This window comes from Lepisosteus platostomus, chromosome 4 (assembly GCF_059453375.1).
Source record: "Lepisosteus platostomus isolate fLepPlt1 chromosome 4, fLepPlt1.hap1, whole genome shotgun sequence".
In the NCBI taxonomy this organism is placed as follows: Eukaryota; Metazoa; Chordata; class Actinopteri; order Semionotiformes; family Lepisosteidae; genus Lepisosteus; species Lepisosteus platostomus.
The window spans coordinates 23,079,129-23,655,844 of record NC_142614.1 but is presented as its reverse complement, the minus strand read 5'-3'; the positions used below and the strand labels follow the sequence as shown (position 1 = coordinate 23,655,844).

Genomic DNA, 576,716 nt, shown 5'->3' with positions numbered 1-576,716 from the left:
AAATGTAATTATCATACAGATTATTTTATAGTTTAGTGTGAATTGTTGTTTCCATGACATGTACAGGTATATATAATAGAAGTAAAACATATTGGTCTACAAGTTATTGGTTGATTTTGTTACCTTTTTTAGATGCACACATTTTGTAGAAACAGGACCTCATTAGAAATTTTCCAGTCAGTAGTTCTTATCCTTTATTCACATCACATCATTATCTGAGGCACCTTTCTTCATCTCTGGTTGCTCTTTTTCTGATGTAGTACTGAAAAAAAGTTTACTTACGTAGTTTAGTCTCCTTTGTGTTATTCTTTTCCACCTCTCTCTTGGCCTTTCTCATTTGTAACCTGGCTTGCAATTCAATTAACTTATTTTCTCCAACTGCATGTTGCTGTTTGCTTGCTCCCTCCTTAATTCAATCAATTTATGAACCCAATTTGGGGACATTTTCTATGCTTTGTTATGCTCTTTGGGGTGAGGAATCTGTTCTGTGCATCACGCAGAATCTTGCCATCTGAATGCTGATATCCATTCTCCACTCATTTCTTATCTGTCTCATTCTGCATCTTTCAAACCGTGCCCCATTCCCTCTTAGTCTGCTTTCCTGAAATTTTCATTTATATGCTAGATTTTCCTGTATATTCTAGATTGTACACTTCTAAAAACACTGTAGCCAATTTCATTTTTGCTGATGGCTTGGAGGAGGTAGCAGAAGGAGACAGACTGCAATACTCACCAAACAAAACTTTAAAACCCACAATTCCTACAGAGCAGTGCTAGTGACTAAGAATTGCAATCCTCCAACAAGGGGAAAATTAACTCTAGGTTTGCATCTCCACAGTCACATTTAGATGTTGTGTATTTTATTTTAACAGTGAGACATGATGGATCAGTATTTAGTATTGCTGCTTTGCAGAGCTGGGGCCAGTTTCAGTTCCTGGGGTGCTGTCACTGTGGAGTTTGTGCGTTCTGTGTTTTCTGTGTTCTCCCTGTGTACACATTGGTTACCTCTAGGTCCTCTGCTTTTCTCCCACAGTCCAAAGACATGCTGATGAATTCATTTATTCCTGAGCCCTGGTGTGACTGTGTGCATGTCTGTGTTTGTGTCTGTCTGTCTGCCCTATAATGGATTGGCATCCCATCCAGGCTGTACCCTACCTTGGGCCCATTGCTTGCCAGGATAAACCCCAGCTTCCCCATGTCCCTGTACTGAATAATGTGGTTAGAAGATAGATGGACGACATGTTAATGTAGTACTATACTGTTCTGTGTGTAGACTCTTTTGTAATTATCTTGTACTGCTCTTCTGGTAAGGGTGTATTACAATAGCATTCTTCTACCAAGGACATGACTTGACATTTCACTCTTACTGTAAACTATTTCAACATAATGGGCAGTGTTCTTTCTTGATGAAACTTTCATCCCATTTTCTGACTGAGCATCTCTCTCAAAATTGTGTAAAAGCATTGTGGTCACACCAGTCAAGGTTCATTAAATGATTTGCTAAAGTCTGCTTTGAATATAATTTTCTGATAAATGGGAAAAAAAAACTGCTGAATGGATTCTGTTTTGTGGAACATGATTTTGAGAATCCCATCTATTTTATTAATTATATGCACTTTTGGTAAATGCTCAAAGATGAAAAAAACTATATTGACATATTGAAAATTAAGGACATATTGTAACCCTTTTCATCTAATAAAAATATTCCCCTACACTCTTAACTAAGTTTCGATATTACTGTAGGTACTAGTAAAACATCTGGAGATGTTTGGTTTTAATTTGAAGCATTTGTGTTTGCAGGAAACATTACAATTTTAAGAACAATTGAAACAAAATGAGAACAAAGAAATAGCTTTTTGGCAACAGATAAAATCAGTCCATCTAAAGGATTAACTAGCATCCTTCGTTACACATCTTCACTCAGTCATAAGTTCAAATACTGTAACTGTCAACATTAATGTTTTTTCAATGGTTTTTGGTTTAATATGGCCATATTTCAAAGAACATAAGGGAAAGTCAAAGGTTTAAAAGTATATAAACATTATACGACTGAATAATTTATGTGTAGAATATTTATTTGTCCATATGCATATCAAGGGGCATTAATTTTTTAGCAGACGAAAAACTGAAATGTCTTGCAGGACATAAAGGCATTGATATTTGAAACAGGTGAACATAGTCAAACTCACATAAAGAACCAAGTGAATTGAGGCGATTGATGTGTTGGATTTTGGAACATGGTATTTTGGTATGTTTTGCTTCCAGCTGCTACAGAAAAAGCGCTGGGAAAGAAAAGGATTCAGGCCTGGGAGACCATGCCAGAGTAACATTGGGAGATTCCGCCATTAATGCGTGGTGAAGAGTTCCTGTTCCTTCTATGTGGCTTGCAACAAAAGCTTTAACCTTGGTGTTTCATGGCATCAGAAGTGCATTTTGTGCCTGTAAGTCACATGGCATGAGTAAAGAAAAGCAAACAAGTTGCATCTTTAGAAAATCATTTTTTACAGTACAGAGGTTTTTACAGTTCATGCCTAGCTTGCCAGCGACAGTACCTGATAATTTTACCTAACATAAAAAAGACATATTTACAGCCAATGTGCTGTGGACTTACAATATAGCAGGATGAAGGCTACCCCAAAAATATAAAGGCAGTCTGGCTAACATCTACAGGGATTTGTTTGCTCAGGTGGACTGATTCCTTGCAGTAGTTTATCTTTATACTTACAATCGTTATATAACTAGAACTGTAGTTCTAGACGTTTGTGCCTTCTGTTGGTTTTACAACTATTTTTTCTTAACGATTCAAAACCTCGTCACCGTCGATGTAGCTGCAAAAATGAACATATGTGGTATTTTGTTGCTCCAGGCAATAATAATCGCGAGAGTGCTGATGAATGTGAAACTGTACTTCATTGCAAAATACCAGATTGCTCATCGTTATCTTCTGTCATGAAGCTCTAATCAGTGGCATGGTTGCGAGATTTCACTTGGGTGGTTGCAACGGCTCCGTTTCAACCGAAATATCACCTCTCCCCTCAGAATTTCAGACGCCCCCCTACAGAAGTTATTTGTATATGAAGAAGATTCATATACACTTCTGATTAATTGAGCCGTCTGATGAATTGGCCTGTGTCCCCCAGGATTTCAGAATGACTGTCCTACAAGAATTCTGTAAAGTCATGGGTGGTGGTATTTCTTTGTGCTTACAAGTAGAATAAATAAGCTTCACTTGAAGAAATAAGGAGGTGGGGGTGGGAGTGACATACATGTTCTGCAATACGTCTTAGTTTTCGCTTGTAAAAGGGTTAATGGAGAATTTTAAATTTCCTCTTTCTTCTTCTTGTCTTGATTTAATTGATCTGCTCCCGAAAGGATAAAATAACATGCCCAAACCTGCCATTCCCGTGGTAACAGTTGATTTAGTGTTATAAACTATAGTGGAAACCTTTTATTTAGCACAACTCCGGCTCCTTTCCTGTCACATCAGGCAATGGGGATTGCATGTTTCCAAGTTTTTCAGAACCACATCCCAACTACAATTAATGCACAATTAATACACAGCAAAAATACTGTAGCAAAACATATTTATTAATGTTTATTTGTGGCATTTAAGGTAATTTGGGAGCTTTAAAAGTGGTTATGATCAATTATTTTTTACAAGAAATGACTTATTTCAAAATAAGGATTAGAACAATATGTGTGTCATCCTGCTGTTTTTTAAATGAGGATTGATTGCTGTTTATAACAACAAAATAACATGGCCAGTTTTAACAAACATAACATTATATTACAAAAATAATAATAATTTTAAACAAAAATAAGCTTACCAAGTTTAAAATAGAGCAGTATAAACTATTTAGGATACCCAGAAGTAAAAGACTGTATCACATTTATGTTGAGAAATATTTAACTGTTTTGTTTTCTTGTTCTTGTCTTTTTCCAGAAAAAAAAGCATTCTAAGTAGATGGAAACAGATGTCCTAGTAACACCAAATAAACATACTACACATTGACCCTTTTATTTTTTTTAAATTCCTTTAAGTTCTATATATCTTTCACATCTTCTTTAGATAATTAGTAGTAACTGCATCTGTTTTTTGATTGAGGGTTCAGGCATCTCTTCAACTTGTAAAAACAGGCAACTTCTGTTGATAGTCTTCCTTTTAATGTGGAAGAGCTATTTGTACTTTGTAAGTTGAAATTGTTCCTCCAAAAGCAGCCCAGTCAGTTTCAGATATCTATAGTACTTTTTAATTAATTATGGTAACTTACTCAAATACACTTGCATGCCTTTTCTATTGGCACACCTGAGCAATCTCTGTTGATTTTACTTGTCAAGATGACAAAAAACTGAAACCTGTGAGACTCCAACTTTACCACCTATCTGTTACTGGCAGGGTTTCTTTGGTCAGCGTGCAGGAGAGAAAGAAGGCAGCAAAGATGGAGAAAGAAAAGTTCAGCTCTTGTCTCACAGAAGTGAATTCTCTTAACTTTGAACCATTTGTACAATTTGAGCAGACTAAATTATTCAAAAAGACCTGGAATCTTCATTCAGAAATTAAAAGGTACATGATTTTATCTCAAAGTAACAATAACTGGCAGAGGGTGAAACCAACTACAGTACAGTTGTAAAAAATAAAATTTAAAATAAAAAAGTACAAATGCATTTAGCATAACATGCAAGTGAACCTGAGAAGCGTTTCTCTTCTGTGACTTTCACTGCATGAGATTCTAGTAAGAGTAAACTAGTCAGGCTCCCAAATGACATCAAAATAGGGTGATTAGCAAACACTGTTCAGGGGACAAGGACAATTAAAAAAGGCTGAGACAAACACCTTGCAAAAAACATTTAATGGAGACAAGTGCAGAGCTTTACATGTATATAATAAATATACAGTAAATATGGGAAACACAGAGCTAAATAAGGTACTTAGGAAAAGCTGTAGGAGTTTATATTCACATATCTTGTTCATCTTACTTACAGTCAAAGTATATAGTTAAAAGTATAGAATTAAAATTAAATTGTACAATGCATTGATAAGACTTTGTATTGTGTATTCTGTTCAATTTTGGCCACCTCTTCACAAAGAACATATTGCTAGTATCAGTTCACAAACAAATAACAATAACAGGATACATTCCCAGGCTCAAAGGAATGTCCTATACTGTTAAACTGAAAGAACTGAACCTTTTTGTCTTAAACACAAAAGACAATTAAGTGGTCTGATTCAAGTATTCAAAATCAAAGGCATTGACAGTCAAGCTTCTTAAGAAGCAAAAATGAAACAGGCATCAGATGACACAAGTGGAAACTACAGGAAGGTGCATTTAAAAATAATAACTGGAGGCACTTTCTGAGCAAAATGCCTCCTTCTTCACAGCACTTTATGCACTTTGGAATGGCAGGTGATGTAACATTTGTAACATCCTGAGCTTATGTCATTAAGCTCAGGCAGGAATATAGGGACTTCCAGCATAAAACCGATTGGGTTAACAACTATTAAAGGAAAAGTTATGTATACATCCAAGGATAAGGAATTTGGAAGGATGTCTAAGCAGTAAGTGTAATTATTTTCGAACAGAAAATTGATTTCCACTTCAGTAGCATCAGAAAAAAAGTGAATTGTTCAGAATATTCTAGAAATGCCAGCTAAGTTTCCAGTTCAATAATTTTTTAGAGCAATATTTATGCGGTTGTCTGGCAAATACAGTAGAATTATCATTTATGAAGTCTTTGCCTCCATCTAAAATATCTTACTTTATAACAATTTGGCATTTAATGCCAAAAGGGGTAAGAAAAGATTTATCAGTTACTATAAATCTTCAGAGACACAAGTATCTTTTAATTGCGCTCCACGGGAAAAAAGAGTTTGAGATGCACATTATAGCATTGTAGAATTCTAGAACACAATGTGTATCTGCCAAAAAAGAAAATAATTTCAACTGAGGGATTAAACAGGGTTTATTTATACACAGAATACATTTCTCAAAACAGATACACAATTTCTACAATAGGTGCTGGATTCAGGACATTCAGTTTAATTTGATTTACAATCAGTCAGGTATATGATCAGTGAAAGCATTCATATCTGTGTCCAAAATCACATCAAGTTTACTGAGTCTGGGGATTTGACTAAGAAATAAAAAAAATCTAGTTTGAATGCTGTTGGAGTATAGCGATTTAAAACATGCCTACTTCCTTAGTTCTTGATCCCACACCATCTATTCATTAATTTTAAGCAACCTTTTTACCTAGAGTATAACAATCACATAACAATGGCAGGAAACAAGATGGTATGTCTGTCAACATTGACACCTGAACACTGTGATGCCTGAAGAAGGCTCAGAAGCTGAAACGAGAGTTATTTAGCCAATATTAGCTTAATAACTGTATTCCGTTGTTTAAATATTTTAAGACTGAATGGAATATCTGAATATAAAAATTCTGTTGAATTACATTGTGAAAATTACATTGACTAAGCAAATTCTTTCAGGGGTTTTGTATAATATTAATATATATACATTTATACAAAAACTGCTTATTAATTCTAGTGATTATGCTAACTCCTTTATATTGCATTTTTATAGCGCTGAATATATAAACCTTTTGTACTTGCTGACTTGACATAAGTATTCAAAATCCTCCAGGGCACTGACAAAGTCAGTTCTGTGGCCTTTCTTTAGAACGAACAGTGAAACACAAACCAGAGGACACAAGTTAAAACAGAACAGGAGGTACTTTTTTTTTACCGTAGGGGTTGAGTTGTGGGAGCATGAAACTAGCTACCCTGTCATGCTGTTGAAGCTGATACCCTGCAGATTAAAAAAAAATGGCTGGATGAGATCCATAGATCAATTAACCACTAGCTAACAAACAGATTAGAAGAGCCGATTGGCTACCTCACATTTGTAACTGTTTTTATGTTTATCCTAAAGGATCCCAAAGCACTTTTCTTGTAGCTGGGGACCCACATGGTAGTCCGCCTCCTATAAATAAAGTGGATGCCACTCTTTGGTGATGCCTTGCAGCTATAACATGCAAGAAGTCGGATTGAAGAAGTGAGGAACCGGAATAAAGAATAAAGGGGGCCTTAGATAGGTCAGATTTTACAATGTTCAGAGTGAAATTAAGATCACTTTATTAGCTATATACAATTTCTCGCATTAGGAATTTGTCTTTTTCACAGACCCCAGCTTGCTCTCCATGAGACACACAGACAGAGAAAAGCCTGGGGTCAGAGCACAGGGTCAGCCATTGTACAGCACCCCTGGAGCAGTTGGGTTAAGGTCCTTGCTCAGGAGCCCAACAGAGTAGAACTCCTCTACCAGCTGCAGGGATTGAACCAGCAACCTTCCAACTACAGCCACAAAGCCACTGCTCCACCTTAACTCCACCATTAAGTCACAATGCTGGGATTAACACCCTTTCTTTGTTTTTATGAACAGTGGCATGGAATCTTTAATATCCAAGCAGTAAGGACCACCATTTACATCTCATTTGAAGGAAGGCACGTTGTATAGCACATTATCCAGAGGGAAGAGTGTCACTTACCAGTCTACAAACAGCAGTTGTAAAGGTTGCTTGAATTTCTTTACATTTTTCCCTATTTTAGTACTGAGCACACCCAGCATTGCTTCGTTTTAAAGATCTGACGAGATCACTTTAGAAGGCCGTAATGCTGCTATGACCTAAACAGCTAAACAAATTATGAATATGTATTGCCATGAGTTTGTTTATAATGCCATGAAAAGTAAGCTAGATAATGTTGAAATGTATGTCTCCATATAAAACAAACTAAAAAATGAATGATCAGATCTGTTCATGTGATCCTGCACATTAAAATGCTACTTAATATTACTTGTGTACAAAAACATATATTTGAAGGTAATGAATCTTATTACCATATTTCTGTGCAAGTTCCACAGAGAAATGTCAAAATAGAGATAAAAAGAATTCAGTGTTTTCACAGGGATGAATAATGTGTGTGACCAGAAATTAGCATCACAAAACCACAGCTGAAGAATGTCTCCTTACAGCACTATAGCAGCCTGATGCATACATTAGGAAGGTTTTAATGAGGTTTTTTTTACTGCACTTACATTTAAACTTTAATTTGGAAATACTATAGATGGGCAAGTGATTTCATTTTAATTTTCAGGAAGTGGCAATGACGAACAATAAATAAAAAAATAAATCCTTTGAGACATATAAATGTTAGTAGATTTTCATTTCTGTAATAATAAACATCCAGTAAACCGAGTTCATGCACTTTCCTTAGTTACATGCAAAAAGGTTTGCCAGAAGATTCTTTCTGCAATATTCAATATCTGTTAGAAGGTATATAAATTTAAAACAGAATAAACCATAAACAATTATCTTTGAGTATCTTTTTGATAAGAAAATCAACGGTAAGTGTGAGTTCTCAAAGTGATTACTAATAACCACTATACTGAGACAGTATGATGAATTTGTTAAAATAGTTGACCCACATTTACCTTTTGTTTTACTTTGAGAACAGGCTTTATTTAAAAAATCTTGAGTGAGTTTAAAAATAAAGGAAGTCAACAGCACTTCCCTATGTTAATTGCTGCTTGCACTATTGCTGTTGTTTTTTCTACACCATTACATTGTTATTTCCAGCTGGGGTTGTGTTTGCCATACTAATGAACTATACTATTCTTAGAACTATACTACAGTATTGTTAGTGCAGTTTACTTGAAAGTGTATCGAGGAAGCCAAAGAGGAATTATCATGTTAATTACAAGTTCTGGAAAAGCCTTCTGAAGAACATTTTTAAAACTGATTCCAGAAATGCGTGAAGGGAAAAGTAATTAGGGATGAACAATTTGAATGTAACTGGGGAAAGAGGTTCAATGTCTAATCGCAGAGGGACACAATCTCCTGATGACTCCTGAACTACTGTTGATAGGGGCTACAGCATTGCATTTCATACCATGCATGATCTGTAGAACTTTTTGGAGCCTGGACAGGAGAATTAAATTAATCTTGTTCATTCAGGTATTTGGACTACATAGATGAAAACATGGTTGGAACACAGGTAAAGAGGCACTGTCAGACACCCCTGCTGCATATTACCCCTAGAATGCAACTTGTCTAGAATTACCCCTAGAATGCAACACCTCTTGTCTGTAGCTGTTTACTGGTCTAGAAGTATAATAAGAGAAGGGTTTAATCCCATTTTCATGACTAAATTCCACTCTGGGCTTGCAAAAGTTTGCCTACCTCAGTCACCGCTCACTTAAAATCAATTAAGAGTTTTGTTTATTCATCTGAACTGCTGTGTGTTGGGGCTCCTCCAGGTATGCAATGCACTGCAGCTGAGACTGAAATGGTCCCCTCCGATGTATAAAACATTTTGGAGACCTTTGTCTCCAAATGTACCGCTGTACAGAATAAATAGGAGTTTTGAATCTGTGATATTTAGTAAAGGATATAAATATTGAAACAGTATACAGCACATAAAAGAAATGATATTGAGACAAGCATTTTCACCTAATTTAAACCACAGTCTTTAAGCAAAATGCTGACATGTCTGAAAAGACACCATACTTTATATTACAAATATAACAGAGACAACAAACAACAAGCCTTCTCTTCAGCAAAATGACAACTTAACATGCTAAATGGAATGACTCTGCCCCTGTGAAAGGCATTAATAGGACACAGAAATATCTGTTACCATATAAACGTCTCCTGTTTCGTATCACCTAAAAGTGTTAAATACCATTTTTTTCCATTGCACTTCACAGTACGTTGTGTTGATGGCACTGTGCTCTACACTATGTGCTCTTGAAGTATTATATTCAACACACTTCTGGCTGTTAAGCTGAAATTCACATACTTAGGCCTGGGCAATAAATGAAAGTGAAAGATTGAAAAGGTAAGTTTAGAAAAGTGAGTTTAGAAAATCATAATAGTAACCCCATAAAAACATGATTGTAATGTACTTCCTGAATGTGTCATTCCTTATTTAAATCTGTTGTCCTCAGGATTTCTTCTGTGCTTCGTTGTTTTTCCTTTCAGTTTGCAACTGCAAATGATTGGAATAAGCCACCAGGAAAGTTAAAATCCGACCAATCCATCTCCGTGGACTCTTTTAGTCATAGGCTTGACTCGTTGATGGTTGATATTTGCTCTTAGGAAAAACTTCTTATGAATGTTTTCTGTCTGTTTTAAGATTGTATTTTCCTTTGTTTAGTTTTACTGGGCCATGTTTGTTTCCCTGTCCCTTATTGTCACAGTAAATAGTGAACAAAGCCACTGAGGTTGGGGAAAATATTTTCCCTTTGTTTAAACCCCATTGCTAATAAAGTCCAGTTGTTCTCAGTTGACTGATCTAGTTAAATAAAGGATTGACAGGGTACAAATGCCTTCAGCAATGCAAAGCATTTATAATCTTTTAACAGTGAGTACATACATTTTGTATCGGAAACAGCTAAGAAGGGTTTTTTGCTAGGATACTGATGTCGAAACTATGAATGTTTTATGTAGTTTTATACCTCTTGAATCTTGTGAGAAATTTCCACAGATCTAATTTCTTCAGCATTAATCATGTGATGCCAATGATGTAGCATTGATGATAGGAGTTCATTAAAAAAATCGCAGTTCCCAGTTTGTTTAATTTAGGTTTTATTTTAGAATTCCAGAAATCGCTTTGACCTGAGTTTTAGAACTGCTTGGCATTTTCCCACTGGATTTCTTGGAAAATGTAGCAGTTCCGAGTAGTTCATTTCTGGTATTTTTCATCAGGTGTTTTCAAAGCAAGAGGTTCTATACCCTGACCCTGAAGTACCCCTGTGTCTTCTGATTTGTATTCCACCGAAGCTCTCAATTTACACTACTGATCTCAAGTTAATTAGTAGGACTCTGTAGAAGCTGTATAGGGTTAGTCACTAGTTGATCTGATCAGATCGGAACCTATTTCCTGCAATCTCACCTACAGTACCAACAGGTCTGGGTAATGTAGGTAATTCCACCCCTGCAGAATAAACTGTAAAAGGGCTTTTGTTGTGGAAGTGTTTAATACAGTATTAATCTGATCTGTGTATACTAAGAGCTTAATTGGTTTGAAAACCGGAAGAACCAGCTGAGTTCTGAGCCTATATTATTTTATATGAGAGTAAACTACAAAGTAAACTCCCATTTTGTGGTCTTTTTGGCTTGCATTAAGCTAGTATTTAAAGTGCGATTGTGTGGTTATGCCAAAAATGTTGTTTGTTTAGAATGTTGATGGAAGTCTGGGATATGTGTTTGACTTTGACTATATTTCTCAAGTATGTGCACACACATTTCTAATCACTGCTGAGATTGAGATATTTGAATTTACCATACACAGTAGTGACCCATGTGGTTACTTGAAGTGCATTACTATTCAAAACAATGCATTGATTTTCAATGTTAGTCTATGTTTTTGAACTTCTGACATAAATAAATGTTTCTCTGTATCTAGCTGATACTGAAACTTGAGTGAATCTTGTAAAGCAGCAGGGTATTAGCAACCTAGAGATTTTTAACGCATTATGTTTCTATTTTAACCTTTATAAAAGTTTCCATATAGTAGTTTTGCATTGTGGTGATGAATTAAATTCCACTGAAGTTGAATTAAAAAATAAAACTCTAAAGTTCAAATGTGACAGGCCAGATTGCCAGTTTCTCTGTTCTGTTGTCAAAGGGCCAATAAAAAAAAGTTTATCATTAACCCCAGATGAAGCAGGTTTCGAATTGATTCTGATTCCATCATTTTGGTTGATAATGAAGGTGATCTGGATTAAGCATTTATTTTCCAGAAGTTTTCAAATTGTGTAAATTTCAATCTTTGTTTTCTGTATACCCCGATCTTCAATTTTGTATTGGAAAGCAACTTACAATAAGTAAGAGAAAAATATTTATATCTTCATATTTTTAGTTAAATAATGTGCATATAATTCACAGCAAAACCTATGGCTGTTTTTGAACTATAAACATCACCTTTTGCTGTAGCAGTAAGTAACTTCTACAAAATTTTAAATTGAATATCTACTTCTTTTTATCATGGCCATAGGTTGACACTAATCATCATTACCTTACTTTCAACATGCAGTAAAAAGACAATGAGACCAGAGCATATATATGTGGACAGGTTAAAGAAAGGGATTATTAGTTTTGATAACAAAGACTTTGATTAAATGTATCTGTGGCAATTAAACCCTGAAAGTCACAGACAAAATCAAACATTCTTCTAATACAGAACTCAACATGGCAAAAAGAAATTAAATGTAAACTTGCAATACATAAAGGACTGAGAAAGGGAGGAAAAACTGTAGAAATAGAGCCTCTTCCCCATCTCTCCCCTTTCAACTAAAGCTTAGAAATCATTGTGAGCTAATTCAACAGCATTAATTAATGGCTAAATAATTAATGGCAAAAAAAGTGTTTCAGACTTACACTCTGGTGCCTTGACAGTGTGTTTAACAGTCTTTTTGACCTAATTCTTCAGCTAAAAAAATGAACTGAATGACTGGTTAGCAATGGGGTATTTGTTTTGCTCACTTCATTGCTATAAATAATGTGATAAGGCAAGCCTCAATAACAAAAGTGGTCTTTTAAAAAGCAGGCATGGCAGCCAGTCATAATCTCACCCACCCAGGCCCTTCACAGTTTTCATGGGCTGTTAACATGGTAAACGAATACCACAGGGGAAATTTGTCTTGGTTGCCACCTCTGAAAACCTTCCGTGACACATCATGAAGTGATGATCAAGGGTTGAGTAATTTTCAATGAACAAACTTTTCAGATAATGATACTTCCAAGGACAATGTGACAATACAACAGACATTGACTATTTCAAATTATACTATAGAATAGTAAGGTAGCATTTTAAAAAATGTGAGAGTTTAGGGTACAAAAGGGCTTAATGGAAGTTTGATTTCTAAATTAATTTAAGGGTGATGTGTGCATTGCAGAGCAATTATTTTTAAAGTAGCTATAAAGTAACTTTTCTAATGTTGTTGCTGATCTTATTTGCATACTTAATAAATATTATTTAACATTTGGGGCGAGTATGAAAATGCTTAATAGCAACTGTTTTAGGCCTTTTCGTTTCATTTTCTAAATAGCAAATCAAAACACTGGAAAAGGTAGTTTAGAATTCATTGTGAGTCTTATAAAATTCCCCAACAAATCCATTTGAAATCTGCTGACATTTGGTTCTGTATTAGTCATAGCTGAAAATGTCAGGATTGCTCATCTCTATAGCCACATTAGAACATTAGACACTTTCTACTGTTGCATCTCATGAATCTGAAGAAAACAAGGAATATTCATGAAAGGGTCTTCTGTCACAGCAAGAGTTTGCATTGCAAGAACCTTATCTACTTTTGATTTTTTTAGTAATTGGAAGTGCTTTTTAAATGACTATTCCTTGATGTTTATTGCACTGTACGCTAGTGGTTTTTGTATGTTCCAAATTTTTAGAAGGATCCCCACGAATGATTGTAAACCGTGGTGACTCTGCCTTTTGTGAACAGATGACGTAAATCCTCAGTGAACATTCAAAGTCTCGCGCATAGATGAGAATAAAAAAAAAAGACACTTCAAAGATACTGTCATCATAGTTTTGGGGAAATCTCTCCAGTAGAAGCGTTATGTCCTTGTACAACACTTGCGTCTTGATGGAAACCAGCACAATGGTGCGCTGCAGGGTAGGGTGAGGTCCTGCCTGGTGGATTCAGATTCTCAACCCAGGTGCATGATGCAAGACTCATTTATCTACCATTATCAACACCCACATCTTGTCGAGCACTTGCAGCTGCATCACTGGCTTAGTGCCAGTTACAGAATAACTTTCGCATAAGCATTGCAACCAAGATGAAGTGATTCATGCCTTCTACTAACATCTGGACATGATGATAGGTTTCCTATTGCAAAAGGGGATTTCCATATGAACAGAGCCTTTCAAATTGGAAATTAGAAGTGCAAAAAGGAACACGATAGAAACTAAATATAATTTAATTCTGCAATATTGTAATTGTAGCAATAATTTAGGCATTAAAAATCCACTTTGATCTATAAAGAGCAGACTAAGGGACCTAGATGAGCTTGACCAGTAAAGACAGAGATCAGAAAGCAGGTGGATCCGGGCTGGAATCATGGAAGCAGCCAACCTCAAGAGAAAATCCCTTAACGTGCATAAATTCCACCAAGTACCCACAGCAATACATGTGGCGCACCTGCAGTGAGGTCACAGAGAAATCTGCTGCTCCTCCAATACATTGAATCTCTCCCGTCAGGCAATGAGAAGCTTGCAATGCCTCAGTAGCAGGTGGGTGTATATGACGCGCACGTCTGCCAGTCCTTACTTTCCTCTGCAGCACAGGAATTGCTGCCAAAATGTGATCTTAAACAGGAAATTCCAAAATGGGTTTTTATACAAGCTATACAAGGTTAGTTTTCCAGTGTTCAGTATTGGGTATAGTCACCATAGTTCCCAAATAAAAAAAAAAGGAATTAAAATAACTGATTATAAACAAGTGACAAATTTATTATTTCCACAAAAGATATGTACAACGTTCATCTCGCAAATAAGTTACAGTACATGACCTATACTCCACTTATGGTAAGTGAAAATTATACTGTCGTGATGTCACAAGACTAACCCAGTCAAATTGTGGCACCTTGCAAATACATTGTATTCACGTATTATACCATTTGTGCTTTCATTCTTTTTTTTTAAAAAAAAGAAACAAGAACAATTTTGCTTATACCTCTTGCACCTTGTTCAGATGTACATCTCCATATACTGGGGTCCTTCATTTCACAGTGCTTTTGCTTTTTATAATTTACCAGGTACAAGTTACTAAATATGCCCACTGATCAGTACAAATCAATTAGTGCCCGTGCTTATGCAGATTATGTGGGGATGGTTTGGCAAAATGGTAGTTCAATCAGTTCTGTAAACATTTGACACCAGCCATCATTTCCATCCCCTCCATCCCTTGCCATGGTCTCAAGGTGACTTTCCTTCACTTTCATGTGTGCTATTAAAATTCCCTTCATAAGTGCTCTTGTGGAATAAGCTCTTTCTGGCTTTTGATCTTGGGTCTCCTCAGTCTTGTAGCTCCAGGTTCCCCCCCCCCCAAAGTGCATTTACATATGCAATCTGCAATAAATAAAAAATATAGATGCATCAGAAATCTTATCGAAGAATCCTTCATGAATCAGTTATACCAGTTATACTGTACTCTTAAGAGTTAAGTCCAGCATGACTCAAGTGTTATTAGTTGTCCTAAGAGTTCAGATGACTATTTAAAAGTCATTGGATTTCTAGAAATCCAAGTGCTATACAGCGATTTTATCAGTAAAGTGCCATACTTACATCTATGTAGTACACATCTCCATTTAGAGATGAAACAGTTTGTTACAAGTAGCTGAATAACCCTTGAACGTAACTTTCAGTCATATTTCATAGATGAAAGTCAGCAATGCTCTAGAAGGTGCCTCCTTCCTGGAGGGATCTTCAAATTTACCTTTTTCGTGGTTTGACTTCCCACCCATCTCGACACTTCAAAAAATTAATCTCGTTCCCCGGGGAGATCTTGGTAAGGTCAGGATCTTGAGCACAGAATGTGAACCTGCATGGGGACATTTTATTTTTAGGCATAGCTTGTCACAATTCAATTCATTTTTACATAGCGCCTTTCACAACAAGGTTGCCCCAAGGCACTTAAAGCTGTGTGGCAGTAAATGACATTACAAAACAGAAAGAGAAAAGGCCATAAGGCCAAGCTTTTGGTGTAAAAAAGCCCAGTCGACTTTTAACCCATGTATGTGTGCATTTCTAGATCACTTTATTCAAGGTGGGGGGTGGGCAACAAGCACTTTCAAACCATTTAGCTACAAGATGCAACATGTTTGGAGTCAATATATAAAGGAATTTTCCACAGATGGCGTTAAAATACCAGCAGGATCCAAGTCTCACCATATACACCAGCTGGAATCTAAAGTTTGAAGTAAGACTAAATCTTTCTTCATTATAATGAGGGTGGGTAAAACTGTCAAAGTACTAGTGATAAGATAAAACTGCCTTCCCTCTAGGCCTGGAACTCCCTTCCAAATATTTGAGAGTAAAAAAAAAGAAAGAAAAAAGAAACCAAGTCTCACTCACTTCTTTTGCGTTTCTCCACATTTCACACGGATTCGCCGAACCATCAACACTTGGTCTTGGGCAGGATTTCTCCAGGTCAACCAGCTTTTAAAGAACGTTGACCAGGACTTGGATGTATCCTCCCAAGTGAGCTTAATTTTCAAAAGGTCCCCAATGTCCTCTTCAGTAAATGCCAGGAAAGTGTTGGTGAAATTCAGGCCAAGCTTTCCAGGTCTATGATAACAGAAATAAAAGTAACAATGTTACACAATATGAAGAAAAAGTCATGAGCGGTAAGTGTGATCTGGGGCAGCTTTCCAAAAAGGATCAAAAGGCAGTTACGTTGAAATTGAATTACATTAGGAAATGTCAATAAGTCTCTATGGTGAGGGAAATTCTGAAATGATGGAAAGCAAAGGAAGTTGCTGGAGAATGGGATGTGGTGCAATATGCCCATCCCAGATGCTTTGTTTGTAGTAAAACCTATTACAAAATGCCTATATTGTCTGGAATGGTGCCACACCTTGGTTAAAATACACTCTAGTACAGACACTCTGTACTTTCTAGCAGGTGTGTAAAAGAAACAATAAATAGGAAGTAAATTTACTCCATGCACCATCCTTCTCTACTAATAGAATCATGCAGTCTAGTCTTTAATGTTGAACATTAAAGGGAATCCATATACTGGAACAGTAAAAAGAAGCTTTAGTCACACAAAGCACAGTTAACATTACTTTATGGAGATGCTAATGGTTCTATTAGGCCTTAATGAGCACAGAAGAATGTTTGTCATTTTCCAAAATTTGATTCACCATTTCAAGAATAAAGTTATTTCCTGACCACTTACATTTCAACAAGTATGTCCTCAGAGTCGTTACTGGCACCATACAGCTTAACATGAAGTGTAGGGTCTATATCCTCGGCATCTGTTTTGCTGAACACATGCATCTTCATCTGGTAATGGTACCCTTGTAAGAGAATTTAAATTAATCTTCCATGCAAGCTACCAATATTTTCTGAACAAGAAACTAGTTACTACAAGTTGCTCCAAAAAGGAAAACAAATACAGCTGGTCTTTCTTGACATGTTAATTATACATGAAGATCATACAGGTTTTAAAGTCACTCAGCTGTGGAAATTCAAGTCACAGATTCTCTTTGAAGTTTTAAGACGGCTACTTGAGCTGTGCTGGACAGCTAGAAGTCATGCTGTCCTACGTCCTTACCGTTTAATTAAAAAAAATAGTTACCTCCAAAAGGGGTGTCAGCTCGGGTTTTAAGGTACATCTTGCAGCTCCTCCTTTTACGCATCTTCTTGGCATTGTAACCCAGGTTGTTACAGCGGTTCTTCCTGCAGCTCAGACAGATCCCCTTCTTAAAGCGGCCTGGGTCAGTGCACTGATAGGCAAAGCTCTTGTGATCTTTGTTCAACAGGGAGTCGACAAACAGATGCACTGAACGCTCATGCTCGCACTTCACCACATCCCCAATACCTGAAAGACCACAGCATCCATCAATACTAATGCAGACAAGCAAACGTACATTGGTTCATTGGTTCAAGTGCCAAATTTGTTTTGCCATAGGGCAACAGCTACAACTAGGAACATGAATGTTAATTCTCACCTGACCCATCCCCCCCACCCCCCCAAAAAAATGGATTTAGACCTTGATCGCACTAAGATTTAAGAAGCACTCACCACCATAGGCCATGGTGCTCAGCATTTCACTTAATCCACAGCCTGGCTGGAAGTCTCCTCCATTGGGATAGATGTCTATGTGCCCAACCGGCTGCTGGATGCCAATGCTAACTCCCAGGGCCTCCCTGGTGTAGGTATGAAGGACATCTACAAAGTCAGCATCATCTGGAGACAAGCGATGATCGGACTCCACACCTTCGAACATGGGGCCAGCTGGGTCCAGACCTGCGGGCAAGTAGAATCCAGTTATCCATCTGGAAAGGCACTCTTGTCATTCTAGGTTTTCAGAAAGCTGAGCTGTTCCCACTCCAATAAAGGGAGATTTGTGAAACTTTAAACTGACCTTTGTGCTTATTCTTATCTTTCCTTGTACAGAAAATCCCCCAAAAAGGTCATTTGTGACAGGATTTCAAGCAATATTAAGGCTTTTAAAAATGTCACATAACCAAGAATACAGACATTGTTTTTATAACATGAGTGTACCTCAGATGACCTTTCGGAATAACATACCAAGGCTACACTCCAAAATCTTAAAGATAGGCTGAAGATCTGCTATTCAGCTGAATTACAGCTTTCGAACTTGTCTGTCAATCAACAAATCCATTCTAGCAAAGAAAAAGAAAAACCTTATGAGTGGTAAAACAATACTTGAGGCAAAAGAGTCCAGCAGACATTCTCCCTTTTTTTATTTCAACATCACACTACCTGTTATCCTGCCAACTGTTCCTTGTACAAAGGTCCCAGCGAACCCAGCAACATGGGCACCCAGGCTGTAGCCAATCATGTGCACGTTTTCAAGAGGAAGCGTCAGCTCCTTCTGCAAAAACATGTGTTAATGAAATGTGTTAAAGATGCAGATACTGGTGACCAATGACTATTCAAAACTGGAACCAAGTAATAAATTTTGGGGGAAAAAAAAATCAAGGTCAGATAACCAGTTTTGTTAATTATAATTTACATTTTTTACCAAACAGATCAGAAGGGCAATACTGTATGTGCTCCTCTCATTTGTACCCTCAAATGTTTTTAGATGTTTACCTGTACAGTCGGTTCACTGAACAGCTGTTTATTTTACAACCTACAGGAAAAAAGCATGTTCTGAAACTGGTAATCAGACAGTATTTAAGGATTAATCCTTAAATTAAGGGAATCTAGCATTTGTCTGGGGCAAGAACCTTAAGCTCATGCAACAGAAATCGGGTGGAATGCTTGGGATTGCAACCACCATTTAAAGCAACACTGCTGAGAACTCCCATGCCCTGCGCAATATAAAATCACTACCTTTAGAACCTACTGCAATGAACAGTTTTAAACTTGCTGTCTCTTTATCGAGGACTTTGTCAGTCTTGGGATAAATACTAGCTACAGGTTATTACTTCAACATTTTACATGTTGTGTCTATAGTCTAGAATACCTGAGCATCAGAAATAAAGATGCTAAAGGCTACAGAAGAGTCTTGTAATGAATCAGCAGAGAAAAATCCAAATACAAAACCAAAGTACCTTCAGCCACTCCAGTAACTTTGCAATGTCGTGTCCAACTATTCTGGTATTATTTACAGCATCTGGGTATAGCCGGTGGGCAAGAGTGAGCCAGTCTACCACAATAACATTGGCATCTTGTTCTCGTTTCTGCAGGGCGAATACTAGGTCATAGAGCCAGCTTTCAAACATACCACTCATCTGCAAGAGAAGCATAAGGAACAGCAATTATTCACAGGGGCATTTTTTGCCTTAGATTTCCCCAAACATGAGTAAGTTTTAGTTAGCCTTCAACTGCAACAAGCCATTCAGATCTTAAAAAGATCTCACAGACTAATACGAGAGGCAATGATTCAACACCTGGATAATTTCATAAATACCCCATGTTTTCTGAAAATTGCACTTGTTTGGCTACGAAAAGCCAATGCTCCTCTATCCAAACAGGCCATTAAGTAGCTTAAAGCCCAGATATCCACCTGAATATAAATCAAGGGTTAGCGTTTTTTCCAGGCAATAGTGGATACACAAAACCCCCCTACAAGAAGGGAGCCTCATGTAACTAAACATTCAAAGCAAAAAGCTCCATTTAATCATCTTTACGTGAAGCTCTGTATACAGCTCAGGACAACTCCGTTCCTGCAGTAAGAAAGTTTCTGAATATTTTGAAAGCCAGTATGGATGAAGACCATCAGCTTGGGATGTAATTCACGCCAGAAGTGAAATGTCTTTATCCAAGGTACAGAATAATTTCCTTTTTACTCGAAGAAAGCTTTACGCCCTTTTGCAAGTAATTCTCAATGTACCGTCTCTTATCCAGGTATTGTAGGGATTTCCCCACTACCCACTTTAATTCTTAAATTGATTAATCACTATTAAAAGAAAACATTAACAAAGATAAGGTTTTTATTGACCTATACAAGAAGCTGGAGGTGGGAGAGCTCCCTGTACAGTGTATAGAACTTAATTCAAAGTTGTCAAACTGTTCTAAGATGAATGGGAAGTTCCACATGAGGACCAAACTGGATCATTCTGAACCACAAGTCCATTCCATCAAGCACACAAAAGGCAAGATTTCCCATGTAGTTCCAGCGAAAAGTTTCGGAATTCCCCCAAGTAAGTCCTTGCGGCCAAGCAGCAGTATTTTCTTTGTGGTCAAAAAGGACGGCTTTGCAGTTTCCTTCACAACAATCTTGTAAAACATTCAAAAAAGGGATACAAGCTGCATTTCTGGATTGCAAAAGCATTTCAAAGCTGTTGATACAACAGCTTTTCTTTATGATAGCCACATTGTACAATTTAATGGATATTCTTGGCTTTCGTCTTTTCATTCATCAGTTTTTTTTCCCCCATTATACTTTAAGGTGGGGTTCATGGGCCTATATGAAACAGTTTCAGAATGCGCTGTATCATTATAATGTTACTACATCCTTGGAGCCTAACCCAACAGGTAAAGGACACAAGGACCTGAATGGGTCTTCAATCCTGATCAGGGCACAGACATTTGAGCAGGAAGTTTAGAGGTGCAAATTACCTGGAGAGCACATTTCTGGACTGTGGGAGTTAACAGGAAGACCCAGAGAGACCCACATGGATAAAATGAGAACATACCATCTACACAAGAGATGCTCCACCCTACAATCAAACCCAGAACTCAAGAGCAGTGCGGGATTTGCCAGTTCAACAGCTGACTAAACAGGAAAGGGGAAAGGCAATGTGCCTCCCTGGGTCTCAGGTCTATAGCACGATTGACAATACTCACAGTCCACCCATGGATGACAAAGAATGTCTTGGCTGTAGCATTGAAGCCACACTCCTGTAGACTGGCTTTTCCCAGATGGATAAAGCAACCTTCGTCGTCAAGTCCCAGGGACGTTCGCATATTAAACTTCACTTGGGGGTTGCCAGTATCATGACTGCCATTTTCATCTTTCAGCAGGTCAGCGATTGCACCGTCTGCAAGTAAAAAACAGTTAATTTCACTCGGTGAAACTTCCAAATTTAAAGCAGAGGTGTACCTGACAAATGCAGATTTTAAGATCTGCAAAGACTTCATTAAAAGTTATAACTTTAGTGAACAACAGAAAAACATGGTATAAAGCCAAACCGACCTTAACAATAACCAAAATGATTACCTGTGATTGGACTCAATATAAAATCAATTCTTAAAGAGTTATCTTATCCTTGCATTACAATGTTAACAAAATACCAGCTTCTGCTATTACAATAAGCAGCAAGTTATGGCAAAAAAAAAGAAAACGCATAAAAGGTCCTCCCCAATGCTTGATAAAGCCGTATCATAGAGGTCACACTATCGCAGCACACACACACAGGTTAGGTGTGTAGGTCAAACAAGAGGAAACGCTGTACACAAGACTTCTCAGACTACAACCGTTTCATACAGAGAATGGACGTCAGGTCGTTGGCTTGGAGCCGACCACCCAGGCTACTTTGCTACAGCTGCTGGACACATGTAGTATCACATTAAAAAATGTTAAAACTCGTGTGAAACTGTATTCTGGATCATTTTGACGTCAACCTCCCCCTCATTTATTTTAAACTTACTAAAGCAAGTCACATCCACTTAAGTCCATGGCATGTGGCTTTCAGATGGTTAGAAGATTCTCTATTGACAGAAATTAGAATACAATTAAATGTGTTCCATTGGTGCATTCTTGGAATATGTAAAAAGTTCCCCGATTTAGACGAGTGAACATATGTATACAGATATCGCTAGAAGTGTACACAATGTAACAATGTACTGCACATACAGCTGTAGTCCCAAGCGCTTATAGCGCCGCCTAAGGTCACTTGTATACAGTGTGGGAAAATACTCACAGAACAAAAGCACTCCAAGTGCGAAGAAACTGAGCGTTCTAGAAAAAACAGATAACCGATTCAAAAGACAGGAGGACTACATTGATTTGCTGCTGCCACAGTTTTTTGGAAAAACCCTGACACAGTATTCCATATTAATTGATTGTTTTATTGTTCCATAGAAAACCAGCGTTGGGTAAAGTGATACTCATGGACACCTGCACTTTAGATGTCGGATTTAGTTCTCTTCGCTGCTGAAAGTATGCCCGTCGCCTTCCGGACAAGCAAGAACAAATCGACAGTGGCGTGGCGCCTTAGGAATGTAACCACGGAACATCTTGAAGGAGCCTGTGGTGAAGTTTGCCACATGCGTCAAAGCTCAGCTCTTCTACAAGTTCAGTCTCCAGGCAACTACACAAACTGAAGGAATCCTCTGGCGCGCATCAATTATTTTACAAACTCTCTTACCATCCCTCTGCTGGCACCGAGTATTTGAGTTTCGGGTTGGGGTTCATTACTGTGCATGTGAACACGTGCGTAAGCAGATACTAAACGTTACAATATATAGTTAGTATATGAATAAGTGTTAAGTGTTGTAAACGAGACTTCATGATAAATTTGTACAACTTAAAGGGTTATAGAGAGCCATGAGTTATTATCTATGTGAAAGCTTTTATAGTGACATTTTACTAGGAGAGAAATTTACATCTTAAGTAGAAGGAAGCTGAAACAAGATCAATTTAGCGCTTAAAAAAAGCCGAGAGCAATCAATGAGCCATTTAACATAAATTGGTCTAAAACAGTTTAGAAAACGTTAAGGGTGCAAAGCGTATCATTAAATTGTTAATGTCAAGGATGTACACGTATTCGTTGACACGACAGCTAACATTACAACGGATTCGACACGATTCGTTACAATCCATCGACATCAGGTTTATAAATCGGCAAAGCTACACCTATAAATTGAATAATTAAGCATGCAATTTGTTACGTTAAGAATTGAGGAATAAACGATTTCAAACTATGAAGAGCGACTTTTAACTCAGATCTACAGATTATAAAAAGTAGATCATTTCCAAAACTTAGGACAGGGACAGTCAGCGTGATGACTTATCACACGAACCATCTGACTTACCTTTAAAAAGTCCCTCTTTCTCAAGATCAGACGCAAGAACAACAGACGACAATACCAAAATCCACAGAGGTATAACTGTATTTTTCATTTCGTTACCTGATTTACAAATGCTAAAACAGGGGAATTCCTATTTTAAAAGTCCCAGAAAATTTCACAGGAACAATTAATATGCCTTTGTCAGTGTGAGATCCTCTCAGTTTGAAATGGTACCAGTACTTTTGAAAGCTTTGCATTGGGTTTTTCATTGGAGTTTTTAAATAGAGATTCTTTTAGTCATCTGATCATCGGCCGATCCGATCCTATTGGTCAAGCCCCCGAAATTTACGATTTGGAGGCGGGGAGACAAAAACCTTGAATGAAGTTGTAGTACTAGCAAGCTTTTCAGAAGCAATTGCAGTTCATTTCTATAGAATTTTAAGAACATTGTTTTAAAAACGACTTTTTTTATTTAGGTTTCGATCAGAAAAAGTAGGCAAAACGGAAGATGACTATGCACTAAAAACATGTTGGAAAGCGCTCTATATGCTAATTAAACATCGAATGATCTTGCGGTGACGGCTCTTAAAACCAAGACCAATATTTTTTTTTGTCTTGCTGAAATGGGAAATGCAATTTGAACAGTGTGTATTCTTCTATTCTGAGCGCAATAAAGTATAAGTCCCCCAACACAGCATCCTCTTCCTGCAAAATGACAGCATTGACTGAGGTGTACACGTATACTGCTTAACTTTTTTTTTATCGGCGAGACTAAGCTAGCTAAATGACTTTGAAAGCTGATTATCGTGTTCTTGCTAAACACGAAAAACTCGTTTTTGTTTGAAGGACTCGTTGCTGAACTACAAAAGGAGTACTTACGTTTCAAACACTCTGGAAGGAAGACTTGGGGCACAAAATTTCGCTTCGCTTTGATTTGAACTTCTTCATCTCATACACTGTATGAGTGAAGTTTGGATTTCGTTAAAAGGATTACATGCCCTACAAAATTTCATTACCTACAAATTACTCATGGTATTCCACATTTATTTAGTTTTATCAAGAAACATAATCTTATACTGCTACGAATTCCTTGTGAAACTGTGTGTGAATTCCAGTCTGTTGACCGACAGTTACCTCATTTCAACCTCGTTGACTGCAGAAGTTTAGCTTAGGTTTCTGAAGCTGGCTTACAGCCACATTGTAGAGTTCACTCGCCTACACTGTTTAACATATGGAGCGGGAATCTAACCCATCCTATTCATAGACGACTGTTTTGTCTACAAAAATGTATCCTAACGATTTTGTCTCTGAAGTGAGAAGGACCTACACCTTCAAAGAAAGAGCCAGCGTGTAGGATCACCCCATCACATGACTGCAAGGTCAATAAAGTCATTACAAGGACAACGCATATGGACGAAAACCGTCGTATGCATGTATATTTGCAAGACAAAAATGTCTGTACCTGCTCAAGGGCTGAACCAGACAGACAACTCTAATAACTATAACAGGTGTAGTCCAGCAAAATATTGATTGGTAATATTTTAACGTTTGTTAATTATTTTCTAGAAATTGTACTTTCTGGATTATTAACTAATTAATGCAGCAGTTATATCACAAAAATATTTCCATGTATAATAATTTAAATACTGTACATATAGCTATAGTATAATTATCAATCTTCAGTCCAAAGTTACTATGAACGTCGGTAATGAGTTATGCTTCTAAAACATACTCAAGTAAACATTGACGTTATCGAGTGTTTTTTCACTTCCTTGATCTAACAGTGAATTAACAATTCTACGCCATAATCACTTAGGCATCAGCCTGTAATATTTTGTCACAGTTTATTAAAGTTTATTTATGATTTCAGTCATTCTTTAATACAGATATAGTCCTATAGACTAAACGTTTATACGAGAAGGATAATTGTCAAGAATTCAAAAGTAATCGCTACACAACAATGGTCTGTAGAATAAACGGGAAGATTCTGGATTTAAATAACACTGATCAATTATTTCAATAATAAAGAATGTCGTTGTTAAAACATGAAAAAGAACATCATGGAACGGGTGCTGCGAAACTATCCATTTAAATCTTGAAAAACAACATTTCGTTAAACCTCTTTCTGATTACACCGCTTGATCCAATAAAACGAACTTTTTGGGGTCTTGCTTTTGAAGCGGTCTGAAAGTGCTTACTGTATGTGTCATGTGAAATTGCTCTCCCTGACCATCATTCATATCACAGCACACAGGCAGAAGTCACCTTAGCCAAAGGACCAATAATTGAACCCAACAGGTGTGCTATCACTTAGACATCAGAGAGCTACATCACTGAAACACTCAATAATTCCGTACGTTTCTCATTAACTGATATCATCAGACATCATGGCATCAGACATCCAAGAGGCATCACCAATGTCACATTTGGGGTATTGTAACGCATACGGCCATCAGGGTGTGTAAGAGCCGGCTTACCAGAGCGGTGACGTCACCGCCCTTCCCTGTGATAGCAGGACCACAGCCCCTGGGCTGTGGAGAGATCTCTCTTTAGCTCACCGGGCTGGGTCCCTGTTGAGTGACGTGGGAGTCCCGGGTTCGAGCCCCCGACGGTGGGGGGGCCGACCTTATGCGGCAAGGGCGCCCACCTGAACCCCCGTTGCGTTACAATATATATCAAGGATTCACTTCACCATCATTCAGTAGACACTTGCCAGAACTTCAAAACCCTACTCTGCAGACAGAAAAGGTGAAGAAATCCTGGTAAAGGACACCCCTTTGTGTGACACAGGTACAGTGCAATATTACTTTCACATCACGGCATGAAACAACACTGAACACAGCAAACCTAGAAGCTACAACTGAATCAATCTAAAGCCTTAGCAGCAAATCTCCACCCCTCCCATTTTGGTGGAGCTGAAAGAAAAAAGTGCAGAAACTCCATCTACAAGATTTTTTAAAAGATTTAATTGATTGTTATACAGTATATGCAAGCAATAACATATTCAACACAGAGCCATACAAATATGATCACCTATAATATATTGCTTTTACCTTTTCCTCACTGTAATGCATTTTATGAATATAATGTTCACAGTAACCCAAAATATCGCATTGTTATTCAACTCTATGAATTAAGGTCTGTATGTGTAAAGTAATGCACAAATTAAAACATATTGTGTTGACATCTGTTCAATTTCTATACAATTGTACTGTTTATTTGCTATGCAGTATACTGTATACTGTATGACCCAGATTTCAAATGGGGTCTCATATGGGAATTTAATTGTGATGCACCATCATAGGGTTTCTAAAGCACTGTGTAAAAGATAAAGAAACAGTACCTCTGAGGAAACAACTGTTTCTAGCCACAGGGTCCAACATCTCAACACAAACTATGAGAAATTGTCTGCACTTTGCAAATGTTAAATGTTGTGTTACAGACTCGGGAAAGCATAATTAGACAGGTGTAACATAATGAAATAAAAAACTCACACAGTGGGTCTAAAAATTAGGCTACCATATTTGTGTACTATCAAGAAAGTACCATTTTAATCTCATGTCATGCCCATTGTTCACCTGTAATGGTGGAAGACTGGTTTTTGCAGATTACAATTCCACAGCTGAATATGCTATTATCGAGCACTTGAATAATGTTTGTGACACTTGAAGCACTATCTTTTAGTCAGAAACGACCCTGGGCCTGTTGCCTATAGAAGATGTTTGGGATGTCTATGAGGTTTCCAACAGAATTTATTCTGAATTACAGGAGATAGTCTTATCTCTCCCTGTACAACTTGATGGTATCCTGAGATGTCACTCCCATGACAGACCAGCTGATGATCCAATACCATGTGAAAAATCACTTGCTGCACATGTAGCGTGATGTCTTGGTGGGATGTTTGAAATGATGGCTTTGGTGTTCCTACTCTGTTGTCCCTGTGGACGCATGACATAAGACCGTGTCCCCAAAACACGTGACATGCTGTAAATCATCCTCCAAGATTAGAAACTACATACTGGCAATGTGTGGGTGGGTTTAATACAACTTTGCTTTGATTTATTCGTGCAGCATATGAGTTGTATGCATAACATCAGCAATCCCAGTGTATTTCAACCTACTTATCCCAGGACTACAGTATGTTTGTGCATAAAACCAAAGCATTGTATGAGACTGTCATTCACCCCATGCCACATGCCATGCAGTTGCTATAAGATATAGATAATCAAATACATTTAGCGTAATTAGGATAACAATTGCTTTCTGCAGTCTCTGAGGAGGAAAGGCATCCTAATCCACCTTACTGAGAATAAAAAGACTTTTTTTCTACATTTCATCAGTCCAAATACCTGAGTTTTTCCGCTTTCATCCTACAGTACGTCTAAACATGGTATGACATCTCACTTCATCTTCTTATACTTGTTGTATTTGTTTATGTGGTACCATGACACATTTATGCTGCTTTCACAATATATAAAAAAGTTTAAAAATGAGAGGGGCTCATTTGGATTATTTAGATTATTTGGTTGAAAATATTTAATTAATTTGATTATCGTATCCAGACTGTTGAAAGAAGCCAGGGCATTAACTTTGAAAACATGGCAGTGTAACTTTGTTCAAATTCCTATATCCTTTTTTTATAAAAAGCTGCCTCACATTCTCAGTTTGAAGTGCACTTCCTCATAGTTATCATTTACTGTATGTCCTCTGATTCATACCTTTCAAACTTTCATCTGTTCAGGATCTGTAAGAATTCAAACTGCATTAAAATTAGATTAATATAACCTAAAAATGTTTTGACACAATACAATAGACTAGAATGAATTTACCTGTGCATGAAACCTTAATACTGTATTGAAGCATATTTCCATTGAACAGTATAGGCTCCACAGGTACTTTACTACAGTATGTTATTTTGTGACTCCCTATCTTTTGTCATGCTTGGTCCAAAACTTCCTACTCTTTTTGTGCTTCCAAAGTTCTAAAGATTACACTTACTTTCTTCATGCTTTACAGGATGTTCCTGTTTACACATTTGAAATTCCACACACCACAATTTTTTACTAAAAAGGCAGAATAATAAGCACTATTGCCCTTTTGACATAAATACTCTCCCTGTTCAGATGTCAGCTGGGTCATGCCACAAATTTCAGTTTATGGTTATTTAATTACTGTAGTTCTATTTTTCTTATTGCATTCTTCCACCTAATGACTAAAACAGCAATTCTGTCAATGTGAGCAGAAGATTGACTGGCAAGGCTGGAATTTTCTCTGTTTAATGAGCCTGGCTAGGTATAACAACACTGCATGGTTGAATAGATTCCCTATATTGCTTCAGACATTGTGCTGTGAAGTATCAGCAACCTGTATATTTTTATTAAAATTCAGCGTAGACAGGTACTCTCAATTGCACCAGTAAAGTGCTCCATCTACTGGAAAATGTAAGGAATTGCACAAACGTTCGAGTGCCATAAAGTAGAACTACTTTAACCTTCTGGGGCCAGTTAGCTGTGCTCACTTTTCAGGTGACAATGGATGGTTTTAATTAGTGTTAATCAGAAGTCTGTTTTTTATTTTTGATTAGTGCACCTGCTGCTGTGTTTTCAATACTCTGTAAGATTTATATTTGTATTTTCTTTTCCTTTTAAAAAGTATATACAAGTAAACAGTTTTTGTTTGTGGACCTGTGTTTGAGAAGAAGAGTTCTATCAGCTAAAAAACAACAGGACTAGATCTCATGCAAGTGACAGAGTGGGAGTAGAGAAAGTGACTAAAAAGCTGTGCTATGGACTCCTGATTTGTATTTTGTTGTTATTAGTTTAACTGTATATTTGTTCAGACTGAGAAGAAATTAAACCCTTTACTGGAACCCCAAATCTTATGGGTTCCAGTCACACTTTTTGTTTTCATTTTCCCCCCAAACAACTTGGATGTTAAAGACATTTACTAAGTTGAGTGCAAGCCATTCTGTTTCATTTATTTTATAAGACTTGATCAGTGACAGAGTTACATGACTCGACTCAATGAAAACTAGAGGTTCCACATCTAATATAAATGTGGTCTATCGTTTGAAGCCTCTCTCTGGTGCAAAAAGTTTTCCATAAAATCATTTAATGAAGTCATATTTTAAAATCTTCTGTCTTTCTGAGGTGCATATTTTAGGCATTGATATTACTACATTATCAATGCATAAAATACATTTAAGAACAGCTTTGACTGTTGCTGCTGAAAATGAAAGCACTGCATTATATTGATTAAAAGCTAGAATTGGACTTCTCAGTTAGAACTGGAGTGGTGTTTCCAAAATGATTTACTGCCAGTTACACCATTTGAAATATAACCAAGACCCAAGAGCCACATTAAGTGCCTTTAATGAACATCAGTCTTATTCATGGAGATTTCAGCTATGGAAGCAGCTAAGGCTAATCACAATGTAATTAGCGATGAACAAAAAAGGATGTACCCTGAAAAACTGTGATAAACTTTCTTCTTTCTCTAATGTTCTGTTCTTTGGTTTAGTCTTAGGCACAGGAAATAGTGTCCTGATTTGAACAGTGACCTTTCATTTGAAAAATGTAATTTGCTAAAATCATTTTGCTCAGTCGGTGGTTATTAAATTAAACTGACTAATTTAATTTTTTACGGTGATTACACAGATTTATTCAAGTTAGTAGTAGTAGCAGCAATCATGTCTATAGTAAATGAGATGATAAAGTGTCAAATTTATGTTTTCTATTTTTACTATTCCATGCAAAAAAGAAGTAGAATTTTACTTTCACTTTACTTGCTCCTTTGCAGAAAATGCATACTGACAATATGCATTCAGATTTTATTATTGCTCAAATTTTATTATTTATGTACAACAACATCATCTCCATTAATTTATTATATAATTTTATAATAGTTTACATGTGCAATAGCATCCAAAATATGTTTCCAACCTAAAAAACAATAATGGTTATATTTGAAGGAATTGCACAATATTAACAATGTTTTAGAACTGATTTGAAATTATATATAATGTTCAACAGGCTGTGTGGGTCACGTAATGAGTGGTTGTACTGTCTACACCTTAATGTTTGTAGAAACTTTCAGAAAGGTAATTTCCTAATGTATCTGAAGTTATGAAATCTAACCAGTGGTGTTACAAATACTGCCGGTAATTACAATAATTACAAAGAAATTGCCAATTCTTATAGCTAGAACAATTGAGCAAGAATGCTTGCTTGTGTTAAGATCCAGTGATGTGTTACTACTGTACATGCTGATCCCCAGTTGATGTGTCAGGTCTTTAGTGAGCCTTGCTGTGTGTAGTTGAACATGATTGAGATGGTGGGCCCTAAACAATGTGCTCAACATACAGTAAATGTTTGCCTAGAAATCACCACTGATAAGTAGAAGCCAACTCCTAATATCCACACCCAAGTTCCCCAACACTGTAATTCTTTGCTAAGTTTTATCAATGTGCTCTTTCATTGCTAAATGAGACACCAAACCACAAATAATCTGAAAACACTTACCTTTGCCAGCATACAGTGGGATTTCACCCATGTTGATGCACAAATTGAAGTTGGGCAGCACAGCAATATTGAGAAAAGGTGTAGTAATTGTAGGGGTTCTTGATAACTGTGATGGGATTATGAGTCTCCTATGATGCCTAATTGTGTCAGCAGCTGTAGTGGTATTTCCTATTCTGTCAGTTCTATTGATGGGTTTTACCCAGTACTAATAGGAGAACTCTCTCACAGAAAGAAAAAGTAAAGCCGTTATTTTTACAGAAAAGAGTGACATCTGGTGGTAATTTCAAGAACTGATTAAAATTGTATTGCTTAGTATTCCTTTATTTCCTAGGGCGCAGTCTGCTTGGTGTGTGTATGCTCTACCTGTTTGTGCATGGGTTTCCTCTGGCTGCTCCGGATTACAGTACAAAGACATACTGGTAGGTTTAATAGCTTCTGGGAAAACTGGCCTTGGTGTGAGTGTGTGCGTGCCCTCTGATGTCATGGTTTTTTTTAAATAATTGTGTCTTGCATAATCATACTTGCTTTGTGCCTGTTTGTCTTCTGAGACAGGCTCCACCTCCCCTCTTTCCCTGTATTGGATAAAGCAGCCAGAAAATGAATGGATGGGTGTGTAGAACTCACAAGCCTGACGTCATGCCACCACAGGCAAATTGATCTGATACACTGAACTGAAAAGGAAGTTAGTCTTAACAGGTTTAAATTATGACAGTCGAAGGCCATCACAGACACAGAGTTAGATTCTTCTTCTTCTTAACAGTAACTCCTGTTTTCCCATGGTATGGTAGACAGAGTGCAACCATGTAATGTTTTGTACCTAGAAGAAACACCCAAAGATTGCACTGATCAGGTCTGGCACTGATGTGCTGCTGCTATTTGTTCCATGGTGCCTGGCATTTTCCAGATATTGCTCTTGAGGTCTTGACTGAGACAGGGGAAAAGAAAGCTTCCTCTGCATCAGTGGTGGCAACATGGCTCAGGGTGTGACATGCACATCACTGGTAATTTGGCAAGCAATGGGCTTCCACTGCTGGATCCAAGTAATAAAGGACATTTCTTAAATCCTGAAACAACTTTTTTTTCATTTCATTGCTCTTAATTTCTTGCACTGCAAAGAAGCGGACCCTATGTTAAAATGTAAGTACTTAAATCATTGAGAGCAAAATGGAGATGTACAGTACCAGTAGTGCTTTACAATGGGAAGGCGGAAGTATGTTTCCTTCAGCTCGTGTTCATGGACACAAACAAATCCCTACTAGGAACTGATTAAAGGTCTCCATGCACAATTCTATTACTTTCAGGTCGATATTGAAGCACTTGTGTCAATGATCAGATGGGAGGAACTATAATTCTTGGGTATCAGGAAATGAGCTGTTTAGAATTTCTTACCAACAATGAATCCACTTCCTTCCACAAGATGCTGTAGTAAGGTCTGTTATTAAGGGAAGTCCACAGGATGCCCATGAATATGTGAGCGTCTTCATGAAAATATCTTTGTGGAGCAGGCGATTTAGAATAACAAACCCACATATCAGCATGTCTTTGTGAGGTGAACACAGACTGGAGCACCAGGAGTAAACCCATGCAGAGAACATGTACACTTCACACAGAAGGCACCCCAGCCCATAAATGAGCAGAGAATTCTAGAGCCATGAGGCCCTAATGACCATCACCATACTACTATGCCATTGTGCATAAAGGTATCTGATAAATAATTACAACCAACAACCAGTTGGATATACCCAGCCTTACCACTACTAGACCAAGTAGCCTTCAAGCAGAAATCTGAACTAGTGGGTACATGTGGAAATTACATGGAAGCAATTTAAAACCAAGAACATGATGCATTTCTTTACCCAAAGGGTTGTAGCGGTATGGAACAAGCAGTTCAGCCACGTTTTTTATAGCTGATAACGTGAAAGAAATAAGGGCATCAATTAACTATTACCAGTTTAAACAGGCTAGATAAACAAGCTTATGTTCTAAAACAGGACAAACACAAACATATACGACAAGTTGCTGTTTTTTTATCACAAGTGGCCTAGGAGTTGCTCATGTAAATAGTAGATATTTATGCTACATGCTTTAGGAATACAATACTGATTAAAAGGTCTGGAAGTATGAGATGAGTCTTAGAATATACGATTGCATACAGTATGTGTATAAAAAAAGTTTAAAGAAGCGACATATCATCATATTTTTTTTGTGTTGCGTAGCAATGTTACGTAAAGGAGACGAACAAAAAAGCACACAAAAAATACTCATCCGCGCAACGCGGTAATATAAACTTCTGTCTCTGAGAGATATAAACACACAGAACATACAAAATAGTTTTCACAAGGATTTATAGGTTATTATTAATCTTGATACATAATGACTTCCATAGACTGAAAAATCTAAATTTGTAACAGACGAATTTCTTAAAGATAAAAATATAAAGTGTAATGACAGTAAAATATATTTTTCTTCAATGTATTCATGGTAGCAATTTAATTCAAGAGTGCATTTTAACCAACTTCTACTAAAACTTTCTGATGTTATTGAAAAATGTAAATACGGCGCTGTTGGTGCTTTGTAATTTTTCAGTTCACTGAATAAAGTTTTGTTAAAAAAAATGACAGATTGTAGCCAGTTCCGCGCTGCTCGGGACTCGTTCAGTAAAGAGCAGCCAGCTCGCCCTGTCCAGGTCAGTAGGGAAGCATGGGGCGAGGCGCGCCCTCTAGCGTTTCGATCGGAGTCCTCCAGCGCTCCGGCAGCACAGCAGTGACAGACTGCGAGGGGGAGGCAGAGAGCTGGGTGCTCCGGATCCATCTTCATGAGAAAAGAGGCGAGAGAGAGCGAGTCCCGGCTTCACTTCTCAAAAGCGGCATCTTCTTGTGTGATCCGTGCCAGGGAGCCCAAGGAGGGGGCTGTGTCAGCGTCTGTAGGATGTCCCGACATGAAGGTAAGCGGGGAAAAATGGGTGCCATAAAGAGGGAGACGGACGAAGACGGCGGCGCTCGGCGGAGGGGGTTGCCATGTTTTGTATTGAAATGCATTGGAAGAGGCGCATGATGGCGGCCGCCATGAAAATTTGCCACTTTTTTTTCCCAACCCCCCTCTCTCTCGGGCTGTAACTAGCCGGAGCCTGACTGCGCCGAGTAAGCGCAAGGACGAGCCTCCAAATAAATCTCCTTCGGGTCGAAGCCGGCAGAGCCCCGGCCCTGCTGGGAGGCAGAGCACGGAAACGAGCGAACTGCGAGCTTTCGGAGAAGGCCCAGGTAGTGCCTCTTCGGATGTCGCTACGGGGGTGAAATCGTGGATTTTTCCGAGCCCCCCCCCCCCGGACTCCCGGCCACTGAGGTGCTGATTGCACTGTCATCAAGGTGGCCGATGCAAGGATGAGGCCTGTCAGAGGCCTACTACTCCGAGAGCAGACAGGGCACGGTGCGTCTTTGAGCCACCGCTTTGAATTTGTCAAGGAAATATCGAGACCGCTTTACTGCTTGGGTGTTGCTTTATTGTGCCTTTTCGGGTTTCATTTTGTCGAATACCGACTCTGGAAAAAACAAAATATTAAGGCTGGGTTTCAACAAGAGATTGGCTGTTCTGGACTGTTGGGGAGTTTTAAGTTACTTCTTGTTATGGTGTTGTGTTTTACTGCTCATAATTTAATCTTCTTTCTCAATAGGCTGTCGATATTTACTGATTACGTATTAAGAAAAGGTGAATTTCGTTTAAGAGTTAATAGTGCATTGACATGTTTTTATATATATATACTTCACAAGTAATATACGTATCAGATGAGTTTTTAACTTAGGTATTGGCTGTCTTGTTACATAATCAGCTGTACAAGCAGTTTACTACCATCTGAATCCTTTGCCTTTCTCAAAATTATAAGCCCCCTTAAACATTGTGTTCTTTATTTTTGGGGTTGCAGTGACGATACTGATGGTTTATAATCGCTGTGATATTGCAGGGTAACTTTTGGAGGAAGAGGAATTATATTTTACTAAGCATGTTACAGTAAATCGTAGCTCACAAGGAGGAATCTGCGTTTAAACCTTAGCCAAATCTGAAAAAAATAAACCTTAATGAATGTAGTTCCGGTTATTCAGCGTTTCGTGTGTGTGTGTGCAGTGCTGTTTCATGCTATGAAATATTTGGAAGACTGGGTAGTGGGAGAGACCTAGATGTATCTGCGGGGTAGGCGTGTTTGCAACCGAAATCCAGCGTTTACACATGTAAATGATTCTGAAGGTCTGCATGAGCCACATCAGTGAACGGTTTTTGCCTAATCCAGAAAAGCAAAGAGTTGATCAAGTTGTTCAGAGTTCTTTTTTTTACCAGCCTCAGTGCAATGGGTGACATAAAAAATTAATAAGCATTGATCCTGGGTTTAGACTGCTGCTTTGCTTATGTATAGTTTGAAAGTGGTAATTTATGAACGAAAAGACTCCACTTGATGCGAAAACATCCAAGTGGTATTTAATTTGGTATCCAGACCAGTTTTATCTGTGCACCTTAAATCAAGGAATTACAGGAGGCATTGGCCGTTATGATTGAATGACTCAGCTGCACAATTTGTCTTTAATTATAGATTTTACTGAATTACAGATCTACTAAACTGATTAAGATTTTGTGTTCACTAGGATTCACAGCTCTGAAATTAAGAACTTTAGTTTAACCCAGGTTTTTACTGAACTTCCGTTATATTAAAGATTGAATCCCTTCCACATTTTTGAAGAAGTTCTTCCAATAATCTCTGCTTCGTTAATCTACTTAATTTGCCTCATTACTGAATTTGTTCTCTTTCAGATTTTGGGTAAATGGCACCGTTTACCATGAAACGATGACTTGCAGACCTTAGTCAGAGTGATCAACCACTGTAGAATATATGTGGGTTGTGATGCAAAAAAACCCCGATAGGCACAGTGGTAGAGATGTAGAAATAAGTACTGTAATTTAACCCCTTTTATAAAGGACACAAGCTAAGTCTGAGCTTGTTTGCTTGTTTTCAGTGCAATATGGCCCAAAGCACAAATGTTGTGAAAGTGGAAAGATATTCTAAAATAATAGTTTCATCCCTATTGCAATGCTTGAAACGTCCCAATTACATTGCAGCTTTCTGGAAGGAGGTCTGATTTCTGAAACTTGTTTTATACAATCCTAACTTTGCTAGCTCACAGCTCTTTCATCACAAACGGTACTATTATGGTCCTCAACAGCATTCTGTATCTGTGGTAGATTTGTTGTTTGTCACAGTAAAAATTCCTTTGCTTTTGTGTCAGTGCTTTCTTAAATTCAGTTAAGGAGTGTATTTGATTCTGGCTATTGGGGAAGAATATCTGGAAAGGCAAAAAATGCGACACTTTTGCCAACATTTCTGTTAAGACAACATGAAAGGGTGCTTTTAAATGCTGGAAGAAGGAATACATCAAAGTGCCAGGCTGATTTTAGAAAAACTTTTTGTTTTTCTCCAAGCCTGATTTATTGCAACTTGTTCCCAAGTTGTACTAATATTATATGGGTTGTCAGTAAATCAATTTACTTTTTTGTGCTTTTTACAACTTAGTGTATATATTATTTAGATATCTTACTGAAGAAGTGTGGGAGCGTGTTTTCTTGTTATGCTTTTCTTAATATTGATGCTGGTGATTGTGTACACTTTAATTGTTGGGTAGTAGCTTTATAAATCAGTTATTGGAGTTATAGATGTCCAAAAGCCACATTTTTAGTATATGTTTAAATACTTTGAAGAACTGGGTGCAGTATCATATTACATAGTTCAGGATGATTGTGCATTGATGAATGGAGCAAAGTTTAAATCTATAAAATCTATAATTCTTTCTAATACTACAGAGGATTTGTCCACCTTTGCATCAAAACACATGGTATCCTATACTTTCACTGACCGTCTTTAAGTGAAGTTAATTGAACACTTTAAAGTTGTTTCCGATAGTATTTTTGCTTGAACATTCACACATGCAATGCCTCTCAGTTTACTGAAATATGGTATATATTTTAAATTTAGACAAAGTAGATAATACCTTCGTTGTAAAAAATATAGTCCTTAGAAAGCATTCAGTCTTTGAATAGCATGTGCTTAATTTGTAGTAATTCCAGCTGATAGTCAAGTGCTTTACATTTTTTTTTCTTAATAGCTTTTTCTAGGATGTGTTGAACATTCTTTTCAGGTTTTAAAAGCATCATCTTCAGTTGGCTGTGTTTTGCAGTCACAATACAGATTTACTTGTTAACTGTATAAAGGATGAGTTAAAGATCTGTCATGCACACTCCCTATCTTTGTCTCATAACGTCTACGAGAGACCAGCGTGGTTTATCTCCTCAAGTTTTATTTTTGTGATTTTTTTTGTACATTGTTGAAGATATTAGGAGGTGATCAATTTTATATATCAGCTTGAAGGTTCATTCAGCACGGTTTTCAGAAATTGCAAATTATTCTGGACTGAAAAACCATTGTATGTTTTCATATAATTGTGCCATTAACATTGCGATTTAATATCAAGCAAAATTACTATGATAGTGTATTAAAGCAGTATTATCGAACAAAACAAAGTCTGGGGTAGGTTGCACAGAGACTGGATAGATGCCATGCTAAATAGTGGAGCAGTGCCCAGTAACAAAACCGTGAAGTATCGTTTCTGTGTGAATCTTGGTACTTAGCTGAATTTCTTTTCTTCAGGAAGGTTTCATGTCAGAATAGCTAAAGCAGGCCCACCCTGTGATGCAGGCACAGCCATGCTACTTGGGAGCAATTAAAATTCTGCATTAAACTTGTCAGTGTGCACTTTGTTGTTGTCTTAAAGGTAGGCTATACACCCTGGATTTTTTATGTTGATGTTCCTGCCAAGCTTAGCTATAGTTCCATAGCTGGTAGTTCTTGCAACATCTTCTGAGTCTTTAATTGCTTAATTGAATTATGTGTTTGAAGTGACATTGGTACCAGGTCTTTAAAACCTGCATGACTAGTTTGTAAGTTTGGGAGCAAAATCAGAAGCCTTGAGTTCTTCCAGATCTCTGAAGCAGTTAGACTTTAAAACGTTCTTGCTGACCTACAGAAACGGTTGTAGAGTTCTGTGGCATACATTTTAATCTGTGGAAGCATTTCTTCATAAAACCTTTCCAACTCAGAAATCAACTTTGTCATTTAATTGCTTGAATTTTAGTAGTTTTTCCATCTATTTGTAGAAGTAAAGAGTTTTCTTTCTTTTATTCCAAAAGTACCCAAACATGTTTGAACAAGTGTTTGACATGCTTGTACAGTATCTAGTCTGTATCCCACTAATGAAACCAGTGATTTTAATTTAAATGGAAGGCAGTAAAAGGAAATGATCTAGGTGTATTTTGACTAAAGTAAAACTGTGTAAAATTCAACGAGTGTGTAAAATTCTTTATGGCTTTTTAATGACTGCTGCAGTGTTGCAGGGAACACTGTAAACATTTTGCATGGCGGTGGTGCACTCTGTCATGTTCCGTTTCTCATTGACTTTTAGTTGTAGTTCTGCTTTTTGTGAAACATTTAATGGCACTTTTGCTGCAGATTAACATCTTTAATAGATGTTAAATTGGGCACGGGAGAGGTCAGCTGACAAGCACTGTGGTTTCTTGTGTGGTATGTCCTGGCAGTATATACTGTATGGCACTCCACAATCCAATACAATGAATTGCTGGAACAGTTTTGAGAAAGCATCAAATTCAGAACTTTGCTCAGTCGTGTCTTGGAGCTCTCTGGATCTTCTCACACAGAAACAGTCAGCTCTGTGTTGACATGTACCCACCTCACCCCACCCCCCATCCCCTGGTTCCTCTGCCACCACATTCAATGACTTGGACTGTGCAACTACACTGAAATGCTTGCTGAAATTTACTGGTTACTAAGACCAAGGAGTTGCAAACAAAGAGGTCTGAGCAACAGGAAAAACTGTGATACAACAGCAATTTGATACGTTTGTAGTGTTAGTATTTATTGTGTATCCTCCGGCTGCTTCATAACGACACTGTTGCTATTGTTGGCCCAGAGGATCATGGTTTAAATGTCCACATTTCATGTCCGTTTGGCCCATCTCCCTTTTCATTTTCTCAGGGTTAGTCTCGCAAAAACAAGCTTTTCTTTCTTGTTTCTTGCTTTAGAAGCTTTTAAAAGCCTGAGTTCTAAATTTGAGGTTCTAAATTTGAGGTTCCTGCAGTTCTCTAGAGAGCTCTGTTTGCGTGGTCTAATGAGGAGAGATGTTTTTAAATGCTATTCTTCACCAATTGTTAGGAATGACATGTTGATGACTACCACATTGTTCCGATCCTGCCTGTGCAGAACCATTTCATCTGCTTTCTAGTTAGGATCTGGGAGAAGCTGTGGGCTGTGTGTGCCTCATTTGGTTCATTAATCTATCGGCTCCACCCACAGGTTCTGGTTCTTGTTACTGTTGCAAGGTCCGACACAAATGTCAGTGCGGTCTGCACTTAACATTAACATTTTTGCCACACTTTCTTCGCATTTTCCCTGCTTCTGCTACAGAATAGATTGCAAGTTTTTTTGGTAGGTCCCGTACTTGGTGTGCAGTGAAAGACATCCACTAGATTGTAGTTGCCGATTAAATAAACCCTTTCTAGTAGATGCCTCGTTTCCTCTCAAGTTCCTGGAGCAGATTTTTCACCTCAGGGAAGTGATCTAATTAGATGACTATTATAGCACGAATGTTATTGGATTATTTGCCAACTTTTGTTCTAAATGGAATTATACGTAGTTGGATCATAAATGCTTCTTTTAAGCCTATGTATTCCGCAGGATGTAGACGCCTATACACTATACATTTCTGACGTTATCTAACCCTTTTCCATGTGTCATTGACTGACAGTTGTTTTCAAAGGAAAGCAGATATAACTTGATCATCCTCCTCAAGATGGGTAAAGCTCGTCATTCTGCTGAGCTGTCTCATCAGCATATTTAATTGAATTATGAGGAAAGCTGTATAACAAGTCTTCCGTCTTAATGCTTAATCCGATTGAAGCTGCTCTCCCAGTGAAAAATTGCTGCATATCTAATAGTGTTTATTTCTTATTCTAGAACTTTTATACATATAGTTGTGTTTTTTAATTTACTGTAATAGTACCCTAGCTTCTACCCCTGTGCAGATATGCTTTGCTTGACTTTGCTATTAACTTGTTGGCAGTTGGGAGTTCGAGGTGTGATCGACGAAGACTAGACAACGCCAAGAAAAATCAAATACATATGTCGTATTTATCATGTGACCTTCATGTACCTGTGTCCCTACAATCAGTGTTAAATCTTTTTCTCATCAATTTCCCTACGGGATTAATAAAGTATTATCTATCTATCTTTTAATTTTGAGGAGCGTTTTGTCTGGACAGTTAATTTCAGTTAAGGCATACCAATTTCTCGCATTGATTAATGTTTAATGAATGCATAAAGAAACCAAAAGCAATTTAAATCGTATAAGGATTCTGTTGCTGTGAAGTTAAAAATTATCTTATTGCAAAGTGACATATACTTTAAGGTTATGATTATATAATGTTATAAAACACAATATACTTTTTTATAATAAGGATTAAGGTCAGTAGAACGGCCAGTAAAGTGATTACAAATGCAATAGTAGTGTTGGTGTTACATGCAATAAATGTCTGTCACCCCAGTGCAGGGCTCTGCATTATACTTTTGCAATAATTTGGGAAAAGGAAATGAATTTATACTTGAGTCTTGTCCACGTCCACTTTGTTTTGAATTTTTTCAGTGGAACGTGCAATGTATTATACGCATTTTATCACACGTGATCACGAATCCCAACTGAAACCAACCTGTAGTTTATCGAGAAAATTTCAGTTTTTTGTAGTAAGCGCACTGACATTTAAATGAACAGACATGACCCAAGTAACTTGATTGTGCTGATTAGCACTTGCCATCGACAGTGTTGATCAACAGGAGGGCTGTTTGTGAAAGTCACAGTCTGGTGGCTTGTGTGGCCAGCGTTGAAAGTGATGCAAGCTGTGTAGCTGTGACACATGCTTTGTGTTGGGCAGCAGACGCAGTCTTCTGTGATCCTGCCCCGTTCCGATGCTCGCGAGTGGCGAATAGCTCACTCTCTTCCTTCAAGGAAGACACTGTTGCCTGAGCAGCACGAGGGCAGGCGTTGTCACATCAGGAGGAGAAACAGGGATTGCAGCGAGTGAGGTCCCAGGACTTTTTTCCAGTGTTGCTCCATGCAGTCTGATTGATACCGGTCCTTCCGAATGGAAGTCCTGTAGCAAGTAGACACTGACCATCACACTCTGACCCCCCATCAGTTTGTACGATTAGCTATTGCCGGTGCCACGCTTTCTACCACGCTCGCTGTTGTCCATCAGGGTGGTCTGCACAAAACCTTTGCTCATCATTAAAGAGGATTTGGCTCCACTGCATGGAGAGCTGAGTTTGCTTAGTCCAGCCTCCAACATACTAATGGCATGAAGACACTTGTCCATCTTATCCCCTTGATAAGTGACTATAGTGGTTCCTCTCTGAGTTAAAGTTGATTGCTTTATGATTGGTTAAACATCTCATGCCTGTGGCCAATCAACACACTCAGTTAAGGTGATGTAGTGCTAATATAACAGTAATTTCTATCAAATATTTGATACCAAAAATGTTTAATCGCATCCAGAATCCATAACTTCATTTGTTGTTTGATTTGCTCTTTAATTTAACATGAGAACGTTTCTCAAAAAGCATTCCTGATACGTCAACAGCAAAGACATTGAAATGCACCACTGTTAAATAAAAATTATGAAGGAGCTCTTCTTTGAAATGTTGAATTGATGTCCTGACTACGTGGTGATTAAAAATCCTGTCGTGCCTTTCACAATATTAGGTGTGGTAACTGACTCAATTCCATTTTGGACTAAATTATCTGACTTACCTAAAGTTCCCATTATTGGTGAAGCAATTTCTAACTTCTCTACCTGAACGGCTGTGCTGGTAAATACTTGGGTGGATGCTGTTTTTCAGTAATGGTTGAAGTGGGTCTTCTTTCTATATGTAAAGCAAATTGAGATCCTTGGGTCTATATATGCAATGAATTATTAATAATGATTATTAAATAGTTGCTTACATCAGTTAAAGCAGAAAGGGATAAGAAAATGATGGGAACTTTTTTCTATGCACATGTTAATTTTGTATAGATTCTAAACTGTGTGTTTTAGTGCACAAGTATGCTAGCATGCAGTTCCCCTGCTCTCCTGGTTTATACAAAACATGAAGGAATAAGCCTTGATAGCTTTTCTTTCCAGATAACATTATTTTTAATATCGGCGTGATGTACAGCTTCAGTACAGTATTTCTTTCCATTGAAAGTGCGTCAGAGCCCGTGATACAAAACGCCTCCTGTTCCATCTTTATTACAAAAACGGTATTAATACGTACACTTTAGTTTGTAAATGATACCCTTTTCTTGTTGGTCGTCTTAATCACAACTGCTATATTAGTGGCAGTTTTCTATTTTGGACATCAACACTGTGGTATGAATGTATAATGGTTGCTTAATTGGCAACGCTGTGTTTGTGACGGCACTCAAACAATGAATTCTCACATTTTAATTCTATAATTTAGGACACAGTAAGGGGAACTGGCGAAAAAAACAGTGCAGCAGCGTCAGCTGAAGGTGTTGGAGCAGGGAGATGCAGTCCACGTGCTGACTTTTCCACCTCCAGCCCTCCCAGTGCAGAACGTTCTTTTTCACAAGACGCGTCCGTTGTGGAGAATCATTTCTGTGTATGCGTGCACTGTCCTAGTAAGTCCTACCCAAGCAGCAGTAGCAGTGTTATAACACCTGTAGTGTTATGATGTTATAAACTGTGTTGAGTTGAGTACTCTTAACTGTGACAACCGGGTTCATCTCACAGCAGACCTTCGTCCCAGTTTCGCCAGATTGTCCCCCAGAGATATTCGCAGATCATTGGCTGTGTTTCTTGGAAACATATTAAACAAGGTACAACTATTGACGTTTATTTGTATTGATAATTAATCATCATGTAGTTTGTAATTATTTATATATACATGATCATGTGTTGGCTTATTTTGGTGTGCATATACTCTATTTAAATAAGTCATTCACTTTAAAAGACACTTAACTTTATTCCCCAGGAGACCAAACAGATATGTAGCTGCTGTCTTTATTACCACCCTCCAACAAAGGTGAATACCATGTTGGTACCAGTCATTGAATACTTATTTTGCTAGTTCTCACCGGCTTACCACTGTTGATACAGTGGAGACTGTGCACAATAAGGCTTCCATTTGCTAGGAAGTTCTAGTTGGACTTGTTAAAGCTATTTTTACTGTAGAGCTGTTTAGTAGTGAGGCTTGCCTTATGACATCTGGGGCCTTTGTTCCAGTGATGTTTTAATATTGTTCGCAAGTTGTTGTTTTTTTTGTGAGAGAACTCTGAATGCCTTCATCCACTCAAGATGGGAGCAGGATGATGTCGATGCTTGAAGGATCTTTTCTCAAAGGAAAAGTACAAAGTGAAAATGTCGGAGCCTTGCCACTACTAGCTTATCGATTATGAGCCAGATTACCATATCACTGGGAAGTTTCACAAACATTCCAGCAGTATTCAATATGTATACATGTATTTCATATATATTGCTATATATAGTAATATTCCAGCATTACACAATAACACAGCTATGTACCTTACATCTGTGTTAAGGTGTTTCCTGCCTGCTTCCACTTGCTGTATTTCTAGGTATTTATTTTGGCATCATCTTTGCAGGCACTGTGGGGTATATTTGTTTTATCATTCCCTTCCAAGCTTTAGAACAATTCAGTGAAATATCCGCAGATGCTTGTGATCCGTTTCCACAATGCACGTCGGCAAATTTGGTGTCATCCTACAGATTTTGGTGTTGGCGCCATGACTTTCTTGCTCAGCAGTGAGTTTTGTGAAATTGAATTATTTCGGTACTGTGATAATTATAATAATAATAATAATTGCTTACACTTATATAGCGCTTTTCTGGACACTCCACTCAAAGCGCTTTACAGGTAATGGGGACTCCCCTCCACCACCACCAATGTGCAGCATCCACCTGGATGATGCGACGGCAGCCATAGTGCGCCAGAACGCTCACCACACATCAGCTATCAGTGGGGAGGAGAGCAGAGTAATGTAGCCAATTCATAGAGGGGGATTATTAGGAGGCCATGATGGGGTAAAGGCCAGGGGGGAAATTTGGCCAGGACACCGGGGTTACACCCCTACTCTTTTCGAGAAGCGCCCTGGGATTTTTAATGACCACAGAGAGTCAGGACCTCGGTTTTACGTCTCATCCGAAGGACAATGATAGATTCATTGTTTTGAATTTAGCACTTGTTAATATATAACTGAGCGGTCCGGTGTGCTGAATGACTTCTGCATTTTTTAGTTAATGAAAAATTGGAAAGTGAACATCATGGTTTAATACAATATACACTATTTATCAGATATTTAAATCCCTATGTAATGGTTGAGACTAACCAAAAAAGGTTGAATACGGGGTTTACCAGTCCAATGAGGATCTGGCCTGTTCACTATAGGAAAACCCTTCTTTAACATTAAAAATTGTTTATAGTCCCAAGCAGGGATTTGAGATGAAATTGTTAGATTGCGGTAACTAAAATGTAAGACCGTTAAATTTATTTTCTAAAGTCTCGGTATAAATACGTTTGTAAACGTTTTTCAAAGACGAACCACATTCGGGAAAGGTCAGATTGAATTCCAATTCCAATTTGTGGCGTTTGTTGTGCCACAGTTTAGTGGATTTAAAACCCTGTGCTGTCTTCACATGTTTCAAGTAGATATGACTTGCTTTTGTTTGTGCAGTGAGCTTCAGCTGGAGCATGCCCTTTCTCCATTATCTTCTTTCATCGGTTGGTTTGAAAATGGGTCTGTCTGCTTTTCTTCCATAATTGACAGAAATACCCAGGAGTAATGTTTACATCTTTGGAAGGCACTGCACCTGAATTCAAATAAATGAGTATGTCTGCTTAGTAGCATTAAGAACTCTTTTGAAACTCTACATTTTGCTGCACCTTGCAGTGTTCTGTATTGAGCTGTCAGCTTAGTCCCCTTCTCCGTCGCTTCAAGCTCCTGCTCTTGGACCAAAGTGTAAATTCTGCGATAGTCGTGCACGGTTAATCACCTGTCTGTTTTCTGTCGCTTGCTTCTGTGGCTTCAGCGAGGTTTGCTGGATTTGAGGAAGCTATGCGCCTTAGATGCTGAACTCATCTTAAGCTACTGTCCATGCTATTTGCCCCCTTACTTTAAACTTATTAGCATGAGTGTATTTGTACTACTGCGTACTGCTAAATTATTAATGTTATCGTAGTTGCACATTGGTTTTTACTTTGTCAAATGTCGCTTAACAAGGTGTGTCACTCATAATAATTGGAATGGTCACTTAAATTAAAATGTGGACTAAAAGAACTAGAACACAGTGTTATAGATATGAATCAGTTGGTATTTAAAGCTGGCGAGTTCTCATTGTGTTGGAAGAAATTAAGGAGGCACTGGGGAGTACTGCCGTACTGTAGCACAAGACTGTAAGAAAGGTCACAGTGAGAGGAGGCCATTTGGCCCACCTTGTCGATTGCTAGATGCTCATAGCCTCACCAAGGCTTAACCTTTAATCTCTGGGCTACATGGCCCAGCTTGCCTGCGAAGCAGATGCCTTTAGTACTTAACCTGGGTATCCCACAGTGTGTATGTGAGGAACAGACCAGCTTTGCTGATGAGATGCTGATATTGACTCATTTATCGACTTGCTTATTTGGGCAAACAGGACGCTTGTTTTGACAAAATAATTGCACTGAGCTTGCCCAGCTCAAATCTGACATAAGCCCCAAGAGGGTTATGTTTTTAGTATAGTTGTCATAATTCCTGAAAGATCCTCCTTTGTTGTTTATTATGCTGATAGGTTCTTTTCCGTTTTCCATTACCTTTTCTGGTGAAACCTGTTAAAAACATAATCACAAGCTTGTGTTAAATGTTAAAACGTCAAGTTACCAAATAGAAACTCAACACAAGTGTATCTGTTTTGCTTTTCCATGCCCTTTCAGTGCTCTAAATGTGAAAACATGCAATACTCTGTGCTATTGAAGGATCCTACAATAAATAAACCTTGAATGTTTTCAGAGGTGAGTCTTTGCTGGTTTAGTTCCAGCATAATCAAATATTTTATAGCCTGTTGTGAGAGAGAACTGAAGTTGCAGAACAGCACAGACAGCTGTGGTATGACTGTGCTCAAGTCCCAGCTACTACGCTAATGACATTTTAAAGAGAATTTTAGAGATTTAAACAATGACTAATGTAAACCTTCGACGGATGTAAGTGGCGTCAGTTACTTCCTAGCTCCCTTTTTGCAAAGAATCTATTTTATTTGTTCGTTAAAAGAATAAAAGGAATAGTTTCTCGGTGACTGGAGCTGGCAGTGCTGTGAAAATCCCCAGGCCTCCCAAGAGAAAAATTAAATGATGGCCAAGTCACTTTAGCTGAGATCTGTTTCCACCCACTCGGTAGAAGTGGCAGTTTGACCTTTTTGTATTTTAATAACCACCTGCGTTTCCTTATAATAGGTGGTTTGGACATAAATGTTCTGGCATCTTCATTTCCTTAAAATGTGAACATATGGGAAGAAAACTGAATGCCACACTGAACATGTGATGGAACCTGGAAAATCCGTTGCAATTTCTAACAGTTTAAGTACAGGGAGTAATTTAAGAGTCAGTTCTACTTATGCAGTTACCAGGGTGCTCAGACATGCTTCATGTACAAAATCAGTTCATTTACTATGTATGTAACTGAGACGTAACAGACTGAAATTTGTCATTTACAAAGCAAAGTATTCAAATTTGAAGAAGCATGTTGATAACCTCTGGTTCTTTAGGTTAGACATGCAACTGTGTATGTTACCATGAGTCTATGTAATGATATTAAGCCCATCTACCATTTGGTGGTAAATTAGGTTACCCTGGAGAGTTCTCTTCTCTAATTTGCATTCATAGTTTACAGGAGAACCTTTGCTGGTATAAAGTAGAGATGTCCAGCCCTACTCCTGGAGCTGTGTGTTGGTGGGTTTTCATTCCAGTTCTCTCTAAGCCAATTGGCTTCTGGCATCACCCAACCAATTTTAACAGCTTCTTCCAGCTCTTCAGGTGCTGCTACGTTACAGAGTCCTTAAAAATCTCTGGACACACTTGGCCTGCCGGAGCAGGATTGGACACTCCAGGATTGGTTCAGGGTGTTGAAAGCAGTATTTTACAACTTTAAATATGAGAATGAGAGTTTCTTGCCTTTTTTAAAACGCTGCATGAGCACGTTTCGGGTTCACTTCGGCTGTGTTTGCAGTTCTAGGATAGCGAGTCCATATATCAATTTATCTGAAAGCCATGTATTTTGGTCACAGCAGTATAGCCTGTCCTGGCAGCACAGGACACAATATAAGACTACTTGGGTGACAGAACACCAGTCCATTGCAGGTCATGCACCCAAAGACAGTTAAGAGACATCAGTTAGCTTAGCCAGCATGTTTTGGGATGGTGGAGGGAATCCAGAGTACATGGAGAAAACCAATGAGAACATTAAAACCTGTGAAAAAACAATATTTTCTATTTTTGCAGCCTTCTCTGTTGGACAGAAATGCTGGAGTGACTTCCTGTCATTGAGATGGAAAAGTACATTTAAAGAAGGTCACCTACATCAGTGTTTCTTTTAGAATTTTACACAATATCTTACAAAAGTGTTTCTTTCAAACTTTAGTCTTTAGGAATAGGCGAATCCTAGAAGAAAACCTGCCTTAGTCACCCAAGCATCTAAAAGTGGATTGAAAATTCACATTTCAGCAGGTCAATGACCTGGATCACTAGACTACAGCTACACATGGGTGGTTTGACCAGAAGAAAGTGAATGTTCTTGAGTGCTCCAGTCAAAGTCCTGACTTGAATCCGATAGACAATTTAGAGACTTCCAAGATTGAGGTCTATTTATTATCCCCAACGGATCTGACAGAACTGGACCAATTTTGCCAGGACGAATCTGTGAACAGGACACCTTTTCACTGGGAAAAGCTGGTGCAGATCTATCCGAAACAATTTCCAGTGGCATCTGTTGACAAACTTGCTTCTCCCAACTCCTGACTTAAAGAGGGAAATTAAGGGAACCCGGCTCTTCAGCAATCTGTAAATTTCACTTTGTAATTTGTCTTTACTGTTATATAACAGTGTTCAGTTTGTCCATGACAGTTTTGAATATAATGCTAATTTGAAGCAATTTGTAAATATTTGTAATTCACAAGAATATAACTATTGGTGATAGATTGAAAACCTTTGCAAGGCACTGTATAATGTATGTAACTACTCTTTGTATTTTCAGTGTATTTTTAATCATGTGACATTTATTTAAGTTGGTTCTATTTCCCTGCTGTAAAAACTACTGCTCAACTAAACATGAAACTAGGCGGGCAGATTTTCACTTAATATTACAGCCGCTGAGTGTTTTGCCTCATAAGTCCCTCAGGCACAATTCACAGGTGATGCTGTCTCTAATCCCAGAGCCTGTTTAACCTGCATTTCAGTCCTGCAGTTTCACAATTTAACATTGTTACAAAGTTTTTTGTAACATTTAATTTTGCTGGCAGTTAAGAAGAATAGAATTACTGTGTGTGGTGTTTAATATTGTTTTAGTTACTACTAATAAAAAAATATCCTAAATACTGAATGAATATGTATTTGGTTGGGATCTAGTGAAAGAAATGTGTGCTGATTACTATTTAATGGGAGATGACAATTAAAAACTCTGAAATAGTGACAGGTTTATGATATAGTAATCTGGAACTTACATTCTAGGTGATCTTGCAAAATATATTTTATTTCCTGTCTCTATTCTGTATAGTACATAGATCACATTTGGTTAGCAAGTCAATAATGCAAGGAGGAAAATATACAAATTGTTTTTTTTTATCAAATCTATAGTGACCACCAAAATTATGCGTAGGCTTACTGTAATTTTAAGTGAGAAGAAAAGCCCAGGATTTGAATAAACTGTTGTACAAGAGCACTGGTAGATCCCTACCAGACTTTAGAACTCTGCCAAACATGTTGGTTTCTGAGGCACCCAAACTCACTCATCATTTATTTCAAAACTGTTTTCTCAGTTTAGGATTGTCATTTTTCCTGTCATTGTTACTGCACTGTTGGCATATCTATATGTTTCATGAAAAAAAAAACAGTACATATTTAACATATGTCAAAAATGGAACAAATGCCGTATGTACTTTATTCGTAAATCTGTGAATATTTGGTTGAAACAAACCTAGAATTGTCTAGGGCTTACGTATAGCATGCTGTTATCACTTCTAAATGTAGATTGTGATCACCAGAATTCAAGAGCCAATTTAAATCTAGTTTCCTTTTAAACTATGCAAAGGGCTTCAGTTTGTATCATTTGAATAACCTTATTGTGCATCCGAAGAAACTGTCTCATGATGGGGGAAATTCCAGCAGAGGGCATATTACATCTTCCTTCAGCAAGCTCCTAACCACGCACTTACAGGATTTGCTTCTCTAGACAAAAGAACTCGGACAAGTTTTGCTTGAAATCAGCCTGTCTGTTTGGAGTATTTAAAGCAGATCCTACAGGTAACTTATGTCTCCTGAAGATTCAAAAAGAGCGTCATTCTAATAATCAACTAAAACTGATGTATTTTGAAGCAAAGTTTTGGTTTTGCTTTTCCATTTTATTTCAGTAAGTTCTGCCCTGATCCATTTTCAAATCCGTTTTGTGCAAGGTATTTTCAGTGAAACAAGAAATGAAAATTTATATTCATGGTCATTTATAACATTCATTCTGCTCAGCCTTTTATTTAGATTGAAAGATTTGGGGTCTAAAAGTTATTCAAAAATAGACATTCATTCAGGTCTGTTCCATACAAATACTCGCCCTGGTCTGCTTCTTTTTGTGTTTTTGATAATATTTTCAGTTTATAAATAACTTGTGCTTTTACCTTTTATCATTTTACCATCAGCAGTTTAAAAAATATTCAGCAGTTTGCTATTGAGCAAAGTTCTACATATTCCTAACGTGTGACTGGCACCCAGTGGTTTAATCCTTTTAAAAATATTCAAGTTTTTTTTTTCCTGAGAGGTGCATGACGAGCCAGATGCTTAAACGCATTTTTGTAACAATTAAGTTAACGTTTTACTTGCTTAAATTTTTCAGGTGTATTAGAAGCCATAATAATGTATCACCTATGTAAATATGCGACAGACCTAAATAATGCATTTTCAATCATTAAACGATTAATCAAATGGCATTTCTGTATTTTTAGAGTTGTCAGAACCAACTTAATATTGCATAATGTAGCGATTAACAGATTTTAACATGTTTAACTTTGTTTTTAACATGTAACAGATAAACATGTTTTTATCGTGTTAAATGTTCATATAGACTATGGTGATTTTTCCGGGCATCGGATTGATTTGTTTTGCACATGAAGTCGTTAATACTAGAAAGCATGCCCGATTCTAGTCTAGCCAGGTGAATAGTACAGAGTGATCGTTTGAGTTTTTATGGGCTGGCAGTGATGCACTTCATCTGTTGGACACTACTAAACCACAGTATTCTCTAAAACTCTTCTCATCTCGGCAGCAGTGACGGGAACCTGAACCACACAGCTTTGCATTTCCTTTCTAAGCGGGCAGAATCCGGGCGGCCTCTCTTGAGAAATAACCATCTTGTGCCTACACGTGCTGTAGACTCTCTGCTTTAAGGAACCTGATCAGCTGTTGAAACCATCCAAGGCTGATGGAAGCTGTGCTTTCACCCAGCAGCCTCCTTTTCCAGCCGTGTCGGGGGCTGTCAGAATGTGCTTGGCTGAATCGGATCAGGAGGACCTTGCAGTACATGGAGAATAGCGGGGGCGGGAGAAACTGCATTACTAAAGAAAATGCTGTTTTAGTCATTGGGTTGACCTTCGCGTTGGGGGATTTTACCAAAGCAGAGTTACAAGAGTGTCATTTTTTTCCTGCAATTAGTTCCGTTAATGGGGAAGCCTGTAAAAAGCCAATCGCATCTCTCTGACTCTGAGTAGTTGAGAGTGTGATGTGTAGGGATCTTTGCCCACAGAATTACACCAGCTCAAGTGAAGCTCTGTGGTTAATTATGAGAATGTCAGAGTCACTCATTGAATGAAACAAGTGGACCCTTTTCTGTTGGGTATTTAAAAAAAAAATGCTCAGCTCAATATGACAGGGCATTATACTTTTATAATAAAATGGGGGAAAGGGTGGATATTAATTTCTTGACTCTTGTCCACATTTACGTTGTTTTGAAGCGTTTCCTAGGAATGTGCGGTATATTACACATCTTTTCGCAAATTATCATAATTTATCACAAGTCACAACTGCAACCAATTCTCAGTTATTAGGAAAAGGGGGACCTTTTTGTAGCAGGTGCACCAGCATTCTGTAATAAATTGATTATAACTTGTCATCCACAGTGTTGATTCATTTTGCACCACGTTTCAAATGGTGTCTTGTGGAATTCATTTGCATTCCTTTTGTATGGCCTAGACAATCATATGCCAATTAAGTAGCTTCCTGTGTATCTGTCACATTTTCTCTCCCAAGAAAGCTATCTTTGAGCTAAGCTCTAAGCAGTCTAAGGGGCAGTTTTCCAGACCCTGCAGGAATCAAAGTGATTTGGATCATTACTGCACTGTGCTGTCAGATTGTTGTCAGCCACCACAATTTGGGCTTTTAGTGACTAGATGTTCTGCTAAGATCTTCACACTTGGACATCCCCATCGATATATCCGTTTACTGCAAAATGTAGCATATCATTGTGCACACCTGCCTCACACTTGCTGACGTCCATCAGTGTTGTCCACTTGGGATGTTGGCATATCTATGCTGATGGCACAAAGACAATGTTGTCTTGATAAGCAGGGTATATCGGTTCCTTTCTCTGCTTCTCTGTTCACCAAGCTTGACATTCAACAGGTTAAATCATCTAAACATCTGTGCCCATTCAACTCTTTCACTAATGATGTGATTTTGAGCTCACGCAACAGTCTGAATCACTTAAATCATGAATGATTTAAGTTTATCAAATTGACACCAAAACTGCATACTTTGGTTTTATAAAAACATGCACAAAGCAATCTTGTGGTTTAGTTTTCTATGTCATGTGAATGTATTTGGTGTTTGTCTTCCAAGCTTTATCTTTAACCATCAGACCTTATGTTTTGTTTCATATTCGGTATTAATATAGCTAATTATATTAATGTGGATGGAAGTATCTTTACAGGACAGTAAACGTAATATACACAGAGAACTAAAGTTAAGTAGTGTCATGAAGTTTAGGAAAGTCCGCCTGTTTATCTGATACCATACATAGAGCTGACAAAATGAGTATTTAATCCCTTATGCAAGGGAGAAACAGATTTACTCTGTTAATTTTCAGAACAGCAGTCCTGGTCTGTGCGATTGCATCACTTTTCTGGTAAGTCTTCATGAGTCTTAGGAAATGGGTTTCCTGGAAGTGTTCTACTGGGATTGGCCAAGATATTTGTTTATTGAAAAACATCATTTAAAGGGTGATTTATCAATATTTTTTTTGTTTCCTTGTGCAGAGGAAATGTAGAGCCCTAATGGGGTAACATGGGCTTTAATCAGCGATCTGGTGCCTCCTGCATCTTGCTGGGCTTTGTTAGAGATGTGCCACTTCTTCAGTCACTGGTATCACAACTGTAAGGCTCAGTGGAGCTTGAACCATGTCAGAAGATGAATGGCTCTAGCTGCTGGACATGTCTGCCACCATTCTCCCCAGTCCTTGCCCCAGCCTTAATGCTTTGACTATGCTTGCTAACACGTCTCCAAAACGTGTGGGTTTTCTTCACTGCTTCACTGTACACGTTTCTATGAAACTTGTTCACCATAGCATTGGTTGTGATTTTTACCTAGAAAAAAAAACTGTAGTTGAGTGAGAAATGTTAAGAGAAGGAAATTTCCATGATAGAGGAGAGTGATCAGCTGTTACCGTGCTGAGGAGTTTGTCAAATCTGCCGCTGAAGATTTTGAGGGGTAGGGAAATGTAAATCAATTGCAGCCAACTTGTAAAGTCACTATGGCGGTAAAAACAAGAAAGGTTTTCTGTTCAAGTTGATGTTTTGCATTAACATATTTGCTTCAGATCAGAGCTCATTCAGAGCTCGGGAGGGATTGTACTAGTTGATTTTGAGCAGCTGGCCGTTTAAAACTGATTTCTCATGGGTTTCCCTGTTCTGTGTTTTGCAGGTGTCAGCTGTGATGCATGTTTGAAAGGTAACTTCAGAGGTCGGAGATACAAGTGCTTAATCTGCTACGACTACGACCTGTGCGCATCGTGTTACGAGAGTGGAGCGACCACAACAAGACACACAACAGAGCATCCCATGCAGTGTATATTAACAAGGGTAGATTTTGGTAGGTATCCAGCTGTTTTGCCTCCAGATATCCACTTAGTAAGCACTGCATCAGCATGGCATTACCTTATATGGACCTTATAATTTGTATTTAAAATCTAAAAAGTTTGTAAAGGCTGAAAAATGTGCACTGTCCCAGAAATGGCAACAGCTGATTCAACACAACTATATTTGTTCTTCTGATGTTTAAGACCTTGGCTGTTTTTTTGTGTAAAGAGCAGATGCCTTTTCTCTTATGCTGTCTACTGTGCCCTATCCTAGTAAGGAAAATGCTTAAAACAGTGAAAGGCTTTTCACTTTTCTGAAGCAAAGTGTGGCAGTTAGCAAGTAGCATGCGAAATGTTACCAAATACCCATTTGTTTAGGATAGAGTATTTAGGAGACTGATTATTAATTATCTTTAGTTTCCTCTCTTCCTGCAGATTTGTATTATGGTGGGGAAGCTTTCTCAGTAGAGCAGCCCCAGTCTTTTACTTGTCCTTATTGTGGGAAAATGGGTTATACAGAGACATCCCTACAAGAACACGTCACTTCAGAACATGCAGAAACGTCAACAGAAGTGGTGAGTTTCCTGTGCAAAGTAAACATTATTAAAATAGTTCAGTATTTCAGGTAAAGCCTTATTAACTTGATTTTATTATTCGCATTTACATTTTCATTCCTTTTTACATAGTCTGAACGAAGCACAGTTTGATGGCCCTCTTAAACTTCATTACAGGTTAATAATAACTTTTTAATAGGTAAAAGCTGGATAAACAGACTAATTGGGAGCATTCTGTGCTTCTTAGATGAAAGCACATTTGCAAAGCTAAATGTTGTAGCCAGGGTTGCCAACATGATTTTTTCTGCCAAACCGAATGGGCTGTAATTTGTAGTTTAGTGACCGCACACCACACATTATCTTTACTATGGGCTGTTTGACATGGATAGTAATTTGGATTGAGTGGAAATTTAAGAACAAGTTTTTTGTTTTTCTTGTGTGTATAGGGTTTGGCTCTCAAATGAATGGTTTGTACAGAACCTGTGTTTGTCAACATCCGTGAAACTAGACCTCCCATAGTACAGTCCATCAAAGTTATAATGCAGTGGGTTTATGGGCTTTTTCCCCAGTGCCCTTTTCAGCATATGCTTAACCTGGCATTACAGCTGTTCACAGTTCTGAATGCAAGCAGCAGGATAAGACCAGTGACTCAGTTAGCTGGGGTTCCCCACTGAAATGTCAGAGTAATACCATGTTGCATACAGTCCTCCCATTGGTCCCTCTGGGTTTGCAATTAAAAAAGCTTATTGTGCTCTCACAAAATATATTAAGAGGTTAATTTCCCAATCAAGAGTGTTCAATTTATGGAACACAGCCCTGTATTTGCTCATTGTGTCTGCTGTATCATCCGGTTTTCATCAACCTTTTTTCAAATGCAGCTAATGACTAACAGAAATGCACAAAGCATCACAGGTGTGAAATGTCTATATTAATTTATTTACAGCGCAATGAAGTGATTTAAAAAGGTTATGAATAAATAGGGCCTTGTATATTTTTTGGGATTCAATATATGAGTGGACAAGTGACTCTATTGCATTACTTTGAGTCACCCACTAGGTGGCAGTATGTCCCTGCTTTTGTGATGTGCTCTGGGATCAGTTATGTTTTAACTATACCTTGATTGTCAAAGAGATCAGTAAATTGATATTTTGTTTGGGCTTCATTAGAAATATTGAAAACAAAGATGATGGTTGTGGTTAAACATTTCATCTCAAGTTTCCCTTTTCCTCTTGGAGGCCATGAAAGGGCCTGGCCTTCTTGTAAATGGCTGTTCAGAACTAGGTTTAAAAAGTTACATGGGTGCACAGGCTTCTTGTTATGAAAACTGGCAATGGAAGTATGGTTCAGAAAGAGGGGCCAAATCCAGTCTTGGATTTCAAAATAGACACCTGCATCTGAATAGGTTTGTTGTGGCCAGTTTACTTCAAACTTCCCACACCTAACGATTGAAAGTGGATTTCAGAATCTCGGCATAAAGCTTCGTTCCACCTTAGGCACCTCTGTTTCTTTGTTAGGCTTTTTTAACCTTTTCTTTAAATAGGTGGAAATATCTTCCCACTAGCTATTCACCTTTAGACTCTGTGCAGCCTTGTCCTCCTCTACAGTTATGCCTCGTTCCATTTGAATGCAGGGCTCTTATTAAGCTGTTAAGTGTCCTAGATGTTGCGTGACGCCTCCTGCGTTAGTAATCAGGCTGTTTTATTTTGGTCGTAGCAGATGTCTTTTTCTTAACTCCTTCCTGTGGTATGGATTAGTTTTAGCGCCCAGGCCAACAACAAATTGTATAGCTTTTTTTTTTTGTGGTGCATGTTCATTTCTTTCATTTTCTGTTTTATATATATGTTATATACTTTGAGCCTTTCACTGTTGAGATATAAGCAGCAATCACAGGTTCATTAAAAAAATCAAGGATTAGGTTTCACACTATGTGAAATTGTAAGTTTTTGGACGATTTTAACCGTTAATATTTTTTAGTTAATTGTTTGATGATTTGAAAATAAAATTGTATGTTGCTACTTCACCGTATCTCATCCTAAAATGCAGAGACCGAGTTATTTTAGATTTTTAATATGTATGATAGTCAGTGACTTAACTTTCACTGCCTTTTCTTCTACCGTTTTATTACTGTTCACGAAGGAAATCGTCGGAAGTCACATCCTTATTTATTGGGTAGCCGAGAAACAGTTTGCCTAAACCATGTTTAAAAATAAGTAACTAAAGCCCATCTCACCAAGTCTTCGATTGCTCAAAAGACTTATTGTTCCATAGTCACAAGCATTCAAAGTGAGATCATGTTAACTGAAGGAATTTGAATTAATTTAAAGTAGGTAGTGGTCTGCTTTTTGTTTTCTTTCATTTCCAATTGAGTAATTTCTGGTTTTTTTTCTTACAGATCTGTCCAATATGTGCAGCATTGCCTGGAGGCGACCCCAATCATGTTACAGATGATTTTGCAGCTCATCTTACACTTGAACACAGAGCACCTAGAGATTTAATATCCTTTCAGTGACATTCATCATTGTGAAGCTTTTGAATCCCCCAAAATATACCAGTACAGCATTTTGTAGTTTGCTTTTCTGGTGCCTCAGAAGTCATTTTTGATGTTGAGTGTTTCATCTGCGTCACATGGTTATTTCTCTTTGTTGTTGCAGGGAACTTTTAAGTCTTATGGATTCAAATCGTGCTTTAGAGTTTATTTAATCTGTGTTCAGTAATTAAGATAATTCTTGGAACACAAGAACCATATGACTGTAAATTTATTTTGAGCAGTATACGCTTTTTATCGGTAGTGTTCTCGGAGTAATCCGATTTTACCACAGTTTTCTCAACAGAAATCATCTCTTTTTTTAACAAAAATATCGGTGGTGTGGAATAGATGAAAAAGGGTTGAGGAACGTATCAGGATTTATATTGTCGTCTTTTAGTTGCATAATTGTTAGATAAAATCATAAATATTGTTCAAATGATGAGTTAAAAGCAGGTCTGTCACTCTTCCAAAACGCCTCCGAATCCCTATTTTTCTCATCCTCCGATATCTAAAAGGAAGGCAGAGCTGTATGTAAGTGGTTAAGTTTCTTATGTAGCAGCATTTTCACATCTGGTTCAAAATAAATGCAGCTGAGTTTGCCTGTGATTTGTTACGTCTTCTGCAGTGTCTGACTAGAAACAAACTGCTGTATTTGAAAGGCATGTTTTTCAAGACGAGGTGCATGGAAGTTGAAAGTTATGAGTCGTTCTCAGAGCGTGATGTTAACAATGGCACCCTTTTGAATGTTTGGCTGTTTCTCATCTTTCCTTAACGAAGTGCTTACGATGAATCCAGTGGTGTCCGACATGTACGTAGGATGTTTCACCCTGGGCGAGGGTTAGGAGGTCCTCGTGCCCGCAGATCAAACATGCACTTTACTAGCAGTTCCACTGGTGGGCTCTCATCTTCACAGAGCTCATCATATTCTCCAAGCAATAGGGAAGCCATGGATCCCATAGCTGGTAAGTCCTATATCATTCACATCAATTGTCTTGGCACCTTTTTCTTTGCAAGGAAAAGGCTCTAATTTGAACGCACCAAAGTACCAGTCAGTGCCCCTGTAGGCATTCTTTCTGTAAATATTTTCCATATCATTCTTTTTAAAGGCAGAGGAAGTAGCAAGTGCTGACTAGTGTCCTTGTCCAGTTGCTTTATTTTCATCTTCCGTTAACGGCTCCATTTGAAGCGCTAACGCCAAGGCATGTGTGTGTTAATACTGCAGGATGCAAGGATATCCTCCTGTTCAGTTCATAAGGTAATTGAAGTTCACTTGTGAAATTAATTGGACGCTATCCATTTGGACACTATACTGTAGCGTGTGTCATCTTTCGGATGAGACGTTAAACTGAAGTCCTGACTCTCGGTGGTCATTAAAGATCCCCGGGCATTTCTTGATAAGAGTAGGGAGTCCCGGCCCAATTTCCCCCCTCAGCCTTTACCGTGGCCTCCAAATTGTCCCCATGTATGATTGGCTTGCACTTGCTCTGTGATGGACTGGCGCCCCGTCCAGGGTGTACCCTGCCTTGTGCTCGTAGCTTACCGGGTAGGCTCCGGCTTCCCGCGATCTTTGAGGTGATTGCACATGAATTGAAAAAGATGAATTCCAGTTGTATTTATTGTATCACCGTTAGATAAGTGATAAAGGCATGTGATTAAAGATGCGTGCACTGTGTGCGCCCTGGCTTGTTGGTAATGTAAAACTAAGTAAGGGATTTACATTTGGAGCACTGTTTGATTATCTGAAACTGCACTCAAAGTACAAAATACAGACTGCAAACCCAAATGAAATTAATAAATCCACTTGACATAGTTTTATAATGAGCAGTTTACAAAGATATAATGTGTCCTTAGCACACTGGTGCTGCTGCGAGCTGCATGCCGTCTTAATCCGTTTTCCATTTATATTCACATTAATGATGGAAGTCATTCATAAAGGAGTTTAATTTAACCTTAACCTGCTGTGCTTAAAAGGTAGACATCCCCTGATTACAAGCTTGGTATGTCAATGAATATAAAGCTTACCAAGTGTTAATGAAGCAAATTAAACCTAAGGGCACAGTTCAAAACATGCATTTCAGACTAATATATGTAGAGTATTAAATATTGTATAGTCGTCTTCAACTAAGGGCTCAGAGTACTTTAACTTTTCAGAACCTGTTGTCTTCTGTTTTAGTAGTGTGTTGCAGCCTTCCTTAATTATTTGTTGCTGATACCAGCAGTAACACAAGAAATATTATATTCAAAAAGAGTATTGGTCAAAATCAGGTACAATTTCCTTGAATTTCAGACTTAGATCTGCCTGAACAAAACTGTATTGTTTAAATTTCTAGGAATTATATAAAACAATATGTAATGAACACATTTATGAGTTGTACCTCTGATTGGAGTATGGAAATCTATGAATGCTGGCAGCATGTCTTCTTTCACATGTCGGTATCCACATTAGAAAATGTCTTTGCAGTCGATGCAGTTTTAGTTTTGGTCCTCCAAAGTAAGCTTGTTGGAAATGTTTGGACACCTTTGCCCTATTGTTTGACATGATCATGTTCCAGTCACAGGTCTTTGCACATTTGCTTTAGGTTTAGAGCAGATATAAGGATTAACACAACAAGAGATAAGAATCTTTAGTAAATGTAAATATTAACAAGTAGCTTCTCAGGTTTTCACAAGGGATCTTAATCTGTAATACGTGGATGATACCCATATGTAAATAAAATGGTGTCAAGAACGGGGAGTTTTAAACCCTCTTTAATGTCAACTGTAAAACAGATTTTGGGTGTATTTTTACATATTTGAAATGAAGGAAGACATTAAAGTTGCCATCTTATACCATCAAAGATGGCATTTCTGACCCTTTATTAAAGGAATTTACTCTGCACTCTCAGTGGGCAACACTATAATTGGACATTGTTTCCCCCTCTTGCTTAATTTTTTAAGGCATTTTAAATAAAGGAAAATCAAGCATTAATTAAAAGTTAATGAGTATTTCCCTTTGCAGTATAACAAGAACACTCGTTCAGGTTCTAAAAATAGTTTTCTTAGCATTTAATGACTAAAGACTTTGGGGGGCAAGATGGGATTATGGCCCTTTCCTCCATGGTTTCTTTCATACCTGCTGTGATGGACCATTAACCACAAACAGCGAAGCTGAAAGACTTACTGCAGAGGTTTTCTGATGGGGAGAGTTATCCTGCTTTGACAAGTCCTTGAAGTTGGCAGTAATATCCTCAGCTCTGGCACAGTGTGGATAACAAGGTGCAGACAGAGGTTAAACAGTTTTTGATGTAAAATACTGTTGGCCTTTTCCGTTCATTATTGAATGCATAGTCAGACTTTATACACTGTCAATACTGGTAATGTGCAACAGTTGTTTTATATCCCTGTCATCTAAATTCACTGTTTTGTGACGGCATTCATTTCAGGATTACCTAGAATCAAGGAGACATTATTGCCACTACGAATTTAATATATTTCATGTCTTAAGAAAGCAATAGCAGTGTTTCTTTGAGTGATTTAACTTGTGCCAGTGGGTTAGGTTATTTCTGAGTTCTCATGTCTTTTGGAGTGCCTCATGTCAGGTTTCCTTTGATGTACTCAGAAAGGTGCTTGCTATACTGTTGCTGGAACAAAATACAACTGGCTTATAGTTACCTTGAATAAAAAAAGTCATATCTGAAAGTGCTATCCGTTTGTGACGGTGTTCTAGTAATGCCTTTCTGTGATCTTTGCAGAGCTTCTATCTCAGTTGTCAGGGGTGAGACGCTCGGCAGGGGGGCAGCTGAATTCTTCCGGCCCCTCAGCCTCTCAGTTACAGCAACTGCAGATGCAGCTGCAGCTGGAGAGACAGCAGGCGCAGGCGGCACGGCAACAGCTGGAGTCGGCGCGGAACGCGACGAGGCGCACCAACACGAGCAACATCACCACCACCATCACGCAGTCCACGGCAACGACAAACACCACCACCACGGAAAACAATCAGCAGGCCACCCAGAATTCTCAGTTTCTCCTCACAAGGTAATTTGCGTCTGGCGCACACGCAGCACCAAGGAAAACGATTTTGCCAAGAGTGTGAATATCCAAGTCTGAAACCCTTTAGTCGCAGTCTGGTTAAATAAATCTTTTTGCGTTCAGTGTACAGTGGTATTTACTTGCTTACCCTCTCCATAATATCGATTGTCCTTAAACCTGGCATGAATTGATGCTAATTAACATGTAAAATTGAATACACGCGTGTTACTTTCGTTTGTGTCCAACTATACATAGAGTTTTTTCCATTTTTCTGTTCCACTGTGCCGTAAAATGAGCATTGCTGTACATACACATTTTTCAGTTGCCTTTCAATAGCAAGATTTAGACATTACCTGCCTGGGAAGTGAAGTAGTAAACGCATATATAAAAGCTGCCCGCTGTGCCAGAGCAGTCTCATACTACGTGAAGTACAGCTGTTGCTGTAGGTTTTTTCTTCAAATTGCAAGAGACACAATGTTTACTTGACTTGATTACTGCATCTCCTCTGCCAGACTTTCTCTTCTCTTTTTCCCCAATTCCAGAGCCTTATTTGTCCAGGCTAGCTCGGCCCTGGTTCCTCAGTGGTGGTATGATATCCCCATTGAAATCAGAACTGCTCAGTCCCCGGTCACAATTTCATGTCTCCTTAAGACTTATCCTTTTTTAGCCAGTACCTGCAATTCATCTCACGTTGTGGTGAGCTTTAACTGATACTGCTCTCTGTTGAATGGCCCTCCTTTTTTACTGCAATTATGATTCTTGCCTGATTTACTGATTTTAGATTTTTACTCTGTGCTACACAGGCATTGTGCTTCAAACAAATCTGCCTCTCTTTTCTTGTTGCTTGTATTTTTACAAACAACGGCAGATCAACTGTTTCCCCTGCGTTTCTGTCGCCTCTTGAATTCATCAAGAAACAATTTAGGCTCGTTGTTTGGTAGTTTGTAAATGTCTGGCTTCCATTCGTGCATCAGGTAGTTAACAGATCTTCCTCAGGATAGCTGTGGACAGTGCTTGGCATGCCTGGGTCTATAACATGCCCAGCAAGCACTGCTTTGTGATTTCTGCTTAGTTTATGGTTCATTCTTGCAGAGATCTTTCTCTTTGATGAGCATTTTATGTCAGTCTCTGTGCCTTTCCTAGCCAGAGGTGAATGTCAACTGGACGGAGTCCAGCTATCTTTGCAGCCCCCAAACGTGTCAGCCTTGTACCCCTGAACCCCCTCCCAGAAGTATGTCCTGGCCTACAACGCTTCCTCTCAGAGCTGAAAGGAGCTAATGTAGCAGAGCTAGTTCGGATATGGTGGCGTCGGCGCCCTCACTGCGCATAGCAGGGACCCCAGCTGCCTGGGCTGAGGGAGGTCTCCTTTAGCTCATGCGGCTGGTTCCCTGTTGCGTTACGCCGGAGACCCGGGTTCGCGCCCCAGGTGCTGCGGGACGGAATTGGTGGCGGAGGGGACGAGCCGCGCGGAACCGCTACGGTCACACTAATATGCACAGCCATCAATGTAGTTACTTATTTAAACCATCCAGAAGGTCTGCAATCCCAAATCAAATCAAGTAAAAATAATATCCAGAGAGATTAAGCCAGTGGCTTAGAAGATAAAGATGTAATAAAAGATACTCAGAAGTCGAGCAGATTAAATTAAACAGCATGGTGTTGATAGGGGTCTTCTTGTCCCATGTCCTCTAGGTTGAACGACCCGAAGATGACGGAAGCAGATCGCCAGTCCCTGGAAAGTGAACGGGCAGATCGCAGTCTGTTTGTCCAGGAGCTTCTCCTCTCCACTTTGATGCGGGAAGAAAGTTCCTCCTCAGACGAGGACGAACGGGGGGAATTCGCCGACTTCGGCGCTATGGGATGTGTAGATATTATGCCTTTAGATGTTGCTTTAGAAAACCTAAATTTAAAAGAAAGTAATAAAGGAAACGAGCCTCCACCACCTCCTCTTTGATGACATCCCACTCCGCAGACAATGTCCTCTGTGCTGTAACTGCCAATGAAAGTGGACAACAACTATTTTTGGGTTTGTTTTGGTGATTGTAATTTCAGGTCTGTCACTCTTGTTACATTGTGTACATTCATAAAGGAGCGAGAGAGGAAAAAAAATGAAATATATATATATAAAAAGATAATCAGTTCCACATAACTAATTTTTACTTCTAGCAGGTAAACTTAGGTAGCAGTGCCAGAGGCAGATTCTGCTTCCTGTTCCTTGACATGCAAAAGGCTCTCCTAATAAATACTCCACATTCAAACTGAAGAGGAAACAAAAAATTGAAAAAAAAATCTCTAATGAAGCTGCTGTGTGTATTTATGAATATTAATGAATAAAAACTGCTTGGATGGTTTACCATAACTACTGCATGAGGTTTTTTGCAGAGTGCATGAGTTTTAATGACTTTGTCATTAAAAAAAAAAGGAAATAATATCCCAAAGCTTTCTTTAACTATTTTTTAAGGGTTCCCTGCGAAGGATTTTGAAACAAACCTAGCAAAAACAAATTGAGGGACATTTTGATGGTGTTTATTTTCCCAACCTGCAGTAAGCTTAAAGAGGAGCAATGCAATGCATTTGTTTTACAGCACGTTTCTAAGGCGAGCTTCTGTGTCCTTTTTCTTCAGTGTAACATTTGTTGTGTGACTGCTTTTCTCCGACGTTAGTCCCCAAACATGTACGTCAGTTCTTTCAGCGCTTCTGTTCGCCAGCTGAGGATCTGTATTTTTGGGGGGGAGGAGGCATCAATGGTTGACCTGAGAACTGCTGCAGAAATCCCCTCTGGAGGCCATAGAAGAAATCTCCTACGCATTTGAAAAAAGCAACTTGCTTCTGATATACTTTTTTCTTATATTGTGATGTTTTAGTGATATCAAGCTGTTTGAACACCGGGTGTAGTTTTACTCATTTATGCACTGTACAGAAGCAGAGACCTCTGAATATTATTCATCTTGTTAGTTTTTTTTAACTTGTTTCCTGACTTCCTGCCTCTCCTCAGATGCATACACACATTGTTTAGGTTTCTTTTCTGTGTTGTGGAGTTTGTTTTTCATATCAGGAGAGCCTGAGAGTTAAACTACAACCATTGTGTTCTTTATATTCTAAAAAAAAATGTTCTGACTTACTCTATGCTAACATTAGCACCTTTTTATTTATTCTGATTTTCTTTTTGAAGTGAGTTTTTTAAGCCTTTTGTTGGAATCATGCCACCTACATGCCTATACTATTAATCCTTTATGTAAAATACAATGAGATGTATATTAAATTTGTGCGTAAACTTTCATAATGGTTCTAGAACAAGGGCGGACTTTTTTTTAATGTAAATTTAGAGTTCAACAATAAAAACTGCGCACAGCTTTTGATGAAATTATCACAAGACCTGTTATCGTGTTTCTCACCGTGTCTGCTTTGCTGATCAGCTTTTTCCCAGTGCCTGTAGTAATGCCATGTGATGATTTTCTGAGAAGGTCGGCAGTTTTACTCTTCAGTTTATCGACTCTGCACACAGCCGCTCTTTTTTAAAGCATTAATGTTGCTCAGTGGTACTTATTGTGTGGAGTTTCTTTAAAACTGCTACAATGAATTTTGTAAACGATTGGCACTATTTTGATTCAAGATGTTTCCTCAGTTCACATCTGCTATGAATACATTGACTCTGCAAGATGAACATCAAAAAGGTGTTTGTCTTTTGTATGTTCTGAACATCTAAAGTAGGTACAGTAAGGGCAGTTTTGCCACACTTTTCGATAAAGCAATTCATTCTCTATTCTAGGAACTGGTTTTTTCGGGGCTAACAGATTTGAATCCCAAAAATTCCCTTTTCTGTTTTTGACCATAGCAGGGCATGTTATCGTGGCTTCTGTAGGTGCTGCAAAACTGGCTCTTTTAGTTTAATTTTCATTTAAAATTTGTGATTTTAATTTTAACTATAGGTTTATATTTTTATGATTGCTGTACATTTCCAGGGTTCTGAAAATTACGTTGAGTTTCAGTCTTGAGTTGTCATTTTAGGAGAATCTTTTGTGATAATACTTCTCCGCGTTCCTGGAAAGACCAAAGAATTGGTTGTGTTCTGGATCACAGCTGTTTATTAATTTCTTCTGATTTAAGCATGCACTGTTTTTGAGACAATACACAAGCATTAGTTATTTTTATGTACAGAACCTAATTTGAACCTTTTAGAACTGCCTTAAATAAAGAAAAATAATGCATCACTCACATCTTTACCTTTTTTAAAAAAATGTTCGTTTCTCGTGTTCTTCCATCTTATAATTCGCCTTTACATCAGCCAGTACATGGATCTGGAGACAATGGGTTTTCCTGAAAAAAGGGTGCTGCCCAGCAGAGCTTGTGGAAAATGTTTTCTATGTCTGCCGTTTTCAATTTGAAGATGGAAGTGGTTTCTGCAAAAAGTCCATTTTTGGAGTCAAAGTTTACTGATGCCAGTCTTGATTCTGATGGTCTAACAAACCGTTGTGAAGCAGCTTTTAAAGGTAAGTGAAAGCCATGAAATTGAATGCGCCCAACTTTTCTCTTCAGTACAAGAACACCTGCCTGGATTTTTTTTGTAGTATTACAAGAGGAGTCGGAAGGGGGATTGATAATGGTAAAGGATGCAGAAGCTAATGCATGGAATGACATGTTTCTCTGCTAAGGGGTTGTAATACTGTTGCCTGTCAGATTAAAATAAAGGTTTGTCCTGTCTTGAGCAGATTTGGAAGCTTCATGCTAAAGCTCACTGCTAATAGATATTGACTGAGCCTTCTACATCAAGCCTTGCTGAAATAATTTAGATTTACTAATTGGCTTGACTGATTCCCTTTTTTGGCTCTTCATTTTTGTTTTACATTTGGATTATACTGTATCCGTAAATTAGTAATGGTAACTGTTTTAGCCAGTATGTGGTTGTGGACCAAATAATCATTTGACTTTTTTGCATCCCATATAAGAAGCACATTGCCAATGTTGATCAGTACCGTATATCCAGATTTCAAAGAGCAGGCTAAAGCTGGTAGTTCCAAGATCATTTTGGGAGCACTTCAAAGCTGGCTGCTTGGTGTCGCAGAATGAAGAGGATGAGACCCTGTCCAATGAGGCTTTCAGTTCAGGAGAATCGAGTGTCCTCTTACTGGAAATATTTGATCAGACCTTCCTGTGATGTGAGATCTTGTGTAAGATGCACCATTTTCTTGAAATGTTCTCCGGTTAGTTATACAAAAATGGCAATCTTTTTAAATCTTCAGTTTAAAAATATTCTTGGCTTTTACGGTACCCTTTCAATAAAATGCAGTCCAATCCATTTCTCAATATTATACATTGCTTTAGTATTTTTTTTTGTACTTTAGGTATACTTCAGTTGAAATACTATTGTGATGTAGTACTTACTGTTTCTGTGCCTTTTATAGTCCTGTCCACTGAAGACCCTTAAACTGTTTTTTTTTTATAGCTTGAGAATCTGCTTTGACTGACATTTTGTGGCTTTGTTTCAAATAAAACAAGCCCGAGGTTTTTGGTGTTTGCAATTCTTCACAAGATGGTTTCAAAGCATGATCTAAGAGGGCCAAAGACTGGAAAGCCAGCAAAAATGTAGGAGGAATTAGTGGTCAGATAATATTTCATATTGACTTACATCAGTGTCCTATGCACATCTATTTGCATTGTTCTGCAAGTGTGGCACTGCCCATTCTGGCACAAGATCTTCGTCTGTGGCATCATCTTATTTTGTTTTAGCACAGTAGTAACATCACCCCTACTATGGGTGCTTTCTCTGGATGATCACTGTTCTGTGCTTGCAAGTATACACTATTCCTCTCAGAGTCCAGGATCCTGTGTTGCAGCTACCATGGCGTTGTCTAGACACTTTGTAATCCTTTCCAGGAGTGTCTTTGCTGCCATGAAGCATGCACAGTAGCTGATGTGGTTTCTTAAGGGATTTAGCACAAGGCTACAGGGAAACATCAAAGCCTCCCAAAGTACAGCTGATCCGCCTCCATGTTTCACAGAGGACATGGCATTCTCTGTGTAATCTTTGTTGTTATTGGTCCAGGAGTTCAAAGGAGTCAGCACACTTTATAAGATCACAAACTGTTGATATGACATTTTCAGAGTTTTCTGGATGTCAGCAAATGTCAAGCTCTTTATTTTAAGTTGATTCTAAGTGAGCCTTCTTTCACTAAACCCTGCAATGAAAATTACTTATGCCGCTGATGTCACACTTTTTCCAGGGTAGGTACTGTATCCTGTCAATGCCAAAGATAAAGATCTTTTAAAGTTATGTGGATGTGTACCATCTGTTAAGAGGAGAGCTATATTGATTGTTCTCATCCAGTGTTGAAAGACTGATGATGATTTGTTCTGTGTGAGCCATGCAGATCAATAACAGATCCTTACTGTTAGTCTTAGTGTAGTGGGTGTTTTTGCCTTCTCTGTGCCTAATTCCATCTCTTAAAACAATCCCTTTTCAAAATAATGGTTTTATTAATTACATAAACAGGCCTACTTATTTGTAGATCACCTACTGTACATTTGTGAAAGATCTAAAAATAATTCTGAGCTACACGTTCCCTTTGTTTTCAAGTTCCTTGATCACAATACCATTTATTGATATTTAAATATGTTCATGTGTTAAATGTGTTACATGCATGGCTTTTACTGAGATAAGGTTTTGGTGCCATATTGTAATTGCATCATCTGGTTTGAACAACTGCAGGTCATTGGTAGTTTGCCTGATAATAAACCCAGTACAAATTGCAGCTGCTGCTAGATTATTTTGGTTTTTCTCTCTGTCTCTTTCTGGACACAGTGCCCCAGAGCTCAAGTGCATCTCCATCAATTCTCAAATTCTTTTGAGTGTAGCAACAAGCATCCATTCATGTGCGTGACCATTTTCTTAAGGAGTGTTCTAGACATTAACTTAAAGCATCTGAAACTGTTGCTGCTAGTTAAGCATCAAAGCTATGGAATTCGTTTGCAGTTTTTTAAAATGTGCATTAATACAAGTAGTAACTTGAGCTTTTTAGTTTTTTAAGTTTGCAACAATATAATAAAAGTTGTTACGCAAAATAAAATTAGTAATGTTTTCATAGCTCTCTTCTTTTTCTGCTAGTTTCCATTAGCCACTCATCTAATCTGATAGATTTAAGTTTATTTTTACGTTTTAAGACAAACCTGCAAAATCTGCTGATTTTAAGTTTGAGTCACATTATTTCCATAAATCTCTGTTAATTGTACCATTCATAAACGTAAGGCTATGTGTTTTTGGATGTTGTCTTTTTAGCATAGCCTGAAAGCTCAAACTGAAGAGCAAGATCTTAAGGTAACATAATTTACTGTAAACTTCCGCAAAAACTAACGAGTGCACAAATATTCAGACACATGACTCAGTATTTGGTGGACCTTTGGCAGTAAAAGGTCCTACTGATTTTGCAAACTTGGTGTAGTTTTTGCCCATTCTTCTTGGCAAATTTACTCAAGCTCTCTAAAGTTGCTTGGGGAATCACCTGTGGACAGCAGTTTCCGAGTCTATCCACAGATTCTCAATAGGACTCAAATCAGGACTTTGAGTAAGCCACTCAACAAAGTAGTTACTAATGAATTACAAATGCATAAATCACTCCAGTGTAACTTTGGCCTCATGCCTTGGATTAGTATCCTGACAAAGGTAACTTTTTAAAGATTTATATTAATAACAGTCTTGACAGGTCCAAGTCCATGCTGATAAGAAGAAAACCTACAGTTTAATATAATGATACCACCTCCATGGTTAACAGCAGGGGTGGTGTTGACTGAGTAATGCACTACAGTATGTTGTGTTTGCATCAGATGTAACAGTTTGCGTTTAGATCAGAAAGTTTCAATTTTGTCTTATCTGACCACAAAAACATCTGTCCTATGTTTTGTGTCAGATGCTTTGTTGCAAACCCCATGCAGGATCTAAGACTTTTTTTTGTTCTATTGACATATAGACATTATCTCCCATCACACAAACTGAATTCAGTATGTCTCCATTTGCTTCACACTGGCTTCCCACCCAAGTTTCCTCCTTGTGCAGCTGCTCAGTTGTGAGGGAAGGCCTGATTTAGGCAGCGTCTAGCAGTCTGTTGCTTCGGGATCGACTTCACCTTGCATAAAGAGATAATTAGTATTAATTGCATCAAATTAACTTTCTGTCTGAGAGACATGACAGAGAAAGATTATCTTGTGAACCACTATTATTGCACACAGACACAGGCCGTTCAACGAATTGTGTGGCTTGTTAAGATCATTTTGTGCCGCTAACGTAATTTAAGTTTGTCACAGCAAAATGTTTGCATACGTATTCAATCACAGCTTCCATTTTGCTTTGAATGTGTGGAGTAAGTTGTGTATATGACAAATATTAATTGTTATTTCAGAGTGTCGTGACTAAGCTTTAAAGTAACAAAATGTGAAAACTGCATGCCTGAATACTTTAGAAAGCCACTGTGCATTTATCATAAAGATAAATATGTTGAACTTTCACCTTAATAGTAGTAACTTTCAGAAACTATGTTGCCTTAAATGGTCAGATCATGTGTCACCAGACAAGACTACAAACGTACACTTTCTTGTGACCCATCCACAGATCGCTGTGTTCATCAGAAGGTTAATTGCATTCTTTTTTTTTAACTAAAAAAAGGATTCTCTCCTATTGGGCAGTTGCTGCAGGTCTTACTTTTAAATTCTTGCCCAGAAGAGGGCGACATAGAACTCAAGTTGCTACATTTTAAAACCGCCTAGTAAACAATTGTAATTGTTATAATAATTGTTACAGCCATGCAGGGGTGAGATACAGGACTGCATTCCTGTTATTGTATAAAGTACAGTATTTTGACAGAATGTTTAGTAGATCAATATTGTGCTTTACTACTGGCTACAATATGATAAAAAAATAATAAGTGCTGAAAAATGTCCTTGAACGAAGCATTAAATATTGATCTAGTAGTAGATACTGTAAGTTAATCTTTTTCTTTTACAGAAGCTGTAGTCTAGACAGTCATAATAATTAAATAACTAATATCGGACAGTAATAATAACTTTTCTAAAATAATGTAGTGTAATTGCCAATCCAGTTCACAGTTTTTCTTAGTAAACCAATACTGATCATATTTATCAGCAATTGCTTTCCAGCCCTGCTTTACACTATTTGTAGCCCAGCACACACTCACTATTCTTCAGTTGTCTGTTGAAGAGCCTGCTTTCTGGACAGATAAAATGTTGAGTCTGGGAATAATGCTTTGCTTAACCACATTCATTAAAAGCAACTTCCAAATTGAACATTTCAGGACGATTTCCTCACTTATTTCAGATGCGCTTTATCTGAAACTGAAAAGAAACCTGCACATTCCTGCTGTGTGAAATTATGGAAAGTGTCCATCATCTGCTTCATTGGAATAAGCTAAACTGGCTGCATGGGGGTATCATTGATTTGTGGTTGGTACTAGTGTGCTGTTGAAGTGAGTTAAGTAATAGTATTATTTCAACAGTGTAAGCAAAAGGAAATTGTTGATATATAGTTGAAAGTACCAAAAAAAAAGGAAAAAAAAATGATCAAGACCTACTGGACCTGACACAACCAAGCTTACCTCTAATGGTAAGAATTGTTGTCAAAAAAGCAGGCCAGACTAGTATTTGATGTCATGAAATTATAAGTTCAAGAAATCATAAATGCCATATCCTATAATGCCATATCCCGGTAATTCAATAGAATATTAAACAACAAAACCTATAAGTCCCTGATTTTCCTGTCCCCCCATCCATTAATCATAATTATTACTTTCATTACATCTCACCGTTAAATAAAATGTTAAGTGAAAATAAATTACATTGTTGGAAAGTAAATTTTAAAATTAAAACAGAAGGCATTCCATTAAGAAGATACCCTATCTTATTTCCTCTTACTAAAGGGGTAAAGGCTAAAGGACTCCCTCTCCTTTGTAAATATTCTCATTATCTCCACACTTTTAATTAAATGGCTGGATCTTACTTCGATTTAATAGCTTCTTTTCCCCCTGCTTTGATAGTTTTTTCCTCCCACTCTTGGATCATAAGTGATAACTGAGGTAACCGGATAAGGACACTGTGTCCAAGGTCAGCACTGTCACAAGCAGACCAGAAAGCTACAGGAATTCAAGCATGTATTCCGCTGAGACCATTCAGAAATGATGCGCAGATAATAGGGAGCACAGAAGACACAGGAAGGCAGCAGTAAAGGTGAAGCTTGTGTCAAGTGGTGTATAACTGAAGCGTGTCAGTTCTTTTAGCCTTTGAGAGGCTATTTGGGTCAGAATTAGTGGAACATGTCAAGACTTTTCCAAATATAAAAGGAAAGATTTGTGACAGTGTACCAAGGTTGTGCGCACACTAATAAAGCCTCAGTAGCAAACTCTTCTGTTTGAGTCAAGTGGTCAGGTAATAACCAGTAAACAAGTATAAAACAGTAGAGAAAGTTTGCCTAGAGGGGCCTGACATTTGTCACAGGATGCTGATGGCTAGCTTTTCACAGTGGCTTCCTGAAGTTTGTTCTCAACTTTGTGGCATTTTTTGAGAACCGATCAATCAGCATATAAATATTATATATTGTATATTATTAGCATTATAAATATGAATAATTATTGTAACTACAAGTATACTAGTGATTTGTCACTAGTGATTGTCCTCACTCAAAGGACGGGTGACATTATTTAACATGAATACCTATTTGTATATGTGTATATGAAATCAGACTTCAGGATTATTCATGCAGTAATTTGTGCTGTATATTCAATTCTGGACTATGAAAATGGAAGGTATATTATTGAAGTGATCATTAAAATGAAAGGAAAAAAAGGCTATACAAGTAATGTTTGGTAAAATTCACCAAAACCTTAAAAGCTCTCAACAAACAAACGGCTGGGTAAAAGAGTAATACTGAAGCAGCAGTGCCTGGGCTGATAAAATGAGTTAATGAGTTCATCTAGTCTTTTTAAGGACTTGGTGAGATTGAGTTTACAGGTCATGCGGTGGTTAAATTGTAGTCATAAGCGCCAGAAAACAAATCTCAACCATTTCTATAGGTTAGTTTGACTTATTAGAATAATTAAGCTTATTAACATCTTAGCATCAAGATTTACAGTATAGTGCAACTTCAAGCCTCCCTACAATTATAAGGATTCAGTCAGAAAACCGCCTGAAATGGGTTGGAGGACATTGGATTTATTTTATCTGCCCCCTATTATTTTAGATTTAAATTTCAATTGTAAACAACTGCAACAAAAAAACAACAACATTCCAGGCACAGTCTTTTATGTTTTAGGAGAACATTTGACTTTTTGCACCTACTGTAAAACTGCCTCCAAATTATTAAAAAACATAGTTTTCAAATGATGATAATTATTATTTATTTTTAATCACATATGCATATCCCACAGGTTCAAGACTATTAATTTACTTTTACTTATTCTCCTACAGGTGTATTGTTCTTCATTTCATCATTGTAAAATAAGATATTTAAAATCCTTTAGAGTATTATCTAGGGGCAGCACGGTGTTGCAGTATTTAGCATCGCTGCCTCACAGCTTTGGGGCTGTGTATGTATGTTCTCCCCATGTTCAGTGGGTTATCTAAAGGTGCTCTGGTTTCCTCCCACAACCGAAAATCATATTAGTAGATAAATTGGATTCTGGGAATATTGTCCTTGGTGAGATTGTGTGTGTCAGGCTTGCAATGTACGATGTACCATCTAGGATGTATCCTGCCTTGTACCCGTTGCTTGCTGGGATAGGCTTTAGCTCTCCTGCAACCCTGAAAGGCTTATTGATCCAAAGATCTTATCCAGCCTGTTATGGAAGGATCACAGAGGATCATCTTCAATAACATGGCTGGTCAGTGTGCTCCAACCCTTTGTGTAAAGAAGTGTTACCTGATTTAAATCCTAAGTGCACAAACTCATCAATTCCAGTTCTGCCTTTGGGTCTACATTTAATTGTTGCTGTTAAAGTAGTCCCTTTGGGATAAGTTTGTTAATACTTTTCAGGATACTAAAAAAAAATTGAGCTTCTTATTTAACCTTGCTTTCACCAAGGATTACTACATATATAATAAACTCATGGTTTACCGTATACCACTTCACCATTAATATTACAGGTTATAAAAGTTAAGGGATTCTACTGATTTAAGTTTTAAACAGATGTTATCTTCATAGTGTAGCAAGGTAATGGAAGTTAAACTAGTTTAAAATGTAGAAAATCACCAGAATCACAATATCACCATCCACCATGGTAAATATACATTGGAAAATTTGAAATGCACTCTGGGAATCCACCAGGAGTGAGTTAAGGACTTAATATATTACTCTACGTATCCTGTTAACTTGAGAACAGGTGCTGGTCATTAGGATTTATTATAGTATCAACTAGTATCAAGTTAATATGTTGTTATTAATAAACAGAAATCATTGGACTCAGGCCTGGAAGTGATTTGATTTTTTCAAGGAAAAAATACAAATTAAGAAGCTAAAGAAAATAGAAACCTAAACATTTACATACAGTGCTACAAAATGTGTTAAAAATGAACATACCGTGTTTAAATGTTAAAATGATGTATGTGTATTCACCAATTCCATGTTTTGCTGGAATTCCCAAAACAATCAACACTTTGTGTGCAACCAAAATATGTACTGTAAAAGTTTTCTTGCCAAATGAAAAACAACATTGAAATACTAAATGGGTTTATCCCAAGCAGCTTAAAATTCCATTTCTAATGCATCTCATAAGTACTTGTATGGATTTCAGTAATGTAAATACTTTTAAATCTGTTTGTTCACGAGTGAAACGAGTCTCCTGCTCAATAAATAACAAGGCGTGTTGTAATTTAAGCACAATGGCTTGTTTTGAATATTGGATGGTTAAGCTGTAACGGTTGCCATGCCACTGGACTGCTTTTAACCTTCTTGGAAGGTAAGACAGGAAGTGGTGGAAGACCAGGAAGTGGCAACCTTACTTTCGCCTGTCACAGTTACAAGTAAATAAAACGTTGAGTGTCTGCGATACTTGGAAAGTGGTTAGATGATCAGGTGTAACAGATCTTGTGTTTTTTTTTCAATTCTTCACAGAACAATGTGAATAAGTGTTTTGGATATATGGTCCCAAGACTTTTAGTCATGAATCTTTGGTTTAGAAAAGTATACATCGCTCCAAAAATGACTATGTGACTACACTGCTCATACTGTATAATGAGCCCTTTAGGGTGACATAATTTCCCAGGATGTTTCATGAGATCCACAAAACGTCCTCAGAGGAGGAGGCTGGCCATTTGGCACAGTGGGTTGAGCTCATGGGGGTGAGAGCTGTTACTGTAGTATTACAACCCAGTATTGTATTTATTGAACCTTTCCCATTTGTCACCAGGATCCCTAAAGAGATCACCATCTTGAACATGTACTGTACATTTCTTTCAAGACCAATATGCATTTCAGTTAGCTATTAGCTGTAACCCATTTTCCAAGATAAATATAAAAAAGTATTTTATGTGGATTTTCTTTGTATTTCCCATCTTAGTAGTGAATGTAGAGTTAAAATAAATATCCTTGTGATCACTATAGCCTTGGTGAAACAATCAGTTTACTGTGTAAGGCAGAAAACCCAGATACATCTGACTATGTCTTTATGATAACAATGCTAAAAGATAAAAGTTTTTCCCTGTACTGGAAATTTTGAGCTAGCCATGAAACTAGAAAGGCCCTCAGAACTGATATTGTACTGTAGAAGAAGAATGTGCTTGGGGGTTATTTGTACAGAGTGACTGGTGATTGGCTGGCCAAACGTGGGACATGATCGTATACAAAGAATTCAGGTAGAGCGCTGTAATGTAATGCTCTACTCGCCGGGGTATCTAAATCTACTCTGAACAAACTGCAGTATGTCGACAATTCAGCAGCCAGGATCCTGACCAGGTCTAGTGCAAGTATTCACATTACTCCTGGAGTCCTTGCACTGGACTTTAAATCCTCATGCTCACCTATAAGGCTCTGCATGGCTTGGCACCTCAGTACCTGTCTGAACTATTATCACCCTACTCCCCACCTCGCAACCTTCGCTCTTCTTATTCTGCTCTCCTTACTGTCCCCCAAGCCCGTCTACATTGTATTGGTGACAGGGCCTTCTCCTGTTATGCCCCCAGGCTCTGGAACTCTCTGCCCAAGGATATCAGAGAGTCACCTTTTCTAAACTCCTTCAAATCCAGACTCAAAACCCTCTTCTTCAGAAAAGCCTTTACTTAACTGGTTCCATTCTTTACCCCTCTGCTCTTCTTAGTACCACCATCCACGGTCTCATCTATATATTGTAATTGTGTTTTATCTTGTGTATTCTTCTTATTTATTGTTGTATTCTTCTTATTTATTGTTATTGTCATCCTGTAAAGCGCTTTGAGAAGCCACCTTTAAGGGTGCTATATAAAATAAAGTTTATTATTATTATTATTATTATTATTATTATTATTATTATTATTATTATTATTATTATTTGTCTTTTAGACAGTGCAGTAGCTTGCTATTGTGAGGACTGTATCTGTTTCCAGAGGCGTCTTTGACATAAAGTATTATAATTACTGGTAAAGTTCAGCTCCGCTTTCGCATTACAGGACATTTTGCATAAGAGAACCAAGCCAGACACTTAGTCGTTAATTAATTTTAATTACAGGGATCAATGCGGTAAGTAAGAAGGCTTCCAGCTGTTGTAGAAGATGACGCAGACTGAATATGAATACGGGTGTCAGGAATATTAATGACAACAGAAGGATCATAACCAGATGCCTAATTCACTGTCAGCAAAAAGTAAAAATTGCCACAGTCCAAACGAACTGCAGTTTCATGAGGCCTGAAGAAGAGTGATGAGCTGACAGAGGGGAAATTCGGCTTAATTAATAATATATCTACAGTATATAGAGCTGCTCTGGTTATAGCCAAAGGAGGGTGGTTGCAGTGACACAGCAGAATGTGGAACTGCTTGAAGGGCTTTGAGACAGAACAAGACAATTCAAAGGCAGGGTCAAGGAAGGTGTCAGGCAGCCTTCACACTAACATGAGACAGTCTGCGTTGAACAAGGGAACATGACTGATTGATTTATGATGGCAGTCACTCTTTCCCCTCAAGAATTGTACAAAGGGTTTTCAAAAACATACAACAGAAATTAAAAATAGTCGGTTCCTGCAGTCAGAAGAGGGCAATGTCATCTCTGTTTTTCACAGTTGTGTTCTGTTGTTAGGGCCATAATTTATTTTTACTTGTTTGATTTGTTTGTTTTTCTCTTCTGTTTAAAATGTATTGCTTGTCTTAAGTTTGGTTTGTGCCTTTAGACTGCAACACAAGGTGTATAATCGATTCATGAAAAGGTAACAATCAGGAAAAGGGAGATATGCTATTTTTCTTTTTCAAAAACACATCCAATAAATTTGTGTAAAACATTTGCCTTATTAAGATTAAATACATCTGTGGGTGAAAAATGCTCCTGTAATTGCCTCACTCATTAAAGAGTATTGGATTAAAAATAACTGCATTGTGCCGGGAGCATTTGTTTGCAAAGACAGGAGCCATATCACCCTGCAACTCACAGCTGGCAGCCCACTGAAGCTAAGCAGCTGGGAGTCTGGTTAGTGCCTGGATAGAAGACCTCCTGGGAAAGCTAAGGTTGCTTCTGGAAGAGATATTAGAGGGGCTAGTAGGGGGCGCTCACCCTGTGGTCTGTGTGGGTCCTATTGCCCCAGTATAGTGACAGGGACACTCTACTGTAAACAGGCGCCATCCTTTGGATGAGATGTAAAACTGAGGTCCTGACTTTCTGTGGTCATTAAAAATGCCAGGGTGTTTCTCGGAAAGAGTAGGAGTGTTACCTCGGTGTCCCGGTCAAATTTCCCATAGGTCCTTTCCAATTTGTGGCCTCCTAATAATTCCCATCTATGAATTGGCTTCAGCATTCTGTTCTCCTCCCCACTGATAGCTGGTGTGTGGTGAGCGTTCTGGTGCACTATGGCTGCCGTTGCATCATCCAGGTGGATGCTGCACATTGGTGGTGGTGGAAGGGAGTCCCCATTTCCTGTAAAGCGCTTTGAGTGGAGTGTCCAGAAAAGTGCTATATAAGTGAAAGCAATTATTTTATTATTAAATTCCTCAAAGGGCAAGTAGAGGAAGTGATGAGAAAGGGTCTGGCCAGGTGTGATTATGAGTATAGTGGAATTAATTGGCAAGGGCTTAGTGACACCTGCGGCCTCCTGGTTGCTACCAGGCATGAGTCACTACTGGTGAGGGAGGTGCCAGTGCTGAGCCCCCGGGATGGGGTTGTATTGCCTGTGACTGTTAAAAAAAGGATCAGGTCGAAGCTCGTTTAGTCATGTCTGCCCATATCCTGTCACAAGAAAGGATTCAGGAGTTGAGGATACAAAAGCCTACACAGCTTTCACTCATAAACAACATTGCTCTGTAAATAACTTTAACAAAACAAGCTGATGTACCCTAATAATCTTTTTTGTAATGGCAACCGTATGTTAGCAATTTTCATGTTTTACCTTTTGCAAGATTGATACCAGGCACACAACAACAGCACAACAGACTGTAAGCCCATGCTAGAAAAAATCCACACTCCCAAAATTAAACTTGCCTTGTTTTGTTCAGCTATGCGGAAAATAGTCATTTCCAAATAGGTTCTAGTTCACAGAAGCCGATTTCCAGGTTCCATTTCACAGCTGAGCACAAGCGTACTTATATCCAATAAAATTGAAAGGGAGTCTTGGGTCTCAAAAGTGTGCATATGAAGGCCTTTGAAAAAAAAACTGTTTATCAGAGCTTCTCTGATACAAGCACATTTCAGCAGCAGGTGTGTCTTTTCTGGGAAGCGTTAAAGGACTTGTCTTGGCATCTCTCATTAACACCTCTCCTAGGCAGTCAGATCCATGGCGTTAACACATCTTTATTAAGACAAAACATACCCTTTAGCTCTCTTCAGCCCAACCGGCAGTAGGTACTGCTTGTTTTCGCAGCAGAATTAGTTCATTACATGAAGTTTTATGAAGATCCAGCAAGTAATAGTAAAGGTCAGCTGTGTAAAAATACAACATGAAGGTCAGGAAGACATATGGCAAAGGACCTCTGGCACCGGATAAATGATTTTATTAATAGGTGATTCGACAGCATGCTCGCAGCTAACAGCTGTCACTGCTATGCAGATAATGTTAGGCTAATATTTTATTTTTCTCATGATGTTATGTATCTTTAGCCAAGTCCATAGCTTAATCAATATGACTTATTTATTCTATTTAGTGCTTTGTTACATTTGAATGATACATGTATTTGCATGCTACATAATACTTTATTAATGGTTTAGTTTATTCAGCTGCTGCTAAACGTATTAATTTCTTAATTTAAACTATTTTTAGTAAATGCCTCAGTAGTTGGAAGTGTTATACTATTTTAATTAGTTTGCAGGTTTAAGCACATGGCTATGGCAAACAACATTCTGTTGCCCTAGGATTGTCTCCAATAATAGACTGATTCAAAGCTTTTTGTATACATTCTGTTTGTTGTCGTGTTGGTGTACAATTTTATTATTTGCCACAATGATGTTTAATGAAAAGTTTCCTCACAATTGATTTCTAGAAGGCTTTGGAGAAAATAAAGAGCAATTCTAAGCACCCATAATTTTACTTACCAAGTCGGTCCCTCTCACTTTTGTGTCTTAGAATTCAACTCTGTATAAAATTATGTATACTGATTACAAAAATATAAAAATATACAGTACAATAATAGAAGTTATAAAGACTCAATCAATTCAAGGATTAAATGAATCCAATGCAATCTTCAAGTACACCAAAATAATTTATTTTGCTAGAAAATCTGATTCTAATCAGTGGTAACCAGCTACTCTATGTAGAAATTCTTGTGTAACAAGAAATAAGTCAGGAATTTGTAAAATCATATACAGTCGTGCTTGAACGTTTTCTAAAGCCTTCAAGGTGGTCATTATTTTAGATATTATATGAACCTGAACTCTTAATGGATATATAGAATGAATATCCTAAATTAAGACTTCCCACACATAAAAAAATAATTTTAACTCATAGATTATTAGACTGTGATATTTAACAAATCACCAGATATTCTTGTGTGCAAAAGTAACTAACTTGTGGCACCTCCTTTAGCAGCAATAACTTCCCACAGTAACCAATTATCAGTCTCTGACATCTTGCTGGAGGGATTTTTCCCCACTCCTCTTTACAAAACTCCCCCAGCTCTGTGAGGTTTGAAGGATGTCTTGCATGAACAGCCCTCTTCAGGTCCTGCCACAGCATTTCAATAGGATTGAGGCCAGGGCTTTGGCTTGGCCATTCCTGGTCATGGAACCTCTTCTTCCTAAGCCAGTCTTTAGTGGACTTACTTGAATGTTTAGGATCGTTGTCTTGTTAAAACACCCACTTTGTGCCCAGCATGAGTTTTTGAACTGATGGCCTGACATTCTTCTCAAGAATTCCTTGATATTTCTCAAAATTAATAATTCCCTCAATGATGTCAAGTTGCCCAGGGCCAGAGTAAGAAAAACAGCCCCATACAAGGACACTCCCACCACCATGCTTGACAGGAGGGATAAGGTTTTGTTGGTGGTAGGCTGTGTTGGCTCTTCGCCAAACATGGACTCTCTTGTTGTGTCCATATAGTTCAATTTTGGACTCATCTGTCCAGGGAACAGACTTCCAGAACTCTTCAGGCTTGCCCAGGTGGTCTCTGGCAAACTTCAGACAGGCAGCTTTGTTCTTTTTGACAGAAGAGGCTTCTTCCTGGCGAGCCTTCCATAGATGGCATTTCTGTTCAGGGTTCTTCTTATTGTTGATCTTTGCACCTCTACTCCAGAGGCAGCTAGGGAGGCTTGCAGATCTCTGGATGTTATTTTAGGATTACCTTTTACCTCTTTTATTATTCTCCTTGTTTGCCTGGGGGAAATTCTAGGAGGACGTCCACTTCTTGGCAGGGTTGCCATTGTTTTAAATGCCCTCCACCTGTGTACTATTTGCCTTACAGTGGATTTATGGAGTCCGAATCTTTTTGAAATGGGTTTATAACCTTGTCCAGATTAATGAGCATCCACTTTTTTTTGCTCAGTTCTGCTGATGTTTCCTTAGTTCGAGGCATGATGCTAGACTCGTAGGAAGAGTAACATACCTGCTTTCTTTCAATTTATGTTTGCTCCTCCCTAACACATCATTTCAGATCTTCAATTTCATTGGTTATCTCGGTTAATTGGTTAACACTGACCCACCTGATCCTGCTTTACCTTGATGTAAGTCATAGATCTAAGGGTTGACTTTTGCACCTGCACAATTTCTGTATACTGTATACTGTATACTGTGTGTATTATTTTGCTACATTGACATTTTCTTTCAAAACACTCAAATTGGTGAATAATTACACAATTAGGAAGTTACAATTTAAAATCTGATTATGCATTTTGTGGTTAAAAAACACAATATCGCAAATTATGCAATGGGTATTTAAGTATATGGGTAGTCAAACCTTCAAGCATGACTGTAATTCTATTCAGATTTAGTATTGAACAGTGTAATTGTCTGAATTGTATTGAATAATTACTTTTAATTCAAAACAGAAATACATAATTTTCTCATAAACTGAAATGACAATAATTATTATTTATCCAAAATGAAGAAATCCAGTATACAGTATAGCAATTAATACTCCATTGAAAATATTAGTGCAAATCAGGCATTAAGAAAACTTTATTCAAAACCTTTTTACATAAAAGTTACTTTTTATGTTAAAACTTTTCATTTTTTATTTTGTTCTTAAATTAATTAATCAAGACTTATGAGTATGAGTAAATAGTGTGGAAGGCTTTTAAGAATATAGATTAATTCAGACTCCCCATTGACATCTTTCTTAATTTTGGTAAAAACTGGGGTATGTGCTTTCTATATAAAGTCATTGAAATTTTCATAGCTATAGGAAAGCCTCCAAGCAGAGTTTCCAATAATCTTAACTGACCAATGACCATAACAATTAAGTCTCTTCAACACAGACTTGATCCCAAAGTGACAGCCCTGAGGTGACTGTTGTCTAACACACAGGCTTCAGATGGTGTAAGAGCTGAAGCAGTGGTGTCATCTAGAAGAACCCACTGATGCAGACATGCCTGATATTTTGCTGTAATGAAATGTAGGCTCACCTGTATAATTAGCAAAAGGGGCTGTGCATGTTTTAGAGCTGACTACTTCAAGATATGAACTTGATTAATTGCAGAAAGACTTTGAAATACATTTTTTTCAGTCGGGAATCTGAAATATTGAAGTTGGGCACTGTCAAAACCCTCACTTACCAGGAATGAACCAAGGAGGCAGCTGCTATGGTGAAGTTGGGGTGGAGAAAGGGGGGCTGGTAAAGTTGCACAGAGCTGTGGGCAGCCAGCGAGTATTTATATGTTGGAGAACAGAGATGGAAGATTACAAGTTGACCTCCTCCCAAACTTCTGTTAATTAACACCATGCGTTTGATTAATAAATGTTCTAAAACAAACCACCTCAATTTCCATAAGTCAATCAAATCAAACATTTCTGGTTTGAATTCAAGAAGACTGGTCTCAAATGGAAACCAAAGTGTCTGACTGGAGGGTCAAACATGCCCCCCTCAGGAGTGCTTGAACCTCAGCACAGGAGAGGCCTTAATTAATGCCATAGGGGGTTTTAGAAAATATAGACTACAGGGGTTATGATCCAGGGGAACAAATATGCCCCTCCTGTTTTATGGGCTTACATTAATTATGACAAATATGTACAATATTTGCTATTTAGAGTACAGAACGATAGTTTCATAAATATTTATATGATGTTTTTCTTTCTTATTTAATCTGTATACATACGATTGTATTGCTCTATCATTGCATGTGTGTTTTAAAATCATATGGGTTATATATATGCATATTGAATGTTCTTTTTAGAAGTCAGCTCACTGTTATTTTGCATTGGTCACTGCTTTCCTGACTTGAACATGTCTTTGACTTTCACAAAGCATTTTAGTCTTGAATGTCATTGCTACTGTCCAACGTCAGCACATTCAAAGGTGAGTTTGCTCCGACTGGCACATCGCAAGCAAAAGTAAGTTACAAAGAGTAACAACTTGCTATTCAAACCCATGCCAATACAACCTCCCCTTAAGAAGCCATACACCAGAGTAGGAGATGGAGAGAGGTGAAGGGGGTTAGAGGCAGGGGCAGTATAATCTCCAATGAGCACACACATGGTTAACATGAAAGGTACATACTGTATAGCAGAGCACAGATGAGAATTTCTGAGTAACTAAAGCCATTTCCATACTTCTTTTTTGCTGTTCTTGATGTTTGGCTTTTTATTAAATTTAGAACCCCAAACTGTTCATGCAGCAGTCTATGAAGTTCATATACTACTGAGTGACATAAATAGAAACAATGAGAGACAGAGGGGAAAAAATGAAAAAGGTTTATTTTTAAACACGAGAATTTTTACCTGGAACTACCTCACTGACACAATTGCCTTAGGAAACTCAGATCATACTTGTGTGGAGTTACTCTTATGTAAGTCGATGCTCTTTTTGTCTACATTTTAATTAGATTTTTTTCCCCAGTGGAATCAGTAAACTGTTTTGATTATGTTGGAGGAATATCTTAGTAAAATCTCTTCTGAGATAAAGATTTAAGAAGCTTAGAAAGCAGTGGAAAGTTATTCTACTTCTTATTTTTTAGTACTTTCAAACCTGATTTTGTACTCGGATAATTTAAAATGAAGTACTGATTTGTTAGAGCTTTAAAACTATATACTTGAAAATGTTTCCTTGTAATATTTGTAATTTTCTCACCCTTAAACTAAAGTAGACTTTGATAGGTCACTGGGAGTATTGTGTGAATCAGTTTACAGAAACAAAAGACAAACACATTTTTTATTCTTTGTAATTTTAATTCCCATAATTTAATTTTAAATGCTGAATGTTTTGCGCTAAAAAATAAAGAAAAAATACAGGATATGACACAGTACAGAATATTAAAAACAAACAAAAGATTAGGTCTACATCCAGTTACTAGTAGCATTATTTCATCAGTTGATGACAGGGAAACTGAAAGACAGCCCAGGTTGGAAAGACTTTATAGCAAAAACATGTTCCAAACAACTGCAGTAAAAATACAGCACAGAGCAAAGTGAAACAACCGGCTAGGTTAGAGGTGCCCTAAGACAGTCAACAAAAAGCCACCATATTGATAAGAAAAACATTGAAAACATGCTCTACAGCCAAAGTACTCAAGTTTGTAATCAACCCCCGACGATGATAACAACTCTAAAGAAACTGGCACCTTCTTGTCTTACTGCTGAGACTCTTCACTCATAGTTTTTAAGGTTATAGTTTGACAAGTGGAAACACACAGATCTCTCACATCGAGAGAGCCGATTCCTTCTGGCACCACTTCTGTGGATGATGGCTAACTGAGTCATGTGAGTATGATACAGAGCTTGAACCATGCGTCATATTCCGACTCCAGCTGGATTTAGTAAATTTCTGGGGCATTGTGTTATGCCCTTTCAGTACATTAGATTATCAAAAGCCAGCTCCTTTTACAAAGCTACAGCTAAAAATAAATTCTGGACACCTGCTTTTGTAAAGAGTTTTGTAACTCTTTGTGTTACAAGAGGCGTTTTTCCTGTACGTTTTCACTTGTGTTGCACGCACAACACTGGCTGTCTTCCTTTGCCAACCTGCAAAGAAGAACTATTCTGACAATTTACAATAACTCAAGTAGTATATTGGCATTGATCATTTTTACAGATGAGTTATGAATCACACACCTCTTTTGAACACTGTGCATTATATTGAATGATTCTGCATTTTCTTTCCTTTTAATCCCTTAATTTAGGGATAGCCAAAGAAACAGTACTGGTAATAATGAAAACCCTGTGAATAACCAATACAACTGCTAATAATCCATAATGCCATCCACTAGGTGGCGACCTTTAGCACCACTATGTTTCTGTAACTAGATTCAAGCATTTTCAAACTGGACAGCTCTTAATGTGAAAGTGATAAAAGGCTTGCTCTCACTGCTGCGAGTGGGAAACAAAATTACAAAGCACTTTATATATAATAAAAAATAAAAATGAAAAAAAAAAACTCAAACCTATCATCAACCATCAACAGCCAGGACAGAAAAAAACATGCTCTTTATAAAAGTTTCAGGGAGCTTTCCTGAAATCTGATGAAACTATATCTAAGGAAAAGCTTCCTTAACTATTACGAGCATTATTCTGTTCAGAGCATTGGAGGTAATTTATCCAACAAAAAAGGTTAACTTAGATATGGTATAAAAATATAGTCAGATGGAACTCATTTAAAATCACATCCGTAACCTTGTGCTAAACTATGCAGTGGTGTCTTATGGGAAAAAAACCACCACTATTCAAATAAAAAAAATAATAGTTTTACTCTTTCTAGACACTTCATGTTATTTAATCATATTTCAAGGTTCACAAAATTTTCTTTCATTGGATTAATTAGTCTGTTGTTCTGCTGTGTTACACCATTACACAGTAAGTACAAAACTATTGTATCTATGCAATATGAAACAAAATGGAAAAGTAAATGTGCACTAATGCACATAAATTGATCATGTTAAGATTTTCACATTACATACATTTGAAGTCTTAAGCTATGATTATGTATAAGGATTTGCAGATATTAAATTGCTCTTTTCAATGTAGTTGTATAGCTCAGCCACCTTCCTATTTCTGGGTCCTTTTCTGAATGAGAAGTCATGAAAATTAAAGACATTGAAAATACATACTTTAGTACATCCAACTGCAAAGACCAATATTGCAGCAATAGAGAAAACAATCAGGGGAAATAATTTAAGTATATACTGTACATACAGTATATAACCTTTAACGCCTGACTGACATCACTCAATCCTCACATCTAATTGTAGTGTTTACATACCAAAATTATGACACTACACATTTACTGTAACTTCTTAAGGTCTGCGCACTAGATGTACTTTTTTCATACTGAACATTCACCTCCCTTTTCAGATCATTGGTTCACTTACATTCATTATACTGCAATACTAATTCTGTGAACTCAATGAGAATTTGAGTTTGGAGCGTTGTAACACTTTTTGTTCTGACATTGGATGCAATAGTACTTAAACTGATGCTATGTAAACTGAGGAGACAAACTGTGTAGTAGAAACTTGGAAAAATCCCTACAGAAAACTGGTGTGCACACATGTAATTCCTGAATGTGGTAAGAAAAAATTGAATATCTTTCTGGAAATGAGGTAAATCTCAGCTGACTGTCACATAAGGTTCAATACTCAAATATATTCTGTTGTGCGTCTACTAAAATTTTGTACTTTGTTTTTGGGATGACTTCTCTACAGGAATAGCCGCAAAAGCTACATACAAGCCCGAAAGCAGTTAGATGCAGGTAAGGAGATATACATGTACAGTATTTGATTTGTGGAACAAATAAATCCAGTGTGCAGTTTTACCGCAGGTAGTGTTTACTTTTCAGTGAGAAAATCTTACGTTGATTTAGTACAAGAGACGAGTGGCAAATCACGTTTTCTGCATAGTTACATATCAACACGAAGAAACGCACAACACAGATAAGTTGAAACATCACAGGGAAATATCTACAAGGGATGAATACATTACATCTAGCACCAAGTGAAAAATACATAAACTTTTACCAAATCAACCCTGTTCACTCCATAAATATTATTATGACAACTATTTTTTAATATTCTTTGAGAGGAGTCCTTGACAGGAAAAAAACTATCCCATATTCTTTGTGAATGAAGGCTGATAGTGGTGTGTAGACAGTGTAATTTATGTGTGGGAGCTCAGAGGAATGTCCAGTGTCCAGAAAAAGTAAAATGACAAGCTACTCTTAACGGATTTCATTTTTTACATTGAAAATAGTATTTTCTTCCTATTCCTCTGAATCTTTGGTAAAATGGATTTTTCTCAAACAATGTGCCATGTGAAATTTGCTCAGGGCCATTTCAGGGCAGGTCGGCAGAAAAAAAAACACATTTCAAAGTGCATCTGTTGCATACTGGAAACTCGGGACACTGGGTTGTTCTGACCAAAATGACTTAATTAGTTTTAGTATAATTTGCTTAGCAAAGTCAGATCAGTTTAAACTTAAATCATCTATGCCAACTGATGATTACTATACCTCTCCACTTGAAATGTACATTAAAACAATTTGCTATCCATATTTCTCCATTTAATACTCAAACTCAATCTAAAATCTTGTTTGGTTTCCAAGGTCAAATGCCATATAAAAAATATTGAAGTATATCATATCAAGTTTATATCATATAAAAAAAAATGGAAAGATGGAAAAATATCTATTGCATTCCAAATTAATATAATGACTGGATGGATTGTACAGTATACAACACACTTAAAAGTAAGATTTTTAATTAAGAAAATTAATCTTGTAACACTGAAGTACAGTACATTATGGGTCATGTGATAAGAGATTTAACTTATTAAATATTCTTTAGAGTAGTTCAGTTTTGTCCAGGTTGCTGTGCTATTGACATATATTTCAAAATATTTTTTATGAATATTGTGCTTTAATGTATCATTTATCATTCAATGTTTTGTGACCTCGAGCAAAGAGTACAAGTTGAATTTCACACACTGCTTTAAGTTACATTCTTGGGTCAAACAATTTAAAAGTGAAATTTATTCTCTTGCACACAAATGTTTAATAATATAGATTTTAATTTGATAAAACTCGTATTTCAAACTTTATAATAGTTTTTCTTTTGTTAAAACTTTAAAATCCAAATCTGCACAAAGAGTCCCTGTGTATAATGCAATATGGCACACTGAGAGAAGTTTTTTGCACCACTGAACTCAGATGGTATAATAAGTTTCCATGTGGGAAACCTTTTTTCTGGTCTCTAAAAAAATGACTTTTTCCCCCAATGTGATGCTTGCTCAGTAGCTCCCTGTGGACCGGGTTTTTGTGAAATCCTAACTGGCACAGATATTTGTCAGCTGATTCATTACTTAATGGCCCCAAGTTTTGAAAATTAAATTACTCTAAGAAAGTATTTACAGTAGAAATTACATTATATTACATTTTTAAAAAAATATGAAGTCCATTTGGAAAGGTAATGGAAGCTTTCTTAAAAACTTGTTTTTTCCCCCAATTATCTCTAATTATGAGAAAATTATTAAATATTATAGTAAATTGACAACTTCCCCCCCCAAAAAAAGCAGTACCTCGATGATAAATATGCCACAATGACATGGCATTTGCTCAATTACACTTGAGTTTCTTAAAGCAAACCTTAGTACAAAAATGCCACTCAATTATACATTATTTACATTTTCCATCTACAAGATTATTCCATTGGAAAGATCTGCTTTATATTCACTGTGATTCAGGTAGTGTTAAACATTAATATGTCAGTATAGATATATTTCTATATATGTATATATATATGTATATTTATATATACATATAAATGCAGTTTTTATTACATTTTCAAATGCACATCATATCACCATGTCACAAAATGTACACTCTCAGTGTTATGTACAGCAGATGCTATTTGGAAGATTACAAAAGGGGGGCCTCTTTCTTATCTAGTTGCATATCCTTGAAGAAAAATAAACGAATAAATAAAAAATAAAAACTGAATTCTGGACATTTCCACAACAGCTTCTGATCCCCAGCCCGTTTCTACTAGTCCAACTGAATGAGCTCTGGCTTGTCTGATGCTCTCCGAGGCCTCCTCTTTTTTGGGGGGGCTCGCTCAGACGTATGGAAGAATGCCATACACAAAAATAGCCATGACAGCAGCGCTGAACAGCCCTGCCACAGGGACCGTCACGAACCATGCCAGGAAGATGTTCCTGAATAAACGCCAGTCCACTGCCTTCTTCGATCGGATCCAGCCCACGGCCACCACTGAACCCACCTGGAAGGGTTAGCACAATAACAAAAAAAAACAACACAACGGAAGAGACAAAATCAGTATCATTTTACAGACAACAAAAAAACGTTAGCAAGCAGATCTGTAGCGCATCTTAAGATTGTTAGTAAAATGGTGGTTCTTTGCAAATTGCTAGGATGTAATGATTGATTTTTCTTTCTAAGCTTAGTTAGTTCATTTAAGCTTACAGCAAACTCTCTACCAAGTGCTAAACATAAAGAAGCAGCGCATAAGCTAAAGCTTATTTTGTACTACCTTCCTGCTGTAATAGAAAAAGTTTTATGTATACTATAAACAGTACTGTATTTAAACAACAGAAACCCGTCTCTTCTCAAAGAGAACAGAGCTCAAAGGCTTTTAGTACCTAACGTTTTTGCTGAAATGACAACATTAACAGGTCACTTTAATTTCACCTGAAATGAAATGTCCAAGTAAAAATAATGCTAATGAATGTTGATAACATTCATTATTATTAAGAGATTTATTCAACAGCTCAAGGAAATGAAGAAAAATGAAAGTGAACCAGACGCGGACTGATCTATACAGACCTTGGCACAGTCTGATCCTCTTGTGCAATGATTTACCCAAGTCTTTCTCTGGTGTGGTTCTCTGCTGTTTTCCCTAGTGTTACAGTAATACCCTTTTCCAAGAAACATGGGCAAGCATGCATGCCCAGGAACCTGCCGAAATTCAACCTCGCTGGTGACGACTTTTCCTTATACGAGAACTGTAACTTGAAGCACAGTGGGTGGTAAAAAAAGCCGAGCTAATTTTGGAAAACTGACAGCGTGCAGGGTCATACAACACCAGCTAATTAGCTGCCTTTAAAATGTCACACTGTTTGTTTACTACAAGTGCCCATTGTAACATACATAGATGCAACATAGACCTCGGTTATGTTCAGCTTGATAAATTCAATATTTGTTATTTTGTACATCTGCAGGCTCTTATTTAATTTTTTGACTGTGGTGTTTCCTGTACAACTGAACAATTCCATGAAAAACAGTATCTAAGAAGTTCTGTAATCTGAAGTGGAATTGGTGAGGGATAGCGAGTTTATCACTGCGACAACAGCCCACTTGCCAATCATGTCAAAAATACATAGCATACTAATATCTTAGGGCTAATCACTTGACAAATGCCCCAAGTTTGTTTCTGATTTTCATTCTATCACAGAATTTTATGACTTAGTTAAATTAAGCAAATAAGTCACATCGAGTTTGTTTTTCAGATCCTAATTAGGTCTCTAAAACCTGCAAGCCCAGACACTCAATGACTGCATCAGCCTGTCAGGTCTAAACCTAACCCAGATATTCTATTATAATTTAATTGGAAATAATTTTATGAATGTTTTTTTGTAACATTGAATAAATCATTGCACAAGTACATAACACCTTTTCCGTTACTTAACAGTGAGATAAAAGCATGGCCAAAAAATAGTTTTCGTGCAAGAGAGAGACATTATTCATATCAGCAGGTGTTTTTGAAAGAATCTCTTGAGCTGTTTGAATTCTAGTTCTCATTCAGTGAGAATCACATAACAGATTGTAACACTGCAAAGAATGGCATTTGTGTACTATACTAAAAATTGTAGATTTGGAGGGCACATAAGGAGCTGTTCTGTCCCTGCACTGTTCACTGTGCTTGCGATGTCTAAGCCTCTGAATGTTCAAGGGGAAGGTCCTTTTTAAGGAATTGGACTACAAACATAAAGGCAAGAAAGCACACTAAAATTATCAAAGTTAAATGAAATGTTAATAGGGTCAGTATAAAAAACAGATGATGCACAAAAAATAGGAAAATTAGATGTTTGTTAAAGAAATTAGAATCAAGGAATGTTAAAATTACACAGTTTTGATGAATGGTGACAGACGGACAATTGAAAGTCAACATTGTTATAATTTGATTTCTAGTTTTGGTAGAAGTTTGCTACTTATGCATTTTTCCTTAAAAATACTTAAAATCGCAGCTCAGATCTAACTTCTTTCTAGTATTTTTACTGTGCTGGAAAAAACATGAAATAATGTGCAATAGAAAAGGACATTCATAAGTTCTGCTTTGGCACATTCCTGTTTTCAGTATAAATAAGTACGGTAAAAAGATGTACAGTAACTTTATGTAAGCACACAAAATAAAAACAAGATTTCCACTGAATCAGTCACTTTAAAAGCTTAAAACTGATGGGTATAGTCAAAAAAAGACTCTAGACAAGACATTGTGAAATGCTCATTTCATGTTATCTAAGGACTAACTGGAACCCAGATATTGATTATTATATACATTCTTAAAGTAGTCATTTTGCAGATGACTAATAGATGACTAGTTTTAACAGAGCGACAGTCAAACAGAAGTGCTGCAATTGTTTTAAATGACTATTTAAGCAGTTCACATGTAAAAATATTAAAAACAAAAATCTAACAGCTATCTTCTATCTTGGTAATTCATTTTTGCTTCAAATATTTGAAAGAGCATACAGGTGAAAAGCAGTTAATTTAGTTAATTATATTTTTTGTTTTTTTTTCAAAAACAGTCATATCCCTCACAAGCACCAGCATATATATCAATAATCAATAATATATACTAGTAAAGCACCTATCTTCTCTGTAGCATTTTTTGATATACTGGAGAAGACTGAACAGAGATGGTATTTTTTTACCATGATTAATACTGACCATATCTTTTGGAAGTTGTTGTTCCACTTATTTGTTTATACACACATTTAAAATGGTGATCTGCTTAGCTGCTTCACAATGACACGGAAAAATGCACGAGTCGGCAAGACTTCTATAATTGCGCTTTCATTTTTAAAACTTGTCTAAATCATTGTATGTGAACAGTTTCTCTCGATCGTCGTCATGACTGCACACTCCAATACCTTGCAGTGAGTGGAGCTTATTGGGATGCCCACATTTGAGGCAACAAGTACAGTTAGCGCACTCATTACTTCAATGCAAAATCCACTGTGAAGAAATGGAACAAAGAATAAAACAATGGTGAGAATCTAGTACAGTAAGACAGAGGAAAGGTTTCCCATATACCACAACATGCAATGAGTAGAGGAGAGAGGGGCTGGTGAAATACAGGTGTATGAAGATAGGTTTCAGTGCTCCTTTTTGGCTTGCTCAGCTCAGTCCCTTAAGACAGTGTCCATCTGGGGCAAAGATATGCACCTTTTTCTTCAACACAATCACTCAAATCTACAAAACCAATGGCAGTGGAAGCAGCAAGTTAAAAAAAAGAAATGCATGACTGGTGAGCAGATTTTTTCAGTAATTAGAAAATATCAAAACAGAGCGAAACGTGGCCATTTGTCCGGTTCCTCATCCATTTGCTACTAGCTAACTGAGTCTCAAGACTCAAAAACATGTGGTCCATATGCTTAGCACTCTTCCTGGTACATGTACCTCCTGGTCTGAGCTACTACTCCCTATGAAAATCATGGCTAGCATGAGAATAGGAATCTTTTTAAATAAACTACACTGGATATGTACTGTATTGAGTGAGATAACCAGTTACTCTTTGATTCTTTGCTTGTGTTGTGGAAACAAATACAAGCACTTCTGGTATATTAACTACAGTGGGCATCTATACCTTTGTTTAATACAGAATTACACTGACATTCTCTATCAAAATGCTGAACCTCACTCAAAAGGACTTAATTTTACATGCCTGAAAATTGCAAGCCACTGCTTTCATCTCAGGAATATCAATTAGTCTACATCCAGACACGTCAGGCAAGAGACGGATTTTATTTGAGGATCTGCAGCACCTGACCATGTAATCTGGTTGATATTTCACATCTCATCTGCCTGGGGGATTCCTGAATAATCATATTTAGATATTTGAAGCACTGCAGGGAGCTTCTCCTGCGCAGAGCAAAAAACAGTTAAAAAGATACAAGATGAGCCAGCTGAGCTCCCAACATGTTTATTTTGGATTTGAAGTCCAAAACTACTGTAGCTTTACAATACATTTGTATTTATAAAATAATTTACTATAGGCAAATGGCTATTTGGTTTTCCACACTGCTTAGAAAAGGTTTTTGGTTTCACAAAACTTTTGTATAAAATCAAAAACAATTAAAATCTGCTTTGCCCTGTTTTATTAAGCACATAAATGTATGCTGTTCATATTATACACAAAATGTGTGACTGTTATTGAGGCTCCTAGTGGTGGTTAAGATACAAATCATAAATATTGGACAGGAAGCCAAGATGAATTACAAGTGAATAATGCATAATGATTTTATAAACTTCTAAAAATAGTTAAGCATGAAGTATATAAGCCAATTCATGTTGCTTTCCAGGAACAAGCCAGCTCTACAAATTCTCATCCAGCTTCATTCTGGTGCAGTAGACACCAGAGATTTAACCCACTGTTGCGTGCTTCCTGGCACATCTGCAGTGCACGAATATGTGCACAACCATGAATTAAAGTCACCTCCAGAGTCTACCCTGTTGCAGTGCAGAAGCACCAGAACACTAAAACATTGATTCAGACTGACAGCTTTGCCAAAAGGCTACAATCACATTTAATTCAAAATGCATAGCAACTACGAGAACCACTGGTGGGGAAAAAAAAAAACAAAAACACAAAAAGATACTTGCAGCTTCCATTTTTATCGTTGTCGAAAACCTTTCTCTGCCATTGGATATTGTCCTCTTTAAAATGTTATTATATTGAAATGTACACAGGTTTGTATGTTTAGAAGCTAAGCACTTGGTCTCGCTCCTTCACAGTTGGTTCCTAAGCATGTGCAAATGCATGAAAAAGGGCCCTGTATTCTCAAAGTGGTGCAATCTCTGCCCCCAGACACTGTCACCCCACAGCAGACTGATCTGAGAAGCCCAGACTGGAGGAGGCCAGACTGTTGTCACATGGCTCAGGCATACCTTGCAGTGTGTGGTACTGATAGGAAGTCCAATATTGGAGGCGAACACTACAGTGAGCGCCGAAGCCAGTTCAATAGTGAATCCACTGCGGGGAGCACAAAGAAACAACACTTCACAGTCACTCCTTTGTTCTTGCGCCGATGTTCTCAGAGCCACAGAAACAGCATGCAACATCGGCAGCTCCTCACCAAAGAGCTTTTGTGGTCAGCTCCCATTTTACCAAGAAAACGTCTTCACAGTTCAAATGTGCACGACCCAGTTTGTCTTAGTGTGTGTGTGTGTGTTGGTACTGTATCTTTATTAACTCAGTCATTCCAAACAAATATTTGCTTAGGCATCGGGGGAAAAAAAAACAACCACGTTTCATTGTACAAATCTTTGTTTGACAGTTCTACCAAAAGTAAAATGACTGCATCCAGAGAAAATGCATCCATTTAATTAAAAATAGATTCTATTCCCAAGACCATACCAAGGAAAAAAAAGTGTTTTTTTAAATAGCTTTTTCCATAAATCTGAAAAAAGTCAATCCCTCCTACATTTTTATACTTAGTATCCACATGGTTAGCTTTAGTGTCATGAAAAACATACAAACAAGACCCTTCAATGTTAACCATAAAACTGAGGGGCTTCTTTTGGTTAATAGGATTTCAATTGACAAGAAATTCTGATTTTGAATAATAGAAGTGACAGCTGTTTAAATGATCAATGTTACTTCAGCATCCATATATTTTTATTTTTATTTCTGGCTGTAATGAAGAACAATTCCAAACATTTCCACATTTGTCCCCCACACATTAACCTCTTTCATTGAATTATACCGACTGTGCCATATTCATTTATGCCCGTAGTTTCTTACAGGCATGTCATGCAGATGAATAAACTGCAAGCCGTGACTTGAGTGCCATAATGTCACAGTACTCTAACTGTGCATTTCTCAAGAATGACTTGAACATGGGACATCAACACAGACATAAAAAACAAAATCTGTCCATTGATATTCAAATAAAAGCAGGCAAAGACTTTGAGCTATCTGGCCTCCCATTTTCCCTTTTTGTATGAAAAAATAAAGCTGTTATATGTCCACTGGCCAAAATCAGTCTGCAGAACTGCACACAGTGCCATTTCAACTCCAGAGTGCTGAAAGACAGCAGCAGTGACAGTTTACAGAGAACCTCCAGAATTGTATAGTCTCGCATGAGTGGGGCTGACATTAGATGCCATAATGCAGCATTATTCACAATAAACAGAACTCCACTACTATAAACATTGAATAGTTTGTCCCAGTCAAAATCTGATTATCATCGAAATAGAGCATAAAGATCAAAAAGTGATTAAAATAGATAATTTGATATTTTGCCAATAAATAAAATGTATATTTTGCTTGTAATTGTAATTTTAAGATGCATTATTCTGACAAATTAAAAAATAAATTACAGAAGAAACACTAAGAACTTTTACTTTTGTGCTTCAGTATAACAGGCTGTAGCTCATAAATTAGTAGAAATAAATGGTGTACTCTCATGGATTTCCAGCAAGTCAAACATTGAATAAATTACTAAAATTATTAACATGATAATGTAAGGGGAAAGCAAACAAAAAAAGGTATTATTTAAAGAGTTTTAAATATTTTTTCAGTATCAGTAAGGGTACTCATGGCATATCAATGCTTCAAATTCTATGCTGAACTGATATTGTTATATATGCCAGCAGCCATATCACCCTGCAGCCCACAGCTGGCAGCCCACTGAAGCTAAGCAGGTGTGAACCTGGTCGGTACCTGGATGGGAGACCTCCTGGGAAAAACTAAGGTGTCTGCTGGAAGAGGTGTTAGTGGGGCCAGCAGGTGGCACTCACCCTGCGGTCTGTGTGGGTCCTAATGCCCCAGTGACACTATACTGTAAACAGGTGCCGTCCTTTGGATGATACGTAAAACCGAGGTCCTGACTCTCTGTGGTCATTAAAAATCACAGGGCATTTCTCGAAAACGGTAGGGGTGTAACCTTGGCATCCTGGCCAAATTTTCCATTGGCCCTTACCAATCATGGCCTCCTAATAATCCCCCTCTATGAATTGGCTTCATTACTTTGCTCTCCTCCCCACTGATAGCTTATGTGTGGTGAGTGTTCTGGGGCACTATGGCTGCCGTCGCATCATCCAGGTGGATGCTGCACATTGGTGGTGGTGGAAGGGAGTCCCCATTACCTGTAAAGCGCTTTGAGTGGAGTGTCCAGAAAAGCGCTATATAAGTGTAAGCTATTATTATTATTATTGTGCATGTATGGCATAAACTTGTCTGTTCTGGATCTACAAACATAAGCAGGCAGAGGGACTGAAGATCCTCACCAAATATCCTCAGGTGCAGACAGGATGCTGCTGAAAACCTTGCTGATAAATGTTTTACTAACTGCTTCATAGAGGGCAGCCTCGGCATCTTGAAGGGGAACTACAGTCCCAATTTCTCACACTGGATGGTAAATCCCGGCAACAAAATAATTGACGGTAATCCAAATCATTTTTTCAAAAATTAAGCACAAAACCGCGAACTTTGTAAAAGTATTGTTAAGACACCATGTTGACACAAACCGCTGGTCTCGCCACAAGCAAGAGCAAGAATTAGCGAGAATTTACTTAAAATAGTGCTTCCTGCTCGCTAGTCAATGTAATGACTAATGTAATGTGATCCAGAAGCGAATAAGTATAAGTTTTGCAGCAGACATTTCACCACAGCAATGTTCCAACGTGATCAGCATGCAGAGGTAACAAGTAAGCAGTATTTGTCGGCAAAACCATTTAGAAGTTGAGACCAATATTTCTATTGGATTAAAAGAGATGTATACACAAGTCTGTTTGGTTACAATGTAATAGATTATATTTCCCGGTATGCGAAGTGGCTCCATCTTTGATGTGAATTGGAGGTTTTACACATTACTGTATGCATTTTACTTTCATTGTGGTTTGAAATGCACTCATTCATGTTGATTATTTCACAGAAATAACCCCTTTAAACTCCCCCAAACTCTGGTAGCACTTGGTCAATTGTGCTCTATTTCCAGCTGAATCCTAGACTTAAGATCTGTAGCACTTTTCTCCTGACCCATATGTTTCAACTTGAGCTTCAACAATTTTTTTAGCTTGAAAATTACATTTGAAACAATAAATCACCTTTTATTTCACAGCTGCAATTGATTTCTGAACTTTACTGTGTACTGTAATACAGTCTTTTTTTTATAACTGACACATAGTATTCAAATTAAAATGCATTATTCCACCTAAATAATAAAAATATTGCAGGAGCAACACAAGAACCTTCAACTTTTGTGCTTCAATGTGCGGTCTTATCATTCCTAGCTAAGAAAACCAACCTTAGAAGGAGGAGAAAACATTGGTCATTCATAGGAGTTACATACCTGTCAGTGGACTGTTTTTAAAGGAAAACAAAATGGTTATATAAATATTTGGCAGATAAAATCTTGAAAGGAAAAGCAGTATTTCCCAGGCTTAATCTTACTTAGGCACCGTTTAAAAAAAAATCTATAAAAAAGCAATTTTTTGCCACCAAATAGGCCAGAGAAATATACAGGAAAGTAAATATGCAACACTAACAGGCCTACATTCATTTTCAAGTATCACGTAAACTTGTCTGTTCACCCCTTTTACACATGAAGGCGACCCTCATGGGGCAAAACCTGGAAGAGTTGTTACTACACAAACTCCAAGCGAAAGGCACAATCATTTTAATAAAATGTGAAGCCCAGCCTGGAAAAATGTCCCACAACCCCTATAATTCCATGCTTACCTAGAGGGTGTAATGGGCGTCAGGTCCTTTCCCATGGTCTGTATGACTCTACGGCCCCAAACCCACAGGCCTGCACAGATGCCAACACCTCCATAGAAGAGCAGCCACACAGGAGTGGCAGCATCCTGCATTACGCCACCCTGGTCATAAATTAGCCACAGAGCCACAAGGGGACCAATTGCATTGCTGTGGGAGCAAAGAGATAATTACGTCAAAAACGCATCAAAAACCTTTCCATTTTCATAAATTGGATTGTGGTTGATATCTGGATGTGGATGCAACAATTCATGAGCTCACCGAAGTGCTACGATGGCAAAAGGTATTAGTTGATCTAAACAATTCCCTGCGCAAGGCAGCACTTTAACAAAACAACGAACTGCGAAACCCCAGTTGCATATGAAGTTTCCCCGAACGCAGCCCTGACTTTTCATCAGTTTGTGGACAGGTTACAGGGACTTGCCTGACGTCATTCCCTCCGTGAGCGAAGGAGCCGAAGCAGGCGGTGAGGATCTGCAGAAAGTGGAAGAGCAGGAAGATCTGGGGCTTGTCCTTTTCCTCCTTATCTTCGTCCACCGGCTCCTCCAGCGGGGGAGGAGGCGTCTGCAGGGTGTCGGCGGCCAGCTTCACCTCCACGCCACCCTCCTCGGCTTCGATCTCGGCCTCGGCCACGGCGTTGCAGTAGCTGGAGTAGCTGTCATAGCGCATGCGCTTCTTGGAGTAGGAGACGCTGTCGGCCACCAGCTTCTCGCTGTCCTCGGGGGCTGCCGAATCCGAGGACCGGAAGACGGGCTGCACGGGCATGCCGCAGATCGCCGCCGTGTAGCAGGTGTAGCTGTTGTTCCGCCGAAGCAGGCGGTAGTTGTTGTCTGCAGGCGGGGCGGCACGCTCGTCGTCCATGTGGCCCAGGTGGATCTTGTGCAGCAGGTCCTTGTACAGTCCAGAGTCCTTGTGCACCGTGTGGTAGACGTGGCCGTCGCTGCGCATGTGCCCATCAAAACTGAAGCTGCCATTCGAGACGGGAGACTTCAGACACCCATTGGTCATGGAGTGCGTCCTGCCTGCAGGGTAAAGCACAGGTGCAGTGCGACCATCAGTAAAGATTCCCCACCTCCACACCACTGAGAGTGGGATCCGCTGCCAACTAGATAAACCACACGTTAAACTGCAAAGGTCTGCTTTCCCCTTCGGTCTTGGGATTCATAGCGTTGTACAAAACAGCCTAATTAGCACACGTCAAACTTTCTTATAAAGAAAAAAAAAAGATTGTTTCAGCGTATGTAATTTTTAAGGGCCTGGATTCTAGCCTACTTTGTCTAGGCCTTTTCTAACTTGGGTTTCACAGAGAAACGGAAGGTGCAGACTTTTTCTTTTATCCTTAGGTCGCAAATAATATTAATAAACAATATCACATGATTCTAAAAACTGTTTGATGTTTTCAAAGTTAAGACCCCGAAGTATTTCATGTAAACCTTAATGTACGTGAAAAATGATTGGACTAAGACTTGCAAATATGCCCCAATTTTCACACGGCACATACTGTACATGTCCACTTGGTTTATTGTGTGGTTTTAACTGAGCTGTTTTATCCTCGGAGCAACCTATAGTATTAAAGCTTGTTGACTATTTAAAACACTCATTACCAAAAGTGCAGTAGACTACTTAGGTGATTGTTTTTTTTATAATTTAGGTAATACACAAATACCTTGTCTGTATAATCATTTAAGGTTAAAGCTGCAAATCTAAAGCTGGTCTTTTTAATTATGCTCCATTCTACTCTTTTTAAGGGCTTTTCCTTCTTTTTGGATAATTTTTCTTACTGAAATTTTCGATACTTTAAATGAACAGTTAATTCTTCAGATCTGTACTCATGGATGTGTAGGAAGGAGCATAATGCTAACAGTGCTGTAGACGCATAACAGGAGGGTTGCAGATTCAAAGTGTGCCACAGTTCTTGTTTGTTCAAGGTACTTCAACCAAACTGTTCCAGAAAATACCCATTTATATATATAATGCATAATATACTATGCTACAATGAATCATAAATTACAACTGAAGCCAATTTTCTAAAACTAAACGTTTTCACTTAAAAGAAAAAATCTGACTCCAAAAAGTTCCTGGGATTGCCTAGTAGCTAAACAAATAAAGGTGCTCCTAAGAGCACCAGTGCAGCCCTGTGATGTCAATTCAAGCCTGTGCCTTGTTATTAGTGGACAGTGACTGGAATTTCCCAAACAGCCGTGCACAAGTGGCCATGTTGGCCCGGTTCTACCCAGCCCGATGTGTAACAGCAGGTCTTGCCAGGTGCCCTTGAGTATGTAGTGTTGTCAGTATAAGACAGGCTGCTCGTCTGGTAGACATACTGTACGTTTGCTTATTGCTCATTCGTTCACAGTGCTGAAGTCAAATTGCAATCTTAGTTGCTTAGTCGTAATCATTTGTCAGATTAATCAGTTTGGGTCAGGAGTAGAAACAAAAAGGCACATTCAAGCTGAAAAAAAAAGAAAAACACTGCTTTCTTCCAATATTCAAATCTTGCAACATCTACTGATTTGAACCTTAGAAACTGTCGATCTAGAAAGTGTGTATTAATAATGCCAAACTTAATTAGGCAGGGTTTAGGCTAAGGGTAATATCCCTTTCTCCAATTTTTGACCTTTAATAAATTTACCTGCAGCATAAACATTCAAATTGTATTTTACAAGATAGAAAGCCTTGCAAATTTTTTTAAAAACCTGAGATAACACTTTCTTCCTACCAATTTTCCTGATTCTGCTGTGAAAAGAAAAACTCTCTTAGCTTCAAAAGCACTATTAAAGCATGACTAATAGCAGAAAGCTGGAGTAGGAAAAGGTCTTGCAGCTGTGCCAGGCAATAGCCTTTATTTCTTCCTCAATCTTCCCGAGATAAAGGTCAACAAGGGTTGCTTTATGATTAGAAGAGTTGCAAATGAGAAAAAGCCACCCAGCCCACCTCTCCAATTTGTTGGAAAGTAGCTAAATGATCCAATGACTGCACCCAGTCCATTTCCTGAAAGAAGCCAGGATATTGGTTTTGGTACCAAGCTGGGTAGCTTAGTTTAGAAATGCCACAATCCTCTGTATAACAAAGTTCCTCTTAAAAGTTGTTATTAAACTAAGTACTGTGCGAGTTTCCATGTGAGATCCCTCAGGTTGTTTCACTGCTGCAGATTCAGAAGAAATCCACTGGGTTTGCTCTGTCAATGGTTTTGAGGATTTTAGCTACTTGAATCAGGTCTTCCACATAAGCAGATTAGAATATTTCTTTGTGCACAGCAATGGTGTGCTGTTCACCAAGGTATGCAACTTAACTTAAGGCTATTAAAAAATATGTAATCTGCAATGAAATACTGAGTATTTGCTCTATTGAAAATCAAAAATCCATTTAACAAGAACCCCTCAATGACTTTCAACTATGGCTGTAGAATAGGGGAACATGATTATTACTGTTACTATTATTGTTCTGTGCAGGACAAACAGCTTTCTCCTGCTGATCACTGTAAAAAACACAAGGAGATGCTTCCAGAGATTTAATAACATTACTGGGGAAATGTCTACATTTTTGAGTGTTTTCAAATTCAGTACCTGGTGGACCTCTAATTCTCAAACACAATAATAATGGTCAGTTATTCAGATATGTTATTAATGGGTAAAAACATTAATTAGTACCTCACTAAATCACAGTCAAAGTTATTCATCTGTGTTTTTTTCTATGTGCTCTGAAATTTGGCTTCTGTGGCCCATTTCTTATTTCTTCCTTAGTCACTTTTTCTTCCTGCACTAAATGAATCTGACAATTTCCAACTAAACCTTTCTCTTAATACAAACTTTTCCTGCCTACTAACCATTATTCTACTTCCATTTACAGTAGGTCATCGCTCACAGAATGGCGATAGAGCTGCTGTGGCTTTTGATGTAATTCCTTGCAGATAATTAATCAAGTCACGCAATGGGCAGCTTTTCAACGGACACAGTAATACAGGCCTTGAGGAGAGTTTGGGTGAGTGGTGTCCTGTTGCCAAGGTAACCCAATGCCATTTCAGGCTTTGCACATGATTCGTGTATAACTAAGTATGGACATTGGCAAACCCCCTGGAATACATAACATGATAGTAGTTTAATTCTAAGCTTAAAACGCACAAGACATTGCACCTATAGGAAAGCATACTGCTGGAGCCTATGAACATATCTGGATGTTCTTCTCCAGATGCATTGAAGAACAGCAATATCTTAACATGGTAATAAAAATCGAACACAAAATTCTAAAAGGTCTACAAGATCAGGGTTTTCCATCTTATAATTTTGTTGCCGGCATATACTGTAACTCTATGTTTATCTACATTAAGGTATACATTTAACTACATATTTATCTGCCATTTTTAAAATCCATCTACGCAACATTTGGATGTCTTTTGTAGCATTTATAAATTCTTTGTTTTATATCATCTGTGAATTTGACTAGTTTGCTAACAATTATCTAAATTCTAGTAGAGTTAGGCATCTTAAGTGTAGTGGTTCTAGTATAGATACCTGAGGAACTCTACTATTATCCTCACCTCCATTTGACCATCTGTTCCTTATCTGTGGTATGCATTCTCTATATTAACCAGTTCCCAATCCAAATACATGTATTACCTTGAATGCACACCACCTACAATTTGGGAATTAGTGTTTTATGAGGCACTTCATAAAAAGCTTTCTATAAATCCAAATTAACCATTTCACACGTGATGTTTCCATTCATGCTTTTGGTTGTTCAAAGAACACTAACAAGTTAAAGACCTACTTTTTATAAATCCATGTTGACTATCCTCTAGAGTCATTCTGCCATACAGATGGACCTCTTGTTTAGTTCTAATTATTGTTCCCAAAACCTGACATGTAACAGTAGTAAGACTTATAGGTGTATAATTATGTGGTGTGGATTTGTCATCTATTTTCAGGATGGGAAATAGACCGATTGGCAATACCTCTCATGCCCAGCTGCTACAAAACTTTTGTTAATGGCCTGTGAGCATCTTCTCTCATTTCCTTAAGCACAGTTAGTAGAATATCAGCTGACTTGGGAGATACATTTCAAGTGCTTCTGGTAACTGTAAAAAGCTGCTCTTCTGTGCTAATACTTTGGCTTTCTACAATCTTACTTGGGCACATTGATTTCTTCCTTGGTAATTTCCCTTTTGTCACCTAAACATTTCATATTTTTCCAATCTCTGTGACATTTTGTTCTTTCTGTTCTTTTGCAGTTATAGTACTGAAAATTATTTGTTTCAGTCTCCATCACTATATTCTTTTCTCTCTCCTGACCATTACGACCATTTCAAGTGTTTTCCCTTGGTGCAGTAATTGAAAGCACATATTTAATCCTATTTATAGGCTCTTGCTCAGAGTTATATCAACATTTTGTACTTTAGATTTTTCCAAAAACTCATAATAAATAGAGGTTCTATTAAATGACCATTAAAAACATCATCTTTCAACTAAACAGAGGTAAAGCAAATCCCTATAACGTTTATAAAACTACATGATGTTTCAATTTGTGGACTAATCTGATATTTACTCCTTTGCACACAATACCCTGTGTAATATAAAAAAGGCATTTTCTTAAGACTAACAAAGCAAAGTAACCCAAGAAAAATGCAAAATGATTAGAGATCAAATGCGTTTCCCAGGGAAAGCTTGTAATAGAAACTTTCTATTTCTGAGGGACATGCACACAATGCCAGAGAACACTGGATTACATTGAGAAAATTTAGATCTGAAGCAGAATTACACAAATTATAAATTCAGTCTGAAAACATCTGTTTATGAATGTTTTTAGGATTAAAGCAGAACTGATTAATCAATTTAAACAATTGTTACAGTTGTTGTTACAATGCTACAGTTTACAGTACAGTTCTCAGACTAACACAAAATATGAACCTACCACCTCTTACAAACAGTTAAAAAAATCCATGGCTTGAACCTCATCTATAATTTCAATTCTTTAATCTTCTAAAGCAAAATAATCCTCGGATTTCATGCTTTTATACAGTTTTTCCACACTAATTGGGAACTTCTAGTTGCCATCTAAAACAAAGGTTGTTGTTTAACCTCAGTTAACCCTATAAATCCCCAAGCATGGACGTTTGCGATATGCTTTCTCTGTAAAACATTGCTGAGCCATCCAAATCTTTGCATTTTCAGCCGTTTTACTTTTAGAAAAAAGGATTGCCTGATATATGGCACTAGGCTGATTCTGGTTTCAGGTTGATACCATTCAAGTGAAGTTAATTTTTGTTAAATGTGCACTGTACTGTACCTGGAGAGCCTAAATCCCAGCTGGTATCTGGCACAGCTTGGATTCAAACCACATATCACAAAGGTTACTGGGCACACCATGCAGGAGTTCTGAACAGAGCTTACCATATACTCTTCCATTAGGTAAGACAGAACTCCCATTGGTCAGATTTTCTGGTTCCCCTGGTGACTCGGTGGCCCTGCTGGTCAGTGGCACTACACTCTCATCTGTCCCCTTGGCACCTGGCAACTCCTTGAAAACGGGGCTGTCTTCTTCTGGGATCTTATCTAAACTCTCATCTGATATTCTTGATAAGGCATGTTCCTTCTTCAACCGGCCTGCACAAACATGAAAGATGGAATTTGCTTTTTAAAAGGAAAAAAGTCGGTGCAAGCAAGCACATGTAGTGACAAAATGACACAAAGCAGGATTTGTCTTGGTTGTTCCAGACGTATCAACATATGTTCTGAAAGCAAAGAAGAGCCACGTGCAGCCTGGCAGTACATATTGTGAAACCAGAGCTGAAATAATCTTCTAGGAGCTCCTTAAAGCTGCCATGGAAACAACACGCTCAAATTAAGGTACTAATATTATTTGATTTAGAGGACTTCAAGTAAGAAAGATTTTAATATTTTTAAATTTAGAGGAGGCTTAAGTGTTGTATCTCAAGAAATCAGGAAATAAAGTGAGATCCATGAATACAGACGGCATTTCTGGCCTGTATTTTCCTTCTATCAGGCTGTGTATAAAGGATTGCTTTTTCTCCATCTGTAGAGAGGTCTAAGATAAGCATAGGTATATCTGATCGAGTGAAAAAATATTACATATTTTGAAACGATTGCATTTACTTTTATTGCATTGCAGTAACAACTGTCTTCAGGCACACACAATGCACAAGTTTTTTTCAGGACACTTTTACATTGGGGCACTGGTCAAATTTCTTGGCACATCTACACTGTAACTCCAATGGCCACGGATGTAACGCCGCCAGGTGTAGATGGAAAATTCATTAGATACATTTCTTTCTGCGACACTCAAGTGCACCAGGTCCACTACACCTTAAGTACAAATGGCACAAAACCTTTAGGATATTTGTATCTTATTTCTTTCAATCTCAGTGGTAGCAAAAAAAAAGGTCCGCCGAAACTACACTTGTAAAATTCTTAGGTTTTTCTTCTTCGCTCTCTTTATAATGATTTGCTTACGATTGGTTACTGTATATCCAAGGATACAGAATACGCTGTTCTCATTCCACATTACATACTGTACTATTTGGATGTCATGGCTCTTTTGATGCGAGACTGGTGCTTACCAATAAAGTTCCAGAAGAGTATGTGTCACTTACTTGCTATTTTTCTTCTCATCCATGGGCACACTACAAACCACACCAAAGCAGCGCACACTAGAGACCCTGCTAATGTGATTAGAGCTATTCCCCAAACTGGAAGGAGCTCCAGACCAAGCACTACATGAGGGAAGAGAGACAAAAGTTGAACACAATTATTGTTATACACCAGATGCTAGTGGTACATAGAACAGTTCATAGGCAAATTTGTATACATACAGAATTTCTGAAATCATGCATCGCAGTTGTCTTTCCTGCTATTGTATATTTAAGCAAAAAGTACGAAGAGTTGACTTCCACCTTCTTTACTTTATTACCAATCAGATTTTAACTCCTGGCATTTTGAACACATCTGTATGCATGATAGTTCTAGGAAACAAAGAGGTGAAGTCGTGTAATTAAACAAGGCATTTGTTCACACAGTGAACTAAGATTTTGGAATAAAAAAAATGGATGGAAATTTCCAAATCTCCTAAAGATTAATTCATTCAAAAGAGGCGTTTTGGTGGGTAAGCACTTTCCATTACAGCTCCTGACACACAGGGCACTGCCAACTGTACCTCAGCCATTTCCAGCTAGTACAAACACTTCAAAAGCAGCTTTGCAAAAACAATTAGAGCAACAAAATGAGAAGGCTTGAGCTACACGGGCGACAAGAACTTACGTGGAGCTCCAGTGTACATGATTGAAAATGTATTAATTCCTATAGTAGCAGCATAGAACAAAGGCAGAGCACGAAGGCCATTGGGCACAGGGTCTTCCTGGAAACATGAACAGAAAAGCACTTTTGACACCTTCATAAATACATCAGGGCCTTCATACATGAAGGTGTATTATCTGGACAAGCTTCAGTCGCACTGCATATGCCAGGCCTTCAACTTTGTCCCATAAGCACATTTAAAACAAAAGGCACAACTAAGGAGGAAAATTTCCTGCAGTCACTGCCCCACACCCCTTCTCAAATTCACCCTTTGGTCTTCCCTCCAGTTTGCCCTAAATTCCATCTCTGTCTCCTTCCCCTCCACACCACAGCAAACAGGTTTTCTTTTTTAAAAACGTTTCAGTGTAGCATTTATCTCCACCAGTTCCTTCACAAAAAAAGGAATATTCACATTATTTCTGCACATTATGTATTTAACATGTTTTGGTTCCCACACAGAAACATGTATGGTTTTATGTTAATAACACAAAGATCCAGCAAACAAGGAATAACGTGCACAATAAAAAAACTGAAGTTTTTACAGCGCTGCAGTTACTTTTTAGCAGCATCTTTCTGTGGTATAAAAGCAAATACCATGCTTGATAACCTCACCATGTTAATGGCGAGTAATTATAATAAAATGGTAAAGTAGTAATTTAGAATAAAAATGTTTCTTAATTGTATGATTAGACTTGCCTGGAAGCATAGAAAGTAACATAAGAATACAGTTTGTTTAAAATCTGATCCTGAAAACTATTTTCTCAGCTCTCACATTTTTATAATTTTAGATTTATTTTTAGCTTTAATTTTATATTTAATATGGAAAATTGTAATAGTGTATTACATTTACTAGTCCTAAAATGCCAATGGCAATAATTGAAAAAGTATAACTATTATTTTTAATGCATTTAACAGTATGACTCAATTCTGGTAGTACTATTTAAACCAGCAAATGAACAGAATACTTAAAGTTTTAAACACTCTGAAGTATTGGACAGATAAGGCTTAAAAGAACTTAGAACTCCAGGTTGAAATGCATGGATTTGAGCATTTTGCTGTTCTCAACATCTTTATTAAATAATAACATAAACATTGTGAAAGAAGCAAAAAGGTGTCGCTTGCCCAGATGACAGAGGGCTAAAATTGGACAGAAAAATAAAAAGCTCATCAGGCACTACAGTACTACACTTTCAACAGAGTAAGGAAAGTGTTTAAAATGGACTGCTATTGAAATGTTATTTTATTTCTGCAGACAACCTTAATTTAATTAGTTTTAGGAGTCTTTTTGGCACAGGGTTTAAAAAGAATGAAAACCACAATAAAGAGCAAAAGAGTTTGGTTTTGCAGAGGAGTGTGATGACTCACCTTGTTCAAGATGAAGAATCTAATGACTAGGAACAGGAACCCTGACATGAGCCCAGACAGCAGAGGAGAAATGAACCAAGAGGCAACTAGATGAATAAACACAAAACACTCAATAAAGAGCCAGGAACAATTGGAAGAACTGAATCAAGACCGAATAAATAAACACTACAACTCTATAGAGTGTTAGGCCATAGTGTTAGGACTTGTACATCCATAAGAAGCCAAATAGTCATTCAAAAGTCATGTTAAAACAAGCAGAACAATAAACCAGTCCTCTGCAGCTCAGTGATGGTGATTTTATGATTTTATATCCCTTTGTGTTTTCTAATCAGGCAGCTTAGTTTTTTTTTTTAAACAATGCAGCACAGAAGTCCGTTTAAAGGCAAATCTTTTAAAGCCTTTAGAAAAAAAAAAGCATTTCTTAGGTTATTGTACAACAATGAAAGGATTTCTTGTATTATGGAGGGATGGAAATGGACAAACTCTCACATTTCCTGTGGTACCACAGTGAACATTTAATAATAGATGAAAGTCATGACTCACAACACATGAAAGTGAAGAAAAAAAAATAAGATTGTTTTTGGAATAATGGCAGAGGTTAACCCACCCCAGGTTCTACAAGGAATGAATAAGCTTTTGTCCACAGTTGTTATATACTGTAGTGTTGTACATGATGAGTTGTATACACTACATCTGACTTGATATTGCATTTAAAACCATGTTTTTCACACGTTCTAGATAGGATAATGACTCATTCCTTTGGTACACAGGCACACCCTGTGAAAGAACTGTGTGTTGGGGGGAAAGAAAACAGGCACATTTTAGGAAATCACAGGGAACATCCTGTTCCTACTTTCAACACAATTCTCATTCAAAATTTTATTACACTTAAAGGGGAAGTGAGACGGGCAACAAAATGAAAGCACAGATCTGGAACCTGAAAAATCATCTTTTCCCATTGTGCCAATGGTGCCTGACCCAGGTCCTGAAGAATCCTGGAAGAATCCTGAGCACTCTGGCTGTTATAATCATTGACTTCAGGTCATATATCCGGCTTAGCTAAACCAATAATTGGTTAAATTAAGTCATTTAAGTTTCTGATTGACTGACTGCCCTGTGGGGAGACCAGTTAAATATTCAGTAGGACTGAAATTTTCTGTCAAGGTAATCACTTTACTTAAACTGCATTTTCCCAGTTCTGATACCACATCCTATTTTCCCAAAGAACTTTTCCAGATATCCCAGCAGAATTAGGATCTTATTTTTGATAAAGGCTCCAAGATAATCACAATTTCCCAGACTGCATGGCAAATTGGGGAAAGTAGCCAAACACTTTTTTTCTACAATATCTCCGTGACATACATTTCTGCATACACGGAGGCACACGGCTGTCAGTCTTTCACTGTTGACATTATAATCATCTGATCACTTGTTTTAGTACTCTACATGGAAGGGAAGCACTAGGGTAAGAAGAACTGGAGCCAAAGAAAGTTAAAAATGTATCAATAACTGATTGTCACTGTGTGCCTAGTAGACTTTAGCTACTAGCTACTTTGCATCGACGTTTCACTATGGATCTCAACCAAAAGACTGTGGAAAACCGACTGGTTTCCAGTAAAAGACCAAACTGAGCCCAACACAAAGTGAAACAGAATGTAAAAATCAGTGGCGTGATTCTCCCCAAATGAGATGTGAATATCTATACACAAACATTTCTCAAGAAAGAGACTAAAGAACTGACAAAGCAATCTGGTTGTTTGCAATAGCTGATAAATAGGACATGGAGATCTGTGGAGCTATGCTTTCCCAACATCATGAAACTTGCCAGGAGGTACAGAGTGAACAAAGCTACTTGTAAATCGTGCTTAAGCATAGCATTTCTGCACATGGACAGATTTATACAGCTCCAGAACAAATCAATGAAAATGAATACTTTGATACTTTGATAAGTTGTTGATGCTCTGCTTTAATTTTAAAAAATCATCAAAAGCCAGAACTGTATAGATTTTTTGTTTTCATTAAGACTGTTAAGGCTTACAGTATTTGAGCTCTCATTGACCATGATAAGACTTATCTACTGTTTAAGATAAGAGTCTTTATTCATTTTCATAAATGCCGTGTACCATGAATCAATGAAAAGTGACACTTCTGCAGAGTTTTCACAAATTTGATTTGTGTGAATAAGTCCATAAAATTAAACTGTCAAATGGCCAGTAGACCTCAAAGGTACCAAAATTCACTTTAGATTTGCTAAAATAAAAAAAAAAATGAAATTGTTAATTGTAATCCATGGAGAACTCAATGAAAGGGATTGGCATCCATTCCTCCAAGCCAGACACTGATAGAGAGACTGGCTATGATATTAATTAGTAGTAGATGCCAGAAATATAACTGCAACTGATTTCTCAAGTCACTTCTTTAAAAAAATCCACTCCATCCTACAATTAACCCTGTGCTAGCAAAACATACCATAACCACCATGTACTGCATGTAGAAACGTACAGATTGTAAGTGCATTAAAAAAAGATCTACCCTAAAATGCACGCAGTGGTTTTTAAGTTTTAATACAGTCAGATGCAGGTAAAAACAATTCTTTCAAAACTGAAAAGTTGTAATACATTAAGAAACTGATATGCATGCATCAGATGTCAATTCCTCTCTGTGTTTTGGAATGAGCGGTATATCACAGGATTATGGAACACTAATCAACTCTGGAAAAAATTGCTTTAAAATTGCACTAGCTTCCAGGACCTGTTCACTAAACCCACTTTTAACAACTACTATTATCCTGTAAAGTGGATTCCAGGCAAGAGAAAAATCAGTACAAACTAATATGTTATGCATTTATATTAAAAGTGCTGCACTTTCATTACAGCATAACAAGCTTGGCAAAACCAAAGTGCTAGAAGAGAGAATGAAAAAAATTAAGACAGTATACAGAATGTAATAACACACACAGCACACACTTATTCATGCAGACATGAAGTGTTTCTAGTACGGAAACACTTAAAAATCAGGAAGCAGCTTTCCGATTAGATAGGTCTGATCTTTGTATGGGTCAGATAAATGGGTCAGAGGTGGGCTTCAGGTGACAGTTGTGGACAGAATCTGGACTTCAGCGGCGTGCACTAAACAAAAGAGTAGCATGCTCAAGAAAACGACGTCTCACTCGGTTTTAAAACCGAAATGAAACAGCCTGGATGGGGCACTTCAGATGGTGCAGATCCAGAGAATGTACACAAAGTACTTAAACCTCAAGGAGAGAAACAAGAAACAAAAGTCGTCTTTTCCCCGTAAGGAACTTTTGCCAGGCAACAGTTATTTTTTTCACATACCCTCACACATATAAGGAAATGTTAATTACCAATCTTGACTAGTTGCATCCACTGCACACCCTTTGTACCGATAGCAACCATAGAGAACCCAATGGTGGCACCCACAATGCAATGTGTCCCAGAAATAGGCAGCTTCAGGAAAGAGGCAATGAGCTGCCAAACAGCAGAGCCTGGAGACAGAGAAAAAAAAGTTTTAGTTTATTAGTGCAAGACTTTTGAGACATATGAGTACTTGTTTTTTAACTGCCAGATAGCAACCTCTCTTTGATATCTTCTTCTAACCTACTTCTCCTAATCAGACTCTGTGGTTTTCTATAACCAGAATAACCATTTTCTTAATCTGTATAAGAGAAATGTGGACGTCATGCTTGATAGGACACTGGCTTGAGGATTTTAGACATACCGGCAATTTAAGAAAAGCGTTGTACAAATGGTCAGAAATACAGAAATACAGTACAATTCTCCTGAAAATCTGAGCATGTTTAGCTTTTCATATTTATTTCAAAGATCAAGGAAATGTTACATTTGAAAGAAATAATGGATTTTGTATGTTTCTAAAAATATTTGTTTAGTAGCTTACATTTGTATGAGCGGAGCAGAGATTTTCTGAAAAAAAACAGCCATGAATATACAGTACAGTATGCTGAGAGTCATTACAAATTCAACAAATCAGTACTGGAACCAAATGCATTTGCTGGGCTTTTAATGTCTCTCAGTATACTTAAGAAACATTAAAACAGCAAGTTCCTTCTAAACATGTTTTTAGACAGTGACCTTCAAAATCTAAACCAATGGATTTGAAAATTCAACTTCATTTATCAGCCTTTTTCATTAGTGCACAGTGCATCTTCAGACACATTTTTTACATAAATTGCTTTTACACTTTTAGCAGATTGCTATTTAAACAGTTTCTGAAAAGAGGCCCCATAGAATGCATTTAATTTAAAAAAAAGTCATAGGAAGAAATATTAAATAAATGCCTGTCTTAATAAACAACCTTGACCAAAAATCAGCAATTTCCTGTAACAATTAAGCCAAGAATACTCAGAATAAAGGATTTAAATCCCGGAAAGCATAGGGATTTGGAAGGGACCCTCTGCAAGATGCCGTCATCAGGACCCAACATTTCAGTTGTTCATGTACCAATATATCACTCCCTATTAAATATATCACTATTAAAGTAAGCTTTAAGTAAAACCATTCTTTATGCTTTGCATTTTCTGTAACTTATGTATATGGTGCATTAACTGTTCTGTATAATGGTGTGAGAATGCAGAGTTTTAGGCCATGTAACACATTCGGGCTGCTGATTAATGAAAAGTGAGATGTCAGGCTGTCACACTAGAAGATCTTCAAAGGGATCATCCCTAAATCCCAACTAGGATCCTATAAACATTTCCACCGCTAAGCAGTTCTTTCTTTCTGTGCTCTGTTCTGAATATGGGATTTAATTACATTCCATCTCTGTGGCTACATCGCATAACTTTCTTTGTCCTTCCCTTGAGAGCCAGAAAGGGACTTTTTTGGAAACCGAGTGCCCTATAAAGCTAAATTCCTCCAGCCGCCCACGGTCCGATTTGAGCGATCCCATGTCCGAGAATAATCCTGTAAATCTGATGCACGCTGCAAGTTATTCCTGAGGAGTGACAGGAACCTGATCTATGCGCAGAGATAAAAAAACAGAAAATAAACACCCTAGAATTATGCCATAATTCATTTTGCAGCCGGATTTTCTCACGGTTGATGTTGTTTGAATTGGGATGGTTGTGATATTGTTGGCTCTCTCTGGGGCTCGGGGGCTAGACTGGTTTTGCAAATGCACGGGAGCCCATGCATTCAAAAATGCACTTCATTCTCGAGCTGTGCTTGTCCGCGAGTCTTCAGAACTAGCAAAATAACTGTGAGCATAAAACAATGTCCCAACCAGTACAGGGTTATCCTAACAAATACACAGAACAAACTGCCTTGGATAAACCTTCCAGAAATGAGGCCAAATGTAGGCTGGATTCACAGGTATAAGTCTTAATCTTCCTCAGTCAGAGACTGTACAACTGCACCCAGCATTGCAGTTTACTGTTTCTGTGCATCAGTTACATCTTCATCGAATAAACACAGGCTGTTTCCCTTAACTTTATAGTTATTTCTGAAATAATGATTTGCAAAAATGTCCCCCCTCCCAAAAGGAAATAAATAGCACAATAGAAAAACTGCTAAAATAAACTTACAACTTACATGACACTTTGTTCTTTCTGTACTCTATTAACTGTACATTGAAAGCACATTTTAATATCAGGCTTAAAAAGTGGGATATTAAAGTTTAAACAAAGCTTAAACAAAAATTAATGTCATATTAAAAATACATGTATAATTAAATACATGTAGATAAGAATTTTCCACATGACAAAATTTCTTTTTTAAGATCTGTTATATACAAATCTTAACGCCAACAATACATTTTTCAACTCCTAATGCATCATATTTCTCATAAATGTGATGTTTGCTCCTACATTTAAACACAGATTTTGTACACTGTTTATTGACTGTGAAATGCTTTTTATTTATTTTATGAAAGGCAGATGAATGAGCTGGCATAAAATGGCAGATAATACCTAAACAAGCTAATTTTAAATGAAATAGCTGGTGTGTTCACTCTTCACACAAATGCATGTGCATTTATTCAACAGTCGGAGCTCGACAAAGCACACCTCAGACTTTTGCCTGTACCATCTGACTTGATAAGGGAAGTCCAGGACTTGATTTAAAAATGACAAAGAAATGTCTAAGATTCCAAGTGGCCTACAAATGTGGTTTATAACAGCAAACAACAACAAAAAAAGACTGTTGATGACTTACCAACCATGGCACTGACCTCCCCAGCCATCAGCACGTGTACAGTGTTGTTGTAGAGGCTGACATCTATAATGCCTTTCCTTATTGTCTCTCCCACCTTCGCCCCAAGCAGGACAGAGCCCAGGGTCTCGAATATTGAAGCCAAAATACAAGCCTGCCGCAGAGTGACCACACCTGAGCCCACTGCTGTCCCAAAGGAATTGGCCACATCATTCGCACCCACAGAAAAGGCCAGGATGAATGCGATAATGAATCCCAAGATCACCATCCACAAGTACTGCTCCATTTCCATCTTGACTTCTATTTATCAGTTAAAATTAAAGTAAAAAAGAAGACTTGTATATTTGGAAAAGTTTTTTTTGAGCACACAAGTTTTTTTTTCTCGACTTGTTCCCCCTTTGTAAGCAAATTGCTCAGGTAAGTTCAAGGGGAGGAACAAACTGCTAACTTGTAGTTTTTATTATTCTCTCAGTCTGTTTGGTTTTGCTTTGTACCAAGAGAGGAACACATTCCATATTTTTTTTTCCAGAAATGTGCAACTTAGTTTTCCCTTACCTGTGAACAGAAAAAAAAGGAGAAGAGTTAGGTATGATTACACAACAGTAATTATATTCTGTTGAAGCACCCGGGAACGATTTCTACACAATATCATATAAGTTCTGAGAATTTCTCAGTGAGTGATGCAAGAATAGACTGAAGAGAATACACCTCTGTTAAGGCAGTAATTCAGTCTTAGCCAGAGACTGCAAAAACGATTTTAAAGAACGTGATGGGCCATCAACTTCCAAAAAAGGAAATAAGAAATGTAAAACTTCTAAAGGCTACTGCTAAACATCTTAAGCACTACAGTTATCTACAAGAAGTGCTCAAATGTGGATGACAAGTGGTGAAACAATGTTCCCAGTTTTAGAATAAAATTATCATGTTTCCCAGTTACAATATAGGACCATATTTTCCGTCAAGTTGATGTTACCAAAGCCTAGGATTCTCTAGTCATGAAGTCACTGAAACAGGAGAACACTTAGTGAATTGAGAGGTCATCTTAACTTTATGAAAACTGCATTATGCAGGTAAGAACCACAGCTCATTTTGAGATTCTGTGTCCTGATCATTATTGTAAACAGCAGGAGATGCAGTTTAAACACAAACATGTTTATAAACTAAACCACATATCGTCAAGCAAAACTCAGACACCAGGTATTAGAAGACTAGACAACACAATTAGAGCAACCCATGTGTCAGTTACGTAAAAATAAAACTGATCAACAGGCAATCACTTCAGTGCAATTTTCTACCCTGGCTGTGACAAGGAAGGGATTATAGAATCTGGTAAAAAAAATGTTGCTTCCTAACCTTGCGTTTTTCAATTTCTGTACTGTCAAGCCAACAATCAGAGTTGAAAACTGCAGCGGTCTGATATGATGACAGAGTTCCATTATTGAAACTGAGTTTTGTAACTTGTAACCTCTAAATATATTTTCCCCGTTAACATCTCTCAAAAACAATCATAATAATAATTCAGACAATGATAATCTGCAATACAACAGGTATAACCTAGGATTGTGATGTTGTGGTTTTCAAAAGCGAGACAACATCCAGTTTCAGAAAAAGAGAGAAAAGTCAAAAACATCGGGTTTTAGATTAGGTTGCCCAGCTATCATTTGTTTAAAAGCAAACAATTTAAAATTGCAAACAATTTTGCTAAGCACCACAAAATTAAATTTTTACATTAAAGTTTATGTCATGATGTAGAATATCTTATGACCTTTTAAAGAACCTGATTTCCAGAATGTCTACAACACTGCCAGAGCTACTTAAGTCTCGTGACTAAAACTCCATAAGTATGAAAGAGCAGATATTAATACTTTAAGAAAATGAATGACAAATATATAAAAACTATTCAAAATATTACATTATTACATTTAAATGCATAATACAGTATACTAGCATGTATATATTTAAACAATAAAACATTATTTTAATATATCTCTAGTTAGGAGATTCAATAGGATACACAAGTTAAAATAAGATCAGATAGGTTTACATTCAATATACAAAATATAAATAATTATTCTGTATTTTAAGGTTGTCTTTCTATATATTACTGTGTTTAGAGCCCAAATTATCCTGCTTATTTTTCTCATAACTCCACCTGACAGACTGCCCTTAAAGCACGTCTCTCTGTTTAATATGCTGTCATTTGTCATTTTAAAACGCTTTCAAATACAAGTGAAACAGGCCCAAACAAACATTCTAAAAATATAAACTGACCTAGTTATCATTTCACTCAGCTGTTTTTATTCAAATACCTCATGATTAAAAGGCTAACATTCATTTGGACATGAAGACTATGTTAAAAATGCATTTTGAAATGAGTACAGATCACTGCCAGCATAGTTCTTATGGTTTAATGAAATTCACAAAATACTTCATAAACCTTGCAGATGTTTCTTCAGGTTTAGAGATTTAAAACTATGTGAATTTACTAAGAACTCATCAGTATTCTTCTACACAAGTAAAAATAAATCCAACATTCTATCAAAAACTGGATATGTAAAAAGAAGATTGTAATTTTGCACTGTAGCTACAAATTTCCTTCCATTTTCCTACCATTAACCGTAAAGTATGCTGTACATTAAAGTCTCAATAAAACTATCAGTATTTTGCCCGAGACCTACAGGGAGCTTTTCGTTTAGAACACAGATGCTTCCAGTTGGCTATTTTTTCTACATATTGGTATGAATTTCTACTTCTGTGGTTTTAACGCGCAGTTTTACTGTCAAACCACAATAGGTGCAAACATAGTGATCTGCAGTTATAAACTGCATAGCTCCCATTAAATCTAAGATGCAACAAAAATTTAAAACTACTGAACAATGTTGTGCATATCAAATTCTGTAACCACTTCTACCCATGGATTTCAACTAGGTTTTGTTCTACTATTTAAAACTCTGGGGGTAATTTTTGATCTGCATGTCCAGTTCATGACAAAAGGTGTTTTTCTTTCACCTCAGCAGTATTGGTTGGGCAGAAAAACCAGTTCATGCTTTTGTTTCATCCAGGCTTGAAGCAGCTGTTCTATTTGTTGGGTTGTCAAACTGCACCTTACAACGTCGAGTGTGTTCAAGAAAGCAACAAGCAGAGTTCTTCCCAGATCTTGCTTTAACATTTACACCTGTCGAGAAATCCTTACACAAGTTACTCTCTGAATTTCCTTACAAACTTCAAGATATTGATCTTGACTTATAAAGCCATGAGGGGAATTTGACCTGTTATAATTCTGACCCAATTCATACCCATAACTGCAATTGTTTGTCCCCTCAACTAGAGTGCTGACAGAATAAATAGGGCTTTTTTCTATTGTGCACCGTGGCTGTGGAATAAGTTACTCTTCCCAATGAAATCAGAAGAACATTTTCTTAGCCTTGTTTATGTTGGCATATCTATACGTTGTGCAGTATAATATATATTGTAATATTTTGCCTGATTCATTCATTCTGTTTCATAGTTTTTAGTTGTCTTATATAGAGGTATGATAACTAATCAAGTTGAATTTTATTTTAATCAGTCTCCCGTGATTTTCAGTGGCTCTGGTTTAATTTCATAAGCAATCAAACTACAACAGTAGAAGCAACGGGATGTAATAAACTTCCATTCTATGTGTTCCATTCTAGCATATGTGAAATTTGTTCAGGATACTTACTGTAGCTACAGGAGACAAACAGAATCTAAAATAGATAACATCAGTTTAGGAATTGGTAGCATTACGGACTACTACAAACCAGTTATTGTTCATTGTTTCTATGAAGATCACTCTTCAAAAGCAGTACAGATATACATGGGACAATAGTATTAGTCTCCTTACATAGACACTCCTACTCAACGGTAACCACCACAGCACACTGTAGCAGGTATTTTGTTACCTTGTTCTATCTAAAGATGTACAGAAAAGTAAAGAGCACTAAAGGTGAATTACTCTATCCAAAATCAGTAGATCCTGTAAAAAATGAACATTACAAACATATCAATATACTGTACAAACAGAATCAAATGTAAAAAAATGTCCAATCAACTGTCAATTTGAGATAAAACACAAATTAAAAATACTATCAGCTTGTGCCAACTCAAATGAATGCAGAAGCTTATTATGTGCTATGCATTGGCAGGCACTTAATATTTCATAAATTCAGGCCAAAGTGGCTTAGCGTTTGTTAAGAACTGGGATGCCAGTCTGCGGTACATTTTATTAGCAGGCTTAAGTAGAACTCCTCATTTTCAGGCAGCTCATTTATAAACCATAGGGGAGAACTAAAGAACAGAATACCAGGGTAGTTTTGCCATGACAGAATTTTCAAACTTACAGTACTAGCAAAATTCACAATATTGTTTTCTAAGACACAATACAATGAAGTAATGTTTCTACATACATGAGATAATTAGTTGTATATAATTCGAGGAGCTATACTACCTAATATATGAAGAAAAAATATAATGCATTATTCTAAAAAATGAAACTTAAGCTGTGTTATGGGAAATGGCACTCTGTCTCAAAGAAAATAGTTTATTTAGAATGTGATTATTTCACACAATTTCTCATTTAACAACACATATAAAAATAGCAAAGAATGATGAAATGGAAAAAAAAATGAAAATGCATCAATGAGTGCTCTCTTCTCTCAAGTATTTTGTCCTAAACTCATTTATACAAAAAAACTTGTAGCACAACATACACCATTAACCTTGACAAAGATAGAAAACAGATGATCCGATCAAATACATTGACTCTTTTCAAGGTTCTTTAATCTCTTGGACTACACTGCAATATGTACACAACTCTGACCAAATTTAGCCATGTTCTGCCTCTTTAAATCAGTAACAATTGCTCTTTCTTCCACATTTAATAATTGTACACTGTGGGCACAGTGAAAGACTCAGAGCTCTCTGGAATAACTTGCCAATGGAGCTGGTTAGCATTCTCTGCTTTTAAAAGATAAAATAAACTGCTCTGTGATTCAGTTTACCCCCAGCAGCTAACAGAACTGTCAGGTTAGCATTTTAAATGTTTTTTTTTTCTAAACAGAAAATTCCATTAAGAGGAAAGCATCACCAGTGAGCCAAAGAATTCCTGGACCTTTCTATTTCACTGGCCTCATTCAGCAAAACCCACAAACCTAAGCATTTGCACATTTACTCTTTGCAGTAAAAGACAATTCTACACACAAAAATGAAATGTGTCACCGCCTACAAAGGTTCTAGTAATTTTTCTCCATTTGTTTCAGAAAAAAAAGCAGGTCAATGAAGATCTAAAAACATACACATTTTGGTCAAATTCAAGGAAGAAGCTGACAGTTTGGTTACTCTATTACCCTTTATGTCCCAAAAGCTTTGAAAGCCATTTCAATTTAATAAAAATTAAAAGAAGGGGAACATAATTTAAAGAAATTGTGAATAGACTATCACTCAAAGACTTTCCAACCTCATCTTCAAAACCAAAGCAAAACACTAAAGATTGAATAAATTTTCTACACATTTCTACAACCTCTTTGTATCTCTGAAAAAGCTGTCTTTTACATGTACAAAATGACTATAAATTAGTTTTAACTGTTCATCACGGTACTGTATAACGTATAGAACTATCTGCATTAAAAACCTTTTCAGAAAGAGTCTAACAGCAATAAGTGAATGGAATGGAATGATTAACAGTATTAATAATCAGCATGAATCATATTATACTGATGCTGTGTGAAAAGAATGCATCTGAATCAATTTCTAGTATTACTATTAGTCTTTAAAACTTTTTATGATAAATTATCATGTGCATTCTCTGAAGAGCGCAGTTAAGCCAGCTCAGTTCAAAGTCTCTTCTGAGGTATGGATAGTCTAGGATATCAATAAAATGTTTTTTTCTGTGATATTTTGTTTCACAGAATAAAGTAAGAAACCAAAAAAAAAGGGACCTATCTTTTCAGGTGTCATGTGTGAAATATCAGTATTTCAACTCCTAAGCCATTGAAGTCACACAGATGCAAATAGAAAATCACACATTTTTTGGATAAGAAACTTTCTTCACAGAACAGACAGTACAACTGTTGTGTAAATCCTATTTAGCAGTGTAAAGATGACCATGAACCAGGAGGTGCTATAAACATCCTTCTGTCACTTCAAAAGTGTAAACAAATTTAAAAGAACAGGTACTATAGCACAGTAGAAAGTCAAAAAGCTGATTTACTTGCCTATTCAGACTAGATGGACTGATGGGAAAGTTTTACATTCTGTGGTGGCCAGAGGCGAAATTGTACATGAATACAGAAGAGATGGATTAGTAATGAGCAATATCGGTGCACAGTAATAAAAGAAGCAGTACAAGAGGGAAGAACTGAATGAGTATATGAAATTAGATTTTGACACACAGTGCTCAAGACAATTTCAGATGAACCCACCTTTTCATTGCAAAATGTTTTTATTCAAAAGGATTAATGCCACTTGGTAATAATGTAACTCTCTACACATTGTTTTCAGTTATGTTATCAATTCAATCATTAACTTGAAAGAATTATTCGAGTTCACATACAGTATAGTGTTTTATTGGACTTTTTTAATTACATTTTACAATATTCCCTGAATGTGCCAGCAGAACAAATTAGATGGGACCTGAGGAGCTGTACAGAATTTAAATATTAAACTGCAAATGATTTCTTCAGATCACAATCTTTATCCAGATGATTTGGGATATTAATGACAGTGCCCAATCAACCTTTTCTCATTTTTAATAAAATAATATGATTCCCCATACTCTAATAATCCCAGATTCACTTTAATGTTGCTCAGATTATTTTAAAAGCCATAACTTTTCAGTGACAGGCGATTCAGCAGAAAATACAGGTGAATTGGGGGTAGTCCAAGTACACAATTACATTTCAATCATACTGTATATGCAGTACATATTTTTCTTTTTGAGTAACATTCCAAACTGCTCCCAAACACATTTAACATAATCCCCCAAATTAGAAGAATAATATGCTTTTAATTACCTTACTTTACCTTTCAAGCCTTCAAAAAACATTTATGAGATCTACTGTAAAAGGCAACACTAAGTGCTGGGCACAGATTGCTACCAACAATTACACATTATGAAAGCAGACCCCTAAAGGGGTATCACATGGCAGCATCTGCAGCAACAGAAACAAAAACTGGAATTCTAACAGAGGATAAAACAATCCTGTTTTATAATCAAGTAAGATTACTGTAAACCTCTAATCTCTCAGACACCACACAAGCATCACAACCCAGACCCTGCAAAACACAGAGCAGGCTATAATGTATTCCTCACTTGTTCACAACTGTGCCTGGACGTACTGAGTCAGACTCTCTGCCTCTCTGGTTGACTCATTAGTGATGCTGTACAATACCTGGCTGCTGGTGCAAAAGTAGCAGTTCACCTTACAAGTACAGCACAAGGTTAAATATGGATTGCATTTACCCTGCATGTAAAATCAATTTCTGCTTTTAAAGATATTTATATCTACGTCATGTCACACACAGTAATACAACCCATCATTAAATAATAGGCACACTAATTTCTGTTTACTTGCTGCGAAAATACAGAACATATCAGGAATTCATTTTTTTGCATTAACACATATTAAAAACTCATTCTGAAAACCTGAATCCAGATGGAATTTGTGAATGCACACAAGACGCAAGAGGAAGAGCTATGCACTTACAGACATGCTGCGATTCAGAGAAGATTTTACCTGCAGGAAATTTCCTCAAGAGATCCAAATTACAGCAGGGATCAGGTGTTCCTAACAGAGCAGCCACACAAAGTCAATTCATCAACCTTCAAACACAGCACTTCTGAAAAAATTCTTCCAAGGCCCTTCAGCGCAAAAAAAAAATCAACACGTTACTAGCTGTCACGAGGCACTGTAAACAAGCAGAGCAGAGCAACTTGCTGAATGAGAGATGCAGAGGAGCAGGAGAGAGACAGAGAAGAGAATCCTCCTCAGGACAGCACCAGACAAATTTATCAGCTCAGTGGACTCCAGACTGCCTCTTAAAGGAACGCATCTGCATAGGGGAGGGCAGACAGGCAAAGACGCTGCCAGACATCACTGGCATCCAGTCCAATAGCGCAGGAGAGAGAGGAGGAGCAGATGACAGTGGGGAACGGCACTAATGACAGCGTACCGCCTTGCACAAGTGCTAGCAGAATCCACCACAGTGAGAAGCCTGGATTGGGCAAGCAGGTACTTGATGAGGAGACCTCAAAATATCATGTACAAAATAACCCACTGATTACTACAAGTGTGTAAACAATGGTTAGCCATCCTATATGATTATTTGGCTTGTTTGTGACAATTATGCTTAAACACTGTTCAATTATTTTTTCATTGTTTTTTTAGGACAATTTAATACCACTGTGGAGTGAAACAAGCCACGAAAGAAGTTCTGATGAAAACCACCTTTTGCATAAGAGGCATAAGAACTAAATTGATCATGGCGAAGTTACTTGATCAGTTTTACTTCGTCAATACAATTGGTCCTTTCAGATGACCCTGTGATTAACACCACAGAATGACACTTCTTGTATAATAATACCCCTGTGCTCTTTATTTACTGTGAAACGGGGAAATCTCACCACCCCTAAAAATGGTAGGCTGAACAGGGCTATCATGAGCAAACAAGACATTACAAAACAATGGAATACTGAGAGGAAGCATCACCCCGAGTGTTCTGATCTCCACATCCATCATTCTTCAACTCTTCCCAAGTTGTGGAAAAAAAAAAGTCTTGGTAGTCTATACCTAGCTCCAAAAACACCTTAAAAAAATCTAAATTGCTAGTATACAAAATTCTGTCCTAGACGCACAAATCAAAATTTCCAAAAAAATTATAAAGCAATTCATTACACAACACAAAACTTCAGTAGTAATACAATTTAAATTAAGAGGAGCAAAGTAAGACATTAAACAGAAAATGTATTAGGCTTCTTTGTTACAGAGATCCAGCCACAACTACTGTGTTCTACCATTAACTATTTTACTTAGATTAAAAACACTAATAAAACTGAAATAAATGCATTTTTATTCAAATCTGTAACACAAATCTGTACAATGTGTTTTTATGGAATGTTGTATGCTGTGTATTTGTATTACTGTGTTAATAAAGGTTTGTCTGTCTTGCCATATTAAAGCCAGATGTATTACTCTCACTGTAGTATTTTATTTGTAATTTGTATTTGTTTAGTGTATTTTATTTATTTTTTCTTTACTAAGCACTCATCTCCACTCAGATTTCTTTACACAGATGGAACCGAGAGCTGTGCCAGAGAATAAAAAGAACTTGCATGCTTCACATTTGCCTAATGCTTGGGTTATATCCTGTCCCCGTTAGTTTGCAATTCCTTTTTACTCTCGGAGAATTGCTTTACACTGTACTGTCAAATAGGAAGCTTATTACTAGTACACTAGCTCCACAATTAAACTACACACAACACTAGAGCCCTGGTTTCCAACCTCAAAATCCAGTTCAAGCCTTTTCTACAGAATCACGCATGGTCATGATGCAATATTTATTTGAATATTGGTACAATCATCAGGTTTACCCACATTACACAGAGAACATTTTATAGCATTGTCTCTGTGCTCTGTTATAGCTCAATGGACTTCTGTGCTGGAGGTTTTCTAGCAGTAATTGCATTAATTACCTGCCATCTGCGAGTAAGAAGCCTGAGTGTAAATGAGCAGCTAGTAAGAAGAAAAATAAAACATACTAACTAAAAACCAAATACAAATAACAGAAATAAACTACTACAATGAGAAGGTAAAAAGTGTATTTCTGACTGTGACATTATCCCTCCTCATAAAAGCTGCTCAGTACATGCTGTATGTTGAACCCATAATGGTTCGATAATAAACCCTACAGTAATAAACCTTGGTAAAAGGTTTATATAAAAACGTTGCTCTGTACTTACAGACAAAAAAGGGAATTGCAAAACAAAATTGCAAGGCAAGTAGTCCATAGGAGTATTTCCAAACACTGGTCCCAAAAAGTGGATTCTGAACTGGCATGGCCAGACCTAAATACCACAGTCAAATCTTGCTTGCGTTTCTGGTAAGCAGACACTTGCATTAAACTTGTGTAAAACCATATCACACTTACAGCATTCCTCTTCAAGTAAACATTATTCATATACAGTACCGTATCGGAATTTTAAAACTTTTGTATATCATTTATGTGTATTATATTTTGATAAGTTTATACTTCTCTTTGAACAAAACCATTTGTATTAAATTCACTTTATGTTTACCCCATTTTATGCTCTGTGCTATGGTTGGTGGAGATTATTTTGTTAACAGCTAATATGTTGGCGCTTCATAGATACATGCATTAATGTTAGAGAGTATGAATAGGTATAAAAGCATTTGAGTGAGATAATCATATTGAAAAAGGTAGTATAAAGATTCTAACAAAAGCACACATAATATTTGTTTGTCCAAAGTGGAACATCTCAGTGGAACAGACTTTATTAAAGAACCTTGATGCACTGAAATGTATTTTAAAGGCTTGAAAAAGATATACGTTTAGTATTTCATCAATCTGAATATGAATATATAATAGTCAGGTAAACAAGCTCAGTTTTCACAACAAATACAATGTAAATACAGCATTTAGATACATAATTGTTAAAGTTGACAAGTATTTTGAGGATATGAATCAGTAATAAAAGCACTTTTCTCAGTACAAAATAAAACTACGATTAAGACAAATCTCTGACAGAGTTCTGAGACGTGATTACAGTAGGTATCACAAATCAAACAGCTACACAAACAAGGTTTGTATGAAACAAATTTTGTGCTTAATTGTACATGTGATGAAGGCACTTTAAGTCGAAAAGGATGGTCTAAAATCAAACCAATGGATTACTGCATACTTCACAATGAAACAATGAAAGAGAAAGTGGGAATAGAGGGTACAGTATGCCCAACTACGAAAACGCATTTTCTACCTGGCTGGAAAATAGCCAAAAACATTTGATGACTTTAAACTTTTGTAAAATTAAAATGGATGTGTGCACCTTTTTCTACCTTAAGTGTCCTAGAGATTGGACCAATTTCCTGAACCACATTGTTGAAACAGTCTAGAACCTCTAAAGTATAGAAAGATTTTTTGTATTAACTTCTAGCTGTAATGGGTCTTATAGTGTAAGATGAGACTGTTAAACCGATGTTTTCCCAAGAGTCTTAAGACTCTTTAAGCTCTCCATGGCAAGAAACCTGAATGCTAGTTTTTGAGTACAGGAATTTAACATTCAGTGTTTTTAGCAACATGCCATAAATGCTGTGACGCAATGCACAGCAACCATCGATACAAAACTGTCTTTTGTATTAAAGTAAATATGCTTATTGTGAACTAGAAGGAATGATGGCTTCGATGACTCACCCAGTAGTTTCCAACTTTGAGATGTAGTGTATCTCACCATTTTCCAGCCACTGAAGATGTACTGTAAACCTGTGTTCTCCTCCCAATTCAACACCTCTGTGTTATTCTGTCAGGGAGATGTTCAGCAATATTAGGCTTCCCCTCTCACAGCTAACGGCTGTGATCTTGACATCTGTTACTCATCTCATAAATGATAAAAATTGATCCAAGCTGCTCATGTAGGCGATATGATCCCCACAATCAGTCTAGGCTGTCTCATGGGAAACGCAGAGGGAGGTATCACTGATAGTTTGGGAGGAGGAGTTTTATGTGTTGAGGGTTTTGTTTTGTAGTTGCTTTGCAATGTCTTGAAGCATGATTAAATAATTACAACTTTGATCACATAAAAAAGATCTAGTCTAGTCCCAAGGTCTTCAAGGTAGAATATTTCAATCCCATGCCACTACATATCCACCAACACACATCCATTGTTAACTTAATTTATACAGGGCAAAAGTCACACTTAATTGTAGTGCAAAAATTCTATATTAAAACACTCAAAGATAAAGTCTGCTACATCTCCACTGTGTGAGTGTTAAACATCCAGGTGTTGGAAGAAGCATTTAAGCCCTGTTCGATGTAAACAAGCTTTTCAACTAAAACTTACCATGTACAGATTTTAAAGACATAATTAGATATTTGCAATATTTTAAGCACTCAGAAAAAATGTACTGACATATAGCAGTGGAATGTGAATTTGTGTATGGTATGTCATGTGAGTTTACCCAGTCTGTCTTCCAAATGACACTGAACTGTCCTGCCCAGGAAGTCAATGCTACACGAGGCACTCAGTTGGGTTTCCATGCTCTTCTTAATCCTGCTGTAAACTGTAAACAAGTTTGTCTACTGAAAATGCCCTCAAAATCCATAAATTCCATACGCAGATGTTGAACTGCAACCTCAGCTCAGAGGATGGCAAATCCCAAATGGTTCTGAATGAGGAATTCACTCATTTTGGATTACCTTTTAAAAATTCCTATAGCTCTCCATTTTATGTTTCTACATCTCCCCCTCCCTTTCACTGTGAACCTGCATGAAGTAAAACACAAGTTACAAATTGGAGGAGGCCATTCTTGAGACAAATAGTCCATTTAGACGTTAGTGAGGAACTGATCTGAGGATCTAGTTTCTGGAAAGAAGTCTGGGTATGGACTTCAACAACTTCAATAAAGGAGCGCAACTGATGCTCAGTCAACCCTTTTGTGTAAAGATTTACTTCCTGCCATTTTAACTTGTGTCCTCTAGCTCACATTTCATTTTCAAAGTCTGAAAGAGTAAACTGGGCTGACTTTGTCTATGCAAATACATTTTGAATAATTAAATCAGGTGCCCTCAGTCCATCTGTTCATGACCAAAAAGGTTCAGGTCTTTTACCCTGTAAATGTAGGTCTATAATTGCACAATTGTAACCTAAAACACATTGCTTTAAGTTGTACACTTTTAACTATAGCCTATGTACTGTACTAACATTTTTTCTTGCTTTACTATTAATTCCTCACATTGCATAGAAGATGTAAATGATATGTCAACATAAATATGCAAGTGTTTTTCATAAACTGAATAATTCATGAGTATTGGATTATTAGGGAGTAACTAGAGCATTTAGATTATAAATGTGATCTTCCAATATTTAAAATCTAACTGATCTTTATAATAAAAAGGTCCCAGTACAATGACAGGCAAAAATCAGTGACATTACACTGTTGTACAGACCTGTATAAATGTGATTGCATTTTAAATATTTGCTTCCCTTGGCCAATTAAAAAAAAATGCAAGAGAAAGCCCAGCTGTGGCTATAAAACTGTCAAACTTGGCACATAATCACAGGTGCAAAAACCATCCTCAGTTTTATTCAACCATCATCCATGAATTCAAACTGTTGAAATAGCAGTATTATTTTCCTTTAATTAAATATTTCACTAGATGAATAACACGAGAATAAGCTAATGGATTTTCAGCTCAACATTCCCATCTGTTGACTCTGGGTCCAGCCTCTCAAGCGCTCTCTAATTCTCCACATGATGACAAGCTTTTCTCTGTTGAAATACTGAATTGAACCATGGCAACAGTTAGAGCTACAAATACCATTTTATATTTCCCAGTATTCAGCCTGAAAAACACGTCAGCAAACTCTCATCGTCCCAGAAGTTCTGATGGCTTAATACAAAGGTGTTAAGCTGTTGTCTCCAGACTTTACACTAAATGTACATTATGTGTACATTTAGTGTAAAGTGGTCTGGTGTGTCAGCATAATGCTGACACACCAGACCACTGGCATTCTGTTACATAAATAGTTATTACCAGGCTGAGACAGTGAGGCTTTCCGATAGTCTCAATTGTTAAGTAATTAGGCCTTTCCTAGTAAAAAATACATGCTATATTGACTTTCATTCACATTTAATGAAAACGCTGCACAAAATATCATCTATGCATCTCTATACCAAGACAGCAGTATGAACACTAACCAAATAACATTGTCCTCTCATTCATCTGGGATTCCACATGTTAGCCTGACAACTGTCTTGAAGGCAATCTTCATTTCATATGAAGCCATCTCATGGAAAATAATGATACAATAATGGATCTCAAAAGAATGATTTCTTTTAAAATAACGTTTTCTTCCTAGTCAAAGCAAGTAAGTAAAATTGAACACGGTCCCCTGTACATACAAATACAAAGCCTGTCAGATGCATGAAATCCAGTGGGTTTAAATAATTCACCTTTTTTAATGTATGTCTATAACCATGTTGCAAAGACAATTACACTGTCAACCAATGCTCCTCTATACTCCCCTGTTAGCAGAAACACTTGCAGTACATTCCAGCATTAAATTTTAGTGTGGACATGACAATTTGTGCCGGAGTGAGGCCAAACAAAGATACCAGCAAGAACAACTAAAAATCACCTTAAAGAGGGAAAGGCAGCCTTTTGCTAAAAGATTTTGCTAAAGTAAAACAGTGTTACAGTATGAGCAGTTTTCAGCTACAGCAAACATATTTCCATTCAATTTTTCCAAAAGAATTAGGCTTTCACAATATTTGCCATCCAGTTTCTATGTAACCATTATCTCCAATTTACTCAGCATTTCAGTAAAGTTATATACAGAACACACATATATAAAACGTTCTGGATTATCTGTGCCTAAAACTTAAATCAATGCCCCCTGATTAATGAGACTGTAAAGCCTCAAACTATTTAAGGCATCTTATGAAAATGGGCTGTAAGTCATAAACCTGTATAATTGGTTACCTATTCACATATATAAAACAATACTGTACCTAAGAAGGCAGCACTGTCTCAGTGACGAATTGTGATTGCTCACGTCCAGTGCACATTAAAACAAGGATAATATGGTACCTTACTGAAAATAACTAGAAAGATCAAGGGATCTTCCCCAAATATTCAAGGGACTAACAATCAGAAAATGAGAGTGCCATTAGAAAACTGGCAGCCGGGAGTGGCTGTTGCAGACATGAAGCGGGAGGAATCTAATTTTGGTGTGGAACAGTGATCCCGGACGGTCTGTCGCTACTGTAGGGGCCTGGAAGACTGAGCAACGTACCATTTAAAGCTGCACCTATCTTTCACTCGGCATAGAAACTCCAGCATACCTCATTCATCATGGTAATCTTTGCAAAACAAGCAAATGACCTTTCCATAAAAACTGATGTTCCAAACTGACAGCCTGGATGCTTATGGGGAGGTAATGAGTACTGCACAAATGCAGAAAAGTTCAGAGTATAAAGTTAAGTCAGTATATCCCTAAAAATAGCTGCACTGTTTTGCATTTGTTCCTCAATTTGAGACTATTATGAAGTTACCTGAATTTTTGTAAACATCCCTTCAAAGGCAATTTGCTGCTTCTCTGCAGTTCCCAGTAGTCAGCTTTCTAGAAGCTATTATTAACTCTTAAGTGGTATCTCTGGTTTAAAAGTAAATATAAAGTATGCAACTTTTTTAGTCTAATCCTTTTTGCCCAGTCCATCAGCACCTTCAAGCTACACAGCAATCCTGAAGATCAGGACATATAGTAGGTACTGTTTGCTTCCCTTTATTGCCAAAGCAGCTTGGGGTAGATCCAATTGACCTCTTTAGGTGGAAATGCAATAGCAAATTATCATGACATGATCAGATTTTCAAGAGACTAACATCAGAGGACGAGACAGAATAAATATTAATATGCAAAATGAGAAGGAAATTAGATGAATAAAAGAGAAAGATGACGCACATTATAGTGTCAATAAAAGGTATGCCTTTCTGTCAACAGCCCACTGCAATTAGTGACAGAAAGGGATCAACGGTGAGGATTGTCTTAGAACTACAGTACACCAAACCGAAGATACTAAACTGTTAAATGCCAAAGTTTGCAATAAGGATAATTCTTAAAACGAAAGCAAAATTGATGGCAAAGTGTCCATTGGATATGCAGCCGTTTCGGTGAGAGAATCAAATTAGCCTGAAACTGCTAAGGCAGGTATAATATCCTAGAATTTCCAATGTATTATTGGGTAAAACAATGACACTATAGACACAGCTTCAAACAGTGTTAGAAATAAAACAACATATACCGTAGATAACAATGGTATCCACACTATTAGCATACCAGCTATTATTTGCATTTTTTCAGTCTCGAAAACTGGAAGCATATTGAAAAGAAAACTGCAAGAGTTGTTAAAAATCGTCGGACTTCAAAAATAATCTGGTAAAACTAAGCTTTAGTATCTGGCACAAAAACTTGATTTCAGCTACTAAAAAAAACTTTTAAAATAAGTGTTGGTTCTTTGGTTAACCAAGATGTCTCTCTTTAGTAAATCAGTTATACATCACGTTCTGGCAGAGGGGACTAACTGAAGAAGCTTGTTTGTTTTTGTAGATTGCCCTTGAGACATATTTTTTTCCACATTTGAAATGGACTGCTGGAGTAAGCAGTGTAATCTGAGTGGTAACTAAGAGGTCTAATTTCGGAACCTTTCAGCAGCTATCTCAATATAACCTACAAGATTTGATCCTTTGGATTTAAAGCTACAGAATACACAACAGATAGCTAGTCTGGGCAGAGATTCACACTTTGTGCCAATGTTTACTTTCAACCAAAGTTACTTCTTTCCAGTACATAAACATGGTCTTTTCTGAACTCCATTTTATTTTTATTAGATTGTGTAGCACCACAAAAAATTGTATAAACTTCCATTTTGTACAATGTACAAACAAATTAGTGCTACCGTTATTAAAATAACAAACTTCATAACTACCACCTAAACAGTTATTAACAATATTTATACAGAACTTCACTGGGTTAAACATTTAAAAATTGGTCAGTAATACTTGTTAAAATTTGATTCAGGTGAGACATTTTTCATTGTCAGATTTTAGTTAATTAGGCTTGAAAACACTCAAATGAAAATTCCAGAATTCAATTTTCATAACAATTTCTAAGATTTATATAAAACTGGACATTTATAAACTTCCATTCAAATGTTAGAGCCTTCTTTATTTATTTAAATTCCAAGATATTGAGTTAAAGCATTTTGTTCATTTTTTATCTAATCTATATTAGTATTCCAGTTTTAAAAAGGAGGAATCTCTCATGCATTTTTCAGTTATCCTGCAGTGCCCTTCTGAAAGATCAACTGTCTTTGTCAAATTCTACTTTATTTTAAATATATAATTTTCTTACATACAGTATGAAATTATGGGAGAGATTCTATCATGAAAGCAGGCAACCAAACTTATATCTAGCACAAAAGTATTAGATATATTAGATATTAGATATATAAATATGAAATATTAATGCATTTCTTTTGTGTCATCTCGATTAGACTATCATAACACTCAATTTACTGGAGTACATACCAAGATACTAAATAGGAGTCAATATGTCCTAAGTTCTGTGGCTCATGTGCAAGCTTAAACTATTCAGCATCAGCAAATAACTCCCACTCAATGTAAATTGCAAAGACTCTCTTTGAAATTCAAAGTGGATTTCAAATTTCTCACATTTATGAATTTTGCAGCCCCAGGGCAAATTGTATAAGCAAACACTTAATCTGAGGTCTGGTATTACAGGCCTTCTCACTCTGCCAAACAGCAGGACACACTCTATGGGCGACAGGGTATTTTCTTGTGCAGAACCACTTCTGTGGAACTTGGAAGCTCAAATGTGCACTTTTATGGAACTGCCCAAACCTGTTAACCTACTATTGTCTAAAAATGTAAAACTTGGTTAAAGATCTATCTTTTCATGATAACTTTCAACATATAATTTTACTCTTGGTTTTATTTGGCCTTGAATAAAAGATTTATGTTTTATGTCTTTTTTCTTAGTGATTAGTCTTTATTAGGGCACAGTATGGTACCACTCATTACCAGGAATGTTCTCCGTGGGTGGAGATTGCCAAGTCAAGTGAGTATACTCTCTGCACCCAAATCCACTGAGATGCCTCAGGCGGACAAGGATTTTCAGTGGTTTACACACATCTCCACATTGTACAAGCTTTTCAGAAAACCTTTCCACTCACTGTCCCTGTATGACCAGTGGCATTGGGCATTATGGGATTTGTAACCGGCAGTGTGCAAGAGGTACATACTTAGACAGGCAGTGAGCCACAACTATTTGAGGCTTTTAACCATCTGAAATTATTCACTCCAATTAGCTCTCACTGTCAGGACAGCCACATCAACATGAAGCTTTTCTGCAATGAAATGGATAAGGCATGTGTTGCTTTCCAACGATGAAAGATGAAATACTTCCTATCACTTAGCTACTCTTCTTCACTGAGAAGCTGACTTGACTGCAAAACTGATCCCTGAGATCCCTCTGTGGATGTTTATAATAGTCAGAAGGACAACTGCACCCAAGATCAAATGCCCCCAGATTTGAAAATCAAACTCCACCTACACCCTTTTCAGTGGGTAATGCCATGTAGTTAGTTCCAACACATAACGTTTCATATCTTATCACTCTGAACAGAAGAACATGCTGCCATAGGAAACAGTGTATAAGATGAACAGATACAGCAAAATACATTATGACATTAAATCATGGAAGCTGAGAAAAGGAACACCAGGTTTCAATAACCAATTTTGGAGTTAACAGTTAATAGTCCTGCCATTTCTGAAAGATTGCTGTGGGATCTTTAACACCCAGTGTTGTGGTATCTGTTTAACATCTCATCTGACAGGCTACACAGCCCCTGTGGCTTGGTCTGCAATCGCTGGGTAAAAGGGGAAAGTGCCCTCTACTGGTCCACTATCAAGACTTTCAGCAGAAGCTGGTTTTCCATAAAAAAAATAAATCTCGCTTGGAGGTTTTGACAGGATATTATCTTACAAAGCACAAAACACACGAGAGGATCTGTGTATATCCAGTACAAGAAAACTAAAAGCATAGGTGTGCCCTTTCCTGAAGGCCACAAAGAGCAGAAGAAAGTTCTAAAAGATCTAAAACTAAAAGGTCTTGCTGCTTAATATTTAAAATCTGTTGCTTTTCCTGTATTTAAGCAGTTCAGTGCTACAGTAAGTTTTATACATGTGCAAAATGTAAAGAGAATTCAACATAAATATAGCTTTCCTGCACCATAAAGCACAATGTTCTTTGAAGAGTTTAACGTGAGCTGGGGGGGGGGGGGGAATTGTTCTTGTTGGAACTAAAGTAATTGGACTGTTTGTGCAAATTTCATTTCTAAAATAAAAAGAGTAAAGAATTCTAATAAATGTTTCTAAATAATGAAAATTACAGGTATGGGTTAGAGATTAGAAAGTTCTGGAAGTCCTTGACATTTTGTTCTTTTGTTAAGCATGTATTATTAGTGTCCCATTTCAAACACTTTTTCTATTTTTTTTGTTTCCCAAGGTATTGCACATTAATTCAAAACAATTATTAACATGATACAAAACAATATCAAATGTTGATTAAATTAAAAAATATACATCTCCTTAGAATATTAACTTTCCCAACATTGCCAGTCAAAGGTGAACAATAGATTTAAGATGTTATATGCTATATAGTTAAGCCAGATTTCAGCACAAATACAACTGACATTTCTAGATAAAATTGTAAAATTTACAACTGCCTAGTAACTCAGTAAATCACTACTATACTTGTGCTGGAAAGATTGTAACCATCTCTTACTTTGCTCTTAGGCTCTGATCAATCAGTTATGGTCAGGACACAACCCACTGTCCACTAAGGACAGCTTTCCCGAGCCCCTCCAGTCTACATAGACATGCAAACGCATATTTTATTACTTTTACAAACGTTGTCAAAGAGATTGACGAGACAGTCAGTTTAAACTCTGCGAAAATACCCTCCTCACCTGCTGCTTTGTTGTTTTTATAGGTTAGCAGGTGGCTGCTGTGTCCCGGGTCAGCGCTCTATCGAAATGCTTTTTGATCTTCGGAGCTCAGCCCTGTGGGCTTTTTTTCCCCCCTCAGCCCTGTTTTCCACCCCATTCCTAATCCAGCCCACTCTCCCTCTGTTATTCAATGCAGGCAGCACATGACAAGGCTAACAGAATTCTGGGATGCCCCATGATGACGGCTCTGCTGTGGCTGTGGAGGTGGGGGGCCAGTGTGAGTGTCTCTCCGCTTATTGCGCATGCAGCTGCCACTTGTTCTGGAGGAATGCTGGGCTGGTCGCCCAGCTGCGGATTAGAGCTCGCTCGAGCCACTGACTCACATTATTCCATATAGCTCTGACCCTGGATTTCAAAGGAAATAATCCAATCACATGTGGTCCCAACCCGAAGAGACATAACTCACAGACATATCATGATATAAAAAGAAGCCATTTATTCCATGAGCTAAACAAATAATAAAAAAAAAATGAGAATGAATCCTGCCACTTACCGAAAGCACTGGTATCTGTGGAGGATTCTTTACTCAAGGTCCTTTTGATGAGATTACCATGACTAGCATTATACTTAAAATGAATAGCTCAGCTACATTTATTGTCAATGGCATTTGGATGCTGCTCTCTTTTTTCACTTTTGTCATGGTCACTTATATTAGTATATGAATGATCAAAGAAAACCTTTATCTCCAAGGACATCCTGGTCTGTTATACTTTTAGTGATCATTTGCTGGCAATGTAACATCCTTAGCACCATAAATCTTTCTCTGGCTTCTTACATCATTTTTAGTGTTCTGCGTATCTCTGCCAACTTAACAAAACTGAAATGTTAAAAATCACTTCGTTTGGCTAATGTTACAGGAAACATTACAAGCAATCAAAAACATACAGCAAATTCAGCCATGACTGATTTGACATGTAGTCAGCTCAATGGCAGTGAAGTCTCTGCTGCCCGAGCTTGTTTTGTTATAACCGATCCACAGTCTTACAAAACATGAAGTATTAAAATTAATGCATCTCACAGTCCCTTGACACTTCATTTCCTGGAGTTTTTGATGGTAACATCAGTCACCACACAATTATTCCCAAAGAGCTGTGGAATGTATTTGCCTCTATCCAAAATTATCTTACTGTCCACAGCAAGACTGCAGTGTGACAAAAAATAGCTTACTCTGGATACCAGAAAATTGAAGAAAAATCATGTACCGATGAATGTAAACTGTTTTCTTTATTGACTGTCCAATGTGAACAGCTGAACAAACAAAATACACCAGAAGTGCAGTGTTCACAGTGAATCGTAAATAGGGGCATTTATTTTATTAAACAGAAACTGTTTCATCCTATACAAAATAGGTGACCTTAATGTGTATTTACAGTGGTTTAAAATCAGTTTTGATCTTTTTGCTATGAGAAGAGGATTTAAAATGAACTACCTGATAATTTTAAACAGAGACTGGGGCATTTATAAAAATAGCAAGAGGATTAGAACAAAAGTAGATTGATTATATATTTTTTGACAGAACACATGATTTTAAACTGTTAATTTACCAGGAAGAGGATAACTTATGTTTGAAGCACTGTCAAAACAAGAAAATTAGGTAGTATAATTAGTACATGGAAATATGCAACTAACTCAGTATTTGAGCCTATAATTATAGTTTATACATTAAATTATGAGTTGAAAAAGATACTAATTGACAAAGTTGTTATTCTCTTGTAAAAATAAGCATCTCTGTTTATGATATCATACTTCAACAGTATACTGTTGGAAAACAAAACTACTTTACCCTAATCCCTGATTGTCATACACACAACTTCATTTTTAAACACTTAGGCATATTGAGAGCTTATATAAAGCATCATAATACATTTACAAAGAAACCACATGCCGTACCCACAATTACAACAGGAGACCAGCATGACTATGATAATATAATATCGACACAGTGAACATTGTACTATGGTGTAAACACAGCAAACGGCAAAACAAATGATTTGTTTCTTCTTCTTTTTCAATCCGTGCACTAAAAAAAATTAAGCAAGATATCATGAAATGGTTTGCGACAGCACAACTATGATCCTCTGTCTCTTTTAGCAATAGGTTTCAATTCCTGCCACTCGATACTCATACATTAGCTTGTGGCCAGTGGAGAACCTACTGTACAACTTCTGTGAAAAACCTAAAAATTCTCAAACTTCTGCCTATTTATACCGTTAAAAGAGAACAGTATTTTTACTGAAGGTGATGTCCTGTCTTGCGCTCATCCAATGTCAAGATTGAAATAGGATAATAGCATGACAACTCGGAAATTGCTTCACTTGAACTCACAGGATTATAGGCAGGCTATGCCTACGAATATCTGCCTGTTAACATATATCCTACGACTCCCAAATATAGATCCCATGGCAGAAACAAGTGCAACAGGTGAAGCCTACTGTTACCTTGTATAAGGAAAAGAGTGCCAAGGCAAACATTTAATATCAATTTCAAAAGGAAAAATACATTGCTAATTATATCAATTCTTACATCAGTTTCATGAAACTATTACCCCTGCTAACAGAGTGTGCTTGCTTCTATTAGTTAGAAAATTGCAGACATTAAATAATTTAAGAGATCCATGTGAAATTCTGAAAAGTACCCTGGATCCTGTAAAAAAGGCAGAGGACGCATGCACAGAAGATGAATTACCATGGGCTTCAAGGAAATGGATAAAGACAAAATGAATGTGTATCCATAAATATTTTAAATAAAACTCAAGAAACAAAGAAACGACTACAGTATAAATGCCTACAAATGCTACATGAATGACTACAAACAGCAGTCAAAAGAATAATACAGAAAAAAGGATAGGGACAAATAGTGTTTGAACTTTTCAGCTGCAAAAGGGAATGTGTGAGAAGCAGAAAAAGGAATGTATGAGAATTTGTAGTCTACAGTATAACATGGAGTTGATAGCGTGACAGGGTAATTATTGTTGTAAAACCAGAAGATGCAGTCAGACTAGAAAGTATATTTCAAAAGCAGCAAGAAATCATTACATTTTTCATCCTGATGGGGTAATGATTGAAAAGCTCCCAGATTAATCAAATCAGAAACAATAGTATTTGACACACTAACTTTCACAATCCCTTGTCCCCCTGATCATCACCTCCCTAGAAATAGTATAGGGTGAACGTGACAGTCAAGCTAAGAATCAGACGGCAACCAGTATAAATAAGCTCAAAGAGAGGATTCAGTCAGAACTGATCAAAGCAGGTTATGATAAACCTTGGAGGCTGTGATGGAATGCTACAACTGTTGTAACAGGTAAAAGGATGTGCATGATTTTAAACATCTGCACTAAAGACAGTATTTCTGTGCACAGTACAGTACTCTTTTTCAGATTTTCCTGTTATTTTAAGCTGATTCTTTGAAAAATTGTGCTTCAGTATCATTTCTAGTTATTGCAATACCATTAGAGCATAAATGGGCTTGTCTCCGTTGCAGCACTGCTGAGAGGCACCTGTCAAAGCTTTTCAAAAAGAGACCAACAGCACAGTTGGCTTCAATGAGCCATAATTCAATAATAAAAATTAGCCACTATGACAGCTCATTCAAGGTCAACAATGTCCGAGATTTTTCAAATATACCAATTCAAGATGCCCCGCAAGAGCTATTGTCAAGAAAAAAAAAAGTTACAGCAACAGGCTGGGCCTGTGACCTCAACACAGGAGTCAGGAAAAAGCACAAACCTTTGCCTTCACATTGGTTTGTTTTCCATCGTCCACAGCACATCATACAGGGCAAGAAAAAAATCACTTTTATTTTTTTTTCTTTTGCTGAAATACAAAAAAGAGTCATCGATAAAACACATTACAAAAACATAAAAACAAAAAAATGTATGAGGCCAAGAAAAGAGGAATCATACCCTAGGATAGCATCACTCAATAAACAGAACATAAAACAAAATTTATCACAGAGGAATTTACAAGACTTGCATAAATAAATGAGGATTTACACACCTTCACATGGATGACCTTTTGAGTTTTATTGCATTGAAGTTAATACTGCAGTTAAGAAATCTTAATCCTGGCCTGCTGGCAAATACATCAACCTAATACTTTCTGACAAGCAGTCTCCTTTTATTTCAGTGATAGAGAGGGTTCATGGGGAGACAGATTCATTAATCCTAGAAAGCCTCTGTGACTCCCAAACTTCAGAAATAACGAGAGGTATTTTTAGACAAAAAGCTGTGGAGTTCCACTCATTATCAGTCGGCGGCAGGGACATGTTAACAGATCGCACAGTATTTGTGCATTTACTGCAGTATAGAGAGAGAGAGAGCTCTGGGCATTTTAAGGTACAAATCTCACTCACTTCAGGATCCACTGCTGCTTTGTTGGGGCTGTGGGTGAAGAATAACAAAGAAAGGAACCACAAAAGCTGATGAGGTCGGCAAGAAAAGTACCCCAGAGATGCCGAGAGGTCATCCAGGATGGCCATACTCAACATAAAACATCCCCAGATTTCAAGACACTCATACAGTAGTCGGGTGGGGGCTAGATTCAGGAGAAACTATAATAATGTTGTACTGCATGTTATAAAGATGAAAGATATTTATAAAAACAAAATGTCTATCAGACCTGTCCCTTGTTGCTGTATTCAAACATTTCTTATGTGGATGAACTGCCAAGAAACAGCAGTACATTTTCAGACTTTACCAATGAACTTGTTTTGAGGTGGCTATTCCTCTCTTTTTCTTTAGCAATGTCTGTGTTAACGTTAAGTGGACCAGTAATAATCGTACATTTTGACAATCTCACACATGTTAACAAACCATAGTAGTTAAATTAAATACTGTAGACCCCACACTGCTTAATACATTTCCTAAACCAATGAACATGCTTGCACTGAGAATCTTTCACACCTTTAGAGTATATTCCTTAGAAATACGTGGTTTAAGGGGAAAAAAACTAAAGTTTATCCCATAATATAAATTTAGTGAATACACTTAAACATAAGAACGTGTATTTATACATAACCTTGGTTAAACAGCATTCTTTCAGACTTCCTTTAAAACGTTCTTTTCATTTTTTTCACAGTGCTAACACTTGGCTTTGTGTATTCTTCACCGTTATAAATCTAAATTATTAGGTTTCACAACACTGCATTCTTATTAAACAAATTCAGACGTTTTCTATTTAAATCGGAGCCTACCATGCCTACCAACTCAATGTCTTTTTGACAGTTCAGAAGGGTGAATTGGTGTGTGAAAGAAATTCAAGTTGTAAACAATCTAGTAAAGGTGAAGACAGACTATACTGTCTGGAGGGAGGGTCTTCCCTCCTTTTCCATATTCTTCTAGGATACAAGTAAAGCTACAACTGAAAACTAGCTTTAAAACTGCAGTCAATTCTATTTACAAACAGTATGAGGAAGAAACTACGCTCAAGTTACAAGGAATATAACTTTTTGCCAAACAAAAGCACACCGAGTCCCAAAGCACACTGGAACCAATTTTCCCCTCTGGGCACAAGTGGGCAAACAGCCCATCTACCTTATTTATGATGAAGTAGGCAATTTGCCCAGAGTGGAAATTGAGGACCACTATCTTATTCTAAAAAGGGAAACCCAATACTGTATTTAAAGCAATAAAAGTTCTAAGATGATGTTGCATGATCAAAGATTAAGCTACACAGGAATGCTGTGATCTCCATTCTTATCTAGGTGACATTTTTAAACATCTTTATAAGTGTGGAAGTATGATGTTCTGTTTTTTCAGAAAAGGTTATTCTTTTTTTTTTCTTTGACATACCACGTGCTCATGCAGACACTATAAATAGGCATGTCTCGTTCTGTCTTTCCAGTACTGGTTTGAGCTGCCCAACCTCCAGCTCAAACTAGACGATTGTGTCTATTGTGCAACATGCAGAATGAACATACTGAACTCCTTCAGCCCACTCAGTGACAGCAATCCAACAGTAGTATAAAAAGTTCAAATGGCCTCTGGGCTGCTTTTTGAGATTTACGTGTACCTTTATAAAAAAAGCATTATATGCACTAAAACACTTCTAAATAGATGTGCAAAGTTCAGCTGGTTTACACTGTAAATAAAAGACTGCTAGGCAGTACAGATTACACTAGCAAATAAGATATTTGATGGTTTACTGAACAGGAGTTTAAGGACAAACAGTTGCTTTAACCCACTTGGCTTAAGACACGCAAGCTTGACCACAGAGCTAGAACCTATATGAGATAATAATAATAATTGCTTACACTTATATAGCGCTTTTCTGGACACTCCACTCAAAGCGCTTTACAGGTAATGGGGACTCCCCTCCACCACCACCAATGTGCAGCATCCACCTGGATGATGCAACGGCAGCCATAGTGCACCAAAACGCTCACCACACATCAGCTATCAGTGGGGAGGAGAGCAGAGTAATGAAGCCAATTCATAGAGGGGGATTGTTAGGAGGCCATGATTGATAAAGGCCGATGGGAAATTTGGCCAGGACGCTGGGGTACACCCCTACTCTTTTCGAGAAACACCCTGGGATTTTTAATGTCCACAGAGAGTCAGGACCTCGGTTTTACGTCTCATCCGAAGGACGGCGCCTGTTTACAGTATAGTGTCCCCGTCACTACACTGGGGCATTAGGACCCACATGAGCCGCAGGGTGAGCGCCCCCTGCTGGCCCCACTAACACCTCTTCCAGCAGCAACCTTAGTTTTTCCCAGGAGGTCTCCCATCCAGGTACTGGCCAGGCTCACACCTGCTTAGCTTCAGTGGGTTGCCAGTTGTGAGTTGCAGGGTGATATGGCTGCGAGATGAGCCAACGGGTTTGCTCCAAGGTTGGTAATGATGGAGTTGGTGGAGGGACTCTAGGAAGAAAAACTTCCCCCATTTATATCTCACGGGAGCAGCTGATTGGCAGGATCTGAGTTCGTCTCCTTCTCAGATTTTCATTCTAAATTTCACAAACTGCAAAGAACTAAATTACAGTATGTGTAACAAATTGAACATGGTCAATATTTGTAGAGGTCACATAAAAACCAAAAGTAAAATAAACATTACAGCACAAACAACCATCTCTCTTTACATAATACAAGTACTCTGTACAAGACAGATCCCAGTCAGCGCCTTGCAAGTTAAAGTAATCCCTACAGCAAGAAACTACTGAAATCAAGGCGCCACCTTCACATTGGTTATGGTATGAATGATTACTGTTACGGCATAATTTAGCCTTTCATCAGAAGACACCTGTAAAACAGGCTCTCTCGACCTCTTTTGCAACATGATGACACCTCTGTAACATCTATACAGAACTTCAGATACCTGAGGCACTTTGGGGTAACACTACAGGAGAGAAGACATCAGGCTTACATTACCACACAACTATCTCGACATGCCTTTGCTGACTTTGTTTGACTTCTGCTATGTTAACTATGTTACCTGTTGACACCTGAAAGAAGCCACTCTGGGATTTGTAAGCTGGCAGCCCCTAGACTTCCGGCCCACCAGTATCCAACAGGGACACCAGCTACGCCTCTGCTCAATACAAAGTATCATAGCAAAAGGGCAGAATAGTTGCCAAATCAAGACATTGCAGCTTTTTCCTTTAAATTACATGTAAAATAAATTCTGGTGGAAACAGTGTTGACACATTCTTTGTGTCCCATGGGTGGGGCATGTTCATACTAATGGAAAATTTTTACATAACGTCTCATAGCTATACAAGTATGCACATGAAGTCTTCAAAAGTACATGTTGTGCCACATTAAAATTTGAGCAGAGAGCAATTTTTTTTTCAGCTGCAGCTGGACAATTTGCTATCAGAATCTACAAGCACAAATTACTTTTTGAGTTTCATTTCAATTGAACTTCCATGTGGCTTGAAACTGCCACTGCAGTAGAGACAACGCAGCCTTCCACAAATAGGTTTACGAACCTTTCATGTCTGAAATGAAAAAAACACAAGCTCAAGAATGAAAAAAAAATTAGATCTTTATAACCAGAAATCTCATTATTCTAGCATCGGCCTTTAGTCTGCACATCTGCTTTTCCCAGTGGGTGCTCATGCACCGTCAAGCTCTCTAAAAACCACAAGGCACAGATCTAAGCATGTGAATACATGTAAATGAATGAATAATCTTAAACAGAGGCTGCAAGTGAAGCCAAGTGTCTCCTGCACAGTATTATTTATATATGCCTTTGCCTCCTAAGATATCGCATGTCTGGTGATGTGGCTCCAAGAATGTTGTCTCTCCTTAACAACAGCTGGGGCTGATGCCAAAGGAGGTGGGGGAAGAGGGTGCTGAAAATAGCCAGGTCACATGGAGTTTCATGGTATCTGCGTTAGCCAGCCTCCCCTTACATGGATTCTTTCTTCTCCCGACACATCACACGGGAGAAGTCAAAGGGTTGGAGGCTCTGTGCGGGCCAGAGAAAACTGACGGCAGGAGGAAAGGGCAGCCGCAAGTGTTGCCTGAGGAATCAACCATCACTTCCGATACAGACGCATAAACCAGTCATCTTAAGGTGGACTACTGTAAATCGAAAATATGATCACTTTCCACCAAGACACAACGATTCTACAGAGACTTTGTATTTCCAGGTATTCCAAAGGGTGACAAACACCACAAGTGAACCACTACAAATAACAAGCTGTAACATATGTGATCCCTCCCATGGTTATCCACATTTTAACAAATACACAAATGATTGTTAATGTGCACTATGTCATTCAGGTTTTCCTCCCTTGATTGCAATACAATAATACAGCACCCAGAGAATGACCCTGGTATCATTGTGGTACTTCTAATTTCTATATTCCCGATTTGCTGCTCCACGCGACTCACTGCAAAACAGACCGAACAAGCTGTTGAAGAAAACAAGTGTCGGGCTTCATTTGATTAGGTCTTTGAGTCCAGGTGCTCATCCAGGAACAGGGTCACTGCTCAGTGGGACACTGAGCTACATTTGCTGTCACTCATCCAATCGTGGTGGTGCCTGGCCAAGTGTGTGCTGTGTCACACTGGATCTTAGGAGCAGCCTGCATTCAAATTGTAGCCTTCACACCGTCATGTACATCTTACACTGCAGGCACAGGCTTTAACAGGTGAGGCACTTCAAGTCTGTGCAGAAATATTATACATCACAGCACTTAAACTTAGAATGTTTATAATATCAAACATTTTACCTACTGTTTTGCAGTTTAAACAAACTGACATTGCCGAAACGAGACTGAAGGCTTCTGTGGTGGTATTTAATTCTGACTTCAAACCACCTTAGCACCTTCCTTGACTTTTTCTTCTGCAATATGCCTCTTTACTGAGTACCTCACGGCAGAAATCTGAAACTCAATAAAAGAAACTAAGACTTTGAACTTCCCACTGAGCTAAATGCTCAAGTCTCTAAATCTACTGAGGAAATGAACACTGTCTGAGCAGGCTCGTGACATACTGTGGCGTCAACAGTAACTGCAAGGAAGAATTCTAGAATCTCAGTTTACATAGTGCAGAAGTTGAAAAACCTATACAAATTAAAATGCTGGTATTAAATGTCTCTGCTAGTTTACTTATAAACAAATAATTACAAATTCCACATAACCCAAGTCTGTAATGAAAAAAGGAAAGTTCGAAGATATATTACTCAACTTTTGCTCATAAACAAATATATACAGTATAACGGTCTTTATCCCAAGAATAACTTCCATTTCCTCTTTTCATTCACATTGCCTCTAATGGGAAATTACACCTGAAGTACTTTTATTTAAATATAATAAACAAAAAAAGAGGTCTACTTAACAAAAAGGATGAGTGATTCTTAATGAGAAACTTTGTTAATGTTCTCAAAGGAGATAAAACAATTTGATTTGGAACATTCTGTTGCTCCAATAACAAACTGATTATTGTGCTATTGTTTTTCAGATACAAAAGATGTTCACAAAGCAAAAAAACAACATTCTGCAGCAGAAAATGTCACACAGAAGAAAAAAAACAAGTTTCAACATTACATTTATTTTAGTCCCTGAGATTTAAGGACCCAGATACAGCCATACAATTCTCTCTGATAAGCTGAATTTTCAAGGCTTTTTCTGAAGAGTATTCCATGAGATTTAATAGCTCTGAACTGAACAATATCTAATATTTCCAAGATTGTAACAATCAAACAGAAGCAGAAAAATGCTAGAGCTGCAGGAGACCAATTAATGAGTTTTTCCATTCCATATGGATAAGTCATTTGATGTCACTTTAAAAGGACTCACGTTGTCTTGAGATGATGAACCTAGAAAGGCACTATGTCAAATAAATCATTAATTACACATCCATCAATCATTCCATTTTCTAACCACATAATCCAATACAGGGTTGTGGAGAAGTCAGAAGACAAGCAACAGGCACAAGGCAGCCTACACCCATGATGGGACGCCAGTCCATAACTTTTTAATCATTATTAGACCAATTTTAACATATTTAAATCCTGAAAGTATAACCAGAACATATTATTTTGGAGGAATTTTGCATGAATTTCCCCAGAAGGAATCGCAAAAGAAAAATGGTTTATATGATATCTATGTATGCAGAACTTGTACAGTATATGGCACCCCAGTGCCAGAACTAAATGTAATTTGTTATTAAACAGTACAAAAGCACAGCATTTGTAAACAGTTTCCAAAGTGATCTATCATTTAGTGTGGATCACATCTCAGAGCACTAGATAAATAGAGGGCTGGATACTGTTTTAACACCAGTCACAGGCTAGGCATCCTACTTTGCAAATCATATCATGAAGAGGACATGGTCAGCTTGTTAAGATGCAAAAGAGGAAAAGCATGATTCAGGTTTAAAACCAGCTTCCTCCCTGAAGGATGTTTACAATTTTCAAGAAAATCTTCAAAGTGGTTAAATGATTAGGTAATCCCCTATCAAATCAAGTTCCTTTCATAGCCACTGCCTTACCACAAATCACATTTATCTATGAAGAACTCCCCAATGTTTTCCCAGAAAAAAATCAAGTATTTCTACAACGAAGTATAAATCATAAAATGTCTCCTCAAAATAATGAAACTACTGCAGATAGAGATGGTCTACATATTAGTTATGTACCGTATATCCTCTGGAAAAAATGAGGAGAGAATCCCCTTCACATGGCTTGTACTCATCACTGTACTGTGAAGTTTTTGAGTAAAAGATTTTGGAAATGTAAATCCTGCTCCAGTATTTTGTAAAAAAAAACAGGTTGTGAATTTGTTTTTCACTAAAATCATTCACAAAGGTTAAGACTTGCGCACATACAGAACTGTAAGGCTTTAAAATTAGTATATATTACTTGGTTTGTGAGACAGTATTCTTTAAGATTTGCAATTTGTTTTAAGCTCTGGGACAGACGTGTGACTAGATGTTAATGCAAACTAGTATTTTTCCCTGAATGATACAGTCTGTTCAGATATTGAGGAAACATCTGTCAAACTAAATTCACTGATACTTTGAGTTTAAAGTCCCAAAACATTTTAAATACTTGATTTGAATGAGACAAACTGTTTAAATGTCAACTCAAAATTGTAATTTTAATAATAATAGGATAGCATGGTGTAGCATTAAGGCCGTAAATATCTTTGATATTTAGTGGCGGGAAAGGTTATTCGGACAACCTTTCTTTTGCCTCTATCTAGAAATACTGTGGAATAGCTTAATAACTCCTTTAAATCTAAGATGGGACTCTGGCAAGATGTCCTGGCTTTATAACACCAAACCAAAAATGTTTTGCCTTATCATCAAAAACAGTTGAACGTTTGTCAACACCACTGAATATAAATGAATATTCAGTGTAGCAGCTAAAATATATTGAGGACACTTGGTCTGCTCACTCATTCTAATGTATATCTTCAATGTATACACACCTTCAAACCCTTGAGAATCAAATATACTTTTTATAAAGACCAATCTAATTATTATAGTTAACATTGTTAATCCTGTATTATTAGTGCCATTATAATTCCTTAGGGACTGATCAGCCATTTGTATGAATCACAGAAGATTTTATACTACAGTATATGGAACTGTATACTCTGTTGTTTGAATCACTGTTTGCTCTAATTCATAGTAGGCATAAAATACTCTGAATTTCCTGTTCATATTTCTAATTCAGTAAATATATACACAATTAAACAAAAATACTCTAGCATACACTGTATCTACAGTACGTTAAGGTCCTCAATGACATAATTAGATAGACAGATAAGACTTTATTGATCCCCAAGGGAAATTGATAAATTAACACTTATACATTGTATATATACTTTAATATACGTATTAATTTTACACAACTTGAGCAAATAAGTTATTAAAGAACATAATTAGATAAACGATTAATCTTCAGTCTGGACACAAGCCATCAAGCAAGCAATTTCCTTCAAAATCGTAATATTTATTCTTGCTTTACATTCAGCTATTTGCATTTATGCCCATGAAAGGAATATGAATGAAAACAATATATGTTTTTAGGTAATTCCATGAATACATTTAGTCATATTTGAACACAAATACACTTTATGTTCATGTGGTAGATCCCCCACTTAGATAGCGTGGCAAGGGGTCTCCACATGAACCGTAACTGTATCTTCCCTGGACAGCAGTGGCAATAACCTCTCTCGGTCAATTCCAGTTGGCCAGGTACACTCATTAACCTTCTTCTTATCTACCGGCGTAGGAAAATGACAGAGGCTGCTACCAGTTTTATCCTGTTATAAGCCCTCTTTACCTGGAAGTGCTTAACAAAACTTCTCTCTGAATTGTCTCTGTGAATACTCACTGTCTTATTAAACGATGAGGGTCCTTGAAGAGACAACCTCTGACTGTCCTAGGAACCACTTTTATAGGGAGCTAAAGTCACAAGGTGCAGCCAATTTAGTGATTTTCCCATGAGAATCCAAAGAATGTGATTCTCCTAAATGAGATGACCCCTGAGGAACTCACCCGTGTTTTGCTACAGTTCAGCTAAATGATTTTAGATAATCGTAAGAATTGGGACAGATTCACTTTAAGTACATTTTAGAGTCTAAATATCAGTAGTTGGTTGCATATCCCTTTGAGGCAATAACTGCATGAAGTCACATAAACCCTTTGTGTAATCAACTGAGACATCTGTACCATGCTTCAGAGTTTTCAAAGAAGTACAAAGAACTTCATAAAGTATAAAAAATAGTAGATTTTCAGTTCTATGGACAAATAAAACCAAGATAGACCTTTACCAAAGTGATGGACAGGTAAGATCGCCACTTCTTGTGTGATTATCTGACTGCTTGAGGCAATACATCTGACTAGTTCACCTTTATTAATGATGTAACTAATGATGGCAGCAGCAGAATGAATGCTGAAGTTCACAGTAACACTATATGCTTACGTAGAAGAAAACGCTTCCATTACTGGGCAGCACATAGATGCTGAAAAGGGGAAAAAAAAAGTCCTAATAGAAAGTTACTCTTATCATATTGTCAGAATTTATAATCCCCTTCATAAATGAGATGAAGATGTTTTGACATTTGCCTTTTAAAGTGAATGAAAGTCCAACATTGTTAATCTTCAGTGGTACAATTGAACAATGCAGTCATGGGTATCTCAGTCACAATGGTAGAAAAGCAAAAGAAAATGATTCAGCCATACTTAGATGCCCTTTATGTAAAATTCCTTTGTATTCAACATTCAAAATATAATCTTAAAGAATAAGATAACTCCATTAAAGGTGTTATTGGGTTGCAAAAGAAGAAGAAAAGCTAACAAGACGCATTTTCTGGTTTCTGTAGTCCTCCTGCCTGCACATCACGTTTGCAGAGTAAATTTCCACACGGGCTTCTCCGAGACTGAGCTGCTAAACGCAAATCCATTAGGAACAATGCAAAAGATGGAGCTTTGTTGTGTTTAAAGAGAAAATATCCAGAGAAAATGTTGTTGAATAATAAACAGTTTAGTAATATAATCCCAGTTTCAAGACAAACACCACTTGGGATATAATTAGGTTTATACTGTGTGTCTTATTAGTTTATCATTGATAAAAAAAAAATATAACAAGGGATTCTGAATATGTAGCATGGAATGAATGAAGAACAGGTCTGGTACTTCTAGGTGAGTTAGTCAATTTCTGGGGTGTCCACCATAAGTGAGAACTGTAAACCATGATAAAAGAGACTCCATAGGCACCCAAAAAAAGTTTCTACATTGATTCTATAAATTATTCATTTTTTAACAGCTTCTTCCAACTCAAGGTCTTGGGAGAGCAGGATCCTACACCCTGGAAGGGATGCCAGTCCATCACAGTTAATCTGTAATACAACAGCCAAATCTGAGACATTATTTGGGCTAAATTGGTTGCCAATACACCCAACTCAACCCATTTGAACAGACTCTGGCAAATAGGTGGGGCACAGCAACATGACCAACAACTAGTACAAGCCATCTCTTTGTTCCATTACGCCTAACACTTCCCCACAGCACTATTCTGCCTTCCTTAAAAATGGGCCAATTGTGCATTACTCACAGACAGAAATCCTGTGACCACACAAGGGGAAGAAGGGGGAAGTATAGGCAAACTCCTCTGACCTGCACACTTTCAACTCATTCATCATTTAACATCTCACAAGGACCACAGTTCAGCACCTTATAGAGGAGATGTGTCCTTCACTGTTGGCATCGCGTGAGAGATGGGGATCCCTATGTTAGGGGAGCCGAAACTTCCCTGGCTTAGGGATTCCCAGTCCGTTAGATGACTCAGGATCGAACTCGAATCATTGTGTTTATGTGAGTGCCTTTACCCAGTAAAGAGGCCTCATTTCATAATTTTAAAAAGTTATAAAATCTATAAATCTAAGAAGCATAACTGCATACAGTTGTTAGGGAAAAAACCTGCACGACTTGAATCTCATCCCTATTGACAGATCTCCTCTGTCCACTTATCCTTTGATGCAATATTTGTGTAACTACAGTAGGAATTAGAAATAAGTTTTATACACAATTTTAAAAACAGAAAACATTTGTTACAATAATAAAAAATACTGAAAATAATGCAGACAGTTCACAGATTGACAGTCAGGTTCAGACAAACTATATTTTTCCCAAAACTATATTAGCATGCATTCTTTCCAGCCCCGTGTTTTTGATATGAAGACAAAGGGATGATGCACAAAATAGCCTTGTTATGTGTCGCCAACATTTTTAGAGCACCAATGACCTTATCTGAGATCTACTGTTCTTTGCGACACATCCACAATGTGTCAGACTCATCATAATTACAGCAACAGAAGCACCACAAATTTCTAACTGGCAAGTAATCTTAACTACTGATAAAAAATACTTCAGTCTCAGTGCCTTATGACCATTTAAAACAATTTCTGCTCTAGTCATTGCCTCATACTGAAGTATGTTTTTGTTTTATTGATTTTATTTGTTTGGTTTTAGTCTTATTTGTTCCCTCAACCTTGAAAAGTAAGGTCTGTGTTAAAAGCATCCTCCTTCTTCAAGATGTTTGCTAGCCTATTTTCATTTCACTCCCAACCATAAAATACACAGCTTTTTTGTAAATGTCTGAGTTAAGGCTTGAGAACCCTATTTTCGTTGTCCATTTGCAGCCCTTATCTCTGTTCAATTCAGGAACGAATTCCAGTACTGCTGCCATAAACACACTTGCTGGCAGATCTCGTTACAAGCTATCCCACGTCAACTGTTATTTAACAAACAGGCACGTGCCTTCCCACCAGACCAACTAACACCAACTTGAAACATTTTAGAATAAACAGTCAGGTGCATTAGTTAAGTTTAACTGAGCAACATCCTCCTTGGAGTGATATATGCACACCCTTTTGTTGTAAGCAATGTTCTTGGCAGAGGCAACAGCGACAGTGACCTGTTTCTGGACTAAACGCATATACACATATACTGCTACATTTGTTCTCTTTCTTTTTCTTTTTCCCCGTTTACAACCACTTTTGTGCAATATATGCCAGGGACCTGTGCAATACATTTATATTTATATCTATGGTTACATCTATATTTATATTCATACGTGTGATACGATTTTCTGTGTACTGTTCTGTTCTAGTTTCCTCTTGTGTGTCCGGACTGTGAGTAACTCTTGTATTGTATTGTATGTATTGTACTATTAGTATATAATTCGTTACACTGTGGCTGTGTTGTGTGTGTTAAGCTGCTGTTGCACTGCAATTTCCCTCACGGGATCAATAAAGTATCTATCTATCTATCTTGAAGTGACTGGTAGTGAGCGGTTTATTAAAAGCAGTACCTAAGGAGAGAATTTTAAGGGAAAACCGGTTTGAGAAAAGTCTGAGAACAAACAGGGCCTACAGGGGAAGAATGTATTATGGGAAGTTTTTGACACACGTAAGCTGTTAAATGGTAGCACAAGACAACAATCCTAAAAATCTTGCTATCCTTGTCCAGGCTTGTTGAGTCTCTCACGGCACCAGTTGCTTTCTTGAACTAGTTACTAAGAATGATTCAATCCAGTCTTTTTTTCCAGAGAGTTTGCTACAAATGAGGTATTGCCATTTTTCCAAAAATGATTTTAGAAAAGCACTGGTTTTTCAGAACACCTGGATAGTGCAAAGAAAGAAAAACATATCAATGACTATAGCATGCTATGAAGATCTAGGGGAGGGCTTTCAGAAAGTTATTCTATTTTCTATGACAATTTTAGGCCCTGTGACAAAATTTACTGAGCTTTAAGGTGCACCTTTGCTGTAAGACAGATCCACTTAAAGATTGGAAACCATACTGACAAGCTTTCTTTTCTTTAATTCGGTAGTTTAATTCACTCAAGGACATTCAGGCCCTTGTTCCGAAGCCACTCCAGCGTTGTCTTGGCTGTGTGCTTCAGGTCGTTGTCGGGCTGAAAGGTGAATCTTCGTCCTAGTCCAAGGTTGTGTGCGCTCTGAAGCAGGTTTTCTTCAAAGGACCTCTCTTCTGTATTTGGCTCTGTACACTTTTCCCTCAATCCTGACCAGTTTCCCAGTCCCTGCCACTAAGAAGTACCCCCACATCATGATGCTGCCACTACCATGCTTCACCGTAGGGATGGTATTTTTCAGGTGATGAGCAGTACCTGGTTTTTGCCAGACAGAGTTCAATTTTTGTCTCATCAGACCAGATAATTTTTTTCCTCATGCTCTCAGAGTCCTTTAGGTGCCATTTGGCAAACTCCATACGGGTTGTCATATGCATTCCGTATAGCCACTCTACCATAGAAACCTGACTGGTGGAGTGCTGCAGAGATGGTTGTCCTTCCAGCAGGTTCTCCCATCATTACACAGGAACTCTGAAGCTCTGATAAGAGTGTCCATTGGGTTGTTGGTCTCCTCTCTGACCAAGGCCCTTCTTGCCCAAATAACCAATTTGGCCGGACGGCCAGCTCTAGGAAGAGTCTTGGTGGTTCCAAACTTTTTCCAATTGAACTTGAACTTTATTGCCATATGTAACCGGTACATGTACTGGTACAGTGGAATTCTTACTTAAAGAAAGTCTCTCGATTGTTAAAACAAGCGCAAAAACACAAAGTGCAGACAATACATCAAGACAATATACAAACAGTAGACAATGTACAAGTAAACAGTTTGAATGTAAACATTGACTGTAGATGTGCAATAAATAAGAAATCATAATGAGGTAGATGGTATAGGTGTGATCAGAGGGGCATGACTAAATGTGTTCACCAAATCGCACTGCTTGTGGATAGAAGCTATTGAAGAATCTAGTGATAAGTGTCCGTATGCTCTTGTATCTCTTGCCTGAGGGCAGTGGGGTGAAGAGCTTATGCCCAGGGTGGTGACTGTCCTCTATCATGGCCAGAATTCTACCATGGCAGCGGTCCTCATAGAGCTGTTTAATCTCTTTAGACCACAGCCGATGATCTTGTGGGCCATATTGACCAATCTCTGCAGTGCCTTTCCTTCTCGAGAAGAGGTGTTGACAATTGACAATGATGGAGGCCACTCTGCTCCTGGGAACCTCCAATTCTAAAAACTTGTTTTCACTTTGTCATTATGGGGTATTGGGTGTCAATTGATGGCAAAAAAGAATCAATTCAATCCATTTAGAAATACGTTTACAACACAACAAAGTGTGGGAAAACATGGAGGGGTCTGAATACTTTCTGAAGGCACTGTATAGTTGATAATAAAATGCAGCTGGTTTTCAGTTAAATGTGCTAAGCAGCTATATAAAACATCTCTAGATCCAATTCTAATCCACATACTCTAAATAAGTACAATCCACTCCAACAATGTTTTTCAATTTTATGATTCATGAGTGAGTTTAATTGTATTTTTTAAAATTGTTCTTATTCAAGTCACTCCATGAGTTATTTCCAATTGTTTACACAAAATTATAAAACACCAATATCTGTGACCACAAATAACATACCTTAGGGTGTTTTCAAAACCAAGAGCTAAGTGAAGAAAAAGGTCAAAACAAGCCAAATGATTATTTTGACCAGGTACCAGTTAGTACTGGTGGTTACAGCCCCAGTTGGAATGAACACCATTCAACACAGAAATCCCTCAGCGCCAAGCTTGAAACCTTCTATTCTAAATCTTATAATTTACAATTTGATTGCAAAACACTTCTGTAAATCAAAACCTGTTTACTCAAGATATCAGCTGATTTGAACTGGAAAAATACAAACATACAAAATAAATTTCTGGAGGGAAATTTCATGGAGCTTAAAACAAAGCTACAGTCTTCCCATATTATAGGCACAAGATGAGATCATCCAAGCACTGTCTCCTGAAGAAAGAAAAATAATACAATACAACCAGGAGGTTGAGGCTTTTTGTGTGTGTTTTCCCACTAAAGCTTTTGGGTGTTTCCTCCTTCCCCTTTGCAACAAAGCTCAAGTAATGTAATCGCATTGCATCTATGCACTGGCAACACTGGAGACATACAATGAACAATTCAGTTTCACAGCAACCATACATTTACAGTATTTAAACTATTTAAGTCAACAATGAATACACCACAACATGTGATGCATTATTATAGCAATCGCAGATTTCAAACCGTAGGGTATTTCCCATTACTGAGAACATGGAACAAACCCTTTCCCTTTTAATCTCTCCAAAATAAAATGTGTTTAATAAAAACACACCCAAGTTCATTAAAACAATGAACATGTTCCAAAACTGCAAAGCCTAGTATATGAACAATTTCACAAGTCTATCATGTCTTTGAGTAATTCTACTTCTGTCTTGAAGAACAAAATAAATGTGTTACTGCCATCTGCTGGGTAGAGTTTGTACTGTAAAGATACTTAACCAGCAAAGCTCACACCTGAACTGAACTGAGTATCATTATTTTACGTGCTGGCTTGGCTTAAGAAATGTCACAATACACACCAATAACATGAGCGGACTTGTGTAACAGCTTTCAATGTACACTTGACTGCAGTGCTGCGAAGGGTTTTGCAATGATTTTATTCTTCCTTCTGACAGAGTTATGCAACAGATAATACGTGGTGAGTATTCTATACCATCTATAGCGATATAAAGGAAAATGCTGAGACCATAACACAGCTGTATCAGATCAGCCTTGCATGGAATACACTTTCCAGTGGTAAATCCTAACACCTGAGTTTTCATACTTCACTATTGTTGTTTTCTTTTAGAATACTCAATATTTAGACTGCAAAAAGAACACATTATGCAATTAAATTTGGACATTTGCAAGCCAGTCTAGTGCTAGTATGCTAAAATGTTACAGTACATACAAATTAAGTGCATGTTTTATTTCAGAACAAGCATGAATGGGCTTAAATCCACAATAGTTGACAAGAGATCCCAAAAACCATTCCAAAATCCAATACCACTAGATCAGACCTAGATGAACTGCAAGTTCTGGTGGCTTCATTTCAGAATCACAACAGAAATCTTGCTCTCGAATCCCCACTCCTAATCCCTAATCAGCAACCGCACATCAAGTAGGGAATGATTCCGAGAACCATTAGGAGCTGCCTCTGATTCATTGTACCGATTTGCACTGGAAGATGGCAGGGGTGTAGAACGGATTTTTCTTCCGAGTCACTTTCTCCAAAGAAGATGCAAGGTAGTAATGCCTACAGGTTAATCACTCTCTCTGGTAACAATATAGCCAGAAAAAAGGCTGCTCTGATAGTTAGTGGATTCAGTAACATCATAGCCAAAGATTAAAATGAGGTTTCTTCATTTTCCTTATCTCAACACTGAGCTGCCAAAGTGGTAAGTGCTCTTTTTAAGATGACAAAACCCTTAAAGCCACAAGGAAAATGCTGGCCTTTGGGGGGGGGTTGGGTGAACCGAGTTTAAGTCATTGCTTAGTTTTTTTATTGAACCCTTCCAGGATTAACGAGAGGGGCCCTGCTCAGTCATACTCAGCCCCATCTGAACTCCCGCCGAGATAAAGAAAGTAAAGACAGCAGTGGACGCAGTGTGCACAACTGTTACATGCGACAATCCCAGATTTTTTTTAGGGACTGCCTCAGGAAGGCCAAATGCACAGCTGAAGGCTCATTGCATTGGAGTGCAAACCTCTGACCTTAGAATGAGGTCTGATTGAAAAGGACAGGTAGACGGTAGACATACTGTATTTTTGGCAATGCTCATCCCAGGAAATCCAATTCCTGATGAAGACAGGGTGACAGGGAGTGAGCCTTCACTGTTTTGAATAAAACTGCAGGAGATATTCTGTGGCATGAGGCAGGTTTGGACTTCCCAGCAGTGAGGTAGACTACAGATAGATAATTCTATTAATTCTCACTTAATGCATTTTACAAGTTAAAATCTCTGTAAACACTGCAGTATTAATGTCTGCTGTTCTAACACTAAAATATGTAATCTGTGTCACAAAGCTGCTCCAGTAACAGATGCGATAAACCCCTAATTTAAGTCAAATAATGTACTCTGCCACAGATCCTAGCTGATTATCAATCTTTTAAAGCCAGCATCTTTTAAAGATGAGATATCATGGTTTCAATTACAAAATATGAGATTAAAAATATCCAAATAAAACGTTTTTGTATTTATTTGTTTTGCCTATATTCGAAAATTTAAATCAAACCTTCATGCAGTTTTCCCTCAGTCACCAGTTTGCACTGGTTTAACACTAGAAACCTCAGGCACAGCAAACGTTGCCATCAAACAACAGATCAGGTGGTTAAAGATTTCATTTTAAAAACAACTCATGTAGAGTTTTTTCCAAGCTATTTGGTCACAGAGGATGATATTTCAGATTATGGACCACAAACATACTGTACCTAATGCTTTCATGTACCACTACCTATTTTACAGTATATCTCTCTTCATTGTGCTAATTTAAACCAATAATTGATTTTGTGAACTAAACCATTTGTCAATCACCATTTATTTTGTCAATATAAGTCCAGTTAGGTGTCGTCAATATTATCCCTATGGTTATTGCAATTTAATGCAAGAAATGACTGGAATCTATTTTCAGCACTGAATCCACGGAAAACCTACAAGCACTCTACCTACAGTACAGTAGATCCACACATTGAAAGTTACAGGTATGCCGCGAACGAATAGCACTTGAGCAATATCTCAGGTGCCCTGACGACTTTGTTTAAATACAGAGGTACAGTGGTTTCTGAAATTCTACGCCATAATGCTCAAAAGATTTTAAAATGCGGCGTGTCTTTCTACATATTTCTCGTTTTCAAAGCCGAACAGTTGTTTAGTTCAACCTCCCTGGCCTAACAGGCAAAACTAGTTTTAGACCATCAACACAAGGCCCTCTATATACACGAACATGTCACGGTTCTCTAAATTAATTTGGAAATGTCTATACATACATGCTCTCGCACACATATTTTCTCTTTTAAAATAAATATCAATAGCACGATAACTAACCTTGAGCATGTCTGCAGCCCTACCAGTACATTTCTGAAGGAGTTTTAAAACATTTTTCGACTTTAAATCTGCTCCTTATCATCACTCACATCTTAATCTAGATTTAAAATCGTTACCGAAACCTATGCAGATAAGAGTACAAACAACTCATTCCTATCGATATCTAAAACTTAATTCAAATCCTAATCAAGGGGGCACGGCGCTGCCATCATGTCATCTGTTCAGCAAATATTAGATCTGTGCAGCTAACTGCACTGTGTGTAATATTATTACAGCATAACCTCTTAAGAGCTGCTTTAACTGCCTACAAATTAAAAACGAATAAACACCAAAAAAAACGTTAGTGAAAATATCGCTTCTAATAATTTATTTAGCACAAAAGCAAGTTCCCAAACTAGTGTCATATCTTTTAAGAAAAAAAATCGAACTGCAATGCAGATACGAACAAAACGATACACTTTCTAATGGAGATCGCACGGTTTGTCAAGTGTCGCAAGAGTAGATACACCGCACCGATGTGCACATTTTATACAGCGAAGAATGCTCACGCTATACCTCACACGGTTGTTAAATCCGTGCTACAAACCCATCCTAATACATTATTGGAGTAAATGCGAAAATGATATAGATAATAATCGTGTAAAACATCGTAAGTTCTTAAAAAATGGAAGCTGGTATTCAACAGGCCTGCTTTTACACCACTTTGCTTTCCAATGTTTATTTGTTAAATGTTCTGAATTTACTCCGCCTTCCCGATTTATGTAAAGCATCAATGAAAGTGGTGCTTTTGTAAAGCAGCCATTTCTTACTTACGACTGTAAAATCTTGAGCATTACGACTCGATTTCCTCCGGTTTTCCAGGTTTCGTTCCCCGAAATCGACTTCTGTCCTTCACTGAAAATCTGTTCCAGTGCCAAGCCTACCAAAATGTCAGATTTATGCGGTTTTCCAACGCATTTTAATAATACAGAAAAACGGCTTTTCCTGCCTAATACCCCCCTTTCTCACCGCAAGATTGGAAAAGCCTTGCAATGAGTTGCTGGGATGACAACTATATAAAGGAAGGAAGTACGTTGGAAAGAGTCGCCCAATAGTAAGGGCGTGTTGTTTTATCCAGAAATCCTATTCATCAAGCGGACGTAAAACAAATGTGAAATTTTCCCCCAGGACATACCAAAATTCCATACAATTTACCAATGCTCTTCAAATCCTTAGCAAATGAATGTGCAGTACAACACTGCAGTACGTCAACCTTTCCAGCAGAACTCCCCAGGACGTGAAAAGTAACCGTGTGAATTTTTCCAAGAACAGAATAGTGAACATTATTAAAAATAACAATATAGGCACAAATAAGAACGGCTAAAATAAATGTTTTATTCGTAGCAGAAGCTACGAAACAAAAACATTCTACCCAATATTTATGCATTTTCTGTGCATTAACTTATTTTTGGTGAACGTTTTCTAAAATCTGACTGGCATACTTTTCAATAAAGTTGAGCGGTCGCTGATCTGCCTACCGATTATTACTGCAGTAAGAAATAAACACAGCTTAAACACAATCTCTCCCAATTCTGCAGTTTAGCACCACAAGTGTTAATCTAACTCATAAGAAACTGGGTGGAGAGAATGTGAGAAAGTTATGTTAAAAGAGTCAACACACGTTAGGGGTGGGGTGAGTAACTACACTACACACGCCTACATAAAAAGTACACGTTAAAAACGTGTAATGGTCGATACAGGTTTCTAGTAAAATTATGTATCATAAACAGCGGAAAGTTATGTGCTCAGGGAGGAAAATTAAATAAGTGTTTTGAACAAGGAGAAATTAAAAACATACTACATAAATGTACTTATCAGTAACATATTTTGTGATGTTGAAATATCCTCCCAACGGACGTCTATTGTAATAGCTTCACTTGTTCGTATCTGTGGCAATCACATGACATCTAATGTAGACAAGTGCAAGGTGTGAAATGCAGGTAACAGAAACGTAAATTGTAAATATGAGATGGTAAACGCCGAGTTCACCAAGCTAAGATATTTATGACAAATAACACAATGCAGAGAAAGACTTAAATTAGAACATTATGTGCAATTCTGGAGATGTAGGCTAGTGCATTTGTTAATATTGCTGCCTCACAGCCCTAGGGCCCTGGGTACTATTCCTGGGGTGCTACCTGTGTGGAGTTTGTATGTTTTCCCTGTATTTACATGGGTTTCCTCTGGGTGTCTGGGTTCCTCCCACAGTCCAAAGGGTTTTTCAAAACGTTTCCTCCTAGTCCTACTGGTAGGTTAGCTTGTCAGGACAAGCTCTGGCTCCCCCACAACCCAGTATTAGATAAAGAGGCTAAACAAAGAATCGATGTATAATTATGGATACAATGTTACCAAAACATGATGCTCTGGACTACATGTGCTCCCCCAATTGTGGCAGCTGCCTACAACCTAGAGGGAATAATTGCTGTCTGCCATCCTGGCCTGAGCCTCCTGATAAGGAGGACGTGTTGTCAACATGACCAGAAAAGTGGTGGTGAAACCATCTTTGAAGACACACCTCTCCACAAACACAGGGCATGAGAGTGAAGATCAATGGGGAACTCCAGCTGTCTGAAAAAGAGATCTGCAGCCAAGTCTCCATTCCCTCTGTCAGAACATAGTGTGCCAAAAATACTTAAAATAATCTAATGTAAACAGACTTAAGGAGCAACGACAGGCTATTTAAAAAAAAATTCCACAGTTGCAAAAATAACTGTAAAATTTGAAGTAACAGGTGTACTACATTTTTCCTGTATAATAATATAGTAGGATGCTGAACTTCACATTTGTATAAATGCTGTGATGGAACAGACTAAATGATCTAGAGCGTTAGTGGTTTTACAGAGCTCTTTACTAGTTTTGTTGCTATACAAGCCATTGGTTTCAGAAATCAAGAACTTTACAAAACACTATTCAACAAAAGTGCCAGCACTTTTTTTATGCAAGCACTGTTAGATGGAAGTAATAAAAAATATTTTAGTTTCTGAAAATATATTAGCCCAATTATAAGAGAAATAAAATACTTCTGGTGCAAGCTATTGTATTGCAGTCGTCCTTGCAGGAATCTTTGATCTAACACAGTCCAATGGATTTCAAGATTTACATTAACAAGTAGCATTTAAGTAGGATCTATACTGTAGGTGGCTACATATTTTTCACTACCAACACTCATCTTTACATATGAAATAAAGATAATGAAATCGGGTTTTATAATTTTACATTTGTTGTATTCAGCAATGAATTTATACTAGACGTTAACCCAGTTTATCAACCTTAATGTTAGAATGTTTCTGAGTTTATCTGACTTTTTGTTGAGAGCTGAACACTAAGCAGCTTCAATGGTTCTTTGTGACTAGTTGTAAAATGTGTTTTAACGCTATACAGTTTGTACCCAATTCTTTCCTATTATACATGGATTATAATGTCGTTTTGAGGCTGTTCCTGAATAAACCTGTCCCTTTCATTTTGCTCATGTGCTTCTTAAACTGTCTTCACCAATGACACTATGTCGAAAGCATAGTTTTTTTTCAGAAGACTATCACTAGTCTTTTGATATAATTAATAAAAGACAAGACAAGATTTCTAATTAGTTCAGTTTATTACTTGCTTTGATTATCAAAATGATTACCATGTAGACTCTGTAGTCTGCAGCTCAGAACGGGCCCATGGATTGAGATTACACAGTAGCATGATCGTTTTTTGCAACTCATGATCTCATGACTCGTTGAAGAAAGGTATACTGTTAGATATGGCTTCTTCTTTTTGTCTTCTCCAGTGAAACCTGAATATAAGAAACAGGGATCACAGAGCAAGGATAAAAAAGAAAAATGTAAATTTTAATAGTAAAAATAGTAAAGGCGTAATAGGAAAGGCATACAATGGCTTATTTTAGGAGGTACTCAGATGAATCAGGGGAATATCCATAAAAAATAATGTGACATTAAGCTCTGACTGCCACTTTATGTGTCTAATAATATACTGCTGAGATAACATACCTGAATATATTAGGCCTGAAGAAGGGCTTGACTCTCAGCCACTAGTTTTGGTTTCTGAAAAGGAATTTTTCCAAATAAATAGACATTAATTCAGGAGAAGTTACTTTAGAAGGAAACCATTAAGCTCTTCCGGTTGTTATTTCAATCATCCAGAAACACTACCACACAGTTAAAAGTTAATGCAGTATTAAATATAGCCAGCAAATAAAAACATACTGTACCTCTATTGCAAAGCAGGCTGCTTTGTCAGCTTCAGCACAGCACTTGTCTTTCATGTCATAGAAATGTTTAGAGATTGTTTGAAGTTGATCATTTGTTATGGTAGTTTTCATCCTCACCAGAGTGTAAAGAAGCCTGAGAAAAAATATGTTTTAAATCTATAAATCTAAAATAAGAGTTAAATGAAACAGAATCCAAGCTAACTCAGTCATTTGTAAATGAATGGTAGACAATGTTACAGTAAATGTGCCACATCACACCTAATATGGCACATATTTGGCTGATCCTTCTTCAACTTTGTTTCTATACATGGGAGATATTTTGAGCTCACATATAATACAGGATCTCCTACGAGAAACTGAAGAATGTACGATGGAACAGTGAACATGGATTTTTTACAGATGAAAGAGAAAAGCAGCCCTTGAGGGTACATACAGTTCCATGATGGAATCCCAGTACTGGTAGAGCAGAGCAACACCCATCTTACTCAGACAATACATGAGTGTGGGGTTCTAACCACTGTAAGAGCAGTGTTCTTCTGCAACATTACTGGGAAAAATCCTATTGATCCTCAACTTCAATGTTGGTGGACTGGCTTGGTCTTCCCTGTCACCTAATCTCTATCCGTATGCTTTTTGTCTGTGTGGATAACTGGAACAATGAGTATTCTTGGCTACCTACAAATTATCGGTGATTTTGAAAGCAGTATACAGTTTCTTCATAGCAGAACATACTGTATAGTACAGATTTCCCCAGACATGAATCCGAATGTGTTGTGTTGACTGTACCCTTGCCAAATGTGATTGACTACACAGTAGAGGAAGTCACACTGAACATGCTTGGAGAATGACTTTTCAATATTAAAGGATCATTTACATCCTTTAAAATGCAATCAAAATGCAATACAATACAAAAAACAACTAAAACTGCAGTTTTGAATCATCAGAACAAGCATTAGCTATATAAGCAAAACATATGAGGTCAGAGTACCTAATGGAGTGTATTATTATTGTAATTGTCTTTCCTTTTTAATGATTTTAAGTTTAATTGTCAAACAACATTACCTCTTAGCTGCACCAAATAAGTCACGTGGTTTCACGTCACACAGAGCTACCCCAATAGGGAACGAATCATCTGTAAGAGCTGGTGGCTTGAACTCTTGGTCTGGCTGGATTTTGAGGATGCAGGGTCTTCTTGCTGAGTAAGACTCCTTGCAGCATTGGTCAATGTGAGGGTTAACGGTAGCAGGATCAGTTTCAGAGCATGTCTGATCAATAACATTAGTCAGCTGTTAAGAAAGACAGGCAATACAGCATTAAAGAAAACAAATAATATGATAAGTCTGTAATTCTAAAATAAACACCAGGATCTGAGATGGAAACTCATGGTTAAGGCAGGCTTTACATGTTGTCAAAATGAATAGATGTTATGTACAAATATGTATAAAGAACTTCATAAATGCAACCTTTGAATGCCATAATCATATTCTACTGTATATTTGCAGAATTCAACTTCAGTTGGTCTTTACATCATGAGACAATCTACACTCACTTCTAAACTGTCTAATTTCAGCACAGGAACGCATGGCAGAATATACACATTTGAGTCAACAAAGGTGTTATTTCACTTAATAAAAAATAAATATATAATGGTATTAGACCTGTGTTTTCCTGATAAAATACATTTTTATGCTGAAGCACTGACAGTTTAATAAATTATAATGAAGAGTGCGTTGGCAGTTGAGAGTGTCCAACTTGCAACTTGCATTTTAACCATTGAAAGTAAGTAACTTGAAAGTAAGTAATAGTAAGAAAGTAATTAAAGTAATAGTAAAGTACAGCAGCTGTGCATTCTGAATGCCCAAAATACTAGATATAAATACTAATCAACTTTGCTTTTATACTGTATGTGATTTAAATGTTGCAGAATCTGCTTTCCATTAGGCATGCAATATGCTGTACACAAATCTCATCATATAGTGTAGACAACATTATACTATTAATATTAAATTATAATATTAATACTATTAATGAAAGAAAAAAAATACTCACTCTTTCCTCAGCACAAGGCATCAAGGTGTGATCTAGATCTTTACTTTTACAGCAGAAGTCAATGACATCACCAATTGTATGTGCCACAACATTTAGTCCTTCAAATGGAGCCTGGGGCATTATTTTTGTATATTGAACAAGCATTCTAAAAATGCAAAAAAAAAAACATTTTAACTATAATTCTATATACAAAATATACTAAGATTACAAATTATTTAATATAAATTTCAAGAACATAAATGTAAGCATATGTGTTTTTTGCACAATTTGTAAAGGCACTTGCAGTACAGTTTTGAATTTAAGACAACTATGAAACAACTTTAAAAAGGTAATAAGTGAAAATGAGCTCTAAAAGTATGAATGTATGTAGTCATAAAATAATATTCCTTACAATTTTTCAAAAGCGTCTTCTCCTTTTTGCTTTTCAATTTCACACATGCCTTTAAAGTGCTGTAGATTTTCATGAATAGCCTTTGCAAGATCTGCATCCTGTAAAGTGAAAATAAAAAGGAGCATGGAAGTAAATAATAGCATGATTATTTTCTGAAACAATTTTGCTTCTTAACATGTAATACTGAATTTAAAAGTTACATACTTCAGTTTTATTTAATGTACAATTTAACAGTTTGTGATACTCATTTATAGATATATTAATTATAAAATAAAGTTATTTATAAACTGTTAACAGATTAGCTTTCTTCCGTGTATTATTGAAATATTCCTGTCTCTAACAGTGTTGTAAGACTTAATTCACAGTGTTCAAATGCTTATGTTTGTATTGCTCTAACATACAGCTGATCCATAGCAGGCTGGAGGATCATCAGTCTCACAACATTTTTTCAAAATTTCTTCATAGGCTTTGCCTATCCTCAAGATCATCTGGATTGACAGCTCTTGATGCCTTCTTGAATATTCATAAATAAATCTGAAATCAAAAAAGAAAATAGTAATACAGATGGTACTTTATTATAATTTTTCCTCTTAAAGATGTAGTGCGAAGAAAGTTCTGTTCAAGGATACAGTCTGATATACTGTAGTCCTATTTAAAAAGGTCTTCTTTAAAAAAGCCAGTAGATGTCAATTTTAAAATGAAATGAATAAAAGGGAATTTTATAAATCTAGAAACATGGCCAGGTATGATTTAATGATTTATGAAAGTAATATAAATCTATCATGCTGTCTAAAAAAGATATAGTTGGTCACTTGACCTTTGTGGGTTAAATGCAATCTAGAAAACTGTAACTATGACTAAAAAAACAATTAATAGGTGTATTCCATGCTGATAAGATAAGAGAGAAAACAACATTTAATCTGTGAAGCCTTCTTCAGGTGAGAGGGTGAAGAGACAGAATGCTGGTTTAGTGAGAGAGGGGGGCAAATTGCCCAGGGAGGAAGAGAAGGAATGACGAAAAGATCTAGAAAAAGATTTAAAGGAAGGCATAGTGGGTCGCAGCAGAAGTAGGTTGAAGTAGTTCAGGTGGGTAGCTGCGTCAGCATGCGTAGGCTGCAAAGGAACAAGTAATAGGTTTATTCCATGCTGAAAAGAGAGAAAACACAACATTTCGGCTATGAAGCCTTCTTCCTCACACCTGAAGAAGGCTTCACAGCCGAAACTCTGTGACAAAAAAAGATAACAGAATTGTGCACACATAAGCTATAATGCGTTTCCATAGCTAATAGAAAAAAGAAACACAACATTTTCTTGAAAGAGAATACTATAGTTATGGCTTATGTACTTTCACAAAATGTTGTCAATTTGTTCTAAGCTTTCTGACCAGCAATACAGCTTGTGCAGTGAAGCATTGCAACTTGCCCATCACAATAAAGCTCGCTAGGTGCACTTTTAACCAACGAGGTCCGGGTGGAACAATGCCCGATCAGGTCACCTTTAAAAAGGCCTTAATTCAAAGCTTAGGTCACTGCAGGAAAAAGGCCACACTTAGACAGTTATCTGTGCATTCCATAATGCCTCAAATGTCACCAAAAGCAAGGGAGAGGGCCATTGGCATGTTGCAGGCAGGCATGTCATGTGCCAGCACTGCCAGACCTATGGAGTAAGCCACTCCACTGTGTCCCGACTGAAGAGAAGGTTTCAGCAGACGGGCAGGACAGATGACTGTCCAAGATCCGGGCACCCTCAAGTGACCACACCAGAGCAGGAGAGACACATCAGACTGGTCCATCTGAGAAATCGTTTCAGTTACTTGTACCGCTACTGAAACTGCCAGCGAACACAATGCCCGCATCAGTGACAGGAAAGTGAGGCTCTATGCTGCTGGCTTTAGAGCAAGGTGACCTGTCAGAGGTCCTCTGCTCACATCTCCTAGATGACAGCCACCTGGCTTGGGCCAGACAGAGGCTCCGATGGACTCGTTAGCAGTGGCATCAGGTCCTCTTCACGAAAGAGTCACTCTTCAGCCTGTTCGCTGCAGACGGGAGGGCCAGAGTGTGGAGGAGGAGGTGATGCGTTTCTTTTTTCCATCAGTATATACTGTATGAAGGTTTTGTGTTGATTTATTATCTTCCTACTCTCAACCTTCATTAGTCTGACTCTAGTCTCCTCTTTGCCCCCCAAACTCATCTACATACTAAGGGCTTTCTCCTGTTATGCCCCAGAACTGTGGAAACCTAGCGCCACTGACATCAGACAGTCAGTCCTTTCCCTGGGCACTTTTAAAAATCAGACTTAAAACCTTCTTTACAAAAAAATGGTTTCTGGGAAAATTGGCTCTGGTGTGCGGGTGTGTGTTTGTGTCTTGGTGTGTCCTGTGATGGACTGGCGCAACATGTGATGTGTCCTGCTTTCTGCCCCTTGCTTGCTGGGTTAGGTTCTGGTATCCCCTGTAACACCATGCTGGATGATGTGGTTAGGAAATGGATGGTTATAGTTGGATATTTACTTTCTATCTCGATAATTAATACTTTAACTTACAAAACAACATTTACCGGAGCACCCAAAGGAAACCCACACGAACACAGGAAGAGCGTACACACTCCAAGCAGATAGCACCCCAGGTCAGTTAATCGAACCCAGGGCCCCAGTGCTGCAAGACAGCAATGTTAACCACTGCACCACCATGCCACCCACTGCTGGACTATACCCTCCGAAATAAGCATGTGGGGGAGTGTTGTTTTTCTCAGCAAAAAACAACATGGTACACAACAGCTTTATGTATTGAAGCAAGTAAAGGTTTATTCCATGCTGAAAAGAGAAGAAAAGAAACACAACATTTCGGCTGTGGAACCTTCTTTGGGCATCAAGAAGGGTGACACTCGAAGAAGGCTCCACAGCCAAAACGTTGTGTTTCTTTTCTTCTCTTTTGGACTTTTGGATTTCCCCCTGGACACCCTTGGACTTGTCTCCCGTGGCTATGCCCCCCGAGCACATGTTCACTGTCGTCACGCCCCCCTGTTTGTTAACCTGCCCTGATCCTCGTCTCTTCCCCATTGTTCTACTCCGCTCACTTCCGAATTATACCGTCTGCATAGGGTCCTGTACTACACAACGTTACAGACGCGGCTACCTACAGTACTTGAACTACTTCAGCTGTATGTATTACCCACTTTGGAAGAAGCATATCTAATTCAGTTGCTGTGATAACACATTTTAATAAATGAACAAATTCATTTAATAAATAAATAAATAAATAAATAAATAAATAAATAAATAAATAAATAAAGAGACATTGATGGTTTTGATATTTAATGAGACAATATGTTCCTATTGATATTTAATACTGACCTAATTGTATACTGCTGAAGAAAGATGTGAAGACGGGGGTTTGAATTTAATCCTTTCTGTAGGGGGTTTAGACTTCCAAGTCACAAGCTGGGGTTTATGGCAGGAAAGGGGGTTAACTGATAAGGATTGCAGATGCAAGCTAGGAACCCCCCTGGGTGTAATCTTAAACTGACCATTTGTCCAGAACATCGTAAACTGGCCAAATACCATGAACCCCCCTCTTTACTATCAGACCGAGTGACGTCAGAAACGGAGAAGAAAACACTATATAACCCAAAAGTTTGTAACAGTACGGCGAACAATACTTCGGTTTTTGTTTCTTGCGGGAAACAAGACTTCGGCTTTATTGTTCCTTGCATGCAATAAACTCATCTGTTTTACTTCATCTCGGGATCAAGAACCTTATTTCTTCTGTTACAACACTGCCAAATTAAACATGATTTCTGGATGTTAAAGATTTGGTACGACTCATACATATAGTCCAAATGAGATTAGAGTGTTTTTTTCCCAATTTTTGAATGTGTTCCTCTTGAGATGCAATTGAATGTATTTAATTTCCACAGCATAATGAATACAGTTGCAAAAATGCAGCTCAAATCTTCAAACTCTAAGAATAAACAATTCTGGTCATGAGGACATGTGTCTCAGGATGTCAGGATCTAGATATCAAAAAGATTATTACAAATATCTAGCTATGATTTATATAAATTAGGAAAAATAAAGTAACCCCCAAAGTAATTGTGATTCAAATCGCAAAACTGAAAAAACCCTCCATTATGAACATGCAGAAAATTATTTAAGCATTTTTTCACACCTTTCTCCATTAATTCTTTAATTCTTCACTGAAATCTCTTACCTTCCTAGGAATGTGTCATGGTCAGCTTTGTACTTTTGACAGACATCTTTATCCTTGATGAAACTTTCAACTTTAGCAGACAGGTCTTTAGGTTTGTCATCTGCCTTCATTCTCTCAATACATGCTCCACGATCTATGACAGAGGCCTTACAACACTCGGCCAGATGCTTAGTTCTAGTCAGGGTGTCATCTCTGGAGCAAACAGCATCTACTAATTCTTTCTAAAGAAAGGAAAGACAAAGCAATTAAAGGATAACGGCTACACTTTTCAACACCTTTCAATTTCCTGGCTTCAGCACAGGTTATTTGAGAAAGTAGAGAAGAAACAGCTGGTGGTTCAACAATAAACAATAGATAGAGGAGTTTATTTGTCATATGTACATGTACAATGGAATTCTTATTCATGCCATTCTCTCAGGACATGTACAGCACAACAGACAACACCACACACTGTAGACAGCACATTACAAAACAGTAAGTAATAAATAAAGCCAGTATGTACAGACAATAAACAAACAGTATAAATGAATACAAATACAAACAATAAATAGCAACAGAACAATGGAATAACAATAGGAAACCAACAACAATGGAATAAGGAAAGCCCTTAATTTTAAAATGCTCCAAAAGACAAAAAACATAAGACATAAATTAGCAAGCCAATTTTAATTGGACGATAAAGATGCTTTTTCATTAAGACCTTCATGCTTAATGTTTTTCAAACCTAACATCAAATATGTTGAGATTGGGAAGCCAATTTAATTATAGGAAAGAGCTTTTCCATCAAGTAAATATATGCAAATACATTTAGAAAAGTATTTACTTTCAGTTTACTCAATATTTTCATTCTCTAAAAACAGTTTAAATAAATTAGACAAATTAAGACTAATTAACCCATACCATCGTTTTTAAGGTAACACAAACAAGTAAAAGGGAAAACCCAGGAAAAAATATGTTTATGTGTGACAGCAGTGTGGCTCTGAAAAAGAAACATAACTGTTATTTGCTGAGACTGCACTCAAGTTGTTTTGAGTGTAACCTGAGCAGAAGGTTCATTATTAGTATCATTTTATATTTCAGTGAACTTTGCCTTGTATAAATAAAAATGTGAAAAGATCCACCTACCCTTTGTTTCATACATTGGATCATATCTCCACTGCAACAGGTGGCTGTCATAGCTGCAATTCTGTCAGTCATGTCTACAACTTCTTCAAAGGTTGCTTGTGGTAGTTTTTGACTGTACTGAACTAGTTTCCTGAAATATGAAGTGAAATAATAAGAAATAAATACGTGGGTTATAATAACATTGTAATAGATTTGGTTCATGACATTACATTGCACAATTTAAAAAAACTGAAAGTCTGGCTATATTGGTACTGTAATTGTGATTAAAATAATCGGCTGCAACATGGAAGACTTGATGATGTTATTTCTTTAGTACTACTGTCATCTGTAAACTTTAATTTAACTGTGTAAATCTGTACATTTTTAAGGTATTTAGACACACAGATTGGCCTAGCACAGATTAGCATTTCAATTATATATCACAATAAACTATTTCTATTTTTGAAAACGTTTCTATGTAAATAAATTTAAGTTAAAAAAATCGTGTTCTTGGGAGATGTAATAGATTATTAAAACTATATACTGTAGCTATAAACTGTCGAAAATAAAAATGAAGCAAATCTCATACTAAACTATGCCCAATTCCTATTGAGCAGAAATGAAAGCCAAAGCTAAATTGACATACTGTATCATGTCAATGCTGATCACTAGATCTAAGATCACTAATATCACAAAATCTTACTTGGCTTTCAAAATCCGCAGTCCATACTTCTGATAAATCACGCAAATAGATTTCAGCTCTGTGATTCGGTCTTCAATAACACGTTGAAGTGCAGCTTTCTATGAATTGAATGAAAAACAAAGAAATGGAGCATTGAAGGTCTGTGAAAAGAATGTACTTTTCTGCAGTATATAACGTGAAAAGAAACCCTAACGGTTTAACTTACTTTTGCGTCAAGACAGTGCTGAGCGTCTGCCGCTTTACAGCATTCTGTCAAGGTCTTCTCATACCCGTCAGCAATCCCCAGTATGACCTGTGGCTGCAGCAGAACGTTTCGCTTCGAGAAGCGAAAAATGAAGCTACAAAAGAAAAAGGACTGATACGTTTATGGAGTTATTGTGAATTATTACCGCACTATTGTTGCCATTATTTTACTCCAAGTAAAATAAAAAATAATGTTGAAGAGAGCTTATTTATATAGGACAGAAATTATGTGATTAGCTCAATTTCACTTGACTTGTTGTGACCTTATTCACACGCCTCGCACATGTGCTTTGTAAAGGGAAAGTAATGAGAAACATTTCTTCGATAGAACTACCTCTGTTGAAGTCACACTGTGATTTCAGTGATTGACATTTGACATATGTATTTTTACATATTATCAGGCAAGAATTTCTGATACAAAAATATTGAATAAATATATTTTCCTCTCTTTCAGCTGGGCTGAAAGCAACATACTGAATGTAATCTTTCTTTTTTATACCATTTGTATTGAATGCCTGTAACAGCTTTCAAATATTTATGTGCTTATAATTTACTAAATGTTAGATTGTACATACAGTAACTCTTTCAGTGGTCACTTTCCAAATAGACAAATCAACAGAAATTACATTTAAAAAACATCAAAAACCACTTGTAACAGGTTTGAGTTGAGGCTGTGTATTTGGAGTTTGGAGTCTCTAAAGCATATCTATTTTGGCCATAAATAACAAATGAATGTTAAAAGACAATTTGGGTCTCTCAAGTGGCTTATCTGTTAAACACCCTTGTTCTGAGAGCAAGTAGAGGTCTCTCACTCCAGGGCATTAGTTGACTGTAAGTCTGTCACCATCTCAAGTGGTGATACACAATTGACTCAGCACCTCCCAATTCTAGGAGGGTATTAGTAGACCAGTGCTCTCTCAAATCTGGCAAAATGATGACTTCCGTGGCTTCCCTGACACCTCAGTGGAATTAAATCAAAAACATTTCAATCAGTGGGCACTTTAGAAAAGACTACCTGCCTTTTCACGTTATCCCAGTGCACTATGGGAGTCTTGTGGTCATTGTCATTCCTTTATATATATTTTTTTTAAACTATGTCTCATCTGAAGTGTAGGTCTTTTGTAGTGCACAGCCCCTTTTCTCTTATTTGCACTTATTTCGGTAATTGAAATAAATGTTGTTCTATTTATACAAGTTTAGCATTTTAATGGGTTATACCTTAATTCAACATAAGGTACAAAAAACCACACTTACTGTCCCATGTATCCAATGTGGTCTTTTTCAAACTCTTCACATTTCTCACTTGCTGGTAGGTGGGGCATTAAAGACAGGTCGCGGGGAATTTTCTTTTTGTGCTCTATGAAACATTTGGTTCTCTCTTCTCCCTGCTTGGCGCAGCAGTCGGCAAGCTCGTTTTTAGTAACAACCTCCTGCGATGAGCAGACCACACCTTGGAAAAGTTCTTTCTGTGAAATACAATACAGATCATTTAGAAAAAAAACATTCTACAACAAATATGCAGTAATCTCCAAATTTATTTATAGCCACAACAGACCACAACTAAAAGTTTTTCAGTATGAAAATTTAAGTGCACGTTCCTCTATTTTTGAGCAAACCTATGGTTCTGCTGGCCTTGTTGAGTAATGTGAGGGAGAATTAAACCACTCCTTTATGCATTTTTGAATCTATTCAAAATCCTACAGGTGCAATCTGCCCTTGTGATCTGCTTCCATCACCTCACGCCATGAATGTTCTGCTACAGTTTGTCATTGATTTAGACATTTAAAACCCCTTGTAAAACCCTTTACAGAATGTCCCGGTTTTTGGCAAACATATCCTGATAAACTTCTTAGTGTGGGTCTGTTCCTCATTTCTACATAAAACTCCAGGACTAGGTGCAAACCAACCCTTTAAATGGGACTAAAGTGATAAAAGGGTCAGTATTCAAACATATTTCTATTTTGCAAACTATTTCTTAGCTAAGACTACCTTTAGAATTTCTGTAAAAGTTGACGACTTGGTCAAATACAGTAGTGTCCTTCACCTACTACCATTTCCCAAACAATTGTATGGCCAGACTAGATGGTATGGCTTCAATGCACATCTTCACAGTGGTTGATTATGCTTACCTCGTCTTTCAAGCAGTCAGCACTTGGGGAATCACCGCAACAGCCCTGTGCTGCAGCTGTGCTCTGTCGGATCAGTGGAACAAGCTCTTCAAACGTACTCTTGGGCAGGTTCTGAGCCAGACCAACAAGTACACTGGAAGGAAGACCAAGTGAAATCCGTGAAATAATAATTAGTTCTAACACATTATTACACTCACTTGCATTGTTGCAAGATATTCCCAATTGATTTTGATTTTGCAGTATGGGCCCAGTCCTCTTCGTTAGTGGAGAAGAAAAAATGACCTTGAGTACTTCAGCATTTTTTGTAATTTACCATAAGGATGCACTCTGAACAGATTAAATCTAGGGCTGGGTAACCAAGGTGAGGTGAATGACCACATTCTTATTATTAAACCCACTAGTTGAGCAATAGCTGATCTTTATTTTAGGAGATAATCATATTTCACTAATATCAGTTAGAAATTCCTAAGCTGTTTGCTTTTGTTAATTAAAAGACATAGTACTGTTAAGACAGAAAACCCATAATAAAGATCCTTTGTAATCTAGAAAAAATATAACCTTGACAACAGTACTCAAACAGTAAAATTAAAAATGCTTAAAATCTACCCTCGAGTAATCAAATTACAAAAACAACGGGATTTATCACAGGTGGTAAAGCAGGCTAGCATTGTTTTGATATGTATTTTTTGTAATCTGTACTTATAAAATAAATCTTTATACAGTAAGTACAGATTTACTTAGATTTAGGGAAACATGTTCACTGATATTGAAGTCATTAAGCAATCACATCAATAATTTTCTGTATAGGTAGATATTCCGATTTGGATAATACTCACATGGCTTTGAATCCTTCTTCTTTTAAAGCAGTATAATACTGACAAATCGTGTTTGCTATGAAAAAGGGGGAAAGCAGATTGCAAACAAGTACAAAATCAAGACGTGAAAATCGAGGTCTCTTTACAAGGGCTGTATTCCTAATTAAGAAAAGGCAGTAAAGCGAAAAACTCATGCTTACAGACTAGAAAGAAAAAACAATTTAGACTCTAATATTTGACTCTAATGAAAACAACAGGACTTTTTCTTCAAACAAACAAACGTTGTGCAAAATTAACACTCTATTGAAGGCTACATAGATGCTGCCCCTAATATGGTAAAATATTTTCCAGAAGGATTGTATTTTTACACAGAAACAGAACAATATAGACTTTTCAGTTGTATGTCAGGAAAAAGGTAAGCAATAGATGCAGGAGCAAGGTTATTAGATAAAGAATGTTTTACTATTGTAGAATAAATTAACAAATCATGTGTCAAACAAACACCCCCTATGCTTTCTGCTATAATATGACACAGTACAGTTATTTACACATATAGATTGATGGATAGATACAAATAAATGATTTTAGGCATTATGTTTATTGTTAAATTTATTGATAGATATATCCTGTACTTTTAGAATTACACTTTTGGAATCAATTTAAGAATTTATTCAATCTGAAACAAAATATTTTCTATTCACAGAGCACATTTATGTGTTATGTTTGCCCTTTAATGCAGCATGCAACATCATGCTTTGTTTTTCATACCTTCTCTTTTTTGTCTCCTCAGATCCAAACACTGAGCAAAGGATATCAGAATTACAAGCGAAATTAAAGTCACCCACTTCATTTTTAAAAAGCTGATTGTCCCACTATGAAATTGATGGGTGGACTCACCAAAAACAAAACATGCTCTTATATAGTTATTCAGACTGAAGAAATAAATAATTAATCTGTGCTGCAAGTTTTGTTTTTTCCAAACATTATCTTGTTGGAATTTGGAATGGGCAACAATGCCTAACAATAATTAATATGTTTCACAAGACCAGACTGAGGATGTGCTCTTGCCCTCACTGTCCTATATTGATTTTTTTCTTTTTTTTGTTTTTTTTGGTCAATGTTTTGTGTAAACTGTAAATGGCATTATCATTTATCTGCAAAGTGAATAAAAATAATCTTTAGATTCACTTAAATTTTTTTCTACTTAACTATGGGTGGAAGTTAAACTTAAAAGGAGCGACTCTATTGATCAGGATGGGATGATAAAAAATACAGTAGAAAACTTTGTCTTATTTCCATGAAGAGCAGGTGAAACTAAAACAAACACCATCCATAACACTACAGACTTTGATTAGCCCATGTCTTACTTGTGACTTCTATTACTACTTATTACTAACAACACACAACAGACATACAGTAATTAGAATTAATTATAAAATCATAATAATTCATAATTCGTATAATTAATTATAAAAGCCTGTTGTTAAATGTGAAAACACAATTGTTAACATCCATCCAACCATTCTCTATAACTACTTTTTATACAGGCTCGCAGGGGTACTGTACTGTATATCTTAGCAAGTAACAGGCAGAAGATAGGATACAACAGGATTCCAATCCATTGCAGACAATTTTTAACATTAAAACAGAATTTGCTTTATCAAAACTGATCTTTTTTGTGTTTTCATAACTTCCTGGCCACAGACATTTTGTTAGACATTCCTCATTACCCACGAACATAGGAAATGAGGATTATTAGCAAATTTTGCTCATCTGATTTGTAATTGCCTGATTATCCTTGAATCTTGCCATTTCTGGAACTATTTTTTAAAAATCATTACATTTATTTTTAGTTTTATAATAATTGTAATCGATCACATTTATATGGCGTGACACAGTGACATGGTGGTTTTTGCTGATGCTCACAGATCTTGAGTCAGCTCTGGGTTGGATTCCAGTCTTGCCTTCTGTGTGGAGTCTGCAAGTTCGTCCTGTGTCTACCTCGGTTTTTTCCAGGAACGCTGGTTTCCTCCCACAGTCCAAATCATGCAATCCAGGTGAATCCCGTCTGGTGTGTAGTCCCACCCTGCATCCTGAGTCAGCTGTGCTAGGCTCTGGCACTGCATGACCCTCTAAGGATAAGGATAAGTAGTCCCCCTAACAGGCTTAGTGATTGGATGTATTTACAGTATATATACTGTAGCATTTTTCTTCCCAAAGGATCCGGCACCATATATACTGTATATCCACCACCTGATTTGCAGCACCCACTTGTGTGGTGTACCTGGTCTCATAAGTGGTGTGATGTGGGTCACGTTTCATGCTGCACACACTGCTGTTGTATCCTGAAGGTTGTGCTTTACCTCAGTTGCTCCAGTCGACCCGGCTGTATGTAAGTGAGGACCAGCATTTGCTTGGAGTAATGTTCTGAATGACCTGCCTCCTGTCCAGGGTTTGAGACACATCCACAGCTACTTATATTGTCCACTTATTGCCATGGAAACCAAGATAAGTTCTGGCCATATGAGCCACTGTGACCCAGGTATGGAAATGACAAATAATAGACTAATCTGATTACTCTGTGTGCAATTTTCTACAGTGAAACTATGTCACTTTATATGGATGAAAACATAAACATATTCATATACACTTTCATCCAAAAAGCTACCAACTGTAAATTAACATCTAGCAGTCTGTATTATTGACTTTTGTATTTAACAAAGAGTTTATATTCAAAGTAAATTTGTCTTATTTTTTGTTGCACAAATTGCCTAAATACATAAAAATGTAAGATGTGTTATGTAATGAAATACACCCTGTGGAAATAACAGTTCCATTTAAATTTTTAGATCTGTGTTAAAATTAAAATGCTTCTTTTACTTGTTGTTGTATTCATTTTATAGTTTTATTTTTTGTGTTCCGTTATGAAATGTTTTTAATCTTGTAAATGGCGAATATTTGTTCCACAGGAAACATAGAACACAGTCTGAGGTATAAAATGATTCTAATCCCCACATAAGCATGTTGAATTGTACTCACAATGTATGGAGCTACAAATTCACATAATAAGTGTTTTTCAGTACAAATATGACCAAAAATGCATTTTGAAAGAACATCAAAGACTCTGTTACACTGTCCAGCGTATTACAGAATACGTGTTTTTTTATGTTGCATGTTCCCTAATATAATATTTGTGAATAAAATTGTATAATGCTGCTATTCTATATCCTACTAAAACTGTTGGGTTTTATGGTAGAAGCTAGCACAATACATGCTGTTTGTTTCTTTGCTTACATTAGTAACTTGATTTCAGCAGTTAGTACCATCTAAATTTGATCTGTTTTGTGCAAACAAACTCATCACAAAGAACCTACTCTCTGCAGACAAATGGTTGGTTGTTTAAGCTGCCATTTCTTTTGAAGTTAATTGGTTTGAAACAAAGCAAGAACAGACTACCACACCATAATTGCTTTTCTAATACTTTGTAGTGCTTTTCCATCAAGATTAAAGAGCAAACGGTCTGGACATCTCCTGGCACAACTAGGTTTAGTGTCTGGTTTTCACAAGAAGTTTGCTTTCAGTCTGATATCTGCACATTTGAATGGATATTAATGTCGTGAAACATATCTGATACAGTAGTATCTTGTAAGATGAGTAAATATTTCATTCATGTTTTATATATTTTTTAATATTCTGTATATACCTTTTTTCTTGTTTCTTTATCATGTCTTAATCTCTTTATAGAATGAAAGTAGAATGCATTATTAACTGTTTCACGGTTCCTTGGGTGGATATTTATTTGACCGGTCGCATTAACCTGTCTTAGCCTACGGTGTACATTGCATTGCAAAAGACCCAGTGAGGTCAGAGCAAGATCAATTTATCCATTCAGATAACCTAAATTTGTGTCAACAAAAGCTTACCTGATGGTTAGGCAAAATACTTCAGAATGCCATTCATTTCAGTGGAAATGGTGAATTATTTTATTGTAATTCTGGCTAAATAGCAAAAACAATCAAATTGATTTTTGGGGACAGAAAGTCAGTGTTAATATAATTATATAAAATATAACATTTACTTTTCATCCATCCATTTTCTAACCATTTCATCCAACACAGGGGTTTCAGGGGTGCCAAAGTCAATCCTGACAAGCAACAGGTGCAAAGTGGGGTACACCCTGGATGAAACTCTTGTCTATCACAGGGCACACACAGACACAAACACACACAAACTCGCATAAGGGTTTTCCCAGGAGCCAGTTGACCTACCAGTATATCTGGACTGTAGAAGGAAACTGGAGGGAACCCACACAAACATGGGGAGAACATACAAACTCCACCCCAGGTCCAGAATTAAACCAAGTATCCAGAGCTCCAAATGCTAACCACTGCACCACTGTGCCATCCAGCATGTACTTTTCAAATTTTGCACATTTCTTTTAAGTCAAAGCACTCTGTCTCTGTTTTCAAAGGATCTACTATAAAAAGGTTTAGTGTCTTCAAATAATGAATAACTGAAAAAAAAAACAGCTGTGTACAATGGACTGGATGCCATGCTCATTGGACGTCAGGCTTAAGCATTAATTCTAGTATTCCAGCTTATCCTAAATAAAAATACATTTTTGAAGTCTAATTTCAAAATAATATTGTGTTATTGAACCCTTTTCTTAAATAATCTCTGTGAAGATGTGATGTCAGTAGTGTTTTAAAGTTCATGGAACATGATACATTAAGAACCACAGGTACAGTACAGTAATCAACATACCAGCAGAAATCATCAATTCTACAAGCAACACGGACATAACAAATTATAGGCCATGTGTGGCCAGGAAGTGGTTTATCAAAGAGCAAAACACTGACGGCATTAATGCTGCTATTCTAGAATAAATAATCACTTGCATGTCTTTGGGAATTGGGAGACAAGTAGAGTACCTGCTGAAAACTCCTCACAATCAAGATTCCACAGCCAAAATCATACCCCTGACCCTGTAGACTTAGTTTCCAGTTTAACATATCCCTACAGTTTTTTACCATCCTCACCAAACAACGAGGCTTTTAATAAGGTTATCAGGAATAAGTTTAACACTCCCCACTCTTTCTGATTTACACCATTGTTGACATGTACTGTATCCAAACAGCTAGAACAGTACAGTAGAAACAATAAAAATTGAAATAGAATAGAACATGCATTCAGGTTTGGTCACCATGAATAAACACCAATAAGACTAACTCACAAAAATCCTAGTTTTATAGAGCAGGAACACCCTACACAAAAACTTCTAAGGAAAAGTTCATTTTGTCTTGAACAAAGAACATTGAAAAGGTATTTCATTCAAATATGCAGAAATGTTATTAAGGTCTTGATAGCAGGGCAAGACATTGCAATTTAAAAAAAATGTACATGACCACAAGTGGAAATTAGAGGAGACACATTTAAGTCTGAAAGTAAAAAAGAATTTTGAGAGCCTATAGCGACGTGCCACCACTGTGGTTTTTCACAAGAGACTTGGTTGTGCTTTGCTTATAAATTGTACACTAGCTACCATATGAACAAGATGGGGCAAGTTGCCTTCTCTAGTTTGTAAAGTGCTTTAAAAAGTTAATGAAGAATTCAATTTTATGTAGAGGTGATGCATAAGCAGTGATCCAGTCTGCAGAGTGAACCTCTCATGTTTAATAAATATATGAGATGAGGCATATAGAAAGAATCACCACTTGGCCAGTGAAGACTGAAGTAATAGAATGCAGGTTTAGGTTAGTCCAGAATATTTCTGTGTAGTATCATCGTCCATTCTTATTCTGTCCTTTCAGATGGTACTCTTTATAAGGCAAGGTGTGCTAATCCTGGTGTCCTGGTTGTTCAGTCTAGTTTACCTAAATATCTAATTGAAGTAATTTAATACTTCTCTGTCTAGACTGCTGTTTAGCACTTGGGTGAATTTGATCCTCTCTTGCATGTAAACTACTTTAAAATGTATCCAAATGATATGCACTGTACTGAGTACGAAAGGCAGAATAAGAATTACTTTTGCTGTTGATTGTTGTTGTTGCTGTAGGTAAATGAAATTTCAAGAGGGAGGAAGGCAACTGAATTTATTAAGCTCAGCTGCTGCAATTTACAACTAATCCTGACAAAATCACGCATACATGCCACATGTCACCCTCTACTCTTCCTCACCCCATCTCCAACCTTACAGCTGCCCCTTTTTGCCTTTTTCTTCTGTGGCCCGGATGTGGCACTCAGCTAAGCGGATTAAACCAATGTTTTAATAAGCTATATATAGTGAAATATTCTTTCACACAATCTTTGGCTGCTGTCATTCTGCGTGAATTGTTTTTGTTGTTGTTTTGTGGTGGTGGTGGTGGTGGTGGTGGTATTCTGAAGAACAAACATTCCAACCATAATCTTGAAGTTTTTGTGAACCTGACACAGCAAACTCTTAGATTACACAGTGCTGTTTTTTTTGTATTTGTTGACAGGTACATTAATCTGGGATTTTCAAAGGTTGTATAAAGCAAAAATCTAAAACTAGAATAAAGTTAATTGAGGAAAATCTCACTGAACACGCAGTTCATACAGCATTTGCGAGCTCTCATCTCTGGTTGTTCAGACATCTCCTTTTACTGCTTGAATCTGCAGGATTTAAATGGATTGTGTCCTTGGGCACAGGACCCAGGGCTTTCCAATTCACGTCATAACCTTTCCTACCTCACTTCCACGCTGTCCATCTCTCACATAATCCCATTCAAAGTCTTTGTTTTTGTCAAACACAAAACAGAAGTGGCAGCTAGTTTGGATTTTATCCACAGGCGCATAAAACTTCGTGATCAACAGTTCATTTAACTGAAAGAAAAAGATGGTACTATAAACTGTTGAATGATATTTAATCAATTATAACCAAGGGAAAAGTAAATGACAGATTTTGTATCCTCCTGTGTTACAAATGCAGTAATGTGGCATTAATTGGTTCCACTTTAAACCCGATAAGGAGCAGACGAATCTTCACAATCAGTTTTGTAAATGCATTAGCCCAGATTTAGTTTAGATTACTTTTTGGTCAAAATTAATGTTACAGATTAATAAAAAAAATGCTCTACCTCTCATTTGTTGCCACATATACGCATTAATTCATGTGAATTCTCTTTTGGCTGAATTTTTTTGTGTACTTTTCAATTATTTTTTTTTTATTTTGACTGACTCTTCTCCTTTGTACTTAATCGGACAACTCTGTGTTTGCTCTCTGTACACTGCTGATGCTGGTTTAATGTTTACTCTTTGGCTGGGGTACAAAGTTTCAGATCTAGAGCTTTTTAGGCCTGTTGGTATCTAGGCTGGGAATAAACATCCATATATTCTGCTCATTGAATACTTCATGTCAAGTGTCTTCACAGAGCACTCCTGTCCCCTCGTAGATGTTATCTTAAGTAGTCAATAGTTTGTGTAAGTTCTTTCCGAAAATCATTGTGGAAACCTTTTTACAGATGTTCAGGGAGGGTCCAGGTGTGGTTAAATTTTGGAAATGGGTTTCATCTTTTTTTTTTGGAACAGGTAAAGGTTTATTTCATGCTGAAAAGAAAAGAGACACAACGTTCAGGCTGAATGTTTCTTATCTTTTCATCATGGGATAAATCTACCTGGTTCTTTGCAGCCTACACACGTTGATGCAGCTACCTACAGTAGTTGTACTTCTTCTTTTGTTGCCCACTATACATAAGGATATTCCTTGTTCTCTCATTGTAGACTTGCTAAATGAAAAATATAAATTTAGCTTTTCCCATTGGCAGAAATGGATTTGACTGACTGGTCTCACTGCTAAAACAAATGTTGGCACAGTATGGCACTCCTCAGTATTCCCTCCTTTGACATCAGTAGTATTTCAACATTATTCATATGGAGCTTCCTACTGCTTGGACCTATAGTTCCATGGTGGAGGTTTGAAGAACTGCAGCTGATGTGATCAAATCATGTTTCCGTCAAACTCTCCCATTCTTGCTTATGAATCATGTGGTTGGAAAATTGGAGAGCTTTATCATTACTGGCAGAGGTTAGGAGTGGGGGAAATGTTGTGGTATGCTGTTATGTTCCAATTTTATTTTATTTTAGACAAGGTCCAACTAATGAAAAACAGCTGACAAAAACTGTGACGTTCTCCTTTTTTGACGAGAGAAATAAAAGTGGAAGGCTCCACTGCTGTGATTTTACCTCCATTCCTGGGCTAATATGTGACCTGGGTGGTGTCGATTTAAAAATCTCAAACTATTATCGCTCTGATTGACTCCTTCACCTTTAACATAAAAGCTAACAGAGAAGAACAAACACCACACAGCCTCAACAGTAGTTCACCAATGTGAGCATGGTGGCAGATCATGTACTAAAAAAAGGACAGATGGATGACAATTATTAGTATTGTTGTGGTTGATTTAGCCAGAAACAAAACGGGTGTCAGTGTTTTATACAATAAACCAACTGTAGGCCAGACAGCTTCATTCAGACAACATAAGTGATACAACAAGTAATTATTATGAAGGTGAAAGGTAACAATTCATGATATCTAAAAGCTTGTTAAAAAGTGAAACATCAAAACACATTGTATTATTAGCACAAGACTTTCATTTAATTTGTAACTAAAAAAATTGCCCAATAGTTTAACTTAATTCAGCTTATATTTACTGAACTTTGCTCTATCAGCATATTTGATAGTTGGACATTTATTTAAGGTTTAGTTCTTAGTAAAACACTACTACTTTGTTGACACTTTGATTTATGACCTAGATGAAAAAAAGCAAAAACAAATCCATTTAAAAGCCCTAAATAATAGTATTGTCTTGTTTTGTAGGTCTTTTCCTTACTTACTGTATATACATTTGCTTTTTAATGTTCTCAGTTCTCATGTTCTCAGTTTAAAGTGCACTACCATGTACTTTCCATTTGGTACCTCTTGTTTTTTCAGGTCCTATTTCTGAAGAAATCCAATGAGTTGACTTTCAAGTGCTTGGATCATGTTTCTGCATAATCTTTTTTGTTCGATACTAAAAAGCGTGTTAATGTCAGGTATTCTTTTATGTCCCATTCCAGAGCATCTTTATCTGTTTTGTAATGTGTCTAAAACACATTGAACAGAATACTCTACATAAGGTCTTACTATTGTATTAGACAATTTGAATGCAACACCTGTTGCTTTAAAGTCTACACATTTAATTTATATAGTAATATTTTGTAATATTGGCTTTTATTTGCTTCCCCACTTTATCTGCAATGGGGAAATTACAGTATATATCAAGATGAACACTCTTTTTTCAGTATCAGTGTTTCCCATTTTGTATCTATAGTTTTATGTTTTTGCTACTTGCATGCAACATTAAATTGTCATCTGTCAAGTGATTACCCAGTCTTGCATTTTATCAAAAACATTTCTGCATTCCATTTACTATTTCTACAGTGTTCACTAATCTTATTTTGCTACTGTGTATAGACTTGACCAGTTTTCCGCACTATACCAGAATGTGGATCTGAAGAGCAGTGGACCTCCTACAGATCTCTGTGGTACTCCATGAATTACACCAACCCCATTTTGACCCTTTTGATTTATTTTGATTCACCAGAGGTCTACTCCAGCAACATTCAATTTTAGACTGCCCACACTCCAGCCCCTCTAAGAACAACACTGGCACCTCCTTGTGAAAATTTAACATGCACATTTTCTATTTAAAAATAGACTCAGAATCTTAAAAAAGAGCAATACACAGAATAACTGTGTCCCTTTCTGCACCTGTCATATAAAAAGCAAAAGGCACTTTGGAAAAAGGTTGTGGAACATGCTCAAACCAAAATGCCTTTAGCTGCATCTAGGAGAAAGCTAAAGGGGACACTTTATTACAGACCATTGTCAATGATCAATCTGAACAAATATCTCCCACAGTCAGAGTTTTCTGAACAGCTTACAGAGAGGCCAAAAGTCATAAGCCAGATTATGGTCACTGACACTGTGTTGCAGGCCAAGAGTGGACACAACACCACTCCCTAAACTGAGGCAAACTCCATTGAAACAAAAAAATGTTCTCCTCCTACTACACTATCTGGGTGGGTTTCAAGGGAGGTGATGCCTCTTTTGTAATATATTTACTGCAAGAAGCCCAGTTTTGTGTACAGTATATGTTATGAGGAGATCATACAGTTAGAAATTCTACTGCTGATAGATTTTTAGATTGAAATAATAGAGGAGGCCTAACAGCATTATGGTAATTGAAATCACTGCGAAATTCTTCTTTATGTGAGCTTGCCAACACGTTCTCTAAAGTGGTTGCCTGAAAGTGTCACGGTGAAGCACTTCGGTACCTTCTTTGCTCCTCATACATCCCTTCTCATGGAGCTTAGGCACCTCATGGTTTACAAATTAAGCACTGAGGAACTTTATCAAAAGCCTTCAGAAAACATAAATATGCAGTATCGTCTGCTCTGTGTGTGCACTATCATTTGGAATGCCTCATAGGCAGTTATGGGTGAGAAGAAGTTATAAAACCTTTTAGTCATACTTTCAAGATTGAGTTTATAGCTGGAGGATTTTATGCTTACTGTAGAAAGCAGTAATGTTCATACTGCATTTCATATAAGACGATACCAAGCTGGGACTAAAGAAAGGGGAGAATGAACTACTGTATGCGTGATTCCTGCAGATTTGAAAAAGACTATTTATGAGAATACAGACATATCAATGTTTTGGAGACTACCAGCTATAGTAATGCCCCACTTACAAGTGCTGGCCAGGCTGTGAAGCAATGACCAGAATCTGGGATGGAATTTGATTTCCTCATTTGGGCACAGCTGCTTAACAGATTTTATAGCTCTCTAGTCTCTGTTCTGATGCATACTGGAGACCAAAAAGCCTCATGGCCCCACTGCCTCTGCACTCGCTCAGAATGTATTTATTATGTCTTAATTATACTTCTGTGGTGTTGGAGTCATTAATGCACAATTAAACACTCAAGGTGTGTACAGCAGTTGAAAAGTAATTAATCATTATTTATAATGTCTGTGACACCTTGAGGAAACCTATCTGAAGAAATTGCATATGCTATTTATTGACTTCTTTTGGGGAAGTCTAATGTCTATATTTGAAAAAGACCTATTGTCCCATTTTTCCAGTGAATTGAACTCTTTGATTTGAAAGGATACACACAAATCAGCAATATTGAATTAAGTGTAGGCAGATAACCCTTTACTTTAGGTTCATGTTAGCACAAGTGAGCAAAGTCTGCGTCCTTGTTTGTTTAGCCTGTGGATGAGTTTTATGATGGTGCACAGTTTCTTTTCTCTGCTGTTCTCAATATAATCTTGAAAATGTTGGGTTTACATAAATACCAAAATACTTCTCACATGAACAGAATAATTTGCGTTTTGCCACCTTGTACGTGTTGTAAGTGCATCTGTTCATTAAATATCATCTACCAGGCATTAACCCAATCCTGGGTTAAGTCTTTTTAAATTTCTTTATCTCAAAATTAAAGTAGAAACCAGAGCTTGAGGAAGCTGCTTATTAGAAAATAATTCGGTGTTTATGTAAAACACATAGATTTAGTCTTTTAAATACTATGGAGATGGAAGTAAGAAGGCAAAAATATTAGAATAGTCAGGATTCAAATCGATGGACGCTGTGTTAAAAACTGTAAAATGCACTAGTAAGACCTTTCAAGAAAAGCTTTCAGAAAAATCATGTCTAATTCAGTTTCAGGTTTATTATGTCCTGCACTGCCTCCTTGAGCTCAGTCATGGATAAAGGCACTTTCAGTATAGCTAGTTCTGTAGGAGGACTGAAGAAAATGTTATGTGGTGTAGTCTCAGAGATAATAAATGATTGCCATTAAAAACTGTCAAAAACAATTCTGTCAAAAAACTTTGAAATGTCTGAACAGTACATAACATTCTTTTCTATAATTTCTATTATCATTACCACATAAAAGTGGGATACTGAACATACACTCGATTTCCATTTTGTTTTCCTAAAATGAGATTTATGCACTTGTGAAGAAATTACAGGAGAATTAGCATTAAGAAAGAGTTTGACTATTGTTACATATAATGTCAGTGGAGCTAACCAAACCACAGTTAAAAATAAAGGATTCTTCCAATTACAATAGCTTGAAAATACTTGCTGTCTCATTTTGCAGATAAAATGCCATTGTTTGCTTGTAACCTTCTATTTGAGTACAGAAACTATTACAAAATGTGGTGTGCTGCTCTTATAGTGACAAACAGTACATAGTTTCTCTGTGCTTTTTATCAGAGGAAAAAGAGCTTGGGAGTATGATTTAATCTGCCAAATGTATCCAAAGGAAAGTGAATATCTCCATTCTGAATAATTTGCAAGATCCATTTGGAAAAGAAATTCACACAGTGATGTATGGGAACATTCATATATAAAATATTAAGAAAACAGAAAACTGTTTTCTAAAATATATTTTTAACTTGGAAAGTAGTTCATCTTGAGATCTTGCCTAAAAAATAACATTAAAAAATACAGCTACAGAGGTAAATTTCTCCTGGTTCAAAATAAATAAAAAATAACCCACAATATATTCCAGTACTCTGAATATATTTCCTTATACATCATAGTCCAGAACATATTTTATTATTAAGATGCATTTAATGAAATATACTAACCAATTGAGCGAGCACATACGACTCCATAAGCTTTGGTTTCAACATTCTGTCATCACTAGTGTATCTGAAAAGTAATGTCTTTAAAACATTTTCTGACTGAAAACTGATTTTGTTTATAACAATCATTAGTAGTTACTCATGTATATTCACATGTATGTGCATGTACATTTAACCAAAACAGAGTGAAGTAACAAGAGCTCCAACCAGGATTTGAACATATAGCTTTCTTGTTACAAATACAGAGCGATTACCACTAACACCTATTCCACTACCTCCTGCTAGACTTGTGCCTAGTGTTCCAGAATACTGAAAAGAGGTTCAAAATGTTTTCAAAATTGCTTTGTATGAGCTCTACCAGGTAGAACTGTATACAAGATTTATACCTGCAGAGATGTAAATTAGTGCTAATTAAAGGTAACACATAACTTTAAAAAATATTTATCCTAGAACGTGTTCATATTCCACTTAACAGAAATAAATCAAAGCAAGAGATGAGTAGAACAGGTTCTTGTCTTTCTGAGCAAACGAGGAAAAACTATAAGCCCATGTGTCTTCCCAATCCGAGATTCTGAAATACGAGGCTCGTTTCCTTTATTCGTGAATTAATTTTTGTTGAGCTACTGAGCCATATGCCTAATATACAGTAGCTTATCCTGAGGTTACAATCTACATTTTAGATCTAAAAATCATTAACAAGATATTTGTAGGGCTGGCTGATTTGTGATTCTGTTCTGGCCAGGATTTGCTGGTAAACAAATTGCAGCAGTTCATATCAAGACTTACTTACTTTCCATTCAGGACTGCAAGTCCAACAAAATCCCGGTTATTCATCCCACACAAGAGAAATGAACCTCTCTGCATCAGAAATAGTTTCTCTGTCTTCACAAGTATTCTAACAATGGGGAACTACTTTTTAATAGGCTACTTCATCAACTTAAGGCCAAAGTTAAGATCTAGTGATCATAGCGTAGAGCTATGAACAATACAGTATACATAAAAATACAGCCTGCTCAATTGTCACACTGTTTATGACATTTAAATTCCAATACGTAAATAAAAACATTAATAATTTTGTTTTTTATACACATCCAGTTCTTGCTTTTACATGACATTACTTGCTGCTACATGATCTACCCAGAGAAATGACAGTTGCAGATTCTCCTAGGTTGTAGCAAAGAAAAGCCCTAAAACAGACAGAACCTTGTATGGTTAGGCTCCTCATTTCTTAACATTTCCCCCCCATACACATAAGCACAAACATTGTTTTTTCATTTTTCTTTTATTTACAACAAATACAAACTCCATGGTTAAAAAAAATGGTAGCGGCAGTTGCTGAAGGTTTCACTGCTCTCCCTGGGAGAGATGTCCACCTAGAAAAAAAGATACAGGTTTAAAATGGCAGCCATGCCTTGAACAGCTCAAGAATAGAAAGAACATGCCCAAATTAAAAAAATGAAGACAACAGAAATATAAAAACATAATGTGTGTACAAAGACATTAAAACAAACAGGTAAACATTATTTTCTTTTTTTTTAATTTTACTTGGATAAACAAGTTTCTCAAAAAAATATTTAAATGGCAGGGCAATTTCCACAGTCAGTCAACTTAGAAAGGAGTATACACTGCAGACTGCTGATTTGCACAAAAATCTAATTAAAGAACTGATCAAAAACGTCTGACAGTGTATCTGCAGTTACTTATTAATCCACACATGTAAAGGATCTCTATATTATGCAATTGTTTGCAAACAATTTCTGGGTCACACAAAAATGTGTGGTGAAGTGGACATTCTGGCCTCAGCACACCAATTGCCTTGTATCAATAGTGGCATTTAGGTTCAGTAATGATTAGTGCACATTTTCCAAAGATTTTTTGTACCCAGTCACAGACGCAGTCATTTGAACACTGTCATAACATGTACAACTGCATTTCTGCAAAGTGTTATACAGCATGTTTCGAATAAACAGTTGAAAACGATGAGTTTTGTATGTTTGGGTAATGTAAGTGAAGTGAAACTGATCAATTGGGCATATGCTTTTGGGCAACCAAAATCACTTGGTGTCCTGTTAATGAGTTAGCACACACAGCATTTAAATTTAAAATAACCTAGAAATGTTCATTAAACATAAAATAAATAATTTTCATGAAACAGATTTGGCTTAAGTTCATAAGCATTCAGAATGAAAAACATCTTATTTACAAGAAAATTCCAAAAATACTCACATATTTTCTGGCAAAGACCAGACCCGCACTGCTCATTTGTGCTGGGACTTATTTCCTGAAGCAGAATCCCTTTGGCTCTGCTTCAGTCCCTGTGGGACACAACATAATTTTCTTTTGCTCAAAGCAAACAACCTTTGATGCATTATGATCCTCTATACATATTTTACATCAGAACAGGAAAAAGAAAAGATTCATTCTATCTCTATTAAGAGAATCTTTTTCCGGGTCAAACCAGGAACGTAATATGACAGTTTAAAACCATTCTTTCAAAAACACACAACAGAAAGGAGTGAGTTTCTGGGTCAGAAGCCTTTCCATGTACGTGTAGTGCAGAGAACTTATTATTTTACTCCCACTATATACACATGCAAAATTGTATATATTGTAGTATACTGTATATCATTGCTGGTATGGTATGACTTCATATAGCCCTGGACATCTTTGCAGCTCTTGAAACTATATTTCAAAATAAAAAGAACCTCTAAATTATTTTCAGCAGTGAACGTCTAAAAAGCCAGCATCTGATTTTGAAACACTGGATAACACCTCATCTCCTTTAATATGTGCAATGCATTGTGGCATTATATCTCAGAGCTGAGTTGCTAAGAAAGTCTAGGTTTTGAAAAGGAAGGGGAGGCCTGTGGTGCTTGCACTGTGATGTGCCATATGCATATTAAGACTGAAGACAGAACCAAATGTGAAGAAAAATGATCGAAATTGAAGTGGGATTGGGATAGCTTCAAACAGAAGAAAACAAAGATGACAATAGGGGATTTCAGACTGAATTGACCAAGTGTTTCACATTTATATTAAGCTCTGCTGGGCTCCCTTAATGCCTTATTTCAAATGAGAAATTCACTCACAAAAAATCCACATTAATAGGCATTTTCTGAAAAACCTACTTCTGCTGTAAAAAATATGCATTGGAGATGACAGGAAAAAAGCTGTGAAGGAGCAGTGCAAAAATGAAAAAAGTATGAACACATTTAATAAATTAGTGAAATCAGCCAGTTGCATAACGTTAGATAGTTTTGTGGCCACTCAAGATTGTGAAACTGAGAAAACTGTCCTCAGATGGTGAATATATACTGTATTAGAGCAGCTGTACCGTGAAAACTGAGAATGTATCAGGATGCTTATGCTGAAAATGATGAATGATGAATACGCATTAGCTCGGTCTGAACCAAAATAAATGTTGTCTATATGTGCTTACTGTATGTGACAGGTAGAAGAAGATTATATCTACTGTTGCCGTTTAGTGGTACGTACTAGATAATAGCCCGTGTGGTATCCGCTCATGTACCATGCGATTAGCATGCTGCCCAAGGCTTCATAATCTTCTGTGAAGTCTGGACCCAATGGAGGTGGAGGGGGGATCAGCTGGAAGAAAATATAATATCAGAGAACACATTCTGATAGAACTGTTGAAAATCACTAAATACTAAAGACTAATATATATGGAAAAACACACCTGTCTTATTATATAAGAAAGTCATAATCCAAAATCTGATGAGATATAAAAAGACTACCAGATTCAATTCAATGTGTTCTTGTTTCACTCTCTGTATGTTTACTGTAGGGAAATGACCAAATACTCACCGGAGGTCCACCTGGAATTAATGGAGGCCAGCCAGGGAAGGCAGCACCAGGTCCATCAATTCTTGGTTCAGCCTGCAACCAAATACTAGCTGTTACAAGTTTTGGATGCTTCACACACCCCTCTATGTAATTATGCACTGACTTTAGTTTTCTGTGTCCTGTGGCTTTAGATACATTTTCTATTGAAAAAATATTTTCACATTTATCAACATTGTTAAAAGGCAGGAATACACACAGACATTTAAAAATTACCAACAAACCAGAAACTCTTTAAATATGACACACAATGACTTAATGTCAATCTGAAAACTGCTTCAGTCAGATCCACTGACTTCATCTGCCGCTAAGGTGAAAAGGAGCTTCACGCATTCACATTTAAGCATCAAATGCCCCACATATTTCATATTTTGATGCATTCGTAATGACCTACAAATAATAGTTTTTGACAAATCCTTTTGAACAATATATCCCCCAATGCCAACCATCCATTTTGATTTAGGAACTGTTAAAACACTTGTACCAGACAACATGCCCTTGTCCCCTGATGGACATTCGGGATATTTGCTTGTTTTCACATTGTAAGACCACTGCACAATACACAGAGCTACGGTGTCAGACATTACATTCGTATTTCTTACTAATAATACTGTAAGCTCACAGAACTCCCGCTGTGCAACAGTCCAAGGAAATATTTGAAATAAGACATGAAGTACAGTTTTGTTTATAATTGGCGCTGCAGCAGCCGAGCTGTCCTCTTAATGTCCTTGAATCACTTTGATTTCCGAGACAATTAAGTGTCACAAATTTGACCCATCTCAGGACTGCAGGGTTCAGTGGTTTTTCTCAGAGCATGCTACCGCAAGTGTAAACTCTCAGGGGTTTCACTGTGTAGCGGAGCCCGTTTGGGCACGGTGACGTCATCGCCCTCCCAGCGCATAGCAGGGACCTCAGCCGCATGGGCTGAGGGAGGTCTCCTTTAGCTCATTCGGCTGGTTCCTTGTTGCATTATGCCGGAGACCCAGGTTTGCGCCCACGTGTTGCGGGACGAACCGGCGGTGTGGAGCAGCAAGGGCACGAGCCCACGCGGAACCACGACAGTCACAACTGTGCAATTTAAATTTATACTACAGCAAATGTGAGCTTTTCTTCCACTGTTTGTTTTACAGAACGTCATATAACAAATGTCAGACTGCACTTACCATGCCAAACCCTGGCATTGGCGGTGGGGGAGGGGGAAAACCACGATTCCACAGAGGGGGTCCTGGAGGAGATCTGGCTTTGGGCTTAGCCTGACTGGGCAGGTGCGGGGTGGACGACCTGTCACTATCATCAGTTGAAAACTCAGGATCATTCTCCTGGAACCAAATTTAAAAAAAAGTTTATTGTGCAACTGAAGTGAATTTTGCTACACATAAAGCATGAACACAAACTAATTTCAGGGTCAAATAAGAACAATAACAACAACAACAACAATAATAATAATGTCTATTACTGTTCTAGTCTGTTACCTTTAAAAGTGGCTTTTCAAAGCATTTCACAGTAAGAAAAACGAGAGGAAACAGCAGAATTACACAATTGCAAAAATGGGTTTGGAATAGAGTTAAGAAACCAAAGGGATGGACACAGAACCAATTAAATAAAAGTCCTTCTAAAGAGAAGGCCCCGTCATCCATAGCATGTACACTGGCTTGGGGGACAAACAGGGGACCAGAATTAAATGAACAAGATTGCAAGCAGACTGATAGTAAGTCAGCCAGGAACTTAAGTGCCTAGCCATGTAGAGCCCTATAGGTGAGCCTGAGGATTTGGAAGTTGAAACAAAAGCTGACAGGAAGCCAGTGCAAGGATTCCATGATAGGAGTAATGTGACCTGCATGAGACCTGGTCAGGGTTATGTCTGAAGTTTGTTCAGTGTGGATAAATACCCTAGTGAGTAGGACAGTAATCAACTTAAGAGAAGACAAAAGTGTTGACTAGCTTCTCAGCTACAGCTAGTGACAAGATATTTCTGTGGTGGAAGAATGAAGTTTTTATAACATCATGTATGGATCAAATACCACCCCCAAGTTCTTCAACAGATTGAAATTCAAGTACAGTGCCATCCACAGATAGGGTTACTGCATTCGCTTTACATAGTTGATGGTAGCTAATAGTTTAAATTAAGACATTTTTCAGTCAGACAGTTTTTATGTCAGAGATGCAATTAAATAGTGCAGAGACAGCCACCTCGGTGTTAAGTTTATTGTGGACATAGATTTGAGAATCATTATAGTGGAAATTGTCATTTAGACCATGCGATCTTAATAACCAAGTGGGAGCATACAAATGCTGAATAGTTTGAACTCAGTATTATGAGCTCAACTAAAAAACTGAAACCCCCAAGAGAGATAAAGTTTTGGTGATCAGTAAGGCAATAGGTAAACCATTTAAGAGCAATGTCAGAAACTCTAAACACAATCTGAAGATGAGAAGGTAAGATGTCATGATTAACAGTGTCAAAAGCAGCACTGAGGCCATGGAGAATAAGGATAGAAAGAGAACCAGGATCATAAGCTGTAAGAAGATGATTAGTGACTTTAAGCAGAGCAGTTGCTGTGCAATTGTCTGAAACCAGATTCAAACAGATTATTTGCAATGAGATGGTTATTTAACTGAATTGTAACTGCATGATCCAAAATGTCTGCAAGTATTTCAACACACAGGCTCTAAAGCAAATTAGGTTAAACATCATGGAAAAAATATTCAATTGCAACTCTCCCTATTTCATATTACAGTTCAGGTCATATCAAATTTTATACCTGGGCAGCATTTCCCATTTCAACCTCTTCCTCAGAATTCTGAGACTGAAGGTCCAATAGGCTTTGCTCCTCCTCATTCCCATAATCAGTGTAAACAACAATACAAGTGCCTTTCTCATGGTCTACAGATTTAATAGTAGCTGGATAGGCAATGCCATCTTCTGACCAAACAGCACTGCAGGAATCCCCAATCTTCCACTGCAAAAACAAATAGTAGTAGTTAGGAACATCAAATAAAAATAAAAAATGAAAAAATAAAAATGCTGATTTTTAGTTTATTTGCTTAATTCGCCACAACATACATGGAACTGTAAAGACATTACTTTAAGAAGATAAATCTCTAGGTAAATTAATTTTTTTTAAAAAAAATAAGAGAACGGCAGTCCCAATTTCTCAGACTGGTTATTAAATTCAGGTAAAAAAACTGATGGTATACAAAAAATGACAAATTATTGAATTAATAACTGTGTTAAGCACGTGTCAAGCAAACATCGTGAGCTTTGTGTAGTCGCCATGTTGTTGCAAACCCCTGGTCTTGTCACGGGTGAGAAAGGGAGTTCCCAGGAATTGCGACATTAAACACCCCTTCCTGCTCACTAGCCACTGCAACGACTAATATAATGCGACGTACTGTACAAATGAATAAGTACAAATCATACAGAAGACATTTCATCGCAGAAATGTTCCAATGTGATCTGCATGCAGAGTTAACAAGTAGTATGTTGGCAAAACTGCGAAACAAGAGCAACATTTCTACTGGATTAAAAGAGACGTGTAGGCTGTGCATACTTGGAAATTCAGTCTAGTTTGTGATGTAAATTGGAGGTTTTACAAGTTACTGTGTATTTTTGAATTTTATTGTGGTTTGAAAGGCACTCATCAAAGTTAGCTCTCTTTTAAGTGGTGACCCATGAGTTCAAGGTAACACCCTTTGTCTCTGGTATAGCCCATCTAGAACCTTTGTCTGTCATAACCTATTAATAAGACACTAATTTCTAAAACATGTGGAAGTAGTGGAAAGTAAAGAATTTATTTATATTGCAACAATGTCTAATTTAGGACTGTTTTTGACAGCATTATCAGCGTGACAATTTCTTAAAATATTAACATTGCAGATACCTCCTTGTCTGGGATAGCGTTGTTTTTCTTTCGGCTTTTGCTCTTCTTGTTGCTTTTACGCTTCCTTCCAGCTGGTGATTTTCCTTTTTTAGGTAACTCAGTGTTATCCTCACTCTTCAAGGCATTCTACACACAGACATGAATACTAAGATTTATAGAAAGAAGGACAGAAAACAAGCTAGATTCCCATGCTTTACTTGAAAACCCAACAGTGGACATGTAACAAAAAAGAGAAATAACTACAAGGTTAAAAATAAAACAAGGCCGATAAAAAAACACTTAAAAACTACATTGCATTTAAGGAAATCTAAACCTTCAGACACAAGTGGGTGCCGTCACATAACACTAACTGCACGTTTTTTGTAAATCACCTTAAAGGATGCCACAGCCTTGTCATATGCCTTTATTAACGCCGTATCATCCCAGATATCAGAATCATCACTCTGAAAAAGAAAGAGAAATAATTATACCTTGTGCAGTTTCCAGTACTTCCTTTTAGGAAGTCAAGATTAACAGCGACAGAGTTAAATGTATTATTACAAAAAAGGGCACGAAATAACCAAGTGTATCACACCAGATATGTTCTTGGCCTCTCATATATTAGAAAAAAAACGTACTTAATGGTTTAAGTACACATTACAGAACCTAACAGTAAATGTATATACTCGTTTAGATTACCTTACTAGACAAAGAACAAACCGAATTCGTTTACATAAGGGATGGAGACTTCACTAATGTCTGTCTACAAGAAACTTAACAGATCTTCGAGAGATGACAGCATCCAACTGGCTGCCTTAAATTTTAAGTGTGCAGCTTTAATGAAAATATACTGAAATGCAAAAAAAAACTTTTAAAAATGTATTTGCTTTGCGGTGGCGTGCTGGAACTTCGCCTTATAAAAATCTACATTGCGTTTTAAAATTTTCAGACGAGGGTGACGAATTTCAAAAACGAATGACATACGTACGACAGTCAGCGAGGACACAAAATCGCTAAAACAAGTCACTATAACATACAAATCACTACTATAAACAAACAAACATTCTAGCTTATTCTAAGCTTGCCACCACATTTCAGCTTTAAACCCGGACTAGGCCTCTAGTTCCATAACTACTTGATAATATAATGAAAGAAAAAAAGATAAATAACCAATGGAATCGAATAAACTTACTTGTCCAGTGCCTCGTGCAAATAGTACTTCTTTATATCCATTTGCCATGAATAAACACACGTTTAAACACAGACCTGCAGACAACAATTTAGAAACACCGTGAATTCACTTCGGGCGACAGTTGTTTTAAAATGATGTCATAGACCTGCGACAAACACTGGCTGCTCACGCCTGGGAAGCTTTGCGTCAGTTTTCCCCTTGACAACCAGGGTGAAGAGTAGTCAGTCCAATTGTAGGCAATTAATTATAATTTGCCGCCTCCCAAAAAATCGTGCTAAATCGCATTGTGCGTTATTTGTATTTTAAAATATTTAATATATATATATTGCTTTTATTTAATAAATATGATAGATGCAGCATTAAGCTCTTCGGGAGCTCAGGTTGTTTTAGCAACTTCAAGCGATGAAAATTATCCACCCGAAAATATCATCGATGGGTAAGTATCTTCAATCAGATAACTAAATTATGAATTTAATATTGCTTCATCGTTGCTCTTTCAGTGTTGAGTGAACTCACGTGACATTCCGTGTGAAACTTTTTTTGTGATTTAAATGTATAGGTGATGATGTTTTTTTTTTTTCTTTTTGTTTCAATCTCGTTTATTTAGAAGCACAGAAACATTTTGGATTTCTACGGGAATGTTTCCACAGGAGTTCATCATCCGGTTCTCCGGCACACAGAAAATCAGACTGGTCACTATTCAGAGTTACAACGGTAAGGCACGGTTTAATAATCGCTGCTGCAGTACTTTCTAAATAGAAAGTGCTTTCAACATCAAATTTAAAATTCAAAGCTATGTTCACAGATCAGTTAGATGTTTGTATATCTTTACATACGTAGACGTAATTTTCTATTTAGATATGGAATTAATCTATGTTGAGGTGTATTGTCAGTGAATATTTTTAAGTTTTTTTTTAAAAAACTGGAACCTGCTTTTACATTCTAAGTGATTTTATTTTTTGTGCAGTGAAGAATCTGAAAATTCAGAAAAGTACATTTAGCGATGCAACAGATTTTGAAGGCATCACAGACAAAGGTAAGCTGAAGATAATTTTATCAGATAATTTTAGAAAAATATTTTGCCTATCCAAACAAAATGTATGCTGATGGGATTTAAACCATTTTTATATGAGTTTTGTTATCATTTTAGAATCAAGATATAAATATATATTCTATTCTGTTTATTCTCCCCATGAATTTCAAATAATACAGATGTCATATCTGAGCTAAGAATGTACAACATGGTTAACATTAAAAATAAAACCGTGATTTGTTTCTGTTAAACATGGTAGTTGAAAAGTTTTTAGGTTAGTAAGTCCTGAATTATGATATAGCCATAGAGAGTCACACCAGTGATGAAAAGGTTTTCCTGTTTACAATCAAACCAGATCACATGTATAATATTCCATTTGGAGAACTGTTGACTATATTGTACCTGTTCAAATTGTAGGCATTTTTAAATTAGTAAAAGGACTTAAACTTTTAACACCATAATCAAGTTACTTAATGGTATATATTATTATTAATAAAAGCATTTTTATAGATTTAAGTTAAAATGCTAATACTAGTATTTAACAATAGTTTAACCCCATGTGTTTATTTTTTATTTTATTTTTTTCTTGTCAGAATTTGAGCACACAGAAGGACAACTTCAATCTAATGATTTTGCTGTAAGTAAAACATTTTGCCTTAGAATTTTGGTTTCATTAAAAAGTTTTGAATGAGGCCGTATGTTGATTTGGCTTGATTGGTGTTTAGTACAGTAGGTTATGAATGCAAGGGCTTTATCAAATTGCTTTTTGAAGTATCCTAGTGAACCATCTTTAACATTTAACGGTGAACGGTTTGTTCACTGAGTAAAATAACACCTTCATTTTATGTTCTGAATTCACTAACGCTTTCATTTGTGTTCTCTGGCCTTGTTTCCATTTACATACAGGTAGGTACAGTATGTGAGTTATGGTATCAGTCTTAGTTATTTACAGATTTATGCATGCAGTGTCTGACTCAAATATCCACAAGGTACTGCTTATTCCATGCTGGGGAAATTGAATTGAAAACCCTCTAATCAGCAATGTAGAGCCCTAACCACTTCTCCACACTACTGCCTGAAACTGGTACTCAAGCTGCTTCTTGTTTACCTGAACTGAGACACAAGAGAGCTTCAAATATTTTTATTTGGCTTAAAATTGAATTTCTTTAAACACTATTATTTATGTATAACACTATTTATTTTCTTATCCAAAGGGTAATTTGGCAACTAAAAGTGTCACAGCCTGTGATCTTCTTGATAGTGTTGTGCAAAACTGTATTATACTTTTTTGACCATATTAAGAGTTCAGTGCTGAAATACACAGTGTTCTAAATACAGTTAAACAAGTGCATAATCCATTTTTTTGCTACACTTCATTTGATTTCAGTATTTTTGGCAGTATATTGCAGTATTCTGCTGGCTTTCTTTATTGATTCCACAAATTGTTTACAAATGTTAATAATCTAATTACTTATATAGGTTTTTTTTAATAAATGTATTTTTATAACCTTCTTATGTATCTAGAACACATAAATATCTTAAATATTTTTTAGTTAATTTTTTGTGTATTTGTATCTGCCATTTAATACTGCAGTTTAGATTCCCTGACAAGTATTACAGTATTTGCCGTCAAGTTGGGTATAACCTGTTTAACTCAAGTTGAATTTCAAAAACAAATTATTTGTTGAAAAGTTAAATATGTTTTACATTTTTTACTTCACAGCTCAACGGCACAAGAGCAACTCACCTTCGATTCATCATCACTTCTGGATTTGACCATTTTGTTTCAGTTCACAGAGTAATGGTTGAAGGATCAAGTGAAAGCAACCTGTGAGATCTTCTGTTTTGACATTATATGTTTAAGACGAGCTGAATGCACCGAAGGGAGTTATATATTTCTATACACTACATATAAATTATTTTAAAATGGTTGTTCTATCATGTAGGGTGAATTTGAAAATTGGTATTTACGGTTCATCCATTTTGTACCATGATGAATTAACTTGTATATTTCGTAGAATTCTGTTTATTTTTATTTACTTTGGAAGAAGAAGACTGCTGTCTGCTAAAACAGATTTTTTTTAACCATCAGTTAAAGTAGCTATCGTTATTCCATTTATTCATAATTGCAACAATTCTGCTTCACTTTTCTCCGTTCTATACAGTATATTTTCAGGAAGTGCTTTTTTGTAACGTTATTATTTTTGACAAATATATATTTTTTTACACCTCAACACTAAAGTATCTAATCCCTTATCCTAGCTGCAAATTTAAAGTGAGTTTTTTAAAAGGTCTTCAGATGTGCAGGAATTAACTTTTATCATTCTGAAATGTGCGGGATATATGAGATCATTTCCAACAGTGAAATGAGTTTTTTGGAACACGTTTATAAAAATATGAATTGCATTGCAGTAGCCATCAATTTCCATTCTAAAGATATATGTTACAGTGATGATAACTGTGAGATGGCAAATGGGTTAAATATAGCTAATAGCATGATGTATTTTATGATTTTGTAACAATAAAAAGTATATTATGATCAGAGTTTTACAACATTCTAATTCTGTTTCAGTTTGAGATCTACTGATCAGCCAGAGTTCCTCACGTTTATTGTAAAAGTTTCCTTTACCTGACTTCTCAGAATTTCAGTAGTTTACAAATACTGGTAAAGCAAAACTGTCACATTCTTACTATATTTCTCAGTTACACAGTTGATCTGTCTTCATGCTAATCAAGTATAAGCACCCTACCATTGTTATGATTTCTTACAGTTACAGGTTGTTTCTTGTAAATAAATCAAATTTCAGTAATCAGTAATGTAAACTTAAATTGTGTTTCCTACATCAGAATTTTTTCAGTTGAACTTAACATCATCTTGGCAGAACAAGCCTTCTGATATTTACTGCAAATTCAGAATAGTTTCTTATCAATTAATTACATTAATCAATAATCCAATGTCCACTTACTCTTTGTATAATACAGTACAGGCTGTAAGTATTTGGATGGTGACACAATTTGTGTTGTTTTGGCTCTGTATTCCAGCACATTGGATTTCAAATGAAACAATGACTATGAGGTTAAAGTGCAGAATATCAGCTTTAATTCGAGGGCATTTACCGTCTATATTGCGTGAACCTTATAGGAATCACAGCCCTTTTTATACATAGTCCCCCTATTTGAGGGGACCAAAAGTAATTGGACACATTAACATAATCTTAAATAAAATTGTCGTGTTTAGTACTTGGTTGCAAATCTTTTGTAATCGACTGCCTGAAGACTGCGACCCATAAACCACCAGATGCTGGGTACCTTCCCTGGTGATGCTCTACAAGGCCTGTAATGCAGCCTTCAGTCTGGTCTTCAGTAAGTGAATCGCATGCTCAATGGGATTCGGGTCAGGTGATTGACTTGGCCAGTCAAGAACATTCCACTTTTTGGCCCTGAAAAACTCTGTGCATGCTTTAGCAGTATGTTTGGGGTCATTGTCCTGCTGCAAGGGGAAGTGCCGTCCAATAAGCTTTGAGGCATTTGGTTGGATCTGAGCAGATAAGATGCTTCTGTACGCTTCAGAATTCATCCTGCTGCTGCCGTCGGCAGTCACATTATCAATAAAGACAAGTGAGCCAGTTCCACTGGCAGCCATTCATGCCCAAGCCATGATGCTACCTCCACAGATGACGTGGTATGCTGTGGATCATAAGCAGTTCCTTTTTTTCTCCACAATTTCCTCTTTCCATCACTCTGGTACAGGCTAATCTTCGTGGCATCTGTCCAGAAGACTTTGTGCAAAAACTCTACAGGCTTATGTACTTTTTAGCAAACTGTAACCCGGCGTTTTTGCTCTGGAAGCTTACCAGTGGTTTGCATCTTGTGGTGAACCCTATGAGGTCATGCTGGTGTATGGTAGTCTTTCACACATCTATGCCTACATCCTGTAGAGTTCGTGATCTGTTCAACAGTCGAAAAGGGGTTTTTCTTCACGATTGAAAGTATTCTTCGGTCATCCACTACTGTGGTCTTCCGTGGTCGTTTGCTATTGCTAAGCTCACCAGTGCGTTCTTGCTTCTTAATGTACCAAACAGTTGAGCAAATCAAGCTATGGCTCTAAACTATAGCACCAAACAAAACACCAAGGACAAAGAGTATCAAGTTGTTGATACGCTGATGTTTAAAAGAACTAGTTGATGGTCATCAAAATTTCTTCTATTTAAATAACTCGAGGCAGTTTAGGGATCCACACAAATCAAACAAACTTTTCTGCCCAAGTCTACCTACATACAGTATTGCATTAGCAATACATTTTGTTCATTGAGAACGTAGCAGATTGGGGTTATCATTTTTTTTATAGAATCTATAAAATCCAATTCAGGAATTTAAGAAATCAGCATTTGAAGTTCTACATTATACCTATTAAATTATATTAACACTTCATTATACTGGTATACCCACCAGCATACCCACCATCCTTTAGGTTCGTCCCCTTCCTCCCTCAATACAACGTCACAGGGATTCAGAGCTGGAGAATACTGTGGCAGAAACCAAACCTGACCAAAGCATCAGGCATATCAATCTGAAGGCACTCTATCCTTTAAACAAGCAAGCCTTTGCTGTTTCAATGGTACTAACCCCCCATATGTTAGAGCATCTCCATTAATGTTTCAAAATACATAGATCTTTTTTCACTGAAGTTCATCAGTTTTTCTTTGTTGACATTGTACATTTACAGAAAAACAATTCCAAGTTCAGCAAGGTGGTTTTTAATATCATTTTTCTAAATATGGAGTTTCAATCTCTTTTTCAACATATCCCTCATAAGAATACTCTCAATTTAAGTATAGTATCAGGCCAGTGTCAATTACTATAAATAATTCAAGAATTGGAAAATATTAAAAGCTGACTTGCAGGTCAGTAACCTTCTTTACGTAGTGTTTTTTTTCTTGGGGTTCATTTGGACTGTCTGTGAGGACCCCTAGTTGAAAGGGGTAAGGATAGTAACAGATTACAAAACGCTTTATTAAGAATGCTTCTTTGTATACTACTTATATGAGCTATTATTAAATTCTTAAATCATGCACCTTAAAGTGCTACATGCCTGTTAATGGGAAAAAAAATAAAAGCAGAACACTTATTGTTAAAAATAATTTAATGTAATATACATCATACAGACTTCAGAAATGGAGAACAATAATAAACTCCTTAAAGTTGGAAAAATGCATACCTTCATGTATGTTATTTCACATTTCATATCACTGTACAATGGAAATAAATCTTATTTCAACTCATAAATAAATTGGCACTTATATGCAGTTTTTCTGTTAAATAAAAAGGAAAAAAAATCCTACTGTATACTGATTAATTCTGATTACAGATGTCAACAATACCAAAGTGTTATATAAATGTCTAGAGTCAAGAGAAGTGCCTTTATATACCTGGATTACACATAAATTAAGAATTTCCAGATATGAAAGTAACAGTACGAGACAAATGTATATAAAAAAAATTGATCACAGAACAGCTGCCCTAGCCATAATATCCCACACAACTGAACTAACAGTCAAGACTGGAAGATGTAACAATGATCCTTCTAATTGGACACATGGAAACCCAGTGATTATTCCACTGCAATTTTTACTATCTTTGCATTTGATGTTAAATTTTTAAAAAAAGTGTCCCGGACTTCTTGTCTTCGGAAATGGAAAGTCCCTTTTCATTTTTCACTTGTTCTGTAAATTTGTCCCATTTACAGTGTTTTTTCTGTCATTTGCAGCTTTTTGTTTCATTTTCATTATTTCAGCATCACTGTTAAAAAGATAAAATAACATTAGCCTGTTAAAATCTTATTTTAAGAGAATAAGGTGAAATTATCTTAAAGAATAAATTTAGTACATACAGTAATTTACAAAATGTTGAGTTGGAGACAACACCATAATAAAAGGAAAGAACAGAAATTTCACTTGACTGACTCTCTGTGGTCATTAAAAATCCCAGGGCGTTTCTCGAAAAGAGTAGGGCTGTAACCCCAGCATCCTGGCCAAATTTCCCATTGGCCCTTACCAATCATGATCTCCTAATAATCCCCCTCTATGAATTGGCTTCATTACTCTGCTCTTCTACCCACTGATAGCTGATGTGTGGTGAGCGTTCTGGCTCACTATGGCTGCCGTCAAATCATCCAGGTGGGGCTGCACATTGGTGCAGGGGAGTCCACATTACCTGTAAAGCGCTTCGAGTCCAGAAAAGCGCTATATAAGTCTAAGCAATTATTTTTATTATTATTAATTATGTTTCTGATAATGGATGGATGAATAGGGTTTCCAATTAACTTTCTCTGGAAAAAGATTACCCAACATTTGCTGAACATGCTTCATATTTGGTCATTGGCCAGGCTGTGGCAGAGTTGGATGGACATTTGACCACTGGCAGTAAAAGACTATAGTTTACTAAAGATTTTTTAAATATCTTTTCATAACACCAGTAATGTGTCAAAATAACTAAATGGTAACAAAAAAGTAATTTAAGAGCAGTACAAAGTCTTCTACTGCCTTGCCAATCATCACTCATAAACACTATCTTGACTCATTCCAAAGAAACAATCCCACCAAGTCCCCTTTCCAGGACTTCCCCATAAATATCCTCTGGTGAAAATGGTATAGAACACTTAGATGACTACCTCTGGTCATGTTGAAGCAATATGCAAGAACTGTGTGGCTCCCAATATATTCCGCTAGTTCTATCAATAATTACTAAACAACCAGATACTCCTTTTACTTGTGTCTGGTTTTTGTTATATTGTGTATTTATCAAATCAAAATTAGATTACGTTAATCGAAACATTTCAGTAAAAGTACATACTGTATATACCCACCAGAAAAGACAGAAATACAACACTAATAACACCTAAGCTTATATTATATATAAGCTTTAAAAGCACACACAACTCATAACTAGATCTATTTCAAGTATGCATTTCTCAGTGCAAGATATAATTGGGAATGATGGGGAACATACTGGTGTTTCACTGTAATGTAGTGCTTTATCACTGATAAATAGAATACCTAAGAAGGCAAGTACAGTATTTATTTTCCAATAATTTCTTCAGTAAAAATAAACATTCTGTATGGTTATTGTATCTGAGTTGTATACTTCTTAAATACCTTTTTAGGTTCATTCTTTGATCATCTTTGTGTTCTCTCCTCACCTGAGGAGACAAAGTTCATAACACAGGAGCAGGAAAGATCATCCATATTTCTGATTTTAATAAATATTCAAAGAATTAGGAATAATTATGTTGTCTGAGCAATGAAAGCACTGCTTCTTCTGTTGCAATTAACTGCTGGGGTGGTAACACAGTCAAATCCTTTTCAGTATTTAAAATAAAGTTGCAGAGAATTGAGAAAGGAATACATTGTGACGAGTACATGGGTAAACTCATTTTTTGTAATGCAACATATGTTCAGCCATGATTAAAGACTGAAATATGAACTTAATAAGGGGGATCTAATTTACTGTTAGAAATGGTTTTGAGATAAAAAGACATGGGACATAAACTGCAACCACAACAGGTACGTTGTTTCATTTTGCTCTCTTATTAAGATTACAGCAGGGTCCCCTGGTCCTGAATATCCCCTAGCCAACAAGTCTTAAGTCACCAAAATCACCTTTTTTAAGATTAGGAAGACTTGTAAGTTATAAATCAATTAAACAAGTAATGTGCTCAATTAAGGGCATAGGCCCTTTAAGGACAGATTTCTGTTCCACAATTTCTACATGAGTTAATCACATGCAAGTGATCATAAATCGTTCCAAATATGTAGAGAATGTGGATTTCAGGGTAGTTTAGAAATGTTCCAGCAGAAGGGCTGGAGATGCAAGCCTTGGAGACTGAGATTAATGTCTGGCCTGAATTAGTGTTAAGAGCATCACAAAGAGAACCACGGATGATTCTCAGGATTTCTTTCTTCTTTTTCTTCTTTCTCTCTTCTTCCACTTACCGCTGCTTCCGCTGGGCAGCAGATAGATTGTCATCCTTTCTTTTCCCTTTCTGGTTATCTTGATTTTTCTTCATGTTCTTCTGGCGGGCAAGTTCACGCTGGTTTCCCCCTGCATCGAAGGGGAAAAAATAAAGGAAATGAACACAAATGTCCAAAAAAGTCCTACTTTCGGACAGCTGAATTGGCTTGAATGGTGGACATTTTAGTGTATTGGTACCTTAACTATTTTCTAACTGAAAAGAGAAGCAGCAACTTATTGGAAACTCACCATTAAGGGCAAATTCACCCCATAAAAATCAGCTGTGTAGAATAAAGCCATTTTGATGTAACTAAAGAGGAGTACTGCTTAACCTTACAACTAAATCATCGATTTTATTACATGTTTGTACTGGCTCTAACTAGAACTTGTAAAGTATTTCAAAGGATAATTTCAATAGTATGGTACAACATCAACGTCTGCAATATCAAAGTGATCAGTCAACAAAATAAGCCACAGAAGTTATTTCTAACTCCAAATTTCTTCTTACCTTACTAAACTGGTTGTTGTAACATGACAAAAAATATCGATAAAGTTTAAAACAATTCAACAAGGAATTCCCTTTATGCCTCTTATACGTAAATGTGAAATGTTCTTCGTGTGACTGAACAGTATGCTTATAACATGCTAATTAATATATCAAAAGATATATACTATTTTAAATACGCTGTTAAAGAGCGGAATTAAGATAATGTAGTTTAATGCAGGCTCCAATATATAGGGATTTCTTCAGTCTGTAGCCAATTTCTCCCTCAAGCACTTTTATCTTTATTGTAATGGGAAAATACAACTGGCAACGTGCAAATTTAACAATTACCTATATCGTTGACATATAACACATTATAATGCAGATTTTAGTTACTTCGACGTTCATAGATGAAAATATCCTACTGCAAATCTGAAAAAACTTGTGTCATATTGTACCAGAATGCACTACATGTACAAATCTGATGAGGAACCTAGAACATTCCTTTCTACACCAACTGTCCACCTCTTTATAATATAAGATACACAGTGTTACATCAGACTGAAATATCACACTCGAACGACATTTTACTTACGAGTCATGATGAAACAGTGGTTTTTATTTCAAAATTATACTGCCCAGGATCTCCTCCGCCTCCTGCGAGTCGCAGAACTTTCCACCTCTTTCTCCGGCTGCACAGGAAGTTTAACAGCTCTACCTCTGTCGTCACAGGAAACAAACCTTTACCGTATTTGCCGCACAATTCCGGAAAAACCCCTTTTGTACCGCGAGTGTAGAAAATAAGCGCACGTAAACCACATTACTAATATGCAGTAATTTCCTACAAATAAGAGATAGTTTAACACTACAATATATATTTACAGTATAGCTCTATAAACATTTATCCTGAAGTCTACAATTAAAAATATTTATTTCAGCATTTAACCAGAGCTTTAATATTAATATGAAGAGGACATAAATTGGCATTTTATATGCTGTGATTTAAAAAAAATCCTTTATTTAACCAGATGAATCAGTTAAGAACAAATTTCCCTTTACAAAGACGGTCTGACCAAGATGCGATCAGCACTATTATCCCGACAAAGCATTCATTCAAACGAAAAAAAAAAAACAATCCAAACATTGTTTCAAATGCGAATGATGAACCTTTCACGGGTTGCTTTTTTACACGATAGCATTTTATGAGCTTTTTCAGCTTACAGTTTTGCAGTTGTTGCTAACATTTAACTTATTTCAACCATAAAAATGCTTAGTTTTGAGTTTCGATAAAAAAAATATTCATTTTAAAAATGTGTACACATAATTTGTAATTCAGCTAGGTGGAACATCTTTGGGGGGGTGAACATTTTTTTTTGCAAAACACCGTAGTCTGTCCTCGTCAAATTCCGAGGGAACAGAGAATTTACCTTCTAAAATGACAGATCTTTCGCTCCCCGTTGTTTTTATTCAGTCGCTCTATTGCAGCAGATGTGCTCTCCGCTGGCTCATGTTGCTTTCAATCTGCTACACGTTTGAAGTTCCGGAACTGCAATGAAGTCATTGTTTTATGCAGAAGAGTGTTAATTAAGGTATTAAGTCTTTAGTTCCTCATACCTCTTAGAAACCGGAACTTAATGCAGAGAAAAACACCTGTAAAGAATAAGAAGCAAGTTTTTTCCCCCAAAAAACAGGAGGTTATAGAGGTAATTCAATTCAATTCAATTTATTTTTATATAGCGCCTTTCACAACAAGGTTGCCCCAAGGCGCTTAACAAAGCAAGTGACCATACATACAAAAACTCCTTAGTAAGGAGACAAAAAACCTCAAGGGTCCAAGGTCAACTGGCCGTCCAACCCCTTTGGGCATGCTAGCATTATACAATTTAAAAAAGGAATTAATGAATAAGGGTATTAATCCATCCATCATGTGTTCTGTATGTCAGTACTCCATGCAGATCTCTGTAGATAGATCAGCAAAATCCTCCTTAACGATAGCTATATCCACGATGTCCCTCTTGGATCCATGGCAGTGATGCGTATCCAACTCAGGTGGTCCCCAGCCCGGGCACCATCCAGACATGTGGGGAGGAGAATAGGAAAATTTGGTCAGAACAGATGTATCTACCTGGTGGGCCAACACAGAGACACACAATGGCATGTACAGCAGCACCAGCAGCCATGGTTGCAGCAGGCTATAATGCAAGGTGTGAGTAGGCTAGGCTGAAGTAACAGGTCTTCAGACTGGATTTGAATATTGAGATTGACTCAGCATCCCGAACATGAGGTGGGAGACTGTTACATTTGGGTCAAGGCTGAGGCAGCAGTAAAACACAGAAACTATACATGCCATGTACACATTGCATAGGGTAAATGGCAAAATTATGTAAATAAATCTTGATTTTGCATTTTATCATATTGGTATATATCTACACTACGTTTCCTCGTTACTTTGGCTTCAGGTACAGTACCATTTGCTTTTTAGTGAACAACCATATTTAAACTATTAATTGTATATTACATACTATCTCTACATCTGTGATATTTATTTAATAGTTACCTGAAAACCACCTCACTCTCCTGACTTAGAAGACTTTATAAACCTTTTAGCTGATATATTTGACATTATTTGTGTTACCTTTGATATACATATACATATATTTCTCTCCAAATGTATTGGCACAGCCAAGTCAAAACTGTTATTTTTCCTTTACAAGCAAGCAATTTGTATTTGTTATCGAGAGAATAATATGGATAATACTGTAAGTGCAATTGAATAAACAATTTATGTTTGGGTAGTTCCATGCATAAATTTGATCATATTATAAGAAAAAAAATGTATTGACCCCAGTGATTCATTGACAATAAGCATTAGGAAACATTAGCTTTAAGTACATTTAGTAGGATTTTTAGCACACGTATTTGAGGTAATAATTACATGATGTCTGTGACCCATAGAGCTCATCATAATTTTGATTTAATCATTTGATATGCTTTGCTGCAGTCACTTTATGCTCTTATCTGTTCTCGGGGGATTTGGACTTGATTCTGTTCTTCAACATGTAAAATGTAAACTCAATTTAATAAAAATCTGGAGATTGACTTGGCTCACATAAACATAATCATTCACTTCCGAAGACCTCCTCAGTTGCATTAGCTGCATGTTCTGCATCATTCTCATGTTGCTTGGTGAAATGCCACCCTGTAATTATAAAGACATTTTCTTCTACACAAGCAAATGTTCCTGTAGACTTCAGAATTCACTCTGCTACTGCCATCATTAGTTACATTACCAATAAAGATGTGTATTTCACAAACAAGGTGCTGTTCTGTACAGCAACTACACTTCCTTTCTTTTTCCACCCCTAAGCTTAGTCTTACTTTGGTAAAAATGTTTTTTCGCAGTTTCATCTGTCCATTATACATTATTCCAAAACTCTCCTGCTCATTTTTGTACTTCTGAGATAATTCTGAAGCATTTTGGAACATAGGATACCTATATACCATTGTAAGCTGATGCGTGACGATAATTGTCTTCTGTGGAGTATTTAGCAAGATCATGTTTTCTATCAACTTAAAAATCGTTTAGGAATGTGCGAGCTAGTAAGGAAATGTTAGGGGCATTGTAGGCAAATATCGGACACTTTAAAGATCATTTTCAAAAAGAAAAATGCAAAATAAACAAGCTAAAAAGGAAGGCTTTGCTGTGTGCTGGAACATGACATTTACAAGTGCCTTTCTTTGCTCTGTCTGTCTTGTTTTCTCTGACCTCACTGTGATTAGTCATAACCTGTTGAATGCCTCTTTCTGCTTTTATTGACTGCAACTGACCTGATGCAATGATGAGTTGTGATGAATTGCAATGCAGGGGTGTATTTTAGTGATCCTGAGCCTGTGTGCATCATATTAACTACAACCTGAATGCAATTTTCTCCTGTTGTGCCAGTTCTTCTGCTTGAAATAAAATCAGAACTGAACTGTCTTAATTCCACTTCAGAACTGGTTATTTCAAAATAGGTAACTTCATGTCTCTTTATCTTAAATATAAAACATTTCAGTTGATACTGATAGGACAATATATTCAGTTACGTTTCATTTTCATTTTAAGAAACAAATCAGTCAATGTATTGTGTTTTATGTGCATGCATTTGTTGTGCCAACAAGTGAACATGTTCTAATTTTGTGCATCACAAAGTTGTTTATAACGTCAGCTGGTGTATTCAATACAGGAAGCTAGTTTACACTTTCTATGCACAGATGCTGACATTTCCATAATAACCTTCTGCTTGACATTATTTTATCTCTGCAATGATATTCAAAGAAGCAAAGATGCAAACAAGGGTGACTGTATTTCATCTTAAAATACCATCGGATTTTAAATCAATCAAACCTATGTGTGAAATACAATATGTGCATATATACTGATGGAAAAAAGAAACACAACATTTTCTGGAATGAGTTATAGCTTATGTACTTTCACAAAAAGTTGTCAATTTGTTTTAAGCCCTCTGACCAGCAATACAGCTTGTGCAGTGAGACATTGCAACCTGCCCATCACACGGATGCTCATTAGGTGCACTTTTACCCAATGAGGTCCAGGTGGAACAATGCCCGATCAGGTCACCTTTAAAAAGGCCTTAATTCAAAGGTTAGGTCACTGCAAGAAAAAGGCCACACTTAGACAGTTGTCTATGCATTCCATAATGACAGGACAGTGAGGCTCTATGCTGCTGGCCTTAGAGCAAGGTGACCTGTCAGAGGCCCTCTGCTCACATCTAGACATCACACCCGACTTGCTTGGGCCAGACAGAGGCTGCTATGGACTTGTCAGCAGTGCCATCAGGTCCTCTTCATGGATGAGTCACTCTTCAGCCTGTTCCACGCAGATGGAAGGGCCAGAGTGTGGAGGAGGAGGTGTTGTGTTTCTTTTTTCCATGAGTATGTATCTACAGCTACAAATTAAATGTGCTGCATATAGAGCAAATAAGTAAGTTTCTTAAATTTACACAAAATATATCTGACAGGTTCTGCTATTTGTCTTTGCATATCCACACACATATTGTATGTCACTATTTGTCATAAAGATATGCTGATCAGTACAGAACTATGGCTGTGTAAGGAATCTACATTGAACATACAGTATATTATTTGTTGGATTATTAATACACATATAAATATAGTTTTGTATAAATGTAAAAATAATATATAAATATACCCATCCTTTTCAAAATATTAGGAAATAGCCAACACACTGTGTGCCTCATGTTTCTTAAACACTGTGAAGTAGTAGTTCAGAATAATCTTTTTTCATAGAGTGCTGTGCTATGGGGAAACCACACATGAGGTCATTGTTATGGGTGCATGTGCACCACTTGGTACACTGCTGAAAACATGTCTAATGTGTCAATTCAAAAAGTCCAAAGGGGTTACAAGCTGCCGTGGTAGGTAATAAAAAGACGAGACGTGCTTGAACATTGGCAGACACTGTTCAGCCTTACCCATAACCTACAAAGAGCTCCATCAAATGTTATTTCACGAAGTGGTCCCATATAGTGTGAAGATCTAGTGATGACTGCAGATGAACCACCACTGGAAGTGGGCCAACCATCTTTCTGAATATATTCCCATTTTTGTGAAGCCAGTGTATGTGTACCTAATATCTGATCCTGCAGGTATTGAATCACAGCTGTTAAGTGGCATCTTTTAAATTCCCACTGGGAACAAACAAGACAGTAGGGAATTCCACTACTGCAACAGTCCTGGTCTCCCAACATTGGAGAATTCAACATTCAGTTATTCAGACTCCATGGAGAATTCTGTACTTTGTGAATACAAACACATACAGTAAATATTTATTAAAGATTTTTTTTAACATACTGTATAATGAGTCTGCTCTACAGTCTGGATCATGCCCAGTCTAACTGTTATTTTAGACCCCCCAAATGTGCTGTAAAAGAACATTTGACAGCGATTCAATGGGTAATAAAATATGAACAAGCAGGTGTGTGCAAAAAAGAAAAAATAAAATTATACCAATAATTCAAAATTAAAAATGTACCTAGCTAGTTATTTGGAGCTGTTTTTTATGCTTCACGGTTTCTCCTGAAAATATATATTAGAGCCACAGCTATTCTCAATTTCAGAAAAATTATGCCAAATAAATCCTTTATTTTTTACATAGGCCAAAGCACGCTTGCCAAGCCAGGATATTTAATAAAATTTGCACAAAGGTGCCAAACATGCCAAAGTCTCCTCACAGATTAATCCTGAAACCTTTTAAAAGTGCACCGTGATCCAGAGACACACAGCTTGCCCCTTGCCCTGGGTGTTCAAACAATAGGTTTCCCTGAATTAAATGCCAGTCTTGTCACTCATATGCAATGTGTGGGAGGCAAGAAGCCGGGAGAGGTCTGAGTCTTTTTGAAGCACCTATATGAGCGGTGTTCAGTACAGCTCCTAGAGTCCAGCTGTGTGAGGGTTTTCATTCCATGTCAGCTCTTAATGAGCTAAATGACCTGGTTACTTGCTTTGCTAGTCCAATTTAACAGCTTTTGTTAGGTCTTCATTTGCCTCTGCTTTAAAGAGACCTTGGAAACCCACAGACACACAGATCCTCCAGGACCTGTTTCTGACACCTCTGAACTATATCAATAAGGGCAAAAAGATATCTTGATATTGAAAGTGAACATATTGTACACATATTGCTCTAAACTGGACCCCACTCTTCATCATAGTGTAAATACTGTATGTGAAGTGGCATTACAGTATATCTTATGCGTACATGTGACGTTTCATTATATAAACTTAAAAGCAAAAGAATGGCTTAAATAATGCCTTTTAAAACAAGAACAAATGTATATGCTTTACCGGATTTACTGTATATTTTGATACAAATTTGAACACCGTCTTTAAATTAAGGGGCAAAACAATGCATTTGATTTCCATTTATTTGCTGCGTCACAAGCGAAATACAAAAATACATTTTAAAAATACAAGTAATTGCTTTTCAAACATTTCTTTTAAGCATTGTCAATTGTAGTTACTGCAAAGAAAAACTGCCATAACAATACATAAATGTACAACGATTTTGAATATTGTTTGTGCTCACCCCTCTTTTACAGAACGAAAGAGCCTTAGGGCAGGAGAAAATAATAAATTAAACTGCTGGTTCTGGGAATGCCGTCATTCGAGGCTAAATAATGAGAAGGATGGGATCGTATTGATCACCTTAGCAAGGTTAGGTTATGGCTTGTCCTTATACAGTACACTATATTTTATAGTTACAATTGCTAAAGAAGTGAATAGGATGTATCCTTAAGTTTGGTGACAACTCTGCATGCTATGCAGATCTACTGTACCTTATTCTACGGAGTTCTGAATATGTCACTGTATTTGTTTTTAACGCCTTCTTTAAAAAAAAGTCCTTAAACACGCTACCGGATACGATTATTTTTTTCAAAAACCGTAATATTCCTACTATGTATGTGTTTACAACAATACATCTAGAACTTATTGAAAACAAGATAATTAACATGATTCAGCAGAGAATTGTTCCAAATACAAAATTATTTGTATAAATAAGGTTCAGGTGAAATTTCAGGATTCAAAGACTACCGCTTTCTGGGGGGGCTCTAGGACTCTTCCGCGCTTTTCACCAGTGAAGTGTTAAAAGAGTCAAGTAACAGATGGCAACGTTACTTAGCTCAATATAACAACGTTACAAGCACTTGAGCAGAAAAGAGTTGCAGGACGTTGCTCTCGGACAGTCACAGAGCTTCCCGATCCTTGCGCCTTTCCTCAGAGCGCACTGCTCCCCAGCCTCACACTGCCAAGTAAATCACAAGAAGGAAGAATGAGAAAGTCGATTTTTATCTAGAAATCCCCTTTCAAATGTGTACCAGGTACAAAAACATAAAACATGTTAAAAATCGTTTGTTATGGAATTGTCACTGCAGTCCTTACTGTATATACAGTGTATGTGCATTAGCAACAATAATCAATTAAGTAGAAAATTAAAGCCACAACTCACCATAGGTAATTGTCCATATTTTTTCCCGTAAAAAGGCATTCCTTTGTTTTTCAGTTTTTCAAGAACTTCTTGTAGAGCTTCAATCTTAAAAAGAAAAACACAACTTTGGTAGTAATATATTAAAACACCATTGGAAAAATAATAGTATTTAAAAAATAAATTTTAGTTTGTGAAGTCTTTTGTATAAAGCTCTTATGTTTTCAAATCGTAATAAGTCAACCAGACACGACAGGCAAGGACTGGGCAAACCGACATTTGAAAAACGTTTTTGAATTTTGTTGAAACGAGGAGGTAAATGAACTTGTTCTAACAAAGCACGGAGGAAATTAGAAGTCGCTTCTCCACAATTACAGTAATGTCACAACTGTATTCTATACTTACCAATTGCTTTTCGTTTGAGGCGTCTTCTTTAGTGGAATAATGATCTAAAGACCTGGACTCCAGTTCCGTCTCCTGGCTGTTAGTACTGAAGAAGAGAGCAGCACTGAACAAAGTGAGAAGACAGATACGGGAGCTGTCCATGGTAGTACTGTATCTGTAACCTCGGCGCAATATGAAGACTTGACTGTAACGCTTCAAATAAATTCAATCGTCTCTTCCAGGACCGAACAACCTTTTATAACAACTGGTAACCCTTCCAACATAAGGCAATGACGTCCTGACCCACGCAAAATGAGCGGGGGACTTAGCAATCTGCTCGAAGTGATTAATAAGGTACCAGAGCGGGTGTTTTATTGTGATCAATGATCCGTCTTAAATTAGCATGAGGACAATAAACTCACCAGAATGCTTTCACACAACAAATGCTCACACACCAAAAAGTTAATGTTGTTTGTGACACCTAAAAGGTGAAATTCTGGTTAAATACGGAAAGCTTGCACACTGTCAGAACCTAAAACAGGTTTTAAAGAAGAATTTGTGTTGAACATGCTACATTAAACAGAGAACAATCATAAATATTTCAGATGTTGAGATGTGCACTTTTATCCCTTTAAACAGGTTTTTGCTTATTTTAATTTTATCGTTGAGACAAACAATATACTTTTTCAACACACTTGTGTAATTTATTTTATTGTAGAAAAGTAAACACAAAGTCTGTTTAAATATTGTATCGTTCTGCCCTCTTATGATTAAAAAACCTAGGTGGTTTCTGAAAACATTTTCAATCTGAATTGATATTATGTGTAATAGACGTTTTTTTTACTTAAGAAATGTATTTAATTTTTTTATGTTTCAGAATTGCTGACATCATTCAAGTTTACTCATTCAAGCACTTAAGTACGGTTTTGGCAGCTGAACACCTTGAAAAAATTCTGTCCAGTTTTTCACAGACCGAGCACTGGAGCACTTGTTCACATTATCCATGAATGGAAACAGGCACATTCAGCACACTTTCCTGCTTTTTGGCAATCCAGATAATCAGAAAATAAGAGTCTGGGTGATTCTAAAGTCCAGTTTGATTTGCACAGCATCTTATGCTCTCTGCTGTTAGTGTTGCAGTATTATAGCACGTAAACACAGAAATTAAAGCAGATAAGCTCCTGATCTTTGAATAACTAATGCCACTGACCTCTTCACCAGTTACTATACATATTTAACATTAATACAGAACATTTTGCATAATTTAAGCAAGCTTACCAAACCACTCGTCTAAGATTGTTTCAGTAACAAAAGTATAGTATCAATTATATTATATTAAAGTTAACCAAGATTTTATTTAGGAATATTAAAGGTTTATTCCATGCTGAAAAGAGAAGAAAGTAAACAAAGTTTGGCTGTGGAGCCTTCTTTGCGATTAAACCTTTGCATTTTCCTTTGCAGCCTACGCATGCTGATGCAACTACTTGAACTACTTGAAGAGTTTATTTATGTCTTTTGACTAACCATGTCCTGAAAGTTTACACGCATAATCCTACAATACATCCGCTAAAGCTTAATTGATTTCCAATAACAACTTTATCAAAAAAGTTTAAATGTCTGGATAATTTAAAATGTACGTCACAATATCTTGATTCATCTTAACCTGCTAATATCACCCATTGTATAACTATCTTGCCCTTTAATTTTAAAACTCTCGAAGATCTCATCTTATAACCGGGTGACTCAGTTACTGTGTACAATATGTACAAGATGTAATGGCGTCATGCTCTATTAAAGTCTTCCTTGTACTGTAACTGCTCTGGTGTACACAGTCACCTTCACAGCATAAGGTTTTAGCCTAATCTCTAAAAAAGCACTTCTCTCATAAGTGCCCACATGAAGTTCCTTTACTGTATCAGTTAAAGAATATTGGCTAAAATACTTGGTTTGCGTAATGGACTTGAACACACAAGAAGAGAAAACACTGGAAATGGATTCACCATCCAATTACATGTCACTGTATTTGTTTATTTAAATCTGAAATGACAAAGTCTACAAATAATTTTGTAATTAGAAGAATAACAAAATAAAGATGGTTTAAACATTTTATTATGGGTCAGTCAAAAACGAACTCTTGCTGATTTTTCCCGATCAAAACCACGTCAAGTTTTCTTGGAACAAAACGATTCGAAACAGCACACTGGGCTAAGCATACAATTATTTACTGAAACACTGAAGTGAACCCTTTGTTAATTGGATGCAGCTTAATTTCCTGCAGTCAATAGACTGTGCCGCCTGATCACATTCGGAAGACTCCGAAGGTCGTCCTCTCTGTGGGAGCATTGAAGGCGGCGCTGAGACTCAGACCCAGCACCAGTCTGGTATCAGCGGGATCAATGATTCCATCATCCCACAGCCTGGAAGAAAGATAAAAAATCACACAGGAGCATTAACCCCAAGCAGAAAAGGCAAATGAGTCTGAACTGTTGTGTTCAAAAGCGGCCTGTACCGAAGGCACCTATGTAAGCATACAATTTGTGACTTTAAGTTTACAACACAAAAAAAGAATACAGAAATCTGTGACCATTAATTGGTTCTTCACCAATTAAGTGTATTAAATATTATTTTTTAACCAATACATTTTTGGTCAGTAACAGTTCCACAAAGTTTACTGATTAACACACTTATCTGAGCAAGTGGCAACTCAAATGTTCTAATGAATTATGTTTACTTAAATACAGGGTGCCAGTGCTTCGATCTTACCAACTGTATAATGCACTGTATAAGTACTGTATAGATAGATTACAGAAGATTAAACATTGCAGTAGGTCGCTTTTGTTGTGGGGCATTGAAATGTCTCATATAAATTGATGTCATGACAGTTGCGAACAACATGACAATTTTCAGTAAACATGTCTGGTGCTTTTAAATGTCATAAAATACAAAAGCGCTTCAAGTACTCCATAGTACAATGGATAAATAACCTGCAACTGGATAAACTGGTGACATAAAAGCTTAAACAAATGAGCAGCGATCCATACTTAGCGAACACTAAAAGTACAGATAAGAAAGCTCAAGCCAGTTTTATCTGGAATGTGATTAGGATATCACTTAAATATTTTCAAGTAAATATAGAATACACTATATCTCCTATATTATTATATAGGTAAGCCTTTATAAAAGGGACCCTTATAAAAGGGAGAATAATCTAATAAATTCTAAAAGTGCTCCCTCAAGAGAAGTGCAAGTACAGCTTCCAAATGGGAGTTCTGAATTACATTTATTAAAAAAAAGATTTTGTCTAGCAGTGCATTTTAAACGGATCATGAATTGTATTAAAACAACTGTTTAACACCGTGACATTTCTGCTTTTCAGTTACTACTATATTTAGCTGGAATGTTACTCACAGCGGTATGCCAACCCAATTAATTTGAAGTGAAATGGACTTCCATTTCTTTAGGTGGTGAACATGATTAATTTGGAATTGGTAAAAAGCACTAATGGTCCTTGTTAAACCTTCCTTGTCAAATCCAAATTAGATCTAATTAAATTTTTAATTTTAATTAATTTCCCTAGTTACATTTTAATTTGATATAAATATAGCATTTTAATAACAGCCAAATAGCCTTCAAATTTAATTAATTCTATTTAGGATACCTATAATAGTTAAAAATATTTTTTTGTGTTTGTTTTATGTAAAACCTGAAAAAGGTCCATTGTTAAAGAGCCCTCATCTGTTGCAATAACACAGTTCCCAAAACCAGAATTTTCCCCAGTAGAGCCTTATAGAGCTTAAAGAAGAAAAAAGTCACACTCACAGTGATTTTGCTTAACATAATTTACCCAAAATATCACATTCTATTACAGGACATCACTGACTTCTGTAAGGGCATGGATAGGTCAGCATTCTAGACTGCTTTTGTCTGCCTATTAAAATTGGTCAATTGCACATGTAGTCATAGAAATAACAAAATTGTTTTATAGTATCTCTGTTGTCTTTCAAATTTCTAAAAAAATAGTAAAAAACATTCAGTGAAATGTAACAGTGATCTGAGAATATAAAAAATGAATGACATTATTTGCTGAGAAAAATTATTTACCTCTGCATTTCTACAATTCTTCAAAAATCACATACAGCAGTTATGTGTCCATTTGGTACAGAACTATGCTTTATTCAGGGGTGAAGAAAAATTGTCTTGTACATTTTTATTGTACTGTATAAATATATTTTGAATGCCCAGCTTCTGAATGAATGCATATGGATATATGCAAAAACAGAGTGTAGGCTGAGCACTACAATTCTGAGAAATCAACACTGGGCAATGTCACTAGTTGGTCTTGACCAGGATTCAACAACATGTGGCATACAGCAGGCTAATTACCACTGGGGTTCAGTAGGCTTGAGTCTTTCAGTGTGTCCTCAGCACACTTTTATCCCTGTAATCATACTGAGCTGACAAAGGAATAGAAGCATTCATGACAACAAAAGTTCAAACAACTATTTCTAAAAACAGTGCATTAAAGTCACCAGGTGTACTTACAATAGCATGGAAACTATTTTGTAGATGTAGTCTAAGGCGATGTTCATACACAGCACATGCACTATAGACTGTCACCACTGGGTGGTTACCTGCAGTTGACTCCTTGTAAATCTGAATATGTAATTCTGATGGAAGAAAAATGGAACATTACCTGGCACTGGAATAGTATGGACTGCCTTCTTCTTCAAACCGTCTGATTATGGGTTCTTTCAAAGCGGCTTCTTCTTCTGCAGAAAACTGGGAAACAGGGTAGATCAAGCCAAGCTATTGTCTCCTCTAGCAAAGTTTTCCACATTAATTGCTACTTTAAAGATGTAAGATCTACACACTACCAATTTCATGCTTTATGAGATTTGATTTGGTGTGGTATGAGACAGTAGAATTAGCTCTAGTAGTTACTAGTGTTTGATAATGGCATGCACATAATTAATATTATATTAACAGTGTTGCTACAGTGTGTTAAAATATTTTAATAATTAGGCACTTCTGGCAAAAATAAGACACTGATAAAAACATTTATTAAAGTGTATTTGCTCTAATGAACATACTCCAGTCTTTTTCTAAGCAATTTCACTGCTGTATTCTTTTTCCATGTTAAATGTAACCCAAGTTATGTAAATGGGGTCACATTAAGCAGCAGTTCTATTTCACCGGTAAATGTGCTCATACCTGCTTTCCCTCTCTGGCTTTCTGGTCCTTTGTGATTGTTGCTAAAACAGTGGCTGCCTGTTCGCCACCCATCACAGATATACGTGCGTTAGGCCACATGTACAGGAATCTTGGACTGCCAAAGAAAAAAAACATTCAAAGAATATAACCACACAGTGGCAGAAAAATCAAAACCAAAATTATTCCTGTATTTATCTCCAAAAAATGAAAAACAGCTTTAGACTTGGCTCCAGATTAACCCTACTGCACCACCTACAAATACTAAATAAAATGTGTAATTTCCCAACTGTGCTTTCTCCTGAACAGACAGACTGAAGAGGACTGCAGGATGGAGTAGTGGTCAGAACTGTGGAAGATTGTGTCCAAGCTAACGTACTGCTGCTGGATTCTGAAAAAAGGCACACCACTCACAATGTCTCTAGTGAAATGCCCTGTTACTGTATATAAATATAATCTCCAGGCCATCACTATAAAGTAAAAAGGGGGAAAAACAACAAACACAGAACTATAATCAGAGGCTAATTCCATGCCAAAAATGAAAAAGGAAAAACAAATATGGATCTGAAATGTCTTTTTTATTTTGACCTTTCAGCATGGAATTAACCTTTGCGTGGTCCTTTGAGCTCACATGCTGATGCAGCATGTCACTCAAACATTAACAGAAAATAAAGGTATTGGATGTTGATATAGCCATTGGCTGTTACGATTTTGAAAATGGACTTTTGTCTGTGACCCTTATACAATATAAGCTCTAAAGGAAGAACTACTGCACAAAGAATAACACTACACACTGAACTGGACATTTTGGAATATCCACTGAAACCCAATAAACTAAGAATTCATTTACAGAGGACATTCATTTCAGTGAAAACGTTTGATGACGTATAGCTAATACGTACAACGTCATTCCCTTAGTGACAAAAAATTCAAATTCTGCAAGAACCACAGGCTGCAGACTCACATTTTTTTTAATTCTGCCTGGCTCAGTCTAGATTACTACAAGGTTATGGATTAAAATACACAAAAAAATATTGAAATGGTGCTAATTCAACAACAAAGAACCCATAAAACCTTCACAGTATTACATGTAAAGGTTTTGACCCAGTGCTCACCTGTAGGCCCTGCCACACATGCCATAGTTTCCTGCTCCGTAAGAACCTCCTATAATGACTGTGATTTTGGGGACATTGGCACAGGCCACTGCTGTTACCATCTTGGCACCATCCTTTGCAATTCCTCCGGCTTCATACTCTCTCCCAACCATGAACCCTGAAAAAGATGAACAAATCCCGGAGCACTGCTCAAGTTCAGCAGCTACAGCACACTATCTTGTCTTAGAATTACATTTTCACGACAGTATCAAACGAAAGATAAACCAACAAGGTAATTTAGAGATTTAATTGTTTAAAAATGTCAGATTACTCAAAATACATACTGTTCAATATTACAGGTCTCAACGAATGGAGTTTCTGGATAGTGACGTGGACAAGGTCAAACGTGCATACCACTCCAATGACAAATATCCCATTTGGGATCAGTAATAGACAGCTGGGATCTCATCTCTAAATTGTGATATATGCTATTTAACATACCTGTGATATTCTGTAGAAAAATAAGCGGAATATTCCTTTGGCAGCACAACTCAATGAAATGTGTTCCCTGTGACGAAAACAAAACTTGTTAATTAACTCTGTGTGACTAAACTACCTGGTGGTAGATCCAGGGATAACCCAAGAAGTCCAGAGTAAAACATAGGCCAGACAAAAGAACAGTTCAAAAAGCGTCAGTTTACGTAAACTGCTCTTGTGCTAGAAAAAGAAAATATTTATCCATTCCACAAAATAAAGCTCAGTCTCTCCCAGGAGTTACCTACCAGTACTTCCAAAACAACAGGCCTATGAACACCCTGGCTGTGTATCAGCACACAGACAAGGATCAGGACTAGACTAACTGCTACAGCATGAGTGCCAGGTTCAATGTCCTAAGCTCCACCTTGACCCAGCTCCTCTTGATGGACACAAAAGCCTCCATTTAAACCAGAGGAGAGTCAAGGTCAGTCGAGTCTGAAACCTGACACAAAATGGTGGAACAACAACAGCAGCCCTTCATCATGGTCTTTACATAAACTTTTTTAACTCCACAAGAAAACCTTGCAGTGAGAGGGAAATGACTAGCTGGTAAACGTTTCAGACTTTTAGATTCTCAAACCACTAACAAGTTTTGCAGTCTACTTCAGTGGGAATGAAATGTGTAAAGGCACACATTTCTTCTTTGTGATAAACTAAAACATCTTCATCTAAATTAATCACTGGGGGGTTTCAATAATGAATGGTGTCCAATGAAGTTTTCTTTTTACAATGCAATAGACAGGGTTTACCGGTATTGATATAAATTATTGATATCATCTAATTTTAAAATGACAATCTCTGGAAAAACTAAGTAATAATAATAATAATAATAATAATAATAATAATAATAATAATAATAATAATTGCTTACACTTATATAGCGCTTTTCTGGACACGCCACTCAAAGTTCTTTACAGGTAATGGGGACTCTCCTACACCACCACCAATGTGCAGCCCCACCTGGATGATGCGACAGCAGCCATAGTGCACCAGAACACTCACCACACATCAGCTATCAGTGGGGAGGAGAGCAGAGTAATGAAGCCAATTCATAGGTGGGGATTATTAGGAGGCCATGATTGGTAAAGGCCATGATTGAGAAATTTGGCCAGGATGCCGGGGTTACACCCCTACTCTTATCGAGAAACGCCCTGGGATTTTAAATGACCACAGTGTCCTCAGTTCTACATAGTAAAAAAAAAGTAGATTTCCATTTTACAAATCTGGCAGAATACACAAAGGAAATGAAAACAGTAAGTAACTTATCTGTAAAATCATTAAACAATTAATATAATTGAGTTTTACATGGTTTCTATCTACATTTGAAAGTTAATAAGACAATGTTTTTTGTAATACTATTTAATTTATATATACCTCACTATCCATTTGTAAATACAACTATACAAATTACTTTAAGCTTTGAAAGGTTTATAATCAAATGTTTTTCAGTAAGTGATATTTGATGCAGTTGCACAAATTTTATTAACTTAGTGTCTTTGAAACTAGATGCCTATGTAGCCATTCTATATTTTGTTATCTTTGTTAAGTTTTTGAAAATGGAAGTTTGTCTGTGACTCTTATAAAAGCCCTCAAGGATGACCCACACTACAAAGCAAATCAAGTCTGCCTTGTTTGATAATTAATCAACTTGAATCAGGCATAAGTCAACTTCAATCCTCACCAACAAGAAACTGTGCTTGTGGATGAAGAGAAGGACATCTGTAATAACTCTTATAAGCTGAAAAATGCTTATGAGAGAAAATGAATACTGCATGCCAAATGTTATGCTATTTTTCTTTCCTTTCTGTACAATCTTTAGAAGCAGGGATTTAAAGGTTTTGCCTAGACTATCCTTCTTTTTACTAAATAATAATAAAATAATAATAATAATAATAATAGCTTACACTTATATAGCGCTTTTCTGGACACTCCACTCAAAGCACTTTACAGGTAGTGGGGACTCCCCTCCACCACCACCAATGTGCAGCATCCACCTGGATGATGCGACGGCAGCCATAGTGCGCCAGAACGCTCCCCACACATCAGCTAGCAGTGGGGAGGAGAGGAGAGTAATGAAGCCAATTCATAGATGGGGATTATTAGGAGGCCATGATTGGTGAGGGACAATGGGAAATTTGGCCAGGACACCGGGGTTACACCCCTACTCTTTTCGAGAACTGCCCTGGGATTTTTAATGACCAAAGAGAGTCAGGACCTCAGTTTTACAGTACGTCTCATCCAAAGGACAGCGCCTGCAAATGATTAAATCTAATTAAAAACATTACTTATTTGATATGTATTTCAATACAAATTTTAACATTAAATGATATGCTTACACAAAATATACAGAACACTTTGTCACACTAAAGAAAAAAGCTAATTTTGTCCAAAGGTAATTTCACAGAAAACCTCAAATTAAATAAAAAAAACTATAAATGGAGACATAATAGAACATAATACATTCCACTCAGTTCTCTTATTAATTACAATCCATAGTGTTAAAAAATCCCTGGGGTCCTTCACTTACTGCACAAGAAATTGAGAAGATGCTTAGGCGAGCTAGAACAAAATTAAACCAGTGTCATCAAACGACGCTTTCAATATAGTCCTCTAGCTCTAGGGCAGAACAAATTCCCTCTTTTAATCAACACTTGTTTTGGCCTTTAAAGACTTAATTTGATCGAGAGGAGCAGTGTTGTTTTTGATATATGAATCATTAAGGTATTTTGTTGATACAAGAGGGCTGGTTTTGTTTTGGAAAGGAAAATGCAAACACAAATCCACAATTCACTACCCGATTCATTTACCATACAAGCAGAAATGTAAGTAAAAGTCTCACAGGATCTATTTTTTAACATATGTAGTACATTGTTAGTCCTTAATGTTTTGAGTTTCTTCACTAGGAAAAAAAGCTTATTTTTATTTTCATTCAATAAAGGGTTAGGTTTTCAGATCATCCTAGTAAAGGCACATCCATGACAAACATCAGAAATCTAAACAGAAATAAAAAAAACAACATAAAAAGTCCTTCCTGAACCAGTTAAAAATATGCGCAAATGTATTTCAGTACACACTTGTGAAAACAATCTTTGGCATATCTTTGTTTTCTCATGTCTCAGCACTGAAATCTCACTTTATCTGAAACAGAACATCATAAGGAAGGCCTGTTCAGCTCACCTAGTAGCTTTTGATCTGATGATCTCAGTACTGATTTAGAACAGTATTACACATTCTGTCTATAGTTACACTGTTATAAAAAAAGGTTATGTACTATTTTTTTTATTTGATAAGACATTGTTATGCTTAATAACAATGCACTGAAGGAGGTCAGACTCCCCTGAAGCTATTAAAACATTTATTTCAGGAAGGGTTTCAGACAATGCTGAAGGAAAAACATTAGACTGTTATAAGATAATGATGTTACTTAAGCATTATCAAAATAAATCTTTATGATTTAAGAGAAGAGTTTTATTTGTATGGGAGTTTATTTTCCTGAAAACCTCTGTAATTACACTTAATCCTCTTCCCGGAAGGAATGTTTGTAGCACAGCATTTTTATCTGAAAACTCATGGCATCCTTATAAAGAATGTGTTCCTGAAAACAGAAATGTCAATGCACAGTAGTGACCAAATAAATAACATTTCAGGATAATTTTGGAAATGACAATATCGATAGTTACATGCATTGTATAAAACATTGGAAAACATTCTTGTATTCTTGTAAGAATATGAAATGCATTAACCTTTTATTTTTCTTGATGTAGAACAACAATAATAGTCTTAAACATCAGGAGTTCTCATAGGGTACACTGTGTATTTCAAGACACCTGCAGTCACCTCTGACTAATCTCTGTGTGAAATTCTGTTAACTACAGCCTTTAGAGTAATGTGTCAGTCAGGTAATCAAGCAGTATGTCTGTGAACACTTTTACTTTCACATCCATCATTTTTCTTCATAATCTGCCATGAATAAAATCTATCTATTCAATCAGAAAAAAACTCATATTTTGTGTGATTGAATAAATACATTATATTTCAAGCATACATTTTAATGAAACAAAAAGATCCTACTGTGCCTCTGCTAGGGCCATTCTGTGGCCATATGAATCAGTAGTAGAAAGTGTACCAGCCAATGGATTTTCCAGCCTTTGCTTTCAAGGCAGCATTATGTTTTTTAAAAAAATGATCTTGGAGTTGAGGAGCTTTTAAGAAGGTACCAAGATAAAGCAAATTGGAATCCAATTTTGTTATATGGAGAATGGAAGACAAGCATCCCCTGAAGTAAAGGGAATCCTGACATTGATAAGCAGGCATAAAAAAAAGATCCTGAACATATATATTACAATTTTAAAACTGATCTTAAAATACAAACGGTCAAGATACTTACTTTCTTTGCTGACTCTGAAAACAGGACTCCATTGTTCCCAATGATCCCCACAGGATATCCAAAGATTCTGGAGAAACCTGTTTCCACCGATAAAGACAAAAGTTTATTCTTATTTTGATTAAAAAATACATTTTTCAATGAAGCCTGCAACAATTATTATCATGAAAATACCCTGGTTACTGGATATGTTCTTTAAAATAATTAAGCAATCACAAATGTGTTGTACAGTTGCTTACGTTTTCTATATTCAAAACACCTTCTTGTTTTCCCATTAAAACCACTGCAATCTCTAGAATCATTAAAGTGTTTAAAGCTATCTCTTAAATTACATCACAAAGATATACACTTTCCTACATGGCATGAATAAATTGTATGATTTATTGCCAGTTTAATATGATTTTAAATTATCTTGAATTAACTGAAAAAGTAAAAAACACAGCTGATACACAATTTTGTATAATTTTTTGTATAAACTTTTTTATATTTTTGTATAACCTTATTAGCTCTAGTCTTTCCACTGAAAACTATGGGAAGTCTCTAAATCTTTACATTTCATATAGTGAAGGTTGCCCACTTGTTTTATAAAAATCAGTACAACGGTTTACTTGAACTAAACTGCATCATGGTCCTAAATAACAAATAAATAAATTACCCGTTCATACGGTTCATCCAGAGATTATTAATCTGCCGTACCTGTGACCAGTGTGTCTCCGTAAAAGGCTTTGAATTCGTCAAATTTACTTCCATCAACTATTCGTGCAATAACCTGAAATAAAGCCAAATATTTTTGCTTCAAGCTGACAAAAAATGAAAAAAAAACCCCAGAGTAAATGAAGAAATAACCACCTTCAAAAACCTACGAATTTAAGATTTAATCTGATGATATTCACCAATAAGAAGAATGAAAAGGCAGTAAATATTTATAAAGAAATAAAACATAAAACAGAGAAAATATGGTGTTATAATCCTTTTTCATGTTACTACACACAATCCCATCAACAAATATCATTTTAACGGTACCATTTCCTATGAAGAAAAATCAATCTTTCTGCATTACTGCACAGATCATTATTTGTAAGTATTTTTCCTTACTAAAGGAAATCCGGTGGACCGATTTGAATCTATTAGAAATGACTGGCATGTTCCTGATTGGAAAAATCACCAAAGTGCATTGTTAGCTGTGCTTGTTTTGTTGAGAGTTTCTATGGCTTCAAAACAACACCGATAGATACAAAGCCCAGCACAGGGGCTGAACTGGGATCTTCCAGTACGAACAGGGCCATGGTATCAGAGGAGACGAGCAGGACAATAAACCCTGAGCCATGAGAATACTCAACTTTAGGGATTCTCCTGATGTACATATAAAATGGGCTTGTAAAACCACATTTTATGCAACGTGGAGTTAAAATGACACAAAATATTAGCCGGCTTTCTTGGGGGGAGGGAAGAAATGATTGGAAACATGTGAGATGACAGGATATCACCACAGAAATAAACACTAGAGCCATCAAAGAACAGCTGTAAATACCTCTCTAATGTCAAAGGTCCTTTTCAGGTTGTCGCCAACGATGCCGTATAATTCGTCGGAAGAATACAGGGGGTCCTCTGGAGGCTCCACTGTCACCTGTAATATGGAGGTGTCATGACTGTGAAGGCATGTGTAGCACTAGAGCAGGCAGGCCTTGCAGACACTTTGGATTTGCTTCCCAGAAATAGGATCAGTGATCCATATTAGGAAAGCCAGCTGTTAGATGCTGTCATACATAAACTTCAGCTAATTGAAGAGACATTGCAGAAGAATTTGGACAATGTAATTGAAAACTAGACTGTATGCAGTATACAGTAAATCGTTTAAATTCTGACCTAAAGGAAAAAGTACATCAAGTACAATCGGGTAGGAATATTTTTTTTCATTATACTGTAGTGCAATAAAATTTAATTGTCTCTATTCTGAATGTAATATATTCATAACAAAGCTATCTGGCTGATAAAGCTATCTATAACATGTGTAACACGAGCAGTTTGATAGCCTCTTCAGGGCCCAAGCACATTTCAAAAAGAATATAGATTACAACCAAACTTGAGTTTGAAAATATACAGCATATGATCCTAAAATGAAGGTAACACACTTTCACTTAAATCCTGTAACACACGTCACTTACTTCAATTTTTTTCCGATAATTCAAACTTCTTACAGCCTTTCGAGCCAAGTGAAGTGCATGGTTGTCATCCAAGGCATAGTGGTCTGTAACGCCAGACTTTCTGTGGTGGAACAACAAACAAGCAGCAGGAACTTTCAAAACAGATTAAGAAATCATTCCTCCATGATAATGGTTCTTAAAATATTGACAAACTACTAATGGGAAAGCTAAATGAAATCCTAAAATTAAGCAAAGTAAAAGCAAAGTAAAACTAGAGTAAGAAAGAATCAGTAGAAGCATAACTTTTTTAAAAAATCACTTATACTGTAAATAAATGATATGTGACAAACATTCTAAATGTTTTTAGGCTGAAAACTGTACACATTTTTAAAATAGATTAAACACTTTTTGACCAGTTTTGGGAAATCAAATCTTGGAATGGAATTTGTTGTCTGTATGTACAGACCAAAACACCTGGAAACAATTTGTTGTCTGTATGTACTATGTATAAATGCACAGTGGGTGAAGAGTTTTTAATGCATTGCAAAATACAGTGTGAGCCCTTAAAATATAAATTTTTTTACTATAAATTTTATGTATATATCTAAATCAATATGCATCTGTCAATTTAGGACCAAAACATACTCCCTCTTTTTGCAAGAACCACTTAAGGACAAGTCCATACAATATTATAAAGTAGCCTCATGAGGCACTGCTCAATAATAAAGGTGCAATCATTCACTCTTAACTTACACAACAAGCACATATTGTTAATTAATTAACCAAGAAGCAATTAATCTACTGTTATTGGCATTCCGATCTGGATGTTGGCAGATCCCATAAAAGTTAATCAAGATGGTCAAGACATAAACACATGTTAATGTAAGGATTTTTCATAAGAAATCAGTTGAGAGGCTGTAAAGTCTATTTACATGTATAACAAATTATTACATTATTAAAATCTAGGAATTAATAAAGCATTTATACCAAATGAAATATGAGTTTTGTTACAAATGCTTTTTTTTTGCAATACGTTTTTAGAACTTGGAATTTCCCTTTATTTATTTTCCATTTCACAGAGAAAAGGATATTCATAAACCTGAGGTACGGTACTGTACATACAAACTGACTATCAGTGACAAACATTTTATAGGCACTATTCGAAAGTGCAGAAGTTGTAATGGGATCTTGTTTCTGTAGACTAGAACAAAGGCCTTTCAAAATGTGCCATGAAATCAGATTAATTTAATCAGTAACATGCACATTAAAAGTCACCAGGAAAAAATCCAGTTAAAAAGATATTGACTCCTCAGATAAAACATGCCACTGCACACATTCATTTAATGACAAAGGACATCTTCAAAGGACATCTTCAATAAGGCACATAAAAAAAAAAATCAAGCTGAGCATCAAACAGGATAATAAATGAATTTCTTTCTTTTAGATGTTTGGCAAAAAAGAAAGTAGAAATGTGCCTTAAATCGAGCAAGACTTTTTAAAAAACTGTAAAATAAATATGTTTAACCTGCAGTGGAGGTCTGCACCACCTAAATCTTCAGCTGACACTTCTTCACCAGTTGCAGCTTTCACCTGCAGCACAAAAAAAGAGCTTTAATCTTGGACAAAGACACAGTAGACATTATATAATGCTGATAGAGCATTGAGAAAAACCACAGTATCACCCTTACAGGTTGGATGAAGGAGCTGTGGATACATAATGTTACTGAACACAAGAGGAAGGGCAAATTTTCCAAAAAGTAAAACAAACACTGATCTGCTTTGTCCCTTTACTGAAGACAATGCACAGTACAAACTTAATTAATAGGTGGAGACAGAAATTGGAAGATACAGAAAACCAAGAAAATTAGTGTTTGGAAATGGAGAGCTTAACTTCAGCTGCACAGTTCAACAGACTGACGTCCACCTTTATCCATAATTAATTCTCTGTAAAGAGCAATAAGTGGTATTCTGAAAATTGAACATACTGTATGTATATGTATTTCCACACATTTTGTTACAGACATAAATATATACAGGAACAAGTAAAGGACTTGAATTATGTACCTCTGGCATATATGGTAGTCACGCTGCCCCAGACTATGTGAACAATATCATGCGACCAAACCTCATTTGATTGTTAGCACAACTGGTGGACACAATTAATTTTCCAACACTTACTCCCCACAGTACCTGTGTTGCTTCATATACACATTTTTCAACTGTTAGAATAGCCGTTACAGCCCCCTTATGTGAACCCAAAGCATCGCCTGTGAGACCAGTTGGGCTATTCTTCCCAACCTCAGACCTTTGCAGAGTGGATATAGGCCTTGTAGCCTATAATAACACAGCCATCAAATTCACATTCTGAAACAATGCCTTGCTGACTTCAGATGTGTGTCAAGAGTATTTAAAATGATACTTTTGCTTGCTTGTTAGTACTCACATCCCAGAGTTGTTAACACAGCAATTCTACCTCTGACATTCTATGAAGCAGGAAAGCAAAAGCATTTGTTTTAAAAAAATAATTCGTTGAAAGGGGTGAAAAGGTCAGAAGAAAAGCCTCTAAAACCTTTTAAGAGTGTAAGATTAAAATTTACTGGAATGTAAAAAGCCCAATCATTAATAATTAAAACATGATCCTTGTTTAAACAACATTTCCATTCTGTCTTGCTCTTCTGATTTGTAAAAATAAGCTTACTAATCTAACATTCCAACTGAAATCGTGTAGAATTGATTGGTTAGGTAGCTCTGGCATAATAAAAAAAGGATTAAAAAAGAACAGCAATGGAACATTAACTGTAGTTTGTGTGCTGTAAAAATATTGAAAATGGACAAGCCTCCATACAGAAAAATGTTAGAAACTTTAAAAATGACTTGTCAACACATTCACTGTATGTTTTCAGTATTTTACATTACTACTTACAAAAATGTGTCTAACAAACAACTCTGAAGGCTTCTTAGAGACTGAACACTAAAATGTGCAGTATGCATTCATGGTCTTCCACTTATTTCACAACCCACAGCTTACAAAAGACAAAGTAGGCTTTTCCTAATTAGGATGAGAGGTCTGTGTAACATGGAGTACAGGGCAATCAATATTCACAAACTAATGTGGTTTTTGCTACTTGTATCGATCTGTCTTGCAATTAAGGAAAGAAATGCCTCCATGTTTACTGATCAGTCTAGTCTATCAGATCCCATCATTTTTAAATAACTTTCCTTCTACTTTTCTGAGAACTTTTTAATAACTTTTTTTTATAAGAATCACAAAGGCATATACTGTATAAATAGACACTTAATTTAGTTTGACTTGCAATACCCTAAACCCAGACTACAAGTTAGAAGACAAGGACAGTGTGGTCAAATGATCCTTTATAGTATGGTTTGGAATGATTGGAGTGATTCAGTTTTCTGTTAATGCCGAATTTTTACATCCAAGACAAATTTTTAAATTTGTTTTGCTGCTAGGGCCCTGGGTTCAATGCCAGTCCTGGAGTAATATCTCTGCGAAGTTTGAATGTTCTCGCTGTGTTCATATGAGTTTTCCTCTGGGTGCTACAGTTTTCTTCCTTCAAGGTCACAAACATACTAGTACTGTAGGTTAATTGGCATCTGAGAAAACTGGCCCTAGTGTGAGTGTGCACATGTCTGTTTGTGACCATGTGGTGGCCTGGTGTCCTGTCCAGGGTGTACCCTGCCTCCTGCAACCATGAACTGGAAGAAGTGAATAGAAAATGGATGGATAGATACCAGCTCCCAGACTGTGATTCCCAAAACAGTACTCATAATTTACCAAGTGTCACTGTATCTGAGTAGGTTTCAGTCAGCCAGGGTATCGTTGACTTGCTGCGAAACAATTCCAAGTTAGATCAACAGAAATTAAAGAAAGTATAGTAATTGAAACCAAAAGCTTGCTTAAACTTACCAGTGGAGGACCTCCCAGAAATATCGTGCCTTGCTTCCTTACTATAATGCTTTCATCAGCCATGGCAGGAACATATGCTCCCCCTGCTGTACAGGATCCCATAACGACAGCTATCTGGAAGCAGGAAAGTGGCAATTGGAAGATTCCTGCTCTGTATTGATTAGGGCAGACAATAAAAGTAACAGTGGGAGCAGAATGGGATAGTACATAAGTATACTATGTGATTCATTTCTATGACCTTCAGTTAAATCATTATGACCAGTATCACACATATATATATATATGACCATATATGTTTTGTGTTCACACTGCCTACTGTACCATAAACTGGTTTTACACCCTGTCAGAAATCAGAATACAGATTTACTAGAAAACTCTCAAAAAATCCCGTGGACATAAAATGGAACTTGCACAACCTATATTTTCACTCTGGCCTCAATACATTTTTACCTGTGCGATTCCTTTAGAGGACAGGCGTGCCTGGTTGTAGAAGATGCGTCCGAAGTGATCCCGATCTGGGAATACATCAGCCTGTCTTGGTAAGTTTGCTCCTCCAGAGTCCACTGGGAACCAGAAAAAAAAGGTGACAATCTTTTGACATTATAGAAAAAGGACAAACATTCTTTGCACAGAAAGTAAACAGTAGAATTTTTATTAGTTGCTAAAGAATGAGCGTTAATGGATTTTAATTAGGACAACTTAAAATATCCACCACTGAATTTCAGATGAGGTAACACAGGAGCAGGCTACAACACTACTTTAAAAGCGCTTTTTACTGTATAGGGCTGTATTCCAGTAGTATCTTCCAGTCAGAACATATAAAACACCAAAAAACTAATCTTGATTGTTGCACTTTAATTATTACAACCCAGTATAAAAAGAATATGCAGTAAATGCTGCTGTTGTGAAATTCAACAACACATTACATCAAAAAAATGTAAAAACAGTCCTTTAACTGTCTTATCGATATATACTTAGATGTAATTGTGTACAACATGTAGACAGTGTCTAGTCTCCTGCACACAAAAAATCTTTAAAATTTACTCATATATATATTATACTATGCTGAAAAGAAAAGAAACACAACGTTTTGCCTGTGGAGGAACAAGTAAACGTTTATTCCATGTTGAAAAGAGAAGAAAAGAAACACAATGTTTCGGCTTTGGAGCTTCGGGTTTCAGACTTCTTTCTTCTTCTTTCAGTTTGTAATAAATCTTTACCTGTTCTTTGGCATCCTACACATGCTGATGCAGTTACCTACTTAAACTTTTATATTATACTATCATTCCTAACTTCATAAAGATCATTATTGTGTCACAGTCAGTGATACGCTGAACACCCTATGGAGAGTCTCAAAGTGACACTTACCTAAATATATACAGGGCAGATGATTCTGCTGGGCTATCTCCTGTGCCCGGAGGTGCTTCTTGACAGTAACTGGGTAGTATGTGCCACCCTTAACCGTTGCATCATTTGCAACTATGATACACTCCACCCTAAAAAAATAAACTTGTTTTATTATATGTAATATTACTTTATCCTTGCAGATGCCTATTTTGAATTTTTTAGTAATCAAAATGGCGGAGACTCACACTAAATGACTAACATATTTGGTTTAACTTTGATTATAATACTACATTATTACAGCTGCCCCTCTTAAGTCTTTACGTACATTTCAAATTATGGACAGGCTGCAAATATTTACACACATTAATCATCTCATTAAAACACCAACTAGTACAAGATTAAGGAGAGAAGAACAGTCTATAATCAAGCACAATTATAAAGTTAGATTAATAGGTAGATTTGGTTAACCAATCAATACATCAATTTTTATTAGTGCACCTTTTAATGGTTAGCATTATCTTAAAGAGGTCTAAAAAGCCATGGTAAAGAAAAGGCTGAAATAAACATAAATTAAAATAGGGCTATGTAGTGAATTCTCAAGTATTATTGGTATCTCAAAACTCAAACTAAAAAAGCTCAATGATTCAGGAAATTCTCTCACAATGGATCACAACAATTACACTAGACAGTTCACGCTTTTCACTTAAGTATCAGTAATAAATTGTGGCAGACCTATGCACAACATCAGAGCTCTGTTCGAAAAGCTCCTAAATTGGTACATTGTCATACTTTTTTCCATCATAAAACAAACCAAAAGCGTGTAAGCTCACATTAGGAAAGGAAATGGAGTTGGATTAATCATGTTTTAATTAAAACGTGTCTGCATTGCCACAGTTTTCGCACTAGCAAAATGTAACCAAGATCTGAGAAGAAAGGATGTTATGTTACGTATAGATACATCAGAACAGCAGCTAAATGGAAAAAATATGGATTACTTTAAGCTTCGCTTATACAGATCTCCCATATAGAAAACTCCACCTGCGAGGATTTGTCTTTAAATGTAAAAGTCTAAAATTGTACGCACCCTGACACTCGGCCAATGCCTGTAATGATGCCACCAGCTGGAACTTCCTCCTTACCATACAACTGGTATCCTGCAAACTGGGAAAGTTCCAGAAAAGGAGAGCTGGAAGAAAATGTTTTCCTTTCTACACAATCCGTTTATACATTAGGCACATCAATTAACGCAAAAAGCACTTTAAAGACATTTGCATCCAGCACATACAGTACATGCAAATATTTATCTACATTATAAATACATACACTTGACTGCAAGAATACAAATTAAACCCTCCAATGTCAGGCAGTATATAGTACATGTATGAATCACAAAGCTTATTCTATTATTTTTTGGTAACTTTGGTTATTCCATTATCTTTATTGTAGCAACTAAAGACCAGTGTTGCTTTAACGCAGGCTCATCAGTCCAGTGCAATATTGTTTTGAATTGTCAAAACACGGGGACACTGTAGTGATGCGTCTCTGCTGAAGCACAACCAGGCAATAGTTCCTGCATGTGTCGACTACTTTTTCATCTAAGAGGCTATCAAAAAACACAATGTAGCCAGATTTCTTTCTGTTTACTTTTGGATTTTTGGTTTTAGAATTAATTATAACACCTGCTACTGTCTAAGGGTGTGTTCTGTGATGTAGCAGGGGAGAAACCATTACTATAGTCAGTCCATCTTATGGAGAGGAGCTCCTACTGCTAGTCGGGAAAAGGAACAAAAAATCAACAACCGCATCAAAACAAAATCATTATTATTAGAGTTGTTATATAATCAACAATTCTTTGTGGTTCTCTTTTGCAAGTTCATACAATCCCAGGCTCCCACAATGTATGATTTACCAATTGCCAAGTCCAAAACTAGCTCTTTCGCTGAACAAGCACAGTGGCTGTCAAGGGCCATTTCCTACTGAGGTCGCTGGCCCTGCAATTTATAAGGACAGGTCCTGTCTAACTACAAAATTATTCCCCAACACTGTAGGGAATACACTCACACGAAAGTAGTCTTTTAAAAAAAATGTATGACAACAAGACAGGGCAGGAGCAAGCTCCCTTAACATAAAGCCATTCTGCATTGACCAATTCTGTATCTGAATACATGTCATACATGTAAACAGAAAAGTCCTGTTCCCTTATTCAGGTATTGGAACGTGCCACCAAAGTTAGAAAACATCAGTGCTGATAATGGCACGAGAAAGCTGCAAGTGGTTGAGAAGGAATGGGTAGCTGGGCGCAATGAAGACCCATTTTTCCTCTTGCTCTAAAAGCAGCAGTGACTGATGCTCACCCGGGGTCGAGCAGCCTGTCAATGCGCTCCCTGGGCAGCAGCTTCCCTCTGGACGTGTGCAGTGTTCTTGCCTTTTCTCCACCACCTTTATCAAAGGAAAGAACGGCTGACAAATGTAGGGCTAGAGGCCGTGTTAAACGAAGCCCTTGAAATCAGCAATGGGATGTGGGATCATTAAGAATATGGAAACATCTATTAACTGGACATATCTGTGCCTTCCTGATACTTTTAACTCTTGCACTGTTGTCTCTTACACTCATTCGGGAATTTGTGATTTGCTCACAGCCTCCATCACTGTTGTACTGCGCATCTTACTTTGAATTGTTGTGATCACCAATTATTTTAAAAAGATATCATCAACTTGGACCAAACCAGTTTAATTTGGTGATGTAGCAAAAACATGTAATACTTTGCTCTGTTCCATTGTGTTATTGCTTGATCAAAGAACTTAGTTAACAAGAGTCTTAGTTAGCAAGACATATTTTTTCTAAATCAACGTTGAGTATCCCCTAGACAATATGCCCCCTCCGGTCCAAGAATCAAACTTATTATACTTGGCCATACAGAGATGTGTCTGTGAACATGGATCAGCTCCATAGCTAGATATAAACTACAGTATTGCCTCAAGAATAAATACTGAAAAGGTAAGGGAACAAATTTCTGAACTTCTATAAAGGCTGTAGACTTTAGGAGATAAAGTATTTCTTTCAGTATGTGGAGGGAATATTTTTCTCTCTTCTGGTATTTAAGGATTACACATATTATTAGTAATTCTAATAAAGGATTATAACACTTTCCACTGTCAATACAATTCAAATGTTCACTGTGACACAGTGGGCTAGAACCCAGAGATCACTTTAACGAACCTTCACGTACAGATCTGGCTTAGCCTCAAATTTCAGGACTCCTTTTTTCTTCCACTTTAATTCTGAGAGACAACCCCACCAAAAGGGGTAAAATGAAAAACCTAAGATACAACAAGAGATCTCACCAAATTTGATTTTTTCTGCTCGCTCCTTCAGTTCCATGACAAGGGCCTGCATTCGTTCATAATTCTCCTAGAAAGGTGCAGAAAGTTGTCACCCATCACAGTAACTTAAAAGCAAAATGGACCGTCCAGCCGCAAGACTGTACAGTACTCTCCCTGTCAATTAATTAACACCGGCAAAGATAACTGTAACAAAATGATTGTGGGACTTATCTGAAGGGGCTTAATTCTTGACCTGTCTGAAACAAAAACAGTTATTTACTTACAACTGCTAATGATACACGACTAAATATGGTAACAACTACAGAACCTGGAAAGGAGATTTTCTTGATATTTCTTGATTCTAGCAGTAAATACAATGATATTGAGTAAGCCTTCTTTTGAATAAAGTAAAAAGAAAAAAAAAGTTTGGGACAGTCACACATGGAAACGGAAGTGTAAATCTATAATTTATATTTAATATAAACTGTTTATTAATTATCCTTAGACACACATGAAAGGTTTCACCTGTACCATGACATATATATGTGATTAATTAAACTAAGAAGTCCCTCATACATTTCTACTCTATTGTCCTAAATAGGTTCAATCAAATACCATCAAACTTATTTTAAAATAAAAATATCTGATTTTACATGATATACAGTAGGTGCTGTGTATGTATGAAGTATACTTGGTAAACTAATCATGTGCATTGGAATACAAATAATTTTGAGAACCATTTTAAGCAGGACACTAGCATTAAAACAGAATACTGCAAAGAAACCCTACTTTGCTGGCCACATAAACTACATCAGGGATTTTTTTTTTTACATCAGGTAAAATATAACCTTGACAGTCCGTACGTATTTCGTCACTTCCTAGTAATTCTGTTCTTTACGTGTGCAGTGCAATTGATTTAGAAAAACACAAGAAATCTATAATTTAAATTCACCATTGATGAAAGACATGTTAAATGTTATTTGAAGTGTACGTACAAATAACCTTGTGAAAGTTGCGCACAACTGCGCATCAAACACAATCACGTTGATGCAAGAAGTTACTCGTATTCCCTTTAACAGCGAGGTTAGACTGTTAAACTCCAAAGACTACAATTTTAAAATGTTATCACACTATAACCATACGAGAAAAAAGAAAGATCGTGGTTGCAATTCTCTTCATCGGTTAAGCTTCTGCACTAGAGACCGAGGCTCCGTTCCTGGCCTACCTGAAAGAGTGGCGAGTTTGTATCGGGCTGAGAACCGAGTGTTGCCACTTTATCCCCATGGTAAAGCCTTGTGAAAGCTGCTGTCACCCTCCCCGTACATCTGAGAAGACACAGCGATGGTCGGAGTGTTTGTAACATCATTATAATTTTGCTCGAATACGTGTACCCTCATACAACCATGTATGCTTATCAAGCGTTAGTTTTGCAAGGAGCCCAAAATCGGCGCTGAAAGCGTTAATCCGGCTCTTCCGAAATCCACTCCCACCACAGCTGCAGCAAATAGGATTTTACCAGGAGAAACTGGCCACTTTGACAGTCGTAACAGGCTATTAGAATTCGTGCACCAACCTAATAATACAATAATGGAATTTCTAGATCTCATTTTATTTTGAGAGTTTAAGTTTTGCACTCTTTCCTACAATCCTCATATCATGCTATTAGCCATGATACTCTTGAAACAATTCGACAATGACTAATGCCAAGTACAGTATGTACTGGCTACGTAGTTTCATTTGGAGATTTCATCATTTTTTGGCTCTTTGAAAAGATTTGCATCTTATCATTTTTAAAAAATAAAATGTTTTTATGACATGTCATGTGGCTCATTTTAAGTATTGAAAAGTAGCATCTAGCTAAATTGAGTTATTTGCGTTTAGATTGTTGTGCTTTACAAAATAATCTCTATACTGTAGAAGGAACTGTAGCCTGTTGCATTGTACAACATTTATGCTTCACAACATCTACTGTACTAATACATGAAATGTTGCATTACGTAATAAGTTATTACTTTTTTGGATATTTTATGATGTAATTATATGGGTTTTAACTGAAGTTGTATATGATTATGCATAATTTGTAGTCAAATATAATAACGCGTGAAAACGTGTTTTACACGAGAACAAATCTTAGCGACCTTCTTTAGCTCTACAAGGAGCGTTCCTGACACACCGGTAATAAAAGTCTGTTATTAACTTTGTGGGTAATGTAAGAAGCATATGGTGAGAAGCATATGGGAAAAAATGTACGGATGTATGTAAAGTCAATGTGTCATTGAACAGGTAACAAGCTAAATGGAGCTGCACCATGATAAGGATACTCCATAAGAACGTTTCCATATTATTAACGACAAAGGAAAACAAGTCACATTTGTATAAAACCTTTATTAACATATTTTACAGGATAAACAACTTTTTTTCCCCAATACTCTCTATTTTTTCTCAAAAAAGTTTTGCTTTTATCAATATTACAATTCCAAGAACCAGTTTCTCCATCATCAAATTATCCACAACTATTTGTTATTGAAACTGCTGAGACAAAAGATGAATCATTTCCACTGTGAATTGGTGTTAAAGATTCAAAAGCAGTTTATTAGCTTCATTAAAGTGTCTACATTTTTAAATGTAAACTTTTATTGTTTCTGGACATGCACCTCTTTCAATAAACTGGGTTATACAATGAAAAACAACCGATATGTTGACTGCAAAAAAGTGCTTTGTTTTTTGTATCTGCATTATTCCAGTAATATAGGTTTTAACACAAGGCCATTCTACAGTAATAATAATAGTAATAATAATAATAATAATTGCTTACACTTATACAGCGCTTTTCTGGACACTCCACTCAAAGCGCTTTACAGGTAATGGGGACTCCCCTCCACCACCACCAATGTGCAGCATCCACCTGGATGATGCAACGGCAGCCATAGTGGCCAGAACGCTCACCACACATCAGGATCAAGGGGGAGGAGAGCAGAGTAATGAAGCCAATTCATAGATGGGGATTATTAGGAGGCCATGATTGGTAAGGGCCAATGTGAAATTTGGCCAGGACGCCGGGGTTACACCCCTACTCTTTTCGAGAAACGCCCTGGGATTTTTCATGACCGCAGAGAGTCAGGACCTCGGTTTTACATCTCATCCGAAGGACGGCGCCTGTTTACAGTATAGTCTCCCCATCACTATACTGGGGCATTAGGACCCACATGGACTGCAGGGTGAGCACCCCCTGCTGGCCCCACTAACACCTCTTCCAGCAGCAACCTTAGTTTTTCCCCGGAGGTCTAACATCCAGGTACTGGCCAGGCTCACACCTGCTGAGCTTCAGTGGGTTGCCAGTTGTGAGTTGCATGGTGATATGGCTGCTGGCTGTACATGATTAACTTTGTGTGACACTCAGGACAATATACCAGTAATGCCTGATTCTGAAAAATTGGTACTTTCACAGAGCTAAGAGTACTTTCTCTGCCCTAATAATATGGATCAAAAAGAATTGTAACAATTCCTTGCATTTATATTTCAATTTTCATCCCAGAGCAGTCTGTATATAACAACAGCATCTACAACAGTTCAAGGGGAAAAGAGAGAGAAATTTCCACCTGTTATCTTACTATGAATGACTTAAAAAAATGTGGAGCAAAAATTAATCTTTTTTTTCAGTAAGTGCAAAGATCTTCAAAGAACTGTAACTATATTTAAGAACTTAAGTCCTTTACATAATTGATGTTTCTCTTTTACATATTACCAGCAAAATCCAAGAGTTTAGGTACAGTACAGATTTAAAGTTTTGATTCCCAAGATGCAGACATTTCAAAAGCAAGAATATCAAAATCCAAGCACTTACCTATCCTATAATATGAATGTGTTCATAATGCACAATGAACATTTGTCCTTCATGAGGAGAAAAGCATAATAATTAAAAATAAGGTACAGTAAACAGCAATCCTGCATCAGTGTAACTTAAAAGCAATCCACCAATCTTCTGAATATGGCATTACATTCTTTAGATATCTATAACGTTTTCTACTTCTTTCATAAAGTACTGTATGCCAGATATGAGCATTTAAAAAACAGCTTATGTAATGCAAACCAAGAAGTACCATTATAGTAACACTACAAATGTGCTGAGTGGACAAAAGAAAAATACAGTATGTGTGGTTACTCTAAATACAGTAGACTAACTACACACACCTGAATTACAAAATTAAGAGGCACCCTTAAAACAATGGTTAGAGATAAATAAAAAGATTAGATAATCTAATGAATATCTCTACTCATTAGAAACGAACAATCTCTAACATGAAATTAACAATGCTACGAGTTGACTTTCATTCAAACATATTCAGGACTGGAATGCATTTTATTGTAGGAAGCCTTTCAATTGCTTGGAAACAGATCTATAAAGATTGCTCTGCTCTGAAATATTAATTACCTGTTAAATATTTATCAGTTTGAATGCTTTCAAGTTACTGAACAAACCTGTTTCTTATCTATCAGTTATCAGAAGCACATCAGGAAAAACTAGGCTAAGGGCATGATCAATTAACACTTCACAGCACAGGATAAAAAGTTTTTGATGAGGAAAAAAAACAGAAGGGTCATCATTGAGAGTTACATTTTCTTAAGACAATTTCTTAATCTCTGCAGGAATCCCAAGACAGTCCAGTTCTTTTAGTAGGCATAATGGATTTGACATGCATATCCAATATTTGCCTTAAGCACAACACCTAAGCACAGTTCAAAAACAACAAAACTTTGGTAGAAATATGAATCACTTCTAGTTTTCATCATTGTAACTAAGTGTACACTGTAAATGTACAAAATGAAAGAAGCTAGTCAAATCAGTGCTTTTGCAGCACTTAATAAACAAGAATAGGTCACCCTAAATTAGTCTTTCTTCAAGTGATTCCAGTTTATCAGATTGATTTCTCTACACATGTATAAATCTGACCAGCTAGATGTTAAACGTTTGGTGGAATAGTATTAGGTTTTTATCTCACAACTGTATTCTAGAAAAATGGAGAAATCAGAAGTAATGGACTTCATACCACAGCATAACATTTTAAAATTATATATTGTACTTATGTATACTTTTCTTTAATTGCCAATTAGTTTTGTTGCTCAACTTTTCATAAAATAGGAGGATTCCATCCTCCTATTTGTAGTATAATTAGAATTCAATCTGGGGTTTCAATATATAAGTCTTCAACTCCGCATGAATCCACATTACTTATTTGGATGAATCAGTGTTTAGGAAGATATAACTTATTTTAAACGACTTTAGACAATAGTTCTGTTAAAACTACAACTCTCATGGCAGCATGACAAGTGAAGAGGAAATAAATTCTATGAAACATGCAATGTCAGACCATTAAGTTCTGTTCAGGCTACTGCTTAGGTAATCCTTGGCAATATTGACGAAGTCCAGATTTAAATCAGTGATTTATAGGCTCAACCTGCTCTCTGAGCCACTCATGAATTCCTGCATTTGTGTCTTCTTTGAACTTAATTTTGGGATAATGGATCCTGCTGTCTTCAAAAAACAATTGGGAAAAAAAGATACAGGAATTTCAGAGAACCCTTAAAATTGAATTTATTCTCTATTTTTCTCATGATGATGTTTTACTTCAAATTATTAAAACACTAAAATGAAATAAAGTGTAGTCAAACCCTAAAACCTTTTTTCCTTTGCAAGAGTTACAGGATTTACAGGAAGAGGTAGGGATGAGACCGCAATTCCAAGTTATAAAGAATGCATTTTTAATAAAACAAAAGTGTCTGGAAAATATAAATATAAAAGCTAGCCTTTCAGATGACTTCAAACTCTAAAAGGCTTTATTTGCTACACTGATAAATATTCCAGCCCTTTCAGATCAATCTAAATATTTAACATTTCTAATATTTACATAAACCTTTGAATACCAACAAACCAAAATATTAGAATTGCACTTTAATCTGTTCTTTAGAAGCATTCAACAGATATGAAGATTTGTTAGAATTTATTCAAGTTCTATAATTGCCTGATTAAAATAATGTAGAAGAGAAAAAAAGAGAGCACTCAAAGGCCAATTGGAGATGAAGGATTACCTATGTTATTTCCCTGTACTCTGAATAATCATACCAGAACAGAATACAGCACATTATTGTTAAAACCTTCACTAACTGGATTTATGGGAATCAATGGAATATGACGGGTATAAATTTCCACAGTTGCAGATATGGACGTGAAAATTTCTCTTCCAAGTAGAATGACCTGTTCAGGTAAATTTTGAAGCAAGGTTTGAAATCGCATTTCATCTTACACTGTGACAAAAGAACAGCTGCATTAACTTGCAAGATAAACTGTGGTTTGGATCCAGCACTGATGCAAAGTCCTTCTGCAGTCTTGATGAAGGAGGTCTGTTTGAACAAATAAATAACGATGACAGTTTTGTCACTGTCAGCCTGTACTTTTGCCTTTGCCAGTTTCAATCTGGCTCGTCTACCTCTGTAAAGATGTCACTGAAGAAATACTCTGAGACCTTAGTTGGTTCTTCATCAGTGTTCGAACTGTCAACACAGAGGACCTCATTTGGCGGTTGTGGCGGAGATTCTAAAGTCCTGGTTTTGAAGCCTGGAGTACAGGTTGACTGAAAGAAATAACATAAATTACTTAAGCTGTTTAGAATTTGGAAAACGATGAACACACATCTTTATAGTAGCCCCAACACAGAGACATGGGCTGAATCCATCGATGGAAATTAAGTAAAGCTAGAACCACACTGAAGCACATGAAGGAGTGTGAATGTAGGAAACGAAGTGTGATCCTTATGGATGGCAAATCCATTTATTGTACATGCTGTAAACAACAGTTTAAGATCTTGTCTGAATGTTCCTTTTAAACTGAGCAACAAATCCACCACTTTTTGGTACGAATACCCTGAGGATAAGGAGGACAGAGAAGAAGGGAGAACTAAACCAGGACGGAAGGACAATCCAAGACATTGAAGGAGAAGCTCGTGATATTTCTTGATACGAAAATACTATCACTGTGCAAATGTCTTGAAACCTTGGCTCCTGAAACAGCTCAGGAGTCGGCCTGCCAAAAGCTCTTGTGAAGGAGGAAAGCCATACTGTACTTCTTACTGGCTGCCTTAACCATGTCAAGCTCTTTTCAGAGAGTACTTAGTCTTGATTTTACATGCCAATGACAGCACGCTGTATATAGTTTACCAAAGCCCAGACAGGTCTGAGCTTATGAAGGTGGTGCTACAGACCTGATGTGAATACAGGTGAAAATAAAAACTCCACGTTAACTTCAGAAAGTTAAGAACTTAAGAAAGTGGAAGAAAAGGTATTACAAATATATACTGTAAAATCTACATTCCCTTACCTGTGGTGAAAGCTCGCTTTGAAATGCCCAAGCCTGTGATCTTCTACCGGGTGGGCTATCACTGGAGGAATTTGACGAGCTCTTCATAGCAGCTACAACAGCAGTCCTTTTCCTTCTCTCCATCCCAGAGGTATTAATCTGAGGTTTGTGTGTTGCAGTTCTGCAAGTCTTGGGGACACTAGGAGACGTAGGGGTACTTTTCTCCGAAATAAAAGACAAAAATCCTCTAGGTTTTCTCCCAGGCCTTCAAACAAGAAAAATAATAAATTGGCATACTATAGCTACTTATGAAATGTAATTAGCCATCCGCACTTGCAAAGCATGTTTAAAGCAATTGGTATTACATCAGAATTATGTGCCTCTTGGGCCTAATTCTAATTTTTACTACATAAAATTGACTACCTATTGGAATTCAGTCCGCCCTCGAAGGAAACTCTGTGGTGCTGTGAGAGTAGTGGTGTGCACACCATGAGCAGGGACAACGGTAACTATAGGATACATTATATCTTGGCAGGCCAGATCTGGACCACAGGCCCTATGGTTGGCACCTCTATTACAGATAATCAGATGGATTGAGAATGGTCTGCTCTGTGTCATGGCACAGCATGGTGTGCCTTCAGACATTAATGGAAGAGTACCATGTTTCACAGTCAGCAGTTTTGCCATGATAAAACGACTGTGCACTTCAAGGCAAATCAGGTGAGATACTGAAATAAGTTGTTCATAACATTAACAATGATAATAATAATTGCTTACACTTATATAGCTCTTTTCTGGACACTCCACTCAAAGCGCTTTACAGGTAATGGGGTCTCCCCTCCACCACCACCAATGTGCAGCATCCACCTGGATGATGCGACAGCAGCCATAGTGCTCACCACACATCAGCTATCAGTGGGGAGGAGAGCAGAGAGTAATGAAGCCAATTCATAGATGGGGATTATTAGGAGGCCATGATTGGTTAGGGCCAATGGGAAATTTGGCCAGGATGCTGGGGTTACACCCCTACTCTTTTTGAGAAACGCCCTGGGATTTTTAATGACCACAGAGAGTCAGGTTTTACGTCTCATCCGAAGGATGGCACCTGTTTACAGTATAGTGTCCCCATCACTATACTGGGGCATTAGGACACACGTGGACCACAGGGTGAGCGCCCCCTGCTGGCCCCACTAACACCTCTTCCAGCAGCAACCTTAGTTTTTTTTCCCCAGGAGGTCTCCCATCCAGGTACTGACCAGGCTCACACCTGCTGAGCTTCAGTGGGTTGCCAGTTGTGAGTTGCAGGGTGATATGGCTGCTGGCCATGATGTGCTCGGGCTGGTGATGTGTAGGTTTGTGGGGAGGGAGGCAGTGTACTGTGGGATGGGGAAAGTTTGAGCAGCTCTGGTCTACAGGATTAGGACACTGGATTAACAGCATCGTTCCCCTGATTTCTCACCTTATCAATGGAGCACCAGAGGGTGACGGCTTTATGTGTAGGTTGGAGGATGGATTCTCTTCTCCACTGCTGCTCTCTGTTGTATCTCTTTCAGCAGACGTTAAGCTGTCCTGGTTTGAGGGTACTTCTCTGCCCCAGTGACGCTGTGGGGGCACTTCTGCAGCGGACGGCTGTGACTCCCCTGTGAGGCCCAGAGCCCCCTCGGGCCTGGGGTCTTCACACTGCGTTGTCTGGACTCGGGATGGGGGATCCTCCTGCGCTGGCAAGGTCTCAGATTTTCCTCGGCCCTCTGCGCGCTCCACAGGTTTCCTTTTTGAAGTGTTGGGTTTTACTTGTAGCTTTCCTGAAATGACGCACAGAAGAATAATTACTGTCATCTTACCCCACCAGCCAAGCTTAAATGATTTTTAATGCCAGTACACTCACTTGCCAAAACATTACGAGCACACTGTCAATTTCATCACCCTGAGCAAGGCCCTTAACCCCAACTGCTCCAGGGGCGCCGTACAATGGCTGACCCTGCGCTCTGACCCCAAGCATCTCTCCCTGTCTGTGTGTCTGTGTCTCATGGAGAGCAAGCTGGGGTATGCGAAAAGACGAATTCCTAATGCAAGAAATTGTATAGGGCTAATAAAGCAACATTATTATTATTATTATATGTGTGGCTGGAATAAAAAGCACGAGACACTTCCAACATAGACATCCACATCAAACTCTAGATCTCACTAGCATTGAAAATCACCTTTATCACCTCAATTAAGATAACCCTGCTAGAAGGATTGGATAGGAGAGGGTAGCAAATGTAAGCTATTTTGACATGCATGTGTGTAGTAAAGTTTATTTGCTTACTTGATCCAAAGATTTTCTTTAATGATTTAAGCGAAAGTTCCCAGTACATCATCTTCAGAAACGTGGCATGGTAGGTTCCATACACCTCCCGCCCCTTGTGTAAAAAGTGTTTACTTTCCTCAGCTAGGAAAATCATTTTTTGTAAAAAGAATGGTTGCTGTATGGAACAGGTTTTTTAAGACCTTTCCACTGGAGCCTTCAAAAATATATTTTTCATCACTGTGTCTGATGAGGTGAGATACAATACTTTCTGTAGAACCACCACAGAATGTAGAGAAAGCATTTTAAATCGAAACATATAAAAAAAGTAATGGGAAAGTAGTTCATCCAGAAATCTGGATGAGTTTTGACACCCATGGCACTCGATTTGCCACTGTACAAACAAAAGTTGACTTAGAAGGCAAGGGCTGCTGTACTTTACACAACCAGCTTTTAGCTACTCACCTCTTCTTGTCCTTACTGGCAGTTTCCTCTTCTTTTGTGTTCCTTCATCACTTGTTCCCTCTGTCCCAGCACCTACTGATTCAGATGATTCTACCACAGGCTCCAGGGTCAGCCTGACATAACCTTCAGCTTTAAGAAAACAGCCCGATATGAAGTTTGACACTGGAGATGCATTACAGTATTTAAAAGAGATTTTGTTGCAAGAAACATCAGGTCATTTGGAGCTATAAGTGTCAGTTAGCAAGTATTTTCTGTGTGCTATTAAAAATATTTTTTATTCAGGGACAAACTATCACCTTTCAGCCAACTGAAGATATGAGTTCGAGATCTAAGAAGCTGTAAGTTTCAATGTCAACATCTTATAAAATATTGTTCATTTTTTCGTTTTCTCTTCTGTATCTTACTCTAGCCTCCTATAAACTGTTAAAATATTTACAGAATACTGTAACACTTTAATTTTGTCATCACTGCTACTGTGGTTTAAGATATTTATTTTTCACAGCTTGAGGAACAAGTTTCAGATTTATTTCAATAATAGGTAAAGCATATTCAATAACCAAACAAAATAACGTATCTCACCACATGAATGTGCAGGGCTCTCCATACTGTGTTTCTGTAAAACAAAAACAAAAAAGTTAAGTGCACAACAAAAAAATGTGACAAGAAAAATCTTTTTTTATGATACAACAGAAAACACGAAGAATGTCCACACAACATTTAATCACCATTTAAAGAATAACAGACTCTGCACTGAAAGTTTTATCTTTGATTCAGACCTTTTTTCTCTGTTGAAGATCAAGCTCTAAGATCAGCAGCATATCTCTGAAACTAGATGCCCAAACCCATTAGAAACTCTGTGACTGTCAACATTTGTAAACCTCTTAAAATCTATCTTTTCTCCTCAGCTTTTAATAATTAATGTACTTTCACGCTTGGTTTTACTGGTTCACCACTCATTTGAATAAATATACAACAAGGAAATATGAGTGAAATATTGGTCAAGTGTTAATACTGTAGATTGGGACTGTTGTTTCAGATTCAAAGTTAACAATAAGTAGATCTTAATAACCCAGACATGGTAGCTAGATTTTAGAGCCCACAAATATAATCTGAACAAACATAATAACAAAAATGGTACTTTCTTTAAATGCAAAGTCCTTTGAGATGGATTATTTTGCACAAGTTTTGTACTGCAAGAATGCAGAAATTCTGTATACATTTAAATAAAGGGAACTGTTGCCTTACCACGGCAGTGGTATCTGTTGTTTCTTGAGATGGCCCTTCAGGATTATCCTCATTACAGAGGCTTCCAGTTTCCAGTTCATCAGCAACAGACAAGGTCCGTTGTTGTGTTGGAGTCCACATTTCCATACCTCTGCCCTGCTGTTCGCTGGAGGCTGGCTGCGGGATATACCTGCCAGCTGGGTCTGACAGACTCCCACACCCAGGTTTTGCCATCTTTGGATCTTCGGCCGTTTCCACGGATACCTGACCGCAACTGTAACGGGGACAAAATATTTTGAGGTAACCTCTACAACGGAAACACTACAGATTGTCACGAGACGGGCAATTTTACTTCACTGATGATGTGGTGTTGCAGCAGTAATCCCGCTCAGGATGCGAGGTGCAGCACGTTTACAACACATTTGATTTCTGAGCTTGGTTGACGAGTCAATGATCTGGCCCTACTACATGTAGGATTATGACTGAATGCCATATGAATATAATTATTATTTATAATAATAACAATACTTTTTTAGTGAGTAATGTAATGTCTGTGCACTTAATTAACTCTTTTCCCTTCTATTACCTTCAGTTTTAAGTCTGTAAGTGCTCTCAACAAGGCAGGTTGGCAAATTCCTTAGTAGATGTAATAAAAAAAGAGACTTAAGTACCTGTAACAACTTGCTTACTGTAAAAATGCTAACACATTCAAAATGGGCCTGTAATAGGGCTGCCATTACTAGTCTTTTAATTCCATCTAGGGCAGTTTAAATTTACCTGATAATTAAAACCAATGATCGGAAAATGTCTTCAATGACTGAGGATCTTGAAATCAAGACTGCTCAGATTGTTTTGAACTTTTGAATAATTTTTCTTCATCTCACCTGTGAAATGGCGGCACTCCTAGGAGTTTTGCAGGGACAGGCTCCACGAACACAGGTAGTGGCATTAGTGCATCTGAAGCTACGCCCATGGCACCAGTGCCCTCTTCGTACATGTTAATTGAACTTGGAGGGATTTCAAACAACGTCAATATGATGGTTTGCTCCTGTTGAGGAACTTCTGCTGTCTGTCTGTCAGAGGCCCCTAGAAAAGAACAGTTACATCCAGTTAAGTGATTTAGCCACACAGCTCTGTAATTGCACAACCTCTATCCTGAAATTTTATGCATTTATGTCTTAGCATTATGTTTACTTTAAAAAGAACCATAGTTTCTAATAAAAAGACATGTCAAGGTTCTGTACAAAACAATATAAAGTAGACTTAGGCGGGGGTTATGGATTTTGAATAGCACATAAAGCAAAACTTGCATACAGTCAAATTTTACCCTCTAGCCCAGTGGTTCTCAAACTTTTTGGACCAAGTACCACCCCTAATCCAACCAAAGCATCCAAGTACCACCTACAAGTCATCATCTCATAGGAACCCCAGAAATTCTCAATGACCAACATGAACGCGCGTGCACACACACTCACACATACATATAATAAATATTATATTAAAAAACTTTATTTGATATAGCGCCTTTTAAGGTGGCTTCTCAAAGTGTTTTACAGAAAAAAAACATTAACAACAACTAATAAAAAAGCACCATTTCAGTGAGAGGGGTGAGCCTGTTTAGTTGAGCAAAGCATAGGTGAATTAATTTTTCGAGCCTTGATACAATTCACAACAGAGTCTAACAGAAATTAAATCGTCAGGCATTTTCTTGATGGCAAAGGTCTCGCGGTGGATGTTGTAATGCGTACATTAATTTCTGGAGCAACCTCTTTAATTCGTGCAACTACACCGTTATGTCAGCTTGTCATTGCTCTAGCACCGTCTGTACAAACTTAGACGCATTTTATCCAGTCGAGGCCATTCTCTCCAATAAATTCATTCAGAAGCTGAAATATTTGCTCTCCTGTAGTTCCTGTAGTTCCTGTAGACTTTCTGTTCTGTAGTACAGAACAGAAAGTCTTCATGGGACATACCCTCAAACTCGTATCTAACGTAAAAGAGCAAATTGACCAAATCGACTACAGACTCATCTAATTGCAGTGAAAAACATCTGCTCATCTTAACGCGCTCTACAAGTGTACTTTTGATATAACCCTTCATTTCAATAATTCTATGAATGACTGTGTCTTTCACGGGGAGGGGGGCAGCAGGTCGAGCTGTTTAGCAGCCTTTTCTCCACACATAATACGTGTCAGCTCTTTTGCCAACGGTAAATAAGGTTCTTCAAAAATAGTGTAGCTTACCTGCTTTAGCAATCCGCAAGCCTGCATTTTTCCGCGTTTCCGTTTTTATTTCCGTATTTATTTAAAGTTTTTATTTCATGTGCATGGGAGTGAAACAGAGACGCTTGGTGTATTTTTCTCAAATCAGAACAGTTCTTAAATATTTTTCTGTTATCACGCTTTCGTTCGCGTTTGCATTTTTCCAAAATCACGCACATTCTCCTTCCTCCCTATTTGCTGGAGATACAGTAGCTTTTTTAAAATACAATTGGTCACCTGCATCCGTAGCACGCATTCCTATAGAGTGGTATAGAATTACAGAGTATCTCGTGTCCACTGAAGTATTAGCGCGCACTGTATCGTAGTACATAGGCTGCGTATTCGACATGTATTAAAATACAAAATATGAAAACCCGTCCCGATTTTCCAGCGCACATGACACAGTTCCAGGGTCATTTGGCGTACCACCTGGAGGCACTCCACGTACCACTGCCAGTACGCGTACCACAGTTTGAGAACCACTGCTCTAGCCCTTATAAAAACTTCTGAGACCTCATGATTATTATATTTACAGAGGCAGAAAGGGTGCCTAACATAAAAACTTAAAAAAAATACCATATCAGTCAAAATTTGTCCCAATGTCAACAGAGGATTCCCAGTTATTCTGTGGTTTAAAAAGGTGCTATTCAAAGTTATGATTTTCTAAAGACAGGGAGAAATTTACATATGAATCAATGTACCTCCTGTGTCTTCTGTGGTTACAGCATTATTGACAACATCATCAACCTGGATACTCATAACTTCATCCTGTAAAGTTAATATCATATATTCATTTTCATATTTAAATATATATATATAAAGGTAATTCCTATCAACATCACATTTCATACAAGAATTAGGACGTAATTACAACATGTATTGAAATGAAAAGTGCAAGAAAGGTTTTAGGGGCTATGAACAATATAAGTACTTTAGAAGGAATTACATTTTTTGAGTTTTCATTTTACTCACATTGCCAGTATTTGCTGCATTTGCAGAGACACACTTTGCAATACAAAATAATGTTTTTCATGGGCTGGTGAGGGGAATTTGTGGCTTGCTGACATTCTTAGTGGAATCATCAGTGATACTTTCCTGTGTTCTCACCTGTGTTGTGCCAATGGCCTCTGGGGTGTCCTCTGTCTTATCTAGACTTCTTGACAAGATGCCCCTGCTCCTGGGGGATCTCCTGAGGCTGGACTCTGGGCTGCTGACTGTGGGTCTTTGATTACTGCGAGTTCTAACCTTACTTGGCTCCCGTTTGGCTGCTTCTTCAGACCGGTTTTCTTTTGCAAGTATTCTGAAAAAAAGATTTTATTTTATTCAGATTTTATGATTGTAATAGTCCTTGTTTTTGTATTCCCCATTCAATCAGACATAAAAAACTGTGCATTTAAATTTCAATAAAAAAGGGAAAAATATTTAGAAACTGGGAGTTTTTCAGCACTGACAAGATATAATGTACAATGTATTTTCATGCACAATTCCAGAACTTTTCAGGAGTGTCAGTGAGTTACAAATTGCCAATAAGCAAAAACAAACTGTAAGAAATTATGAGCCTTCTGTAAAACTGTCTGTTTTTTGCTCCTCAAAGTAAAAACCACTCACTCAGACCAATCAACATTTAACAACATAAAACAACATACAACACGTTGGCCTTATTAACCAATAACCATATTAACCATTGTAACAAAAAATATAGGTAAAATAAATTAAGTGTTGTAGGTACAAGATACACTGTGTGTTAGATAGGTAAGAGTATAACATACATATCTGCTTGCCCGTCTCCTGTGCTCTCTTCAGATGATAACTTCCTGCGACAATTGTTTCCTTCTTTTCTCAATTGGTCACAGCCAACATTCTCCACAATCATCTCTGGAGTTCCTACTTCACTGGGAGCAGTTTCACTGCAATCTTCTGCTAAAACCAAGAAAAATCAATGAATTCATTTGGGAGTAAAGTCTCTGGAATCTCCAATTACCTTGCAAAATGCCACTATTACTGTATGTACTTAATAAATAATTTAATTTTCAGTTTGCAGTACATTTTCTCCTGAACCTTCCATTCTCACCAGGCAAATGCTGTGGATCCCCACTGTGTGTTCGTGTCCGAGGGCCAGTGGCTGCTCTACTAAGGATGGGCTTGGGCTTCTGGAACTGGGCCCTTCTGAATCGAGCCCCATTCTGGGCTGAGGAGTCTGGGCCTTTGGCACTTGACTCTGCTGTGACTTCTTGTGCTTCAAGAGCTCTGGAAAACAGAAATTCATTATTTGGTCACAATTTCTAAAAAAGGAGATTTCCCCATCTTCACAAAAACCTTAATGTAGCATCAGTGCCAGAGGAGAGACTGCAACCTACTGGTCCACACCCTCTCCGTGAAACATTAGTTTTCTTTGATGCTTACAAGATCCATGTGTTTAGCTTACAAGGAGTACCTAGATCGTGTTTCCATGAACATTTAATACAATTGTAGGAATTGACCTTCGTCTTGCATCCATGTCTTGTCCTTTAAAACGTGCTAATAAAAAATACTATATAATGTAAATGTATAAATCCATGCGGTTTATCATTCCTACATTCAAGAGAAGAGAACATGAGTTTATAGAAGTAAAATCAGTTTGGATGCCTCTAGCAGAAGTCTGGAAAGTTCAGTTTCCAGAAAGTAACATGCAAAACTACTTACTACTAAAATAAGCACAAAGCATATTTAATAGTTTTACTGAAAAAAACTCAAAATAGAAGAGATGGATTCCTTACTTTTACAGCACAACACTTCAACTTTTGCCTTGCAAGAGTCTTACCTCGGCTTATCTTCCTTCTTCAAAGCTTCGTCACACGATTCCTCTTTATCACTGTGTTCCCTCAGGATTTCTTTCTCTTTGATGCAGCTTGAGTCAGATGTCTCCTCTGCAACAGATTGTTGTGGGGCAGAATCCACAGAGGCATCTGTAACTGAATTGTTGAAAGGTAAGACGGCAAAAATCATTTTTAATAGTGACTCCTACAAAAGAAAATGTTGTAATTTTATTCTTAGAAAAAGCAAAATGAGTATTTCTGGATCACAGCTTTTCAAAGACAGCCGAAATACCAGTCGTTCACACACCTCAGATTTAAAATTTACTTTAATTACTTGAAAATTACAGAAGCACTCAAGCTAAAACTGTTTAAATATTTTGTTTTTTGCTTTATCATACAGCAAGCCACTCTGCCTCCCATGTCTTTTATTCTTACCTGTATCCTTGAGTGATGCTCCACATCGGTCTGATCCTGTCTGAGGACTTCTGGCTGTCCCGCCAACGTTGGGTTTGGGTTTTGGGAACCTGCTCCGTCTGAATCGGGACCCACTCTGCACTGAGGAGTCTGGGCTTCTGGAACTCAACTCTGAAGTGACTTCGGGCACCTCGGAAACTCTAGAAAACAGCACTTCAATAAGGAACCATTCATTCCTGAATCAGTAGAGGTACCACTGAGAACAAGGCCTCACTTACAAGAGGGTAATGGAGAGCAATATTGGTTCATAAAAAATGTTCTCTACTTTAAGGAAGGGAAATATTGTGGTACTGTAGGAGATGTTTTCATAACTGGCTTTAGATTCTGGTGACGACACATCTGCTCTATGTTAAGGGATTTCTAATTCCATTATCAGGCTGGGACTTCAATTTGATGTTATGCCTAAAAGAAGGTGTGTACCAATGCACATTGACCTTTTAACCATAATAAATACCAATTCAGAAAGTGGCACTCTTTCCTATCACAACCACTTCAAGCAGTATCTTACCCACATACTATCTCAACAGTTTTGCTAAGCTTTTGAAATGTGATTAAATCATGTTGTACAGCTGCAAGAAATAGTCCTGAGTCCTGAATATATTTTAAAGGATATTAACAAATTCAGTAAAGGTGTTAATTTGTAACAGTGATGCGAACACTCAGCATCAAGGAACCCAATCAGACATTCCACCGTCGTATAGTCGTATTAAGATGCTATGGCCACAATTTACATTGTGAATTTAATAATATACCTTTTAAAGAGCATTTGCCTTTGTAAAATTAACACGCTACTGTATATCTCAAGATAATAATGCATGCAATATATCTTCTACAAGCACAATAAATAATAATTTAAATATCCTTTTTGATTTTATTGTAAAATATTGGCTCAAAAGTGAAGTCCTACAGTAAGACTGCATCTCTTATATAAAATATATCATATAAAATTGATTTCTAATTTTTTTCTGTACATCTTAGAAACTTCTAAGCTGCAGAGCACTTTTAAATATTTAACACTTTCTTAATAATACCAAGAATACTGACAAAATGTTAACCCCACTTTCTTGAAAAGTCTTGAATCCTCTTTCTAAATGTCCTACCTGGAGCTGTTTTCCTGTTCATGTTCAGCTGTTTCCTTCTTATCACCCTGCTCTCCAGGGACCTCATTGACCTCATTCTCTTTCATGCTGTTTAAGTCAGTCTCCTCTTGCTCGAGAGCCTGCTGTTGAACAGACTCCATAGAAGCAGCAGGCTGAACTGAATTATCTGAAGGCAAGACGGTAAGACATCTTTTTAATAATAATTTCCTACATAAAAAAAGGGCATCATCATTCTGCTTTCCGAAAGTCATGTCTGTGTTATAATAAAGAACTTGCTTGTGCTTTTGTGGACAATTTGCAATAGGAACACTCACTTTAGTAACTAAAACGAAGCTCTGAATTAGAACTCTCCTGAAATAGAACTCTCCTCACTTGTATTCATAAAAAACAAAAATACAGTTTTAAAAGGTTTTTTTTCAGTTTGTAAGTCACCCTTCCTCCTAGCCCCTCCATGTGCAGTGCTCTCACCAATGATCTTGTGTGGGGCTTTATCTTGCACCGGTATCTGAAGACCTCTGGCTGTGCTTCCCAGATTGGGTTTGGGCCTGGGGAACCTGCTCCTTCTGCTCTGAGACTTGTTTTCGGTTGGGGAGCTTTGGCATAATGCACTCATCTCTGCGCTGCCTTCAGACTCTTCAGAAACCCTAGAAAATAAGTTAATTATTTGCTTATTCACTCTATAACCATAGGAGTACAGACAGAAAGGAAAAGGGATATGCATTTAGCACTAAAAACAGCAGATCTATCTTTAAACAGAAAAGTTAGGCTGTCACTGACCCTGAGTCTCCCATGTCTTTGAAAGGAAAGGCTGAACCATTTACATGAATCAAAATGCTATTAGAGACCAAATGTGCAAGACGGGCTATGGATAGTTTTCCATTACTTAAAATGTTCTTAATGTAACTTTAAAAACTTAGGTAACACTTCTACAATAACTGAGAAAAACAAATAAATTTAATATGAAATAATACTGGCATATTGTGAATGATATATTATTTTACAGTAGTCCAATATTAAGATTACTGTAAACACGGTATTCCAAACATAGATATTTCAATCACATACATTACAATAGAAAGCCACCACTTAATTCAAGTTCATCAAAGATTTTTATTTTAATATTGAGGAAGGGCAGACTGATTAGGATTTAAAATGTTTTAAAATGTAATGTGCAATTATAATTTTACTGAATATGCTCTTTTGTTTTCTGATTCTGTTAATTTTTTAAGCCCATGGACATTTTTTCCCCCAATATATGAAACCCTGGCACAGTTTCACTTTTTTGTTTATTAGGAATCTTACCCAGGAGTGCCCTCCTGTTTCTGAGCATCTTCACCAGGTTTCTTGCTAAGAGCCGGGCCTGTTCCATCTTTGTCTTTTGAACTGTTTGAGCTAGGCTGGTGCTCTTCAGACGACAACGGCGGGACAGATGTAATGGGTGCAGGCACATCTGATCTGGCTGAAAACAAGATAGTGAAAGATATATCTGGAAATTAGATGGTGTTACAACATGAAAATGACTATTCTATGCTTCGTGAAGAGCTCTGTGAATACACAAAGTGAGAAAACAAGAACAACAATTATATTCTTGACTTTACATCCAACAGTCATGTGGGGGTGAATGCGGTGTGTTTGGTTTCTAAAGTTCATTAAAGTACTATATGTATAAAACTTTGCTCAAAAGAAAAATCTTCTTACAATAACTTACAACAATGCGACAAACACCTGAAATACACTGACATTTTCTTAATAAAAGTTTTTTATTTTACATCCCTCTGCCTTCAGTACTCAGTGTTCTCACCAGCGCTGTTCTGAGGTGCTCTGCTCGGGGCCGGTTTCGGACTATCCTGTCCTGTCTGGGGATCTCGGACTGTCCTGCCCAGATTGGGTTTAGGTCTTGGGAACCTGCTCCTTCTGAATCGACCCTCATTCTGAGCTGGCAAGCCTGGGTTTGTAGCACTCGACGCCGGTGTGACTTCAGGGGACCCAGGAACTCTGCCAAACAGCAGTTACTCACTTAGATATTATTCAGACTATTATCAATTCAAGATATCAAAATAAAGCCTTTAGGGTTTAAATAAATATCAATTTTTGCTTGTTCAAATTAGCAATCTAGCATTATATTTTTTAAACTGTTTTAAACACCCAATATAGTAATAAAAAGAATTAAAACACTTCCAAAATAAGTAGAATTATTAAAGGAGCTTCATGAGAAAATTTTGTACTGTTTTTTTACTGGCTGTACAAAATGAGAATTTCTTCAAGGCTTCACTATTCTCCACTACAGGTCTCAGTCTAATTTCTGCCCTTCATTTCTTGGTTTCCAGTTGCGTTATTTTGTGCTCCATTTTCCCAGCTGCCATTTCTCTAATGTTAGGATTAGGTGTATTAGTGTATTAGTTATATTACAAAAGCAGCAGTAGTAGTAGTAGTATATTGTGGGCTCACTGAGCCAGTGAGTAGCTTTCAATGGGGTGGGTCTAAACAGTGAGAACAATAAATAAATACAATAAATACAATAAATTGTAGAGACAGAATGAAAGAATGTAGTAAACTGTAGTGATAAAAATGTAGTGACATCACATTTTCTTTGTTTAAAATTAAATGTTCTCAATGACCACCGAAGTTCTAAAGTTAGTGGCCTTCTTTGTGAAATACATTAAATGGCGATATGGTGCAGATGTTACATTTACTCTCTTCAATCACTTATTCAAAATCTAAGGTAAGCTGTACCTCATTCATTAAACTGTATGGACTTCTTGCAATTCTATAACTGCTCTAACTTTGGATTTTAAATCTACCTACTATTAAATAAATACAGTGAAAGTCATATTAATAATTACAATACACTATAATGAAGTCTATAGTCTTTCATACCGACACATAAATGCTATTATGTAGTTCATTAGATCTCTTACCTAGAGATGTCTTTTTCTTTCTGCACATCATCACCTGATGCCTCTGTATCACCCTGTTCTCTTGGGATGTCTTTCTCCTTGTCACTGTCTGAGACAGATTTCTCTTCGGTAGCTAAGCGTTGTGGGGCAGACTCAACAGGAGTAGGTTCAACTGACCTGTCTAAAGAAGAAATTGTGAAATGTGTTTTTCAATACCGAGTCGCTGGTAAAGAGAAAGTGCTGTATTCCATTTTATTTCATACACAAAATGCGTGTACTCTGGGCATTCATATCCTATTTAAAAATTAACTGCTTTTCTAACAGTCACATCTGAACTGTGACTGCTAAAACACACCCAGAATCCAGGCAATTTGGACATCACTTAGCATTGAGAGAAAAAAGAAATACGAAAGTGTGGGACAAAGTCTATAATTATTTTCTAAGCATCAAAGGAAAAAAAGGGGAAGGGGAAGAATAAAAAAATTAAACAACATTCTACAAATTAAACTTGAAATGCTACTTGCTTCCATTTGTCACCTGTTATAAAGTGATTCAAATAAATTTGTATTCCTACCACAGCTGATGCGAGGTGCTCCACTCTGAACGGGTTGAACCTGTGGACCTCTAGCTGTCCTCACCAGGTTGGGTTTAAGCTTTGAGAACCTCGTCCTTCTGTGCTGAGTTCCATTCTGGGCTGAGGAGGCCGGGCCAGCAGCCCTTTCTTGTTCATCAGAACCACTAAAAATAAAGAGAACGCTATTTGAGTTTTTCTTAAGATGTGAAGCTGCGTTATTACAAAATAGCTCATAGACCCCAAAATATGTAATCTCATAAAGTCCAGTCATTGAAAAGAAATATTAAACGAGATTTGAACAGATGCAACAAGTACCTTATCCACCATGGTACCCATTCCCGTTAACTTTACTCAGCAAGCCAGTTTGAGAACCTGCATATCCATCAGATGCATAACTATGCTAATTTGAATGGACAATATTCTTTAATTTTTAATTCTATGATTGATTTACTTTTGTTTTTGCCAAACAAGTGTCATATTAGAACAATGGACATGAAAAGGAAAAAGAAAATTGTGACTACTGTCCAAATAATAATATTAAATAAGCCTTGAAAATGACATCAATGAGACCAAAAAAGGATAAGGCAACCATCACAATAAACAACATTACCAACCTCACGGTGCCTGAACTTTCTCCCGCTTTTTGGGGCTCCTCCACCGATGGAGAAGCTCTTGCTGTGGTGTCTGAAGTCTCTGAGGGGGTCACAGCAGCGGGGGAGTCACATACCACTGCCTGAGGAGCCTCAGTGACGTCTGGCTGCTCAGTCTGTTCTGAACCAAGCTGCCCACTGGTTTCCTCTTCTTCCTCCACTCTCTGACATGAAGGTTCAATGACGGCATCTTCTGATCCTAGAAAAAAAACGGAAAACAGACATTCCATCACAGATACACAAAATCCTATTTATAAAATATTAAGGAAGCAACAAAAATAAAAATGCTTGTGAGATTCATACCCTAAACCTAAACAACCTCAACTGGACAGATCAACTACTGCTCAACCAACAGGGCTCAGAGGACTGAGTGAGACCCTACTGAAATTTAGACAGTACTGATTTCTACTGAGGCAGAAGAGATGGTTTCTTGCCACAACAGTTTGCTGCGTGTGGCTCTGAGCCCACAAGTGATCATGACTGAATCCCAGTAAGGGTAGAGCAGAGCTACACGCAATACACACAACACATTAACACATAAACATCAGGACATTGCTGGGAGAAGCCAAAACTCTATGAACTTCTACTAGATAACAGACTGGGCCTCTGAAAGCACTTGTATTCCACAAGACAGACCTATCCCATTTTTCTTCACGATCATCCTCCTCTGTGGGTTGCGGAGAAGGAGGGTAATGGCAAGTGCAACGATGGCTGCATCACTTATCAACAGGATTTTGATTTGGGAATTTTTGATTCCAGGGAAGATAAACAACATTTATCTTATGGTTCTAGGAGGCCCTAATAATTTAGCCAATACTACAGCAATCTATTCTATGCTGTCAAGACCAAGTTTACATGCAGTTCCAGGTATGAACACCCGATTACTGCCCGAGTACAATTAATAGGAACAACTTCATTATTCTCACCTGTGCTTCTCCCATCAGCCTCTGCGGGCACAAACTCAGAGTTTCTAATTGTCAGCAAAGTCTGTGCAGCCTCAGTGTTGCTCTCTCTATCAGAACCTGAGAATTCTGCACAGGAGACACAGATGGGTAAACAGCTTTTAGAATGTCTTTCAAAATACTGAAAGCATCTTATTTGAACTATTTAGGACTTCTATAATTAAAAGCAAATATTAAGAGACTATAATGTTTGAAGAAAATGTCTATATAACCTATACATACAACGAGCATGAAAGACAACAGTCTGTTCTTGTATAAGTGCTTTCAGAAGAAAAAAGTACACTGGGGCATGAACTACATATTTTGGCATCATTTTGATTAATTGAGCACTTATGACTGAACGTAATACAATGACTGAGAGTTGAATAAACACTAAAGTGAGAAATCTGACTGGGCAAAGGTGACTTAACCTTTTGAATATCAGGCCCAGCGATGAAAAAGAAAAACAGAGAAATGAAGCAATATCTATGTGCAGTCAATATGAAGGAGGAAAACAAAGTCAAGAGCAGTGGTGCAAGGTCCTCTTGAGTGGTGAGTCACGGTTTTGTTATGACTTCCATGATGGACGTTAGAATACTAACTCTTGTGTAAAACAGACAAAATAATGGGGAGGTTCAAGTGTGTTACTCTGGACAAGAGTGTCTAGTTGTTTCAACCATAGTGATTGATGGCAACATGACTATATGACTTCCACACTGATCCCCGATGAAATCATGGTATTAGACTTGCTGCAGTTTTTGGGGGGCCAATCCAGTTGGGCCAGGGCTGTCCTGTGTTGCCAGACCTGAACCTTACTGAACATCTATGGGATAAATTGGGATGATGTGTGGCACACCAGGTGCCATGAGCAGTGAACAGGCAAATGCCTGTCTAGACCAGGTGAAAAGCACATGTTGCATATGTACTGCTTGTTTTGCTTCCAATAGTAGCCAAACATGCTGCTAGCCTGTAACTGTTGAGGTACACACCCTTATGACAAATATTTACAGGTCAAATTAATTTACTTGTCAAATCTGTTACATAAAGAAGTCAGTGCCCATGTTATGAAAAAGATTTGTTGTAATTATAAGTGAAAGGTGTCTTCTGATGCTCAGTACTGTATATTGACGAAATGATTAAAGTATCACCAGAAAAGAAACCTTAAAACTTACCAGAGACGGATCCTGTCGAGAAAATTTCAATCACATCCTATAAAAAGAATCAGATGCAATTCTTCATCAGCATTCACAATTTCTTTCCTCAACACCTTTAATGCCAAATCCATTTGGACAAGTGCAAGGAAAATAGCCCAATGCTCATCTCAAAAGCAGATCAAGGTTTTATAACACATTTGCTGAGAGGTTACAGGTTTTTGTCCAGCACTAATACAACAAATTGCAGGACTAAACCTGCACTTGAACTTAGAACTGAATGTAATGCATCTTTAGAAAAAAAAAACATTGCCTCAACAAGATCTCGCCTCACAGCACACTTAATTTGTATTTGTTTATGTGATTTTGTATTTAACATAGCACTGAAGAAGGAAAAAGAGCAATTTTGTTAGAAACTACCATCATTCTTCTATGGTTACTAATATAGACTTTCAGCTGCTGCAACAACACTCATAAAATAGAAGGACAAAATCAAAAGTTTTAAATTGTTCCAGAAGGCAACTGGTAATCTAACCCATTTATTATGGAGTAGGAAGATTTAAATAACCCAAATGTCTAAATATTCAAAATCTGATAATTCCTTTCAAGGATGACTTCAAACACTGTTTTTAGCAGTTTTAACAGCTTCTTAAAACTTTTCAAGTAGAAAGAGATTTCCACCTCTCCCAAGGTTCTGCGGTTATGAAGTACATGAAGTATAAAATCTGAAATGCTGTCACTGTATGATAATGTATAAGACTACTAGAGTGAAAGGCTGCCTCTTGTTTCCGGGTCCTCCTGGACGGTCTCTATTGACCCCTGGTTGGGAATGTTGTTCAGCTACATTGACATAATTCCCAACAAAACCATGTCACTTTAAGATGTTATCTTAAGTGCCTGGTTTCTAATCCCAAAACATGTGGACCACATGACTGTAAAGTGGAGATGACTTGTTTTCATTTTAAAATGCCCACAGTACTAAAATCCGAAAAAAGTTCACAATGGGGCATAAAGAACTCCCCAACAAGTCAGCTAGACAAACCTCACTCGTAAGAAATCCAAATAACTAATTGATCACTTACAACCAATATGTCCAACTGATTTTCAGAAGGAACTACAACCTCCTCTTGTGAAGCTCGGCAAAGGGCCTCATCACACAATGACTGAGAGAAGTGGGTCTGCTCGCTCTCAAGAGAGCAGCGTCCATCAGGGACACTGTCTGAGATCTCAAGCTGTGCAGAAACAAGGAATGTTGGAGGGCAGGGTTATGGAAAATGAAATGAAACAAGCAAACAAAATGACTATTACAAATAACCAGAAAGGGCTTTACTCACAAAGTCTCAAAGATAACATTCACAGATTGTTTAGTGGTTTGTTGATTCTTTGTTAAAACATAAACAAATTAGTTGATTTCGATTCAGAGCTTACTGTTCTGATAGCATACAATAACACGGCTATTCATTTAAAAAAACTTCACTTTCTCTTTTAGTATTATAAAAAAACTTTGTGAAAAGAACCCTTTATCCAAAAAGAAATGAAATGGTGAAAAAAAAATGAAGACATTAGGGCTTCATTGCAATTGGTGATTATGCATGTGAATGTTTATGTGAATGCATTTGATGATAACTCTGTCTCTCTTTGGCAAGAGGGAGACAAATGCATCCCCAAAATATCTGATGTTACATTCTACCAGCCATTAGAAATAAATGACATTTCAAGGGAAGAAACGCCATTCTTTTCCACAACTCCCCGTCACAGTACAAAAAAAAGTGGGCGTGCATTGTCACCTCTTCCATAGTCTCCTCCACTTCCACTGGGACGATGGTAGGTGAGCGCAGGCTGGCGGGCACAAACGCAGGAGCCTGGTTCACTTCCTCAGGGTTTGTAGGATAGCAGTAGTCTTCCTCGGCCCTCCCCTCATCTGCCTCTTCCTCGTTTTCCTCAGGCTCCTCCGGAGATGCCCTCAGAGTTACCAGCTTGGCGTTCCCAGCTCTTTGGGTCTTCTGGTTCTGGTCTAGGCTGGGTTTGTCTTTTGTGGGAGTAGCAGAGTGGTCCCTGCCTCTCCGACTAGCGGGAGAGTCCTCAGGAGACGGCGGCACGGCAGAAGGGGAGGCCACAGGAGAATTATCCTCCTCCTCGGGCTGCTTCAATTGCTGGGAAAACTTTGGTATTCTTCCTGACCTTCATACCAAAAAACCACCCAAAAATCGTAGAGTGGGATATTTAACTCAAAGTGAGGTCTAAACCACTAATTTTAGGATAAAATGGTAACATGTTTCTACTAATTTAAATAAAGACAGCTAATGATTTAAAAAAGTAGTCTACAATTGTCATTACTACTGTATATACTGAATGACGAATCTGCATTAAAAACTATTCATAAAGATTGCTCAGAAGTATCAAAGGCGATTTTTTTATCAACAGTAGAATACTATCTACTCTAGTCCTCCTGTTTGTTTTCATATTAACAGAAGCAGACAGCAGTTATACAAAACCCACATAGAAGACAGCTTTAAAAAACAAAACAAGACACAGAACAACTCTCCTTAAATTCGGGGACTCCCATTTAAACATTTACATTACAACCTAGAACAACATGGATCAGCATCTGAAACAAGATGAGGATCCATTGGCAACGCTGCATTCTGTCAATCTAATTTCTAATCTCTAATTCATACTTGAGGATCCAATCACATTACCACAATCACCTTACCTGGTAGGTTTGTTCAGCATGTGCTCCTGCACAGCAGTGAGATCAGGGTCCTCTTCCATATCTTCTCCTGGATTCTCACTGTCCGATGACTCTAAAATATTGGTGCGTTTTTTCACTCTTTTGGGTTTCTTCCCTTTTGAGGATTTAGAGTTACCACCCTCATGCCCAGGTCCTTGAGAATCAGGTTCTTTGCTTGCCTGCAACACACCACACCACAAGAAAAGACTTAAAATAAATGTTGAATGAACATACATGTACATATGCCTTCTGCACAACAACGTAATTAATAATACACTTATATAGAGCTTTTCTGGACACTCTACTCAAAGCGCTTTACAGGTAATGGGGACTCCCCTCCACCACCACCAATGTGCAGCATCCACCTGGATAATGCAATGGCAGCCATAGTGCTCCAGAACGCTCACCGCACATCAGCTATTAGTGGGGAGGAGAGCAGAGTAATGAAGCCAATTCATAGAGGAGGCCATGATTGGTAAGGACCAATGGGAAATTTGGCCAGGATGCCAGGGTTACACCCCTACTCTTTTTGAGAAACACCCTGGGATTTTAAATGACCACAGAGAGTCAGGACCTATACCTGGGCATTAGGACCCAAATGGACCGCAGGGTGAGCACCCCCTGCTGGCCCCACTAACATCTCTTCCAGCAGCAACCTTAGATTTTCCCAGGAGGTCTCCCATCCAGGTACTGACCAGGCTCACTGGTACTGATATGGCTGCAAGCCAATAGTAATCAAAGGTTAAATATTGTACTGTATATGGGCTACAAAAGAAAAGTGTTAATTCAAGTGATTTTTGCTTTCATTTGGCTTTTTTCTTAACAAAAAGAATAAAAGCTATCAAAAACTGAGATCTCCAAACTGAACTGAACTTCAAGCATCTGAATTATGTTTAAAAGGGAACTGCGGGTCCCAAATTCTCAAGACTGATTATTAAATCTCGGTACCAACATTAATTAACTGAATTATTGCAAAATTTTACATATTCCAAATTGTGCACTTTGTGAAAGCGCTGTATGGTTCATTCACTAGTTTCTGTAATGTAATGTAATGTAATGTGATGTACACGTGAATAACTGCAGGTTATGCAAGCGGTCATTTCACTGCAGAAATGTTCCAAAGTGGCATATTTAAGAAGTAAGTTGCATTTGTCGGCCAAACTGTCTCAAGGTCGAGAGCAATAATTCTACTGGATCAAAAACCTATGTACGGTATTCACAAGCCTGCTTGTTTAAAATGTAATAGGGCCTTTTCACCTCACCAGCAGTCTGGTTGCCTCATTCCGTGCAGAATATGGCACTACGCATACCTGCAAACTTTGTCAATTTTGTGATGTAAATATGACATATTACTTCACTACTGTGTACATTTTACTTTCACTGTCACTAATGCCTGTTATAAAAATAGAACTGCAGTTCCACTTTAAATAACCTTGTTACCCACAGCTCCCCACTATTAATTCTACCAGTGCAAATATTTAGGGAGACTACTATAGGGTTATGTACCGTGGAGTCAGGAGAACCTCCTTCTGTTCCTTGTTCGCCTTCAGTCCTGCTTTTAGCCCCTGGGGTTTCCAAAGCTTCTGCAGCTCTCTTGCCTCCTCTCTGTGTAAGCTTCGGCTTTGGCTTCTGGGAACGATGTCTTGCGGGCTGAGCTGGTTGGATCAGAGATCCCTTTCCTTCCTTCGCAGGGCTTTCTGTTTCCTGTGATCTGCAAGGTGTATGAACTGCAGTAAATATCATGCATATGTAATACACTGTTTATAACGTGTGGTATTGTCCGTCATACTGTGTTGTCTGCTGTACTGAGTATGTCCTGAGAGATTGGCGCAAATAAGAATTCCAGTGTACATGTACATATGGCAATAAATTCCTCTACTACTACTCTATTCCGAAGCACTAATATTCTTATTGACAGAAAATTACCTATTGGCACCATCAGGTATAACTTCAGCACCAGCAGCTCCATTTCCAGGCTCTTCACAGGAAATAACTTCCATGTCTGTTGGGCCTACTAGGAAAACAAATTAATGCTGCAGGATCCATACTGTCTTCAGGGCATAAAACATTTGAGATGAAAAGTATGTCCTGAATTTTAGCCGTGAAAAAAAACATAAGTATCGGCTGGACTAACTGCAATTAAAAATAAAATAATGTCAACGCCAACTATGTTTAAGATCAGCAAGAAAGCAAGCACACACAAACTCCAAGTTCTGAATGAACAAACTGTGTAAACGCAGCTCTTAGTACCTTCTTCGCATGTTTTTTTTCTCTTTCTTTGCCTTTTCTTTGTGTCCGGAGGCCTTTCAGAAGTTGTGTCTTCAGCTCCCTCGTCCTTCCTGTGCTTGCGTTTCTTCCTGGCTGCAGGACCCGCCTGGCTGCTCTCTCCATCCTCACCTGTGTGCACACTGAAGGACTCCTCATTCTCCTTCTCAGCCAGCTCCGGGTCGCCCTCCTCATCCTCACTGCCGGACCCTGACACAAGGAAGCTGCCTTCAGCAGCTTTATCCTGGTCACTCACTTTTTCTGAAAAACAACACCGTAGACTTTGCAGGAGATTCAACTGAAGCCATAAACATTACTAGCTTTGCGAACATTTCTTTCCTTCCAAAGTTTAATTTATTGCACACCAATACAAACAAAACAAGTCCAGTAGGATAATGTAAACCTGAGAAGGGTTCCAACACCATGTGATAATGTCCCATGATATGAAAAAAAGCATTTTTCAAACAGGACAGTGTTAGAGGGCTGAAAGAATGTCGCCATTACTGATTTCTGATAACTAGTGCAAGTTTGGAAAGAGAAAAGACAATAATAGATGTTTAAGTGATATTTTAAGGATGCTGGATGCTGCCTTGAGTATGCACCATAAAACAGATTAGGTACTTTTTTGTTAGACCATGAATTGCTTTTACAAACTGAAAAAATGTTTTTTGTTTCCTGTGAATCTCATTACATTCAGTAGCTGTTTAAGACACCTACCAGTTAAATAAAAGTCTCCAGCGTCCTAGGCCAGAAAACGTTTAATATACTAAAACAGCTTTAACCCAACTCCTTACTTTTTCGCTTGCTCCTTGGTCTAGCTGAAGTACTCTCTGTCAGATTCTTCCTGCTTCTAGGTTTTTCCTTCTTCTTCGCATCTTCAATCTGAGCCTTTTCCAGAAGTTTGCTGAAGAAATCAATATCAAATGGCCTTTTCTCTCCTGTAACGGAAAAAAACCCCACCGTAATTAGCAAAAAAGTTTATTTCACGTTTATACAGATGATTCTGGTGGCATGGTGGTTTGGTCTTAGATACAATTCCAGACTGGTGTGCATTCTGTATAGAGTTTGCATATTGTGCCTCTGCTCACATGAGACTTCTGTGTGTGCTCTAGTTTCCTCCCATCTCACAAAGACATACTACGTTAACTGGTGTGTATGTACTGTCCACTGTGTGTGGTGTGTGAGTGCGCATGCAATATATCCACTTTTCAACAAAACAGTGTCCTAGGAAAAAATGAGCAGGAAAAGGTCAACTTTCTTCAGCAGCAACAGGAGTATAACTAGACACTTGATACATTCATGTGCGAATAAATTATGTTCTATTATACAAAATCAGAGAAAAAAGTCAGAGCACTCAGTTTTCTTTACAAGACAGACATTGCATCTTGTACTGATTACAAGATGTCATCAAGACAAAAACATAGCTAACATAACGACGCATCAGCTATTTACAGAAGCACTGCATAGTGAGAAAACAGATCCAGCTTAGCAGTGAAATATCTGAACAATCATTATATCAACCACTCAGACGAACCCAGAAAGCTTTTATGCTAGTAGGTGAATTTTCAGAGCTTGTTAAAAGAAACTAGAAACTTCACAAGAAACTAAACTACACATTTTAAAACAATTAAAATTACGAGGAACTAAACACATTTCCACAGCCAACTTCTTGAAAACTGTTCTTAAATCTAAACAACAAGCAAAATATATGCAAGTCATTGTTTACTGAGATAGGGAGGTCAACATTATGTCTGGATGCCAAAGTTAAAGAAAATTGAAACATGAGATATTATTGCTGCATTTAGGATTAAAATCCCTTACTAAATGCTTTGTCTATCCTCCAGGAGTTTGTCCGTTCTTCTTTCTTGAATTTGTTCTGTGAAATAATAGAATATATGGAATAAATCAGTCTATCAATTCAGCCTAGCATTGAGTCATGCCAGTCAGCACGAGGTGGATGAACACCACGCACTATAAATCCCACAAGGCCTGCAGCTAAGACAGCATCATTTTGAGGAGTGGTGCAGCACTCATCTGCATCACCACAAGCTCACAGGTGAACAACAGGTCTGAGAGGTTGCAGCTGTACAGAAAACGCCCCCCAAATGAATCCCACATATTCCCACCTGACCAGAGAAAACTTACTGCTGGGGAATTCCAGTCAAAGGCAATACATGTTATTCCCAAGGCTTGAAGGCTTAGCATCATCTTGACTGTAGAGCTTATCCTGTCCTTCACAGTTACTATACTTAACATAAAAGCGTCTCAATACAATACAGGCACAATCAGTGACATATCCATAACAAACCTAAGAAGACAGCTGATTCAAATTATAAAGCATTTGTAAACTCAGTATATTTCGAGCTTGCCTAAAACCAGATTTGTAATTTAATTATAGATGTTAATGTAACACAGTACCGTATATCCATGGCTGGGATTATTTTAGTATCTAACCATATCTAATGTACATATGTAATGTATATTTATTTTATGCATCTGTATTGTCCTATTATCTGTTGTTCTCTTTTATTTTATTAACTTATTTTGGTTATTAATCCATGCAGAAAACTAGAGTGTTCCTATAGTGCCACAGGGCTTTAGGTTTGCCTTGGAAATTTAGTCACCATTTTCCCTTGAAAACCTTTTCTCAGTATTATTTTTGAATTTCCCCTTTAAAAGAATCAATATACTGTATAAGGTATACATTTTGATCACAGAACAATGGACACAAAAATGACATAAATAAGAAACCATGTTATGATAATCTGTGCCAATAACTATTTTACACATTTTCTCTTCATTATACTTAATATTAAATTGTTAAAATGTTTTAAAATATTTCTTATATTACAGCATGAAACTACAGGTGCAATACAATATATTATCACAAAACTTTACCGTTTAACTGTATGCATGATTGTTCAAGGATTCAAGCAATATAATGTGTCATTGTTTTCTAGTTTCTAAAAGAGTAATACATACAGTATTTCACATGGTTTAATTGTATAAAAAATCTATAATCATACAACTGTTGATCAAGTCTATTGTAAAGTCATGCAAACTGTGACACATACTACATAAACCTCCCTTTCTATGCAAGGTTATTACCAGACTAATATTCAATGATCAATTCAAACTGTTAATGGCACTATCAGTATTACAATTTTGGAAATCTTTAAGTATAATGAAAAATTAAGTATAATGAAATACTATTAAGATAATTATATTATATATAATAATATATATATTATATACAATATATATTATATTATAAAATCATGCTTTATAGATCGGATAATGTTGTAATGGATAATTATTAAAAATATTATACTGTAATCATAATAGTACTACAGAGAGTAAAAATATATTTGTCTTCGTTCTAAGAACGCCTTTAAAAAGTGATAAAAGAAATCTACAATAACATTTGTTGGAAGTATCTTGACTGTCTCTGGGACTATACAGAGGCCTGAGTTTGCCTGGAGAATAAAAGGAAGGAGCACACAGCATACATTCATTGATCTATCATTGATTTACATAAGAGAAGTAACTGATAAAAGAGATAAAAACTCTTACTTTGATCTCTGTCCTGGCTCTATGTGGAAAGAGCTGACCAATCATTGAGAAATCTGTCCCCACCATGCTGATAGCCAAAAAGAACATGTCTGTCTCTAAAATTAAAGGAAGTACACATTCAAAATCAGGCAAACACAAAAACTGCGCAACAACAGAAACAGAGGACAAATACTGTACTTGTGAATATAAAACATTAAGATTAAGTCATTATGACACTGTACTTTATTTTTAATAAAGTCTTTCTCTTAAAAACATTACAATGACTTTTTTAGATATCACAGATATACAATTATAATGTATTCAATGTTGAAAAAAGAACCGTTTATATAATTTTAGATTACGTTTAACTTGACAATTTTCTAAAGCAAGAGACACTTTGTTTTGACCAATAATTACTTAATTAAAACCTAATACTAATGAAGATGTGGAAATGGAACGTGACTTATTCTCTCACCTCTGTTGGACCAGGGCTTTGTGTAGCTGGCTTTCCTAAAGCTGGAGTAGGTTGTGGTAGAGCCACGCTCAAAAATTGGATCATTCTGTTCTACTACATTGGGACCTTTGACTCTTAAAACCTCCACAGTCAAACTGAAAAATACGGGAAGACTTGTTTATATGGTGACTTAACAAAATGGATCATTTCAATAACTAGCAAACCTCTTCTGTAGCTTGAGCTCAAACACAGAATGCCCCAAATCTTTACATAATCATAATGTACAATTTCTCTCTCTCACAACAAATTGCATTTTAAGTCCAAAAATTACATTTAAGTGAAAAACTACTGTTATATTTTGCATTCTATACTTTTTTGAGCTCCTAGCTTAATACTGTAATCGCACTCAGTGCACAAAAAAGTCTGTGCATCACTAAACAAAGAAGTTAAAAACCTTAACTGTTATTGACCCATTCTGATTAAAGGATCATATTAATGACATGACCACATGGTTTCTAAAACTTCTTATATTTCTCAATTTTTCTCACTATATTAAAGCATCTAGAGAAGATTGATAATCTAGCTTCCAACTTTTTCAGGTGATCTGAAAGTATACCATACTTACAAATATTACTTCATTTATCAATAGTATTTTGCAAATGTACTGTGCTTTGCATTACATAAAATATTTGCTGTTTATATCTTGCACCATTTGTGCAACACTATACTTTAAACTTTAAATTTATTCTGTGTTTTCAAATGCTACATGCTTCATTTATAATTGTTCTAAAACATATATATAACTTCCTTTTAATTATCTGAAAAATCTGGTCACAAATATAGAAGATCATCTATTATCCAGTAGCCTTTGAGGAGAAGAAACATTGGATCATGTACTCTGCTTTTTTTCTTTTTCTTTTAACTTTATACTGGATTTTCTAATGAAAAATGAAAATAAAGTTTAATTTGCAATCATTAAAGCTTTAATTGCTTCATCTCTCTCTCTAATTCTAGTTTAGAATTAACTCAATGACTGGTAGAAAATAATTTCAATGGCAGTCTGGTTTAATCACATTTCCATTACCTTTCTTCATCAATAATAAGTGAGCCATCTTCTGCCACTTTCACCCTGGGAACCAGAAGCTGGTCATCCTGGACAGGCTCATCCTCATCCTCCTCCTCCTCCCCCTCTTCTTCCTCCTGGGGCCTCACTGAAGGTCTGAACACAAGTCACCCATTTAAGCCTCTTTGCTATACATATCTTAAAGATCTGTCTTTTGGTCAATTTAGGTAACATTTGGTTTTGGATTTTGTAACAGTTGTAAAGCCAATTAAAGAACTGAACATAAAATAAAAATGCATTAAATAGAAATATGAAAGCAATTAGCCTGTGGTTCAAAAGAAGGATTATGAACCACTACAGCAACTGCCCGCACTGCCAAAAATCCAGCAATGTTTTGGATTCTGTTCAAACAATATATTAATTCTCACTATGGCACTACCTGATCATTTTATACCCGATTAATTTCTCCTATAAATATGTATAAAATGAATATATAATTTAAGGTTAATTAATAAATAGCTAGATTAATAGATAGTGCAACAATATTCTGAACTGAGAGATGGGTGCCCTTTTTTTTACACTATAAGATACGAACATACAGAAACAGCAAAGTCAAATCCCAGTTTGCTTTCACATCTGACCATAAGTAGAACAATGTTCCTGCAGTGCAGACAAGTTCTTTGAAGAGGTACTGTATGGTATCATTTTGGTAAAGGTGTCATTAACATCATGCAGTGCAAGATTTAGTATGTAGTGTGAGAATCCAACAATCCCAGCCTCATTAGACAGACTGTGGCCAAGCTTGGTAATCTTAACCACTCATCATTGTGCCTTATTTTCTACAGTCTTACAGTGGAATTAAATAAATATGTGCTGAAATAAACATTTTTTATTTCATTATGATTACCTGTGGTTATAGCACAAATTAGAAATGAAATTATAATTATTTAGTTTTCAGAGGAGTCTTATTGATACTGCCATCTATGTCTTGGCACAGTGCTCCCATTACACAACCACTTCATGAAAACAAATCTGCAAAGATAACCCACAACATATGTAATGGTCTCAAAACCATACAGATAGAGATGGTTAAACATTAATATTAGATATTACTCTAATTAAAGGTGTATACAGGAATGCAAATGGGAGGCAAATGCATTAGAACTCTTTTCTTACTCTCTGTTGGGCGGAAGAATCGTCACAGTCTCAGTCTGCCTCTGTTCTTGCTCTAATGAAGACCTGTTATTAAGTTGAACATGAGCTCATTTAAACACAGGACACACAGATACATCCAGATACAGAAAATGTTACCATATTCCAGAAGCACCAAGTAATTTATATGTGACAAGTAACCAATTAACTATACTAAAAAAAGATAAACCAAGAGAAATTAAGCAATGCAAGAAAGGACAGTCTTATTAAACAAACATTTGGGTGAATATCCATACTAATACCTCTGACATTTTGGCATAAAGCTTAGTCCTGATGATGAAAACCAAAAAATGTTGTAAATACTTATTTTAGTCAAACTGGCCCATTTTTCTTTAAAGAAGATGTGCAAGGCAGAACCCTATCAGCCAGCAGCCATATCACTCTGCAACTCACAACTGGAAACCCACTGAAGCTCAGCAGGTGTGAGCCTGGTCAGTACCTGGATGGGAGACCTCATGTTAGTGTTAGTGGGTTAGTGTTAGTGGGGCCAGCAGGGGGCGCTCACCCTGCGGTCCATGTGGGTCCTCATGCCCCAGTATAGTGATGGGGACACTATACTGTAAACAGGCGCCGTCCTTCGATGAGACGTAAAACCGAGGTCCTGACTCTCTGTGGTCATTAAAAAGCCCAGGGTGCTTCTCGAAAAGAGTAGGGGTGTAACCCTGGCATCCTGGCCAAATTTCCCATTGGCCCTTACCAATCATGGCCTCCTAATAATCCCCATCTATGAATTGGCTTAATTACTCTCTGCTCTCCTCCCCACTGATAGCTGATGTGTGGTGAGCGTTCTGGCGCACTATGGCTGCCGTCACATCATCCAGGTGGGGCTGCACATTGGTGGTGGTGGAGGGGAGTCCCCATTACCTGTAAAGTGCTTTGAGTGGAGTGTCCAGAAAAGTGCTATATAAGTGTAAGCTATTATTATTGTATTGACCAGAACATGATGGCAACTTTGAAGAGAGGTCGGCATTTGAGGGCACAAAAAATTTCAGCAAACAGAAAAGGAAACTTACTTCATTGGATTGCTCTCTGGTAAATAGTATATGAAGTCCCTCATTATCATCTTGCTCCGGTCCTGAGGGACAGGGGTTTCAAATGTGAGAACCTTCCCTTTCTTCAGTTTCTGTAACCAAGAACAAGAGTCAAGGATTAAATAAATGAAACTGCCTTTTCTAAGTTAATTTTAACATGATTCTGTTCTCTAAAAAGACCCAAATAATCTAAAGCCTCAACTAGAAATCTCTATTCAGGCATAGTTTAGAGTAATTAAAGACAGAGGGTGATGCTGAAATGATGGTGTTCAGATTGCACTGGGGTACTGTGAAACCAATAGTATGCAGTTGATAAGATAAGATCACTTTACTGGCCATATACAATTTCTTGTATTAGGAATTTGTCTTTTTGCCTATACCCCAACTTGCTGTCCATGAGACACACACACACACACAGACAGGGAGAGAAGCTTGGGGTCAGAGCGCAGGGTCAGCCATTTATATGGCACCCCTGGAGCAGTTGGGGTTAAGGACCTTGCTCGGGGGCCCAGTGGAGTAGGATTTCTCTACCGGCTACGAGATACGAACCAGCAACCTTCCAGCCACAGGCGCAGATCCTTAGCCACAGAGCCACCTCTCCGCCCTAGCTCATGTTATCCTGGGAGCTAAGCTACGATCCCTCTTTGTATTTAAAATACCTGATACTGAATGTATTAAAAGACACATTGAGAGGTCAATTCTAAGGAAGTAACCAAAAGAAACCTTTTTTGTCAAGTATACAGGGCGGTACTGTGGTACAGTGGTTAGCTTTGCTGCCTTGCAGCTCTGAGACCTTGGGTTCCTTTCTTAAGGTTAACTGGCTTGCGTGAAACTGTTCCTGGTATGAGTGTGTACAGTATGTGTTTGTGTCTATGGACAAACACACACAGATAGCACCCCCGGAATTGACACTACTCCCATTCCTGTCTTGGGTGTATCCCGCCTTGTGCTTGTTGCTTGACTGGTTATGCTCTGGTGTCCCCCGCCACCCTGGACTGGATAAAGCAGTTTAGAAAATAGATGAATAAATAAAAGTTAATTTCCCAATTAGAGCAGATGTGAATGACCAGGATACAATGACGTGATTGTATCACGATGTGAAGTAGCAGTAAATTCTTACCTCCAACAGAAAACCTATTTCTATTCTTACTAAATATACTTGGACACTTATATTTTTTAGTGGCTGTGACCCCTGTGCTGTGAATGATAAATACTGCTGTAGATGTACTGAAACATAATAATTGTCGAAAATGAGAAGGGCCATTTGACCCATCTTAATATCCTTTAGAATCTTATTGCCATACAGGTGCTCCTCTACTTTGGTTTTAGTGATTTCCATATTTCTCCATGTAAAAGAAGACATAATGGTTTGCAATTGTTTGGATTGATGTTTTTACCCTTTTTATAGATGTGAACTACGTAAGCAATTTTCTAGTCAGTTTGTATTAACCCTATTTTGAGAGACTGCTGGACGTTTTTTTAACGATCTCTGAATAACATATTGTTTCCTTAAGTATCACTGATAAAATACCATGAGTATTTTATGAGTGAATGTTCCTAAGTGAAATATTCAATATATCTGCTACTTTCCTGTCATTATTTACAAGTATCTCCATTTAATTTCTGAGAAACTTAGTCAGATCCAGCTAATCTAATAATGCAGTCCTTATTATAATATTCGAGCTCAATCAAGACAACAAGATCAATACTGAACAGCACATATAACCATATGGATTGCAATAAAGAGTTTTTCCTTTGCTTCCTAAATATTTGCTGAACTGCTGAAGGGAAAATTATGTTAAGGCCATGTCCTATGATGGACTTGGTTCCTCCAAAGAAGAGCACGAGTGTTTTGCCTCCAAAATGCAGGTGTTTTATCAATTGGCATAACTATTTATCAGTTGTTCAAATGGCCATTAAGAAATCACTATTTTGGATAAACAACCAAATTGATTAAACCTACTGTAGGTGGCTTAAGTGTAGCTCAACCAGTAAGGACAGTAAGGCTTGAGAAGTGGTTAAGGTCAATGATTACAAGTTTGAATGTGCATAATATCATGAGCACACTGTGATCAGGACTCTCCTCGAGGAAGCACACTATTAGGTCCACTATTTGTGCCATTGAGGGCAGGTTGGGATTAGAGTGCTAGAATGCCTTCAGTTATGAGAGACACATGCATCACTACCAATTGGCACTGAATCTCTCGTATGAGGCACTAAGCCTGTGAATTGCTCAAAAGTAGCAATCACAGGGTTTGTAGCTGCGAGCCAAAAACACTTAATTGGCTGTGCTAAGAATCGAGTGGCAATAACAAAAATAAATAATGGCAATTCTTAATATATATGCAAAAAAACAAATATGGGGATACCAACAATTAAAAGTACTTATATTCAAAGGTTTCCATCATGTAGTTCCCAAACACAAGGCTTTACGTGAAATGAGTCATAATTCCAATCACCCTGCTCAAACAACTCACTTTCTCTTTTTGAATTTCCTGTTGAAGAAGCTCTCTCAGTTTCCGGGCTTTTAGGATCCTCTCACGGTCTGAAGAAATGCTTGGCTTATTTAGAGGCACAGAAGATTTAGGGGAAGGTTCTTTTGGTGATGAATCGCTGCATTGTGATTCTTTCTGACCAGGAAGTGAGGATTCAGTCAGTTGCTGTGTGCTCCCTGCAGATGTGCTTTCCTGTGAGACTTTTGGGGATAAGGTACGCTTTTGTGAACTTTCACTAGCTGTGTTATCTTGTCCAACTGACAGAGGTTGACTTGAACAGGCAGAAGCCTCAGATTTTTCTTCTGCGGCCTTTGGCTGTTTTCCACCGGAAGATCTTCGTCGGGCTGGCGATGTGAGGGTTCTGCAGGGAGCGTTCTCTGCCTGCGTGCGCTCTGGCGAAGTCGGGGCCTTATCCTCGACAGCAGGTGACGCGACGTGCTTTGCAGGGGGTGACTTGGGCGTTGCTCTGGCACGTGGTTGGGCCGAGGCAGGAACTGCTCTGGGCTTGGCGAGGTTTGGCATCGCGGAGAAGCGTTTTCTTCTTTGTACAGTGGCGGCTGGAGAACTGGTGCTAGCAGAGGCTGCACCCTCTTCACTCTTTGCATTCCTATTTTAAACATAACAAAATGATTATGTAAAGCAAACAATAATACACCTATCCAGCATTTTACTGAGAAACAAATAAATGGGGAAAGTATAGCACTGCAGTCTACTTTTCCAATGAGGCATGACGAATATTATCATTTAAGACTGTTTCTGCAAATTGTTGGTGCTCACCTTTGGTGGTTTTCCTAATATTCTAAGTAGGTTAACTTTTATATACAAAAAATCAATTTTAATAACCTACAGTAACTGACAAAGTAATTTCCAATCCAACTATGCTAAAACCCTTTCTTTTCACTCCAGCTCATTAATAGTAATTTTAATTTCAAGGGCTGCCTTTAAACTGTTAAAGCTGAGATCTCCTACAACTTCAGGACCAGTGGGTAAGTCAATCTGAACATTTAAAATCATATTCAATATCATTCAGCACTGTGATGGGACATGCAAGCGCCCTTCGGGATAATAAAATATAAGAGCAAAGCATAATACAGTTATGCTGTGAACTACTCACAGGTTATGGGGGGTGCTGATTTGCTGTCCTTCCTGAGTGGGTTTCTGTCCAGCTTCATCATGTGACGGGTCTCCTGGATCTCCAGGATGAGCCTTGCTGACTTGCTCTTGGGTCTCCTTCCCAGCTTCCTGGCTTTCCTCTGGAGCCTTCTGAGGCTCAGCCGCAGTTTCCTCTGAGGGCTTAGGGTCCTGAGATGAAGTGGTGAGGCCTCTACCCCCAGGCCGGACATTGGGCCTCACACTTATCCTCGATCTTCGCATCATTCTGGGAGAGAAGACACCATCCTTGTACTATTCTGTCACAAACATCAAACTCAAAATGCCCACAGTGCAATTCACCTGCAACTAAAGTTCAAGTTTATTGTCATTACACTCATATTGATGGTATATGGTATAACGATATGCTATTTAGCTAGCTCTCGGACATAAGTAGTACAAAGAGAAAAACAACAACAACAACAATACAATTGTGTAGCAAAAGAAAGACAGAGACAACAGGCAGTGTGCAAAAAACAACAACAGGCAATGTGCAAAACAACAAAAAGGTAACAGAATAAAATAAAGGGATAGAAATTATGGGGAGTGAGCTTTTGACATGTATGGTAGAGGTAGATTTTCCAATGTGTGTTTGGGTTTTTGGTAAGAAAGAAAGGAAGAAGGCACTGTGAGGTTCAGATCATAGGTGAGAGTGAGAGTGAGAGAGGCTGGGAATTTAACAGTTTGATAGTGCGGGGGTAAAAACGGCTATGTTATTTATTCATATTTTACTTCTCAGTGTCTGCTACTTAGGATGGGAAGACAGGAAACATCAAAGCGTCTAAAGGGGCTGGACACAGGAGACATTTGTTTCTTCTACAAATTCAGCCACTTTTCATCTGCTGACCTTAGTTCACATAGTTTGCAACTTCACAATTAAACAAAGCTTCTCCACTTCTCAAAAAGCTGTGCTCTTCCTGAGGCTAGCTACACAGCCTCAGGAGCTACATCATTTTTCAAGATACATCATATTTCCCACAAATCATTAGGATAAGATAAGATCATTTTATTAGCCATATACAATTTCTTGCATTACGAATTTGTCTTTTCACATACCCCAGCTTGCTCTCCATGAGACACATAGGCAGAGAGAAGCTTGGGGTCAGAGTGTAGGGTCAGCCATTTATATGGTGCCCCTGGAGCAGCTGGGGTTAAGGGCCTTGCTTAACAGAGTAGGATTCATCTGCCGGCTGTGGGACTTGAACCGGCAACCTTCCAGCCACAGGCGCAGATCCTTAGCCACAGTGCCACCACTCCGCATATCTGTCAGCCTTGAAGCTTCCTTCACATGTACAATACAGATCACATACATACTGCAGCATAGACTGGATTAAGCTCTGAAGCGTGAACAAACAAATTCCATTAAAAATGTCAACGCAGATGGTGTCAGTACACCCTCAACATTTAATCCACGACAATAACGGTTAACCTAACAATGGCCATGTTCATTTTTGTATTGCAGCATAGGCATAAGACATAGCCATTATTGTTATTAGTGGCTGAACATTTGTATAGTGTAGCATTGTCACTATACATGGTAAATTACAACATACAGTATAAAGGCATTTGTTAAATTATTAAACAAAACAAATTATATACAATAACTAAGATGAGAACAGGCACATCTCCAGCGCTTGTGTCTTTTAGCTGCTATACAGTAGCTGAATCCTTGGTACTGTATATATGTAACCTTTGGAATCTTAGGACATAAGGGACTATGCTAATCTAAGCTGTCATTAAAATTAACAACAACATATTCATTCTTCATGCTCTTTAACATATGATTGAAGAAACTGAAATTGCAAAAGGCCATGCACCTACAGTCCAAAGATGTGTAGATTTATGACCAATCCTGAACCATTGGTTGGTCAAAAAGAGAAGTAAACTGTGAGGCTTCACAGAAGACAGGAAAATGAAATGGTAACAAAATGTTAGTACAAAACTGAAGGTACTGCTCTGTGAAGGGACTTTGGGAGACTAAGGTATCTATAGCTAGGGACAAAAATGGCTGATGAAAATGATGAAGATCCACTAACAAGACCTCAAATGAGCGATCTCAGACAACTGTGGTTGCCATGTTACAAAAAACACTGCTCTATTGAGCGTTCAAAGAAGGGTAAACAAAACTCATGACCTAGAGAATGTAAAACACCCACTGGTAAAACAAAACAATCTAGATAGACTGAAAAGTCTCTTCTTCCTTTTAACCATTCATTTGGTCAAATTACAAAACATCTTTGGTGCTAAACAGATATTACAATGAAACTTGAAACACAAGGATTCAGAATCCTTGCAGGTATTGACAAAATCAACCAAAAAGCCTCATGTGGGATTAACAATTAAATAAAGACCCACATTTACAAATGTAGGTTATCAGGAATTTCTAACAAAAACTACATGTAATTTCTATATGCAGGAGGATATGCGTGTCCGGAACAAATTATTCAGTCATAACGATTCCTGGGTTTCTTTGAGAAGCTGAATAGCTGGATTAGATTCTTGGTCCAATAAATACTAACCACCAGAGGAACAAAAGGGGTTGAAAGACCTTGTTTGTAACTATTCTTATGTTTTTGGATACAATTTTATCCACCACACTCCCCGACTATCAGCTTTGGGAAGTCTTTTCAGAAGCTATTTTTCTCCTGGAATAGGTAAGATATTCAATGTTGGCTCAGAGGCACAGCTGCAGTGCCGGGTCCCTGGGTTCAACTCCTGGGTGCTGTCCGTGTGGAGTTTGCATGCTGTCCCTGTATTCAAGTGGGATTCCTCTCACAGTCCAAAGACATACTGGTAATTTAATTGGCTTCTTGGAAAACCTGGCCTTGGTATGAGTGTGTGTGTTTGTGTCTGCCCTAACCCATCTAGAGAGTAGGCTGCCTTGTGCCCACTGCATGCCAGTATAGGATCTGGCTTCCCCGCAACACTGTATTGGATAGAGAGGTTAAAAAATGGATAGGTGGATGGATAGCAAGTCAAAAAAATGAATAAACATATACTACAACATCGGAGAAAATGCTTCAAAAATAATTTAACAGAAACGTTGTATACAGCTCTTTTACCAGACTTCCAAATATGTCCGCACAACTGCAGGCTGAAAATACAATGTACAGTTTACGCCTTAAGATAAAAAAAAAAATATCTGCTTAAGTAGCATTAAAGATTAACATAATGTGCTTTACAACCTACCTAACATACAGTACTACACTATCATGCACTCTGCCTGTACAAGCTTACTCACGTTGTTTTTAGGGGAGCGCGGAGAAAAAAGGCACCTCGTGATCCATACTGTGAAAAAGTTGTGCTTCTTAATAAAACAAATTCTATATTTCATGGGGCTTTAGGTCGACCGTGCTACCACGTACACCAATACATAAACACAGGCACATTTCCTACGTCATCGCCTTATTTTGAACTGACAGACAGAATACAGAAGAAAAACGACTTTATGTGCAGTACTGATTTGATTTTATAAACTGTCATTACGCTTCAGTTACACATATTGTTTGCACAAATAATCTGAATTTTATAAAGTTAACAAAACACGGTAGCGATTATTCAAAATTACTATAAAAAACTACCCACGTCTGGGTAAAATGTTATACCTCTTTTGGATTTTGATTTTGGGCCTATTTCAATTAAAAAGAGAACTCACTTCTTTCAGGACTTCTGACACACTGCCGAGATGTCATCCATTAATATGCTGAGCTTTTCTCTAACCATACAAATTCCTCGCCCTGCACCACGCTACGCTCACCGCCATGCTGTATGACGTCACTTGCAGCGGTAAGGGATTGAGAGCGGAATTGTGGGTGTTGTAGTTTGCAAAACATTCTAAATATGCTTCCTTAAAGACAAACAGACAGCAACAACCTACAACTCCCAGAGAGACACGGATTAAGTATTTGACAATTTGTGTATGTTACAATGAGAGCTGTGTGTCTGCAATGTGTCATAAACTCTACTTAAAGGTGATGACACATCATGAATAAAACCTCAGGTTGTGTGCTATATCATCAAGCAATTCTCCATAATGACAGAGAAGGTAATTATTTAATTACATGAATAATTAATTGAATTAGTCCTAAAATGTTTAGGGGTCTCCTCGTCTGAAACTCCCAAACCACATCATTGTAACCCATTTCTATGGTTTTTGTCTTAGATTTTTAAATGAGCACCAGATGTAGGAAATGATTTACTAATTAGAAATTTCTGTTTTCATATCATAACTGTTTCCTGGAGAGACAGGGTTTCCAGTTTTTTTCTTCCATCTGATCTCCAGATTACCTAATTGAAATAATTATTTTCTTAACCGGGCAAGTTGAAGCACTTCTTTGCTCTAAATAGGCTGGAGATTTAGAGAGACCTTCATGTATAAAACCTGTTGGACAGTGGTCTTTGACACCTAGAGATTTGACTGGAGAGATGGAAAATAGACACATTCCCTGAAACAACTGTTTAGTGAAGCATTTTCTATATTTGAAAGTTCACAAGAAAGCAATTCACACCTATTGTAAATCATTTGGTATATAGTGGAAACACTGCACATTAAATTAATCCTATTTAAGATGGGTTTGGTCTAAGAAGGTTTTAGACATGTTAAATTAGTGCAGTAGTCATAGAGGAAAGGTTTTGTTTTTAAATTGTTGTTCCCTGGGTTTCCTTTTTCCATTCTCTTGTTCATGTTCTGTTCTGTTTGAGAATGCCCTGGTCAGTACCTGGATGGGAGACCTCCTGGGAAAAACTAAGGTGCTGCTGTAGAGGTGTTAGTGGGGCGAGCAGGGGGCGCTCACCCTGTGGTCCACGTGTGTCCTAATGCCCCAGTATAGTGACGGGGACACTATACTGTAAACAGGCGCCGTCTTTCGGATGAGACGTAAAACCGAGGTCCTGACTCTCTGTGGTCATTAAAAATCCCAGGGCGTTTCTCGAAAAGAGTAGGGGTGTAACCCTGGCATCCTGGCCAAATTTCCCATTGGCCCTTACCAATCATGGCCTCCTAATAATTCCCCTCTATGAATTGGCTACATTACTCTGCTCTCCTCCCCACTGAGAGCTGATGCGTGGTGAGCGTTCTGACACACTATGGCTGCCATGGCATCATCCAGGTGGATGCTGCACATTGGTGGTGGTGGAGGGGAGTCCCCATTACCTGTAAAGCGCTTTGAGTGGAGTGTCCAGAAAAGCACTATATAAGTGTAAGCAATTATTATTATTATCTTTTTTTTTTCATTTCCATCTGTCCAGTGGAAATCTATGATAGTTTGCCTTCCATCACAGCTCACTCTGATGGAATTCCCTGGGGGAAGTAGAAAGGCTTGCACATTCTCCCATCACAGTCATGCTGCAAAATCTGAAATGCTTGGTAGAAGAGTTGTCACCAACCAAAAGATATCCTCCCACTGACATAACTGAAAGTCTGGTGGCTAGCAAGGAGTTACAGGACAAGTGGAGAGTCCTGCACATACAACCCTAAAGATACCCTGCACCACAATGTCAAATGTTATTAAAATAACTTTGCATTAGACTCTGTCGTTCACCCTCCCTTTACTGTTGTGTGCAGTTAAAAAATAAAATGCAAAATACAGAAAACAACCTGTTACATAAGTGGTTGTCATGTTGTCATGTGAGAAGATGATTCAACACGATGCCAACCTGAAATACAAGCAACCTCACCTCTAAGAACACTAGGTCTGGATAAACCAAATCCATTTAGCATAGCATAGCATTTTCTACCCATGGAGAAAGGTTATTGGGTTTAGTCTGGCTTCTGTCTTGTTTCCAGCACTGGTTTAATGCTCACTGATGGAGCACAAGAGTGCTGTATCATCCCCATTGCCTCTTAGGTGCTCCTGTCAAGCCATCTGGAAACATGGGAAAATGTCAGGAGCTGTAATAGTTTTGTCAATTTCTCTGGGCTTTAAAGGATTAGTTACTTGTTGCCCATCCTGTTATTTCTGTTCCGCAAGTTCTGCTTCAGCTGTTGTCTGCTCAGCACAGTGTTTATCAAGCTGGCAGACTCCCCCCTTGTGAAATCAGCTACTTAGGACTCTTACAGCTTGTTATCCAGGGTGACAAAGGGCAAGGAGTAGTCCGTTGTAGAGAATGTAGATCCTTTGCTGGTTATCACCTTCCCCTTGTAAATACAGTGCTTCAAAATCTCAGTTGGAAGATGCTATAGAGCAGTGGTTCTCAAACTTTTTGGACCAAGTACCACCCCTGATCAAACCAAAGCATCAAAGTACCACCTACAAGTCATCTTCTCATAGGAACCCCAGAAATTCTCAATGACCAACATGAGCGTGCATGTGCGCACACACTCACACACACATATAATACATATTATAATAATAAACTTTATTTGATATAGCGCCTTTAAAAGTGGCTTCTCAAAGCCCCTTACAGAAAAAAACAGGAACAACAGCAAATAAAAATAAACAATAAAAAGCACCATTTCAGTGAGAGGGGTGAGCCTGTTTAGTCGAGCAAAGCAGATGTGAGGGGAGTCCCCATTACCTGTAAAGCGCTTTGAGTGGAGTGTCCAGAAAAAGCGCTATATAAGTGTAAGCAATTATTATTATTATTATTAATGGGGGGCATAGCCAATGTGGTGTGGCGATATTTGTCTGTGTCCTGCTCGGTTAGCTAAACGGCACTGTCAAGAACCTTAGTGATAGAGGAGTTGATGTGAGTGTTCTTCCACTTGGCCAGTTCATTTTAGACTAATACTTCCTTGTATTTATACAAGTACCACCTGACTTTTCCTTGTGTAAATTGTGTCCACATGCTCCCTACACATATGTGGACACAACAGCAGATCAGTTAAAGAAGTGAGAAATTTCTTCACTAACTGGAATAATGTAGAGCTTTAGGGAGGCCAGATTGAGCAAGGCCAGAGTAATGCAAACCAAAGAGGACAAATCAATCTTTTATTTACAAATAAAATGAAAAATTTAAAAACAAAGTTACTTTAAGTCCCTTCAGGGCTCAATACCTTGTATTTTTCAGTTCATCAAGGAGGAATCCAGTGGCAAAGAAGGTTCTTGACTTTAAATTGCTTGCTCTTGCAATTTCACCTCTCCTGTTCAAATATCCTCTCTGTGTTCCTTTTCTGTTCCTTGCCCATCTTTTGCGTTTCACATTGTCACATGAGCAACTGATCATTTTCTTGAAAGTTCCAGCATGATACAAGGTCTGGCCACCTGCCCCAATTTAGATGAAACTGATGATGTTGCTAAATATCTTTTACTAAACTATGCAAACCCTTTAACACCAACTTTCCAAAGAGACCCTACATATGCTGTAGCCTGAGGTGGAGGGAAGTATAGACTACCAAAGTGTTATAAGTCATTAATTTACCTAATGCCAATATCCAAGGCAATTGAATGCTTTTCCAAAGAAACTGCAAAAACTCATTATGAGTGGTATTAACAACAAAAAAAAACCACCAAGTTAACAAGTTATAATAATTCAACATAAAAAAATAAAAGGAACCATGCAAGTTTCATAAATTGTAATACTGACATGAATCATGACTGTGCCTATGATAACAGAAACATAAAACAGAAGGACAGAGACCACACTAACACAAGGATCGTAGAAGGCAAAGGTGAGGTCTCAACAGGTGGATCTTGACAAGATGGGCTGAGATGGCACAGTGCTTGCATTCACCTGCTTTCACCACCAAAGACCAAAGGAGAAGCACAGGAGGAAAAGGAGCTAAGATGAACAACTAGCAGCAGGTGAGCAAGGATACAAGATGGCGATTGGATTGAGTGGTATTTTGTTCTGTAGCCACAAGAGGTCTCCATGGCACACAATTTAATATTCTGTTAGTAAACAGTTCTATTGTTTTGCACCTTTTAACACAATCATGTAATGGAACAAGTAATAGGTTTATTCCATGCTTCTTGAAGAAGGCTCCACGGCCGAAACGTTGTGTTCTCTTTCTTCTTTTTTTCAGCATGGAATAAACCTATAACTTGTTCCTTTGTAGCCTACGCATGCTGACGCAGCTACCCACCTGAACTACAATCATGTAATTACTAACGACATCAGAACATATTAGTGAACACTGTTTCAAAAGACTGCTAGCATTAATTTAATAATTATAATAATTGCTTACACTTATATAGCGCTTTTCTGGACACTCAAAGCGCTTTACAGGTAATGGGGACTCCCCTCCACCACCACCACCATTTAACCCTGATTAATGTAACTCTACTCCTACAGTGTTATTGCTGACCTTGTAAGACCTCTTGGATAAGGAGGTTAGAAAATGGATGAATGTTATTGTTATATTTGCTAGTATGGATATTTCAAAGCATTACAAGCATTTTTTACAAGTCTGTAAGCTATGTACGTTACTTTGATTTTTGGATTTCTCCTCTTATACTGTACCTGTAAATATCCATCTCACAAACAGAAGGTATAATTTTATTACAATCATTATATGAATACAGTGCATTCGTGGTCAAGGTACTTTTACATATTTTTCAAGCGTGTAATCGAGATCTTTGCTTTTCCTGCTCAGAGCAAGAATTGCACTTTGTTTTTATCCAGATTGAAGTAATCTTAATCCAAATTTCTGAGAGGTCAAAAATCCTCATTGTTTCTCCACTCATATGCTAGTGATGTAGGCCCTAATCAGATTTATTTCTTTGGGAACCTGAATCATGTTAATTTAATACTGTATCTGTGTAGTGAAACAACACTTATACCAGTTAATAATTCATGAACGTTATTGAGGACTTTAACAGTCTTCCATGCTGGTTCCCTTGTATGGGCTGGGATTAGGCTTTTATATTCTGTACTTGCTTTATTGAATAGCAAAAGTGATCAGGTATTAACACAATATAAGGCTAATTCAACAACTTGTAAGTATTGGTCATTGCCCTTTTTTAAGTTTTCCATAGTAAATATTTTTTAGATTTGTATATAACATTTTATAAATTCTAAACCAGCAGCCATATCACCCTGCAACTCACAACCGGCAACCCACTGAAGCTAATCAGGTGTGAGCCTGGTCAGTACCTGGATGGGAGACCTCTTGGGAAAAACTAAGGTTGCTGCTGGAAGAGGTGTTAGTGGGGCCAGCAGGGGGTGCTCATCCTGCGGTCTATGGGGGTCCTAATGCCCCAGTATAGTGACGGGGACACTATACTGTAAAAAAGCGCCGTCCTTCGGATGAGCTGTAAAACCGAGTTCCTGACTCTCTGTGGTCATTAAAAATCCCAGGGTGTTTCTCGAAAAGAGTAGGGGTGTAATTTCCCATTTTGCCCTTACCAATCATGGCCTCCTAATAATCCCCCTCTATGAATTGGCTATATTACTCTGCTCTCCTCCCCACTGCTAGCTGATGTGTGGTGAGCGTTCTGGCGCACTATGGCTGCCATCGCATCATCCAGGTGGATGCTGCACATTGGTGGTGGTGGAGGGGAGTCCCCATTACATGTAAAGCGCTTTGAGTGGAGTGTCCAGAAAAACGCTATATAAGTGTAAGCAATTATTATTATTATTAAACCTCTAATAAACTAATAAATATATAGTACATCTGACTGTCACAGTATTTAAGATCTCTAATATTTTGTTGGAAACATGGCATAATTCTTTGAATTTAAATTACAGTATTTTTCTATATTATTTTTATTCATGTTCATAAGTCTTTTAATGACTAACCATTTTAAATTGTTGATTATATTTACTACTCTCACTTGTGTGCTTCTATTCCTACCTTTAAAGGATGCAAACAGTGAACAAGTTGGAATGTTTAAAAAAAGACAAAGTACAATGCTGCTTATTTTTTTTCTAAAAGCACTGAAATCTGTACTGTTCATTAGATGCCCATAGCCAAATTGAAAACACAAGCTCATTCATCTGAAAGTATAGAATTCAGTTTGGGAAATTATAACTTTATTTCCAAGTGGCAGTGGAGTGAAATTAAATTGACTAAATAATGTCTGAGATTCACATTCGTGTTTTCACAACAGTATAAATGGCTGAATGCTAAAGGGCAAATGAAACCAAATACGCTGGTATCATTCAGAATGTTATTGCTTTATTATAAGGCATAACTGAATGTCATATGTACTTTTTGATACAAATTGTGTTATACAGATGTATGAAATAGTCAAACTAAAATTCCAGTTTATTTCAAAGTCTTGATAATAAATTCATTGTCATTACACGACCAACATAAAGAGGACTAGTGGACAAAATATGTTTCTACAAAAGCATACTTTCATTTCCAGTAATAGTGTAATTGTTTCAACAGCTGTGTCATAAACACGGTTGGATAATTTCAGGTTATACCAGTACATACACCTTTTGTTTTTGAAGTCAGTTGTTTTGTGTTCTGGGGTAAATGCTTAAATCATGTTGAGATCTAACTACTAGAAATATTGGACAAATACATTTCCCTGAACTATTGTTGCTGGAAAACCTAGATGGCTAAAGCCATGCCAGTGATCTGAGGCTTATTGAATCACACACATTTCAATGTACTGTAAATCAGAATGGTATGGCCATATAAAATAGCCAGAAACTAACTTAATTTTTAAATATGCTCATTAGCATCAGTTTTGGTTACATTTAATTTTTTAGACCATGTGCCTAGACGCATAAACTGCTGTGCAACCTAATGGCAACCTAAGAGAAAATCAGTTGAAAAGTTTATAGCCATTCTTAAAACAAAATCAGCAAGATGCATGTGTGTGTGTCTTGTTTATAACCGAAGGAAATTTGTTTTTTAAGCAGAACTCGATTTGTGGGAACATACAGCAATCAATCTGCAAACAAAATCAAAGAAAAAAAAAATCAAAAAAGTAATAACCCCTGACAAGAATATGATGTGAGGACATCCCTGTAACCTAAATGACATCAGCTTTTACATCTAAAAGTGCCAACAGTATTTGTGTATTTTCACCACATGTTTCATTAGGGTAGAATTTGTAATGATTGCTAAAAATAGAATGAGTGATCTTGGGGAATTCTCACAACGGCAGGAAAAGTAACGAGTGTGCGTGTGCATACATTAAGATTTTTTAATTTTGTTCCCTGAAAAAATGAACTTTTCAACATCAATCATCACTAATTTTACACAAGTGTCTGAACTGATTTGTAAACACACCAGTGACATTACCCAAGTGAAGCTGTATGTTAAACACAAAAATGTTTTACAATGTTGTACAATGAAGGGGTTTTCTACTTTAAAGTCCTGAATGGTACCAATATTGATAGTCTTTAAAGAGTTAAAACCTTTATGTTTCTTGAAACCATAAACATTTAGCAGGATTTTATAATGCTCTCAAAAAGAGCTAGAAAACACTGCATCATCAGAGTTTTACCTTTGTACAGGTCATAAAAAAATCAAATGTTCATTATAAACACTGAATAAAAGGTAATCATGACAGTATGTACCTAGATCCAAGATTAGCTTCCTTTGTTTGGAATAAATTGCATTTCCATTTATATATGGGACACTATGAAACAGAAACCTTTCCAAAACTGTAAACTGCAGTAAATGTATCCTAGTGTATGTGATTCAGCAAGCATGGATCAGAGTGACTTTAAATAAATGAAACATCACAAGATCTTGAGATGAATCTGTGTGACCCTGTGACAACAGGAAATCTGGACTGCTTCTCATGATTGCTATAATTCTTTATAAGTAAGCTCCTGATTTTCTCATACTCCGGAGGCACTCCTGAAAAAAACAAAACAATGTTTTTCTTCAATTTCAAAATCTCTCAGTTGAGCAAGAAAATATTTTAGATACTGTACTATAGTATATTGCACAATGATTCACAGACATTTCAATGTGTGGTTTATAACAAACATCGCAGATGTATCAGATAAGATTAAAATACAGGATTAGTGATGACACCTGCTTCTAATTGAAAAGCCATACCTGACTTCAGATTTTTCTGATTGAAAAGTGCATTAGACATACAGGTAAATATTCTATTTCAATACTTTTACATAGTTTAACATCCCAAACATTATATGACTGTGAATTCCATCTGTTTAGTTATACCAATGTGTGAACAACTGAAAAAGGAAAATGCCTTCATAATAACACCAAAAACTATATCTTTACAAATTCAGGGGTCACTAGCACACATGCAAGATCACTCACCCTCTGTTCTCCACCAAACCCAGTGGTATTTTATTTAGCCAAACATAAACCTTTTTTTGGGAGCTCTTAAACATAACGAAGGAGTGGCACAGCCTGGATTTGAACTGGCAATCTCCATGCTCCACAGCTCCCATTCAAACTTTTTTTACATTTAAACCATAGAAGAGGCATGGTAATTTTATACCCTACTAAGCAACCCCTAAGGCCTGTGCATGATTTGTCAAACAAACAGCTGATGAAGTGTTTAAATACTCACACATAATGTCAAAGCCAGATGATGCAACGTGATGTTCATGCAAACGGGTTGCCAAAGGCATCTCCAAAAAGATCTGATGTGGCTGGCTGTGGGGCTGGAGCCTTCTTTAAAATTGAAAGCAAAGATACTCCTTACTTGCAGTATAATACAGGACAAACAATAAGAAAATCATAAAAATAAATATGTATGAATTCATTTAGTTCTCATTTCCTCACTGCCCTTTGAGGAATGCCCAATGACCTCTTCACCTGAACTGATTTAAGGTTGCCATAGGAAAGGGGGTGAAGGCTCATGAAACTGAGAAATATTCATAATATTTTAATCTTTATAAGGTTGGATTAGATTGTGTGAATTCTAGACTAAGTCCCATTTGAAAGAGCTGGTTGGTAGACTGCAAACTCAGCAAGAAAATGTGGAAACATCAGAAGTGGGTGAATAATTTTGCCATGCATTATCTCAAATGTATTTGTTCTTTCAGAGACGTCAAAGCTGGTCATAGACTGCATTAAGCGATACGACAAGTACCGTTGCAGCAGGAAGAGCTCCAAAAGGATCAGACCCAAAGGAATCATCAAAGAGGTGCTGTGGAGGACTAGCAGGAGATGGAGCAGACTGCCGGGGTGCAGGTTTTGGAGCTTCTGCAAAACATAATACCTTTTGGCTCAGACATATCACAATCTGTGCTCTGTGCTGTATATTAAAGTAAGTTATAATCTACAGCTTGCAGTTTAAAATAATAGCCATAAAATAGCTAACAAACTAATAGAGCTAGGGGAGAGGTGATATTCAAAGGTGCTGATGCAAGTAATCAAGTCAGCATAAAGAGTGGTGAAGAGGGAAACTGCATCTTTCCCACTGCACCACCCAGTACAATTTCATCCAAGCAGTGCTATGTCTATTAGTCTCTGTGCTCCAGGCACTGCACTTCTGAATTATCCCTCTTATATCCCACTATCTGAAAGCCTTAAAGTCCTATTTCTAGTAAGTGTGGCATCTACCCAGAGCCTATCCCCTAAGTATGAGGTTCAACAGGACAGGACACTGCCAGTTCAACACCGGCTAGACAAACGCAGGCAAACAGGGACCGGTCAGAGACACCAACTGACTTAGCCAACATGTCTTTGATGGACGGGAGGACGCCAAATCACAAAAACTCATGCAAACCCCCAGAACGTGTACAGTAAATGTTACATCAAGGGAGTCTCTGTCCTGGATCAATCCCAAAATGCACAAGCTATAAGGCAGTGGTACGATGCCACTGTGCCACCCTTTTCAACAACCTGACATGTGGTGTTTTGCATTTTAATTCTTGCTGGGTCATAAATGTATTACAATGTCTAGGTCTTGTAATTCTAGCTTGAATCACCGTAAGATAAGGTATTTGTAATTACCACATAAAACTATTAAACACTATTTTATTAAAAAATGGGAGTTTTACCTGCCAAAATAATGCAAAAAGCAATCCTAAAGGTAATCAAAAAGATAACCAGTCACTCCAGAGACAAAATATCAGTTTATGCCCCACTTCAAGTTAAAGAGTTCTTAGAAGCAGTACAGATTAGAAGATCACAAGCAGTTCGTACAAATCAAGACACTGTTTTTTTACCACTGATTTTGGTTGATATCTGGTTGATGTCAAAGTCATCGTGATCAGCAGCGTCCTGAGGCAGGCCCACTTTGCTAGTGAAATACTGGGTGAAGGCTCCGCTGGTGTTAGAGGCTGCTTGCTGTTCACCCCTCCTGGCTGGGACTGCTGGTGGTTTTGCCATCTGGAAGTCTTTAAACATATCCTTAACGTTCTTTTTCTCCTTCTCCCCCAGAGGGTCCAAAGCACTGAAAGCATTGTTCTCAACCCTGGGGGCTTCTTTCTGGGGAGCAGGTCGTGGGGGAGGTAGGGGTGGAGGGCCTGACTGCTGGAGCCCAGTCATGAGCCCAGGAACAGTGGTGGGAAATATCTGAGGCTGAAAGGGGTTAGTAAGGGGGGCAGGCTGAGGCCAGGCTGCAGGGGCAGCGGGGGCTACTGTCTGGCCCCAGGCTGGGGGCTGAGGTGCAGGGGCTGCCCCAAATACTGCTGACTGCCCCCAGCTGGGGACTGGTGGGGTGCCAAATGCCCCGGGCTGGGCAAAAGATGGGGGTTGTGGACCCGATACTGAAATCTGTGACAGGACACCAGAAGATGGGAACATGGGAGAAGGTGCTGGACTCCATGGTGCTGCTCCTACTGGAGGTGCTGTCTGAGGAGCTCCCAGTGACAAGGCCCCTGGACAGACAAGAGAAAAAACCCCAGCAAAACAGCATAACTTTACACACGTTACACGACCAAGGTAAGTCAATAACTAAGAATGAACTGTGTGGGATCCCAAATGGCTCAATTAGTAAAGGAGGAAGAGCCTCCTTCAGAAACTCAGGGGAAATACATACATAATTTTGTTTCACCACCTATAACTCATGAGTATTCTTTAAATGTTACCTCACACCTGAAAAAGAGCTTCAATTCCTTACAAACACAAAGCTGAAGCAGCACAGAGATTTGAATTAATTTAACATTTTCTGTTAGAGGTGCTCAATCTTTGAAGTTCAAATCAGTCCATACATAGAGCAAGGAAAGGAGAGCCTAACATTTCCAAGCTATTTACCTTAAAATTTGGGTTCCACCACATTTCATACACGTGAAATTACACCTTTAATTGAAAGTTTAAAAAAATAAAAATTCATTAAAACATTTTCCAGTTTTATTCCAGAAAATAAAGGTAAAATCAGCCATTTCTAGAAATCCCCTGAAACTACTGTATGCATGTTGATGCTTTTATTCCAAGGGTTTTCATGTCTCACCTAAACCTGGCACAGGAGGGGCAGTGGTGGCCGGGCAGCTGTTGAAAAGATTAACAGGGTTGGTCCGCATGGCGTCGGGTTGTGGTGGGGATGAAGTCTCTGGCTGGCTGGCTGGAGTGAACAGGTCAGCTCCAAACAGGTCATTCGTAGGGGACTGTTGTGAGGAGAGCAAAAAATAAGTTGGAACAAAACTAATTAACCTTTACAGTTTTAAACATAATGGAAAGTGCTTTAATAAGCAACATGCTCTCCCAAAAAAACAAAACATGATATTATTTTACAAAACAGAATGGGAGAGAAGAAATCCACTTCTCAAATGTGATTGAGGACATATCAAGAAACGCATGAAAATGGTAATATTGGTACTGAAATGTGTTTGTTAAAGTATTAAGGAAAAAAAAAAACCACTACAAATGTCCCTCCGATATGGACAAAAAACCAGCAATAGCATCTTAAGGAGATGGCAGAGAGCTAAAAAGATATAAGAAAGAAAAAACCTCCTTGTCAGCACTTACCTTTTTGTGATTCACTGATGCATTAAAATTTAAGATAACAATATTAATAATGCAGGTCTACTAAGCACACAGTGGTTAAACGCATAACCTACACGGTCACACAACAATTTAAAAATTAGATTGGTTAGTTTGCAAAGCTCATTATAATCTAAACATTTAGCCTGCAAGCTATAACAACAAGAATACATGCTGTGAATGTTGTCTAGTGGTTTTAGCCCCAAAGCATTGTACGTATAAAAAAAACTCACTTAATCCACCACCGAACTGCAGCATCATTTGGGTGATGCGAGGCAGCCATTATGTACTGGTAGCCCCCCTGTACTACACAGTGGATCAGCTTGAGAAGTAGGAAAGTGCTTCACCAATTGAAAGGAGGGAGGAATTTAGGGAGGTCAGACTGCAAAAGCCCCAAATCCAAAATTTACTAAGGCTACTGGGGTTAACACCCCTACTCTACAAAAAATGATGCCATTGAATCTTTAATGACCAAATAGTCAGATCCTCAGCTTAACATGTCACACAAAGGATGACACCTCCTACATCATAGTGTTTATTGTACAGTCACCTTACTAAATCAATCTGGAATATCTGCTGCCCAGGGAACAGTGACACCTGCTGGGCAACTGTCCGCACTTACAACAACAAACTGGTTTTCCTCAGAGCTCTCTCATCCCAGTACTTTCCAAACCCACCTTACTTAGTTTCCAGTACCTGACAACACACCAGGCTACAGAGTGATTATACTGCAGCTAATATTTAAGCAACTGAAACAAGCAGCTGAATAAATGAGAAAAAATGCAGTCATGGATAGCTGAGCATCTATTTTGTACTTAAGTTTTCACCTTTACACTTCTCCTCCCTCGTCCAGCCTTGGCATTCTGGGGTGGAGGGCTAATAATCACAGACTCCTGTGTTGGGGAACTCAAAGGATCTGCCTTGCTCATCGAGTTGTTTTTCACTCCGAGTTGCAGAGATAAGCTTTTGTCAGATGTTTCCAAAAAGGGGTTTTGGGTAGGCTTGCTGTGTAAACCATTGTGGTCCTTCTCAGAAATCCCATTCTGAGTCCAAGTCGCCACTTCTGCCATCCTGTTCTCCAAGGGCCACTGGCCGTTAGTTAATGCCTGAATAACAGTCCTATTTGAGATCTGATCGAACTGCTCCCCGAAGTAGTCAGAGTCACCGTTCTGACCAGCGTTTACCTTTGGATTACTGAAGACGTGATCTGAATTTTCTTTGTGCGGATTGAAATTGTGGGGGACAATTACAGAGTCAGGGTGTGCCGATTGGTTATTGTTCGAGAAAGGATCATCACTGAAAGGATCTGGAGTAGGTGCAGGAAAGAAACTGAGCTGGGAAGAGAAGGGATTCTCAGATGACACATTTGATTGTGGCCTTGGCCGAGGTACAGAAGGACAGGAGGTGAAGGGATTTCCTTTTACACAGTTCTGATTGCTGTCAGTGTCAGTGGACAGATCCAGCAAGAGGATATCTTTACTCTCCTAATCATCAGAAAAGAAAAAAAAAGATTTTAAAAGACAAAATAGGAATTACAAGGTTTATTTAAACATCTGTGTCTTAAAATGAAACCAGTCTTATTAATGGATCAATTCTAAGTTTAAGAACATGCAAAATTTTAAGGGAATTTTACATACTGTATTAGATCATTCAACATTCATGTGGACTGACATCCTGAATCTGTGCTACATGGTTCTATTCTATTCTGGTATTCCATAAACGGTATCACAATTTAAGTTCATAGCAGGCAGCATTCTTCAAATGTTGCACCTTTATTAATAAATGGTTACCTGGTAGGCTGTGATTGGGCAGCTGAACAAAAAGAATATTACACACCAACCACAATATATAGATATAAAGATAAATATTAACATGAAGATGCAGATTCAAATTTATTCAGTTTTATAGCTACTGTATGTTGAAGTGATAAAAAAGCCAGACCATTTTCCAATTACACATTTTTGTCTTTGTGTGAAGTGGGGGGACAAATATAAGCTTAATTGCTTAGAAGCACATTTGTGTAAGAGAGACTATTTCCACACAAACATTATCCAGTGTAGTGGTTAATTGTGAGAAAATAGCTATGGAAAACCTGATGTGATGTCCAGGTGGGATTCCAGATAGACTACCCTGTGTACCAGGCCCTTTCCTAGGCTGACACACTCTCAATTTATAATACTCAGAATCCATTTTACTTTTGAATATTTTACTGTGACAAATGTCAACATTTTGCAAGAGCCTTTACATTTATAAACTTTTCTTCAGTTTCAAGCTCGTCACATATACAGTACAGCTCTAAATCATGACAGAGGCCAAAAAACCCTCCTTGATGTTTATTTTTCTTAATATTGGCTCATTTTGTTAGAAAAATGGGCATTTCCATTGTAGGGCTTTAATTCAGGTTTTCTATGAACTATGATGATATTTCAAAAAAATAAATGAGACTATCAAATCAATCTTACATACAAAATGTAAAATATGTTTACCTTTGTAATGCTACAAGTATGATAATATTTAGCTTGTTACCTTAGTTTTTATCAAGCATAATTTTGCTTTAAAAAGGCAAAGTCCCATAAATTTGATTAACCCCAAGGGCACAATGAAAAATGAAGCATTCTTCTCTCAGTTCACAAAGTAACAAATCACATTTGCATTTGCACAGCAAGCAATATTTATAATAAAACACATTTTTACTATTCAATAACTGTAATGTTCAGCTCCTCTGAAACCTAATCCTCTTGGGTTCACCCTTCTGATACATTTTTTGGCTCAAGGTTACTACAGTACACATCATCAGCACGCCATGCTCTTTTATATACTTACTGTGGGAGAGTGTAAGTCAGGAGGAGTTGACACATCTCCAAACAAATCCAGCTGCTCAACACCCTGTGACAAAGAGGGAAAACAATCTTTCACAAAGAGAATGATGACAAATAACTGAACATGCTCCCAGCCTCATGAGACTGCTGTGGTCTGGGGAGTACTGAATGGTGGTTGAACATATGGGCTTTTCTCATGAATGGATTAACCTTTTTAGTTGACGGGATAGAGCTTGACACCCTCTCTCTATAACAGGAGCTGGTGTCTTTTCTCCTGGGACAGAGGTTCTGGTTTTAATTCTATTTTAGTATTGTGGAAGATACTGTGGACTGGGAAACTAAAACCTCGCTAAATAAGGAGTGTCATAGTTCATTTAAAATTTATTTACACTGTTAACAAAATAATAGAAGACATGATTACCAAATTTATTACAATATGAAGCATTAAATTGGTTATTTTATGTTTTTAAGATTTTACAAGTAAAAGCTAATATATGTTTGCCTCTGTCTTTTGACATTGAGACAAACACAATTGTTGGGTATTGTTACTAATAAATCCACGTTCAGCATAACTGGATAATTCCTAATGTACTTTGCACATCACAAAATATTATAGATCTGAAAGTATTTTCAATATTACAGATAATATTTTAAAAGTTCACAGGTGCCAATTAAGCAAGAGACTTACGCTAAACACAGTACATACAAATTACACTGGATTTTATCGGAATTTAAAAAAAGCAGAGTAAAACTTTTCACTGGATTAAAAGCCATTTTAGAGCTGTGCCATCTTATTTACTAATTTGGCTGAGATGTCTATCTAAAGCAACTTACACACTATACAAATATCTATTGTCCTATACAGCTGGGTGCATTAGAGAAATGGTATTCTAAAAAATGCAGCGTAATTTACTCAAGGGTACCACATGAGTTTTCTTGATCTGCGATTTGAATCCATGAGCAGTGTAGTCATCAGTCAAAGCCCTAACCTCTTCTCCACACATTAATCTGTAACTGTTAAATGACACCACATACTTTTAATTTATCCACCTGGCTTTCAATGGTAAGCAGGGCATCACTTCCATTCTGTAAAAGAAATGCAAAATTAAAAATGCAAAGTACTGTATACCTTTTTACCAGTAAATAAAAAACTTGTCAGGTATTCCAAAAAGGTTTTAGAAAAATCACAAAACAATGGATCACATAAAGTTACTTTTCAGCTATTTACTAGCCAAACAAAAACCCTTAGGTTTTTCCAGGATATTAAATATTTAAAGCAAGACTGCAAGAACTGCAAAGCCCTCTAAGTAAAATACTGTAATGCATTCTCTATAATCAGTTCATTAATAGGAATTTTGCTTTAAACGTCTAGCTTTAGGAGTAAACAAAATGACATCCCATTGATCCAACTGATCTTAAGAGAGACTAAAACATGCACATGCAGTAAACTGAATACCAAGGCACAGAAAGTTTCACACTAACCTTTTACCTAGATGACTACAATTAATTTTATGTAAGCAATTTCTTTCATAATATGATTCTCTCCCTATACCCTGATACTGTACAGTATATACTTTATTTAGATAAAATTAAAAACGGAAAAAAGCTTTTTTCTGAACTGTCTTACATCAATATAAGCAACAACAATTTCAGAATGGAATCTTACAAAAACACATTAGAATTTAATCAAGAACCGAAAATTGCATCAGAACCATTGAAATGTAAGTAACCAGACTCCCTGAACTAAAACTAAAAGCTGAATTTCGAACAGACTGTATACACAATAAATACAAATTCAGTATACAAGATTTAGTAGTAAATTAAAGAAAAAAGTGGTAAAAACTTTGCCAGTACAACTGGTTCCCTAGACAGACTGTCAGTAAACAAGCACACAATTTCAGTTTTTCAACCTCAGCACTGACTGGATATCTGCCACATCACTATCCCAGGGATTTTATTTAAAAAGGTTTTTTTTACAAATAAATCTAAAGGAAAACAAAATCCACTGACACTGGTTTATAATTACCTTCTGTGAGCCTTCTGCTTCTTTTTTCCTCAGATTGAAGATTAATTGGAAAAGATCCTTCAGATCTATAACTAGAGGCTCAGCCTAAAGAAATAAAATAATTCATATTAGCAAACCGAAATATAATGACATTACTAGAGATACTGTACGTTTTGTAATTACAGCAATACCTACAATGCCAAACCTGAAAACATGGCCACTATAATGGGATTATAAACGAGAGGATGCCATTCAGCTGCCTGTAAATGAACTAAGTAACACTATACCTGAAAGGACCATAGCCACCATCCATGTCAGACACCTTTTGCTGTAACAGAAGGCACTGCTTGCAAATATTCTACAGGAGGACACCTCAATTGGAACCTTTTTCCCCAGAACCTGTAATAATCTCCTTCCGCCTAATCTGTAAAAGCTTCTTGTCCACAGTTCCCTAAACTGCCCACATCCACTACCTGCAAACATACTGTATAATCAGCATCATGCATACTGTACATGTGGCTCTTTAGGCTATTTCAAAATCACCCAGAGAACACCCAGAGTATCTACTAATCTCACTGACTGCAGAAAATGCCCTGTTATTTACATGACAGACAGGAAGAACATAGGCTGACCATTTCAGGGAACGTGTCAAAGCAGTGAGGATCAGAGATCCAAGAAAAGTTCCTCATTTCACAATTTCCAGCCATGGTTTTGCTGGCCTTTCTCTCCCCTTTTACAGGGATTGCAGGAATCCTTCTCCAGAAAAAACAGTAGACTAATTTATTTTTAAATGCTCTCCATTGGCTTACAGAGTTCAATTTTTCCACAGTTACTTTGTTGTTTTTCTTACTGTGCATGTGCTATTGTACATTCTTGTCTCTCTCTGAAGAAGGCTGAACAGCCAAAGTGTTTCTTCTTTCTACTTTTCAGCATGGAAATTAACTTTACTTGATATTTGTACATTTGGCAAAGGATACAGAATGGCCCATAAGAGATATTGCCGATTTTAATGAGGCTTGAAATATCTTTTTTTTCCTCTCTCTTTTTTTCCCCAAATTTAAAGCCTTTTGTGTAACACAGTTTTACTTACCTGCTGGGCTGTCTTTATGGCAAAGAACTGATGCTGGCCCTCAGCACCACAAACATAGCCAAATGCTCGGTTATCCGTAACATCACGAGCAATAAAGGATATTTTATTTACAGCATGTTCATGTTCTATTACCTTAAAAGAACAAAAACAGAAAATGTAACATTAAACTTTGTCCGGTGTTTTCTGCAAGTTAGTCTTCCTCTACTGTGATGCAAATATGTCAAAATGATAGTTTATCTTATCCATAACAATGCAACTCCTTATCATACAACATAATTGCTACTAATTTATGGACTTGGCTGAATGGTTCTTTAAAAGTAACTTACATTTGATTCCATTTATATAGTTGGGCAGGTTGGAGCAAACAGAGTGAAGAATCTTGCTTCGCCTGGGATTTGAACCCATGACTTTCCAGTTACGAGCCCAAAACCACCCTTTAGCCACATATTCAAGGTGTGTTAATATTCAGCACATATCCAGTCTTCTGTTCTTACCAAAATGGTAGTTTGCAAAGAAGGACTAAACCAACCAATCCTAGTAAAAAATCTCTCAACTCACCCCAGTTTTCTCATCAATTATTTTTATCCCAGACAATGATATGTTCACCCAAATTCTCTGTTTGTGTTGACCACGGGACCGAGCAGCTACTGCCATGCCCTAGAACAAAACAGAATGTGACATATGGTATCTTTTTATATTTGAATTCATATCTAAATTCACGGAGTCATCTATTTGACTATTGGCTGTAATAGTCTACTCCTACTACATACTAATTATATTGATTACCGTTCATGTCACTTGTCATTTAACCCTGACCATTTTTTTAACCCAATAATACTAAAATATTCAGCTGACATGAGTGAGACACTTTGACTTGCTTGTTTACCAATAGAGGGAGTCATAGCACTTAGCTCTTGTAGTAAACAGAGATGAAAGATCCCTATCGAGTTTTTGTTCATTATGATTAACTGTACATTTAAGGCACTGATTTGACATTCAAACTATACCTTGCAACCGATAGCACTTAAATGCTGTTAAGAAGATAACTTATAGTCTGAAACTATAAGAATAAAATATGTAATTGATATGAAATAAAAAGGCATACTATGGAATAGTTTGTTAGTATGTTAGGGATTAAAAATAATGTTTCTTTACAAACAACTTCATCCTAAGTTAATGCTTTTCATTGAGAGTTTTTCATTCTTTTCATATAACTGTATGCCAATTAGAAAATCTAAAACAAGAACTTCATTACATTACTTCATCACATATACTGTACATATAGTGATTGAAAAAATGCACTTTTATCTACCTTTAGTTTCATCATAGAATCTTGGCTCATTTTATCTCCTCTTGCTTCAGGAACGTCATCCACTCCAATCAGTTTGGCCTTATACCGGACTCCATCACCTTTGAACCTAGCCAGCAGGAACTCATCCGTCTTTTCTGGCCCTAGTACAAAAGGGAAAAATAGAGACTGAGCACCTACCAAGCATAAAGAACCAAAGGTAAATGTAGATTGAAAATAATGAGCACATATGTATGACGGCTTTCTCAACTGCATAATGGTTATAGAGGAACCTAAAAAAACCCATGCACTTGCATTATCATTATCAGAGCATCTAGCCTCTCCATATTGTACTAGTACTAACATTAACTGTTTGCATTCATAGATATAAATGTATAGAGTTTTTCATCCTAAAACATACCAGAGATATGTACATACAGGAGGAAACCATCTGCTGAAGTGCAGCACCCGCCCGGGTAACACATATTAGCAATTCGTAACCAGCAATACCACTGCACAAGTGGAGAAATCAGAAACTACTTCACTAATTGTTTGAAGGGCGGATTAAACAAACCTGAAATTGAATTTAGCAAGGACTACCATCGGAAAGGCAGCAGCTCCTACAGTTAAGTATGCCCTCTCATCATACAGGAACATTGGTTTGGAAATTCTGAACCAGAAGTCATGCTTAATGATGCCACCTGGTGGCTCACCAACACCACTCACAGCAGCAAGGTCTCCCATCCCAGTACTGACCAAGTCCAGCTTGCTTAGCTTCCGAGACAAGATGGTAATGCTGATATATTTTCTGTTGAGTTGGCATTGCTAAAAGTTTGTACTTATAGAAAAATAAGACATAAAAATGGAAGACATACAGTATACTGTTTACCTGACAATTTCAAAGAAAAAAAATAAAATAATGAAAAACCACTCTGGATTCTCATCTTATTAAAAAAAAGACATTGATTTGATTTTCTGAATATCTGGGGAACTTTTCTGGGGCTAGATGATAGAGACAAGCTGTGGAAAACAAATCTTTTTTGTCCTGAACACTACAGAACCCCTGCTTCAGGGTGCAATATTACTGGTTTCATCTCAATTTACAACACAACTGACAACCTCAATTATAGGAAAGAAAACATTCCCCAAAAGGCTAACTATAAAAGAAGGCAGGAAACAGGGTATCAAGCATATTTTTGTACAATGGAAACTGTGTTCAACAAACTTCTAAGCAGTGTTAATACCTGCTGAATTACTGTGCACCTTTAGAGTAACATGCTTACTTCAATTATCTAAAAACAGTGCAATAAACTGTTTATTACCAAGAGAAGATCTTCTGTGTGTGAAATTAAGTATTTTCTTAATGCTTTTAGCATCTAAGAAAGCTTTACACTTTACCATTTTTGAATTTAGAGTCTTAAAGGCACTCCAAATAGCTTTATTGCATTTCAATAGGGTGATTAGTGCATTACAATGGAACTAATTACGTTCCATTCTCATTTTAACAAAAGCTCAAGTATAATTCTTACAAATATCTCTCATTAAGGTGTTTTGAGAAGGAATACTTTCAAATTAAAGGATCACGTTCAATTCCCCAATTTCCAGTTGACGGATAAATTAGACGAGTGTGAACAACACACAACAAATATTGCCTGGGAAAAACCTGCCTAGTTGGCGTTGATCATATTTTTCTTCTGCAAATGGCTTTCCTTGGGACACACAAGTTACAAACAAAAAACGTGGAATAAGAAGTTGTTATATTACAATGGAAAAACCCTTAAACCTGAACTTAATCAGCCCTAGGTAATATAACTATCATTAAAACAAAAATCCACACACTTTAAACTGTTACAGTAAGTATGTTACCTGTATGTACAGTACACAAGGAAGGGAGTAATTGGCACTACCGGGAGGGGTGTTTGTGATTTTTTCCCAATGAGCAAAAAGGAAACTTTTAAATCCAGAAACTCTCATTGACTCAAATGGCAATGACTGTTGTTGTTAAACTCTGGAATGCACTATTATGGCTGGGGTAAATTATCATTTTGATGTTGTGTCTTTTCACAAAACATGCTTGAAACTGCTAGGAATTTGCCTCAGTAGACACAGTGTCCTTGGAAAAGAAAACTATTCCTTTCCTTAAATGTCCATTATGTCAGGTGCATAGGAAATAAAAAAAATCCAGGATTAAAATTGAATTTTAAATCATTCAAAAGAATTTAAATGGAAACGCAAACATATCTGATTTTCTTTAAAATTGAAACTTTTTTTCTTCATGTGTTTTCTTCAGATCTTTTTGCCTCTTGCACATAATTTTGTAATTTTTTTAGTGCGCGAAAAAAGCCTCTCAAAACACTTCTCAAAGCTTATGCCAGAAAAACTGCACGGGGAAAACTAGCCTCAGACCGTGAATTTGTGTTCACTGTCACTTCATGGTGAAAGAAAGACTGGCATGCATGTTTTGAAAAGTCCTACCACAATCCCCAAGAAAGGTAAGGAGTACGCAACCGGATAAATAGTTATGAATTTTTAAATTCATAAAAAGCGACCTCAAAATTCCTGATTTGCATTAAATCCCATCTAAAAAAAAAACTCCTGGAATTTTTTTTTATGTTTCAGAGAAAAATGTTTTGGAATGTTGCTGGCAAAAGCTCAAAGGCAAAATATCGATTAGATTAGTAGAAATGACATGATCTTTTACCTAAATTTTCCATTTTGAGTACTGATGGAGTCTAGTTCCAGATAATGGGAAACAGAGTGGAAAAACCATCCTTTTATAAATGTGTGCGCTGGCAGTGGGGCAAGAATCTTAATTTTGGAATAAACATGTACACATTTTAAAAATCAAGTTGACCCAACATAAGGCATGTAAACATGACTGCACCAAAGTCTTGTCTAATTAGAAGACGGGTGCAATTAAACAAGCGCGGTTTCAATTGCTACAAAGCTGGCACTTGACCGAAGCTGCCGGAAGATGCTGCCTGCTGCAGGCCTCAGAGGACTCGGTGGCAGAGTGCCCAGGCAGAAGGCAGCTCTTGCACAATCTGGGCGAGACCCACTGGCAAAGAACCCCCGCAGCAGGTCAGAAGACGAGTCCGTTATTGAAATTCACAGCATGTAATCACACTGGAAACTCAAAGCAAAGACAAATACCCCCATCACTGGAAATGACCTCTTTTTTTTACAGATGCCCCCAAATTATATTTTAAGAATAAGAAATAATATTCTACATACAGTACAGTAACATCCACAGCAAACAGCAAACAAAGACCCTCTGTCCCTGTGGAGAGAGGAATGAATGTTTTTGCAGCAGGTGGTTCAATCTAATTCTCCATGCTTTTAAGCTCTCACACAGGTAATACATCATCTGCTGTCTCATTTGTATTTGTTACAATTTTTCAGCGGTAAATAGTTATTAAGGATGAATTTAGATCCTACAGTTGGCACGAACTTACAGCAGTAAATACTGCAGCTTTTGTCTGAACATACTGATGTGAAATACTTAAAACCTGAGTTAATGTGTACTGTATATTTATCACTCTTTGGAAATTGTTGATCTGTGAAAGTAGAGAATTTAGCTGAAAATTTGCCTTTAGGAATTAAAACTCTGCGATGTCAATATTTTAAGTTAAAAATAGGTTTCTGAAATGTCCTACCAGAAGGAGTCACTTTTCTGCATTATAAAATGGTAAAAAGGTACTTATTGTGAACTTAAGTCTTTCAGCATGGGATTACATGAAGGGTAGCAATGTCAAAAATGTATAGTCAAAACTATATATACAGTAGATACTATTAAGTTTATCATTTATAAATGTTTTGAAATGCTTTGGTAAAGAAATCACATAGTAAAATAACTCTTTAGTTCTGAAAATACTTCCACACTGAATCATAAAGCACATAAGAAACTATTTTAATATATTTTTACTGTGGTTTTATTTATAAGAAAAACCTAATTATAAGAAAAACCTAATTCTAGTCCCTTTCCTCCTGAAGCTTAGCATGAGAAGGCATTCTTCACTACAGCAAAAGGATGTGAATCTATTAATTCTGAACAGATGATGCAGAAGTGGAAGAAATTGAAAGTTTCCATTCCCTAGACTGAATGACCACTCTAGCACACCAAAGCACGGACAACTGAAAGACACATTTATAACCAAAAGCTGTCCTGGTAGTGATAGGATATTCATCAGTAAAATCTATTTTACAAAGCATTTACTGTAAAACACTGCACCTAGATATCTAGCAAAAAAGAACTATTTAAAATATTGTTTAATTTACATAATGGTTGTCAACTACATATCGGTAAAAAGTACAAGAAACTTCAACTTATAGTATCTCTGGTTGCTCACACATACTGAGAAATATCCATTTGTTGAATTTCACTCAACACTGAAGAAACAGAACATTGCTCCAGATATAAAATTGTGGAAACATCTTATCTAAACATTCCTCCTGTTCTGTTCACAACTGCTCATCAAAAACAGTAGATATATTATAAATGCATCTTTAATAAAAGGTTTTTTGGATCATATGAAATCACACATCATAACAGCCAAGCGCCTTTAAATGTTCAAAGTTTTGATCTGTACATTTTTTCAAATCTCATATAAACATAACTAGTTTGCCAAGCTCTGCAGTGTGCATGGATTGACAATTCCTAAATACAACAAGGTTTGCTGTTACAGTATAATGTATTCTTAAGCAAGTGGGTCATTCTATGAAAACCATGATAACTACTATTATAACGTTAAGGTTACTGCAGAGTCAGAAAGTCTCACGTAATGTTTTTATTTTGTCATACAAGTGAATATAAACTGAGCTGCAGTTGTTGTTAGTAATGAGAAAGTACATTTCATGTCAAGAGAATTAAATTCTGTTAGAACAAATAAAGCAGATATTACTCCAGGAATGTGCTGTAATGCTGGACACAGTCTTGACATTTCAACACAGAGTAAACAAAAAGTTTCACGTTGTTTGCCATATTGCACTGCAAATGGGAAAACTCACAAACTGTCAAGTCAAAATAACTTCTCTATTCAGTCCTTGTCGCACACTCCATAGATATCTTAAACTGTTAGGGTATCAAGGCTCACATCACGAACAGTAAGGTAGAAGTGGGCAAGAGTAATTTATGCCTGGACATACACCCCAGCAACGTGCGTTTTGAGCATCCCTGGAAACGTTGCATACTTTGGTTAGTTTTCGTCTGTGGTCTGATTCAGTTTTGAAAAATCCTATCACAAGAGAACATACTCATTTTTCTTCAGTCAAATGAAAATGACTGATCTTTTTTTACCAGCAAAATCCACATCACATTATTCAAATAAAGGATGAAAGGTAAGATTTGACATAAAAAGTAGATATGAGCAACACAGGTGACATCTAGTTTGTGTTAAAGTGTTTAAAATGCTGTAATATGAAACTACTGTATAAAATTGAAATTACCTGTTTAATTATTTTTCTTCTTCTTGCTGCCCAGATTATTTTTCAATTACTATTGCTGGAGTAACTTGTTTGTACCGCTGGATAACATTTTAATTCATTTCACAACTCAATAACTCTAATAAATAAAGTAAGGGCTGAAAAAAATAGCAAATTACATTTCTATAAAATAGATAGAATATTCCATATTCCTAGAGTTCTGTTCCAGATAGCATCGACATAGACTGTAGATTAGGATCAGTCAATTGTCTTTGCCGTGGGTTGTGAAGACTTAACCAGCAATTTAATATGCCATTAGGGCACACATTAGGATACTGTAACTGGCCTATTCCACAGCAATTTGTAATGTACTGTTACATAAGGAAATAACACAAGATAACGAAAATTGATGCTTCTATATAAATCTGGGTGTGGATTTCCTGTTTGCATTTCAAACTCACAAGTAAATGAGATTTATCCAGGGGTTGTCTGTTCAGATGCATTATGTTTGTGACTTGGAGAATTATGTTTGTTACTTATGTGTTGTTACTTGGAGAATCTGGAATTAGACTTGAAAGGTACAAAGAAATATGGAATAAAGTATGAGCTGAGCAAATCCAGCACGTCCATTTAGGGATATCTGAACGATCCTGAAAAATAAAAATATACTGCATTGGACTGTGGGAAAAATATCGCGGTGGCATACCTGTTACAAACAAGTTGATTTTTTTAATGTTAATCCAAGGTGGAGTACTGTTCTTCAAGATACTGGCCAGGTGTTTAAGTGTACCTCCAAAAGGCTGTAAAGATCTGCAGTAGCTGAGCTATGAATCACACCTTTCAGATCAGTGAATTGTTGTACGTCTCCACATGAATATTGGATGCCCTCTTCCCTTACCTTTCTTCTTTTCCTTTTTAGATGGAGTCTTCACAGCAGCCAGATCTGCCTGGTTGTTTGCATTTGTCTCTACTTCTGTCGACATGATTGAAGGCCAGCCTCACACAATGCACAGACGTGTCTAAATGAAAAGCAGCTCCTCTAGAACGTTGTTGCAAGCAGCAGACCTCAGCAGCGACACATACTCAATGGAGCCTGTGGGGACACAGTGGAAAAAGGCGATTGGTAAAATGCTCAGCCACTGCTCGGCTTTATTATCTTTAGATTAATGAGCATTAGACTTTCACTATGCGGCCTTGTATGCCAGACACACAGAACAATCACCTTTGTATACGCCAACACGAACCAGGCCAATTCCAGATCTGAAGGGAATACCATACCCAGACGTACAAAAGGGAATTGAATATTTTTAGTCTGGAACACGAAAAGATTATGTCGGAATTTGATTCAGGTATTCAAAATCCTGAGCAGCACTGGCTGAGTCAACTCAATTATTTAAGTTCAGCAGCAACACAAAGATCCAAAGGACAAAAGTGGAAATCAAGTTTAGGGCCAATTAAGAGAAAACAGGAGACACACAGAATTGTGTAGCCAACATTCTAGTTATGTGGTTAAAGCCGACTCATCACTGCAATTTTATTCAAAAAATTTTCAAAGAAGATTATAGCAATTTGTAATGATTTGGGAATATTGATTAAACAAATCTGGAAATAAGGCTGAGTAGATAAGTGAAATCATGAAATCACAGTGAAAAGGCTCCAGAGTGATAAAATGGTAATACGGTATCACTAACATATAGCATTATACCTTACATGGTGTAAGATATTGAAAATAGAGTGAGAACCAATTATCAGATACAGAATTCTTATATAACTGGAAAAAATACATGTAGACAGTTATACAGTAACTTTCAAATCTATTGACCACTGAGATCATAAGCACCACCACACCTTGAGGACATCAAGGGATTTGAGAATGGAAGTATGTTTGACCAGGAGAAAAGCCTACACTAACCACCCAAATGGGACTTTTGAATCACTCCTGTAAGAGTATTGCAACATTTTATTCAGCACCTTTACCTCAGCTAAAACACTTTGAGAAAAACAGACCATCCAAGTTGTGGAGATATTGTTTGGTCAGCCATGCTACCTGCCCTGAATCCGAATGATTTTACCTGTAGGAAGCATGAGTCACGAGATCAAGTATTCCTGGGTAAACCACATACAATTAAGTTGCTGCCTTTAAGTCCTATTATTAAGTTTCTTCTGACATGCTCCAGAATGCATTGGGAAATGTCACTTAACAGACAAGGTTCATGAACTTATTTGGAAACAGGATATGAATATCTAAAGTTTAATGATAGTATAATTACATGGTGTAATTTATAAATGTGCAGTGGTCAAATGAATAAAAGGTACCCCTGTGCGGAGAAGGAAAGGCAAATTGGGACCCTAACAGAATTAAAAAAATATACAAACTAAATCAAACCTGGAATGTATAAATTAAATCTTAGCTGGCACAGAAGTATTTTCCTGTAGTCATATTTCAAAGAGAAGCCTCCAATAACTGCAGCTGCTACAGGACAGAGCAGAAATTGTACTTCAAACCCAGAATCCAAAGCCTAAACCACATATTTACAAACATACTCCAGACCACAGTGAGGTTCAGTTTTGCCAAGTTCTGTGTGTTCTGTACATTTATCATGTTCACATAATCCTAAATTTAGTTTACACAGCTATTTTTTCAAGGAAAGAAATATGCAAGAGGAACCAACATGCACAGAATGAGAAAACAGCACAATTAAATGTTTTTGGATCATATAAATTTGAGTGAACATCAAAGCATACCACCTAAAACAGATGCTTCAAAATGAAATCTACATACAATTAATTGCTACAGCTATAGTACATATACTGTAAATGCTGAAAGAGAACAAGATGTACAGTATAGCTTTGCTTAAAAAAAATAAATTTTGCCTTTCAAAAACCATTTTCCATAAGAAGAGTAAACTTCTTCTTAGGAGCTACTGACATGTTTGTGCATTTGTGTGTTTGTCCAGCCATGCAAAACCACACTGTTGATAGTAGAAAGGCCAGTTTGGCATAATTATAAAACGTCTTCCCATAGACACCCATGGAAGAAAGGAGGACTGAAAATGACTTCAAAAAAACATCAAAACTAAAGATTTTTACATTTTACAGTTCTGTAAGAGAAGAAAAAACTAGGCAGAACTGCGCCCTGGAGACTGCTGTTTTCAATGTGGGTAAGTCATTAGTGAATGGTGACTGGGATTCAGTGGCACCAGTTTGTGTGTAAGTCACAGCACATCTAGCAGAATGCCACAAGAGTTAGATGGTTTTGAAGAACACAGGGATTTCCCCAAACTGTTGGGCTCTTGTTTTTGATGAGAGGTGCACCAGTCCTCCACCAGTAACTCTAATGTTGGAACTGTTGACTCGCAGAATGAAAATAATGAGACGGACCGATTGAATTTTTGTACGTATGTAAAACTGAGTCTGCTTTCTTCAGATCCTCTGCTCTGGCCGAAGAGTTATAGCAGTGAGCCAAGGTGGAAAAGAATTGTTGTTTCCAAACTGGGAAGACTTGCAGGTGTCTGAAACACATGGCACAGGCATCATGTTTAAGCTGACCCCAGTGTACCTATTAAGAAATACCTACAGTACACGAGATTCTCGGATTATTACAAGTGAGATGAGCCAAATTGGTCTCCTTTCAAGGTTTTAAAATAGTTGCATTTCTAAATTTGCTTCAACGAACCTTTCACCCAAGAAGACTGTCCAGGAAACAAATTGAGGTGGGACCAGCATGTAAATGAACTGAATAACACAGGACCGTAGAGGCTTGAGCATGACACTGATTACCACTTCAAAAGATATTAATTCATAGGGATAATATAATATTTATAGTACTCTGCATCATGGTAAAGGCTTAATATACTATTGCTTAGTAACCATACTTTTCAAAATATCAATATATTTCAAAATAGAGCACCTGTTTCTTAACTCTCTGCTGCCCACCAGTAACATCTTTAAAGTTTCCATTCATAAATATGAAGCAAATCATGGAACTGAGAATGTTTCCAGGCTTACACTGTAGACCTACAGTACCATTATAAAAACAGTGTTTTATAATTAGCCTCCAATTCTACCTTCCTCACTTGAGGGGTATCAACCCTAAGTGAACAATGTCATTCAATACATGCAATCCTAAAATACCCATACATGTAATTGGAGGGTAAAATAAAGCTTTAATAAGTCAGTCTATTATTAGAGCAAAGAGCAACAGCTGCTGTCCTATGGGAACAGCTGTGCTCAGGTCACAGAGGAATCTGTGCTCTCATAGGTAAAGGATGTAATAAAGTAACTCATGCTATCATGATGCTATCATGTGATTGGAAAACCCTGGCTGGCATCACAAGGATTTTTTTGCAACACTGACTGTATGAGTCTCATTAATTGGGCTGGATTTGTAACCTCTTCAGCACACACAAGAAAGAACAAACATGCCAGAATGTGTTGTGCTTGAGCCAAAGTCTCCTACTTTAAAAGTGCAATCTTAATAAATGCTCAAAAAATAATACAGGATACTTATACTATGAATCATTTCCCATTTCTGCTGACTAGATTCCAAGTGAGTGTTAGAAAATCCATACTATTTTTAGTACAAAACTATTTTTAATACAGCTAGAGGAAAAGCTACAATTATTTCTAAAATAATTTTAATAGTAAACATGTCATACAGTTCCCTAAGCTGCAAGTACAAGAACACTACTGTATAAAAACATTTTCCTTATCTTAAAGGAAAAATAGATATTTTAGTCTGCATTAAAATGTGTAACATTACTGTAATACAGTATTTTAATCATTTTAACAAAAGCACCGTGCTGTTACTACTGTAGTATCACAGTAGTAAAATATAAAAATACTGTATTTGCTTTAATATAGAAAGATCTCAGGTACACACTGTAGTGTAAATTACTACAGAAAAAAATGATTTCCTCATAATTCTGATTGACACAGAACACAAATGCAGAGACAAGGTTCTCAATGAAAGTTATGCACATTGAATTAAGATTCTGAACAGGATGAGCACACCTTATGCATAACTGCATATATTCTTAATCAGTTTACATCAGTGGAAACGTACCTCTAAGAGACTTCCAGGTGCTCTATTCTTCGACGACTAAGGAGAGAAAATAACTAGTCTGCAGAGCAAAGGTTGTGGATTGTGCAAAGGTTGAGCTATTAAAAAAGTTAATAATTTTGCCCAAGAGGTGACGTCTTTCATGGCTTCCTGGGGAGAACGTGTGACTGCGAATGAACAATCTGAATACTGCAAACAGTTTCGCTTATGTTACAGAACTTTTCTAAGTCACCCTGTATTATTAAATGAGTATATACAATCCCACTGAAGCACATTAGCGGAAATGAAGACTAAGGCCAAGAAGATTCAGTAGCCTACCTGCGGTTACTGTATACTCAGCATTTGTTTCAGGTATTTATTATTCAAGACCATCCTGGAGGTAAGCGAAAACGTGGACAGATCTAAACCTGTCCACGTACACATACCTGTACTATCTGACAGCACACAAAAAGACTAAACTAAGCTAAATCTATTTCGTTTTAAAACTACTGAGCATTTCTCAAATAACAATCTAAACCAACGTGATAAAACATTTTCATCTATACCATAGCAAGTTTTTTTTATAATTTTTCCGTGTTTAAAGAAACAAATCCCTGAAGAGCTTCAACACGTATTAAAAATGTTAAAGGATTCCACTGATTTTGCATCCACAACATCAACCTGCTGACCACTTCCACAGGACTTTTATATTTGTTCCTTGAAGTGTCAATCTCTAGTAATCGCGTTAATATTAACTTGTAATGAGAAAAGGGGTGAAGGTTTAAGCACAAAAAAGAGCTAAGATCAGCCTTTTTTCCAAAGTTTTTATGCATGTTTTGAGGAGTCAGCTGCCTACAGCATAACCCCTGGTGACCTCCAATAATCCATCTCCAGAACCACTTTCACTAGTGAATCCTTAACATTCGAGACTGGGTCAACTCATTCTCATTACGTTTTTTATTGAAATTATTTTTCACAATGTCTTAAATGAAGGTGCTACAAGGGGAGGATAAAATAATAGAAAGCAACATAGGAATAAATTATTAACTAGTAAGGAGTTGATCTGCCCTTTGCCTTCAGAACAGCTTCAGTCCTTCATGGAAGACTGCTATGCACGTTTCTAGCACAATACGGTACCATTCTTGAAGAAGGGAAGCCAGTTTTTAGAGATGAAAGAGGTGGAAATCTAATCCATACTCTACGTTCAAGAACTTCCCATCAAGGTTCAATGATGTTTTGATCTGGCGATTGGGTAGGCCATGAAAGGTGTTTGACTTCATCCCGGTGTGTATGAAACTCACTCTTGAAACTTTTAATATGGGGCGGATATCATCTTGAAATATGGTAACATATTGAAGTAGAATGTTCGCACCATAGGGGACCCCTGCTCCCATAAAATGGTTTTGTATTTTCTTGGCAGTAATTCTACCATGCATATATAATAAACACGTATAGAATCATTATTAATTGCAATTTAGAACCTCAAAATATGATTTCTCTTTTGTTAAGTGTTTCCGTTATTTTGTCCATCCCCTGTATGTAGCCAAATCTCAGAATACAAGCAAGGTTGGACCCATTCAATAGCGAGATGAAAAACGTCTAGGTAGTACCAGATGTCTAGGTATTGGTGGACCAGTAAGGGGCACTCTTCCCTTTGGAACAGAATTCCCACGCCAATGCCTTAGTATGGTGATTGAAGATGTTGTGTAGCAGGAGCTGCCTAGTTGTGAAAGAGACATTAAATCATGGTCCTGGCTACTTGGTCATTAAAGATCCCATGACATTGTAAGAGTAATTGGGTAGAGGTGTTAACCACAGTCTCCTGCTCAAATTTCACTTTTATTCCATTGGTTAGGTAATATCTCACTTCTCCATCTGTTCTCCTGTATAGGTCATCAGTAATGAATCAAGTGACTCCCTTTTTGTATGTGCTTTGGGGTCTTCCAGAAAGAAGAGTGCAATGCAAACAATCATTAACTGCTTCCAATTGAGTTACTTTATTGAACTTTTTTGAAAAGCAGATGTTTTCGATTTGAAGAGAGTATGTACAAACAATTGTCTGTAAAATTAATTCCTTGTATTAACATAACACTTTTCATCTTGAAGGATACCAAATTATTATATATAATTATAAAAGTTACATTTTTTTTTTAGGGTCAATATTTTTCAGTATTCAAAAATGAAATCAAGTAAAAAAAATACTTTCTGCTGCTTAATTGCCAGGCATTAGGAATAAGTGGGTGAACTGAGGTTGAATAACAGAACAGGATTTCTAGCAATAAAGCAGGATTTCACTGTGAAAGTATACGTCACACTACCATCTACTGTGTATATGAATATTAGATATTTATCTGCTTCAGGTGACTTAACAGCTTGGATAATGGTAATTATTATTATCTAATAAACAAAATAACAAATTTAAAAGGTTTCTACTGCTACTTAATTAATTTGATCATTTTGAAAGAACAAAGCTCCAGCCTTCAAAAATCTTTCCAGAAGAACAAAATAGTACATATTTTGTACTTGTACACAAACTCTCTTGATAATTAAAAAAACATTAAATCTGTCTGCCATGCACAGTTGCACAGTGTACGGCTATGAAAAAAACCCAAATGTACTAGTGTTCAGAAAATATAAAGTGAGAGAACAATAGATGTAAACATCTTCTTTCCTCTGTTCTGGTGCCGTTGGCTGAGCCAGCATCCCTACTTATCTCCCTGGCCCCCTGCACGAAAGCTATGTCTTACTTGTAAATATTCACATCAAAAGGGGTGAGGGCAGGGGCAGAGGAAAAGGACTGTGCCAGAATTTCGCACTGCCTGGAGTGAATGGAGACCACACTGTACAACAGAGTTCAAAACATCCAGCAAAAATGTACCAGTACAGTGGGGGTCCTTGATGACTAATTACATCACTGCAGCAAGACAAAATGAACACTGACAGTCGACAAACCTTGGAAATTCACTTCTAGCCAGTCCAAGAATATAATGTACTACCTACAGTATGTGAGCTTATTAGTCGAGTCACCTTTTAAACATTACTGTAGAACCAAAATACTGTTGATATTATTATTTAGCCTACCTCAAACTGAACTGATTAGGACACCATAGTTTTATGCCTTTTACAGTAGGTTAAACTTTATGAAGTCTTCTGGAACTAAATTTAAAGTTCAAGTACGTGCATACTGTATGTACCTAAAGCATTGTCTTGTACCACAAATACAGATATTGAGGTTTACGTGACATGCAATCCATCTGAAAGTGTCTTCCTGTCTCCATTTGTAAAATATGAGGTTTGTATCTGATTATTGAAGACAATGACTAAAAAAACGTTAAAAATATAAATTTTGCCAAATTCACCACCAGTATCAGTATTAAATAAAATGTAATTTATATTATTCCTATTCTTAAATGTATTTCTGTTACCATCTACTGACACAACTCCTAAGTGATGAAAATAATCCAGTGCTTATTTCCATGGTAATTGATAAATCAAAGTATTAATCAAAGCACAAACACATTAAAGTCCATAGAAAGGATTATCAAAGGATGAATAAGAAAACATTCTCAACATACCTACAATAAGGAAAAAAAACTGTTTATATATACACTGTATATAAACACCCTGAATATGAAGAAAATGAAATGAGAAGTCAAGAAAACAGCACTTCTAAAGCATGCAGTATGTAACCCTCACCATGTTTAGAAAAACATAGTAAAAAATGGATCATTAACTATATTAAAGCAGAAAAACTTGATACAATGATAGGCCAGACTGGTAGAGTCTCTTTTGGAGTACAAGTACTCGCATCCACTTTGCTTTGCAGCAGCAGCCCTTGAAACATGGTACTGTAGATGTTCACAAGTGTGCAATGTTATTCATGAGAGCCACACCGCTCTTCCATCCCAGACTTTGGCAACAGAGCATGTTGTTAGTGGAGCAATAACAAAACTCTCCCAACAGTCAATACAGAAGCATAACCCATTGATTGAAAAAAATGACAGTGAAACATGCGGTCAAAAAAATGGAGATCAATTAAAATACTGTAATCAAAAAGACCAACAATCCTTACATGTTGGTCTTTAAAATATTGCATCAAAGAGGAGACCATGTGCTGCCCATACCAGTTATTTACAGCACACAGGCACCCCCTTTTCAACCCTCACTTCAATTTGAGCATTTTTCATTCTTTTATCACCTTTCAATGTTAAAATAAAAACTTTAAAAAATTAATTTATAAAAAACATGTACTCTTGACAAACTGATCATTAACCTTTCCTGGGGATATTGTTGATATCTAAGTCAATTCTAAGGTTAGTAAACACATTCATTTATCATATTGCAAGGCATACTGTATATTTCAAAGGGCAAATACTAAATCTTGTATTGAAGGGCTCATTTACATAAAGTATGATCAACAGGTGCTACCACACGGTAAGCTTTATCACGTAACCAATGAAGGCCTTAATCATCTGTAGCTTGTTCTCCAAAGCAACATTTTGCAAAGGTCAAGAGTCTATCAACGATAGACATGAATCTTATGTTGTTGAAAATTGCACTTAGGGATCATGTTTCCACATCAAGTCATACAGATTAATATTAAAATTCAACCCCTGGTAAAAAGCAATTATATTTATTGTCTTTTAGATAACACAGATAATGAGCATGTATCAGCTTAACACAATTACTGTACTGTTACCCTTTGCAATCACAAAACAGGAAACTATTAACTGTTTTATAACTTTACAGAATGACACAGTCAGGAAATTTAATTTCCATTAATAAACTGTAAAACATTAAAGTTTTAAAACCTTCAAGACACCTTACTATAACCAAAACAATTCCTCATTAAATTGCTAAGAAAGAAAGTGAAATAGTTTTATACTTTTCAGCACAAATATGAGACTGCAATGTAATTTTATTACATGTTTTCTGACCACATCTATCTCAAAGTAGATAAATAGCACCTAAAGGATAAAAGCCACCATGCTGTAATGGATAATCTTTCTTAGCTTTGCCCTATGTACAGTATCTGTGATCTGCCATGAAAGTGTTTTGTACAGCTAAGTTAATGGTGTGGTGATACCTAGATATTAGATTATATTAACAGATATTAATATAATTTACCATCTGGATTTACCTAGATACCAGGAATCAATAATGGTGATATTCCATTGAAAACTTAAGCCATTTTCCTTAAATTATTTAGCAAGCCTTCTTTCTGTAAAGCACTTAAATAAGATGGATTAAAACCCTTTGGTGGGGTACACATGAATATTGATGGGCAATGCATAGTAAATGCAACAATCTTTTACAACAACAGCTCAATGCAATAATATCATTCACATTTTAAAGTGAGAGCAGAGAGGTTTATTGTGTGTTTGAGAAGCACTGCTCACAGGATAATAAAGTTCCCAAGTCAGAACATGACTAAAGAGATGACCAGGCCTTGACTGAGTAATGAAGATATCTTCAGGTTATCAGCAGTCTCTCTCAGAGACTTTGTCTGGAGAATGAGATATTCTGTTTCATCTTACAGCAGGCTATTCCAGAGAAAACAGGGAACTGGCTCAGCGAGAGACAGGCCACAACCAGGAAAGCAGAGGGTCACAACCAGGAAATCCAAGGCTGTCACAGCCTCCTGATCCTTCTGTATAATCAACTGCAGTTGGTCCAGAACTAGAAATGTCAGAAATAGCCTGTGCATCAGCAGACTGATTGTAGTTTGTTTTCTGATTAAAAATGATCACCATGCTCAGAGGCTGTCCAGGGGTAACACGTTGACAGCTGAGAGACAGGAATAGTGATGGAACATTCCACAACAGGATGATCAGTTCAATGCAATGGCAGAACTGTGTTAATACACACAGAGGTCATACTCAGTACTAGCTTTGTCATCTTTTCATTTTGACAGTGCATCTTAAAAAAAGTTTTCATACACTTAAATAAGATTTTTTGATACTTCCTACTTTTCATCAAGTTTTTCTACTGAAAACTTAATAAAATGTAGGTTTCTTTGATTCTGCATTCTATGATATTGTTTGATACCGATATTTAAAATATTAAAGTCCAATATATATTTAATAAAGCAGGTAAATTTAAAGTTAATTTACTTTAAGTTTCATTTCATCACACTGCTACTCACACTGCTACTCATTTTGAAAGGATTCTCTGCACTGTCTCAAAAGATTATACACTCTCCAAAGACTTATTATTAATGCCAAACCATTGTGAATTACTATTTCAATAAAGAACAAAATATATGTAAGACTTATTGAACAATAACTTTAACATCCACAAAATTTAAAGATGAAAGCTAGTTTCCACTGTACTTTGTTAAAGAGCCATTTATTACAAATTACTGTAACCTTTCATTAAATGATGTATACATTTATATATACTCTATGTAAAAAAACATACATATGCTGTTTATTGCAGAGCAGCAATGTATCTGCTGAAAATTTAAGTAATTTAACTACTGTATCACCAACAGTTTTATACCAATCATCCACTTCCACTTGTAAACATCAAGCGTATGACACCAGTTCTGCAGGGAACATCTTTCACATTATTTGAGACTTAAGTGAAACAATTTAAAATTGAATAGTTCCATCTGGTTATTTGACAATGGGTTTATGTAAAGAATGTATTTCCTTGGTATGCATGGTATTTTCAAGGGCCAGCATTAGGTCACAAGATCATATGTAGTGCTGATGAGCAGGAAATGAGCATCAGTATTACCTAACAGCCCTATGAGCACAGAAAAAGATATACAGTAGGATTCCCACTGCATTTGTAATGAATGGATTCATCACCACTATGTGCCAAATGTGAAAAAAAAATGCAAGTAAAATATAAAACTATTCTTTCTAAGTAATTATTCACAACGTAGACCTGGCTTTAAGTGGCATTGATGCTAAAGTCAGCCCTTATTACCCAATGTCTTTTAAGACTGCCTTACAAGCAAAGGAACAAATAATTTTCTTTTTCAGGTCTTTCTGATGTGAATTTGTTTTCTTTACGAGGCCTAAACCTCATGTTTCCATGCTAACTCCCACACTGGTTTGAGTTTGTGCTGTGGTCAGTGAACTGCTTTTACATTGAAGTGCCGAGTCAGAACGGCAATAACTTCATTTCAAAATACACCTGCAAAAACAGGTCGAATCCAGAAACCCAATAGCATAGGGTCTTTGAAAGTCCAAGTCTAGCATTCTTTACAGACTTATTTCAGCATCTTTATTTATGCAATTCTCATATCACCAGTGGTAGGCCCATTAAAATACAGTACTTCTCCAGATTCCACACACTTTTGGACAAAAAAAAAAATGAACACCAAAACCTCAAGTTCCATGTTTTTTATAGGATCCTAATCACAAAAGGAAAGATTTCCTGCCATGAAATTTATTTTTACAGTACAAATTGAGAATCTTGCTCAAAGAAGGTGTGATCACAAAAGCAAAAGGCAAGCAATGCTAAATGAATCAAGCTGCTCATAAGAATTAATACATGTTGTTTTTCCAAAATGCTAACTAAAGACCTTCCAAATTAAAGTGAGCAGTGGATTTTCCTAAAACACATCACAGATTGTACAGCAGGATAGGAATAATACACCAGACCAAAATAACACACCATGCCGTGTTTGTGTCTGCTTGGGTTTTATTAGACACAGATTCTCAATGTAAACAAGCTCCTATTAGAGTGGCAGAGTTCTGAATTTTAAACGGAAGGGTACTAAACAGAAAAAACTCAAGATAAGATTGAAGATAAGACAGGAAACAGAAGGGTTTAGAGCAGCTGGCAAAGATCACCGACATGCAGTGCTGAGGGCAAGTGAGGAAAATGGCTATATACACATTTTGGATAAACGTGCACATGCTCAAACAAACCAAAAAAAAAAAAATAGGCAAGTGTGGAGTGAACTTTGAAAGAACTCAGTTCTCCTTTAACTCTTAAGTTACAGAAAATGGCCAATGAAGAGTTACCATACATTTTAGTTGTTTAGTAACCCAGAATAAGTGTCACTTTGCCCTGTTGAGCTCTTGTGTCAGCTAGTTTTAAAAATATATATAAATAAAAAAGACAGTCTCAGCAGTCCCAATAGTACTTTACTTACTAAGGCTTACAAGTTAACCAATTGTAAAGATAGCAAAATAATTCCTTCGACCCTTATCTTCCCCCAAAGGAGAATAATGATTTTACAGTGGCACTTCCTGGAAAGCAAGGACAAAGCATTAGATGGTGTAAGTGCACTGTCCTTCTGAAAAATAAAACTACACTTTTGTAGCAGAGAAAATGTATGCACTAAATGTAAACTAAGAGAAAAAAACCACTTTTTGCTTTTTATATCTACAAGTACAGAAAATTCAATTATCTAGAAATAAATATGAACAAGTACAGACAGGAACCTATCCAAACTTGCAAGACTTGAGTAATATAGCCACAATGACAGTAAAAACTGTGAGAGGTCTATCTAAAAACCACTTCATACAATGTCAAGTAAAATGAGATCGGAACAAACAGGGCACCAATAAACACAGACCAACATTCAAGTCTCAGGTCGGTTTTTAATATACTAAAATGTGCAAAGACAAACCCTTCGAAGTTCTGACAAGGCAAAACCTGAATTGCTTCTCGAGCACAAAAACCTCATACAGGGATGAAACCACTTCCAGAGACTTGTCAAACTTTGAAAGAAAATCTATGAAACAAGCATAGCATATTAAAGCATATTAAAGCCTAGTCTAATTATCTGTCTTAATTTTTACAACACCCACACAATGAAAGTTTCACTGCATCAATGGCCAAGTATGTTGGTGGTTCCATAATTGTATATGCCTGTTTTAGCTCTGTAGCTTCTAAAACGTGCCCAATCATTGTCTGAACCGCATTGCCAAGCTGCAGTATCTGCAGACTTGTAATAGGAAAAGGATCAGTTCTGAACCAGCCTGCATAACTACTTGATTTGATCAAGGGGTTGTGAAATATTCCATGTGGATCAAGAGGAATCCATTACTGTTAGGATCTCATTCGGTATGTTGCTTACATGATAGAATGGATAACCTTACATCTCAGCCCCAACACATCTCACAGAAAACAAGGGAACTTATAATACTACTAGTAGATACTACTGTACATAAAAAAGTTTCACTTTCTGCAGTTGTTTATATTTTAAAAGTACAGCTACTTAAAATATTCCTTTAACACTGCATATTCCATATATTTGGTATACTAAATGGGATGGAATATTAGGAAGCCTATAATCAACCTCTCAAGAAAGTACATACTTTAATAGAAAATAAATTATTCAGAATGTACATTTTCTCCTGAGTGCCTCTCTTGTGGGCTGAATATCATCTCCCTTAAGAGTCCATTCTATAGTCAGTGTGTACTCATGCAAATATGACATCTCCTTTTGACAAACCGCTTAATTCATATAAACTAACAAGACAAACTTTTTTATTTTAATCTTTAATCTTTTTTGTTCTTAATATTGACGACATTAAGATTGGACGTATTTGTTTTAAAGGAGAAAATAATGGGCGTACAGTATAGTGTCTATATACATTAGATTTAAAAGTTCCAAGTTTTCTTAAAACAAAGCAAAAGTAAAATGACTTTGGAGTTTAATAATCCACTGCACTAATTTAGCAAGTCGCCTGTGAATTTGGAGGCAAAGGCAAAAAAAAAAAAGCTGTACCGTTCAGCACTGGAGAACAAACACTAAATCACTTGTACCTCACAGTGGGTACAGGAAACGTCTTAGAGCGCCTTTTAAATCTGGATCCCACACGTGAAAAGGAAAAAAATCGATCGGCTTAGTTGTGGCATCATTTCAGTCGACACAGATGCAAAGTGATTTTCAGTGCGGAAGTGATAATTTGGTAATATAATTTAATTCCGCGAAAGGACAGATTTAAAACTGATTTTTAGAACCACGTTATACTGATGAAAATACTAATCCAAATGTGTCATTTAGAACGCTGGATAGTACATCTAAAAAGGCTGAAAACTGCACATCAGCTACAAAGAAAACGGTGATAAAATCTGTGGAGCCGAACCTAATTGTTCTTCCACGACGTGGGTAAAGTAATCAAATGGCTCCATGAAGATTACTTAAATACAGCCTGTACATTCCAGGATTATTCTTGTCAATTATGTGACGTTTATTTGCAGACTGTATCGCGTTTCTTCTTTACCGTTTATCAAGTCGGGCTCATCGACATGTAAATAAAGTCGAGTGCAGTAACTCTTACAAATGAATCGCAGTAAAATCTCATCTGTCATGTGTTGAATCTGAATAGAGTGCTCATTGAATCTCGGTAATTACCTGGGATTGTCAACTATGAACAACCGCAAAATCAACACAAATACAAACGATAGAAAGGGGAAAAAATACTAAGAATTTTCTTAATTGGAAAATTTAATTTTATACACTCACAATGTCTCAATTCATGTCTCCACTTGTTAAATTTAGCAGATTTAACCCAATCATAGTAGTTTATGTATCTTTAAACACTAGTTACATCCATGCACCTCAAACAAACACTGTTGCTCTTTTACAAAATTGCATAAATACTCGAGTCGAGCACATTTAACAGACAATCCGAGTTTCCCTAAAAAATAAGTTTATTACAAACTTGCTAAAACGTTGCAGTTTTCACTTACCGGTGACTAACTTCGCTTACTGATTCTACATGTTCCAATGGGTCTCCCGGCCGGCAGATAAGACAGTACGGGGGCCCTGTTAAGTCGTTTCCCTTCCCTGATGTGGATTAAGGCAAGTTCTCAGCGATTCAGATATGGTTCTAATCAGATGTTGGCAGCTAAGAACTGCCCAGGAATGCGCTGTGATGTTGCTGCAGCCTGGGCCGGGTTACTCCCCCACAGTGTGGAGCTGCTGCTATTTAAGTATTTTAACCCACTGTGCGCCATACCTACTCCAAAATGCTTCTTTTACCGTCTTTAGCCGCTCACTCCAAGGCGACTAAACCTGAGACTTATAGTTTAGTCACATTCAATAAAGTAGTTTTCTTTTTAGAAGTAGGTGCTAAGTTAAAACCTTTTTAAAGTCAATTTCACAAGTTCTTTTTTCTTATATTGAAGTAGTTCATTCATGTTCTAAACTTTAGGTAATCCGAAACTAAAAATAAATGGAGGTTCAATACCTACTGCATTTGCAATTAAACCTTCACAAATATATGCGGAGCAGTGGCTCTGTGGCTAAGGATCTGCGCCTGTGGCTGGAAGGTTGCCGGCTCAAATCCTGCAGCTGGCAGAGGAATCCTACTCTGTTGGGCTCCTGAGCAAGGCCCTTCACCCCAACTGCTCCAGGGGTGCTGTACTATGGCAGACCCTGCGCTCTGACCCCCAGCTTCTCTCCCTGTCTGTGTGTCTCATGGAGAGCAAGCTGGGGTATGTGAAAAGATAATTCCTAATGCAAGAAATTGTAAAGGGTTAATAAACTAATGTTATATCAGCCAGTTTTTTTACCACTTTATGGTATAAGGGGTAGGTTTAAAAAAGTTAAGTACCTGTATTGATCTTTAGATTGCTTTTTTATTAACCGTGTCCTCAAGTAACATTTAGATTTGTGGCTGTTTACCTACAGACACCTACTGTATAACTACAAGAAGAATAAATTGTAAAAAGGAAAAGTGCATCAGTGACCGTTAGCACGTAATCTGTACTTCATACTGTATTTGTACTGTCTACACTATAAATTGAAGAAAGCATAGTTTCCTATTGAAGCACGAGTATCCAAACAAAATTATTATTTTATAGTGTGTGATGTGGATGCCTAGTTTATAAAGATGTAACATAATATCTAATGTCATTCAAGATCAGCATATACAGTACTGTAGGGACAATATTATACTGTACATGTTGCTCAAAAAGTGGTTATATCAACACGTACTGAGTGACTCATCCCTCACTGGCTTAAAAAGTACATTCCTTCTTTTTCCAGGAAAAATGTCGAAATCCATTTTTGAAATATGCAAACAGAAAAAAGTGTTTGAATTAGAAACATTATAATTACAGTTACCTTGCAAAATAAATTCACCCCCTTCCAATCTTGTCCTGTTTTGCTGAATTATAAAACATGTACAGTACATCTTGCCAATGCAAATAATTTAAATCAAAATTTGAATGCTCAAAACAAATATTTGTATGGGTGAAAAGCACAAAACTGCAAGTTACCAAGAACCGCAAAGAAGAATCAAAAACTAAAATGTATATTGCATAAGTATTCACCCCATTTGCTATGGCAGGCCTAAATTATTTCAGATGCAGAAAATTACTTTGAAAAGTCTCACAACTATTTGAATAGCTCTGTCTGTGTGCAATTGTAGAGGTTCACACAATTTCAGAATAAATACACAAGCTTCTGTAAGGTCCCTTAGTAAATTTCAAACAAAGATTCAACTATGAAGATTAAGGAAATTTCAAAATAACATGGGGATAGGGTAGTAGAAAGGCACAGATCAAGAGAAGAGTAAAAAATGTCAAAGCATGGTGAAGTCAATCATTAAGAAATGGAAGGCATATTGTACAACCCAGACACTGTCTAGATCAACCTGTCCTACCAAAATGAGCAGCTGTGCAAGGAGGAAACTGGTTAGGGATGTCACTCTGAGGCCAACAACTTTGAAAAAAGAAAAAAGAAATAATAACTGAAAACAATTTCACCTCAAATCCCACATGACATTTGCTATATAACATTTAAACAGTACTACAGTCATGTGGTACTGTAAAAAGGTTTTGTAGTCAGATAAGTCAAAATCTGAACTTTTTGGTCAAAGTGCAAAATGATACATTTGTCACGAACCACACACTGTGCATCACCTAGTCAACACTATCCCTGCTCTGGAGCATGGTGATGTCAGCATTATGTTATTGGGCTCCGGAGGGACGAGGAAGCTTGTGAAGACTGAAGGGAAAATCGCTGAAGAGAAATACAGACAAAAAAAAAGGAAAACATAAATCTGAAAAAAACAAAAATGTTGTTTCAGCAGGACAGTGACCTAAAACACAAGGCCAGAACTGCTCTAGAGTGACTTGATCCTAGAACGTCACATCCTTGAGTGGACCGTCTTTGGCAAGACTTGAAAGTTTTTCATCAATAAACCCCAACTAACTTAACCAGGTTTGCGAAAAAGAATGAGTGAAAGTTCTGTATGGTTGGTAGAGACTTCTACAAAACGTCTCACAGATGTCGTTGCTGCCAAAAAGTGCTTTTATCTATTGCTTTACATCACTCCAGAGGGGGTGAATACTTAGGCATCAACATATTTTAGTATTGGATTTTTCTTGGCAATTTCTGATGACATTTATCTTCTTTTACCCATAGAAATGTCCAGTTTGAGATTTTACATTTTGATTTAGAATATTACTTTAAATATGTGTATATAGATCATTTATAATTCAGCAAAAAGGGACAGTGTGGGAGGGGGGTGAATAGTTTTGCAAGGCACTGTTTACCTTATGCCAAGACATAGTCCATCATTAATGGTGCCAATTGTGGATTTGGATGAAAAATTAATGAAAGCGTTTAAAGAGCTGAGAAATGTAAACTGATTTACTGTACATTACTGTACTGTATAATCAGTGTCCTGATTGTTTGTTGGGGTGGAGCGGTGGCACTGTGGCTACGGATCTGTATCTGTGGCTGAAAGGTTGCTGGTTCAAATCCTGTGGCTGTTGGCCTACTCTGTTGGGCCCCTGACCCCAGCTGCTCCAGGGGTGCTGTACAATGGCTGACCCTGTGCTCTGACTCCAACCTTTTCTCCCTGGTTGTGTGTCTGTCTCTCAGGCTGGGGGTATGTGAAAAATATTAATTCCTAATGCAGGGAATTGTATATGGCTAATTAAGTGATCTTATCTTCTCTTATTAGCAAGCAACAATCTGAAATATAGTGTGCAGTAGCCTGGATTGATCTTGAAAAAATATTTATATTTATAAACAAAAAATAAGCACCTTCAATATGCTAAAGATTTTTATTACTTTAAATATGAATGTATTGAATGGATAATTATTACATTATCAGACTTCCATCCTTGGAAAATGGGGAAGCTGTTTAACATGCAACGAGTGGCACGGACTGTCTTGGTGGAACAGAAATTTGAAATCAAGAAAAAATAAATAGAGAGTATGTAAAAGAAACTTGTCAATCATGGTACCCTCTTTTGTGGTATGTAAGTGATCAAAAGGTTGGGCTTAATGGCACAATATCAAATATATTTTTTAGTATCCATAAACATTTTTCGGAGTGTAACTCTGATCTGTTCAAACATGCTCTGAGAGATGATTGTATGGGAACAATATTCTGCCCAAGAACAACTCAATAATAGTGTATACCATGAATTGTTGAAGAGGTAGATTTGATGAACCTTTAAGGCACTTACAATGCATATTACTTGGAATGATCTTGGGAGACTTTGCTTTTTGTTGGTCTACTACAGTCACGTATATTTGGTTAGAGCTAGACCTCTATATCTCTAAAAAGAAAACCACAGACTGACCACATATTAAACAAAGTTAGCTCTTTATCTTATTTTTAGAACGTAAAGACTAGAATATGCTTTAAAGCATGTTGAGGCCCCCTACTGTTTGTATTATGAACATTGATACTGGTTCAACTGTTGTGTGGAATGTTTTGATTTGTATTAATTTCTCACTAAATTTTAAAATAGTAATAATTTAGGCAAGATTTGTTGCCATACACAATACTTTGTGATTTTTAGGTCAGTTACAGCTATTCATTTATTCGTATTTAACAAAGAGATCAGAAAAACACACTGCAGTACCCTTGTTAAAATTAGTGTATGACTCACCTCTTACTTATGTCTATGCCCCATATTTTTGGAATAAATACATTTCAAAATTTGCACAATGAGTTTTTCAGTGAAAGTATGCTGTGATACAAATGAGTTTTTGGAATGTCTGTACTCTGAAGGAAATTAATTGTTCCCCAAGTCAAAGTTATGTTTAAAAACTAGTACATACAACTTAAATTTCTATTACACTCAGCACTAAGGAATGTAATAGATATGTCTTTGAAACATATGGTAACAATTATGAAAGACATTTCTAAGGGACTTTGAAATGTTATGATTTCAGCATATGGCAGCAGAAAAGAACATACCGAATGCCATAATTTTCTCGCAGTTCTCCAGTACTTTAAATATATCAAAACCTAGTGTTTAGCAAGACACTACCACAAAAAGTAAACATGACAAAATAAACAGCTTGTAAGGTAGGGTTGATAAGCTGCCAAACAAGTAGTATTTTTTAGTAAATTTCTCTCCTTCTGTAGTTGATTTGTAAATGATTGTGATTGTAAAATAGTTTTTTTTTAGTATCTTCTTGCCAAATCAATGCTGTGGGTGATATAAATGACAGAATTACATCATATGCAATTACCAAACTGTTCCTGGCAACATATTCAGACAGTAGGCTTACAAATACTATACAGGTGCCATGTAGCCATTACTCCTTGGAAAGTGTATTGTCACTGTGCTTTATGCTGACCCTACCATGTCACCTGGTTCCTTCCTCATCTTCTATGAAGCTGAGTTGAGGTAATAATTTATTGTCTCTCTATCAAGCAGTAGCATCATCTTACTTAATCTTTTAAATTATCTTCCTCCTGCACTTGCTAGTCCAGGCTGTGTACACAGCCAAGAATTCTTCCAGGATCTTTTGGGCTCTGTGGATTTTGAAACTTTTTAGAACTAGTGAGAGCTGGCTGCTAGTTTTTCCTTTTCTTTCTTTTCCTACTTTCTTTTTAGGAAACACTAGTCTTCTGACTTAACATTTTTTGCTGATGCATCTGATGGCAGCTGTTTGTCTGGACCACTACTGTTCCTTGACAAAGTCTTGATCTGAGTCGACATGCATATGGCGACAGTTTGAAGGCCTGACCTTGAAGGCAACTTTTGAGAGAACTCCTCCTTGAGCCTCTTCAGCTTGAGCATTGTTGACTTCAGTTTTCTTTTGTTAGTCCAAGACTTGATGATTTTAGCTTCATCCTTGATACTCCTCATGGTTACAGTTCACACCTTGACAACCATTCTTTCAAGGAGATTTCAGACCTCGACAATTCTGTCTTAGGTCCTGACAGAACACGCTGAGACCCAAAGACACTTCCAGCTGCAGGATATCTCTGCTTGTGCACTGCTTTGGTTTGGTTGGCTGTTCCACAGAGATGCCTGTTAGATCTTTAGGACATGTCAAGTCATAGGGTTTTCATCCTGTGACCATTGTTCTGTCTTGTGACTGAGAGTGTATTTGATGTTGGCATGTTAGCAAGGACACTTTGAGCCCCATTATACATTACATAGCTGTTCTTGGTTATGTAATGCTACAGTATGTACAGTATCCTTGTATTGATTCATCCAACCTTTTACTATTCCTCTTCCTTGCAAGTACAGCTAACTGCAGGGCATGATAGGTTCAGAAGGCTGCCAGTTGTCTGCTGCCATCTCTGCTTCTTTCCAACATTGCACACAGTGCAGAAATGAGCTCCCTTAATTTGACAGGCATGTGAGTCCTTCACAGGTCTGATTTTGAAAGACCTGGTTTCGACTTTGACCTGATATTAATGAACCCAATCCAAAACCGCAATCCAGTGAATTATTACCCACAGTCCAACTTGACCTGATATAGAGACAAAAAAGTAGTAGTTTTAAAGCTTTACATGTAATCATTATTAACTAAATGTAATATTAGGCCTATTATTTTCAAAGCAATAACAATTTTAAACAATTAACTATAAACTTTTTAACTACAGTTACAAATGTTACTATTGCATTTAAAACACTTAATCAGTGTAAAGCACTGGTTGCCAGAAATGGCATGGTGAAGAAGCAAGCTATTTGGGCCAAGTGAGGTAACATGGAAGAGTGCTCTTTCCACCTGGATGGGAGATGAAAAGTCTTTGTCTTTTGGAATTTAACATTCAGAATCCAATTGCACTTCTGGGGGCAAAGAAGTATCATAGCTGGAGTCTTTGACATCTGATTAATCCACAGACAAAAACATATTTTTCTTTTGCTGTGATTGTTCCCTTTACTATAGAATTTTGTGTCTCTTTAGCCTATTAGGTCTTTCAAGGTGCAGTAACATTGTGCTTTAATGGAAAATGTGACAATTTATTGTGACGATGAGAGAGACATTTACTTTTCAGGGTTGGCATTTACTGCCACTTGAAGCAGGCTGTAGGTGATGTTTAAGTTGTTCCAACCAAACAATTGTGAGGTGTGGTGTCAGAGACTTTGAATCTTCTAGAGTCAGTGTTGCTTCTGTGAAATACTAGAATAAAAGATACCAGACTTTCAGGGCTCTCAAAACTCTAACCAGTGATCTGGTTTTCTTTCTCCCTTATCTACTGTCTCAGTATTGTACAAATTTCCTCATTCTGGGAATACATCGTGTTATATGGCAGAGTTAAGCAGCAGCATAGCAATTCAGCCAACAGCACTTGGAGGGCAAAATATTAAGCTTCTGATGTGTCCCACCTACCTTTGAAAACACGTCGTCCAAATTAAAATTCCACAGAGACATTATAATTAAAAATATTAAAAATAAAAATACTACTAAATTAATAAGCCTTGCAGATATTTTTAAAACTTGACTGCATGTTTTGATGTCTATTAATTGCTCCAAGGGAATGGGTGACAGCTATATAGTGAATCCTCTGATTTCCTAGTACAAAGAATAGAAGGGATATAACTTGACTTTAGCCTTGGAAAAGAGATTGAGTGGAGGAAGAGGTCTTCCTTCCTCCCTGCAATACTTTCCATGGTTTGCTGACAGTGACAAGAGGATATAGGCCAGTTTGAAAGCATTAAAGTTCAAAATTGTCTTGCAATCATTTTCATCCTTTTCTCTTTGGAATGATAAATTATTTTTATCTCATTCTCACCAAATGCAATCAAAGATGCTTTTCCTCAGACTTCAGAATACACAATTCTGTTCCCACTCTGTCATTCATACGTTCTTTTCAACCCAAGGGCTAACTAGGACTGTGCATGGATCTGAGGTGGATTCAGAAGTCACTGCAGTAATGAAAAAAGCTCAACTGGTTTTAAAACAAACACACAATGGACAATCCAGACAATGTTCCAAACACTTTCCAGAACCAAGTTAGGCATCATACTGCAGATCTATGGTCGTTGAACAGACTAACATACATACAATCTTACTTTACTGTGAATGAGCAAGTGTTGCAGGATTCATAGCTATTAGTCACTATCAATACTTTCTGGAATGGACATCAAATAACTGTTCTTGCCTTTGATCAGGTATTTACATACAGTAGGAGATCTAAATGATACCAAACCAAAAGCTTTGTCAGATACTGAGCACTTATTCTTATTGTTTTTTTAGATAATCCATAATCTCCTCCAAACAAAAAATGATGGCAAGAATAACATAATTTCCATTTTTTTGTACTTGTTTTTTGGATAGTTGTCTTCAAGTCATTTTCTTGACTGACAATTCAATTCAAAGAGGGTTATACTTTTGAATGATGCCATTAGACACTGATTGATGATGAGACACATTGTCTCCCAAATTCAATTCAATGTAATTTAGAATATTATAATGAACAGTGTGTTTTCACCTCCAAATAGACCTACTCAAAACACTGAAATCCTAACACCTCAAAAGAGGGATCTGTAAGAACTGTGTGAAAGACTTCACTAATTAAACACTAGCAGATATTGTTTTTTTCTCTAGAATAAAACATGAAATGTCTAACTGAATATGAGTATTGACACAACATAAATGTTCTGTCTGTGAAGTATGCCTCTTACTTCCTATTTAATGACTAGTATGATGTACTGTATTTGTGTTAGTATTTAAAATCTAAGATTAACTGGATTAAGATGAAAGACACTTGGTTACCCATTGGCTATTTGAAAGAATTTAAGTTAGAAAGGTAATTCCAGTACTGAAATATGGTATTTAAAAGTATCAATGTATTTGACTGAAAATATGGATTATAATATTGGCCTAGTCAAACAGTAGTATAATCAATACTGCAAAGTGGTGCACAAACAAACAAGACAATTAGGAATATACTCACCTGGACAACTGTTTACAACACATGGTCTTACATTGATTAGTTGCATGCAAAGGGGGACATTATGCATAACTGCATGAACCTGTTCGATGTCCAGTGTCACTGTCAATTGGAAAGTGTTCACATAGTCCCATTTGAGCGAATACCAAATCCTGTGAGTCTTAAAGGAAACTAATGGGAAACATCTGTATTCATTTTAAATATTGCATTTGGGATAGATGGTCTTACCAATGAGTTCCCTCATATCCTGGAATTCAGAGACAGCAAAACTACTCAGGGTCATAAGATTTTTTCTCAAAATGAAAAACCCTACATTTCTGCACTTTATACATCTACTCAATTCGAAAGAGCTAACTTCAAATGCCTACAGTATCTGACTAAGGACAAGAGTTGCAAACACCCATCTACACTAGTGCTGTTTTTACTTAGCCTTGATCAGTTCTAAAAAGTACACATTTTCAACAAGTTATTATGCCAATATACTGTATTGTACTTTATAGTGTCTCGTTGTGGATATTGCGTGAAAGCCATATTTACTGTAGCAAAACACTTTATGTTGCTAAACTAACAGATCATGTGGTCACTATCTACGTATATGTAGTGACATACAATATAGTTTTATACAGAAGCCCAAACTGTTAAGGAAAATTTAGCCTGGGTAATGATGTCAATTTTGAATTTTCAGTGAAGGTCTTATCTTGATACGGTGAACAGAGTATTAAATAAAACCTTGTACCGGGTTTGATGTTTAATGCTTTTCCTGTCCTGCTTAAATTATCTTTCTAGCTCATACTGTATACACAACTAACAAATGCAGCGGTTTCTGTTACATTTTTGTAATGTGACTTAATTAATAACTTATGAGGCCAAGTTACAGAGTCTTCATGATTTAATAGGTTCTCTATAAAATACTTTTCCATAAACTCTGTTATTGTTACTAATACAGACTTAGTTCTGTAGTTACACATACTTAGTTAAATCTCCCTCTATTCAGGAGTTAAACACTCAAAACTGCTCAAAAAGTTCAGGCAAACTTTGTTATTGGAATTTAAGGAAAAGTTATTAGGTGTTGAGTTATGTCTGGCCTCAAAGCTATAGCAGCAGCTGAAGTTAAACAACTAATTGAAACTCAGGACAATAATTCAGGGCATTCCAGACATGTCTGTAAACAGTGCAGCAATCTATTTATTGCGGCCTGGCTGAGGGCACACTTTATTTAGACTAATGTGGAGTTCCGTTTCTATGGTAATGAGCATGTAATGCTGTTAACTTCTTACAACTCTTTTCAGTTGCTTGTTTAAACAGAAGCTCTGATTCAAAGTCAACTACTGGCTTGCTAGACCTCTGAAGGTGTCATGAGCTGTAATTTAAAAAAAAAATGAAAGCACGAACACAAAGCAGGCAAAAGAAAAACTTTTCTGGATGTTTATTTGCCATGAATCATCCTTAGTGCATGGGACTATGAATCTTGGAAACAGAGGATGTCATATTTCTTCCTTTTCTTTATTGGTTATTGCTTATATGATGATGTCACATCTTCTTCTGAAAAGTTCATTCACAAAAACCTCTTTAACAGTAGGAATTTACAGATAAAGGGCACATTCACAAGACTGATCCAGTTGTGCATTTTTCAGGAGATGGGAGGTCCACATTGTATTTTCTGTGCACTGAACCAAGCACACTGATGGTCTTTGTTACATGAAATGAAATATTTTACATTATGGATGAGGCTATACATTTAAAACATCTGCCAACAATTAAATATAAGAATTTACTCAATGCCCTTCTGTAAAAGCATGACCTACTTTATTCTAATGAGAGTAGTACATCTGCTATCACTCGCACTTGTTAGAATATGTTCAAATGTACGTACTTTATATCTAAGAAATCATATGGATGGAAAAAACTACAATAAATCCATCTTTATTAATATGCTTCCTCTGAATAGTAAGAAAAAGATTTTTGAATTAATCTGCACTGTATACTGTTAATACTTAATTTCTGTTTTGCACCTACTGTAGTGGTTAGCAGAACATTGCATATTTTCTTAGAACATAGAGAAAGTAATCAAAGCCAGTTTGACTTTTAAGTTTATGTACTGTATATCAGTGACTAATTTTTCAAATGTAGTGAGTTGAAAACAATTAAATAAAAAAATAATTGGCAGAATATGACATATCCTCAGCAGCACAGGTCTTTCATGAGCATTGCTCATAGCCCATCTTTCACATGAGACGTTAAACCAAGGTCCTGACTCTCAGTGTCATTAAAGATCCCCGGGCATTTCTTGGTAAGAGTAGAGAGTTATCCCGGTGTCCGGGCCAAATTTCCCCCCTAAGCCTTTACCGTGGCCTCCAAATTGTTCCCATGTGTGATTGGTTTGCACTTGCCCTGCTATGGACTGGCACCGCGTCCAGGGTGTACCCTGCCTTGCACTCGTTGCTTTCCGAGTAGGTTCCAGCTTCCCGCGATACCGTATGGTATAAAGCGGTTTGCCAAATGACATATACATTGCTCATAGTTCACTAAGGTGCCTACTCAAGTAAATCTATTGGCTAAGGCCCTGTAGTAGTCTACCAAAGCACTAGATCAGAAAGTACAGGTAACTAAGAGAGCAGAAGAACTGGTTCACTACAGCATAAAACTGGTCTTGTTATATAGAGATGCATGATGAGTTAATCAAGAGTTTTCATGGGACCAAGCTGGGTTGTTCCAAAAAGAGCCAAAAAGTGAAGCTGGGAAAAAGTGAAAGTGTAAACTTGGATTTCATTTATGTTGATAATAAAGAATGGTGTTAGTTTCCTCATTGCCTTCTCCAAAACCAAGTATTTATACTGCTGAAGAACACAGTATAAAGAAAAAGCTATGGGTCAAAATAATACACCATAGTCTGTGAGCAAATACTACCTAGGACCTGAAAAAAGAGATTTTGAGGTGGACTCCACTGGGTTTTTCTCAAAAGAGCTCCTCAAGTTTGACCTTTAGAAAACAGAAACAACATCACTTTGGAAGTGTCTAGTCTTCCTTGAACACATTTTACATTATAAGGTAGTTTATATTTAATTAAAGGGTTTATTTCCCCTATTTATAGCATCTTAAATTAAAGCCTTTATGTGAAATAACTGAACACAGTAACTATTACTTAACATACAGCATGTGTTTGAGGGAAATTCATGATAGGACGTTTTTGTATAAAGCTATCCCTGGGCTCCAATTTTTATTATCTTATGCTTCATATTTTCAATTCAGTTTTGAATTGCTTTAAAAGTTGAACCTACAGTAGGTACAACAGTTCATTGCAGCTGCTTATGAAGAGGAGGATTTCTTTGCTCAGTTTCTAGAAGCAAGAATAGCCATCTGAGTGCAAAATAGTGTTTACAAATATTTCCTTGAGGAAGATGAAAAGCAATTTTTAAAAGGGGGTCCATTTTAAAAGAGATGAAGAATACAGTACATATTGTACGTTTCTTTGAATTTATACAATAGATATCTTTTCTACAAAACTGTCTAACAGAGCAGGCCAAATTCCTGAGTTTTAATCAGTCTTTGTGTCCCTGCTGGGGAAAGGCAAAGGTTGTGACTCAGAATTTAGCACAGCAAGTGTTCTCAATCAATGGAAGAATTATGGCAGAAGAACCCTTCCTCTTCCAGCAAATATACTTGCTCATTAGTCTCTCAGGAGCCATTCAGTCATGTTTCGACCGAATAGTTTGGGGCAATAAGCACCATAACAAATTTGTAATCAATCTATGCAGATTCCGAATAAACTGTCCAAAATTTTACCAAGGTGATTTTTAAGATTACTGCAATCTGCCGTTATAGACTTTTAAAGTTGTGCCTTGAGACAATAGAGCTCTACATCATGGTAGTACCGTAAGAAAAAGAACATATGATTTGAGTAAAGGTAGTCATTGGCTAACAGTTCTAAAGATGCCAAAAGATATTAGCCATTTCCAGGCTTGTATGAGAGAAAAAAAAAACATATATTTGTATATTACTACTATATATACAACAAAATTATAAAACAATATACTGTATGAAAGGCATGTCTATCAGTGAATAATGAAGACTATGTCATCAGTGATTATTATTAAGGTTCCTATGTTATAGGAATGGAGTTGTAACACTGTGGCTAAGGATCTGTGCCTGTGGCTGGAAGGTTGCCAGTTCAAATCCTGTGGCTGGCAGAGAAATCCTGCTCTGTTGGGCCCCTAAGCAAGGAAGCAGTGCTCCAGGGGCACTGTATAAATGGCTGACCCTGTGTTCTGACCCAAGCTTCTCTCTCCTTGCCTGTATGTCTTATGGAGAACAAGCTGGGGTATGTGAAAAGACAAATTCCTAATGCAAGTAATTGTGTATGGCTAATAAAGTGATCTTATACCAACTACAGTAGAAGTTAGGTTGAAATAGCACTATACTGCTTTCAGTAGCATACAGCTACAGTATAACATACAGCTATTGTAACAATTTGAAATTCACTGTGAGAGTTGCATTAAATGATAGCATGGCAGTTAAGGTAATCCCTGAGTGTAGTGAGTGGATTGGTTGGCCTTTATAAACTATAAGGTACTGAGACATTCACTTTGAAGACAAAATTGGAAGAGAAGAGCTACTTTAAAACTCAAACTAACTACAGTAGGTGTGAGTTAATCAAAGGATAGTTGTAAAGGTGGTGTAGGGGTGGGAATGAGATAAAAGACGAATGCAAGGAGCAGAGAGGTTTACAATTGTATTTCTAGCTTTCCAGAAAGTGACATCACGGAGGATTACAAATTAAATTAGCAGAGGTGAAGTAAAACTTGGTTACTGTCATCCCTGATGAACCTTCAATAACACTCCACTTAAACACATAAGAAAATAAGAAGAGCCATCTAGCACGTTAGGCTGTTAGCAGTTCATTGATCCAATGATCTCAACAAGCATTTTCGTGAAAGAAACTAGTAGGTACCAGTACAGTAACTACTTTCAAATTAATTCAAATGTATTGTTTGAAAGTAAGTACAGTAGGCACAAGAGAGTGACAAAAAAGTAACTGTATATCCAAGTCTATCCTAATTCAAACAGTTAGTACAGTAGGCACAAGAGAGTGACAAAAAAGTAACTGTATATCCAAGTCTATCCTAATTCAAACAGTTAGTACAGTAGGCACAAGAGAGTGACAAAAAAAGTAACTGTATATCCAAGTCTATCCTAATTCAAACAGAGCTTTAGGTAAGGACCTTAGTATGATTCAAACATGGACATATTTTAAATGGCATTTTATGTTGAAAACTCACCCAGCAGAAATCTGCTTATTCCTAGTAAGGGTCTTAGCATTCTGGACCATAGGGCACAAAATGGGACTACACCCTGGGTGGGACATCAATTCAACATTGGCCCATGCATAAAGACACACAATTAAGAGGGAGGAAACTAGAGCACCCAGAGAAGACCCATGTGGCTGGACGCAGGGTGAAACTCACAGAAGCCAGCCCAGTGTGGGATCAAATCCAGATGTTCTATGCTACACATACTAAAATAAAAGTATTTTTTGACATCTTAGTCATAGTGTTACTGTATATGTGGAAGAAGCAGTCAAAAAACTTGCTAAAATACTTTTAAGTGAATAGCTGGTGGTTTATGGGTCAGCATAAATATTATTTGATAAGGTCTTAAAAATGTCATATGATGAAGCACTCCTGCTTTATACTGTATGATGGAGAAGTAAATAAGGGATTCTTAACCACTCTTTCCTCTATCATTAGAGTGTAACATTTTATACTTGCTCCAGTCCAAAACATTTGGTAATAGCATGCACATTGGTAGTTTGAGAAATTAAATCTTTAGTACATGAGCCTCATTATTATTATGACCAATGTTTTTTTCTAGGGTGAATAACTGTTGCCAAAATGGCACCTTGAAGGGAGAAAGAACAAGAGCAAATGATTATTTTTACAGTGACTCGGACATGTGAAACAACTTGGTATTTGAATACAAGAGTTCAAGTTTGGCATGTTACTACTGTAAGTGCATAATCGCTGTCTTTAAAATAAATATTTTTTTCCAGTTATATTCTTATATACCATACCAATTCTCTTATCACTGCTCAGACCTACAAACACGCCTACAAACCCCCAACCATACACAGGGAAAAATAAGGAAGTGTAGGCAAACTCCTCTGACAATCTCCCCCTGACCTCTCCCTTTGAGACAATCATCTTTCAACACTTACACAAGGATTTGTTTTGTTAAACCAAGGCTCAAACCCATGACACAGGGATCCTAGAGATTAACCTGAATGTAAAGGTTTTTTTTTAAGGAAGATGGCACCTCAGCTTAAGCTGCTGTTGCAGCACAGAGCTGTAAAAATAAAAAAACAAAGAAACCTCAGCCTTTCTTTGCCCTACTGTCTCCTCTTAAGTATGTAAATTGGAGTGACAATTATGTTTACCCACAAAGATCATTGTTATCCCTCATCTCTTTTAGTGTCTGGATGATGATCTATGCAATTTCTGAGGTTCATTTAATGCTTTATATTGCGAAAACAGGAACGTTAACATAAGTGAAAATGCCAAGATTACTAGATTACACAATTTTCATTAATTATTTTAAGCATTCAATTAACTGTTCATAGATTTATTTTTTTCAGTCTCTAAATAAACAAATTAAACCTTGTTAAGATGGAAATTATGCTGTATTTTCCATACATGAAAACCATGTACTTAATAGGAATGAAATAAACTACAGGTACTTTAACATAGAAAATGTACACAAAAATGTCTTTAATACTGTATTCATTACATTGCATTCCCTTGGAAACTAAATAGTTAAGCATGTTGTTTTATACCATTTAGCCATGATTGGTTTTATTATGTAGGCTTTAAACATTTGTATTAGCAAATCTGTTGACTACATTTTGAAACATTCAAGGAAAATGTAAATAAATCCTATAAAACAAAAACAAACAGAGTAATGTAAAAATTGCATAGAAACAGGGGGAATACCCATAGAGACATGCCTTTCCTTATTACTTTTTCCACTGATTGAGTTACTGTAGGAAAAGTTACAGTACTTTACAAATAGCCCCCAATGCCAGGCAAAGCAATTCTATCCACAATTAATGTGACAATGACAGCTTACAATACAAATTTAACCAGAAATTCCAACCTTTCCACCTACCGTATGTATTATTTTATCCAGTTTCCCCGTGCAATAGAAAATGTGGTGCTTTATTTCCTTGTCTTATTATTTCCTGTTTTAAAAACTTCAAAGAGATGTGGCTTACAGCTCAGAAGGCTTTCTTCATTTGTCTTTTGGAGAAACAGCCAAAGTGACAAAGGAATACGCACATTTCAAAAGACAGCACAAAGAACTCCAGCTTCTAAGTACTATATGTGTAACTCAGAAACAATACTGTAAAAAGTTTTTTTTTCTTTTAAGACTAGTTACTGCAGTATTAGGTAGGAGAAACTGGCTTGTTGCCCAGGTTTTAACAGTGCCTGCCTTGTCGAATGCTAAATGAGGTGTATAACGGTATTCAGTCACTCTCTGCCCTGATCCTTCAAAACATTTCTTCGCTTACAAAAATCTGTTCTAAAAAAATCCACATATGGAACTTGTTACTCCATTTGGTGGAGTAGAAACAGCTGAGTCCAAGACAAATATAATATGTGAGTTAAGACGTAGGCCCACATGAAGTTATAAATAGACCCCCTAAAATGTCAATTAACCCCTTGAACAATGAGCACATGAGCACATACGAGTGAAATGAAATAGTAACTGTTCAGTTTACAGCTGCTTTAACAGGGTTTTCTCAGTGGAACTAGGGAGTAGTAAATTTGACAGAATAATGAACATAGATTGCATCATCATGGAAAATAAGGGCTTTAGTTTTGAAGATCACGGTCCTGGGTTTCAATGTACAAAACAACTTACTGTAATTGTGATTAAAATACTTGGAAAGGTAATGTTCATGGTACACATAACGGCTTTTGTAACTATATTGAATTAAACATCTTCATATTTTTCAAAATATTACATTTGAAGGCATGGGTACAATGCGGTGTACTGTAGCTCCTCTCACCCCCTGACAGACCTGCTGCTACATTCTACAATGTTCCTCTTGTCAGCTTTAAAACTTGAAATGTGGCATCTGGATTACACAAGAGTTTTAGTACCGGATGTTACTAAATATTTAACATGTAAAGGAGGCAGATGTCCTACTGTTCAGCGTGGAGTTAACCTCTGTGTGTCCCTGTGTATAGAATGAGACAATAGTGTGTTGAATCAACAATTTATGACTCTTCTAAGTTTTATGAATTAAAATATTAATCATTATATTCCAAATTAAAACAGAGACAGAGAGAGAGTAAGGCATGCATAGAGAGATCATATATACTTTGGGAGGTTAACAAATGAAAGGATGCCATTTGAACCATGCAGTCATTATGGTACAGTATTTCTTTTAAAAATATTTGATAAAATACACATTACATAAATTTAAAACACTCAAGGGCTTACAGACAGTCCTACTGGGTATTACAGAACCAAGACCAAAAGAAGAAAAAAACTACCACCTACTACAAACTATTATTTTCAAGTCTTAATTATAAGTTTTTTTTATAGAAGGGTTACAGCTAAACTCCTTTTTTAGATCAGACTGAAAATAATACTTTTCATCCCCTGTGTCATGATTTAATGTATTTGCATATGTTTTTTTTTCTCTTTTGTTTTCAGAAACTAAAAGCTCTGCTTGTATTATCGGATGGAATAATACAAGATATTATTTTCAGCTGTTACTTTACATTTTTGTTATGTCTGCTCAAACAATAAATAATAAGCTTTAGAAAATGGGATTGGTATATTGTGGTAATAATGTACAGATTTTTAAAACCTATTCTGTCAGGATGTCCTTGTGATTTTAAGTAGTAATTACAATCACACGTGTATAATTTCAATAACAATTTTTTTAATCCCAAAAGTTTTGTTATTTTGTACAGCACCAATAAGAACCAAGAGGATTTATTTCTCAGTAGATTAAAATTAGACATTATTTTTTGCTATGATACTGTATACGTATTTATCTGTTTGCAGCATCTGCAGAGAGACTAAACGTTTAAAGATTATGAAATATTTTTCAACGTCATCTGATTTACTGTAATCTTGGACTAGCAGTGGGATACTTTAGGATTTCCATCTATTGGTAGCTTTGCATGTCAAGCTTTGCTTGTCTAAGGTTGCCTGTAAATATAATTATGAAATTCACTCTGCTCTCTATTAATTATAACAATATAATTATTATTGCATAATAATTATAATTATTGTTATTACAGTAATTATAATTATGTAGAGAGGAATTATGTAATGTAAATTTAAAAATAATTTAAACATGATTTTGAAAGAGTTTGCTTTGGAAGTATCAAATAAATATTATTCTCTTTGTGTCATGAAGGATTCTGAAAAAGCACTGGATCTCACAGTAATTCAACAACAATATGCTTACAATGCATTACATTGATTCTATTGGACAGACATGGATGATAAGAAGCCAGAAGGTTACAGTAACTTGAGAGAGGTTCACAAGCAATCATGTAAATACAAACTGAAATAAAATGAAAGAAAAACTTAAAAGTTGATAATTTATGTAATAGCACTTAGATAATACAAACTTGAGCACTTCTGTAATAAGTCTTTTTTTCAGTTATCAGTAATAACCAGTAATCAGTAGTTATTGTTCATGACAGTGACTCCTTAGACCTAAAGTTAAATAATCCAGCTGCACTGCTGAAATCCAACTGGTTATGCCATCTCTTACCAGCTGTTCTGGTGGATATGGTGTTGTTTTTGGGATGTCTGCTACTTCAAGTTTTACATCACACTGTTCTTTTACTCTTTTAAAAGTAAGGGCAAAACAAAACCTAAGGTTTTCATCTCTTGCCTGTTCTTTCTTCTTATAAAAAAGCCAAGTAAAACTGGGTTTTATGTAATATCAGCAAATATTAGATTGTGAAATTAGTGTAACAGTTATACAATGCCTTTGGTAACTGCTTTGATTTAAATGCTGCACACTTTACAGTACATACATGTAATAAAATCCCAAATAATATAGACTTATCATAAGGAAACAGATATCCAAGCTTGGAAGGATGCTGAAACTGAAACTCCATTCTGAAACTGTGCTTACTCTGACAAAATACAGTGATACTACCTGTGGCTTATGCAAGACAGCAACAGTTAATATTTTGTGTAGAAGTGGTAAACAATCCAGGTGTTGTAATCAAGACTGAAAAACCATGTCTTACATCGAAAATGTTTCTTGGAGTACCAACAAGCAGTAGATCATATTTACAGCCTGGTCCTAACATGGCCAGCACTAGGGTAGCGTACAGAGTCCACGACATTAGTATAACCTACAGTTTTTCATGAGGTATTTTCTGCCTTCTTATGTTAGTGATCCTTAAAATTATATTAGAAAACAATTATCACAATAAATAAGATATCATACAGTACCTCCACCCAAAGTGTCACAAACTGCACCTGAATCACCACAGCAACCACCAAGACCTTTCAATCAGTGACAACCCAATCCCGATGAAAAGGTCGGTCCCATCTGTGCGAGTTAAAACACCTGGCTGTTTAAGACTTGCTCCTGTGATATTCTAGTGCTCAGTCTTAGAGATTCAAATCTGGTCTTGGACCTCTCTGTGAATTTACGTTAGACTGTGCTTCTTTCAACTTAATTTTGTGGATTTCTCTTTGGATTGCTTGCTCGAGTTTTCCCTGGTTTTTGGACTTTGCTTACTCTCTGTGACCTTTGTTATGGATTCCCCGTGGTGCTTTGATTTTGAGTCTCTCTGGCTACGACACTTGCTTGTTTTTCGATTTCAGCTCTGGACAGTGTTTGCTACTGTTTGTTCACTTGCCTCAGCGGTTGCTACTTACAGTACCTGCTCTTGGATCCAGCCTTCAGCTTCAGACAAGTAAGCGCAGCCTATTATAACTAAGCACTGAATACGAGGAGCTTGTTTTTATCTTTTAATTCATATGGAATGTAGAATTGTTCATGGTCAGCTCATTTTCAGTTTTGCACTCTTCTAACGTTCTCAGAACAATGTTAAAAACAGGAAGGTTTCTAGTGAAATTTAGGATAATTGTGGTATGCCTGTGTACACAGGCTGCATCCCTTCTCATTATCCCCTTCTTCCTGTGTAAGTCTGGAGGAAGCTGAAAAGCGAAAAACAGTTACATAAGCACATATTCCACTCAAAAACTCAAAGATTGAACCAGAAAATGTCAGACACGTTTCTTTTCTGTCGTCACTCTTTTATCAAAGCTAAAGTTGAGGTTCAAGCCACGTCTGTGAAGGTCAACTTCCATATTGTTCATACTGGCAGTAAAAAATGATGTCTGACAGAGATTCTTTTTCCTTCTTGAAGCACAGGGCCTATTTGCTGTTAACTCAGCAGAATTCTTTGGCAGCAGTATTAGGAAATTCTACATTAATGCCTACAGCCGGTCTTCACTGAATCACAACAAAAGTTTTCTCCAAGATGGTGAAATCAATAGCTAAAGAGATGTTGTTAATAAAGACAAATCTTTTTCTTTTTGGATGTTCTAAATGGCTCAGAAATCCAGAGTATACATTATGTGTAACTAGAATTCCTTTCATATTAATTTGAAAATTGTGAAGTATAAAGCAACTAGAGTTACATCCATGAGTAAAAAATGTCAAGATCTTTTCTTTCCAGTGCTTTGAGATGATACAGATTATGACAAACGACTCCATCTAAAATAGGTTCCGGCTCTGCCATGACCCAGAATTGAATAAAGCAGTAACACAAAGGATGAATTCTACTGTATATAAAATTAAAAAAAAGAATGAAGTCCAGCAGTGGTTTTTCACTTTTACCTTTTATATTTTACAAGATTGGTTAAAATGTTGTTTTCATCATAAAAAAGAAACTCAACTGGTTGGACCAACCCAGGTAACAATTATATTAATGGTTTCTAAAGACCTGGACACATTTTAGTTTTGATCACTTAAGCTGGTGGTCTGTTACGTTAATTTGAAAGAAAGAAAATGTGAATAACATTCAGCCCTCATGGACTGGATTGCCCCTTTGTTAAACCTATTTCTAATTTAATTGATAAAGTGTTTTTAGAAAATATTTGAATTAGGACTATTACGTTTTACTCATTTGGACTCTCCACAGCTAGGTCACAGTATTTGAAACTGCTTTGATTTTTATTTGCAGGAATACATTTTGTCATGTCAACTGTTCTGCCATCATGTTTTTTTTTTATCCTGGAAGTTACTTTCATCATGCATTCATGAATATTCTTTGGCTCCAACATAATCAGGGTCACTGGTGTGTTGCTGTATTATGCTCAGAAGTTCTAACATCTTAATGCTATATTACATGATTCTTTTGTGCTTTTTCTCCTCCGAAAAAGCGGTTCAAGATAATTAATTTAAATGTGTTGCATTATCTCAAAGTTGATTTACACTAAAACAAGTGGCCAAGTGGACTAATTGATCATTCCACAAACTTGAACACAAGCAAATCCAATTTAAAAAGTTAAGAATAGCGCATGATGTACTGTACAGTAGATGACAATGAAGTGCTTTGCTATCACCTGCTGTCTTCTTCCCCAAGTACCAGGTTAAGCAAGCATACTGTACATCTTATCTGATATCTTCAGTCACCTGTTATCTGTATCTTCTTCAATACCTGTTGATCCACTATTGTATGAAAGCATTTCCCAAGTTTGACCTGGGATATTTTGTCTTCAGTTATTGTTATCCAACTTGCTTGTGACAACTTACTGACTGCACCAACTTTGCACAGGAGAGTTCAGTTACTGTATGTTGTTGTTTATCAATTGGGATACAGTTAAAGAATTCCTTGTTCACCCCTTTCTAAAGTAGTGTCTTCACTCATAGAGATGTCACATGCTCATATTTGTGTGTTTACCTATTTTTTTCTTTTTCTATCTCTTGTCACTATCCTGAGCAAATGTCTTTCCTAATTCCCCTGGTTCACCTGAAGTTTCAGGGAACCTGGATCATGAATCAACTCATGTGGTAATATTAAACCTCTAGAATTTTTCACTGACAAGCAGCAGCTTGCTCTTATCATAGCACTCTGCAAATTGCATGATTATGTGAAGACATCATAAAAATGTACCAAAATGTACCAAAAATGTACCCCCTAATAGATCATGCATCTTGGATCTGCATACTGCATGTTTTAAAGGTGCTTTAATATCCCTTATTTTAATAATACTATATAGCTTTTAAAGCTGATTTGACAACACATTGGTTACAATTAAATATGACTGGATTAACTACAAAAAATAACTTTTATAAAACTGTATGATAGACCAAATTCTTTGAAATGAAACACAGCTACAAAGAAAGCATCCCTGTAACATACTGTACTGTCTTCATCTGGTTGAATGACTCACTCATAATCTGTTACCAATGCTGGATGAATAACTGTTTCATTCAATTTTGAAAGTTTATTTATGCATTTTCTGAGAATTGCTTTACTGAAACAATCCCCCACCCGAAAGTTTGGTCTTGACAGTGCTAGGCAGTGCTAGCCAGCCAGACAACTTAGCATTAATCCTCCTCCTGTGCCAGTTATGATTGTTAATTCTTCTGGAAGCTGAATTGCTAAATCCTGTATACATAACATTAGGGCCATGCTGTTTTTTTTTTGTGTGTAGTCCCAAGGGGCTTATTCATTGACACAGTCCCCACAGCAGATCTGGAACATTTGTTTTCAGGTACTCCACAGCCTTTTGTTTCACATTCCTAGGTTGCCTACAGATAAAGTCAATGTTGTCAAGAGGAATATCATTTTAAAGGTGGAATTGATGAGGAAAAATAATTCCTCACAGGGTTTGATTTCCACACCTCTGGTGCTATTTGTGAAAAGATTGTATGTTCTTTTTATGTTCATATGCATTTCCTCTGGGCTCTCTGGTTTCTTCTCACACTCCAAAGACATGCTGTTTGGTTAATTGTCTTCTGGGAAAATTGGCAGTGGTATATGTGTGTACTGTACTGTATGTGTGTGTCTGTATGTGCCCTGCAGTGGATTTGTGTCCAATTCAAAGTGTATCCCATAGTGTCCCATAATTATCCTCTGCTAATATTGTTTTGTAAATCAACATTGGATTTCAATTTTTAAGCATGTTCTATTTAAAGTCAGAAGTACCTGTTACTTTAGGATGTTTTATATCACTTTCTTTAGTGTGTGTTAGTTTTATTATTCATGCCTGAAGGTGAATGTTACCTTGAAAACCAGAGGACTAACTACAATTAGATTTTTTCACTCTTGAATTACTGAGATCGCATTTCTCCACACAAGCAAATTCAGCTGGGTTGTCCAAACATTAAACTTCCTGCAGAAGGTCATATGATTGCTAGGTCAGCAGGATTCGTTTTCCTTGCCCATTGACTGACTTCCTTTCAGAGGAAGGTTACTTTGTTATCTTATTTTAACAGGTCTTGTGTGACCATTCACAGTACTTTTTCATTTTGCCTTAAAATACAGTACTGTTCTATATTTGTCACAAATAATTATACATAGAAGTATTATTACTTAATTATAAGACATCTTTCTCCGACCTTGATGGATTAATTGAAAGGCATAAAAGCAATATTTTGATGAATTTGTTAATTATTTTCCGTTGAAAAATGAATTCTTCCTTATATTTCACTGTATCTGTTCCAGAATTTGGTGGTTTTAGTATGCTATCAGATTACGGATCTAGTCAAGGTTTTGGTGTGAGGGTCATATTTTACAGTAGCATACATTAAAATCCATTGCATATTGTATATCTGAACTATACACAATACTAAGCAAATCTGATATCATAAAATGTACAAAATCGCTCATGCCTAATGCCCTGTTCTCCTCTTTGCCTACTGAGAATTAAATGATAATATGTGTGAAATTACATCTAAAAAACACCACAGCCTAGTGGTACTAAGAGGTAACCAATTGTACTTTTTACCTCCTCCAACTATTTTCTAGCAATGCTAACTGCTGGCGGAAGACTGATGAGACCTGAGCCATCCTATACAGTCTGACACAACCGGGCATCAGAGAAGATTCATAAACTGGCCTACAGATAACTACCTTCCAGTGTCTTTTGCAGGCACTGTTACAATGGTAACAGAATGACTCAGTGTCACTACCCTAAACAACTGCAGTTTATCCACCAACGTAGACAATGAGCCTCTCCATATTATTGAAGGTGGTGAGTTTTGATATAATGCTCTTCAGTGTTTCATTTGATAATGAATATACTGTACAGAATGTGTATGCAGTAGAAACCACGAAATACTAGTTGAGGACTGTGTAATTATTTGGTGTAGGGGCCTTAAATACCAACTTTAGGAATCTGCTTGTTGATAGTATTTCTCTGCAAGTGCTATTTTGACAACATCTGGAGACCACACACACATTGTTGCAGCAACAGGAAAGGGAATATGATCCTCTATTAATTCAGCATAATAATACTTGCCTGTGCATGACAAGGGTCACAAAAGACTTTCTGCTTCTTTCTGACTTATTTCTGTACTGTGTATTCAGATATTCACCCAGCTGGTGGATCTTTAACCTGTTGGATGGGTTGGTAGATGTGTACATTTTTTTTATCTGGTAGTTAGGTAGACTGAATGAAAATCTTCCCTGTGCCCCACATTAAACATCTGCTAGTCTATGACATGCCCATTATGAAAATGTTCAGTGTTATAACCCCAGGAAAGTACAACACATTGCCTGATATTTTAGTAACATTTTTGTACAATCAACAACCTTAAAATAATTACTATGCAGAATTTTGTAAATGTTCCTATAGTCATCTGTCATTTAATACCACATACCATACCAGACTGCAAATTACTTATTATTAAGTCAGATTCTTACTGTATTCTACTATACAGTAGTTATAAAGCAAGACAGTTTCATAGAAACATATGACAATGAATGGCTCAGGAAAAACCTTTACCTTCACATTTCCTTTAGCACATATGAACTATATGTTTCATTTCAGGAGCAGAATGACAAATGCCTTTTCCTGTTTTCAGATACCATTCCTGCAGTCAACAGCTGAGAAGGGAATGATCAGGAGCTCAAAGCTGCTGAATCAACTTGTAAGCCAGCAGGGTGGTCCCAATTCATGATAATTATAAGCATGAACTGTTTTTTTTTCCTGTAGTGTAAAAATCACTAACACTGCAATTAACTGAAAACAACATTTCTGGTTAAAATATTGTGTCAATTATTTATGAAGACGTTTCATTAGAAAGCAAAGGCATAAGGAGGTAATCATGGGACTATAGTATGTCCACTGTGAACACTTTCTTTTCAAAAACACAACAAAGTTTGCAGATGAGAGCAGGGTGTTCTCATCTAGCTAATTTCTTTTCTGCCCTTAAAGCTCATTAATCCAGCAGTGTGTTACTATTGGCCAAATTATACATTTACTGTACCTGGTTGCTAAGAGGTCTTGAGTTCAGTTTGGGAAAAGGTGGTACAGCTGACCCAAAAACCTCACTCGTGAATGTCTGCAATAGTTATGCCCTGTGCTGTACTTATGCTGTACGACACAGGATAAATTTGTCGAATCAGCACTCAAGTTGAAGAAAAGGCTTCATAACAGTATTAGAGAATGCAAGAAAGTAAAAATAAGTTTTAAACTGCAGTTAAAATCACCAATGAATTTAGAGTTCCAGAATAGTTGGAATTATAGAGGAAACAACAATCTGTAGGTTTCAAGCATGGGGAAGGAATCCAGGTTTCAAGACAGATATGATGAAGCCAGACCCTGCATGACTTTGCAGAATTATGCAGAAAGTGGGCAACAAGATGGCGAAGTGGTTAGCATTGCTGCCCACAGGTCTGGGCCCATGGGTTAAATTTCTGGGGTGCTATTTGCATGGAGTTTGCAAGTTCTCCACTTGTTGGCATGTGTTTCCTCAGGGTAACTACAGTTTCTGCTCACAGTCCAAAAATGTGCTGGTAGGTTAATTGGCTTCCTTGAAAATGCTTCCTGGGATAGGCTCTGGGCCACTGTGACCCCCTTTTTGGATAAGCAGTTATTGATAAGTAAGTGATATGATGTGAGGGTTTTAAAGTAAATGTGAAATCTTACCAGTCACCAAAGTCAGGGAATTAAAATGACTTCAAGTTATAAAGTTAATGTTTAAATGATTAACAGATTTGGTCAAGATTCCAGTGAGATGAATTTTATGGTAACCAATCTATGGTAACCAGTGTAGGGTGGCACGGAGGTTGCAGCATTGCTGTCTTGCAGCCTTGGGGCCCTGAGTTCATTTCTGGACCTGGGGTGTTCTCTGTGTGGAGTTTGTATGTGCTTGCTGCGTTTATGTGGGTTTCCTCCAGCTGCTTCGGTTTCCCCCCACAAAAACATACTGGTAGGTTAAGTGGCTTCAGGGAAATTGAGTCCAAGGTGTGAGTGTGTGCCTGTTTGTACCTTGCAATGCACTGGCATCCTGTCTAAGGTGTACCCTGCGTTGCACTCATGGCTTGCTGGGATAGGCTCCCACTCCTCCATGACCCTGAATTGGAAGAAATTATTACAATATGGAAGGAATGGATGGAACCAGTGTTTGTTCCCCCATGAAGTGTCTACCATGTTATAAAAAGAAATCATTTCCCTTGTATAAAAAATATTTTCAGGAAAGACGAAATATCCCCCCACTCCCAGACAACCAACATAATGTTCACTCCACCCTTCCTCCCAAGAATCAACTGTTCACTCAAAAAAAATCATTGTTTGTGATGCCTTCTCTACAGTAGGCATTTAAACCATATTTATGCTAAATGAGGCTAATGTCTACACTTGGTATTGTAGTCAAGATGCAGCTACATAAGGAAATCATAAGAACATTTAAATAATAAGGGCTACAAGTTACAGGAAGATGTTCAGGTCTTTAGATTTATTGTTGGTAACTATAGCAATTGATCTGAAGATCTCATCCAGCTGCATCTTGAAAGTAGCCAGGGTTTAGGAATCTTAAGGAATTTTCTAAAAATTGATCACACCAGCTAGTGTGGTTTGTGAGGAGTGGAGATAACAAAATACTCAGAATAGACAAATTTAGGAGATTATTGCAAATAGAAAATAGCTACCCCTTTTACTTATACTTTGTAATTTTGAGTCTTAAAATGGTGGATTGAAGATTGATGTGGCCAAAAGATTACATGAAGAAGAGATGAATCCACTTAATCATAACCTAGAGTTAAACACTAAATATACTAAATTTATACATGGTACAATGTCACGCTACACCTTAAGAAAAGATTTGCGAACTACTATACAGAACTACACCTTCTGTTTTAATTAGCTCTAGACATGATATGCACAAAGTAGTTAGAACTGGATTAATTAGAAACTTATTGATCTTGGTTCTAAAACGTTACTCCAATTCTAAAATCTTTAATCAAAATATTTTTGGTATGGAAAGCAACTTATCCTTGGGTACCTAAACCCTTTCACTTGTCATAAAACAGAGTCCAAAGTTTCAAGAGCTAAATCCGTTTCACATTCTAGAGATTACTTTGATAGTACTGGTGTTGGCCCACATTGCCACCTTGTGGAAATCTGAAGAAACGTCCTCTCTTCACAACAGTAGAATAGATGAATGACTAGCAGCCAGCTCTGTTTAAGACCAGCAATCTTTAAATTACAAAAGGGTGACCGTGATTCTGAGATTATTTCACCTCCATAAGAATGCATATCGATGGGAATGAGATCTGTTAATTGTATATGAATGCCACTGTGGATTCCTGTATATCAGAGATTTGTGGGGCAGAGGTGGACTGTACAATATACAGTATCTCTGAGTTTGGAATGCATTAGTCTTACTAAATTGTGACATTTTCAGTAAAAAATGAATGTTGTTTTTCTGTTAACATGCAAGTTTAGATATGTGCTTAAATGCTCTGGTTTTTATTACAATACAGAGTTAAATGGTAATATCAGTTCCTTTTAGACAGTTACTGTAGGTCCTTTAATTTACTAGAACAGCGTGTTATTTATTTAAGCATTCACACTGCCTTTCTAATGTTGTTATAACGTGCAAGTTCTGACTCTGTTAAAGCAGCATTATTTAGTGCTCACTCCATGACCAACAAGACATTACTATTGAGCAAACTGATTACTGAGAAAAGTCCAGACCTTTTATGTTGAACTGAAACTTGGCATCATCAAAATGACATTGCTAAATTAGGTTCCTCCCTCTGGATACCCTTATTAACAGAAACCCTGTGCATCTGATCGAGGAGGTGGGAAGGTAGCTGTAAATGAACTTAACACTTCTTTGATACTATTTCCCATGCCAATTTTAAATAATTTGAATGCATGGCACTGAAGTTAACAATGGTGCTTTTTATATAAGCCTTTTTGTATATTTTTTTAATTCCCTTGTGCCTGATTTAAGAAGGACCTTAATTTGTAATAGATTTGATATCAATGTTGACTCTGCACTCCGTTCTTTTTCAGGAGACATCTGTGCTGTCCTAAATAGTTTTGGCTTAATCACAAAAAGTTTATTACAAACTTTACATACCACGAGGTTAGTACATATTGGCCAATGTCTACTGTAGCTTCCCAATTCTGGCATGTGGGCGAAAATTGTCTATTGCTACTTATCTTCAAGTTCACTTATTGTATCTGCCAATAAGTTGCATGAGTCATATCAGCCTGGGTTCATATAAAAAACAACTCTCTTAAGGTTGTATATGATCTGCTAATGATAATAAATGGCAGCCAACCCTAGTTTCTTATCCATTCTTTATCCGTTTTGTCTTGCTGGAAACTTAGTGCTGCTTTGAAACTTTTAATCATACAGTACCATCTTGCTGAATAAATTGGCGAGTCATAATAACTGGAAGTGCTTTATTGTGGTTAAAATTAAGAGTGTTAGAAACTAATTTGGTTATTGTTTCTCCTTCACGAAGTTGGCATCTTGCATCTTCATAGGTACTGTGTGGCCTCACTACTCATTCTTGTGCTGGTGACAAGATCTAGCACTTCTTGACACATATCAAGCACTATCTTCCTTGTCACATTGCTTAGATGATACTAAAAAATGGTTTAATGTTCATGCTGACTGGCACTCCTTGTCTATAGTTTGACTACTGATAGTTCTGAAACTAGTCCAATTACCCAGGTCAGGAATTTTGGTATTACAGTATCTTTGATCTCAACCTTTCTTACTGTACAATATGTAGCTCATGTTCACTAGTGTGTGAATGTGTCTGTTTCTTTCTGATCTCACGTTTTTACACAATCTGATGCAGAAAAGCTAATGTTTTTCCTTTCCCAAGCTTTATAATTGTAATGCAGTGCTTTCTGGTTTATTCAAAGATATGCTCTAAACAAGTTGCAGAATGTTCAGAACTCAGCTGCTTGGATCTTTGTATTTACAGTATCAGCTAATTCAGCTTCCTTACATTGACTCTAAGTGGATTTCGGAATAAAATTCAAAATACTGCAGTTCATCTTTTCGGCCTGGTACGGTTTGGCTCCTGACTACTGAGTGAACTGTTACCCCCGTACACCTACATATTGTTTGCACTTTTTGGACTCTGACCTTGTTTTAGTTAGCTTTGAGGCTCCTAAAAGGTGGAGGCCTTGCTTTCTGTTCTGTTACTCCTAGAGTTGAGAATGATCTCCAAACCCAGATTAGATTTTGCAAGTCAGTCAGCACTTTTAAGTCCTGTTTTAGAACTCCCTTACTCTACATTTCTTTAATGAAGCATTCTGAAAATGAATAAAGACCAAAATGTTTTGTGGACGGTGTAACAGAACTTTGTCTTTTGGCTAAAACTATTGACAAAATAGCAGCGTCTACATACAAAGTAAATATTTGTTTTTCTTTCTTTCCAATACACATTTACAGTACGAGTGCAACCATCAGTGGCTTCTCTTGTCACATTAGTACTTTCATTTTCTGGTATTTTTCCATGAAAACAATAACTAAAGGTGGACGTGAACAGCTTATAATGGAGATAATAGGTAAATCCCACCTTCAGAAGGTTTTGTAAATTGCTTTTAAATTACACTCCATGGTAAATTATTAATAACACAGTACATCAGATTAATTGGGCAATAATCTTCTTAGCTTGAAAACAAAAACAATTTATTTGCTTTAATTTACAGTATTAAAGATATTTAATGTATAATAAAGCTGAGGAAAAGATTAAAACAGAGATCACAAGATTATAATTAACAGCTCCATAATCTCCAAATGGAATCTATATAATTTCTTTAGAAAATTAAAATGAAAGATACATCGCCTCAAAAGATGAACCTTTAGTTGAAAAACAGGTGCTTCCCAATTTTGTCCAAAACATGAAAAACTATTGAAGACGAAAAACAGTAATACATTTCTTAACAAAATTATTAAAAATACAAAAAAATACACAAAGAGTATTACTTTCAAAATTGTATTTCAAACAAAAAAGGCCTCAACACTCTTTCTGTCTTTTCCAACAGTATTTTAAGACCCCAAAAGGTCAAAACTGTGTTATCAGACTACAGAACAGGTTCTTGTTAAATTTGTGGATCATTATTTTTTCATTTTTTACTGTGCTTTTTTCATGATATTGGTTTTCAATATCATCATGAAAACTAATTTCATGCAGCCAATATCAGATGGCTGTCTTGAAGATATTAGCAGTTATTTTGAATATGGAAACACTTTCAGTTGTTTAATTTACTTTTTTTCAGTGTGCTCGCCAACTCCCAAAGGTTTTCAAAAACTACCATGTTGCTTGATCTGCTTTTGCAATATTTACCTCTGATCTTTAACACTGGTTAATCATTCCAAGAGCTCCTCTCTTTAAATATAGAGACACCTTTTGTGTGCTGCAGGCAGACACAAGCAAAACATGAAGACCCTGGCTGCTCTGAGTGTAATTCTTTGCCTTCTACAAGGCATTATTCTTGTTGATGGAGGTGACTTCATGTACGTATGTAGTTCGGTCTTGAAAATACATAAAATGTGTTAGTTTGATAATGTTTCATTTTATATGTATAATTTATTAAATGGAAATATAAAACTCTCCAATAGCACTTTTCAAAATATACAGAAGTTTATTCTAGAGTGAACAACTGTCAAGAAATAGTTTCTATTATCTGAATAAGACATATAGTTTTAATAGACACTATTTCTTATATTAATTGATAGTTAATAGAGTTTAAATACTATCTTGGCAGTATGTACAGTACTTTATGTTGTTCTGATATTTTACTGTCCTTTCATTCTGCAGTTAAACCAGGCCACATCCTTGGTGTATTTTGTGTTTAGATGCATGTACACTAGTATGAACAGATTTGCCCTTTCGGTTTTTCAGGGACAATTCCAAGCCATTACAGCGGATGGCAAGAGAGGTTGGTGCCCCAGCTCAAGTGGACTGCAAATTAAGCACCTGGTCATCATGGAGCAAATGTGACCCTTGTTCAAAACAAATGGTGAGAGAGAGAAAATGTGTGATTTGTAGTACTGTGTCAAAATTACATGTACTATATAGTAAACTGTACAATAGTAGAAGCAACAATGGATCTGAAACCATATTCATTCATGTCTTTTCCTCTTAACATCATAACAGGAGAACCAGCCTTTTGTGTATTTGTGCTTGTACTGTAAAAATGTCATTAAAAAAAATAAGCAAAACTGCAGTCAACAATTTTAGAGTGTCATGGTCAGGGAAACCTTACTCTTTGTTGTTATTGCCAGTTTCGTGCTAGGAGTGTAGAAGTGTTTGGGCAGTTTGGAGGACAGACTTGCTTTGAACCACTGGGGCAGAAAAAAGCCTGCACAACCGATGATGCATGTGACAGAGTTCAGCCAGAATGTTCAGAAACTGAATTTAGGTGTGAATCAGGTAAGTCAGAACTTCTAACAAATGTCCTTGGCAAAAATACGCTAAAGAGAAGTTTGCGCTTAAGTCCAGGTTCCAATTATGGACAGGGGTTCTTCTGTATGGAGTTTGTATGTTCTTCATAGTATGTTTCAATGGGTCCTCCAGAATCTTCCAACCTCCTAAAGGTATGCTGGCAATATTTAGCTGTTTATTTAATATTTTTTCCTTTCTCTGTGGCTGACTGGAATCCCATACAGGGTGTTCTCAATGCTTCTTTGCACCCTAAGCTTCCAGACTAGGCTTTAGGTTGCCTAATGTTTTATCAGAACAAGTGGCTTTCTGACAGTGGTTGGATGGATTTCCTGAATGGGTTTGGACAGTGGGGTATTCCTTTTTGTGGGTGACCACATGCTCTCCTGTGTGTTTCTGAATTCCTCATTTCCTTTTACATTTGTGTTCTTAATCTCAAAGCAAAAATAGAAATCTAAAATGTACAGTATGTAAAAATATTGAATAGACACAGAAAGCAACAAAAAATGTCTTTCCATACCTATAAATAGACTTAAAAGTATACGATGTGACATTAAAATAAGCCTTGAAATGAAGTAGTTACCTAAACATCAAGGTCAGTCTAGTTATAACCCCTCATCTCTGGTGAGTAGGGCCTGAAGCATGGGCAGCACGCTTACCATAATAAAAATTAATTCTAAAATCCCTAATTGGACATAAGAGATTATTCAAACCAAACATGGTGTAGCACTAAAATATGGATTGCAAAGTCTTTTCATTGTGTCTTGTTGTAGTTTCCCAATGAATAGATGCTTTGTTTTATGTAGGCACCTGCATTAAAAAGAGGCTGGAGTGCAATGGAGACAATGACTGTGGGGATTTGTCTGATGAGGACTGTGAAGAACCACATCGCCCTCCTTGTGGAAAATCACTCGTGGATTTGTCAGAACTAGGAAGAACAGCAGGATATGGGTATGCTTACTTTACAGTCAATATGGCCTGAAAGCAAGGACTCATCATCTTCTGGCAAAAGCTCTTATGCAAAACAAACAGCAGTCGCTAGTCCTAAAATACATTGTTGATATGTCTGTGTCTCATGGAGAGCAAGCTGGGGTATGCGAAAAGATGAATTCCTAATGCAAGAAATTGTATAGGGCTAATAACGTGATGTTATGTTATGTTATACAAAAATATAGTATTCATAATTGTGTGTAAAAGTTTATTTTATGTTAGAGTATTGCTTTTCATGAAAATACTGTTTTTTTCTTCACAGCATCAATATTTTAGGGTCACATCCCAGAGCCAATCCATTTAATAATGAGTTCTTTAATGGAGTGTGCAACAGGGTGAGAGATCCAAGCACCAGGGAATATAACCGCATTCCTTGGAATGTTGTGGCTTTAACATACGCAGTAAGTCTCTCACGTTTGACAGAGCTCAAACTGTCCATCCAACCATTTTCTAACTGTTTTATCCAAGATTGGGAGGATTCTAGACCCTATTCCAGCAAGCAATGGACGTGAGGTAGGATACACCCTGGATGGGATGCCAGTCCACTCCAGGGCACTCAGAGACACAAACATGCATACACTAACACCAGGGCCAATTTTTCAAAGAAGTCAATTAACTTACCAGTATGTCATTGAACTGTGGGAAAAGACTGGAGCACCCAGAGGAAACCCACTTGAACACAGCAAGAACATACCGTATAAAATCCACACTCCGCACTGTGAGGCTGCAATCCTAACCACTGTACTATCATGCCACCTGCAGGATGAACTCTTATAAACAGTAAAATTCTCACAGTGTTGAAAGCTACAGTAGGAGGACCTTTAACAATGCGGGGAGAATGGTTTTTGAGAAAAAAAAATGTATAAGGATTTTTTTTTCTTTGAATAATTTTACCCCACTGACAGGTTAGATTTCTCTCATATTTGCAGTCTAAGATCAAGCTGATAAACAACAAAGACATTTTTTCATAGCCTTTTTTGCTCATCTTTACCAAGGGTGCCAAAAATTTTGGATGGCACTGTATTTAAAAAAAGAAAAAGAAGAACACCAGATAGACAGCAAGCTATAACACCAATATGCTTGTATAATAAATGTTTGAATAGTTAACAGTTTGTATTGAAAAATATGCATTTTGTTCTTTTTGTTGAATGTATTACTGATTTCTGTCAAAAAGTTCTACAAGAGTTTGTGTTAGTAACTACTATCTACCAAGTGGGCTAGATGGGCCACCTGGACTTCTCTTATCTGTAAACTTTCTTAGGTTCTTATATCTTGTGTTCTTTTGTCAGACTCTTACAGAAGAATCATACTCCAAGGAGATTTTTGAAGAAGCCAGCACTCTGGTGAGAGAAATTTTGACTGAAAAGTCAATATCAGTCGATGCAGGATTTTCCTTCAAATTCACAGGAAGTCCTAAGGAAGAGGGTGCTGCCAGTGACACAGGTGGTGGATTTAAAGGAGGAGTTAATGTTGATTCTAGTGAAAAAATAAAGACCATCAGTGAATACTCTACTGTTAAGGTAAGTTGAACAAAAGTAAGATTGATATGTCATACTTTGTAAAATTATTTGTGAGCTGTGTTTGAATGTGAAGAAATTCATATTTTTATTGCACCATTACAAATGTACTGTACATGTATGTACTTTAGAGTCAGAACACATCTTAGAAGTTTAGCAAGGCTAGGCCAGGTCAGTACTGGGTTGGGAATCAATTTTAGTATTCACTTTGCAAAAACTGTGTACAATATATGCCATTTGTAATTCAGCAAAACAGGACATTATTGGAAAGGTTTGCATTTTTCTGCAAGGCCCAGAAAAAGTGGTCCCACATCTAAATGTTCTAACTGCTTATGCCAATACATGTCAGAGCCAGAGCCTGTCCTGGCAAACAATTGGTGCAAGGAAGGATACACCCTGGATGGGACACTACTCCATCACAGAAAAAAAATACACGCACACTTACACCTGGGGCAATTTTTTCCCAGAAGACTGTTAACATACCAGTACATCTTTGGACTGTCAGAGGAAACAGGAGAACCAGGCAAAAACTGAAGCATACATACAAACTCCACGGAGTGTTACTGTACAGTACATTACAGTACATTCGAATTTTACAATAATAATAGGAAAATAAATAGAACAATTACATTTTTGCCTTCGTTTTCATGCAGGAACATTTGTTTGAGAGCAAACAAATGGTTTAGAGTATCCATGAGACACAAGTGAACAGATTTTGCTAATCTCTGTTGAATTCTAGACCAAAAGCTTCATGCGGGTGAAGGGAAAAATCCAACTAAGCACTTTCAGAATGCGATCCCGAGACCTTCGTCTGTCTGATACATTTTTGGACGATTTAATAGATTTGCCATTGGAGTACTCAAAGAGCAGATACTTTGATTTTCTTGAAGATTATGGTACCCACTACACTGTTTCTGGGACAGCAGGAGGCAAATATGATCTTGTATATGTGATGGATAAAGAAACCTTAAAGAAATCTAGTAAGTCACCCTCCTAAAACACCATTCCAAATGTAACACACTGATTATTGTCTCTCAAACATGGCAGGATATCCTGTGTGAAAAACAACTTAACAAAGTCACAATAAATTAAACTCCTATACATTTTAAGGTTACAAAAAAGAGTAGGCTTTTAAGTCCAGTCTCTCTGGAAAATTTGTAAATTAAAAAAAAAACGTTTTATGAAAAATGTTTTTTTAAAATAAAAAACTCAAAGATGTCAATTTCTTTAAGTAAACGAATGCTTTAGTGATACCAAAGAGGTCAATTATGTAGACACACATACCTGTGTAGTATGTGCACAGTATATGTACTGTATGTGAATACGCTTATCTCTCAGAAATAGTAATCTTACCAAAATCCTTCTGACACAGTGTGTTCATTTGAAACCAGATAGTGCATAGTATTCTATATTATATCAATTTCAGGAATGAAGGAGGAAGAAATTAAGAAGTGCCTGGGGTTTGATGCATCCGTGGACTTCAAAACGTCTGGTGTAGATCTGGACCTACATGCAAAACCCAAGTTTTGTAATAATCTGAAAACTGGTTCAACTGGCAAGTATTTCTGATAGCATTAATGTATTTCTTTTTTTTAAATGTAGAAACAAAATCATGAATAAGGTGCATGCATTACATTTAGGACTTCTGTTTTTTTAACAGAAATTCAATATTTTTTTAAAATTCAATAATTATGAAACAAAGTTAGTTTTCTTGATTGTACTGCTAATTATTTCTACTCTTTTTGTGAAGAAAATATGGCTGACAGGTGACACTCATTCCCAAATTTGTTTGCATTTCATGCTACCAATCATCTAATTTACCTCCCATGTGTCTTTGCGCATTTGTTTGTTTTCTCCAGGTGTTGTGCATGAGATCTGCTGAAGTATTTTTCTGCATTAAACCTTCAACTTTTTGTAAGCTACACTTGCAGCCTTTTAATACCTCACCAGTTTGTAAAATGACAAACGGAGTGTTGTGTACCTTTCCCCTAAATATGACAGAGACTATTGGAGGTTTCAAAACTTAAAAGCAAAGCGTAATCATCAAATTTGGAAGACAGGATTTGATGATGCACTGCAAATTTTGAATTTTTCTAGTACCAGGGAATTTCATAGAAATATAGAGTATTTCTTAGAATATACAGTATGTTTAGCCCACTTGATTGTCAGCAGCTAATTGATCACAGGATATCATCCAGCTGCTTCTTGAAAGAAGCCAGGGTAACAGATTCAACAGCATGGCAGGGTTGGTTGTTTAAAAGCCCCAAAACTTTGTATAAAAAAGTGCCTTCTGTTCTTAATTTTAAATACACTTCCTTTGTCCAATTTGTACTTGGAAGACCAAAGGGACAAAGAACACTGAGATAAAAGCTGATTACTTTGAGAAATAAAGTTCAATATGTGCTGAATGCCAGATTCTGAACAAGGTGTGAAAAACTGGTCTTAATAGAAGTGTTTGAGGCCCAGGCTTACCCTCTCCAGAAGACATTATACTGTAGATACCTAGGGTATGTCCTTTGCAAGATAGCCACAGTAATCCAGTAGCAATTTTGATATTGACTTAGCTTCATATATGGGTCTTAGTGCTACTTCTAACAAAGTAAGATACATTTTGGCACACAGTCATCTCAAAGCTTTTGATTCTTGCTGCCAATTTCAGCCTTTCATTTTCTCAGCAAAGGTTTTCAAGCATATATATATAAATATTCATGTCAGATCACAACTATGCAGACATCTTGGCCACACATGGTGATTAAAATCTGAATTGCAGCAGATACTGTATAGTGAAGTTCAGCAAAGTCAAAATGCTTACTGTAAAACTTTTATAATGTCACAGTCTTGCTCTACAGCCTTTCAGCCTTTGATTTTGTCTAATTTGATAACAATGCAACCGTACAAGATTTCCTCTTTATTTTCTTGATCATTTTTGAAAATGTGTTCTGCTATCCTAATTGCTATCCTAATTCTTTTAATTAAAAAAGACATAAACTAATATTTCAAGATATAAAAAAACGTCAGACTTACTTTATCTCTACTAATGTAAAAATGTTTCAGAAACACTATCCTACAATGTTTTTTAAAGACTTTTGTCTTTTTTTCAGCTACAAACGAAAGCACAGCTCTTCTAGAAAAAGTTATATCTTTTGTCAGTGGAGGGACTCTTGCATCCACTGCAGCTCTCAAGAGACAGATAGAAAAAGAGGGTGTGATGAATGTAAATGCATATGTGGAATGGGCTAGATCTCTTGATGCTGCACCTGTACTGGTAACGAGTAAGGTAAGCTTTGAAACTTTCTTCTGTAGTATTACTAAACACTGTTCTGTCTGGTCAGTCTAGGCAAAACAGTTCAAGGTGTTGACAAGCTTTAATTTAAATTGTGATACAGTATTCACTACTTCAGTTAGTTTAGATTTTATTGAATATTGATTCATCCTCATGAGTACTGTAGCAATGTAGGTACTAAGACTTCCAGTAACATCAGTGATTCGGTTTTGATCAGGGAGTATTATGAAATCATTATACAATTGTTCTACTCATTTCAACATTGTTTTAAACTATTCTTGCAGCAGTTATCTTCAGTGATCTGTGGAGGTCTGACACTTTATTAGAGAGAAATCTTCTTAATCTCATGCCTATCATGATGCTTTCTTGTGGGATGATAATGAGATAAATTGAGTAAAATCAAAATGTACTCAAAATGAGTTTAGAAGTGCAGAAATTACTTAAGAAAGCCCCAGCTTTTAATGTTCTTTATCTTATTAAGGCCAGCCTTAGATGTCTTTTAAACACATTTTCTCTCTGACCAAATAGCAGAAAACATCTCTCTTTCCAGGAAAATATTTCAGTTATAAAAACTATTCTTTTTTATATACGAAATGACTTTACAGTAAATCGTCAGAACTACCACAACCTCCATCCAATCATTTAAATTAATTCCATAGAGAGAACCAATTTGGAATCTTTCTGATGTGCTCTGACAAAGGTGTACTCTGTACTGTACAAATATATATTATTATTCTCATAGTTTCAGAAAATCTCATTTATAGGAATCATCTTAGATTTTAACAGGTAGAAAATAGATGAGTTACCCCTCAAAAAAACAAAAATACAAGTGGCAGGGGTAGTTTGTTGATTCAAAAGGTCTTTGAACTTGCTGGAGATATGTTTTTGTTGTGTTAAAAGCACTAGACTGCCAGTACAGATGATCAGTGTTTTCTCATTTTTTCAATTACTGGATCAACACATGATAAAAAAATTGGATAAATTAATTACTAATGGGAGTACATTTCCTGCATCAAATAAATGTTAAAGATCTTATGTCTCGTAATGTTGTGATACCCAGTTAGAGCCTGTTATATAACCAAGGAATGGGTTCATTACTTTCATGCCTCCTTTATCTGTCAGACTGCTTGTTTGTCGCTGAAAGTGTATACTCTGCAATGCAGTCTGGGGGCACATTTATTTCAGCACATTCTAGTTTCCTTTGAAAAGCTTCCAAATAATATATTTTTATATATTGATCCTGTATTTACAGTTGAGGAAAGCATAAACAAATCTTACAATATATCAGCATAAACAGCATATACCACAAAGATATTATAATTCACAAGGATTATAGGGTAAAATTTGACTATACGTGATTTTGACTTTATGCGCTACTCAAAATCCTAATTATAATTTTATGAGTAAACTGCATATTTCAGGTAACAAGATAAAGCTTTGGTTACATTTAAATTTCATTTTAAAGAACTCAGGACATCACCTCTGTACTAACAAGTACAATCTGTAAAAAAATAGTATTAATTGCTGCAAATAATCATTGCATTTAAAGGAGCAGGACAGCTTAGAGACTTTATCGTGTACAGTATTAAGTAATCACACAATATTACAATAACAATAATAATAATATTAAAATATTATATTGATCAATAAAAGATAGCCATTCTTGTTAATTGATTCAATTCTTACATTACAAAGTGCACTTATACTATTGACCACCCAATAATCTAATTAACTATTCCCAGTTATCTATAGAAATTAATTTATAGAACCTTTTTAAAAATAATGATACTAGACATAAATAATGTATTTCAAACCAAAGACAAGTAAAGAAACAAAAACATGCATTTTTAGCCCTGTTACATTTTGTTGATAATGCAGTGTATCAGTAAGTGAAATATTGTAAGAAAAGTACTAGGCTCCATCAGTAATGGTTTTGTCCTCGTGTCATGGGATTCATGCCTCATATTTGACCCGTCGCTATTGATTTAAATTCTTTAGAGTAAGTGGGTGCTGTTGAAGTAAAAGCCTCATATAATACATTGATAACTGTGTCATTCTGTCATCTCTCCGCAGCCAGAAGCAATTTATAATTTGGTTCCTCTGACGATGACCGATGCCAACAAAAAGAAAGCAAATTTGGAGGCAGCCATCAATGACTATATTGAGGAGTACAATGTGTGCAAATGCAAGCCATGCCAAAATGGAGGCACAGTAACTTTAATAGATGGAGACTGTCTATGTTTGTGTCCACCCAAGTTTGAGGGAATTGCTTGCCAGAACAGAAAGAGTGAGGCTATAGATTGTAAGTTGATTTCTGGAAGAAAATCAAGTATGTGGTTTTTACCTGGTGGCTTTGTGCCTGTCAGGTGCAGAATATAGAATAGAAATGGGTGTGTTAATAAGAAACTTTTATTTTTCACAGCGGGTCCAGTTGTCCAGGAAGGCAACTGGGCGTGTTGGTCCTCCTGGTCTGCTTGTGCAGGTGGTCATCGCACCCGATCTCGCATTTGCAATACTGAGGGTCTCTCAAAAGGGTCCTGCAAAGGGGAGCAGGTCAAAACTGACTATTGCTAGTGTCGAACTTAAAACCGTAAGTACAATAAGCTCTAAAGGTCCCGTAAAAAACAACAAAGTATCTAATACAAAGCAAATAGTTCATCTCAGTGAAAGTATTAAAAGCTGGTTGGCACATTTTTTAAGAGAAAATCCAATGTTGCTATTTTCCTAGAGCAGTAAGCTGATTATGGTACAAGGATGCAAAAAAATCACAGGACAGTTTTTGACAATTTTGTTATAAGTTTATTGTAGAAGCCCCTGGAAAGCAGAACAGAGAGAAGCCAATGTACACTCATTAGCTGAACTCAAGCAAAGGCATTTGTGTGTTTTTTATAAATTAGAGAGACATAAAGGACTTCTTATTTTACCATAAATATCATGTTAGAAAGGACATTTGAATTGGATATCTTTGGAAACCTCACCAAAGTCCAGCTATCTCACATACCAAAAGGTTCTTAGTCTGCTAAATAAAAACCCATGTGGTCTGCCTTTTAAATATGAAGGAATTAAGACTAACTCCACTGTACAATTGATTTTAAAATGCTGAGCTGCTCCTCAATAATGTAGACAATACCCTGTGAATATACAGTGCAGTCCATAAGTTTTTGGACAGTGAGAGTATTTTTGCTGTTTTGGCTCTGTACTCCAGCACATTGGATTTGAATTGAAACAATTACTATGAGGTTAAAGTGCAGAATGCCAGCTTTAATTTGAGGGTATTTACGTCTATATTGGGTGAACCATATAGGAATCACAGCCCTTTTTAAACAAAGTCCTCCCATTTTAGGGGACCAAAAGTAATTGGACAATTGGCTGCTCTATTGTTTCTTGGCCAGTTGTGTGTTGTTGCATCATTAGTTCATGCACAAGAGAGCTAACAAAAGGTCTAGAGTTGATTCTTTGTGTGGCATTTGCATCTGGAGTCTGTTGCTGTTGTCTCTCAACATAAGAACCAAAGAAGTGTCAATGCCAGTAAAGCGGGCCATCTTGAAGCTGAAAAATCTGAATATTTTCAATCAGAGACATAGCCAAAACATTAGGTGTGTCACAATCATCTGTTTGGTACATTGTTAAGAAGCAAAAAAGCTCTGGTGAGCTTAGCAATAGCAAACGACCTGGTAGACCACGGAAGACCACAGTAGTGGGTGACCGAAGAATACTTTCAATTGTGAAGAAAAAACCCCTTTCGACTGTTGAACAGATCCAAGAACCTCTGCAGGATATAGGCATAGATGTGTCAAAGACTACCATAAAGGGAAGAATACACCAGTATAACCTGAGAGGGTTCACCATAAGATGCAAACCACCGGTAAGCTTAAAAAACAGAAAGGTCAGGTTACAGTTTGGTAAAAAGTACGTAAGTAAGCCTGTAGAGTTCTGGGACAAAGTCTTATGGACAGATGAGACTGAAGAAGGTGGCTGTCACAGACAAGTTATAGTTCATTGCAATCGGTGAAATTTGTTATGTCAGCTTTAGGATCAATAAAAACACATGCTAGTGGACAAAGCTCTAGGGCCTATTATTCTGATCTATTTTTCAAATACTGTATGTGTGTGGAGTTTCCTCTCTGGAAAAAAAATGTGTATTGAGACATAAGGATAGAAGTTGCTTTAGGACTAGTTTTGTATAATTTTCACTTTTTTTGTTTTTAGGTCAAAATGATAGAGGATGGAGGGATTAATAATCCATGTTAAAAGAAAGATGGTACAGTATGCATGTTACCTATTCACCTTGAGGAGAAAGTAAAACATTTCTTGTATTCTCCATTTAATAAATTATGGCGAGAAAAAATGCAATGACTATTTTAGTTATTGACTTCATGTGAGGTTAATTAATCAGGGTCCATATTTTTTTTTACTGAAAACAAACACCAAATCACTATTCATCTAAGAGGTTTGTTTCATTCACCATATAAGTGAACATACAGTATTTTTTAATTGATGCATGGCAGCCATTTTGTCAGTTACTCATAGCGTGGAAGTATTTAAATCCATTCCTCTGCACTGTGTTGGACCCTGTAAACGTCTGGAAGGCTAAAGTGGAATTGACCCAAGGCAGTGTTTGTAAGCACTCATAATCCATGGCAGGTTCAGTGACCACACGCAGCTAGGACCCTTAATACCTCAAATGAAAGAAGGCATCTCCTACAGCATAATGTGCCCAGTTACCAGAGCAGAATTTATTTTGGAATTTCCTGAGGGAATACTGCAAATGTAAGTACTGTGATCTGACTTTACAGAGGTGTCCAACTCAAGCAGTTAAAAGCCCCAGGCACATGTAGGCATGTGATACTGCTGCCAGTTGTGGAAACCACTGTACAATCTTTGTACAATCTTCTTTTGAAAAGCATTTCCAATTTAAAGAGTGGAGGTAGAGAGGGAGAGCTGATCTAGTTTCAAATCATTACCTCCTCACAAAGGGACTTGGATCTTCCATGGCTTCATCACAAGAGTGATTTATCTGCAGTTAATTTCTAGAATGTTATTAATAAAATGAAAGGGACATTTATGTGATATATATTATGCTAAAAGAAGCCAATATTTTATAATTGTTTTGGGCCTTTTGGCTTTTCCTGACCATCGGATTAAAGCATTCTTACGGTCCTCAATCATATCCTGAGCTATGACAATATTGCTTCATCAATCAATATCAGTTTAAGTACTGTACCAAGAATAAGAGCAAGCGTGAAATGTTAAAATAATCCAAAGAAAATCTCCAATCTATCAGCAAACTGTGTTAAGTCTTACACTGGTTCCCAATCATTCTGTGAAGATGGAGATTTCAGTGTCATAGCTGATGGTGCTGAAATGAAATACTGAAAAATTGATTCATGCTTTTTCACACTCAATCAAAATGAGACTACTTCAATACTACTACTTTACTTACTGGGGTACTGTATAAAGTAAAGTGATAAATAAGCTTCAGTATGTCCAGAGTTTTGTAGCTCTAACGCTATTGAAAACTGCTCTGCCTCAATGCGCACTGTAACTCTAGCTCTCTGAAAATCTGGCTCCCTGTAAGATTCAAATCAGATCTTGAGGTTTTCCTGCTTACTCAGCGCTGCTAGGCACATGCTAGGCACTGAATCATCTAGCTCCAAATCAGATTTGGATTTTATTGCATGGGTAGCACTTAATCTCAGATATGAGGATTCAGGTCTCCCTGTTCCACCCAAGACCAAGCTTCACACAAAGCTTTCCACTGTACTACTCCACAATCACTGTTCTCATTGTCCAAATCCACTAGTGATTCTGCCACTGTGGACCTTTTTAATCAATACCTTAATTTTATCTGTATTTACACTTTATAATTTTATTTTCTTTTACTTCTCTTCGGTTTTATCTGTATTTTATAGTGCAGCCCTTTCAGTTTTGGTTTTAAAGTTCTATATAGTTTTAAGTGATAACAAGTGTTATATATTTATAGAAGTGTTTACATATTCAAATAAAATATACTGTTACTACCCCCATTACTATATGAGATACTGTACATACGGAGTACAGTCACAAAGGGGGCTCAAGGGATAAACAAAATGTCAGAGGAACAAGTAATTAAACGCTTATACCTAAATGTCAGGAGTATTTGGAACCAAATGCAAGTGACAGATGCTACTGCACTAGCATGCAATTATGATTGAATTGGAATTACTGAAACATGCCTAACGGAGAGTGATGGTGATGAATACAACATTAGTGGATACACAGGTCTCTGGAGAGACAGAAAAAGTGGAAGAGGTGGAGGTGTAGTACTGTACTTAAAAAAAAAAACTGTTTTCAGATACATAACCTACAGTAGATGAATCAAGGGACTTACTCTTTATGAGTCAGCATAAAAAAAATCTTTGACAAGCATAGTGTTGGGAGAATGCTAGTGAAATACTTCATAAATGATTAAAGGATGTAGGATTCAGTTAAATAGAGAACAATACATTTCATTAACAGATAAAAAGAGACGTACAATAAAAACATTGCATTCGAAGGTAAAAGGATGAGGTAAACTTATCTCATGGGTACTCAAGAAAACCATTAGATGTTTAGATTTACATAGTGAAGGGGAAATGGCTAATAACTTAATATTTCATTGTGTTGTTTATCGAGAAAGAAACTTCTAAAGATGAACAAACTGAAAGGTCTGTATTTAATAGTATCTCATATAGTATTCTGAACATTTTACAAGACCCAAGTAAAACAAAAATACAGTAGAGTGACTGCTGTCACCATGAGCGTTGGGTCCTGCCTCTGGCTCTCTCTAAAGGACAGAGCAAGACTCCCTGACAACACAGACAGGGGGTCTATAACCTCCACAATATGGACGATATGGTAATATGGTAAGCTCCAAAATATGGTTAACAATAAAAAACAAGACAATGTGTTGCATTGGAGACAACAGACAAAGTAACAATAACAGTACAAAAGAAAAACAGGTGAGTATTTAACATACAGTACCAGTCAAAAGTTTGAGTACACCTCCTTGAAACCAGGTTTTTCATGATTATCTGCGCTTTAAACTGTATAAACTTGTCTACAAACGCTTAATATTTAATTACATGATACAGTATTTGTACTTATAATCTTAAGTGAACTACATTGAAAATTTTCATTTTTTATTTTCAATAAAATGAACACCCAAATAAACGGATTTCAGTCTGAAGCCCAGGTTAGTTAAAAAGTCAGAAATGTGTATAACATGGTGTTAGAACACTAAAAGAAGTTTAAAATTGTCTTTGTTAGATGTTCTCACAGTTAACTAGCACATTACCTCATTTACCTTTTGTCACCAATTACTGGTAAACAGGTGAGGTCCACGATCACTATAAATATAGGGAGCATGGGCAAAGGTTTGTCATTCCTGAATGAACGTGGCAAAATTTGCTCAGTAAGCAAGGAAAAAAGACAGTCTATCATTACTTTAAGAAATGAAGGTCAATCTTCAAGAGAAAATTACAAGAACTTTGCAAGTGTCAGTAACTGCTCTGGCCAAGACTATCAAACGATACGAAGAAACTGGCACTTATGAGGACAAAAAAGGTCAGGCAGGCCAAAGGTGACCTCAGAATCAGAGAATACATTCATTAGAGTCATAAGTCTCTGAAACCGGCGACTAACTGCCCCTGAAATACAAGCTGAGCTCAATGCAACTAGAAGTACAGTACAGATGTTTCAACATCAACTGTTCAGAGGAAGTTGCGTGAAGCTGGCCTCAAAGGTTCAGTTTCTATGTTTCTTGGCACAGGCATGTCTCATCCTTATTCTGCACTCTTAACAATGGTTTCTTTGCAACAATTCTTCCTGGTAGGCCAGGTTCACTGGAATCAATAAAAATTTTTTATTGAAAATGAAAAATTAACATTTTCAACACAGTTCACTTAAGATTATAAGTACACATATCATGTAATTAAATATTAAACATTTATAGACAGGTTTCTACAGTTTAAAGCACGGATAATCATGAAAAACCTGGTTTCAAGGAGGTCTACTCAAACTTTTGACTGGTACTGTATTTTTGGGTTTGTGATGTTACTGCATGGAATGTGATAAGGCTGCTGCAAATACAAAAATGATTCCTAAATACTGTATGTAGTGTATATCCTCCACAATGTGCATCAGTGCTTTAAATGGGCTGCAAAAAAACGTGCACATGAGGGTGCGCAGTTCCCCACCCAGCATGGCGACTCCTGGATGGTAGATGTATAGGCCCAAAGGGTCAGGGTAAGGGTAACTCGGGGTGTTCCAGGGTCAGGGATGGCATTGAGGGTGGAGAGAGATCTAGCATGTGTCCAGTTGTAAACCAAACATTCAGAATTCTGAGAGCTATCATCTGAATGCTCTTCTCAAGCATTGCATTGTAAAGGAAAACTAGCACTGGGTGGATGAAGTAAGAGAAGATGGCAGAACAGTTACAGTACATAATTATATGTCTTGAATCATTATAATACAAATGCAACCCAACCCCAACAATGGTTTAAGGAAGTGAAAGGTACTCATCTTACATCTTACTCATCAAACAGACAATACCCAGATGTGTTCAAGTGTTTTCAGACTAGAAGATTGGTACTGTACATACTGTACGTGAAGAAAAATTGAGAAACTGGTTACGGTTGGTACAGAAAGAAACCATATTGGCTAGAACACATTCTCGGACATCAGGCACACTGAGAACTTGACAGGTGACATGGGGAGAAAGCTGCTGTCATAGAAACATAAAATGTAATAACCCAAGAATATGTGAGCAGCATGGAAAGGAATAGTGATGCTTTCGGTCACAATAATATTTGGTATTTTCAATGCTGGTGTTTTATGAAAATGTTACTGTTTCCTCTTCATTTGTGTCTTTTATTGCATATTTTATTTCAGACATGGTAAGCATATAAACTGTATACTGAATAATATACTTTGTATATACTGTATCTTCTTGGTTGTACCTTCCTTCATCTGTCTGCAGCATCAGTGTCCTGGGAAGTAAACAAAATAAATAGAAACAAGCATTCTGGAAATCGGCGCACAATACTCAATTCATAGTAAATACTAGTATTTACTGTGAATGGTGGCACCTACCTTGCTCCAGCTGTGTGGTAGGTTTGTTGCAGAAAACCTGAAGCATGTGGTTAGCAACAGTGACATGTGAAAGGAACATTTAGATCCCTTGAAGACTGTTCTGCAGATAACTGGTGCAGCTGGATTGATGCTTGTCATACTGTACTGTATGTTGTTTTACAGAAAACTTTAGATGTAGAGGGTTGACTCTTATTCTAACCAAGTTTGAATAAAGGCTGGAGGAACAGTACAATATATATTTATAGAGGACTGATATTTGGAACAGTACATGGTGTTGAAGAATGCCAAAGTGTTTCCATTCTTATACTTCTATTCTAAACAGATCAGATTACATACAGTGCAAAGACAACCTACCTGCTTATGGATTAATTGAAAATCAGCTGTCTATAAAGAAATTAAAAGATTTCTCGCAAGGCATAGATGAAACACCGGATTGTACAGAAATATCAGAACTTGGGAAGGTCAACATTTTCAGTGTTGAAGAATACAATTAGACACGTATGATTTTCTTTAGTTGGTATTATACCTTCTTCTCACATCAAGCTCCCCCACAAGGAATGACAAACCAAACTAACATTAAGAGATACTACTTAATTCATTCAGCTATCTTTAAATAATTTGCAGTTATCTTTAAAACATTTAGAAATATCAAGAGATAATTTTGGTATGTAGAAATCTCTCTAAACGATAATTTGGTTTCCTGCTCAGAAAAGCTAAGAAATTGCTAGCTATGCATCTTTAATATTGTCCATCTCCTCACCACCACTAAGAGCACTAGGTACAGTAATTGCTGGTCATGACTGTGTAATTATATGAGATTTTATCTGTGGCAGTAGAGCAAACAGTCGAATAGCAATATGTTAACTGTCAAAAGGTGCCTTTGGTTGGTAACCAAAGACAAGTGCTCTAATTTCATTTGAAATGAATAATGTGTTGCTTAAAACAAGGCCAATTTAGTCTTATGTGATCTCATTTTTATATTTTGAGCTTTACATTTTGTATACGCAAGTAGATTTTAACAGATGCAACGTTACCTTCTTCTTTACCTACTGTAACTATGATACAGTATATAGCAATTTTAAAGAACTGAGTTTTTGTTAAAGAATCTGCTCTGGTCTGTTTTTGCACATGGTAAGTGTTTGTTATTCAATATTAACACATACTTTAATTTACATCAATAAAAAATGCAAGGACAAAATATGAGAATATATAATTAAAACCATAGAAGGTAAATTAAGGGATGTTATTTTTAAAATGATAAAATGCATTTTAAGACATTTATAGTAGAATATTGAGTACAATTGAGCTCACTACCTTACTACTGCTTTGGATTAGTCCAGAGAAGAGCATCTAGTTACACTACATTATTATCTTAAAGGAGTGTCTTACACTTACAGGCTGAAGGAAACTAAACCTTTTACTATGAGGAGACCTGATCTAAATATTAAAAATCCTCATAGCCATTGACAACATCAGTGCAGTAGACTTCTTCATATTGAACATATTGAAAATATGATTAACTGAATTCTTAGGACTTTCTTATGAAGGGTCCATTTGTAAAATGTAAACAGTTGAAAAAATACTCAACGTATCACATTCAATAGCAGCGTTATGAAAATAATACACCAAAATATCATAGCACAGTCTAAATCGAAAAAATATTTTTTTTTCTGCGTACAGAAACAACTCTCTCCCATAATTGCACTTTGGGTTAAACATGTGAAGTATTTTTTTATAATATTCACAAGAGGGCACTCTTTCCTTTTCCTAAAAGAGTCATGTTATAATGCTTCGACAGGATATATGACTATATATTTTTATTGCATATTAAAATAGGAATCTACATATGACTGAAGTGTGCACATACTGTAGGTGTTAATAAAGTATATTATTCGAAATTAAAACAGCTAAACAAACAAAAACATTAGGAAACCGTAACAATTTGGGGTTCGTATTAATTTCGAAAATCATTTCCAAATGTAAAAAGATTCTGGGGACCTGATTAGGATCAACATTTCATATACCTGTTTTCTCTATACTTTTATTCAAATAATCCTTGCTTAACAGACAATTTTATCCAGAGGGATGTACAGTATTGTACAAATACAGGGAGAAAAAGGGGTGTTATCTCACGCAATTTGGTTTCTTAACCATAGAATTTGTCACTGTATAAGCTGTAGGGGTCTCGACCATATACAGTACAGTATTTCCTTTTCCTATGACATACAGTAGATAACAATTTACAATGAGAATGGTAAGGTTGTGAGTAGCCCTGTCGCTTCACAGCTGCAGGGTCCAGGGTTCGAATCCGGCTATGCCAGTGCAGAATTTACAGATCGAGTGTTCGCGCTTCACACAGTCAAAAGACATACTGTACAGGATACACAATTACCGTCTGCAGTCCCACAACCGATCTGGGCAGCGAATTAGATTCTCTAAGGAAATAAATGCAACACAGGTTTTGAGATCCTGTGCCTCCTGGTTTTTGTTCCAAGCGAGTTCTTCATTATAGTATAATTTCTATCTGCTACTCGTTTTCAATTTTGCTTTCAGGTCTTACATACAGTACTTGAATGGGGGTGGAACTGGTATGCAATCTGTACCTATTTCTGATATTCAGAATGATCCTCATTCAGGTGAGACCTTTCAGGTGACCATTAAGACCTGCATAAAAAAGCATTGTGGAAAAGATGAATACGTTGTCGTTTCCACCCGCGACAGTTCATCATAAAGTGGTACTCTTTCAAGAGCTGCTTAGAAGCACGTAAGGGAGCAAAATCTTAATTATGAAGTTGAGGAGAAACCGGGTGCAGTTTTACAATACACATGAAGTGGAGTGTTTTTTAATCCAGGGTTTACGTACAGGTAAAAAAAAAGTATGAATAATCAAGCACATTAATTATAGGCATCAATTAGCACCAGGGATTACGAGCTACTGTACTGTATGTTATCATGAAACGAAGCAGTCTATAGGGTCGGGAGGCACTGCTCTGAAGCAGTGGTGCATCGAGCCAGTCGCTGTGGACCCGCAGTGTCTGCAGGTTTTCGTCTCATCTCCGGTCTGAAAGACCTGCTTGAACTGATCATTATCTTAATTAGATCAGTTTAACGCTTTTCGAAGATGTTCGGTTGTTGGTCGTTTAAAAGAGATATAACCTATAACATCCCCTGAGGTCTGGCCATTGAAGACTTGGAGCAATACACTTCCCCTCCAAGCAAAAAGCGCTTGCAGAGACAATGGATAGATGGATTTAGGATTTTCAGTGATGAATTTCCCCTTGTATAGGGAGGTGTTTGATCCTGAAACAAGTCGAAATAATGTCAGAATTAAAAATAAAGAGCACTCAGTTTCCACTGTGATGATGTTGTATAACTTTCTCACTTTTTCCTCATGTAAATACAGTATATGACTTTTTTCCGTTTATTGACACGCTCCTTAATGTAAACTATTCTAAGAATTATTGTCTTTGCAGTTATTGAATGTGTATATATATACACACACCTAGCGTGTATTTTGTTTCGTTCAGTTTATAATACTGTAGCGATATTCGCATTCCTCTATGAATTATACCATACAGTACACGTGAGTATTCCAAGTTGATAGTGAAAAGGTGTTTCTGCTACTACTAGTACGTTCATCTTTATCCACGGCTATACTTAAGTTGTACCAGCTTTATTATTTTATTGGTGTTTTTGGACGGTCTTAGAACATGCATACGTTTATGTTTACCGGGAAATAATTTACTTTCCTCTGTCCATCACAAAATCACAAAGAACACCGGTTTCTCTCGCACTTGCAAGCAGTTGTACAACGGAAAAGCAAGCAGCCGCCTCTGCAACACTTCTTGACTGACACCAATATTATCCAATGTATTAAGACACAATTGTGTCCAGTATCCAATCAGTGTGAAGAGGGGTGGAGCATTCTCGGAATAGCCATCTAAATGACGTCATGGATGAACAGCTGGTCTGTTGCAATAACTGAAAATGTGGAAAAGCATAGTGATATAAAATCGTATTCGTGGTTTTTGGAAGTAAACATTTAGTGTGCCATGATGTGGAAGCTGGGTGATCCTGGTTTGGATTTGGGCTGCCTACAGCTCCTGTTGCTTGTTTACATCTATCTCTGCTCGCTCGGAGGTGAGTCATTAACTGGTGTTAGAATGAGATTTCTATCTAGTGTTGATGCAGTGGAGCTGTCCTTTGTGGCGGTACTGAAATACTTCGGAGAATTGCACAGTGATAGGGGATATCCTTCTCAGACATCTGTACGGTCACAAACTAAGAGTACTGGAACAGGCTGTACCTCTTCTCCGCAAAGAAATCTCTGTACAATGACGTTTTCTATTGTCTTCCATAAATGTCACTTATGCATATATTTATGTAAAATAACGTTAAATTAAGAATTTTAATTAGTAACGTACAGTACTTGGAATTGAACGATTAGTAATCATACATATTGCAATTCTAGAAACAAAATATTTAGGAGTAGCTGCCCTTAACACTTTTAAAACGACTTTTGATTGAGGGACGCAGTTCGGTTGTAAATACGGTGTTTACTGCTATAGGTACCGGTAAGGTTTGCTTGTTTTCTTATTGCTATTTATACTCTCTTTCTCATTGTAAGATCTTAGACGTCATGCAACAGTTTTTATGTCACTGGTGTTGATAACGAGTTTAAAAGTAAAGATGAGAAAACATTTGATAAATTTCTTTCCGTTACAGAAAATAATAATCATTATTAACGTTTTCTCCATTGCTCTTCAGTACTATTCCAACTTTTTCATTCTGAAAAGCAGATGATTATAGCGGAAACGTAACCGTTTTATAATGTTTAATCGCATTTTCGTACTTCATATTTGTACGGGTATCTTTTAAAATGTTTTAGAAATCCATCTCTACCTACAGTAATATTTGTCTCATCGTACCACTTGCAGCAAAAAAGAACTTGAACTCCGACTAAAGTAAGTTTTTTTTTAACTGAACCAAGATAAGTACATTAGTTATAGTTTTATCTTCTTGTGAGCGTTATTCAAGGGTGAAATCTACAGAAAACCTGCTGGAGATGTAAGTGAATGAGAGACAAAAGGAGCAGCTGCGCAGAGGTTACTTTGGCAGCATTCTACGGGAAGCCTGATGGATGACTTGTGGTGCAGACTTTAGATCATAGGTGGCAGGCAGACTTGTGAACAGTGGGGAAAATTATAGAAAAGCCATTTCTGTCGCTCAGAAACAAAAATGGTCGCCAAGCTCCCTCTCTTTATTTTGCTTCTTTCTCCACTTATTCGAGGTAGCAAAACTGTTTTAGTCCAATTGTACTGTAAATACTCAGATTACTGCAGCTATGACAGCAAGTAGGAATAATACTGTAGCTGTGATTTTAAATGTTTAAAAGTTCACTTAAATTCAAGTTTTGCAAATGTTTAGATTAACTACACAGCAATGACAATAGAGATGTCCGAAGACTGAAATGACAAATTCTACATGTTGCGGGTTTTTCAGAAGAAGAAATGTTGACTTTGAAGGATTGAGCTCACTTCGTAGCAATCACCATAACAAAAGAGTTGAAAATGTATTTTTTGAACTGATGAGCAATGGTGCTCATAGATATTGACACTGCTTGTTCCAGCCCACAACCCTTTTGATTAAAGGTTTAGTTACAAAGCCGTAAAAGCAAGGCAATTAGTCTCTGACTCAGAGCATGTCTGAGCCAAAACCTATACTGCTGTGCATTACTGTATCAAGCTCAAAAAGCAGTGATAACAAAATCTTATTATATTAATCTTGTCTCTTGAAGAATTAAAAAAAATACTTTTATAATTCTGTGATAAAAAGCATAACAGTGATCGCCCATACAACACAGAGGTTATTACAACCTAATAATTGATTATTGAATATATTTTTTAATCTATCAGTGATTGTGCTTAAGAATGGGTGTATGTATCTTTTACATGCCTGTCAATGCCTGTAAAAAATAGGATGATATTAAGTGTATTTGAGATGTGTTTCATAATATAGAACCCCAAATTTAAAACAGCTTGTCTATTTGAGTCCTAGTACCCTGTAATAATCAGGGTAAAGATCTATTACTGTTCTTTGTTCCAGGTATGTGGATGTCATTTTTAATATGTTTTTAATGTGAGTCACCCTTTTTATTAAGATAGGATTTTTTTATCTTAATATAAAAATCATATCTTATCTGTTTGTGGCAGTATGAGCCTCTTGTTTCTTGCACTTTTGTTTAACATAAATCCATTTTCAATTGACTTATCCTGGTAAATAATGGTTTACTGACACAGTTATACAGATGTAGGGGATGTGGTTGTTTCAGATACTTGTTCCTGAGATCTGTTTGGTGAGGAGGGCTACATTATTGAACAGAACAGTAGGACATACAGTATGTGCTGGAGTTGACTGGTGGTTTGGACAAATGTACCCACATGAGCCTGTCATTTGTGGGATGCCGCTGTAATTTGCTCAGGCTAATTTTAAGTTATATCATTGGCTGCCTTCAAACTGTCAATACAGCAAGTGATGTTCAGAGTACAAATAAATAGTATTGGGTGTGACGTGCTAACAAGAACAGTGCAAACACTGTGTTCACCAGAGTAGAAGATGAGGAAAATGCTCAACAATTGTCTATTAAAGTAGGAATAAAAACCTTTATAGGTGACAAAAGAAAAAAAGTGGTGAGCCAGCCACCCTTCATAAGAAGGAGCATATTGATAAATTGTTCCCATTGATAATTTATTGATGGAAGCAGCTGATGTGGAAATCCAATGATTCTTTACTAAAGAGTGGCCAGCAGAGGCTGACTGACAAAAAACAATTACTTAAAAGGGGGCTCAGAATTAAGTCAGTATTGCATTCTTTTTGTTACATTGACTATAGTACAGACTGTGCAGTGTCTCCATTTCTCAGTCCAAATGCTGCACTGTAAAACAAAACACCTCCCTTCACGCCTTCTTTCCTTTTATTCAGCCACTTGTGAATTATATGAATTACAATTAAAGCAATAGCATTTTATTAGCAAGTATAATTGATTTTGCACCTTTCAAATGGACCATGGCTTTGTTGAGCTGGTTGACATTTTATTATGTCAACCAATCAGGAAATGAAGTTTAAACTTTGTCCTCAATGAAATGACATGCCAGGTAGTCTTGAATATAAAATCCCTAAACATCTGTGGTTCCTTTTCATTGTCAGTCATTTTATATTTAGGCTTACTTGTACATTGCTATATAACTATATTTCACTTTTCTTTTGTTCAAGAGATGCAAGGTGAAAGCCATTTTACACAAAGCTTTCTAGATAATTGGCAAAAACTTGTAAAATCCAATTTAGTGAAGAAGTAATCACCATTAAGCCTCCACGTGCCATGCAAGTGGTTAATTTAAATATAACCTTTTGAAAAGACAATAGAAAGACACCAAAAGACTAATTATCTTTCCCCTTTAGTGGTCTAGGTTGGATGCAAATTGTGCCTCAACTCTGTGTGGTTCAATCCAAAATAACAATCCTTCCAATTGATAGCAGTTCACTGTGGAGCCAAGAGAGACTGTGTTTCTGCTGAAAAGTCAGTTTGTCTCTTTCTAAACAAAAATAATTTTACTGCGATACGTGGGATGTTCTTAACTGGGCCAGTGGTAACCTTGTAATCCATCATGTTTGTACAGATAGCTTTTGCTATAGAAAGATCTCCAGGCTGAAACCTCCAATCAGTCAGGTGTTATGTTTACAGATTAAGTGCAAATGTTAAATGAGATATAATAACGAATATAATATTTGTGGAGATACATTTTCTTGAAGAGATATAGTCCTATAGTTCAAACAGAACATTGTGGAAAAGGAACCGCAATGACTGAAGGCAGACATGGCTAGTCACTGTTTTCTTCCTCAAATTTGTCAGAGCTCCTACTAGAGAGAGTGCTTGTATTACACAGTATAGGCATTTCAAACAACCAAGAAACAATAAGAAAAACAGGTTGAGTCTGAAAAATAAGAACTTTACATAATACAGGTCACAGATAAGAAGAGGCCATTTGGCTCAACTTACAGTACCTCTCTGGCAGTTATTAGTTTCTTGATCTGTGGATCTCATTCAGCAGTTTCTTGAAGGCCAGTGTTTTAGCTTTAACAATGTTGTGGTAACTTGTTCCACATTCCCACAACCTTTTGTTTAAAGAAGAGCCTTCTGTTCTCATTTTAAATGCATTTCCATATCATTTTAATTTGTGTCCTCTGGTTCATGTATTTACTATTTATTCTGAAGGATTTCACTGCACTGTTTTTGTCAATAGCTTTGAGGATATTGTATACTTTTATCAAGTCCCCTCATAGTTTTCTCTGTTCAAAAAAAGATTACATATTTTTAGCCTGAAAGTGCAGGACACTCATTTATGTCCTGAGATGTGTCTGGATGCTCTTCTTTGGTCTGATTTCACAGGAGCAATATCTTTTCTCTAAAGTGTAAAAGAAACCCAGTAGTACACTAAACCAAGGTTTATCATTTAAGATTAGCAGATTATGAAAAAATTACACAGTTTTGAAGAGAAGTACAATGGGATACATTTGAAATAATCAGTGTTGAATTGATTTATAAGAACTAAAGTACTGTATGTAAGAACACTTTAGATGTATCCCATAAGTAAGTAAATCAAAGGCAGGAGAGCGGTATTCCATATTATTTAATAAATCAATGAAGAAAATTATGAGGAGAAAGAAAGTACTATATAAAATAATTTAAAACAAACAGAATCCAGTAAAAGAAAAGGAATGAATTAATGGAATAGCCTTTGGCTTGTCACATCCCTAACTGGAAATAAATGGCTTAGTGATAGTGAACAGATAAATAAGCACAGGTAAATATGTCACTATCAGGAGAGAGGTACAAGAGAATATTGCAATACAGGCTTAAATAAATAGTAAACAAAAGTTTTTTTTTTCAGTATGATAGTGACAGTAAAGGATAAAGTCAAGTGCCTCAGAGATAACAATGGGAAATCACCCAGATGTTACCAATGAATAAATCAACAAAATGCCCCACTGTAGGCAAAGAAAAAGTTGGTATTAACATAGAAGAGACACATGTATTAAAAGTGTAAAAAATACTTAAAACACTTAAAGAGCCAGATGGTATTCTAGGAATTATTCTCAGAGATGTGCTTTTTATATGCTATTAACTTAACTATGTTACACTGCAGAGTAGATTTTAGCAATGGATGGCCCTACTGTATGTGGGCAAGGTACTGTATCACAAAACAAGCAACAGGGAAATCCAAAGTCGTGGTCAAAGACTAGCAAAAGGGTCAAGAGCCAAAAATACTAGGAGAAACTTCACAAAAGGAGTCCAAGACAAATTCCAAAAATCACAGCCAGAAGGGTAGCCAAGTCCAAAAGCCAGGAAGAACTCTAGAGTAAATATCACAACAGCAGGTCTATGACTCACAAAACCTGAACCAATACTGAGCACTGAATAAACAGGAAGCAGGGTTTAAATACAGTAGGCTGGAGGGGAGGCGTGGTGATGAGTTAACGAGATGTGGTTAACCTACGCCTCCCCAGAGTGGATTAAGTACTTGCTCTTGGTTTGGGTGTCCTCTGGTGGTGGGATGTTGGAACTGTAACACCCTACAGTACATGCAATCGCTTAAATTCGATTATAATACCTGTTGACTGGAAAATTACAGATATAGTGTAAATCTTGTAAATCTGTAAAAAGAACATAGAATCCAATCTATTTATTACAGTCTAAATTCTAATTGTTTTGCTTCTATTAGTATCAGTTAATTAATTTCTAAATAAAACTTAATCATATATTCATATGGAATAATGGCATCTTTTTCTTTTAACATAGAAAACATGGATTTTAAAAAATAGTTAAACAAGATCTAACTTGTCAGTTTTGTTCATTCAAGCAACATCAGTAATAGATACAAATACCTTGATAAGGTACAGTACATTTAGATTTTCAGAAGGCTTATGATAAAGTTTCTCATTAAAGATTAATTCTTAAATTGCAAGCATTGACAGTAATGTATGGCTTTGGATTGAGAACTGATTAATGGATAGGAAACAGTGTACAGATAAAGGGTGTGTGCTTAAATTGGGGTAATGCAATTAGTGGTGTACCACAATGATCTGTATTAGGACCACAGATCTTTAACCAGAATATGTCTGCCTGTATACAAATACTATGCACAACTTTCTTAACCATATTACAAAAAGAAATAGCTGCCCTAGATTCAGAAAAGAGCAGCAAAATGCATTCCTGGGCTTAAAGGAATATTCTGCATTGACAAGCTAAAAGAACTGTATCACTTTGGTCTTGAACAGAGAAGGCAATGAGGGATTTCTTCAGAATTGACAGAGAAACATAAACCAGAAAACCCCACTGAAAGATATGTGGAAGTGAACTTAATATTCAAAACAGAGGCATGTTTTTTACACAAAGGGTTGTGGGAGAATGGAGGAGGTTAGCAACCAGTGAGTTATACAGGTTAAAAGGCTTCATCTCATTTGTACCCTCTCTTAAATTCTAATATTTTCATATTTGGAACTGGCTTTATGTAAGAACATATTAATGTTTCATAGCAAATTGCACCAGGGCATCTAGTAAGTTTTATTTTTCTCAGAACCAGACTTCTTATGTACATAAATCTCACACTCATCAAATGTGATTGGTGATAAGTCACAAGTTTTATTTATGAAAATATTGTAAAATAATATATAAAGTGAGAGAAATAAATGATATTTTCTGTATCTAAATATACAGTATGTAAACATAATTTTTACTTGAATTTTAAGAGGAATAATATTTCGATAAGAGATAACTAAGTACAGGTAGTACTAATATACAATACAGCAGGTCCAGTATTGTGAAACAAAGCAGGACACGCTCAGGTGTGTTATGAAGTGCCTTGTTGAGATATCTTTTTAAGAGGCTTAAGACCTATTGGGATAATGCTTGAACTGTCATGTTTTTTTTCAGATTTATTACTTACCTTGTAGCAGAAGATTAAATAAATGTCCTTAGCGGGCAGCACAGAACTGAACATCAGGCAAGAAGATCACCCTTATACACAGCCTTTTTACTGGGAAGATTAGGACAAAGAATTTAATGAGAGTGCAAATAAATATCTCTCGTTGATTAGATGTATCCTGTGGGGGAAAAAGTCTTTGCTGATCTTGACACAATTCAACAGAAAAGAAGAATGAATAAAAAAATGACATCTTAATTGAATTAATATATTTTTAATTTCCCCTCTCTAGTGTCAATGTTTTTCTGCACAGCTTTCGGATTTGAATGGAGAGCACTAGAAATTTTCCCCATGCCATAAAAACACCTCCTGCTCAATGGATGAAGTGATCAGATTCACCACATAGATTTTTGTATGTTGTGTGTTCAAAATATACTGTAGCTGCTTGGATTACATGGCTGAGAGATATGTAAATTTAAAACTTCCCAAGATTCTATAGACTAAATCTCACACCCTAAGGGGGCATCAGTTTTCTGAGTGAAAAATGTGGTACAGGCTGATTCTAATCACTGGTGTGAAAAACTGTTACTTTGCAGACAAATAACCTTGAAGTCAAGGATTGTGATAGGATAAAAGCATTTTTAAAAATGTAAGGAACAATTAACGATCAGAACAGTTCCTATTTTATCTGAAACACAGATGTACATGTACAGTACAAGTAGAATTTTTCCATTGTGCTTCTTGTTATCTTTACAGTAGGTTTTACCAGTATAATGTTGCTTCGAAATGGTGACATTGTATAACAAATGTAAAAACGTTTTGTCTATGTGAGCATTCCAAAAAATAACATTTGATAATACAAGTTTTGTTTTGACTAAACCTTTACATTTATTTTTTCTGTTGTTGATGACAAGTTGTTTTGTTTTCTAACTCTTTAAGATATCCTATTCAAACTTCAGTTAAAAAATATCATTTATGTGATGACCATTTTTGTCCTAGAAATCATAGCTTTTAAACGGTAAGACAGAGTAGTTATAAATACTTAATGCATAAATACTTTAAATAAAATACTCTTATAACTTATGATCAATGATGCAATCTAGACCTAAGGACATAATTTACATCAAGAATGGTTTGATCCACAAAACATGTATTTTGTTTCACATTTAATTTCATTAAGCAGACAAGCCACCGTAATGAAAACTGCAACTTCAGTCAACATGAAGTCTATAGCTAAACAATGTTCTGAGCTATAAATTGCCTTTATTCTTAATGATCATGGCAAGAAGCTTCTTGAAAAACAATTACACGGATGCTTCCACATCTCAGCCCATTCATTACCCTCACAGCAATTTGTAAAATAAAATGACAAGTCCTTTTAATATCTAGCACATTGTAATTCAGTTGTAAACCCATGTATTGCTAATGTCTAGTGTTTCTGCACTATCACCATGGATCAGAGGGAATATAATTTGCCGGGACACTAAATATATAGATGGTAAATACTTTACTTGCTTTTCCACTGAACTCATTCTCCCATTAACTGTGATATACATGTACTGTATATAGCAAATAGAATATGTAGACCATATTTGGAAATGTGGCTATGGATTAAATTGATGACAAATGAACAACTATTGTCACTATTTCGTAAAATGTTTTTATTAATGTATAAAATTGAAATAAATTTGATTGTATAAACTAAGTGTAAGTCTAATTAAAGTGTCTTCCTTCAGGCTAGTTTTATGAGAAGTCAATCTTAGATTGTACTTGGGAGAACCTGTGACCTATCAATCACATTCAATTATGGACAAGAGAGCCTAGACATATTGCTTTCTATTATGGCTTGGGTTTGGATAGCATTTTCTCTTCATATCTTGAAGAAGATGTGTCCTTCAAATGATTCAGGGCTTTATACCGAGAGAGTAGGTTTGTGGAGACAGAAGTAGCAAGCCAAGATATTTTTAAAAGATAAATTGGCTGTTTTAGACCAGAGTGTTGCAAAAAAAAAGGCAAGCAAAAAATGTGTAGGTGTAGGAATTTGTGAAATATATATTCAGCAAATACAAACAACGATATAGTGTGACAGTCCTTTTTTATCAAACGTACATTGAGTGCTGCTGTGAAGTTTGTAGAAGTTATTTTTCTGTTCTGGGAATTACAAGTACAAGAAAACATGATAAGCTCTGAAGCCTTAGTATGTGCAGCTGTAATAAATCATATTATTCTTCAAGGCATGGATTTATTATTTTGTGGATAAAAATAACAGATTAATTCATTTTACATTATGAGTCATTTTTTGTTTCAGTAGTGTTCTCTATTTTGATTAAGGTACTGTACAATTCCTGACCCATTATCCAAAATGACTAAATATGGAATTTATGAAGATATCGAGAAAGGTGTCCTTATATACATACTTATAAAATGTATCTTGTTTTTATGTAAGTTGTTTCTATAAATTGTTTTTTGCATGTCTACTATTGTCCAGTTAATGTCAGTCCGAACTGGAATAACAACATTAACAATAGAAGTATTTAAATCAAATATTTCTGTATAAGATAAAGAAAATAAGTAGGAACTTTCTGTTTGCAATATGAAAATGTTAATATCTGGATTCTTATGGATTAAAAAAATCATTTCATTCAGCAACCTTACTGAGAGATAAAGTGTTATTTCAGCATACTAAGATACACCATAGCAAATGCATAATCAAAGAAAATATACTGTAGCTATAGTAGCTTTGGATTTAATGAGCATGTTTTCCAAAAATCATTACATGAATAATAAGGAACAACAAAATACATCTTAGCTGCAATTCTATTATTTTGACCTCATATTCGCATAAAATAAAACTTCTGGTAAAACATTTTGGATCGTAACACATTTTAAGTAGGTGCCAGGTGGGTGTGCTGTTCATTTATGGTAATGCAATGGAAATTGTTTGTGCTTCATAAACATTTCTAACCAGCAGCAACAGCATGATGTATTTCCATCATAAAGGCATAAGCCTTGATTCTTAGACAGCAATACTCTGATTGTAAAGGCCTTCTGAATGGCCTAAAACATGAATAGGTCCTCTCAGCTTGTTTACCTCTCAGCTGTTATCAATTCATGAGGATTGCAGTGTGTGGGCTTTGTCCAAAAAGCTATTATGACAGGAATAACAGGCATCTCAGAAACCATGATATTACATAATCATACACTGCAACGTCACTGCACAACCATGAGAAATCCTGAAAAGAGCTTGTTATTGATTTTTTTTTAAAGCCTAGAGAGTATAATTGATTAATTCTGTTGTGATATAGTTGATCCAAAAATGCTCAGACCACCAACGAGATAATCTCTAGCAGTTTTTGTTCAACCTGAATGAGTGAAGGTCCTCCACAAAATCATGGCCCCAGATGCTTTGTTAACAGGATTATTAAATTGACCAAAATTATTCGTCTTTATAATGAAACTAGGTTTTTTTCTTGAAAAGCGCATCTCACAATGTTTACTTTAATCTCCAGAAGCCAAGGTACCCTGTTAAACATGAAAGGAACTGAGTTTTTCTATGATATTTAATCAGGCCCTCAACTGGTTTATCCTGTGGACAAGTTGGATTTAATTGGAGGAACTGATAATTCTCACAAAGAGTCTTCTGTAGGTGAAAAAAAGCAACAGCCCTTTAGAAATTTTCTAATGCCCAGCATTAGGAGAACTACTCTGTTTCTTTCTCTTTCTGCTGAGGCAAAAAGGCTTTGATTTCTCCTTCAATATGTGATAACTGCTGTGAAACTACAATCATTTGTAAAATTTGTTTATGTTTTTTCAGCTGTGTCCGAGGAAGAAAAAAAGCTATTTTTGTCACAACATCAGTGAAAAGTATTTATTATACGGTGTTCTTGGAAATTTGTTCTCTTCCTTACATGTTTTAATTTAGTGATAATGGGGTGAAAATTAAATGTTAACTAATACTTATTCTGTCTTTACTATTATGCTTCAGATATCTTTCGAGTCAATAAATCCTTTGGTATCCACTTCATTGAAAGTTTTTATCGAATTACCATTGTACATTTTAGAGCATCTTTGCTAATTTATAAAAGAGTTATTTATTTGTCAAAGTAATTAAAAAACAATTGAGACTCATGTTTGGGGGGGGGGGCAGCATAGTGGCTTGCCAATTAGCAATGCTGTTTTACAGCCCTTAAATCCTGGGTTAGATTTTAGATTTGGGTGCATCATGTGTGAAGTTTGCATGTTCCTTTGGTTTAATTGGTGTCCCTAAATTGTCCGAGTGTGTGCGTGACCTGTGATGAATTCCGGTTCCAGTTCCCTCCAGCCTTGCACCCTGTATCTGCTGGGTTATAGGCGCCAGCTTGCCTCTACCCTCACAAGGGGTGTCTTCATGTTTTCAACATTTTTTTAAAGCAGCAGCACCTGTAGAGCTGGGAGTAACTGTTAAACTGGTCCGATGAGTCAAATAATGAGCCGATTTTCCTTGTTAAAAGTGAAGGTGGAATAAATACCATGCAAATGCACCAGCACTCCAGAAACACAATTGCAGATATCCCTGTTGTACAAGATGTAGCAGATACGAATGGACGTTTTTCAATCTTTTAAATGAATAAGACTGAAGATGTGAATAAGGGCCATTCATACCTTTTTGCATTAAAGTAAGGTCTTGAACTTTAGATCCATTATGGAGTTTGGAAGGCAGCCAAGCCAGCAGCTTTTTAATGGTGAAATATGAGTCTTTGTTTTTAATTTTATATTATTTTTAATTTTATTTTATATTAGTTTGATGTTGCTGTATGTATGTTTAGAGGAAATACTGCAGAATTGATGGAATAGAGTACAGCTCTAGCTTTTACTTTATTAAGATGGCTTCCTTTCTGTGCCTTTGTAACTACTGTAGGCTCATTTAGTAAAATGAGCCACTATGATAGTGGCTTAGTCCTCAAAAGTTTTTTAAGGCACAAACAACCCACTGTGCTGTTAAATCAGGCTCACCAGATTCACTCTATTATCTGTGTACTGTTTGGCTTTGGGGTATTGTGAAAAGCTTGAGATACTGTATGGCACGTTGAAAACCATCTAGGGTTCAGTACACATGATGCTCTTTCTTTTGTCTAAAAATATTCATGTACTGTATCACTAACTTTCTTCCAGAATTTCCCTATACCACCATTATATTAATGTAATTTCTAGATTTACATTGGGAAAAATCAATATTCTTAATCTTATTACCTTTAAATTCCGAGTAGTAATAACTGGCTTTAATAGAATTTCTTAATGGCATACTGCCAGTATTATCTCCTTCTCTCTAATGTTAGAGAAATAGGGCTTGTAGGGCTCAGGTCAAATGCACTGTGGTTGGATTTCTTGCAAACACTAAATGTAGGCTGTACATCATCCAGTATTTGTATATTTAACACATGGCAGATCAAAGTCTGTCTTCTGGGAGTCCCAGGTTATGGTGGGCTGAATGTTTGGCTGCATTCAACTAAGGACATGAAAATACAAATGAGAGAAGGCCATTCAGTCTGTTTGTGTATGCTTTGTTTATAATCACACTTATCTTAAAATCAGTAAAAGCACAAATTTATTATGTCAACACATCAGTCTGCATTCATTCTTCGCTTTAAGTTTCAAAATAACTACTGTACTGTACATCAATGCTCTCAAAGGGATCTCTTCCATTTGTTTACTTACACCTATGAATCTTATGAACTCTACATTATCACATATTGCCGTTATAGGCATTGAACAGAAACACTAACTGCAACTGACTGTCGCATGTGACTTCATGTCTAAAGGTGCTAATGTACGGAAATAACAGTTCAGCAACCATTTTAATATTTAGCACCCATCAATCATGGGAAGAAAAACACCTCTTTTACAGCTACATTTGTTAATAAATATGAAACACATTTAGTCACACTATACAGTAGATTAACATACTGCAGCTATTGTCACATATGGTGTTATGATTGCAGGCAGGTATTTTCTATGGAGATCATGCAGTCTGATTTGAAGTGCTGCTGTGTTAATTAGATTTGATCAGGATGGAGGCAATCTTCAGAAGAGTTTGATAGCTGATGATAACTACTGTACTTTGTTTTTTATGTAACCAAATAAAATTACTTAACTAAAGCCTTGTGTGAACTACAGAGTACATATTCATGCTATTAAATAAAGCTCAAAACACCATGAAGGTACCCACTTCAGCTCCAAAATAGTTGCTGTTCATACACCAAAAGAAAATAATTGGAAAATAATATATGATTCCAGCTCTAATTTCAATTTTCATTTTACCGGGTCATGGTTTCTAATGTACTTTCCAAGATATTGACTCGCAGTGTTTCATGATAACATTTTAATTACAGTATTAACCTTTAATTTGTCAAATGTATGTCTGTTTAAGGCAAAGAACATATTGGTATAGATTATGCAAAGCTCATGACTGTCTTTCTTTCCGCCAATACTGTATAATCAAACCAATAAGGTATGAGGCAAAAGACCAATAAGGTATGAGGCAAGGGCATTAACATTGTTTCTCAGACTAATTTAGGAACTAGTGTGTTTTTGAAACATGAATAGAATTTCTATTTAGTATGAAACTTTGTAGGTTGGCAACTGCCTTTGCATTTCAGGGAAGATACTGCATGGTTTTTTTTTAATCCATGTTTTTTATGAGTGTGTGCCAGTCAGCACAATCAAAAGACTTCAAGCAAAGTCATAAGCCATGGCCATAAAGCTCAAGAGGACTGCAGTTGGACGGAAAACCACAGATTGTGTTTGTGGCTCGATAAAACACATTACAAGCCAGCTGTTAAGGTTTATATCGCAACCTTTATAGACAATATTTGTTCTACAGAGGATAGAGATGAGCAGGGTTTGTTTTGAAAACATGACAGCTGTTTTGCTCGCGGTCATGCAGAACCGTGTCCGCTGAGGAGGTGTTCATAACAACTGAGGCCTGACACATTATGGACAGCGTTCCAACACGCATCAGTTAGAAAATCATAAAGAAACAGGCAAATACATTATATTGAGCACAATTACATCGCTTGTGTTTATTCTAAATAATAATAGGAGGAAATATATTATGTACTTTCATGGAAAGAAAAAAAATGACCAATTTATGTGATACGGACTGCAAGTATGACTTAATCTGCTGTGTGTATTCAAAGTTCATGTTCTAGTCTACACTGTTGCCCATTCTTGGTAGGAAGAACTTAAATATGGCTGCAGGCTTGATACTGATTTGGAAGAGGAAGCTCTATCATTAACTGTAGCTGACTCCACCTTTCTGAAATCAATAGATCCCCAGTTTCTCCTGCTTATTACTGTACATACTGTGTGAAGAATAAGCAAACGTGCTTTTTTCTTACATTTTTAGATGGCAATTGATTGCTTGAAATCTGGTTGTTACACAATTTGTATGTTTTTACAGAAACAGTCACAAAACCGACAATAAACTGAACTGAATCAAGCGGTTAACATTTTAAAATAATGTGTTCAACATCACATCTACTGTATGTTTAGTTTCCCAGTTAAATGGACAATTGAGAATGTTTCTCTTTTTGTAACAATACAATCAAACTTCTTTTACTAACCTATTGTTGTATATGTTATTTACAGTAAATTACTGTAACGTATTGTGTTTCATGTACAGTGCTAAATGAATAATATGTACAATATACAGTATTGTTCATTTGATGACACGTTTTCACAAACTCTGAGCTGTTTTGGCACTGAATTTTTATTTCTGTAATATCAATTTGAAGATTGTAAATTCATCATATCTATGTTCAGAAAAGCTGGACAATAATCTTATATTTTAAATAGATTTGTTTGTGAAGCTAGAGCATGGTCTGAATGACCAAATACCAATTGTTTTAACTGAATAAGAAAGAAAGAAAGAAAGAAAGAAAGAAAGAAAGAAAGAAAGAGAAAATGCAGGAAAGAAACTGTCCATTCAAAGTGTTTGACCAGTAAGAATGCCTTAATGATAGCTCAAAATCTAAATGCTACTAAATGGATAAATCAGTACATATACTGTAGATGGCATGGAAACTTGTCTTCACTTTTACATGATAGTTGCATTATGTAGCCATATGAAATATAATGATTTCCTTTTCTAAAGGATGTTCATTTTATACAGTATGTGTTTATATGTGTTAAACACACCTGTATTTCTACAATTCATGTTTGCATATTGTCAGCTGGTATTTTTTTTCTGTAAGCAATGGACAAATATTGCAACATGAAATAGTTTTCCCTCAGATGTACAGTAACAGCTCTGTAAAGCAGTAAAAAAACAAACAAAGAGGAATCAAGAGCTGTCTTTGTGGTGGGCTTTGTGCAGTTTTGACCAAAGCAATTCAGAAAATTAGATTGTACAGTATGTTGTGTATCATGAAATCTGTGATAAATACTGGCTTCGGATACACTTTGTCCAAAAGACCTTAAAATATTGTTTAATTAATCTAGGCTTCAGCATTTCTAGATGTGAGTAGTTTAAACTCCTTATTCTGCTTTCATGTCCAGTACATTATTTGCAAACAAGAGTGGATTGGTAATAATAAAAATTAAAATGACTTGAGGCTACAAAGTGGAATAACTATGAGCATCATAGGTGTTGCAAGTTTATTCTGTAAAGCAAAGTTTTAGATGATGAATTACCTGTTTTATCTAAATGAAAAGAAATGGAAATTTTCATACCAGTCCCGCAGCAATAAGCGACATTATAGAAAGCCACAGGAAATATGTAATTGTTGACCAAACCTGTGGTATATGAAGACAGTTTAGTTTAAAATCTCACATATGACCAACAGCGTAATAATACAATCTTTTAATATACAGTATGAAATACCTTGAAATCCAAACTAAGGTTTAGCCAAAAATAATATCAATTCAGTTTTCCCAAGACAAGGTGCTGCTTTCTACAGTACCTTGCCTATTCAGCCATATTTCTTTGATTTGAAGAATTTATATAATATACTGTATTGTATATTGTATTTCTGCTATAAAAGGTGACTAAGAAGTTATTGCGTATCAGTTTCAAGCACTTAATTGACATTCCGTGCTATAAATTAGGCTTTATTATTCGTGGGAAGTGAAGTTCTATCTCCCACATGCACTTGGTTGAACTAGTCCAATTTTGAGAACAACTGAACTGACATCACAATTATGAAAAGATGGTACCCATCTAAATCTGTGTTTCAAGGGGATTCATTAATTAGACTATATCAAAATAATTATTTTACATATATCAAAGATTTTGTCTTGTGAGTCGAGATTTCCATTTGTCATTTAAACATTCATTTATTACAGCTTTAAAAACATTATGTTGAAGTACTGAGATATCAACAGCTGTACCCATTGCAACTCGCAGAGGAATGATTTTGTCAATATGAAATTCAAGAAACCCAATTCCTAATTTGAACGTATTGGCAGGAGAGGGGAAAAAGGCCCATATGCATAGCGGCAGAATGGGGGATTAGCCCGGGCACAGCAGTTCAGGAGTCGTGTAGAAACCAATGCCTTCAGGCAGAAGACGAGGGGCGACCTGGTGCTAGGTGGGTCTCAGGACATCCGAACGTCAATGCTGAGTGAAGGGGAATGAGTGACCTGGAAATATATAGCCCCAGAGAGAGAGACACCGGAAGGACAGCAAAGCACAGGAAATTAGGGACAGAACAGAGTAGGAGCGCCCTCTGGCTGCAGAGGATGTGACACATATCTGATTCATGCCACTTCTTAAATGGAATTAATATTGTTTAGAAAATACTTTTAAAGAACATTTCTATGTGATGCTGTACGTTCAATAGAGAAGAAAGAATCAACTTATATTTTTTATCAGTTAATTACCAATCTGCTTTCCATGAACTGTTTTCAGTTCTTTTAAATTAAGCAAAATACTATCCACTGAGGATGCCTGCTCCCAGAGCAATAGATCACAAGAAAAACAGATCTAGGGCATTCTTTCGTCACTTATTTAGCCTATTTCACATAACTCATAATAGACATCAAATTATACATCCTATACTTCAACTTTCAGTCTAGATTTCCATTTTCACTTGTATGTACATTAATATTAAAGCACCAGAAATCTGTCTTCTTTATTAGATTTCTTTTTTTTTTCCTTATGGAAGACTGACACCACATCCCTTTAGCAGCACTGATCCCGAAATTGGCTCACATTCCTTTCTCTGGATTCTGTCAGGTACAATATATTAAATGGACTGAATACAGAAACTACTTCCTTCTGGCATCATTCAATATATTGACAAGTACTTTTACCAGTTGCATATACATTCTCAGATGCCGACATTTCCATATTTGTATTGTATTTCCTGCGGGAAGAGAATTCCTTAGCAAAGGCAGAAAAAATTAAAAGCTGCTGATGACTTAAGTAGCTATTAATAGGGTAAAATATTACATAAGATTTCTAGGCCTTTTTCTTCAGAATTAACAAAATTCTTTAGGCCCCACATTCAAAATACTTTGCTGCTTAAGACCTTTTTGGAAGCAATGATGATTTAAGCACCTATGGGCTATATACCGTATATAGAATTATTTGTATTTGCACCCTCTTTTTGCATTTCTACTGTACAGTTGTGGTCTGCAAGATGGAAAGTGTGTAATGTTATACAGTATTTCACATAGGAGGTCATTCAGACCACAGACTCTAATAATATGGATTGTTATAATCCTTTGTTTCTTTCATATTACTCCTTTACATATTACTCCCTTTTAATTTAAATTTGGAATCCCAAAGTGCTGTTCATGATGACTGACCATACACACACTCATGCACTCACTAACCTCGGAGAACTGGCTGCCTGTCAGTCCACTTTGCTCCATGTGCAGGCATGGGTCCTGGAATCTCATTTCTTCATTCCTCAACTTTTTGTTTTCAGTCCCAAAGTAAATGAAAGATAAAGGCACCTGGCTATGGAGTAAAATCTCTCAGAGAATGTTGTGCTGGCGAAGTGTAGCCAAGTCCCCAAAGGGCTTGCCAGCAACAGAGACATGAGAGCGGCAGTAATAGGCTGTTAAGTGGTCAAATCAAGAACATGCACAACAAACACCAAGTATGCATACCCTTTGAAAGGTGTTAGTCTGATTAATTCTTTCAGACTGAAAATCTGAAGGTTTTGGTGCCAGCTGGATGTATTTTCAAATTATACCAGTCACTGTAGTGGCAGTGTCAGAGGACAAGTTATGGTTTCTGTGTAGTCCAATTCAGTCTCTTGTTTTGCCAAATTTGTGCTGTTGCTCTAGAATGGCAACCTCTGCTGTCCTCATTCTACAATCCCGGTCAAGGCTTTTACCTGAGCCATGCAGGAACTTTTTTCTAGTTTCTGGGTAAAAAAAAAGTGGATCAGTCTTTATAGAATCTGGGTGCAAGAATGAGAGGATCTGTGAAGACGTGCCCATACACTGACACCAGTGAATCAATTAAACCATTTCTGCAACTGTAATTTGGTTTTGTGTTGAATTCACCTATTACAATAAAGATCCAAGTGAGGTGCTTTAAAAAAAAAACAATAACAGCAAAAAGCAAGTCTCAAAAGATCAAAACCACTTTAAAAAATAGCCAGATTTCACTTAATGTACTGTAAGAGGACATACAGTGCCTTGCGAAAGTATTCGGCCCCCTTGAACTTTTCAACCTTTTGCCACATTTCAGGCTTCAAACATAAAGATATAAATTTTTTATTTTATGTGAAGAATCACCAACAAGTGGGACACAATTGTGAAGTGGAACGAAATCTATTGGATTTTTGAAACTTTTTTAACTAATAAAAAAATGAAAAGTGGGGCGTGCAAAATTATTCGGCCCCCTTGCGTTAATACTTTGTAGAGCCACCTTTTGCTGCGATTACAGCTGCAAGTCGCTTGGGGTATGTCTCTATCAGTTTTGCACATCGAGAGACTGAAATTCTTGCCCATTCTTCCTTGCAAAACAGCTCGAGCTCAGTGAGGTTGGATGGAGAGCGTTTGTGAACAGCAGTTTTCAGCTCTTTCCACACATTCTCGATTGGATTCAGGTCTGGACTTTGACTTGGCCATTCAAACACCTGGATACGTTTATTTGTGAACCATTCCTTTGTAGATTTTGCTGTATGTTTGGGATCATTGTCTTGTTGGAAGATAAATCTCCGTCCCAGTTTCAGGTCTTTTGCAGACTCCAACAGGTTTTCATCCAGAATGGACCTGTATTTGGCTGCATCCATCTTCCCCTCAATTTTAACCATCTTCCCTGTCCCTGCTGAAGAAAAGCAGGCCCAAACCATGATGCTGCCACCACCATGTTTGACAGTGGGGATGGTGTGTTGAGGGTGATGAGCTGTGTTGCTTTTACGCCAAACATATCGTTTTGCATTGTGGCCAAAAAGTTTTGATTTTGGTTTCATCTGACCAGAGCACCTTCTTCCACATGTTTGGGGTGTCTCCCAGGTGGCTTGTGGCAAACTTTAGACGAGACTTTTTATGGATATCTTTGAGAAATGGCTTTCTTCTTGCCACTCTTCCATAAAGGCCAGATTTGTGCAGTGTAAGACTGATTGTTGTCCTATGGACAGACTCTCCCACCTCAGCTGTAGTTCTCTGCAGTTCATCCAGAGTGATCATGGGCCTCTTGGCTGCATCTCTGATCAGTCTTCTCCTTGTCTGAGCTGAAAGTTTAGAGGGACGGCCAGGTCTTGGTAGATTTGCAGTGGTCTGATACTCCTTCCATTTCAAGATGATCGCTTGCACAGTGCTCCTTGGGATGTTTGAAGCTTGGGAAATCTTTTTGTATCCAAATCCGGCTTTAAACTTCTCCACAACAGTATTACGGACCTGCCTGGTGTGTTCCTTGGTCTTCATGATGCTCTCTGCGCTTTCAACAGAACCTTGAGACTATCACAGAGCAGGTGCATTTATACAGAGACTTGATTACACACAGGTGGATTCTATTTATCACCATCAGTCATTTAGGACAACATTGGATCATTCAGAGATCCTCGCTGAACTTCTGGAGTGAGTTTGCTGCACTGAAAGTAAAGGGGCCGAATAATTTTGCACGCCCCACTTTTCATTTTTTTATTAGTTAAAAAAGTTTAAAAAATCCAATAGATTTCGTTCCACTTCACAATTGTATCCCACTTGTTGGTGATTCTTCACATAAAATAAAAAATTTATATCTTTATGTTTGAAGCCTGAAATGTGGCAAAAGGTTGAAAAGTTCAAGGGGGCCGAATACTTTCGCAAGGCACTGTACCTTACCTGCATTGGTGATGTGAAGGTTTTAGAGCATATTCAATCATGCAGCTGGAGGTTTGCCATTGTAACCGGGCCTGGTTGATGTCCTTCATTCCTGATACAAGTTCGTTCATGATTTTAACAGTTCTTCGCACTCAGAACCATTTTGAACCATACAGGTATGTACAAGTAAAGCATAAAATACCTTAAAAGGGAATGTGAATACCTTTCTGTATATGAATAAGCATGCACAATGACTAGAAAACTACTGTTTTGATCATAACAATGGTTTTCATTACATTCCTGAGATTTCAACGTTAAATACATTAGTGGTAATAAAAGGATGGTTGTAATGACTCAAAAAAACTGGAGAACTGGAGGTAAAAGTAAAATTGAAAAAAAGAGTGAGTATGAGCATTATACTTAAAACATTAGTTTTTCTAGCATTAAAATTCATTTAATTCATTTAATTTTAGCCACACATTATATGAATATATGTCAACTTTTGTTGGTATTAGAACTCAGTCTCAAACAAGGTAATGTGAAATTGCACACAGAATTAGCTTTTGATAGCTAAATATGGTATTATAAGCTATTATATTATAAGGTATTATAAGATTCAACATCTCAAAACATAGCCAATATAATACCATAATTACTGTGAACAGATGAACTGCTGGTATTGCACAGATCTTATGAATTTGTAGCAAGCAAGGATGACAGGATAACTATTTAATGAGAGTAAAGGATGAAATGGCATTGTGCTTAATTTTTTAATAAATAAAAGCAAGTGATAAAGTAAAACATCAATATTTTAAATCCAGTATATGCTCTATACTGTATGTAGTTTGCCATCACTTTACTGCTAATTTTTATCTCTTTAAATCAAATGGTGATGCCCATTTTTGATTATTTTTACAAACTACATAGTGTTATAAACATTAAAAAGAAAAAAAAATATTACAAAGTACTACAAATTTCCTGATTAGCTCAAGTGGTTAGAAGTGGGTGCTAATAACACCCATTTAAAGTGTTTGATCGGTATGGACCTACAGTATATTTAATTTACTAAATGGGCTAAATAGCCTTATCTTATTTGTAACCATTCTCATATTACTATTATAAGTATCTAATGACACCTACTACTAATGCTATTATAAAGTCATGCACCAAATGCAATGATTACAGCCATGAACATTATTTATAGTTATTGGTGTTGAAGAATACATTGAAAGCAGAATTAGAAAATGCATCTGACATTCTAATATTGTGTGCTTTCTGAAGCAATATGTAATCTTCTTTAAGTCATAAAACAGCAGCTGTTCATTCCTTCTTCTTTATCACAGCAGGCTAATATTGCATGCCTTTTTAAAAATGTACAATGTACAGTATCTACTGATCCAGTGTGTTAGATATAACTGACATACAATTGATAACCTGACCTCTATTGTATAAAAGCTTCATATTTTGCTTGAAGACATTTTTGTTTTGTTGATTTCAAAAAGCAAGTATAATAATAATAATAATAATTGCTTACACTTATATAGCGCTTTTCTGGACACTCCACTCAAAGCGCTTTACAGGTAATGGGGACTCCCCTCCACCACCACCAATGTGCAACATCCACCTGGATGATGCGACGGCAGCCATAGTGCGCCAGAACGCTCACCACACATCAGCTATCAGTGGGGAGGAGAGCAGAGTAATGTAGCCAATTCATAGAGGGGGATTATTAGGAGGCCATGATTAGTAAGGGCCAATTGGAAATTTGGCCAGGACACCGGGGTTACACCCCTACTCTTTTCGAGAAGCGCCCTGGGATTTTTAATGACCACAGAGAGTCAGGACCTCGGTTTTACGTCTCATCCGAAGGACGGCGCCTATAAATGGTGATTGCTGTTTTTTCTGTTATGCTTCAGTGAGGAGATGTTTCCAATGGGTTAGTAAATGAATTAATAAGTAGAAAAAAATATTGATCCTTTGATTATTACCCATTGTGATATCTGTAAGTGGAATAAGCTTCAAACCTTCTAAAAAACACATCTGAAATCAAAATCACAAAGTAAGTTGTGCTGCATATTTGTTTAAAAATATCTAAAGAAATTAAATTAAGCTTCATAAGCCTCTCAGAGCACAGATTAATTTAAACATATATTAAAAAGTTGATTATTTTTTTGAACATCCTAATTTAAACATCAGACCATAAATTATAAATGTTTTTCTTTGCTTTAAGGGTTTTCAGTAAAATTAAGCAAGGAGATCTGGATAAGTTTAGTCCCATTGGAGTCCTTCAGTTTTCAACTTAAACTGCCTAAATGAATGACATAATTGCTATTACAGATTATAAATGGGATCTGAGTTGTGGTTGTAGAGTAGCTTGCAGCTAGTAAATAAAAAACGAAGCTGTCCTTAACTAAGCTCATATCTTATGATCTATATTTTTATCTGTACTAACAGTTTTTCAAAGCCAAATTCTTCAAGGTTAGATACTAACAAAATGATGGGTGTCTAAAACCTTAAGAAACATCATCACGGATAGTTTTTAAAGCTAGGCTGAAAGGAGTTTACTGAGCTAAGAACATTACCCCTTGCAGCCCTTTAATTCACTCTGAAAATGTCATGAACACTAAAAGAGCTGATCCTCTTTCTAATAAAATTTTCAACTACTCCCAGTGGGTGTATTTTTAATTAGAATACTTAAAAAAACACTCTCCCTTATTCTTGCTTATCCTTCATTTGATCTACAGTAGCTCTGTATGTTTCCTTGCACTGAGTCACTGAGTGAATTCCCATATTTTCCTTGTTTTGTACAAATATGAAGAAATGCTACAGCATAATCACTTGAATTTTGAAACTATGTGCTTCCTTTATATGAAAGGTGACTCCTACAACTGAAAAGAAATGTCAATATATTTTCGCCCATGGCCTTCGCCTGTTGGCAAACATTGTGCTGCTCTTCAAATCAGTGCAATAAAACCAATGCGCATGAAAATGAAAAGAAAATGGAAGTCAATGGGCAGAGGAGTTCACACTTGAGAACGCCTTGCTTCTAGAAGCTGTGCTGTGCAACTGTGAGGCAGGGAGAGGGTATGAAACAGCAGTGATGTGTGGATTTAGAGTGTGACATAGACAATATGCATTTGGGCATTTGATTGATGGGCGGAGTCTTGTTTCAGAAATACAGCCCTAGTCTCCAAGTAATAAACACATGCCATAAACTTTATTTACACTGTGCTTGGTTAATATGCATCATAAACTGCAAATCACATTCAACCTTGGTTTTATATCAGTGTTGTGAATACCTAAATAGATCACTTTAAGTGTGCTTCATTCTGAGGTGCTTAATGATGGATTACTCTCATGTTAAGTATAAAAGGAAGCCAAAGCAGAATTCTGCATGCAAGCTCTTAAAAATGCCTTATACACTGTTGATACTGCATGCACGCTGTATGGAACAACTTCACCCTATAACACTTCTTAAGAAGTAATGAATGGTAGAGAATCAATTTGTTTGGTACTGTAGGTAAGTAGCCTTCTGCAACATTTGCAGATCAGGCAACCATTTTATGAATTTTTCCTTCTATATAGATTAGAAACATGTTGCCATGTGACATACTGTACCATGAGTTTGCTACTGTAACTGCACGTGGTACTTTATAAGAATGTACGAAATTCTGTCATTACCAGGAAAATGACAACAATTTTCTAGTACAAGGTGAGCTGCCATTTCTTTGAATGGACATGATCTAGATTCATTTATTGTACTAGTTAGCATTTGTCATCACCATGGCTAATTAATAGAGGGGTCTACTGTAAAATATCCAGGTTAGAATTGTGTATTACCATAGTGTTCGAAGCAATGTACACAGATGCTGCACTGTCAGATTTTGTCTCATTCTTCTCTTAGAGTTTGGACATGTGCCTGTTCACGTTTCTCTGAAACCTAGATGCCAGAGGTCATCTCTAAATTGATCCCACAAATGTTCAGTGGGGCACAGGTCTGATACGTAGGGCATGCATGTCATAAATGTTGGTATGCTGTAACTATTATAGTAACCCAAAGATCTAATAAGTGTATTCTCATCTCTCTAGAAAATTGTTGTTATATGAGCAGTAAGAGGATTTGTATTGTGCTGCTGGAACTTGATCAATGCAATGCCTTGCAGCCAGGTTACTATCAGTCACTGCAAATGTAGCTACTAGACATTTCTTGGACACTCCATCGATTGGTTACAATATGATTAGCCGACGTATCTTTGTGCATGCCTGGGCCACACTTGCTTACTTAACTTGACCCTTCATACTGATGTTCTCTTGATAAATGGACATATTGGATATTGGTTCTTTATGTGCTTTTCTTTATTGAAAAATTATTTATTTATTTCTTTATTACACCAGGCTTGACATTCATCAGGTAAGAAGGTCATTTCCTGGGCTTAATCAACTGTCTCACTAATGAGGTGATTTAGTGCTTATGCACTAGTGCTTCATCAAAGTGACACCAAACCTTTTAATTGATATCCAAAATCCGAACATTTTATTTTTTCTAAAAACACGTATGCATACACTAAAAAGAGTGACGTGTTTCCATGTTGCCTTTTTCAATGTTTTGTTTTGCCTTTACAGAAGGCCATTTGTCATGTCTACAAGTGTTACTGGTGAGTAATTCTCATATTTGGAAAATGGCATTTGCAAGAAGAAGTAATATTCAGGTATGAGCAGTCAAAATGTGCTGCTGTCACACAGACTTCACCAGATGGCTTTTCATCTGATATAATGACATTGTGAATGATGTCACAATGAGATTTAGGGCATTTCCTGGCAGTGCAGATATTACTCCACTATCAAAAAAAACATTTGTTTTTCTGCAGCCAGTGCATGCTATGGTAAGATTTTCTTGCTAGGTTAAATTAAGCCTATATTTAATTTTCGGTACTGCCTTGAAATGTTACATGGACTATAGAAATGGCTTTAGGCTTCTCCATGTTAAATCTGTTATTTTAGTTGGTTTTTGTTAGAGATTTACATCTCTATGTTATCTAATAATTGCTATGTGCTTTTGTAGTGACAATGTTCTCCCTGTGACAGAATCCTTTGTTTTCTTTTGGCGATATGCTCCAATGATTGACTACTGGAAGACCAGCAACAATTTGTTTGACAAATCTGTCTTCAGTTTATATTGAGGGAGAATAGAGCTTGGGATATCTATTGGCTAAGACATTATTATGCTATTCAGCTGCCAAGTAGTAGATTACAAATCTTATCAGACGTACTTCTTTAGAATAAAATACCATGTATTACTTGACGAATATCTTAATATTTCACTACGTTACTGTGAAGATACTTTTTTGGTGGGAAAAGAGACAGTTACACAAACAGAACCAGGAACGTTACAAAACTACTGTACATCCCAACAATTTTATTTAATGGCGATATTGGTGATATATTGTACGTGTAGTGTATTTAAAGACTTAGATTTCTACATTGTATAATTTTTTTATTTTGAGCCATTACCCTTGAAACACTGCTTTTAATACTGTGTACTGTGACAGCTTTTAATACTGGGTGCTGGGAAGTGCTAAACATGAAACCATCATCATTCAGATTTTATGTTCAAAATAATATAACCTTGCCTATTGAGGCCACTGAGAATCTCACTTTCAAAGAGAAAGAAGACTTTGAGTGCTTTCACTGCATCATTTCACCTTTGCATCAGTGTTCCCAATGTTGAACTCATGTCATGTCATCACCTGTAACCATATGAGATCCACCTTTTGCTGGATCATTGTTGAGAAGCTTACTGGACTTCTTTTATACCAGTAATGTTACGAAGCATCTTTCAGGACCCTATGCAGACAGCACAATCCGGAAGGGAGTGAACAGACACGGGGAGGAGATGAGGAACTGGGCTGGTAGATGAACAGGGGGGCGTGACGAAGGTGCTCGTTGGGGCATGGTCCAGGCAAACAGTCCAAACGGAGTATGAAGGGAGATCCAGTACAGGCAAAAGTCCAGACCCGGGTGGTCCAATCCGAGACAAAGCTAAAAGCCGGAGCGGGATCCGGCGAAGGGTCGGGGAGAAAAAGGGGGAACGGGACCAGGCGCTCCAGGTCCCGGACTCGGCTGATTCGGGATGCCGATAGGAGGCCAATGCCCTTGAGCCGCGGACGTAGGACGACTCGGTGGTAGGCGGGCATCTGGGCGTCTGTGTTCCTAGCAGAGCCCGGAACATAGTGAGCTGGCTTTTGTAGGGAAGGGCAGGAACAGGGATCAGGTGCGCAAAATCAACTAAAAAGTGAAAGAGCCAGAGCGCCCTTAAGGGGGAGGGATTACAATTGTGACAAGTAAAGCATATTATTACACTTAGAATTAAGTCTTATTAAATATTTCTCATAATCTCTCTGTTGCCTTGCTGTTCTGTTGCTTTGTCTTCAGTGGAAAGTTCAAAACTCTTGAAACAGATCTTTGAGTATAAAACATTTGTAGTCACATTATAATTCCTGAGAATGAAACTGTTATTCCAAACACATTTGATAAAATGTAGTTCACAATAGTAAAATAATATTTACTTGTCTTTAAGAATACAAATGTTATTAACAATATGAGATTTATATAACCCTACAAGGTAGACAATTACAAATGTTATAGTTAAGATATTTTAACTCTGACATTATTCCTATCTTTCATTATTAATTCTTATTTTCTATATCGATTCACAAATATAACTTCTTACTACTGCAATAAACTATTTTTAATAATATATTGGTTTGCTACAGAAGTTTAGTTTGTACAGTATCAATACATCCTATATTGTATATTTAGAATCTGTGTGTGAGACTGGTTGTTGTAATGTGTGATACCTAAAAGCCTTCAAAGCACTTTCACAATTTATTGTTCCAATTTCAAATTGTTTCAGTAATTTAAAAAAAACTCACATCAATATGTTTTTGCTCCGACGATCTTGCAAGATGAGGTTATGAGTAATCTATACTCATAATGGTAGAAACATTTGAGATATAACTAATATAATGAGTTAATATATAATGGTTTCATTGGTTTTTTAGTAGAAATTCCAAAATCTTTTATTACTAATTCAGCAACTTCTTCTTCAGCAATCAGACATTGTCGTTATATTGCTGTACTTGGGTTGGGTCACATTTTAGAGTAGTCCAAAAAGTCTTCTTTGATGCTGTAGTAAAAATACTTCACATGTACTGTACTCCTACAGTACATTGGAATAATAGATGCAGCAGACATTTTCCAAAACCGAAAATAAGTGACCTTGCTTTGCTTTGCAGTGTTTGCCGCATGCCTTGTTAAAAAAATTAGATGCCTAGCCATTAAATGATGGACTTTTCTTTAAGAATTACTGTGATAATGACTGTGATAAGAAAAGAAGGTTGCTATTCTTCCACAGTTGATTATATAAACTTGATGTTATGTATTAATGCATATGAACTGTACAAATGTCACAATGTAAATATGAAAACTGAATAACTTTTCAAACACCTCTCTGGAATACTTCAAAGAAACATACTGTAAGATTGGATGTACTGTATTAGCTTCGCAAATAAAGTTTTCTTGTAATATCACTTATGAGTTTCACAGCATTACCAAGAATATGATGGCTAGTTTATTGATTTTTAAATGAGCTTGTTGTTCAATAAAAATGATCTACAAAATACATTTTCTCTGTGCTAGAATTAAAAGGTAAACTGAACTGAAAATCTTTAAAACTGAGCTAATCTGATTATAAATATGCAAAGACAGCAATTGCCATGAGAGTATCTTTTATGTGGGATAAATTATTGGGAAGGTTATTGAATATGCCAATAACTTTTATACAGTAGCTTCAGTTGTGAGTTTATAGTGCTGGTAGTGAGGGATTCTTCTTGCAACATTTGCATTTTGATTTTATTTGGGTTCTCCCTCTGGAATATTAACTGTGATGCTTATGTCAGTGCACCTTCACTCAAAACCTTAGTAACTTTTAATAATTGGAATAAAAGCCCCTGCAGCCAGGCATGTCTCTCAGGAGATACCTATTCAAACATTTAAAATGCAATTCAACTTCTGCATTTTCAGAGACATAAAACCATTGAGAACAGGTACCCTCCCCCGTAAAAAATGGCCATCCTGCTGACAAATGAACCTTTTCTGTGTCTGAAAGGCTTTACTGAGCTTTATTGTTAATATGACCTATGGTGCTTATTCAAGTGTAAAAATCTCCTCTCAGTGGTCCCTGTACTGACACCATTTTTTTCTTCTCAAAGCATTTGCCTTGTGCACCAGCCCATGGTTTTTCTTAATGGAGTTCTGCTGTCAGAGAAGTACGTTATTGTATGACAAAGAAAAGACACCCACCTGCTCTCGACAAAGTCAATTGCTTTGTCTACTTGGTCCTAAAAGGACACTTTCTTCTTTCTTCTTTAATCATGTGTTAAAGGATACAGTATTTTCAGGAGGATAAATCTGCAACATATCACAAGGATCCAGTTAATAAGAGGGACTTGATACACAACAACTTGGCTTCTTTACATTTTCTCTAAGAAAAAAAATCTGATGAGAAATTATTTTTAAGCCTTGAAAATAATCAATGACTTTCTGTAGATACTGTATAGTATATCAGTGTAGACCTATCTGTACAAAAATCAAGCAGTAAATAAAAGAGATGAATAGTTGTAATCAAAGGCTTTTTGAGTTATGCTTTTCTGTGTTATTTGTTCAATAAAACTGTTTAAGGATTTTCTTCACAGTTACTCAGCTGATACATTAGTCAGAATAAATCAGAATTTCCTTATATATTGTAATACCAATTTTTGCACAGTACCCTGAGATGTTTTCAGTAAAATATAATAAGGTAAATTGGGTAATGCAGAGTAATTTATGTTTTAGGAATGGAGAATTTATGTCCTCGAGTGTTCCTAAAATCTTGAGGAGCATAAATGCAATGGTGCAATCTGATTATAAAACTGCCACAATAAGCATGGTTACAAGCTAGAGAAAGATGATTACCTTCTTCAAGAAGAAATCCCTGCAAGGAATAAAGAGTCCATGTGGGCCTGAGAATGTGCTCTTGGTTCTGGATTGATTTATTGACCATGCATGAATGATTGACTTAATGAATGATAGAACAGATTAATGTATTAGCGGCAAAATAAAATATAGATGTACCATGAAATTGGGCTGGCTTAGTACAAAATGTGTCCTGTGTTCAATTTTTTTTTTAAATGAAGTAAAAAAAAAACGAAATAAAAAAGAACAAGAACATCCATCCATTTTCTAACTGCTTTATCCAATAGAGCTAAGGGGGAGCCAGAGCCTATCCCAGCATGCAATTGGTGCAAGGTAGGAAGTTACCAGTTAATCGCAGGGCACACACTCAAACCAATTTTCCAATCAATGTAGAGCCCAAGTAAAGTCAAGTAGCTACAGAAGTGCACTTGTAGTGACAGCAACCTGACTGCATGGTGGCTGCAGCTGCATTGTACGTACTGTAGGCTGGCCAGACATGAGGCAGACGCGGGCAGCTGTAGGGGTGTTGTACTGTACTTAGCCTGGCTGGGCATGAAAGAAAGTAATGGCAGCAAGGGGCATGGCGAAAACTCTTCTAGCAGAGGAGTCCATTTGCTTGCTGGTGCTGTGACTGAATGCAGCTGGAATGGAGTCCATGTCACACTCCTGGACTCTAAGGGAGAGCCCGGTGAAAAGCAGTAGAGGATGCCAGTTGCAATTGGCAGCAATATGGTGAGGATAGACAGTGAACTGTCTGAAGGCTGCAGAAGCCTGTGGGTGTTTGTTGAATGGGTTCTAGGAGACACTGGAGAGGACAGGATGGCCAAGGGTATTTGGTCGCGGATGCTCAAGTGGTATTGTTGGCATACTTGAGTGAGAGCATGAAAGGTGTGTGGAAAGACAGCAGATGAAGAAGACCCAGCAGTCTTCCCCTGGCAGGGGAAGAACATGTAAGATTTAGGAGCCCATAGGGCTTCCAATGGAAAAGGGCTTTGTGACTGCAGCTGGGCTTCTCTCCTGTCTTCTCGTGCCCAAGCAAATATCAAGTGTATGAGAAAATTATATGTGTGTGAATCACTTAACTTTGAATTGAAGCCTCTTTTGCCAAAAATCCTGACTGAGTTGTTTTGAGCACAGACAGCTTTCGAAAGCATTTGCTCTTTGTCTTTTTTATAGCTCCATGAACAAATGTATTCAGGAGAACCGAGACTGAGAAGTTGTCAATACAGTGTACAAAAATTCTGCTTTTTACTATTTTGACCTCTTTCATCATTAATTCCTCTGCAACGTTTCAGAAACCTTGACATTATTCAATAATGACTCAACAAAGATGCTATGTAACACTGGCTTTAATATTCCTACATTAAAATTTTCAATGCAAAGCAAAACTGAAAATATGACTTTTTCTCTCACTGTCATAAAGTACATAACCTTTACATATCTATAATGATAAAGAATGTTAAATCTAATTACTCCTAATATTCTTGCACAATTTTATATTGAATCTTTAGGTGTGCTGTTCCTTAAAGACACTGTACAATTTGCTGTGGTGATAATACATTTCAAATATACATGTTGAAGGTTGATGTTACTTAAAGCATAAGCCTAACTTCAGTAAATTCATATTGATACATGTTTATCTCCTTATGGTAACTCTAAGCAGCTCAGGACATCTCTCCAATTTCTGTCCCAAATAAAGAAAAAAGACATTTGACCTCTTTTGAGAAACAGTGTTAAAGTGTTAAACAGTATATTACTGTGCTGATTGTCTTTCAAGTTGTTCAGAAAATACTGTAGTTGATGCAAAACAGTGTGTCTGTTGTGGTAATGTATACAAATTAGTCTGTGTGGAATGTTACAAGTAATATTAAGTATAGTAATTGCTGACTTTTTTCATAACTGTCTAATTACAGTACATAGTTTTTTAATATTATATTAATGTTTTTGTCTGAATATGAAACCTATTTTTATATGAAAACTGTACTATTTGAAGTAAAATATGGTTGCAGTATGCTTTCAATGTGACAGTAACTATATGAGGTTTCATTATTTGGGAATTCCATTTTTTAAAAACTATAGGTTTCCATAAGAGCTCATTGTCTTCAATTATTATGCAAAATAAAATCTAGCATGAAAAGCTGAACCATTGATTTGGAGGCAGTCAGAATTTACTGCCTTTCAATGTTGTAATTAACTCAAAGAGATACTGTATAATCAATCTGAGTTTATCAATCTAAGACAACTTTTTGTCAGTTGTAGATTTAAACAACAAATACTACACTTCAGGAAAGTCCTTCTGATGCAAACTTTCACCTTAGCCTTCACTTCTAATTAAAACGATTGGTCTCATGGTTGAATTTCTTTCTGACGCAAATATTGATCGCCAGGATTTCTGACTGAAAATGATCATGGCGTACATGACAGAACTCAAGTGTGGTGCTCCCTAGTGACGTATTTTATTCCATGCATGTTGATTTTTTTTTTTGCTTTTGTGGATTATAAGAGTCTTTCCTTCGCAGACTATGTTCATTTCTAGCTAAGCTTAATGCAGCTGTTGCATTTATTTTTCTGTTAACATTTTATGTTATTAGTTTGCAGCAGTTATGTTATTACTGCAAAGTACATGGTATTTCTATTTTACTAGGGAAATAAAAGTACTCTTAGCATTGATTTGTTATAATTGCAACTGAATTGATGTAGCTCTGTAATTGCAGTACATGGTTGCAATAGTGCTTATAATTGTGGCAAACAATCACTTTTGTTTGGCAAATGCCAATACTTTTTGTATTGTTTCATTGTAATTAAACCTAGGAAAACATTACTTAGTTGGTTGTTGTTTACCTGTAAAATAAAGTGCTTTCCTGTTTTTGTAAGATCTCAAGGTTTTCAATGTATGTTTAATTTATTATGGAATGGTTTTCATAGTTATGGTGCAAAAAACATGTAATTCAATTTAAAATGTAGATTTTGTTATCTGTGAATATCAGAAATCAGGAAAGGATCATAGGAATAATCAGGACTCCGGATAATTCTTAAGACACAGAAAGTACTTTAAACTATGTATTCTCCTCTTACTTCATGATTACCTCCCCAAGTGAACAAAATGTTCCATTCCTGAACATGAAAGGTATCTAGTCAGAGAAGAGTCTGTGGTTGTCAGGAAGCGTTTTTCAGGACCCTATGTAGATGGCAGAATCTGGAAGGGAGTGAAACAAACATGCTGGAGAGAAGACTGGGAACGGGCCTGGTAGACGAACAGGGGGACGTGTCGACGGTGCACTGGTGTTCGGGGGGCTGTTGCCAAGGCAAACAAGTCCAAAGGAGTCCAAAGGGAAATCCAGGGTGAGCAAAATGTCCAGAGCCGGGTAATCCATCCATGACTGATGAGACAAAAGTTAAAAGCCGGAGCGGGATCCAGTGAAGGGTTGGGGAAATAAAAGGGGTAAGGGGGCCAGGCACTCCAAGCCCCGGACCCAGATGGTCAGGACGCCGTTGCGAAACCTATGCCATTGGGCCACTCCTGGACCCCCTGGTAGGTGGGCTTCAGGGTGTCCATCTTCCAAAGCTGAGCCCAGATTGGTAGGAGCGTCTGGCTTTTATAGGAAGGGGCTGGAACAGGAGGTAGGTGCAAGGAATGAACAGAAAGAAGAAAGGGCCGGAGTGCCCTTAAGAGGAGGGACTTACGATCGTGACAGTGGTGGTGGATGATGTTATACACATTTAGAGTGATGGTTTATACAATGTATCTCACCCAATAAGACCATGCAAGTACATCATTAATCAGTCAAATCAATCTTTTATCATGTCTGTGTCACAGAAGGTTGAGGATGACCACTTACAGTGCATTTAAAAAGTCAGGCACAGACATACAGTACAGTATTGGTTCTTCTAAATGCATTGTTTTTTCACATTGTCATCCATTGCTCTTCAAAACATATTGCAAAAGTTCACATTGTTAAAACAGAGGAAATCAACAAATGAAGTCCATCCCACTTACTGTATACTGTGGACTGGGGAGACCACTCAATTGTTGCAGGTTTGTTCAGAGAGCCCAACATGGAACATAAATAATGGAATTTACTAAGGCTAAAATGCCGAAAGAAAATTGCAGACCAGCTTGAACTGAGCACTGAGTGGTAATACTTGCAGGAACATGGTTTCTTTGTTCCCAACACAGTGAGGTAGTGGAGTAGTATACAAGACAATGAACTTAAAAGTTTAACATAATACATAAGTTTTGACAAATACAAAACTGTTACTACTTTTATTTGCAATAATTACAAACGACTGTGACTGCTTCAGCCCAGCCTTTTACAGAACCAGGAAACAAATCTGCAAATGAAGCACAAATACTTTATCAGAGAGTATTTAGGTAGAGAGATTAAGGCAGAACATGTTCATAAGATAAAACATCCTACATGGGATAAAATCACTTCCCAAAGGCAATTAAAATAAAAGAAAACTTTTCTCCCCATACCAAATCATACATCAAAATACAAGAGAAGTTTATTTTGCTAGATAGATTAGTCTTTTCAGTATTCAAATTACCTGGAAGATTTCTATATTCTGTCATACACTGTGTAACCTATTTAAGGTGCATTTTTTTCTCTTTCTCACCAACACTGTATATTGATTATTCTCAGCTGTCTCTTGTCCCTCCTACTTATGTCTTGTACCATCCTCAAAAAGGTTTGTTCTAGTGACCTCCCAAGAATGGTCTTTCCATTCATTCATTTTCTAACCTATTCAATACAAGGTCATGGGGGACCCGGAGCCTGTCCCAGCAAGCAATGGGCACGAGGCAGTATACACCATAGATGGGGAACCAGTTCATTGCAGGGCAGACACAAATACAAACACGCACACCAGGGTCAAATTTCCCAGAAGCCAATTATCCTTATTAAATATGAATACATTTTTAATAATGGCCACCGTTGTGACGACTCAATTAGCAACAGTGTAGATCCAAACATTTCTAAGAATTCCCATTGTATGACTTTAAATTTAATAAGAACTGATAAGTGTAGTTGATTTTTTTCCCTCTTGAACACAATAATATTGTTTCTCTTACAGTAAAGCATCTCAGTGCTCATTAAAGACTTAGACCCTAGTGGTTTGGTGTTGCGCTGTTCTTGTTCAGAGTCCGTAAGCAACAGGGAATTAATCTTGACAAGGGTAAGGAGAGCTGCACGAGACACACTAGTGCCATGACCCGGATTTCTCAGGCTGATGCCTCTGATTTGCTGAGGTTGCTGTGAAGGAGAAGGAGGAATTCAGAGAGGGAGAAACAGAGATCAGTGCAGTGAGGCAGGGAGAGCTGCATTCGTCACACTAATAGCACAGACGACTCCTTGTAATTTAGTACCTCAATATTTTCACTAAAAACTATCACTAGAGGTTACACAAAAGTCAAAAGAATTCCTTATATAGTAATCATCTTTGACATGATTAATGCAAAAAGAATAAGTACACATTTGTGCATGTTTTCTTGGTTCTCATCAGTATTCTTGCAGTAGCTCCTGTGGTCCTTACCTCCTTTCTTTTTCTCATAAAAGGCATTAACAAAGTACCATTATATCTTATTCCAGAAAGCCAAGGTGCATTCAAGAGCTCTCTCTAACAACAGACAGCACACTTATCTGTGCTTCACGATATTCCCCACAATAGTATTTCAAAATGGCATGTACAGTATTCACATTCTTTTGACTTTTCTTTTGAAATGGTTGTAAATGTAAAAAATCCAGCCCTCTAATTATTAACTATGCATTGGAAGGCTTGAAAATTGTTTTATTCTATGGCAATATACTGCATCAGTATCTGAACATTCAGAATTGGTACAAACCTCGAGGACTAAAATGAAAATAAAACAAGTGTGGTACTTTTTTGAAGATTATGTATAGCTGTGGATTGAAATTAATAACAACTGCAACAAACTTTGTTGGAGATCAGGTTATTTTGGGGAGTTTACTATACTGGTAAGTTCACCGCCCGATTTACCTCAGCAGAGAAGTCATTCAAAACCCCAATTGTGACTTTTCTAAAAGTGACGATGCATATGCTCCCAGTTATTAATGAAGGGATAAACAGAAATGAATTCAAATCAATATGTGAGGTACTGTAAAAGAAAATATTAGGAAAGTGTTGGTAAAGGAAAATGTTTTTTTTTATTAAAAAACATCAATCACTTCAGTTAATTTGAAATACATAATATACTGTACAAATGCCGCCCTGCAATGGACTGGTATTCCATCCAGAGTGTAGCCAGCCTTGGGGATTTTGTTTGCCAGCAAAGGCTCCTGCTCTCCTGCAACCCTGAAATGGGATAAGAGGTTAGAAAATAAATGGATACTATACCAATGTAAACTATTCCCAGTAATTGTATTAAACTATGCCATTCATTTATAACTACACATATGCAAATACAATGACAAATGTAAAATGTCTGTTTTATGAAAACAAATGTGTAATAAACCACAAGATCCAACCAGGAAGCATTATACAAAATTATGCAATTGAATTTAATTTCCACAAAAATATATTACATTCAATAATTTCACTTACAAATCTGACGTTTTTCAACATTCAGATGTTTGAGATTAAATTACTACATATTGTGGAGACAACTATAACGACTATAATATTTTTATGGAAAAAAACTCAAAGAGGAGATTAGAAATGATATTGTTACACATACTGTATGCAGCAACTGAGTAGATCCTTTGCTCCCACTTTTAAGCAAAATAAAATCAGAACATTCAGATTTGCTGTTATCAGAACATTGCTTACTCCTAGTAAGGGCTGTAACAACCAGAATTGCATCTCTTAAGCACACAGAGTACTACTCCCCTGCAAGTCTTTAAAAAGGAGGGGGCTTCAGACAAAACTCCTTAGTCTTTTAAGCCCCCAAAAGGTGCTCCAATGCAGAACTGAACCCAGGAACAAAGAGCTGAAAATGTGCATTGCTAATCTCATACATACTTTCCTCTTTGGAAAAATTCATTGACACGAACACCATTGGGTGGATGTGCAGCCTATCCCTGAAATGTCAGGATCTAGAATATCCTGTATGCTATGATTGATGGTGTTATTGAGACACAAAGTTATTATCAGGAAAATGACAAAACTCTTTTTTTTACCAGATAATACTGGCATTTTATTGAACAGAGATGACATACTGTAGGTACATTAATTACACAGTTTAACATTTGTCTTCAAGGGAGTTGATCAACAAGCTTTCTGCCCTGAAAGCCGTAGGCCAGCATCGTGTGTGGCTACCACTGGGAACTCTAGTGGTAGAGTACTCTACCATATACTCTAGTGGTAATTAATTATTATTATTACAAGCTCTACATCTGACGTGTGTATGGCTTATTACTTATGGAATGTTATGGGCTATAACATTTTTCCAGGTAGGAATTGATGGCTGTGAACATTCCAGACAATGAGCAAGTGTGCACTGAATTAGGTAATCCAGAAACATACAGTACTTTTGGCTTTCAGGTGTTGCCCCCTTGATATACAAGGTATATTGGCTCATTTTTGTGCATTTCTTTCTTGAATTTCACCAGCCTTGACACTTGACAGGTTAAATTACCATATCACCTGTGCCCAGTCAACTCTTTCACTAATAATGGAATGTAACAGTCCAAGTCACTTGAGTGTATCACAGATTTAATTAATCAAAATGACACCAAAAACATTCAATCAATATTGAAAACACATATACTTTATTGTTCTAAAGGTATACCTGCATAAATTATGTATCTTTTAATGGTGAATATGCTTCTGTAAAAACTAATTTAAGAGAAAAGGAAATTCTATGTAGAATTACAGTACAATGTAAGCATTCAATTTTTTAGAAATAAATATTTGAAATTAAAAATAAGTATGGAGATTTAAAATTACATGCAATATATTACAACCCTGATGTGTCAAACTCAACAGTTAACAAAACACTTTCACACACAAAACTTTTGTATGTTGGTAGCAATGGTCCTAAGTTATTCCATTCTTTGCTGATTGCAGTTCAGAAATCATGAGGAGGCTCAGAGCTACAGTATTCTGTTGGGTCTCAGGGAAACTTTCCACCCCTCTGCTGTTCATTAATCAGCACAGCATTATCAGATTCACAAGAGAGTTAGACTCAACCTTCAGAATACAAAAAAATGGATTTCCTAGGAAGACATTTTGCAGATCTTAAGATATGAATATTACTGAATTGCCCTTGCACGATTGTGATGTACAGTACAAAAGAATGCAGTATTGATACAATCAACTGCTTAACATATTATAATCCCAGTTATTCTTATTCTTAAGAATTTTTTTGAAAGACAAAACTTATTCTAATTTCTCATTCTTATTTTTGACTCTTTAGACTTTAGATGCAGAAGGATAGTTAGTCTGTACTCAGTTTAATATTATTTAACCAGTTCGCAGTGAAAGTACACTTATTACCTTGAAAGCCTACCACTTGCAGTTTGAGACTTAATCATTTCAGAGAAAAAATTTAAAGAGCAACTTTATCAAAAGTTTTCTGAAATCCTAAATAAACAGTAGTATTTCATATGCTGTTTGTATGCTGTTCTGCTTCCACTGCTTAATTTAATATCCATTTCATCTTCATCAGTTAAAGGTTTCTCATTCTGATTTATGAATAAGCTACTGTACTAACTTCATATGATTGTTTAACAGTGTAGTATTGATTACACATAGTACATTACGTAACTGGATTAGGATGACAACTCTGTTACTTTGTAGAAATTCACTGTATCAGCAACATTATGGAGGCTGTGGTCTTGTGGAGTTCATTGCAATTAAAATGTAGTTATTTTGTTTACAACTTTTGTACAGTTTTTTTACTCCATCTTGAAAGACAAGGTTTGCTGCATTTGGGACTAACAAGCATAGTAATTTAGTGCAGTGCTAATTATGCTAATTGTAGTTTTCATGCAGGATGTGATAGGGACATTTTCAGTTCAATTTATAACAAAATGGGGTGGTAAGAATTAATTATCAAAATCAGTTTTTTTTTCTTAATATATCCTCTTTTTTGGTGTCTTGTATAACTACCAAGGAAAGTCAAACATTTACATGTATTCTTTCTAACATGCTGAGGATGCAAATTAAAACTAGAACACATCATTGCATCTGTGTTGTCTGATTTGTTTATTCAAGTGTTTGCCATGCAGTGTTTGAAATTTAGCATCAGGTAATTTAAGAGAGATTACGCTTTTTCCATTACATACTGTATTTGGGCTTGGAATGTCATTTTCCAAGAGTATTAAACACAACAAAAAAGAGTTTACTTTTTTAAAGCAATCATTTCGCTGCTGTTAAATAAGAACTGAACATTCCAGATGCCTGAGGTGGAATCCATTTTAGAGTGCTTTTGTCTTGTACACAGATCAATGGATATTCCCTAAATATATACTATAACTCAGTAGAGATAAAAGAAAATGAAAAGGGGCAACACAAATGCAATCAATGAGTGATTCAGGGTCCTCATTTAATAGAATATTCTGGTATTTTGTAAAGTAGCCACTTGTAAGTGACTTAACTTACTTTGGGGGGTAGTAAGGACATAGTGTAAGTACTGTAAAACAGGATATGTTCTCTAAAGTCAAAAGCGATGTGGGCAAGTCCTCTTCTAATAAATGTGGCTGAATAGCAACAAGAAGGAGACATCATCTGCATGAGCAAAATCAATCTAGAATAATAAAGAAAATGCCCGTTCAAATTGGAATTTCTCTCTTCTGATTACAAGAAGACCAAATCACGAAGCTACAGACTCCAAAGCCACAAAATAATCACAGCTCTCAATGAAATTATGGGAATCTTTTTTTTTTGCTGCCAGTTGTGAATTTGCTCTGCACTATACATTTCCTTGGGATGAGTTCTTTTCAGGGAATAGCAGGTTCAGTGGCTGACATTTCTCAGCCCTCATTTCCAAGAGTTCTTACTGTTTAGGTGGCACCTCTTGCTGCAATGTCAGTATGCACAGAGCCTCCTTGGGCCCATGATAATTTTGGAAAATTTCTGATGGCCATACATCTTACAAGTGAAAAGAAGCTTGTTTTCAGACCAGCCCAAAGCATGTCTGTGTCAATATATAGATTCAATATAGTTTCAATTTAATTACATAGGCCTTGACATTTAATTTACTTAGGTGTTTAAATTTAAATTTAATTATTAAAATAATTACATCTAAATTTAGCAGATAATATTCACACTAATTCAACAGATGGCTACTCAAAAGTATGTTTACTCAAGTTAACAGGAAACAGTGAGAAACCAAGATGAGGCAAGTTGGTCTTTATCAGAACATCAATACATAAAAACTTAAATTTGGACTCTTCATTTTTTGTTTATTTCTTTGTTAATATTATCTCAATGTATCAAAAACTAGCATCATATTTAATGTAAAAACCTAATTGATTCACATTATAGTGAAAAATAAAATGTTGCCTTCAGTGGGCAGCTGGGGTCTCACCTCTCTCCCTTCATAGTGCCAGCTCCTTTGATGAGGATTTTTTTAGGGTGCCTCCAAATATTGTGTCATTTCTTTAATCTCCTCCACTTTGAGCAGTGTCAACTGAATTTGTTATTTGCAATAAAGCATTATATATTTTATTTCTTTGTCCCAGAGAAGAATTATGAACGTGTAGCATATCTTTGTTTGCAAGCATTTCTTGTACCAAACTCTCCAGTTCTGTGTCAGGAAATTTCATTTGTGCAAGGCATGCACTTCCCCACTGCTAGTTGCAGTGAAGGGTATTTATAATTCATACATTGGTGAGACTACCTGCTTCACTCAATATGTCTATGAAAATGGATCTTTATTTTAATGCTGACTATAGCCACAAAGAACATGTAAATTGCATGACTTTTTGTCAATTTTTTTTCCCTTTATAAATCTGGGTTAAACCTGACAAGCCTTCTCCGGCCTGAGTATAACTTGTAAATGTTTTTATTCATTTCAGAGCTAAAAAAAAATCTTTCAACTATAGCCAGAGAGTAGGGGTGATCATTAATGCTATCAGTTTTTTAACGTCAGAGAAGCAACTTTGTACATCCAGCATAATGTATGCTTTGTTTTGTTGAAGTAGAATGCAGTCTTCTCTTGCTGTTGATCTAAGTTGTACACAGAATGCAGTTCTGCACAGAGCCTGCTAGTATCAGAAATATTGATAAGACGTTTGCAGAGCTTTTGTAACATCAGTAGGGAATTGTTTCTGGCATTCTGTAAATATGCAATTCTGGATTCAGTAATTGGTGGAATTTTAATATTTCAACACTTTCTAACCTAACAGTGGGCTGTTTAGTGATGTTATCAATAACCTTAAAAAAGGCCCTTTCACATTTGGCCATCTGAACTTTTACTCTTTTTTCACAGATTCATCCACAGAGAGCTCTGGTACCTCTTTCCAAATTAATAACATTTTTTATGTTTGTGGAATGTATGTATACTCAAATCTGCTGAATGCTAAACCTCATATTATTCAACTTGGTTTGAAGCACAGTGACTATCAGTTTTGTCTTTACAAAAAATATCTCTCAGGAGAAGCACAAGCTTAATATCACCAAGCACAATTAGAAACCTGTGGCTGAGGTACACTATAGGATGTACTAGATTACTGAAAAAAAAGTTATTTTCATCACTGCTCAGTATGTTGTTTAAAATATTTTGTGTACATAGTATTGAACCACAAAATGGACAAAAGAAATGTCCAAGTGCATGATGTCTCTAGAGGCTACTTATTTCTCTTGCTGTTACTGCTGCATCATTACATATCTGAGCAATCAGCTTGTTACTACATAACTTGAACACACCTCATCAACATGCTGGCAAAGGGCAGCTGCACTCTGTCTGCCAACAAAACCAACAAAACAGTTGAGGCTTACAATGCTGTGATTTTCTCCTTTTAGGGGCATGGAACTCTAAAAATGCACTGCATTAGATAGTGAGATCACCACTTATATTATTATAATAAAATGTTATTTTTGGAGGGAGGTAATATTTTTTCTATTGCTAATAAATCTGACTGATCCTTAGCAGTGGTGATAAGAAGCATCCTTTTTAATAGCGATTATTATCTTTATGCTATTTTAACACAGTTTCTGAGTTACATAGTACACAGTATATGGAATTCCAAAGTCCCTCATTTGTATTTCAGTTGCAAAGCTTCAAAACCCTTTGGTCTTTGGTCTTCCAAGTGGAGCTGGAAGCAGAGTAACACCTCACAGAGAGCTGACACCTATTTTTTAATCCATCAAGGTGGAAATAGCCTCCATCAGCTGATAGTGCTGTGCTTATTATGAAGAGCATTATTACAAAACACATTCTTACAGTAACTGTATTTTACATTGGCAAAGGTGGGAAGAAGCAGGCAAGCTAGTGACTCCTTGATCATTTGCATTGCTGTCTAAACAGCTGGTATAAATGTTGCTCTAGACAAATGTGTTGAGAAGGAGTTATACAAAGTAAATGAAGCTTGTTAGCTTATTTCCTGTCCAATTGTGAGAACTGGACACCTGGAACAGAATAATAATAATAAGTCATAATTGCTTACACTTATATAGCACTTTTCTGGACACTACACTCAAAACGCTTTACAGATAATGGGGACTCCCCTCAACCGTCACCAATGTGCAGCATCCACCTGTATGATGCGACAGCAGCCATAGTGCACCAGAACGCTCACCACATATTAGCTATCAGTGGGGAGGAGAGCAGAGTAATGAAGCCAATTCATAGATGGGGATTATTAGGAGGCCATGATTGGAAAGGGCCAATTGGAAATTTGGCCAGGACACCAGGGTTACACCACTACTCTTTTCGAGAAGCACCCTGGGATTTTTAATGACCACAGAGAGTCAGGACCTCAGTTTTACTACTCATCCGAAGGACGGCGCCTGTTTACAGTATAGTGTCCCCGTCACTATACTGGGGCATTAGGACCCACGTGAACCACAGGGTGAGCACCCCCTGCTTAGCCCCACTAACACCTCTTCAAGCAGCAACATTAGTTTTTTTCCAGGAGGTCTCCCATCCAGTTATTGACCATGATCACAACTGCTTAGCTTCGGGGTTGCCAGTTGTGAGTTGCAGAGTGATATGCCTGCTGGCCGGAATCTGATGAAGGAGAAAGATTGATAACTGATTGGAGAAGTGCACCATATTTGTGCGTTGGTTCAGACAGTAAGGGTGCTTTAGTTCCTTTTTAGACTTAAAAATAATTCCTGCTGTTGTGTTAAAAGAAATACTTCTGGGGTATTTTAGAATGGTAATTAGAGTGCAGTCTCTTATTGCCTGTACTTAACTAGTCAGTGTGAATGAAACAGCTTCAAGCAAAACTGAATGACAAAACTTTCTGAAAGACACTCTGGAGACAGATCTGCTATGGGGACAGATTTATATTGCTACTATGAGACAAAAGCTACAGAGTAGTGAAATAAACCTACTGTAGCTAATATTGCAGTTCTGGACTTCATTTTTAAGATGTGATATGATTATGGTACCTAACAAATGTCACATGACAGCCCAACTAAACTGGACAAGTTGAGATACAGTATCCCTAGCTCAAAGGAATACAATAGGTGTTTGCAACATTACAGTGGCAAAGTTATTCATATTCATAGCCTTATAAAGTCAACTTGTGGGTCTTCTATATCATTCTTCATTGCGCTTGGAGCTGATCTCATTATTTCTGGGCATTTTATGAGAACCCCCTAGTGCAATGTATTGTCATTTGTAACAGGAGATATTGCTGTGTTAACAGAAACAAATGACATTGACAGCCCAATGTGTGCTTTTATGTGACGCAAGTAAATGTTAGTTTATTGATTGATAAATCATTTGGTTGATTGATAATAAAGCAACATTTGCTGTTACTATCTGCACTGCAAGTCCCATTGGGTTTTCTGCAGAAGAGAATATTTCCGCATTGCACTGGGAGTTCCAATAAGGCAAAAAAGGATGAGCTCAGCACCAACTAAATATGATGATGAATGTGACAAAGGACACACTGTGGGGTATCATACAACTGGAGGCATAAAGTCTTGAATATGTATAACCTTAATAGCATTCCTTTAATGTACAGTATGTGCAGTGAAGGAAGGAATATTGCACCCAGTGTTACAGAACCAATAGACCTCTGCTCAACATTTAAAATAAAAATTCCTAAAGGTATTCAAACTTTACCGGTAGGTGTTGTGGATATTTCTAAAATGCGACTTTTAAAAAAAAAATCCTTAAATTTTAAAGGGATTTAAGAAACATCGGTTTTAACTATATTCCATCCGCATGTATGAACAATAATGTCCATAAATTAGATTGATACCGTATAGATGTTTCAGGCTTATGATTTATTTTGGCCAGCTTGCTCTGCATAATAAGTTATAGTCAGCAATTATTAATTCAATTGAATTATCAATACAACAGCTTTCACACACACAGTAAAGATTAGTTTATGCACTTCTCTGACATACCCATGTGTCAGAGCCATTTGTCATTTGACACAGTGGGAACTTATGGAAGTATTAGCTCCAAGTGTAGCAAAGGGGTGTCTCTCAATCAAGGCCTTAGCTGGCTATTGACATATGATTAACCCAAAGCATGTAATTGATTTAAGGCTAATTACTTAATTGTATGGTATGTTCTATATTGCTGACACCTGCAACTTCACTTTGCCATATGATTACAGTGTACCTTTAAACAAATAAATTGAAAGAAAACTGTTTTAGAGAATTCGCATGAATACTTACAATTCTGTTTTCTCAATTGCTACATTTACTCAAAACAATAAAATAAACATTGTGCACATTAAATGTGTACAATTAGATAAACCAATACATTTAATTGTATTTATTATCTCTCTTAAACTAGGACTCAAATCCTTTAAATAGAATGTTTTAAATTGTAGCTTCTCCGTATTGTTATATGTCAACAGCTGAAAGCTAGCAGAAACAAGTGGAATACTGGGTTGCATTCTGCGCCATCAGTACTTCAATACTAAATGTACTTGTCAAGATATATTTTGCACAAATAATGACAACATAATTCATTCAACTCATTCACATTGTTTTCATAATCAAAGGCTTTAAAATGACTATGACTTGGACTAGGCTCATCCTATTACTCCAGTTTTCATTAAATTTCTAAAACAGCAACGCCAACACCATGAACTCTAAATAGCTGAATATAATAAGACAAATACAAATGCACATATTATACTCTTGAGTCATTTATAAAAACCAGTGGTTACTAATACCAGCTTCTGTATTCACAATGAGACCACTATTCTGGAGGTAATTGAAAGATTTTTTGGGAATGTCCCACACGTAATAACTTATTTCTTATAACTTATTATTTTGGTTTTATTTTCCACTACGTTTCAATCTAAAGATACAAAAAGACACACAGAATACTCACTACATGCCCAGTACCTGTTTTAAGAATATGTAATTAAATTTCATAACTATATTGTACACATTATGCAAGCCCCCAATAATTGTGGCTTACTGGAAATAGTGCTGCATTCCTCTGCCCCAGAGTCAAGAATGAAAAGGCTGAAATAGCTTCTTTGCACACATTTCCTGTGGTGACTCTTGGGGTAACTGTCAAGGCTGTCTCGTGTACCATTCTGCTTGCTGAAAGATTGTGATCGCAGCTGCTCTGTCTTCTGTTGACAAAGAAAGTTAGCAGGCTGATATTTTGCAGGCAGCCCAGTGCCAGAATCATCAGAAAATCAGAGAAGGAAATAACCCTCTTAAATCCCATCTGGTCTAATTAGAGGATTGAACTTGGTGATCTAACTTGTGTTAATACAAAAATATATTTTTTGTGTAAATGAAACAGACAGAGGGACAGAGACTTCTCATACTTCAGTCTTTTTTATTAAAAGGACATGGTAATGGGCATATCTTTGTAGAGTGTAATGGAAAGGGATACATCTACTTCTAAACACTTTCCTATGCTTCTTTTTAACAAGATTTCCACCCATTCAATCCCTGCTTGCAGTCTTAAATCCACAGCGCAGCTCTTGGATCAATTAAGATCTAAAATCTGCTTTCCACAAACTATCTTTGTTCAATCCAATATTCTTCCTAAGGAATTATATATGTCCGTGAAGATAACTGATCTACTGTATGCAGCCCAGCATGATTTGTGCAATCTGGCAGGATTTTCTTGAACAAAGACCTTTTGCATGACCTGATGTAATTTGCGTGAAAGGCTATGGCTTTCTGTTGAATTTACATTAAATGACTAATGGCCATTGGTGTTAATGTCGGCTCTGATAAATGTTGTTCAGCCTTATATGTGACTTATCCCTTTATTTAATTGCCAGATGGGCCAATTCCATGAAGCTGCTTCTAGGGCACTTTCACTTCACTTTGTTACAAAAGGTTAAATTGCAAAGCATTACATCCCAAAAACATTGGGAAACATGGATCTTATATTCAAACAAAAAATTATAAGATAAGAAATTCAATGTATTAATGGTAGAACAAACTATTGTTTGCATTTTTTTACAGTAAATGACATTTCAAATAACATTTTTTTTAACAGCAGATCTAAGGGAACGTTACTGATTGAATTGAAAACTACCAGTGGCATGCTTTTTTGGATATGAAACATATTTACATTTAATATATGAACTTCCATAGTTCAATGCATATTATTAAGGCACTGTGTTGTTAATCCTGCAACAGATCTAGGCCTACTGTACATATACAAACGTTCCAAAACAGCATGTGTAGAATACCAGTACGTATGCTAAAAGGAATAATTAAAAAAATAACAGACGCACAAAATCACACCATATGTGGTTTATTTTATATGCCATGTGCAAATTATCCTTCATCAATTGTACGGCCTATGTGGATATTTATAGCCTACAGAAAAATAATGCTATCACCATATTTGTGGAAAACGCTTTGAGACACTGTGCTTTGGTGCTTTAGTGGTGTGACCTTCACAGCTGGAGTGTACTTTGAACTACTGTATATTCTGGGATTTATTTGTGTTTTGGTCTTATGCCTCAATAAAATCAAAGATATCTGCACATCTTAAACTCAATATTTGATCTCAGGTTTTGTGTGACAGAGACTTTATGTGCCTAATTAAAGCCCAATCAAGCAAAAAATGTAGCCAAAGTTTTCATTTAATTTGGGTATCACTTTACACTTCATTTGTAATGGCAATTCTTTCATGTTTATTGCTTACTGTAGGGCCAGTCTGCACTAGTCTCAGTAGACATTTTAAACAAGAGATTTTCCAATTGCAAGCAGTTTACATGGTACCAAATACCAATAGAACAGTAGAAAAGTAAAAAAGTTCTTCTGTAAGCCTGTTAACTTGACCTACTGTTCATATCATAAAAGCATAACAGCTCTTTTACCTCCTGTTTCCTCATGTTTTTATACAGAAAAGACCACGTTAACAGGCCTACAGTATAAGGCCTAAGTATATAAGATGGTTAAAACATCTTTGGGAATATAGCTTCAAAGAGGTCCCATCTAAAGATTTTAATTTTAATTTAATTTAGTAGCATTAATATTTTTTGAAAGGCTTAACATACAGTACTAGATGCCTTCTTAAGATTTTGTATTTCAACAGGTAATGTGACTAATAATTACTGTAGGTTGACCAAATTACTTCTATTCACCTTTTATTTTCACTGAGGATCTTTGAGACATGAGAGAATTTAAATTTGCCATCAAATGCAAAACAATTGTGCAAATTAAACTTTAATGAATTTTGCTTAATTTGCTTAAGCGAATATTGATGTGCAATTACAATGCTCAGTAAACTCATAATATCAATCAACTGTTGTTGCTGTCTGTCAGAACACGTAAACACCTGATCAATGTAACTGATTGTCTGGGGAGAGCTGACATGAATTCCGTTTTACATGTGGTTTTTAACAAAAGCCAAGAAGTCACTTCATATTAGTAACTTCAAAGAACAAAAAGCATAAGCATTTATATTTATATTCACCTATTCTTTTGGAACCTTTTTTGTTATTATTGTCCTGTTGGGTAATTAAAACACACGACTTACAGTACGCTGGTGAAGGTGTGTTACTTAATTAAAAAGCTAATGTATTGTAAATCTGTGCAAACAGCCATTTTACAATTCTCACCATAGTTACCCTAATGATGATTTTTTGGCAAGTTTGCTAATCAAACGTGAAGGGAAACCTTCAGTGAGGGTGGAAAATCCTTGTTTTGACCCGGTGGATGCATGGATCTAAACTTTTTAAAAATTAGCATTCCCCCATGGGCATCAAATCTCCCCAGACCCTTGAGGTTCACTATTCAAATCTAAGCCTCATCAGCAGAGTACTGTATAAACAGGCTCAAATGAGACGTTTGCCACCTGTTCCTGGTTAAGAACAGAGGAAGAGTCCCCTCTGGCAATCTTTTGATTACAAACGTGAAGTGATGCACAGAGCTCAGCTCAATATCCTCTGTACACCCCCTCTGTACCAGCGAAAATTAATAGAATCTATTAATATTTCTTCTTTTTGTTGTTACTTTAGCAGTATTTCAGGGACACGAAGCTGACAGCATTGTTGTTGTTTTTTTGGATCATCAGCTTCCCGTTTTGTGCCTCTTTCATCATGTATAAGTACTATGTGACAATTGTACTCTTTCATTAGCTGACGTTAAGATACCATTCATTACTTCCTGTCTAAATGTCACAAGGCTTGTTTTGTTTTCCCAGAAATTAAAATCAAAACATGTCAGTTTATTCACAAATGTTCCAGTCCTAATTAATTATTGATGTTAAATTATTTCCACTATAATGTGCTAAAACAGAAGCAAAAGTCAGTGAATCCATCACTCTTAACCAAACCTATTAATTACAAAATCAGGTGATTACATACTGTAACAATCACAAACATATTTTTGTTGTTTAATACTATACAGTACATGCCCAAAATGATAATAGATAAAGTCAAAAACCCATTTCAAAATTATACAATCTTGCAATATTATAATACATAATTGTACATAATACAGTATGTGCTGTATTCTAAGTGTTTCTAAATTGAATAATAATAGAGTCTGTTTCAAGTTTTACCATGAATTAATTCCTTTATGAGCTTCAATTAAAGCTATCGGTACATCCCATTGATGATGTATCTCTTTATGTGATTGTATAGGTAATTCATAGTGAGTGTTTGATTATTCACTTCATTACTAGAATACTGGAACACTGTAATGTACTGTACCTGCAATGAGGCAGCTGAAGAGTGTGGAAAAGGTGATTAGGTACTCATTTGTTTGTAAGAAGTTCCTTCTTTCTTCAGTGATAGACAGTGAGTCCTTACAGTATCTTTGCAAATTCTCAATACATCTCGTCCTTTGTTTTATTTATTTGGAATATTTTATTAGGAACTCTAACATGTAGTATAAATTATTGTATAACAATCACCTCTGAGTCCCTGAATACACTACAGATCTGGACTACTTTTCTCAACAACTTTCTGTGACTGTTCAAACATAAAATTGTGTTGACGACTTATATTCATGCAAAAGGTAGAGGTAGAACTGGTATTATATATTTTTTAAAATATTGGCTTCATACACAATATTTCATTTTTATTTAAAGATCTGCTACAGGGTGTATGTTTAAGTGATATTTTTGGCTCAAAAACATTTTTCAGTACTCTCTCTGTCATTTTTACATTCTAGCATATCCTATTTCTCTTCTTCTACCCGATTGTTTTGGTAAATATCTGGAACACTGTGTCAGCTCATCTAAGATCAATGAATTGTGTGTATCACCTTTTTGTAGTGTAGCGATCCAGTAGTAATTCAATAATGCTTATGTCACAAACTATCCTGTCAAGCCTAAACTTTGCTAAATGTTTAATCCGAGAGACGAAAATACAGACTGAACCAGATCTCCCTAAATTTGTTCTGAAAATATAGGAATTACAGTATGCAGAGAGGGTAAAAACAAAGAAAATACTGTATATTTATCCCCCCATGCTATGCTTTGCAAAACAAGAGTTGACTTGTTAGTGTTTCAGCTTGGAGATTTTTTATCATGTTAGCACCAATTTTCTTTTTTGTGTCTATTTTTCTGCTACGTCTTTGTCAGCAAGTAATTCTTCCAAAGAACTTTGTAAGGAAGCTCTTTTTCATGAAATAACTCTAAATGACTGACTTTTAAGTACGTGTACACAGCACATGTCACAATTTAAAAAAAGTTATTGAAGGCATGAAGGCTGGATTCTTCAGTGAGAATCTGAAATCTTTTGTTGGATACCTTCCCAGCTCTTCATTATTAGAAATACAGTTGTTAACAATAGCCTGTGGCAGGAGCTATTTCCATACAGCATTAATTGAACTGAAAGGTTCAACACTTTGAACCTCATTTTAAACCCAGGTAATATAATTTGAAGGTTGCATTAAAAGAATTCTACAAGTACTTGATAGAAATGCTCTCATTGTGGGGTAGCAAAGAGTAAGGGTAAGATTGTTTGAGTGCCGTTGGGGATGGATGGGTTCAGAGTAGTCCACGGTAAGGGTCAGTAAGCAAATGTACTGCTAGTTCAAATGTGGGAAATATCTTTCTTAATTTTAATAATAATAATAATAAACTTTATTTATAAAGCACCCTTAAGGGTGGGTTCTCAAAACACTTAATTTGGTTAATTTCTCAATTTAATGCTCAATTGTGTTGTTATCTATGGAAGCCTGTTTCCGCCAGGGAGGAAAAAAAAAACGTGCGATGGTATCTCAGAATTCCGACTTAGTATCTCAGAATTCCGACTTAGTAAGTCAGAATTCCGACTTAGTATCTCAGAATTGCGACTTAGTAAGTCAGAATTCCGACTTAGTAAGTCAGAATTCCGACTTAGTATCTCAGAATTGCGACTTAGCAACTCAGAATTCCGACTTAGTATCTCAGAATTGCGACTTAGTAAGTCAGAATTCCGACTTAGTATCTCAGAATTGCGACTTAGCAACTCTCACATTTGTGACTTCGAAATAGCCATATTTCATTGTCTGTCCTTTTGTTATTGTAATGGATTCGGGTTCTAGGGCTTGTGCCCTCGCCGCTCCCACCCTTGTTCGTTCCGGATGGAATAGTGCACGGTGGGCTTTTTAAAATAGTTTTTATTTACGTAGACAGAATATGAAATAAGATACAGAAATAGGCACTTCACATCCAGAAGAATTCACAATTATAAAAGCTGAAACATACTTTTTACGTATTTCCATTGTATGTCCTTGTAATGTGGTTTAATAATCTGAACATTATTATATAGAGAAACACTTGGGATGGCTGGAATTCTCTAAAATCCAGCAATGTACTAAAAATCATTCACATTCCTAATGAGACTGAAGAAATGAATATGGAGGTCTCAACCAATAGCATGACCTCAAAACAACATTGTGAGGCATCAGATTCAGGAAAACATGATATTTTAATTTCGTCCTTCATCAAAGCAGTTGTTTTTTTTCAAACAATGGTATTTTAGTTATTCAAAATCTTTTTATATCATCACAATTGGTGCTTGAATTGACACAAATTGTCATCTTCCAATGAAATGTTCTGAGAGCTCATCCAGAAATTGTCTGTTACTAACTAATTAAGCTATTTTGTATAATTCTTACAGTATGTCCTTTTCTATATGTTTCCACTGGAAACAGGGAATTGACATTTGTCTGTTTCTGCTACAAAGTGTCCAAAGTTGTATTATGTTTGTAATAAGGTGTTTTCCTTATTTATGTTCCGTAAACATACACCCTGTATGATATCCCTGTAATTGTTAGTTAAAATGAGAGTTACAACAGCAAATGTCAGAGGACTTTCTGTCGTCATTTGCTGAACTTGCAAATCCATTCATGTTTTTATCAGATGTTACAGATAAAACATGAATGGATTTGTTGTCCATTCAACCAAGTAGCTTAGACATGATCTATCTGTGTGTCTAAATCCAAATGCCTTGTACCTTTGAGAGAAGTTCAATTTAGTCAAAACGTTCCACACCCATTTATTTCTTCTAGAAATGATTACTAGGGACAGCTGAAACAGCACAATGCAGAGTAAAATCCTGGAGGTGATATGTAGATGATGTCTATGTTCTTTGCTGTGCTGGATGTTTTAGACTCCTGCCACACAGTGTTAAGGCTAGTGATTAGCATGAGCACTTTCAAATTGCACTTGATTTTGATTGAAATGAGAGTTGTCAGCACCCATTGTCTGATGCATGAGAAAGGTGTATTATTTAGAATTTGAGGAGCCACTTAGACTTAAGACTTGGTGGGCTTTGTTTTGTGTAGTCCGTGTAAATGAAAAAAATAATAAAAAAATTACTATATACTGTATATACAGTAATTTATTGTTTGTACCTTGAAAAGATTGTAAATAGTAGAAATTGATTAAAAAGCATCCCTTAGAAGCCTAGTTTATAAAGGAGCTACAGATGCTATCCTGGACAATTATAATCTATCAGTTGTGAGCCACTGCTAAACCTTTTGTGCTGCTCTCAAGGGAAGGATATTTGTTAGACTGAAAAGGTTAAAAACCTGGAGTGAATTTTAAAAGTATGGGTTTGAACAGCAAGGAGAAGGAGAGGTGTTGGCAACAGAGGCTGCTGCAACCACTGCTATGTTAATAGTTTAACAAAATATCCAATAAACAAAACATACAGTACATTCAGACTACATTAAACTGCTTTTTTCAATCATCATTTAATCATAATGGTTATTAACATTCTGAGCACAACTGCATATTGCATCACTAGATTTAAGATATACAACTGACTGCAAAAAATATCTGTTTCAAACAAGGTTGTCTGAGTGTCCAGTTGTTTTAAAAAATAGATTAAAAGACTATAGTGGAGTGTATAGCATGGGTTTTCTTGGGTTTAAGGACAGAGAATAAATATAAAGAATGTCTATATTTACTGAGGGAAACTGAAAAAAATTATGTTTCACATCAGACAGAGCAGACACAGTAAATAACTGGTAGCTGTACAAATGAAAGGGCCTGAGGCAGACAGAAGCAAACAGCAACAAAATAAAACTTACTGATTGCTGGAAAATCTAAGGCTAATTGTTTCCTAACCAGCACTCAACTTGATGCTGAATTCAGTTTCACATCAAATGTCACCACATCGAAAGGAAGTGTGAAGTGGTCTTGATGCAGAGACTTGCAGCTAAAAGACTTTCTTCACAGGCAGAAACCATCAAAAATACTTTGAAGAGCATTATTTCATACAGAGTTGTCAGAAGAGTAAAAAGGAGTGAAACAGAAAGTTTTGTGAAGCATTTTTTTTTTCAATTTTGTCTTTTCAAAACCAGGAGGAAATAGTACTTGCGATGAGAAACAATTGATAGAATATTGTGTAATGTCTACAGTAAAACATAAAAGGCATAATAAGAATGTGTGGGGTTGGTCTGCTAGTGTACACAAGGGAGATTAAAGTTAAAACAGACATTACACTATATACATATACATTAAAAGAGTAGAATGTCTTTTAATGTATGGCAGTGCCTCCCAGAAGATATTTTTGTATTCTTTCAGCATAATAATCACCCTACATGCAACAATGCTAATGCTGAAGGACTTTAGTGAGTCAAAAGGAAGAAATAACCATCTTCTTAAAATATACTGGGTTTTCAATGGGTTCCTAGGGTTTCCACATGCTGTCAAGGTGCTTAACTAAACTGGACATTGAGAATACCACAATAAACTGTACCATGGAGTGTTTATACGGCATCCATTGTATAGTGCATATACAGTAATATATACTGTATATATTATTCCTATGGTCCAGTGTAATAGAGCACAGTGAATATTGAAACCATAGAAAACCACAGCAAAACTATGGTAAAATATAGTAAATTGGAAAGTTATCAGATAACAATTCTCTTATGTGCAAATGTAGTAACAATCAGAATTATTGATGTGATTAATATTTTAACAAAACTTATTTCCATTATATTATTTTTTGAGAATGTTATTACACTTTAATATAAATCTCTAGTTTATTCTGTTTATTCCATTTCTTATTTGGATTTCATTAATATGTTAGCTGTTTTTATTAATATACAGTATGCAGTATATACCCAGTATTGCCTATCATTCATGTCTTCTTTAAACTGCCTGATAAAACAACTACATATTGCCTCAATTGTAATTACATGCTAAAATATACTGACATAACCTATTGTAAAGTCTATCAACCTTCTATAATACTACTTAAACCAGCATATTGAATGAGGGAATTACTGAAGCTCAAAATGGTATAGGATTCATACCAATTACAAACCCCATTCAAGGTTAAAAATGTGCCCCAAATAGGAAACTGAAATAAATTATCCTGTTATAAGGAACTTGGGTGCAGAAAAAAAAACAGAAGACACAACAGTCCACCATGACCAGGGTTGTTACCCGCTGACATAAATACAGTATTTTAATTGTCAACCCTTATAAGTGTTTCTTTCTTATTTAATATTATACATAGAGCCAAGATCAATTCTAATTTTTGGTGTTTAGTATTCAGGACTGAAAGAATTGTAGTGAATAAGAACCATACTGAAATCTCTCACTGTAAAAAACACAACAATCTGAAACATTTGAGGATTTATGCATAAATGATGTGACAAGTGATTTCATGCAGCATTATTTGAAACCACCAGCAATGTAAATGTGTTGTGGATGTATCCCTTCATTTAATTTGAACAGCTGGGATGAACACAGTAGATGCCTCCCCTCAAACCACACAAAGAGAAAGGACTATTCAGCATACTGATGATTGTGGCTCTTGATTGTTTGGTTCATTAAAGCAGATTGAAAATGTCGTTTTGTGCCTCTTCCCTGCCTTGTGGTGAAAAATGAAAAAGCATTAATCCTGGATATAGGCAGGATATGAATCTGAGCCAAAGAAGTCTGACCCAAATCAACTGTGATTAAATCATCGGTAGCAAAGGTTCTAGGGAGAAGGTCACTGAAACAGCATTAGGACTAATTTGTCCATCCCTTCACAGAAGGAATAAAAGTCATCTTTCATCTAACTAATTTTCTCCTTGTTCCATTCCCTAGATTGCCTTTTCGTGACTGATTATTTCACCCGGACGCCTCGGAAACTGAATGCTTTCCGGTCATTTGCCAGCGTAGAGTTATTCCATTTTAATGTGCCTGATGACACTGTGGTGGCTGTCTGGAACCTCATCACGTTCAAAGAGCAAGGAGGCACATTTGGAGACAGTTGTCCTGACCGCAACGTCACTGTGTGAGTGTGACCTTTTTAGTGTGCTCAGAATGACAGAAGGGAATAGAAAGAGTGTGGGGGGGGGAGTTTCATTAGAAGCTAACCTTAAGTCACATGCAATAAAACCCAACGTATTTATGCTGTATTTATACATAACTGTGTAGCACATTCTTACTACAAGGCTGTTAGGTTGTACATCAGTCTTGAAGTGATATGTTCAAATGTGTTATGACAATAGTGTCATATTTTTTAGGCTATAAAAATGTGTAATAAGCTCATCACAATATACTATATGGCTGTAGTCTGGTGGAGCCACAAAAGATGAATCTGTACTTGTTCAAATTCCAAAAGTCAAGTGACAATCATTATTTTAATGCTGTGCTGACAAGTAATACAAAAATGAAGAGACAACTGGCATCATTCTTGAGAATATCCTTACACACTGTGGCAGATTTAAGTCATTCAGTCCCTGTAAATTTAAATAATGAACGTATTGTTCTGTCACAGGCAAAGTATTTTTCAGACTTTGTTGGCAGCTCTGGTTCTTAGTTTTCATGTGAAATAAATACCTTCAATCTCATGTTCAAATAGAATTATAAGTCTTTCGCATGGCAATACTTTCAAAACACTGCCTATTTTTTAGCATGCGCATGTACAATATATTTTCAAAGCTTGGAAATAATTTCTTTTATACATGCAGAAAGCTACGAAACAGCTTTAAACAAAATGCCTTGAGCACAAATTGGCAAAACAGTGAACACAAGGACACAAATGAAAACTAAGGGGAACTTTGTGCTGGTGGGAGTAACCATGGTAACACCCACTAACACCAGTAGGGCTACTGATTCCCCCTGACATACTGTATATTATTTTTACATCACCTGCGAAACATTTCCTTGAATAATTGTAATGTAGAGCACAGAAATCTGTGAGAAGGCATTGGAGGGTCATATTTAAATAATGCAATATTTGGCTTTAACATCGACCCCATTTGGTGACTGTATCAACAGCGTTCATCAATATCTTAGAGAACTATTCCACAGTTTTTTGCTTTATTGTCATGATTACCATCAACACGCTATTAATAATCAAGAGTTATTACTTTAAAGTACTGTAGAATTATAACAGGAGTATTGAATATCATGAACTATTTTTTTAGCTTTTTAATAATGTGTTTCAAGAGTGAACACAAATACATGATTGTCCGCACAAAGTATACGAAAGTAAGCACAGTCACAAATGAGACAAAGCCATTTGACTAATCCAGCCCATTTTGTAATGAGTAGCTAACAGATTTAGGGATCTCATACATTCATGTTTTGAAAGGAACCGAAGTACTGACTTCAACAATTTAGCTTGTTTCATTTTCCTACTACTGTACCTTTTGTGTAATGAAGTGCCTCCTGTTCTGTGTTTTAAATGTACTTCCACGTAGGTTTATTTGTTAGCTCTGGGTCATATTTCACTGCTGATTATAAAAATATAACAATACTCAAGAATGGGAAGAGTCCACGTAAGCTGATTTGATAATGTTTTTTTTTATTTTTGAACTGGGATTTACTGGGATATGTTACCATTGAATTCCTTTTGGTTTATAATTGAAAAAATCAAATTCAATTTTAAAAATCAAAATTTTGAAAATCATTTGCTACTACAGCAACCTACAGTAAATATAAGAAGATTGTTAACTTTAATCACAGCAGAATTGGTTTAAAGTAAATTACTGTATGCACTCTACATGGCTGTTTGAACAAATAAACTAAGTAAGGGGGTTCAAATTCAGTTCTTATAGGGACTTATCCTTTTCAGTGTATGTAGTCTGATTGTTACTGAAACCTGAGGTTTAAATTAAATAATTCATTTTTATTGTGATACACAGAAAATGTATTCAGGTGGACTTATTAAGTTACTAAGTCATGTCATTGAAGGTGATGTATTGTTAGTTTTCAAACAATGAATGCATATGGCTTGATTAGCAACCAAACATGCTATATGGGCACAGTGGTTTCCCTTCCTTTTTAACTTCCTTATACTATTATGTACTGTATAGGTACCTATAAAATCGGTTAATACAATTATGACTGCACCATTAATTGATCACACCAAATATGCAATTAAGAGCTTACAGAAGATAGCAGAAGCCAGAAGACTATCCAGGAACTGAGTTTGAGATGCGTGTCCTAAGGGAGTTAACAATAAAACAAATTATACTTTACTAATTTACTCCAATTTACTTTTTTTAACTTTTAATTCCTTATAGCTTTTACGAGGATACATCAGGAAACAAAAACATGACCGTATTCCTCAGGCACAGATAAATATTTTTTCTACAAATTAAATTCTCCAATGATCATAAGGTACGTTGTAGAGCACTTTCTCACAGAAAAGAATCTTCAACACAACAATAATCTCTGAGGATGATCAGCAATGAATGTAAGGTGATTTTTTCTCCTTTAGTGTACAATCTAGAACAATTTCCTCACAGATTGTTGTGCTTATATTGAACCTTGTTTACCTTTCAATACTGTATATCAGTCATACAACTGTTCAAAGTAAATATTCCTGTCAAATGACCAAATAAACTTGCCTGTCTGGCTTACCTGATCATAAGTTAAAGTGAATACCACTGAGAAAAACAGGAATCTGCATAAGATGCTTACTAACAAGAACAGGTCATTCGTCCCATCATGTTCATTTAGTTGCCTGAAGCTCATTGATCTGAGGGTCTTATCCAGCTATTACTTCAAAAGATCCCAGGGAATTGGCTTCAGCAGCATAATGTAGCTGACACCTTCCACCCACCACTAATGCCTCCTGTTATCAGTCCTAAATACACTTCCTCATACCATCCAATTACACTCTTCTTCCAGTTGTGTTCTTGTTTTACTGCTGAGCATAATGTAATCCTTTGGGCTGACATGAGTTTCTGCATTTCCTTTTAAAGTACTATGATGCAAATGAAGTCCTAGGATATTGTTTTAAAGGCATTCACCCATCTATTTGATTTGGTAAGGTCACATGTACAATTCTGCACCCCTTAGTGGAGGCTTCACACTATGTTTATGTAAATGTATTGCAAGGAATGGAAAAATCTGTAGTCAAACAACCTCCATATCACTGTATTGGCTTTAACTTGGCTTTAATGCCTTTGGCCTATTTTAACCTGTAAATGGACGCAGCAGGAAAAAACTATTTCAATTAATTCCATTTTGTTAGATCTTGGTACATACATGCCAACAGTCTTATGTGACAACCTCATGTTTTGGAGTTCAAAATGATATTTTGAGGCCAAATTCGAACTACAATTTACTGTAGGTAATTCAGCAGCATAAAGTTGATTTCCAAAAACACATAAAATGGTTGTCTGCCAATGGCTGAATGTTTTGAGTGGAATCTGCTGCATTAAATCTTTTTCTTTTCTCATTTAATGATTAATCCATTCGTGATCAGACAGACAAGAAGGTTGGCACCCATCTTGAAGAGTGCTTTGACATGCTCAAAAGCTTTGTGAAAGGTCAAAAACATATTCCTCAGAAATGCCATTCAGTAGATGAGATCTGATTTATTTAGCACATGGGGCTGCATCACCATACACAGCCTTCAGTTGTCGATGGATAATCAGCAGATGTTCCTGCTTTGTTGTGCTTTACCATGGCCCTTCTTGATTTCAGTGACATCCTTGCTTTAACAGTTCCCCTCACTCCAGCTGCTTGTCTCTAACCAAAAAGAGATCAATGATTTCTCTTATAGTGTTAGAAATGAATGAGTGTGCCATGAACCAAATGACTTCACTGAAATCTAAACATATGACATGAACTTTCAGACCTGCTAGGACTACTGTCACAAAGTAAAGACAAACATATAAAGTAAGGGAACTCAAATAGTACATTCTTACATATTATCAAAAGGTAATAGCACCCTGTTATTTGTAAAGACTGGTAAGTAAAGTAATGGGTGGGTAATGCTTTAAACTGTCTTCCTGTCGGTCCATATCTGAGACCACGTGAATGTATCTGCTACATATACAATATATATAAAGTCTTTACACGCAGCTTGCTTCTGTAAACATTCGTCCCAGTATTGTGAAATTCATATATTTTTTCTTCATTTTACAAAAGGCAGTGTTCTTATTATTTCATTCTTTATGGTTACCAGAAATGTGTTTAAAACTAAGGAAAGATCATTTCCTGTTTACAAATAACAGTTTCGTAAGTTGTTTTTTTATTGTAGCCTGCTCTTGCAATCCCACTCAGACTCCAGAAATTCAAAAGATATTGAGCATCACCCTGGGATTTCTCCAGTTCCCCATGAACATGTTGTCTTGTTGATTTACAGAAATCTAGTCTCCAATACAGGTGCTTTCGTATACCAGTGAAACCTTAAAACTGATAAAACTGTTAAAGTCTTCAGCTATGTTGTGTTTAATGGGAGCTGTCATTTTGAATCCAAGAAAGAGCTATTGATCTTGAAGCAGCCAGCCATGGCTGTTATCCATCGATTCAGTCATCCTGCTGCTTCTGTTTAACAAATCCTTCTATATCTCTGCCTATTGCAAAATATAAGAGCTAGATTAATTATAAATTCTCTGCACAGCATCCTGTGTAATCTGTACAGTGTGATCTACAACATTTATTTGTCATGTTAACACTGAGTTAACTATGCTTCTTTTGAAAAGATAAGGAGGGGATCGGTAGGAAAAGTACAATGGGTGGTTCAGAAGATTTTATTGTCTAGATAATTCTTTCATGAGACATGTAATTATCTGCCCCTCACACTGGATGCTTTCTTTTGTAGTTTTCAGCCAAGACAACAGCACGGTCCCTAATTTAGTAAACTCCACATGTTATGTTATGGATGCAAAGATACAAGACAGCTTACATTTTTGGTGTAATGTAAGCATCCTTCTCAAATGTACTGTACATATCAATATTAAAAATATTTTATGTTTCTGTACCACTGTAACATCCCAATCAAAATAGTCACATACTTTATTCTGTATATATCCATTTTCAGAATTCATCTTCCTTGAAACCAACACTGAACTGCCTTCCATCTACTGGACTGTAAACATTTCATTTGGTGACTTTACATTTTTCTTAAGATTCGTGATTGTAAAGTAAATTTAATCTATTGTCTTGTTCTTTGTTTGCTCTGTAACTAATGTATAATTCTATTTGCTCTATAACTAATCTGTAATTCTGATTCTGAATGTTTTTCTGTACTATATTTCTAATATGTTGTGATATACTGTACAGCACAACAGTATTTACAATATTATAACTACCGTGATTAGATCACTCAGCCTTCATGCAGTATGTAACTTAATTACAATTACCTGTAATTAAGGTATGTTGATACATACAGTACAGTATGGTACTGTATGTACTGTACAGTATGTACTGTATGTTGATCCATCACTGTACAGAGTGAAATTACCTGTATATTGTATGACACTTGGGATAAAAAAGCCATCAAATTATATAATGGCTGCTATACTTTGGTTGCACCATCAGTAAGTGATATATCTATAGTATACAACATTTCTTAGGAATTCTTTTCAACTCAATGGACTTTGCAGTAGACACTGATAGAATTAGTTGAATTCCACGCATGAATAAAGAGTTACAGTACATGCATTACAATCATATTATCCTTCCCAGAGCCTTTTCCTGGCATAAGCCAACATGTTACATTCCTTGCTACTTCCCTGCTTCAGTCAAAATCTGTATAACAAACTCCTGTTTTAAATTCACAACTGAATACTTGTGATGCTACTGGGAGATTTCCTAAAATCCGGGTCTACTAAAATGAGACAATGGAATAAAAAAACCTTACTAAACTGCTTTAAGGAGCTTCAACAATACTATTAAAGAAAGTGGACCCAGTAAAAGTACAGTAAAAGGCTTTTAACTAACTGCAGTTAATTTGGAAGAACTATTATTTAGCTAACATTAACTTTTCATTTAGCTAACATTTTATGTAAAAAAATCAAACAACCCTTTGTAACTCACAGAAGTAACCATTTATTTGTTCAATCTTCCAGCTTCCTGAGCTAATCTTCATTTTAGTATTAGAACAAATCATATTTATATTTTGTTAGAAAAAAAATGTATGGTCTAAGTGATCTTAGCGGTGCGTTCACTTAAATCTTCAGCATGTCACACTTTATGCTTTTGAAATAAACATAACCTTAAAGTAAGTGTAAAACACTTTCATAGTGGTTTTTGAAGACTTTTTTCTGCTGTTCTAAAATTAAGTTATATGATTTGGTATGAAACATACATTATAACACATCTTAAGAAATTCATCCATGAAAATAAATTGAGTTTATTTATAGTTTATAGTTCTACTATGGGCCTTTAACAAATAAACTACAAAGCTGAATAATATTTGACCTTTAAGAGTATGAACATCACTCTGGCTGCTCACAGCAGTTGATTCAATTATGTGGTTTTTATGTAGTGCTTGGTATAAAGAGGAGTGTGGGAAATGTAGGTCAAGAAAGGAAGTCCTATAAATTCAGTATTAATGTGTGGGTGAGATGTTAATTGGGTCATAACAAACATGTGCCAATTTTACAGAGAATGATATAGCAGGAATGATTTTGCCCCATCTATTCTGGAGGGAAGAAATCACAGGAAATGTATCCCTAAGCCACCATGAGTCTTCTCCAGGGTTTACCGAAAAGCTGTTCTTAATTCCATTTGCTCTTCTCAATCTACAATATGTGACCCTTTAATCCCCAATTAAGTAATTTGAACTGGTAAAACGCCTAATAACTAAGAAAAAACCCTTCATAATTAACTACCATTAGAAGATTATTGGGTTACATTTGTTTTATCTTTTGACAGTTTTAACTGTCAAAAATGTTTTTAGCTTTCAGGTTTTTCTGTTGACAGTCATGCATGAACAGAAGGGTGAGGCGTGAGAGAGAAAGCTTGATTTCTCATGAGAGTCTTCAGACATGCTGTAGCTCAATCTCGACATAGTTAAAACGAAGAAAAGAAGAGTCCAAGAAGGCTCTGTAAAGAGGGAATAAGGAATAAGAAGCAGCAAGACAGAAGACTACATCTTTGAAATTGCTTTTTCAGTACTAACTAACTGCAGTAGCTGCTTTTACGGTATGTGTTACATACTGTAGTATATTGAGATCTACCACAGATCTGTGCTCCTGAAATCACAAATGAGAGTTGTCAAGTTTTATTAAGAATATCAAAAAATCTATTAAGGCAAACAACAAATATTTATCATTCTGGCCTTTCATTTCAGTATTGGCTATGAACATAAGGACAAAGGAGCTCTGTCTAAACTTAATTTGAAAGACCATGTCAATACACTACAAGTTAATTTTAATTTAAGTGTCTCTTACCATGTAAGAAAACAAAATTAGTTTTCCAACAACACTGTAATATTTCCTGCTGAGGAATTACTTTTTGCTTCTCCCCCCAAACATGCTACCTAGAATTAGTTTTTTTCTTTCTATGTATGCTCCAGAGAAATCATATACATGACATGAATGTTTTCAGACAGTGTAATGCAGTACAGTATTCTCAGTACAGCATATACTGTTACCATACCTAATTTGCAATCAAAAGCATAAATTATCCATTTCAAATTATATCTATCTGAGTTCAAGCAAATATGTCACAGATTAAATACCTAATACAAAGGATGTATTCATCTCTTTAAAAAAATACATTTTTTGCATCAAAACCGCATCACAAAGCAGCAAACCTCATCAAACTTTGAAGCTGATCTTCAATGAGCTCTAGCTCGAGTTTTGCTAGGATTTGGGGCTACAATCAGCCTGAATGAGGTGCTTTACTAAATGGGATTCAAATGTTTAATGGGACCTTGATTCATCAGTGGAAAGCACATCAACTCACAACATTAATCAATCATTAATGCATTTAATTGAAGATTACAGCAAAAATATAACACTTAAACAGGCATTAATCCTACAATCTTCAGGGAGTGCTTCTAAAGACAGTGCGTTCTGATTGAAAAGACTATCCTCTGAAAGTTAGCTGTCAGTTAGCACTATCATGTGTTCACATTATGGCTAAGTCACATTGGTACTGTGGTAGATCCTTCTAATACTATCCAGGAAAAGTCTAACAGTATGAAACATTGATGAACCAGCTTGCAGATACCCAGGATGTAACTTATTTTTTTGCTTCCAACAAGGATAGCATTAAGAAGGTGCAAAATTTAAAAGAAACCTGTTTTATTTTTTCTAATTTCACACCTTATACAATATGCCTCTAATGAAAGAGTAAAAGTCACCCAGACTATACTCCTGTGTGTAGTACAGTACTTTCTGTTAAAAAATCGCTTGTAAATAAAACATTATTATAATTTGTTCAATGTATCTTTTACCAAAGAAAACATTTTTCTTATTATTCAATAAAAAATATATTAATTCAGATGAAAATGGTTGTTAAAATGTACTTTAGGCATACAGTGCCTTGCGAAAGTATTCGGCCCCCTTGAACTTTTCAACCTTTTGCCACATTTCAGGCTTCAAACATAAAGATATAAATTTTTTATTTTATGTGAAGAATCACCAACAAGTGGGACACAATTGTGAAGTGGAACGAAATCTATTGGATTTTTGAAACTTTTTTAACTAATAAAAAAATGAAAAGTGGGGCGTGCAAAATTATTCGCCCCCTTGCGTTAATACTTTGTAGAGCCACCTTTTGCTGCGATTACAGCTGCAAGTCGCTTGGGGTATGTCTCTATCAGTTTTGCACATCGAGAGACTGAAATTCTTGCCCATTCTTCCTTGCAAAACAGCTCGAGCTCAGTGAGGTTGGATGGAGAGCGTTTGTGAACAGCAGTTTTCAGCTCTTTCCACAGATTCTCGATTGGATTCAGGTCTGGACTTTGACTTGGCCATTCAAACACCTGGATACGTTTATTTGTGAACCATTCCTTTGTAGATTTTGCTGTATGTTTGGGATCATTGTCTTGTTGGAAGATAAATCTCCGTCCCAGTTTCAGGTCTTTTGCAGACTCCAACAGGTTTTCATCCAGAATGGTCCTGTATTTGGCTGCATCCATCTTCCCCTCAATTTTAACCATCTTCCCTGTCCCTGCTGAAGAAAAGCAGGCCCAAACCATGATGCTGCCACCACCATGTTTGACAGTGGGGATGGTGTGTTGAGGGTGATGAGCTGTGTTGCTTTTACGCCAAACATATCGTTTTGCATTGTGGCCAAAAAGTTCGATTTTGGTTTCATCTGACCAGAGCACCTTCTTCCACATGTTTGGGGTGTCTCCCAGTTGGCTTGTGGCAAACTTTAGACGAGACTTTTTATGGATATCTTTGAGAAATGGCTTTCTTCTTGCCACTCTTCCATAAAGGCCAGATTTGTGCAGTGTAAGACTGATTGTTGTCCTATGGACAGACTCTCCCACCTCAGCTGTAGTTCTCTGCAGTTCATCCAGAGTGATCATGGGCCTCTTGGCTGCATCTCTGATCAGTCTTCTCCTTGTCTGAGCTGAAAGTTTAGAGGGACGGCCAGGTCTTGGTAGATTTGCAGTGGTCTGATACTCCTTCCATTTCAAGATGATCGCTTGCACAGTGCTCCTTGGGATGTTTGAAGCTTGGGAAATCTTTTTGTATCCAAATCCGGCTTTAAACTTCTCCACAACAGTATTACGGACCTGCCTGGTGTGTTCCTTGGTCTTCATGATGCTCTCTGCGCTTTCAACAGAACCTTGAGACTATCACAGAGCAGGTGCATTTATACAGAGACTTGATTACACACAGGTGGATTCTATTTATCACCATCAGTCATTTAGGACAACATTGGATCATTCAGAGATCCTCACTGAACTTCTGGAGTGAGTTTGCTGCACTGAAAGTAAAGGGGCCGAATAATTTTGCACGCCCCACTTTTCATTTTTTTATTAGTTAAAAAAGTTTCAAAAATCCAATAGATTTCGTTCCACTTCACAATTGTGTCCCACTTGTTGGTGATTCTTCACATAAAATAAAAAATTTATATCTTTATGTTTGAAGCCTGAAATGTGGCAAAAGGTTGAAAAGTTCAAGGGGGCCGAATACTTTCGCAAGGCACTGTACAGGTGAATAAATCTAATTATTATCTTCTGAATAGCCTTTATTTTATTTCAAAGCACTCAGACATTTATTTTCTCAGATTCCCAGACTAGGCCTGCAAGAGACAGGATTACATTTATAATTCCTGACAGAGCATCAAGATTTTATGCCTTTTAAGGAGTCTGACATTATTTTGAAGAAGATACTTTTGAAATGATAAACATTTGTATGTCTAAATTTTATTATTTTATTATTAATAATGATATTCATAATAACATTTGAATTAGTTTCCCTTTGATATGAATTTTAGTCAATTACTTGTAAAATTACTTAAAATTGTTTCATAAAATACCAATAGTAAAAATAGTCATTTTTTTGCTGATAATAACAAAAGCAACATTTATAGGCATAAGGCACTGAAATCAAAATAATGTTGTAACAGGCTGCTGTAATCTTCTTTCTGTTTTTCTATTTGTTTCATTTTAGCTTTCTATTGTGTTCCTAGTTGATGCGCAAGCTTACGGTCTGTCACTTTCTGGGCTGCAGGTATTTCAGATCCGGAGCACCTCCTGTTATCAACCCCCTTCGCACCCGGTTTCCTCGAGACACCATCATTCCTGGGTCGTTCGCTGTAACCCTGACTTGGACTCTACCCAACAGGACCACTGGTGTGTTCAATGTCACCAGTCCTCTTCCTGGAGACTGGTTCCTGGCTGCACATTTACCAAAGGATGAAGGAAAGATTTCTGTTAAGGTAACGTCAGCTAAAGTAATGTAATAATTAAGGAAAGTTAAGGAATGATTAAAAAAAATATTTCCCTAAAGATTATTCACACCTTATTTAACACAAAAGTAGTACACACTGCACTTTCAATGACAAAAATGACCTTCCTTATTGATTTTTCCCTACATATTTGATCCCTGATGACCTCAACTATTAAAAGTTATGCTAATGAAATTTTGAAATGCTATACCTGCATGTCATGTAAATGGCTTTTGAATAATACCTTAATCTTTTTTTTAAGAGAGAAATGTTTTCTTTTTCTTGAAAAAAAGAAATTGATATACTACATTAGGAAAATTACTGGGTCCCTGACCAGAATGGCCTAAGACAGCAGCTGACAGTAAAAAGAACATAAAAAGGTTACAAATGAGAGGAAGGCCTATAAAGTCTGTTTGGTAGTGACACACTAATTGACCTAAGGATCTAAAAAAAGTTACACAGAGACATTAGATTTAAGCAAAGTACAGAGTTTAACCTTCTATTCCACTACTCCAAGCTTTCTGTAGTCTCCTTAAGATCATCTAGGTCAGAGTTTTATTTTTTTTTATTACTTCACAGTATGTGTAAGTGCTTCATTGTAGGAAAGAATTGTGTTTAGGTAGTTCTGATTGGCTAAGATTTTAACATGATTTTTGTATACAGAAAGGAATTGAATCCTTTAGGCATTCCAGTACTTAATATTATGTTAAAGCAGAACCATAATACGTTGAATTGAAACTATTATTGGCAAGTCAATTTGGTTATGTATTTAGGGGTTACAAGTCGCTTGTGCATTAAAGAATTCAGATTGAAGTAACACTAAATCATTATCTAAGAGAATATTAAGTACAGATGCTATTCTTCTGGGGTTTTTATAAGTCTTCTATGTTCCCTTTAAAGTGATTTACAAACAAAAGCTGTAGTTATCAGCAAATACAGCAATATTGCTAGTAGGCATTGTTAGTCTTGGTTGCCGGTCTGTGTTCTAATTATTAGTGATTTGCAAATTTAATCTTGGCTTTTTTTAGTTTACAATTTAAGGCTTTCACATCTCTTCTGACATAACATTTCTAAGCACAATGCTTGTTTTTGGAGTAATATTAAATCTTTTCTTTTTTCTTTTCACTTTCTGATGGTAATTTTTCTTGGCTTTAACAGTAATCAAATAGTCTATGAACTAATGAACTGAACATTGTAAACAAAGGACAATTTAAACGGTCTAATGCCTGCTATAATTTATGATCAATTTCAAAATTATGCTGCTTTTGCAATCTGGGACTGGGGAAAAGTACTGTAGTTTTGTGTTGAGATTCTTTGTTTTGTAAAAATAAAATAGTTCTGGTAAACGTCATCATTAAAATATTAAGAGATGCCATTTTTAATTAATCATAGTTGAATTCTGGGGAAAGCTATTTCATGTTTGCTTGAATGGAACAAGGAGTAAAATATACCTCTGTGTATTCAGCAATGCACATATAAAACTGTCACTTTATACTGTACATTGTGCAGGGGCTGAACATAACAGGTGAAAGCTTGGCTAATGCAAATCTATTTTATTTCACCCTCTACCAGACCAGTTCTCAGTAACAACACTCCTTCTTTATTTATTTCAGGAAATAACCCATATTAGTACACATTAGACTCCGACTCTCCTATGACCCTGTATTGGATAAAGCAATAATAAAATGGATGGATTATTAATCATATAAATACTGTATCACAGTATCACAGCAACTAATACTGTACATAAAGGTTTAAGACTAACCATGAACAATGGCTGTTTTAGCAGAGTATCAAAGCTACCTATGGATTACCATAGCTCCTAGCCAATTCCTGCAAGCAAAAATAATTAGTGCAGTTGATATGGTAGGCTTAAAAGCCTCCCCTGAAGAATATGTATTTGAGGTATTAATTGATGTAATTCGGCACTTACCAGACGTAGTAACACATGAATATTGTGTAACTCTTTTTTAAAGTACCATTAGGCTACAAGATATTCAGATGCTGAAAAAATGTTGAAATGATGTAGAAATAATTTCCCTTTACCAGTTTAGGCTAATGGCAAAAAAGACCCCTAAAAGAATGATTATTATCCTTAAAAGTCTTATTTATCTATTTTACCAGAGAAAGCACTGATTTATTTTTTCCTCTTATATAGCAATAAGGATAAAATGGAGGAATTCCATCCACCATCAGAAAGCCATTAATTCCTGGTAAGGTCATAATAACCCAGAGCAGAAACATTCAATAGTGTGCAAGGCCCAGATACGAGAACACAGGAAGAACATGCAAAAATCCAAGCATCAGAAACCTTCTCAGATCAGAATCACACCATACCCCCTAGAGCTATGAGGCAGCAATATTAACTACTGTACCATACACGCTAAGCCACCTACAGTATTTAAAGAAGTCAACAATATTATAAAGCGATGTTACAGATAAGTGTAGTATGAGGTACGAAATGTTAATGTAAGGATGAATAAAAAATGAAAATGACTATTCAGACTATTCAGATAATCAGAACTTGCAAACTTCTTCATGAGAATGATAACTTCACAGTTATAACTTTTTACTGCAATTTACAGTATATGCAGTTGTATACACATACCGTAGTTTATAAATATACAAATGTAGTTTGTCTACAGTATATAATTCATGTCATGTACATTTTATACAGTTTTAATGAGATCCTGGTGGGCCCCTGAGACATATTTGTTACAACCTGCACAGTTACCTTTCGGTTTATTTTGCAGTATTTGAAATGGGTTTCTGCGTTAGTAACCTCTTCTGCTAAGAGGCTCTTTGATTTGTCAATGTTGTCCTATTCAAGGATTTGTTACACCACCATGTAATATCATCAAAGCATTTCTGACTGGAAAGAACACCTACGTACTAAAAGGATCATTGCATAATAAAATGGCATACCAAACAGTATGTATTTTACACAAGATGAGCACAAAGCCAGATTTGTAAAAAAATCTTGATCTTAGGCCAATATAATAATCAAACATGAAGTGCTATTACTGTATTTATGAGACCATATTATAAGCATCAAACATGAGGTAATCTGATTATGAGACCAAAGCTTTTTAGCAAACTAATAGCATAGGAGTAGAATTGTATAATTGAGGACATTGAATATTTCAATCATTCAATAACACGCTCTAAAGGAGAGGTATTGTGATATTTATCGTCACTAGGTTTTAGATGAGACATTTCACCAATATACAGTATGCTTCCAATCAGAGCAATGAAGCTCAAGGAATGAAATCATGACATATTTGGTGTTGCAGTCAAATTTAAATTTAAATAATTCTTGAACGCAGTCCATATATTATAAGCAAATATTTCTAGTGCCCTTCCTCAAAAATTAATGAAGGTTCTTTCTACATAACAAATGTTCCCCTCCAAAATGTAAATGATTTGTATGCTTTTAATGTTCTCTAAGTTTAAACATTTTGTAATATAATGTAAAAATTAAAAAAAAAATCAGAGAAGGCACACAATTTACTACAGTATACTGTACCATTAAAACAGCTTTATAAAAGTGGTTCGACACACATACGTGTAATATTTTCCCTTGTGATTCTGCAGTTATGCTTTTTAAAGTTTTTTTCTGGTTTCACTTTCTCTTGACATGACAATCTGTTTATGTCCAAATGGAAGCTGATGAATTATGTGAAATTTCAAACTCTGATCCATTTCCCTAAGAAAAAAACCTGTTGCGATGTGTATCATAGCTCAATACTTGTTTCCTTCTTCACTGATTACATGCAAGATTGCAATTCTGGTATTAAATCTTTATTGTAAAGACACAACTCCAAAAACACATACAGTACATAAGGGTGGGATTGTCATTGGATTCTTGTAAAAGGTGCTTTCCTCTAAAGGCGGAATGGTTTGTGTTTCACAGACTTGTATTTGTCCAACACATTGCAGTTTAATATCAAACAGACGCCCAAGACAACTGAGACCTTTAACAATTTCATAGACAAAGACAGATGGTATACATTTGTGGAAAAGTGACTTCTCAGTAAAAAAAAAAGATTTCATTAGTGCAACAACAAACCAATATCAATAGAAGAAGGAGGGGAAAATGTGTAATTAGTCACTTTTGGTAATTTGTTTACCATTGTTTAGAACTCATTACTTTTTCTGACATGGCATGCAAAGCAAAATCTATCAACTAGTACTGTATATGTTTTAATGAATTGATGTGAAACTGGTGAGGCATTACAATCTGGTAAGTCTCCCTGCTTGTCTTTATGATGAACATGAGCAATGAGTTGGCATTAAATGGCAGTCAAGCTAACTGACTGAAAAGAACTTAATTTTATAACTTCCTGTGACTTGATCACTGGAAACTTGTAGTTATAATACTGTGGAAGAGAAATGGATTAATAATGTTCAGCTCTTAATTCAGCTGGAAACCATATAGGGATACTGCTTTGTATAATGTACAGGATTTTCAGAAACAGAGGAGATGATTAAAATGTCAACTTAAGAGTTGAAATCTTATGAATAAATCTAAGAAAATCAAGTGGATAACTGCATGATTAAAATAAGCAGAATCCTAAAAGACAAAGATACCTGTCTGCAAATGACTGCAAAATGGTTCTTTTTCTTTTGGACTCTGAGACCTTATTACTGGAGGTCATATAGAACATTCAATGCGGATGAAAATAACGATTTTAAAGAACATATTTTTCTCTGTGAAACATACAAACATTTTAATTAACAAAATTATATATCATACTGTAACTGAGTTTAATGATACCATGATCATTTCAGTCAGCTGAGATTTTCCTTTTAAATGTGACTCTTAATGAAAATGAATTCAAAAGTTAAAAAGATGTGAAACAAGGCATGTACAGTACAATTCATAAAAGCCAAATCTTTTCATAGGAACTGACAAAAGATTCTTGGTTTGTGAAGATTCTTTTAGCTCAAGTTTTGTTCCTTACTTTGTCTTGAAAGTCCTTTAAGCATTATTAAATTAAATGTGCAAAATGATACTTAAGTTATGTATGCTTCAATTTATACTGTAAGTCAGCATACTGCTTTCTCCTGGAACCCAGCATTTTAATATTTTCCACTTAAATGATTGTGTCTGTTTTCTCAATTGAGTTATACATTTATAACCTTAAGAATCGTTTTAGGAACTAAAAAAAAACAGAGAATACGAGTGTTAGCCCAAGTTTAAAAAACAATCCATTCAAAAACCTAGCACAACTTAATTGAGTTCATGATCTTTTCAGCCTTTCTTAACAGTCACTGGGTCACTATGTACATATGAACATAAAGCAAATCTCTGCACTGCTAAGTAGTGGCAAATTAGACAACTGAATGTAAAACACAAACAGCCTGGCATCAATGTTTTGTGTTCAGCAGCGATGATCTTTTCTATTTTACAACTTACTTAAAATTTAGATGCTGTATTGGTCTAACCTGCCATTTAAAACATTCTCAGAGCTATAAAATCATAAATTTAAAAGGAGTTAAAGCCATTTTATTACACAATGACAAATTTCTCTTTCATATGCATGAAAGTCTCTATGGTGGTTCTATATAAAACCCTTGCTGCATTTTACAACACCAGCTGTGCCTTATTTTATGATTTCGGCTCTGTGCAAATAGCAGATGGGACCCTTTTTCTAATTTGTTCTTTAATGGCAGCATTATTTGAGTTTTCTCCTAACATAGTTACCCAAAGTTCATTGGGCATATACAGATCAGTAAAATGTCTACTTTCTTTATTTTCCTAAATCAATTTTAATTATTGCTTAATACAACACATTCCACCTTTCACACAACTACATACTGTGTACAAGTGTGCCAGATAAGTAAAAGAAAATCTAAATGTAAAAAAGAATTTGTGAAGATATAGATAAAATCCAGTAATGCCATTGTGGAAAGGATATTGATATTTTGGCATTAACCCTCTGAGTCTGAGGGACTGCCAACTGGCCTAGGAAGTCAAAATCCCTAAAAATATCCATGGGGAACAAATGTCTTGATTGTACAGAAGGCTGATAACCTTTAAAGGGGTATAATGATCAATAATTTCTGACAGTTATAATAATAAGATTAGAGGAACGAAATAGCATTTTATAGAAATGTTTGGTGTTAACATGCTCAGCTTGAGAGTCAATCCCTGGCCAAGTTGAGACAGTTTTTCTCAAAGGAACAAAGCAAAGGAGCACTGAACTTAAAGAATAAGATCACATTCATGTCATTAACCATTAAGAACTGTATGTATAAGGTTTGTATTAACCTGTTTGGGTTGAGGGGTGATGCTTGCCCATTTGGATGAGACAGTCAAACCCCAGAAGGAAGGAGGAACGCAGAGATAGCTGGGCCTGGAGGTACAGTATAGTGGGTGGGAAGACTGCACATGGAAACTAACACAATGAACTCAATGAAATGTAAAAGCAGAGAAAGGATGAGAGAACAGTAACAGGGAGAGCAGAGGATACTTGAGAGGATTTTTGGCATATGAAAGAAATATGAAAGATATGAAAGAAATGAAACAGGCATTGGCATCTTTTAAGCAGCCTTGGCAGGTTGTAAATGTGAGACGGAGATGTTAGCACGTGTTTGCAGGAGTGTCTTAGTTAAGATAGATGGGACTTAAGTCCCACGGCAGATGTCAAGTCGGGATGAGAGGGAGATGTTGATACGGAGAAGGAGCAGTAGTGGATTTGAAAGGTTCAGAGGGGGTATTTTTGTCCTGAAAGGGTTCATTATCTACTTACAGTAAATCCACTACAGAGATACACCTTTTTAAATACGAAACCCCATAAAGACCATTGCTTGAGCTTGAAATGTCAAGTCTTTGATTGATTTCTGTGAGCAAACAGGTGGATACAGAATTCGTACCCAAACAGCAGCAGTTTGAGTGCAAAAGGAAAATTTAGCAGACACCAATCAATGATAAGGAGGAAATGGAGAATTTAGACGGCATAGCAATACGACAGGCATGTGCAGTGAGAACTGAAGCAAAACATCACTTCATTATTGTGTCAGAACAAGAAACAATTAAAAATAGAACAGCTCATTCTTTTATAATACCATAGTGGATGATAATGAAGTTGCTGATGCTTTCGAAACTGCCTATCAATAAGCCCAAATGGCAATTTGAAATGAAAGACTAACATCCATAAGGGCCAACTTAACACCTACACATGAGGTTCATGGACAATGAAACTCCAGTACATCCAGCAGCAGTACACACCTCAGCTACAACAGGTAACAAGAGAGTTTTAAGTGCAGTATAATAAGTGATGGAATGTGTAGCTACCCTGTAGCTACAGTAGCTAGCTAGTGAGTGAAGATGATTTGACCTGATCTTTATGTATTTCCTCTAGGATGTACTGTAGTTTGATAGTGAAGTGACATTGTGACCAATTCGGAGTAGAGTAACGCTTATCTGAGTTTGTCTAAAATAAAATAAATGAAGTATTCATACTGTACCTGGCAGGATGGGAAGGAATCCTGGCCATGAAGGCTCTGAAAAAACAAGATTGACCCCATCCCCATGTGGCAATCTGGTGGTATTGAGAGCACTGGAAAGATGTACAGGGTGATTTACAACAGGTGATTCCCTTTTATATATAATTTGAATAAGTTAAACTATAAAATAAAATAAGTTAAAGTTGTCACAGTGAACATAAAAAATGACACAAAAAATGATGACATTGTCTGTGCATGAGTTAACAACTCTTAATGTGGGTTTGTTGATTAAAACTGAAAAAAAAAAGATTTTTGATTGGGTTTTTACCGAAATATTAAATATGGGATTCTTGTCTGTAGGTTATTAACCCATTAATAGCTCAACAAAAAGATGACCCCTTCATCATAATACATTGGTGGAATATCATTATTTTGTAAAGGACCTGGTACAAAAGAGTAAACACCACAGGCAGTTGGCAGCAGGTGTTTTCCCCATGTCATGATTAATATAGTGATGGAGAGGTCTGTAAAGGTCTGATATCATCTGTTCAGAAGAACATTATTCATGAAAATACTTCAAAGGTCTTTCAGTGCAAATATAGGTGTCAGAAGAATTATTATAGAATATGTAATACTGCAGGATCACTTTTTTTCATGTATGTCAGAGATACTGAACATACATATTCCAGAAATATGTCCATAATCAAAAAAGTTACCATCTACAGTATAGTTTTGCAATGTACTGTAGACTCACTGTGCATCTGATATGGTTTGCTGCTTACCATGATCCCTTACTGTATACTGTATATGCAGTTTTTCTAAATGTATTATTATGCCTGTGTATTGTTGAAATGTGGGTCTTACAGTATGTACAGTGTGAAGAAGAAGAAAATGTGACTTCAGTATAACACACAGGTAAACAGCACTGAACTCAAAAGCAGTAACAAAAAGGTCACATTTCTTTTCATATTTTTCCAATCTGCTGATAAAGTCATTTATTTTACTTTAGTGCTGTAGAAAGGTAGAAAAAATAATCATTATGCTATATGGAGTTTCTTGCAGAGTTGGCAGGCCAGGTGCATATACAGTACCTCTGGGGCATATGTATGCCAGTAATTTTCTCTGTAACTCAGGCATGGAGAACTGTTCCTTTCTAATACAGCAGAGAACAACAGTACATATTTAATTTTAGTCCAACATTATCTTATTTGTTTAATCTCCTTAAATCTCCTTTCTTTTAAAAGAAATTACATTGGACATGCTTTGTGGTTTTAAATTCATTAAGATCAAATTACGAGATTACCATTCAGGCAGGGACAAGAGTTGTATAGTTAATTTCACTCCAGCTCAAAAGATCTAAATATTCAGTCTTGCAATGTTACTTCTTTAGCTAAAAGATATTGTTAACAATATGTGTTTTCTCATTTGTTGTGTTCAAAATTAATTTTTGGTTAAAGTTGATTCTTCCACATGTCAGTGGAATGTTTAATTGCGTGAAAAATTAGTGTGGTCTACCTCATACAGGTACAGTACATACCGTAATGTACATGGAAAGAATGAGAGACCCGAAGAAGGCTTCACAGCCGAAACGCTACAGTATGTTTCTTTTTTTCTCTTTTCAGCACGGAATAAACCTTTACTTGTTCCTTAGCAGTCTATTCATGCTGAAGTGGCTACCTACTTGAACCACTGTAACGTACATTCTTTGTGTTTGGAATAAAGTAGTGAAATAATTCTATTTGAATAAAGTTGGATGTCGAAACCTTGTCTGTCCCATTTAACAGAATATGAATCAACAACGAGATCTACTTGTTGATCACTGGAACAGGATAGCCCAGGACATTTATTTAGACATTAATTGGTAGAGGAAACAGATAAGATACTGTAGTGCTGGAACTGTTGCAATTGTAAAATGTCAAGTACTGTATATTATGTATCCTACAATCTGTGATTTGGTTCTGAAAACTACCTTTGCTTTGAAATCTAACACTTGAACACTGAGTGCACGAAGAAAGCCAGTGTAGTCTTGGCTGGGCCTGTGTGAAAATTGTCATGTTAGAAGATGACCTTTCTGTGTGCATCACCTGTGCACCACACTGCCTAGAACTAGGGTTATGGTTACCATTAGGCAGGGTCAATGGAAGGAACAGTGATGTGAGATGTTGTCTATATAGAGTACAGCTGTATTAAGAAATGAGACTTTTATACAGTATAGAACAACAAATTATTATAGGAGCTTAGGGTTAATTACACCCCAATCATGTCTCCGTCTCTACCACTGTAATTGAGCAACGCACTTATGTGCAAATTATTCTCCCTGGCATTGATGGACGCTAGTAATCAACAAAGCTCAGCTTAAATCTTGATTCATCACTGGAAATAACATTTTTATTAACAAGCTTTTGTAACCACTATTACCCCCACTTGCTACCTAGAATTGTTGTGCAACTTTAAGTTGATGAATAACGATTGGGCCAGAGCACTGTGAACTATGTCTGCCATATATCTTCGGACTGTTTCGTCCCTAATTGTCCTGTTCCAAATCCCAGTGACAGCATTTTCTGTAGCTCAGGCCAGATACAGTACAAGTGAGTGCAAAGGTTTTAAAGACAGATTTGTACATCCTGTCTTACTGAGGTAATATATGGGGTACCAGGGTGAGGACAATAACCTCCATCCATCCATTGTCAAACTATTTTAGATAGATAAAGATAGATAATACTTTATTAATCCCGTAGGGAAATTGATGGATTTATCCAGTCCAGCATCACAGGGATCTTGGCAAGCAATGGGTGCAAGACAGGGTATACCCCGGACGGGATGCCAGTCAGTTGCGGGGCACACACAGACACAACCACACACACTTACACCGAGGCCAGTTTTTGGAGGAGCCAATTAACCTAACAGTTTGTCTTTGGATTGTGAGAGGAAGCCAGAGCACCAGGAGGAAACCCACACGAACACTTGGATAACCTACAAAGTCTACGCAAATAAAACCCCAGGTCTGGAATTGTACCCAGGCCCCAAGGCTGTGAAGCAGAAATGCTAAGCACTGTACCATTGTACCCATTACAATAACAGTCTAACCAAAATAACTAACCAGTCATCCTAACATATTCTAATAGACAAGAAACGGTTGCTGTGTGAACATGAATGTGACAGCTATTGCGATATCCCAGTGTTTAGCACTCCAAGTGCTCAGCTCTTCTCTCCAATAATCAGCAGTGGCATCTTAATGATGAATGGTTGTTTTCATAGTGATGTGATGAGCACAATATACAGTGCTTGCGTCATGACATTCTCACACTGAATGACATTCCCTGAAATTCAAATGCAACTGTCACTAAATCTAAAACAACACTGATATCTTTTTTACACACACCAACACATTTCCCAAGTGCTTATTCTTAATTCGTATTGGTTACCTAAAGGCTTATACTGTAGCACATTTTTACCTAAATGGATGCCACAGTGTTTTAATTACCTCCCTATCTTTTGATTAGGCATACTCTCTTTAACCTCTTTATTCTTATCATCTTTATTCAACAGCATCAATAATAATAATAATAATAATAATAATAATAATAATAATAATAATAATAATTATTATTATTATTATTATTATTATTATTATTATTATTATTATTATTATTCTGCAATTTCCCAAACTGGATCAATAAATTATCTAATAACAACAACAATACAGTAGTTTAGACAGAATGTACTGTATTTTTCAAAATACTGAATCCAAAATAGATTACATACATTGGTCCTGTACATCGTTATTTATTTGACAAATCTACTGTATGCATTGTAAAAATGAGACTGGGGAGAAAAACATATACAGTATAACAGAAATACTTGAACTGTGTATTTTTTTAAGCCATAAAATCTCTCAGTGGATTTTTCCTAAAAAAATCCTTTCATCCTATGTGTCATTAAGGTCTTTATGTCTGACATTACTGTGTTTGCAAGAATTCCTTTAAAATAGAAGCTTTTAAGATGAAAACAAAGTTTTGCTTTATTTTACAATACTATTATATATTAATTATAAAATATGATTCACATTGCACCCTTTATAGAATTTGCATGAAATCATCGATTTTTTAAACTATGCATTTTATACCGTGAGAAGTGTTTTACAAGATGTTGTTTAAGTTCTCAGTGATTTATTGTTTTGTCATTGACACATAATTTACATAAATTGATTTAATAAAAGCTTACTAGCATTTTTCATTTAGCATTTTTCATTTTTATTAGGAAACCTAGTTCATGCCATTTATAATTATGAACTGCATGGAGGAAAGTATTTACGAGAATTTGAAAAAATATTGATATAGACATAATTCAGTTGTATTACAAATAATAATGTATGTTTACATCTGTTAGCCTAATATTTACAGTAGATAGAATGAGCTTATGTTTTCATTGTAAAAGAACACTTGCGTTAGGTTTGTTGTATCACAGTGGAATTACTGGATTACATGGAATTTACTTTCAGGCCCAGATAAATATCTTCAGACAAGAATAACAGATTTTTACATATGTTGTTATTATTCCCATGCAGGGGCTCTATGAAGAATGCCAATACCTCTTTCAGCCCCAATTAATTGTGCAGAGATTGATTGGTATTCCTGTCCTGTATCCTGGATACTTGATAAAGCAAATAATCCCAGTACACAACAAATCGGTGCTTTACAAGTAAGTGGCAGTATTTAACATCTCTTGGGAATGCTACAGACAAGAGGGCACAAGTGCATACCTGTACATGTATACCAAAGTTAGTTGTTTTTCAGACTACAGAGATTGAAGTGTAGCCTGTAATAGTTACAGATCCAACACTACAAACATATAAGTCTTGATGTTGTCTATTTAATAAAGTTAAGTTACATTGGGACAGTACTGTATATACAGTTGATAGTTAGCTACAATTAGCTGAAGTTGTATGTTGTCTTATGCGACCAGGACACAACAGAAATTACAGGAATGTTATATGTTTTCTGTGTTCAGCAAATGATATTTACTGTAGCATTATCACTACAAGAACACTTTAACAAAATATTAATACTGTTTATATTATTATTAATATTATTATTATTATTATTATTATTATGGTCTATTATAATATGTATAGTATATCTTAAGGTCAATATTCAATTTGAGGTTATAAAAATTATTGCAATTTCATATTATTCTTTCTATTCAGTTGAAGCACATCTAAACCATTTGGGGTTGAGTCAAGATCTTATATGATTACTGTATGCTTTATCAAAGTACTCAATAAATGAATAGCAATGAACAATCAACATATTTTCTAAGATCAAAATGTTCATGGTAGTTCTAGGAGATAGACATGAACTAAAAGATAAGCTTCACATTAATGGTACAGAGCCTGTGTAAAAGTAATTTACCATTTAAAAAAATAATGTATGACATTTAATTAACATGACGAGCATACATTTATTAAAAGACATGAATATACTGTGAAAGCTGGGAATGAAAATGTGTGATATATGTTTACAGTACATGATATAAATGTCATGACATTATGTATTTTTAAGAGGAAATATTTAAATACTGTACGTAATAAAAGATGAAAGAAATTATTTAAGTCTTCGAAATTATTATATTAAAGAGTATTTATTTCATTGTCTGGAAGAACAGGTAAGCTAAATCAAACCAAAGAAATTACTGTAACAAAGGAAGAAATAAATTATAACTTGTATTTATTCAGTATTGAAGAGAACAGCAAAAAAACATATTTAACATAATCAATGTTAAGCTGATTTCTTCACGGGGGACATAATTTAAAAAGAACATGACAGTGTTTCAATTTCCAGACAAAAAAAGAGGAAACCTCAGTTTCATATATTTTTTATTATAATGATGAATACAAATGTGCCCTTGATTTCTATAGGGAAATTGAAGAATAACACTATAGTATTTTAAAGTGTTCATTTTCATAATTTGAAATCTAGCAAGAACCTAACATGCTATAAACTTGAGCATATGAAATCCAAACAATTAGATATATTAAAACAGGAGTGTGCAGGATATGCATAATGTTGTTTTAATTCTCTGATGAGCGTTTTTTGTTTTCAATAGGCCTGTTTTTCTTCTGTCAAATGCAGATAGACTCAAATGACAGCTTAAGCAATTTTATAATCAACCTGTCAGGCAATTTCCAGAAACTCACACACTAAACACACACACAGATAATTTCAGCAAGTTTATTAACTGCATTCCCTTGAGCATATTCAAGTTGAATTAATAACAGAAAAGTAATAACTATGACTATCACCAGAATAAGAATGAGTCTGAAGGTGAAGTGAATTTGTTTCATTTAATCAGTCACAAAAGTTATGCCAAGGCAAAGCACAACCCCCAAAATATTAATTAAACTCATACCAATTAAAAAGATTAATTTAGAAAAAAAAATCAAAGATATAACTTACAATTAGTGCATTTCCTAAAATATAATGTGATGAAGCATGTACACCACATGTCTCATGTTTTGTGTTGCTTAATTAGAAGATTAGACAAAATAGTCAGTTCATTTCATTCTGTCAGCAAAAGCTTTTTAACAAAACTGGGCTTTTGGTAATATTAACAATTTTGTTAATAGACACCCTACATAGTCTTATTTAAATATAATCATTTTCCAGTACTAATGCACCACTCACTTCCAAATTCCCTGCCACCAGTGCTATTTTCTTCATTAATACAGAAAAGAAAACAGCTTTTGCTTTGGCCTTAGTCCTTTATTGTATAATAAATATGTATACTTTTATTGATGTATAGCAGAAAATGCTGTTTTTATTATGACGTTTTTATGGCATGTCACATGTGTCTGAAAAACAAGATAAAGTTAGACAAAAACACTTCTATCTTTTCAATTTAGGAAATTGGATCTACAGTTTATATGTATTAAAAATGCAATAACTACATCATGCTTTGTAAATGTCAAATCAGAGTAAATGCCCTTTATTGTCACTCAACATCTGTTTATTACTTCTGTTTGAAAATTGTGAGTGCTAAAATAGCAAACCACTTCACCTTTTCTGTGTATGTCATGCAATTACAGTATTTAGTTTTTTTTTAAAAAATCTGTTGACCTTTGAAAAAGGAACTTCTCCAATCTCTGGCACTTAATGGTCTCAAGAACATTAATTTTTAAAATTGATGTCGTTAAAAAAAAAGTTTGATTTCACATTGCCTTACAACAGTAACAATAGAGATTGCTGCAGCTGAGACTAAGGGGTCATGGGTAATGCTTTAAAATAGTGGCTGTTAACTCATAATAAATTTCAACTAAATACCGCAGGAATTAACTAATTCCTAAAGCCCTGTTCATGTAATTACACGGTCAATCTACTCTTCATGCCACTGGAAATTACATGAGCAGGGCTGAATTCAAAATCAGCCACTTCAGACATCAAAGGAATTACATGATATTGTATGTTCAGTTGCTATTCTGGTACTGTTCAGTTGAGATTCACCGTCGCAATTTGCATGTGTTGTTACTGTACAGTCATGTATTGTGTTCTGTTCTTCCTCCTAGAGTGTTTATTCCAAATTACATTTCCAAAGTGAAGGTGCAGCTTGTGAACTGTAGCATGATAGACAAGAAGGTGGAGACTTGCCCAGTGTTCCTGAAGATCAGGGCCAAAGCCCCACCTCTGCATAACTCCACTTACTTGGACTGCAAAGAGAGCAAGAACTGCGAGCTGGAGACCCAGCTTCCCTTCTGGGAGCAGTGGTACTACATTCTGGTGGAGAGATACGTGGGGAATGTCAATGTCAGCTTTTTCATTGGAGTGCAAGTTAAAGGTAAGCCTCCAGAAGGGATTAACACGTGTGCCACTGATTCTATTTTATATCACAGTGTTTTTTTATTTCCTTTGTGCTTAGAAAGAAAATATCTAGATGACAGTATTTTGTTGATACTGTACAAAAATCACAGTAGAAGATCCCACCCTCTTCCCCACTGTCACTATACACTTAGAAAAGCTTAGGTAATTCCATGTTTCTAAACGGACTGCAGCCAAAGAAATACGTTTCCAAAACTGACTTCTTAAAAAAATCGAAGAAGGTGGCCTTGGAGCATTTCTCATCAGAAACGATGGAATGTAGCATGGCTTTCCACCTCCTTTTAATGTCAACCAGATTTTTCCAAATGTTCAGAGATGTAGTCTTGCTGTGGGAATTATCTGCCCATATTGCAATGTGGTGTTAAATATTTCTGTGTGTTGTACTCTAGGGGAATCTGTTGGGAATACTCTCTGGAAAGGGTTAGCATGTCAATGGATATGCAATATGGCGGCTGTAGAAGTGTTTTGACTGCTGCATTGTGTAATTTTGTCAAAATATTGTTTTGATCAGTGTAATGAAGATTAAAGTTGAGCAGCTTGTAGAATCTGATCAGGGTTTTATTAGTACTTTATTAAGATGTATTTGCTTAGTGCTGTAAGCATATGCCTGGTATTAGTTGTGGTATGTTCTATTATATTCAAAGCCAAGACAAAACTTTTTTTTTTTAATTTAATAATGAGATTGTGTTTAAAGTAAAGTACATAATACTCTGGGATCATTATTTTATACATGTGGAATAAAAGAAAATGGTGCCAATACTTTTCAATTTAATCTTGGTGACTAATGGAAGCATTCAACTGCAAATGAAACTCTTGTCTTTCAAATGACTTTATTGTTATTCTCTCATTTAATGTTACAACTGACTGTTTGAAGCTGTTGATGAATCTCCATCCCTAGTCTATATGATAAATGTAATAAATGCAGCAAAATAGATGAGAATTAAATCACAGAGGACTCCTAAACAAAGATAGGTATTTCTCAGTTTATCCCTTCGGTTCGGCACTCCCAATTATTTTAACTACAGATCCTACAGCTGTTTTTTGTTTGTATTAATTAGTTTTTCCTGACCATTTTTTTTCTTTAACCCGGAGGGAAAATGTTGGCAGAAATGTTAAGGTGAACCCCTGGAGACACTGAGTAATAATCAAGTGACAATTGAATGAAACTGGTTGCTGACTTATTACACAACTGTCATACTGAGCAGTACGACTTGGAGAATAGGTTATTACTGGCAATCACAGATTGCTTTCAGGGACTGAAGAGTTCTGTTATATCCTCAAGTGGAAGGCAAAGTTTAACAAGCAACTTCTTCAAAGCACCCCACCATTTCTTTATGTGGTGGGCTACTGTACATGACATCAATTCCTGCATACTGTAGATCTCTACAATATTTACTCTTTCATTTCACACTCCGAGGGTTCCATGGGTTTTTAAGAACATCTTTATCTTCTCTTCTTCGACTCTTTAACAGATGATTTCTCCTTCACACTCTTTTCTCAATATAATTGCTGGTTCCTCTGTGTCACGCCCCACACTCTTACTCGGAAACGCCGTTCTGTCCCTGTCACATTCCACACTCTCCCTCGCAAACGACGTTACATTCCCGGAACCTCTGCTTCCCAATCTCATCCCTGATTGAACCCATCACATTCTCACATGCATCAGATTCCTCAAATTCTCACTCCCTAACCAATCATCCAATCACACCCCTTTCCTTTCAGTATTTAAACCCCCTTCGCACACCTTCCCATGCTCACTATTGAGAAGCCTATCATAGTATTCTCCAGTGCACGTTTCCAATCCTTTTGACTGATCTCCTGTTACGAATCTTCTGCTTCCGCCTCTTGACCTTGCCTTCTGGATTTTGTCTTTTGAAGTGTTTTTGAATATCTCTCATTACCGGACACTCTGCCTCCCTTATCGACCCAGCCTTTGGATTTTGTCTTTTGGATAGTCCCTTTGCTACTCTGCGTCCTGTGGGATTCCGGTCACACATAAGGATCCTCCTATTCCACGTATAGGTTCCGTGACACTCTGTTGACACATTCATACCATCCTAGTCAGTTTGAACTATTTTTTGTCTTATTGTCTCATTGTTTGTCTTATTATTGTCTTAGCTTTTTGGAGGCCCTTTGATGTTTTGTGTCACATCCTTATTTCCCATTGTATCAGTTCTGGTTACACCTCATCCCCTTTGATGTTTTGTCTCACATCCTTATTTCCCATTGTATCAGTTCTGGTTACACCTCATCCCTGTCTATGCATTCTCATTTTTGTATTTCTGCTGCACTAACTTTCTGATTGTACTGTCTGTTCAACATTCACTGATGCTGTAGGGGTTTCACCTGTGCTTCACATACAGTACTCTTTTTTTTTCTCAGTTTCAGTGGCAATTTCTGATCATACCACACTCCTGTGAGATCGTGCCACTTGTTCCATGCACTTTTGTATCAAATGTCTTCACCAGTATCAGCATGTTCTTTAAATACAGAACATATTCATAGTTTACACTATTGGTGAGTTGTGCTCTCCCAATCTCTCAATATACTAACATAAGCAACCCCAAGATCATAACCTACCACCTTGAGTTTTATTTCGGTCCTGCCTGTCTTTTCTCCTTCAAGGCAATTCTCCCACTCGTTTAATGTATTGTTTGGAATGCACTCATTCTCCATTCTCATCACATACTGTACAGAGCACTTCTCCAGAATTCATACTCAGTAGTGCTTCTTCTTGATTCAGTTCTGCTAATATGTCCACAATTATTATAATCATTATACGGCTAATAGCTAAACCTTGATGTTCTGTCCCATCCAATAAGGCACAGGAACTCTTAACAAGAAACGAAACATGGATGTTTTGAAAATTGCATAAACTGAAGGATGAAGATATTTAAATGAGATTTTCTTTCATTTATAATTCTGCCCTTTTTCTGTTTGTTTCTCAGAAGAAAACATTTATTTTCTTTTTAACAGTATATGTTTCCCAGGAACCTTATGAGTGAGGTGCTGTCAAAGAATTATACCAACTTAAAGATATACAATGGTCTTGAATGGGTTACAGGCCAGGTCTGTTAAAAGGCTTTTTGAAGGAAACAATAACTCATGATCAGCCTCTGTCTGCTTCACTTGGAGTAGGTCATTAAAATGCTAAACCTGCTAAGCCACAATGCACAGATACCTATTGAATGAGAATTTATGAAGCATTAAGGATTACCTTAGTATAATGTTCTACTGAGTTATCATCTGTTTTATATATGATGGATTTCCTTAAGTCTTCATCAGCTTTGTATGCTTTCAAGTAATGCTGTTTGCACTAAGACCTCTTTCCTGTTTGTGAACAATTTGTTGCACGATTGATTTGTGTGTAATCTAGCATCATATTTAAGCAAGGGCATAAGTGACTGTAAATTAATTTGATTTACGATGACAGAAGATCTCTGCTAATCTTAATAAAGAGAGATGAATCGATAAATAAACACGAGGAAGCCACAAATTGAGTCACTCAAGTACTGTTGGGGAAATCATTATTACCTACTAAAATAATAAATTATTACCAGGAAGTTATTCATTCTGAGTGTATCCAAAGTGCTTCCACTGGTATCAAAAGGCAGTTCCTTGATGTTCTGAGAGAAATATGTGTTATTTTTACCCTTTTATGATGGATCACAACACAAATCAGCTGCTTTACCTAATGTATTATTCAGAAATATTATAAAAGTGAATCATGCAGTCTTCAGCCACATCGCAAGGCTAGGTATTATTCATTTGCCCTTTCTTTTCCAAATGGGAGCAGTTAAGAGAGACAAAACTAATATATTTATTTCTGCTATTATTATTAATATATCTTTGTTTGCACCTTCTGGTTAGGCAAAAGTAATGTTAGGCTATGGATAAAGGATGAATCCATTATTTCACTAGGAAATGATTTGTAACTTGAAGTTATTTAAATTTTTTAATGAATTGTGACTGGAAAGTAAACAGTAATAATTTCTGAAAATACTGTATGATGATAATATAGTCATTCAAAGACAGCAAACAAAAAAGATCAGAAGTGTTTTCCTAGAATTATCATGCACATGACAGTGGTCTTAAAATAAATGACTAGATTTGCCTGTAATATAGAGACATAAGATCATTTGCTGGTAGTAATACAAATGCTTTACATATGATCCTAAAAACGTCTATGTTTCAGTTATATCAGCAATCATATTGGGATCGCAGCAGGGACAGCACATCAGCCAATCTGAGACAGAGACAAATATACTCAGGATTTGAATTCAAGGCTTGAATTTTGTAAGCTTTTGTTTCCTTTTAAACACATAAAATTAAGTTTTTCAAATTAAATCAGATACAATTGCATAGCACAAAGCATTATTTCCATGCCCTTGTAACCTTCATTACTTTGTTGGTTTCAGACTAGTATGGGGCTTTCCCACTAGAACAGCATTGTTTTTGACAAATTTGACCCCAGAGGACTGTTACTGCAATGCAGTCAACTGTGGTTTCTACAGAGCCTTAAGATGTACAGTATACTCCAAAATGCCTCTGAACCATTTGAGTCCTGGTCTGATTCTTTCTCTTACACCTTGCATGAACTTTACTGTCTTACGGTTAGTGATTTTCTTGTTTTGTTCAAGATATCTCGGTTGTTGTTGTTTTACTCCAGCGGATGGTGTTGGGTATGGCACAGCCATGTTTCTTTGCATTCAATTCTGCTGCCGATGAAAAAATAATTGAAGTATTGATTGGTTGATCTTTAATAATAATTCCTATTGAATTGTTTTGTTTTGGCTTCTCTGCACAGGGCCAGTCTCTAATTGTAGAAGGCAAAGGTTTGCAATCCTTTCCCCATAGAAAAGACCTTGTTAACCACACAGCTAAGCTGACTTAATTAGTCTTATTGCTCACCTCCACCCAGGTTTCATGCATTCATTTTTAGCAATCATGTAGCCACTGCTCTATGTATGAGTAAATGCATACTGTATCTTTCTGAGCTACAGGACATGTTGATTAATATGATTTCTTGTTAAGATGACATTCAGAAGTTGTGTTGGTGCTTAACAAAGACTAATATATCTGTGATATAAGTGCAACCATTCCTGAGGGAATTTTAAATATTTAAACATTAATTCATAAACAATGAGGGGCTATTACGCAGTCATCAGAAGCTAAATGCTTTATGCCCTCAGAGCTGGCTTCTTCAATCGAAAATGAACAATTCATCTTTGCAATTTCTTTATGTCACAGTTTATTTCTGAATATAAGAGGAATAAATAATGCAGATTCATTTCAATTGGCGAGATGCAGCAGATGGTTTAAATATGTTATTTTTAAGACTCGGATGAATCAGAATTTTTATTATAAATGACAAGCTGTTGCTTCCTCGATTATTGGTTTATTTTGACTGAGCCTAGAAGTTTTGCATTTTACTTTTATTTGAAATGTGACATATTTAGCTGCAACATTGCTTCCTTAATAAACCAAGTACTTCATTATTTATAACAGCAGCTGCATTTCACAGAGGTTTATTTAATCTTATAGCCTTAATGAGATCTGACATCTTTTGAAATCTGAGGACAAATTATGTTTGTTCAATTCAGTATAGTCTACTAGTAAAACAAAAGCAGGTTTGCTGTACAGCATAGTGCACCAACAGCCTTGCATGGTTGTGGTAAGTAAAAGGGGGAATTTATTTTCAATTCTTTTCATGCCTACTGTACTTCATATTAAAACACATTTCTCTTAAATCTAAAAATGTCTCTTCCATATACTGTAAGAAATCCACTACAAATAATGGAGATTATACACAGGGAATGCATTGGTGGAAAGCATAAATTAAACATACTGTATGAGACCTCATCTTCAAGATTATTTTTCAGGGCTGATTGTTGATGCAGGAGAAATTTTCCTTACACAAATAATGTTCTTATAAGGCCAATAGATTTTTATTTAACAGCTTGTCTTTAAGACAAATAGAAAAAGAAATCATTTTAATTGTTGGAGATCTTGGAAAAATTGATAAATTATTTCACTGGATCAAATTCTTTTGAGTACTTTCCTGTAAATATTGTACTATACAGTAAATTTCCGTTGTATTTTTAACGTACAGTAAGACTTCAAATCTACTTTGGAGATTCATTTTAGCAAGAACATGGCATCCTACTGAGATCCAACCAGATGTACAGTATGAGCATCACAGCTCATTATGCTTTAAAACAAATGGAAAAACAAATGTAGAAAGTAGACAATGATAAAAAGGAAGCATACAATGTTTAGTGGGCCAAGAACAATGCTAGCACACTGTAAAATGGAATTTGACTGACAAGCTACTCCCTGTATTTACTGTTCAACTTTCTAATTGTTTTAGCAAAAACATATCTTCAAATCACAACACCAATAAGCACATACTCCCATTATTTGATGTTTTTTTTTTTCATTTTAATCCAACTTTAGCTTTGGGAATTTTAGTGTTTCTAATAATTTGTTGGTTCTTGTATGGTAGCAGTACTCTCTGTATTCAACATGATATTTATACCCAGTGATTTGGATTCTCAACTTTACCAACCATTTTCTCATGAAAGCAGTGGGACCTTGAAGATTTTTTTTCTGTGTTTGAATTATATTCCGAAGCTTAAATTGAAGTTGGCAGCCAGGGATTTCAAAAACATTTCCAAGACAATGTGCCATGGTTACGATCATCAAATGATTGTGATTTATCATCAGTAGTAATAGAAATATCAGGCAAAGGCTTGAATGATATGGTGAATGTCAAGCACATTGTCTTTGTTTGCCTCTGTATTGCAGTCCTCATCTTAAGATATCTTTATAATTACTGAAGGTTTTCACTTACAAGTGTTATCTCTTTAAAAATATATTCTCTGCAAGGTCAAGATAAGCCTCAAAAAAGGCTCTTTTGTTTTTTTGCATTGTGTAAGGCAATCTTTTCAGAAGATTCATGACAGAACATTTAGCTTTGACTATTTTTCAAGGGTTTCAGTCTAATTAGGCTGATTTTCTATTCAGTATGTTGGTGTTTCAGTTTTCTATCATGTATCTTCAGTGTGGATTATGTACAGCAAAAAAAAAAAACCAAAAACAACCTGAACATGTGTTATAGTCTTTATTGACTTACAGTACACAATACAGTATATTTCATATACATTACTGTATTATACTGAGCTGTACATCCGTATATTCCTTCATTTTCAATGAGGGATATTGATTGATGGTGAATCAGAACCTAAACTGGCAGAAAATGGGAACAAGGCAAGATACTGCATGGAAGGAACTACAGTATACAATACATATTGATAAATAAAACAATAGCAACAGACTCAGAATGCCATGTCAGCTCAAATAAGATGAAACTGAAATAAGATGAAACTTGATTAAAACATGGTCTGTTTCACCAGAAAGTTTTCTAGTGTCCCTCAGAACGTAATCAGCAAGAATTTTAAATATCATCATTGACCTAAAAATTACAGTATTTTTTCATCTACATTAGCTATGTCATATCATAATCTACATAGCTTAATTCAAATTGAAGACCATCTATGTAATGTTCATCATTTGCAGCCTGAAAAGTGTTAATGGGCATAAAAATATGCATGACATTCATTATTGGTATTACCATGCTTGCTCATAAAATCAGTAATAATGATTGGTAATAATGCTGATTATGAGATCTGAAGCTCCTAAAAAGACATAAAGTCATTAAACACATGTAGAATAATTTCTTAAATGTTGGCATCGCCATGGAAATCAATCAAAGTGTTTAACTAAATTTAACAGGATTCAGGTTTGCTATAGCAAAAGACGTTTTGGAGTGCATTTTGCATTGACCTGTTCTTTATATTCCTCGATCAGCTCTTTTCTGCAGCCAATGCAACACTCCAGCAGAAACAGAGAAGAAAATTAGTGAGTTTTTATAACATCACTACTGCACAAGATATTTATGTGTCCATGTCATGATCGTAATCCCTCCTCTTAAGGGTGTTCCGGCTCTTTCTTATTTTGCTATTTACGTGCACCTGCCCCCAATCCTGCCCCGCCTTATTTAAGCCTGGCGCTCTCGCTACTCTGGGCTCTGCATTGGAAGACAGACACCCGGAGGCCCGCCTGCCATCAAGTCGCCCTACGTCCGCGGCTTGAAGGCCTCCTATTGGCGTCCTGACCCAGCTTAGTCCGGGGCTCGGAGCGCCTGGCCTCGTGATCCTGCTTTTATTCCCTGTCCCTGTACCGGATCCCGTTCCGGTTTTTAACTCTGTTTTGTCTCGGTTGGATGACCCGGTTTTGGACTTTTGGACTTCGTCCCGGATTTCCTACCTGGACTCCATGGACTTGTTCATCTTGGCTATACACCCCAAGCACGAGTTCACCATCGTCACACACCCCTGTCTGTCAACCCCCCCTGATCCTCTTAGTCTCCTCCCCATCGTCCTTTTCCACTTACTTCTGGATTATACCATCTGCATAGGGTCTAGAACTACGCTTCATAGGAGCCTGGACCAGCTCTCGTTACATCCATTACTTCTTTCTATTGTTCTCTTGACGTAAGAGGCAATGAAGTTTGCATTCCATTAATGAAAAGTATGACTATGTTTATACCTATTTGGAAATCATAATGTGAAAATCACTACCTGAGAAAATTAACTGGTTGTTCAGGGATTCAGGTTTAGTAGTAGTAGACTGCTGCAATTTTCTCCATCAGAAACTATTTAATAAAAAGTTTAAGTTATTCATTATCTGCGTTTTGCTGGCTTGGAATGTTTGATGAGTTTGTGGGTTTAGAGTTTCTCTGGGTGCTCTGCCCCCTCCCCTCCAAAATAAGTATACAGCCTAGATTTGATTGGATGTTCAAGATTGTTATTTTCTCCACAGTCCTTCTCACATGCTCACCCTACACCTTATACTTTTGGGATAGGCTCCAGGCTGCCCTTACCAGAGAGGACCTTTCTGATAATGGATTGATATTTTCTGTCATCCACGAAGTTCAGTCTATAATGGTTAAATGAGTTAAATTGGGAACAGTATCTCTTTAAATGTTGTAAAATTTGAAGTTTATTTGTCTATCCACAATATAAAGCAGTGGCACACTACAGTATCAGTGGTCTAAAGACCTGGTAGTACTAATTAATTAAAGCATATGTGTAGGTGTGAGTTTTACTTAATGACTGTAATAATTGCTCATTTGGAAACATTGGAACAGAGAGGTTATCTGTGTGGTTGTATAGACATGAAAGATTGTATATCCAATGATTCTTGTTTCTTCTGTCCTAATGGACTGGAAATTCATGGTCAGCAACTAATGTGAATATGGAAACAAACCAAGGATTTAATTACTTTGAAGCAATTAGTTTACTGAAGTAGGATTTTTGTAAACAATCAGTACTTTGGTTTCCCTAAACTAATTACAAGGGCTTACTCTACCAGAGCAAACAAGCAAGAAGAAAGACAAAGGCATTAATGTAGATTATAGTCTTATTTAGATAGTGCTTTATATGAAATGATATTTAAAAAGAATACATATTGAGATATATTGTGACTCAGTTAACATCCATCCATTTTCTAAAAGCTTCATCCATTACATGGTCATGGAGGACATGGAGCTTATTTTGTCAAACAACGACCACAAGGCGGGATACACTCTGGGGGGGATGCTGTCATGGTCCATGAGAGACTACCGGCTCCCTCTACCACATGTTAATAAAGTTTATTGTATACCCTGGAGGGGCTCTCAGCCGTGGACTCACGGAGGTTTCCTGACAGTGAAATTAGGTTTTTCCTCCCTCCTGTGCTGTGCAGCTTATTCTACATGTGGTACTTGCTCGGTAGACATTCAACCCCTAGAGGTTGCTCCACTTCTTTCCTGTTCCAAGTTCCTAGCTCCTAGTGTGATTATTCATGTCCTTCTGGTATGTCTTGTTTTCGGTTCCTATTTAGTCCCTGTGTTTTCAGTGTTCCAGGCTTAGCATTAGGGTACAGATGTCGCAAGGCCCGCCTAGCACCAGGTCACCCCACATCCGTGTCCTGAAGGCATAGGTCTCATCCCCGACATTGCCTGACCCCTGAGCCCAGAGGAAACCTCTGTGTTTGTGCCATTTGTGCTGCTCTTCTGTTCATTCCATGGCTGGCCTTTCTGGCGTCTGTCACAGATGTCAATTCATCACAGGCACAAACAGATACACAGTCACAACAGACACAAACATGTGCACACTCACATCAGGGCTGATTTTCACAGAAGCCAATTAACCTACCAAAGTGTCTGTGGAAGGAAACTAGAGCACCCCACAAAAACCCATGTGAACACGTGGAGAACATACAAACACAGATACTGTAGCACTCCAGGTCCAAAATTCAACTTGGGGTCCCAGCAATGTGAGGCAGCAATTAGCAATTGCTAACCACTGTGCAACAATGTTGCCCCCAGTTAACATGACAATGAAAACATTGTGATACATTGCAAAAGCTGTTTTACTTCCTTTTAAATGTTTCGTGACTCTGAAATATGGAGACAACACAGTTACTGTGTATACAGTAAGTCATAACACTTCTAAAATAAAAGTATAGACAAGCCTGTCAATGAAAAATATATGTCATAAGAGAAAGAAAATCAAGGACAGAAAATCCAGTCTTGTAACAAGACCATGGGCTGCCTTTAATCATCAAACTAAATTTACTTAATGCATTCACTAGCTTTTGTTGCTGAATTTCTGATTCTGTTGTTAAAGATTATTAGTGCATATCCAGCAAAGGACAACATACTGTACAGCATTGCCCAAACGTACTGGTATATCAATATCAAAATATTATATTTGCTTACAGTTAATCAATTTATATTTTTGATAATATTAGCGCCAAAACAATGTTTGTGTTCATTCTAGTGATTTCAAGTGACACACATACTGTATGTACGGGGATACATTCACTTTTGAAGTCAGTGTAAAAGTCAGCATTTGGGTGCATATACCTTTGACACAATAATTGGATGAAATCTGTAACCCTTTGAGCCATCAAAGCCCCTTATTAGGGAGTTCTGACTTCAATGTTTTCCTCGTGATGTAAATTGAATACTCATTTGGATTGAAATCTGGAGATCAACTTCCTTTTTGACTGATGATCGCCTTACTTGCCTTGGCTATATTACATTAACTTATTGCCAAACAAAACAAGTATGGAAGCATTGTCTCTACATAAGGAGACTAAATGTTTCTGTAAACTTCAGAATTCATTTTGCTTTTTAAAATATTTACTTGAAACTGTTTTGATGCTGAAGGTTTTTGCTTCCATATATATGGCAATGTTATACTGTAGTTGCTGTTTAACATTATTGTGGTACTCTGCTTTCTCAACTTTCTAAATGATTATTATCCTCATATTACTTAATGAGGGTATGTAAAATTCAACCATGATTTTTTTATACACACATTGTTTAGATATTGTTTAGGCAATATGTGATATTAATAAATATCATTATAAAAATATTATATATATTTTTATACTGTACCACTACTGTACATCACACCTTGCATTTTCTACTGAGGAAACACTTTATGCTTTACACCAAGGAGATCAGATATTTAGCAAAGTCAAATTACAAAAAATACTTACATGCAGTTAGGAATCAGGAGGCCACCATAATAATTTACTTACATTACTATCGTTTCTAATCTCCTTTTCAAAGAAATATTAGGTTAAATAAAAAACACTGTAAACAGAGTGAGGGCATGTTAGTGAGAAAAAGGCAGCGCCCCCAAAATTTACAGTTTATAAAAATCTTTCTGCTCTGCTGATTCAGTATGAAAAAATTAAATGTGATGGATAGCTGGGTAATTTTCCATCCAATTTCTTACACATTGAGTAATCACACTGTAATTCCACCACTCTGAAATCTTCATCATGAGATAGACTTGATTGGTAATGTCCTTTCTTAGAGGGGAACTGAAGTTCCAATTGATCAGTTCAGTTATTAAATCTTGTAACAAAATTGTACAAATTGCCCATTAGGCACAAACTGGATGTGTGAAAGTACTGTATAGTTGCCATATTGTTGCAAACCCCTGGTCTTGACACAGACGAGTGCGACAGTTGTGCAAATTGCAACCTGAAGCACCCCTTCCTGCTCACTAGTTACTGAAATGACTATTGTAATGTGAAGCATTACATTTTAAGTATAGTACAAGCGAATAAGTACAGGCTGTGCAGCAGCCATTTCACCGCAGAGATGTTCCAATGTGATGTGCATGAAAAGTGAACAAGTAAGTAGCATTTGTTGGCAAAACTGTCTCCAAATTGAGAGCAATATTCTATTGGATTAAAAGAGAGTATTGACAAGATTACTTGTTCACTATGTAATAGGGTCTCATCACATCACTGGAAGTTTGGTTGCCTTGTTCTAAATCGCATACTTTTGCATACCTGGAAATTGAGTCTATTTTGTTTTACTTTCATTATGGTTTGAAATGGACTCATCAATGTACGCATCAATGCCAGTTCTTTCTAACCCTGAAATATAGAAACAGTGTTGCAGTTCCCCTTTAAAACACAATCATATATAAATTCATATGACAGAGGCCACTCCTGAGTGGCACAACACTGATTATTTACATTCTGTACAAATACAATCCTAAAGATTTTATGACACACAGTTACACAAGAGTGGAGATTAACATTAAGGAATCTACATGATATACAGTAACACATACAAATAAAGCAACTACTGTAGTTGTTATATAGTTAACATACATTAAATATCAAAATATTTATTTTCTGAAGCAATGATTTTGAGGCAGATCAGGCAGTAAATTGTGCTGGAAATCTTCTTTGATTGAAAATTATATTTCTTTTAATTTCCTTTTGTACCTCAACAGACAATTTTCTCATGTTGAGGGATCTTCCTTGTCTTTCCGATATTTCTCATATGTTGACAGCATCATGTACACAACATTTTCTTATGAGAGAAAATGTGGCAATTTTAGATTTTGCAGGAGTTCTAAGCTTAGGGTTAGATAAGAACACTTATCCCTTGGGTTTCATGGGATTGTAAAGCTTTCATCTTCGTTTTTCTCAAGTATGAGAAAATCATCACCTCAGAGTACAGCTGAGACATGTTTTTGTGCACTGTGTTCTAAGAAACTGGAACCCAGAGCAAGAGTAGCTGTGTAATATTTGAATGAACTATCTTACATTATTTTGGAAGAAGTAAACTGCTTTCAAAGGAGATACTGTGAAGAGATTCAATTTTCTGTGCAGCTTAAAAATAGTTTTTAAAAAATGAAGGTAAAATTTTAAAAAGATGTATTTACAGTATAGGCTTTTTTGTTTGGATGGATGTCTATGAGCGTTCTTGCATGAATACACTGTATTATCATTTTAAAGTGCTGGGGCCCTGGGTTCAAATCCTGGGGTGCTGTCCTTCATGGAGTTTGTACTCTATGATTTCCCCAGTTTTTGTGTGGGTTTCCTCCAGGTTCTTCAGTTTCCTCCTACAGTCCGAAGACATACTGTACTAACAGGTTGATTGACTTCTGTAAAATTGGCACTAGTGTGAGTGTGTGTGTTTGTGTCTGTGTGTGCCTTGCGATGGACTGGCATCCTTACACCCGTTGCTTGCTTGGTTAGGCCCTGGCTGTCCTGTGACCCAGTATTGGATAATGTAGTTTAGAAAATGGGTGGAGGGATAATTAATTTAATATATAGATAATTGTGTGTGTTATTTTCACAACTAGAGTCCTGTTATCAGATATCTGTAACCCAAGCAGTCATTTCTTATTTTATTTTATTTGAAATCAGATATGTAAAAAAAATCTGAAATATCTACTCTGTGATATTTTATTAGTTTCATAAGTGTAAAATACTGCATGTCATGTATATACACTATTCAGTCTCCTTGACATAAATAAAATGTTAGAGTAACTTTTTTGATTTAGCATAAGTGTCATGTCTTTGAAATTTAGGATTCTTTTCTCCTACAGTACATGCTGCATTAGATGAATTTTACTACTATTAGTAACTGGTGATGCAGCACAATAGAACAAAGTGCTTTGTTTGGAATTTATTTGTACCATTAATTAATCAATTGTTAGAAATAAAACTTAACCTAGCTACATAAAACTTCATATAGAATCTCACTTGTGTATAGTCTATGGTACAGTATGTGGTTATTACATAATGATTATGGAAATACATTAAACGTCTTTCAAAGCCTACACATTTTCTGTTTAAAACGAGAGGAAAAAATAAATCTCAAAAATGCATAAGCTTGAGGCTAAAGATCCTGGGTAGGTATTAGATCCCACCTCTGATTAGCTTTCCAGGCTGAAAATTATTTGCATTGGATGGGAGAGAGATTCATAAGGAGAGTTATTGTTGTCAATATCAAATACTTACAAAGAAATTGATCTTAATTGATTGATTATTTCACAGACCTATTCCTTAAAACTTACCCATTTCACTTGTGTATTGGGTGGAACACAGCAGAAAAAAGTGTAACCTAAAAGTGTAACACTATAAATGAGGAAATCAGTTTGAACTATACTGTAGGTTTGCTCTATGCTATAGCTATATTAAATATTCATAGGTATAAGAGCAAAAAATTACCAATGCAATGACCATAAACAGCAGGTATTATAATTGCCAAACAGTCTTTGCAGGAAATAAAAAATGAAATGTGTATGTTGCAGATAAGCTGTTTAAGTCTCCACCTAAGATACAGCTTTGGTATTAGCATGACAAACTTATATTGCCACCAAAAGGAAAAAAAAACAATATTCTGAAGAAACTAGGGACACAGCAGGTGTACACAAAATTGGAATTGTGACCTATCAATTTCAAGATCTAGTGAAAACAGAATAGTAATTAAAATGAAAGGATTCAATGTATCGAATGGGTGAATAAGAAATTTTTGAGAACACTAGGCTTGGCTCTGATTTGGATTTAATTTAGAGAAATGCAAAATGGTAAAAAAAAAATGACACAGGGTATTATCACAATGAAGAGGAATTATATCTAGAGTAAGTTATCACGCATACTGTTTAAAGTACCTTAGTGTAAAAGAAAAGGATGAGACCCTAATGAAAAATCTAAAAATATCCTTGGCAATTGACTTGGAATAGAAGTTTAACTTTGAAAAAGTAACTTTGTATTGTGCAAGTGCCTCATAGCATTTTCAATTAACAAAGATTAGCAAGAATCAATAGCATCTCTAAAATCTCATGTAAAACTCATATTCATGAAAGGGGTTTTGTGTTTGCCAATTCTGTACTTTCATTTTACTTTTTTCCACTTGCTTTTTTGCATATAACTCTGAATTGAGTTTTATAAAATAAATCTTGTATATCTATTTTACAGAAAATGCATTGATTGATGTGTCTACTATTCCATGTTTTTTTTCAAATGTCAAAAAAAGACAAAAAAAGATTTTGCACTGAAGTAGTTATATTACAGAAAGCCCTCATCTTATGTGTGATAAAATAATTCCTGTTAACATTAGGGTTCGAATAAAACTGACTGAGATTGTGAGACCTTTCTATCATCATGTTAGCCTAGAAGATACAGTATGATTTTAATTACCATGTCTTTAATTTATTGTGAATGATCAGACTGCACCAAGCATTTTCAATTAGTTGACATATAACTAGATTTCTTATACAGTATGCATTCGTTATTTAATATATATGTTTAGCGTACAGTGATCCTGTGATTCTTTACATGCCTGACAGAGATGAGGTACTGAATGTCTTCAATTAAATAGATGAAATGCTTTTGTTGGACATCCTCCTCTCAAGGTACTGTAGCTCCTCCCAACTATGGAAAAGTTCCAGGATTGTGTTGCCAGAAGATAACTATTCCTCTAATAGCATCCTACACATATTCATTGAAGCTGAGAGCAGGTGACGCATGAGTCATCTGAACTAGTGATTCCCATTAGTTTTAAAAGAAGTCACTGATGAGGCTACCTCTGTGAAGTTGAGTGTTTTGAAAGAAATAAAAACAGTCTTTTGAACTATAGCTGTTACATATTGTCAAAGGAATCCCTCTGTGCTATAGCAATTTAACTACTCCTGTGAAGGACACAGAGATATTTAGTATGTAGAAAACTACTGTATAATGATTCCTTCTTAAATATGAAGTATATGAAGTATGCATAGCAACTCATAAGCTGTACTGTGAATGAAACCACTTTTTAATGTACAGTATGGTAGCAAGTGCCCTCAATCTACTCTGAAACTCTGGCTTTATTGAAGTACAGTGGATCATCAGGTACTGTACAGTACAGTATATCAACAGTTTTCATGGAAGGTTGCTTGTTAAATTTTTCATACATTTTATTATCACTAAATCAAAGGTTTTCTAAAAATAAATAATACCAAATCAAAGGTACCTACTGTGCAGTCTGTGTACAGTAGGTGTTTTTTTTTACATACAGGAAGAAACCCGCTTCATCCATTAGAAAGTGAAGCATCCAACCTTGGTGATGTGTGAGTAGACCTATCACACAGCAGATCAGCTGAAAAGTGAGAAACTGAGGATGTTGAGGAACTTTATGTAAACGAGACTCTGCAAGCCCAAAGTAGAATTCAGCCATAACACCAGTGTTAACTCCACTGCTTTTGTGTGATGGGATCTTTGAAAGCCAAGTGGCTTAATTGCGGCTTAACATATCATCTGAGGGACAGCACATCCAACATCACTGTATTCCTTATCACCATAGTAGTGACAACTAGCATCACTTTCAGCAACATGGATTTCTCCTGTCCTTGTAAATTAGCATTTTATCGTTTCTGGGATTGGACAAGATCAGACTATGATTTGGAGATCATGCTATGGTAGGCATCTTGAATGAGGCCTGTCCCTCAAATACGTAAATTAATTTCCAGTTTAAACATTTCCTTTACATTTAATTTTTAATAATCTGCATATTAGCAGTTGTTCCAGGGGATAGCAATATTTTTATGGTTTGTACCGAAAAGTGAAGCACTAAAGTACTGGGACCAGTTTAGGGAACCGGTTTGAAAAAAAAAAGGAAAAATCATAGCTTGATGTTTCTAAACTTTTCTTTAAGACCTTTCTTTGTCTTCTGTGTATGGCATCTAATGGACAGAATAACTTATTCTTTGCCCCACAGTGGTTTTATTTTGCTAACCTCTCTGGGTATCTCCTTCTATGTGATCCAACAGCCCACAGCCTTTCAGAGTGCTTGTTTGGGTCTGACATCAAAGCTATGCCAGATACTATTATGGCCTTTCAGCCTAAGGTGTCAGCCTCTGTATGTCTGTATATATTTGTATCTTGTCTGGACAGCCTATCTTCTTGATAAAAAAAAAATACAATTGCTTATGGCAATTGGAGCTGTTGGACTTAAAGCATTTAGTGTCCTGCTGGGAAGAGTTAATGCTCTTGGCAGTAGCTTATGGTAAATCAGCAGTCCAAACTGCTGAGCTCTTTGAGTGAAACTTAAGGATAAAGACTTCAACATTTTTCAAGATAGTACAACTGAATGGCAGTACAATTATATTCATTACAATGCTATATTTGGCAGCACAGATAACCCTGGAATTCCACACCAGTCTATGAAAGACACTACTACCCTTTAGCTTTTTGTAAATTTAATGTTTCTTATCATAAAATAGAATTTTCTATGTTGTGTTTCCATACAAAACATGAGAAAACACGACCTGGCAGTAGTTCCTAAAATCAAGTGTATTAAAGCTGAAAACATCACCAACTATAGGGCTCTTTTCACAAATGCATTTTTGTGGTTTGTCTGTATTCCCTGAAAAGTTTTATTAGACAAGAGCGTCCAGAGAAGTGCTACAGTATATCAATGCTGAGTGCCAATACTAAATCTCAGTCCCTAGTGTTACACCATAAAGGTGTTAGGATAGGATGTAATTTTACCTCCCCAAATATAGGAGGTTCAATAGACTATTGCACTTTTCATTTTGGAATGGAAGACCTCAAAAGCATATATCATTAAGATTCACTGCTCAGATCCTGCTATGAGATATACAGTATTAATACTTTTGATTATCTTCCACATAATGCATCATATAAGGGAGATAAATGGATATCCAAGGATTTACTGAAATAAAAAATAACTTTAGAAATATTCTTCCTTTTTGGGGTAAATTGCAATTTCAATAACATTATACAATGGAGAGTTAACACATTTACAATTCTCCTTACAAATCCTGTATGTTCTCAATAATAAAACAAGTTAATACAGTATATATATATATTAATATAAGAATGTTTAAACGGAATAAGTTACAAAATATGTGTATTGTACCATAAAAATTAAAATAGAAAAAGACAGATTGAATAGGACCAACTCCCCAATTTACATTAATAAAGGAGGATTTAAAATAAACAGAAAGCATCAGGAAAATACAGGAGCTGACGAAACATGGTATTTTAATGACATGTTTATTTAAACTCAGCATGCTGGAAATGCACAGTAAAACAGGTGCTTGCAACCTTCCATATAAAACATACAATTGATTTACATGTGCAGTTTCCAGATTGGGAACCAAATCTACAAAGCTCATGCTCTTGGTTGGAGATCGGGCACTCTCTGCTTCCTGCAAGATCCTTTTAGAAGCCAATGAATGAAATGGGATTAACTATTATATGTGCTGCACTCTACTGTAGATAAAGTATTGAGAGCAGAACCTCAAAGATGAGAAAGGAGCTATTCATTTCTGATTAAATTGGATTTTTCCCCCAAAATGGATACTCTTTTGCTATAATTAGCAAAAAGAACAATACTCTAACAAATAATTATCAAATAAAAATGATAAGCTGTCAGGGTCTGCACTGACAAAGCAGATAAAGGCCCTCTAGTCAAGGTAGCTGAATTGAATTTTGCTATATCATTAGCCATCTGTGGCCAGGACTACTCAAAGATGAGCATATACAGTAAAGCTTTGCTTGGGTTAGGGTTAGTTCCAGATCGACCTGGGATAGTTAAGCACATGTCTGTTATCTTGCAATGAGATCTGCATCATTCCACTTTTCAACATGTCTACCCCTCTTCTCATTGTTTGGCTTAGCAATGTTAAAAAGACATTGCACAGTTTGGTAGTGCTTTTATAGTGTGTATATTGTGTAAATATAATACTGTATGCCTCTACAGTATATTAACAGCATCTTTGCTCTGCTGGTACAAAGGATGAAGCAATAAATTGTGAACTGAATATTAATTCCAAAATTATTAGCTATAATAAGCAATAGCATGTCTGTTTCCTAATGAAGCAAACCAAAGATAAGACAAGATGGCATTGTGACCAATATCTGTATACAGCAGCAAAGCTATTACTAGGGCATTCACTCCTTCAAAAGAAAAACAAAATTGTAGGCTATGACTATGACACATGAAGAAGAAGTCATCTACAGAGCAATACCTAATTGTATAAGGGATATACTTTCTTTGTGTCAGGATATTAATAAAAAGGTAAAGGTACAGTATGCAACTGATACCTGCTATAATGTATGTTTTGATTCCAAGCCAAAAACCCTTCTAATAACCTAGGGTACTTGCTGGCTCCTCAGTCTTTTCAGAAGATAAACACACTTTTAAACATTTTACAAACTGTCTCTTCACTTTCACAACACCCTTTTTAATGTCCTCTTTCTATGAATAGCATATGACATGCTGTCACTGTAACTCTGCTGGTGATGGCAAAAGAAAGACAGCACCAGGGTGCAAGTCAGTCTCAATTTTTTAAACTCATTTGTTGTTTCTGCCAAACATTTAATGAAAAGCCGTGGTACAGTAAGTAATAAAGCACAGAGTATGTGAGCAGCAACAATGTGGAGTACTTGTGAAGTAATTATAAATCAGCACAATGTGCATTGCTAATTGGTTTTCCTTTCACTGAAATCCTTATGTGGAAGACAAATGTTATATTCAATAGGCATGAAGTACAAACACAAACAATGATCTACATGAACAGGATTAAATGCCTGTTCCCTTGAAGACCGTATGTTTTTTTTTGCAAGACTGATAAGAGGACATTAAAGGTTCAGTATGTAAGTTTAAGAAGTGGATTTTCATTTCATTAATATAGTAGTTATTGGCAAGTACTTGCAGATGATGGTGTTGTGTGAGCTGTCAGTTTATCCCCCCCCCCCTGCAGAAATGTGAAATGAAATGTTGCAGATTAAATTTGCATGAGTGTTTGCCCTCACAGATATGTTATGTGAAGCTGAATTTGACTTGGCACAGTTTTTAGATTTTGTAATTATTTCCAAGGGACTTGGAATCTTTTTCTGTTGCTATGTGTCTTCATCTCCAAAGATGAGATGTCAGCATAAGGAAGCCTTGGTTTTATCACGTTCAAGCAGACAAACCAATTTGAAAACAAGGTGTGTTTACAAATGAGCACAATATGGAAGTACATGTATGTAATAAAATTTTGTGTTCTATTCATGTTAAATTTCTAATGTGAAAAACTTAGAAGTTCGTAAACGTGACCCAAGGTCTCCACCTGGATGTTTCTCCTTGTTGGAAAGGTAATACATCTAAATTATCCCTAGGAAAACAGCACTAGACAGCAGTTCGCCCCTAACTGAAAAACAAGAAAACAATTCCTCTTGTCCTAAATAGATTTTTTTCTTGAGAACAAAGTGCTGACAAAAGTACATCTCAATTTCAAAACTATAAATAATTAATGGGAAATGTTGATGAAAACAACAAAATGTAATGAAGTTTATTTTAGCAATGGCAACATATTTATAAAGTTATAAAATATATATTTCAGGTTGATTGACAATTGTAAAACATTACCAGCAGGCTTCAAAGTGAATATTAAACCATACAAACAAAAAAAGATTGGAATGTCTAGCCGAATACACTAACAAATTTTATTCAGCACAGTCCAAAAATGTTTTTCATATGAAAGAAAATGGATTTCAGAAGTGTTCTGTAAAGCTGAACTTAATTATTTTCCTTGAAAGTGGTTATGACATTAGCTATGGGTATTTCAGAGAATTTAAGGATACAAGTGCCTGTTTGCAGGCTATTTTTTCATTCTTTGTTGAATGAAAAGCAAAGTCTGGCATTCCCTTTATCATTCTAGATATGAAGTGTACTCTTACTGTGTCCTAATGATATGCCTTAAAGGCTGGTTTAGTTGAATTGCAGGGCAATTGTGGGTCCACAATTCCACTGTGGTACTTGCTTCTGTACAACAGGTACAGGTATCATTAATTATGTTTTATTCTGAATAACAGTACTATGAGACAAAATCCAAGACTGTAATAAGACTGTCTGGAAGGAGCTGAATTGCATTGTGCTTTATTGCTCCTCTGTAGGGCCACTTCTATTGTACAGACCAGTTCTATGAAATTATGATTCTCCTCCAGCGGTAATATATAGTGTTACCATAGTGACACAAAACTAATTATTCACTCTGTATTCACAGACTCTATGCCTGCAGTATTTCACTTGACCTCTGCTGGAGATATTCTGCTGTACTACTAAGGAATTTAAAGAAACAGAATTCCTTAAATTATATTAAACAATACCCACTGAGCATCATTTTACACAATAAGTATGAAATACAATTTTCAAACCATCCTTAACATTATCAAATGATAACTTTGTGAGACAAAAACATGGACTGTTATGTTTTCAATGGAAGTTTTAAAACCGTGTTCTTTAAATTCTAAGGCCTCATCGACAATAGAGGTCTTGTGCTGTTTTCTGCACAATTAAGACAATGCTAGGAAGGCCACTGTATCTTGGGGATAGCTTCACAGAGCTCTTATCACCTGCCTGAGGATAAGTTTCACTCCTTTACCTTCATGTGAATAGCAGTAACCTGCCAGCCCGATTACTCATTTGGAATTTTAAGTGACCTGAGGTTACGCTTTTCACAACAGCTCTGGAGAGCTCCGTTGTTCACCATGAAACTATAATTTGATGCCCACCAATTCTGAGTGTGTCCTCGGTGCAACTACTTTGCCTCTAGGGCTACATGCCTAACATAACCAGGATATCCTCCCTACACCACTCAGCAGTCATGACTGTTTTTCTTTCTTTCTTCTTTTCTCCTTTCTCTTGGAATAACCCCTTTTGGGTTCACTGATTTCTTTCACTTCCTATGGGCTAATAGCATTCTCACGACCAGGTTCTCCCTTCTGCTACCTGCTTTGCATTCTCTCACCATGATTTACGCTCTGTAACATCTCTGCTCTTTCATGATAGGGTCTGTTTTCTACTTCCAACCTCTTTTATACTCAACAGCACTTATGATTTGCCTTTTTCACCCTTGTTTTAAAGGGTGAAAAAGTTTTAAAGTTTGTTGTTAATAAAGCAGGACCTACCACAATGGAGTGTCCACTGGACACATCACTGGCAGTGGTTTAAGACCATCCAAAGTAAATCAGCAAGTACAACACTTTATTCTTATAACTGGCAACTTTTCCGACATTGAAGTGTAGACATTGTTCTGGATCCAGTATTGCCCAACTGAAGCACTTTCTACAGGTTCTGCAGACTCTCTCAGATGAGCAAGGATAGCCTTCTGTCTCGAAGGTGTACACTACCTGGCCTTTTCTATGTGTCATGTCCGAGTTGATAGGTTGTCTTTAATGGGGCACATTTGTAGGTTATACCGATTGGTACTGTACACTGTATACTGTATTAGATAAAAACAAATACTGTATTTAAAGAAACACTGACCTTCTCTAGCCTAGTGTCTTCAATTTAATGAAGTTGGAATTAATAGCTTTGCTTCAGGGTCTGTCATCTTCTGGTCTGTGAAAGGGTAAACGTGTTGAAATGAGAAAAAAACACGTAACAGAGAGTTGATGATACATGAAGTCTCTTTCACTCTCAAGCTTCTTAGATACCACCTAGATTGGAGCCAAATTGAACATCCCTCCAAATCCAGTTATAAAACGACTCTACTTAAGTGAAACTGAATAGCAGCCAGTGCTATTAACATCAAACCCAACCCCTTCTGTCTGCTATTCTCTATTAAACTAGAGCTTGTAAACTTCAATACCAGATGCTATTGTACACGCCATTTTAATTTATGTGTATGCTGAAGCTAGACATTTGCCAAGAGGATATAAAAAGAGGCAATTAAAAAAAGTGGTTTTCTTTTTATACCTTTGACCGCGTGGTACTTTATATCCCCCACAGGCATAATACTGAATTGCTAATTTCAATGACATTATCCTTCTTTTTCACATACTGCCTTTAAATCAATAATGTACCCACTGTGCCTTTCATTAGCTGGTGAAGATAATACATAACTGATTCCTATTCCCTTCCTGTGCCTAGGAGTGAACATAGGAATCTGGAGCAATAATAGGGGAAGATGATAGTGAATCAAAACTGACTGGAGTACTCCTCTGGGTCCAATATAAAGATAAATTATGAATTTATGCCATAAATCCTTACAGAGGTGACAAGAATCTACTCTTGTACTCTAACAAATTCAGCTTTTCTTGTGTTTGAGGATCAGCTGACCATTTCTTCAGATGTTTTGAGGTCACCCACAGAATGCCAGCAAAAGTCAGTAATGAACATTCCTTTCACTGCTTGAACCTTTACTGATAAAGTCCATATTTTGTCCTGATATTAATCTGGGTTTCTGAGAGAAATGAATGAAGAAATTAGGGGTTTAAATACAGTAACTAAGTGCTTAGGGATCACTTGCCTGTCAATATAATACTGTATGTATAGTTTGCTGATAAATATGCAGAGCCAAAAGCTTCTAGCCTGTAGCTCTGTAGAAATCCCAACCTATTGTGGTATAGATTGTTTCTAATGGAATCATTGAGGAAACACTATACTATATGTACCCATGAATCCACTGAATAAGTTGAGGAGTGTGCTTCATGTTTGCATAATTTTCACATCAACTAAGACTTTGGTGACCTGTATCTTTCAGTTATCAGATGGGGGGATCTAATAATTGGATGGTAATGAGAAAAAGAAAAATTGAAATGGAGACAGTTTGAGTAAAGGAAATAAATATTATTAGATTATGTGACAACTCTATCTTCCTACTTCTTATGATGAAATGTGACACACACCAGCATTGTCTAATTATCTTTTTCACATTGCAGTGGCTTGGCACTACTTTGTCAGTGCACCAATATTTGGTATTGTACATTTGTTCCATTCTGGGGCATGGTCTAAACAGGCACCTTAGTTTTCCAAATCTTCCTCTATTCTTATCTTGCACACACCTTTCTTTTAGGGTATGCTCTCCCTAGTTAATAGTTATTCCATAGGGTCTGCCTGACCTAATTTCTTCAGATACCCCACTCAATATCAAACACTGGTACCCTGACACAGTTGCAGGCATTATGATATGACATTCTCTCCTTCTTAAATGCCAGGCTCAGACTAACTCTGTCTGGCTCAGGTTACTGTCTTATAAAACTCCGATTTACTAAAGGATGTGGGAAATTCCACAGGCACATATCCTAACTTCCCTTCCTTTCTCTGGAATTTCACACACTCTTCTGAGTATCCCTCAATCAAAGCTCAGGTGTGTCCAATTTAACAGCTGCACCTAGTTACTTTCTGGAGCTATCCTGGCTCAGATCTTCTTTATTGGGCCTCTTGGTATGAGCCAAGATGCTGGGTTTCGCAGTATAATTATGTATTCTCAAAAAAGTCATGAATGCTAAATTGTGTTTTAAAGAAAGCATCATAATGATACTCATTAATCATTTACCAGTTGGTATATAGGGGGACAGGGTTATCTAGGAATCTTTTTGAAATGTCATATTAAATATAAATATTAGATGAGAAACAATGGAGAGGACAGTAAGTTAGAATACTATCAACATAAATGCCAATTTGCCAAGAGACAAACATACACAGAAACAAACAAATTTAAGGCTATAAATATTAAATATGGTGTATAGGCTGGGACTTGGATTCAAGCTTCGCACAAATCTTTTGTAGTAGCTACTTGTAAAATGTGTTGAAAATATGATAGAGATAGTTTCACGTACTGTAGCAGTTCTTTCCGGGCCCTATGCAGACGACACGATCCGGTTGGTGAAGACACAGCAGGAATAAAATCATGCAGGAGAAGGGATGAAGACAAGGGGGCGTGTCCAAGGAGTGCAGGTGTCCAGGAGAAGTGAGTCCAGGGCAAACAATCCATATAAGAAATCCAAACGGGTAATCAGAAACAAAGGCAGAAGTCCAAGGTCAGGGGATCCATCCAGAGAATAAAACCACGAACCGGGTCGGGACCGGCGGGGCAGGGAATCAGGAACAGAAAGTTAAAACCATAATGGAGCCAGACGCAGCAGGACCCCGGGTTCTCACGAAACTGGATTCAATTAGATACCAGGAGTGACGTCTGCGTCTGGCTTTTAAGGTGGAATGGAAATAAGAAACAGGTGCAGGTAATGGGGCAGAACAAGGAAGGGCTGGAGCTCCCTTAAGAGGAGGAGTAGCGATTGTGACAGATCGCTGAAGCAAGACATAAATGTGTGACTGAACTACATGATGGTGTGATTGGTTAGGAGCTCTGATCACCAGACTTGATCCTGTGAATCACTTTCAGTTGATTATACTTTTTAGAAAGGTGCATCTTTGCCAACTTTTAGCATCTGTCAATGGTCTAAAAGCAGAAATGTCAGCAAATAAGGAACAAATAAAAAAGCAAGAAGAAACTTTAAGCTGTAACTTTAAGATTCCAAGCTATGTTTAGAAATAGCATTCTAACTAAAAAAAGTTTATGCAAAACAATCTAAATAGAGATCGCAGTTTATGGTGATTCATTCAGAATTTCTGAAACATGTCCTTGAAGTTTAAGATTTTGTTATTCACACACATAAAATGTATTCCTATATTTGTGTTGATCTGTGTTTGACTGTCGTTCTCTTCCGTATTCCACTTGGGTGAACATAGACCCCCCCAAAAAATATTTGGTACTTTTCTATTTAAAAGATGTGTTTTGGTTAAAAAAGGCAGTTACACTGTGGGGGAGTCCCTACATCATCTCTTTGTCAAGTGTTGCTATTTTAGGGCAAGTTTTTTTCCCAACATGACTTTACATAAATGCACAGTGGTGGCTGCTGATTCCCAAGGAGACGCTTGTACAGTACAGCCAGTCAATGGGGGAATGAGAGCACTGAGAGCTAGAATGGAAGACTAAATCTGACTGACTTTTAAGCCTGTAACTAAGAAAAGATTGTTCCAACGGCTTAGAAAGTCCTTTCTGCCACAGTTCTAAAGGACGTTTTCAGAATCTACCCTGGTAAATTAATATAAACGGCAGCTTTCCGAGTGAGGTGTTGCGTTGCTGGGAAATCTGTCTGCTGGTTATGTGACAACTTGCCATCTCTGTCCATTTTGTGATGTTTTTTCTCTGTCATTCTCTCTGAACTACCCACTGGGCTTAATTTGTAGTGGAACTTGCCTCTCAACTTGAAGCTCTGGCATCTCCTCATGATATGCATGTTTACAGTTTAAAACTTCTGTGAAAACATCCTTATTTGCTCACTGTCTGTAAATACCTTAAAAAATGGAATTTCAGAATAAAAACTGGAAAACGACATAGTGCCTTGCGCTTTGCAGGAACTGAATGTGACTGATATCATTCAGATGTTGCATTCCAATGTTGCATATTAAAGTGTTCAACACATAAAATAGTCTTAACTCGCCACTCCAAGTGTGCAAGAGCAAAACGTAGAGAAAATCTGTGTCTCAGGTGTGAAAGAATAATTTCTTATGAATTCAGGTACTGTATGAGAGGTATTTGCAGGTCCAATGTTTCCCATAGAGTGAAATGAGTTTGAGTAAATGAGCCTGCTGTACTGTACTGTACATGCAATGTCAAAATCTGGAATTAATAGTGAACTATATGAAAAAAAATGTGGATTTAATAAAATAGTGGGAATGTTAGACAAAGAAACAGCAGGAAGGGAGTTACAAAAAGACTTACACAAAATAATGGAGGGTGCAGGTAAGTGGCAAATACAATCTAACATTTATAAGTGCGAAATGATCCACAGAGGAAGTAAGATCGTATATTTACATACAGTATTGTATAGTATGGGTCAATCACATCTGGCGAAAACCTACGATCTATACATTCTCGTAGGTATAGAGTGCTAAATGTGAGGCTACGAAGGATAGAAAGCTGTCGCTCTCATACAAGAAAATATCCCTCTGAAGCAAGTACAGTAGTTGCTAAGGCAAAACACAGAGAAAAGAGATTGAGGTTTCAGATTACATGGATTAAAGAACCCAAGAACAAGGATTTAAGGAAGTTAACAATTAATACCCTAGCATACATTTTACAGGAAATTAAGCTCAAATTGTCTGGCACAGTGGATACTATTCAATGTTGGGAAGAAACGATAGTAAACGTTGTACCATTATCATCTAGCTGGCAATTAAATTTTACAGGGATATGATTTGGAAAGATGCCAGAAAAAAATGTCTTCCTGAGGGATAACTACAGTATCTTCATGTTGCAGGGGCTTTTCCCCCAGAATACAAAACAGTGTGGGAGAAAAAATGACAAAAGTAAAAAGGTGATACTGTATAGTTTTCAGTTGTGGATTCCTGGCATTTCTTAAGCCTACCTTTAAAGGAATACATTTGGACCCATAACATTAGAACTTAAATCTAGATTTGATTTGTGATTAGATGTCAGTAAGATTACACCACATATAGTATGTTTCAGTGACATATCTTATCATAAACTAATTACTTTATTTTTATTGTCTCAGACAAAGATACAAATAGCCTTTAAAGGTATTAGAAATGTAATAATTGGATCCTGAACGATTTCATATTTAATAGCAACATAAAACATTTAGTGTCTGAATTTTTAATTGATAACAACATGGGCATCATTGAAGGAAATTAATGTTGTAAATTCTGTACTGGAGATTTGCCTATTGTGCACCAATTAAGAAATTAAAAAATAAATGAATTGATGATAATTGCATGAATCAATTACACCCACCATTTAAAGGTGAAGTCACTAACTGATTAAGAAATTAGACTAATGAGCATTTAACTAGAAATAGATCAGTTATGTTAGAATTTAGCCAAGGCCTATGACCAAATGGGTAGAGGAAAGAATTACTAATTATTTTTTGCATCAGGCAATACACAGTATTGTTTTCTCACAATTACTAATGCAATTTGCATGAGAAAATGTCTACACTAGTTCTTTCAATGAGAACCCATATTTGTTTCTAATTTTAATGAAGTACAGTAGGGAGGGTAGCATGTTTGTGCAGTGGTCAGCATTGCTGCCTCTTTTGTGTGGGTTTTCTCTGGGTGCTCCTGTTTCCTCCCACAGAAAAGTTGGCCCTGCTGTGAGTGTGTTCTTGTTTGTATATGGTTTCTTGTTCGGGACGTGTCCTGCCTTGCACCCATTGCTTGCCAGTTACGCTACAGCTTCTCCGCTGTGCTGTAGTGGATATTGTGGTTACAAAATAGATAAATGGATGAAGTAGAAACTAGATGTTACTGACCCAATAATAAACGAGACCTTTAAATTCAACTCTGAAACAAAGAATCCTTTCTTTCTGAAAAGTAGCCACCAGCCAATGAGATATTGTTGATGTCACAATCATAAACCCCTCCTCTTAAGGACGCTCCAGCCAAACCTTGTTTTATACTCATCTCCCGCACCTGCCTCCGGTTCCAGCCCCCTGTGCTATAAAAGCCAGATGTTCCTGACAATCTGGGCTCAGCTTTGGAAGATGGACGCCCGGAAGCACGCCTACCCGCAAGTCCAGGAGCATAGGCTTCACAACGACATCCTGACCATCTGGGTCCGGGACTGGAGCGTCTGGTCCCATTACCCCCCCTTTATTCCCCTGACCCTTTGTCGGATCCTGCTCTGGCTTTTAACTTTGTTCGTCTTCGTTAGGATGGATCACCCGGTCTTGGACTATTGCTACATTCATGGATTTGCCTCGGACTCTCTTGGACTGTTTCCCTTGGCCACACCTCCCCCGAACACCAGGGCACCATGAACCTGTTTTCCTTCTAGCCCCTTTGCATGCCTTTTTCCCCGTGTTTTCCTCACTCCTCCCTGGATTGTGTTGTCTGCATAGGGTCCTGAAAGAACGCTTCGTGTCAGTTGACCTCTAGGCAGGGATGTCTGATAGGTCATTAAGGAGCAGGGACTGTGGATGGGTAGGACTGTGGATGTGTAGGACTCCTTTTCTCACAGGGGTAAGCGATTGAGCTACTTTATGTATCTGTCTGGCTTCAGTATGTGACTATCCATTTGGAAGCTGTCCTCTGCCCCTACCCCTAGCTAGTCTACATTCCACACTTTGTCTCTCTCATCAGGAAGGCATTAAAAATACTCTTTTCATATCAACCAAACATTCACTTCTTGCTGAAGATTCAGTGACCTCTTTCCCGCTTGTTGCCAATGAGGAGATACAAAAGAGGCTTCTTTCTTTTCACTGATTGCTTTTGCAACACTGATGCAACAACCACCCATGTCACTGTTCTCTCTGTGCACAACATACCTTTGCACACCTTTCTCCATGGTCCATGCACCTATACCATATTGCACTCAATCCTTTTATGCTTTCATATCTCCATTTTCCCCATGTCTCTGTGCACTCTGTGCTTTTGCATGTACAGTACACCATTGTTCTGTCCCTACCCTAACATCTATCTACAATGAATTGGACATCTATTGTTCTTCCTTAAGGAACGCTAAGGACTATGTTGTTTAGCTTTTTTCTCAGGACTTCTGTGTACTCTATGCACTCTGAATGACCTGGACACGTGTTTTTGCCCTGTGTATTCAGGCTGCATACATGCAACTACTGTGTACTTCGGAATAAATCCATAGATTAGGTGTTGGGGAAGAGAGCTTTAATACTATTTCAGTCTGACAGCTTTAAGTGATGAACCCGATCTTCATATAAATTGGTTCTAAGGGTCTGCTGGGGGTCTATGCAAATAAAAGCTCACAATGATGGTAACGCCAGGCACAGGTGCTTTATTTCAGAGCCTTAGCACATTTTACACAATAAGACCCCTAAGAAATCATGCCCCCCCACCCCCAATCTAAATTGTCAGTGATTTTCAATAATCAGTTCAGCTGTCCCCTCTGATTGCTTCCTAACTCCCAATTGTCTTATCAGTGTGAAAACCCTTTTGGAGACAGGCAGACTGCATCTTGTGTCTACCCCATGGATGTGTAGCACTAACCTGACTGTCTCTTCTTCCTCATTTTCTCATATGGCTAAGAGCCTCAGCAACATTCTACATCTCTCTTACTTGAGTGCGTATACTGTATATTCATTTGGAAGCTGTCCTCTGCCCCCTCGTCATATGAAAATGTGCCCTCAAACAATCAATCAATAATCCATCAATCACTGATAAATACCCAGTGAACGTTTTTACAGTAAGAGGGCATATGACCACCTCTAGTTTCAAGAGCACTCCTTCTCTCCTGTCCCTCCATAGTCCAATCTATCACACCTCATCTGAATCATCTACAAGCACATGCAAAGTCACATTGTCATGCAATGAGACAGCTGTAACCTGTCACTTCAAAAGTCTCTATGCCTCTGCTTGTCTCAAATTTCCTATACCTACCTTGCTTGTTAAATCTGAGCTGTCTGCTACAAAACCTTGAGGCCTTCTAACTCTACCCTCAATCTGATTTATGCTCTAAGCAAAACAGAACCTCAGTTAAAAAACTAATTGCTAAATTACCAGATAATTACATACCTAGAACTTAATGTTAGGAGTATTATGAATAAAATGCAGAGCAGATTAAACAAGGGTAATCTAAAGTGAAATGAATCAAGTCACTTAAAATCTATATAGTTTAAACCATAAAAATATTCAAGAGGAGTATACCACAAAGCAACAATTTCAGATATCACTAATAATGCACTTATACAATGAAACCAGGGTATCTGTAAAAGAAGTAGTTCTCATAGGAGATTAGACTTTTCCTCTCACAGATTGGGAAAAATAAACAGAAATGTAAATTGAATATTGGCAATTGTTGGAACACCTACCAAAGGGCATGATTGTATTGATTAGGTATTTTAAAGCAATCAAGACACTGTCAGAACAACAAACCTTTAGGGAACTGTATTTATAGTAAAGTAAGCTTTGAAGTATAATTTGTAGCTATACTTGTAGCATTTAAAACAAAGTTTAACAATCTCAGAAAAGCTGATTTCAAAGGAATGTGACAGAACTTAAGAGCAGAATAGGACAGGATAGATATGAAATCAGTAGGAAATGGATGGCAAAAGCTTAAAGACATTCTGCTTGAAGCTCAGAACAAATTTATCCCATGAGCATGTAAATCAATGTGTGAAAAGCAGTGACCATGACAGACTAAGGAAAAGACAAATTTCCATAGTAAATAATATTACTGTAGCATAGATGAAACAGAAATCTTACAGGCACTAGAAGCACTTAAGATAAACAAATCTCTCACATCCTGATGGTATTCTTCCAATTGTACTTATGTGATAGAATTTATAGACCATAAACAAAACACTTCTAACAATCTAGACAGGGGTACTACCTATTGACTCTTAATGTAGTGCCCATTTATAACAAGGGTGACTAAACTACTGTAATTAAAGACCAATAAGACTTATTGTACTTCTGTCATGAAAGGTTATAGAACTAAACTAGAAAACCATTTGTAGGTTTACTATTCTAGCGAATACTAAAAACTGATTTCGAAATTTACTTAACTAACCTGTTAATTCCTGACCAGGAAACAGATGGTAAATACTGTACATTAAGAGTATAGATTTGGGTGCTAGATTGTATAAATACCATGTGACATTCAATGTACAGTAGGCAAGTGTAGGGTGTTGCATTCAGGCAGCACACACAGAAAATACAATTAGAGTATAAAATGTTAAACATTGTCAATACATTTACACATTTTGAAAAATTGCATTAGTTTCCCTCATAAACTTGTGTTTAAATCTCTGTTTATTTAGGAGTGTCAGTTGAGCGCAGGAAAATACAGTATACAGTATACAGCCCTTTCGTATTTTAGTTGAGTACATGCACCTGCCTCCTGTTCTGTCTCCTTACTTAAACTGGGTGCCCTCGCTATTCCTGGCTCAGCACTGGGAGATGGACGCCCAGAAGTCTGCCTACCAGCGGGTCCAGGAGAGACCTGACGTCATAGGCTTCATCACAGCGTCCTGACCATCTGAGTCCAGGGCTTGGGGCGCCTGGCCTCGTCATCCTGGTTTTATCCCCTGTCCCTGTTCCGGAACCTGTTGCTCTGAATTTGTTTCTAGATCTTAATACAGAATGTATCTCAGTACAGAATCATTTTTGTTGACTGCACTACACATTTTTGTTTGACTGCACTAGAAGAGTTTGATTTTGATTAAAATTTGATGTGTATGGTTAAAATGTTCATAAATGCTTCAATGGCTCTTTTGTACCACAGTTCAAAATCTCAAAGATGTTTTCACAGTTAAGAGAGACATAAGTCAAGGCTGCCTCTTATCTTCTTTTTAACTGTTGTTAAGTTGTCATCTTTAAGCATAGTAAACCACCCTGACTCAAAGGCCTTTTCTGTAGATGGTAAAGACATTAAAATTAGTCGGCTTGCAGGTGAAAACACTCTTTTTGAAAAGTAAAGAGAAAATTGCAAAAGCAATTAAAATGATTGAAGTATTCCCTAAAGGTTCTGATCCTAGGATAAATGGATCTGAATGTGAAATATTATGGTTATACAGTATGGTACAAAGGGATGTATTGCAGAAACAATACAAGTGAATCTATCAATTACAGTACTTAGATATTAAAAAGTGTTTCAGAAACTCAGTTAACTAATTGACTTATGTAATGATCAAAGTCCCTTACATTTTTATGAGTATAATATTACAACTCCCTGTAAATAATTTTATTTGTGTTGCTGCAGGCTTTATATATTTTATGAAAAGTAATTTGCAATATCAGATGTCTTCACAGATAACATAAGTGCTATTGATGTTGCTTGACTAGCTGTAGTTCACAAGAGTGTTTCACCTTCTGCCGTTAATACTTTCCAATGCACTCAGGGTAGGTGACTCTCCAATACCCTTGGGGATAGAATTCCAGAGCTCTGGGGCATAACAAGAGAAGGCCCTGTCACCCAAAGAATGTAAATAATCTTGGGAGACATCTTGAAGACCAGAGTCAGATGAGTAATAGTTGAGAGGCGAAGGGTAGACAGATGAGAAGTCAAGGAGGTATTCATATGTTGTTAAACCTGCAAGTAATTGCTACAATCACCTGAATAGTGTAATTTTTCAGTTTTCTTAACAGACTTTAAAAAAAATCACAACAGAGACAGAGTTTGTTATCTAAAAACTATGAGTTTTGATGAAGTGCTGCCTAGTTTGATGGAGGTCCCATCACCCCTACTATGGGAACTACAACTAGATGCTTGCAATCATTAATTAAGCTGAATTTAATAATGATAAAGCTTTAATTTTACATTTTATTCTAGTTATATAATATTCAACACAATACATATAGTTCATATATTCTATTTAATAGGAGGAGTTGCTGCCTCCCCTACTTTCTCTAACAGACAGAAATTATTACAGGTGTCACAAGCCACTTAAATGCATAAACTGCTGTAGCATCACTGACAACAAAAAGTTGTTGTTTTGTATTTTCTTTGCCGTTTGTTATCTTTATGAGAGGATCATACCAAACATGGTGGACAAGTGGGCATAGCAACAATTTTTTGTTTATTGTTCTGAATTAAATAAGAATGCATTGGTGGTCAGGAACCCAAATCCAGAGAATCCCAACACATTTTCTTAAATTGTTATTACCATTCATCCTTCAGTTTCAAATTCCCTTAAATTACAATCGCAAAAAGTGTTTCTAGAAACTAGACAAATACAGTTATCATGAAAGACAATTATATTTTGTGATAAAAGTGATAGCTTGGCCAGGCCAGAATTTAATGGAACTTCAGATGTGCTTTTTTGATGTAGAAAAAGACAAACTTAGGTAATACTTCACAATAAATGTCTGTTTTTAAAGTGTAATTTTATACTCAGTTATACATCATTTACTATTGGTGTCTTGCGAAATGCAGTTCATTTATGATGTATTCATGAGCTATTCATAGGACTTTCCCAGTTAGGAATGAATTAAACATGAACATTCACTTAATTTTAAATGTTAAGCAAATGTGTATTTCAGAATCTGATTAAGACATACAAGATGAAACACTGCTGATTTAGTGCTGACACATGGCTTATGACTCCTATTAGTATTTATATTCATTTAAGTCAAGTAAAGTTAAGTAAAATTTATAGACAGTGTCTAGAAAAGTGGTGGGCATCTGCAGTCTTTAATGTCAGCAGTCCATCAAGTCTCTTTTAAATCACCAACTGCTTAAATCCTATGACAGTTTACTGTGGTGAATTTATCATGGTTTGATTTAACGTTTGCCATACTTAAGATATACCATACATTTTTCTTTTAACAGGTTTTCATCTATATGAAACTGGACCATATATACACAGTATATAGTACCAAAACAGAAGTTTCATAGTACAACATTATTAACCCCAGTGTCATAAAGCACATTGATAGCACATTCATGCTAATACCATATGAAACCACAGCTAAAGCAATTATAAGATTAAAATTAAAAGCATTACAAGATGCACTGAAAAAGTTGAACACTGAGGTTATTATCTAAGTAAGCTCATAACCGTGAGACAAAATTAGATGGTGCTTGTCTAGTGAGGTTGAGTCAGAGCCTTCAATTCAAAGAAACTGAGTACATTATGGCTGTAGCTCATTAGCCTTGAGCATCACATGTAACATTACTATTCTACCAACTTTAGAGAAGAATGGATGGTGTTTGGTACAGTACATCATTGACTGAGTAAAAGTAAAAGTTCTACAATTACAAAATTCCACTTTTCTAGTACTCCTAGACCTGTTCATATGCTCTTCCCAGCATATGTTTATGTGCATGTCTGCTCTTTCACAAAGGTGAATAGCTCACAAACTAGCCACAGAAACACCTTGGCCTCATCCTAATCTGAATCCATTTAAAGTGATAATGTGGCAACATAGTTGGCCATAAATATAATGCCATATTTCACCTGGAGCACACCAAGCTTCATCTTAACATTTATATGTATGCACTGTCATTCTTTAATGGAGAGTATCTGAAACCTATTGCAATGTGATGCTTTATAGCCATGCCATGGAGAACTAGTACTTGATACAGCAATGGGATAAAAAACAAGTTGCAATATCATTGCATTTTTTAAAGGCCTGAATTAATTTGAAACCAAAAAGATGTAATTTGAGAAACATGTCAAGCATGTGTGTGTGACTGAGTGATGAGTCTTACTGTATGTAGAGCACTTGCCTTCTAAACCCCTGTGAGAATTTTTGAAACAGTGTCTGCTAAACCCAACTGACATTTGAAAATCGGCCACATCCAATAAATGACAATTAAAGGAGCTGTAACGTTACCTCCAACCTCCATGCTATTGCTCTGTGCGCTGAAGCATCTCTTCTTCCCCATCCTCTACCTGCTCTTTATCTTTTTCTGACAGGGAAAGGCAAATCCACTGCCCCTTGCCAGGGCCCGCTAGTCAGGAATAACAAGATACTTTAAAGACAGAGAAACCTTAAAGGGCAAGGGCTGAAAGAACAGAATCTTAGATTTTATTGCACTTGGGCAAACTTTCCTTTAATAAGTAATTGTTAACTTGTGTTATTCTGACAGAACTAAAAAACGTAATGTTAGGAGGGTAAAATTGAAAAGCCTCAAAGTCTTAAACGAAAGTCATGTTTCTGTTAATACCATTTAAGGAAGGAAGTAGGAGGAAGCAAGATTAAGGTCCTTGTCTCAACTTCATTCCCCATAAGGCTGTGGGGAATGATCTATTGCCTGTGGTCACCTGATGAGTCAGGTGAGAATTTACCAGGAAGACCAATAAGCTGAGGCTCAGTGTCTCCTATGTGGGGGGATCTGTGCCTGCTATCTGGGCTCAGAAGGAAGATCCAATGAGATGGATCAAAGGAGTGATACTGAGGAACAGAGCGAGGCTTGAGTGATGGTGCTCAGACAATTTGTCAGTCACAAGGTATCAGGCCTCCATGTGAATAGAAGAAAGTGGATAGATGAGGGGAAATGAAGGTAAAAGCACATTTAACTGTTACATGTGCATTTGGCTTAACATGAATGTAACACACTTTCAATAGATACTTTCAATACATTTCAATACATTTTCAGCCTCCACTCAATATCAAGCTGAAAACATAATCCAGCAACTGTGATCAAATCCCACTTGTTACATACTGTAGCTCAGCCCATGCATAACCATATCAACAAAAATGTATCGTTTCTCCAGTCTACAGAATGGGGTAAACACAAAACCAGGAAGTCATTTCCCTAAAAAAAGGAAACTGGGCCAAGATGTAACACTGCCTGGGTGGGAAGTTCTCGGAAACAAAAATGAGCTGCTGTTCCCAGAACTGGTAATGCTACAGAGGGGAGAACAGATATCCTCAGAACAGGTGTAGCTGCTAGAGAATGAGAGTAGACAATATCCCCAATGTTCCCAGTGTTTGAAGGGGAGTTGCCCCTGACACCATGGCCACAGTACTACTGTATGGTCCTACAGCAGATGAGGGGCTGCCCAATGACTGTGAAAGAGGTGGAGGAGTGGCCCAAGAAACAATTGTCTAAAAGTAGAGGTTAATTCCAATTTTAAAATAGCAACCAGTATTCTTATATTATTTGCAATATAAGGAATGTAAAGTTCCGATCATACACAATACAGTACATGCAATACTGTACATGACTCGTAAATTCAACAATTTGTGTAAACTGTCAGCAAAATATATTTGCTCAAGGGGGCTATTTTTTAGTTTTGGTTTTATTTTTGCTCATATTCTCTCTTCAGTTTGTAAACAGCTCTCATTTATTTCAGCAATGGCTATTGTTATTATATTATTTAAGCACAGGGTTATTGACTTCACAGCATATTCATTTTCTTATTGTACACTTTCTGCAAATGACCTTGTAAAACACTGACAGTTTTAAGGCCAGCCTTTTCACTCTTTAGATTAGGGTACTGTTATAAAGATTTTAATGACAAACTTTCCCTTCTGGTCTTAATTATTGTCATTCAAGACTGAGTCATGAATTGTTATGGTTTGTTAACAAGAAAATTCTGAGCAGGAGCCAAGAGTTCTTAAATCAACAAGCTGAGATGCTCCAATATGCTTTAGGATTCACTTAATTAATTGAAACGAGATTACTGAAAGGGTAAAACCATGATAGAACTTTTAAGAGTGCAGCAACTTTTAAGTTTGCCATTCCCATCCCTGATATTTAAATTACATGGTGGTAAATTAAATTATATAGTTTTGCTGTTCCTAGGGTCACTATATCCTTACCTCCTCCACTGTTTATGTTCACTTACAAAAACTGGTACTATTATTAGAGTGCCTGAAAAGACATACTTAAAAGCATGGTACTCTCCCAGGGTTAGCTTTATTGTCTCACACCTCCAGTGTCCTATAGTACGTTTTATCATTTGATTGGGCATCTGTGTGTACAGAGCTTGTTTGTTCTGTTTGTGTTCATGTGAGTGCTTTGGCTGGGTGCTTTGGTCTTTTTCCATCTCCCAAGGAATTGAAGGTTAGGTTTCATTAGAAACATCATGTCTAGAGGTTTATTCCCAGTCCAGCCAGTACAACTAGTGGAATCAACATAATGGTCTCAAAGACCTCAACAGTTTTGTGGGTGTTCTGTTGAGGGCACATCACTGGTGTCTGTGAGAACGAACGCAGTATACTATATTTCATGGATACCAAACCAATGGTGGACTACTTCAAATATCAGTTAAACCCAAACTGCTTGTTCAGTTGATGTGAGCTCCATTTTATCCAGCCCAATTTTTTCTGTCACAGGAAGAGGGAATCAACAACAGAAGCTTGCTTTTTTCAAACGTGGGAAGGGAAGTGTAAAAAGCATCCATTCACATATTGCTCTCTGACCCGCTTTCAGCATTGTTGATTGTATTGGTGGCTTTTGTTTCTTCCTGAGCACAGCTCTCTGTCCAAAACATTCCCAGATATTTACAGTCTTGTTTTGGCACACAATTTAATTGCAGGTTACAATGAGATATTACATTTCATATGGATGTGATTCCTTCCTGTCAAATGTACAGTGGCATGAATATACCAAGTCCTGATTTGCTTGGCATCTTTAGCCATACTTTTTACATCCGGCATCTTGTTTTCCAGATTGTTCAAAGCCCAGCATTACAAAGGGAGGATCACCGAGTTCAGCTCTCAACATGCCCCAGTCTTTCGGGTCTGTGTTGGGCTTCTCCCTCTCTGAGAACCTTCCTGCTGCTGGTCTGCCTCCCGTGTCCCAGAACATCTCGGAGAGAAGTCCGGTCTTCGTTTCTGAAGAGGGGACCACCTATTTGGCCCCAACATCAGATGCAAACAAATGCTGGCCCATAAGACCAACCCTACGAAATGAGCTGGACACTTTCTCTGTCCACTTTTATATATTTTTCGGGCCAAATATTTCCATCCCGCCTGACAGAGCGGCTGTTTTTGCTATCAACTTGATGCCTGTCCTAGATAGCGGTGGAGTCTTGAACATGGAACTCAAACTGAATGTGGTAAGTGCAAGACCTACAAGCAATTTACTGTAATTGAAATACTTCAGGAATGGTTTGAAATATACTGTATATATTGTGCTTTGTTACTTATTTGTGATGTCTCTTGTCATATATACTGTAGTAATTAATTTATTCTTTTCTGTGTGTTGGCTTTTGCATAAATTACTTGCAGTTTAATCACAAATTTTAACACAAATATGGAGAATTGAGCAAGTATTAGCAGAAAATTTGTGCCACGCAATGCTTTCACGGCTGCTGAAAATACATTGTACTTTTAAGCAACACATCACTGAAGTCATTTTCTCATTTTCTGTCGTTTACCCTTTTGCCCTTTTGCTTTCTGAATAGTTTGTACAGTTAATTAAAACCCACCCAAAAGTCATACCCTGAGATAATCAGCCTGGACACAAACATGGGATATTCTAAAGCTTGCAATTTCATTCAGTGACAGCAAAAATATACAGTGAAGATGCTCCTTCTACAATAATGGCTCATTTTTTAATGCAGTGATTGAAGTCTCACATTTATGAAAATGGTACATCTTATAAATGAAAAGTCCAAACAAAAATTAAATTTGAAAGAGTTGAAGAGTTCAATAGGGAAAAAAGAATAATATTTATAAAATTGTTTGTGATACACTAACTCCAAAATCATCTATTATAAATTACTAATTATGTTAATGGAACATTTTTATAAAGCCATCTTTCATTTTTGCATGTGACATTTTGAAAAAAATATTATACATTATTAATATGCATTTTTTTCCTTAATGTGCAAAAAATGTTTGAAGTGCCTTTATTGCATTTAAAACACATCAGGGTTTGTCTTCAGAGACCTTCCTAATAAGACAATTGTGAAGGATGGAGATTCGTGTGCTTAAATCCTGTTCTACATTTAAATTAATAAAAGTGTCAGAAAGAAGCCCTTGGTGACTAATATCTACATCCTAACAGGTTTAATTTAGTGGTTATGAATGCCATAGACATGAATTCCACTGGTATGAAATCCAATAGGAACTGAACTCAAACTGATCTGTCTATCTGTCAGTCAGTGTTTGGTGTGTTGTGAGTACACTAAATCTAATTAGCATTTTTGTGCAGAACTCAAGAGATGAAAACAGGTATTATTACTATTCAATAATATTACTCTAGCTGCTTTCATACCTACTTATCTACCAATTTTTTAATATTTATGTCTTTGGTAAGTTTACAACAATGAGTCTCTTTATATTCACAGTATTTAAGAACCTTCTCATACTGTATTATTCCATTGAGCCACATCAAGTTCCTAGTTATTTGTTTAGTTTTTGTTGTGAAACTTGCAACTTTTGGGTCATTTAACTGAGGCACTGTTACAATTTTAAATATAGTGACTACTCCCTGTGTAAGCATGAAGTTATCGGTAGAATAAGTACAATATGTGCAAATTCTCTCATTCCAAATATATTCATAGAGAGAGCTTCATGTTTGTTGTTCCCAGAGTCAGGCTGTGATGAATTCAGCACAGCAGAATGGCTACTACAATTGCTCTCACAAATCATCCTTTATTATTTTCTAGCAAAGCTTACTCTGAAATTGTACAATCAACTTTATGACTATTCTCTCACAGAAAGTTGTTTTCCTGAAAGCATAAAGATCAGAAATTAAAAATAAGAAACATCTTCATAATAAGTATCTAATTAGCACATTTACAGGTGGTGTTCTTACAGTATATATCAACTTTAAAAATGACAGTAAAGAGACAGACTAAACACTTTATTTCAATATTCTGAATATTTTGCCCATCTTGCTCGTATGTTGCTAGCTAATTGATCTAAGGATGTAACCTAGCTGTTTCTTGAAAAAAGCATGTGTTTCAGCTTGGCCAAAATAGTTGTTCAATACTTCTACGAGTTTTTGTTTAAAGAAGTGCCTCTAGTCCTCAGTTTATAAAGCATTTTCCCTTAGTTCTGATTTGCACCAACCATGAAGACATTCTTTGGTTTGACTTTGTTTGTGCTTTAAAGGATTTGGAACACCAAGATCAGATCTGCTCGTAGTCCTTTCTGTTTCAGACTAAGACGATTTTATTCTTTTAGGATGTCACAGCAGGGCATTCCTTTGAGGCCTGGATTTTATTTGGTCAGTCTTCCCTGGAGCAATGTACTGTATACTGTATGATGACCAAAATTGTATACAGGTTTGTAAATGAGTTCTTACTAGTGCAGGGTACAATTTTAACTTCACATACAGTAGCATAACTTGGTTTGAATTCTTCACTTTTAACTTGCAGATTAGCAAATAAAAGTGCTACAAATCGTTATTTCTCTTATGAATTGCTTTCAACAATAAAAGTATATTTGACAAACCAAACATACTAATTAAACAGTTAAAGCAGGTAAGGTACTGTAGCTTTTAAAGCAAAACTCTTTAAAGAGCGCCTGTCTTCATAGATGAGAAAACAATGAAAGTGTTTTTTATTATTAACGTCAAACAACCGCATTTAAATACTATGGTTCTGTATGTTTATTTCTTTAGGTGACTAAATGAAGAAATACCAGTATATTTGACTTTTTCTGGTTATGTGTTATTTTTCTTTTAAATATTTTAAAGGCCAATCTCATATAATTAGAATAACAAAGTAAAAAATAATAAACTTTTTTACTTTGTTTTTACTTTGATCTAGTGATTCAATCACTAGATCAATTGTATAGAAAATAAAAATACAGAATCAGTAACCTATAAAATGTTCTGTACATCATTCACTGAACAGATGTTCTTCCCATAAAATACCCCAATGTTAAAATACAGAAAAGAGATTGTCACTAAAGAATCTGGGCTAGATCACAGTCCTAGATCTTCTTTTGTAAACTGAAAGGTTTTCAGATAACTGAGGGTTTATAGATATGTTTTACAGCAGAGACATAAAAGGAATTGGCATTTCTGCTATGAAGAATTATCTGGAAAATAACTATGAAGACTAGCAGACTACAGTACATATTTGTAGAGCTGTCTTTTACCATTCTTTACATTCTCATTCTCTTTATTGTTTGTTCCAGTTTTATTTCTCAGTTTTATTTTTAACTGAAATGTCCAATTAGAAAGGAATATACAGTAAATGATTAGAATGAAAAACCGTGCCAACTCAGTGCCAACCATGGCTAATTTTCCAGCTGCTGTAAATAATAATCGAAATCGTCTTAAAACATTTTTGGGCATTTACATTTAAACAGAAGTTTAATTTTTGTAGTTAAAATTTTAATTATTATTTTAAAGATGAAATTCATCATTTATTTGGTAACTTAAGGACATAAGAACATAAGACCAGTTGCAAATGGGAGGAGGCCTTTAAGCACCATCTACAGTAGCCTGTTTGGTACTGTAGCTAATTGATCCAAAGGTCTCATCCAGCTGAAGTAACCAAAATATCAGCTTCAACTCTGGACCACCACCAAAAAATTACCTGTAGAAGTGTGTTAAGAAAGATGAAATGCTTTTGTTTAAAATGGAAAGTTTTGTAAGTCGACATTCAGAGACACTTACAGATGTAGCCATTCAAAATGCACGGTACAAACCCGTACTGCGGGCAACTACGCGTGCTCCACCACGCCGTGTAATTGGCTAACCAAAATGACCAACAGGGGCACTCGTGGTGCATTGGTCGGTAGTGAAAAGATTAAATAATTTAATCTCTTTACTGTGCACATTTTAATCCCCTTAGTATTGAATATTTATATGGAATTTTACCACTAAAGGGAATTTTTAGTAGCTGAGCATAAAAAGAAGAGGAGCATAATACATCTCAAGGTCATAAACGATATTCATTTAGGAACATAAACATATTATGTAAACTGTACTGTATATTGCTGGTATTGGTATTTTAAAGAAAAAATACACACTAGTATTCCATTTCTCCCTATAAATTTTAAGCATCAAAGTGGTTATTTTAGAAATGTTTTTACGTGCTCCTTCTGACCATATTACTGTCCGTTTACTGTAGAAGGAGTTCACAACAAGTTTGAGAGAAGGACAAGACCCCTGATCCAACCAGCCACCTCTGCCCCCTCCATGTAAATGAAAAACATCAGATGCTCCTTTCCAGCATATTCTGCTCAACAATCCTACACCAGCCCATCTCCATTGCCCTTATAACTGCCCCTTGGCTCCTCCTACTCAGAAGGTTCTGACTCCTTTGTCTTAAAGGGCAGGTTTCCCCCCCTGTAGCAAAGTAGGTTAAAGCCAAACCAATCACCAACAAGCATGTAGCTCCTCAAGTGGAGTGCATTCATCGTTTCCTCATTTTAAGCATAATTTATCATGATTGCTTGTGGTACTCTCACCTGTCCCACTTGACTAGGGTTCAAAGCATTTATTCCAATCAATTAGATAACTGCATGGTGATTCACTTGAATAAATGGGCAATTCACATTAAGTCCAATCAGCAGTTTCTGAAAGGAGTTTGAATCTATGGGTTTTAGTGTAGCCAGAGGGATTATGAAAGACAGAACTCCACAATGCAGTCATGAAAAAACACAATTTAACTCCATTTAAGTGTAACATTTGAATATCTGTCACTGGTGTAACGCAAATGAGTTCATCTGCTGCCATATGCTGCCATCTGGGTATTATCTACCAAGGACTTTGTCATGATTGATGTCCACTTCATAGCTATATTGACAGTTTTACGAGTAATAAGTTTAAATGCTCACTGTCGCCCAGTGTCTGTGCAGCACTGGGGCTGTTTCTTGGACAGAGTGGCTTTCAGGGCACCTGACTTGTCAGTATTTTTCTTTTCTCTAGGGAGGGGCAATAGTCAGACATGTCACCCATCATTCCAACAGGTAATAGATAAAGAATGCAGTAAATGAGCTGCTCGAGGTTTTTAGTGGACAAATTTCAGTCTAGAAAGATTATAAAATACACAGTGAATTTAAGCTCCTTTCATCTTGATTTAAACTACCCAAGTCTGGTCAACTCTTAAAGTGCAGTAGAACTAACTTATTTTGTATTCCCACTGTTATTAGCTTGTTTCATTTGGACAATTGAATTGAACTTTTTACTTTATTCATATTTTTTCCTTTTCTTCTTATGAGCATGTTTCTTATTTTTTAATGGATTCATATTGTGTTAAATGTATTGTATATTGTGTTACATCTTTTACCTACCTTACAAAGCCAATTTCCCTTATAGGACAATAAAAGGAAGTATATTTTTATGTGCCTTTTCGTCAAGTGCAAGTGTCAGTCAATTCACAAAATCGCATAACAATGATACTTTACTCTTCCAATAAATTGTTAGGCTGTTTAGCAGATTTAAATTTGCAATACAACCCCAAACAAGACTTGATATGAAGACTAAAAAGCAAATGTTTGAATTCAACATCTGGATTGCTATGATTTGTTACCTGGAACTCTTTTGACTCTCATTAGCGACCTTTCTGTGATGTTTGAAATCAGCCCCCAAAAGAAAATTGTGTGTTTATATATACACAGTCGCTGAAGACATTTTGCTTTGGGTATTTTCTTTAGGCCACATATGGTACATGACTTCCTGTTTGTATAGCCTTTGGGCGGTTATGGGAGACTGGGAGAACTGAAGGGGGAACAATCTGGCTGGGCTGGATGTCAGCCAGTCACAGACTCTAGAGCTTTGCTCCCTGGATGAGCTCTGCCAGACGCTAATTAATGGAAACCGACAGCCATAAGAATTCAACCTGCTGTAGTCTGAAAAGGCAATTACCTGACACTAATGAGCTGATATGAGCAAGAGTAAATGAAAAAAAGGCCAAGGCTCAGCAACAAAGTCTCATCAAACGCTTGCCTCAAACAGGTTAAATAAGTATCTTTTAAAGTTATCTCTTTATCAAATCTGTGGAGTAAAGGTGGACCAATTACCAAGCAATGTGCTAGTGCACTCATTTTCCACTACAATGAAACAATACAAAGCTAGATTTTTGAAGCACTTGTATATCAAATGCTTCAGGATATTGTATGAAAAAAGATAAATCTATAAGGTGATTACCGGAAAGCAGCCTTGAGTCTGTTGCCTGTGGAGTTGCTAATGATGTGTGAACATGAGAAATCTGAAGTTCTGGGTCACCAAATGTTACAGGTAAGTACATATTGACAATAGCTTTGGAGCCTTTCCTAAAACCTTGTTGAAACTAAACAGTGACAGTTTTTGTTGAATCTGTTATAAAAAGCTGAATCTAATGAGATTCACAACAAGCCTGAGAGGTACCCACTATTCTGGGTACCTAGGGTGCAAAGCAGAACTACATGAACTACATTGCTGGTTATACTGTACTTACAAACACGAGCACACAGGGATTATTTAGAAACAATTGTTAACTTTGTCAGCTTGCTTTTGGAAAGTGGGGGAGAACAAGAGTTTTTTGGGGAAGATGCTTTATTCTGGAATTTCATTTCTGAATAAAACATCTTCCAGGACCCAAGAGGTATGAAGCAGCAGTGCTAAGCACTGTTGCACATTGGTTACAGATATACTAAGTAAAAATACTTAATTAGTAAACCTTTTTTTCTTTGCGTTTGCCATTCTATTGTAGCTAAAATTGAAATAGATTGCTAGTAAACTATTTTAATCAATTTAAAATCTGGATTTTATATTAAAATATAGGAAAGACATGTACAGGCAGGAAATAACTGAAGGTTTAGTATTTTAATGGTACCTTGCAATAGTGTATTTGCCATCAACCCATTCACCTAACAAACCCTTGGAAAAATGCATGGCATCCATTTGTGTATTTCACTTGATATTTTTTTTCTTTTCCAAGAGTGACTTTTTTTCAAGACTTATTATATATTAATATATAATATATATATATATTATATATATATATTAATATTAATAATAACACTAAGATATTGTTTTATTATCCTGAGATATCTTTAAAACACATACAAGTAAGGTACTGTAAAAACCTTCAAATACTTAAGATTTAATGGAGGTCAGCGAGCCATTAAAAGCTTTAGAAGAGCAGAACATTGTGTCACTGAGGTTCTGTATCTTTCAGCAGAATGCTTTAAGTGGTTCCTATAGACAGTTTTAGGTCAAGGTTGACTCAGTCATCACCAAGTCTAAAGTGATTGCTATGGGGCAGGCAGTCCTCTTGGTCACAAGATAATTAAGTTCTAAAAGGCCAGAAATACAGAAGTATTCACTCTGAAAGAAGTTTCACCATGAAAATAATCTTTATTGCTTCTTGCTAAAGTAACAAAAGAAAGCAGAACTTACTGTAGACTCGCATTTGTTTTTCCTCTTGAAACCATATAAAATGATACAGTGCTCTGAAAATCATCATACTGTATGTTTAACTGAACATTTTCTTATTTTAACCTTCTTTACAGCTGTCAATGTTACAGTCACTGAAAAGCATGTGTTGCCATAATTACATGCTGCGTCCAACTGGTTTGGGGCTTTATTTTTCGTTACAATAACTACAGTAAACAAAACAAGAAGTTGGTGCATTAGTGCAAGACAGGGATCGTTATTTTTTAGCATGGCTCATAGTCATGAAAACGTACAAAACGTTAGCAGTATTGAGTATAAAACCGGACTCACTATATTGAGTCATGACCTTTTTAGTGATTAAGGCAAACAAGAAATCATTTCTGAACAAAGCGAATTAAAATATGTTGTTGTTTTAATGCAATGTTCCTTTTAGGCAAATAAAGATCTTACTTTGATCTTCCTTTATTACATTGCAAGTTATTTTGGATAGTTCAGCTCAAAAGTGCATTACCTTGATACCTAAATATTAACATACGTGTGGCAGTGTGGTGCAGTGGTTAGCATTGCTGCCTTGCAACCCTGAGAATGTGGGCTCAATTCCAGACCTTGGGTGCTATCTGTGTGGAGTTTGCATGTTTGTGCGGGTTTCTTCTGGGTGCTCCAGTTTCCTCCCACAATCCAAAAACCCAGCAAAATGGATGGCTGGGTATTAAATTATGAAGTGCTTTCAAGTTTATAATGCTGTGCACAACTGGCATGTATTGCTCCTGTAAGTAATGTAATTGTGTTTTTGGAATTTTTTTTTTATTTTTCTATTTTTATATTTCTCAGCTTCAGTAGCTGAGCAATTTCCTTAGCAGCCTGCTTCATCTTTCTTTTACAGTCTACTACACCAAGCATAAAACAGACAGCTTTCTTTTTAAAGGAGAACACGGTCAGCTCAGGCGGATATTATGCATGAATATGTTTAAACATCTACAGTATGTCTGCCTTTTTAAAAATGAAAGAAAGTAAAAGTTAATAGCTCAAATGCCTGAATGGGTAATTACAAAGGTCCAATCACTGACAATACTATTTTTTTCCTTGTCATATGAAATACCTTCTGTTATTCTCTAAAATTCCAGTGACTGCATGCAGTATTAACTGCTGTCAGTTTATCCGTTCTCCTCAATATCTGGAATTGTTGCAAGCGGTTCTATTGGTTAAAGCACAGCAAATTCAACATTTCATCAAAAATAAGAAGAAAGATATTTTCCGATGCTAAGCTAAGAAAATTTTAATATCTCCATTTTTAATACTTAGTTAAAATGGTAAGAACTCCCATGCCAGGTGTTGTTCCACATGTGTTACATTGCATCATATTATTCATATTTACAGTAACTTAGACTTGGCTTTCAAGAGTTGCCTACTGTATTATAAGGTGTTATCAGTAAAAAATCTGTGGAACACATATTATGAATTCCTGCCTTGAACTGTTTTACAAAAGTAATTGCAGGCAAGTTTATACAGTATATTCTATTTTGAAAGCCTGCATCAGAGAAGTGGATTATAAAGGGCTCGAAAGATCTTTTTGAATACTCATTAATCTTACTACATCAGCCCTTCCACAGTCATCTGACACCACTGAGTTATATGAAAACCTATGAAACTATGACTAAGAAATAATAAGATTAATTTAATTTCTCAATGTTTTGGCAGTGGTGGCAAAAACACAACAGTTCTAATCCTGCAATAATAGTATCTAGTAAAACCATTTCTAGGAGGAATATAGTATGAATTAGATAGAAAACAATATTGTTAAAGATGTTATAGACGCATCTGTAATTAGCTTTACATTCCAATACTAATCTGCCAGCTGCATGTTCTTGTGAGTTTTTTTTTCATACTGAACTACTGGCATCTGGTTAATTGTGAGAAAGGTGAGGCATATCTGCAAGCGTGATTTCCTGGGTATATTAGATGCAACCCTATGTTCAAGTAAAATAAACATGATTTAAGTAAAATACATTATAGTTATTGACTGCTCATTTTCTTTAGCTTTGGTCAACTATACATGGCTGGTATGTCTTGTACAATAGCACCCTTTGGTATTTTACTATTCCTCAAGCAAAACTAAAAATGTGAATAAATGAAAGAGTATGAAGCGGGTAAGAGAAGTATTGCTTTCACTTGACGCAAATCTAATCTTAAATATGGTCAACAACTGGCAAAACTCCTTAATACAATCTATAGTTTCCCAACTCTGAATAGTCTTATGTTTATATTATTAATCTTTTTGTTCATGTTAAAGCAATGATTAGTTGATTAAATTCTAATTGAGACTCTGAGATATCGAATATAAAGGAATTGCATATTTAATAATTTAATGTTTGGCGCTAAGGCAATGGCAGGCTTTGCCATAAGGTTGAATCTGCCAAAACCCTCTCACGTGTGAGGAAGAAACTATGGAGGCAGCTGCAAGGGTGACGATGGGGTGGAGGGAGGGTGTGAGAAAAGATGCACACAAACAAGCAGTTAAAATATTTGTGCAAAAGAGAGAGGAAGTGCAAAATCACAATTTGATCTCCTCCAGAGCATTAGTATAACAACTCCTCCATATGTGGGACGTTCATCTTTTTATTTTTTTTCACAATAGGCAAAATCTACAGTATTGAATTTACCAGAATTGTGTTTTAAGACTGTACATAAACTGTACTTAAAGGCTATATTTTTAGGTCTTGCAGGTCATCTTGTGATGGTCCGAATTAGTGTGGTTGCTTAGTGTTCTACTACATTTACAGTAGTTTTTTATCAAAGTTGCCTTGGCTGAATTGTCATCTCCAAATCATCTCACAGCCTATAGTCCTTAATGCACATTAATTTGGTGTGATAAGAGCTGATTTCCTAACAATTTATCATAATCATATTACTTTTGTCCAATTGAAAATTAATTGAGAATTAAACCTGGTGCTACAGTACCCTTAAGGCCTCTAATACATGACTTACCTCTGCTTCAAATTTGATTATTTATGATTTGAAAAATATTATAATTATACATGTCTCCCAGACATCCTGCTTCAGTAAAAGCAGATTGTATCCCTGACAACTGAAAGAAGGAAGACATTCCAGTCACCTGGATGATTCAGAAGCCTTGACAACAGAGTCACTGATGTAATGTTGCTCATACTCCAAGCCATTTTGTTGCATTCCTGGGAGATATGTATTTGCATATTTCACAACTTCTTCATAGCCAGTTTTTGGAATGTGAAACATTGTTGTAGTCTAACACATTGGATCTTATTTCTACTAAGGCGCCTGATACATTAATAATTTTTCTAACATTATCTTAAAGTATGTCTAGATGAGAGTATAGTTAAATGATAAAATCCTAATCAAAATGGTTGTTAAAATACTTTTACAGTACAACGATAGTATAGTACATGTAGTCACTAAATGCATAAAAGACAAATAATGGTACTCAAGTACTCATTCACTGACCTGAATATTGAAGTACATATTTGCTGCTTTGTTAACTAGGGCTCCTGGCATCCCCATAGTTTCTTTAGTGTTAATTATTAATCAGCTTTACCTTTAATCACCTTCTATCACTGCTTTAACTAATTTGGTTCCTTGGTCTGAGTGTCTTAAAAGATATGATCTATTTTGAAACACAACTTTTTTTTGTTCACTGTCTTAATTCCTTGAAATTTCCACGTCATGAATTCAGTTATGCACAAGGGCTTAAATAATGCATTTGATCTGGGAATTGGTCTCCGAACCTCTTCATATTCACATGTCTGAAGACAAGAGCAAAAGCTGCTATGCACTTCTTTCCTCAAAGCTAAAACAGGATTTTTTTTTTTGGTTTAAGAGTAAAAAAAGCAGCCAAATAATTCATTTTTGAGTAGGCTTTTATACATACAGTGCCTTGCGAAAGTATTCGGCCCCCTTGAACTTTTCAACCTTTTGCCACATTTCAGGCTTCAAACATAAAGATATAAATTTTTTATTTTATGTGAAGAATCACCAACAAGTGGGACACAATTGTGAAGTGGAACGAAATCTATTGGATTTTTGAAACTTTTTTAACTAATAAAAAAATGAAAAGTGGGGCGTGCAAAATTATTCGGCCCCTTTACTTTCAGTGCAGCAAACTCACTCCAGAAGTTCAGCGAGGATCTCTGAATGATCCAATGTTGTCCTAAAACTGATGGTGATAAATAGAATCGACCTGTGTGTAATCAAGTCTCTGTATAAATGCACCTGCTCTGTGATAGTCTCAAGGTTCTGTTGAAAGCGCAGAGAGCATCATGAAGACCAAGGAACACACCAGGCAGGTCCGTAATACTGTTGTGGAGAAGTTTAAAGCCGGATTTGGATACAAAAAGATTTCCCAAGCTTCAAACATCCCAAGGAGCACTGTGCAAGCGATCATCTTGAAATGGAAGGAGTATCAGACCACTGCAAATCTACCAAGACCTGGCCGTCCCTCTAAACTTTCAGCTCAGACAAGGAGAAGACTGATCAGAGATGCAGCCAAGAGGCCCATGATCACTCTGGATGAACTGCAGAGAACTACAGCTGAGGTGGGAGAGTCTGTCCATAGGACAACAATCAGTCTTACACTGCACAAATCTGGCCTTTATGGAAGAGTGGCAAGAAGAAAGCCATTTCTCAAAGATATCCATAAAAAGTCTCGTCTAAAGTTTGCCACAAGCCACCTGGGAGACACCCCAAACATGTGGAAGAAGGTGCTCTGGTCAGATGAAACCAAAATCGAACTTTTTGGCCACAATGCAAAACGATATGTTTGGCGTAAAAGCAACACAGCTCATCACCCTCAACACACCATCCCCACTGTCAAACATGGTGGTGGCAGCATCATGGTTTGGGCCTGCTTTTCTTCAGCAGGGACAGGGAAGATGGTTAAAATTGAGGGGAAGATGGATGCAGCCAAATACAGGACCATTCTGGATGAAAACCTGTTGGAGTCTGCAAAAGACCTGAAACTGGGACGGAGATTTATCTTCCAACAAGACAATGATCCCAAACATACAGCAAAATCTACAAAGGAATGGTTCACAAATAAACGTATCCAGGTGTTTGAATGGCCAAGTCAAAGTCCAGACCTGAATCCAATCGAGAATGTGTGGAAAGAGCTGAAAACTGCTGTTCACAAACGCTCTCCATCCAACCTCACTGAGCTCGAGCTGTTTTGCAAGGAAGAATGGGCAAGAATTTCAGTCTCTCGATGTGCAAAACTGATAGAGACATACCCCAAGCGACTTGCAGCTGTAATCGCAGCAAAAGGTGGCTCTACAAAGTATTAACGCAAGGGGGCCGAATAATTTTGCACGCCCCACTTTTCATTTTTTTATTAGTTAAAAAAGTTTCAAAAATCCAATAGATTTCGTTCCACTTCACAATTGTGTCCCACTTGTTGGTGATTCTTCACATAAAATAAAAAATTTATATCTTTATGTTTGAAGCCTGAAATGTGGCAAAAGGTTGAAAAGTTCAAGGGGGCCGAATACTTTCGCAAGGCACTGTATCCACTAAACCTAACCAACATTACATAGGTGGTGTACACTAAATGTTATGACTCGAGTTACTATTTTTTTACAGTCGTCTTTGAAAGGAGAAAATATCACAGTGTTTGGTTGTCTCAACCATGGCATGCCTCTGTCGTTATCAGACAACTCAACAGTGAAATGTGAATCGGGTAAGACATTCATTTATTATTTATACAATGATACAACTTCAGCTTTCACAGCTAACATGCTGTATTTTCTAATCTGAAAATGGAACCATTTACTGTATCTAGGTACAGTATACCCTATATTAATACTTAATATTATTACTGTATTTTTTTCTGATGTTGTTGTTATATCTTGTCATCAATCTGCCTTCCTTATGCCAATTCATTGCCCTGTTTCTCACTCTCCACTGGCTTCCCATCCCTGTACCATCTCTGTACTATCCAGTTCAGGTGGTTCTGGGTTACCACTCTCTTCACTGCTCTGATGCCTCCACCCCTTTTCTACTTTCATTCTCTCCTTATACCAGACATCCAGGAGGATGTTATACCTACTGTAGATCCAGCTACTAATAACCCAAAGCTCTGCAGTTTCTCACAGAAGCTTCCAATGTTCAGCCAAAACCTGTTGCCTAAGATCTATGAAAGACCTTGCTACTATTAGCAATTGTATGGCTGCAATACCATTACTTTTCTTTGTATTTCCAGTATACTTCTGTATCATTACACAACTTTCTACTGGTGTTAAACTCCCTTTATTTTATTTTTCTCTGCCACTACATAAAATCCTATACAGCATCATGTAAGTTACTGACCAAGTGTTTACGGCACACAGAAGATTTTAACTTGCATTTGTAATTTTTCATGTGTAACTCTTGCAAGTCACCTTGGATGAAGGTTTCAGACAAGTTATTTACAGTATTAGGATAAACCATTAGTTTCTACAGTATATCACTCAAGGTATCCCTAGTTGTAGCAGTCTCTGGGATGCTGTAAGGGTGTTCTGGGGCTATTGAGATGGATCGTGGCATAATACTACAGTATCTGGACCAGGGTTGACAATTCTCCCTACTGTTTAAACACTTTATCTGAAACAGGATTAAACTCTATCAGATGCGAACAGCCTAATTGTTATTTAAATCAGCCCCAGTTAATTGGATGATTGAGTCAAAACTGCAAACTGGAGCGTAAGCAACAAAGCAGAGATCAGAGGCCCCAGATTATATAGTTAATACAGATATATTATTTTCTTCAAATCTAACTGAGCTTCACTCCCTGACAAAACTCATCCTAGAGATGTAACTATGGTTTCAAGTAGTATAAAATGTCAAGTACCGTTTTTCCCTCTACATCTCATTTTCCCGTGATAATCATCAGAATTATTTCTTTTGCACCCTGAATTCACTGTCAACACATAGAAAAATAATTTCTGGATCTTTGTCATTGCTGACAAAAAAAGTATTTTCTTTCCATTTTCTGCTTGTTGTTCCAAGAGTCCACAGCAGGGTTCATTCTCTCTCTCAATGCTACCTCGAATATCACCAAGTTGAGGATTCCCTACCCACAGACTGGCACCTGGTACCTGGGTCTGCGCTCCCTCTGTGCCACAGAGCGAGGGTAAGATCCCTGTAATCACATGTGAGATTGTGTAAGATGAGGCCAACTTACGAAGCAGCACTATTGCACAGTGAAAGATTATTATGAAATACAGATGGAAACCAGCTTTCCGGTTATTTACAGTACTGTACCGTATCTGTGCAGTTTTACTTTCGATTTATTTAAGGGCAGGATTTCATCACTCGTCGTTAGGACTTAATTTGATTAATACAATGCAAAAATTATGCTGATTGGTAATTAGCACTTAAATCAAACAGCTGGGGAAGCATTATTTTCATAATGCTTGAAAATGCTTCTGATTTTTCACATAGAGCAATAAAGCTGACATCAAAACAGCTGTGGCACAAAATAAGGCTGTGTATCAATCTGAGTTGAGCCCCGTAAATGTGAAAGCTTTACACATTGTTCTGAGTCCATTTGTCCAGAAAGTCTACGAATGTAAACTAAATAAATGACTAAAGAAGCATCCAAATAATACATTTCAGTGAGGAAATGAATGATGCTTTGGCCTAGGACACAGTCAGTGTCTGCTTACCAGATCTGGAAAATAATAAAGCGGTCTAAAAGTAGTGTGCAATTAATTATTCAAGATGCTTAGAATACAGGCCATGTTGTTCTTTATTGGGAGCTTACTGAGGCTTAGAAAATCATTTCCTCTGTAAACAAATTCAGACAGAAAGAGAGGTATCATATGGACTGACTGTCACTGTGCATTAATTCATGGCTCCTTGCTTTCTCTAAAGGTTTGAAGCATGCAGCAATGTTACTGCTGAAGTGTACTTAAGGTCATATCTCACTCCGTGTATCAACGACTGTGGAACTTACGGACAATGCAAACTTCTGCGGACAAACAATTACTTATATGCAGCATGTGAATGCAAAGCAGGTAAGGAAAAATATTTTACCTTTTCTAAAAAAGGCAGATCAGGCCTCTGACAATAGTCGTTATTTTCTTGGAATTCTTTTAGCAACTAAACTTAACAATAGAAATTGTTATTCATCCCAGTTTTTCATAGCACTAGTACAGAGCGGTGAGTTTCTTGTAGTTGGAAAGTGTATATATCTTAATGTTTTTGCAAAAAAAGTTCCTATAAGAAAAACATATATTCCTATATTTTGCTGTGCTTATCAACAGGAAAAAATGTTTTCAATATTTATAAAAGATATAAAGTTCTATATAAACTATATATCAACGTTTTAGGTTAATGTAACTGTTTTTATTTTAATATTTTTAATTCTAACCGTTTTAACATTTCAAAATGTTTTATACATCAAAGCTAATGATGTTTTAATCACAATGATATTTTCATCTCCCTGTTTAGCTTTGTTGTTATGATGGGATGCCCATCATAGATAATTGGCTTGGGTATGGTAAATTATACAATTAAATTTGCCATTTCATCTCTTGTTTATAAAAAAATAGCTCATCAAAAAATGCCTAATTAGAGGAAAGAGTTGTAATAATGTCATCAAATATGCAAATTCCTATTTCTCAATTATACCTAAATTATACAGCGCTTAAGTCTGACTATTTCCCTTTGGATACATATTGTAAACTGTGCTGCCATTAATGCATATGAATATGGCTGGTTAATTATTCTTTTTTAGTCACCATCTGCTCTAAATTTAACAATCGTTACATCTTTCTTTTATCTGACACATAGCAACGGAGCTTTGTTATTCAGACAGCAGATCTTTATTTTATTTTTCTGACATCCCTAAAAAAGTATGACTGCTAATCTGTTTCAATATCTGTGTAATTAACAAGTGCAGTTATTTGGGGGAGGTGCATGTTGATATTCAAGTATCCTGTAAAGATTAGCCATTTAATAAAACATGGAAATGTTTTAGCATTTTTTAAGGAATTTCTTCACACACCAAGCAAGCAATGAAATACTGTACATGTACAATACATGTCTGTTGCCCTTGAAAAATAACACTTCAAGCAAGTTTGATTGGAAAATTACATTTCTCTTTTATTATTCTAAAAGTAAAAACTGTCACATTTTGATAATTTGATCAGTTGTTTTCTCATGTTTTGAACTGATAACAGCATGTGGATGCTGAGCAGTCCTCATGCCCCCTCCATTGGTACAACTCTAGAACCTTCCAGCAACCACCATATAATAATGATAGAGGCACAAAACAACAAACTTGAAATATGGGATAACAGTATTACTGTAATTGACTTAATAACAGGGAAAATAGGGGTGGGGGTAATTTTATATACCTTGCACACTGTGAATTCAATAGATACTTGTAGCTGTTGCACACACTACTTATACAACTGTTTGAATAAACATGACATCATACTAAAACGTCTATCTTTGATGTAAGGATAATGCACATGCAAAACAACAGTTTGTGCAAAACAGCCAAAAAGACCAAAATGCAGTTTTATCTTGTTGCCTGAACTTGTAGGTGTCACGCCCTCCGTAGCCAGAGGGCGCTCCTTCTCTGTCCTGTCCCTAGTTTCCGGTCTGCTGTCCTTCTGGTCCCTCTCTTTCCCTCGGGCTATATTTCCGGGGTCTTGCTCTCTGCCCTCGCTCAGCATTGACGTTCGGATGTCCTGAGACCTGCCTAGCACCAGGTCGCCTCACGTCCGCTACCTGAGGGCATAGGTCTCTATACGGCATTCCTGAACTCTTTGCACTCATGAGCCCGGGCCTTTTTCCCATCTCGCCGCTACACATATGGGTCTTTTTCCGCTCTCCTGCCGCCCTCGGGTAGTCCCTTTGGACGTCCGTGACAGAATGCTGAGCCCTTTTTTCGACCCCGCAAGCGGCGCCTTTTGTTTTTTCCGCAGTTTTTTCTTGTTCTCTGGGCTGTTTTTTTTTTTCTCAGTTCCTCTATTCTAATCGCTGGATATCACTCCGAGCATCTGTGTCTGTGAGCGGGTTTTCGTACCTGGCTCTCCTCAGGTTGTTCATTCCGATATCAGTGATTGAATGTTGAGCTGGCTTGCCTATTCTTATTGCTGGATATCACTCCGAGCTTCTGTGTCTGGAGCGGGTTTTCGTGCCTGGCTCTTCCTGGTCTTGCTCTCTCCGATATCAGCATTAGAATGTGAACATGCCTATTGCCCAGTCTGCGGTATTTTTCCCCGGGGTTTTGTGGTTTTTTTCATCTTTTTGCCTTTTGTTTTGATTTTTTCTTCCTGGTTTCCCCTCCTTTTTGGTCCCCTATCAAAGTGCTGGACAGCTCAGTTTTTTTTATGGGCGTCAGGAGCTGCCCTTGAAGGGGGGGGTACTGTCATGCCCTCTGCAGCCAGAGGGCTCTCCTTCTCTGTCCGGTCCCTAGTTTCCTGCCTGCTGTCCTTCCGGTCCCTCTCTTTCCCTTGGGCTATATATTTCATAGGTTTCTATACGGCATTCCTGAACTCTTTGCACTACGAGCCCGGGCCTTTTTCCCGTTCCGCCGCTACGCATATGGGTCTTTTTCCACTCTCCTGCTGCCCTCAGGTAGTCCCTTTGGACATCCGTGACAGTAGGTGATTCAGAGGTCTTGTGTCACTGCTCATTCCAAAAGATTGACATTTATACGACAGCCATGTGGGGAAACCAAAGATGTCCAAAACAGTAAAAGATAAATGGGTGTGTGAGACAATGCTCTTTTTGCAAATAAACATTCTGCCTGACCAATTTGGTGTAGAATGCGGCTTTTCCAAAGCACTGAGGTGTTCTTTCCTTCTTTCCTTGGCACAGGGTGGGATGGCTGGGGCTGCACCGATAACTCTGAGGCGTACACCTACGGCTTCCAGCTGCTCTCTACCCTGTTGCTCTGTCTCAGCAACCTGATGTTTGTCCCCCCGGTGGCCATTGCCATCCGGAGTCATTACCTGCTGGAGGCCTCTGTCTACATCTTCACCATGTTTTTTTCCACAGTGAGTGCATGAATGAACTATTTCACCTCAGCCTTGCAGTCCTTTCCACAAACCACACCACAGAGCAGAAGAGGATAGTTTCGATTCCACTTAACCAGCAGCAGCTGAGACTTTTTTCACTCATTGGTTTGACTGACAGTTTGATGACACACACGTCCATGTCAGTGCCATTAAATTAGGCTTTTTACACTGAACATGGACTGTAGTTATCTGAAAACATTGGATCCCTTTTATTGGGCAAAGATATAAAATCGCTCGGTTTAAATAATTTTTAAATTATGTCCTGGTGTTACACTGTAACTCCATTAACAAGGTTAGTTTAAAAGCCTTTTGCTCCCAATCTTCTGAAAACAATTCTAAAGCTTCAAAGGCTTAATTTCCAGCAAGATGCAGAATGGAAAAGAAAAATAAATATTACCTTTTTGTAAAATGATTCAGAACATTTCTCCAAATTATATGTGTAAGTAAAAAAATAAAATAAATTATCACCACAGTTACAGTTTAATCATTTTCTTCCTTAATTTTATTGCTACAATATCAATATTTTAATTTAAATATTAAATTATTTATTTTTTGCTAAATTAACCTAATGTAGAGCATTTTATGCATATATTGGTTTTCTATGATTTTTATTTGGGAAAACTTAACTAAAGTACTGAACTGGTGTTTAGACCACAGAAGCTCTATTTATTTATTAGAGGTCTGATGAAAAAAAAAACTCTTGCCTGGAGATTTAGCTTAGGTGGGTATTATATTAATCACATATTTGAAACATCTAGACACATCCTAACATGAGCAGATGAGTAAAAGCTTTATTTGAACTTAACCTAATGCCACATGACAGAATAATTCCAACTGGCTTTTTAAACCAGAATTATTTACTTTAATTAAACAGTTTTATATTGTATCTTTTAATTGAAAAGCAGTGTACTAGTATGCTAAAAGTATAATACTGTAATTGTTTAATATTCGTAGTATTAGCATTTTTATTATGATTTCCAGTTCCACATCTGAGGGATTATATATTGAGAAAATAAGGTGCAAACACAAATAAGACCTAACAAGTAAGCTCATTGAAACTCAGAGCCATCTCATTTTATCAAGTTGCGTTGAATGTTTTTGACAATAAATAACATGACTATAAACAATTAGGGTACTTTCTAACCATTTTCAATCACTGCTTAGTCCAATACTGTCCAATGATGTGTGATTTTCTTATATTGTTTCAAATTAAATGCCCGTTTTTTGTAAAAATATTAGTAATCTTTTTATTACAATACTTCATGCTGAAAATACATTCAAAACCTCATGTCTACACACATACTGTACAGAAGTCAACACAGAAATGCCTAGGATATTTGTGTAAGTTATGGTACATTGGATTGATATTTCAAGCATAATATTGTAACTTGCCAAAGTACAAATGGTCTCTGGGATTCCAGAGATTTTTCTATTTCTTCTGATGAAGTAACTTTCATAGATTTGCTGGGAAAATGTTAATAATGCACTTCATATACAGTACTTTTAATTTTCAATACTCCCTTTCAGTGTGCAGTGGAAACTATAGAGATGTTTTGACAGTGCTTAGATTCCACTCTGCATACTACACATTCCATTTGTAAAGAGTCAAAACTGATTTTCTCATTGTAGGGTCAACTATGGTTACATTTCAATGCTAAATGAAAGGAAACTGAAAACGTTACGCATAGCAAATTGTTACAGTTATTCACATTGTTTTTTTCTGTCCAACTATCTCCTTTCAGTTTTACCATGCCTGTGACCAGCCTGGGATTGTGGTGTTCTGTATAATGGAGTATGATGTGCTGCAGTTCTGTGACTTCCTGGGGTCACTCATGTCTGTGTGGGTCACAGTTATTGCCATGGCAAGACTGAAATCCATTATTAAACAGGTAAATTGAATACAACCTTTTTCTTTGTCATCTGATTCTTTTCCTTCATCTTCGGCTTGCTGAGAGTCTACAGTAACACTTGTGCATTTTCTGATTGCATTGGCGTGCTGGAGAAGTACTGTAGATGTATTTGCAAATGCATTGGTTTTGCTGATCAGATGGATGTGTCCTATTTCAAATTCTCTCAAAAATATTTTTAGGCACTTCTGATTTATGGTTTTAGCATCAAAGATGGCAACAAATGAATAGCAGCACCTTCCTAGAAAATGTAGAGCAAATCCTAAAAAAAATAAATGTACGTACTGTACAGTATAAGGCAGAGAAGGTTACAAGTTCTTACAATGCAATCTTGCATTTCTACCCATCATAAATTATATGTATTCACTCATTTTTATACTGTCACATAAATACCAGAAAGCACTGTTTTTGATGTCGTTTCAGATCTCCCGTGTATGCGTGTGAATGTTTCAGGGCACCTCAGAGTTTAGATCAATCATTCTGTTCCTCCCCTCAACAGCTTGGAACAGCCTCTGTCAAAACTGTCTGGCAGCCGCTAGGTTGCAAAGGAGGGCCTGCACTGAGAAGCCCAGTGGTTAATCAAAATGCACATGGCTTTTCTGCAGGGAAGATATTTCCACCAGTCACCTGCTGGCACATGATAATGCCTCCCACTGTTACAGACTGATTGACTGCTCTCCAGTTACTCTGATTGAATTGGGCTTCCCTAACCTGGGGACTACCAGATGGCATGAAGAGGATTTGTTTTGGGCTGTGCAATGCAAATGTGTACTGTATATATATTCAAATGTCAGTAATTCTTTGTTCTGCTAAAGGTGCTGTATTTGCTTGGAGCAATGCTGCTGTCCATGGCACTGCAGCTGGACCGACATGGGCTGTGGAATCTCCTGGGACCCAGCCTTTTTGCCTTAGGGATTATGGCAATAGCTTGGGTAAGAGCTCCGTCATAAGGCCTAGGAAAAGCTTCTTTCTGATGCAAGTTCTTTGGAGAACTATGTTTAAAAAGAATTACAGTATGTATTCTAATACCAAGTATTACACAGTGAGTGAACAGTAAAAGGATCTTGGAAGAATAAGCAGTTGCTTATTTTAACCAGCTTTTTCTGTTAAACCTATTTTTTTGCAAAAAATCTCGTGGTTTCGTATTCAATATTAAGATAGTCATATTATTCACAAGTGCCTAAAAACTCTTGATTTTCATGCAAAAGATCTTTCTTATCAAATATTTTTTTTAAATGTCATACTCCTCATCTAAATACATTTTATTTAAAAGCGTTTGTGCATAATAACACAGCACATTTATCTTACAAATGCACATTAACCACTCAGTACTTTCTGCTATTTACACACTAACAAACTCACTTGATTGTGTATTTCTGGATGTCTACAACTCATACACTGTGTGTGTTCTAAATCAATCATTTTCTTAAAGAAGATAATAAGATTAAAGAAAAAAATAAATCCTGTGCAAAGTATCTTTTCTAGTCTTAAAATCTAACCTCTTTTCAAGGTACAAAACTGCCCATTATGTCTTGGATCTATATGAATAAATAACTAGCACTACCGTTTCTTTTTCTTTCATTGCTTACTTGTTCATTTGTTCAATTTTAATTTTCAAAATTCTGTATTTTTGTATAGAATTAATGTAATGTAAATTACCTGGATACAATATGAGATATACTGTAAAAGGCCTTCAAAGGGAAACTAAAATGTTCCTTATTTTACTTAGGATTCACAGTTAATGATTTTCATTAGTCCTTGATCTTTTCTCACAACCCTGTTTTTAATCCTATCATATTTTCTTCTGCAGCCATAATTGTATTTCCTCTGATTAAGTATGTTGGCCAAACCTCTCCTATTTCTGGTTCTGTGCATGAAGAGTACCTAAGTCCTGAATAATTAATAATAATAATTGCTTTTCTGGACACTCCACTCAAAGCTTTTTACAAGTAATGGGGACTCCCCTCCACCACCACCAATGTGCAGCATCCACCTGGATGATGTGACGGCAGCCATAGTGCGCCAGAACGCTCCCCACACATCAGCTATCAGTGGGGAGGAGAGCAGAGTAATGAAGCCAATTCATAGATGGGGATTATTAGTAGGCCATGATTGGTAAGGGCCAATGGGAACTTTGGCCAGGACGCTGGGGTTACACCCTACTCTTTTCAAGAAATGACCTGGGATTTTTAATGACCACTGAGAGTCAAATTAGAGATTAAATAACTGATCAAACCCAGCCACATCCCTCCACCCTTTCTCGTACCCTGCATCCCCATCCCCCTGAACATCTCTGCACCAGGCTGCCAGGATGTGTAGGGCGAGGCTGTGAAACTGAAAAATCACCACTGGGGCCAGATGATACAAATAATATCAGATTTATTTAGCTGAAGCTACAGATCCCAGAGGTAAAAGGCTAGTTAAATAGTTAATTTCACTAAACAGCTTCTTGTTTTGTAAAATCTGTAGTCCCCAGAAGGCCACAATTTTAAATGACAAATGAATGACAATGGAATTGATGAAAGTCATCATTTGTTTTAGGCCAAAGGGTCTTTTTTTTCTGCGCAGGAAATTACAAAGAATCAAGCCTGTTGAGTTTTACATTAATATGAGTGCCACACATCTCATATTAAGGTTACTTTCTGTGAACCTATGCTTTCACAAGGCCTTGTGTCTTGAATTTTCACAGACTTTCTCACAATAGGTCACTCAACTGGAAAGAAGAAATCTGTTTTCTTTAATGTGTCAGTCCAGCATGAGGTTTGAGATATGACAGAAACTGAACAAATTGGATGGGAAAGCATAACATAGTGAAAAAGAATTATATCCTAAGCAGTTTTGGTTTTATGTGATAAGTAAAACCTTGGACTGCATTAATATTCCACATTCATTTATCTAGTAATTCTAGGGAAGCTTTCCAGATTTTATATATAACCTAAGAATATTAAAATATATGTTTTAAAAGAAAAACAAACAAAGCCTATAAACAAAACATTAGAATCAAATACTGTAAGTGCATTTTGAGTTTCTCAACATTTTTACACTGCAGGGTTATGAAATGGATTTAGTTCACTTTTCCTTATACCATCCCACGGGTTTTGACTGGGCTTACCTGTTGTTGGTGTTATGATGCATCATAAATGGCTCTTCAAAGTGGAACAGAACTAAAAGGTTTGCAGGTGAAGTGCATTGGCAGTGTGTAATGCTTTAAAACCTAAAGGGAAACTATGGAATTGTGCTATTAAAGCTCCTGACTGTCAAACTTCTACTTTTCATTTTATCCCTTTGAACCTTGAATCAGGAGTATTTTGATCTGGAAAAGTTGATTCGAACGTCAATTAAGAAGTTACAGTAAATAAATGAAGGAGGAACAGCTGATGTTAGCCTAATTTGAATGCACATGTGCTGCACCAAGCTGTACTGAGCTGTACTGGGGTAAAGTTCTTTTGAAAACTGAAAAAAGCACAATTCGACACAATTAAACACGCACACTGAAATGTGTCTGTGCACACATTTATGTATGACTGAGTAAATTCTCATTCATTGTGATTTTAAGTAATTAGATTTGAAAATCATTAGAGTCTCACTAAAAATAGCAAAATACAGAGTATATTAATCTCAAAGGCATTACAGTTACCCAGTGTATACTCCAAATATCTTCTCCCATCATTTAATTATATAGAGAGACTAACACAAAATTATGCTGCAAGTTTTTAATGAACTATAATGTCTAACATTTTATTAAACTACATCTTCACAGTAGGCATTGCTTCGGACATTTTTAGTAATAGAATATAATTCTTAACCACATAAAGAACTGTGAATTCCAGTCTTTCACAGTCTGGATCAAATATCACACAACACCAAGAATTAAATTAAAGTGTTGCCAACAGAGTGAGGTACAGTATGTACTAAGAACAAGTTGTGCAATTATACTTTATGTATACATTTGAGATGGCCAACTCTGGTCCTGGAGAACCACAAACCGGGACCAACCTTAAGTAATCAAAATCTAAGTACTTAGATCAATTTTGTTTTGACCACTTGAGCAGATGATTTGTTCAATTAAGTGATTATAATTTGAAAATACAGATAGGCTGTGGGTTTCAAGTGCCACAGCTGATCATCCCTGACTTCAATGAACCCATTAACTGACTCAAATGTTCAAAACCCACATGTGTTCTAAACACATTCACAAACTAATGATCTCAGTGTGAATTATAAGACCCACTGGATTCTGCCTCTGCAGGGACATGGTTAGCAATCCCATGTACTGTTTGGATTGTGACTATCTTAAATCTGTGATGTTGTGCTCAAACAAAGAAGCAATGCCGTCTCAAAAGCATTAGCTACATATTTGTAACTTTCCATGACAAAATGTGTTCGGCCAACCAGAACTCTATGTTACTAGAGACAACAACATCCATGAATTTGAAAGCTTTGTGAATGCTTAGAATACTTGGTGAGAAAAGTTTGGCTTTACCCACTTGGTTAATGGGCAGCCTCCTGGCTAAAGCATGAGGAGGTTCAAACTCCATTCAGACCGAGTGAAGGAGTAGCTACAAGGTGAGATTGGGGTGGAGAAGGGATGCTTGAGATTAACGTAAAGGGAGTTCAGTATATGTATAGTTTTGTAATGATGGTGATTAGGTAAAGCTGTGTGAGATTGACTTGTTATTCCTCCCAAACTGCAGGTAGTAACTTCAATTTAAAGATAAAAACTAATATTTCAAAATAAATCCTTATTATTTAGTTTTGTATAAGTAAAGCCTAAACAACAGTAGAGACCAATGATTTATTTCCTTAACTCTTCACCCTGACTGATTTAGCAGAAACAATTCCAGACTTTTCTTTACAAAGAATAAGTCCTTATCATTATCAGAAATGGTAATAAAGATATGAAAGGTTTGCATTAGAATCATGGCTTGAGGCCTGTTATACTCCAGTCTCAGTAAAGGTCTGTATTATCACATTGATATACCTCATTAATTAAGGGCTCATTTATTTATCTCATCTCTCAAAGTTATTATGGCTACATGAAAGTTATCAAAGTTAAATGGCTTTCCTGCAATTTCCATGAGGCATTCATGAATGTGGAATTCGTATGGTTTTCTGCCATTTGTAAAATTCTATAGACTGTGTCTATAAATATACACAAGAAAAGAAATTGTTCTTCTACATCATGCAGTCTACGTCTGCATTATATACTGTACAGTACATAATACGATACACAAATATTGTGTTTACAGTTATCTATTAGATAAGTGGTGGCTTAGGTAATTAAGTTAAAAAAATATTTTGTGCTCAGTACTGACTCTGATAATAGACCACCTTAATTAAAAAAACAGTCAAATTCTTTTGCTTCTTTTATGGGGGTGCAACATGTTTTTTTTTTCCCCTATGAAGTTTAATTTGCATGAAACTTCTACAAAAGCATATTATTAAAGAATGAATATTTAGTCAATATTACTAGTCTGAGTATGAACCAAAAGCTGAATGAATCTGTTTTTCTTTACCGTCTGTGTATCTTTTAAAGTTAATAAGAGGTTGTCACAGGTGTCCTCATTAAACATTTTGAAATCATTCTACATGTTTTGTAGTCAGATAATAAAGAAAGGGAACTAATTAAGAAGCAAATTATGACTTCCTTGATAGCATCCCTTGAGCTGCACATGAAAACAAATTGCAGCTTTGAAAAAACAAACAAAATAAGCACAATCAAAATAGAAATAGGACGACATTGAAGTACCTCCACAAACAATGTCAATAAGCTAGCTTTCAGCTGAGGTAATTATATAAGCAAGGACTGAAGGCCGAATGTAGATAATGCTGTATGAAACTTAACATTTGTGAAAGTTTCTCTTACCAAGGATTGTTACTGAAGCCAGTGTGTGGGCGCTGTGCTAGGAAGTTCTGGCAGTGGGGGCGAGCATTATTGAGTGACAAAGAATGCGAGAGTTGTAACAAGTCTTTAAATGTCATAAAAAATGCTTTATTGAATTGTCTAATCGAAAGCTGTCCTACTTTCATTTTCAATCCTCCCACCTTCTTAAAATCAGGGTGCCCAGGTGATTTACTTGAAATATGCCAGTACATATGCTAAATACAATTTCAGTGACAGACTGCTCTACTAATAGGAGGTTTTAGAGTTGATTAGGGAAAAAAAAAGGGGATCATTATATAAAAAATATCAAGATGACAGAATATTCCCCTACGTCCACAAAACAGAATTTCCAAATCATTTTCCATAGTCTATAATGTCAATAAAACTTGGTTTTATTTTTACATCAGTGAGAATTATACAGAATTTATTTTATTCTAGTGTAGTTAATTGACTTTGCATTGCTATTAATTTTTTTTAATAACTCATTAATAATTGCTCACATTTAAGATATAAGATTATTGTAAGTGTAGTATAGGTGTTTTACAGCATTTCAACTTTCATGTACACTATGTCATGTTTTGGGGGAAATTGCAATTTGGTGATGAGTATCATTTTGGAAATGATGAAAAGATATTTTTTTTATTATTTCTATCTGTGCACCTACAGTATGTCTTGTGTAGAACTAATGAGTTGTTTCAAGCAATTTGCAATGTTGTTAACACCATATTAACTATGCCAGTTGCACGTTTTATGTTCAGTTGTGAAGTTAAATCAATACTCAAAGAAGTATAAGTCACAACTCTCAAACTTCCTCAATAACCAATAACCAAACCTCTGATTAATAACCATACAATTAATCCTTACTAGTTGACACTTACTGTACTTACTGGTACTGGTTACTGGTACAGTACCAATGTTCTCTTATGCATTAAAGTTTATATGGGGTTTATACAGTACATGAACTATATGAGTTGGCAGACACTGTATTGAAGTGTTTTGACTGCAATTAACAATAGAGAAAATCAAAATGAAAATTAAAACACTGTTGAAGGATTTTCAATTTGTATTTAGTTTAACACCAGTTCAGTTTATTATCACTAGAACTGCTTTCAGAGAAAGTGTTCTACAGCATATTCACATTTCCCAAAATAATAGAAACAAAGTTCCATTTGCACCACTTTTTCTAGTTCAATAAAAGTGGCAATTAAGAAAAAATAATTTAGGAGAACTCATCCGAAAAGGCATTCAATAAGCATTAGGTCTCTTACATTAATTACATCACTGGTCTTTTCTTCTCGTCCTTCAAAATACCCCTGTTTCTTAGACAACCCTTTGAAGTTTATTTTATGTTACAACACCTGTGAGGGCTACAGAGGCAATACAAGGGGTGTGTGTGTGGGGGGGGAGCATGCTGCCCCTCCATCCATTTAAGAGAAGGAAGAAAGTACATAGAGTCTGGGAAGAAGGGGAAAAATCCTAACAGAAAGCAGAATTGATTACTGCTATAGATAAATCCCTTCCTTGCCACGCTTTAAAATGCTGGTTGATTAAGTTAGAAATGAGTGCTAGTTACTACTCACTTGGCAGTAAGACAATGTATGAAGGAAAGGAAATAAAGGAGGATACAGTATGTATGCTGTAGTATTTCTTTACTTTCCCATCACTAGTGCTTTAAGCTATCAAGTTCTCCCTGGCAGTAAAGCAAATAAGTAACAAAAATACTGTTACATCAAGAATTAAAAAAACGGTTAAATTTCAAGGTAACAGTGGGGTGAAGGATTTTATAAAAAGTGGGAAAGATGAGATTTAATTTATCAAGAAGAAAATGTAACACCCTAACAATGGACCTTGAAGTCAATTTTTCTATCTGTTCTCTCTGCCATGTATTAAACTAAGGAATCTTTTTAGTCCTGAACAGTACAGCACCTCACTCAAGGGTGCCACAGTAAGGTCTGTAGGAGGGGCATACTGTAAATCTGCAACCTGTCATGAGACCAGAGTCTTACTCGCCATTTTTAGCATGGATGCATTTAAAGTTGCAGGTTTAATTTTAATTTGTTAGTAAATGCTTCTTATCATGCCCATGATGAGAAAAAGGCAGCAGTGGAAAGCCATTTCTGAAGCTTTTGTCTAACATATTTCATTTCAGACTGTACGCACGATCAGAAGACGGCGCTGCTACCCACCCACTTGGAAACGATGGGTTTTCTACCTCTTTCCTGGCACCATGATTGCCACCTCAGCCGTGGCTCTGTACGCCTTCGTGGAGACGGAGGAGAACTACTTCTACATTCACAGCATCTGGCACATGCTGATTGCTGGCAGCGTGGGGTTCCTTCTCCCACCTCGTGCCAAGCCCGATGGCAAAGTCACTCCCATTCAGAGGAGGAGGGGCTGCGGCTATCAGCTGTGTGTCAATGAACACGAGGAGCTGGGCCTGGTTGATCCGGCCATTGTATCCATTAATAGCATTTGTACAAGCTGATACTGTCGGTTTCAGAGACTGCTATTGCCTTTTCTTATTGTTTTAGAACTAGGAAAAAAGCCAGAGAACTTGAAGAGCATTGTAAATAACCAACACAGACACCGGGTTTGGGGTATAATTATTATTTATTATTACTGTTTATTTATAACTGACTTTGGAGCAAAAGATAAGGCACTATAGTTTTTGATTTTTTTTTAATTTAAGCTAACCACTGCTGCTAATTCACAGTGACTGTAAAATGGTTCTGTATTATTTATTGTTAATGTGATGTTTTCCAAATAGACCAAATGTTGAATTTCATTTGGAGGAACAAAAAATTAAAAGGGCACGGCTTTCCTTTTGGATATATCTTTTGCACTGAGACACAAACAATGTCATACTGTACATTTTTATATATATATGTAGAACTATATTAAGCATCACAGTGTTAAAAAGTAAGAACTAGTTCCCTTTTGTGGTATGTTTGATTGTCTGTTGGACTGCAGTTTATTGCTTTTATGGGTGTGTTGTATGTGTATAGTTGTCAGATACAGGAAAGTAGAGAAAAAAAAGATAAAAGTTTGTTTAAAAGCTAAGGTAAAAACTTGTATTGTACAGTATGCTATTTATAACCGGAGTTCTCCAGCCCTGGGAAGGTACAGTAGCACTGGAAACAAAATGAATAAACATTTTTTTACAGTTTTCAAGCTTTTGTTCTTTATTTTTGCATTTCCTTGCAAGTAACTTGGAAAATTCTTAAAGAGTCACAGAGTACTTTGTGCAGAAACAATGATTTTCACCAAAGTTCCTTACTAAAGTTATCATGGCACGATAATTTAATTTGATGATTTTTACAGCTCTGATGGATTTCAGATATTATCAGTGTTACATTCTGTAAGTGTCTTAAAGCAATAAATACAATACAATTGAAAATTGTGTTTAGACTCCAAAGTGTAGAAGCTATGTAAATACTGTATGGAAGTGAGTTTTAACACATGCAGAGTTCTCCTATTTTAAGAACTGTTCTGTACAAAAAATATTAAATATTAAATATTGAATATCAAAGTGAGCTTCAGTCAGTATTGAAGTTTGGGGGCAATCACTGCAAAGAACTGCATTTTACAATAAAACAAATGTACTAAGCCATTTTCTAAATGCTTATTGCCAGAGACCTTATTACAACCTTACCTTTTATTTAACCATAATTTTATACTTTTAATCAAGGATTCAAACTGTATTGGTATATGACCAATGGTATAATTGTATAATGGTTTACTTCCAGTGAGTGTGGTTTCTTACATGGTTTCTCTCTTTGAGAAATCTTATTCCCTACAGCGTCAAAAAGCTGTTTGAGGACACATACAAAAACTATGATCAAAGAACATTCCTAACAAGCTTAATAGTGCAGGAAACAGAAGGAATCCCATAAATAAATATGACTAAGAAATTGAATACTGTGAAATCAAGCCAGGGTTGATGAGAGGGTGATGTAAAAGATGTGCCTGCATCCAAGTCCAGTATCCCCAGAGAGTTATCAACACCCCTGCTCCCCCTCATCCTCCAGAAAGAAAAAGATCTGCAAGAGTAACCCCTCCCAGAGAGTGAAAAATATGTGAGGGGTATCCCTCCCCAGAAAGCAAACATACTGTACAAAAGGGTTCCAGAATATCAGCTTGAACCAGGACCCATGTATATGTGCACTCTGAATCAAATATTTTGTGATTTGTTTTAAACTGCAAATTTACCTAGAAATTTTTAATTTGTTTAGAGTTAAACACTTCTCTCATTTTCAATAGTGCATACAAAACATATAAGATATAGAAATCAGGAATAAAACAAACCTGATTGAACTGTCATTCCCAGTTAGCATATTAACAATCAAGTAACCTCATTATAGCAGTCAAACTGAAGTAAAGGCACAGACGGTGCAAGTATTTGTGAGGTAAAGAATTAAATTTCACATTGGTTTCATTTTGCTTCAGTGCTGTCTTGGTCCTTCTCCTGTGGTTCATACTTTGATACTTTGATGAATAAACTGTAGTGAAATACAGAGGAATATTGTCTCATTCCTCTAGCAGAAAGACTCTAGGCTCCTGGAGGTCCTGTTGAGGAGGCCTGGAGTGGCCATCGTGAAAGTCCCAGACCTTGAGGACATGACATGTGAACACTGGTATCTACACCATTCTGTTTTTTCTGGTGATGTTTGATGTTTATAGGCAAAGTAAGGTCACTGAGTGCTTTGAAAGTGATTTCTCACTGCCTGGATAAAGACTTTATCCTCTCAGCCTGATGAAGGTGTTGCTGCAGTTCTGTGGTGTTCAGGGACTGTCTCTTACATTGTTGTGTTTGCCAGTAGCTGATCCTGATGAAAGGCTGTGACACATGGATGCTTGGAACAAGGCAAATCAGTCACATTTCTGGCTTGTTGACGTCAGATAATGACAGACTTTGACACACTGAAACGTCTGCCAGTGGTCTAATGTATGCCAAGGGAGATTCATCTTTCTCTCCGTTAAACACTGCATGACTCCTGCATAATAAAATAGCTAAATTCACTATCGTTTTATGCTGTCTAGATGCACTTCTGGCTGTCTTTAAACTCATTAGAGGCCATTCTGAACGCCAAATCTGACTGTGAAATCTGACTTTAAAATCCACTGTACAGTACTTTAATGTCAAAAATTTATTTATTTTAAACCTTCAGTGTTGTGATTACAATGGACTGAGATCTCTTACAAAGACAGATATTTTTTAAAGCAAAATGAAGATGCTGTAACATACAATATATACAGTAAGTACTGTACAGTATATATACAGTATGAATTCCATAGGAGCAACACAAACTGTCTAATGTAGAATTAATAGCCCAGCAACTGGTATGTTTCATTATTATTAAATATTATAAGTAATAGATGACCAGGCACTTTTTTCCATGTGCTGTGTAATGGAAAAAAAAGGTAACGTACATTAAGTGCCTCTGACAATACCCAGAAGAATCTACACTCTCCATTGTATATTTTGTGGAGGATTTCAATGCTGTCATACACCGAAAACTGGAAGTTCACAGAAGTGAATTACTGTACATTTCTTCAGAGTTTCTCAAGAATCTTTGCTGATGGGAATGGGTATGGTAGGGAGACACATTTTTCTGTACAGAACCAGAAAATTGCCAACAAGCTGGCAGCAATCAATGTCTTCCTGAAACCTAGAAAACTCCCATAGAATCTCAGCAGCTCCTGCCACATCTCTCTTCTTTCTATCACAAGCAAGGTCATGGAACTGCTCTATCTACTTCTCCATCTGCTCAACAGAACTTACCAGATCAGGTCATTACATATCATTAGAACTGGCCACAGTTCTTGTTTCATCAACCAGATGAATGCAAAAATGAAGGTTGCTCTGCACCATGATCTGCAGAACCCCCCCAAAAAAGATTAAAATCCTGTGATCCTGTATTCATCTGTGCGCAGTCTATCACTATCAATGTTGAGGGTCAGTGGAGAACCTCACAGACTGCTTCAACCACTTGAAAGAAAAACAAGAGTGGCTAAATGAACAAACAAAAGACGTTAACTGTTGAGGACCTATTGTGTTTTGACCCGTGTTAGTAACACTGAACCACTTCAGGGCAAGCTGTTCTCATATGGAAAATCTGGAAACATCTGTGTGGGAATTTGTTCACCCAGAATAAGTGATGGAGCACATTCCGTCTGAGTGTTGCCTTTTCTTCTTGGCAGGGCTTGGGGCCTGAGAAATATTCACCAGCTCACTGCTGCAGCTTCATGCTGGTTTATCAAATGCAGATATACAATACAGTAAATTTGTAATCATTGCTATCTACTCAGGCTGTAGAGAAGAAGTGACCTGACAAGAGGCATAATTGTTGGAGCAAGTGCCCTGTGCTGCATTGCTGATGGTAACTGCAGACCTGAATAATTTGTCAATTCCGATAATCTCAAGGGTTTACAGGATAAGAACACAGCATGTGCAATTCAGGCTGAGAGAACTTACTGAAATACTACCCACATCTAATGCATAATTGTGCTGGAGACTGAGTGGTCCCTTATCTCCGTGGATATCTGTGAAGATGTAATTAAATCGATAGTACAATGTGTGGCACCTGTAATCACTCATGGAATGTGGACCAACCTACTACTAGGGTCCAAGAAACAGGAAATGTAAGAATTAAAGAACAAAAGTGCGTAGAACAGAATATTAAAGCATTTTTCTTAAGAGAACTGCTAATTACTGTATGTCACTCTCCAATGGATCCTTTAGACATTTCCTGCAGTTCTACACACACATCTTATTGTCTGCTATTCTGAACTTTTTTAAAATTTGGTCTATACATTTGGTTTATTTGGTTTGTACCTGATAAATGATAGATGCAAACTAATAAATAAATGTCTTTCACTTCTGGCAATAAAGAACAAATTAGTCTGACCAGTTGGTTTTCTATGACCTTTAATGACAGAGTGTTTACTTTAACATATAAATTAATCCTAGGTGCTTTTATCAGCAGTACTTTTTATATCTCTCAGTGTGGTAGTTAATCTGCACAATTTGCAAAACATCCATCACATTATGCTCACAGTACTTATATAAACAGCTAATGGAAACTTGTTATTAACCAATACAACTTACCTATACAAAATCTGCAAAATAATCAAATAATTATAATTTGTCTGTTAATTAGAATAATGATAATGTACTCAATCCTCATAACCCACTTATGAATGCTAATCATAGAACGAATGATACTCAATAATTTGGTTATGCAACCTTGATCTTTTTTTCAGATTTGTTGTATTTAGGATATTATCAGTTTATACATGGTAAATGCAGTAAAACTAAAATTTATGTTCCTGTACAAACTGCACAAAATGAGGAATATGCAAGGATTCAATTTACACTCCCATTTTAAATTTGAATAAAAATAAAGCACCATTACAGAAACAATATCTATAAAACAAGTACAGATTTTTAATAAAACTGCGTTATATTATTTTGGATACACAATTATTTTACAAAGGTGAACTAAAAACACATGCTTATTATCAGAGCCTGCAAATAAATATCACGGAGTTATCCAATCCATTAAGTCTTCAGAAACAATATAATTATTTCTATAATAACTGGCGAGACTACTTACAGAATCATGTAAAGCATGTATCGTGTAGAGTATAAAAGTAAAAACTGTACAAAACTGGCAGAAATAATGGCCCTTTATAAAAGTAGAAGTTCAACTGTTGAAAACTACAAGAAACCAGATGATATTTTTAGACGAGGCAAACATGTATACAGTACATTGCATGAGAATTATGTAATAGCTTCACAAAAATCCTGGATTAATAAGTAAGAACTTACAGAACATTTTTCTGAATCTAACAATAGTTCATTGGAGAATATAATAATACACAGACAAGCACAGAATCATTGGATGTAAGTCTGGCTCTTCCTGAGAATGTAATTGTATAAGTATCCATCTATTGTTTAATCCATTACAGGGTCATGGGGGAGCTGGAGCCTATCCTGACAACCAGGCACAATGCAGGATACACCCTGAATGAGATGCTAGTCCATTGAAGTCCATCACAGGGCACACACACAGACACGTTCACACAGTCACAGCAGGACCAATTTCCACAGAAGCCAATTGATCTCCTAGTATTTCTTTGGACTGTGGAAGGAAACTGGAGAAACTCCCATAAACTTGGGGAGAACATACAAACTCCATGCAGAGAGCAAACCAGAAATTTAACCCAGCATTGCAAGGCAGCAACTACTGCACCCACCATGCCTTGTGTAAGTACTGTAAAAAGATGTCAGTTAAGCTGGAGACAACAGAGGTGTTTTTTTATTTATGTGTACAGTGCTTTGGGCATTTAAAAGGTATTCTATTTGAAGAGAGAAAACATGGAGAAAATACAGGAACAAACTTCTTTTAATGTAAGTTAATAAGAGCAAGCTCAGCAAGCTACAGTTAAATACTAAAATACACTTACAGTATGCTAATTAAAAAAAATGTAGTACTAACAAACATGATGATCAAAGTAAGAACAGTCCTACAATGATAAGCCTACCTTATCTGAAACTAACCATGGTGGCACTGTACAGGTTCTTGTATAACCACAAGCTGTTATTTGATCTGAATTTGACTGTAACTATTATTTTGCTAATTAAATGTAGAACACTAACATATTATGCAATCAAACAGGTTTGTGCATTTTATAAACTGTTCACAATTTACCATAGCTTCTTCAAGAAAAGGCTATATGAAATATTTAGATTGATTAACCACTAATGACAGAACAGGCTGGTCAGGGCTCCTCTTTTTTGTAACCTTTCTTATGTTCTTATGGAAACAGTTTCACACTTTAAAATTATAGTTATTGTCATTTGTCTTTAGATGTAATACGAAAATGAAATGTTCATTTTGATTGGTTTACACAGGAGGGAGAATGCTTTTATTTTTGGCAATATGACACAGAGGAAACTGTGGAAGTCTGTTTACAGAGGACATAGCATGTACTGTAGTTTGTTTCGTAAAATAGATTCTTATATGAAACTTAAAAAGTAGGTAAACAGCAGCAGCAGGCTTCGAGAGTTCTGAGAGCTGTAATCAGAGCCGACACTTACCATCCATACCAATGAGATAGGCGAATGTTTATACAAATTGGCTGTCATCAGATAATAGCACTTTCATATAAATTTAAGAAAAGAAAATGATGCACTTTACAATAGCCATATTTGCATTACAAAACAGTTGTTTAAAAAGCACATGCATAAGATAATGAAATTGCTTTTGAACCTGTTATTGTCTGGTGCTCTGAATGTTTTCACACTATCTAAGTACAGAGTTATTCTCCTTATGGTTTCCATTAGTAATTTTCTTGTAGTTTTGACATCATTCTCAATTGGAGCCGAGGTGAAGTAAAATGGAAACATGAAACTCATGATTAATGATGAATATGATAATGTTTGAAATGGATTCTTCAGAAACCATCACATCAAAGAAGCTATTAACTGAGAGGTTTGATTTTAGATTTCAAAGCATCAGACAGAATTCCACCGATCAATTTGCAGGATGCAATTATAAATATGTTGTGATTTTTTTCAGTTCCATTGATTTTCTTCCCCCATCTTTTTTATCTCTAATTGTTGTGTCATAATATATCTTTGACAGAAAAGTAATTTACACACAGTGGAAAAATGGAAACATACTGTATAAATGCACGTTTGAATAACGAGGGACTGATATGACATTTCTCACTCTTTTAAGATGCCCTTGATTTTGATTATTTACTGAATCAAGGGATACACCAAAGTTTAAATAGCATATTGCAATAATAAAATTGCTCATTAATCTTTCAGATGATCTTCCAATATTTTGTTTTCCATTAATGGAGCTGTAAATTGTTTTCCATGAACTTGCCCTCCTCCCACCATTTTCCTGTGCAGATTTTCCATCTGCAGCAATGTTGTGGCTTCATAGTGGGATAATAAAGACCCCAAAGAAAGTTTCCTTGTAATTTTTTCCTAAGACCTTTGTATTTTACCGTGATTATAGCAAGGGAAATGTGCTTGAAATGTGCTGACATTTTTATATGACTTTTTTATTACACTGGGTCATACGCATACAGTACCATGACACACTAGAGTAAACATTTCTTAGAAGCCTTGATCAAGGTACAGTAGATCATAGTAATCCCATGGTCCAGTATTGTAAAGCCCAGGAAAACATGGCTGCAACATGGTCAAAGAACAGTAACTTCATTTGAATTTACAAGTTGTTCTACCTTCTCGAGACATAGATATTGTCAGGAGTTGCAGCAAACCAACTGGTTAGGACCCTATGCGAGGCTGTGGTAGATTAAGGTTCCATAAAGTTCCTAAAGTAACCAAATCCTAAAAATGTAAAGCGATGCTGTAGTCAAGGGATTGAGCAAGGGCTTCGAGAGCCAAAAGATGATTAGGTTTAAAGTATTCTTTCCCCCAAAAAAGGTAAAGCGAGGGTTGAGCTCGAAAGAGGGAACCTCAGCAGGGAGGGGAGACTGAGTGGAGTGAGAGTATAAATAGGGAAGAGCAAGCGGAATGATAATTGATTAATTAGTGAGTGGAATGTTTATGGTGAGAGATGCTCGTGGGTATGCAGTGATGTTTGCGGTTTGCGGTTTGTGACAGATACTGTATTGTCTGTTGAAGATTTTACTCACCTTTGAAGGTTTGACTGAACAAACTTTGACTGTTTGGCATTTGATTGATCCATACAGCAGCCATATCACCCTGCAACTCACAACTGGCAACCCACTCAACTGGCGCTCACCCTGCAGCTCATGTGGGTCCTAATGCCCCAGTGTAGTGACGGGGACACTATACTGTAAACAGGCGCCGTCCTTCGGATGAGACGTAAAACCGAGGTCCTGACTCTCTGTGGTCATTAAAAATCCCAGGGCGTTTCTTGAAAAGAGTAGGGGTGTACCCCGGTGTCCTGTCCAAATTTCCTATCGGCCTTTATCAATCATGGCCTCCTAACAATCCCCCTCTATGAATTGGCTTCATTACTCTGCTCTCCTCCCCACTGATAGCTGATGTGTGGTGAGTGTTCTGGCGCACTATGGCTGCCATCGCATCAACCAATGTGGATGCTGCACATTGGTGGTGGTGGAGGGGAGTCCCCATTACCTGTAAAGTGTAAGCAATTATTATTATTATTATTATTATTATTATTATACAGTATGCCTCTAACCCTTAAATAAAGATAATCAACAAAACATTTCATGTACCACATGCAAATGTAACATTTAAAACAATTTTACAGGTTCTCAAAAGTGTTTTAGTGTTATATTAGTATTACAATTAAATGTCTGTATCCATTTCCATTTCCATACTAAATGAAATGGAAAAATAAACTAAATGAAAAAAATAAAAAATGTTATGCTACTTATCACAAAAAATGAGCTTTTTGACAAAGAAAATTGTTTCAATACCAAAGTGCATTACCTTGTATTACCAGCTTGCTTTTTCACGCAAAAGCAATCCAATAATAGCACCTAGTGCTCAGCTAACAACAGTTTGCAGTGCACTTCAAAGGGTGGAGTGAAGAAGAAAAAAATGTAATTGAGAGACAGTTTGAATATTCAGGAGCCTCCTGTAACTGAAAAAATGCAATCCGGACAATGACAACCTTAATGTTTATGTATTCTCACTGTTACTGTGTATCTGTTACTGCTAAAGTTTTTCACTTGTTGATTGCTGTGAGATGTGCTGTGAGTATAAATAAAAGTATAATTAAAAAACATTAGCAAGAGGGCTTAATAGCCACACCAATCACAGCATGAGGAATAAAGCTACTATTGCATGTGCCTCTTTTTAATCATTTTAATCACCTTCTAGAGCGATTATTGCCATGAAGCAATTCACCTAGAACGATTAATAGCTTTTTAAATGACAGGCAAAGTGGTAGTTTTTCATGCTTTTATTAGTGCATTGTATTAAATGGGAAAAAAATTCCCCCCGATGTTACAGCAAATAATTACTCTTAGATGGTGGCGGATCCCATCATTGTTCAGCTTTCAGAGTACTCAAAGAAATCAATACAGGAAAGATGCTGAAGCATCTATATTACTGTTTAACTGGACAGAATATGTTGTTTTAAATTCACCTTGTTAAGGCACAGCATGGGCAGTCACAGCAAGCACCACCCATTCAGTATGTTTCAAAGCCTTGACCATTTGATTAAAAATACAGCTAAAGACAAAGATAAAGAGATGGGTGTCTGCATGTTCAGGTTGAGCCCTAAAATACAGGCAGAACAGTTTTGGTTATGTCATTAGTTTATTATAACTAAGATTTCCCAAACTTGTGATCCTGTGTGTACTTGAGTCTACTGGCCATGCAAAAGTGACCTCCATGTCGTGGTTAAATTGCAGTGTTATCAAAGGATCGATCCAGAAATGTATGCTCTAGCTGGGAACTGGGTACCTGCAGTTCACAACAGCTATAAGGTCCTATAATGTACAGTATATTGCTCTGATTACCTTAATTCACAAATTGGCTGAATTGTTTGGATGAAAAATCTAATCAACAATTTTTCTGGTGTTAAAAAGTTGCAAGTTGAAAAGAACCTGCAGGATTGCAGCTCTTTAGTACTAGAAACGTCCATCTTTGCTCTAGCTACTGCTTTCACAAATCAGTATTGAAGAATTTTCTGGATTTTCTGGTGTTTTCTGGTTTTTGTTCTTCCTGAACTACTGTAAATTAAAGCCTTAATATATCTAAACATGAGCCTAATAAAATCCCCAGCTTATTTTGAAAGTACAGATTTAAAATTTAAACGTTTATGTAACCTTGACATAACCAGCTGTTTCAGAAATGAGAACAATCTTAAAAGGTTTAGTTAAATACAGTATATTGTTAATCGAATTAAGGCTTTAATGAAGCTCAGATGGAGCAAAAATCAGTAAATACAACAATCTGTGAGGTTCATGGGCTTGGAGTACAAATGAAAAGAGATGGAAGTGGATGGTTTGGTGTCTTGGAGGACAAGTGTACAGATTTTATCTCTCCTGTGCAAATACAAAGGCTGCTGTGGTGTGTAAGTATTCGTGTTGGAGTGGTCTTAAAAAACACAGCTTAATTATCTTTGTAATAAGGAAAGAGGAAGAAAAATTAAAGATAAAAAATGTAATCAGAAGAAACATGGTAAGAACACTTACTGTATATAATGCTACTTAAACATATAGCTTTTCAAAGAATAATGCATTTTTTGATAGATGAAGTTAAGGAAATAAATACTGTGACTTTTTGCAAGGTACAATGAATCAATTGAAATTCAAAGTCATGCCAAAAGAGATAGTGTACTCACAGTGATTTAAGGATGATAAAAATTGTAAAGTATAGTATGCTCCAGGGAGGATTTTTTAATCTATCAATATGATGCAGTGTTTATTTTCCCTGGTATTTTACGTGTGGGCTATTAAAACCGCTACCATAGACGTAAAAACAAATTTTCTGAATCATTACACACATTTAAATTCAAGTTTTGCTAACAGCTATACCGCCTTAAAGGCTATTCATTTTTTTGATCTCCATAGCTTCAACAAGGCCGAACCTGGTAATGATCTTAAATTGAATCTCAGGCAAAGGATGCTAACCCTGGTATTCAGGCTCCCTGAGTCAGGCAACTTCAAATTTATCCTGTAGATTAATTGGGTATGTCCAGTCCCCATGGGTTCTGCTCTTCTAAAAATGGAAGTTCTTGAAGTTCGGAAGAGATGACAAAACCAAGGCTTTCACGTCTGCTGTTCTAAATCATAGTCATCTCCTACGTGTATGCCATTTCTCAAAGCTATATATACTGTATAATACTAAAATACCTCCTCTGCCCCATTTCCCATCTTTGCAGCTACCCCTTGGTTAATGCCTTACCTACAGTAGCTTCTTTGTCCTACAGCCTCTCTCCTCAAACAAATTTAATTCTTGTTCATTGTCTATTGTGAACAAAAAAGGCCTTAACAAGAATAACACAGAATGATTATTCTTCTGTATTTAGTTACACAGAGAAAGTATCTGCTTCCCAAGCCACCTTCAAAATTAAACGGTGGTAAATAAAAAGTCTTCGTTTACTTCACTACAGAGAGCAAAGGAGAAAATCAAAGTATATTTTATTAAAGTTAGTAAATTACAACAATAAACAAATAAGCAATTATTCATTAAACATGCCAGTGAAATGTATAAACATTTAAAAATGTAGTATAATAGAACTGGCGTTCTTCCCTTCCAGCCAAATAATTCAGCATTTCGACTTTGCATTTTCATTTACATTTGTATTCATTTCTATAAGCAATGAATAAAGCTAAGAAATAACAGTATCTTTTTTTCATTTTCTTATTAAAAATAAACAGTACCTATTCCCATAAATACTGTATAATACAATTATATCTTCCTTCATCATTAATGAAAGTGACCTTAATTAGCAGTCCCATAAGTGACATAATACAAGAATAACATTGTATAAGAGTATGAACATGGCATTTGTAAAAAGAGAAAGGAATAACCCAAGAAACTGATTCACCAATAACAATTACAGAGTAGAAGGCATTAACATCAGCAAATGGATACAGACAGAAATTAATCCAATCAGAAATGATATTTTTTCTGACAAAAAGGACACTTCTCTCCTTCTTCCACATTATTATGAAAATCAGTTCGGCAACATTTCCTATCCACATTTTCTGTCCACTATATTACATACTGTACTGTACTTAAATTCTATTTTCTGTACCTTAGCCATTCCGAATGTAAGCAAAGTGGGTGAAACTCAAATATTTGTTTGATTTTTCATCTGTTGCTGTTCCAGTTCTTTATACCACTAAATGAAAAATAAAATAGATTTTTATCTGTGCTATAAAAAAAGATAACCATTTTTACAGTTTTTTACTGAGGGAATAAAAAATAACATATTGCTAAAGGCACATTCTATATTCACTACAATAACCCTAACATTGTTGTCACTCAGAGCAGCTTGCATAGATTCTAAAGTAACGTTCTAACTGATTAACCACGATATTAAACTATTGTATAGTATTTTTTATGATGGCTTTTAACATCTAATGTGAAATGATCTGCTTCAGAAAACAAGGACACTTCTGCTAAGGAATTGTCTTCTTACCTTCTTTGCAAAACTGGACATGTTTAAAATTACTAATGTTTAAAATGATCATAATATTTAAAAATACAATATAAGTAAAAATATATAATATAAATACAAACAAAAAAAGATACAACGCTTGTTCACAGTATTCAAAAACACTTAAAACATAAAAATACAATGTTCTTCAGATTGATTCAAGTCCCCAATTAAACACAACAAAAAGTATAACAGAATAAGTTAAAGATTTTATCATTATTCTTACATAAACAAATTCTAGAATGGTATTTTTGTCATATTTGTTCAAAACAATTGAAGTCCAGAAAACATGAGGGTCCTATTCATTCACACCCCTGTGGTTATTGTTTTGTAAATCCTCCTCTGCCATGGAATACTGTACATAGAGACACCTCTTCTGGTGTAATGTGGGGTTCAGGCTCTTCTGAGAGGGGATTTCTGACCATTCAACCATCTTTCAGACCCTCTGGTTCTTGCTTATGAACTTCCCCTTGAGTTCAGGCCACACATGTTCCATTGTTAGAGATCTGGAGATTATGATGGACGGATGAGATCTCCGACTTTGTGTGCAGATAATCATTTCTTTGTCCGTTTGGATGTATACATCATATTGTTGTCAGGCTGGAATGTTCATTTTCAGAATTTCTTGGAAGAGGGAACCAGTTGTTTGACCAAAATGTCCTCGCACATGTTGGAGTTTATGATACCACCGCCAGTACCTTAAATTAACAAGGGCTCCAGGACATGTAGATCCAAAACAACCCGATAGGGTAATAGACCTTTGGCCATATTTCACAATAGGTATGAGAAATTTCTGAACATGAGTTTTTCCTTTTTATGTGAAATATAACATTTATGCCCATATCCAAACAGTTAAATTTTCATTTCTGCTGTACATTCTTAATAATAAACACTACAGTGGAAAGTACATTGATAATGCTTCATGTGAATTATTTTACAGCAGTCCACCAATTTGTGGTCAGACTATTTGCCTGCAGTCTTCTAAGAGCTTTCTACCTTAACCACGATGATGCATGCTTATTTTTACCTGAGGACACTGTGTCATTTGTAGAAAATTCTTGATATAAGGATATTTAAAGAGAATTTCAAAACATTATCTTGGATCTTAAAAAAATACATACAGTATACCTACTTGCATGTAGCGTCTATTAATGAACTATTAATATACAGTAATTAGGATTAAAAACCATTAACAATAAATGGTAATAAAATATTTTTTAAACACAGAAAATTTTGTCTTACATTCTTGAATTGATTTATTTTCATTAATACCCATCAGAATGCGCATTTGTTGGAGGAATACCAAATGCTCCTACATGACCTGCGTATGAATCTAATATCAGAGCCATAAAGTCCTCACCTGTCTCATCCATTGTTTTTATTTGTGGCTCTTTGTCTATTAGTAATTTAAAAATATCCGAGGTGTTTGATATTCCAGATATGTATGTTGAAAATAATTTGGCATTTGTCATTTCCAAATGGAAAAATGGACCACATACTGCCTCTTGAAAAGACATTTTATAGTGTACTTTATTAATAATAATTTGAGCCACTAAATAAGGCACAGACTTTCCCCCAGTAACTCCTATCCCTATGATCTCATCATCATCTTGGAACTTCAGGACTGAAAGACAATTCCAGGAAAGCATGTTAGCTGCAGAATGTATAGTGAAATCATTGAGAATAACTCCTGTGGAAGGTAAGAACTGCTTCAGTCCAAATGAGCTGTTGAGTGAGGCAGAGATTATTAAAACATTACCACTGTTATCGAGTACCCCAATATGACTCCCCACTGTATTTAATGCAAATAGATCTCCAGGGCTTTGGTGTTCCATAGCCAGGCTATTACTATAAATTAGCTTGGTAGTGTTTAAGAGATTGATGTATGAAGAAGCTCTGCTGTTAAGATCTGCAATGCTCTGAAGAGACAGGTTGTGCTCACCAGCTCTTTTTAATATATCAGATATTATCCCTCCAAAAACTGGTGAAGCAGCAGTGAAGACAGTATATTTGTCTTTTTTCACAGTAAGAGGGTCATTGATTTCTCCTTTACACCTCTGAACATTTTTGACAAAATCTTGCTTCTCTGTCTGGGGAAGATCTTCAGCCAATTTCATGCCAAGCGTTTCTGAGAAATGCGAGTTATTTTCCATTAAAACACTGACAGTTTGCAACAGCTCAGATAACTTCTGGTTAGTGACTTTAGAACCTTGACCTTTTATGCTACCGTTCTTATGACAGAAAAGGTCACATAAATCGGATTTAATTTTTTCCGTGTCAGATTTTAATGCACTTGCAAGTGTTTCGTCAATGGAAAATCCATTCTTTGCAAGTCTTATTGCACTGTCAAATAGTTTTGCCCAGCTTAAATGGCCAAAGTTTTCGTGGAGCAGTTTAAGGCCTTGTAGAACAGTTGGTATATTGTAAGCACTTGAAGATGTTTCAGGACAAACTGAATGTATTGCTTTTGATGTTCCAGAGGTTGCATTGAAAAGTATGGCTGAAAACACACCACCTTGAAGAAAAAAAACATATATTTAGATATTTAAAGTTTCTGCAATGTTAATACTGTATACAGTTTCAAACATCTTTCATATACAGCACCTTGTCTATTTTAAAAGTAGCTCAGCTTGGGGTTTTCCACAGTTTTCAGTTTGGACATTGTGTTTAAACCAATAAAAAGGTACTACACTCCAGAAATCTGGAAATTAATAGACCAATTTTGGACAAATAAATGTTTGAGACCATCAGATTTACACACCAATCAGTTTCAGTTTTGTATTTTCTCCAAAGGTGACCAATAATTCACAAATAGCATGCATATAATCACAAACCTCAAACACTTTTATTTCTTATTTAAATATTTGCATTTGCTTAATGTCACGCCCTCTGCAGCCAGAGGGCGCTCCTTCTTTGTCCTTTCTCTCATTTCCGGTTCTCTGCTGTCCTTCCGGTGTTTCTCTCTCTCTGGGGCTATATATTTCCGGGTCTTTCAGTCTGCCTTGGCTCAGCATTGACATTCGGATGTCCTGAGACCCGCCTAGAACCAGGTCGCCCCACGTCCGCTACCTGAGGGCATAGGTTTCTATACGGCATTTCCTGAACAGCTGAGCCCGGGCTAACCCCCGTCTCGCCGCTACACATAGGAACTTTTCACTCTCCTGTCATTCCACGGTTCGTTCTTTCCGACATCCGTGACACTTAATTTCTTGGGTTGTTCAATGCACGCCCTTACTTTAACATAATATGATCTGCCTAATGTAACTTCCCATTAAATCATTTTCTGCACGATTTGGACTCCTGGCCCTAGAGAAAGCTAGTTAAACTACACAGTTCATGATCAAGCTACTAAAAATGATTGATTTTGAAATGACTGATGAATAATCCCATAAAAATCAAAATCTGATTTTGACAGCTGTGAAGTAAACATAATGTTAGCATAATTTTAAAAGGTCTGTAAATTGATTACTCTAACTGAATAGCACATATGTTCTAAAATAATAGTAATATTAAGAGAAACATTCAGTAATTGTTTTACATTACAATTCAATTTACTATCCCTTTGAGATTATGAATGTGAACTCTATACCGTACTCTGTACTCTTTATTAATACCACACATGATTATCACCTTAGTCTTTTTCTAAAGTTAAGTAAGCTACAGTATGCTTATTTTATAATAGGCTTGTGCTTGCATTTCTTAGATTAAAAACAGGTTGAATAAGTTTTGAAAAGAAAGTCTATAGAAGCTGTAACTTTAACCCCAGCAACAGCAGTTCATCACTTAAGAGATCAAATTGTTTGTAATAGAATGATACCAGTATTCTCTTGGGGCCAATAAATCATCATTGTGTTTTCCAGTGTTCTGTTTTGTTCAGGCTTAAAATAAACAAGGTGTTTACAATTTAAAAAACATAGAAGTATCCTCAATGAAACTGATATACTGTACAAAACCAAGGAATCAGCTTTAATTTTTTTAAATAACACATGATTTATGTTATAATATAATATATTACATATTATAAATGTATTTCATATATTTTGAAATTTAATGATTATTTATATTTAAGCGGTAACATTAGTACATTTAAATTTTTATACTATAGATTTAGCTGCAATCACATTCTTAACTATTTAATTGAGAATTAAGAGCATCAATATAGTAATAAAAAACTGACAGTAACCAAAAACTGCAGAGATAGAGATTAGAAGGACCACAAGCTGAGTAGCCCTGTGTTGTGCCAAATGCTTCAATAAATACAGTTTTCCTAAGGGCTGGACACATATTGTACACAACTCAATTGACTACAATGTGTAGGACATTTTAAAGGATCAGTAAGTACAAAGCTGTTGAGATGTTTTTATTTTGTAATTGAATTCAAATTGGTTGATTTAATAGTACCAATTAGCTTTATTCATCAAGGTTATGCTACACAATTAAAGAAATGAGACATTCAAATGTTTTCTTGTCTCATAATAAACAAGGACAGATGTTTCTCCCTACAGAAAAAAACAGGAATTCATAATTGGAAGCAGAATGTCAACACCAAGCTCTTTGTTAATTTTAGTAGTAGTGAACTTCAAATAGGTATTTTCAAAAGAGTAATACAGGAGCCAACAGAGAAGTTTCTCACCTACTCCAGCTGTGTGTGGATGAACTACTCCAAGGCAAAGCAGAGAAGCTATTCCAGCATCCACAACATTACCTCCATCAACAAGAATACCCCTGCCAACCTCTGAACAGACAGCTAAAATGAAAGAGTGGCAATTTTCAGGAGATCATTATGGATAGTTAAAAAATTAATTGTGGTGGAAGACTAGTTTTAAAATAAACTTCATTGCACCAGAAAAAATATTCAAAAGAGAACAATAATAATACTGTATGAATTAAAACACCTACAGTATATATTCAACTCAATACTAATGTATTGTGCCATTTCAAATAGATACGACTGAGATACATTTTTAACACAGTTGAAAATAAGAATAGAAGAATAGTTTATTTTTGTGCTAACTGTTTTATTAAATGAATATTTGCAGTTCTCATGCAAGGGAAAGAATCTATAGTTTTTTTCAACATGCTTAAAAGATGGTGCAAGCAAGCAACCAAATAACCACAAACAAAAACCTTGCATTACATTCTACTGCACAGACAAATGTGGGAAAAAATAGTATAATTCAAAAAGCACAGTAGGGATTTGAAGGAATGAATCCTAGAATGTGTTGACATTACCCACCTGAGTCAGTAATCAGTACACCATGATGATACATAGAAGAGTGATGGTGGTCGTGTTCATATTCTCCGGAGTCATCTGTCCCCTCTCTTGAGTGGCTGTGGTGCTCTGGGCTTTCTTCGTCTTCATGGTGATGGTCTCCTTCATCATGATAATGGTCATGACCTTCCTTTTTCTCACTGTTCCAATGATCCACCGCAGGTGCTGTGTGATTATGGGAGTCGCTATCTGGCTCCAGGCATCCATACAACTCATAAAAGACAAACCCTACAGCCACAGTCAGAAGCACTACCGCTGCAGCTATCCTGATCCAAGTATCTCTCTTTTTCTGTCTTAGTCTTTCCTGTGAAGACAATCTGTAAGATCAAGAAGTAAGAAAGGGGATTACAAATAAAGATGCTTATAGCAGTTGTGAAGTACAATCAAGATACAGGGGATTACACTTCAGAATGGCAATGAAAAATAGAGGGGATGAGAGGGCATGTCATCAAGATTCGAAATGCTAGTAAAATAAGACCCCTTCTATTGTTTGGTTTGAATTTTTACAAATACCACCACCTTTTTGTGGAAATCTGATGTATGTCAGAAATAATATATTGGATTAATCTTCTGTACTATATATAGTACTCTAATACTTTCAAGTTTCCAATACAACTCTGATTGACATATGCTTCTACCAAATGCTTTAGTTTTAACATAATCTGTCTTTATATTCCATGCATGTTTTAGATTAAATGTGCCTTTTTTTCCATTGGTCTTGAGTTTCAGTACAGAATGTGACATCAGAAAATTCCCCAAAGCAGTACTCTTGATACCTAGTTACAGTAAGAACACATCAAGCTTTTCTCCAATCTAACGTTGCCAGAAACATCATACTGTATATTATACAGTATATACACATAAACTTTAGACTATATGAAACTATGTTTTGAATGCTAACACATTTTTCAATGCTAACATAATTGGCTGTTTTCTAACATATCAAAATGGATTTTTTCACCTTTTTATATAGAAACATGAAATGTAATTTCTGACTAAGCATCGAGACAATTATTGTGAATTTGATGCAGCAATCATTCTGTGAATAGTTTTCTTTTTAAACGTACACTGATAAACTGTTTTCGTTCAGAAAATTCACATCTGACAATTTCTAAAATGAAGTTGTGTTAAATTCTAAATACAGTGAAGGACTGATAAAGTAGAAAAAATCCAAGCATATAAAAAGATTTACATATTGAGGAAGCAATTTTGAGCGTAAAATATAACTCATGTGAGGAACCAGACAAGAATTTCTTATTTTGTCCAAATTAACTTGCAGCTGGACTCCTGATAATACTTATGCATCATGTATGCATGTTTAACCTCATACTAAATGTAATGAGTATAATGAAATATAATGGAACATTCTGAAATATATTTTTCATTTAGTTAGTTTCAGTATTTCATCTTAGTTTCCCTGTTTATGATTGTGAAACAGATAAAAAGAATAATACAATATAATACACAATACAGGGCAGAGTGGTGGCTCTGTGCCTGTGGCTAGAAGGTTGCCGGTTCAAATCCCACGGCTGGCAGACGAATCCTACTCCATTGGGCTCCTGAGCAAGGCCCTTAACCCCAATTGCTCCAGGGGTGCTGTACAATGGCTGACCCTGCGCTCTGACCCCAAGCTTCTGTGTCTGTGTGTCTCATGGAGAGCAAGCTGGGGTATGTGAAAAGACAAAATCCTAATGCAAGAAATTGTATATGGCTAATAAAGTGATCTTATCATATAAAAAAAAAAGTATACCGAGTAGCAAAACAAAAATCTTCTCACTTTATTTATGCAAGTACTGTAATAGAAAAATAGGCATACAGATTTTTTATATTAATTAGATTCCTTTGGCATCGTTTTTTTCATTGATGATGCACTACCGATTGGGCACAGGTGATTAACTTAAATTTTAATTAATATAAAAAAATAAAGAAGAAACCAATATGCCCTGCTTAACACGAAAATACACCTTTGTGCCATCAGTAGGTCTAGTACAATAGTTGAGCAAAGTCCTCTTTAATGATGAACAAAGGTTAGCTGAAATCACTTTTGAGTTCTCGTTGAGGGGGGAGATTCTGACTTTACTTTTGTTAGCAGGTAAAATGCATGCTCAATTGGATTTAAATCTGGCAATTGGCTCGGCCAGTCTAAGATTTTTCTTTTTTTTCCAGATGAATTCCTTGCTTGGATTAACTATGTTTTGATCATTGTCTTGCTTTGTGGTAAAGGCCCAATATCTATTACAGTACATACAGGTAGCAGACAAAATGTTTCTGTAAACTTCAGAATTCATTCTCCTGCAGCCATCATTACTAACATACTGTAATCAATAAAGACAAGTGAATCCATTCAAGAGATGGCCAAGCCTCTAGCCATGAAATGAATAGCCTCCACCATGCTTCAGAATTCGCTTGTAAGTAAAAAGATTAACCATTAGAGGCCATGACAAACCCAGACAGATAAAATTATGGAGAAAAGAGGAACTGTAGAGGTTACAAATCACACCACCTCTATTGTGAAGCACAGCCTGAATTGGGAAGCATGGCTGCCTCTGAAACTGGCACACTCTTCTTAATTCTAAGTTATATAATAAGAAATAAATAATAAATGTAATAACTTAATTATAAGTTATGCAGATGCCAAAATTAAACTTGGCAGGAATATTTGGCATTCCTAGCAGGACAGCAAGATCTGTTGTTACAATGTAAAAGTACACAAGTACACCCAGGACTGTGGAAGCGGTAAAATAAATAGCTTGAGAGGTCAATAAAACCCCAAGCTAAAGGCCTGGGACAAAGAGAATGTTTTGACACACTATAAAACAGGGATGGGCAAATACAGAAAAGGTTATGATGTACATCCTTTCCTTGACATTGACTGGATTTTGCGTCTCTTGGACAACTAAATGGGTAGCTAGCTAATCAAAACAGTGAAATTTGTTTAATAAGAGAGTACTGTATATTTGTAAGTGTTTCATATCATACAGTAAGAAATCAAACAACTTTACTCATGTAGAAAGAGAATGTGTTCTTAAGTCACCTATTGTCTTAGTTTTGTAGAAAATACTTTTCCTGTATTACTAACTAATATGTGACGTTGCTATTAAAATTCGTAAGAAACACGTTTAGATATTTGACATACTGTATATAACATGGACATGTTGATTGGAATTCAGTGATTTCGGACGAACAGCAGCTGGCACGTCTTGCAGTGTACATTATGAAACTGAATCATTGTCCTGCCATTATTGGTAAGAGACATTCCTCGGTGTAATCCGGTTTTACAAGTTAGATTACAAAATTTGCTTTCATCTGGTTTCATCTGAAGACTATTGTTACTATTGAATACACATGAACATATGGAAACACCTATTTCACCACATGACGTACACGTATCAATGTCTCAACAATGTTGTATTTACTGCAATTTACACCTGTAGCTTAGATCATTAAACTTTATTATAGTTAAATCTTATGCAATGTAACTCGAATTTTAATTAAATAAATAATACGTAACTGAAAGTTCCAAGGACGTTTTTCTTGCAAAGGACATAAGCTAACTTGTTTTGTAGTTCATGACTAAACCTAATGCCAGTTACAACGAGTCAGTGCAGGACAGTCAGCCGTAAATTTCTATAGTGCTTAATAAAATGTATATTTCGAGACTCGGAACATGCCATAGGATTGACAACATATAACTTACGGATATAAATACACTGTGACTTCGTTGTCTTCTTTCTCCGAGTCTTTGTCACTTCCCTGTTCTTCGCCACTTTCAGGACACTCACTCCGCAGTTTCTCGTACCGAACTGAGCTACCATGAACCATTTTCTTGGTGGTGAACTTATTTAAATTCAGGTAGCAGTCTAGAAAACCTCATTAAAGCTCTATCTCCTATTGAGATCTTGTTGAATTATCTAGTTTTTCTTTCATTATCTACTTTCATTTGAAGTACAGCATGTGTATTGGGTTATCTAACCTACCTCTTCCTGCCTTGCACCTGTCACAGATGTTTCTACGGTAACCGAACTGCACTCCAAATCCCTCCCTTACCTGTGAATGCTCTCTTTTATTGAATACGAGGTCGATTTTGTCACAAAATATTATTTTCTGATATGTTGCTATCAGCACAGATCAGATCTGCACGTACTGAAAAACGGTTATTATTAAAATTTGTGATGCTAGCTCACTATCGTCCAATTTAAATGAATAAAGTAGAGTATTATGTTTAATACAGGGAGACAGGGTTTTTTTCAGGAATATCAAGGTAAAATAGCATTAAAAATAATTGCGCAATATTTCTAAAGTGTTGGTTCAGTCCATATGAAATAATTAGTCTGAAATTCATAATAGAAATCCTAATTTCTTTCAAAATTTTAAAGAGAGCAAGTAACTTTTATGCACAGTATATTGTAATTTGAATCCTGAAACATTGTAAAGACTCAGAAGAACACTATAGTGTGGGTCTCAGTCAGTTTGCAGAAGCAGGAATAAACATTCTGTCATTTTCCATGAGTGTTTGAAACTGATTAGACCTGACCTTATCAAACTGTCAGAAATAACCTTTATTTCAAAATTAATTTCTCTGAAACATTGATAGTTATTATCCATTGACCTCTTGATCTGCAGTTGTTAATAAGCTCTGACCTCACCCCAGCTTATAAACTTGCACTTTTTTTCAGCTACTCAACGTACTGTATATGGTATCTGTCTTGTCTGCCTATTAAAAATGCTGTTAAATCACCATTTCTATCACATTTTAATAGGCAATTTGCTTCTCATACAGATACATTATTATACACCGTCTAGGTGGTTTAAAAAAAAATCAAACTGCTGTGCCATGGTTGAATAAAGTTAAGTAAACCTGAGGGTAAGCAAAACTCAAGGTCCATTTCCAAATCAATTTATCCATTCTCTATCCACTTCTTCCAGTTCAGGGTTGCAGGTGAGCTGTAGCCTGTCTCAGAAAGCAATGGGTGCAAGATGTGCAGGGCAGACAGACACACACTCACATCTAGGGCCAGGGCCAGTTTTTGCGAGAAGTCAATTAACCCAACAGTATGTTTTGGACTGTGGGGGGAAACCAGAGCACAAGTAGAAAATCCACATGAACACAGGGAGAACATACAAACTCCACACAGACAGCACCCCAGGAACTGAACTCAGGGTCTCAGCACTGCAAGGCAGCAATGCTGACCACCATACTGCCTCCAAAGGTAAATCAAATACACTTCACAGTTGGGAAAGACTTTTATTTTTCAACATAATACTCTTTATTTACATCCACACATTTATGTCATCACATTACAAGGTCATAGATGCCCTTGTAACAGAATTAGGATTCTCAAAGATTTATCTTCAAAGGTTCAAGAAGATTAAGATCCAGTGCTGCAGTGATCCAGACTGTAATGTTTGTGGAAGTACAGTTTAAAGCCTTGCTCCACCATGAGCTACACTGTAACACTCAACATGTGCCATGCTGCAGAAAAATGTACTGTACTTTGCTTCTATGAGGGCAGGAACTAGGCCACGAAGAGACCAACGTTGCTCTATTCGTAATGCAAGAATGGCTCAGGGACCAAGCAACATCCTCTTCTTACTGAGATATCCATGACCTCTTGATGCTGAGACAGAAGCAAATAGAGGTACAAGAGACCAAAGTAAAAAACTAAATATCCCCACCTGTGAAGTGTAATGGGGTGAGTGTTACAGTGAATTTCACAAATTTACTGTGCTTGTACTGTATCCTGTGGAAAAAAAATATTAGTCACTTTAATTTTCCATAACATAACAAAGCAAGGATAAAAGAACACATCACATCCCCCAACTCACATAACTCCCCATCTATTTCCCACCCACACTTAAAAAGGAGCTGTTGTGCTTTGACACTGGTACTGGTACAGCAGCCAGTAACTAACTCTAAGAATGTTTTAAGAAGTAAAAGCACAAAACATACAACCACATTCTACTTTGTACACACTATAGTATATTTCTGTTGTCACGATCGCAAACCCCTCCTCTTAAGGGCGCTCCAGCCCTTCCTCGTTAGCCTCATTCCCAGCACCTGTTCCTTGTTTCTACCCTGTTTCAGTTCGCCAAGCGCTCACTTCACTCGAGGCTCTGCAGCTGATCTTTGCATTGCGCGAGCCTGGGTCCTGGTTGCGCTTGGGTCCGTGATGTTTTTAGCTTCTTGCGCCTGTTCCTGCGCCGGCACCTGTTTTTAATCCCTGGTTTTCGGATGGATTATTCGGCCATGGACTTTTGCTTTCGTTTTGGATTCTCCCTTTGGATTTCTTCTGGATTGTTTGCCTCGGCTACACGCCCCCCTGTTTTCATTCCCATATAACTGCATTACTTTTTCCCTACTATTTCCTCACAATTCTGGATTGTGTCGTCCGTATATGGTCCGAAAGAACTGTTCGTTACATCTGTTAACTAAAAGTACTTCAGTACGCTAATAACAGTTACACGAAACTCAACAGGATGAGGTAACAGCATGACAGACGCCCAGTAAGGAAATTACACAAGAAGAAAGGTATACTGTATGTACTGTACAGTCCAATTAAGCAAGACACCTGTAGCTGCACTCCACACCACCACCAACCTCACCACTCACCACCACAACACCCAGGTGATAGAAAGCTCCATACTAGTACTGTGTTGAAAGACCAAAATACAGTGTCACCAGGGAAGGTTGTGAAAGTGAAGGTTCCTACTGTAACTAAGTGTCAACATCTTTTCAGCAAATGTCACTTTCCTTATTGACTTACATACATACCATGTACAGTATGTTCCTTTGCTTTCACATGCTACTGTATGCAGAGCTGTGTCTCTATTGACTTAAATGGCAATGCACATTTCTATATCTCATGGTTGTTACTGTAAATAAACACAAATGTAGTAAGAGCCTTGAATGAAAAGGGGATATTGTTTTTTGTGGTTAAATAAAATGGATACTGGTGAATGGAGAGTTTTCTATACTGTAGTCCAGCAGGGTCAAACAAGGTATACTGTATATTCAATATGATCAAAGAAAACAAAATATCAAGGCTAAACAGATGTACAGTACCTGGACATCTCTGGTAACACAAAATTCAATTGGTATGGATGTGAGTGATTTGTTCAGTAATAAATGTGTCTTTTTCATTTTATCCACTTCTTTTGTAGTTGTTATTTTGAAACATTGTTTACAAACACAGATATTGTTGTTAAAAGGGCCTGTTACGTTTTAAAGTTTTGATGTACTGTATTTTGGGATCGAAGCTACATGAAATTTCCATTGAGTATAATCCTCTTTCATCACTTTAGGCAGGCTGTACAAAAATCAGAGATGTGAATGATCATATGTTGTCAGCCAAAGATGACATCCTTGGTGCTACAGTATGTGCTTTGATTATATAATAAAACACAAAAATTCCTTGCAGGGATTAATTCAAAGTTAAAGAAGAAAACAGTGGGAAAAATAAAAAGAGCCCTTCTCGGTCTCTACAATATTGAAAATCATTCCTCCTGGATATACTGTAATAGAAACTCTGGGACAAAACAATATAACATACAAAAATGATTGATAAATGAAAAGCGAGGGGATTGATGCAGTTGTCTCTCACCCATACAGTAGTGGCTTCTTAGAAACTGAACTGTACGGTAGTTCCCAAGAAACAAAATCATACATTTTTAACCCTAGAACATTGTTACTAAATTTCACATTCTTCCACAGTGGACAATTTTACTTGCTTTTCATGAATTTTCAATTTTAATGGGGTGAAATTGTTTACGTCCATATCTGGATAATATTCTGTAATTACAAATACTGTATATTTTGTAATACTAATTATATATATATAGACTTGTTTTCAAGTTAAATTAGGTAATTTTATTAAATGAACTTTATGAAAAGGGAATTCCTGCCAGAGATGATTAACAGATGTTAAAGTTTTCTGTGGATCATCCTGATGGGATTCACAATTATTCTGGAGTCATAATATAAATGGTACTTTATAAGTAATTAAAATGCATAGTTTCTGCAGTACAGAGAATGTAGACTGTGAAAGAGAGTTATGTCCTGAAACATCTATTGCTCCCTAATTTCCCCTGATGCAAAACTGATTGTCATCCAAAAACCAAGACTGGTAGAATCTTTCTGCCTGATTATTTTTGCTTGCTTTATAAATTTGAAACTTAAGTTGCTTGATCTGCTGAAAACAAAGAAATCTCTGAAGAATCACATGTAGCGTTAGGAGCAACTTCAACAATATTTCCTCAGAACAAACATTTTTGTAGTAAAAGGTCTTTTCAACTAAATAGCTCATTTAGATCTTGCTGAAGACTTCATTAGGACAACAGTCACGTCTCTGAGTCTGTTGAAAACTGTTTAACTGAAATGTGGGATCCATAACAGTATATCAGTGTAAGCTGGAAAGTATTAATTTAAAAACCTTTAATCCATGCGATGAAATTATAACAATTACTATATGTAATACAAGACATGAGAACTGTCTTTGGAAACCTGGGGCTGCATTTATCATATTATTGATCAGCATACTTGAATAAAAATTGATTTTGTGAGATAAAATTAATTAGAGTATGTTGTTCATGGACAGATGAGAAATATTATGATTTCTGAGTCATTGGGAATTTGAGATTCAAAAGAGTGACAAATCGCACAGCCTGATATGTATCTGTAATACAAAAAACAAAATGTATATATTGCAGTATATTGAACTTTACAACAAATAGCAGATGTTTCACTTTCAAATTAGAAGAATATGCCTGTGTTCATATCAATTGCATCGACTGATACATACATGCATTTCAATAGTTCAATTAGATCCTAATGAATGCGATAGAGGGATGATAATATTAGGGGTTATTTGGTGTAACTCGCCCAGATGAGAGAACCCCAGCCTGCTAAGAAGAAAGAGGCTGACAGAACCCTTCTCATGAGGAATAAGCCAGGGAGCTGCTGCCAGGGTGCAGACAAAGTGGCGGGAGATGTGCGAGGGGAACATGCAGGAGGAGGGATGTATATACAGTACATGAGGGAGAGCAAATGGAGACATGTACTGTATCATCTAATCCTTCTCCCGAACTTCTGTTCTGTAAACAACTGTATATAATAAACACTGTACAATACAGAAATTTGTGTTATATGGTATAAATATATATATATAATATGTTATAATAATATAGATTAAATAATATATTATATACAATCACTTTATAATTGCTTTACAATACAGGGTCATGGAGGAACTAGAGTCTATCCTGTCAAGGAACATGTGCAAGGCGTGACACACCATGGACAGGACACCAGGCTATTGCAGGGCACACACAGTCACAAACACACTCACACCGGGGCCAATTTTCCCAGAAGCCAACTGATCTTCCATCATGTCTTTGGACTCTGGGAGGAAATTGGTGCACCCAGGGGGAAACTCATGTGAACATGGAGAGAATATACAAAGCAGTGCTAATCTCTGTGTCGCCATGCCACCCATAAATTACAGTATATACTGCACATCTGTTTTCTAACTGCTTTTTCCAATTCAGTGTCAGGCAGGGAACCCACAGCCTACCCTGGTAAGCAATGGCACAAAGCAACCTGGACAGGATGCCAGTCCATTGCATTAATATACAGTTTATCATATATATTTATGTTCTACAGTATGTGCCACTGGGGTATTAAGAATGCATAAATGGATTATTGTATACAGTAGCTATTGAACTTTTCGATCACAACTTAGTTCAATACAGGTCAATTTTTAGTCAGGTCTAACAAAGAAGAATTGGTTGCAATGGTGCAGCTGGCTGCATACACTAAACTCTCTTTGACTGGAAGATGTGAATAAGATTTGAGTGAAAGGTACACATACCTACTGTCATTGGTATGGAAATTAGAAAGTATAAGGTGACAGTTATGTAAAAGAGACAAGGTCAATATATACATTTTTTCAATTCATATTAATGCATTATTTAATATGTGGAGAAAGGGCATTTTGTTTTACATGAATGGCTTTACCTCTGTTGCAGAATTTGTATCTCATTAGAAAAATGTTGGATTCTTTCTTTGAGAGACCCAGGTGGATAAGCATTGGCTTTGTAACAGACTGAACCCAGTTTCTCACACTTACTGTATTTTAAATATTTGTACATAATAGTCCATTTAAGTAGATACTGTAGCTGCATCAGTATGCACAGGCTGCAAAGGAAAAGGTAAAGATTTATTCCATTCTGAAAAGAAAAGAGACACAACATCTGTTTGATTTGTCCTTTTCGTTTTGTAAAGAAATAGATTGTGTTTTCAAAGTATTGCTTGTTCTTTTACTCTGAAAGCACACTAATTTAGGAACAAGTAATCCTGGTAACCACATTCAGCATTCCTGGACTAGTGGCGTATTTTATAATGAAAAATTTTCTAAATATATCTATTAGGCTGTCTCCATTACAAGCAACCTGTGACTTTAACATGAAGTTGCATATTTACAAGTATGGTAAGAATTTGTACTAAATTATTACTGTACTTAGATTCATTGCAATTGAGAACATGTTTAGTATGGAACTGAGGACTAACTTCAGCAGCAAAGATCATAGCAATTGTTATTTACCAAATTTACTTATTTAGGACAGTGCTCCATAGTAACCATGTAATCATCTCCAGCTAGTACACTACATTTTCGATTCATTGCAATTGACCCCCTGTGTCCAGACCTGATTTACTCACTTGTGGTAGATGATCCATCTCTGCTTCAGCTGAGGGACTCCAATAGTTATTATGTATAGCAAAAGTCATTGTCATACTAAAGCCTGGTGTAAAACATTTTCTGAAAGAGACAGTTTAAGATAAGTAAAATGGAATAAGATAGATGTGGGATCAATAGAAACGGAAGGCAGCAATTTCAGAATATTCTGCTTGAAGCTGAGAACAAATTACTAATAGTGAGTAAATTAAAATCTAAAAGACAGAACCCAAAATGGTTTGACAAATCAATTATGAACAATATATGGTTAAATGGTTAAAAAAAACAACAGGATCGAGCTGAAGAAATTAAGTACAATGAATTGCAAGCACAGACATAAAAGGATATTCAAACGTTCAAAATTAAATTGGAAAGGAAAAATTGAGAATTTGAATAAAACTAAAAAGTATAATAAAAAAGTTATTTCTGCATTTAACCTTACAGTTTCAATTAACATTTAGATCATAAAAACAGCACTACAAAATAATTCTTCATTTTGCCACACCAGCACCATTTTCTTAAATAATTATTGTTCCATCTGGGTAGGTTCCATCAATTGTTTTGTTTTTTTTTGTAGTAGTTGTCAAACTGCTGGTGGTAGCAATAATAAAGTACCTTAAGCTCATTTCAGAAAGACCTTAAAAATACAAACAGGAATGCGGCACTTAAAATACAAACATATAAAACAAAGGTAACTCAGAAACAATGAGAACACAATCTTTCAAAATAGTTGGAATGAAGAATACAGATTATAAGAAATTAAGATAGAAACACACAACATAAATAGTTCTCTAAGCACTCTGGGGAATTCATATGCATTGACTGTTTACCATTTGCTCTGGAATCTTCAGTAAATCTACAGTGTGTGTGGGAGGGAGTCACCTTTGTAGTATCATAGCAGCAGTATAACAACTGGGTAATCCTTGTACCAAATTGCTAATGTAAGGAGAATGGTTTTATAAAGAGTGAGTTAAAATCTAAAGGAGACTACAGTAACTTTTAATACATTTTCCGATAATAGCAGAATAGTGTAATCATAGAGCCAGAGTGTGAAATTAAAAACAGGGTAGTAAGGGATGTGGCAGACAATTGGAAAACAGAGTAAAAGCTTAACAAACTTTTGAGATTGATCTGAGTGCCGTTTTTTGTTCCAAATGGGACATCTCACATAATTAAGACACCATGCTACATCAGCAATCACAGTTGACACATAATGCTAAGTAGAAACACCTTCAGAGGAAGTGTAAAGTGTCTGTCAGTAAAACAGTGACTATGAGTAACACTAAGTTTAGGCTCAGTAATTTTTAGTTATGTCGTTATAACACATCGATGAGTGCCTGATAAGGAGCTGGAGTTCGTGTGGCAATCGTAATCAAGCACAGATTGGATCTGGACCACTGATGAGCAATAACATGATGCAAGTGTTGTAGAACAAAGTTCATTGCTTTTATGCCCCATGTCAATAACACGTGGAAAACAGAACAAAGTACAACAACTTTGATCCACACAGTATCAATGAATAGGTCGAAACCAAAAAATACAAATTCCAGGAGTGATTCAAATAAATGTAGACATACAGTAAAACCAGAGAAGTACATTTAGTATAGACATTCCCTTGCTATTATTCATGATCTTTTGTTTTTTTGTTTTATTATTATAATGAGTTCGTATTATACTTCAGAGCTTTCATCATGTTTTACAGTTCTGATTTCCTAGTATTGTAGAATTATTTTAAAAAACTGTATTTCATAAATAAAACAATTTTGGAATTCATTTCACCTTAGATGCCAGAATTACCTTTACCCACCAACTTGCAGAGAAAGGTTTCATAAAATATTTAATGCAATTGATCTACAAAGAATACCACAGAGTGTTAATAATATATCCGACAGGGTTATTAAAAATGAGAAGCATTGCTAAATTTATTGTATATATTTTAACTGGTACTGGACAGTATATACAGTATGTATTTTGTTGTAGTAAAATGAAACATAATGAACATTGGCATACAGTAAGTATAGTATGTATTTACTGCATAAGCATATGCTGTATACTGTATGTATCATTTTATATTAGTACTGTATATTGTGTATTTACAAAAAGCAAGGAGCAGAAGGTAGATTTAACATCCTGTAAGAAAACCAGTGAGTGGCCCCATACCTCCACAAAACCCTTTGTCAGTGGAGGTGGATAGACCTTCTGTTATGAATATTCTCTATGTTTTTTACATGGAAGAGTAGATTCAAATCAATATGCAGAGAGAACAGTAAGTGAGATCATTAATATTTCGAAAGTAAGACAAGATAGAGCCTTCTTTTGCCCACTACAACTAAGATAAGATGTCATGTCTTGTCAAGCTTGAGTAATGACCAGTTTTATTCCAATCCCCTTCAAGTGATACAGTAAATACATTTCCAACAAATACAGTATATAACCTATAGGGCCAGCAGCCATATCACTCTGCACCTCACAACTGGCAACCCACTGAAGCTAAGCAGGTGTGAGCCTGGTTAGTACCTGAATGGGAGACCTGGGAAAAACTAAGGTTGCTGCTGGAAGAGGTGTTAGTGGGGCCAGCAGGGGGCGCTCACCCTGCGGTCCATGTGGGTCCTAATGCCCCAGTATAGTGACGGGGACACTATACTGTAAATAAGCGCTGTCCTTCGGATGAGATGTAAAACCGATGTCCTGACTCTCTGTGGTCATTAAAAATCCCAGGGTGTTTCTCTAAAAGAGTAGGGGTGTAACCCCGGTGTCCTGGCCAAATTTCCCATGCCTACTAATAATCCCCCTCTATGAATTGGCTACATTACTTTTTTCTCCTTCCCCCCCATTCCCACTCCAATGGCAGGCGGAGCAACGCGCCGGTTGGAGTATTTCTCGGTCACAGTTAATGGCAACGTCAGCTCAGAGATTTGGTTCAAATCACCAAATGGAGACTGGTGTGCCGACAAGCGGACCCTGCTGATGCGGGATTAATGCTAGGAAAGAGAGAGAGACAGTATATAACCTATAGAACAACAACACCCAAAAAACTTTGGACAGCTTACTGTTGCATTTGTTAATTGGTGAAAGTAATTTTTTCCAGTGAGCACAGTGCCAGGGCAGTCTTTTGGCAGTGTAGTTTATCCCACAGGATCTGATATGCTCTCAATAAGCAAAACGATAACTGTACATTAGTTACCTCCAGGAGAAAATACGTAGTGTGCACTATACCTCGCAACCAAAGAATTTCACTGCCCATAGCAGAACTGTCAAGAAAGCTCTGGGGAGCATTCCATTCTTTGTAGTGACTCTAATTTTTCACACTTCATGAACATGGAGCTATATAATGAACAGCTCAGAGATGCAGAGAGATGGTTACCGTACAGATCCTGTCATCAGGCATTTATAAAAGGAGATTTTATCTGTTTTCTGCAGCTCTTTCAAATTGATTTACTTGGCCATACGCTATTTCCAATATTTTAAGTGGTTGATTGAGCTTCAGGCTTCTTTCCTTATGACTGGAAAGTAAGCACATTTAAAACCATAACTCTAATCTGAACAAAATGATATACCATCTGATAGAAGAAGCCATGCTTACTGTACAACAGATAAGCTATTAGAAACTAATCTATTAGTTTGATGCCTTCCAAACAATTGTATTATTTATCTTGTCCTTGAAATATACGCTCCCTATTTTTAATGAATTGTAATGCATATTTTATTTTGATTTGTATAGACCCTTTCAGTTTGTACACAGTGATAACAGCACTTAAGAGCTGACAGATAGCTCTTTAGGTTTTGTTGCATATTTTATCTTTTGATGCAGCCCTTATAGTACTGCCATAATTACTTATAAGACTTAACTGTGATTTTTTTTGCACAAAATTGATCTTGTGTTCTTTGTATATGACGAGAATGTTCTTTGGACATGAATATAATGTAAATTTTTTTTTTTTGCTTTTGAGCTGGGATCATTAATAATTTGTCTTCAAATGGAATGATGGTACATGAAATGAGGAGACTTATTACTTTCTGTACTTATTAGAAAAGGCACCCTCTAGTTAGCAGCAGATACTGAAAATAACCACAACGACTGAGCACCATGAGCAAGTTCTTGTGTGTACAGTACCATAAGGGAAATCATGATTTAAAAATCAGTGAATGCCTTTGAAAATCCGAAGCTATGGCTGCAAACAAAATTAGGCAATTAAGCATAGTGGAAGACTCATTAATCTGATTATAGTCATTAAATGGCTGTAGAGCTGCCAGCACCTCATACAGGTGGCTCTTAGAAACATCCAAGGGTGGTGTTTTCTGATAAATCCAAGCTCTGTGTTTTAACTGTCAATAGTAAAGCATACATTTTCAAACGTGTACGTGGCATTACAGCTAAATTAAAAAACTGGGTTGTTGTTGACTTGAATTTTGCCATAAAGTGTTGTCTTGATAATATTCTGAGTAATGTGCCATCCATTGTTAATAGCATGCTTGTCCCCACACAACAAGGATTGCTCATAACATTCTGATTCAATCCGAGATCAACATCCTGCACTGCATTGACTGCATGGCCATTACATCCTCTGTCTTCACTGAATTGTAACCACAGCCCAATAACATTGCTGATCTAGCAGTTAATTTACATGGTATTCAGTATACAGTGTATTGAACTTCTGCAAGCATTAAATTAATAACTCAGGACTGCGAAAACAGATGCTGAATAAAGCCAGTACACAATTTTGGAAAATAGCTTTGGCGCAGTTTTTCAGAGAGAATGCAGTTCGTGGGAAAGAACAGACAGCAAATCGCAATTGTACAGACTGCTTATATTAAAAGCAAAAACATCACATCATGTTGCATCATAAAATATTAATGTAAATGCACAAATGCATTCCATGGCGATAAGAAAATGTTCGTATTAAGAGGCTTAGAATCTACATCCACAGTACAATCTGTTAAATTGGTTGCTTAATAATTTAGGGTAGGGCGTATTTATTATTTAAACTAACACATTACTTGATTTATTTAAGAAAAAGTAATAAGGGACTAGAAAGAGGTGTCTTTAATTTTTGCAGTGTTCTCAACATAAGTTTTATTTAAATCCTAAAATAGCAAGTTCATTTGACAAAGTTTGAATCTTAATAAATTAAATAAACACACTGTATTCATTATGCTTAGGAGTCTTCCACTTATTATGACAACACCAATACACAGTAGAGAGGTGTATAAACCTAAAAATATTTAACAAAAGCGCAAATCCGCACCTTCTTAGAACCATAAAAATATTAAATTAAGTATGTATATATAAAAACTAGGTAGCAGAATTAAAAAAAAAATTGAAAAGATGTTTGGCTTGCTATTTGAATCTAGAATATTGCTATGATTATGATAATTGGAACAGGGAAAAACAGTTTGCACAAACCTAATTATGCTGTAAGAATGCAGAAACATATGACCTTGAAGAAGATGTTCCTACAACTTTTAAATTAGATTTATTTTGTGCTTTGATTACAGTATTGTTCTTTTTAGCTTACAAGGCTGTAAGTGTGTGCTCCTTACAACTATTTTATGCTGTGTACCATACAATTACCAATGCTGGCTGTTAGACTCATCCTCTCCAGAGCCAGAGCTGAAGAACTAATTGGGTTTCTGAATCACATAGCAAGACTTGTCAGAATAACAACTAAATCCCTTCTTGCAACTATCCCGAACCTGTGAATTCAGTTCCAATTTAAAATGCGGAATTATTTGGCCAGCATGACAGTACAAAAAAATATACAAGAGTTGAACGCTTCAATGGGATTAACAACTTTAAAAACAGAATTTTACAATAGAATAGGACAAGACAGAACCTTCATGGAAAACTAAGCACCATAATTTCCATTTTGGAAGCTGTAGTGCATTTTTATTCCTTCTTTAGTGCAAAACGTTTTTTTAAATTTAATCACTCTCCTGTTGCATAGGCATTACCAAACTCTTTAAAATGTTCAGGTTTTCTGAATGATCTATCAACTATCATTCATTTTCTAATGTAACCATGTGGTCACTGCACAGACTTTTCTTTGGCAATCTACTATATGTTTTGGGAAACATTTATTCCTCCAAAGTCAATTCATCCTATTAGAAGGCATGAAAAAATGGAGACATTTGCAAATATATTTAATCAGATAAACACAAACATCCAATCTTTAACAAGTTTTGACTAATGTATTCACAGCAAAAATGCTATTTAAAAATATTATGACACCATCCAACATATTAAAGTATATACTGTATAACAGAACGGCATTAAACTGCAAATAACTTTCTGTTCAGCAGGACTACTAAAATTTACAATAAATTTTCGAATGTTTTCCTAAGAGAAAAACCAAAACTTTTAAAAGTATTAACTTTTAAAAGGTATTTTAAAAGGCAACTGAAGACATTCAGAGGAGAATATAGTATGTATATACAAAACTTGCTAATGAAAATAAATCTATTTTAATTTAAATTCATAGGCATAGGCTACACTTACATATTTTTTTTTACTATATTTTGTCATAAAACTACATTTTTGTACATGAAGACTAGTCACTTATGCATGGCAACAACACTTCAAATAAGTAAACATTTTTGCACAAAAATAATTAATTTTCGCGTTTTTTTTATATATGCTTCCAATTCAGTCTGAGTGCAAAGGAAATAGTGTTACAGTATACGTGAAGGAAAATGAAAAGACAGAACGCAAAACTGTTGAAATCGAATTGATTATATGATACAATTGTAGCATAAGTTTAGTTTGTTTCGCAATTTTTATTGTTTTGGTAAGGTCACAATTGTTCATGTTGTGTGAGGTTACAAAATAACATAAAACCATAAATATTGTAAGAAAACAAACTTAAGACCTTGGAGTTCGTCCCTATTTTCATGCGGTTCAGCGCCATTGGTTAAATATTTCCCGGAGTTTTAATAGATGAGTTGGGAACCATTGGTCGAGATAAGTGTCAATAGTTTGAAGGGAGGGTCAAAGAGTGAAAGCAAACGTAAAGTCTCCATTCTTTTTAGTTTTAGAGATAGTCTTTAAGTGGAAACTTTCTGCGTTCTATAGAGCATTATTTGTGCACTTGAGTTGTTTTTTCCAAGAAGACAGAGTAACTTGAGCTTGTAAGTCTAAGTATTCTGTGTAATTTGTGTTCTGTAGGCATTTTATGTGCACTTTACAAACTATTTACCCTCCGAAACCTCGTGTTATTACTTTTCGGTCATGTTATTTATTCGTACATTTTTTTTATTCTATTTTCTTGATTCTACGTCGTTAAAACAATTTGTTGAGACTAACTGTGGTATTTGTTTTGGTATATTTAATATGGATTAGAAATAGTTAAGATATTAGGCTAACCATATTGTCCATTTTCAGTGTGAGATGGGAGAGCGGTGTCATGAGAAAAGTTTCAGTTAGCCTGTTTAGAATGCATGGGCATGTATGAACCTGATACTGAATGCTTTTTTTTGTTGTGGACAAATAAAAAATAAATGAATTGAAAGAGAGAAATGCTGTACTTATTAAGTTGCAAACCGCTGTGAATAGCATGTAAACTAGATGACAGAAAGGTACAGTATATTTTGCTTTTTGAATTAAAACATAAAAGTGCATTCTTAAAATGTGTGCATTGTAGCCCAAAATATTAAGCGGCGGCCAGTGTAGATAGATATTGTATATATTTTAAAACGTGCTAAACTATTTTCAGTGAGATAGATTATATTATGACTAAGGTACCATACAGTTTATGTCTGAAAAAAATACGATTGAGTCTGGTACGGTGTTACTGTATACTGATATACTTTGGTATACTGTACATCACGTGCTTCGTTGGGTATAGAAAAACCAGCTCTCTGTTACGTTCGAGTAACTCCACTGCATTGAACTTAAAAGCGGTTCTCTTTAACCGAGCAAGTGGCGCTGTGGCCTCTGGTCTCTTCGCAGTATAAATAGTACCTTTTAAACGCCTTGTGCTTTGATTCCGTTTAAATTCATCCAGCCTACAATATTGCTTATCAGTCTACCACAGTTCATTGGCAGATCCTGATAAATGAACTATTTACTCTCTAATCTTGTTTGTTGTATGTATTATGCGTATTCAGAATGTGAACCTTCCACACCTTAGTCTACTTAATGTACAATGTAGAATCATGTTATTACCAGTATGAAATTAATAGTTCTTTCGAGGTGTACTTTGCATCCAAACTAAAAGTAAGATGTAAAATGTCTGTACACATACAGTATGTTATGTGTATTGATTAAATAGTATTATTTGAGCATGACAATGTCTAACCACTGGCTGTGCAATCAGTATTTGGGGGTGCTAATACAGTATGTACCTGATTCAGTAGTAAAAATTGGTGTTGAGATTTCTTTCATTGTGCTTTTTCTTTCAGAGCTGTTTCAGACTATTTAGAGTTGGAGGGCAAACCACTGGGTCATTAATCATATAGGTAGACACAGATAAAGTTTGTTGTCCTCGGTGCTGCAGAGTGATTCCGCTCCTACAGTGAACTGTGTATGAGGTTGCCCCTGTGGGTAGATGTTATCATTCATATTGTACAATGACCTGGATAGAGTCAGGAGGGGCTAGGTACACGCTGTGATAATGTAGTTCAAAGCAGACACAGAAGGGGAAATGTGCAGTTATCCAGGTGAATGTAGTGTGTTAAGGGAATTCCAATTGTATTAACCAGTAAAGGTAATAAATTATGTAGGTGGTTAAGGCTGCTGGAGAGACTTTTACTATACATACAAAAACCATTCTACTTCCAATCTTACCATTATATATATATACTGTATATAACAATGGTTTAGGAAGAATTACATTTTAAAACATAATTTATATTAATAAAAACCATACTTCATTGTAAGGCTGTCTATATCTATGTAAATCCTGCACAGTCTATTATTTTTTTGCTTGTTATGTAACAATAAATTATATATAAAAATATATATCATAAGCCATGGTTTTAAAACACAGAGATACAGGTACAGTGCCTTACAAGAGTATTCACCCCCCTTACAATGATGTCCCATTGATGTACTGTATACAGGTATTTTAAAGTGAAACTGAGCTTCTCTTGAAAGCGTTAATGCTAATTTCTAGCTCTGGAGAAATTGGCTGGAGGTCAGATGGAGAAAGATTACTGTAAGGAAAAGAGGGGCTACTATTATACTCTATTTTTATAGCTTTCTGGGAAGTGAAATGATGGAGCAGTACCAGAGGTAAAGGAGAACATGCTGTCATCCCTCCCGAACCTTCATTAAAAGTTCTATATCTCCTCCTGAGCCAAAGAGGTTGTTTTTACTTTCTTCAAGACATGTCTGCTCAGGAGGTGTTTTGTAGCACAGTAAGGTAAAGTTGTCTCAAAAGTTTGTTCGTGTTTGCAATAGCATTGCAAATCTCACAGTGCCCATAGTACGGTGGTGTTTCTGTCTTGTCATCTAACATGCCCAACATTCATTTATGTTTCACAGTCCTTTATGTAAGTTAAAGTAACAGTTACAGTTTGTGTAGTCTATTATAATGAGTACTCCCAGTTTAGCAGCAGCTGCATGGGGAATGACAGGTGGAGATGATTTTACAGGTTGACTGACAGTATATTTACCCTTTTCCTTACAACGGGGCATGCTAGTCACAGAGCAGGTAAGGCAGACATGTCCTGTGGGGGAAAGAGAAAGAGTGGGGATCTCTTCGTGGTTTAATAGAGGGGAAAAGGTGGGGAGGGGTCATAGGGACAGGCCAACACCGTGGGGGAGTGGATTACTAGACAGCCCCCTTCCCAGGTCTCTCATCCTTGAGGGAGACTTTAAAATCCCATTGTTGGACTGAGTGTTCAAGTTTGTGTTCCGAGTATGCAGTAGCAGCAGGGATCTGGAATGGGGAGGATCACAGCCTGCAGTGGGCTGCTGTTGCTGGGACCATCAGGCTCTGGTGAGGGTCTTCTTCCATAGAAGCAACTGTCTGTCAGAATGCACAATGACATGGAGGCCCTGGCCTCTCACCCATCATTTAACCCAGGAGCTTCAGATCCGCTGTCTCACAGCCCTCACCTGCCTGGCCTGCCTTACCATGCTCTCAAGGGAAAGAGATGCTGTCATGTGCTTGCAGGATCCTAGGTGCACAACCTAGGGTTGAGAAGGCTCAAGCCCTTTTTTGGTCCCCCAGCTGTCCTCGGTGGAGGGCGCAAGCTCTGGCCCCACAGCTCAAGGTCGGTGGGGGACCTCACCCCAGCACAGATCAATCGGGGTGGTGTTGTACGGCATCTTCTGTCAGTCCAGGAGCTGGGGCTGTCGAGCTCTGGGGAGACTTCTTCCGCAGAAGAAGACATAGACACAGGATTACTGTCCTCTCCTGGTCTCCTTTTCTCGCTCAACAACCTTTCACAGGCCCATCCACCCAGGCAGCGTCCTCGGACATCTTCTGGAAACAGCGGGGATCCCTCTGTGGATGTATAGAGAGAAAAGGCAGGAAGGGTTGAACCTGAGGTGAAAGAGGAGAGGTTGTGGGGACAGTCCAATGCCAGGGGGCAGAGAATTGCTACAATATATTCAGATGAAACTTGGCTTTGTCATGTGGGGTTAGGAGAGACCAAGAAGAGAGCTGTGGAACTAATCAGCTTTTGTATTTAGTTGTCATTACTTCCATTTCTACTCCATCAAAAGACTTCAGTCTTTCCCTGTTTTTTCATGGTGCTTATTCCAGAAAACTCATATTATATTCTCTTTATCCTGAGTTGCTGTTTGGATGTTTCTTAAAGGTTTTTTTTTTACCCATAGGGGTAACCTTCCTTGGGATTCCACTTAAATGGATACTTTGAGTTGCATTAATATATTTTGGTGGTTTTAAATTATTGAAGGCATAGAATCTGCTGAGTGTTAAAAGTGTTTTAACATTGCTGTGTTCATTTCTTTTGCAATGATCTACATTTTGTTTTCCTTACCCGGGTCTGAAATCTTTTTTTCCCAATGGCAGCATCTTTTTAAGCATTCCTTCATTTCTGGTTCTCACATTTATTTCTTAATTAAATAAGGTATTAAGAAAAAGGCATGGAACACACATGCAGGAACATAATGTGTTACTTTCTATCTTATTTAATCAAAATGGAACTAAAGCATCTTCACAGCAAATGTCATTCCTAACCTGGATTCCTATGAACCTAAAGGTATACCCATGAATGTCACCTTCTCCTTGCCCCAGTGGAGTAATAATGTCGTGCTTTCCTTTTGACACTTCTGATATTTCTAACATTATTCTATGAGATATTGGTTTAACCTTTGTTGTCAAATTGTACATGCAAAGGCAGCGCAGGCTTTTCACCTCATTTCCATGCCATTAAAATAGGTTAAATAAGGTTTAGTAATTTGTCTTTTGATACATGCCTATGAGAATTCAATGGAAACTGCCTGTTTTTGCATGAGGAAAAAGATTAATATTTCATACTTCTTGAAACGCTTGACCCATGTGTCTAAGGAATACTATATATTCAATCGCTGTAGGTAAGAAGATGAGAGTGTTTTCTCATTATTTCTTCTCTCTTTTTTTATTGTAGGCTTTGGACCTGTAAAGATATTAGCTTTAACCATTAGTCTCTTGTACCATGGAGAAGGAAAATCAGCTGGGGCATGAGAGCAGCTAGTGAAGAGCAATGGATTGAAGATTGTGAAGAATATTATACTTTTTATGTAGGTTAATGTAGTTGTTCAGTCACGCTCTTTGTGTGAAATTTATTTCAAGAACACTTGGAAAATAATGAGGTTTGAGTTTTTTTTCTCTTACTTTAAAAAATTCCCATTTTCCTAGGCTTAATTCAGCAAAGATAAATGCCAGATTCCCTTTTCAGTCCACAAATTGAAGCAGGAGCATTGGTGTTTCAAGTTCAAGTTCAAGTTTATTGTCATTACACTCATATACATGGTATATGGTATAACGAAATGCTATTTAGCTAGCTCTCGGACATAAGTAGTACAAAGAGAAAAAAAAACACAACAACTACAACAACAATACAATTGTGTAGCAAAAGAAAGACAGAGACAACAGGCAATGTGCAAAAAACAACAACAGACGATGTGCAAAAAAAACAACAACAACAGGCAATGTGCAAAAAACAACAACAGATGAATAACAAGTCCAAATAAGAAAATGGGCTCAGAAACCTTTATTAAAATTTCAGACATACGAAGCTTTGGACTAACATGCTTGTTGGAGGGTCAAACATTCTGGCCAATAGATGAGGAAGTTAGGACCCTGATGCAGAGTGAGGAGCTTACCAAAGAGTAGCTGCAATGGTGGAGATGGTGTGGGAGAGGGATGTACAAAGATAAATACAAAGAAGAGTGTAGACAGTGTGTTTATCAATTTGGGAAATGCTGTCATGGCAGATTGTGAATTAGAGTAACAGGTGAAGGAGAACTTGTTTATTGTCATCCCTCCTGAACATTTGATGAAAACTAAATCATAGAAACTTGATTTAAGCACTTGTTTTTTCCTTTACTTTCTTGAAATCATGCATGCTCTGTAAGGGTTTTTTTGGCACAGTAAGGAAGAGCAATCCACAAGGTTTTTGCGTTTGCTAGAACATGATAAAAACTGAAAATGGTGGCTGGTTCTTGTGGGATCTCGACTAAGACCACTGACTTGAAGTGTCTGAGATAATTGAATAGGCTTTTCCTGTAATTTCTAACCTATAATTAAGCAATGTGCTGTTTTTGTATTGCAGATTTGATTCTCAGCACCAAGGAAAAGACATATCTTTCTCAACAGCAATGCAGCACTCAACTTGACTTTGAAAGTGACGTTATCTCACAGGTCTACCATGGAGTTACACAGTACCATACCGGAGTGAAAGTATAGCCATTGGAAAATAAACAGAGATATACAGTAACACCCAAGGTAGACTACAGTCTTAGTGAGTTATTTTAAAGTCAGAAAATGTCTTGGATTTCCTTTTGCAATGAAACCAGCACCTCTTTCACGTTACGTAGCTGGCCTTATCTGTGCAAGTTCCTTGATTTCTACACTGCTGATTTTAAAATTATTTACCTCTACGAGCCACACTCAGGTTTACGCCGGCAGCACACTCAAGCAAAAAAGTGATGGTTTTCTTAAGGACTCGAAGCTCAAAGTTTTAATGCATAGAATGGGAATAGATTTTAAATCATTGCTGAGGACTAGCCTGGAACCTCCATTTTGCCTGAGAGGTCAGACTTTGATGATACTTGTAACATCTGCCCCATGGCATTTAGAGCAAAGGAATGCAATCCGCAGTACCTGGGGAAAGAAGGATGGAGGCAATGCATACTCTTGGCAAGTTTTATTTCTGATTGGTCACCGCTCAGAATTGGGTATTCCTCAGGAGTTTGTACAAGAGCAGCGTGCCTATGGTGATATTCTGATGGGGAATTATGCTGACTGTTACAGAAATTTGACTCTTAAAGTGATGCATGGTTTTAAGTGGGCTGTAGACAACTGTGAGCCCCAGTTCATTTTAAAAACCGATGATGACTGCTTTGTGAACACTGACAGGCTGCCTCGCTTTTTAGCTGAGCACAATAATTTCAAAAACAATCTCTACGCAGGGTCTTTGTTTGCACAAGGAAAACGAGATGTGATCCGAGATCCTCTCAGCAAATGGTATGTCTCCAAAGAGGACTACAGGGAAGATGAGTATCCTCCGTATGCCAGTGGAATTGGTTATGTACTTTCAGAAGATGTTGTCCAGCGAATCTTAAAAATAGCGGAATTTATCCCTCCTGTTCCTATGGAAGATGCATATGTTGGTATTTTGGCAAAGGAAGCTGGGATTTCTGTGAAATCAAGTGGACGTTTCACAAAGCACAATGTCAGCTGGCGAGTGTGTAATTACAGGTACCTTATGGTCATCCATCACCTGGATACTATAGAACTTCAACTGGCTCAGCACAATATGATTAAAGCCAGAACTGCCTGCTCTGAAACACAAGAAATTACACGGTGGAAGTAAGGCATAGGTTTCATATTATTAATTTGAGCTCTCATTGTGCAATGGATGTATCAAAAGGTTACTAAGATAGTTTTTAGTAGATACATGTGTTGTGTTCTCTATAAAGTCATGTTTACAAGTGTGCAGGTATGATAAATGTGAATCAATTTCATTTCTACCAGAACCTTCTAAAATCTCACCATATTTGATCTTAAAGAGCAAGGTTGTCTAATATTGGTTTTGATTGGGTGGTGTGTCTGCAGGTCTGAACTACACTAGAAGCATCTTATTAGTTTAGGCAGGTAATTCCATTTGAGCTACACACAATGGATGAACAGGCCAGAGCTTATTAGCTTATTCTAGGCATGAAGTGAATCACAGAGCACATGACTACTCCCCAGGATGAGTCACTGGTTCATCACAGGGTTTACCCCTAGCAAGACCAGTTCCCATTCATTCAGCTGTGTGGTCTGGAGCAGATGGGGTAAAGTACCTCACTTAACGGCAGTGTCTTTAGTGGGGACGTTAGCCCACAGTTCACCAGCTATAAGACCATAGATTTACCCAATATGCTGCATTACCCCCTTATTAACTTACTGTAACTGGGAAAATAAAGTAGCTTCTCCTAACATTTCTGGTGGTGCTGCTTTAAAAATCCATAGGAATTGTGCAGACACACTAACCCCCCAAACCAAGAGTTTTTCACTTACTGGCTCAAGGCAAACCTGTGAAGGAGAATGAGAAGTTATAGGCAGATGCCTGTAGCCTACCCACCTTTGAGCCACTTATCAAAGATACCACAGCCCCGTATCATAGGTTCAGCACTAATTGGAAGAGACACATTACTGATTAAACCATGCCTGCAAGAACCTGTGATTGTAGAGCTCAACCTGCGTGCGAGTGAATGCCTTTACTAGTTCAGCCACTTAGGAGTTCTAATACTTCTTTGGTCTTAAACCTTTTATAAAGTGTTAAATAAAATATAACGGATCTTAAAAATTAGTAGTAGTTATATTTTATGAACCTATTAATCATAATGGTGGCAGATTTCTCTTGAAGTACTGTACGTGACTTCATTTTATTCCATTTTTTTTTCAGTGAGGTAAAATGAAAAGCAATAATGTGGTCTAATGAATAACCTGTTCTGCCGGAATGAACATTTTCATGAAATAATGGTATTTACAGAATGTAAGCTGTACTGAGCACATATTTACACAACTCTTATGAATAAAATAAAACCCATCATGCCAGTGCATGCCAGTGCACCTAGTTTAGATCTTTGCATTTCTTTAAAACAACATTCTTCGTGTTAAAAAAGCCAAATATTCTACAGTACCTTAAAATCTTGCTGTGAATACGAAAAACTGAAAAGACAACAACTCAATCAACTCAATAGTCTCGTAAAAAGATGACAAATCACTCTTTCACTGCCTAGTGAAACTACCCTTTCCAAGGAATGTATGAATGTGCTTGTATTCTGTTTTGTTAGCCAAGGCAAACAAGCATGAAGCATAAAACATTCATGAGATTAAAATGCAAATGCTTTCATTGTTTGTCAATAATTTGACTATACGGTAGCTATTACGCGTCCACCCATTTTCAATAACGGCTCTAGAAGGTTGCAGTGAATTAGAGGTTAGCCTGGCAGGCACAGAATGCAAAGTGGGGACCCAACCCTGGATGAAATGCCTGTCCGTCACTGGGTGCATACACAATGGGGGCAAATTAAAGACACTGATTAACCTTGACACCCTGTCCTTGGACTGTGGGAAGAAACTGGAGCATCTGGAGGAAAATGGACGTGGAGAAGAGAATATGCAAGCTCCTTGCAGATTGCTCCCTAATCCAGAACCGAAATCAAGACCCAGGAGTTCTGAGGGTGTAGCACTAATTGATACACCAAATGTGCTGCCCACTGTCGCAGTAATGAACTCACATTTGCACAGACAAATGGGTTTATGCCCTTCTGGATTCCAGTACTTTCAGTCGCCAGATTCATTTGTTAATGCAAGTTAACATTAAAAATTGCTTTATATTATTTGTAAATCCGCCATGTAGTGTATAAGAGTTGTTTCATTTTATCTAGGACTGCAAAACCTATAAATCAATTAAATGGTTTGCAATCATAACATTTTGTGTTGGAATGTGCTAGATCCATCTCATGTTTCAAAATCCTATAATGATTACGGGCTTGAATTTAACTAAAACCAGCCTTAGGAAGGTATTAACATAAGTGTATGTGGCTTCAAACACAAGTGTTTTACTAGGTACATGAAGTACTTTGAAAAACACATATGTATACTGTATACATCCTCCACATTGAAAGTAATTTCAGTGTGTTCAGCATTCACTCAACATCTGACCTAACTTCAGAGTTCACCCGACAGAATTAACTTCAGTGTTTTCGGACTCGGAAACCTGTAGCAAGTTGCACATAATGACTTTCAATTATAGAATAAAACATTTATGCCAGGGATTCACAAGGTTCTTTAATGCTGTTTTTGCAGAACCATATCTCCGCGTTTCTCTTTTTTAAGAGCTGTACATGAATAATAGATGTGTTTTCTTACGTTTCATGAAATCATCTTTAAAAGATTCAGATATGCTCCTTGCGGTTTATCTTTGTCTGTTGATGGTACAGCCTACATACCTTTGCTGCCGAAAATGAAATTTGAGTTATTGCTGTACAGATTTCATGCTGTAAAAAATGATAAACTGCCTCTGGTTACACATGGGATGCTTTGTATTTCTAACATCTGAACTGATCATGAGTAAGAGAAAGATGCAGTAGTATATTCCATGTTTAAAAGTATACAATTATATCCTCTTGTGCATTATTCACACATTTAATACAGTATTATATACAATACAATAATGCAACAGATTTTTTAAATAGTGTCTGCAGGGGAATACATTGTATTGCTTAAATCACTCACCTCTTTGATTGCTATTTTAAAAACCTTATGAGTTTTTTTTTAAATCAGTGACAGTTTTAACATTTGAAGATTTTTTTTTCTGTATGGGGATTTGCAAGGGAAACAGGTTTTTAACAAAGTATGTGTATTGTATGACCTGGAATACTGTTACATGAGGAAAGAATCTAGTGAGATCCCAAATGTTTTCCATCAGTACAAGTTCTGTAATGACTAGACATTCCTGCTCAGATCATCCTACTTGGGCCTCTCCATCATCAACTGGTCTTTTTGTAAAAGGTCTATGTATAGTTTCTGCTCCATGCTTGCGGATATCCACCTGAATAGTTAAAAAAAAAATCAAAAACATTTAAACAGTACACAAAATCTGTATTTGTTTAAAAAACATTTGCATATAGTAAATATAACAATTGTTTCTTTTGATGCCCATGACATATTTACAGATATCGAAAGATAAAGCACCGTTTCCGAGATCTTTAGTTTTTTTTATTAAATGCAGTTTTTAAATAATTTACAGATGATCCCTTACTGGAGTTAATAAGAAAAGCTATCAGATTGGCTTGGCTTAGTAACTTTTAGAAAGGGGTTGAGTTGTATTTCATGTGGATGAAGGAAGAACAATTTGGGGGGGTTAAACCAAGCAAATGTGAAAAAAATGAAAAATAATGCATTACGTGGGTTATTTCTGAAACCAGACAGAATACAGGAAATGATTTCCTGTGACATTATTAGCAGCCTGATAAAATTCTTCTGGCTGACACATTCTGGCATTTTTCACTCAGTTCCATGAAGTGTTGTAAAAAAAGAAAATTTTCATAGGCTACTAGCTTTTGCACCAAATCTACTTTTCTCCAGCATGTTACTAATGTGTAGTGTAACACAGGTAATGTGGTATTGCTTTTGCTTTTAAAATAATTTTCACTAAGATGTTTAACTTATTTCTTCAATTATTCTTGTGTGAAAAATAATTAAAAGCTGGTGTTTGCAGTGCTCACTAGGAAATAGAAAATATTGACAAATGAATGCCTTTTTTATCAACAGAGAATGCAGAGCCAACTATTTTCTAATAAAGGTGTGTATTTTTTATCCCTTATATTTTGAAGTTCCCCATATTATATTTTCTGTCACTTTCTGCTAATTAATGCATCATTTTCACAGACTCTTCCCCTGAAATGAATAATGTGCTGTCCTCGGGGTCTAATTTGTATCAGGAACCCTAACAAATTCAGAATAGATAAATTAAAATTATGAAGTTACTCTTAGTTTTTGTTTTATTTGGAGAGTATTTTAAGGTTAGCTAAACATAATTGCTGCCTGGGGTATTTAAAATCCAAAAAGTCAATTGCAGAATACAGTATGTACTATAACAAATGTTGTGTGCCTACAAATAGGGAGATTTGAATTTGAATTCGTTTAATTTTTAATTAGTGCTAATTGTATCTAGTTATAGAAATGCTAAATAGGGGAGTGTCTGAAACAGTGTAATTCCCGCTTGTGTTTATAGATTAAAAATTGGCAGATGATTAAGAGCTGTTTAGACAACTGTAGGGGAGCAAACCTTTATTAAACAGAAAACAGGCAGGAGAGTTTTGTTTGCTTTCTGTCTTGGCCAAAATATGCATTCAAATGAGTATTTCTGATATGATGGACTGAGTCCAGAAATCAGCTAAAAAAGATATACAGTAATTAAGAAAGTAATTCAGTTAATTAAGCTCTCAGTTGCAGCAGAAGTAAAAGAGGACTGTGTTTGAGAAACATTGATTTGGATCCTTCTGAAGTGCTCCTGTGTATTTTCTAAACACTTTTGTTTTCTGTGAAATGCAGAGAATTCCGTAGAACCATTTGTAAGCTATGCAGTTGCAACTACAGTCGTAAGTTGTACTGGGGATAAATGAAGCGGTCCGTTTGAGGAATCACTGTTCGGCTTGCTGTCACATAACTGAATTTGACCTAGCTGTACAGCCCAGTGTTTAAAGGTTTATACAATAGTATACCAAACAGAAGATCCATCCTTCCATTTTCAATAACAGCTTAGTCCAAGCTAATAATAATAATAATAATAATAATAATAATAATAATAATAATAATAATTAACATAATATATACTCACACATTGTTTTTTGGACACTCCACTCAAAGTGCTTTACAGGCAAGAGGGACTCCCGTCCACTACTTTCAATGTGCTGAACTCCAAAGTACCCTCAGCACACATCTTGACGGTGGGGAGGAGAACAGAGTAATGAAGCCAGTCAATTAGTTGGGGATTATTAAGTCGCTATGATTGGTAAAGGCCAATGGGAAATTTCCTGGGATTTTTAATGACCACTGAGAGTCAGGACCTTGGTTTAATGTCTCATCTGAAGGACAGCATCTTTTTTGAAGTATAGTCTCCCAATCACTAAACTGGGGCATTAGAACCCACACAGACCGTAGGGTGAGCACTCCCTACTAACGCCTCTTCCAGCGGCAACCTTTGCTTTCCTTGGAGGTCTCTTATCTAGGTATTTGCTGGGTTATGGTGAACTGGAGCTTGTGGTGAACTCTTTACAGGATTCTTACATTATATGCAAGTGAGGTCAAATAAGTACAGAAATCAATCAAACCAAAGGGTTGGCATAGCTGTGCTCTGGTTAGCACTGTTACCTCATAGAACAGTTACCTCAGACCCATACCTCATTGGTCCTGAGTTGTCCTCTGCATGGATCTTCCATATTATCACAGTTTTTGTAAGGTGCTCTGGTTTGTTCCTAACTTCCAAATTCATGCTGGCTAGGCTAATTGCTGCTCTTGTGTGCCCCGGGATGTCCTCTCCAGAGCATATTCCCGCCTTCCATCCTGATATGCTCAGGGTTGCAATTACCGGGAATAAGCAGCTTTCTGTTAATGATTGGATAAACACGTTTAGTGCATTAATTGTTCCCACTTCAGTATCATTGGGGAAGATTACAGGTAATGATTAAAAATGTGTAACATGCAAGCTCATTGTTTCTATAGTGTTGTTATCTAATAACTTCCACTTTTTACTTTGTATTTCTCTCTGTTAAGTGCACTGTGATCACCAAAAACACATGGAAAAAGCAATTCAATTTGAAAGGTTAATAATAGGCCCATTGTTCACTGAGATTCCTCTGAGTCTGTCATCTGAGAAGATGTAACTGTTATGACAGGTATTTAGCAGTGATATTTATCCATCCATCACTTTTCTAACCACTACATCCAATTTATGGTCACATGGGAGCAGGAGCCTATCTCGGCAAGCCGCAGGCACAAGGCAAGGTACGGCCTGGTTGGAACGCCAGTCCATCGCAGGGCACACAGACACACACTCACACCAGTGCCAATTGTCCCAAAAGCCAAGTAACCTGCCATTATGTCTTTGGTCTGTGGGAGGAAACTGGAGCAGTTGGAGGAAACCCACGTGAAGCCAGGGAAAACATACAAGCTGCACGCAAGCAGCATGCAGGTCCGGAATTGAACCCAGGGCCCCAGCACTGCGAGGTACTGTAGGAATGCCACTCTTTCTGTCACTGTGCTGCCCTGTGATATATGGTGCTTAATTTCAAGAATCTGAAGTTAAAGTTGATCTGGCAGCTTGGCATTTTATTTTCATTGAACAAGTTCTTGGACAGCCTTGTTTTGGATGGACTGTCTTAAGCAATCATTGTTAGAATACACCAAAAATGAAACAGAACATCAAATTCTTTACCTCTGACAAATAAATTAATCTACTTGTTGAAGTGTTTATGTTGGACTAGGACACCTTTAAACGAATAATTAGAGAACAAAGGGCAAATGTGTCTGTGACTAAGATCATTTTAATGAGGAACATCTATCACAGATTTGCTGGGGTGCTACAGTGTGATCAATACGAATTCAGTTTGTGGATTTAAACATTTTTATATAGGTCATTTAAATGTTTCTCTCTTTTTAGAAAATGCTAAAGTACATGTTCAGCATCCATCATGATTTCAGCCCATTTGAGTACCCATTTGAGTACGTGTCTAAATTAAGGTTTAAAGACTAGAACTAGAATACATATCTGTGTTCTAATGGTATAATATAAGAAGCATGCTGCTGTGAGAATTTTAAATAAATTTTACTTGAGTCATGGTGACATTATAAGTTTAAACTGTACAGTAAGATAAGGAAGCAGAGGTTGTTTTTGTTTTTTTTACTTCATCTTGACTTCCCTAAAACCACTTTTCAAATTTGTATGGGAATTGAACCAGGATAATGGTGGGGCTAAAAGGGACTAAAAGGGACTATTTTGGAAACACGGAAACCAGTGTCAATGGCATATTTAAGGGGTAGCCTTAAAATCCACATGGCAGTTTGCTTTTAGGTTGCTTCTGTTTGAGATGATCCAGAATCTCAAATTCTGTTGCTTAAATGGAATGAACATATGCATGTTGCCCTCTTTCTTATCATGACAAACATACAGTATGCTTAGCGCTGTGCAGCACTGATTCCAATTAAACAGTCACTGTCAGGCAGCCACTGGCCCATGAAAGCACAGCCAGGTTTTATAAAAAGCAAGAGAGATTACAGTATCTTTCAAAAGTTTGTTCATCTGAGAAGCACCATTTATTTTTAAAACATGCTACTGATTGTTGACTCAGTATGAATGTTGAATACTCTGTACAGTGCTATATAGTATGTTAGTTGTTGCCTGATAAAGATTCCCTGAAATGTGTAACAAGAGCTGAAAAAGTTAAAGAAACCATACAACCATTCTCATAGAAATGCATTGCTTGTGAATTCTTTTTTATGATCAGTTAAATCCTAAATTCAAGCAAAAATACAAATAAATAGCATTTTTCTATAAATAATTAATTTTTCTATAAATAATTTTGTTGCATTTGATATCAGTATTCCTAATTTTGTAATATGCAGGGAATTACTGTAGATAATTAACTCAAATCATTTTGATACTTTCACCTACAGATAAAAAACAGCACTTTTTATTAAAGTACTCTGTTAAATTATTCTCCTTTTCCAGAAAGAAACATAATGATAAATGTATTCTATGCTTGTTAAATGAAGCATGTTGCTTGGGAAATTGTGTATTTCTGATTTATACCTTACATTTATTTTACTAAGATATAATTTAATGTGGCTGAGAAGATCGTTAAGATTTAAAATCAATTTGCTCTAAGAGGTTAGGATTCTCTGATGTCTATTTTTCTGTGAACTTAATGCTTGTGAATCTTACATTTGTTCCTTTTTTAAATAAAGTTAATTTAGCTCTTTCGGGTCAATTATCCTTTAAAACATTGTCTGAGGAAAAGCACTTAACACTACAGAAGAAATGCAGTAACAAAATCCATTTCTTTGCAGTATTTCCAATCACAGAGCCATTACACTGAGCTGCAATAATGGTTAATCTATTGAAGCCAATCAAAGTAACTATTTCTCCTCTATTAAATCTTGAGTGATACTTTACATTTCAAAAGCAATTTTCAGTAAGGGTATGCCAGCTGATAGTGTTTTTCTGTATGAATTTACTGCTCATCCTCATAACTATGTGAAAATGTCCTGGTGATTTATTGGTTCACCTTTAAAGAAAAGCACAGTGTTCAAGGTTATTATGACCAGGAATGATTGAGTGTCATTTCCAGGCCATTAAAGAGGGCAAGTTGTCTTCTGTTTTTAGCTCATGGAAGACACACTACATACCTCATAAAAAGAGACTAAATGCAGATTTGGCTTGTGAGCACTGCAAGATTTTAAGGCTGCGAGAGTTGAACAGTTTCAAAAAGTGTGCTGGGAGGCAAAAATATATTACACCCTGGTAAAAGGAATATAGTAGATGGATTAAAGCTTCAAGTAAAGTAAAGAGCAACACCATATCCAGGATAGTCTTTTTTCACTTTCTTCCAGCACTGTTAAGGTTTTCGATACACTCGCCTGGAAGATAGAGACTCGTTAATGTACTGAAAAACTGATTTCTGCTTGAATGCTTGAATCATATTCTTAGTATGGCTCTCTGCCCAGATAGATGGTTTTATTGTGACAGTTATATTTGTAAAATACCATTGTCATATGTGGTGTCCACCATTTGTCTATCTTTCTTGTTCAATAGGTCTTAAGGATTCATTCATTTATTAATTAGTGAGAGTGGTGGCGACGTATTTTCATGCTTAAGAAGAGCTTTTAGGAAATTTCAAGCCAAGGATAAACAGTCATGGAAAAGCAAAATGAGGGGTTGCTTCATTTGCCAACCTAGGTTGAATGGTGAGTAGAAATTAGGTTTTGGTATTCTTTGCAACTGACATGCTTAATCAGAACTGTATCCAGCAATGACAAGACTTTGTTACTAGGCAATACTAACCCTGAGAAAGTATGAAACTGACTCAGGCAGAGTAGTACTTAGTGTGAGAGCACTAAGCAAGCAAGAAGCTCAGTGACAGAGCATCTGACTGTGGACAGGACATGAAGCTGAAGACACAAATACCCATTGAGGAGAGACGAGTAGCACAAACAGTCACCACGACTGAGTTCTCAAAGCACCAAGAGCTGTTTGACTTTGGTTAGAATATTACAGTTTTAATCACTTGTTTACAAGAAGTATATTACTGCTCTGCAAAAAGCTCAAAATATCCTTCTTGGCGTTAAAGCTTATACACATACTGGGTAATGGAGATCCTTAGCGTTGAGTAGAGCAGACTATAAGGGGAATTGATAAAAATATTAAAAGCATAATAAGACTACTTTATGACTGGTAGTGAACCAATGATCCAAGTATAAGAAAATGTGAATTTGTGGCTGAAAAATGGAGGGAGATCTTTTTCTTTGTACAAAACTTCTTGGAGTCATTTTCAAGCTCACCTTTCATATTGATGAAGTTCATTCTCTTTGATCTTTGAAGAAATGGATGGATGAGATCCACAAATGCATTAACCAAATTAGTTAGGTGAGTCAAATACCCTTTTATAAATATTCTTATGTTCTTAATGGTAAAACAATAAGAACAAAGCTTTCTGAGATAATGATGTACAGTACTCTGAGTGGCCAGTTTATTATCTACACCTACCCTTCCAATGTGACTGCTGAATCAGTGACAGCATCAAATGTGCAGACAATCCTATTTAAAGCAGGTAGGCAGGTCCCTAAGGTTTATGTGTGTGTGCAATTCAGAGGGAGAATGGGCAAGACAAAAGACTTTGAACATACTGTAGCATGGTAGTTGGTGCCAAATGCTGGGGTTTTCACGCAAGACAGTGTGATAGTTGTATCGAGAATGGGCGACCACCCAGATGACATCCAGCCAATGGCAGTCCTGTGGTCAGAAACAGACCGTTGATAAAAGGGGCTGATGGAGGCTGACACGGCTTGTGCAGAGTAACAGACGGGCTATAGTCAGTCAGCTAACAGCTGAGTACAACAGTGGCTCTGAAGGAAGCATTTCAGAATGCACATCTCATCCGCACAACTTGGCCCAAAACTGTAGTGAACATCAAATGTTGTTAGCCACAGTGTAATCACTAGTTTAAAAGAATCAACATTTTTCTTAAAGATAAATATAATGTTTGGTAGTTTACTTTAATATAAAAATGTTTACAAATAAGAAGGGGCTATTTGGCTTCTCTAGATCATTGAGTTCCTAGTAGCTAAATGATCCAAGTATTTCATCCAGGCATTCATCCAATAAGATAGACTTCAATAACCCTGGTTATAAAAGCTTTAAAATTTGAAATGACAATGCAGTAGTTGCCACTTTTGTCCTCTTGTTTTTTTGTTTCCCTGTTGATTCAGAAGATGTTCACTGAGCAGACTTGCCAATGACTTTCAGGATTTGGAATATTTGAATCTGGTTCCTTCATTGTCTTCTTGTTTTATGACTAAAGTTCAGTTCTTTTAGTTTGTCACTGCAGGGATTTCTTTCACATTTTATATTTATAGTTGGTTTTTGCCACCTGCCTGTAATACTGTGCACTTGTCTACATCAAAAGTCTCTTGCCAGATTTTTTACCAGTCATGAATATTGTATACATTTTTTTAATCTACTTTGCCACTTCTATGGTGTTTCAGTGCTTTAAGAAAATGTACACATCGAACTGAAAGGACATCTGCTACATGCACAGATGTACAGCAGACCACTGAACATGGGTTTGGCAAAGTATACTTAATTTTGCAGCCTAATCCAATAAGAGGTTTCTGTAAGCATACATAACTCACAGTTTGGAGAATATTTTTGGATGCTTATCAAAGATAAAATGGTAAGTGTGCTAAGAGAGAGGCAATATGTTGTCTTTTATACTCCTTTTATATTTTCTTATTTTTTAAATGCTGGAATGCTTGTTTATTGGAATACACTGCATCTAAGTGTAGTTAAATTACCAAATGGCTATCACCAGATTTCTTTTTTATGAAAGCAAGCCCATTTTCACTCCCCAGGCACAAGATTGAGTGAAGCCATTGAAAGAAAATATTCTTTTCAGACAATTATCTGACATACCCATCAGCTCTACTGTATCACACTGAAGAAGTACTTTTGCCTAAAATGACCGCATGTCAGGTCTGCCACACATAGTGCTCAAATGTCATCAGTTCATAGACTAAGGAATATGAACTGTATGAGGAAAAGTCTGATTTTCATTACACTGTGTTATTTTAGGTTAAGTAATTATATTTTTGTAAATACTGTACATTTAAACATATCATGTCATAGCCTAGTACAGTATTAAAGTTTAAGTATAGGAACCTATATTGTTTCTGATCCAGATCTATGATTAAAACATAAATGAAATATTGACAGCACCGTGTAGAACCACTAATAATCTAGAATATAATTGCAGATCATGTTCACTGGCTGGGTGATGCAGTGGTTAGCATTGCTTCCTCACATTGCTGGAGCTCTTTGTTCAATTCCAGACCTGGGGTGCTTTCTGCAAGGAGGTTGTTCTCACCTGGTTTTCGCTGGGTGTTCCAGTCTCCTCCCACAGCCCAAAGAGATATACAGTACGCTAGAAGGTAAACTGGTTTCTGGAAAAACTGGCCCCAGTGTGAGTGTTTGCATGTCTGTTTGTGTATCCGCCTTGAGTCTGTCGCTTAAGGGGATAAGTTTCAGCACTCCCGTGACCCCATATTGGAAAAGGCATGTTGAAAATGGATGGAAAAATATCACAGCTAAGTATCTGACATAGCAGTTACATGTTCTCAAATTCAGACACAGCTGAATTTCAGTGAACAACAGGCTTATTGTTAACCTTCTGAAGCTGAATTGCAAATGCTTAATGGATAAATCATTCCACATGTAAATAAATGTTAGTGACCAATTATATAACATGCCAATTCAAACTAAATAAGCTAAAATATTTTACTTTACTTCAGTATACATGATTTTTCATGTGTTTTATTTTACCCTGTAAGTCACAGTCATCAGTAGGATGGCTGTATAAACCCAGCTAAGTGTCTAATGTATCATCCAGCAGTTTGCTGACTGGTCAATAGCTAGGCTTTTTAAAATGTTTCTAATTAAAGTCCATGTATAGTGAAGACTGACTGACCTTGAAAAGCCAGTAGACTTAGAACTGTGTGCTCATATAAATAGAAATGATAAATCAGCTGAATTTCGTTTAGGGCCTGCTCGGCAGAACAAGTGAGTAAATAACTTCGCTGATAAAACCTTACTTCAGCAACTATCCGCTGCAGATGGATGATAAAACAGAAATTGTTTAATTTCTTGAAAAACAAACCAAAACAAAATAGTATTAATAGGTATTCCAGATGCTACATAATAATGTATTTGTTTATAACTAGGGAAAAAACAAGTACAATAAATTAACTACCAAATATCAAAGCTGTTTATTTCTGGTCCCCTGTTCAGGGCAGAAATACTAACCAACATGTCACTATTCCATTTCAGTACTTCAGTATTAACTGTATTAGTCTGATTACTATGTAATAACTAAAGAGTTGATTGTAGCAAAATTCTATAATTGAGTGGAATATTACAAATTAAGGAGCTATGCTCTGAACATTCTATAAAGTGTATTGCATATGTCTAGAAACGTTTTGTTAGAGTTTGCTTGTCTTAATAGAGTTTTAAGATTATGGCAGATGTGACACCTGATGTGATGAGCTTATAGGCAAATCAAAAAGTATCATATGAATGCATATGAAGTAAAAGAAATATGGAATGTGCAGGACAATTAATGTCAAAATCCCATTCTTACATTTCATTCAAAGACAAAACCCACAGTCCACTACATACAATAATTTGGAAAGTGTAACATAGCATTATGACCTACATAATGAAGTTAGAGGTCTTTTTATTGTGAATACAATAAATACAAATATTTGGTTTCTATCTATGGTTTTCTTTCAGTGATACAGTACATACAATTCTGAATACTTTCAAGTTACTTTGTTTCCTGGCATTTGGTTTTTTATGTCTTTACATTAGTCAATTTTGAGATTTGTGTCTTGCTCACCAAATTATACTGATTTAGAAATAAAGTTTGCGGCAGACTTTCATTATTTATTTTTTAGCCATTGTTGTTTGTAGAGTAAATTGTGGGAAAAAAAATTATATCCACTCAAGATGTGAAAGTATTTGCTGGCTAAAACGTTTTAATGTCCTTGAAATGGTTTTGAAAGAGTGCAGTTCATTTATTCTCATTTTTGCATTTTTAATACATATTATGTTAATGGGTTCGTCAGTCCTTCATTTACACATAAAGGCTTTTATTATTTATTGAATACCAAGCAGTTCTGATGAGTGAAGGTTTAATATATTTTCCTGAGTATGCATAGGACTAGGTAAATTGAAAAACGGAGTTTGGTACAAAAGGCTAATATCCTGAGATATATATGTATTCAGCATTATCGAACTGACCCCCTTTTTTTGGAACTATCTCACCTCATTGAATCAAATTATAGATAATGCAGCACTCATTGAAGGTTAAACATCAGACAAAAGATCCATTTATTTCATTGGGTTAGGGCTTTCAATAAAAGATTAAGGAAGTTTCTAAAACAAGATTTCCTTAAATATTTAATGGCAAAGGCAATGCATGACAGTGCTTTACTAATAATATTAGAGATGAGGTGCAGCCAGAAATATTAGCCAACATTTTCTTGCAAGTGAGTTTAGTGCTACAAACCTTTCTTGTCAGATTTTATTTTTTGACTGCATCACATGTAGTATGCAAAGGAACAAGTAATAAAGCTCCACGGCCGAAACATTGTGTTTTCTTTCTTTTCTTTTCACATGTAGTATTGTTAATGTGGCACTTAAATATCGGTATCGTTATATCTGTAGCCTTGATCAACCTTCCGTGCAAAAACTGTACGAGTGATGTCTTTTCTAAAAACACTGGAATGAGAAAAACTGTTTATGGCACCCTAGTATGCAAAGCTGAATAAGGTTACTGAATAAGGATTACTTGGATCCTGAGATCCAAGACCCAAAGACAGCCATCTCTCTCAAAAGTTTTTTTTTTTATCTTAAGGAGAAAAAAAAATATTATAAAGCCCTCAAGGGATACAGTGAGAGACTGGATCAATGAAACTTTCTGAAGCATGTTTTGATGAGCTAAAAGTAGCACTTTCAGATCATCTTTGCTTTGGAGATCTGGTGAAATTCAATCAAAATGTCTGTGTTGTGATGAGAGCATTGCCTGAGAGCTGGTGTCTGAAGTCAAGATCATTGCTTTCTGGAATGTACACGTAGGGGTGGGTTGCGGGTTACAAGCAGACAATTTGCTATATTTAACCAAATTTGAAACAGAAAGATTTGTTCCTACACGTCTTCTTCTGCAGTAATGGGGGACAAACTCTGTTCTCAAGGGCTAAAGAGTTAGCTGGATCTCATCTTTGGTTACTTAGATAAATCAATGTCTGTTTGGTAAACTAAAGATAACCAAGCGTTATTTTTTTTTTCAGCAATAATGTGGACCTGAGTTGCAAACTTGGAAAAGAGGGCACTTCTTTACACAAAGGGTTGTAAGAGTATGAAACAATCTAACCACCCATGTTGTCAAAGACAATCCCCTAAATTTATTCAAGACTGCCCTGGATGATATCCTTGGATCAATTAGATGCTAACAACTAAATGGACTCAATGACTCAAATGACTCACTTTTGGTGTACTGTACCCATCGTACAGTATGTTCTTGTGTTTTTAATAGCACTAAGGTTCTGCAGGTGGTTATTTAAATAGGCACACAAATTCTCCTGAACTGCAGACCCTAGGAAACACTTGCTCCCCAATGTTAATAGTTCTTTACATATACACAGGTACAGTAGTTCTCAACTTATGTAAAACTTTGTTCCAGAAGCTATTCTGCATGTCAAAGTTTACAAGACAGCCACACTGCACTACAGATCAGACAGAAAAGCGAGAAGGTGATTCAACAGCTAGATGAAGAGGGCACTTCAAGAAGGCCAGTGGAATTTAGACAGGACACCAGAGAAAACCACTATGTTCTTATAGCACCACGAGATCTTTAATGACCAAGTACTCAGGACCTTGCTTTTGTTTGATGTCTCAGCTGAAGGACAACACATTGTCCCCATTCATAATATTAGGGTTATTGCATCAGAAATTCTAGTTCACTTTCATGTAAGAATGGAATGGAATTTTGCTTCCCATCAGCAAACAATCTAATAATTAGCAAACTGACACCCAGAGAGTCTATTTACAATTAAAGAGGTATTTTGGTGGTCTCTAGTGGCAGGTTTCTGCAACTGCAGCACCACATTAAGATGACGTGCCACAGTGCTGTAAAAGTTTTCCAGTCTTATGCTAATAGTGTACTAAATCTTCTTGCTTTAGTTAAGGTTGACATATTCCTTTTTCCTCTTTAAGAATTCTGTCACAATACAGTATAGTTTGAGTGGGTTAGAATGGGGTTAGCAAGCTCTAAAATGAACCAGTACAGATTCACTGCATTATGAAAAATAGTCTTTAATAGTGTTACATGTTTAATACAGGTTTGTTTTTTTTGTGATGTCAATTTGGTGCAGTGAAAGGGAATGTGCATTGAGTGTGTAAAAGATTTTGCAATCTTCTTGTGCTGTTTTCTGAATCATGCCTTGTGTGTTCGCTTGGCCCAAGAGTGAGATATAACATTGGCAAACCTTCCATTAAGACCTGCCTGGGAAAAAAACATTTCATTTTATCAGTTCTTGAAGAAATATTGTCTCTAACTTTGGATGCAGTGTCAGGAAACATTGGATTGTATTAAAGCTAGCTACTACCATAATGCATCAGTAAACTTACACAATACTGAAGAATGAACTGTAGGTTCTCAGAGTATGATACAGTGGGGATTGAGCACTGTCCTCTCTACTCCATGAAATGGGCAAAGATTAGTCTCCGAGAGTCCATGAATTATATCTGATTGACTTAAATAGTATGACATCCAATAAATGAATAATTTTACATGGTGCTTTCACCAGGTTATTAATTTTACTTCCTTTTTCTTAAAGAATGTTTGAATTGCAGATTTCGTATCTTGGACTGAGGTGTAGATTTAACATATGCTGACTTTTCTTCTCTACTTTATGTGTATGTGGGTGTGCGCACTGGGTAAATCTTTGGGAATTTGATTTGCCTCACAAGAATCCTAAAATAGAGCAGTTTGTTCTTGTAACATAAAAATTCAGAAGAAAGTTCATAACAGTACCTTGAATATTAAAGAAAGATACCGTAATCATTATTTTGACATACAGGTATAGTGCTCACGGTTTTAAATACCTCTGAAAAAGAACAATAATACTGTATGTATAGTATATTCTGGTTTCTTTACAATCTCAGTATTTATTTCTGAAGAGCCTTCAGGCAGTCAGTGTAAGAATCATACAACAGAATCTCTTAATTAGTGGCTCATAATATATTAGTTGAGCTTCCCCCCGTCACAATGCTTAGGATTATTTTATCTGCTGTTTTTCCTGCGAATTTATCTTTAGTTGTTTTTCTTACTTGCTTTTTCCTACTGTCAGTATGTGGTATATTGATTCCGACATCTGTATAATCCAGCCAAATATAGATACATGTGCTGTTCAACAAGAAAAGTTTTAACATAGAATACAGTTGCCATAGTGAAGAAAACTGGAGCAGGTTTAAACTATTTGTAGATGTGAATTGTCTACGAAATGGTAGCACACTGCTTATTCCATTGTTCCTTCTAGTTCCTAGTACCACCATGAGGAGAGATTACCTGAAATGAATAGAAATTACATGCTTGCAATTGCAAATGTATTATTTGTTACCAGCTGCAATTCACAAATACGTATTTAGTCCACCACTAATAATAGTATTCCAATAGCCACTTTGTAATCTATGCATTTTAAGGATACAAGACAAGATATCTTGGGATTCACTGTCCAGTTTCTGCAAGCGATCAACGTTCTACATCAGAAAAGGATCAGCTCCTGTTACAGAGGTGCCAGGAATTTAGTGCCTTTTCTCTTTATTGCTCAACCTAAATGCACCACTAATTCTTAGAGACAGAGCCAAAGTGTGCGCTGACAGATGAATAGCTGCACAGACAGCTCACCCATGGGAGTGGAGATTCTGAAATATACAGCAATGGCCGTATGCAATGAAAACCAAATCAAAAACTCCAAATCCTCACTTCAGTGATTTCATTTACGTCAGACCTATAATAAATCCATATGCTAAAATAAAGTTTACATTTAAGGAAAAGGTTTTGTCTTGATCATCGATTTGACCAAACATTTTCTAAATGATATGAAAGGACTATTTTGCAATATTTGTCTCGAAGCAGTCGTCAAAGAAATCATTTTACCCAGATGGGAGTCTTCCCTAGGGGTGGATACACTGATCTTCTGATAGGATATTTATTGAGAAATGGACTTTGCAGTGAGATTCCTTCACAATGTATGTACAGTACTGTATGACATACTGAATGACTTTCTGTGAGGTTTTCATGTTAGTGGACTAGAATTCAATTTCTAGCAATGGACTCAATCTCCATGATTAGGAGGATATCCCGTTGATCTGTCCTTTGACAATCATCTGCCAGATCAGAGCTTTGACATCAAAACATTATTAAACATGCAAGAACACCTGCAAGTACAGTACACATCTAACACCACACTCATTCAAGGCCCCTCAGGGCAATTCCTGATCACACAGATGGCATCTTGTACCTCCAGCAACCTTATTTACTGTATCTCTTGCAGTAAATGCCCAGCCATCTACATTGGAGAAACAGGAAGGAGACTCGGAGACCGGTTCAAAGAACATGTCAGGGCTGTTGAAGATTAAAGATCTCTCAAAGCCCTTTGTTTCTCATTTCACCTCTGACGGCCATGACCACTCTAATCTCTCCATCTGTGTTCTCAAAGACGGTTTTCCAAACTCATACATCACAAAGACTACAGAAACCAAAATGATCCTGCAGCTAGGATCACACCTTGCCCCTTCTCTTAACGACAGACTACTTTTCTTCTAAATTTTCTCCATTCATTGGAAATTTCATTTCACACCTCTCTACACCTATTCTGACTTCACACCTCTTGATTGGCCTGTCTTTCTGTCCCCTGCTCCCGCCTCTCACTCCTCCTCTCTCCCAGCCTTTGTTCTCCCTGAAGAAGGCTCCATGGCCGAAACGTTGTGTTTTCTTTCTTCTTTTTTTCAGCATTGAATAAACCTATAACTTGTTCCTTTGCAGCCTACGCATGCTGAAGCAGCTATCCACCTGAATTATTAAACATGTATCTTACTGTTTGAAGAGTGCTTGGCATTTTACATCTGTTTAAAAAATAATTGCTGTAGGAAAGTGCTCTAAACCCCTGAAATTACTTTCTACATTGAAAAAGACTTGAAATTTGTTGTTGCCAAAATTGCAAAAATATCAAATGTCAAAGACATATCTAAATAAAACAAAAATTTAATGTAATAATAGAAATTCATGATAAATTTAAATTATCATGAGCAAGTTAAGGCAATTAACTAAGGTTTGCTCAGTGTAATTTATCGTGTATTTTGTTTTTCTTATGTTGTAAACCAACATAGTAAATGCATGCTTTGTCTCTGCTCAGACCTGCTGTAGAGCGCTGGTTAGCGATTCTGGACTTGTTAGGCTGCTAAAGTCCCAGGTAAGACACTGTTATTGTATCCTTGGGGAAGGTACTGTACCTCATCTGAATCGCTGTATAAATGTGTGAATGCAAGCCTCTTTGAATAAAAGTATCAGCCAGATAAATATCTAAACATATACTGTATGATCTAAAGAGGTGGTTCTAAAACATGACAACATTAGGAAGTTACAAAATAAGGAGACTATGCAGTTCACCTTGTTCATTTGATTGATAGTAGCTTATTGATCCAAGATTTGTAAGTACCATATTACATTACCAAGATAAGTACTTGTTGTAATGGTAGCTGAGAGGTTTGTACTTGCAATAAAAATGTAAATGTAACTGGAGAAAGCCCTTAGATTCTTACAGGAATGAGGCACCAAAAATATTATAATCCCCTACAATTTCAAAATTCCTGTTAAATGTGCTGTCAGTATGATAGCGCATCATCACTATTGCAAGATGATTTGAACTAATTTTACCCTGCAAAGGCTTTTTATGGAATAGAATTCTTTGGAAAATGTTTAGAATTAAAATTATACAGCAGTTTAAAACTCTAGTAGGATTTTACATCTATCTAAGAATGAACTTTATTGGTTGTCGATCTTCACTTCTAAATCTTGAATTCTTTTTTTTTGTGCAGACCCGTACCTTTGGCACTTGGCTGCTTCAGCACTTTTCTGTCATTTCTAAAACAAGGATACTCAGAAAAAACACTTTTTTTTAATAACTTAGGTTTTGCAAGAGAATAAAGACCTCTAGGCTCATCAATTCTAATCAAGTTGCCAGTTGCCTACTGATCCAAAATGCAAATTCACAAAGGACTGCTGTGAATCAGCAGCTTTAGTTCAGTGTCACATCGCATACAACCAACTCTGTGTTTTTAAAAGCAGCTCCTTGCTTCTGTCCTGAATCTGTTTCCACTCAATTTCCTGACGTGTCCACAGGTGCTGGTCTCTGCTGATCTGGAGAATGTGAAACAATATTTATAAGTTTTAGTCAGACCTCTCTGAAGATGTCTTGGCTTTAGATAAAATAGTGTTTTATGTTTTGCCTATTCATACAGTATAAAATATGTTCCATCTAACCCTGAGGTTAGTCTAGAGAGCCATATCTGTATTCGTTTCCATTGCAAGGTTAGTAATTTTGTAACTGGAAATTAATATCATTACTTATCTGCCGCCTTTATCTATAGTGACTTACATTCAATCAAGTGCAAAAATACAGTGAAAGCTACATGAAACAGAGTGATACAACACAGAGCTTATAATTCAAGAAAATTAATACTGTTAATTAATATTGTTCCATGCCCTTGTCACATGACTGCTCATGAGGTCTCTCATATTCATTATTCACTTACCTGTTTCATTTTGTTTTGTCATTCTGGAAGATATGGAAAGAAGGGACCTTTAATTTTATATACAGTATCCACTCTCGTTATTGTTTTCAATACCATTGTCATGTGTTCATTGAATGTTGTTAGTGTGTTGTGTATTATCTGTTATGTATCAACAGTGTTGTCCTTGTCTATAGCCTGTTCCACTGTTTTGTGCCGAGTTACAGACCCTCAGTCACGTCACCTTTAAAGTGAGGTTTAACTGTTTATCAAGAGGAGCTGAGGTCAAGGTTTTGGTATTTCACCTGGCACTCATGGTGTAGTGGTCAGTTTGTTTTTCCTTAGTCAGTCATTGTATTCGAATTTTAAAATTAATGCCAACACATCTTGGTTGGTTGTAGACTCTTAGAAAAAAGTAGCAGCAAATTCCATGGGGAAACTGCAGTTTGTTGTCTATTTCGAATGTTTTACCTTTTTCTTTTGTAAATA

At 36.5% G+C, this 576,716-nt stretch overlaps 14 protein-coding genes across 43 annotated transcripts; 5 read left to right on the top strand and 9 right to left on the bottom strand.

The window, feature by feature from the left end:
- Window positions 1-14,518: 14,518 nt before the first annotated feature.
- On the bottom strand, window positions 14,519-23,933 carry lipg (lipase, endothelial). 3 transcript variants are annotated; one of them, XM_088629104.1, is made up of 10 exons: window positions 23,268-23,933; window positions 21,078-21,271; window positions 19,340-19,519; window positions 18,543-18,654; window positions 17,838-18,062; window positions 17,391-17,633; window positions 16,989-17,109; window positions 16,163-16,375; window positions 15,525-15,629; window positions 14,519-15,157 (listed from the first exon to the last, which is right to left on the bottom strand). In XM_088629104.1, the coding sequence occupies exons 1-10, from the start codon at window positions 23,353-23,355 to the stop codon at window positions 15,145-15,147; spliced, it is 1,494 nt and encodes a 497-aa protein (XP_088485230.1). In that variant the 5' UTR covers window positions 23,356-23,933; the 3' UTR covers window positions 14,519-15,144. The 3 variants fall into 3 exon arrangements, with proteins under 3 accessions (XP_088485230.1, XP_088485232.1, XP_088485231.1); XM_088629106.1 differs by lacking the exon at window positions 23,268-23,933 and adding an exon at window positions 22,601-22,621; XM_088629105.1 differs by lacking the exon at window positions 23,268-23,933 and adding an exon at window positions 21,881-22,025.
- Window positions 23,934-33,483: 9,550 nt separating this feature from the next.
- Window positions 33,484-63,694, top strand: kcmf1 (potassium channel modulatory factor 1). Of its 2 annotated transcripts, none has more exons than XM_088629102.1 (7): window positions 33,484-33,707; window positions 53,085-53,252; window positions 53,674-53,813; window positions 56,185-56,275; window positions 57,093-57,281; window positions 60,051-60,333; window positions 62,020-63,694. In XM_088629102.1, the coding sequence occupies exons 1-7, from the start codon at window positions 33,692-33,694 to the stop codon at window positions 62,279-62,281; spliced, it is 1,149 nt and encodes a 382-aa protein (XP_088485228.1). In that variant the 5' UTR covers window positions 33,484-33,691; the 3' UTR covers window positions 62,282-63,694. The 2 variants fall into 2 exon arrangements, with proteins under 2 accessions (XP_088485228.1, XP_088485229.1); XM_088629103.1 differs by lacking the exon at window positions 33,484-33,707 and adding an exon at window positions 33,870-34,189.
- Window positions 63,695-82,282: 18,588 nt separating this feature from the next.
- On the bottom strand, window positions 82,283-154,777 carry slc20a2 (solute carrier family 20 member 2). Of its 10 annotated transcripts, none has more exons than XM_088629092.1 (12): window positions 154,470-154,777; window positions 135,501-135,587; window positions 111,938-112,234; window positions 109,114-109,254; window positions 105,750-105,835; window positions 104,349-104,445; window positions 103,685-103,804; window positions 102,465-102,677; window positions 96,503-97,100; window positions 96,043-96,228; window positions 92,247-92,331; window positions 82,283-87,339 (listed from the first exon to the last, which is right to left on the bottom strand). In XM_088629092.1, the coding sequence occupies exons 2-12, from the start codon at window positions 135,544-135,546 to the stop codon at window positions 87,175-87,177; spliced, it is 2,034 nt and encodes a 677-aa protein (XP_088485218.1). In that variant the 5' UTR covers window positions 135,547-135,587; window positions 154,470-154,777; the 3' UTR covers window positions 82,283-87,174. The 10 variants fall into 10 exon arrangements, 9 of the variants coding, with proteins under 9 accessions (XP_088485218.1, XP_088485220.1, XP_088485225.1 ...); XM_088629094.1 differs by lacking the exon at window positions 154,470-154,777 and adding an exon at window positions 119,689-119,813 and having other exon boundaries at window positions 111,938-112,489; XM_088629099.1 differs by lacking the exon at window positions 154,470-154,777 and adding an exon at window positions 119,689-119,813.
- A 2,494-nt stretch (window positions 154,778-157,271) lies between these two features.
- LOC148672981 (albumin 2-like) lies at window positions 157,272-170,471 on the bottom strand. Its single transcript, XM_088629091.1, has 15 exons — window positions 170,318-170,471; window positions 169,571-169,625; window positions 168,735-168,867; window positions 167,860-168,071; window positions 166,568-166,700; window positions 166,363-166,460; window positions 165,681-165,810; window positions 164,556-164,776; window positions 160,750-160,882; window positions 160,349-160,446; window positions 159,958-160,102; window positions 158,971-159,194; window positions 157,909-158,041; window positions 157,688-157,741; window positions 157,272-157,473 (listed from the first exon to the last, which is right to left on the bottom strand). Exons 1-14 carry the CDS (start codon window positions 170,397-170,399, stop codon window positions 157,697-157,699), a joined length of 1,842 nt encoding a protein of 613 aa, XP_088485217.1. The 5' UTR covers window positions 170,400-170,471; the 3' UTR covers window positions 157,272-157,473; window positions 157,688-157,696.
- Window positions 170,472-183,466: 12,995 nt separating this feature from the next.
- On the bottom strand, window positions 183,467-191,274 carry smn1 (survival of motor neuron 1, telomeric). The gene is made up of 9 exons (XM_088629088.1): window positions 191,117-191,274; window positions 190,317-190,388; window positions 189,946-190,071; window positions 188,827-189,024; window positions 187,228-187,383; window positions 186,029-186,100; window positions 185,699-185,809; window positions 184,430-184,518; window positions 183,467-183,576 (listed from the first exon to the last, which is right to left on the bottom strand). The coding sequence occupies exons 1-8, from the start codon at window positions 191,162-191,164 to the stop codon at window positions 184,462-184,464; spliced, it is 840 nt and encodes a 279-aa protein (XP_088485214.1). The 5' UTR covers window positions 191,165-191,274; the 3' UTR covers window positions 183,467-183,576; window positions 184,430-184,461.
- Window positions 191,275-191,312: 38 nt separating this feature from the next.
- On the top strand, window positions 191,313-194,691 carry hspb11 (heat shock protein, alpha-crystallin-related, b11). 2 transcript variants are annotated; one of them, XM_088629090.1, is made up of 5 exons: window positions 191,313-191,552; window positions 191,727-191,830; window positions 192,084-192,152; window positions 192,743-192,786; window positions 193,873-194,691. In XM_088629090.1, exons 1-5 carry the CDS (start codon window positions 191,461-191,463, stop codon window positions 193,981-193,983), a joined length of 420 nt encoding a protein of 139 aa, XP_088485216.1. In that variant the 5' UTR covers window positions 191,313-191,460; the 3' UTR covers window positions 193,984-194,691. The 2 variants fall into 2 exon arrangements, with proteins under 2 accessions (XP_088485216.1, XP_088485215.1); XM_088629089.1 differs by having other exon boundaries at window positions 191,724-191,830.
- A 2,583-nt stretch (window positions 194,692-197,274) lies between these two features.
- LOC148672978 (small EDRK-rich factor 2-like) lies at window positions 197,275-202,198 on the bottom strand. Its single transcript, XM_088629087.1, has 4 exons — window positions 202,071-202,198; window positions 201,239-201,363; window positions 200,141-200,249; window positions 197,275-197,948 (listed from the first exon to the last, which is right to left on the bottom strand). The coding sequence occupies exons 2-4, from the start codon at window positions 201,243-201,245 to the stop codon at window positions 197,864-197,866; spliced, it is 201 nt and encodes a 66-aa protein (XP_088485213.1). The 5' UTR covers window positions 201,246-201,363; window positions 202,071-202,198; the 3' UTR covers window positions 197,275-197,863.
- An 8,922-nt stretch (window positions 202,199-211,120) lies between these two features.
- Window positions 211,121-232,452, bottom strand: mccc2 (methylcrotonyl-CoA carboxylase subunit 2). Its single transcript, XM_088629085.1, has 17 exons — window positions 232,218-232,452; window positions 231,014-231,080; window positions 230,023-230,107; window positions 228,753-228,854; window positions 227,690-227,817; window positions 226,772-226,884; window positions 226,322-226,435; window positions 223,922-223,986; window positions 222,418-222,517; window positions 221,784-221,879; window positions 220,949-221,021; window positions 220,256-220,332; window positions 215,833-215,899; window positions 215,353-215,509; window positions 214,241-214,355; window positions 213,723-213,808; window positions 211,121-211,446 (listed from the first exon to the last, which is right to left on the bottom strand). The coding sequence occupies exons 1-17, from the start codon at window positions 232,356-232,358 to the stop codon at window positions 211,329-211,331; spliced, it is 1,704 nt and encodes a 567-aa protein (XP_088485211.1). The 5' UTR covers window positions 232,359-232,452; the 3' UTR covers window positions 211,121-211,328.
- A 4,116-nt stretch (window positions 232,453-236,568) lies between these two features.
- Window positions 236,569-274,900, bottom strand: bdp1 (BDP1 general transcription factor IIIB subunit). Of its 11 annotated transcripts, none has more exons than XM_088629078.1 (39): window positions 274,770-274,894; window positions 274,356-274,402; window positions 271,080-271,343; window positions 269,948-270,572; window positions 267,453-267,562; window positions 266,404-266,466; window positions 265,249-265,383; window positions 264,186-264,319; window positions 263,732-263,826; window positions 261,980-262,034; window positions 260,953-261,096; window positions 260,144-260,419; window positions 259,820-259,907; window positions 259,400-259,604; window positions 257,876-258,072; window positions 256,950-257,343; window positions 256,245-256,394; window positions 255,184-255,220; window positions 253,997-254,101; window positions 253,035-253,269; window positions 252,421-252,584; window positions 251,868-252,027; window positions 250,751-250,944; window positions 250,252-250,408; window positions 249,418-249,593; window positions 248,950-249,115; window positions 247,811-247,989; window positions 247,381-247,531; window positions 246,652-246,827; window positions 246,350-246,500; window positions 245,688-245,880; window positions 245,282-245,348; window positions 243,204-243,405; window positions 242,341-242,593; window positions 241,675-241,708; window positions 241,096-241,224; window positions 239,803-240,145; window positions 238,365-238,608; window positions 236,569-237,621 (listed from the first exon to the last, which is right to left on the bottom strand). In XM_088629078.1, the coding sequence occupies exons 3-39, from the start codon at window positions 271,340-271,342 to the stop codon at window positions 237,460-237,462; spliced, it is 6,612 nt and encodes a 2,203-aa protein (XP_088485204.1). In that variant the 5' UTR covers window position 271,343; window positions 274,356-274,402; window positions 274,770-274,894; the 3' UTR covers window positions 236,569-237,459. The 11 variants fall into 11 exon arrangements, with proteins under 11 accessions (XP_088485204.1, XP_088485206.1, XP_088485199.1 ...); XM_088629080.1 differs by lacking the exon at window positions 274,356-274,402 and adding an exon at window positions 274,177-274,208; XM_088629073.1 differs by lacking the exons at window positions 274,356-274,402; window positions 274,770-274,894 and adding an exon at window positions 272,171-272,619 and having other exon boundaries at window positions 236,569-237,418; window positions 237,450-237,621.
- Window positions 274,901-281,151: 6,251 nt separating this feature from the next.
- LOC148672975 (disabled homolog 2) lies at window positions 281,152-331,194 on the bottom strand. Of its 5 annotated transcripts, XM_088629069.1 has the most exons (15): window positions 304,557-304,696; window positions 302,873-303,003; window positions 300,390-300,584; window positions 294,095-294,234; window positions 293,341-293,439; window positions 292,783-292,914; window positions 291,714-291,797; window positions 290,723-290,773; window positions 289,692-289,754; window positions 287,696-288,352; window positions 286,339-286,492; window positions 285,113-285,766; window positions 284,032-284,144; window positions 283,507-283,610; window positions 281,152-282,818 (listed from the first exon to the last, which is right to left on the bottom strand). In XM_088629069.1, exons 3-14 carry the CDS (start codon window positions 300,472-300,474, stop codon window positions 283,542-283,544), a joined length of 2,301 nt encoding a protein of 766 aa, XP_088485195.1. In that variant the 5' UTR covers window positions 300,475-300,584; window positions 302,873-303,003; window positions 304,557-304,696; the 3' UTR covers window positions 281,152-282,818; window positions 283,507-283,541. The 5 variants fall into 5 exon arrangements, with proteins under 5 accessions (XP_088485195.1, XP_088485197.1, XP_088485198.1 ...); XM_088629071.1 differs by lacking the exons at window positions 302,873-303,003; window positions 304,557-304,696 and adding an exon at window positions 330,776-331,194; XM_088629072.1 differs by lacking the exons at window positions 302,873-303,003; window positions 304,557-304,696 and adding an exon at window positions 315,198-315,400 and having other exon boundaries at window positions 283,507-283,607.
- A 14,281-nt stretch (window positions 331,195-345,475) lies between these two features.
- Window positions 345,476-357,713, top strand: c9 (complement C9). Its single transcript, XM_088629067.1, has 12 exons — window positions 345,476-345,611; window positions 346,000-346,117; window positions 346,383-346,530; window positions 347,346-347,490; window positions 347,792-347,930; window positions 348,819-349,049; window positions 349,786-350,026; window positions 350,473-350,601; window positions 352,148-352,323; window positions 354,403-354,631; window positions 354,752-354,919; window positions 356,539-357,713. The coding sequence occupies exons 1-11, from the start codon at window positions 345,535-345,537 to the stop codon at window positions 354,901-354,903; spliced, it is 1,785 nt and encodes a 594-aa protein (XP_088485193.1). The 5' UTR covers window positions 345,476-345,534; the 3' UTR covers window positions 354,904-354,919; window positions 356,539-357,713.
- A 7,674-nt stretch (window positions 357,714-365,387) lies between these two features.
- On the top strand, window positions 365,388-513,946 carry tmem8b (transmembrane protein 8B). Its single transcript, XM_088629065.1, has 13 exons — window positions 365,388-365,580; window positions 419,746-419,935; window positions 430,530-430,737; window positions 442,766-442,899; window positions 445,760-446,028; window positions 484,336-484,724; window positions 497,558-497,654; window positions 498,962-499,085; window positions 499,829-499,971; window positions 502,790-502,968; window positions 504,732-504,878; window positions 505,712-505,828; window positions 512,930-513,946. The coding sequence occupies exons 1-13, from the start codon at window positions 365,493-365,495 to the stop codon at window positions 513,263-513,265; spliced, it is 2,421 nt and encodes an 806-aa protein (XP_088485191.1). The 5' UTR covers window positions 365,388-365,492; the 3' UTR covers window positions 513,266-513,946.
- Window positions 513,947-524,892: 10,946 nt separating this feature from the next.
- Window positions 524,893-535,214, bottom strand: ggt6 (gamma-glutamyltransferase 6). The gene is made up of 4 exons (XM_088629064.1): window positions 534,905-535,214; window positions 531,172-531,524; window positions 530,569-530,682; window positions 524,893-528,450 (listed from the first exon to the last, which is right to left on the bottom strand). The coding sequence occupies exons 1-4, from the start codon at window positions 535,027-535,029 to the stop codon at window positions 527,201-527,203; spliced, it is 1,842 nt and encodes a 613-aa protein (XP_088485190.1). The 5' UTR covers window positions 535,030-535,214; the 3' UTR covers window positions 524,893-527,200.
- Window positions 535,215-548,914: 13,700 nt separating this feature from the next.
- LOC148672971 (beta-1,3-galactosyltransferase 5-like) lies at window positions 548,915-556,046 on the top strand. 3 transcript variants are annotated; one of them, XM_088629062.1, is made up of 3 exons: window positions 548,915-549,062; window positions 553,494-553,626; window positions 554,661-556,046. In XM_088629062.1, exon 3 carries the CDS (start codon window positions 554,895-554,897, stop codon window positions 555,921-555,923), a length of 1,029 nt encoding a protein of 342 aa, XP_088485188.1. In that variant the 5' UTR covers window positions 548,915-549,062; window positions 553,494-553,626; window positions 554,661-554,894; the 3' UTR covers window positions 555,924-556,046. The 3 variants fall into 3 exon arrangements, with proteins under 3 accessions (XP_088485188.1, XP_088485187.1, XP_088485189.1); XM_088629061.1 differs by having other exon boundaries at window positions 553,494-553,698; XM_088629063.1 differs by lacking the exon at window positions 553,494-553,626.
- The last annotated feature ends 20,670 nt before the right edge of the window (window positions 556,047-576,716 follow it).

Bases quoted from the DNA above. Each gene is read 5' to 3' on its own strand.
- lipg (XM_088629104.1), bottom strand. From the start codon at position 23,355: ATGAAAAATACAGTTATACCTCTGTGGATTTTGGTATTGTCGTCTGTT. The intron at 21,272-23,267 runs GTAAGTCAGATG...TTTTACTTGCAG, and splicing joins GAAAGAGGGACTTTTTAAAG to ACGGTGCAATCGCTGACCTG. The intron at 17,634-17,837 runs GTGAGTGCTTCT...GTGGTCTTTCAG, and splicing joins GAGCACCATGGCCTATGGTG to GTATTGGGGATGTGGTGAAG.
- kcmf1 (XM_088629103.1), top strand. From the start codon at position 34,144: ATGAGGCCTGTCAGAGGCCTACTACTCCGAGAGCAGACAGGGCACG. The intron at 34,190-53,084 runs GTGCGTCTTTGA...TGTGTTTTGCAG, and splicing joins CCGAGAGCAGACAGGGCACG to GTGTCAGCTGTGATGCATGT. The intron at 56,276-57,092 runs CTAGAGATTTAA...TCTTTCCTTAAC, and splicing joins TACACTTGAACACAGAGCAC to GAAGTGCTTACGATGAATCC.
- slc20a2 (XM_088629092.1), bottom strand. From the start codon at position 135,546: ATGATGTGCTGTGGACGATGGAAAACAAACCAATGTGAAGGCAAAG. The intron at 105,836-109,113 runs GTAATTAACATT...TTATTCATCTAG, and splicing joins GATGCAACTAGTCAAGATTG to TTGCCTCTTGGTTCATTTCT. The intron at 87,340-92,246 runs GTATGCCTGAGC...TAACCCTTCCAG, and splicing joins TCAGTACCACACACTGCAAG to GTGGGTTCAGTGGTGGCCGT.
- LOC148672981 (XM_088629091.1), bottom strand. From the start codon at position 170,399: ATGAAGTGGGTGACTTTAATTTCGCTTGTAATTCTGATATCCTTTGCT. The intron at 165,811-166,362 runs GTAAGATTTTGT...TTCATATTTCAG, and splicing joins CTGCGGATTTTGAAAGCCAA to GAAACTAGTTCAGTACAGTC. The intron at 159,195-159,957 runs GTGAGTATTTTT...CTTTCTTAACAG, and splicing joins TGCCTTGTGCTGAGGAAAGA to CTGACTAATGTTATTGATCA.
- smn1 (XM_088629088.1), bottom strand. From the start codon at position 191,164: ATGGCAAATGGATATAAAGAAGTACTATTTGCACGAGGCACTGGACAA. The intron at 187,384-188,826 runs GTATAAAATTTG...ATTTGGTTCCAG, and splicing joins AAATGGGAAATGCTGCCCAG to GAGAATGATCCTGAGTTTTC. The intron at 186,101-187,227 runs GTAAGTGCAGTC...ATTTGGTTGCAG, and splicing joins CAATGCCAGGGTTTGGCATG to GCTGAACCAAGAATTGATGG.
- hspb11 (XM_088629089.1), top strand. From the start codon at position 191,461: ATGATAGATGCAGCATTAAGCTCTTCGGGAGCTCAGGTTGTTTTAGCA. The intron at 191,831-192,083 runs GTAAGGCACGGT...TTTTTTGTGCAG, and splicing joins CACTATTCAGAGTTACAACG to TGAAGAATCTGAAAATTCAG. The intron at 192,787-193,872 runs GTAAGTAAAACA...TTTACTTCACAG, and splicing joins TTCAATCTAATGATTTTGCT to CTCAACGGCACAAGAGCAAC.
- LOC148672978 (XM_088629087.1), bottom strand. The intron at 197,949-200,140 runs GTAAGTGGAAGA...TCTTTTTAACAG, and splicing joins GCTGCCCAGCGGAAGCAGCG to TGATGCTGAAATAATGAAAA.
- mccc2 (XM_088629085.1), bottom strand. From the start codon at position 232,358: ATGATGTTACAAACACTCCGACCATCGCTGTGTCTTCTCAGATGTACG. The intron at 215,900-220,255 runs GTAAGTATCTTG...TTTTCGTCACAG, and splicing joins TTTCAGAGTCAGCAAAGAAA to GGAACACATTTCATTGAGTT. The intron at 215,510-215,832 runs GTATGTTAAATA...CATCTTTTTCAG, and splicing joins TTTTCTACAGAATATCACAG to GGTTCATGGTTGGGAGAGAG.
- bdp1 (XM_088629073.1), bottom strand. From the start codon at position 272,196: ATGTGTCTCATGGAGAGCAAGCTGGG. The intron at 264,320-265,248 runs GTAATGGAAATG...CGTATTTTTCAG, and splicing joins CTTATTATTGATGAAGAAAG to TTTGACTGTGGAGGTTTTAA. The intron at 250,945-251,867 runs GTAAGAGATCTA...GCTGTTTGGCAG, and splicing joins AAAGAAAAAGACATCTCTAG to AGTTCCTGGGTCCCCTGAAG.
- LOC148672975 (XM_088629071.1), bottom strand. From the start codon at position 300,474: ATGTCGACAGAAGTAGAGACAAATGCAAACAACCAGGCAGATCTGGCT. The intron at 294,235-300,389 runs GTAAGGGAAGAG...CTTTTGTACTAG, and splicing joins TAAAAAGGAAAAGAAGAAAG to GGCCAGAAAAGACGGATGAG. The intron at 291,798-292,782 runs GTAAGTAAAACT...TTATTTCTTTAG, and splicing joins CCATAAAGACAGCCCAGCAG to GCTGAGCCTCTAGTTATAGA.
- c9 (XM_088629067.1), top strand. From the start codon at position 345,535: ATGAAGACCCTGGCTGCTCTGAGTGTAATTCTTTGCCTTCTACAAGGC. The intron at 347,931-348,818 runs GTAAGTCTCTCA...TTCTTTTGTCAG, and splicing joins TTGTGGCTTTAACATACGCA to ACTCTTACAGAAGAATCATA. The intron at 350,027-350,472 runs GTAAGTCACCCT...TATCAATTTCAG, and splicing joins AGAAACCTTAAAGAAATCTA to GAATGAAGGAGGAAGAAATT.
- tmem8b (XM_088629065.1), top strand. From the start codon at position 365,493: ATGATGTGGAAGCTGGGTGATCCTGGTTTGGATTTGGGCTGCCTACAG. The intron at 419,936-430,529 runs GTGAGTGTGACC...TCTGGGCTGCAG, and splicing joins CCTGACCGCAACGTCACTGT to GTATTTCAGATCCGGAGCAC. The intron at 497,655-498,961 runs GTAAGACATTCA...TGTTGTTCCAAG, and splicing joins AACAGTGAAATGTGAATCGG to AGTCCACAGCAGGGTTCATT.
- ggt6 (XM_088629064.1), bottom strand. From the start codon at position 535,029: ATGGTTCATGGTAGCTCAGTTCGGTACGAGAAACTGCGGAGTGAGTGT. The intron at 531,525-534,904 runs GTAAGTTATATG...TTGATCTTACAG, and splicing joins GTCACAGTGTATTTATATCC to ATTGTCTTCACAGGAAAGAC. The intron at 530,683-531,171 runs GTGGGTAATGTC...CTTTCATTTTAG, and splicing joins TGTACTGATTACTGACTCAG to CTGTCTGTTCAGAGGTTGGC.
- LOC148672971 (XM_088629063.1), top strand. From the start codon at position 554,895: ATGAAACCAGCACCTCTTTCACGTTACGTAGCTGGCCTTATCTGTGCA.